General features: G+C 39.1%; 12 protein-coding genes and 2 long non-coding RNA genes across 72 annotated transcripts; 8 read left to right on the top strand and 6 right to left on the bottom strand.

Moving 5' to 3' along the window:
* Positions 1 to 24,962: 24,962 nt before the first annotated feature.
* Positions 24,963 to 123,656, bottom strand: LOC113991872 (sarcolemma associated protein). 31 transcript variants are annotated; one of them, XM_039379353.1, is made up of 25 exons: positions 123,599 to 123,649; positions 122,119 to 123,477; positions 89,216 to 89,363; positions 84,260 to 84,332; positions 83,018 to 83,054; positions 81,586 to 81,648; positions 80,097 to 80,192; positions 79,744 to 79,815; positions 78,990 to 79,130; positions 77,213 to 77,350; positions 75,813 to 75,981; positions 75,677 to 75,727; positions 75,083 to 75,133; positions 71,420 to 71,482; positions 65,572 to 65,628; positions 62,167 to 62,250; positions 61,842 to 61,901; positions 56,341 to 56,463; positions 55,473 to 55,547; positions 52,219 to 52,539; positions 51,547 to 51,664; positions 49,882 to 50,053; positions 48,321 to 48,455; positions 44,684 to 44,773; positions 24,963 to 31,630 (listed from the first exon to the last, which is right to left on the bottom strand). In XM_039379353.1, the coding sequence occupies exons 2-24, from the start codon at positions 122,314 to 122,316 to the stop codon at positions 44,690 to 44,692; spliced, it is 2,529 nt and encodes an 842-aa protein (XP_039235287.1). In that variant the 5' UTR covers positions 122,317 to 123,477; positions 123,599 to 123,649; the 3' UTR covers positions 24,963 to 31,630; positions 44,684 to 44,689. The 31 variants fall into 31 exon arrangements, with proteins under 31 accessions (XP_039235287.1, XP_039235286.1, XP_027584450.2 ...); XM_039379352.1 differs by lacking the exon at positions 24,963 to 31,630 and adding an exon at positions 37,241 to 43,656; XM_027728649.2 differs by lacking the exons at positions 24,963 to 31,630; positions 44,684 to 44,773 and adding an exon at positions 37,241 to 43,656 and having other exon boundaries at positions 123,599 to 123,656.
* A 756-nt stretch (positions 123,657 to 124,412) lies between these two features.
* On the bottom strand, positions 124,413 to 131,780 carry LOC120322880. The gene is made up of 4 exons (XR_005562831.1): positions 130,460 to 131,780; positions 126,663 to 126,774; positions 126,266 to 126,482; positions 124,413 to 124,706 (listed from the first exon to the last, which is right to left on the bottom strand). It is a non-coding gene; the product is annotated as an uncharacterized LOC120322880 (long non-coding RNA).
* DENND6A (DENN domain containing 6A) lies at positions 130,743 to 153,668 on the top strand. Its single transcript, XM_027728538.2, has 20 exons — positions 130,743 to 131,048; positions 133,682 to 133,720; positions 133,815 to 133,857; positions 137,255 to 137,367; positions 138,350 to 138,430; positions 138,808 to 138,913; positions 140,033 to 140,112; positions 141,555 to 141,617; positions 142,268 to 142,323; positions 142,667 to 142,789; positions 142,964 to 143,059; positions 145,121 to 145,215; positions 146,956 to 147,021; positions 147,112 to 147,176; positions 147,808 to 147,897; positions 149,123 to 149,176; positions 149,261 to 149,370; positions 149,665 to 149,767; positions 151,247 to 151,321; positions 151,795 to 153,668. Exons 1-20 carry the CDS (start codon positions 130,743 to 130,745, stop codon positions 151,924 to 151,926), a joined length of 1,896 nt encoding a protein of 631 aa, XP_027584339.2. The 3' UTR covers positions 151,927 to 153,668.
* Positions 153,669 to 156,424: 2,756 nt separating this feature from the next.
* ARF4 (ADP ribosylation factor 4) lies at positions 156,425 to 166,847 on the top strand. Its single transcript, XM_027728531.2, has 6 exons — positions 156,425 to 156,714; positions 162,621 to 162,701; positions 163,190 to 163,299; positions 164,520 to 164,591; positions 165,083 to 165,208; positions 165,891 to 166,847. Exons 1-6 carry the CDS (start codon positions 156,648 to 156,650, stop codon positions 165,975 to 165,977), a joined length of 543 nt encoding a protein of 180 aa, XP_027584332.1. The 5' UTR covers positions 156,425 to 156,647; the 3' UTR covers positions 165,978 to 166,847.
* Positions 166,848 to 172,182: 5,335 nt separating this feature from the next.
* Positions 172,183 to 177,199, bottom strand: PDE12 (phosphodiesterase 12). The gene is made up of 3 exons (XM_027728518.2): positions 175,875 to 177,199; positions 174,819 to 174,897; positions 172,183 to 174,128 (listed from the first exon to the last, which is right to left on the bottom strand). The coding sequence occupies exons 1-3, from the start codon at positions 177,120 to 177,122 to the stop codon at positions 173,686 to 173,688; spliced, it is 1,770 nt and encodes a 589-aa protein (XP_027584319.1). The 5' UTR covers positions 177,123 to 177,199; the 3' UTR covers positions 172,183 to 173,685.
* A 67-nt stretch (positions 177,200 to 177,266) lies between these two features.
* DNAH12 (dynein axonemal heavy chain 12) lies at positions 177,267 to 236,322 on the top strand. 7 transcript variants are annotated; one of them, XM_027728371.2, is made up of 76 exons: positions 177,267 to 177,474; positions 177,880 to 177,996; positions 178,344 to 178,445; positions 179,111 to 179,274; positions 179,489 to 179,579; positions 179,858 to 179,884; positions 180,823 to 181,012; positions 182,311 to 182,386; positions 182,537 to 182,695; positions 183,376 to 183,571; positions 183,978 to 184,166; positions 184,990 to 185,140; positions 185,240 to 185,331; positions 185,599 to 185,777; positions 187,033 to 187,168; positions 187,947 to 188,072; positions 189,553 to 189,687; positions 190,410 to 190,603; positions 191,616 to 191,850; positions 192,435 to 192,620; positions 193,012 to 193,212; positions 194,252 to 194,446; positions 194,657 to 194,778; positions 194,882 to 195,164; positions 195,752 to 195,871; positions 196,274 to 196,430; positions 196,655 to 196,827; positions 197,404 to 197,556; positions 197,964 to 198,203; positions 199,187 to 199,432; positions 199,713 to 199,832; positions 200,546 to 200,655; positions 201,437 to 201,620; positions 202,359 to 202,499; positions 203,422 to 203,505; positions 203,588 to 203,776; positions 204,378 to 204,497; positions 205,267 to 205,455; positions 206,141 to 206,292; positions 206,985 to 207,123; positions 207,211 to 207,377; positions 208,480 to 208,735; positions 209,401 to 209,700; positions 210,310 to 210,488; positions 212,066 to 212,258; positions 212,350 to 212,511; positions 213,867 to 214,061; positions 214,858 to 214,991; positions 215,235 to 215,397; positions 215,831 to 215,911; positions 216,152 to 216,328; positions 217,065 to 217,196; positions 217,629 to 217,718; positions 218,708 to 218,848; positions 218,983 to 219,224; positions 219,566 to 219,713; positions 220,566 to 220,711; positions 221,952 to 222,166; positions 223,114 to 223,306; positions 224,087 to 224,279; positions 225,132 to 225,304; positions 225,792 to 225,932; positions 226,413 to 226,571; positions 227,576 to 227,720; positions 227,955 to 228,105; positions 228,382 to 228,635; positions 229,149 to 229,289; positions 229,578 to 229,715; positions 230,544 to 230,777; positions 231,193 to 231,378; positions 231,898 to 232,001; positions 233,147 to 233,351; positions 233,546 to 233,683; positions 234,239 to 234,330; positions 234,570 to 234,637; positions 235,747 to 236,322. In XM_027728371.2, exons 4-76 carry the CDS (start codon positions 179,111 to 179,113, stop codon positions 235,935 to 235,937), a joined length of 11,871 nt encoding a protein of 3,956 aa, XP_027584172.2. In that variant the 5' UTR covers positions 177,267 to 177,474; positions 177,880 to 177,996; positions 178,344 to 178,445; the 3' UTR covers positions 235,938 to 236,322. The 7 variants fall into 7 exon arrangements, with proteins under 7 accessions (XP_027584172.2, XP_027584189.2, XP_039235281.1 ...); XM_027728388.2 differs by having other exon boundaries at positions 177,267 to 177,523; XM_039379347.1 differs by having other exon boundaries at positions 177,267 to 177,996.
* A 297-nt stretch (positions 236,323 to 236,619) lies between these two features.
* On the top strand, positions 236,620 to 271,706 carry ASB14 (ankyrin repeat and SOCS box containing 14). Of its 7 annotated transcripts, none has more exons than XR_005562825.1 (13): positions 236,620 to 238,858; positions 239,376 to 239,431; positions 240,115 to 240,246; positions 240,346 to 240,504; positions 242,406 to 242,651; positions 243,941 to 244,112; positions 245,047 to 245,590; positions 246,453 to 246,606; positions 246,700 to 247,034; positions 266,618 to 266,735; positions 266,873 to 266,919; positions 267,897 to 268,138; positions 269,759 to 270,149. XR_005562825.1 is itself a non-coding variant. In XM_039379350.1 (9 exons), the coding sequence occupies exons 1-9, from the start codon at positions 238,731 to 238,733 to the stop codon at positions 246,891 to 246,893; spliced, it is 1,785 nt and encodes a 594-aa protein (XP_039235284.1). In that variant the 5' UTR covers positions 236,620 to 238,730; the 3' UTR covers positions 246,894 to 248,955. The 7 variants fall into 7 exon arrangements, 1 of the variants encoding a protein (XP_039235284.1); XR_005562828.1 differs by having other exon boundaries at positions 266,873 to 267,297; positions 267,990 to 268,138; XR_005562826.1 differs by having other exon boundaries at positions 266,873 to 267,297.
* Positions 247,780 to 273,707, bottom strand: APPL1 (adaptor protein, phosphotyrosine interacting with PH domain and leucine zipper 1). Its single transcript, XM_027728459.2, has 22 exons — positions 273,583 to 273,707; positions 269,448 to 269,546; positions 268,845 to 268,904; positions 268,057 to 268,128; positions 267,146 to 267,233; positions 265,523 to 265,564; positions 264,970 to 265,028; positions 264,358 to 264,504; positions 263,221 to 263,303; positions 262,958 to 263,116; positions 261,982 to 262,170; positions 261,487 to 261,529; positions 260,854 to 260,910; positions 259,483 to 259,574; positions 258,774 to 258,956; positions 256,685 to 256,734; positions 256,127 to 256,301; positions 255,986 to 256,022; positions 254,998 to 255,144; positions 254,708 to 254,758; positions 254,270 to 254,359; positions 247,780 to 253,239 (listed from the first exon to the last, which is right to left on the bottom strand). Exons 1-22 carry the CDS (start codon positions 273,634 to 273,636, stop codon positions 253,090 to 253,092), a joined length of 2,127 nt encoding a protein of 708 aa, XP_027584260.1. The 5' UTR covers positions 273,637 to 273,707; the 3' UTR covers positions 247,780 to 253,089.
* Positions 273,708 to 273,946: 239 nt separating this feature from the next.
* On the top strand, positions 273,947 to 336,313 carry IL17RD (interleukin 17 receptor D). Of its 7 annotated transcripts, none has more exons than XM_039379384.1 (13): positions 273,947 to 273,963; positions 317,292 to 317,349; positions 320,590 to 320,715; positions 321,655 to 321,773; positions 322,432 to 322,552; positions 323,026 to 323,070; positions 323,166 to 323,317; positions 324,105 to 324,170; positions 324,623 to 324,677; positions 325,622 to 325,732; positions 327,241 to 327,425; positions 329,796 to 330,729; positions 333,016 to 333,373. In XM_039379384.1, exons 3-13 carry the CDS (start codon positions 320,688 to 320,690, stop codon positions 333,129 to 333,131), a joined length of 1,932 nt encoding a protein of 643 aa, XP_039235318.1. In that variant the 5' UTR covers positions 273,947 to 273,963; positions 317,292 to 317,349; positions 320,590 to 320,687; the 3' UTR covers positions 333,132 to 333,373. The 7 variants fall into 7 exon arrangements, with proteins under 7 accessions (XP_039235318.1, XP_027584239.1, XP_039235314.1 ...); XM_027728438.2 differs by lacking the exon at positions 273,947 to 273,963 and adding an exon at positions 276,320 to 276,392; XM_039379380.1 differs by lacking the exon at positions 273,947 to 273,963 and adding an exon at positions 279,059 to 279,127.
* On the top strand, positions 276,307 to 282,514 carry HESX1 (HESX homeobox 1). Of its 2 annotated transcripts, none has more exons than XM_027728505.2 (5): positions 276,307 to 276,392; positions 280,362 to 280,620; positions 280,727 to 280,932; positions 281,246 to 281,347; positions 282,262 to 282,514. In XM_027728505.2, exons 2-5 carry the CDS (start codon positions 280,404 to 280,406, stop codon positions 282,358 to 282,360), a joined length of 624 nt encoding a protein of 207 aa, XP_027584306.2. In that variant the 5' UTR covers positions 276,307 to 276,392; positions 280,362 to 280,403; the 3' UTR covers positions 282,361 to 282,514. The 2 variants fall into 2 exon arrangements, with proteins under 2 accessions (XP_027584306.2, XP_039235319.1); XM_039379385.1 differs by lacking the exon at positions 276,307 to 276,392 and adding an exon at positions 279,038 to 279,127.
* Positions 336,314 to 340,549: 4,236 nt separating the features above from the next.
* Positions 340,550 to 451,846, top strand: ARHGEF3 (Rho guanine nucleotide exchange factor 3). 4 transcript variants are annotated; one of them, XM_027728334.2, is made up of 13 exons: positions 340,550 to 340,663; positions 352,474 to 352,569; positions 374,960 to 375,026; positions 396,845 to 396,907; positions 436,281 to 436,388; positions 442,295 to 442,465; positions 443,440 to 443,502; positions 443,872 to 443,968; positions 444,068 to 444,144; positions 445,047 to 445,304; positions 446,740 to 446,910; positions 448,026 to 448,212; positions 449,615 to 451,846. In XM_027728334.2, exons 1-13 carry the CDS (start codon positions 340,629 to 340,631, stop codon positions 449,959 to 449,961), a joined length of 1,740 nt encoding a protein of 579 aa, XP_027584135.1. In that variant the 5' UTR covers positions 340,550 to 340,628; the 3' UTR covers positions 449,962 to 451,846. The 4 variants fall into 4 exon arrangements, with proteins under 4 accessions (XP_027584135.1, XP_027584139.1, XP_027584145.1 ...); XM_027728338.2 differs by lacking the exons at positions 340,550 to 340,663; positions 352,474 to 352,569; positions 374,960 to 375,026 and adding an exon at positions 386,055 to 386,122; XM_027728344.2 differs by lacking the exons at positions 340,550 to 340,663; positions 352,474 to 352,569; positions 374,960 to 375,026; positions 396,845 to 396,907 and adding an exon at positions 425,344 to 425,653.
* Positions 451,847 to 456,243: 4,397 nt separating this feature from the next.
* On the bottom strand, positions 456,244 to 457,738 carry LOC113991785. Its single transcript, XR_005562824.1, has 2 exons — positions 457,277 to 457,738; positions 456,244 to 456,628 (listed from the first exon to the last, which is right to left on the bottom strand). It is a non-coding gene; the product is annotated as an uncharacterized LOC113991785 (long non-coding RNA).
* On the top strand, positions 457,555 to 484,393 carry TASOR (transcription activation suppressor). 5 transcript variants are annotated; one of them, XM_039379346.1, is made up of 23 exons: positions 457,555 to 458,205; positions 464,187 to 464,332; positions 465,469 to 465,561; positions 466,322 to 466,394; positions 467,372 to 467,463; positions 467,806 to 467,964; positions 468,999 to 469,126; positions 469,786 to 469,817; positions 470,487 to 470,592; positions 470,993 to 471,096; positions 471,206 to 471,309; positions 471,549 to 471,621; positions 471,756 to 471,830; positions 473,183 to 473,899; positions 475,628 to 476,061; positions 476,990 to 477,128; positions 477,985 to 478,913; positions 479,624 to 479,746; positions 480,335 to 480,494; positions 481,063 to 481,171; positions 481,333 to 481,511; positions 481,595 to 481,753; positions 483,942 to 484,393. In XM_039379346.1, exons 1-23 carry the CDS (start codon positions 457,821 to 457,823, stop codon positions 484,157 to 484,159), a joined length of 4,737 nt encoding a protein of 1,578 aa, XP_039235280.1. In that variant the 5' UTR covers positions 457,555 to 457,820; the 3' UTR covers positions 484,160 to 484,393. The 5 variants fall into 5 exon arrangements, with proteins under 5 accessions (XP_039235280.1, XP_027584074.2, XP_039235277.1 ...); XM_027728273.2 differs by lacking the exon at positions 483,942 to 484,393 and adding an exon at positions 482,395 to 483,526 and having other exon boundaries at positions 457,556 to 458,205; positions 473,186 to 473,899; XM_039379343.1 differs by lacking the exon at positions 483,942 to 484,393 and adding an exon at positions 482,395 to 483,526 and having other exon boundaries at positions 457,556 to 458,205; positions 478,108 to 478,913.
* On the bottom strand, positions 483,812 to 507,837 carry CCDC66 (coiled-coil domain containing 66). 3 transcript variants are annotated; one of them, XM_027728163.2, is made up of 20 exons: positions 507,419 to 507,837; positions 506,330 to 506,394; positions 504,123 to 504,145; positions 503,134 to 503,554; positions 502,160 to 502,295; positions 501,891 to 501,994; positions 500,835 to 500,950; positions 499,857 to 500,033; positions 498,931 to 499,062; positions 496,062 to 496,318; positions 495,612 to 495,696; positions 494,666 to 494,827; positions 493,117 to 493,264; positions 492,676 to 492,798; positions 490,923 to 491,401; positions 489,927 to 489,964; positions 489,379 to 489,668; positions 488,814 to 488,935; positions 484,790 to 484,873; positions 483,812 to 484,131 (listed from the first exon to the last, which is right to left on the bottom strand). In XM_027728163.2, exons 1-19 carry the CDS (start codon positions 507,427 to 507,429, stop codon positions 484,793 to 484,795), a joined length of 2,970 nt encoding a protein of 989 aa, XP_027583964.2. In that variant the 5' UTR covers positions 507,430 to 507,837; the 3' UTR covers positions 483,812 to 484,131; positions 484,790 to 484,792. The 3 variants fall into 3 exon arrangements, with proteins under 3 accessions (XP_027583964.2, XP_027583957.2, XP_027583979.2); XM_027728156.2 differs by lacking the exon at positions 483,812 to 484,131 and having other exon boundaries at positions 484,496 to 484,873; XM_027728178.2 differs by lacking the exons at positions 483,812 to 484,131; positions 507,419 to 507,837 and having other exon boundaries at positions 484,496 to 484,873; positions 504,123 to 504,199; positions 506,330 to 506,893.
* Positions 507,838 to 531,189: the final 23,352 nt, after the last annotated feature.

Raw genomic sequence — 531,189 nt, 5'->3', positions numbered from 1 at the left:
AGAGAAAACAAATCCATTAAGACACAGTCAATAAAGTCTAACTTAATTATATTACTATAGCCACTCTCAGCTGAAATTGGAATACAGATTTCTAATTATTTTCTTTCAAGGGTTTTATTTTAATGCATCCCCTAAAGCGTGACACTGTAGTTTCTCTCCAGTGATCTAACAGGTCATTTCCCCAGACTAAGTTATATTAGTTTCATTTGTTGACAATAAAATAAGAAGAAAATATGAAGGTGAGGTAAAGTGAGAGTTATGCCTAAACTTCCATTGTTCCCCAACCAGCATTGCCTCCTGTTTTAAAACTATCAAAGATATTGGAGATCAGATTCATTACACCAAAATATTGAGGTGTATCTCATGTCATAGCAGCCACTGCCCTTTCCTCAAATTACTGAGCCAAGCAGCAGGAAGGATTCAAATAAAAACTGACTTTAACTGAGGTATTGTTTTTACACAGCAAAACCAGGGACAGGGCATAGAGATGCCGCAGCCAGGGCAGGCTGTGCCTCTAAGAGCAGCTCTCTGCTGTCAGCACAGGCTGGTCCAGCCCAGGGGAAAGCAGCCTGGAAACATGGAGATGAGTCTTTTCTCAAGGGTTTTTCTCCCATCATCCTATACTTCATCTTTAATAGGTGCTAATTGCTTATTGACTTTGGCCTGGGTTGGGACTCCTTAGCAACCGTTCCACATCCGGATTAGCTGATTGCTTATAACATTTTAATTTCCTTTCCACTCCCACACCTAGTAATGCGCACTCTCTTTAATATCATTTTGTGCCCATGCCACACTGAAATTGGAAGCTTCAGACATTTCTGTAAGAAAAGAAGCGAGTAGACATTAAACAGGGAAAAGGCAGAATTAGTATCAGGACCTCTATTTTTAGCTTAAATATTTAGTTAAAATTTTCAATAAATTTTTTCCATAGATTCAGCAAAGAAAATTTTCATCCTATGTATTGTGCAACAACATGCTGTGCACATATTGGGATGGCAGTTTCTTTGAGTGAGTTTGCACCACTCCATCCATCCATCCATCCCATCAGAAGCACTAAGGCACAAAACCAGATGTGAAGTGCTCAGCAAAGTTCTGGCACAGACATGCAAGCCCAGCTCACCCTGCCAGCCTTGGGAGAAGGGCAGTATCACAGTCAGGACTGTTGCTGCTCGGGACAGCGTGAGGTCGGTGGGATACTGGTGGTCTGGATGCAGCAGCCCACGTCGCAGCAGCCCATGTCACATCTGCCCTTCCCTGCACATCACAGGGCTTTTGAACAGAATTCAGCCTTTTGCATCCTGATTGCTTTCAGGATTATTGGAAAACAAAGACTGCTTTATGGGAAGAGAATGAAAAAAAGCAGAATAACTTCTGCTCTGAGGAACATATCTTGTTTCCTTCCTTCCTTTCCAGTCACAGATGACCCTCAGAGCTATGATCTGATCAATGTTTCTGGTTGACAGGCAGCAGAGAGAGGCAGCCCCTGTGTGCACCCCATCACCTGCCTGGCTGTCTGAGATCAAGAGAGGTGCCCTGTCTGGGACCTGCCAGGCCCCAAGTGTGATATCCAGTGATGGCAGCAACTGCTGTGCTGGGCATCAATGCCTTGTCCTCACCCACCAATAAGAGAGTCTGCCTGTACTGCTCTGTGATCGAATTCTTCTTGGGGTCACAATCAACCTGAAAAGCCACATTTCCTTTGAAATGAAGTTGGAAAACACTTTAGCACAAGTGAACCTGTGTTTCAAGTTTCATCAGGAGGCAGAGAAGTAAAAACAAGCTAAGCCATGAATCTGTACTTGCTGGAATAACGTCTTGGTACTGTATATTATTACAAATGAACTAATGTATGCCTTGCAGAAATACCTTATGTGTATATTTATATGAGTAGATGTTTGTGTGGATGTATGTATATAGGCAGAAAGGGAGGGAGATTTCAACACTGGGGTGGATACTTTTTTCATTTGATTTGTCTTCTATGACAAGGATCTTTCCATCCCACTCTTCCTTTGTTCACTAGATGCAGATATAAGGAAGGAAGAACACTGTCATTGCTTTTTTGGTTCTGCTTAAGCACTTGCAAAAACACAGCAATGAATTTTTTCCACTGTTTTAAAAATACTCTTCCTCTATGGTCAGTCACTGCAAGGCTGGGTTTAAAAAGACCCTGTTTAATTCAGCAGCAGAGGGCTTCCACTGCCACACACTCACAGTTTTATCATGGAACTGCTCAGAATATATGCTGTGTTTGAAAGTACAGCCTTGACAAATGGCATGAATTGCAAGGGCAATTACTTATTGCATTTTAGCAAAAAGACACTGCAGAATGTTTCTCAAACCAGAATATGGCATTAGGCTCCCTGAATTTACAGGGAGCTGCTTTGTTGGCAGGAATAAAAAAAATTAGGAGCATAGTTTAAACTGTAAAGGTAAATAAAGGTTGGTTGGCCTTTACAGGTCTGCTGCTGCTCTTACTGGGATCTGTGATAATCCTTAATGAAAATTTAATCTCAGCACAGATTATTTATCATATCGTCCAGGGCCCTGGGACTGTAGCATGGGACTCCACAGTGGACATTTGCCATTAGTTTTTTGGAGCATCCTAATAGCAGAGGGAAATGGCAGCCCTGACTCTGGCTGTTTCACTGAGGAAAGGTCTGTTGAAGCCTGGCTTGCAAAAGCAGAAGGGTGTGGGGAGCAGGCCCCCGCTGACATCAGTGGACAGGCAGCGCAGATGGGGTGACTAATGAAGTCGGGACTGCTTCGGGGTAATTAACTTGTCAGAGTCTCATGTGATGATTTGTTCTTGGATTCTTCCAAGTCATGGGCCATATATGAAAGATCCCGGCCATTTGGGACGTTGTACATGCTCTCTGCTTGACGCATTGTTCAGCAACAGCTTGCTTTGATTGTAAGAAGACAAGAATCAGAATTAATATCAACCCAATCTGCACAGTTTTCTCAGAGCAGAATCAGCCACGGCTGAGCATTCAGGCTGAGTCTTCCCAGATGGAAGGGCTTTTCTCTGCCATTGGCAGATCGTGGTTCAGTTATCACCTCTCTGAGGATCTGTGCAACTAGAAAGGTTATCTTTCAGAGATTTCAGTGGAGCTGCTAATACACGAGGAGCAATGATTTCTTTCCCCCACACTACAAGTAACCCCATAGAAATGACTTGGAAGCTGCATCATGTCTCAGCAGAAATGTGTAGTGAAAAACCAGCAAGATGCCTCCATCCTTTCCAAAGGTTTCTGTCAAAACTGCAGCACACTGAGGGTTCATACCCTGGGGCTGACAAAACTTGGGAATTGTCAGGGCACTGGCTTGGAAAAAGGATAACTGGGCCATGTGCTATAGCACCCGGGTAGCTTTAGAAATTTATCAGGAGATTTTAAATATTTATAATTTTTTGGCACATAATAGCCTTATCCAAACACAGGACAGCATTGTGCATTAAAACAAAAGCCATGCACAACAAATGCCATAAAATAAATTGTAGCACATTCAAACCAGTGTGCAGATGCTAATCCTCACAGCCTGCGGGGCAGCTCATCCGCTAACCCAGCACCCAGCCAGTAACGCTAAAGACAGAGCAGCTGAGGCTCACAGTAGTTAAAGGTTTGCTTTTTCAGAAGCCGCAGGCACTGTAACACGATGGGATTTCATGACTAAGTGACCATAAATGGCAGTGCCGCACAGCTGGCAGCACCGCTCCTGGCTCAGCACCACAGCCGGGTCCCCGGGAGCAGCACCCAGCCTGCCGCGTCAGAGGTTTCCAAACACTCCGCACATTTTCTTCACCCGTTACACTATTTACTGGGTTCTGAAAGACAATAGAGGTGTTTCTTCTCGATTGATGAAGCAGTCATTAAGCCTCTCCTTTCGTTACCATGATCTCTACCAAGCGAAGCAAAACCGAGACAAGCCATTCAAGTCAAAGCATGAATCCCATGGATTGCGTCATGGATTGCATTTTCCTTATTCAGCTATATGGAAGGCAAAGAAGCTCTGCATTATACAAATACTGGCTGGGGCATTTGATACAACTTGTTCTGAGTTTTTCCATCTTCTTTTTCCTCCTACCTCTGTTACCCAGGGAAGACAGCAATATGAGGGTATGCAGCAAAAGTTTGGTCCAAATCGGACAGAGGGATGTCTTTAGGCAGAGAAATCTTTAGAAATGTGCTGAAAAATATGACTTGTTCTAGATTTTGTATTGAAATTAATCTTTTGAAAGTCTATTTAGGCAACAGTTGCTTGTAGTAGCAGTTGTGTCTGGGGCATTTTTTCATCTCTCTGTGTCTGAAAGAGTAGGATTTTTCTTCTGTGCAGAGTTCTTGCTGCATTATATATGTGTTTATATATGTCTTGCTGCATTATATATGTATCCAGAAGCTGAAACTGGTGCCAAAAGCAGCCATCCATCTGGCAAACAGTGCTTTGCCAGAACTTACAGGGCTGCTCTTGCTTTGGGTTTCAGGGAGACTTGCAAATGGAATTTAAAGCTCTGCTTTTGACACAGGCTGTAAACAGCCCAAGAGCAAGGCTGCTTATGCTTTTTGCTATCCTGAAATCAGAGGAGACAACCAAACTGAAATCTGTTTAGCACATACTGGAAGAGCAAGGATAGGGCATTCCCTGGGAGTGTCTCATGCAGGAATTCACCTCATTTATTTGTCCAAAATACCCTTGCTGCTTGTTCTCATGAAAATGCTGGGAAGTTCATCTATTTTTCTTGGTTCATCTATTTTTCTGATTGATAAACTGCTGCAGGGTGTTTAATTTCTAATTTGTGAAGGTGGTTTTAAATGAAAAAAACATATACTCACAGCCATGGATAAGTATGTATCTTTCCAAAATCCAAAAGAAGTTGTGTTTGTACCTGAGAACGATGCCTGGCAGTGCAAACATCCCCAAGGCAGTGCCTGCTCTCAGCCAGAACCCCCACTGAGCACCAGGAATGCAGCAATGGCCACTCTGTGGGTGTCCGAGCGAAACATAGCTTACCCAAATAAATGTGACTTGACATATCAAACACGAGGTTGAAAAATAATTTGAAATAGCAGCTCATTTTTAAAATAACTCAGGATCTGATTTCATGACCTGGGAAGTCAGATCCTATACAAACCCACACAATGCTCCAGTGTGCAGCTAATCACAGCTTCCTGCCCCTAGCAGATACCACAGGCACGGGCCTCATTAAACATTTCTGTGCTTACTTCCAACCTTACCTACTGCTTGTGTTTGCATTCAGAGTAACCAGAGCTCTCTTCCTAAGATGATACACCCATTTTTCTCAGGATTTGAATTTCTTTCCTTGTGCTTTTACTCTGTGTGTTGGAATTCGTAGGAGTGGCAGTGTAAGATCAGAATTAAACATCTCACATCTGCCAGAGCTCATCAACTGCACAGAATTCCAAGTGTTCCCCAATTACTCTTCAGGAGCTGTTTTAACCTGAGATGGAGATGAATAGTTGTGTTTGACTGCAGAGGAGCGGCCAAGCTCCTCCTTGGGACAGCTGGAGGTAGCGTAGGAAGGAACGCTTTCCAGGGCAACAGCCTATATTTTTTTAAACAAACCAAAACTCTTCTGTGTGACATAAACAAAATTGTTGACCTATGTGCAGCCAAAGGGGGAGGTCGTTCGGTTCTCCTGGCACACGCCCCGGGATGCGGCATCCGCGCGGATGAGAATGCCAGGGCACAGGGTGAGTGAAAACACGCACTTCCCAGCTATTTCAGAGGAAAGGCACGACGCTGCACAGTACTTACAGCCACCATCCCCATCACAGTGTTCTCATGGTGAGCAGCAACCAACTCAAAAAGTTGGTTGCATTTTAAGTGGATTTGCTTTCTGAAGTCACGCTCCTTTCTCTATTTTAAACATTTCTCAGGAAAATATTCCCAGACAGAAATCTTGCACAAGAAGCCCTAAGTCTACTGACTCATTTTGAAAGCTGCTTTATTAGCCCCTACATGGGCTGATAAGCCTTGCCTGGTGCATAAGGACACAAGGGCTGTGCATTGTTCTGCTGCTCAGCCTGGTGGAGTGCTAGCAGCCTTTGCTTGATCCAGCCAAGCAATTAGAGAATTTAACTTCCTCCATAAATGCTTGTACATGTAAGACTGTGTATTTGGGGGCATTTCTCTACTAGAAAGGAAGCTAACATTTTGAACATGTTGCAGAAGCAGAGGGAATGGTAGAGGTCTCTGTGGACAGCATGACATCGATATGAGTGAGAATTAGGAATAATAAAGGGTGGAAGAAAAGCACTTGGACCTGGCCAGCAGTCAGCAGCCTCAAATCACTGTTCCCCCTGTGTAGCTGTTAGTCAGTTCTGCCGTTAATATACTGCAGCATAACAATATCCTGCAGCTGAGCTCTGCCCAGCAACACCCTGTGAGGACGGAAGGCGGAGGCGGGTGTGCGGGTGCAAGAAGCACCAGCCAGGGGCAAAGGGCAGGGTGTTGCCACTGTCCCAGAAAAAATGGGACATGCCACTCCAGGGTGGGCAGGAGGAAGGTGGCAGCTTGGGAAACCCTGGGCTGTGTGTGCTGGCACAGCTTCCAGCAAGAACTAGGCAGCTGGGTATCCAGGGGTGGCTTGGCAGGGGTTTGTCCAGAGAAACTGGAGTTCCCAGATGGGAGAAAACAGGGCAGGAAGAAAGCTGAGCAGATCACCCATCGCCACAGAACAATCAGTGCCTTACCTATTCCTAGGAACTTCTCTGGGTGTAAATATTTCCTAAAAAAAATGTGAGATTTCCCTGCGGGGATCCTGGCTCTGCTCTGACTCAGTCCTTATCTTGTAGGGCAAAACCTGCAATTCCCATGTTCCTGCTTGTGTCGAAATGGTGGTTCCTCGATTTTGCAAAGCAGATCCGAAATCACCAGGAAAAAAAAAGGCAATAAAAGGTATGCTACTGGGAGAAGATGGCATCGGAAAGGTCTTACTGGTGGAGCTAGGCTGGACAGCTGGTGCCTTGCTCCATGTGCCTGACAGAGATCCGAAATGGGAGATAATATCAAAAACAAGCCCGGTCACACACTGTCTGATTGAAAAGGACCAAAAAGTAAAAATAGATCCTTTTCAATGAAAGAACAGTGTATTTCAAAGGGCAGTTCAGTCGTACTGCAGCAGTTGGCACTGCACTTCACATCAGCCATCTGGTACAGCGCTCGCAGCAAGGAACCCTGTCTTTGTAAGCATTGTCATTTCCCTACAGGTTAAAACACCAACCAAGAGTCAGGTATGACACAGAGGGTAAAAACAGAGCCCTACCAAGCCCAATCCTATTAATCAGAGTGAGCAAGAACAAAATGGAACAGGGGAACAGGGTTGGGGCATGGCTTGAGACCCTTTTTTGAGGGTGGACACTACGCCTTAGTTCCAGCTGCCCCATTGCTGCAGTAGTGGTGTTAGAGAAGGGGGAGGGAAGAGTGAGTTACAGATACAACAGCCTCAGGTGTGTAGTTTTATCTTTACAGCCATGGTGATAACATGGGTTGCAGCGGGATGAAGGTGATCTAATCCAGCTGGGGCCAGTCGTTCTCTGTGGGGGCCCCACAGGAGCCTGGCATTTGCAACACCACCCATGCCTAGGCAGGACTGCAGGGGCCCTGCAAAGCTCTGCGCTGTCACTGCTGCCCTCTCAGAGGCACTGGCTGTTTGCACAGGCACAGCATGGTGGCCGCCCAGGTGCCTCCAAGGGCCCTTGTTTGGCTTTGGTTTCTTTGAGGCTTGAGCCTAGGGAGGGAGACAGTCTTCTAGGGACCGGAAACACCTTCCAGCTTGCAACACACACCAGGAGGGCCAGGCGCACCCACAAGAAGCCCCCTTCTGCTTTCTGCATGGCAATAGTCTTCTGGATATATCTCCTTTTTGTTAAACTTTGTATGTAAAACTCTTTCTTCTTTCTGCATGGACTTTAGTCCCTTTGGCACAGCCATCACTGGCTGGCAAGCAGCTGATATGACTGTGTCTTAAAGCATGGGGCTAAGTGGGGCACATGCCAGTACACCTGTGTTATCTCCATCTCTCTGGGAGCAGCAATGGTGGGAAGATTTTGCAGTGACAGCCTTCACTCTTGCAAGGAAAGCACCAATCTGGCTGTTAAAATACTGGTGCTTCTGGTGCCCAGCTGGCACAGGTACTGTGGTGCAGCCACAGCCCAGGGCCTGGGAGCTCCATGCAGACAGACAAGCCATTCCCTGTCCCATGACAGGCTGGTTTGGCCCTACAGGAGCCTTCCTCCTGCTCCTTTGCCAGCCTCAGCAGTGTCTTCTGTGTTTTCTGTGGCTCTCGCAGAAGCTGCAAATTTTCCTTCTGCAAAGCAGAAATGGCCTCTGAGGTTCCTTGACAGCAGAAATTTCCAGTAGTGGAGTGGTGGGAGGTGACAAAGTGGTTGCAAACCAGTTTAGTGCAAGTGGAAAACGGCTTCCTTGTCTGTAGCAGGGCCTGGAAGGCTAAGGGCAGCAGGGCAGTGGCTGGGGCAGGCAGGCTTCCCTTCCCAGCAGATCCAGCCCCTCTGACAGTTTCACTAATGAAGTGGAAAAGGGCAGGGAGGGTCCCTGCGGGCACAGCCCAAGGTCCTTGAGGGCACAGCCTGGGGTCTCTGTGGGCACAGCCCGGGGCGTCTGTGGGCACAGCCCGGGATGTCTGAGGGCACAGCCCGGGGTGTCTGAGGGCACGGCCCGGGGGTCTCTGAGGGCACACCCCGGGGTGTCTGAGGGCACAGCCCGGGGTCTCTGTGGGCACAGCCCGGGGTCTCTGAGGGTACAGCCCGGGGTCTCTGTGGGCACAGCCCAGCTCCGTCCCCGCCGCGAAGAACGAACTGCCCCCCCAAACCCTTGTCACTGCTGCCCCCTGGCGGCCCCGCCCGGCCCGGCCCTCACGGCGGCCTCGCCGCTCCCGTCGCCGGACGAGCCCCAGCGAAACGCCTTGATAGGTTTAATTTGATCAAAATCCCCGAAAAAAACCCAACAAACAAACAAAAAAAATTGCGGCGGTGAAATCATAGAGTCATAGAATCGTTTAGGTTGGAAAAACCCTCTAAAATCACCAATGCCCACCATTAACCCATCACTGCCAAGGCACCACTAACCCATCATCAGTGCCACATCTACAAGTCTTTTAAATTCCTCCAGGAACAGTGATTCCACCACGGCCCTGGACAGCCCATTCCAGTGCTTGACAGTGCTTTTGGTGAAGAAATTTTCCACAATATCCGATCTAAACCTCCCCTGGTGCAACATGAGGCTGTTTCCACTTGTTACCTGGGAGAAGGGGCCGACCCCACCTGGCTACACCCTCCTTTCAAGTAGTTGTAGAGCCATAAGATCCCTCGAGTTTTCTCTTCTCCTGGGCAAACACAGAATATTCTGGGTTAGAAGGGACCCACATCGATTGAATGGCCCATACAGGAATCAAACCCACAACCTTGGTGTTATTAGCACCATGTTCTAATCAACTGAGTTAATCTCAGAGACATCACCCCTTAGCTCCCTCAGCCACTCATCAAATTCGTGCTCCAGCCCCTTCCCCAGCTCCATTGCCCTTCTCCGGACACACCTCAATGCGTGTCTTGTAGTAAGGGGCCCAAAACTGACCTCGGGATTTGAGGTATCTCATGAGGAATACAGGGATACAGTCACTGCCCTGGTCCTGCTGGCCACACTATTGCTGATACAGGCCAGGATGCCATTGGCCTTCTTGGCCATCTGGACACGCACTGGCTCATGCTCAGCCACTATCAATCAGCACCCCCAGGCCTTTTCCAATGGGCAACTTTCCAGCCACTCTGCCCCAAAATCACCCAAAGCCATTGCAGCTGACGGGTTCACTTGATCTCACCCCAAGTCTTGGGAACTGCAGCAGTGGGGTGGAAGCAGGGAAGGGGCTGTGCTGCCCCTGCCGAGGCCTGGGAGTATCTCCTCATGCCTCAGGAATGTGGTTATGTCATGGCGAGTCCCCCACACGCCCCGCCGCAGCCTCCCAGCCGGCCGCCGGCCGACAGCTCTGGGAAGCATCGTTACTGCTGAAATAGAGGCATAAATTTCTGCTGGCAGGGCTCCTGGCTGTGAAAACTTGTAAGCCGTAACAACCGCTCACTGCGACAAAGTTACTCCGACATTTCCCATGGTCCCAGTCCCATTCTGCAGAACCGGGGGCAGGAAGAGGGGGAAAAGGTTTTAAAAACTTTTGATTTTCCTTACATAGCTGAACATTACCAGGCGTGATATTTCTGACTGTGCATGAATCCTTCCTGTGAACTCATGGGGCATGACGCACCCACTGGAGGGGAGAGCATGCCCGAGACAAGAGTGGCTGAAGTACACTCCTGCTGAGCTGCTTTTTCTGAGGATTTGTATTTCTTTTTCCAGATGAGGAACTTTATTATCACAGAAAGAACACGAGATTTTTATGAGTGATTTAACAAATTAGTTTCTCAAATTGTTTGCAGCAGCACAAGAAATGTTGCAGTCATTGAAGTTCATAGAAAGTACCAAATGCTCCAGTGCCACAAAGCTTTTCCCTGTGCAACAGAAACAAAGCAAAGTAACTCCTGACATGTTTAGACATCTGACTCTGAAATGCTGTACATCATCACCTCTCCACCATATCCAAATAGCAACTCATCCTGCCCTTGTGTAGATTGGTAGAATGAGCTGGGAGCTGAACCAGCACAAACCCAGCTACAAACATGATTTTTAAAAACAAACAACTAATTATTTCCATTCACCTCATTTAATTTGGGCTCATGCAGAAATGGCTGTTCATCCAATAGTCCAAAATATGTCACGTATTAAGAGCTAAAGAGTCCAACCCAATGAATGAGTCATCACCCAGTGGATGAAATCCCATATCTTCATGGCTGCTCATAAATAAGACAAGCTCAACTTTATAGTAAGTCATAAGTAAACAATGAACTATACGAAAATCAGACTCAGCTGTGTTGTAACTGCATGGGCACAGTGCCCACACAGAAATGAAAAGCTAATGTGATACCATCACCGTTTAGCTTTGGAGGCTAAATTTGAGGCTGAAACTCTTAAGAAGGGTTTTGATACATGTAGTAGGGCAGTCAGACACCCAGACCTTTGAGGCCACTGCAAATGCCTGTTTGCAATAAATAACACACTATCTCTGCCATTAGCGCTTCTGAACCTCAGATCCCGATGGGCATATTTTCTGAAACTATCACCTGGTGTCTTCTGTGACAGCCCAACATCTCCAGGCAGTGCTCCTTTGTTCTCACAGCCTGCCCCTGCATCAGTGCTCTCTTCCAGGCAGAAATGAAGGGCAGCAAGAAGCTGTTCCTTCACCCTGGGATGAGTATCGGAACATTCTGTGCATCCCTCATGACTATACCCTGAGTACTGGGCTGGATTCACAGAGCTGGCTGGGGTTTTTGGTTTGTTTGAACCAGCGTTGTGAGAGAAGTCAGGAAATAGCAGAAAGTATTGATGAACCTCTGCCTCGCTATAAAATTAACAGCATATAAAACTCAGTATTGAAATAACTGGAAGCCTGACCACACTGCAAACAGCACAGCAGAAGGGCCAGGCAAGAGAAGATGTGCTGACGGCACTGAGAAAGACTCTGGCACGTAGCAGGCAGGGGCAGCTGAAGCCACCTCCAAGTTTGAGCTCCTCTTTCCCCCCAGGGAGGGTCTCCCCAGCCACAGGCAGCTCATGGGGCTGCAGCCAGCTTTCCAGGGCGATTTACTTCAATAAAAACATCTTTCTGCTCCTGAGGAAGAGGAATGTTTTGCTATCTTGTCAAAGACTTTCAGAAATTAATGTTTTTCTCCACTTTCTAATATCCTATTTGTATTTGGGTTAATTGAGCAGGTGGGATACTCTGAACACTGCAGGAAGCAAATCCTTGAATTTTAGGGAAACCAGGATGTGCTTGGATGTGCTAGAGGGTAAACAAGGTTGACCAACTCAGACCATCATTAGATGTAACCACTAATGGCAGAGCTGCTATTGCCTGAAGAAAGTGCTCCAGGGAAAGATGCCAGACAAGAGGAGCTGCCTTTGAAGGCTTCCAGGTTTGCATGGGCTTGGTGGGGCACTCTGATGTGGAGATGTCCTGCTGCTTCCTTGCCCTAACCTTCTCTCAAGCACAGTGGAGCAAGCTCAGGCTGCCACTAGGATAGCAGTAGGGCCAAGACAGTAGCTGTCTGGCTATAGCAAGGGAAGAGACCAAAGCAGCTTTTCCCTGAGAGTGCAAGCTCCAGCATCTGCCAAAATACACAAGGCTACAGACTGTCTTGTGGCTGTCCCTGCAGAGGCAGATCGGGATATCCGTTCCACAGTAATATGTCCAGACATGGGGGAGGGCTTTGAGATGTGTCCCAAGAACTAAAGCCCAGAAGAGGGACAAGCCTGGTCACAGTCCATCCCAGGGGATGCAGGGTTTCATGCTGGGGAATGGGGACTGGCTCCCTTCCTCCTGCCCTGCTGTGACTGCATTTCTCTAAAAGGCTGAGAACAGTTGTGCCCTCTAGGATTCCACAGATGATTTCTAAGTCCTCTCAGGAGACCTCCAAAGAGCTCCTCTGGCTCCCTGCCTTCCTGACAATCCTTGACCCAAGTGGCTCCAGCAGTCAGAGCAGGCTGGGCAGTACCATGACCCCAGCTCAGGCTCTTCCCTTCCTCTGGTCAGGGAAGTTGTTTTATTTTCTCAACCCTGTTACTGTTGCAACAGGGTAAAGCACAGATGAAATCCAACCAGAGATGTGACTGCGCAAGCCCAGGTCACTGTTTTCTGTGCAAGCAGAGGTCCTCTATATACGTTCTCTTTTTAACATTGGAAAATTATTATACTCTGTTAATAAAATTCTGTAAATGGATGAATATTTTCCACAAAGGAAAGAATGTAAGACTTGCATTGGCACAATGTTATGTCTAATCAAGTGATCTTCATAATTCTCCAGAACAAGCAGAAATTCATTTTTTCCATATGTAACCATCTTTGTCACCCAAATCACTTTGTATTCAATAAAAATACCAGCTTTCATTAAAGAAAAAAACCCTTTTGGTGCGTAGTTTTTCTGGCATTGCACATCTCTGGTTCCCTCACTCAATATGTTTAGAATTAAATCACAAAACCTTAATTCACCCTCTAATGATCTGTTTGTTTCCAGATTCATATTCCCACAATATGTTTGCTGACAGCAGTTGGGCTCTTTGACAAAAGACAAGGAATTTTTCCCAACAATGTATATTTGCTTCGCTCTGGTGCATTACAGGGGAAGGGTGCAGGCTGTACAAGCTGTCACCAATAACGTGACTGTAAGACCAAATGTAATTTATTTAGTACAAGCTAAATGTTTATCCTAAGTGTTCTTTGTTCTGAACATTATCACTTCAACATTGAGCTTCTTATGAAGAGAGTTGTGAGAAAGGCTGAGCCCAACTTTGAAAGGCTTTTTAAATTTAGCATCACTATGACTCAGAGACGAAGCCCCAGTTCATACAGTTCTCAGGAGGAGGATGGCAAAAAGCTGCTCCCCTCAGTTTCACGCAATTCAAAACTGTTCTTTTTGACTTTGTATTTTGTGTTAGAACAGAATAAAAGCAAACCAATTCTCGAAAGCATACATTGTTTCAAAATAAATCCAAAATCTTACACCCCAAATAACATTGAATGTGGTACTTTGACATTACTGCACCTTTCTCCCACTCTTAACATAATCTCTTCAAATTCATATTGATTTCACAAAGCACTTTGATCTCAACAGAAACGAAACTCACTGGGATGAAATCTGGTCCCACCAGTATGTCCTCAGCCTTTCTTATCTCCCCACTGATGGATGGGGCCTGGAAGGTGTCCCCATCTTGTGTCCACACACAGCCACACTCGAGGCAGCAGTGACGAGCAGCCATTATTTAATAAACGGGTGATACCCAAACACAAAGTGAAACTAAGTCTGTGATATCTGGAGAGCCCTGGATGTGGTCTCTTCTAAAAATAAAGTGCAAGTTCCTCTGTCAGAAGAATATTGGACTTTGTCAGTGGCATGAATAATCTCATTCCATGGAAACACACTGGAAAAGTGCATCCTCATGTGGTATGTGCCACTCAGAAAGGACAGTGAGAAAAGGGAGACCAGCAAGGAGGATGATGGCTATGACATAGGAAACCCACCTTGTAGCAAAGGGCTTCAGGAGCCTGATCTGCTGCTGAGAAGTGGTCACGAGCTGCAGCACCTGCATGGAGAGAGCAATGTCAGAGGTGAGGGTTTCCCCACTTCCTGAGGGAAAAGGACTCATGGCAGAAAGGTGCAGCTAAGCAGCCATGCAATAGAGAAATACATATTCAAATAGCAGCAACTTGACCTTGTGAACAACTAACTGTACCCTTAGCCATCTCTTATGGTAGATCCTCCACCTCTCATATGGAAGAATCAGTGTCAGATGTTTCTCTAAAACACGTGTAATTTAAATAAGAGCAGTTTAAGGTGGTTGCACCACCTTTTATATTGTACCTCATCTCAGTCCCTGTTTCCATTCGTCCTATGAACAGTGATTCCAAGTTTTACTCCTAGTTTCTAATTCCTAGAAAGAATTAACATTTTAGTATCACTTCCATTTTTACAGCAACTAGAACTATCCGTATGTGACCACAGCAAAATATTTTAGACACAACAAATACAATATCTCTGTGTTTATCTGAAGAAAGGAAATCCTTTCTGTGGACTCCCCTTTGCTCCCTGCTGAAATGACGACTCAGAAGTCTGCAGAATGCTGCAGCAGCGCACGAGGGTGTTTCTCTGGGGTGTGAAGCTGACCCTCCTCTATTACAGATAACAGCTTTACGGCACAGGCATTGTTCTGCTCTACCAGTGCCTGTTTTCACAAGGTTTTCAATGAATAGGATTTCAACTGCAAAAATACAGGCTGACATCAAGAAGGCAAATGACCTTTGTTCACGTAGTTACGCTTATTTTCCTCGTTAATATATAGGAATCCCTTTTTTTTGTTATCATGCTTTATTTATTTAATTTTAATAGGCTTTTTTATTGTATTTAAAAATGTAGAGGAAAACAGAAAAAAAAAAATCCCATTGTTCTCTCTCATGTTTGTTTTCACTACAACTACTAAGAGGAAAAGCCCTTTACAAAAACAGGATACAGCAGACTCCTCTGCGCTGTGCACCCCCCGCACACTCGCACACTCCGGGCACGGCTGCAGTGCTAATCCAGAGTCCATGGAAAGTCATAAGTAAATGAAAAACATCAATGGGAGTTTTATTACCACTTGAATGGGAGTACCATTAAGTCCCTACTGAATAAACGCCACCTGCCTGGGCAGGTTCTGCTCCCCTCGGACAAATTGCCATATACGTACGGCTATTTTTCTCTGTGACATCAGTTACGGACAATAAGGGGCAGACAGGGATGTCTGCAGGGCAAACCCCACCACTGTAGGAAGGTGTTAAGCCAATGAGCCTCAGCATCCAGCATCCCTTCCCAGCAGTCCTAAGAAACAAATCACCAGGGCCCCATCTGGTGTCACCTACAACAGATGCTGCCTGGCCAGAGGAGGTGCCCCCAGATTCCCCACGGATATCGCTGAGCAGCCACAGGCTGTCTCTAGGGTGCTCTCAGGAGTGGGGCTTCCCACTGTATTTCTACTAATGACTTTTCAGAGGCTCCTCTCTTAACATCCCACAGCCTCCTTTCCTCCCACTTGGATTATTGCTTCCCCTGCTGGGCTTTTGGCCAATCGGTGGAGGGGTCTCTGGCTGTGCCGGCAGCCCCCAGGAAAGGTGCTGGAGCTGAGGCAGAAGGACTCACAGGCTGCACTCACTGCAGAGCACATTCTCATGGGCTGTTGTTAAGAAGATAATAAAAACTGCTGTTTTCTTTCTCCCTACATGTTAGCATTTGGAAGTGTTCATGCTTCCAAAGAATAACACTGACTTGTTCTCTGTGATACGGAAGAATAAATCAACTGCAATTACCGGGAAATCTGCATTTCTGCAATCAAGAGCCTCATCTCTGGCCAGAAAGTACCTTGGGGGAATCGAGTTCTAGCGACTGGGATGCCAGTAAAGAGCAATTTGAGCTGTTCTGACTCTGTAATATGGTGACTGCAGTTCCATTTGCCTGGTTAGAAACTAGCGCTTAGCAGCCATCCACCTGGCAACCTCCTTCAGACACCATCTCAAGAGCATTTCAGTTAAAAAAAAAAAACAGCCTCAAATTTTAGGGAAATATGTTTTCTGGTTTCTTTCTAAGGAAAAACATACAGCGCCGTAAGGGCTGAGTATATTCTTGCGGCGCGGGGAATGATACACTACTTTAGTTTTAATTTTAAAGCATTGTGGTTCTACTTGGTTTTCTTTTAAGTAAGCATAAGCCTTGTTTCTACACCAGAAATTACCATGACTTTTGATTCAGCTATGATTTCTGAACAAGAAGAATTGTTTCTATGACACAAAATGATTACATTTGATAACGTAAATATGATAAATGTTTATGCAAACCCTTAGGTAAGACTATACCACTTTATTACTGCAAAATAAACATTCTGATGCTGACACTGACAATATGCTGACACTGTGTCTTTGAACCAGAGAGTCTTTGCTATCGCTCAATAAAATGAAGAGCCAGGGAGACAACATAGACTTAACAGGCTATGCCTGACACTACTTAGAATCAGATCACAGTGTTTTCAGTTCAAGGGAAAAAACCACACAATTTCCATTTATAGCAAAATCTTTCATTGTTTAGAAACTCTAAAACAATTTTTTCATTTATTGGTAAATAGCTGATCATCACAGGAGGACAGGATTAAATAATGTGGCCATCATTCTTTCTTCATCAGGGAGAAATAAACCCACAGTATCCTCCCTTGCTGCATGCAAGCAGTTCAGTTACAAAACTATGCTGTTCCAAAACCCTCGGTATCAGCCGACTGGATGTCCCAAAAGGCAAGAAATCACAGTTCCCCTGGCAGTGTCAGGACAAGCTCACTTTGAGCAATCCCTTTTCTGAAAGCAGATCAGGGACAGCTCTCCCGGTGCTCCCTCCATCCCACGGACCCTCACACCCTGCCGTCGCCCTCCAGTCCCAGCCCCGGGGGTCCCGCCGGAGCCGAGGGCAGGTCCCACATGGTGCCCAACCACGCAGCCCCTCGCACCCACCTACCGTCCGCTGCTCCCCGTGGCCCCACCAAGCTGGTGGATGGATGGAACTGCCGGGCTTGGCTGAGAGCTGCTGCTGTCCCAGCAGCGGGAGGTCACCAGGCTGCTGGTCTGATCTTCAGTTCGCTTTCCATCTGAAAAGTTTAACTCCTTCACGCCCTGGAAGGCAAAATATCAGGAAATACTGTGGTGCTGTGCTTGTCCCTTGACAGGGACGCTGAGCACACCCTTGCCCCAGGCTGCTGAGAACAAGGACACCCACGTGAGGCAAACCAGGATGTGGGGGGTCGGCATGGACAGTTTTGCTCTGAGACTTCGGGGTGAGTGAGATGCAGAGAAGCCCTTGGTGAGATTTTCCTCTTAACGACTTACACCCATTAAGCCTTGTCCTGAAGTCTCCCATATTCCCACGCATTCCTGTGGCTGCCAAATCCCTGCCAGGGACCCCAGGGGCTTACACTTTGGAAGGGAAGGGGAAAACCTTTGACAGCACTTTTTTCCCTTTCTCACCAAGCCCCTGGGAAACTGAAGGGAGTGGAAATCAGTTCTGGCAGAGGAGAAACCCAGACCTGCAAGGGTGCACTGGGGAGCGGCCCTAAAACATCCCAGCCCCAGGCCTGCTGCCAGGAAGCCCCAGACAACCCTAGTCTGGCCATGCCCATGCCTGGGCACCCACCTACCTCCTTGCTTTGATCAGAGAAGGGTTCCTGGAGTTGGGATTTTGTGGTTCAGCTGCCAAGATGCCTGCGCAGGAGCAGAGGGAAGAAGATGCCTCTGTTTTGCCCTCACAACCCACTGGGTTTCCAGCTCCCTGTGCATCAACCCTGGCCCCTGCACGTGGTACTACCATAATGCATAGGGCCAGCCACCAGGGACTCAAAATACTGCTATTTCCAGAAAGATGCATAAAATGCTTACATGATGATGTCAGTCCTGACCTCCATGTTCCTCCAGCACTCCTCTGCTGCACCGACTGTTGAGCAATGGAAACACTTCCTGCGTTTCAAGTGGCTGTGTTCTGTCCCCCCACCCCCAGCTGCAGGCTCACTCTCACCTTCAGCCACCACACTGTCCCCTGCAGCCTGTTCAGTGCTGGCAGATGGGAATTTTTAAGCTCCTGCCCCCCAGGAAACTAAGCTAAGTCTGTCTCTCCTCAAGGGTTCTTCAAACACCACTTGTTAGGTGTGAAATCATGACTCAAAACAAAACCCTGCTCTCGGAGCTGCTGCCACACGTGGGCTGCTCTCTCGCCCAGCTCCGGGAACAGGGCAGGTGTGAACACTTACCAGCCTCCCCTGAAGGAGGATGCGCCAGGTGGGGAGGCTGCAGGGACTCACCGGGAAGGCCACACATGGCAGGGACAGGAGCATTTCATTTCAGGCAGCAGGGCCAAGCTGCACTGGAGGTTTTCTAATGGCCCTAATGCACCCAAGGGTTCTGCAGTGCCCTGTGGGCACAGTGCACACTGTCTCGGGCACACTGGCACCCGCTGTGCTGAGCCCACCTGCTGCCCACCCCTGCTCAGCCTCAACATCCTCTCCAGTGCACCAGCCCGTGCATCCACAGGAATCCATACGGGTCCTCACCACTGGTGACAAAGTGCTCAGAGCAAACAAACACTCCTGTAACTCATGGCTCTGACGCCAGCACGTCCCACCCTGCCCCCAGCATCTGGGCTCCACTTGTGAGCTCCCCAGGCACGAGCTTTGCTGAGACCCCTGAGTCAATCCAATGCATTTTAGCCTCATATAAATCAGATGACCCTCAGCCAGCCCCTCCAGAGTGGGTGCCCCATCAGAGCCTCTTCCTGTCCAGGTGATTCTCCAAGGACCATTGGTGCATGCCACAGTCAGCCCCCTTCAGTTCCCAGGCACCACGAGTTACACAAAAGGTGACTTTTGTCCCAAATAATAGGAGCCTGAGTGAGGGAGAGGGAGGGGAGAGGTGCCCCTCTGCCCCTTTTCCCCAGAGCAGGAGGCTCTGACTGCAGCATTGTAATTCCAGGTGAGGCACAGCATCCCTGGGGCTCCACCATCAACGGCGCATGAGATGGTGGCTGACACATAATCCCTGTGCAGACACCCTTACTGATAGGCTGCAGCAGCTTTTCATTCATCCCTGAGATCAGCAAAACCAGCATTTAAGATAATTTTCCAAACCTTGCTCTGGAGGGAGAGCAGCTTTGGGGCTTTTGATTTCAAGTATGAAAAGTGTAATTATGGATAATGATGCCTCTTGCTGCAATGCAAGCAAGAAACCTTTCTGTGTTTCGTGGCTGGTCCCTGTGCCCTAAAGTAAAAAAGGGTTTCTGCTTTCATTACAAAACATATTTGTATTTCAGCCTGAAAGACCTTCTCATCTGGGAGCTCTCTAGTGGCCAGCAGTCTCTCCTGCATCTGGTGTTACTTAGCCAGCAATTTTTCTTCTGCATTGCCTGGGGGCCGAAAGTACTCCCCAAAAGGCGAAACAAGGGTTAAAATTGTTTAGAGAACAAAACTCTGTTAGAACGTTTTATTGGAGTCCAGGGAAATTACTTTTAAAATACATACACATAATACTAGCAGCAATAATAGACTTTTCAAAAGTCCACTGTAAAAGTAATGGTATTTCAGACCGGAGCCAGTGTTTCAAACCCCTCTGTATGGAGATGACATCAGACACATGGCTCATGTTTCCACTTTCTGCAGTGTGAAAGAAAATACGCTGCTACGTACTTACCTGCAGCTGGTGTGTTTGCTAAACTTGGACAGTTTGGTTGGGTAACTGCTTGAACTCAGAAAGTTTCACTGTCAGGGAAAGCAAAAACTATTTGTTTGGGTTTTTTTAATTTATAGGCTTCTCAGCTTGTATCAAACCACTCTTCTCAGTCCTCACTGGGTTCTGCCACTATGATGCTTAAAGCCACTATTATCTTTAATTTATTATAAGGTGACAAATTAATATAGGACGTGTATGGTGAATGCAAGACCTGTCCCAGCAGGTGTCTCACATTGCAAAATTTTAGGCTCACCTGGTTGGCACCAACCTTCCACCTTCCCCTCTGGTTCTCTGAAGGATGGCAGTGCCAGTGCTGGGATGGGCAGCGTGAAGCACAGGGCAGCTCCAGCACTCAGACCAGCCTGGCCATAGCCCTTCCTGATGTCAGTTAAGCAGTTGCATTAAAGGTGACTTCTCAGCTGAAAACAGAGTGGTTGGGTTACCCCACGTGCATCTCCTGCGAGCAGAAGCCAGGGCTCCTATTTTTCACCTGTCCATGAGCCGGAGCCTGGTGGTCTGTGGATTTTTGTGGGGGCAGTTCAAGGAGGTGCACTCCCTGCTGATTTGGACCCCGCCCAGGATACAATGGGTCCAAGCACATTATACATCCCTTTTACTTAAGGATACTTGCTGTTGAAGGCATTTTCTGGCAGGAATGGGAACTCCTGAGGGCTGTTCCCTGTACAGAGACAGGCAGTGAGGAGGGGATCTGCTGGCATTCAGACTCTAAAGGTAGTCTGAGATTTCCACATCATCTTAAAAAAAGGGTAAAAAATATAAATGATAAGAACTATATCTGAGCAAATAGCCTTAATAGATGTTTCCTAATTCCTTAAGCTGCCTCCTATGTTTATAAATGAAAGAGAAACATCCAGAGGTTCCAAGTATGAGGTTTCATTTCTTTGTTAATCAGAAATGCCCTAAATACTTCTCAGTCTCTGTTTTCAGATGTTGCCTTCTCACAGAAATGACCATCTAAGGCATTAATCTTTTTTATTAAAAATACATCTTTTCATTTAAAAAAATACATTTGGTTTTCATTCTTATCACAGTCCTATGTTTTTCTTTTTTTGATATGGGTATAAGCATTTTTCTAAACTTAAAGAAACCCTTCTCAGAAGGGGGTGGAGATATGAAATATTTTTAAGATGTAGTTCTCTTTGATTTCCAAAGAATCTGATCAAGTGTTAGAAAGCTGCAGAAAATAATCCCAGTGAGAGGAATAACCAAGAGCCAGGTTATTCTTAAGCCTTCGAGACCCTTTCAAGTTGGTCTGAAAACCTCATTGTTAATCAAAATAATTGCGTGAGAACCAATCAGGAAATCCTGAAACATTCAGAACGAAAACTTGTCGTTACAAATTCACCATCATGGCTAAAAAACAGATTATCTCTGTCAAAAGCTGTGGGAAAGTTTGCTTTGTAGCAGTAGGGGCAGAAATAAATATTTGCCCAGTCTGTTTTGTTTATCCTAAAAACATATATACATGTGCAGAGTTTCAATTAAACACTATTTTCTTTTCCCCCCATGTGCACATCATTTGAACTGCCCATGTGAGGAGCTTTTAAAGCATCTCTCCCAGGAGTCAGGGAGGTGGCTCCAGGCCAGCACGTTACTCAGACCATTACACCATGGCAGGGCAGGTCGGATTGCTTTGAATTTTAAGCCTCATTTCTTCGGTCTCACCTCTGAGTCCATTTAAACACAGCTGACCCCTTGCTATAATTTAAAGCAGACGCACAAAGTGCCACTGAAAACATACCTGCAGATGTGTTGGTTTTGCTGGTAAACGCCGTGGCTTCCCAAGGCTGGGGCTCGCTGGGGAGCAGGTGCAGGGAGAAGGGGTTCATGTGTGGACAGGGTCCGTTTCACCAAGACAACAATTCCCCAAGTTACTGTATTTAAACCCTTTAAGAAATTGCATATTTTTTCAAGGAAGAGTGTTGCTGGGCATGTCTGAGCTGGTGGAAGAGCTTGACCCCATAAAGGGACGATAAGCAGAGACCTCCTCTGCAACTGGTGGCAGGGAACATCTCTGGCATTCAGTTAGGCCAAGATATCCATTCCATGTTGTCCCTCAAAACCCCAACTACTGCCCAGTGCTGTCAGTTCTTCTACCACGGATCCTATTCCCTGCTAAGAGGGTCTCTGGCCTCCAAGGGGGTCCTCCCCAGGGGTTCAGCATTTTCACCAATTCCAAGTCAAGTGACTGCTCAAGTTAGGGCCCAGCTTGCCTGGGGACATTGGGATAAAACAACAGTTCAAAGCACAGCTGTTTACTGCCCCACAGTCATGAGCCCCTCCAGTACTTAGCCCAGGAACCCTCTGTGCTCACACCACTTTTGCAGGGACACAGTCAGAGATACAGATGCAAAAGGTCTCTGGTCTGAGCTCTTTTGCAACAGCTGTTTGCAAAGTTAGTGGTGCACTTTGTTTTGAAAACTAGGTCCATACTTATAAACATGTCATTTAAAAATGCAGTTGTTAAAAAAAAAAGAAAACAAAAAGAAAAAAAATCCAGCCCAATGGTCAAACCCTCCTGATCCATTCCCCTGTGGCAACAGTGTTCAAACAGGTGAAGAGGGGAGAAAAACAAGGGCTGGGAAAAGAACGAATGGTCACCACACTTAAAAACACCTGCTGGAAGTGACTGCAAGAGAAAATACTTTGGAACATTTTGGAAAATACCTGAATGATGCCCATAACCCACTGCTGCTCCTGAGGGGGCTGGGGACCCCTGGGCACTTCACTCTGGGACCCCACCAGAGCGTCCACTGATCCCACCGGCATCACATGAAAGTGAAATAATCCTTTGTGACGCAGTAAGACAATTTCAAAGTCTCTTCTTGCCTGAAACAACTCACAGCTAAACAAAAGTACAGCTTATTTTGTCCAGATTTAGCAAGTCTTAGATCTTCATCATCTCAGGAGATCAGGGTCTTGATGCTTCTCCCACTTGAGTCATTGGGAATGCTGCCCCAGGCACCAGATGGCAACCAGATCTTATCCTACACGCTGCTCTGTCCAACTGACACCTTTTCATTTCCTAGCACCTATCACAGCAATAGATTTACCAGAGCTGAGACTGTTCCAAGCAGAGCAGTGGGAAAGACAACAGCCTTCTACAGCCGCACAAGCAGGTGATGATGCTCAGTCTCGATGGCTGCAGGTCCCTCCGAGCTCAACCCCCAGTCTGCTGCTAAACAAACCCTGTGCAGGGACCCTGCAGTCGAGGATGAGCTGGAGGGGACCCCTGGCCGGCTGGGGTCACCTGTTCCCAGCTCTCCAGCCCTGGACCCGAGGTTGGAGCTTCTCTTCCCTGGCCATGGGGCAGCACTGCAGGTGAGAGCTGTATTTCAGGAATGAAAAATTCCGGCATTTTGCCCCAGCTCTGCTTCTCTCCCTCCGGGCCTTCGCAGTGCAGTGAGGGGCTGGCTCTCCCCAGAGTGCTGTGTCTGGGACTGCATCTGAGTTTGCACATACTTCACGTGAGGAAGATGACTGGTTGGACACGATGCTCTGTTTCAGAGTAACATCATGGAACACACATCATGTGTGCATCCCCTTGCAGGACCATCACTTCTAGTGTCTCGAGGTTGCCCTGTGCAGGGCCAGGAGTTGGACTCAATGATCCTTGTGGGCCCCTTCCAGTACGGGACATTCCTTGATTCCATGACTAGGAGCACTTCCAGACACCCACCCCGTTGTGCTGCAGCACCTCACTGCCATCTCAAGCCACTGCTGCAGCTGGTGACCCATCAAAGCCAAAGGACAGCTCCAACTGGCTATTTATGCCTCCACATACTCAGATAGGGGTCTGCCCCAGCAGAATGGGCAGAGTGGGCACCTTCAGCTTCCCAGCCCTTGGAAGACATGGAAAGGAAGTCAAAGACAATTTAAGAGAGGAAAAGAAAACAATGGGCAGCTATGCTGGGAGGGAAAGAGGCCAAGCAGCAGGATTATAGATGAATAACATGTGCAGTGTAATTAATCTAGATTAGTTTTCATTTTATAGCATTAGCAGCCCGCAGTCGCAGCATGCGGTGATCTGGTCCCACGAGTTCCCAGCCTTTGCAGGGCTGGGCCGGATCGCTCGGCTCTGGGAGAGCTCCAGGCACAGCATCAGCGTGCAGGAAGCAGCGCTGGTGACTCACCGGCTGCATGTTTGCTTGGAGACTAATGAACTAATACCCGGCACTCTGGCCCTTTCCACGGCCCCTTCCATTAATCTTCGGGTTAAAAAGTGCAGCAGTTGCTCAAGAGGGAAATTCCCACAGAGCAGAAGGATTTGTGCTGGGAGCCCCCTGTGCTGACCTCCTTGGCAGCCCTCACAGAGCCGTGCTCAGGAGCCGCTGGGATTTATGGCTCTTCCTCCCGCCTGCACTGGGAGGGTGGCTGTCCCACAACAGTGATGGGGGTTCGGGCTGCAACTCCCGTCTCGGGGATGACATGCAGAAGCAGGGTCTGTCCCTGGTGCCAGGCAGCTCACAACGACATCTTTTTTCCCATAAAATATTCACCTTGGCATTTTTGGTCAGATTCCACTTTTTCAACAGCAAGTTGCCCATGCGAAGTGCTCTCAGCCCTCCTCACCGCCCTCCCAGCCTCCCTCCATCCAAACTCTGGAGATTCAGGGTTTCGCTTTCCCTGGATTACAAATTGCCACGTGCTGTCCCATTACAGGTACTACCCCTAAAGGGCCCTCGTAGCAGTTGTGCCTGGAGATGTAATGCAGCTTTTCCAGCCTCAAAAAACTGAAGCACAGTTGAAAATTGTTTCTGAAAATCCCTGAGACACAAGAGTCGCTCAGTGCCACAAACAGCAGGGGAGCCTGGGATCGTGGAGACAGGCTCTGCTGGTGAGTGATGTGCGACAGAACTTGATCTGTGCTTCCCTTTTCATCCGGGACAGTCTGTATTTAACATCGTATCGTCATGTGGAAAACTCCTAAATCATTCCAGGGATGGCAGAGACCTGCAACCACAGTCCTGGGGAACGGGACAAACAGTGCAATTGGGGACTGGGGGTCCAGTTACCACACAGCTACTTTACTCCATCCTTTGACTTTATTTTATATTTGTATTTCTTCAATGTAATAGAATACAACTTATTTTACATAATGTATACAAACTATATCACAGTGCTTTACAGAGCAAAGCATGAATTACATCGTGAAAACTGGGAGAAAAATGAAGAGGTCCTTTGCACTGCCAAAACCCCCTCTTTTCTCCCTATTCCAGGAGACCTCCCAGGACATCCTCAATTCTAGTGGGAAACTCCCACCTGGCTAATTACTGGCCCCAAGGTGAACATGACCCATCACCAATGCTTTCCCTGCTCTCCAGAGCAGGGGCAGGGCTGGTGTCTCACTGCCCCCACCCTTGTCTGCCTGAAGACTTGTCACATTTAACCCCCCTTGTTCTTATCTCTGTTTTCTCACAAACCAAGCAGCAGCTCTCTTTCTTTTGAGCAACATAATTACTCCCAAAATAATTACTGCAAACTCAGGGAAACCCCCCATTATTCTTTTCTCCAAGGATGAGCTATCTTTTGCAGAGCACAAGGGTGGCCTCAGATAAACCACTGGGTTTGGCAATGCCATCTGCTGCATTTATGGGAGCAGTAAATCCATCACAGCTCCACAGTAACAGAGCCGGGCGGGATGCAGACCTGTCTCCTCCAATAATCTCTTTGTAGCTGCTTTATGGACATAGCAAGGAAAAGCACTCACAGCCACCACTCATGATGTTATGGGATGCTTTAAGTGATATTACATTGATGGCTGCCAGGTCTCCAAGACCTAGGAATGGGAGTACCAACATGGGGAAAAGGAAGGCTTTGGAGGCTGGAAGGGAGTGGGATGGTGGACAGCAGGAGCTGGGGGTCACACACGCAACAGGGACAAGGCAAGGACAGACAGAGGGAGACTGCCCTTAGTGCCAAAATAAAAGTTTTCAGATGGATCCCCAAAGAGATCCTTGTAGGAATCCTGAACACAACACACACCTGTGAGGATACACGACCACACACAACAAAAGCAAGGTACTGGCCACGGCTCCCCCAGCGCCTGCACCACTGCAGATCATCCCAGAGTGAACAGGGCGCTGCTGTAACAAAGGCTTTTAATGAGTAATAAGACTAACAAACCACCCATTTTCCATTCTCTAACCTAATGGACTAAATGTATAAATTCCCAGCATCTGTACAACAACATCATGTCCAGAAACTTCTCCAAATGTGGAAAGATCAGGATCCCTTTCTGCAAGAGTAAAATGGAACACACCCATGGCAGAACTGATGACAATGGGCAGAGAAAGAGCAAAGGCAGACGTGTAGGAGTAAGTTTCCCTACAACACTTAAAATAGAAACACAGGTCAAATATACATTTGATGAGTAGGAAAAAAGTGCTTAGTGGACAAGAAACCAGCTTTTCTAACTTCAGAGTCTACTTCCTCTCGTAATCCCTTTCATTCCAGATCCACATCAATGAATCAGACTTTTGACTTAAAAACTTTGCAGCAGGAGAATTAGCCAAATGCTTGAATTAAATATTGCTTTACAAAAATCTATTTCCTTTTCTTTACAGCAAATTTTCCAACTGGGAAAAGAGCTTGAGGCCCACATGCTTTCTAAGTTCGGAGAACTACAAGTTTTCCTCTTTTACATCCCATCCCTTATAATCTGGAAAAGATACAGCCTTACACATCGAACTATTTTCCAGGAGAAACTCAGCAGGATATTTGCTTAACCAGGAGGAATTCTCTACATCTAAACCATCCTTGAATGATCTCTTCATTTCTGACCATGCATCCTGCAGTCCTTGAAACCACTTCAAGTGTGACGGGTCTCTGCTGGCCCTGGTGGCTGTTGTTTGGTGTTCCAGGACTTCCTCCTGACCAGGACCTGGTGCATCTGCTGTGGCTCTCCCGGGCCCAGCAGCCAAGGCACAAACCTACCTTGGCTTGACTGCAAAGTCAAGTGCTACTGTGAGGTCATTCCAGCAGCAAATATTAAATATGTCAGACCCTGCCCCATAACTGCACTTATCAAGAAAGTCCCAAAACAACCCGACCAAAAAACCCCCACATCCCTCTCAATTTTATAACATATTGATATTATACAGTTACAACCTCTGGAGCACAGCAGCTGTGGCTTGTTGAGTACACATGAATCAAGCCTGAGCAATGGCCTCACTAACAAAATAAAGGCATTGCCAGATCACATGGGCCACACGGGCAGAGACAGGGGAAACCACAACTTACAATGCTTTCAAAAAGTGACTAAGACTTAGGGGATAGGATCAGGCCCTGCCTGAATAATTTTACTTTTAATCAATGGAGGTAAACGAGCTTTTATCTCTACCGATAAAGTCTGGACACAATGCACGACTGATAACAATGGGAACTGTAATCTCAAACACTAAAACAACAGAGTGTTTATTAAATTAATACTGGCTGGTCCACGTGAAGCTTCTCTTCCAGAGAAGGATATAACTATGATCAAAAAGCTTTTAAAGTCTGAATAGGGCTTAGGTGACTAGGTTTAGGTACCATTTTCTTAGTCCTCAGTCATCACACTTGGCTCAGCTTTGAGCTGCAACCATTTCTCAGGCCATGGAAAGGAGGTTGTATCTTCCCCACAAGCAAGCAGGAGACCATCATGTTTAACTAACAATGGAAGCTTTGCCTGTGGAAAATATCCTAATTTAAGTTTCCATATTGGTGGCATAACTGGAATATCTAAGTAATCGTGTGAGTGTTTTCTTGGACTAGTTTTAAGATTACTGCATAAAAGGAAACACTTTGAAGTTCTGGCAAAAATGAGAACTGGTAACTGGTGGCTTTATATCCTGCTGGGCCTTTCAGGGGCCATAGGCATATATTTAGAGCAGCAATTAAGTCAAGCTTTCCTGTTGTTCCCAAGAAAAGCATTTCTTGAGAATCCTTCCTTAACAAGAGAGAAAAAGGAGGCAGCTCTCCCTATTTTGCTCCTGACTTGTAGAAGGATGCTCTGCAAGTGCACAAGGAGTACATGTGGCCCAGGGCCCACTCCCACAAAGACACAGATGCCAACAAACCTGGAAGCACTGTGGACTTGCAGTGAGCCCACTGCTGTGGGCTGCACACAAAAAGACATCTTCCTGCCTTCTCCATCACACTGGCACGCTCCTGCCTTGGGGAGATGTCCTGCACACCTCCTCCAGCGAGTTTCTCTGAACCTCTGCCTGGGGCTTTATGTTCTTGCAGGAACACAGGGCCATGGTAAAAGGCAAGGTCACAACACAGACCCTCCTAAACTCCCCTGCTGTTGAGGGCACTCTATCAACCAGCTTTTCCCGCACACAGGATCCATTCCTACCTGCCAGATGCTGCTGCCTCCATAAAGCAGTTAAGATGCATAAAGCAAACTTCATAGACAAGTTATTTTGGTGGGTAAACAAGTGCTAGTGGGCAAGACACCAAAAAAAGGGGAAAAAAATCAAGAGTCTAGCATGGCGCCAGTTAGCTTAGATTATTCTTTCTGCTTTACCCCCCTCGCTTTAACTGGATCAGTACTTTTTAAAGCAATCTTGAGCACATCTTACTAATGAAAACACTATTTAATTCTACTGCAGCAAAATAGATTGCATGGCAAAGCTTAATTTCCTAGGATCTCACGCTCGTGGCACACTGAAGTCACGCTGATTCCCGTTCTAGGTGTGCAATTGGAGATGTGTCAAGCTTTAAAGGACACTGAAGATCCTACTAAACAGCCCTTCTTCAGAAAGTGCTATTCATAGATATAAGGAGCACTGAAATAGTCTGGAAAAAAACAGACTGTATCCTAAGGCAGTGATGCTTCAAACATGTGCTGAAGCCCATAAAAATAAGTTAAAGGCTGTGTTGACAGACAGGATGAAGGAAAAATCTGTTTCTGGGATTAGTAGCTACAAAAGGTCTTCCAGATTCTGGAGTAATCACAGGATGAAATTTCCAGATGGTTCACCAGGATCTTAGTAAGACCAGGAGGAAACACACATCCCTGAAGTTACCAGGCACAGCAAATCCTCTAGATAGATGGTATCTCAAGGGTACTCCTGAGAATCATCACATGAAGGTGGCACCCAAATCTTCTCAAAAAAGGACCAGCCTCTCCAAATCTCCTCACCTTCCTGGAAGCGGGAGTAGTAAAAAATGCTTCTTTGTCAGCCAGGACAGCAACCCTTAGCCCTGGGCAGACCCAGACCAATGGAGGGGCACACTGAGGATCTGTTTGGGGCACAGCTGTAACCCTGGACCCAGTGAGGAGCTGGTGTATGTTTGTGAGATGCCCCAAACCATCTCACTTCCACTCTCACATCAGCTGGGCTCATCTGCTTTTATAAAGCTGCTGTTTTGAGATGAGGGTGAAGACACTCGATAAGCTCCAAACAAAGCATGAAGTGCCATCAGGGAGCTGCAAAGACAGAACACCTTCAGATGTGGTCCTTCTCAGGTTTTAGCGTGACACTCAGGCATTAGAGCAAGTGAAACCTGGCAGGAGCTATAAAAAGCAAGCTGGTGACCTCCTCCAAACCACCTTGGCAGCCCTGGAGCCCTTCACAGGGCCAGACCCTGGGCTGATGGGCTGGTCCAGGAGTGCTCCCCCACTCTGGCTGATAGCCTGGCAGGGCTGTGAACAGCAATGGGAAAAGGCAACAACTAGATGAGAGAAATCAGGAATCTGACCCAAAAGTTTGCTGAGCCAGCCCTGGTTGAAAGCCAAGGAGAAGTGGCAACAGCCACTTCACAAGGAAGGTTTGGGAAATGTTGTTCTGCCCCTGGAATAATGCAACATTTGTCTTCATTTAAAGAGGAAGCAATTCAGAGAGGACAGAAGGTAGACAGGCTGGAGGACACTGGGACATGGCACCCCCCCTTGTCCAGCAGTGCTGTAACACCAGCCTTTCCCATGGCACGAGGTCAGGTTTGAAACAAACTCACTGAAAACAACCACTAATGCTTGCTAAACACTTGTCCCTTTTTTTCAAACAAACAAACCAACCCAAACAACTTTCAGTCTCTGTTCCTGCCTGACAGCACAGACGAAGTTGCTTCCTGACAGCGAGGAGAGGCACAGAGACGTCCCTGCACCGAGGCAGGTGCTACGAAATGGGAAGTGTACATCTACTTTCCTCATGGCAAGTGACAGCAGGAGCAACTTTTTTCAGTAAATATGGCACACAAAATCCAGGTGAGGAGAAAACAGGGTTTTCTCTCTCCAGAGGCAGGTCGGTGTGTTGCTGCCAAGGTGCAGCTGGCAAAGAGGTGGGGCCTGCCAGTTCGTGGCTTTCCCCTTTGGAGCGAGTGATTTCCCATTCAGGTACCAAAGAGATGCAAGAACCCAGCCAGGCCAGTGCTCTTGGCTGCTCACAGGATGTCTTTAAAGGCTGAATGACAAGCTGTAGAGCAGATGTTCACCCTTGGCAGCAACTCAGCCATACTGCAAGTGTAGCATTTTGCTTTCTCAGCTCGGGCCAGAAAGGCTGCACAATCCCTCCATGCCGTGTGATGGAGAAGAGACTGAACCTGACTGGGGGGATACTTTCTAACAGACATCAGCAAACTCCTCTGGTAGGAAACCGAGCGCTTTACTGGCAGTTCATCAGTGCCCTGAACATCCCCACTCTGGGTGACTAACACTGAATCCCAGAAACCGTCACCACACGGGTCAGGTATTGTTTCCAAAAGGCTTTTGGAGGAGTGCAAAAGCAGATTTCTGGAGGAAGCTGGAAGAGGACAAAAGAGCTGCCTGTGCTGCTCCTCGCATTCCCCAGCAGGCTGCAAGCACCAATTTTCACACAGTTCAAAAGAAAAAGAAAAAAAAAAGTGAATAATTTTTGCTAATAAATTACAGTTTGAAATGGAGTAAAGATCACAGAGCTGACGTGACTCAGGATATAGTGTCTTTCTTAAATACACACTTGAAGATGAAACACAAATGTCTCATAGGGACACTTCCTAAAAGTTGCTCTCCCATAACTGTTTAAGGTTCCCGTTCTGCCATAAAAGATGATGTCACTGTTTATATAAATAAAGGCAATGGTGCTCAGCTCAAATCTGGGAAACCAGTCCCTTTCCTCTAAAAGCTTAGTAACCACATTAACTTTCTTACTAGGCTGGGGAGTGTAAGAACTGGCCAGGGTATAAATAGAAACATAGACAAAAAAAAGGTGCAAAACTGACCCAAAACACATACTTGACACAGATTTCTTTTGTTCTCGGAAGACTTGCTAAATTAAAAGTGATTCAGCTCTCATTGCTCTCACTCTGTCCATATTAGGGAGATTAAACTCCTGCACAGGAGAGCTGCAACTGAAAAATACTGCCATTACACTGAGCACAAATAGCTTTTTCTTGAACACCGAGCATGCATGTGGCCTCCCCTCTCCCCCCAGCTTACATTTTATGAGATTTTGGACAGTCAGAGAAAACTCTCCTTCCATATGTTCAGGATGTTAAGATTTCAACCTCCTTGCAGCAGGAAAATAAAGTCATCTTCTTTGTAAAGCCACAGCACTGAGCACACACACAGCACCGAAACAGTAACGCATGAACTGAGCTCTGCCATGGCGGAAAACTGCAGGGATCCCGGAGCAGGTCTTGTTCCTGTCATGTCTGCAGATGCTCTGTTAAGGACTCCAGGGACATAGAGCAATTACTAGGGTTTGTTTCTGCTTTCCAGGAGCAGTTCTGTTTAGGAGAGAATAGAAAGGGATTATTTTTACCTTGCAGTTTGGATTTAAAGGGTGTGAACCGAATGTTTCTTCCCACAGAGAGACACCGTGTAACAAGTACTGCAATGCTCTGTAACAGGCAGGGTTCCTTCTCAGCAGCGTCTGAAACCCCAAGGGCTAAGGAGGGTGACAGGCAGGGCCCAATTAGCAGCACAGGAGTAGGGATGGCTGCTTTCAGGCCACACACTGAGTCCAAAGGTTTTTTCCCTTTTGTTTTGGGGGGGCTTTGTTGGTTTGTGGGTTTTTTTGCTTTGAGTCTAGAAAGTTGACATCTGCTTCTGGTAAAATTAACGATTTATTTAACAGTAAATGTAGATTAAAACAGTACTGTGAACTGCATTGTCTGGATCTGCGGGACTGTAGGAAGTATTGATGAAGCATTTTCCACTGGCATGTGTTTAGAGAACAAAACATTTAAGTGAAGATAATTTTTTCCATATATATTATGTACATTATTATATACAAGTGAGAATTAGACAAAACAAAACTAGAACAAAGATTCTTTTAAGTTTTAAAAGGATCTTTGTCTCTCGTAGCCACAGGGATGGCCTAAGCCAAGCTCCACGGATGAGGCAATGAATGAGGCGACAGATGCACCAAAGGCATCTCACTCGTAAGACACAGTTTAGCCAAGGCAATACTCAGACCACGGAGGACGTGCTGGCACCAACGTCATTCCTGCTCCAGCAGACAAGGTCCCCAGATCTTACCTTCCCCTGGTGCAGTCAGGGACAGCTCCACCCTCCACTGTGCCCTACAACAAGTCCTGGCCCCGGGACCAGCAGGGCTGCTGTCAGCAGGGGCTGTGCCCACCCTGCAGGGGCACTGTGCCTTCACGGCAGCACGTGCAGCTGCATTCTGCAAGGTGATCTCCACCAAACCTCATCCCACAACGTTTCCTGCAGCCATGACTGCCAAGACCAAAGACTTTGCTTCCTGGAGACCTCAGTGACTAGAAGGGTGTCTCCAGTTAAAACCCTCTGGACGTGACTGGCAGCTACTTTACTGTTCACCTGCCCAAGGCTGCAAGCACAGCTCCAAGTCACCTCCCCTTTGTGAAAAGCAGGAGAAATCTTCTGCACTCAGGGACAGGGAAGTCCACAGACCTGGCTCTCATGTGGCAGTGGAAAATGCTGGCCCCACAAAGGTGAGAGGAAGCCTCTGGTCACAGCAGACCCACAGGTCAATGCCAGGAAGGGGATAAGAATGGAGCAGGCTTCCCATGAGGTTCAGGCATAGGGAAGGAAGGCAGATACTGTCTCTGAGGTCCTTCCCTTGCACAATGTGTTAAACATTAAACAGCACCTTCTATCTCACTGCACTCCAGGTCAGGCAGGGCAGCTCAGGAGCTGGGGACTCTCCACCACCACGCTGGCTCAGGGAGGCAGGCAGCAGACAGGAACAGAGGATGGGGATGATCCCTCAAGGCAGGAAAGGTATTTTTCTCCTCTGAGGTAAAACCCAGGAACGCCCCCATCCTTCCCAAAACTACTTTGCCCTTCCCTTTCTGATGCCCCCCCACCCTGTTCTTCTCCTTTGCATTGTGTGGGAACTTTCCCCAAAACATGCTGTTTTCCCCTCATTTCCTTCCTCTCAAGACACCTGGAACTTCCTCCTGCAGGCTCCTGCCACCCCTCACAGTGACACAGGCCAGGTCATGCTTCCCAGGCCACCAGCTTATTGTCCATGAAACCAAACCAAACAAACATGCAGCACGGGGCTGCTGGAGCAACACACTCAGAGCCAGTGCAGCTACAACGGCTTTTATGTACTGAAGATGACAAGTAATTTACTTCAGCAAAAACAGCAAAAACATATTTGAGGAAAAACAGAAGCAGCAACTACCAGCAAGGACTTCCTCCTGAAGGCTGCAGGGGAAGTATTTTGCATCACAAAATATGTTTTGAAATGTATTTGAAATTTGTGATTTGACATCTCAAGCTGTTAGTAAAAGCTCCTTGCTTAAAAGAGTAACTTTTGCATGCATTAAGCAATGCAGCATAGAAACAAAAGAAAAAACCCTTTCTGGCTTAAATGCCAATTTAAAAGTTATTGGGAGGCAGCTAGTATATTTGGGGAAGGTTTTTGAACACTCTTTTGCAAACTAAGATGCCTCAGCAGAGATCTGTGCACACAGCACATGCCACATCTCAACTCCAACTTTATCCTTCTAACACACTGGACTTTAAAAGCTTGAAATAGCTTTATCTGAACCTCTATGCCATTAAAACTGTATTCAGAAGCACAAAGCTTCATCCTGCTATAACAGAATGTAGAGATAAGTGGAGTTTCATGCAAAGCTCTGCTGCACTCGCTTGTTTCTGCTATAGTGTTCACCTGACTCCAGAAGCCACAGGAACACAGCTTCACTCACTGAATGTGTGCTGGTAAAACAGAAGTTGCATAAATACACTTGATCACAGAATCATTGAACAGTTTGGGTTGGATGGGACCTTAAAGATCATCTCATTTCAACCCTCCTGCCATGGGCAGGGACACCTTCCATTAGACCAGGTTGCTCAAAGCCCCCATCCAGGCTGGCCTCGAACACTTCCAGGGATGGGGCAGCCACAGCTTCCCTGGGCAACCTGTGCCAGTACCTTCACAGTGAAGAATTTCTTCCCAATATCCAATCTAACCCCACCCATTAGCATAAATGCTGGACTCCAGCTGAAAGCAAAGAAGGCAGGCCACAGTACACTGAGATGCAAGAACCAGAGGCTGCTTTTCACCGACGGGCGTTCACAGCCCCCCCTCGTGGGTACTGCCAACTACCGGGCTCAGCTCTCCCACTCCGGACACTGGAGCAGGTATGACCACAGTTAATGAAATCAACCCTACAACCCACTTCCCCAAACGCACCAGAATCCACATCACAGCAAATATCTCAGCCTATGACTGCAGAGAAAACCACAGGAGTCTCAGCTGGAGGGAAGCAAGGCCATTGTACGTGTGTGCCTGGGTCTGCAGCCAGCGGCCTCTCAACAGCGGGGCAGCAACAGCCACCAGCAGAGGAAAGAGGTCCACTTGACTCCAGCACCTGCAGTGCTGAGCTTGAGCTGCTTTTGAACAGGTAAGCTACACCTACATTTGGACAGCCACAGACTTCTGAAGGACTGGCTTTCCCTTTCTCACATTTCAAGGATTTTTTTTTTTTATGGCTTTTCAGCTCCCATTCATCAGAAGCAGGAAGAGTGAGGTGGTGGTGTCCCTAACCAGCATTAACAGGATGTGACTCTGCCCTGAGTCATCATCCTCTTTCTCCTCAATTGGAGATGTCTGCTCACACCTGGATCACAGACACCTATTAACAGACTGCTTCCCCAGCTTGCTCTTCAGAGGCTGCAGGAAGCAATCTTCATATCACACAGTTACAACTCTGTATTTTCAGACTATCTTCACAACCAGAAGGACCAAAGGACTCCAATATGTGCTCAAAATCTAAAGAATAATACAGCAGTTTCCTGATGAAGTATCTGAGCCAGCAGAATCTCAGTGAGGCCCTACTTACAGTCCAAGAAATTAAAATGTTAACCCACACAGCTGCAGGATATTACTGAATACCCAATTACTGTTCTTTATTTTAGAATAAAAAAAACTTACCATGTTTTAATAATCTCCAGTGAAATGTATTTTATGGGAACTGGAAACAATTCACATTAAATGAACCGAATGAACACACCACTGTTACATGAGTCCACGTGCACAGGAGCAGAACTGAGGCACCTGAGCTGAGAATGATCTCTGCCAGTGCAGAGGTCTCATCTTCCATCTTGATAAACTTTACATCAAAGGCTTCCCTGATACATTTCCCTGCCCATCTAAGGACAGACATTCAGTAGCAGGGACATCCTGCAGACCCACATTCCGAGCAGATGCAACATCCTACACATCTGATAAAGCAATTCAGTTCTCACCAAAGAAACATCCCAGAAGTGCTCATTCTGATGGCATTATTCCAGTATTTGTTTTTTAATTACCAGGAGAAACATTAGCTTGGGGCAAATAATTTTTTACCACTCTCTCTAGATTTGAAATGAGAAACACCATGTAACACATTAAAGATTTTTTTGCTGTTTATCTACTAAGTCTCCTCCTGAACAGGGGTGTGGATGTGCTAAGGAACACCCTCACTCGCTGCAAAAGCAGCCTTCATGTGAAGTAATAATAAGGGAGACTGTTAATAATTTATTATTGGCTGGGACACAATTAGGGAATATATAAACATGGTACTACCCTGAAGGTGCACCATGGCAGCAACCTTAAATTTACTGATTAAACAAATGGTGAGAGTCCTTTAAATCTCGAAGGACTGAAAACTAAGGAAGAATTACAGTTCAGAGAAGTCTGCAGGGGAAGGGCATACTATTGCTGCAACATGTAGCACAGACACACCAACACCTGGCTAGCCCGAGGGTGTAAGTGCAATTAAAAATGACTGAAGTTGCTGCAGGCTACATCTTCAGTTACGTGCCATTGCAATAATTACAAAGTGGAAAAAAAAGCGCAATAAATGTGTCTCACAATGCCCAGCTACAGCTGGATCACAGCCAGGTTCTGCAACAGAAAAGCTGCCACTCAGCTGTGGCTGCTACACATACAACAAAAACACCACCTCGAGTATCACACCTAATGAGCCTGTAATCCTCATACTGAACCTTTACAAAGGCACAAACCTTATCACCCTTTTTCACCTTTAGGCTACTCAGATATAAATCACTCGGTGTCTAAGGAAGAGCGCTCTGCACTGCTATTTGGAAGACCAGAAGTCAAGACAAAGTTACTGACACATGTAAGGTGTTACCAACAGCACCCCGTGAAGAGTAGCACACGTATTTAACATTTTTTTAGGCTGTTTTCCCCCACCCTTCAAAACTCCCAAACATCTACTGCATCTGGGAGAATGTTTTCACGTTAACTCCGACTTAAACTTTTAAACAGAGAAATAGCAGAGACAAGTTACGTAGGGTCTTACAGCAGGACTTACCACAGTCTGGAGTGCAACCATGTGCACTTAAACTGCACCCTGAGGTGGATCCAAACCACAGAGCAAACAGGGAGGAGACTTCCCTTCCTCAAACTCGCTGAAAACTATGTAAGTGACTCAGTAAATGTCCTTCTGAGTCAGCACTGACACAGAGCCCCAGAATTCCATCTGGTTTACAGTACAGATAAAAGACCGTAGGATTGTTGGTTTTCTTAAAGGATGATCCGTGAATGATACCCGGAGGGTGTCTGGTCACTAAACCCCGCTTAACTCTTGCACAAACCAAGGCTGAGCTCCTGCCCCCTGATCCAGCCCTCCTCTTCCTGGGTTCACACCCAGACCTGTCGCAGCCCGGCTTTACCACGTCACACAGAGCAGGGAAGGTCATGTGGCTGCAAATCCCATTCGTACAAAAAAAGCAGATAAATAGATTCCAATTTTAAAATAAGTTTTAATCGGTTCATTAATTAGTAACTTGTCTTCTACCGCAATAAAGCAGAGTGTAGCAGGTTCAGAAGTTGTGGAGTGCTGAAATTTGGAGTTAGGCTGAATGAAAGACTATGTACAATACACATCAGCTTTCTGTTGTGTTGTAAATTTATTCTCATATTTTTTACCATTTATTCATCCCAAAAAGACATATTGCATATTTGGAACATTTTTAAAGTAAGAGCCACTGTATTATTCAAGACAAGAAGTAGTTTTGTCACATCAAAACTGATGACATACTCAATAAAATTATTTTCCAGAGCAAGAACTCCTTACAAGAAATATAAATAGAATATAAACTTCATAAATGATCTAGCATGAAAAGATTAAAATAGTAAATCCATTTCATACTGAAGGCAGTACCTTACCACTCATAGTGTGTGTGTGTGGTGTTTCCAAAAAAAAAAAACCAAACCATCATTTCCCAACAGAGGGTACTGAAACAAATATGGGCAAGTTCTGGTTAAGTTTATTCCAATAGAACAGAATGAATTGACCTCTTCAACCTTTAGTCTGAAGCTACTGAACTAATACGATCAGGTAATATAAAGTTACTTTTAGTTTAACCCAGGCTTTGGATTTGTTCATCAGACACGATGAAGAGATGACATGCTTGGAAGCACATTTGCATTTTCAGTGTGTCACCTGACACAGTAACAAGAATTCCACCTCCCTACCAACACCTCCCTCCGACAGCTGAGAATTATTTCACCCAGAATCTCGGTCCCATCCCCACTCCCACGGCTGCCAAACGCCGGCGATCACGATCCGTTCTGCCGCATGCAAGCGCAACCCCAGAACAGCCACGTCCGCACATGCACATCCCTCGGAGTGTCACAGCTGCCAACAGCCAGCACTGGGAATGACGCTGGGCCAGGCCCGGCACAGCGACAAATTCAGGGAACGATTTCGGATTTGCGATGCCTTGCGGAGGGAAGTGGCACTAACGGGCAAACAACACAATGGGGCTGAGGGGAGAGAGCAAAATATCCCATCTTGGGAAAAGGACTGGCTTTGCTCCACCCTAAGATCTAAGCAAATCAGAGCAATCCATGGGAAGCAGTCAGCACAAAATTCAAGAATGTAGAATAATTCGGGCCTGTCGAAGCATTTTAAAAATAAAATTCCACTTTTCTAAGTTTACTAAAAAAAAAAAAGAGTTTATTGGTGTTGTTAAAGCAAGGCTTCTGTAAATCATGACATTCCAATAAAAGTGATCACTACACTACTATCACTGTAACTAACAATGCAGATTACAGAACAGCTGACAGATTGCAAAAACTAAGTGAAGGAATTATTCTATGAATGTTTTCCCTACTGTGCTTCAGGGACCTGGTTTTGGCTCACTACTGTTCAACAGTGTACGATCAATAGTCTAGAAGAGCTTCAGCAATCACCCCTGTAAAAACCTGAAGGGAAAAAAAAACCCTCTCAAGTGCTGAACAGTCATGGGAACACGTTGCTGCCTTGGAATGCTGCCTACAGTGATTTTTACCAAACAATATTGCGAGAAATACACTGATTTGATTCACAAGATGAAAATCCAGATGCTAGAAGTCTGTGAATCCCAAAATAAGCTCTGGTAGACACTCAACAGGGAATACCAGAACAGGCAGGATATAAAGCTTATTGTCTATTTATATGATGTCAGTAAGGTAATTACTGTAAGGACAAGTTCTGTTCTGGTATCTAGTCTTCAAAAACAGAACATTCAGAAAATTACATATTGTTTAAAAAGCTGACAACAAAAACTAGAGGGATGAAGAAATAAAAATTAAGAAATTCAATCCATTCATATAAAGTAAGATTGGAAGGTATGATCATGGCATGTCAAATCCCTAGATCAGGATGACATTTGCAGCAGAATATCCTCCAAAGAATATCCTCAGAGATATACTGAAGTCCAATTTTGGGGATACAAAGCAAGATGAACCCAAACACAAGGTTGGGTTTTGTTTTAGGGTTTTTTTGAGGGGACAGTAGTTGCTCACATAACTTACCTACAGAGGAGAGTGATCCTTTTTCTTAAGTCCTTAAAGCAAGAATTTTTTTTTTCTAACATATGCTTAACTTCTTGACACTCTGCTGCTGATGTTGAAAGCAGTGAAGTTTTATGATTGCAACATCCAGAAAAGTGATGGGTTCCCTTACCTTTCCAAATGGGAACTTGATCCTCTAATGGCCCTTAACACCAAAACCTGGGTTTCAATGGCTGAGTCACCTCCTCCTGCTGGGAGCCTTTAGTCAGATACTGGTAGCAACCAGTTTTTAAAACAGTAGTGGGTGCAACCCTCTCTTCCAAGCAGAAGAACTTGGCTCTGTGGGCAAACCTCTGCTCACTTTCAGTAAATGGATACAAACTAAAATCTCAGGAAGGCCAAATAACCCCATACTGCAGCCCAATTCCCCACCAGAGGAGAAAGAAGAATTCTGTGTCCATAAGCATGTGCAAAGAGGGACTGGGATAAGGAAATCAGCTGGATCTGGGGAACTCGATGCAGCTGTTTGCTGGAAGCAATCACCCTTCAAACAGAGGCATACGCAAGAGAGAAGGAAAGAATATGGCTTGTAATTCTTTTATATGATCCATTGCTATTAAAAATGGAGACTCAAAGTCTTGAGACAGTTGCTAATGAAACACTAATGGTGGATGAACAGCCTGAGGGGAGGTGAAACCCAGCCAGCCCCAGTTGCAGAGCCAGTGCAAAAGACAGTGGCTTCCTAAAAGCCATTGTGGTGACCTGGTGTTTTAAAGCACTCAGATGCTGCTGGTGGAATGAATTCGGCAGTGGTTTTGTCATGGAGAAGATTCAAGCTGAAGAAATTATTCTTGCAAGTGGTAGAACCCTATGGATTAAGGCAGGAGACATTCAAAATCTTACGTAAAGCACACTGAAATTCTGGAACAGGTAATATACTTTAGAAAAATAACTTAGGAATATACTCCAAAAATACATGCACAGGTGATTACCTTTGCTTCAACCATCAGTCATTTGATACTAAGTCTCGCTGTTTTATGAGAACACTTGGCAATATACTGTGCAGGCTCCCAATTCTCCATTTAGCACCAAAAAATCCAGAGATTCTGCAAGAAGGATGAGGCTAAGACTCTGGAAGAATGTGTTTAATTCAGCTACAAGGAACAGGAAAAACCACACTATATTTTCTTTTTTTACATACTATATATTTTTAAATAAAAGGCCTGCTATTGTAGTCCCTGTGTAGGTAGAATTCTTTTAGAATTTAAAAAAGGTGCCTCAGTCAGGACACCAGGACAAACCTGAAGAAGTGTTCAGATATTCTATTACAGTAAATCTTCCAAATTGAATTAGCAACTGATAAAACAACTCTCTAACTTTTCTAGTATGAGGAACCTTTTTAAAACCTCAAACTTCAGTGCAAGCTCAGAGCACTTGTTTTACAAGTAGAGCATCTTACACCTGTGAAAAGTTGCTCATTACAGTAACTCCAGGGCTTAGCTAATCAAGCCTCACAGAAGAAAGAACCTAAATTTGAATGTAAAAGAACACACATATTTACCATTTAAAAAAAGCAACGAAAAAACAGAAAGAATTGTGCAAGGAGTGCTTGCAAAATAACTCCACTTGCTGTTTTAGTATCAAAGCACTGAAGAAGAGCAGCTTCCCAGTTACCCAACCCTTCTCCAGGGATTTTCACAACATAAGAGTGAACTGTGCATTTTAGCTCATTCCTCATCATTTTGAACATGCAATTGTCAAGAACTCCTGGGAAAGGCACTGTATTAGGGAACCACAGGTATATTTGTAAGCATAAACCCCCATGCAATGTGTACTATGTGTATATAAATATGCACACATGCACAGAATGAGATTAGAAATATTTCTGCCTTAATACAACCACGCTGGGTCTCAAGCTGCAGCTCTCTGATGCTCTAAAGATTTCTGAAAACTCAACATTAGTCTTCAATACATGAACAAACTTGTGTCCCAGGCAGCATTGCTGCAGTTCAGGTCCCTCCCAGCTGTTCCCAGGGAACTTGGCACCTTCCCTGCTGCCAGGCAGGAGGGACCCCTGCTCCACCAGGCTCCACTCCACCTCCTCACACCATGTCTACATGCAGGGTGGAGAGAAGAGAATCCACTGAAAAAGAAACAGTAGCTGAAAGAGGGACAAACAGAGAGTTTGAGATGCTGAATAAGTGAGGAGGCAGCATCAGGTCCCTTCCCCCAGCAGGGCTTTTTTCCTCTATTACCCAGGACCTGCAGCCACTGCTCCTCCCATCTCACCACCCTGCCACAGGCACAGCCACCCTTCAGCTCTGAACACCTTTTTCCTCCCCCATGGAAATATGCTCCTAAGCCTTCCACGGCTCTCTCCTACCCCATGTCTTTCTGAAAACCACAAACAGGAGAGGGATCAGCCAGACAAAAACTTAAAACCAGTGCAAATGTGAAATACAAAGTAAAAAAAAAAAAAAAGTCTTTTGCTTCTACTGGACATGCTGCAGACATTGTGCCTATAACTGTGGCAGTATCTAGTGCAAAAGAAACTTAGCATGAATCTCTTGTTTTCAAATGACATTCAACTCAAACATGCATAGGGAGAGTAAAGTTATTTTATTAAATCATGCACATCACGTGTGTTAGTGCAAATAGTTTAATCTGTACTCCAGAAATTCTATTGTATTTTTATATCTTTACAAAATAGATTTAAAACAATTATTTACTTTAAAAAATGTAATTCTGAAGTTAAGCATTTCAGAACAATATTTGCAATAACCTATATACAAGAGGTACTAAGTACCACTGGCATACGAGTGTTCTGTGGTTGGGTGGCTTCCTGCAACTGAAAAGGATGAAATGAATGAACTAAATGACAATATTTATTTTCTACAAGTCACTTGTGGACTACTTTTTCCAACTAATAATCCTCCCATTAGCAAATCCCATGTAACTTAAGATAGAACCTTTAATTAAAGGACAATGACCCTTAAAACCTCACAAAGTAAATTATATGCTAAATTTCTATTTAATTATTTAAACTATCTGTCGATTGCCATAACATCCTTTAAAGCCAATTGAATTGCTGAGATTACCTCCCTATTTTGAAGTTTCCTTTTACTTTACCATTCTTTAGCATATTATTTAAGTCTTTAATAAACTTTTTTGACAGAACTGTTGAGCTGAACAAGACAACTACAGTCTACATTTAATTCAGCACTAACTACAGTGATTCCCACCAAAAGTCAGCAAATAGCAATAGTTATAGTACTTAGATAAGGAAAATCAACTTTGTAATGGGGACCACTGCATCATACTTACAGCCATGTGATGAGGATGCACAAAATTTTACTACCAAATTAAAATCATCTTCACCTGACAATACTTCAGCAGGCATATGATTCCAATTTCGTAGTATTTTATGTATCTTAGATGTTTTCAGCTAATCACAGACATACTGTAGCAGTTCTCTTAATAAAGTTACGTCAACAAAAGCTTATCTAAAGAGCTTCTCCAGCTCAAGTCAGAGAGTATCAAATGACTGAAAAAATAAACTGATACGTGTGATATGTGAGAAGGTATTCATACTTTTAAAGAACGTATCTCTTTAAATATATGAAATTTAATAAATTACATTCAAACTAAAGTTAACGTAAGTTGAATCACTGCACTATGTCCATCAAATGACCAAGTACTTGCTCCCAGAAACACCTCAGTTCACTCAAGAACACACACATGCTACACTCGCACTCGCGCACACTAAATACTTTAGGCTGGTCTTCACCATCAATATCTCTATCTCTTTAAGGCTGGACATGAATTGTGTTTATTCCCCAAACCCATTAATAAAGCAATCCTTATCAAAGAAAAATATGCTTCCTTCGAAAGGCGTGGTAAGAGAAGTTTTCTTAAAGTCTTGTTCCCAACAGCTCAGTGACTAACAGCAAGGAAATGATATACTAGTTAAAAAAAAATAGATCATACTGAAAGGCACTGAGCACACTGCATCTGTTTCCCAAGTATCTGCAAAGTTACTTGGCTTGGATGTCCAAATCAGAAATGTATTTTCCTCTTATTTCTGGCAATCAGATTCTAAAGTCAGTGTCCACAACCCTAGCCATTATAAATAATTTGGTACCAAGAAGCCTACTTTAGGCCACCATTATAGTATTCAGAACCCCAACATACTAATTTAAAACTTGCATGAAGTTGTAAGCAAAAATATTGCTCACAGTATGATGAATCACAATTTTATTCCCTCTTTATAGACAGATACATTTTATACAGTTTAAAGCAAATGACCCTACTGCTGTTCTCACGCAGAGCTGTGCTGTATTAAGAGGTAAAAAGGAAGAGAATTAATCTGTTTTCCCTCAGTATATGAATGTTGCCAGCTTCTAAAGGGAGGACGGTGTATGGATTCAACAACAGTTCTCATGGAGAAGCTCTGGTTAGGCCTGGGTACAGCACCACGGCTGTTACAGCAACCAAAGCTGCCATCACAGGCATCCAAGGCCATTGTCTCTGTGTGGAGAGAAAAAAGAAATCAATATCATATCTGTTCTAGTTCATACTGATCAGTTTACCTCGTGGTTCCTGAAAGTCTTGAGTACCTGTCGATAGGCATCACTACAATGTTACCCACGAGCCCTGCTGCAGGCTAGTCCTGACTTGGAGCATCACAGCAAACCGTGTTCTCTAGCACAGGGAACTCCACAACTCTTCAGGACTGAGGATCAGCAGGAGAACGTTTGGCAGCTCCGAATTCCCAGGTTCCTTAGTGTAGGCACCTCAGAAATCTGCTCTTAAACATGCGAGAGCTTGAGGTGTTTGAAACATGGTTTGTGCCAAGTCATCACTAGACACAGGTTTATTCAGTACTGCATCTTTAACTTTGGCATGTTCAAATCCAGATCTGTGACGTTAGTTTGGAGCAGATCCTAACAACATCATTTTTAAACGGACTGTCACAACATTGCATGACAACAATGGCATTTCAAGAGGAGGACACACTGAGAGACATTAGAGAAAATGCAAGCTGAGAGTTCAGAATACAAACCAACCACCTATTTCTCATCTTTTTTTCCATCTTTCCATCAGCAATAGTGAGAGAAATTAAAGTGTTTAGAGCCAGAGTGGAATTTCTTAGTCCATAGGTAGGAACCAAAGCTTGTTGTTTTTTGTTATTAGAGGCAAACTCTTCATTTTCCATAGTTAATCAAGCAATTAAGTTTTCTTACAAGCCCTAGCATCACAGCATTGTGCAAAAGGCAGCCCATTTGCTAAAGACAAACTGAGACCGAGTTAGAAGAGGCACATTCAGAACCAGTTAGGATGAAATTAATTGTTAGAATTAAAGAAATCACATAGATGTTAAATGATTAGTTGATCGCTCAGCTCATCGGTATCAACAGAATGGCATATTAAATGAAGGGTTTGCTTCAGGTAAAGAAATACCTGTGAGCATTTGAACCATGCAGAATTTCATACAGAAATGGCACAAACAGGTGAGAGGGACAAACATACATTGACTGAACAGTAGTGCTTGTACCTTTCGCTACCACAATGGGCCGTAACACCAATACAGGAAAGCCAGGATTAGGCCGATGAATACGGCTGGGACGGGTTGTAATATGGAAGGCTAAAGAAGGGAAGGGATATTAAAAATCACTTTGTGCTATAAAATCAATCAGGTAAAGATGATTTAGAGGGGGGGGAAATAAGTCAGTAAGTTTTGTTTTAATTGAAATGTATTAAAAGACATCTAACACATTACAGCATTATCTAATCTGGTATACAAAGTTAGTACACCATTCTACTCAAATGAACAGGGATGTTTAAAAATAAAGGGAAGTAAGCAGAAAATGTTCCAAGAAACCTCTTGTCACAACTTGGAATTTAGCACTTGAAAACAATACAAATCTTAAACTGATTTGCCTGTATCTTATTTATAGTTGGTTTTAGTTTTTCTAAGTGAGAGGAAATCCCAACTGGATTTCTTGAGGTAGATAGACTCACACCAGATTTTGAATTTTTCAGGTATTTCTTCATTCCTTGCTAGTTAGCCTTTCCCATTTTCCATCACCAGCCTCCAGGAAAAACAATCTTTTTCCTCCATTAGTGAGTCAATTAACTATGTCCACAGGCAAACCCAGTCGTTCAGACATTTCCGTGAGATTGTAACATGACTGTACAATCAACACTCAGTTACTATGAAGCAGAGAAGCACATTTCCATCAGAGATACCACAAAGCTCAGCATCTCTGCCAGGTCAGCAGCCTTGTGACCAAATGCAATTCTGAAAATGGATCAAATGCTGCAGCTGGGCCAAACTCCAGCTGACCAGCCTGCAGGGTTCCTTCAGCTTATGGCCTCCTTAGAACCAGCCACACGTTTTCTCAGCTATGTTCAATTAGCTGTAAACTACTGCACGTTCTGGATGGACAGCCTCTATCCATGATACGATAAATTAAAAGCAAAAATGGACCTAAACTTTTTTTAAGCTGTCCTTGGAAGACATCTGCTTTCTCTGTATCCTAGCCTACATATTTGTGCACACACAAAGACACACGGGGGTAAGTTCAAACCATGCCAAATATTTTTAAAACTTTTTTTTGTGCTGAAGCTACCTTGATTTTTGTTCAGTCAAATAAATAAACAAATAATAAGTTCATGATTGAATTTTCTATAACATTGTGATTCATAAATCAAATCTCATCCTGTTATGAATTTGCAGAAGTCACTTAATCATAGAACCTCCAATATGGTTCAAAATACAGGAATATTAGAAGGCATTCTAGTCTCTGCCATTCAATCACTTTTTTTTTTCAATCAAGGCAAATATTTAACAGAAAAATTATGTGTAACTATCGAAGTAATTTTCATGCAGGATTATTTTTGTGTCACTGGTGCCACAAATCACAGTGCCACCTTCCCACAGAAAGCACGTTGGCAGAAATAATCACAGCAGTGTTCACAAAAGTGCCAGAAGTTTAAATCAACCAGAGCAGCTGATGTTCTCAAACCATTAACATCATTAAATCTGTCGTATGAAGCGCATCAGGAAATAACCAGTGACCATAAGCATGCAAGCACGAGTAGTACACCACACTGCTAAGCGTGTCAAGAACACAACACTGCAAGTTTCTTAAAAGTAAAACTGAAGTATAAAAACTTTAAATTTAAATGACATCCCAAATGGAGTACAAAAGCCTTGTCTTTTCTAACATTTGTTAGTTCACTGAACAAGTCTATGGATTTACTTTTTTGGTAAGTTACACACATTCGTGGCTGCGGCATCTCGGCAAATGAAACCGGTGATGAATATCCACTGCATCCAATGGAATTGTCTCCAAATGATTAAATTTTTCCCCTCAAAAACTTATCAATATATAACAAATCTTCTTATTGTCAAGGAGCACTTAACTAGGTGCTTTAACAAAAATGTGCATCTTGTATTAGAATATGAAGATATGCAAACTCAGACACAGATGGGCTGCAAAAAGGAACAAATCCCACAGTGGGAATCCACTTTCTGTTCCTTGGAAATGAAGTAGCAGATAATGATTCCAGCAAAAGGGGACAATGGTACTTCAAAAATTTGACTTGGAACTCAGCCCAGTATCCACAATGTTTGAAATAATCCCCAAGATGGACATGTTTTACATTACTGACGGGGAGCAATGTTTGCTCAACAGCGAGTTTGTCCTGCAAGCCCTTATATGGCTGGATGCTCTTCATCATACCCTGACCTCCAGGTTTCAACTGTCATAACTAATTCCTCCTCTGGAAGCAGATTTTGGCAACTGCTTTGATTCCTGATTTCATTTACTTACCTTTAATTCTTCCTAAAATTTCCTTTACCTTACAAGCGTTTCCACTGTCATCAGGTGCAACAACTCCCTTCACAGTATGTCTTCCCTCTACTATCACCCTTTTCCACTGATCATTTTAATTCTGAGGTTAATGTTTTTAACAGAGCAGAAAATCTCACATTCACTATTATTTATTCAGTGTGTTCTCTTCTACTAAAATGGAGTGGGGTTTTTTGCTGGCTGTTTTTGACTTCTGCCTACTTAAGTAACTCAGTATTATCCGAGCACTGCAGAAGAGTTCTGAGCAAGAATCAGGTTCCAAGAGAATTATAACATTATAAAATCACATTTCTGAAAATATGGCTGAAAGAAGTGAGAAGGGCTTTGAATTCTTTACATCTTTGACAGCTCTGCGATGTTAGAGGTTTATATTGAGGAACTGATTATGGCAAGGGTATTCATACAAACTTTTGGGCATCTAGGAGTCAGTTGATTTTAGAGGATAGGGTACTGTAAAATTTCTTTGTAGTAAAAAAACCAGTTTTCTAAAAGGTTATTACAGAGCACTCATTATTCTCCTCTTTTGTACTGTCCACTACAGGAGTTGTTCACCCTGCAGTGACCACAGAGGCAGCAAAGGAAGACAAGAAACCAGCCCTCCCAGGGTAGTAAGGTACCTAAAGATAAGGCCATGACCCCCCTTATAAAGTGTCTGCCACACCCCTAATGTTTGGAGGATTTCAGAATCTCAGTATAAAAAAAACCCAGTTGTCTCTAGCTGTAAACTCAGTTCTAATGACACAACCTCTCAAATTAATTGCAACAGAAAACAGTATTTTCATTAGTGGATAGAAAGGACAGTTCTACTGTCCTGTTTAAAGCATGAGCCCATCAGGAATAACCAGTTAAGAAGAATGAGCAAGAGTAAGGAGGGAACACCCATCGTAATAAACACTAAGAAAACAAAAAGCATCTTGAAAAAGGTTGCTTAATTCATTTGGATACAGGTTTCTAAGCTTTTACCCCTGTATCATATTTTGAAGTCAAAGAGTTTTCCTTAGTTCTGGTTCACTAGCATTTAAGTCATATGTTTTCAAGAGAGCAGATATCTCTAAGGACATACCTAAACCTGTCACACGACTGTAAATTGAACTTTCATGTGTAACTGTAACAGTGTAATGACCTGCAAATTTGCACAGGTAGGACCAGAATGGAATTTTGCATATATATATATGCATATATATATAAAATAGAGTACACAGCCTTTTTTTTTTTAAAGTCCATCCTTTTCTATTTGACTCTTCCATATTCCTTCAATCAACAGGACTGTCAGTGTCATAATCTGACTTCCCCACACATTTTGTACAGACTTACGTTGTTTCCTTTTTCTTGTAGCAGCTTCAGGTTCTCTTTACACTGTTTGAGCTCTTCTGTGAGTGACTGCTTCTCCTGCTCAGCCACCTCATACTTTGCCTTCAGTTCTGAGAGCACAGTCTGTGTTCTTTCATACTAAAGACAAAGAGAGAACAGTCTGTGGACCCCTGGACACCCAACACATGCTGACATTTGCTCAGTGCACAGCTTCCTTTTCTGTCATCTGCCTGGAATAACTTGCCTTGGATCAGTACACTCTTTTTTCACAGAAGCAGTGTAGAGTTTAGATTTCCCTTTTTTTCCTAAATGAAGATTTTTGCCTGACTTGAAGGGTTATGATTACTAAAACCAAGGAAATACAAAGTAAATGCAAGGCCTTAATTCATGTCTTATACCAATTATTCATTATCATACTGGAAAGGACTGTAAAAAACAGGAAGATAAAACAAAAAACAGGGGAACAAGGAGTCCTTCACGTTTGAATAGTTGTCTTACATCTAGGCTGCAGCTGAAATCCCTACACCCAGTAAATAGGTGCAAAAATCAGCATTCTGTATGAAGTAAATCAAAACCTCTTCCCACAATGCAAACTCAAACATAAGGCAGGCATTAAAAATTATTATGCCTTGTACTGTCGTGCCATAATCCTCAGTGTGGGTCAATTACAAACAGTACTGGGTGAATGTGACACATGTTCCTACAGGATGGACAGACTTTCCTTTTTCAAACCCACATTCCATTTTTTCTAGAGATCACAAACTTTCTAGTAGTCCTCCTGACAGGGACAGAATCAATGACTTTCAGTACTGGTATTTACCACAAATTTAGAAGATTAGGCATCTTTACAAATACATCTGATTACAAAAACACAGACTAACAGGATTGGGTTTTTGAAATTCTGAAAATTGTAAGGAATGTGACACGGATGAATTATCAAAGAAAAGTACTGTAAAAGAAACTAAGAGCAGTGATTGGAGAAACACTCAAAATGCTTCTAAGAGGAAGCAAGTGTTGGAAAATATGTCCTTCTTCCAGACAATCCTTAGATGCCAGGCAGATGAAATACATGCTCAAAATGCTGACCCTTATGCACTTGCAGGTCATCTTCAGCAGGCCAATGATCCAGGAAGATGAAAGGAGATCTTTGTAAAGAATGTCTAGTTCCACTCATATAACTAGAAAGATCAGACTGACTCAAAAAGAATCAATTTTGACTCATAACAGCTAATAAAACTCTAGACCATGATGTTCAGAAGACTCTGAACAAGAATTTACCCATCTGAACAGCTTAAAAGTAAATTCACTTAGGGTAATGCATCAAAGTAAAGCTTAGGAAGGTCCCAATGAACACAGAAGTAATTTTACCTGAAATCTTCCTTTTTAAATCTAACTGCCAGTTTATATTTTCTTAGCTACCATTAAGTGCTTGCAATAAAATTATGAAAAAATTTCATTACTAGAAATCTTTTTTAGTACTAGAAAACCTTTGCTTTTCTTTTAGCTGAAAAGTCAGTCATTGGGCATTACATTCCCTCAAAATGGAAACAGTATTTTGTGTTACCTCTTTCTGAACGTCTTTTGCTTGACTCTCAGCTTCACTGAGCTGAGTTTTCAGACTAGCTGCATCCCGTTGATGTTTTTCTCTCAAAGATCCCATCTGATTCTCAAGTTCCTTTCGAGACATTTCAAGAACACTTATATCGCTGGTCAGTGCTAAACTCTGTTTCTGAGAGCTGCAAAACAAAAATATTGATTCCTTAGGCATCTTAAACAAGCACTTTTCATCCTCAAAAGCTTCACACATTATTTTTGATGTGTAAATATCAGCTTAGAGCAGTAACAGAAGTACAGATCTTTGTCTCTTTGTACACAGTACTGACACAAAAGGCTGGCCACGATCTTGCTTTAAAATATATGTCCACAGTTTAGTGTGTATAACTAACCATAATTTATAATTTAAATAAGTTATAACTAATTTTATTTTCTTATTCTACATTTCATTACTCAAAGTATTTGCTATTATATACTCCAAAGTATTTTGAAACAAATTTGTAATAAGAAGTCTGTTCAAGGTTGTTCAAAGCATTTCACTTGTTTGCACATGTGCTTCTGCTTACTCCCCTTGCATAAGTTAATAGCTAGTATGTTCAACTGCTTAGTACAATTGGGTAATAATCAGAGAGCTCAAAATTAGGCCATTAAACATCAGTGTAATAGCCAAGTAGTGTTAATTCATGCCTGTGCAAGAAAAAAAATAAGGAAGAGATCCTGCATATTTCCATTATGCAAATCCTGTAATTTCTCGTCTGACCTTGTGTATGCAAAAAACAGAAATGAGGGCATAATGAACCAAAAAAGAAAGGTCTGAATACTGAAAAATAATACATTACTTCTTGAATGTTTACTGTGAGACATTTTCAATTAGATCTTACAACACTGAGGAAGCCACAAGGGAAAAGAGACCACACATATATCTAAGCATGATGGTAAAATTCAGATCCACAATAAAACAAAGTTGTTGTCCCATATTTAGTCTGTGAATTATATTCCAGTATCTAAAACTGAAAAAAAAAACCACCAAAGAAGGCAGATGAAGGGATAAGAGGGGAAGTTGTTTCCAAGCAGAAGATTTAGATGGCCTTGAGCAATGTCATGTTCTCAAACAGCAAAAGAAATACAGCACAATACAAATTCTCCTGCACTCTAAAACTCCTCCCAAAGGATATGATGCCACCTGTGATAAAAAAAGATTTATATTTTTCTCTTAAGGAAAAGGTGATCTAGAACATGGTTTCTGCCCACCATTACTATTTATACTGTGACAGGCTATCATGAGACACCCAACTGTTTGGAATCATTTTCCACCCTAAACACTAAGAAAATTTGAGGTTAGGAAATCCATGTAGTTTATTATCTTGTAAGTGGAAGGATAACTGTTAAGTCTAAATTCTTCCACAATGCATGCTTCCAAGCCCTTATTAAAAGTAGCAAAGTTGGGTTACCTTATGATGATAAAACATGACAAAAGCATTTGTAAAACAGAAAAACATAACTTGGGGTAACAACTGACATGGAAGTGTTCAGCCCAATACTCTGATATAAATAAAATCTCAATGCATTTATTGAAACACCCTCAGACATGTAGTACCTCTCTTGTGAGGAAAGAACACCAACAAAACTCTTCAGCTACTATGGTACCTCCTAGACAAACCCACGGTGCCCTTACCTAGAGAGCTCCTTCTCTTGTCGCTGAAGTTCAGATGTAAGCAAAGTATTTTCCTTCCTTAGTTTAACACATTCAGCTTCCAGAGCAAGCCACTCTGCCTTCAGCTTTTCAAGTTCACCTGCAATAAATAAAACTTAATTCAATTGAATAAAATTATTTCATGACTGCATTGAGTAGCACAAGCTAATAAATTTTAAATTTAACATTTTTTACGTTAAAAATGAGATGGTATCAACAGTTTCATTAAGCCATAAAATACAGTTAATTGTCTTGAGTAAAGCTTTACCAGAATTAAAAAGTCTGAAGCTCTCCCTTTATGGGCTTAAATTACAGAAGTTACACAAATCCTCTTGGAAATCTGTGGCAGTATGAGTCCCTCAACTGTAGAAGTTTTCCATCTTTTCAAAGTGGAATTATAGTTGGTCCTGATATCAAAGTACATGAGCTAATTTAGACAATTACTATTTAATGAAGCATGCAAAACAGCTTTTGTAACACTACAAGCCTTGGCACACATACATAAATATACATATTGGTGTATAAATATATATATATAGACAGAGTAAATGACTGCAAAGGGACAGAGCAACAGTGATTTGAGTAACTGCCATTCCACAGAGTGAGAAGGATGCTGTGTTAGCACTGGTCTGGGACATCCCTTCAAAGGAGTACCTTTTAAGCGAGTGGCCTCTTCCTTCTGCTGATCCTCACACTGCTGGCACCTGAGCTGAAAACTGGCTTGCAGGTCCACAATTTCTTTTTCATAATCCGAGGCATCTTTCCGCCACCGCTCAAGCTCCGCTCGCACCGTCTGTAGCTCTGCTTGCAAAGTGGAAATATCTGTGTCCCGTTCTGATGCTGCCTTTTCTGCTACTTGCTGAAGTGACAGAATCTCATTTTGAGCACTGACTAGTTCGTTTCGAGTGCTTGAAATCTCGTTCTCCTTTTCCTTACGAAGATTCTCAATTTCTTCTTGTAACCTTCGCAGCTGGGCTGGAAAGCGACATTAACATTTGTATTTATTAAAACTGTATTTAGAGAAAACCTAAAAAACATAACTCCCTTTCTCAGCTTGTCAATATTTAACAGGACTAAAGAAGCCCAATGCAATTGAAAAAATACATTGATCTTGTCAAATACTGTACTGACAGAGAGATATGTACGTGGGCCATGTAGCACAGAGTCAAAAGAAACAAAAATGATGTCTGAACAAACCTTTCTTAGACAAAGCTGTGTTGTGTGTGTGATACTAAAGCAACTCTCCAAAATCTGAAGCAAGATTTACATCCAACTTCATTGTAAGCAAAACAAGGATTATAGAACAAGGACATTGGGGCTTTCAGGAACAAGAGGAAAAGGAAGAAGGCTTCTCTGACAAGACAAACAGTTGCAAAGCTACACTGGAAATGTTCGCCTGTTCAGCAGTTAACTTGTGATGTCTATAAAAATTTGAGGCACAGGGTCTAAATTTTGACTCCATGCTTAACATGTAGCAGAGGAAGTAAACATTATTTCTTTGCAAAAAGCCTTTTTCAAAGCACAAGATGAATTCTGAATGAAAGGGACAGCTGCTCCAAATATACTGAGCTAGAAGGTCCTTTAGCATTTACAGCTACTGTAAATGTGCAGCAGGCACGTACACAGTAGGCTATGTGACATTTCTGCATGAAGAAAACCTTATAGGTTATTCCCACCCAAAACTGTTTCATTACCAAAGACATGTCTGAGCACAACGATTTTTCATAAACACACATGCAAACAGAATCCAGTGCAAACAGTCGGACAAAAAAGTACAGTACAGAGGAAAAACTACAGTTAAAACCCTGACTGATGGGAGCAAAGTGTTTAATTTGCTGTGGTTTTGTTTTACTTTTTAAAGAACACGTATCAGAGTTCACATGTATTTCATTGATTTTAACATGCAAAAAAGCAATTATTAAATTAATAAAGAATTACTCTGAGAAGAAAAGGTAAAATTCTTCACAGGACCTGAAAACCTAATGTAAGATACTGTGGAGGGTCAGGATCACACATTTAAAGTTACATGTTTCAGAAGCAAAGGGCCAAATGAGGATAGTGGAAACTGTTATCCACTACAGGGTGGATAACAAGACTGAGCAACCCTCCTAGATTACTTGTATTTATTTCTGTCCTCTCAATCCATTACAGAAGATGACAGGGAGAATGTGAGTGAGTCTAGCTGTAAACTGATACAGCATCAAAGCTACTCAAGAGACACCTGCACCTTCATGACAATTGTACTTGATATTTTTCAGTAGCTACATAGTAATACAGAAAGAATTCATATACAATCTAGAAACAGTCCACCTCTTCCATAACACTTGCAGCATGATGGATTTTTAAATATATGTGTGCAACATCAGGCTTACTACCACCTCGTCTGTTTGAAAATAGTTTCTACAGGCTTGTACTGTAACAGAATAGCAAACAAAGTAGTGGATGATAACAACCTGACAGTAACACAACATCTGGTGTATCAACAGTTGCCTTTCCATGTAGCCTTGGAAGCCCTGAGCCTACCTAAGTAATATCCTCTAAAACACAAAGAACTACGACTTGCTAATAAAGCAGGTTCCTGAGCAAAGGAATACAAATTATATCTTCTTGATACTATTTTCTTTATCAAGCCAAGCTAAACTGCTTCTTGGTATTGGCAGCATTTCAAAGAAATGTGTTTTTTTCTTCCATCTGTGTTGCTGATGAATAACTGTCCCTTTAAATGTTCAGGCGTGAAAACAAGCAAAGTATGATGGAAAATCCAAAGATGCACAAGAATTTCTAAAGCTTGGTGGAGTTGTAGAAATAACTTACACATGAAAATTACTACTAAGAATCTTGGAATGGTTTCTGAAGCACTGGGTATAATTTGAAAGGACAATTAGAAGGAAAACTTCCATTACATCTCTCATTTATATAAGCCATTACCTCATCTAAACTGAATGTTTCACTTCTTTTATTTTTTTAAATAAGGCATAACAAGTTACTTGAATTTCCTTGCTCTACCTATCTGCTCATATAACAAACTTCACATGTAGAGACACAATCTCAGTTGTTTCTGTGGCCCTTTCTCTTCTCCACGACAAACATAAAAAAGCCATGCAGCACTGGCTGGGCTAAAACACTGATTCCATGAAAACACTTCAAGAAATGTTACTGCATGAAGCTGCCAGGTTTTTTTTTCCCCTCCCTACAGTTCACAGCAGTTGCCAAGGAAGAATCCTGACAACTTTTTCGAAATTGCGAGATGCGTCACACCCTAAATGTTTGGGAAGCAGCAAGGACACAGTGAACATCAGAACAGTCTGAACTACAATGGAGAGAGAAGAGGAGGAAACATTAGCAAGACCTCACTTGAGAAGGATCAGAAAACAAAAAAGTACTGAACCAACAAGAGGCATCTTGTAGTTAAGTTTGGCTCTGTCAAGGTCCTATCTCTGATTCTCTTTTTTGAGAGGAAAAAAAAGATTTATTTTTTCTGCATCAAAATAACTATCAAATTCTATTTTCTAACTTTTGTTACAGCATTTGTTACTTGGAGAGTTTTCATTACTAGCAGGATAATATTCAAAATTAAATTGCTCCTCTCATTCTGAAGACTAAACCTCCTCGGTGCTCTGAAGGTCATCACAGTAAGAAGCCCTACATAATTCAGAACTGAGGAAGACTGAAGAGAAATGAAGAGGTATCTATTACAGATTACATCTTCTGCATTTTCTAAGTTACTATTAGAACCATAGGAACTGACAGGAAACATTTCACAATAAAATTCAAAGATATAGTGAAAGAAATCAGATTTAAAACATACACTCAATTAACATTTTCCTTTATTAGTAATTATGATGCCACAGAAAGTCAAAGCTATATATTTTCCCTAAAGGGTGGGGGGAGAAAAAATAAATTCCTACCTTGCAGAGCATTTATTTGCTTGTTAGATTCTTCGACTTGCACTCGATATGCTTTTCTCTCTTCTTCCAAGAGTGCTATAAACAAAAGTGAAGATGTGCCCCAGAGGTTTTGTTAGTAACATGTATTTCAGCTGCGTAATTCATTTTAGTCACAACTTCCTCTTAAATGAAAAGATTAAACAAACGTATTATTTCAGGAAGTTATCAAAGCTAGTAACTGTGTGAGTAGTTTAATAAAAGTTAATGTTAAGAAATCATTCCATTATTGTGGTAGTATTACAATTAATTTGAAATTAATGTAATCTGTTGCCTGCTCCGAAAACTCCGTGTGTGCTAAATGCAAACTGGTGTGGGAGGAGAAAAAAGAAAAAGCTGTAAATACATCCCATAAAGAACATTGAATAATATGCAATTCAACTGGACTATACTATTTCCTGTAAAAAACAACCCACAACTTTACTGAGGGTAATGATACAGCTACATAGCTGGGAGGATGATCTAAACACATCCCATTATGTGCATTATGTGACTGAAAAGCAGATTAATCGGTATCTGGCAATAAAATATATTCCATAAGTATAAAATATACAGAGTTCAAGTATGTATTTGATACTGTGAAAGCATGTTGGTTTATCTTGAACTAAAAAATCAGAGCTGAATTGAACTGCATAGAGTTCCAAAAACAAGCAAAAGAAAAAAGTTTGGAAAAAAAAGCGTAAAAGATTCTGACATTCTGTGCAAGAGATGTGAATGCTATGAGCCAGATTTATCTAACAGACAGTCAGCAAAACTGGACCCCCATTTAAGACTACCTGATAAATACAATTTTAATGAATACCCTACGCAACCAAGTTGATCTGGGTCTCACCTTGAAGTTCAAAGCATTTTTGTTTACTTGTCCTAGCTAGCTCTTGGGCTTCAATCAGCTCCTTGTGCAGTTGCTGAATTTCTTGCTTAGCCTCAGTCTCTGATTGTGCACCCTGCAATTCATCTGATAAAAGAACATTTTCTTTAAATCATAAATTTGAACAACAGTTTAATTTGCACTGCCACGTGGTGACTGGCAACTTTTTACTCAAATCTTCCAAAGTTAGTTAAAGTAAACTCAAAACTGGATTAGGTAAATATTAGCCAAAATATTAATATACTTAGAAAAGGAATAAAACGTATGCGAACTTTAACACATTCATTACATATAACATGCAGTATAAAACAAAAAGTAACAAACAAGAACTAGAGAGTTTTTGAAAACACTGTATAGCTTGGCAAGGATTTCTGGATTGACAAAACCGAGGGACAACAAGCACATGTTTACAACTTGTCTCCTTTTGAAGGAAGCCACTCTAAGCCTGTCCCTGAGCAATGATCCTGCATTCCCCCTTTCCCAAACACCCCCAGCCCAGCCTCCTGCTGAGGCTGCTAATGCCCATCAGCTGCAGGGATCAGGCAAAGAGCTGCTCTTAGAGGGTTTGCTACTGCCACCCTCCCTCTGGGGACCAACGAGGAAAGGAAAAAATTAGGGAAGTTTTCTAAAACAAAGTTAAGAAAAAGAGAAGTCCAGCCTCCTTATTTTGTTCTTAGTGAATACACTAATATACAAAATAAATTTTGCCTTTACATTTATTTTCACTGTCTTAATTAGGTAAATCTTTATTATGATCAGATATCTATGCATGTTATTTAAATAAAAACATTTGCTCTTCCCGTAAGTTTTGTATTAGCTAAAATGCACATTAAATGCCTCCTGCGTTTATAAGACATGACTTGCAGTCACAGACAAAGTAAATACTTTTATAGCTGAAGTTTTGGAGGAATTTAAAAGAGGAAAAATAAGTTACTTGTAACCAATAGCAGTGCCCTCTAAGGGACACACACTAGAAACTAGATGCAGGAACACTCCAGCCTGCAGGCATTTGCAATGCCAGGAACTGCATCCAGGAAACCCTCATTCACTAGATTTTCCCTAAGCAGTGTCTGTGCAGAAACTGATCTTTCAATAGGCTCAAATAGCATTAATAAACTTTTCAGGTTGAGGGCTAAAACTTGATACAAAGCTTGTTTGGTGAGAAAGGTAAAGAAAGGTAATTAATGAAAGAAGTCCAGCCTGCATCTCATGGGAGAGGGAGGGGGAAAAAAAAGGTACAGGAGTTACACAGCTACCTGGTTAATAAACATCTGCAACTAGAGACCATATGGATCTAAGATAAAGGCTTTGAATAAAATATTACTTTCATTGTCTGGACCCTTCACTAATAAGAAAAAAAATAAAAAGAAGCTATAGTTTAGTTTGTCATTATACTTTTGACATTGACGTTTGACTATATATGCTACCAATAAAGGAACTATACATTTTTTCTTGTTCTCTTAATTAAAACAATTGTTTGCAAATCATGCTTAAGTATTCATACTGCATCCCTCTAAATAAGGGGCTGTTTTTTCTGTTCTCACAGTAATGAATTGGTGGGATTGAGTAGAGCTGAGGACACAAGTGTGCTTTTAGACTTTTTCAGAACAAAATTATGAGAGCAGAAAGAACAGAGAGGACCCCATATTTCATCCAAATACCTTGGTTTATAGTTTATTATTTCCAAATCCAAGTTTCTTTTTACTGAACATGTTTTGTTCTTAGCTTTTCATGGATAAAGACATGGGGCAATTAGACTTCCAACACTCCTTAATGAGACTTTTCAGAAGAAATGGATGAGGAAGCTGACAAATTATGCTCCAATCCCTCCTGATAAAGAAGCAGTGTCCCAAATCCAATAAAAGACACCCTAAATGAACTTGCTGGTGGACAGGATTTTCTAGTCATTGAAAGCACACATCATAAAAGACAGTACTGCTTCAAAGGAGACGAGAGGCTCAGTTTAAGGGACAACATTATCATTTGAGCAAAGGAACAATCAAGGTAAAAACTCTTTCCTACTCTAACCCAAAAGGGGAATTTTCATGTGCCTGACATGCTTCTAAATCAAAAGGTCATTTTAGTTTTGAAAAATAATTGTTAAGTGAGTAGGATTGCTCTATTTATAAATAACAAAACTACTAAATATCATGCTTAGAATCAGTTCCCTTAAGAAGCAAATTCACACCACAAAAACCTATTTTGAGAATCAGTGTAAAAGGCTGCAACTAAAAAGTATTTGATCAATTTTCAGAAGTGTTCAGCTTTGGACTAACCATTCTCAGAGAAGGTTAAAGAAGTTGTCATTACTTACAACGAGGTGCCAGAAAGAAATTAAATTAAAAAAAAAAAAAAGGTCAAATACAACAGTTTGAAAACCCTCATTCATTTATGTCAATACCAAAAATTTAGTATTTACAAACATGAAGATATTAACCAAGCTCTGTTTCTGTTTGCCTTTACACTTTTGTTTTGATAACAGAGATGACACAGAACCACACATAGGCCGTGGTCTTAATTGATCCCCTATCTGTATGTGCCTGGCCTGTGGAAGCAACTTTATTAGCAGGCTGGTATTTCTCCAAGTCTGACAGTAGTTCACTTCCAGAATTTTGCTGAATTTCTCAGGTTATTCAGAAGACAATACTTGGGGTACTCAGTGAAATCACACAAACCATTAAAACCCTGAGTTTTCTTTAGTTTTGTAAGATCCACATGAAGGAAACTATCATATATTTAAAGTAAAGTACCTGGCTACTGTAACACAAAACAACAGTTCCCAAACTTTCTGCATCAACAGACCACTGATGATTTTCAAAATTTCTTAGGTAAACTACCACTGTGCAGCAAACCTTTAACTGAAAACACTTTCTACTAAGACTCCATGGATCAGTCTTGTAGTTACTATGAAAACACAGGGGCATTGACAGGAACAAGACCAGCAACCTTCCAATGACATTTATTGCTTCTTTCCATCTGTTTAACATTCACCTGTCTTTAACTTTGCAATAAGTAGTCACAAACAGCCTGTTTAAAGAGAAGTGTCCAGGGAACTGTTATGAATGGCTCTTAAAGTCATTTACCTCACAGGGAGAGGGGAAAGGGGAGAAGAAAAACCAACTAATCTGTGACAGCTTTCCCCCCTCCCCTCTTTGCCCGATTCTGACTTGTAAAAAGTTGAAACTAATCCTGAATGCACTCAAAATTTTTGATAGAAGATGTTTGGATTAAACTAGAGCAATTAGAAGTCTCATAATTTTCTTGTTCCATTGGTTTGTAAATTCCAACAAGACCGCTGCCTTTTCCAGCAGCTGTTTCCACATCCCAAACAGCTGCCAGATCAGAAATGTTCTCACTCTTCCTTAATTATATGACAGCACAACAAGGCCACTTGAAAGCCTTTCTGTGGCAAGTAAGATCCTTTTTAGGGCAAAGTCAGGCACATGAAGTAGCTCTCTGAAAGAAACCTCAACACTGTGGGGGTTTATAGGCTCTTCATAAAAATTAAAAGGGCAAATGATTCATTGTACAGATATTTTGTAATGGTTTCATGAGAGCAAAATAGGAATGTCCATAAATAGCTTAAAGAGGGAACGAGTTATTCCAATTATTTTAGTTAATTCAACAGCAAAGCTCTCTATGCAAATAGGTATTTTTCTACTTATTCACTTAAAAATTCTGTAACAGTTATGGTTTAAATCTTCAACTGAGTAAAGACAGATGAAGCAATGAAAACATCTACATTAGCAAAAGACTGCTTCTATATTACTATAGAAAACTTGATTTTAGTCCTCTAAGTGTTCAGTTAACCCTCCTTGCCAGTTTAGCACACCCTGGACAGAGCAAGTGTAACTACACCTGCCCTTGCTGTGACACGGGACTGTTGCAATGCAGGAAGCAGCAGGGTCACAGCTGCCTGATCCTGGTCTGGGGCTGTTCAATGAACCTTTCTGGCAGAACTTAACACTTGTCTTGCAGAAAAGGAGAATTCAGGAATCCATGGGGTTTCAGCCTAAGGGTCCACGAACTCCCTTTAATTTGTTTTCAGAAGATAACTAAGACAAACGAACCAGTTGGGACTAGTCTTCAGTTGGCCATCTTAAAACTAAACCAATTAGAATTAAAATAAAACTTTGACATGAGCTGAATTCAGTTTCTCTACCATACAGTTTACACATGAAGGGCTGTTCCAGCTGTGAATTCAGTGCATGTGCCAATGCTTACAGAAAACCAATTCCTTAATATGTCTCCCATTCTGGACTTAAAAGTTCTGATACTTAATGAACTTCATGCTTTTCAACTGATTTTTTTTTTCAAATAAAAGTTGCTGCCAATCTCAAATTTATAACTGAAAATAAGACTGTCAATCACTACAAACAACATTATCAAATTCTACCTTCTAGCATAGGAAGTCACTGAACATACCTGTTATTAATTGCAAGTATTAGAGCAAACCCCAAATGGAACACACTCAGTATCTCAAATACTCCTTTCTAAACTGCTTTGCTGAACTGATGCCTACTGGGAAATATCAAACTCCATTTTATATCGCTGCCAAAAGCAAAAGTAATTTGTGCAATATTTGGAAGCCTTTCTGTTGTAAAATTAGGGAGTGTAAACAATTGCAGAAAAAAGCTCTTTTACAGGTCTCCCAAGTTCTGTTATGGTTTCCTGTCTTTCCAAATCACAAAGAACTGTCACATCCTTTTTACTTGTGATCACAACACGAGCATAATTTTACAAATCTTATCAAATATCTACCTGCACAAAAAGCATAGAATTAATTTTCAGTAGGCTAAATGTAACAACTAATTAATATGCCACCTTTTCCAGCTCATGAATATGTAAATTTACCTTGTTAATTAAGTTTTAATCACAAGCCCTTAGTGCAAAGAACAGTAAAAAAATTTAATTTTATAGCTATAAAGCTCAAAGCTACAGCTCAGCAATCATTCTAAATACAGCTACAATAGGAAATTCAATTCTTGATTGTGTCAAAAAGAAAAACTAAAGTCTTGTTTTGGTTAACCCGTCAGCTACAAACTAACAGCAGCATTTCTGACAGTGATGGAAGCTATGCAAGTAAAATTAGACAATGCTTAAAGCATATCAGTGATGGAAGAATCCCTCCTCCCCACAGCTATCAGCCCTAACTTAAGTGCATGCTGACTAATTCTCAACTCTACTTGAAGTCACGACATGTAAATTCCTAAAACAGTGTTGGTGAGTGCAGAGACTACCTTTATACACAGATTATTTCTATACTAACACTCAGAAGTGTGCTTTTATATTATATCACCCAAAGGAGTCATTATTGATACTTAAATTTAACTCTTCCATACTACATGATTAAAACCTTCGAATTTCAGCACTCTACTTCAATGCACTTCTGATAAAAAACAGTTAGATAAAAAGATGACATATACAGATTATGCACCTAAAGTTACAAAAATAAGTTTGTTTACCTTTTAGAAGAGCTACTTTAGCAATAGGTTCATTTAGATCTTGGTCATCCATTTGAGCATCTAAAAAAAAAAAAACAAACAAACCCCAACCTTTCAGAGAGCAGGTAGACTGCAGACAGATTTCATTCTTAACATGGAGAGAAGCTTTTATGTTCTTCTCAGTTTACAAGAGTTAATTATGAAGCTGCAGAATAGACAATACTGCTCTAAGCTTGTATCTGACTCTGCATTATACACCCCACTCTTGTAAGAAGATACTCATGATTAATTAAGTGATTTAATTCAAACTAATTATATGTTACAGAAACCTCAGTTAAACTCTCACCTGTAGTGTCGTCGCTGCTTTTTTCCTTGCTTGGGCTGAGAGTGTCCGACAAATCGTTGGATTCTTTGACTCGTGCTTGATTCTCTGCAAGAGACAAGGAAAAGCAACTACAATCAGTAAATGCTTTGTTCATAATTTCTCCTGTACACCCAAGTACAGCTAAATGTCAACAGAAAACGACCCAGTTCAAGAAACAGTTAAAAACCTGGTGGTAGCTAATTTCTTTGCAAGTCTGAGCTAAAATGGATTCCACATCCCTGGATCATTAATCCACCCTCGCCTCTAATAGGGGATGCAACTGCCTCGTGCACAGCTTGAACTTGGGTTAACGCTGTGTTCCTGCCAGCTGGAACTGTGCAAAAGCTGATTCAACCAGAGAACAAATAAGAGAAGGAAACTAAAACAATGCAGATACTGTAGCAAGTCAGAAAGAAAGTGCTGTTAAGAATAAAACTGTGCTTCAGTATTTAGGACAAATAAAATAATAGCAACAAGTCTTGTACATACTGTACTGTTAAAAAGAAGTGTGGTGTGAACCATTAAAGAACCACAGAGATATAAAATAACACAGGAATTTCTAGAAAGAATTTTCAGCTCAAATTGTATTAAGAGAAAGCATGTCCTTTCCAATAAAAAAATAACTTCATGAAGTATCTGTTCACACATAATTCACCACATTATTACATGCAACTTAGTGAAGCCACACAGTTATTTTTGGGTTTGTTTGCTGTTCCTTTTTTTACTTTCCCAGTTCTAGGTTTTCAAGGAGACATTTTCAAAAGATGAGGGGACTTAATCATACCAGTGCATCCTTTTCCCACACAGAACCATCCCTGACTCAACATTTTTCTTAAATGATAATTCTGGTTCAGTTCTGATGGGTCCATTAAAGAATGACACACCATCTCTGGTGTGGGCTAACCCAGAAGGTCTCTCAGTGAGGAACCAACATGCAGGTGAGGTTACACATAAGGAAATCTTTCTAGGCTGACTGTTCAGAGCCTTGGTTTGACAGCATTGCTCCCCACTTGCAGATTAGAAGAAGTTTCCTCTGAGTCTCAAGTTCCAGGCAGAGATACATATTAAAAGGGGTCAGTGCAACATTCCCAGTACACAGACTCTACTTCTACCATACATGCAGAAAAGCATGGTGAACAAAAATCATTTCATCACATTTACATAATGTACATGCAACAAAGAAGTACCAGGACACAGGAAAAAAGAAGGACATCAAGAAATAAATCAAGTGTGTTATACCAACAGAGTTAGTATATGAAAATAAATAAAAAACAAAGGAGACATGAGAAAGCTTTTTCAAATAACAAGAGAACAGAACTAAATTCCCCCCAAATGAAAGAAGTTAAGTTGAAACTGAAGACAACCAATGCACCTACATGGGAAAATCAGCAAGATGACAAAACACAGATAGGTTAACAGGAAAAAAAAAAGTTTTCTTCATCTAACATGAAAAATTCTCTATCTCTGTGTGCCAGAATAACATCCCCTTGTACACGAAACAGAAGGCAGCAAGTACAAACAAAGCAGCTGATGAAGAGCCAGACTCTTCATGCAAATGAAATAACTGGAGAGGAGGAAGGGGAAAACACCTGTACAGTTAAAGCACATTAGGGGTTCAGACCTGGCAGCTATTCCAAACAACTCCCATGACTTTAACAACCTTCAGAGTTCATAATGATTGGAGTAGTTAAAAACTTGTTGTTTTAGCAAATAATCACCCCCAAACATAAAGGATACTTCCCTATTTTTAGGAATAAAGTTTTTAACTAATATCTAAAGATGCTACAAATCAAGCATTTTACATGTATCACACAGATACATGTAAAGCTCACAGCATTGTCACTAATAATTACTAAAAGTAATACACCCTTTTTAAAATATTAAGCAAAGGATAACCTAAAAGCCTCACCCATGTCAGTGATATGAGCGGCCGATCCAGAAGCACTAAGCTGAACAAGATCTGTATCCAACTAACTTTACCATATCTGGGCATCCATGGAAACAGCTTTCCTGCTCTGTGCGAAATGGGAGGAACTATGCGAGCTCCAACCACGGAATTAATGCTCTCCCCCCCACCTCCCCCTCATAATTCCCTCCCACCCCCCCTCGGGTACACCGGCTTCTTCCTCCCTCCCGCCCTCCTCCCTCTGGAACAAGGCACAAAAGATCAGGCACCAGAGGAAAGATGCATCTACATGTGAAGCAGCAGAAGTCAAAAAGAGAAATGATTTAGAAACCTCCTTCCTATTCTGGAACCAGAGTCATAAGCACAAAACACCTTCCTGTACTATATTACTTCACAGCAGTTGTTCCTATTTCCCATAATAAAACTGAGCTGAATAAATATAGCAAAAGTGATGAAGTATATTAAAATGTGTTGACATCATACTTACTTGATGAGTTAGAATATATTACCCACTAAAAATAGCTCCCAGCTTTGCAATAAGTGGCATGCAAGTGTTACATTACAGTTATTGTATGCATTCTTTGCCAAATATGGCACCCTTTCTATAGCTTGCTCACGTACAGAAAGAAGTTAAAGGTGCAATTCCATGCACTAAAGGAAGATAAGAAATTAAAATGTCTCTAGAATACTGGAACTTCCAACATGCTCACACTTATTCAACAAAACAACACTTTGCAGAAGGACAGAGGGTAAAGAAATGAGTTAGTATGTCTAGACACCAATAAAATGCTACAAAAGAGGAGCCAGCCTACAAGTCCAAACAATCTCATGTTATTGGACACATGGGAAATACTGACCTCCACACTTTGTAGCATTCCTGACTGGCACTGCAAGATCAGGATGACTGTTCCTTGACAAGATAAGTCTTTTCTAATTAGCTCCTTTAATTTAACTTGCTTTATACATTAGAGAAGAGAGTTAGAGATGCACAGATATGTTTTACTTGGAGAAGGCACATTTAGGAGGCTAAGGCTTATTTTACAGTTATGAGGCTCTAAGTTAGAAAATAGTCAAATTAAAATACAATTTTATTTAAAACTTAAAATGAGACCAAACATTATTTCTATTTAGCCCTGTGACAAAACCAAGATCCTGTTTGAAATTTATGCAAACATTAAAGCTTGAATTCAATTTACAAAAATTATTGTATTTTAATTTTTTTAAAAATGCATATTAAGGTCAGAACTCAGTCAATACTGAGATCAGCATTTCAGGCATTCAATCTTCCAAAATTGTTTCAGTCTTTTTACCCTGCAATAGTATTTGGAGCAGAGTTCAGCAAACAATTTACCTCCCTTTTATTGAATTTCTTCTCAAATGTGTATTTAATCAAAACTCAAACTGCTAGCTTAACACAGAACATGCACTGAGTGACATAAAAAGCATGCTTCAAAAACAGTGAAACAATCCAGAAGTCTAACCTTTCAAAAGCTTTGTTTCTTCCACTTTGGTTAGATGTCCTTCATCTATGATCTTGTCTGCCAAACAAAATAAGTGTTACTTTCCAAGCTCAAATTTAACAAGCTTTTCCCTGTACGCATCTACGTAGAGCACATTCCATGACCAAATTAAAAGCTGATAATATTACTTCCTACTCAGGCTTGAACAAAAACTTGATTCTGGCACAGAATAACGGAACAGAGCACACAAGCCTACTGGAACTTTGTGATACAGTGCATAATTACTTCTCCTTATTAACTTACATAATCCTTCAGTTCACTAATGAGAATTTAGGAAAATTAATTTTACGTACTTTTTAAAAACCTAAACCAAAAGTAATAAAATATGAATACGTTTCTCAGGATCTAGTTATCAAAAAAAGAATTCTAAGAGCTGGTTCCCTGAAATAGGTGTCCACCCAACACAGCAGAAATCTAGAAATACAGCACAGTAAAACAGCAATAGAGAAGGACCCCCCCATTCACATCACAACTGCTTTAACACTGCTTGTGAAAGGTACACAGAAACAGCCTTTCTTAGATTAAATCTTTCAAGAGAGCTGCATAAACTTTCAAAAACTAGGAATGCATCACATTCAAGTTCACAAAAATTGAGTTTTTATATAAAGTCTACTTTTGGAAACCCTATTCGTGTATGTCAGGTGCACAAAAACCTAAAAAGTTCAATTTGAGATTATATTGCTAACTTCATCCTAACTCCAGCTAGGACATGAAGGCAAACAGGAGGACCAAGGGAAGAACAGGTTTGAATTAATCAAAGACACTAAAAGAACTATTGTATCATTACTTAATTTCTTTTTTCAGATGAGATTTCATTATTGCAAATTACTTAAGAAGCAACTAGAAACGCCAACATACAAAATTATCGAGGGTCACATCTTGCAGATCACATTCTCAGTTTCTATGCAGTAGATCTTTCTATTTAGATCCTGTTGAAAGCTGTTAACACCCCCTGAGACATCAGGCTTGAAGTTGCTTCTGTCTTCCCTCTGTGCTTTCCCTGCCAGATCCCTGATAACCAGGCAGGGAACTGAGTTTGCTGCTTACTCTGTGTGCTGTTAACAGGTAACTGAGACATGGAGAAGACTGGATGAACAGCATATATAGGAGAGTTCAGATTCAGGAAGCTGGATGACAGTAAATCCTTTTCAAAATTTTAATTTAAAAAAAAAATAAATAAAATAGTGAGCTTTAGTCAGCATCTCCAGCTTCAAGCAGCTCTGAAGATTAGCCTGACCCTGTACTCCTCCCATGGCATGCTGCTGTAACCATGACAATCTAAGGACAGATGCAGGACAGGATTTGTGAGGAAGCACTTTTTTCAACCCTAGATGGTAGACAAGCTTTCAGACAAAAAAAAAAAAACAACACCTGAGATTTGAAGAAGGGTTTGCATGGCCAAAAGATTGCCCTGTCCTCTTTCCTCCCCCATTGCCAGGTAAACCAGTCTAAAAGGGATGTTCCCTCCAACTACTTTTATCCACAAATATTGTCCAGCATTCCTGTAACATTTTACTAATACTGCTTCAGAAATACACTGAACAGCACACTGGATTTTTAGAATTGGCTTCAGGTCTCAAGCAACTGTAGGTGATAACTCATCATCCAAGTTCAGGACAGCCTCAAGTTCCTCAGAGCTGGAGAGAATGACTGTCCCCAGACCAAGGAAGGCACCGTGGAGGGAATCAAGTTACTGCAGCCACAAGTCAGGAGTTTGAGTGATATCAGGAGCCCTCTTCCATTTCAAAATAAAATAAATCTAATCAAAAGTCTTCATATATGGTTAGTCCAGGACTCATCTGAGGCTGAAAGTGTTGTGGAGAGGAAGGCAGCAAGAAAACAGCCAGGAATTCTGCCTATAGAACTGAAGAAAACAGTTGAATGCAAAATCCAAGTAGTGATCAACTGCTTGATCTGAAGGAGTAACATCTCATCTATGCTAGACTGCCAGCTTAAAATAGGCTTCTATAATCAGTTTACAGAGTAAAACTTAGCTTTATGAAGTGATGGATCTTGTAGTTTTCTGAATGCGGTAACTGCTAAATCCAGAATAGTTACAGCACAAAACAACAAAACTAATCTTCTCGAGGCAAATGTTTTCCAAACTGAAACTTTTGCAGCAGCTCTTTACACTCAGTTCCCATGGTTAAAAGAAACTCTCTATATTTTTTTTTCATTTCCACCATGGCTGTTTTCTAGTGTCCATTACAGATTTCACCATTTGTACGCACGGTTTCTCCTTGACACTATTTCTTCAGCCAAGACCTTCAGCAGCAGCACCAGAGTCCCTTGCCCAGCACAGCCAGTACTTTTCACTTGGGGACTGACATCTCTCCTAACTTACAGAACGCTGTGTTTAAAGAATGTTACCATTAGGGTATTTTGAAGCCAACAAAAAATAGTTTATTTCAGTGTGCTGGCAAGTATTTACATAATACACAGAAAATTAGATGCTGGTATCACTGAACTACACAGAATCTTATTTTCCACTCTGCTACCATCCCAGTCACTAAAAACGGCAGAAGCCAGACAACAATCAGAAAGTAAAAGATACAGACATGTCTTCTTTAAAACATCTCTTTCACATCTCTGCATCTTTTCACATTGCTATTTCAGAAAACTTCACAAATGTGATTTATTTTTAAATGTTTTCCCTGAATCAAGACATGCAGTTTTGGCTACCAAAATATAAGTTTGGGTGAGGATCCTATCTTTAATTTCTGGCACAAAAGAATTTTATCTGTCATGCTATCCAGTCACTACTTAACAAAGTCACAGAAAGTAGCAGAGAGATATATATAATAAATAAATGCTTTTACTGAAACAATCTGCTGTGAAATGAAGCTTTCAGTTCATCTTTCATATTCCTTTTTGCTGATGAATGTAGTTCACAGGCAGCTTCCCTTTAGGTTTTTAGTCATTTCCTTTCTTTTCAAATTAAGAACTCCCTTTTAGATTTGGGTTGCCTATCACTGCGTGCAATATAATAGCTAAGATCTGTTAACATTAAAATTACTACTTAAGTAACATGTTCCCAATACATTTAATGGTTTTGTACCAAAACAGTCTTTGAAGGAGGCCAGTTTTGAAAATCAAAATAAAAGCAAACTTGACCCTCAACACACAAATTTCCAATCATCTGAAAAAAGTGATACTAAAGAGCTTAAACTTTACTTGCCACATGCAGGTCAAATGGAAAAGTTAGAAATAACCATTCAATCCATCCAAAAACTACTAATAACAGCTTCTTAAACATCAGTTTGGTAAAAAGTAAAAACATTGACTTGCATTTCAAATCATAAATGCAAAAATCACAAAATAAGGGGAAAAAAATAAGGACACAAGGAAGGGTTAGATTGAAGCAAAAGACAGGAAGCTAGCAGGGCAAATCTCACTTTTGTCTATACATCATCACCATTTTTGGTAATAATTCATATTATGAACTAATCAAAAAGAAGCACCATGACTTTTGCTGTCGGTATCACTGATTGTCACCAGTGGTTATTGAAACAAGAAAAGCTATGGAATGAGCAACAAGTGAACTGGATGTAATGATCAGAAAGTAACAGACTTCCCAGATCATTCAGAGCCAGATCTCATAATACTGTGCAGATGTTGCAAATCAGGACACGTTACTGAATGAAATTGTGAGCGTACTGCGCTTAAAAAAAAAATCAAAATAATTTAAAAATACCTTTAAAAACCTACAAAGCTGGATTTCACAAACAGTACTACCAAAATCAAGCATTCAAGCTGCACTGCAACTAAGACTTCAGTGTCCTGTTACTTCTGCCCCATCAAAAATATTCCAGCTTTAGTACTTCAAGAGGTTTTAATTGCTCTGAACTGATGAGCACTTTCAACTGCCTCTGTTTGTATAGAATACCAGACTGCTTAAACAGCTCAGTTTTCTTCTTGTGCTATCCTCCATACTCCAATTCCTTTACTCAAGTGGGTTTTCCTCATTTCTCTGCTTGTGCTTTTCCCCCAGAACTATGGAGATGCACACTTTCCACGCAGTACAAGCACACCAACTCAGAACCTTCCCTTCTTGACCAACTGGATGGTTGTCTCAATTCTCCTTTTGTTTTTAGATTTCTCTTATGGTTTGCAGATACTACAGTTTCAGTTCCTCTGCTTCTATTACAAAACAGTAAGTCCTATATAACACAACTTTAATGAGTGACTCCTGTTTCTGGGATTTTTATTGTACTATTGTGTTTTAAGTAATAAACCTGCTCCTCTCTCTATACTTAATCCTTGGGGCAAAACTCCTACGTAGTACCACATGATGAACTATATATTCTTTCTTTATATTGCCAATTCTACACTTCAGTATTTGCTGCATACCTTAAAATTCAAGTTCCTGAAGATCTCAGGAACTATAAATTTTCTCGCCAGAAGTTCCTAACCCTCAATGCTACACAGAGCAAAGAACGGGAGTAAGACTGAAAGGTAGCATTTACATACAAAAGGAAAATAACAGATCCTGCAGTTTGCAGTTTTTAACCTCGTGATATTGTGAGGTCTGATTAAACATATTTGAATTTGGAAAAGGCAAACTTTCAACCCAAGTATGAATTGCTGACTTGGAATCTTTTTTTTGCTCTCAATGGGAAATTAAAAGCTTAGACTGTTGTAAAAAATGCAAAATCCTGAACCCTTTGAACTCATTCTTTTCAAAGTGAGGCGATGGAGGCCCTAAAGTGTCTTCACCCTGTAGCTTTCCATCTCTCAAGAACAGGTAGGGCATAAACACATGGAACTTTACTCTTATTACTGATTCAATCACATCCTAGAATCTTTTGATACTGAGAATTACTTTTCCTTCTCAACAGTTACAAGATTGGTCATATTTAGTTTGCAGAAGTGATACTAATCCAAGTTCTGCTAAAATAGGTTAAGCTAACATCCAAACAATGAAAACAGGCAACCAATCTGTATTTGAACATCATTCAGTGTGCTCTTCATGTTCAGTCTAGACAAAAATAAAGATTACTCGAACATTTAACTTCATTTTTATGTACTGAATAAAGATGATTCATGTGTGATCTTTGCAGAATTTAGAATTATTTTAAACAGCAGCCTGACATAAGATAGCTACCAGCCATTTTTAAAAATAAACAGTTTTCAAATAAAGTTTTAATTTTCTTAGACAAACACTGGCAGTATCACATCATTCAGTTTTTAGCACTGCAACCCTTATCACCAGCAGTAAAGTCACACAAGTCTGCTTCACTTCCTCATCAAAATTTAAAAGGGAAGAGTCCCACAGACATAATGTCAGAAAAAAGATACTCTCTTGTTTCTGCTTCTAAATGCTTCTCTCTGCTCAACTTTAGGTACATAATTTCTACAAACTCTTAAATAAAAAATTAATTCTTTATGCTACAAACCAGTTTTATTTGAAGTGTAACAGTACTCTTCTCTCTTTTTATTGATATGTGAAAAGGCATCATTGCCTTATCTCTGTCCTACAAGCTTGTGATGTATGTTTAAACTGACAGAGTTAGGCTTTCAACTTAATTTGTACCAGGTGAAAAATTACACTCAGTTTTAAACACTGTGTTGCAACATCACCACCCTTTTGTTGGTCAGGGCACAATAATGGATTAACTGCTACAAAGAGATGATGTGACGATGGCTTTGCAAGAGCAAAGATACCCTCACTGCTCCTACAGACCCTGCTTGACATCACAATGCCACAATTCTACAGAAAAATTAAAGAGCAGTGACAATTCTGGTTTTCATCCACCATTTCTGGGTTTTCTGTTGTTTTTAAAGCAAATGTGAACACTCTTGTACTCACTCTGACATTCTATGAACTGATGAATAAAAGTGCAGTCCCCTCCACTCTTTGAAAGAAAGTGCTCTAGTAGAGAAAGAAACACTTAAGTTTACACCTTCTTATCATTTTCAAATTGATGCAACAAAAAATTTGAAAGGCATATTAACAATATTTGTAATTGTGTATTCACAGTGAACTTTTGAAATCTGAGTTAATATGCAAGCAGACAAGACATGAAATTGAAATGGTGTCTGAGTGATACTAGGAAATAAGATTACTCTTTTGAACTGATCAGAAGGAAGTACTTCAATTGCCTTTTCAAAAGAAATGTGTATTTAACCTATATTCTTCAGCATTTTTATTAGCTTTAAAAGGGTATTTAAGTTTTTCATTAGTCTTCATGTTGATTCTTCATCTCTAATACCCACTTCAAATGAAAAACATTTATTTTAAAAGTGTTGTTGAATATCTTCCTTTACTTTTTAAACGGTTTCACTGCACAATTTTTGAAAGGACGGTTCTACAGTAGAGATCCTAAAACTGGGCTCAATTTCCAGTTTACTCAAGTTGCTCCATGTGATTTTGTTCAGCTCCCAGCTCCATCATGTTCCTGCATCTCTTCAAGTGAAAAGTTGCCAACACTTCCTTCCTGGAGGATCTCAAAAACCATTTGACCAAGAGTCCTGCAGTCTGAAAATGCTGCTTTTAGTATAAACCTGCAGAATGTGGGCCATTCTAACCAAACTGTTCAATCACTAGCTCTGACATCAGCAGCTCAGCTGCAATACTGAGTTTTACTATACTTCAAAGTTATTCTAAAAAGTATTTATTTTCCATATTCAAACTTTTTTTCCCTTTATACACAATCCTCTAAGTGACTGTATACAAATTTCTCATACCTTTCTTATATAATACATGGCTCACAAAATTTAAAGATGAAAGCCAGGTGTGGTGCAACTCACTGAGAAAAATACAACCCAGTTCTACACAACTGTTTTGAAACAACTCAGTTCTGCACAACTGTGATCAGGGGCTTGATTTATAAGCAAGTTCCTCTCTTCTGCACCAGCTTTTCCACATGTGCAGTGAGAGAAAACGAATGCCCAACCACCATCATCTGAATACAGTTGGTTATAAAAAGTCTCTGCAAAGGCTATAACATAAGCTTCTAGTTCCTCTAGTCTGAATAGAGCTCTTGAATGCTGCTACAGAAAAAGTAGTGCAAACCCCTTGTTCTTGCCATGGCCAGGGAGTGTGTCTGTACACACACTCTGAGGCCTTGATCTGAAGTTTTGAGGGAGACAAAAGGAATCTTAAATAAAACATACTGATTTTACACGGTTTTACAATTTTTCTCTTTTGTTGCCAAAGTTGCTCAATCTGCATTATAATTTCAAAATTCTTAGCTCTTCTAAAATAATGCAAGACTACTCAGAAAAAAAAAAACACAAAAAAACCACAAAACCAAAAACAAAAAACCCCAACCAACAGTAACTGTCTCCTGCTACTTTTTAGAGAACAAAATCCAAAATCTGGCAGAGCAAATGACTGCCCATCTGTCATACAAGGGGGACGGGACCGGAAGATCCAGAAAGGCACAGACTGTCATGAAGAGAACACAGGGCAGAAAGCTGTAAAATGCCAGAGAAATGTGGAAGGACCAAGTATGGCAGAGATGCAGAAGAATGTGGTACTGCAGAATAATGGAAGACTACGCTAAAATACAGAATAATAAAATAGCATGGTATGTGCAGGACAAAAAAGGTGATAGACTGTATAAACACAGAAAGACAACTTGAATGAGCAGTTACATGTTTTCTGTATTAATAAAGACAAATAAATTGGCAAACAGCTTCCTAAAACTTCCAGGCTTAAGCACAAGTTCCACTGTTACTCATAGGACAGAGGAATCCATTTTGTCATCCATCCATGACATTGACTCTTATGCAATCCAATGTAAGTCAAAAAGGGATTGCTTCTTCAACTTTGACAAAAAAGTATCAGTAATACAAAAGATACTTGTTATAATCACATCATGATTTTTAAACGGGCAATTTTTAAATCTGAACTGGTAAGAAGTATCAGTATTAAAAAAACTAAGAGGACATTCCTACAAACTATTTTAAACCAAACACAAAGTGTTTCTTTAAAAAAATTATATCTAATATGATGTTATAAATTATTTCTCTATAAAATTATCTGTATTTGAGCTCAATAGTTTTTACTAAATGTTTCAAATTAGTTCTAGGCTACTGTTTTTCACAGTATTGCCTGTTTTTCTAATAACCTCCAACAACTTCACTTTCAACATCTTTTTATGGTTTACATGATTAGAATGAAGAATCCCAAGCTTTATATTCCTCAGTTTTGCTTTGTAAAGATGTTAACTTTCGTGGGGTGGAAAGTTTTAAAAAAAAATGAAAAAACAAAGGTAGATTTATTTCTTAACTAGTCTCACAACCATTAGAAGTATTAGCAACCTAAAATTATGCATCAGCAAGATAGATCGATCCATATAAAAATCAAATTTCATGGCAGTCCAGAGAACTGGGAATAGACATTGAGTTAACTGCTTGCACTGTGTGCACCACAGCTAAGTGATCAAAATCCTGAGGCACTGAGGGATAACCAGTACTCTCACATTAAGAGGAGGTTTAGATACAGCTCCTGTGGATGTTTAACAGACCTTTCCTCCTGCTCCAAATAACAACCATACAGTTTTGTCATGATTAAACTTTTTATTTTGCTATTGGTGTCCCTAGTTAAAAACCTCTTAGTTTACAAATATGCATAGAGAGCTTTAAAACTGTGTTTCAAAAATACACAGAGTAATCCTTCAACACTGTGAATATTAGTTAAAACTATGAGCTCTCTATATAGGTGCCTCAGCCTTTCAACTAACACTACCACCATTCCTCAGACTGTAAAAGAAAGTTACGCCAAGGAAAAAATAAAAATTGACACAGGAGGACAGATATATATCAGCCAATCAAACAATTTAGTGAATTTGGAATCAAACTGGAATACTCTTTACATGATATAGGCCATATTCTTACTGGATAACTTCATTCAAGAAAAGTTCAAGTGTACATTAAGACACATGAGCTAAAATACTTGGGTCTAACTGGTCTGTAAAAAACCCTGTCATTTAGTTCAATCTGTATTAATTCCTGTTTCACATAAAGACAATCTTGAGTATTAAAAAACTAGTTTCTACTATTTATGTATTTTATATACTCACATTTTTCAAGTCAGTTATAAAAAATTAGGTTTTGTTGACTTTACTTACCATATCAAATTTACTAGAAAAATGGTGTACTGTCTGTGTGTTGCAAGAGAAAATAAATTCATGAGGAAAAGCAGTCAGTGAGTTTCCCACTTTCTTGTGTCACAAGCCTGATATGATTCAGTAAACTCCTACTGATTCCAGTGACAGCCCATCAAAAAAAAAAAAAAAAGAAAAAGAAAAAGACGACTTCCAAGTTGTTTTGTTACATTTTACAGAACCTTCTAAAAACACCCAGACTGAAAGTCTAAGCAAAAAAATGCTGGTCAGTGGAGTGGACAAATTCAATTTAAGTTTTAAAGAGAATATTATTCAAAGCAAAACTTTCAAGAACATTTTGAATTTGTTCAACTTCAAACATCAACCATAAGACAAAAGGTAGCCTTAAGATACACTACCTTTCTCTGTGCTCCCATTAATTTTAGGTATGAAGTCGTCAACTTGTATGCCTAGGATCAAGAAAGGGTATTATTTTTGGAACCAAGCAAGATTTTGTTTTGGGTTTTGTTTCTTTATAAATACAGCATTGTGAAATGTATCTGGCTTTTCATGCTACCTCCTCCTTCTAAGTACCTCATCAAACAAAGCAGGCAAAGTGTGATGGCTTTTTCTGCACTACAGACCACATTCCTGATTGTTCAAACATATGAAAGGTTACTAACATCCAAAGAATGACTGTTTATTACATATATACATATATATATATATCCTTTTATATATATATATAAAAGGATTTTAAAATGTATAAGGATGTAAAACCCCTCCAAGTCCGATCTCGGTATCAGGCCCTGGGCAGGCATTGAACACCCGCAGCACCAGCGCCCTCTGCCGACCCCTGGCCCCTCTCCATGCCCGGGAGAACTCCCTACTGGGACAACGGGGAAACACAACTCCTCTGCCAGACACCGGCAATATACGAGACTGTCATAGCAAAAGTTAACGAACAGAAAATCCGGAAACCAGCTTGAAACAAGAAACTTGATCACACCTACCTAAGCTGTTGTGTTCTTTAAGAGTTTTCTCCTGAAGGTGTTCTAACCGTACTGTAAACAGAAGTCCAAGAGAAAGATATTTCACAGATTAAAAGAAAAACAAATAACCAAAGTTTCTCCCCCGCTAGTGACTAACCTTGCAAAGCTGTCAGGCGCTCGTTGGTGAAGTCATTGTCGGCCTGCAAAGCTTCTATTTTTGCTTGAAGCTCTTGCTCCCTTTCTTCCATTTCATCTATTTTATGCTGCAATTCCTTTTTCTCAGCCAGTCCTTTCTGCTGGATTTCTTCTTGTCTTCCTTCTGCTACCTGCTCAAAAAAGGTGAAAAAAATTCCCAAACAAATCAAACTTAACACGTGAAAGAATACGTCTCCTTGATTCTTGTATAGCTAAATGGATCTAAGTAACTGTCTTTGCTAGTCAGATAAAGAAAGCAGAAAAAACCACAAAATCTATTGTTTTTCTATAAATTTCTCTGCAAGTACAGTAAGACAGAAAGAATCTCAAAATACCTTAACTAACTTTTTGTCCAAGGAACATAAATTTTACAGTAGCTGGGTCCAAGAACTAAGAAACACCTGAAGTCTCCCAGCATCTCAAATCAATCACAACTCAAGAGGCCTTTTGAACTGAATGCACACTGACTGCACAGACCAACTTGATTGAAGCACATCTTTTTCCTTGCTGGATCTCATGGTAAGTTTCAAAGACTCTTCTCCCTCAAAGCTGAGCAATAAGTTTCAGTTTTGACCCTTCTGTGTATACTCAGCATCATCTTTAACTCATAACTGCTCTAAGACCAGCAACTGAACCTTTTAATTTGGAAAGAAAAATCTTCTGTCTGAGATGTTGAATTAGGACTCAAAGAACCCAAGAGTATTTATCCCAGACAAATGCAACAAGTATCTCATCTCTCCACAGACAGCACCACTACCTTCCTCCTCCACAGCTTCTACTTATCTAGATTGGAAACTCTTGAGGAACAGAATTTATCATGAAGTGTTTATTCTGTTCTCCAGCATAAAGGACCTTTAATTATATACATAGACATGTAGTTTAATTACAAACCTAACAGCATGTTCCTATCCCCTGGCAGCTGAGCCATATTATTACTACGTGGTGGGCTAGTTATGTTTGGAACTGCACAAAGAGGCAACACAAATTGCAAATTTATTTCTAATTCTAGTTTCCAATGTAAGATGTTTAAGTTGAAAGTTATTTGTCTATACAAAAGCAGCTGAATGTGAAGTTTTACACCTTACATAATTTTATCTTAAAATATATTTTGGCTTCAAAAATTTGGTAACTTTCAAAATGAACAGAAAAGAAACCTTTTTAGCAAGTGACTTAACTTATGACAGCTTCAAGTACATTAAAATCAAACCAAAAGAATATGTAAAAGATGATATGCATCTTTCTATCATTAACCTGTTGTTTAAAAAGCTTCTTAACCTTTTTTGATTACTACATTAGAAATGAAATTGTATTTGTTGCATTCATCACAGTTTCATCATATATCAGATTAAGTTCTGTCGTTACCTTTAGTTTGTCAGAAAGATCCTTAATTTCATTTACAGCTCCATTGTATTTATTAGCTAATTCCCTTAATTCTTCCTGAGTCCGCTCATTCATTTCTTTCAGGTGTGTACATTCATCTTCTGTATTACTTAAACTCCGCTGTAACACAGAATTATTATGCAATAAATAATAAAAAAGACACAATAAACTAGCAAACACTAAAAATTATCTACTTTTTCCAAACGGTATATGTAACTAAGCATGTTTAGCTGCTTTGTTCCTAGTCATTAAGGCTAAACAGACAGATCAGGTCTTGGCAAAAACAAGATCTACACAAACCTCTAATGCTCTACTTAAAGAACAGATTATGCGAAAAACAAATTGGTTTACGTATGTGGGAAAAAAAACCCCAAACCAAATACCTCACAGTGGGCTATATAATTGTGAATCAAGAATTGAAAAGTGTGGTCCCTCTCCACCATTCTCTTCCCTTGTATGATAAACTGTGAAAGTTCTATAATATTTAATTCAATGTAATCAACAGATTTCATCATACCTTTCACCCAGCAAAAGATGATTTAAGACATTATAACAGCCAAATGGCTCCAAGGAAGCATTCTAAATCTTTTTTTGTACTTCATAATGTGGAAAAGCATCTAAACTAAGGTCCCCTTGCTCAAGAGGCAGCCGGGTCTCCAGGAGGCAAGGAATGCTCCTGAAGTTCGGTGACAGCAGCACAACTAAACGGTGTAGAGAGTTGCCTCCTCACAGCTCAAGGTTTGTTTCTTTGATCATCAACTCATTTTTGGTCTTTGGGTTTAGGGTTTTTTGGGGAGTTAACAAGCTCTGACCTAGTTCTCCTTCACAACCAAAACACCTTTAAACAAAAGTGCATGAAAAACTACATTACATAATAATCATTAAAGAAAAACTCTCAACCAGGAGCCAATGACTTTTCTGTGTGGAGAGATAAGTATGTGGCAGGAAGCACTCAAGCAAACCTCTTACTGAAGTTAAATTATTATTTCTCCCTCATAAGTCAAAGTAAAGAGGAACAAGTAGAATAAATGTCAGCACATTCTTCTCTTAGGATAGGATAGGAAAGGAGAAGAAAGCTAGAAGTAAACATAAACTCCAGTCATTAACAAACCTGCCAAGAACTATTACAACATAAGGAGGTGTATTTAAGTAAAATCTCCTAAGGTTATTTATTACAGCATTGCATTCTCTAAAAACCATGAAGAGAATAGAGACTTTGTGCACTTAAGTCCTATGAGACTTCTTGATCTAAGAGAACATAGCAAATAATGATAAAGGAAAAAGAAAATAAAGGAAAAGATAGTGATGAAAGACATTACAGGGGCAGAAATCTTATTTGAAGAAAGTGTCCATCACTTTGAATCATAAAAGCTCATTCTTAAGTGTACTTTGTACAAGTAGTTAAGTGTATGTTTCCATAAATTTTACAGTTTAAACAAGGTCTTACAGCATTTTTTTAAAGCATGTATGTTGTTTACCCCTCACTTGTCTCCCACACATACTAACTTCTGTAAGACAGCTTCACGAATTTTGAAACCTGGCAGAAAAGGGAGGAGCTGCAATAATAGCTTCTCTAACTGTTTTAACAATTTTAGTATTGTCCAACAGGAGAAATAAACAGTACTACTTAACACCCTGCAAGTGTCAGGGTACAATAGGTTCTGGCATACTACACATTAGGCAACAAAACAGGGATTTAAGTAGCAGCAGTTACAACTATTTCAGCATTTCCAAAAGACTGGAAATGAAACTTCCATACCTCCACTTCAGACAATTTTCTGACCACTTCGATTTTCTCCTGAAGGACCCGCCTCAGGGACTCTTTGGCTGTTGTCTCATAGTTGTGTTTGTCTTCCTGTAATGCTATAAGCTCTTTTCGTATACTGTCTTCTGTTTGATTCTGGAAATGCAAAACAATTCAAAGATAGAATGTAAATTAGTATTTTGCTGGTTAAATATAATAGAGACCATGGTAAAGCCTGGTGTATTAAAAGTAGGTAGCAATTTCTGATAGATGGGAATATGCTGTCTACAAATCAGTGATCAAAGATGCTTGACATAACTGGGTGTAAACCATTTTTTTTAAGTGTATGTATAGCAGCACACATTCAGTGGTCACATTTGATTACAGGAAAATGATGGGGCTTTTATTGGACACTACTATGACAATGTCAAGCGTAGGAGGCCTTTCTTATAACGTAGGTAGTTGAGAGGAAATAGAAACAAAATAAAAATTAAAATTCAAGGCAGGCATAAGTGGCTTAAACAACAATCAAGGCAGTGCATATTTGTTTCTCTGAATATCAGACAGTACATGGACAATGAAAACAATGGCCACTGATTCAGATTCCATGAAATACAGAACAGAGCTACTCAGATTATCAAAACTGCACAGGTTCATTTTAGAAAGTTTATGTTCCAATTGCTTTCCTACAACCAACTAATTTCAAAAAACACTCCAAAAGAGGTATCTTTCAGAATTACTAACATTTAACTTTAGATGAACTACTTACCTTTGAACAAGCCTGTAATTGATTTCCCATAACCTCTAGTCTTGATAGCAGCCTGTCTTCATCTATTAAAGCCTAGCAGAAAAGAAGCATCACCTTGGTATTAATATGTGCTTTATGTAGTGCCAGTAGAGTTCTGCTTTAAAGACCTGAATTCTGTTGGAGTATTCACTACTAATAGCTATTTCAAACTGGCACATAATCACTAAATTTATTAAACATTATCTTTTTCACAGTTTTAGAGAACCACCATAGAGTTTTTATTATTTCTCCTGCTTTCCCACCCCATTGTTTGTAAATTGGTAGCTAAAAATTTATATGTTACTGCATCATAGGAAAAGGATGCCTGCAGATACCTGCCAACTAGTATCTGAAGCCTCTTGTGTGACAGCAAGTAATCGCTGAAGGGTTGCCAGCTTCTGTTCCAACATTTGTTCCCGATGTAAGGCTTCCTGGGAAGAGAGCAGGGCACCAGTCAGTTCAGCTAGAACAACTCAGAAAATCAGAAGCAACAGAAGAGATCACAAAATACAAGGAAAAGAAAGGAAATGTGACAAGCACTGTCATATATTCAAAACCATAATAACCCCATTCCATTTTATCCATCCACACATTTATTTGGATAGTCTAATTAGAAAATGATATCCTGTAACCTCAGGTTCCTGAAAACCTTCATTTTTTTCATGCATCTGGTGCACATGCTGAGGACACATGGTTGTTCCTTCCAAGACTTGAAAACACTTTGTCTTTTGTCAATAATTTGAGTAACAAAACTGCAGACACCAAAAGGCAGCTTGGCAGTTCCCGTGGAATGAGCTGCTCATCCTCAAATCAGGTCGCAAAAGAAAAATGCCAAGCAAGAACTACTATTTCTGTTTGATTTTTGGTTTATGTCAGTGAGATAGAAGAGCATCTTCGTTAACAATTCCAGGATATGGAGAGTGAACAGATTGGGGAGTGAGTATGTATTTGGCTTCTCAAGAAAGAGCATCTGCCTGAGCTGCTTCCTGCTATGTCAGCAAATACATATAAAGACAGTATCTATCTCAAAAGCCTCAGCATTTATGTGAACAAATAAAAATTTCCCTTATCTAACAAAACCAGGCAAAATAAATCAGTAGAACTACATATAAATTAAACCTAGACAGAATTTACCAGTAAAAATGATTTCTTATCTTTTGCAGAAAGCTGATTTTGTGATCCTTTCTAAATTGTGTACTTATATCTATTAGCACACCCTTTAATGTGTTGCCATTTTGCAGTCTAACCCTTTTGTGACATGACATCTTTTGGGGGAAAAAACACACCTACTAAAACTGGCACAGAAGCAGGCACAGAAAGGCTGGTGATGCCAACGAGGAAGAAGAGCTGCCAGCACTGTTTCCAATGGACACGGGGTCAGAAATATTCACACTGAGTTTACATTCCCAGAAACAAACTAGTTCTTGACACATGAAATGACCTCTTGTGTTGCCTTTCTTGTGTTACTATGACTTTTCTACACATCCACAGCAACGGATGATAACAAAAATATCATGAGCAAAGGAAAATTGGGGACAGCAGGGTAGGAGAACAGAAAGGCCAGGAAAAGCAAGTACACAGCATTCATGAAGTTTCTATATAGGAAACTTCCATGTTTCCTCTAAAAAAGACATAGTTTATACTGCTCATGCAAAACCCTGAAGGTTTACACAAAACCACACCATGTGCAATTACATTGTTTTACATTGTTTCACTACAGAAAAGGTTTATGGTGTTCTTGTTTACAAAACACAGGCCCAAAGATAAAGCATAAGGTTTGTCTTGAACAACAATTAAACAAAATGCCTTTAAAAGAAAACCTACTTGTAGATACTGTGAAAGCTGAAACAATTCCTGAGAATACATACTGGGAGTGTTAGCAGCAACCTGAAAAAGAAGGTAAGTAAGAATCAGAATGGGTTTGGATTTCTCATTAAAGTCAAATAATGCAAAATTCATTTAAATCTAGCCATGAAGGCAAACTTACAATTATCTAATAATAGCATTTTCATTCATTTATTGTTCCATTACTATTTATGCTTTGTTTTATCATAGAACTTCCCAACTCTGGACTGAGGTCCCACTGTGTTTATGTCTTCACAAGTTCTTGAACCACCAACACACCAGTGAGTTTAGGGCTATTGTTACAATTGAGATTCAACTGACAAAAAAACCCGAGGGGCACAAAAGTGAAGCCATTCAACCCAAGGACAAACACAAACTGTGGGCTTCCAATTCAATGTCATCGCACACACGTTACAATCACACGTTTCCTGTTGAGCTACCCCTTTATCATCCCCCTTTATAAGTATCTATTTCAGATTTCAGGAATATCTGTACTATTTTTAATCATAACTGAAACTGTTTGGGTTGTTTTGCAGAGTTTTTTGACAGTGGAATATATTTATTTTCTAAATCTTGCAGGCTTTTAACTGTTTTCAGTTATACCTGAAGTCCCTCCTCAGAATTTCCACCCTTCCCCCTGGATTCAAGCCACATACACGGTTTTGAAACCAACTTAAGCACAGTCTTATTATAAACTCCTTGGGCTGCTGACTTCACAAGTAAGCTTCCACAGCTCCTTGATATTTTGTTCTTCAGGTATAGGTTCTCTGATTCAAATCTACTTAAGTTAATCTTTCTTTTTAGAAGCTTGAGAAAAAATTCCTGATCACTTTTCTCAAGGATATATCTATTAACAGCTTTTCTACAAATCCCCCACATTACCAAAACTGAGTTTCAGAATTACACTTGACAATACTGATTCCAAGACTCTACAGTGAGCGATTCTGGCTACACAAGAGAAGCAGAGAGGTCTGGTCTCAATCCTCCTTCAGATCACGACAGACCACTTTGCAGACGCTGCAGTGCAGCTTCTCCTCCATAAAAACATGATACAAAGACAACAGAGCTCATCTAAACACCAAATCATAAGCTGCTCTTGGGTCCCACAGAACAGATGAAACATTAAATTAAGCAAACCTGTTGGTCTGTCAATCTGTACCTGGAAATTAATTATCTTAACTCAGTAGTTTTGTTCCAAAGACATGTTTCCGGTGCCATAATGTAAAAAGTCAAACTACCTTCCACTGTAAGACTGCACTACTTCTCTACCTATATTAAACTAGGTAAAAGCAGACAGTAGAAAACATATCTAAATGTAACTGGACAGACTCCACCACTTCTTCATCTTTATAACAAGTCTGAAAACAGCATGTGGCTGAATAAGGCATAAACCAGTAAATTACTGAATTACCTTGTCAACAGGACTTGGTAATGGAGCATGGATAACACTAAAAAAAAATAAAGAAAGTGAACACAAAGTGCAGAATAGCAGTTCAAAAATCCAGGAGATCACTAGTTCTGTGCATTTAATCAAGATGCTTTGTATTTTTAAGTTCGCTCTTCAGATAAAGTTGAAGAGTTAATACACAAACATGTAAAACCAGTTAATACTGTGCTGTGAGGCTTTTTCAAAGTTACAGAACTACATCAAATTATAAATACAGGAGCTATTCTATAAGCTCTCTTTACCAACTTTTATTTCAGTATTCACATAAATTGATTCTTTAAAAATTAGTTTATTAGGATTTAAACCAATTTACACGAAACAATAAATATTAAAGGAGTGGATATACTATTCTCATTTACAAATTCAACAAACTGAGTAAAATAATATTTGGTAAATTAACAGAATTTTGTACATTTTCACTAGAGTAAATGTTATACTTGCACATTTTCAGAAGAACTAAAAGTTTAACACTCTACATTTCTACTATTACTTATTAGGACATGAAATTATATGGAAATTTTCCCATAACAATTTATTTTTACTTATCTTCCCAGAAGACAAGACACCCTAAAGCTTCATGCAAGTGTTTCTGGATAGTAATGATAAAAGAATATTTAAATAAGCAATATAAAACATACAATTGTTGATAATGAAAGATGATTAAAATTATGTCATTTGTAATTGGCACTCAGAGCAAACAAAAAGTTTAAGGTTTTGGTTTCTACTACTCTGTGCAAATTTCTTCGAAGTGTGCTCACATGCACAGGAAACCCTGTCAATATTCAGCTGAGTTTCCATGAACTTCACTTTAGTAGAGTTTATGTGCATTTAAAGGAGCAAAAATAATAATCCCAACTAAAGAAAGAGGGAAGGAGAATTTTCTCATTTGCTTTCTTTTTTCCTATATTTTTCTGCTTCTAATACCCATTTCAGCAGACCAAACCACAAACAGTCAGAAAAGCTCAACTTCATAAGAAATTGTTTCTTCTTTTAGAAAACCTTTTTATTCTTCATAGTTAATTTCTAAAAGCTACAATCATGAGATTTCTTTTTCACAATGCCTGCAAAAGAACCATGCTCTCCTTGCACTTTCTTTGCACAGTCACGGGAAAATAAACTGTTCCTACACTGATTTTAAACATAATATCAATCAAATCCTCATTATACAGTAGTTGAGTTTTGCTATACATGAATATTTATTCTTACTCTGATCGCAATCGAGCTTCCATTCCATCTGGAAGGAACAGTTTGATTGTGGAGACTATACATCCATGGGTAACTGGAAAGAAACAAATACTAAGTCATCATGATTCACTACTATTGAATTGTAAATTCAATGGTTAATGTTATAGTAACAATCAAACCATCTTAAGAAACCCTGAGACAGGCAAAGAAGAAGAGGCACGAACACCTTCAAGCACCAATGCCTGGGTTTGCCTTCCTGAGTCTCCTCTGGAGACAGGAAACTTCAGCGTTACAAACTCCAAGGGGCTCTGCTGCGTACTTAGTCCTGGCTGTGGAGCAGTTCCAATTCTTCCACGTGCAGAAGAAATACCTGAAACCTGTCTTTTCTATAGTCATTTAAAAAGTTATTGGTGTGGTTTGAACCTAAAATGAGGAAGGAGGAATGCATCTTACCTGAGCTAGGCAATGGGAATGCAGAGGTATAAACAACATAACGAGCCACCTTTTTGACAAGATTCCTACAAGCACATCCAGGGACAAAAGGCAACACACTCAACTTGTGTCATTGACACTCACTTCAACATCTGGAACTTGCCAAGTAGTTGTTATTTACAAACAAGGATCAAAAAGGAAATGCAGAGGAAGTGTGTAGGAACCACTGAGAAGTACATCCTCTCTAACACCATAAGCAGCATTATTCAAGACAAAACATCTCTATTTTGGGATGCTTGTGCACATCTAATGCACAGCCCTAGATGGCCTCTCATTTCAGAAGAGGAAAACTTGTTTCTCAAGGACTAAATTCAAGATTCTTTGAACTCCAGAGAGATCCTAAGGAATAAGAGGAGGAAATGCAATGTTTGATTTCTACATCAAGCTTTCTTCACAATGTTTCCTGAATATGTTACTGATACCAGTTTCAATGTCTTTGCAAACAGTTAAATTATGTCTGAGTTTTAGTTGGTTTTTTCCTTGTATGGTTCTATGAATTGGGAAGTAAAAATTATTTCTGGATACATGGAAAGATACACTGTACCCAAAATACCACCACAAGAGAGGTACAAATGAGTATGTGGTCACCTATCATATACTACTATACCTCAAGCACCCATCAACGTACAAAATAGCTGCTCTACTTTCACAGTTATTAATATCAGCAAAACAGTTAATCTAGCTTTGAAAAAAAGGGCAATGGGCATTTTAGGACATCGGTAATACTCTGGGGAAATGAGACAAGTCTTTGAGGAAGCTACCTCAATAGAATCTAAAAATACAGGAGAAATGATCCAACTAAGCCGAGTTGTTTTTAACCTTTATCCAAAGCTAAAAGCTAATGCTTTGGAGACACATCCTCCTGGCTACAGCACCTTGTTTTTTCAAGCTGATCTGGTAAAGTATAACACTTATATGCCAGGGCAAAATAGATTAATCTGCAAGGTTTGGGCTCTTTATTTATAATGGAACAAATCCATTCTTGCAAAAACATTTAAAAATTACATTATATAAAGTAATATTAGCTGTAGCTAATATTACATATTACAGGCTGTAGCCTGTAATACATAGCTTTCATAATGAAGAATCTTCAAGAGGAAATTAGTGATTTCAATAAGAAAACATTAGGGTATCTGAAATTAAATACCAACAGACACCTTTACCTTTGGGTCACATTTCAGGTAGGTCTAATGTGAGATTACATAATTGTGAAGTTTTTCTGTCAACACCCAGACAGGAAAAAAAAAAATCCCCTAAAAGCTGCAGGAGCTTTATTTGTGTAAAATATTACGATATAAAGAGCATTTAGCAAAAGACACTGACTGGGAAAAGGTACCAAGCATTTTGATAAGTTCATAAAATAAAAACAATAAGAAAGAAAAAACCGACCCAAACCCCGCAGTCCGACCTTTAGCTATCAGTTAATTGTAATTGCAAAAATAATAAGAAAGCCTAAGGGAAAGGGAAAGCGACACAGAAAACATGACTACAGCGCTGACTGCACAGGACAGCAGCAACCGTTTAAATTGAGGTCTATGCCAAGCCAAGGCAGCGAAGCAAGCTCTGGTTTCCCCACGGGACTGAGCCACCCCCGCTCCCCGCTCCCGATCCCGCTCCCGCTCCCGCTCACCTCGGGCGCTCCGCGGGGCCGCCGCTCCCGCCCGCCACCGGCACAGCGGCCGCGCCGCCGCCAGGGGGCGCCACAGCGCCGGACACGCGGGGCCCGGCGGCGCCTCCCCGAGAACCGCCCAGGGCGGGAAACCCCGGAACACAGGGACACCCCCGAACACAGGGACACCCCCGGAACACAGGGACACCCCCGGAACACGGGGACACCCCCGGAACACGGGGACACCCCCGGAAACACAGGGACACCCCCGGAACACAGGGACACCCCCGGAACACAGGGACACCCCCGGAACACAGCCATGGAGTGACCCCCGGCCCACAGTGACACCACCGCACCACAGCCATGGAGTGACCCTCGGCCCACAGCCATGGAGTGAGTGACTTATGGCCATGGAGTGACATCCGGCCATGGAGTGACCCCTGGCCCACAGCCATGGAGTGACCCCCATCCCACGGCCATGGAGTGACCCCCATCCCACAGCCATGGAGTGAACCCCATCCCACAGCCATGGAGTGAACCCCATCCCACGGCCATGGAGTGAACCCCATCCCACGGCCATGGAGTGAACCCCATCCCACTCCCCACAGATTGAAACACCTGCCCCACATCCACAGCTCCCACCATGGAGTGACACCCTGCCCCACTCCCACCACAGACTTAAACCCTGCTCTTGCTCAATTTGCTGTACCACACTCCAGTCATGAGCTCTGCACCCCTCCGAAACATGGTGCTGCCTCACACTTCACCTCACCACTCCAAACCCTTCCAAGAGCTGCCTTGAACCCCAATGGATTATGCTGCACAGGGAGCACAGTGGGAACATAGAAAACATTTCTGTTTGTCTCAATTTTTGCTTCCTAGAGAAAGAATTCACAAGTGACGGTCTGGGTTTACTCTTCCCTCATTAGTGCGATAACAGCAGCCTTGGTAGCCACTATCGAGCCCCGAGGAGCCCCTCACACCCCTGAGGGTCTGTGCACCACCCCACAGAACTCACTGGGCTCCTCACTGCACAGGCTCCCTCAAACACCCCATGATAGAAGAGATGTTCGAAAGAGTCCAAACCTGACTAGAAAAAAGTACATAAACTGTATTTGAACTAAATCATCTGGTATTATTTGACCCTGCTTTGCAAGGCTGCTCCTCCTTTCCAGGCAGGGAAATACCACCAGTTAACTCTTGGAGTGCTCTGGTGCTGACTGGAAAAATTAACAAGTGTTAAAAGAGTATAAACCACACTAACACAGAGAAAAGTGCAGCAAGATGGTAATAGCTAAGTGCTGTTTTAAGGAGAGGGAAATGGCCAGGCCTCTGTGCTTGTCAGTAATACAGCAAGTGGACAAATAAGGAAGCAGGAGGCATGGAAACACTTCTCCAGGGCCCGCTATTGACTTTGGCTGCACAGCAGGAAGCTGAGGAATCAGTGCTCATACCTGATAACCTGAAAAATCACATACTGAACATGCCACTACTTTAATGAACCAAATCCAGATCACATTTGCAAGGAAATTATTTACTAAGATAGAGCCTGAGCAATAAAATAAATGTATTCTAGCAATATTGACACAATTCAGAATTTACATAGACAAGTACACTCTGCCTATCCTGTCATTACCTTATAATTACACCCAGCAGAATGCTGAAATGTCTTGTGCAAGTAAGGCATTATGTAAATAACAAAATGCAAAGTGGTTTTAAAGGGAATCACTAATTTAAAAACTACTTTCGTGTCTGTTTCATGACTAGATTAGATTAACAGGAACATCTAAGACTCCTGAAATGAACTGGTGAAAAAACTGTGTCTATATGCATTCCAGTGGCATTCATGGGTAAACACCCAAACTGTGATGCAGCTGTTTTGTGCCTCAGCATGATGATATGATCTCCCTTCACTGCTTGGGGGAGCACAGAGAGCGAGGAAAGCAAACCTGTATGCTCTTCCTCATTAGCAAGCTCACATTCATCAGTAACATGAGACAGCTCCCATGTTCAAAGCTTGAGAAAAGGACAAGGAAGGCTGCACAATCTGATCACTCATTACACAAATGACAGGTCACTGGGATGGTGTTTTGTAAAACCACTGGAAAGAACTACTACTGGCAAGAATTCATGGCAAGGATTTTGCTTACCATGAACTTTCCACAAACTTTCCCATAAACTAACTGCAAATAATTGCTGATAAAAACAAGTAAAATCTAATTTTTCTTCCAACTAAATCTTATAATTAAAATTGTTTTAGTCTAAATACACTTGAACAAATTCGGCTTCTCTGAGTGAGGGCAGCATCTCATCAAATTAACAGTTCCAGGTTCATCAGATGCAATGTATTCCTTTGATTTCTTCCATGTGTACTGCTAGTATTCATAAATATTTGCAATCACTTCTCATGGAAACATTTTAAGTAACTCCCAGACAATTTCAACTTGACATCCTGGAGTTGAATCTTTGCAACATCATCTTTGAGAAAAGTGAAACAACGTGATGAGACCTTCACTACAATGAATCACTCAAAAATACTACAGCTCCAGAAGCTCTCCATGACAAAACATTTCACCATGACCATTGCTTAACAATGTTTTCTTTAACCTTCATTAACCTTCCTCTGATACTTCAGAGTTGAGAACTATAACCTACTTGGCTAAAGACAAACTCATGAGTAACAGATGGAGCAGGCACTCTCTTCTTGTTTTGTTCACTTAATGCCCTTAAAAAAATTCTACTGTTGTTGTATGGATTGGTTTGTTGGGCTTTGGAGGGGTTACAATGGGAATACTATTTACTTTTAAACACTGAATTGCAATAAGATGTTCTAAATAAACACACTTGAAAAAACAGAAAATGATCCATACCCTTACCTTTCCGCGTGTTCTCCGTCACATCTACACCAAACTGGATGATGTCACCTGACATTATTTCACATGGTGGGCTTTCCTCAGATCCTCTACTCAGTCTCTGACTATTAATAAAGGTACCATTACTACTTTTAGTGTCTTGAAGGTAGAACTGTAGAAACAAACAAAAAGAATAGTAAAATATCTGTGAAAATAAGACAACTATGATGAAACATAAGCTCAAGTAGAATTTTATTTGCTAGAAAATATAACCTGATCTCCCAGTATAGAAGAGAATCAATGTGTCAAACTCAAAACACCCTCCTCAGGATGCAACACCTTCCCATTATCAAGAAATATTTGTATTTGATTTTTAGCTGTTTAACATACGATTGAATTCTAGTAAATACATTATGGAAATAATTGCTACAAACTAGACTTGAACAACTGCCTGCACAGAAAGGAACAGACACCATTAGCGACAATACCTTTTGTCACATATATGTAAGAATTTATATTTATGTTGGTCAACACACAAAAATTCTAACTGCTCATACATTTAAGGTAACAGTGTTCCACGACAAACTTGTTGTAGGGAAGTTTAGCACTGAGGACATAAGGAAAAGTTTTATCAGAAGACAGAATTCAGGAATCCTAAGACCATGGTGAAACTAAGGGAAAACAACAGGCTGCTTTTACCTCTCAGCCAACACTAGTTCATGCCACTAAGTTAATCTCAAGATTGCTGCATCAAGTGCCTTTGTAAATATCCATTTGTAGAGTTAATTAAATGTTAATAGCAACTTATTGAATCTGAAACTGCTTATGACACAAGACTTGTAGTCAAAACTGCTGCATCTGAGAACAGGCTACAAATGAGTCACCTGGCAGGAGACTGGAGTCTCTGGCTAAGACCTCATGAGCAGAGGGCATCAAAGAGGGGACTGGGATGTTACGAACTAGCCAGGTGTAACTACTGAAATGAGTCAGTCACAGCAGTTCAAGCTGACAACAGTTACTACAGAAACTTGGTGGGATGGTAGAAATCCCTGGCTTCCTGCACTCATAAAGGATCTCATCAAGACCCAAAGCAGGCATAAGGCTGGGGGAAGATATTGCCTTCAGAGAAATGAATGTATTCCCATGTTTTACTTACAGAAGCAATTGACTCCTTTTTTTTTCAGGATTCCATGCAGAATTTGACATGCTTTTATTTGCCCCTATTATTGCACTCCTCAAAAAAAAGTGATACATAACTCAAAACCATAGTGTCGAGGGAAAAGGTGGGTTTAGAATGCAGTGAGAGCCCAGCACCAGGGCTCTTCAGATCTTATACTGGAAAATGACACCAAGTATGTGAGACATCTTATATGCTTACCCCAAGTAGCATAAAGCAGCAGCCCTAACTGGAGAGCTTGAATTGCATTCTGTCCAGGACATGGGACTCAGTGCAGTAATCAAGGGGAATGCCAGCACAGGAAAGCTCAGACAGGTGTATGAAGTGACAGAATGAAAAGCAGTATGTGAAAGACTTTTTTTTTTACCTCAACAGATATGCTTTAGATCTTAAATTGAAGGAAGAGAAAATAAAGATGAAGGTAAACACAAATTAAGGATAACAAATTATGACTGTATTCACTGCATTAATAATCAGACCCACCCTACTCTAAGTAATACTCTCCATATTATGAAATACTATCTATTAATATAATAGTATATAATATAGCTTTTATAACAGTTATACATTTAAAAGCCAATCAAATTAATTAGCTTGTTAATTTAATAGTCTGAAAGGACTGAACCCTCTCATGATTCAGTGCACAGATAATTATTTTCTGCTTCCTGTTTGTTTTCAATTAGCCTTCTGCTTCATTTGAAAATTCTTCTGTTATGAAAAAGTGAGTCACAGGCAAGGAGAAACAAATACTGTGCTTATTTACTTTTCCCCACCCTTTTCTTCCCTATGCATAATACCTGTCTTTTATCCCTCCCAACTTTTTGATTAGTCACTGCCCCTTGCAAACACACTTCTGCAGAATCTGCAAACAGGGCACAGGCGAGACAGCACAAGGAAATACGGGAGAGGGACCACAGGAAAAGAAGCGAAACACAGCATCTGCCACACAAAATTCACAAAATAGGAGCAGACACAAGATTCAAACTGCAAAATGAAATTCATAAACAAATGGCCACAGAAAATACAAATTACATGTCATATTATATAACTGGTATCCAGTAAGTGCATACTACTGAACTGCATTATGTACATTTTAGGAAAGTGATAATCTTCAAGTCTTTTCATTCTGTTTGTAAATACTCTTCTTCCTGCATCTAGTAAAGAAATAAGTAATAGCAGCCACATGTTAATAGCTGATGTCTAAGGAAGGGGAAATGCACTGACTTCAAGTCCTGGTATAAAAGATTTGGTTCTCTTTAATGGAGCCACTGCTCAGCAACCCTCTGAGCTGGTCCCTTCCACACAGCGAATTCAAATGTTACTTCCATACCAGTTTTCACCAGTTCAAGTGATCTTTCTCAAAGGTCAGTCCCTCCATCACTTTTGCATAATTACCAAAGTTATCTTTAGGAAACAAAATCAAGCGCAAGCCCTAAACCAAACGTGTCCATACGTGAACTGGCTCTCCTGGCCGTACACTGGTATGCGATGCACTACTAATTATGCACTACTAATTATGCAGTACCCTCGGCGGGCTCTCCAACTCCCGAACCAACGCCTTTGCCACAGCAGCTGTGTCACACAGCGCCGGCTGCGAAACCAGCACCATTTGTCCTTCCTGCTTCTCAGCGCAGCCCAGGCTCGGGCAGCAGTGCCAGCTCTCGGAGCAGGGATGAATCCTTCCCTTCCCAGCGCTCGCTGCCGAGCTGCTCCACCACCTCTTCACTTGGAGCGGCTCAGGCGTTTGTTTAGTCACCGCAAACCAGTTTCGAGAGCTGACGCAAGTTACACGAGGAGGTGCTTCAGCCGGTACTGCCGGAAAAAAGGGCAGCATGTACTGGCCTAATTATACCGGCTTTCATAAATCACACCTCGCTTCAGAGGAAAGTCCCAGCCTTTTTGTTCCTCATATTAACAACGAGTTCGACGCAGAGCAGAGAAGGTGGCTCACACACATTCAAAACAACTCAGCTTTTGAGGACTCTTAAAGGATTATCACATCCTTAATTCACACAGTAACTATATGTATCATTTGAGTGGTGGTTCCCAAAGTATTCAAGAAACTTACTCTCCATTATCATAACACCTCAGACAAAAAGAGATATCCTAGCCGATACTTCCTCTTTAATAATTTATTCTTTACATCCCCTCTCACTTATACACCATTAATAAGCTCAGTTAATTGCGGACACCTTACCATGCTGCTTCTACAAAATTTCTGAAAACTTTATTCTAAAATAAAACTTGTAGTTTTATTTTGTACAGTCCATCCTTAGAAACTACACTGAGGAAGTTTCCTACCAGTTTTTGTTTCCCTGCTTTGCAAGGAATTATGTACTTATTTCACACATTTCATATTTATAACATTTCAAGGTACCATTCAGTTTTGCAAACTGAACAAAAAAGTACCTCCTCTGCTCTGACCTGTGGTGTATAAAATCACATTCCATTTAAGTTCCATTGCTTTCTAGGTCAATGACTCAGAGGAGTATCAACAACCTGCTAAATCACAGTCCACGTGTTATTTTCATGCAGTTAGATACCACTACGTTTTCTCCCCGTAACAAATTCCTAATATTTCCTGATTAGTGAAATAAAAATTCTTCTGCAGGGGTCACAGACTACAAGATATTAAAGTTAAGCACATAAAATATATCTATTTTAACTGACATCAGGAAGCTGCAAATTGCTCCAGGAGGACAGATTTTAACCTTACTTATGAAATGTAGGTAAACTGTTTCCTTCAAAGAAATAAAAACAAATAACAACAACAAAGCCGATTCTGTTTCATGATTACTACTGTAACACCTTTGAGAGGGAGGCTGAAAAGAACTCCTTACTTAGCCTGACAAGTGAGAATGTCATGAGGTGTTCTGGTTCCCAAGCCATATGCAGGCCTGATATCGGGTGAGACACTTCTGAAGGATCTCAGAGAAGACAAAAAACAGGCTCAGAGATGCACAGAAAATCTTGCAAAGAAAGTAGCACACTTTTTCAGTGATTTAATTACCTGGATTTAATTACAGTCCAACAACAGGAACAAACAACTGACCAACTGTTTAATATTTCTAATATTTGCTATCACTGTGTACAGCCATCCTTTGCCATTCTAAGGGCACGTTACTGCTACTCCATCTAACTCAGCTTGAAACTGCAGTTCAGGACATTCAGGGCAATTATGCTGAGAGTTACACTGAGGAGAATTACTGGAGAACTGAGTTTGTCTACAGAGATTTGAGATTCAGTATGTGAAGAGGAACCACTTCTACATCAAAAAATGCAGACACAAACCACAGCATACAGTCAAAGCTATTTCAGCCTTATTCCATAGCTGAATTAATAATTAATAAGTACCAAAATGTAGGCTATTGCCTTTTACAGAAAGTCAAACATTATTGTATTTTATTTATTGCATATATTTTCACTGCCTAGACAACTAATGCAGAAAGAGAATCCCAATTTCAGAACATCCTAGTTCACCATTCTTCTCCTCATCCCTTATTTCCTGTGTGAAAGTAGTAAACACAACTCCCATGTGCTTCAGGGTCTCATTAAACCTTTGAGGCATTAGCTTAAACCAGAAAGATTTAAATTAATTTGTCAAACTCTGAACTACAGCCACTAATAGATGGCAGCTTCACTTTTGCCATGGTTACTGCCACCAAGGGGCAGCAAGGCTGTCAGCCTCAGCAGTTAAGCCATAAAATGCTGCAGTTAACGATGACAGATTCTTGCCCTACTCACACTACATAATCACTGAACAATTAATGCAGGCATTATAAATGCACCCCCAGTATTAAAGCTGATACTCAAAAGCAGCAAGTAAACAGGGATCTAGAAACTGGAATACTTGCCCTGGAGTAATGCTTGAGCTCAGAATTTGACTAAGCAATAGCACGACTGTGTTCAATTACTCATTTAATGCTGAGAACTCAACTAGGAAGAGAAGTACATTGAGCACAAGTCAGGCTGTGCAAAGCCAAAGACTTTAAAACAATATATACCAGGGTCAAACTAACATGGCCAACATCTGTCACACCTGCAGCTAGGAAGCTTTTCTCCCATACTGTTAAAAGATTATTTTATCTTCCTTGAAGTATTAACACTGAGTATTTTCTCAACTGGGGGGCAGCACTTCTGCTAACAGAGTACACTGTGCAAACCATACTGAATTCCAGGTCAGCCCTTTGGCTGTAAGATAGAGAAGTTCAAATGCTAAATTATCTCCAGATCCAATTGATTGAGTTCTTCATTCTGGTCTGCTTAGACAGATCCTAAATTCCATTCCTCTCACTTGCCCAACTCCACCCGCCTGTCAAGGAAGTAGAAGAATTTGTCTCCATAAGCAAGCATAATTCACAGGGTGGGGTACAGCAAGCAAAATTGCTTTTCTATTTAGTTTTCTGGTTCTTAAACACACAGATCTAATAGCTTTTCGCTTACTAAACTCCAGATCCTTCAACTTAGAAACAAAATGAGTTTATTAAGTTTAGAGATATTTTTAAAATTATTCAAGCTACCCGAGGCAGGCACACGCTATGAAACTAAAAGCAACCAGCTGTGAAGAAAGGGATTTTCCAGTCAGATTGAACGGAGTGAAGGAGTGGCAGTTGGCTATTCAGGGACCATAAGTATTAAATATCTCCAGAGTGAAGCAAAACTTGCTAGTAGTTTTCAGTAACATCTTTGAAAAAAATAAATTTAATCACTCTTTCTGTGCACTAATGAAAAAGAGAAAAAAGTAACCTTCTTTGATATAGCACTGGACAAAAAGAAGTCACTCCAAGTTTTCAACTCAAAGTGTAAGCCTAATGTAAATCCAGCTACTCTGATGAAAAAAAGGTTAAAATCCTCAGCTACCCCCAGGAATTCAGTGCTAAGCTTCCAAACCTGCCAGTAGCTCCAAGGGGCAGGAAGGAAAGGACAGCAGGGAATATGCTCTTCTGCTGACCAAGTTGTTCCGTGTCTGTTTACACCTTGAAGTTTTGTTGACTGCACTGCCAGGACAACCCTGCTGGTTGCTCATACCTGTTGTCAAGCAAAATAAACGGTGGCAGTAAAAGCAGTTTTGTGCCAGCATAACCAAGTCTGGGTATAAACACAGTTCGGCCTTCCCAGATGTATTTGAAGTGCTGTAAAATATTAATCCCTCTGCTGCTTGCCATGTCCTGGTCATTTAAGTGCTCTGAAGTTCACTACAGGCTCTGTCACTCAGCTTAACTTTTGTGTGAGCAGAGTCTGCAGACTTTGCCTGAAAAGGACACAGGGGCTACAACAGGGAAGGGAAGATGGATGGATTTTTGGGGAGGAGGAGGAGGAAGCACCTTAGGTAGGCAGGCAATGCCCAGCATGGAGAGGAAGCAACAGCTTAACCTGTGCCCAAAACACATGCTTGTCTACAACCCTGAGTTGCTCCGGTAGCAAAATCATAGAATCATAGAATTAGCTGTGTTGGAAAAGACCTCTGAGATCATCAAGTCCAACCCCTGATCCACTACCACAGCAGTTACTAGACCATGGCACTGAGCGCCACATCCAGTCTCATCTTAAAAACCTGCAGGGACAGAGAATCCACCACTTCCCTGGGCAGCCCATTCCAATGCCTGATTACCCTCTCCGCAAAGAATTTCTTCCCAATATTATAAATAAAAATGTCACCTTTCTCAACAGAACAAAGCAAACATGCCCAGGTGTGTTGTACCTCCAAATGTTTCAGCACAGATCTCTGTTTTGACATACAAGTTTGCACTGCTTTTTTTAACTGGTGAGCTCTACAGATACCCTCACACCTATCAGAATTTTAAAAACATTCACAAAAAAAGAAACATAGGAAAGCATGTTTGCAGAGTTAATGCCACCTCCTACTTGTTGTGGCCATTTAGAAAGTGTTTACTTTCTAAATCACTATCTGACCTCCACATTTGCAAGTAGTTGTAACTGAACCTGTCTGATGGTGAAAAGCTCAGGACTCAAGGTTACTATTAGTCAATAGCTCTATATTATTCTTTAATATTTGCAGGTAACCACATAATCTACTTTACATCAAAAAAACTCAGAAAGAGGATGTCAGACATTTACAAGGATTTTTTAAATTTGTATAAGGAAGCAGTCATTATTAACAAAAAAGCTACTAAAAGGATTAAGCAATAGTTTTTAATTATTCAGTTTTACAACTAGGAATGTAGAGCTTAAAACATTCTACTCAAAGGGTTTCAGCTATTTTTTACCAAATATAATTCTCAAGCAGTATTCTTGCATTTTCACAGTAATTAATACTAAAGAGATTGGCAGAATATGGCTAAAAGTTTAAATGTAGGACCTCAAACTATATCACAATCCAAGTTCTCTAGTTTAAAACCAAAGCAAAAAACCCTAATCACAATTCAAGGTTTGTGCACGTGTATGAAAACGAAGAGGAAAATCTCTATCACCTGTCTGTAATTATGCATTGCTGCCCTCAACTCCAACCCATAGTTCCTCACACCTTTCACAACCATTATACCACTCCAGACTGAGGTCTTCAATTTACCTGTGGTACTGGACAAAAGAAATGAGGCAGCTGAACCCACCACCATCCTGGTTATCTGCCTCTTACCCATCAGAGAAAGCAGCAAAGTTGGCTCAATGGCAGGGACAGCTGAACAACCCAGTGTGGTTTCAGAATTCCTATCATTTTCAGTTTGCCTAATTTGGTTGGTACATAACAATGACCCGGGCTAAAAATGAGCCTACTTCAGAAGCTGGTTCCTAAGCCATGTACTCCCACCTCCACAGCAGCAGCATCAGTCAAGAAGAGAATGGCAGAGAGCAGCCTGTATTTACAGTGTCAACCACCTGATTTCTGTCAACTGTTCTATGTCACAATCAGTACCTAAAGTACATAAGTACTTAAAATACAGTTCATAACCAGAACTTGAAGTTCTCTGCATTAGGAGACAGCTGTCAGAAACCATGATGATCTGCATCATCTTTGCTTTTATGAAATATATGCTTTTTCATAAATACATAGTTCTGGGCTCCTCAGTACTAGAGACAAGGAGCTCCTGGAATGAGCCTAGGGGAGGGCAACAAAGATGATTAAGGGACTGGAGCATCTCTCTTATGAGAAAAGGTTGAGGCAGCTGGTCCTGTCGAGCCTCAAGAAGAGACAAATGAGAGGAGATCTCATCAATGTCTGTCAGTGTCTGCAGGGAGGTGTCAGAGAAGGGACCAGGCTCTGCTTGGGGTTGCCGAGCAACAGGACAAGAGGAAAGGGGCAGAAACCTCAACATGAGGAAGAACTTCTTTCCTGTGCAGTGACTGAGCACTGGAACAGATTGGCCAGAAAGGTTGTGGAGTCTCCCTCACTCAAGATATTCCAGAACCATCTGGACACAATCCTGTGCCATGTGCTCCTGCTTGAGCAGGGAGATCGGACCAAATGCCCCACTATGGTCCCTCCCAACCTGCCCCATTCTGGGATTCTGTAAAAATATAAGTAAACAAACTGCATTACAATTCCTGACTCCCCCAACAACCCCACAGACAGCACAGACCTGCATGAACATCACTAACCCACCTTCAGATTGCTTTTCTTTACTTCAGCTCTAAAAGGAACTATCAACACTTCACACATCTAAAACAAGAAAACTGGAAAAAATATAGTAGTATTATGATGATGGTAGTTCATATGGGAAAAAATCCTTCCTATGAGATAATCATATACCTTTATTAAAGTAAGAGATCATACTGAAAACGTTTCTCCTCCAACTGTGCACTCATCCAAAACTTTGCACAACCAACATGAACAGAAACATTATCAAAAAGGATGGTTGCCTTTCCTCACCTATTTGCCTTCACCCTCCTCTTGCAGAACTGGTGTCATTCAAATAACCTCACAAAGTATTTCCTAGAAACAAGACTTTCTGACCTAACTTGACAGTTGTGCAGTTAACACCTCCCAATAATCACATTCCACAATGGCAAAATGCAGTCAAACACCCAGTCCCAGAAGAACAAGTCCTGGCCACCCCCTACTATGCAGTAAAGCCTCCTTCCTCAACGCTCTGTAGTAAGCACATTCATGTAGAAGGTTTATGCTGAAGGATGTGAGCTTCTACATAAAATTTTCTGCAGGAAGCACAAGGTGCAGAATGAAGAAGTTGAGAAAGGTACAAGTTGCTCACGAGTGCTGATCTATCCACAGGTTACTCAAATAATCCAGAAAGGCATTCACTGTCAAAAGGAGCAGAATGACAAGATACTCGCCAAAAACCTCAAGATAAAATGTTTTACCACAAAATGTGACAACACCATACAAAAATAGATCCCTCTCTACACATCAATGTCACTACTTTTGATGCAAAAAGCTATTTTTAAAAAGAAGAGATGTAGAGGAAGAGTTCTAATTTACAAGTAATTTCGTTTATATATAGCTGACTGACTTGCTACAGTGAGACATCTGTCACCATAGTTACTAATTACTACTCTTTAGAATGTCTCTTTTACTTGACTTTTGTCCTCACAGTTCGCAAGAATTTCTGAATATCAGCCTTCTGCTAGAAATTCTGGATGGTTTCGGAACAACTAGAAAAATTTTAAATTTATTCTCTTCACAGATGAATGAAAGTCTGTCCCTTCACATATGCCAGGCTTTAAAACTTCCTCTTGTACAGAAAACACAGAATAGATTAAGGACATTAACAGCCTCAGAAAAGGAAATGCAACTCCATTCTGAATATAGACAATGCAGAAAAGTTTCTTACAAAAAAAATCCCTCAACTCAGTACTAATTATATACTATTTTCTTGAGGAAAACAAAGGATATTTAATTTTCAGCCTACATGAAAATTCTCAAGTACTATTTTGATTCCATGTGAAATTTTCATCCTGAAAATGCTGAGATTTGATAAACTGCAATCAAGAAAAAGACTCCCAAGAAATGATTACTCACACATCACTCCAAGATGCTCAAACTGACTCAACAGAATACTAAAGCAATATAAAAAGTGACTTATTTTGTCTTGTTGCTGTCACAGATGACAATGTCATACACAACACACAGACTTCGAAAAAAACCCTTTCCTGCTCCATATTAAAAAGCTGACTCGTGCAATGGACTCATAAAACCAGTGAAAAGTAGATGAAGAACAGGTTTCTAGAAGGAAATTGAATCTTCTTGCAAAGAAGTTTTGGGCTTTATTTCATTAAGGAAGCTCAGCCTCTCGTTACACCAGACATTTCTACAAGCCCTGTATCACTTATCACTGTGACACCAGTGATTACTTTGTATCATTTACACCAACTTCTGTGTCCACATCAAACACTGACCCTGGGGAAAACACACGGCCAAGGTGACTTTCTGAGGTTTCATTGAATGCTCCCGTGTTCTCTGTGTTAATCCACTACGGAAATACATTGCAACTTAATATGGCTTTAAAATAAAGAAACAAAACACCTTAATAGCCCATTACCCAGAAACTCAGGCTTCCTCAGGAGAATCACTTCTAAGAGTGAAGTATTGGTGAAATGCTCATCAATCCCGATGCCATTACAGGAATACTTGCCTACAAAACTGGACTGAGAGCTAAACACAATTATTTACTGTCATAAATGTAATGAGAGTTTGGCAAAATGACACAGTCAAACTTTGCAATAAGGAAAGTAAACACGCTCTGGAAGTGTACAAAGTCCCAGAGAGTGTGTTTGTAGGACACATGAATCCAGATAAAACAAATAAGCTGTGCAAAGAGCAGGTTCCCATATATAACCCTAATTTCTTTTCAAATACGTTTCTAAAAGGTTTGAAATGTATCATTGCAATTTACTCTTGCCTTCAGGAGGCAAAAGCCCCCATAAATACCTGCACTAGGGAAAAATGCTAAGGCTATTCAGAAAACTAAAATTTTTATTCTTAAATTCACAATCAAAAAATAGTTAAACTTGATAGTTAACATTCTTTGGCCAACTTAATGAAGTGCAAGACCAAAATAAACTGTGGGTTTGTCTCTGACTATTGCAATGAAAATTATGACATAAAAAGGGAGATTTGTCATGTCTGGAAAGAACTGTGCCCTAATTTAAAAGCACAAAGGTAAGGCATAAATCTTTCCTGGTCGTTAAATTTTGACTGACCTTATGAAAACCTTGTATAAATAAAAACTAAAATCAAATATCTTCAACACCTACTAAAGAAACCCACTAAATTGTTTTTGTGGGAGAACACTGAAGAATAGGCAAAAATGACACAAAAAGTAGAAGATAAAGGGAAAAAAATGTTTTAAAAATAAGAGGAAATCTTGAAATACTATCAGCATCTGTCCATAAATACTCAGAAAGAAAAATGCAACACTAATATTATCCATTGTTTCTGCTTCCTCGAAAATCTTGAGCTAAGAAGATACCCAAGTGACTAACAGAAAATTAACTGAAATGGAAATTTTCCTAAAGAAAATCGGGCTACTAAACTTCTATCAGCAAACAATTACATTTTTCATTTGCAAGCAAATTGAAGAGAAACCACAACGGAAGCTGAAATTACCAGATACTCCGCCAGGAGAGAAGATCTACTTATATGAAAGCACAAGGAGTGAGGCAGCTCGTTAGTTTGTCAGGAAACTCCAACTCCCACCATAACCCCAGACATTTCAAGGCAGGTGCAGAACTGCAAAAGCTGCTTAACTGTCTTGCTACTCGCTGCTAAGTTTCTAAATTAGTTAATCATTACATCAAAGCTCCTCTACTCCTGCCAAAGGAGAATCTCCTCTCACGAGTTGACTTTTCAACTGCTTAGAGAATAAAGGGAGAAGTTGTTTTCAAACTTTTCTCATTTCTACTCCTTCTACACCAGGCACTGTGTGTACCTGCTGTCATTAATTCCATACTGCTGCTGGTTTAGAGCAGAGAAAACTCCCAGTGATCACAGTCAGATAAAGAAAAAAACCACATCAGATTTCACAGACACATCCAACTGCAATGCAACAGTGGTTTGGTACTGCCACAATAACACTACATAAAAACCCTAAAAATATCAGGAAGAAGTTGTCTCCCTTCCTTTTAACAAGGGACATTCTATCTGAAAGGACTTGTCAATTCTGACTACAGTATTTTTACTTTTTTTAAACAAAGACCTGCAGCAGGCCTAGTTAATTCAGCTCTCCTTTGCAAAAAGCAAAAATTTCTTGCTCTCTGACATCATCTGCTCCTGAACTATTTATTAACAGCTGACAGGTGTCACAAGGAAAATAATGTTCAGCACATTCCTAAATTACAGTTGAAGTGACCATACTGAGCTTAATGCTATGGTGATAAAAATTCAAGGCAGCCAATAAAGATGCAGAAGTACAAGTCCTGACTGAAAGGAACTGCCTAAGTACACATGACACTGCACTAATTTTAATCATGTCAAACTAGATATTTTTGTAACAGGTCCAAACCACAAATATTACCCAAATAGAGTGTAGTGAGAGTTCACTACACAGTTCCTCATACTGAAAACAAGGGGTCACCAGAGCAATATGCTCCTCCCTTGCTTTTCTGAAGACTTCTCTGTATCAAGTAAGGACCAAAACTTTTTTTCTTTTTTTTTAAATACTAAATTTAATTTATTTTCATTCTGTGTTTTGAACTCCAGCATTCCACACAGAGAGCAAATGCAATTAACTGGAAACCAAACACCGAAAGAGAAGGGTGCGGCTCCATCCAAAGACGGAAAATTCATTTTCCAGCACAGAGGAGAAATTTGACAATTGGGAGTTTAATATTTGTACTCAAGGCACTGCCAAGCCATACCTCCAACAAAGTGAGAGCGAAAATAGTCCGGGAGGAGGCTGGATTTATTTGCAATGCATTCCTGGGTCAAGATTTTCAACGCAAGTAGTAATTAAATGCTGGTATTTATGAACAATGGCTGATTTATTCTGGTGCTCATTTGAGATCCACAATTTGACAATTAAAAAAAGACGGATTTTTTAAGCTTAAGTTAAGAAATCCACATATGGAAATGGGTCTGCCAGCAACATAAGCTGGTTGTATGGGCTGGTTTTTGATAGGCAATCTTACAGAATATTAATCAGCCATTTCTTTAGCTGTGTCCTACTGGCTTCAAAAAAAAAAAAACAGGGGCAGGTGCTGCAGCCTTCTCACAGGTTCCCAATGTCAGAAGAACCTTCTCACAGGTTCCCAACACCAGAACAACCCCAGCAGAGAGGAATGGGCAGAGGGCAGGTGGGGCGTTCAAGGATATGGTAATTACGGCTTCAAACAGTGACTCACGACTCACGCTCATCTCAGTCCTGGGCAAAACTCACATCCGTGGTATGTTGGACTCACAGATAAAAGGGTTGCTAACACGGCAAAACTTGCCAAGGTAATTATTCCAGTAAAGCTTTCTACACAGACTATCCTACCTATTTTCCATCATATCCACAGAGTCATCAGGGATGTTACACTGCTAACACCTGTGCCCATCAATGGCTTTCTTCAGCCAAGCTAAAAAAAACCCAAAAACCAACAAATACATACAAATAAACAACCAATAATCCAAATCTCTTAAGATCTCTTTGTCAATAAAAAAGTACCCAGAGCACATCAGTGCCCATGACCAATCTGCCAGTGAGCACGAGGAGCAGAGGCAAGGGAATCGCAAAGTCCTGCTGGTATCTCACACCCTTTCAGCTGAAAAGCCTGAGGGAGCAGTTGTCTACATCTCTGAAAGATATTATCAAACCTTGCTATTTTTTGGACTAAGTGTGCCATATTTCCCTCTAAAACACAGAAAACACTTTTAAAGTACAAAAAGAACCTCTTTCCAGCATCAGTATTCTCGATTGGCAGTTTAAGAAGAAACAGCCTTCACTAATGTTTTAATCCTTTAACTGCCATAAGGAAATTTTCCAAATGGCAGATCCTTTCAGGTATAAAAATCAGAGACAACTCCATCTATATGCAGATTTCAGGTCACACTGAACAACTGACAAAACACAAGATAACATTTTTCTTCCCAAGTCAATATACATTTATAATGGCTAGAAACATACACTGAAATTTTTCACAGTTCACCTACTAGAGCAGAGATATTAAGCTGCTGACACTGTGTACACTGAATCACTTGGTTGTTCTTTGTACTTCAGTATCATCACCATTCCCGTCTCTTTTTTTTTTTAACCAAGCAGTTAGGATAAGCTTGATAGCTTTTTATTCCAAATTTAAGTGGCTTCAATCCTGAAAAGCATATGCAAAATTACAGAAAGATGACTAGTCCCACCTGACTAACAAACTCCTTGAGTGGAGGGTCATCAGGTGATTTTTCTCATAACTCACTTACAATGCTTTGAATTAGACAGAAAAGTGACAACTGTAGATAAAATATGATAAAAATATTCTACCTACCAAGAACCACAAAAGAGCAAATTAATCAAAGTGGTCTGAAGGACATGAATACTTTTTTTTTTTTTTAAATCCCCTCACTTAGAATTCAAGTCCGAACCCCACCAAAAGGTTACAAGTACCACTATCCCATAAAGAGGCCAAAGGCACATCTCAACCAGCACCAACGACAATCTCATAACATCATAAAAAAGTTATACAATTAATCCATGGGGGTTTTTTATTTCCACATTAATATTTAAGGGTGGTAGTCCCTGCTATGGAATTATACAATCACGTTATGTTTTCTTTGTACAGTCCTGGTGTTATTCAGTTGTCACGGAACAAGTGATGCCATTCCACAGACCAGGGAACACACGGATACTGTAAAAACCACAACACAGCTAATCATTTGCAAGGAAGAATCCTTGAATGCCTTCCCTAAGCACGGCAATGCCTCTTCCTTTCGCTGAAAGCCGAGCTGCAGCCGGCAGAGGGCAATGCCACGATGCACACACTGCCCGGGCCGGGCACTGCAAAGCAACGCCACAAACAGCAGAGCACCAACTGCAGCTGAAGACTGTTTATATTATGGAGGAGTTTTTCTAACACCGAAATTTCCATTAATTATAGAACTAAACCCAAGTATTCTGTGGGTTGCCTAAACTATTAATTCCATCTTTACCGTCTGGGGCCTCCAACACAAGCTACTTCTGTGCTACAACATCCACATTAACAATTCTCCTGCTTCTCAGATTTTAAAATTAGGTTTCTCAGCTTCAATGTTCCTGCTACTGTAATTATGCAAGTTACTGAAATACTACCGAGAATAACAAGCATATGTAAAAATCAAAATGCTGTCAAAGGCTTTTCCCATTTAATATAGAAATTGAACTTTTTAAACAATGGTAAAAAATATGTAGCTAGAAACTGGCCATACACTGCAAAAGAACTGGAATTAATATGTAAATCTTTTCCACATCTAATCAGCATTTAAAATAAATTGCTGTTCTGAAAACAGTTAGGCTTTTTCTTAACAAAGATAGCCCTTTGTTGAAATGTATTCTTGACATTTAACATATTAAATTCTGCTATAATTCATTTCTATGCTCTTAGAAGAACAAAAAACAAACTCCAGAAACTAAAGCAACTCAGGAGAATGAGTCATTTACTAAAAGAAAAAAAAACCAACTACCAACAGAAGCACACACACTGGCAACTCCAAGCAAAAACGTTTAAAGAATTATTTCAAAATCTACAGTCCAAACAGAACATGGAAGAAAGCTCAGCAAGCTTGTCATTAAAAATGATGACATTTAATAATAGTGGCAATGCACTGGCACTGTGCATCAAATCAGTCCCATCTACACTGGTCCATCTACTCCACAGAAAAAGAGAATCTGTACTGTACATCACCAAAACAGATGAGCCCTCAAATTAAGTCCACATAAGATTCAAACTGCACTCCCAGTACAAACGCAGCCTTCCCACAAAAAACATGTTTGCTATTAAGTAATAAGCTTTGGCATACCAAGAGGTTTGTCATACAAGCTTAAATTTAATACAGCTGTAGACAAGATTACACTTTGATTAAAGAAAAATCAGTGAGACTTTTACACTACCTATAATTACTCTACTATTACTATGAAGTTTTAATAAACTTTAATTAGGATTAGATGCTATCCATAGCTTGTTTCAAAGGGAAATAAGTTGGGCCACTGGGAATTGGCAACATTAAGAGCAAAATGGTTAAATACAAATTCAAAAGAAACATGTGTGTCCCCCATTGCTTCTTTCTTCTAAACTTCTCTAGAAGAAGTTTTCTTCTGCAGACAAGTAGTATACTCAGATCCTAAGCAAATACCAGGCATGTCAAACCCAATAAATGATACAGGTTGGCAGAACATTTCATTGGCTTGTTAGAGCTTTGCACTATTTCGACCCTGTCATTAAAAAAAAATAAACAAAAAAATCTGACACTTTCACTAGAAGAATTTTCAAGTGTGCACCAAAAAAAATGCTTCAAAAGTTTGTCCAGCCAGTCTTAAAACAATTGAGATGTTTTTGTTATAAGAAAAACAGAATATGAAATTTGTATATAGATCAGTAACAGCTCTCCTGATTGTTCATAAACAAATTCATGGGAATATCCACTGAAGCTACAAAATCCACAGATACAGGAAGCAAGCAAAGGGCAAGGCCCTCTCCCAGGAAAGCACCTTTCCACACTGCTCCAGTGAGGAGGCAGGAATTAGTCTGTCTACCACCGACGTGGAGAGAAGTAAGCTAGTCCTTCTGCTACTTGATCTTAAAATTACCTCCTGCCTCTGTTGTCTGACAGTAGCTCCTTGGGGCTGAGGAAGAGGTTGTATTTTAGACATTGTTAAATGACAGACTGCAGCAGCTCTTGGAAGGCAACGTACACACAACCTCAGCTTTACACCCCTCGGCTTTACTGCACAGCACATCCCCTGACCACGCTACTCAGTATCTCCCATGTAGGTTGTCAGGGAAGTGTCAGGAGTCAGCTCCCTGCTTTCTCCTCTCTGCACTTGAACTGGTTTTCATCCCAACAAGTTCCCTCTTTTGCCCCAGGTCGGTGCTGGAGCAGTGCCGTTTCACAGCACATCCACAGCGGGACAGACGCTGTGCAGGACACAGCTGTTCTGCTCTCCCTCACAGCCGCTCAAGAGTTGCACCACAGGACATCTCCAGCTTCCTCCCTGTTTATATGTTCTGGTTTCTTTTGGAATAGGAAAAAACCACACAGACACAGGGAGGAACTGAGTGTGGCCTGGTCCCCTCCCTGCACGCAACTGCAACACACGCAAAGCACACAAGTGACTGGAAGCAAATCAGAATATCCTGTATCAACACTTCAGCATTCAGCAAGGTACCTTAAAAACAATGGGGTGCTGCATTTCTGAACTTATATATCATTTCATTATATAATTCTTAGTAAGTTCTCATGGGACAAACAAAGTGTATTTTTTACTATGCTTTCTGATTTCAGGGCTTGATTCTCTGTCTCTTAAAATTGGATCAAGTCAGATAAAACAAACACGTTCTCTTAAAGACCAAGGTCCCTCATTTACCTTGTTACATTACACTTTTCACACTTAATTCAGAAATGACAACTTGAGCAGCTTATCCACCTACTGACTGCACAAACTGGATGGACTGACAACTTCCAGACTCAGCAGCTGAATGTCTCCAGACTTCCAATACCATCAACTCAGTGCCAAGGAGAATTAATTCAAAGCATGACACACTGTCATCAGCCACCACCCAGCAGCGTTCTGCCACGTTTCTCAACCTCAGTGTTTCTTAACAGGCACATCAGGAACGTTGATGTTTTCTTCACTTCCCTTTGAAAGGTTTAGCTTGAGAATTGAAGTACCAGAAACAGTAAACTAGTAAACAAAATTGTGTAAACCACATCAAAAGTTCAGAGTAACAAAACAGAGAAGAAAAATCCCAAGGCAATTCACAGAGCTATTATTCTGAAAGAAAAAACCAATTGCATTTAAACCTTTATTCCTAACTACTCTATCAACACCTGCATATTTTGTATAAAATAATTTACAAAGAAATTCTTAAAATTTCAGAAAGTCCTTCTGGATTTTATCAGTCACTCATATATAGAATAACCAATGTGCAAATTATTAATCCAGTTTTCACTTACTACCTTACAAGAAAACTAATAATCATTTACACAAAGCAAGTCACTCATTATAGCCCATATAAGTTACTTATAATATTCCATAAGTTACAATAGAAGTATTCTTGCACTGGGCCTTATGATAGACTGCAACGTATTTATTTCTTTGCCAGTTAGACAATACCAATTACAAAATTTCACTCAGGAACAGCTATCTTTTCATTTTTTCATTCCCCTCTTACTAAAGGTTTACCAACTGTGTGTGATTTACAAACATTTTGCTCAGCAATCCAGAAGCAAGTGTGGCCATGGTGAGTCAATCAATCAGCTGGAACCTCAAAATCACTTAAACTGCAATAGCTTACTGCTTGTATTTTCTCAGATTTATCTGCAGCATAATTTCAACTGAAAATTCAGTGTGGATTAGAAGGACTCGGTCTCTAACCATACAAATAAAAAAGCAAATAAAATTTCAAAAACCAAAAAACTAAACCTCAAAACAAAAAACCCACCAGAACTAAGTCACAAACTTGATTCAACCAAATAATTAATTTAGTATAGAAAAAACAATTACCATTATTTTTTAAAGAAAACAACTAGAACTTTTGCATTCTGCAGATATGAAGAGTAATCACCATGTCAGTTCAAGGATAAAAACATTCATCTCTACTCAGTATCAAATACCTTGCAAACTAAACTACTAGATTTCTTCATGAAGCAACACACTCAAAGTATGAAACAAACTATTTTAGCCCTGACAGGAAACATGTAAAGGACATAAATATTTCCAAGCTGCTATTTATAACATAAACCAAAACTACTGAAGGAGATTCTAACATGCAATGCTCTCATTAGCAAGTCACAATATCCCCTTCAAAAACCAAACCTGTTGTAAAAACAGGTGAAGTGGTAAACAATAAGTGTCTCAAATATGGCACAGATAGCACATTCCTCACTAGAAGCAGTCTTATACAAAGTTTTATATAAAAGAGATGAAACTATTTTTCCTAAAATCTTTCACAGAAGATGACCTATCTTCCAACTGTAAGAGTAGTTCAATTAAAAAAAAAAAAAGTCTGCTCTAGAAATACCTACTTCACTACAAATGAAGCTCCTTCCAATGACCATTCTTGCATTGCTCATAACAATGGCTCTTTCAAACATGCTGAGAATATTTTGATAAAACTTAAACAAAGCTGGAAGAAGTAGGCATTTTTTTAAAACTAAGTACTCAAACAGCAGAACACAGAAAATTGCCAATAAAAAGCTTTGTTACCTTAAGTGATAACTTCAGCATTTACAGTCATTTTTCAACAGCGGAGAACTGCTCTTCAGGCACCTGAGCTTAGTGGCACAATTCAGAAAGGAGAAGTAATAGCAAGTAGTAGCAATACATGTTTCCTGTTTTTCTTTTTTTTTCTTTTAAAAAAAGGGCAACTTGCAGTCTAAAGTGTGTAATCATGGTTTCACCTCTTCTTCAGTTTCAATATTCCCCTTGGCATCGCTTGATCCACTTGCAACACTGATCCCCTTGTCTCTACCTCAGAGAATTCCCAGAGTAAACTCCAGTACCTTCACTGCTCTCCTCACCCGACCCTTTATCCCCAGTTCTGCACAGTGCTTTGTGCCTCAGTGCTGACAAGCAGCTCACCTGGACAGTTCTCCCACCAGACCATGCAGATGTGCTTCCTGCCCCCCACAGCACCTGAGCACCTGCAGAGCCCCTTTCCACATGGCCACCAGGCTCAAATCAGAGCAACCGACCTCAACAACCGGCTCCTTGTTTTTAGAAGGAATGAGACACAGAAAAAAAGTTTCTTCCAGCTTTTCAGCACACTTCCCTTTCACCTAACTTTCCTCTCTCCAGTCCCTAAAACCACTTATGTCTGGGTGCTCCATCACCATGTGACACTTACTTCAAAGTCACATGGACAAAAGATAGGAGGAATGCAAGGTGCATTAAGAGGGAATGCTCCCACATGCTGCTCTTACCTTGCAGAAAGGGACAGCAGCAAGGGGAAGGGGGCAGCTGGGATTACAGTGACTTCCAGCCTTACAGACTCGAGTGGGGAAGGGCTATGCAAAAACAGACAGGTAACTCTTCATAAAAACTTGGAATTCTTTTCCTCCCTCCTTAGAGCATAAGGGAGCTGAAGTCTAAGTCAAGCCTAGCTTCAAGAGTGGCCCAAGTGTGAGAGTCAACGTGCGAAGGACAGGATAGATGAAGGACCAGTTATGCACAAGGGCTCACCTGACATGTGACAACTGGTTTAGAAATATTCTGTGCACACACAACCTTTTCTGCCACAGATTTCTTCTTATTTCTTCAGCTTTGTCAAATACCTTGCTTAGAATCGGTAATTTGCAGAACATTTTTTTGCCTTCTCAATAGGAAAAATAAAGGAAAACTGAATTCCACATTCTGAAGGATCGTATTTTCTAATGGTAATATATGAACATTACAAATGAAATGTAATGTTTATATTACATTTCCACGATCCACAAACAAACACAATACACAGAGGCACTCGCTGCTACATAGGATTTAGGTCCCAGGAGGATCAGATAAATCAAACAAGGAACACCCTACTCTGATGCTGGGGTTCATTGTGCTTTTTTGCTGCCTACTGCATTTCACTCTTCAATTAGCTTTTCAATTAGTTCAATTAGATTACCTCTCTAATGCTGGTGAGAGCATCTTGCTCTAAAGTGTTATGACCCACATTTTCAGAAACCCGTAATATATTTTGGATTTTGGACATTGGACTGGACATTGCAGAACAAGCTGACAAGATTTTGTTCCATGCTATTTGCTTTAGCGGTTTTGTCAAGGGAACCAGAAAGCACAAAGGAACACAGAAATTGATGGTGAAAAAAGTACCTTTTGAATTGGAACAAACATCTGTCAAAGAATAGAACTGAAACCGAAAAGCATGATTTCTCTCTGAATTGCAGCTCTGAGCTTTGCAGAAAATAGCAAAGATTCCATATTCCACCACAGTTTTCATAATGCAATTGCTCATTAGCATTGTGGGAAGACGCAAGACGTGCAGCCTGCTTGCTACAGGACATCTGTAACAATTCTTCACAAACATAATATCAACATATCTGAAAAAAAAGAACAGTCATCCATGTCTATTCTCCAGAATTTGAAGCTCTAATACTTGAAAAAAACCAAACGACCCAAGTATTTAAATTATAATGTTCTCAAAACTTGTAAGTTTGGCCTCATACACTATTAGCATGTTAAACAAATATGTTAGTTATCATAATTCCGACATTTAAATGATAATACCCTTACTATGCCTGAAGTGTAGGCAGGTATCTAAGTGTTTTACACTTGAAACAAGCTGCATTTAACTGAATTTACCACTTGTGATTATATAAAATAAATATACAAGACATTCCTCCCATCATAATTTTTCCTCAAGCAAGGTCATAGAGCTCTTTTTCAAGGCTTGTTTATCAAAGCAGATAAACTTTCTCCTTCTTAAGATGCCAGCAAACAACACTCATACTTCAAAGGCTGCATTAAAAAGGCAAGCTCTAGTACAGCTCATACTCTTTCAAATGCTCAGAAATACAATGCATCAGGGAAATAAGGAGCTCATCTGCACCAGCCTAAACTCACACAGCATGTGCATAAACCAAAAAAATCCCTTGCTAAGATGTCAAAAAGGCCCTCAGACCTGCTCACAGACATCACTGAAAAATGTGCACTCCTGGCCAGCTGTATGTACAAATGCAGTGCATCTGACACCCATCTGATTTTGGGGCAATTAATCACTGGTGTTCTCTTTCACTGAAATGGGACATTTCATCAAGAATTATTAAAAGTACTGACAGAAATTCTACTGCTTTAGAATAATTAATAAATAATACTAATAACAACTAATTTAGTACTGAACGAGTGCAATGAAGTTAAAAAAAAGACCATGAAAGGAACAATGATGGGGGGGGAGAAAAACAAAACAAACAACTGGAAGATGCTCCATCCCTGGAAGTGCTCAAGGCCAGGCTGGATGGGGCTCTGAGCAACCTGGAAGGTGTCCCTGCCCATGGCAGGGGGTTGGAAGGAAATAATCTTTAAGGTCCCTTCCAACTCAGGCCATTCTACGATTCTGTGATCAGCAGCAGGTTGGTCCTGTCCATTCACTGCATCATCTCCAGCTTTATGGAAAGGAAACCCCACAGCAGGAATTATATGGGTCAAAAAATCATAACAGCAAAGAATGTCCACAAGTATAAGCAAGCACTTACTATTTCTTAAATCCTTCTATTGTGTGAAAAGTTTTGTTCTGGATAAGAAAGAAAAGTCTCCACTCAGCTTTGCTCACCTGTATAAAAACTGTCTGAGGCAATACTTAAAGCAGAACTGTATAACATACTTGCTAGACTTAATTTGAGGCACAACATCAGCAAGCAGATCCAGTCACTCAAATAATGTTACAAGATTACAGGTACCCTAATATTAGACTCAAAACTACATCTACATAAGAGGTTTTAAAGGATCTTACAAAGCAATTATTTTTGTAAATCTTTTGGAAATACAAAACAGCAATTATAAAAGGAGATGCGTACAACTATGAAACACACCAAAGAGAGGACAAGTTACAGATCTCAAAATAAAGAGCAGTTATCAAGATCCTTTAATATTAGTTTATAAAACTTAGATCGTCATCTAAAATTTATCCAGCAACACTTATCCTGGGAACGCTCAACATAAAGCTGTGTGGGAAAGCAACAAAGGAAAATGAGCACACTTGCATTTGATAACCAGACCAAAAAAAACCTCTTACCTGCACATCTGCATCCCAAATTGTTCAACTGCAGGCACATTTACACTGACCTGTGAAGCAGGCAAAATCCCAGAACAGGGTGACCTGAAGAGCCCTCAGGAATGCAATCTGGATGTCCCAGAGTGGCTCAGAGAAAGTAGGACAGCTGTGCTGGTGCAGTGTTTTGCCAAACTAACCCTTCCCAAGCCCACTGTTGGAACATGGGGTCACAGAATGTCAACTTGCAGCTAAAATGTAGATCTGCCTGGAATTTACCAGGAGGCAACATCCTGCAAAGCGGTGGCTGTGCAATCCCTGCTGCTCTCGGGCGGGGAGGCAGCACGTGTACACAGATCCCAAAACAAACCAGGAGTTTGGAAAGAAAGGCTGTCCTTGTGTGCCCGTGCAATGCACAAAAAGCCTCCAAAACCTCCCTTCTGTTTACATGGAAGTTAAAAGTTAGCCAAACACAGCATACGAACTTTTAACTTCCAAATTAACAGTCGGCTCATAAACATAACTAAGGATCAGGATGACACTGTGGGCAAAGAGCATCAACAGACTGAGAACATTCACATGCCTTTCTATGGTATAGGTAACGTATTATTAGTATAAATAGCAGTTCTCCCTTTAATCACATAGCAAGCCCTCTGTTCATAGACCAAATCACTGGCCTTCACTGTCACAAACAGTACTTATGTACCTACCAAAGCTCTGCTTAAACAGCACAACCAGGAACTTTACCTAATGTCAACCAGCTACAGGGATTCCAAAAACCAATATTGCCCCCTCTATGATAATCTGTATTCCTGGCTTTCTCTAACAAGTGTTGGAATATGCAGTCTAGGAAAAGTCCTCAAAGAGGAAGACTGAAAAAAAAAAATTCCCCTTTGAGTTCTTAAAAAGGAAGTAGTGGTTGACAGCTACAAGTGAAAGTGTTGTATTATTTCCACCCTTATGGAATTAGGGGTGGAACTAGGAACATTATTATGTCTTTCATTTAGTGCTTCTTTTCCTCCAGAAATTCTTTTAACATTTAGCTGACACATTTTGATGTAACTTTAAGTTACACTATAAAAGAAGTACTCCAGATATTTCATAATACTCACTTCTATCTATACATACACACACTGAAACTTAGAACATAATTTAAGACAAGTAACACAGGCTAACCCACCTAGGAAATATCTCTGACAGTGACCCCGGAAGCTTATTTGCTGGTAGGGGTTCATTTGCACCCAAAATCCTATCCCAAGTCCAAAAGTAACCTGAGCTGCTTAGACCTGCTGTGGAACTGCAGACTGGACTGGGTGACCTCCTGAGGGCCACACCAACTTTAGTTCTTCCAACAGTTCATCCATATCATAGAATGTGCTTTTCTTGTTCACAGTATTGTAACTTCCCTCAAAGTAGATACCACCCTAACTACTCAACGACTCAGAATTCTAGAATCCACAGAAACAAAAGAAATTTCATTAAACTTATTCCTTGTCCTTTAAAAATATATGTTAATGTTGACATAACCTTAAAAATCCTCTGGTATACAGCAAGAGGAATCCCTGTAATGATTGCAAGAAAACAACAAGGAGTTGCAATTACCTACAGAGACCAAAGACCTCCAAAAATAACTTGGCTGCAGAATGGATTCTTTCACAATCAGATATAAAAAGCAAAGCTTTTTTTTAATAAGAAAGTTAAAAACGCGAAGAATTACAAATAATTCATTATGCCTCCTGAAAGCTTTCCTATCCTTCAAGCACTTGGAAACAGCAGGTGTAAGTGCAAACATCAGCAACACCAGAATAAAATCACAAGTAATACTACAGAAACTGATTTGCAATTCTATTGCCCATAAGTTCAGGCAACTATTATTACAGCTAACAACAACAACAACAAAATAAAACCGAGAGGATGACAGTTAATTGTACTAGGAGTTACTGGGAAAAGTCATCAGAAATTTAAAAGGCAAAAAGGTAGGCAGGTTAAAAGCCCAGCTTTGCAAAACCAAGAGATCTGGCTTCTAACCTACACAATTAAGCATTACACTTCAAGAAAAGCAATTAAAAAACCAGAAGGCAAGGCATAATGATCAAACTCGGTTGAGCTGCGGGTAAACCTCTTACAGAACATTAACAATATTGCATCAAACACTAAATTTTAGAAAAACTTATGTTTAAACTTAATCTTGCTCAACTTCCAGAAAAGGAACAACTTTGGAAAAGTGCCAGGTAAGAGCAAAAACTGCCTATCAGATAAGACTAATGGCATATACAAATAGCAGCAGCCAGTACCAAATGTCTCCAAAAGAACTTGCTGTACAAATATCTGGCCCATAACAGAGCTTTACATCTCGGATTTGAAACATAAGCATTTCTATTCCTTTCTATTTCTTCCTTTAAAAAGGTTATTACTCAATGCAGTTAACAAGCACCCACAGCTTTTGCATCTTAAGCCCTTGCATTAATTTTATTTTTATGGAAGAAATATTACAACTGCAATTACAAAAATATACAGCACTAATAACTTTGTTCTTAGTTTTCTATTCAATAGCCTCTTAACACAAGAACAGAAGGTCACTTGTCTGCTCTTATATGGCTTATATACTATCTGATACCTTGCATGGTTCCTATATTGAACTTCCTGTCAATAATATTTCCAGCATATTTGAATTATTATGTGAAGACTAAAACTGAACAAGATGTTCCTACTGGGGACAAACTTGCTTTAATAGTAGCACAATACTGTCAATATTTTTGTATTTAGTTACAAGTTCTCACTATTTTACACTATTAGGACGTTTGCAATTGAGTCCATCTCACTGCCAATTCTTCAGTCTCTCCCATGGTTGGTTAATGTTATTTTATAAACTAAAAGGTCTACCAATAGCAGCTATTTCCCTCCACTACACACCACAGTTCAACTATCAATACTGAAATGTTCCTTAGTTCTGCAAAGATATTATAAATTCCTCATGCCCTAAACTACCCTTGACTAATCCCAGTACTTTTTATGTTTATTTCTTATGTTAACTTTTTACAAAAGAAAAAAAAAAAAAGGTCAAACTACTGCTAGCAATTTCTGTGTTTTTCCACTCAACTACAGTGTTACTATAGGATTTTGGACTTTCTATTATAAGCCTGCTGGAAGTTCATCATTTATTTATACTTTCTCAGGACTGAAATAAACTAAGACATTGCTCAATCATACAAGTCTGGTACCATACAGCACAGAAATTGTATCCAATTAATTGTCTGGCTCCACCACAGTGATTTTCCTTCTCATAAAGGAAACTCTTCTGGGCTGCTGGCAGGCAGATATGTCTTCTTGCAGGGGATTAAGATGGTACAGTCCAATTTATCTCTCTGCCTGATGTTCCCACTCCTAAAGCAGACTGAAAAAACACTTGTCTATATTCAACCAAAATGTGACAACGCTGCAAAGCTTTCTTCCAACAATTCTGCCACAAGCAGAAACATTTCTGGAAAGCAACAAAACTCAGAGCTCTTGGATAATCCAAATTCTCTCGGCAAGTGAGCAACGTTAACAGGAAGCAAGTATTGATGTGAGTCAAAAGAAAATCCAGAGACAACAAACAATTGTATAATTTAGCAGCAATAGGCTGTAAAATTGCTGGCTATAGAGATGGAGACAGCATTCTTCCTTCCTTTTCACTGGCCAGGTTCCACGAACAATAATCATTTTCACTTTACATTACCTATTAAAAGAAATTACAAAACCTAAAATGCAACAAAACAGCTGAGTCTTTAGCAGCACATTTTGCTGAATTCTAGCTAGATCAGATTCAAATCAACCCAACCAAAGCAGCCCACTGACACAGACACTCCTCACCCACATGGCCTTTACAGCATACGTAAATTCAATTACTTTAATTAGATAAATAAGCAACAGAAACTGTTCAAATCCAGCAAGAAAAATGAGAAGGCAAAGCCAAATCAAAGTATTCCTCCAACGCAACGTAAATCCACCTGCAAATGACCAATGGATTGCTGCAACTAGCACAGGAAAAAGTAAATGTCAAGAACAACTTTGATTATATAAAATAGGAAAGCAAGGTTTTACATTTATAAGCCTGGGACAAGGACCATCCTATTAGAGATCTAAGGAAAACACATTTACTGGCCTTCATGCCTACTAAGTAACCTGATTCATTTGAGGTTTGTAAAAATTCATTGCAAATACAAAAGGGATTTTTGTTTGTTTTTAAAACCTAATCAATGTGTTGGTGTTCCTGGCTCAGGATAGATGCATCATGACTGCAATGGATCAGCTCCAAGAATTACAGTATTAGCTCTGCAGCAGTGGCTCTAGATGGTATCTCTGCAGGGAAATCCTTGTCAGCACTGACTTACCTCTACTATAAATGGTCGCCCGCACTCCTACACCAGGTTCTAAAAGTATGGTGCTGAAGTTTGTCAAAAGTGAGACTCTCTACCCCATAATATTCTTATGATCACTTCAGCATAAAATTGGATAGTTCACTCAGGGTGAAAAGCACTTACATAAAAATATTAACAGGTGTATGTAAGGGCTGCCTGACATCACCCTCTTACCAAAAGCATCCACACACTGGAGTTTCACCTCCGTGCATTAGAGCAGAGCCCAGGTCAGTCCCCCAGGGCACTTGGAACAAACATTCAATGTTTGGAAGATAAAGTGTCTCCACTGCAGACTGTAAGGACACAGCAACATCAAGAGTACTGAAAAATAAAACATCTGTTCATCTCTCAAAGGACAACAATCCTAACAGAAAGCTGAAAAGATGCAGTAGAGGAAAAAATAAATAACGGACATGGTATCTACCAAAATAAATGCTACTGATACATGAGAAATTAAACATCCCTTGCACAAACCAACACTAAATAGGCCCGAGTATCATAAAGAAATCTCCACTGGAAGCAGCAGGAAAAAAAAATCTCCCACAAAAATCCTGCAACTCTAAATACCATTTTTCATACCCCACTTAATTTTTAAGACAGATTTATTAAAATACTTCTGAACAAATAGGATATCCAGAGATGTTCTATAATTCTGGGCTATTGCCAAATTCTTGATATCCACAAAACATTCCATGTAATGTTAAGCAAAAAACATATTTCTTTTTTACACATTCTTTCTTCTTCCTTTCATGATCAATATACTTTTATCCTTAGTACAACACACCACAAAGAGAGATCATCCAGCGTTTCAACTCCTGTTTATTAATGTATTTCTTGCACTAGTGGTCCAGAATTAGATGCAGTATCCTAGACAGGGTCTAATAAGCTGGAAGGGGTTCTTCCTTTCCACATGCAGACTTCACATTTGTCCTTGTTCAGGCTCCTCTCTGCCCATTCCTCCAGCAAGGTCAGGTCCCTCCGGAGGGCAGCCGTGCCCTTGAGCATATCAACTCACTCCCCATCACACCAACAGATACGGTGTCACCTTCAAACATGACTAAACTTCACTAAACATGACTAAACTCCAGGTCATTGATAATAACATTGAACAGGACAGCTCATAGCACTGACCCTGTGGCATCCTGCTCGTCCCCAACACCCCATCCCAGCACCACCGTGGAGCCCCATCCCAAACCAGTTCTGGTTTACTCCTCAAGTCGCTCGTACACCCAGACTGCAGTGCCCAAACTCAGACAGGCCACTGTGGGGAAGAGCCAAGAGCCCTGCTAAAGGCAAGGTACAGAGTGTGCCCTGCTCTGTCCTGCCCTTCAGCAAAATGAGTCATTTTATCACACAGTGCAATTGGACTCAGCAGGCCATGATTTACCCCTGTCAACTCTGCACTGACTACTACCAAATCATCTTATTCATGTGCCCAGAAAAGTGTTCCACAACTTGTTCCATGATTTTCCCAGGGACTCAAAGCCAGTCTGTAATTCCCTGGCTGTACCTTTGGGGTGATTGCTTTGAGGTGTTGGGTTTTGGGTTGGTTGGTTGTGTTTGGTTTGTTGGGGTTTGGGATTTTTTGGTTGGTTATTTTGTGGGTTTTTTTGGTTTGTTGTTTGGAAGTTTTTTGTTTGGTGGAGGTTTTTTGGGGGGTGGGGAGGGTTATTTGTGTTTGTTTTCTTTAAAGAGGGTGCTACCTGCAGGAAGTATTCTGTAACGTTTTTATCTCACATATTGTAAGTCTAGAAGCCACAAAGCACAGCCTTCATAAATCTCCTTTACTATTATGTGGACTATGGCTTCCAATATACTAGTTAGTGTTTCTGTCATGAAGATACTATGAATGTGCTCAATTCAACTCATATCCACTTTGAATTAAACAAAAGCAGTAGTATTGGGTACCATTAACAGAGAAACTTGTGTCTATACATATTTTTTTTAAGTTATTAAAAACGACCAGTTACTTGGAGTCCTTTTGATCTAAGAAAATACTTTATTTTTCACACAGTTTCACAGAGCCTTTGGTAAACTGCAGCAATGAATTCCCTATAAAAGGTACTTATAATAGCAAGTCACAACAATCTGAATAATTCCAATTTTTGAAAGCCTGGATATCTGTTGGAAGCTTCATGTTTCTTCTAAAAGCTTCTACCACATCTGTCAGAAGCATTTCAGCCTGGGAGAAGTCACATACAAATTCTCCAGGGTTTTCCACTTGCTTATTTTTAAAAATGGAAACAAAACCAAAAAAAAAAAACCAAAAACTTTAAGACTATTTCAGTTTAGCAATTTAAAAGAATTTCTTCCTATATGCAGTGATATAAGCTGAGCAAACAGATTTACATTTTCTGAACTATAGCCCACTTTTCCTTTTGCTTTGATTCACACTTTTGGGAACACTCCATGCTCAGCACAACATCTACTTCCTACATATCTAGTGACTCACTTTTTCAGGCATCTCCACAAAACCCAGATTGATTAACTTGTAATTACTAAAAAAACCTAAATAAAAATTAATTCTAAGCATAATCTTCTAATGTTATCACTGTATAAAAAATTTACAAGAGGTTATTGTGCTCTACCTACAAACAAAAGCAAAAAGAGGCATTTCACTGGTTGTCTATAGAAGTATTACTAAGCACAGAAAAAGTCCAAGTACAGATAATCCCACCACCAACTCCTCCCACCTTCATCTTACACACATTTAAGCTTAGATATTATGTTAAAAATACTTTAAAAAGCAAATCCAAATTTAAATATCTGCTTTTAATTGCTATTTACTGGTGATCCTGAAAACCCATCCTACTTTCATCCTTAATAATGCTGGTGTTACATAGACATTATCTCCTTGGGCACATAACTTTTTCCATGCATAATTGAAGTGCCTTTATACAAAGTAAACATTGACATCTTTCAACTGTAAGTAAAATGTCATCTTCAACTTGGTCTACTTATGTGACACACTTCAAATTATGCCTACCTCTGCCTCAGAAAAAACAGTGTAGTTTCCTGACCACTGTTTACTTTGGGTTCTACCCCTCTTTACAGATTATGCCGATAAAATTGTTTACAGACCATGTAGTAAACAGGACCACTCACATGATTCACTAAAATAAACTCCAAATCCTCAGAGAAAAAAAAAAAGACTATTGGAGTATAACTGAAAGGCAGCTCAAGAGGCAGCACAGACTGGACCGAGTGACTGGGAATGCCAGAAACTGGTATGGCCAAAGTCCACAACTAATGAAACTGCAGTTCCAGATCATTCACGAACCATTTTGAATTATTCTCTCTGCTACTAAATTAACATTTCAATGTCTTTTATCTTTCAAAAAACCCAGAATTGATAAAAGCCCTATATATAAGCTTCTAAAAAATGTTTACAAATACCGTGACAATTTGTGCAAGTTTAAATTTAGGTCATTGATAGGATAATGACAGTTTCCTAAATGAGATGTGCCTATTAGCAGTTCTGTAAACAATGATAATGTATGTTCCTGCATGTAAATGTTCTGGCATAGTTTTATGGTTTTGTTTGTATTTTGAAAACACCACAGAATTCTTTAAAGTGGTTCTTGTGATTCAGGATCAAGCCTGTATTTATCAATATCTTCCACCTGGCTTTTCATAACAGCATTTGATATCCATTATCTCTAACAATGCATTTACCCCTCTCCTCCAGCTATCTCACAATTTATCATTCAGATACTCTACCAGATGAAAAACCAGACCATATTGCCAAGAAACATAGACAGAATCTGAAGTTCTCCACACTGCTGTACCAACGCTTTAAAAAACCTTTACAGCACCACCACATCTAACATGCAACACTCACAGGAATGGATCCCTATCCATGATCCCAAACTCGCTCTTCAGCTGACCACTATGGCTACAGAGCTCCACCTGGGCAATTTTAGCAGACTCCCATCACATCTTCACATGGAATCTCAAGAACTATCACATATCATCCTCTTACTTCCTACTGCCAAGCTGCTACTTTAAAACAGACAGATAAAATGAATAAGCATATAAATGTTTGACCTATATTAGAAAAGCCAAAGCTAACTGAAATTTAAAAACAAACCAAAACACCCACAGCTGACAGTCCTTGAAGCTTGTCTATAAGTCAGCAGACACTCAGTGCTTTGCCAAGTTAACCATCTTAAATATGGCTGGACTATTTGTAAACATAATAGAGCACGGAGGGGGGTGTCTTAAAATCTTTCTTAGTCATGAGACATGTTAATAAAAAGCTATATGCACAACATTTCTAATTTAAAGACAGCACAATAAATTGGAGCATTTTACTTTGTTGAGTCAAAGGAAATGTTAAAAACTAAGCTTAAACTGAAAGTATTTCAAGCACCCAAGCTTTAAAGAGTCCAAGAATGCACATGACACACACAGCAGAGCCAAAGCAATATGCTTAATGAAACACTTCATACAGATAGCAGTTTGCACAATTACCTGCAGGTAACTTGAAAGCCATGCCATAACCCAGCCTTAAGAAATTAAATGCTTGTCTTGTCCCATCATGCCCAAGGATTGCATAACACGGGATAGTTAACAATGGAAGGTTTACGAACTTTGACTGCCTTGTACTGCTCCTCATGCTGTGTCATATTACTAAAAAACCTGAATTACAGACCACATTATTCTTAAAATCCCGAGCTATACTGACTGCATTTCATAGAAGGGCATGGTGTGAAGTTAACAATCAGCTGATTTAGAGCACATAAAGTTCTAGGGTGTAACATGAATATATTCGGAAAAAAATACAGCGCTGAGGAACTGAGGTCTGCACTTTGTTCTTTTCTTGCTGGATATTTAAAATTAACTTGACAGTTATTAAGTAAAACAACTTTACTTGTCCCAGTTCAATCCCTAGTGGACAAAACACGCACTACAGAACCCCTCAATTTCACTTAACAAGACCGCCAGCCTTGGGAGAGGAACAGTGAAGGCAACACAGGATATATTTTAAAACCATTTTCACTATCAACGAGAAAATACACCTTGTATGCCACTTGTTACGCTCCTGCTGCCAGCAACAAAACTTCTAGCAGACCCAAACAAAATACTCTATAAAATTTCAATAGGACAAGTAGGAAGAGTGAGCGTGCCAAACACAATGGGTTTTTTAAATCCGTTTTTTGACACTCCTCACAATGAGATTTATTTACACGCTCAAATAAAACGGTAATTTCTCAGCATTTGAACAAATGGTATTACACCATTATATTGATACAAGCCTGTGCCTTCACATTTCTATGACTCACCCGAAAATCACCTACTTCCAGCAATGAAGAATACACCTGCAAGTTTTTCAGTACTTATCACCATTTTCAACTGTTAGTTTTACATACTTTTAATAATATTTAAAGTTTCTGCTTAGTCAGAAATCACCAACTTACCTGAAAAGTAATCGTTTTAACACAAACCTTACTCCTTCCACGTGCAGCCGTATTTATCACCGCAAAACCAGGGTGATCCGCAGCCCAGAGGGACTTGCTGAAGCCAACGTGCAGCTCAGTATATTTTTTAAAGAAAGAAAAACATCTTACCTTGCCTGTCTTGTGATCAAACCAGACAAGAGCATGGTTCCTGGAGAGCACCTTGCAGTCAAACGTGGCGTTGTTCTGGGCTGGCCGGCAGCGAGCCACGGAGCGGCCGATCTTGACGGGCTCGTCCAGGTAGACATGACGCTCCTGAAACGGATGAGAGTTCGGGCGGCAAGTGAAGATGGCCAAGGCTGAAGGCATCGAGGACAGATTGCTGGTTGCCACACCAACCAGAGACGAAGAGAGCCTCCTCTGATGCAGACTGTCCTCCGCGATTTTTAACGCACCTCCGCAGCAACTTTATATTAAAGCAGGACAAATATTATCGTATGAGAGGCCTAACAACTCATTGTTTCAGTGTGTAAACTAATCCTGGCAATAATCCAGTGAAAAAGCCCCATTATGTCTTTAATAATATCAGCAGTGGCCCAAGAAAAGTCTAAAATGGACAACTTTCAATCCATCCTCCTCTGGAAGAATAGGAACAAGCATCTGATTCCTTCAGAGAGAAGCAAAGGCCCCTTGAAAGAAGGATATAATGTCTTAAATCCAAGTAGATGAGTCATACAAGTACTTTTGTTTGTAACCTCAACTGCCTTCTTTCCCCTCCCCTTCCGTAAACAACACTGACCAAAAGTCTGACCAATGCAACATGGAAGCAAGGAAAGGTTTAGGGAAGGGGTTGAAGGAGAAGAATTAGTGTCCTCTCTCACAGAGCACAGATCGGGAGCTGGGAGGTGAATACGAAGCCCTCAGTCCACAACAGGGATCTAGCTGCTTCACACGGCAATCCGCATTTCACCATCTTCGTGAATTAAACCACGGCAGAATAGGTGGTCCTCGATTTGGGATGGGGTGCGAGAGATACACTGTTTTCCTCCCCTGCACCAGATAAAGCCGAACTGGTCTACAGCGTCTGGCAGCCGCTCAGATAAGGAACTTGATAAGGCACGGAGAGGGCTCCCAACTCTCCTTCTCCCGGGGACAAACCAGCGCGTGGGAAGGGTCCTCGGGGCCGGCCTGCGAGGTGCGCTGACAGGTCGCTCCCCGGCGGTGGCTCTGGCGGCGGCAGGGCCGGCGTCCGTCCGTCCGTCGGCGGCGGCGGTGCCGGGGTGGGCGGGCAGGGGCTGCCCCGGGCAGTGCCCGCCAGGAGCCCCCGGCGCGGCGGCGGCGGCTCCGCTCAGCCCCTCCGCAGGTGGCTGCGCATGAGGCGGGCCCGCTGCGCACCCCCGCGCTCTCCGCCCGCCCAGCGCCGCTCCGCTGCCCCGGTGGCGGGAGAGGCCTGGCGGCCGGGCCCGGGCGCTCCCGCTCGGTCGCTCCTGCCGCTCAGGCGGCCGCCGACCGCGGGAACTTTCCTCCGACCTGTGGGGCCGAAAACAAACCGGGTCAAGCGCGTCCCGCTCGGCGCGGCCCCGCGCGTCCCCCCAGCCCCGCTTGGCGCGGCCCCGCGGGCGGCTCGGGGCGCGCCCGCTCCCCCCCTTACCTTGCGCGCAGCCGCCGCCATAGCGCCTGGAGCCCTTCCCGGTGTGGCCGCGGCGCCGGGGCCGGGCGGGGCGGGGCCGGGGGCGGGCGGCGTGCGCACCGGCGCGCCCCGCGCATGCGCGCTGGGAGCGGTGAGGCTGCGGCACGCGCGGGCCCCGCCCCGCTCCGGGCGCTGGGATCGGGAGTGAGGGGGGGGGGGAAACGGTGGGATGAGCCGGGAAAGGGGAGCGGGAAAAGGGGAGAGGGGCTATTGCTGAAAGGGCACGGCTGGGACGTGTTAGCACGGGGGCAGGAGCTGAGGTGAGTGAGCCCCTCGGCCCCGTGCGGTCGCTTTCCCCTCGCCGTTCTCCTCGGCTGTGCCCTGGCCGGGAGGGAGGGAGCGAGCGGGGCCCGTCAGACCTTGTTTATAAGGGGGAGGGAATGGCCTGGAGTTGTGTCAGAGGAGGCTTATGTTTGATATCAGGGAAAGATTCTTCACCCAGAGTGTGGTTGGGCACTGAACAGGCTCCACTGGGAAGTGGTCACGGCCCTAAAGCTGCCAGAGCTGAAGGAGTGTTTGGACAACGCTCTCGGGCACGTGGTGGGATTCTTGGGGTGTCCTGTGCAGGGCTGAGGGTTGGACTCTATGATCCTTGTGGGTCCCTCCCAACTCAGGCTGTTCTGTAATTCTGTGAAATAAGGGAGCTCTGAGGAGAACCTGGGGTGACGCGTTCTCAGCAGAGCTCGCATGAGAGGCTGCAGGAGTCTCCTGGACATCCTCCTGCGTTCCCCTTGCTCTTCTGCTCGTTTTATGATCCCGGGTTGAAATCCCTGGAAGCCGCAGTGTGGTTTGCCGTGCCCCGGGGCGGGAGGAACGCTGGCCGTGTTTGCCTTCTCTAGTTGCAGGTTGGTGGCTGGACCAGGGGGAGCTTTGGAGCGGTGGCTGCAGGAACAGGGACAGGACTGGGGTGGGGTCACTGGTGCAGTGTCTTCCCTCAGTAAGTCACGGAGCATCATCTATAATCATATTTATCCCCGTTTTCTAGAAGCCAAGGAAAGATGACTTTGTCAAGGTCGTTGGTGCTGAACGGGCCTCTCTGGTCCGAATTCATTTTTAATTCCGTCATTCCCTGTTGAACAAACAAGTGGAAATTGTTGGATATAAGATAGATGTTGGGGTCGTGCCAGCGCTATAATTACCCTGTGACAAGGTGTTAGGATTAGGGACATGGGAGGGTTCTCTGATGGCAGAAAGAGCAGACGTGGAGGAGAGGAGTGGAGCAGGGCCAGGCAGCTCAGGGACGAGGGGGAAAGTAGCAGTCGAGGTAAGGCAGTGCTGTGTGTGACACAAGGCACAATGACTGTGGGTTTAGTTGTAGCACAGTAAAATCTCAAGGCTGTCTTAATTTTTCTCCCTTTCTTTTTGACTGCACTTTGATTTGGGGAAGGGAGATGTGATTTGTTACAGCCTCGTTTTCTTCTAGCAATCCAATGAGAAAAAGACAGCACAACCAGACTGGAGTGTCTGTGTTTGAAGCAAAAAAATGAAATCCGAAATTAAAGACAAGTCTGATTTTTGAACACACAAAAAAAGTCTGATAGGTGGAAGTTTTAGGACTGTTTATCCATAGTCTTAATTTTCCTGACAGGAGAGAACAAAAAAAATATCTGACACACCACTTCACAGCTTGCATCAGCTTGTTTACAAGATTATACTATTGTGATAAATATAATCTGAATTTACTAATTTTTTAAATAAATTAAAATTCAGTATGGCTGTTGCTTACAGCACACAAGCTTCCATAAGTAATCAAAGAGGAGAAGGAAAAGGATACAAAAAGAAAATGGAGAAAGAGAGAATAAATTAAAGTCCATTAGGAGTTATATTTGAGGGAGAGAGTTGCGAAAGTAAAAGTAGTTGAGAGCACTTTGGAATTGCAAAGGTGTAAAAAGTGGGAACAAGGGGTACCACAGGTGTTCATTCAATGAGTACTACAGGTGTTATGAAGTGGTTATACAGGTGGAATGAAAAGAATGTTTATGAGATGTGCGTGCTTAATCGGGAAAGGAGTTTGAAAGTAAAATTAGAGATTAAGATCCATTACCATCTATAGGGCCTAAGAGAATAGAGTAAAAATAATTAACTGAGCACTGGATATCTTTTTCTGATGTTCTAAGTATTTGTAATTTTTAGATATTGGGATTCAAATTCCATACTGTATTGTCTGTACAGTGTCTTTCCCAAGCCTTGCTGTGACCAGTAGAACAAACTAATACTCTGAGCATCTGTGTCCTTTAAACTGTAAGCCACTGGCATAGTTGGTATCCTGAACCCTTCTTCATCCCCTGGAGAAATCCCATTTTGACAGTCTCAGGGGAAAGCAATGGTATGTGCCAGCTGCCTTTCTAGATCTTTTTGGAGCTGCCAAACGCCTCGTGTAACAACCGAGTTACTTTTCATCGAGGCCATTAATCTGAGCCCTCCTCTGCGTGAGTGCCAGCTCTCAGAGGAGCTGGATGGGTGTAGTTATCCCTCACACTTTTTAACTCCTATTTCAAATTGCCTAATGAGTTCAGAATTTGTCAAGGGCTGAGTCATAGACTAAGCTGAAAATACAGAGAGCGGCTGCATTCTGAAACGAGGATACAAATTACTGTATGAGTGTTTTATGAGGTGTTTGATGCTTACCAGAAAGTGTCCCTCTTAGAACTGTGGGAAGCAACAGGTGGACGAAGAGTTTGGTGTGAAGTGCTCTGCTGTGCTGTGCTCGGGGGAGGAGGAGGAGGAGGATGTGTCAGCTCCTGCTTTGTTTCTGCAAACCACTGTCACAACCGAAGCAGGCAGAGCACCTCGCAGCCATGTTGGGTAAGGGCAGCAGGATCCCACGGAGGTGTCTGTCCTTTTTCTGGGCAGGAAGTCCATAAAAATGTTATGATAGCCATCATAGCTGAGGGCAGAAACAGCCCTCTCCATAGCCATCTTGGATAAGGGAAGGGGAAGGGAGGGGAGTGGCACATTCGTCCCCTAAAGAGCTGGTGTCTGTGGCAGGAGGACGAAATGCAGCAGAGGGAGTTTATGTGCATACCTGAAAAACATCTGGATTTTGGCTTGAGAGTGTTGAATCTTAATGACTTGATGAAAAATGAGATGTTTTGCTGCAGGAAGCCTGTGGTGAATTCTAAGCTGACTGTAACTGACTGAAAAAGAGAAACACTGAGCATAGTTATAGGGAACTCAGTGCCAGATTTCTGAGTACTGTGCAGTGATGGTATAACAGGCCACCAAAATAATTAATATATATCAGATTAAATTTTCAGAGGAGAGGTGTTGTGAACCAATTGCTTAGTGGGAGATCCTGCCTCGAGGGATTGTTACATGTGGAACGACTGATGCATGCTGTGTAGCAAAAGTTCAGTTTCTAGTATAAAAATTAAGATGCAAAATGATAGTGTTTGTTAGACAGGCAAGGAGAAAGATGGAAATGCACAGCTTTCTCCTGAGTTCTCATCCCTGAAACTCATTCATAAGCAATTGACCAAATCAATTTTGTATTGGTTTTCAGAAATATAACAAATTCAATGTATTACTGCACTCTTTTAAGCTGTACCACATTTTAAAATTACAGTCTATGGAGGCATTTACTGCCACACGTGGAAATGTATATCAAAGTTTGAACTGTTCTTTACATATTACTGTATCTTCTGCAAAAGAAACTTGCCTGAGAAGTAGCTTCTGAAACACTCTGAATCAAGCTGAACTTGTCAAAAAGTAAGAAACTGTTTCAGAGAAGTTTTCTCCTGTGATTAAAAATTTTATTCTAACTATCACCCCAGGTTTACTGAAGTGGTTACACTTTTTTATTTTAGTGCTATTATCGGTCTTTAGTTTCAGACTTATTTTCTGTTCCTTATCTTTTAACTCTGACTGATTATGTAAAGAAGAATTACATTATCTTTCAGCATTAATTTTGAAAGTTTAATCCTCTCTTGTCAGGTAGATTTTCCATTTATCGCATTTTCTTTCAAATCCTTCCCTGCTCCTATCTCTAGTCTTGGTTAAGCTTATTAAAAGACACTTGTACCTATTATATAAATGAGTGTCTTACCAACATAATGGACAGTTACATTAATGGAATATATGTAGTAAGCATATACTGAATATACTATTCAATTTACATCATGCAATAAATATATTAATATGTTATGCAATTATATAAAATGTTTATTATACTATATATATCCTATCTATTTACATATACAATATATGTTTTATACTATGTTAATAATACACGTATTTGGAGTATATATAGAAATATAATGTAATATGTGTGCCATTAATACATTATTATGCTAACGTATAACTGATGTTACATACAATGTTTCTGAATTTCTGATGAAATTAGCTAAGTTGATATATCTGGCATTTTCACTGCTTTACTATTTGAGCAGAAAGGAGTCATCATGTAACCAGCCTTAATTGCTTTTCTATTAATATATCAAATAAAAAGTCAATATTAAAATTGACTTTTTGAAAAGTCTGATGTTTTCTGTGTCTGTTTGAAAAATAGAAAAGATGCTTTAAAAATAATTATGCCAGTTTTGGTGAGTGTTTATTTGTTTCAAATGAACCAGAGCTAATTTTCAAATACAAATGAAGTACCACTTTAAACTGAAATGCGAAGGCGGGTGGCGGAGGAGGGAAGGTGAGGTGAGCAGATGATGTTTATCCAGTTCTTTGGTGTTCCTCTGTGGATGTGAGCAGTCTGCACAGTCACTCCCTGCTGATGGAAACAGGCCAGCCAGCAGCCAACACAACATTTGCTGCCACCTGATAGAAAGCATCCCACTGAGGGAGGCGGGATACAGCTCTGGAGATGGCAGCTGTAGTTGCAAGATAGAGGGTGGAAGAAAGCAAGACAGGCTCAAACACTGAAGCGTTTGGGCTCTTTAGAATCCAGCTGTCCCACCCAGGCCTATTTTCATTTTTATTCCAGCAACGGACATCACAGAGGATGCTTTCTCTAGCAGACTTTCTTTTCCAAACTGTGCCGAATATTTACATGAACAGATCACTGTATTTCTGCAAAACAAGGCAGAGTTCATGGAGATTTCTAAGGGCACATTCCATATGCAGAGCCCTGCTATTTCATGAGTCAGTATTGCAAGTTGTAGCTAAGCGTTCTCATTTTATAGATTCTGAGCTTTGAAGTCTATTTTATCCTCCACTGATACACTTCTTGCAGGAGAAAGCAGTCTCAGTTGTTTCTATGTTACAATACTTGAAATAAATGCAGAAATATTTTTATTCTATTTCTTAAACAACAGACATTCTTTCTCAACTGAGGAAGATAATCACATTTAATGAAAACTAAAATGGATTTGAAATACCTAGGTGAAAATCTTCCTGAACTAGTGTTTCCCTGTTAATTGGGAATATCTCCAGTAGATGAGAATCCTCTCTTTTTCGATGACTTTTTTATCAAAGACTGTGTCTCTATTCTCTTAACTTTATCCTGCCAAAAGATTATTTGTAAAGCATCGAATGGAATTAATTTACTTGTTCTTGTTTAATAAAATGAGCAGAGCATATAACTCTTATTAAGTTTTTTGTTCTTATTATTTTACTTATATACATTTGTACTTTTTATTCACGTGAAAACTTACAAAGAGAGGCCAGCAAAAACTAAAAGGGCATGCATGATAATAACAGCTGAAATTTCATTTTGGTCATGACAGCAAGAATGTAAACAAGGAAAAGTATAAAAATATAAACAAGGGAAGGCTTGTAAGAAGCAGAGAGATGGTATCTTTCCTTAAACTAAGCGATAAAGCTTTTGGCCGGGCCCCATTTCAGCTCTTAAATGGAAATAGCGAATGAAACACCACTGCAGAATCACTGTGCTGAATTTAACTTGATGAAGCTCAGTCTTAGTCATGTCTTTTTTTGAATAGTGACCTTTTACAGAACCCAGGAGTTAACTACTTGAAAAATGTGTGAGTCTCGCGTGGCATCATGATAAAATACCTGAAGCAGCTACAGACAGCGAGAGCCTTCCTGTACAGCCCTGCCCAGGCTGCACTGCAGAACCTCATTCCTATCTTACTATCTGACATCCACTTTGCCACTAATGGCTTCTGATAACTGAAGGCCGCTATATCTTAAATTATTACCGCAATAATTTCATGTATCATAATTTTGTCTGAGTTCAATGTTTGTTCCTCCTTTGTCTAGAAAATTACTCTAACGATCAAAGCGTACTTTAATTTCTAGCAGTTTGGTTTTGATAGATAAACAAATGATGTTAATGGGTCTTAAGGAAACAGTGCATCTAAAGAGTCATAAATTTTAAGTGTGTATAGATGTGGTATCTCAGTTTTAATATTTGCAACTCCTATCCGGAAGAAAACCTGGCCTGTAGTGATTCAGGCAAGCAGCACATCTGCATCTACTGCTGCCGAGACTGTGCTGGTAGCAGTCAACCAGAAGTCTGGTGTGAGTAACTAAATAATAACAGGTACAGGTCAGGAGGAGGGGAGTGTTTTTGTCTAATAAAGTAGCTACTTAACACTTTAAACTCTACAAAATGTTTCCTAATTAAATATAAATGGGAGATGGACAGTGCTAAAGGAGTATTTGAAAGCTCTTCCATTATTAAATAAAGAGCTTGGATTTTGGCTAAGGCGCTAAGAGAGGTTTTAAGAGATTTGGATGCTTTTTTTATTTATCCCAATTTCCTGTGAGGGCGATGTCGTTCAGGCATCAGCCTGTGGGGTATTTCCACCTGACTCCTGAATGGTGTTCAGCGTTGTGTAGGATATGATGTAGCTATGCCTGTTAATTCCTTAGCGACCACCTAGTCCCCAGGCAGAGGCTGCCACTGACCTGCCGCGGAGGAACAGAAAACTGGGATCGTGCCCCTGCCTGCAGAGCTGCTCCCACAGCATAAAGTAGCAATGAAGTAGCTGCTTTATTAAGCAAAACCATATTGTAATATGGGCTCTCGGGGGCGGGGTTGCTGTGTCTCAAGCGCCCCTGAAGCTGCACGGCCCTCCCGGTGCCCGTTCGGAGCTGCCGGGCCGGGCCGAGCCGCGGCCGCACCGCCGCCCTCCCCGCGGGCCGCTGGGGGGCGCTCCGCCCCTACCGCCCCCCCCCGCTCCCCGCAGGAATGGTTCAGCCGCCCCTCGGTGCCCGCTTGGCCCCGCCCACTCCGGGCGGCTCCGGGGGGGCGGGGCGGGGCGGTCACGTGGCTCCGCGCGGCGGGGCCGGGGTCGGGGCCATGTCGCGGCGGGAGCGGGGCCCGGACACCGACCCGGCTTCGGGCGGCGCCGGGGCGGCCGCGGAGGATGCGGCGCTGGCGGAGCCGGAGGGTCCCGAGCAGTGCCTGTCGCTGCTGCCCTGGGACCGCTTCTCGGCCTGGCTGCACTGCGTGTGTGTGGTGGGCTTCGACCTGGAGCTGGGCCAGGCCGTGGAGGTACGTGCGGGGCTCCGCGGCGGGCGGCGGCGGCGGGGCCCCGCCGGAATCGGGCGCTTCCTCTCGCCCCGGCGTTGCACAGGAGCAGGAAAAGCTTGATGGAAACGTGATTGTGCAGAGCCTCAGAGCGGGGAGCGCCCTGGGGAACCGGCCCCGCTGTCCCGGGTGAGGCGGGTTGTGCTCGGACAGCAGTTCCCACGGTGCCAGTTGTCCTGCCAGCGGGCCCTCGGGAATGGTTCTCATCGCGTGCCAAGATTGGTGTTAAGTACATCATCGGCTTTCTTTACATGCCACGAACGCTGATTTCCATGGCGTGTAGTTGTTAAAGATGTTTAAAGAGTGTGATGGTAACGGGAATGCGAGTGGTCTTCACAATTACCAGCGTTCACCGGCTCGTTGGGCTGCGCGAACACGTTCCCTACACGTTTGAATCGTTTTCCAGGAGCTCGAGCTGGATCCGGCCCGTGGCAATGACTCCCAGCTGTGCCCTCTGTGCAACAGGCAGAGACAGCTGGGACACTGCTTCGGGAATACACAGGGAGCACAGGCAGCTGGGATGCTGCTTTGGGAATACACAGGGAGCACAGGCAGCTGGGACGCTGCTTCGGGAATACACAGGGAGCACAGGGAGAGGCAGCTGTGGCACTGCTTTGGGAATGCACAGGGGGCACAGACAGCTGCGGCACTGCTTTGGGAATGCTCAGGGAGCCCACAGCGCTGGAAAACAAACAGGAGAGAAGAGTTATATTTCAGCTTGGTTTCACATCCTGTTTCACCCTGTTCACCATGTGACTTAGTAGCAAGCTCTTGGTGCGCAGGGAAAGTGTCCTTTTCTTTCTTTCAGTCTTCTTAAAGGGGTGTTGGCATAAACGCATGGCACAGTGGCCTAAAATTCAGCCAAGCCAGCTATTGTAATATGTAAAATACATAACTGATACACATTGTTGGCTGCACGAGAAATGCAAATAAAACCCCAGCATACTGTGCTGATTATCTGAGCTCTCTTCCCTTGCTGTTATAAGGTGGTGTAGGCAACAAAGACGAGGGTTTCTGATTAACCCCTGACTTGGGCAGATGATGTGCTTGGTGGCTGAGGGAAGCACAGCCTCTGGCCTGGCTGCAGACACTTCTGTTAACAGTCCCCTTAATTTAATTGACTGCATGCATAAAATGAAATTTAAAGTGTCTGCATAACTGAGGCCTGATTTTTTTTTTTTCAGTATATAGCTGCAGGAAAAAGAATTAGCTTTCAGTTTAAGTTGAAATTCTGGGAAGATACACGAGCTAGTGAGGAAAAGGAGTATGAATTCAAGTCTGGTCTGTATGCCAGTCTTTTGACTAGACATGGATGATTTCAGCATCATTCAGCTGCTGAAGGAGTTACATTTGGTGTACTGCTTAGCATAAGATAGCAAAGGAAAATATTAAGAGGTGGAAAGAAGATGGTGATAAGTTTGCAACTTGCAGAATGCAGGTGTTCCACTTGTATGTCTGCTTTCAGCTTTAGTTGCATGAACAATGTTTTGTGGCTGGACATCGTTGGATAGGAGAGACTGAGGGGAAAAGAAATGCATTGGAGGCTTTATGACCAGGGGACATAAACCTGCTTAGTCAGAGATCAGCCAGAGGGTCTATTTGTTGTTTTCTGTGGAGCAGGATAGTGTTATATTATCAGGAGATAAATTTACTTACATTTGGTAGAACAAGAGCTAACTGGATGTTAGTGGTATGGTAATATGAGGACTCTCAATGCAGCTACCATTGCTGCATTGAACTGCTCTTGGACTAGTTCCCATCTCTGGAAGCCCTGAAACCTGTTTTGAAATATAATCTTTGAATTTATGTTACATTTCATTTGCTTACAAGCTAGCCACCCATTTCAGTAGTTTTGGGGTGGTTTGGTTTTTTTTTTTTTTGAGGAACTTCTTAGCTGAAATTTAAGTGTCTCAGGTTTGTCCTCTTTCCTGTATGTTCTTTTCTCACTTACTTGCATAATCACTGATTTTGTACATCCCTTTTTTTTCTTTAGTGGTGGTGCTTCCGTTTCTTTCATTGTGTTGCATCATTTTTGATTTCTGTGTTGTAAAAACTTGTTACATGATTTATTTCCGTAACTACTAAAGCTGTGACTTCGAGTGTAGTCCTTGACCTTGCACAGTTCCCAGCTGTTATTTGGGGCCAATGACATCCTCCAAGAGTTACTGTTAGTATAGAAGGTGTTTTGTGATTGAATTTTGATTACTCCAACCTAACTTTTCCATTACAACAGATTTCAGACAATAATATGTGTTGGCTTTCTATGGAATCATCTACTTCATTTTGCATGTACAACTTAAATCTAAAAGATGTCATCTTGCTCTCCTCTGAGACCTTTTGCACCAAAAATCTCAAGTACTCTGAATTTTTAAATGTATGTGTGTGGTCTCTAACTGGCATTCAAAATACTTTGTAAAGATGGGTGATCAATTAACTTAAAAGCATATAAAATTAAGAATAGAGGCATAATATTAATAGCTTACAATTGAAAGTATTCTAAGGCAGGTATTTGAGTGTTGAATTGTAAAAATATTTAGTAGAAGCTTACTGCTTATACCCACTTGATTTTCAAATAAAATAAATCTTTCTTCCTGTAGGTAATATATCCTCCACATTCCAAACTCACAGATAAAGAGGTAAGTCATGGTTGCTGTATAAGTATATGATTTGGTGTGAGTTTAGCAATTTCAGGAAATATAACAGCTCTCTTTTCTTTTCCCCACCCTTTAGAAAACCAATATTTGCTATTTGTCTTTTCCAGATTCTAATTCGGGTAAGTGCTTCCTTCACACTGTAGTCATCTCTTGTTGGACTAAGCTGTGTTAAAAAAGATAAAATTTGACAGTATGTATTCTGGGCTTTAGATCAAATCCTGATTTATATATCTTAATATTACAATACAGAAATGTTGCAGCTAAGGTTAAATATAAAGCTGTGACTGCATTGCAGTAAGGTCTGAGGGTTCTTCTGCATTTTATGTAAGTGAAATATCGAGAATGTCAATGTGTAAGACCTTCTGGATGACGCAGACGGTTCAGAATACCTGACAAGTAAAGAATGAACACCTTAATATCACTTTTTAAACAAAATAACAGTGTTGTCACTGTAGGGAGGAGAGTAGGCATGGAATTTGAAGGATTTAATAAAGCAATTGGAAGGATACGGAACCCTCGTCTCATAAAGGACTAAGTGTATATTTTCTAAGTTTATAACAGAGAAACTGACTTTTAAATTCAAAAGCAGGTAGAAAGAACAGTGGTGAAGGGAAAACCTGGGCTATCTTGTATCTTCTCCATTCTCGCTGCTTCTGCTGCTGTGTGTGGTCCTGCTTGCTACATTATTATTTAATCTTCTGCATCTGCTGCCAAAGAGAAACTGGGGGCATGTGGCTGATGGGTTGGACCACCTGCAAAAAGATACTGCAGAAAGACAGACACTTCCTTTCCTGTTTATTTGGGGACAAAGTTAAAACCTGCAGTAACAGCCTTGAGCCTGTAACTGCTCTTACTCTGTGCCTGTGGATGCTCTGCAGCAGAACAGCTCTGGTGTCACATGGGGTGGTGCAGATGTGTGCTTGTAATGTGTGTGAGCTCTCTCCTATGTAATTTTACAAAATATCTTGGCTAACTTTTCTCCATTGTCTTAATGTCATTAAAGTTATTTTTTATGTTCTTGCTGTACTGTATGTAAATAGAGGAGGAGCTGCTTCTGCTATTGAAAGAGAAGATGAGTTAACTGTATCTTCTTATTACTCCCATTGTTAGCAGTCATAAATACCTCTAACCTTCAAAAGATACATTGAAGGTACAAAATCATGTGTTAGGAACGAAGGTTAATTTTTTTTTTTTACTTTTTTTGTGTATTTTTTTTTTAAATAAGAGTGTAGTAAAGTCGTTTTAGGCAGAATATATGTAAGGAAGGTTTACTTTCAGCAGGAAAAAAATCCCACTTTTTGCTTTTTTTAATGTCCCTATTAAGAACTGTAGTTCTTGATCATTCTTGATGGACTGAAGTTTCAAATGATGTAGAGGGATTACCTGAATGAAACCTGCCTTCCACAAACGAGCTGGAAGTGTATCCACCTGTTAGGATTTATTTTTTCATTGTAGGCCTTAACATAAAGGGAAAAACTTTATGTAATATAGCAGTGAAGGAAGTTATTAGCTTGCAGCTAAATTTGAGGTCAGCCTTCCTTAAATTTTCATAGCTCAAAGGATTAATTAAACTTTTTTCTTTTACAGCTACAAAGAGATAGTATTCCAGTACTTATGGCTATGAACTCAGGGGTGGAAATTGATTTAATCAGCTACTAGGTCATAATACTTTTTGTGGTTTTGAGCTAAGTTTCCTAGTACAGTTATCTTTTACTTTCTCTGCATGGATAGTTGAAGAAAGAACAGACATTTGCCAGTCTTTTCTGGAAGAGCTTGTTAAACAGGAAGACATCATATCCTGAATGATATTTCAATATATTAATGATTAAGGGTAATTAACTTTTAGGTCTTCTGTGTATAGGTTTTTATAATAGTTTGGGGTTTTTTTCTCTGCTACGGATGAGGGGAACTAGCTTTGAAAACCTGAAGCAAATATTTGGTGCTGTTTTACTGGCATGTGCTGTGCTTTTTCTTGTTATCATTGAATCCATATTGCTGAGCACTTGCTTTCATTACCTGTTTGAATTGGATGGTTGTCCCATCACACCGTGTTTTGCTACTCTTGGTTTGTCTTGGCCCACTGGGAGTTTCCCACTGTGGCTTCAGGAGGTTCTGAGCCTCAGCCCTGGGTGCTCTGAGCGTGTCAGTGTTAAACCTGCCCAGGCAGTGACTGCCCGAGGGTTGGAGTGTCTGTGAGGGCTCTCGCACAACGTACGAGACTCAAGGAGAAGATGAAATCGAGCTTCTATGTCTGCTAAACAGTCCCCTGGAGAATGGGGCTCTGCCTTTACTGTTCAGTCAGTTTGCACTGGCTGGGGTAAGACAGGACGGCTGAGAGGAGCTCAGATCATCAGTGGTGAGGTCATGATTTTTTTCCTGGAGGTCTTTGCAAATTATGTCCCAAACTTGTAAGAGCAGAGCAACCAAAGAAGTTATATTCAACAGGGAGAAACAAATGTCCTTTGCCAGGAAGAAACTAGAAATTTACTACTATTAAGAGGAGCTATAAGTTTAATAATATATTGATTCTTTTGTAGTGATTTACATGAACACTTATATTGTTACAGTGAAGATGGTCTGCCTGCCACAGGCTGGCCTTTCAGTTGACTGTGTTCATGTTAATACCACTGTGTTGCAGAGACACTTTTTACAGTCCCTTGCTAGAAAGAGTAATACACCTGTGTGTCCTTTAGGTTTTGACAGTCCCCTTATCACTATTCCTGTGAGCATTTTCTTCAGCTTACATAGCTTCTACCTGAACTAAAGATTTTTTGGAGTTTCTCCATTTGCAGTGGAGAGAACACAACCACCAGAGTATCAGTGATACAAGTTCTGATTGTGCAGTTCCTATGCCACACCTGGAAAAAGCTTCTTTGATAAGTGATACAAACTGATTTTATTTTTATTTTCAGACTGCAAATAATCAATGTACTTTGGTACTTTCTTTAAGAAATTAATTTTGGTAGAAATTAAGGGAAACTTCACTCCTTGGGGGTATTACTGGGAAGTCACACTCGGTTTCACTTGGTTTTTAGCAATTAGCTTTGCAACTTCCAAAATGATGAGTCCTAGACCTGCACATGGATTTGTAGGAGATCAGCATAATGCACTCTTATGGTGTGACTAATGTATGAACTGTTTGGTATCAAAAAAAAGTCAAAGCACAGCCATTCAACAGAGAAATGACATGTGCTTAAGATAATTGAAACTCTACAGGTGGACTAAGGAAATGGGTGATTACCAGTAGGAGAACAGCCATTAGTTGAGCTGTTTAAGGACATGACAGTCCCTGTGAGGTAGAGCGACTTTTTTTGTCCTTGTTGCAGACAGAATATTTATTGTTGCCAAATACGCCAACTTGTTCGCTTATAAAAGTATAAATATATAAATGGTCACAATAGCAGTGCAAGACAGATGAAGAGAAACTCTGATACCTCATTGTCTGTAAACAAGTTCTCATGTTAAAGAAGGCTCAGACTCAGAATAGTGTTTGTTGTTTATCTCTTCCCCATGTAGGTTGTCTTGGGGACACACAGTTTTGTTTTAGATTTCGACGGTCTCCTGGAAGGAAAGTCTCATTTTGTTGTTTTCTGGACCAATTGGATAGAGATCTACCAGTTTACTTAAAGGTTGGAAATAAGAAAAAATGAAGTTAATTTCTTTTGGGTAATGTTAATTTGTGGGTCATCACCTTTAATGCTTGAAAAGCAAAATCTCTGAACTGGAAGTCCTGAAAGTCAAAGCTCAGCAAATATTTGCTGTAGGATATTAGTATAATAATAAGTTTCACTAGTTCTTTAAGTTTTATTACTATGAATTTTGGACTGCAAGGAGAGTTAAATTGAAGACCAGACTTATTTCATTATTGATTAGAAACCTGTAGATCAAACTGTAAAAACCATTACTGTTGTGGAAATCTGAAGTGCTTTGTAACTTAATTTAAAAAAAAATCCAACAAACTTGAGCTATCTCTCTGTTTCCACACTTAATTTTTGGAAGGTTGGAGCAGTTACCTAAAAGAGATAGTGGCCAAAAAGTTGTTCTCCTCATATTCATAAGGAATATTGAGGCCTTTAGCTATGCTAGTGGGAGTCTGATTCTCAAACTCATCTGTTTATGAGTCAAATACTCTAATTCCTGTTTGTAGGGAGGATGAAGCTGGTGGTTTTTCTTTGAAGTGTGAATGTGCTTCCTTGATACTTCAAGAATCTTTAATAAAACTAATACATTGAAAGACTAGGTTATATCTTTTCAAGTCGGGGCTTTAAGGTTTTTAACTGCTAAAGTCTTTTTAGTGCTGCTTTGAAGAATTGTAAATGTTGATTTATTCCTCAGGAAGTTATTTCTATTTTTGTTTCATGGTGTGTCAGGAGAATGTAGATATAAAAATAGTAAAACCAGAAAGCACAGCTGTTTTCACACACTGGTGTTTTCTCTTTGAAGTAATTACCAAAAAAAATAATGCCAATAAACAGAGTAAGCGTTCTAGTTTATTGTATCTAATCAGCTTTGGAGCTTGCAGGGAAATATGCTTTTGAACTGTATATTGAATGCTTCAGAAAGGAGGAGAGTATCAGGTGGTTGTATTGTATTCTTTCCTTTCTTTTGCAGAAGGATTCAGCATATTACTATGGCTATGTGTATTTCAGACAAGTTCGTGACAAGTCATTAAAAAGGGGCTATTTCCAGAAGGTAATTCCAATTCTTTTAGGAAAACATTTATTTGGAAATTAATTATTTTTCAGTGATCTCAGAGGAACAGGAAAGGTATCTTGCTTTCTAAGTTAATTGTTGGTTTATAGTAAATTGGTCTAATTTCACAACAGCTATGCTATGTTCCAGCTCCACTGTCAGAACAGATGGTTTTCTCTGTGTGTTTAAAAACAAAAAGTTGGTAACTGTAGGGAGTTGTTTGTTTACAGTTGCCCATAGTCAAAATTGTGGTTGGCTTGCATGTGTGGGAAAAGTCACACTTGACGTCCTCTGAGGGTAACCAGCAAAGCTGCCGTAGAACTGAGGGAAAACATTAACTTGAAATCCTGTTTTTGTTTTGTTCCTCTTTATTCCAGTCTCTGGTCCTCATCAGCAAGCTGCCTTATGTCCACCTCTTCCGCACCATGCTTAAGCAAATAGCACCAGAGTATTTTGAAAAAAGTGAAGCTTTCCTGGAAGCAGGTAGTGGTCCTGTGATGTTGTTCTAGAGGAGCTCTTACACTGTCACATACTTTTTCTGGAGAAATAACAAACAACACTATCATGTTCTAGTTTGTGGCTTTGTCTTCTTGCAGGGTAGAGGATTGAAATTTTAACAAACTTCCTTGATTTCTAGATCACTGAACAGAGCTAATCTAATTTTGCATCCTCTGTGGGAGAACTGAAGGTCCCTCCTAAAACACCTCTAGGGTTGTGTGTGTATCAAGACCAGCTGTTGAGCACAAGTAGCTGATGCCAATCCTCAGTTTGTTCTTCTCACAAACTGAGTCCTTTTGGGCAGTCTGACAACTTTTGCTAAACAACTGTACAAATGTCATCTTACTTGAGGCTTTTTTTTGTGCGTGTGATTTGTTTGTTTTGTTTTTTGACCAAATGGAAAAAGCAACAGAGCAGCACTGATAGCAGGTGCCTCAGCCTTACTGCAGAGCTGTAAGAGCCAGAGAGGGCCAAATGGAAAAGTTATTTGCTCTTTGCCTGGGAGTGCTGTGTTCTTTGTACAATGTTCATGTCTTTGTGCTTTCACTGGGCAGCAATTTGTGGAAACCATGAAGGAATTGTATTCTTTTAATCTTCTATTTTCTTGACAGGTTATATTATGAGCAAAATAAGCTCTGCAGAAAACTAGATTTAGGAGTAATATTCAGAATGGTTTGCAAGTTAATGCTGAAAAACTCTCTATCCAAGTTGTAAACTAGCTTCTCCCTTAGCTGCTCGTGTTCATCTATTCTGCAATAGCTAATGTACATAAATGGGTGTGTTCTTTTTTAAGTTTCCCAATATGTACTTTCACGGTTTCTCATGTAACATTTCTTCAATGAATTGTAAGCCTCATGGCTACAAAAAAATGAAAGACCAGAGGATACTGTTTTCTTGAAATGACAAACTTTGTAGTTCTAATGGAATAATACATAAAGAATGTCTCAAAGGCTGTAGAACTTGTTTAGTGTGATCAAGAGACAAGTAGAACTGATGTGGACTATTAGCACTAATTTAAAATTGCAGTGTGCACAAAGGTGACTTTGTGATCATGGGTTATACATGATATAAACTGTTATAAATGATACTTGTTTTTCCTTTCAGTTTGTAGCGATGTTGATCGTTGGCCACCACCAGTTCCAGGGAAAGTTCTGCAGTTGCCTATTATGGGTGTTATAATGAAGGTAAGTACTCCTGCAATTTGTGCTTCTCTGAGGGTGTTTTCCCCACCTTTTACTGTCCAGGTCCTATTGTACTGTGCCTTGCTTTCAGTGTCTCAAGCTTCCAAACAGGAATAGATGTTTACTGCACTCAGAGTGAAGGTCTGGGAGATCTTGATTAGGTGCTTTGACTGGGGAGAGGAGGGGAGGATCTTTTATCATGCTTAGGTTAATATTTAATTTCTGTAGATATTAAAAAGCAGTATTTCAATACAACTACTAGTTGTAGTGTCTATATTATCCCACTGGAATTTGCATTCTAGGAAACTTTAGTGCTAATTATATTTGTCAAATCAACCATAAAGTAACACTTGAAAATACTGAGAATTAAATTCCAGTCAAGCAAATAAAATATATTGATGAAAATCATTCTTCTTCTTGAAGGTTCACAAGTAAAAATCTTTTTTGGCCCACACACCAGCAATTAATTTCTTGTGCTGTTGATAATTTTCAATGAAAGTGAAATATGTCTGAAGAAAGCTATTAAAGGAGTTGTATCTAGTGCAGAGGGAAGAATGGTAGTGTTTAAATGGTGGCTAAGGACTAGGCCTCTGGGAGCCATAGTGTCTTCATATGAAATGCAGTTAAATGGATTTGATGGAACTGGAGTTTGCAACCAGAAGCACGTTGTGAGCAGATACTCTCAAGTTTACAGCAAGATGTGTGTGCATCACTGGGGAGAGGAAGGAGAAGTTTCTGAGGCTGTTCTGAAAACACAGGTTTAATAAAGCAGTGTTCTTGGGTGCTGGATGATGATGAGTGTCAGATATGTCTTGTTTGGGTATTGCCTGCATTTATGTCATCAGTAAATCTTACCCATGAGAGCTGACATTGCATTCCTAAACTGAATAAAGTCATAATTACTGTCCAGTGATACGTCCCTGTTTTATTATGCTGCTTGGACAGTTTTAATTGTTCTGTATAAATTACATCCATATGTGCACTTCAGCTTCCAGTATGATGAAATCTGTAGTTCTTGAGACTTACAGATGCAAACTAAAGTCAGAAAAATATACTTATGTTCAGACTATTTGGATTCTGCCTCACTTCCAACAAGATGCCTGATGTTTTAGAAGATTTTTCTCTAAAAATAATTCTGTGCCATCTTAAAACCTCATGACCTTAGTTCAGACCATTCTTTTCAACATTTAAAAGTATTTTTATTGAAATTACAGTAATAGTTGTGACTAATGTTACCAAGAGTTTTTTCTTAACTGGAGTGTTATTTGCATATTCTGTTACTCAGTTTTCAATTGGAAATTCTGTAGGTGGAAGTTCTGTGGAGTAAATAAGCATCATACTGTAGTATATCCTCTTTAAATGTTACAACTTGTCTCTAAGTCAGCATTTGAAGTGTCTGCTGAATCTGATACAAGGGAAAATAAATCTTTCTTTTTCTTTCCAAGTTGCGGATCCCAACATATCGTGACAAGCCCGGAACAACACCGATAGTACAGAATATGCATCAGGTAGAGATTAGATACTGATATTGTACATAACCTCAGACAAAGCAAAAGATCTGCTTTCATTCTTTTACTTTAAACTTGCTCACAGAGATTGGTAGCAAGTCATCATATATTTGATAATATTGAAATCCACAATCTTTGAAACTTTGAATGGAGGAGTCAAGAGTTGGATTCTTCATAGAAACAATATTGTAAGCCAGTTACCCCAAGTAGGGAAGGATGTCCAGGTCCTGGAAGAGGGTAGTTGGCTGATAAAATTACTGATTTGATCATCCTTTTAATGTTTGGGGGGAGGGTTGAGGATGATAACAGAATTAAGAGTCTTTAGTCATAGAAGATGGTTATAAAACAAGTCCATCTGTGCCTTCATGTGCTGTGTAACTGGTGTTTGAAACAGCTTCAATATTTTATATCTTTTCTGGACTGAAAGTTACATGCCTATAAGTGGGTTTTTGTGTGTCTTAGGCAAAATCCTGCTTTTAGCACACAAATAGTTACTTGTGGAGATAACATAGTATATACTGACTGCAATAGAGTAGTGTAAATAATCAGGATATATACCATGTGCTGTCTGTAAGCATTTAAGGGAAACCATTTCATTTAATACCTAGGTATTCTGATGACTAAAAAACAAGCATTGCGATGTCTTTTAGGCAGATGCTCAGATCTCCATGGCTTTGCCGACTGTTCATGAAGTGGATCTTTTCAGGTAGGAGCTTGAACTGATTGATTCCTAGCTGTGAATTCCCACAAGTCAAAGTTTTTTGATGGTACTTTGACACATGTCTCACGGTTTGCAAACCAACATTTGTCAGTATTGGTTTTAATATTCTTTTTCTGTAAAGTTAGATAAAACACAGTTTGGACAGTATGCAGGCTGAAACTGCAGTAAATAAGCAAGTTCATTAAATGTTCCATTTTACAGAAGTATTTTATGTTTTTTAAATTACTATTAAGTACTACTGCAAACTTCATTTTTATTCAGTTCTTAACTGGAAGAAATAGGTCTTTTATTATGTCAAGTGAATTAAAACACCTCCGTCTGGTTTTAGGTGTTTCTGCCCGGTGTTCTTTCACATTCAGATGCTCTGGGAGCTGGTGCTGCTGGGAGAACCACTTGTTGTGATGGCACCATCACCATCAGAATCTTCAGAAACTGTGTTGGCCCTTGTTAGGTAAATTCAGTGGAGCTTCCAACTAATGACTAAGTGAGTCATGTAAGATTCCAGCCGAGTGGACCTTCATTTGATCAGTGTAATAAAGCATTGCCAATTTGAGATTTGCTTTTGTCTTTCATGAAATTTTGCACTGAATACATACAGACAGCTTATCCTCTTTCTGCCTTGCAGCTGCATTTCCCCACTGAAGTACTGCAGTGATTTCAGGCCATACTTCACCATACACGACAGTGAATTCAAAGAGTACACGACTCGCACACAGGCTCCGTAAGTGAATCAAAGTCTGTTGTGAAGATGTTGCTCAAAGCCACTTGTAACCATAAATTTGTGTTCAAATACTACTTAACTATTCTTAACTTCTGTCATTATGTTTAGACTCCCTTTCTTAATAAGATTTATCTTGCAGAGTGCAGTTATTACCTGATTTAAGTTTTGACTCCAGTTAGATAGGACAAAGAAGTTATGAAACAATACCATAATTAAACTGCTCTTGAGCTTCATGAGATATTTGTCTACAGAATAAGTAAAACTGCAAATATGAAAACAATAAAAGTTTTTGCTTTTCTGCAAGAGTTTTTCTGTATAACACCAGCTCCAGACTATCTCTTTGGGAGATCTGGGTAATAGTTTTCATCTTTAATCAACTGCTAATCAAAGTGACTAATTCAACATCCATATGGCTGCTTTGTAGAGTTAATTCAGTGGTGTCCTAGTTGAGACAACTTAAAAATTAAATATCTCTTCACTGAATTTGTTAGAATAATACTGTAAATAATTCAGATATTAAGATTATTTTTAAGAGCGTGAATGTCCAAAACCACTGATGTTTAAAACTGCTTTAAGAACACATTTTCCTCTTTATTTTTTTTAAATTCTGCTCTTGTTGTGAGAGCGTACACCTCCAATATTTCTTATTATATGTTATTTAAACGTAGCTTGATTAGATTCACTGATCTTTTTGTAAATAAATTTCTTCTAATGTCAGAACAGGCAGAGGTTGTTGGTTTGGATTTTTTGTTTTGTTTTTCTTACTGTATTTTTCCTCTAAACGGATGTATTGCCAGAGATAGAGCAGTGGAAAAACACATAAACACAGGCAATATGTTTCAGATGGTGTTCCATGGGAATGGTTATGCAGTATGTAATTTAGTTTCTAAAAATAATTCCAAGAAGAATTTGGTTAAACTTCAGTAACCTATGTTTCAAAATTGCATCCTCTCCTCTGTAGCAAAATAGAAAGGTTGGTCAGTCTGTATGTTAGTATTTGAAACAGAGCTGGAATTGCTCTGGCTTTCTTATGGAAAACAAAAATTTGGAAAGGTAGGAAATAGGGTTTTTAAGCAGTGGCTCTAAGAAGGGGAAGAATCCAGATGATGTAGATTCTGTGTATTTTATTACCTTTAGTGAGAGGTGAGCACGGGTCTGTTTTTCGTCTCGATGTTTTGATTTATTGTGTCTTTTCAGAAATTACTTTAGTGGTTTACAATCAGAATTGGTTCTGGTAAATATGACAAATTAAGGCTCCTAAAAGTGACCCAAGTAGCTTACCACTATTTTATTACCAGTAGTACTGAAAAAAGATTCCTTATGATTTGCTACTAGTTTATGTTGGCCTAGAGAGTTATTATTTTAGTGGGTGTGTAAATGAAGGCCTTACTTCAACTCCTGATCTTTCAGCTTCCAGTTAGTAAAAGAACGTCTATTTGTGTGCATTGGTCCAAACTAATTCTGTGTGAAAGTTCCATTTTGGTTCCCACAAAATAGGCATGAGAACATTTAATATTTCAGTTGGGCTAGACTTGATCCCTTAGTAGGGAGAAAGGAATGCCTATTTTTTGGGTTCTTTTATTCCTCATTTTTTTAGTGTTGATTCTTGTGACATGGCAATGAGAAGAACAGAAGATAAAACATCGTAAATTGATTTTTCAGACTAAAACAAAAGAATGTGTGAAATCTTTATATGGACACTGATCTTTATTGTTTTGGAAGAGAGATTGTAAATCACCTATGATGACCCGAGAAAATAATGAACATTTGCAAGTCAAAATGAATTTAAATACATCAAACAAGTTTAAGGGGATTATAGAGACAGCAAAAAACCAAAGTCAATTCAAATGAGTGGGGAAAACTATGAGTGGGGATTAAAATGTTTTGAGCTGAACATACTTGGACAAAAGGACTCAAAAGAAGTGATTTTTCTGGGCAAGGTGGAGTCAGTGACAAGCAAGAAAAGAAACTGATACAATTTGATGCTTCTGTTGACCTTTTGTATTCATTAAGACAGAAGCTCTTGCTGTCATATTTTAAACACTGTCCTTACTTTTCTAGGCCCTCTGTCATTCTAGGGGTGACAAATCCCTTTTTTGCTAAAACACTTCAGCACTGGCCTCACATTATCCGAATTGGAGATATTAAACTTCCAGGTAAAGTATAAATATCTTCTACAATCCTGTGCAATTAGGATCTAACTGTGGGCTTATTTATTTACAAACATGTAAATTAGTCCCATTAATTTAGCTTAATCCTAACTAAATTGTCATAGGTGTAAATCTGTCAAGTGAAATTAGACTCTTGAGTGCTCTATGTCTTGTCTTGTCAAATCTCATATATTAAATGCAAAAGGTGGTGATAGTCATTAGTAATAATGTTCTACCTTTCACACAGTCCTGATTTTGTCTCTCTGCCAATAAGGTATTAAAATGAGAGACATATTACTGATGTTAATTTTAGTATGAGTAGAATGTAAGCACAGAATGTAAGACCCATGTGAAAACTAAGTTCGAATGTTACCGTAACATAAAAAGTTGTTTGTTGACAGTGTTTCGATAATATATTTCTAATTTGGCAGCATTCCAGTAATTATTAATTGTTCAAGTTGAATGATTTCCTTACATGATTGAGTAGAATTTTCATGTACTCTTTGGATAACATGTCAGTCGCCAGCCTGTAGTAAAATACCACACTATTCTATTTATTGTATGAAATTCCTGGGAGTATCTGTTTGATGTGACAGCTTCACTCTTCTGTTCTGACAGTGGCAATGCATAAATATGCAGTTAAGATAAAACATCATAAAATTAATTTTTGTTAAATAACTTAAGTTTGATTTCTGAATACAACAAATTAATTAAGAATTATGTGCTGTGTTCAATATAATTAGGCAAAGTTTTGCTTTACTTTAAAATATCATGCCTGTCCACGGTGAGAATACCTGTAGGGGCTTCTCAGGGGTCTCGGGAGGAGTTACTTAGCTGCTGTGTAGTTCAAGTTTGGAAAATAGAATCTTAATTAAAAAATTAAACTCTGCAAAGCCATATACAGAGATTGCCTTCAAATTTGATATACAGTTTCAAGTATGAAATTCTAAAGTTTTGGTGCAGCTATGGGAAATGCTTAATCAGAAACTTGTAGAGATGTGTCTGTCTGATCTGACTTTAAAAATTTATATTCTATTTCTTTAGGGACAAAGAGAGGGTTTCTGATTATTTTTTGTTCTTCTTTTTTCCTTTTCTCCCCACTCTGCAGTTTCAATAGCAATTTATACTGTTATCTCCTCTGAAGTCGAGCATCCAAATAGATTTAAGAGAAGGTTCTGCTGAGGCTGCAGGACTGTTAACAGGGTTTAGGGTCTTCTGGCTGGAGAAGGATAAATTGGAAAAACACAACAAAAGCCTTTACTTTGGCCCACAGTAAAGGAGACATAAACTGATTTAATTTCTTATGTACAATTTTTATTTTGATCAAGGTGCAAAAGGTTTGTTCCCAAAAGCATTTGCGTTAAGGGGAACAAAGGAAGATGGAATAAAAATATGAAATTAATGAAATAATAATTCACTACTGTATATCAGTAAGTTTATTTGGCTACTGGGTTTAGAAAGTCGTGCTTTTGGGTTTTTTTTTGTTTAGTTGTTTTTTGGGTGGGTTTTTTTGTTGTTATTTTCCACAAGGAAAAGTCTATGTGCTCCTGTTCATGTGTTTGCCAGACATTTCTGGATATATACTTGGATTCTTGTCAATGTTTCTAATGTTTCTTACAATATTAGATTGTCTTCTAAGTGAAAGTACCCATTTCTAAAAGTCAGTGCCATGTATAGCACATCAGCTGTAGTATCTAGTAATAGAGATGGAGATTTCAAGCAAGGTGTCTTTATATGTTTTGGCAGGTGAAGTTCCAAAGCAGGTGAAAGTGAAAAAACTGAAGAACCTAAAAACTTTGGACTCCAAACCTGGTAATAACTTCAGAGTTAAATTACCAGTATTTTAATTTTAAAAAACATACCCCGTTTCTCCTTTGGCTATAGGCTGCTTTTTTTCCTCAGGTGTTTATACCTCCTACAAGCCATACTTGAACAAAGACGAAGAAATCGTTAAACAGTTGCAAAAGGTAATACTGTAAATGTCTTCTTAACGGTGACTGGGTTGTGTATTTTGTGTACTGTTGTACAGTGTTTTCATTTAAGGAAGCACTTTGTGTAACTGAAATGAACCTGGATTCCGGTTCCTTTGCCCCAGTTTGTAGCAGTATAGCTGGATATACACCCTCATTGTAGAAGGGCTGCTGCCTTGTTAGCAGCTTCCATAACAATATGTTAGGACTCAAAAAGTTAGCTTAATAATTTAGAGGATTGAAGGGATTATCAGTTCATCTGCTTTGGGTTTTCCACCCTCTGCCAGCCCCCTCCACCTCTCATCTCTTTGGTCGAGAAATCTCATGCATGAGGTGTGTAAGAATCAGAGTTTCCAAGTTTTAACTGCTTTGCAAATACTTGTTTATAGAAACTTTTCTTTCCTTGGATTTCTTTACATGAAAATAAAAAATCAACAATTGAAAAGATGAGTACAAAAGGACTTGAAGCTATTAATTTCCTTTCCTGGTTCAGGGTGGGAGGTGCCGGGTGTGGGATTATAGAAAATGAATACAGAAACGCTGGAGTAAGTATTGATAAAAAAGAAACCCACCACAACTACCTACATGTTTTGGAGTAACAGACTGTGATTTTTCTTTTTTTTTTAAGGGAGTACAACAGAAACGTCCAACAGAAGCACAGAGTGTGATTCTTCGGCGCTATTTTTTGGAATTGACAGAAAGTTTCATTATTCCATTAGTGAGTTCTTAGACTAATGTGGTTTTAACATAGGTAATATAGAATAGCTTTTTTGATGTTACCCTGACTAAGTCCAGTAACTATCCAGTAACTAGCAGTGTATCCCTGGGGTCAGCACTGGGTCCAGTACTGCTCAACATCCTTCATTAGTGAGCTGGACAGTGGGGCACTGTGTACCCTCAGAACATGTTTTGTGAATGACCTGAGTGTTTCATCATTTTACAGCAGGCATGATCAGGTCCAGTTTCTGTTTGGAAGAACTGGAATATCTCTAGAGACTTGTTTGTCCTTGGGTGTTCAAGATTAGAGGAGCTTTTCTTTAAAATTCATCTTTCTCTCCTGTTCTTTTGAGACCAAATGGACACATAGTGTGAATCTAAAACCTTTCCCTGGCTTCCTCCCTGCACCTTGTCACTTCAAGCAAGGAACCTAAAGCACGTTCTGTCATAAGTCTTAGTTTACAGGGTGAGATCACCCTTCACATTCTCTGCAACAGGAAAAGCATGTGGGGAGCTGTCCTTTGTTTCTTCAAAAGATAGAACTAGACTTGTCATAATGTTATCGAAACTAATTATGTTCACAGATCAAAATGTATGGCCAAGTGCTTACAAACACTTGGAAATGTGTATCAGTTTGTGCAGATCTGCCTGTGTGAGCTGGTGAGGCAGAGCTGCCTCCTGTTGTTACACCTGATGCTTCAGCAGTGGCCCCTCTCCCTGTGGGTTGGACACGTTGGGGCTCTGGCCATGCCTGTGCCAAGCCTTGCTACAGCAGAGATGCCCACAGCATCTGTGGGTTAGTTCTAGAGCTAATGCTTGTGTGAGAGACCCTGAAAATCATTTCCAAACACTTGATACAAACTGGGATTACACTTTGGAATAACCCATGATATGAAGGTACCTAGGGACTGTCACCAAAGAAAAGAGAGATTGTTTACTTGTGGCTGAAGTTCAGGATATAGATATTCCACGTACATGTTTGCTTCCTGTCCTCCTTTGCCCCATGTCCTTCTTGAACCTTGCTGACATAAAGTTGGAGTTGGGAAATGCAATCAGTATTAGATAAGTTCCTCTTGTCTTCTTATGTGGTGAATATGCACAACCCCACCCTGTACCAATACTCAGCAGAGAAAATGCTGTGGTCACAAGCAATGAGTAAACACACACGTGGTCTGTGTATCTTTAATACTGGTTATGCAAACAACCTTTCCTTTTCCTTTCCCCAGGAACGTTATGTGGCAAGCCTAATGCCTCTGCAGAAATGCATATCACCATGGAAGGTAAGGAAATATCATTTGAATGAGCTGGAAATTGGTGATTAGAGAAAAGTTATGGTATGCTAATTATTTTTTTCCTTTCCATAGAGTCCACCACAGCTGAGGCAATTTAGCCAAGAAGACTTCATGAAGACACTGGAAAAAGCAGGACCACAGCTCACCTCAGGTTTAAAAGGAGACTGGATAGGACTTTACAGGTCATTTCTTTCAGCAGCATAAAAAATTATATAAATGAAAATAGATCAGTAATATGAAGGCTCTTTTCCTGAGCAAACTTATGATTAGTATTGATTTTAATAAGACTTTCTTTTAGAATGTATGCTTTAATAGGAATTGATAGTGCTTAATATACTTTACTCACTTAAATGTGTTTCTCTGTAACCTGTTAATGGTTTCCTAAATATAATTACTTCAAATTTGATGATGTCAAAAACAGTGTTACCAATTTGTACTTAAAATCTAAATTGTATTTTGCTTTGGTGTTTTACCAGGCATTTTTTGAAATCACCAAACTTCGATGGTTGGTTTAGGAGCCGGCAGAAAGAAATGACACAGAAGTTGGAGGCCCTTCATTTAGAAGCACTCTGTAATGAGGTTAGAAAAATGTGTGCTTATGATTATGTTTATCATCTTTTAATAAAAATATATTCTCTCACAAGTCAGTTTTACTCGTGTTTTCATAGGTTGAACATGAAAATGTTGACAGTTTAGTCTAGCAGAACATGATCTTATTCACCAAGGACAAGGTAGAACTAACATAGCAAGAGAGAACAATACAAAATACAGTTCACTTGTTACAACAACTGTCATCATTTGTAAAAACATATCTTTAGTACTTTTTTGTTTTGTTATGTATTTTAAAATTGCATACACACACCCCCCAAAAAAATAAAAAGCTTTTTCCTCTTATTTGATAATATTATTTCATTCAGCTTCTGTCTTTGGCATCTCACTTGACACTTTCAGTTGTGATATAGTTTGTAGCTTTGAAGGTATAAAACCAGTGAATACCACAGAAAGTTGGTGACTAATTAGATATGGTTAGTAAATAAGCCTAAAACTGATCCATAGTAATTGGAAGCTGACAAGTGAAATCTTTTTGTTGATTTATAACAAAATGCCAAACAAATGTTCCTATGTTGTAAGATCCATTCTTTAATGAAGAGGCTGAAGTGGGTATCAGTATAATTTGAGTTGGAACAGCTGCTAAAGAAATTAATTGCAAGAGGAGAAGACATTGTACAGCTAGAGAGGGAATAGAAAGAACAAAAAAAAAGTAAGGCTATGCCACAGCTTGTAAACAAACAAAAAAATTGCTCTGATTATTTTTGAAAAGCCATTTGTTTTTATCCCTTGCCCTGTCAACTCCCAAACAGTACCTTGTAGCAAACCCAAACAGATTGTTCAAAATTGAGCAGCCCAAATAATTTGCAGGGCAATAGCTAGGTCAATTATATAACTTAGATTCTATCCAATTATACTTGACATTAACTTAACCAAAGAAAAGGAAATGTGTCACAAATTTATTACTGATTCTGCTCCTCATTGCTTTTTCTTTTGATCCAAGTGTTAACATCTTTCCTCTACATGAGCAAATATCTTTGTTAGGTGAATAGTAAAGGGATAAGGGAACAGAACTTCCGTAAGAAAACTCACTTGATTGTAGATTGTATCTTACTAGTTATTGGCTGTGATCTCCTTTAATGCCCTCCTTACACTACTTTTAATATTTCCTTGTGCTGGCAGATCTGATTTGGTAATCATTCACTGCTATTTTACATTGTAGGTGCTCTTTTTCAAACTAAGCCTGTTGGGCAAGATTTTTTTTTTTCCTTTAATTTATTTGTATTGTGTTCATGTGCAAGTTTGTTCTGAGGCCAAGTACTGGGCAAACATGCAAATAAAGCAGATTTTGTGAGTCACAGTAAAGACAGGACATGAGTAAAATGAGTTTAGCAAATGGCATGGGAATAAGAAAGAGACTTATTCTGAACAGTAGGTGTAAATTAATGTTACTTTTGAAATTACATATGTTGCCATAAATATTTCAATGCTTAATTTTTCTTATTTTAGAACTTGGTTTTTTGGAGTCAGAAGCACACTGAAGTAGAAACAGTGGATCTTGTCTTGAAGTTAAAAAATAAACTGGTAAGTAACTGAATTGAACATGACTTAAATACCTAGAAGTATTATGTAGTTGTTTTTGCAAGGACTTAAATGAAAATATTCATCATGATCTAGGTAGCTTAAGGAATCAGACATTCAGGTTTTTAAAAGAAAAACAGTTAATTTGAGCCATGCCTGAAAAGTTAGTTGGCTCCCCGACATCATCCGGCCATGTTGGAAGCAATGTATTGCTGGTAATTAAAACTCATGGGAACTCTGTGACTGATCTGAATCCTCAGGGAGGAAGAAGTCCAAAAAAACAAAAAAAAATTTGTTTTTTTTCTTGAAAGCCAAAATCAGTGTTGCTCATGCTGTCGTGTGGTTGTTGAGGAAACCTGCTGTTGTCCAAAGCAAATGAGGAATCCATTTGCCAGATTTTCTAATATATCACTTTGATGTGTCGTAAGATGAAGTTGCACTTACAGTAGAAATCATGTTTTCTGGTACCTTTGCAGTTGCAGGCTAACAGAGAACATCTTCCTGTGAAAACCGACACCCTGAAGAAGCTGCAGACACACATCAATGACATCATATTAGCACTTCCAGATGACTTGCAGGACATCTTGCTCAAAACTGGCACAACATGATTTCTGCTGGGCTTTTTTGGTGCAGAAAACCAAAAGGCAAGTAGTCTCACAGAAGACAGTGGCTTACCAGGTTTGGACCACAGCTGTAAGCAGTACATTAACACTACAATGGACTATACTAATAGTATAGCCCATTTTACTATTTTCACTGTTTTTTCCACTTAAATACCAATGCAACTAAAGGGATTCCTGTGTCTAATAATGTTTGAAATAAGTGCTCTTAAAGAATAATCTGTGGACATATGAGGCTGTACCACAGTATAGGACCACAGTGCAGTGCTGGCATTGCAGAATGTTTTTCCATTGGTGCTGCTATACCCAATCCTGTTAACTCAGGGGTGAGCAATATTGATCCTGTACTGTCCTGTTGATGTGCTATCTGGTTATTCTTTCTTTCTTTTTTTCTTTTAGTTTTTATCTAGCGATAACTCCAACTGACATGTGATTGGCCAGAATGCCTTATAGTTGAGGTATTTTACTGGTAAATCATTGCTTTCAAAACTCTTTCAGGAACAACTGAAATAATCAGATCGCTTCTTAACTGTTTTCCTTTCTCCTTCTTACCATCTTTCCAAAATGATATTAATTTAGCATCTTGAAAGAAGAGAAGGCAGCTGAAAAAAATTTCCTGAAGGGAAGTCTCTTCTATTTAATTTCTGTTAATTAGGGTGCTCTTACATGCCTTAAATAAAGTAATTGTGTACTAATTCACGGTTTTAAACTGCTGACATTGAGGATTTCAAGTGGATCACTCATGTAAATGTAAGCATGCAGTGTTCATCACAGGAATTCAACACAGTGGAGTTCTAATGAGAATTTTAAAATGGGTGGTTTCAGTAGAGCTGGCTGATACACAGTCTGATTGAGGGGAGATCATAGGAGTTCAGCTTATTTTATAACTTTTAACTTCATTGGTTTTGGCTTACACCAGTCGGGTGTTTGAGGAGGTGGAGGGGCTGGAGGGAGAAGATGCTGCTTCAGCTGAGAAAAGCCTCTGGACAGGTCAGACTGTGGCAAGAAGCGACTGTAGCATGAAATTATTCTCAGTATATGCATATAGCAGACATGCATAAAGAGTAATTTCCTCTTGCATATTAAGCAACAAGAATGTGATGTTTATCTTCTTGAACAAGTTTCAGTGGTATATAAGAACTCAGCTGCTCCACATGCAGTGTTGTACTTTGACCAGTTTCAAATAGAATAAACATAATATTAGAGTGTACACACAGCATATACTTTTATATGACAAATGGATCACAGTTGTAAAAAAAAAACCACTCTGCTTTTAAGTGCTTGGATAGAATTTTTAAAAACTTATGACATAATCCTGCTATAAGAATGTGCTTTTCTATAACAAATATTTCATATCATCTTTCTAAAAATGTCTTATTTAGATATCAATTGTCACAACGGTATTTTTATGAAAATAATGTATTTTAATACTGTTATGTTTTGTATACAATTAATCATGACCAAAAGTTTAATGTATCTATTATGCTACTTAAACTATACCACTTGAGCATTAATTGCTAACTTGCAAATTTTTTTTGCACACCCTGATGAATAGCATTTCTAATTCAGAAATTATTAAGTGGCCATTCATACCCTAAATTATCTTAAATATTTAACCTGGAGCACTGTGTACTTTCTTGGAACCATGTAAACTGGTAACAGCTATGGTAACTATCACATGACTGCAAATACGTATTTTTTTAAAGGAAAATAAAAGAGTTTGATTTTTATTTTTTTTTTCTTTGAAAGTTATGTGACTTAGATGGTGGGTGTGTTTGGGTTGGTTGGTTTTTCTCTTCTCCTAAGCAAAACTGTTCAGCTTGCAGAGACTGCTGTTTGATGAAGCTGTACCACTGAGGTGCCCAGAAATATGTAGTGTGATGGAGTGGTGTTGTGGTTTCATTCTGCATCAGGGTTGTAACATGACAGAGCTGCAGCATCCTCAAGAAAGCACATGCAGGCATGGGCTTCCATGCAAAATTTATCCAGTCTTCAATCTGCTTCCTGTACACATCTGAGAGGCCCTTGAGAGACATGATAGTGGGAAGTAGGCTGCAAGCAAAGCTCAGTTCAGGTTTCTTTACTGAAGTTGGTATTAGTTTCAATCCCTGAATAACTAGATGCTTACACAGAATTAGTGTCTTGTTCAGAAGAAAGGCAAAAAGAAAAGTTGTACTGGGTTGTTTGCTGTCTTCATCAGTGACTTGCAATGCTTTTAGTAATGGTGGTTCAAAAGGACTTTACCCTGTAAGTCAAGGCCAACAGGAATAGCCTTTCCTCCTTGCAGGGGTCTGCTCTTGTCCTGGCTCCCTGCAGCCCTTTCACACTGACCATGCATGTTTTGACTAGGGATGCTTCAGCCATTCAGAGTGTTGCAGCAGGGAAATTCCATCAGCTGCAGAAAGCAGAACCAGCTTGGTGACTGGAATTTTCCCATCCCCATGTTTTGGTTTGGTTTTGTTTTTAACTCAGCGTGTTTAAAATCTAAGGAAAGGGCTTGTACTTACTCTAATTCATCTGACACTTGACAGCTAAAGGACAGTGCACAAAACTACTCAGTTCGGTAATTTTGCCTCACTCTTCACCTGGTTACCTGGTTTTAAAAAAAAATGCAAAAAAAAAAAAATATATGTGTACATACAGAATACCTGGATGATTAGAAAGGGTCCCAGAAAAGAGGTAGCAGCTGTTCAGTAAAGAAATGCTAAAGATCAACATCCCCAGCTAGGTCACAGAAAGAAGCTGGACTGCCTCAGTCGGTGTAACAGGAGAATAAACTGGGTGTGCATAATAAGCTTTGGGACTTCTCAGATTTCTTCTAAACAACATAAGAAGAATGCCAAGCACTAAAACATGAGGTAAAGTGCAGTCAAATACAGTAGAAGTGCAGCCAGACCATTAACAATATTAACATCCATGATCTGAATAGAGAACAATGAACGAACTAAAATAATTGTAAATAATAATTCTGTTGTAAATAATAATTCTGTATGACTATATAGAGCAGCCACTTATGTTAATGTTGAAATGCTGGTTATCACAATCACTTCTAAAGCAAGTGTTAGATTGTTCTCAAACAACTGAAATAATGAAAGGGATCTGTTAACAACTCAGATACAGTAAGAATAGGCCAAATTGAAGGTCTAGAAAGTAAGTATTCTCAGCCAAGTTCAGTGAAGCTTAACTTTCCTGGCCAAAAAAAGTGTAAATACTGAGTGCTCTCACTGGACTCCTTAGATTCCCATTTCCCAATAGTTTAATAGTTCATCGGTATCATCTTAACATGTTAGGCACTAACGAGATTAAGGTATGATTTATTTGCAACTTGAATTTTATAAAAATGTAACTCGCCATCTTAATTTACACCAGATTTTTGGTCTGGAAGAACATAATTTAGAACTTGCATAAGACTTTCAAAATGATACATAAGAAAAGCTGTGGATGCTCCAAGGCCACGGTGGATGGGGCTTTGAGCGACCTGGTCTAGTGGAAGGTCATCCTGCCTATGGCAGGTGGGTTGGAATTAGATCATCTTTAAGGTCCCTTCCAACCCAAACCATTTTATGATTCTACAAAAAGAGCAGCCTAAGTTGGCTCACTCAGTAGCCTACTGTTAGGATCTGGTTCAGGATTGTCTTGATAAGGACCACTAAAGATATTTTTCTTTAAGGGCAGGTAAGTAAATGCCTTCTGTTCAAAAAATGTTGACTCATGTACCTAACATAGTTTCTAATTAACAGAGGTAGGCTGTAACTCCCTTGAAAATTTGTATGGAATCGAACCAATCCTTCCTTGGGAGAGTCACTTAGGCATTAAAGGCAGCTCATCTAATGTTGCCCCAAATCAGTTACCACCATACTATGGGCTTTTTACAGCTGGTTATGAAATAAAGAGCTTTCACAAAAGAGCACGTTTCGAATAGATGAGGGCTTGGTCAGGGCCTGGGCACCCTGTGAAGACAAGGCCCCCTGTAGTGACCATGGTGTTAATCACAGCCATAGCATAGGAGTAGATATATATAATACAATAATAAACAGTAGTAGTGGATAACAATCTGTCTGTCACAGAGCTGCTTTTTCTTGGTTTGTTCCAGCTTGGTTTTTTTTACTGACGTGTCTCAGGGTTGCATTTGGGGGCTCTGTGAGGATAAGTTTTGCCCCGGCAGCCCCTCTGCTGTCTCCCCCCGGGCCGGCAGCGGAGCCCGTTGCCGTCCCTCCCTCAGCGCCGCGGGTCGTTACCGGGGCTGGGGGTGCCCCGTCTCCCCGCGGGCGGGGCGGGGCCGGCACCCGCCCGGCGTGCCCGGCGTGCCCCGCGTGCCCCGGAAGCCGCGCGGGGCGAGCGCGCTCGCCTACATCCCCCGGCGTGCCCCGCGGCGGCGGCCAACGCGCGGCGGGGCAGTGGGCGGCGCGGAGCCTATCGGGAACTGTAGTCCGCGCCCCGCCCGGGCCGTGTGGCGGAGGGCGGTGCCGCGGCCGGGGGATGTGGCGAGCGTGACGTGATCGTGTCCGCGTTGGAGCCGGGGCGGCCGCGACGAACGTGACGTGGCAGAGACCGAGCGAGGTCCCCGGTCACAGAGCACTCGCCGCCGCCGCCGGGCTCCCCGCGCGCGGAGGGATCCGTGCGCGCACACCGCCCGGGCCGCGCTCCCGCCCGCCCGCTCTCCTTCCCTCAGCGCTCCCCCGCCGCCGCCCAGCGCCGCCGGAGCCGCCATGGGCCTCACCATCTCCTCGCTCTTCTCCCGCCTCTTCGGCAAGAAGCAGATGCGCATCCTCATGGGTGAGGGGCCCCGCGGAGCCCGGCCCGGCCTCACCGGGCCCGCACGGCCGCGTCCCGCTGGCTGCGGGAGGGGAGGCCGCGGGTCAGGGTGGGGGGATCGCCTCGTCCCGGGCTGCGGGGCGGACACCGCGCTGTGCCCGTCCCGGGGACTCGTGGGTGGTGGGAGAGCAGCGGGGACGGGAGGGGGTGCGAGTCGGGCTGTGTTTGCCCTTCTTTTCCCCGCAGTATTCCCATGTCCCCCCCCCGGCCCAGCCCCGCTCCTGCACCTGCGCTGGGCCGCGCGGAACAAAGATGGACCCGCGGCCGGGCAGGGCCGGTATCCTCGGGCCGGGGCCGAGCGAGCCCCGGCCGTGCCCTCCTGCCCCGGCACTGCGGCTCCTGAGCAGGATGTGACAAAGCCTGGGGTGTGCGACGCCGGGGGCGTAAGAACGGCCGCATAATGGCCGATTTTCGGCAGCTGTAGGGAGCTGTAGTGTCTGTATCCTGGCTCTTGGGAAAGGGCGTTTCAGTGTAGCATCTGTGCACGTTAATTCTCCTGTACCTCGTGTACAAACCCATAGAACCCTCTAGGTTGATCTTGCAGCGCTTGCTTATTTTTACTGTCTCCTCGTAGTTTTTTATTTGGCATATCGGTTTACTTTTTCCGTTCCCTTGACACGTACTGTGTAATAATTGGAGCCAGTGTCTCTCGGAGATTCTCACTTTCAGATTATGGTTCAAAAGGTCAAAGCCAGCACATACTGCATTGGCATTTCCTCCTCCGCTTCGGCTCTTCCCTGCCCTCTTCCACCCACCTACCCACCCCTGCAAGCTTTATGTACAAACAGTTCTTAACCCCCAAATTTTTATCAAATTCTGTTACCAAACTGAATGGAATTTGGTTCATGGCCGTTGACTGAAGGAGCTTGTCCTAAGGAACTATATAAAGTGCTCCTTTGGATAAAGCCAGCTATGGGACTGGATTCTAACTGTGAAACTTCCTGGCACACACCCATCCTCAGTGCTGCCTGGGTATGCTCAGACATACAGTAATGCAGGTTTTTTTAATTACAATTTTTCATGTTCTCCATCCATTTTGTGATGACAGAGTTCTTGACTGCATACACAGTATTTTTTATTGTATGTTATTTCATTGAAATTAGAGGCTCTCATCCATTGCAAAATAGCCTGCATAATTTCTGTCTTCGAGACAACTCAGTACATCTCTTGGTTTCAAGGAGGTGATTTGGCTGTCTTTGAGCAGCCAGACTCTTCATGTGACTCTTAATGAATGGAGCAAAGTCTCCAAATGAGCTTGACTGTAGGACGAGGCAGTTTCCGTGGTATTTGTAGTTCTGTTGCGTTCTTCAAAACACTGAAGACAGGAAAGCAATGTCATACAGATCAAAACAGCTTGCAAGGCTGTAGTTTCTTCATTGGTAGGTAATCAGGTCAAATTTGGGTTAGAGATGAGTTTGGGAGGTGCACTTTCTAGCAGTTGATTCAAATGAATCTTTTTTGTTTGTTTGTTTGAAGAATTTTGATTTTAAGGCATTATATTAAAATACAGAATCGGAGCATGGGACAGCACCGTATTCCTTAGGTAGCCTAAGAGGCTAAAACTTGTGGTGTGTTGTGGTGTGTCATAGGATGTAGACTGGATGTTTAGAAGCAGAATATTATACTGGATATGACATAATTTATGTGTATCTGTAACATGAAAAGCTCTTGATAGCATTCTGTGTCATATATCAGCACTTTGAGGAGAGATGTCTGAATGAACTCTGGGACTGAGTTAAACTTTTCCTCCAGGTGATAGTTTTCAGTGTATGGTCTGAAAATGAGCTGTACAAGGCCAGTCATTTAAGTTTTCACATGTAAAATACCAATGAAGAAGTAACTTTATGGGGTGAGGTATTTAGGGGAAAAAATATTATGAGTGAGTTGATAACCAACAGATGATTAATTTATAATTCTAACTTCCTTTTCACAGCTTTCTTCTGTTTCTGCAGAATCAAAGATAAATTAGAATTAGTTTAGCTCTTCAAACTGACTTTGTGTTACTGAGTTCTGCAGAACTTCAGTATTTCTCATCAGGGACCATTGCCACCAGCAAACACTATTTTTTTTTTTTGTTCTCCAACTACATCGATGATAAAAGGTGGACATTTAATGTTATACTGTTACTGAAACTTTGTTTTTTAAAAAAATGCACATGTATAATTAAGTATTTTTCAAAATGGGAAGAAAAAATCAGGCATTTGGAGTGTAATGGGAGTAACACGAGGGAAAAGAAAGAGCTGCAGGATAGGATTGAATGACTGAAAGTCAGATTAGGCAACCAGGGCATTAAGAGTCCTAATCCTACACATACCTGGCTGTGAAACATTTCATTCATGGTTTCTTGTGCTTAAAAAAAAAAAAGTTATTGATTCATTGTGCACTTTTCAGTATCATAATTTAGTGTTCTGTGTCTTGGTGTGGTTGTGCAAGTGTTCACTGACATAATACCTCCTCAGGAGCTTCAAGTGCAAAGGTAATTATTAAATCCATCAGAGGAAAAATGTCTGATTCTTTGGGAGTTGTGTCACTGTACAGATCATAACCATTTAATTGTTTTTTTATTGGGGGGGGTTATTCCTCTGTTGGTTTGCCTGCTGTTGGCTTTCTATAGTTGATATGAAGTTCTGTGCTGCGATAACAGAGGCAGCTTCATACTCAGCCACCAGTGATCAAAGTTGGAAGTTGGAATATGATGTGGCTGGGGGGATGTTCCCCAGGACAAGCAAACTGGAAGCTTGAGATTTAGAAACACAACTGACAGACTGTGAATAAAACACAGAGCAGTAAGGGGCTCAGAACCACAGTGATTTCAACAGCACCTGAAAGCATCGTAGGTACTTTTTCTCCAGCTAGAGGAAAAGGATGTTTGACTCAGTTTAAAGATAAATGGTTGCAAGTACAAGTCTTTGCTTCCCGTTTGTACTTTATTGTAATCTTTGCAGTATAACTGCTGGACATTGTACCCTGCATCGAGTTTCTTACACCTTGGCAATGGTCAGGCAGTAGAATCAGTGAAAATGTAGAATAGGAAGTTTACTTTATCTGGGGATTTAAGATGTAGGTTTTAACCTTGATGAAGTTTATGATGTGGAAGTAGCTCATAGATTTACATTTACTGTTCCAGTGCAAATGTAAACATGTTCGTTCTTGGACTACTAAAAGCAGTAGTTACATTTCCTACCAGCTCAAAAGATTAAATGTGATTTAATGCTCTGAAATGTCTTGTTCTAAAAATGATGGTAAATTGCAAATTGGAGTAAGAAATATGAATGGAGACTATGCTTCTTATGACTTGCTTGTTTAGACTTTATAGCATTTGTAGTTTGGCCAAAAGAGGCAGTTTTTGCAAGTAGGGTCACAGTGATTTGCAGAAGTTTCCTTCCCTCAGTTCAGCTGCTGTCTCAAGTGTCAGAAGAAGAAAACACTTATCCACAACCAGTCACTCAGCCTGGCTCAGTGCAAAGTCCAACAGCTTAATCAGGGCTGTGAGTAAGAGTGGATTTAAGCAAAGTCTCTGGGCTTTGTGCTTACATAGGTAGTGTAGCCTTCTGCCAGCACCACTGAAGTGTTGCTGGGTCCTGGCACAAGAGTAGAGTGGGTAACTGGGACAATATTTTTTTAATTGAGCAAGTGGTTTAAAATTCCTGACTAGTTTCTAATTTCTTAGCTCTGAATCATATCTCTAAACGGTTCTTGTTACCCTGTGTACATTCTTTGAAATGAGATTAGCTTTTTTCTTTATCTGTATAGTTAGTATAAACCCCAAATACACTCAAACCCTTTGTGTAGACAATGCCATCTTTCTTGCATTGCTGATTTTAACAAATCTTGTCAGTGTTTGTTCTACTGGTAACTGGGGTTTTTCTTTGGTGGGTGGGAGCAATGAAAGAAGAGTTTTGAGTGGGTGTAACTTTAATTTGGTAGTTCATTAAACAGTCTTAATTTACTGGAAAATGATCACATGTTATGAACAGGCATTATGTTTTCTTATCAAGATCCAGGCATCCTACGAAGGCTTCCTTGAGGCCAAACTGTGTAAAAATAGTGTTGGGCTTCAGGCCTCGTGCTATTAAAAACACTGGTTTGCAGCATAGATGGAGTATCTGAGGGTTCTGGGGTTGGCTTAGAGGGTTTTCTAAGATGACCTGACACTTCACTGGTGTGGGGGAAGTGCTGGCATTTACAAGTTTCATGACTTGCAAGCTCTTGTGAAACCTCTGCTGCACCGTATCTTTTTTTGTTCATGCTTGTGTGTGGTTCTAAAAGAGACCAGCACTTAGACAATAGCAAACTTAAAACCATTAAATTTTCATTTGAACATTTGGGGAGTTCATTACCCCTCAAGGAGCTTTGGTTTTGGTGGTAGATTTCCCCCCCCGCCCCTTTCCTTTCATGCTCTCATGACATTAACAATTAGAACAACTTTTTTTTATTTTTTTAACATGCAGTGACATTGCCAAAGAAACTGCATTGGCATGTTTAATCCTCTGCACACTATCAGAATATAGGACAATTATAGATAGGTTTTTTTAATTAATTTGCTGTAACAGCAGTTTGTGTCTTGAGAAGGATGAGGTTTTTCAAAAGTTTGGTTTCATTCTGAATAAGTAGGTAATTTTGAATTCCATTTTTTTGTGATGCCAAAGAAACAGTTGTATTATTAATAGTCAAGTCATCAAACCACTTAAAGCTTAATATATTGCAGTTGCTAAGTAGGAAATTAACTCAGAACACTTAAGAATGTCTGTTATCCATATCAAACAAGGATAAAAATTTGGTTTCTTGTGAAAGTATTATTTAATTAATTCTTTGGTGGGGGGATGTTTTGGTTTGGGCAAAGTTTTACTGAATGCTTTAAGTTTCACAAATAGGCATTTTATTCAAACTGTTGCTGTGATGTTTACTATGTGCTGTTTGTGTAGGTGCTTATGTGCTAGGTATTGCATTCTAATGTGAGGAATTGTATTTTGAGTTGCACTTATGTGTTCTGAAATGCATAACAATAAGCCATTGGACAAACAGTTTTAGGGAACTACAGTGTATATGTTTGCAGTGTTGGTGATATGTCTCCAAAAATGTCTTTGAGGCTTCATTTTATTTTATTTTTTTAAGGGTGACAGACTTACATTGAAAAGCAGCAAACATAAGTTTTGTTGTAGAAACAGAAAAGCAAATATAAGTGCAGAAGTTCTTTTGTAAAGATCAACAGTGGAGACTCCTAATGGAAGCATCCTGGAATAGAAGTGATATCTTGAAAAAGAGTTACAGCCCTTGGGGTACGGGCAGAGGGATGATGAGTTTCCTGGTGTGTGTGGTTCTGTCAGTGCTAAAGAAATGTTTGAGCAAAGGGATGAGAGACTGGAATGAGGGACACAGAGGAGTCTTCCATGGACAGTGCCAGCTCCAATCGGTCCAGGTGCCTGTGGAACTGGCCTTAGCTGAAGATTGAGTAAGTGAGGCCTTCCCCAACTTGTGTGAAGTAGCAAATGTGTGATTAGTTAGACACGGTGTGCTGCTTGTAGATGGTTGCTGGGCTTTTAAATTCTTCCTTATTTACACAGAAGAAACTTTTAAAGTGAATGATAAAGCTTAATTAAGTAACACAAATACTTAGGAAGGTGCCCAGAAACTTGTGAGCGTATGGGTTGTGAATGGAAGTGTTTTATTGAGCTTGTTCTGTCTCTCAGTGCTGGGTAGAGGAGATGGGGAAAAACATAAAGTAGTTTATCAACAAAGAGTTAAGAGTGTTTGAAAAGTTATTCTCAGAAAAAAACCCTAATACTGTGCATGTAAAATGGCATATTTTGAACTTAGCAGGTTGTAGGTAATACTGTGAACTAAATCAGTTTTTCTGTTCCTTCTAGTTGGTTTGGATGCTGCTGGTAAGACAACCATTCTTTATAAACTGAAACTAGGAGAGATTGTCACCACAATTCCCACTATCGGTAAGATCACCAATTCTTATGTCTTCGTTGTTGTTATTCTAAGTTTATGTTGTAGAGGAAGGTTTCTGAAGAGTGTAGGGATTTGCTGTCTTTGCTGGAATGAAGAGAAACATGGGCTTGTCTGGCACTGCCATAAACGTAACATAACGTAACTGTCACACCAAAGATGCACCTAGACCAGAATCCTGTGCCTGACAGTGGCCAGCAGCAGATGCTCAGCAGTACAGGAATCAGTACTTCCCCTAAACACCCCAAGCCTCACAGTTTGTGGCTGAAAGATTTGCTGAACCACTTGGATTTAAGTGATCCATGGGTTTTTTCCCCCCTTCAGTCAGTTTTCTTATGATCTACCAATTCAGTTCTGATAAGCTGTTTTATGCATAATTGGGAGAAGTGTAACTTAGGAAGTGTCTATCTTTAACATGGTTAGAATTATATTTTAACACTAGCATTAACTATTTCTAATTACTTAACTCCTTCATTTTTAGGTTTTAATGTGGAGACGGTAGAATATAAAAACATTTGTTTCACAGTTTGGGATGTCGGTGGTCAAGATAAAATTAGACCTCTTTGGAGGCATTATTTCCAAAACACGCAGGTAAGAGTTCTCAGATGACAATAGTTAAAGAGCTGTTTTGTGAAGCCTCATTGTCTTCTGTAGAATATATATGGAAAGTTGTTTTCTTTCTTTCAGAAAGGCTCTGCACTACCTCCTGCAAGTTCTGAGGGTACCCAGATTTTATTTCAGTTGAAGCTAGTTTGTTACCCTGAAGGCTTCAGGCCTAGTTGTGAGTGTAGCTGGCAAGGATCAAGTGCTTTAGGATCTCCCAGAGTTCTGTAATGTGCCAGAGCAACTGGTTTGTTGTGAGGAACTCTTCAGCTTTGCTGTATCCGTGCTTTGATTTGTTTGAACAGGCATTGGTTATGCATAAAACATATTACTGTTTAAAAACCCTTCTACATCCTCTTTTTTCGTAGCCAGCCTTAAAGTACACAGCTTTTACTGTACTAAATCAGTGTATTTAGTAAGCTGAATGTCTAAAATATGGTAAAAGATCTTGTTATCAGTTGATTAACAAATGTCATCTTCACATGGATGTGGTGACTGCTGTCAGTTTTGGTGACATAAATGTGATTTTTCCTTTGGTTCACAAGTGGTAAGGTAAGTTGCTTGTTAGTATCAGAAAACTTTTGGAGTGGGTTTGTTTTGGGTTTTTTTGTGTTGAATATAGAATTGTTTCCATGTAACTTGTGTGCAGCATGACGCACATAATTGGTGCAGAAAAACAGAGAGGTCTGGATTGACAAAAGGGACCTACCACTATACTGTTGTGAATAACTGTCCTATTACTAAATACTTCTTTTGAAAGATAATTCTCTTTCCTTGAAGAGAATGATAAAAGTAAGGTTTTCAGACTGAAGTGTTAAGAGTAAATAGTGTGCATAAGGAGGACACTTGAATAACAGAGATGCCATTAGAAATACTGTTTGGTACAAACTTTTTTAAACAAATTCAGGCATTCATTACTTTAAGGGTGTGGGATTTTTCAGTGAAATATGAGCTGGTGAAGCACTTGTGATTCTCAATACAATGAGTGACAAGGGAGGGGGAGAGCTGACTTATGAAATTTGCTGAGTTTTTTTTTCCTAGCTTTATTTTGAAGTTGACTCTTTGGTAGTTGTCCTGACACACATCTTGTGTTGCTTAAACAGAAATTTCTGTCAAATTTTCTTACCTAAGAGAGGAGACAATCACAATATTCAACATGAGTATTTTGGGGGATTTAAAATAGTACAAACCTTCTTAACTTCCTGCAGGGCCTCATCTTTGTGGTAGACAGCAATGACAGAGAGAGAATCCAGGAAGCGGCAGAAGAGCTGCAGAAAATGGTAAATGTCGATATCTTCTGAAGTACCTTTGTTAGACTTACTTTGTCATATTTTTGGATGTTTGTCAGCTTCCTAAAAGCTTTAGGATTTTAAAATTTTAGGGAATTTATGCGGTGCATATTGTATTCACCTGGTAATTCTGGGTCACATAGTGTACCGAGTTGTAACTTCAGCTCTGTTCAGAACTACTAATGTGACAGAACCTTTCTTGCCTTCATAAAACCTAAATAAAAATGGAAAAACAGATTGGTGCTAGAGAATTTCAGAAGAAAGGTGTCCATAAATTTAAACTATTGAAAGATTTTTTCCTTAATCATAGAAGTTCTGTTTGGGTACTAGTTAAATTTCACTCCATACTTACTGGTGACTTCAGGAGCAAGAATGAAAATGTTTATAACCCTTAAATCAGTATTTAGATTTCTTTAGTGTTTGTCAAAGTAACCGAAGGACTGAGCTGAGGTAATTTAGTAACATGACTGTCTCTCTGTTAGCTTCAGGAGGATGAGCTGCGAGATGCAGTGCTGCTTCTGTTTGCAAACAAACAGGATCTGCCAAATGCCATGGCAATCAGTGAAATGACAGATAAACTAGGTCTTCAGTCTCTGCGTAACAGAACTGTAAGTGCTGAACTCTTTTCTTCCTCTATTATATATCATAAACACAAATTTCAAGTTTTCACCTCTTTCTGTAGAAAGATGCACATACCTGCCATTAAACTTCAGAGTGCATAAAGTCCTTGTCCTAAATAAGTGATTCAGAAGCATAATGCAGTGTGCACAGCTGTCACAGGTGTTTCGTTTCTCACTTTTTTTCTGAAAACACACAAATACTCCAGTCTGTCACTGAAATACAGCTGTCCAACGTTTGACAAAGTATATGGTGGGCTTTCTCAGTATTTAGTATTCTGGGGGAGCAAATGCATTCTGCAGTCTCACCTCTGCAAAGATAGAAGGAAATTAGGTATCTTCTGAAGCTAGTTTTCAGCATATAAATCAAATGCATGTTCTGTGTTTGTTTTTTGATGCCTTAAACTGCGTTGTAGCATTTGGTAGGCAAACCCTTGAGATTCTGGGTAATGTCTGAACCCCATCTACTCTATATGTAATTTTCAAAACTTTTAAAAATACCATCTGTTCGATATTATGGCACAAAAACAGTGTTTAAAAGAACACTATTTTAGTGCTAGCAGTATTATAAGAACACTGAAGAGGGTGTATCTGAGTGTCACGTACTGTCATAACTTTGCTTGCATTCTGTCAGTATTTAACTTGAACTGTTGTTTGTGTTCTGCATTAACAGTGGTATGTCCAGGCTACCTGTGCTACACAAGGAACTGGTCTGTATGAGGGACTTGACTGGCTGTCAAATGAACTCTCAAAACGCTAACTCCGACTGGATGACTCTTTCACCAGGGACATGTTTGATATAAGTGGTCTAGGCTTGTTACAACAAAATTAGTTTGCATCTTGGTTATTACAGTATCTGGAACTGATATTTGGGCAGGATATTACAGCGTTTCAACTTATTTTGTTGCCAATTATTGTTTACCGAGCTACATGTTGCAAAGGTAGCAATATGCTTGGGTAAAAATCTCCTTAACTTGGAAAAAGTGTATCTTCTGATTTTATTCCCCTTGTTAGCCTAAATGCCTGAATATAGTTATTGTGACATCTTTAAGATCTGTTTTGAATACTCTTTTTGAGCCCCAATAAATTAATGTTTTAATTTTTTTTCTCCCTGCTACTCTTAGTTTACTGATGCCCTGTTTCATTCCTCAGACAGTCTGCTGATTTAAAAATGTAGCATTCCGTATGTATTTATTTCTCTCCCTTGCCAAAAAGATTTCCTAATATTGCTTGTCCCAAGCCAAGGAAATGCTCTAAAACACTATACAAATCTACTGCACTGAGGAACATTTATTAATCCTTGGGTTCTGTCAGCCCAACTTGCCTTTGTGTGAATTGGATTTGATGGGTAGAATAGTTCTGTGCTGGTTGCGAAGAGCTCATGTTGAGGTTGTTTTTAATATTCAGCAGATTGTCTTCCTTTATATTGTATCATTTTTTTTATGTTGCATGTTGCTTTTTGGTATCAGCCTGACTATTTTTGCCCAGTGTATAATAGTTCTGCTGAAGTTTTACTGTTTGTTGGTGAACATATCTTCATAAGGAAATTTTGGAAAATTCATCAAACTCAATGGATTAGTTTCTTCATAACCCACTTGGAATTATTCCTAATAAAATGATAAAATGTATAGTTCTGTGTATGCTCTTCTTGATTCCTGAAATAGTTAAATGCAAATTATCACTTATTCTTTTTCCATATACTGAGCTTTCCTGCAGATTGCATATGAACATCAATCTCAGACTTTCACTTGTTTGGAGCTGTGTTTGGAGCAGGACATGGAAGGGGGGCAACCAAGTTGTATACAGTGCAGTAGAGTAGCTGTCATCGGGACTTACATAATTCTGTAAGTGTCTTTTGAAGTTGTAAATCTAAAATCTCTTTCAAGATGTCCAGATATGAAAATACTAACAGTTAAAAAAGTGTAATAAAACAAATACGAACTGCCTGAAAAGCACACACCTCTGTTTCGTAGTTGTATCCACGTGTCAAAACCAGCGTGGGTTTAGCAGGAGAATCGCAGCTTGGGGGGTTCTGGCAGGAGAACCACAGCTTGGTGGCTGGCTGGGAAGGTAACTTGAGTGCTTTTACAGGGATTTACTTAATATTAATGCTGAGAATCTCCTCAGAAGATTATCTCTATGCAACTGCTACTGTCTGTTTTCCTATTTCTGCCCCCTTGTACCTATGTAGTTCAAAAGACTTCATATGTGTTTTGAGGCTGCTACTAATGGGTAGTTTAAAACCTATTTTTCTGTTGCCTGTCTGCTGTATGGAGACAGATACTGCTCAATCCTCTGACTGAAATGTGCTGTTCTATTGACTGGATGCCTTTAGGAACCCAGAGCATGATTCCGCTGCAGTTTCAGCCTTAGCACCTCTCAGTTTCCACCCAAGTCTTGTTACCCTTGCTACAAGAAATCCCAGTGACAAAGTCTGGTAAACACAGGCTGGTTTAGGTTCAGAGCACCTTCCAGGGCAGCTTCTGCCTGGAAGTGTGGTTTGAGTTCCTAGGAAGTGTTTTTACTGTGAACACAACCAGGGAAAATTCCAGAGTTTTTGAATATGGTCATTAACTGCCTTCAATGGATAAGAGAAACTTGGGAGACAGTGTAAGGTGAGAAGGGTTCTGCCTGCATCTTTAATGAATTGGTGATTATTTATTAACCAAAGCTGATATACCCATGCATTGGATCAGTAGCTGTTAATGTGCATATTTCTAGCAATGCAGCTCCTTGAATTAAACTTAAAAGGAACACTTTGTTCAGAAGAGACAGCTTCTCCCTAATGCAGGTTGGTATTTGTAGTCCCAGTAGGTTACACGAAACAATGCTTGTTACAAAGTTAGAGGTAGACTTTAAATGAAGCAGAAGATACTTTAAAACAAATTAAGCATTTTACTGTGAAGGAAACACTGTGCTTGGTAGAGATTTAATTACTATTGTGAGTAAAGACGTTTAGGTGATCTCAGTTGAGCCACTATGCTTCTGAGTTACAGCATGTATATAGAATGTCCATATTTTAGGGTCACCATGCTTGGTTTTGTGTATCAGTAGGTGTAATTCTGCTATAAAATGAATAATTTCTCAAAGTCAGAAAGTAGTGAAGATCTTGAGTTTCATTTCAGAGTGATGGAGTCTGTGTGAGGATTGAGGCTACAGCTTACACTAAAGTGTAGTAAGACAAAGTCAATGATCAGTAACAACATATAATACAGCCCTGCTCTCCAGAGGCAGATGAAATTCCCATGAAGATCCAATTTTGTCATGTCTGTTAAGAGTTTAGGTACTAACTTGCTTTGTCATTTCCCTGTCAGAAGTCAAATACCTGAACTGAGCTGTTGTCCCAGAAGTTCAAAATCTTGGACAGGCACAAGACAGCTAAAAATGTGTTCCTCATTCTGCTGTAATGGCAGGAAATCCTGACTTCCAATAGCTGAAATTTCTCTGTGTAGCATCAACTTCTGTATTCAAACAAGGGGCAAGTTCACCTTCACTGGGGAGTCAGTCAAGTAATATTTGTACACAGGAGGTTTTATTTCAGTGTATCAGATGACCAGCTTAACTACAGAGAGCAAAACACTGAAGGATGAGGGGGTTTTCTTTTATTTGGCCATGCTGACACCATTTATTGTAAGTATATTCAGTATATGCATGATAGGCTTTAATTTTTTTCATTGCTTACAGGAACGGCCCAGTTTGTATAAAACACAGGTTTGGGTGTTGCCAGTAATGAGAATTTAGAGGCCAGTTAGGAGTCCCTTTGTAGTCTAAGAGTCTTTCTATAAAGGTCTGGACAAAGGCAATTTGAGTGTGACATGATGAAACTTTGCACATCACCTTGTCCAAATGTTTCTTTCCCACCCTTGAGAAGAATAGTATTGACAGGGGACTTGAGTAAGAAATTACATTCTTTATGCTGCTGTTGGACTTATGAATAAAGCTGAGCTGCCAAAACTGAAATGTTTCAGGCCTTTCCTCTTAGTGGGTGGGAGTGAAAAGACTTGGAACAATTTTTTATTTTTTTTTGGTATGCCAAGAATATGAGAAAGAAGACAACTGCACAATTAATTTGAGGTGTTGAAAGATTTGATGCCTTAGCACATTGGGTATTTTTCCCTTTCTTTGTTTTATACCATTTTTCTCCTCCCTTTTCCTTTTCTTCTTCCTTCTCTCAGTTGTACTTTGCATCATTGTTTGCTTTTCATGATACATAAAGGCACTTTACTGAAAGCTTGAGTTATATCCTTCAAAAACAGCAGTGATACAAGAGGTACTGATGTGTAAGAATTCAAGTACTAATTGTTACAGGTGCCTAAGAGCCTCTTTGTCTGAAATAATATGAGTTCCAAGTTGCCAGATCAGTCTGAAGGATCTGGCAGAACTAGATTGATCCTGTAGGTATCAAATACACAGGTGTTATTTCACAATAACCAGAGCCTAAGAACTAGCCAAGCCTCTGTTACCTCCAGAAGATCAGTCTTTCAGTGCCCTTAGTTCTGTAATTTTCTTGTGAGTGACAAGTTTGTCCACTGCAGGAGCCAATGGGAAAGAAGAAACTCCTCCGTCCTGAGACAACAGCCAGGCAGGAGCAGCACCTTCAGCTGAATGCATCAGAGATGGGAAAGTTGAGTAGATTTTCCTTTTTCCTTAATGGATGGTCTGGGAAAGTAGAGTAACAAAAACCAACAAAACCAGAAACAAAAAACCCACACACAAATTTACAAAGATGTGAGAAGAATCCTACCCAGTTTTTTGATGTGAAGGATGAGGAGCATTCCAGTTGCTGAATGAGGAACAAATACAAGTGGGTTTAGATTTGTGGAATAAAATTGAGAAAAGCTTGAATAGGGTTTCTGCAAATCTGGGTTCTGGATGGGATTTTGAGAGGAATAATTAATTGCTGGGCAAGGTCCAGATGTGTAGGGGGAGCTAAGATGGGAGTTAGTCACCGTATGTGCAGTAGGAAGCACCATATGTTACCTTACACAGATGTAAACACAGCTTGGGAGCGTGGGGGCTCTGGGCCCAAGGGTTGCTTTCACCCCAAAAACTCACAGTTCTTTGGAATTGTGACTTTCCTAACCTAGACCCTATTGCTGCCTTCTTATTCCAGAAAAGTCTGACTGGTTCCTGACATGTTGCTGCTGTTGGCAGTGAGACTCTGCTGCTGTATTTTACTAATCAAACAGGGAATAAGGGGACTGGAGAGTCTGCAGGACCAGCTCACAGGGCTGGGTTTCCTCCTGAACACAGTCAAAGAGTATCTGCCATGTTCAAGGGCTATCGAATTTTACAGGCCCATCCGTGTTTGTCCCTCACCACTTGCTTCCTGCAGATTCCAGCTTCCCTGTGCACCCTCTCCGTGCTCTGCAGGGAGACAGAGGCAGCAGCCCAAGTACAGCACAGGGAGCAGGAGGGACTTGTCTTTCTCGGAAGGGAGGTAGAGAACCAGGCAAGTCTGTTCTCTGAGCAGCTCCATCTTCTGGTTCCAGAGACAAGCTACAGATTTTTAGTGGTTTGGCTTTGGAAAAGACAAAGTAACCCAGTTGTAAGGGATAGGTACTGAAAAAGGAGGAAAATCATGTTCTTTCAAGTTATAAGGGGTGCTCGGTTAAGCCATATAAGTAATATGATTTCATTTCCAAACTTCACAATTGCAACTTTACTATTCTAAGTGACTAAGACATTTCACTTGCCAGCCTACAAGCCTGCATTACTCAGTGGTTTGTTATTTTCCCCCTTTTTTTTTCAGAGCTGGTAATTTGTAAAAGGCCTCTGACTCAGCTGTAGTACAGTCATTTTCAGTGTTTTCCCTGGTGTTGATACTGAATTTTTTTCTTGAACAGACCTTCCAATTAATTTTTCTGCCCTTTAAGATGCCATATGCTTGCAAATGTTACATCTTCAGGTGTAAGCTTTCTCTCATTTACTAAATTAGTAAAAATTCTTTTCCCAGGTTTACAGCCTCCATTCTGTTTGCAAGATTTTCTCCTCAGTTCTGTATCTTAAAGTTTAATTACGAATCACCAATACTTTTATTATCAGCTTTGTGGTTTAGAAGAGTACAGACAGTACCTTCAACTCATATGCAAGACTGAATTACACTTTTTAAGAACAGAAACTAATCAAGGACCCACCCAATGTATTTAGGATCCAATTTTACAGCGTGAGTACTGTCTGCCACTCTTGCAATGATCTAACATCCTTCATTGCCACATTCCATTTTGCTTCCCTTTTTTATCCAAAGGCTTTTAGCTACCATTTGGCTTAACTAGAACTCTGGCTTAGCAAAAATTGGAATCTGAGGGTTTACATATAAGTCTGGCAAAGCTGTTGGAATAAATGAGCTCCCTTTCATCGAGGTCTTGAGTTATGTTTTGTGCTGGATCTGCTTAAGCAGGTGAAAGTCTTGATTCAAGCCTTGATGACCACCTCCAAACCTGTATCTTATTCTTTGGGCACAAAAGGTTTTATGGTGAATCAGCTCAGGATATAACACCCCACTGAAATGATAATACAAGAGAATTAAAGCCCTGTATTTTTAGCTGGATCACTTCTCTTTTTTAGTTTGGTGTGGCATGAGCAAGAAGCCAGAATTCACAGGAGGTAGAGCAGGGTCAGTTAAGAGTTTGGGATGAGAGGAAGAGGGAAGGTGAACTGCTTATGTTGCTGGAAAAAGCTGCTTGCACAGGACATTTACATGAGCTCTTGAGTAACACAGGCTTCTGCACTTGCAGAGTAGTGGAATTTGTCAGTTGGCCTTTACCTGCGTGCAGAGTTGCTTACAAAACACTGGACAGTTTGTGAGATTTGTCTGTTCATGTCATGCTGTTTGAGACATGGTTGGAGATGTATGGGCCTGCATCTTTTTAGCCTTTTAAGACCTCTGAAGCTCAATCTGCCTGGTGGCTTTACTCGTGCAGGTGTTTATCAGCATCGATGTGTTAGCTGCCCAGACACTACAGTAGCAAAAACCAGTAGTAATTTTATTGGAAATAACATAGAAAAGGCTGAAGAGCAGATGTTAACAAGCTTCTGCAAAGCATACCCTTCACAGCATAGCCAGTAGTATGGCAAGAGGCAGCACTAACAACCCTCAGCAATGTGCTACTTGAAAGGGACTGCCTGATTTTAGTAGTCTATGAACAGCTGGGGGAATCCCAGTTACAAACTGCAGTCAACCAGAATGCAGTGGAGGTGACCAGTTGTGAAAGTAGAGGGTACACAGCTTTTATCAACCCAGACGAGCTTTTGACATAAAAAAAGTAGGAAAAAAACCCCAGTGAGAGACAATCGACACAGGGAGCTTTATTAGGTGAAAGAGGAAGATCTAGAGAAATGGTTTCCAAATGCCCTTTGTTTCTTATGTACTAATGATGCAAAGCAAGAAGCTTGGTAAATGATTCAACCCTCTCCAACAAATTCAATGAAGGTATGGATAAATACATTTCCTCACATCCAAATTATCTCCTACAAAATAAGGAAAACTAGGCTATTTCTAGAAGGAAAAAATGCAGGTAATAACACTTAAAAATTCAGGCTGTCTTTGTATACAAGAGGGGAGCAAAATAGAACCATTGTGTTAAAGGTTTGCAAGTCACTTTTGTTTCTTTTTCAAGATTTAGGCACAGACAGCTAATGCACCACACTAACTCCTCTGGAAACAGATGATAGTGATGAAAAGCTCCCTCCCATCCAAAGCTGGTTGTCCTAAACTCTAGTATTTCTTTTCTTGCCAATGACTCAAAGCAACAGAAGGAAGAGGTGTTCCAAGTGGATGCCACCTCTACATGTAGTCCAGTTTCACTGGGTGCTAATTTTACCCTCAGTACCCACGTTACATGGGCAAGCAAAATGCTTCCATATCAATTATAAACTTGAATTTAACATGGTTGATTGTTGTCAGAAAGTCTATTCACGGAAAATTAAGAACACATTTTCAGAAGGTATTAGGTACAAGTACATTTGTTCATGCCATTTACTAAAAAGTTGGGATACAGTAATGGTAAGTGAATGAGACAATTTCTGAACTTATTTTTTAAAAATTGTCATTTTTTAAAAATTACAGTGAGGTTGAATCAACTAAATCCATTTGGGTTTGGGTTCTGTGTGTGGTTCTGAATTAAACAGGGTTCAATTGGTACACTGTATTACAAATCAGATTAAATTTCTATGTTTTTAATAAAATAATTCTTAATCCTTTAGAAACACCAATAAAAAGGTATATGATAATCCAATTTTCAAAACCGTGCCTTAAATATATTTTTCCAATTGGCATATAAAAAAGGGGAAACTTATCATGCAAATATTCTGAACGGTGTGATAATATTCGGTAGAACCATGAACTTTTCAGTAATAGTTTTGGCTTTCCTTTTAGTAGCATACAAGTCAGGGTGTAACCTCAGTTCCCCAGCAATACACTAAATTTCTGGTTTGAAAACCCTCAAAAGCACCATGCCAGAGCTGCTCTATTTCCACTTTAAGTCACATATTAGTGCTATGTGATCAGAAGGATGTGAAACACTTGGCAAAGCCTGGTGGGTTGTTACTTCTTCATGAGTTGGCAATGGAATGACTTGTTCAACCTCTAGAGCATTTTTGTCAATGAAAATGTAGTCCAGGCATCCGTGAAAGCCACCAACATAGTTTGTATAAGCAGGTTCTCCACAAGCACTCAGCAGTTTGAAAGGGTGGCTCAGAGCCATACTGCACCTTTCTTCTTCCCCATTGGAGACCCAGTCCTCGTGATCTTCTGCAATGACACCGCTGCTGATAAAGCTGTAAGTTCCTGATGATGGTGTGCTATTAAAATCTCCACAGAATATGACTGGGATACTGGGGTACAGGTCACGTGTGACGTGCTTGATGTGGGACAAGGCTACAGCAATTTGGATGAGCCGGATGTTCCCACCTAAGAATAGAAAAAAGTATGATTTCAAATACTGCACAACAGCATTGCAGCAATTTCCCAAGTTGCTCATTGAAGCATATATCAGTTATAGCTCTGAAACAGCAATTTTACATTTTAGAATAGTTTCCACAAATAAAGAAGCCTTTGAAGTTTGTGACTATGAAAGTTTTTGAGAGGCAGACAATGCTTTAATTTAAACTCGGACACGAAAGGACTCTGAACCTTAAACATCCATATTACAGCAGCTTTCCATTTCACAGCAACCATCCTAATAATGTTCCCAAAAGAAAACTTAAAGGAGGAGAATGTCTTCTAAAAGCTTCTGTAGCCCAACCTGGTTGCCCTCCTGGCAGTACCCCAGCAGAGCCCCTTCAGGTGCAACAGGACTGGGAAGCCACGAGCACACACAAAGCCATCTCTGTTTTATGATCTGCTCTTTGGGTGAATTGTGTGTAACATGACTTGCCTTTCTTTTAGCTGTATTCTATTGACTCCCAGGCAGATTAGGAAAATACACAAACAGACCTAGGAGCCTGGCTTGATTCATCTAAAGAAGTAAGGCAGGAAACCCTCAGCTCCAGAAGAAAAGGTTATAGCTGCAAAAGAACGGTGGGAAATCTATCCTCCCAAGGAAGGGCAAAAACTCCTAAAAACCCAGTTATCCTACATGCGGGAACATGCCAAAATTACCTTTGGGGTGCCAGTATAGGTGGGTATTTGCTACACAAAGCTTCCGGGAAGGATCAGTTGTAGACTGAAGAACCGAAACCTTTGAGAGAAAAAGCAGTCTTTGGTGAGCCTTAAACTGAGAGGTTATATTTTAAAAAACAGCTTATGCCTTTATGACAATCCAGTTACTCATAACAAATAAACTCAACTTAGGAGTTGTACTTTTCATTAAACTTCTATATAAAGTCTCAGTATCAATCAAAATATTACCACTACATCCAGGTATTTGATGAATATGCTTTTGACTGTGTCTGGTTTGGCCATATTTTTTCATAAGATGTTGTTAATGCTGTACCATTCTTAACTACTTATAAGTTCTATTCACCAATTCTCTCTGCAACAGAACTGGACCTAAACCTCTGGTTTTAGCAAGCAAACTGTAGCATTGCATAGTTGTTAAACTGAATTTAAATTTAGAGGTGATTTCAGTTATCACAGAAATCCTGTTAGTCCTACTCAGTCCATGAGTACAAAACTTTTACCACTGCATGCTTCTGAAGTTCTTGACACAGACCTGTATCTTACACATTTGTACTTGCACAATGGTTCTGCTGGAAGAGCCACTGGCATCAGGAAGCTCACAAACATGTCCAACCTTAATTCTCTCCCTACTGTCACTTTTTAAAGTGGCAATTAATTTATTTAAAATTGGTTTATAATAAAGTCTTGAAAAATACGTATTCTGACATATGAGAGTAAGTAGTGAAAAACTTGACAGCCAATACCACCAATCAGGAATCACTACCTGGCCCAGAATCTCAACAGCTGTCTTCACTTTCAAAGAAAATAATACCACCTTTTTTTTTTACCAAATTTTGGTAATTCCATATATCCAGATCAGCAAAGACTCAATGTTTTGTTCTCATTTCCTCTATGCATTACCCCAGAGAACACACCATAGTTCCAATGTTTCAGATTGTTAATCTCTAATCTCCCTTCTCCTTTGGTTTCAGTCTTAACAAACCTGGCCAGAGGAGAAAGAGGAAAGAAAGGAAGAAGGCCTGTCAAAGGTGGTACCTGCAGCACAGACGACCTCTGCAGCACCTTCTCCTGCACCAGGGGGTACTTGGCCAGCTGATCGCACAGCTCCTTGTGCAGCGGCTCCGAGAGCAGGGCTTCGCTGAACGCGATGTCGTGCTGGCTGAGGAGGCTGAACTTGTCCCTGCGATAGAAGGTGGCCAGGCCTTCGTGCTGCTTCTCCTTAATCTTGAACAGCCCTTCGAGTCCAAAAGCATCCAGGGCCGGGGCCAAGCTGTCCACGAAGACAGACTTATCCACCTCTTGCAGGCAGATGATGTCGGCGCTGTATCCCGCCAGCTCCTTCTTGAGCAGGTTCTGGCGGTAGTCGATCTCCAGGGCGTAGGGAGCGCAGTAGGGGTAGAGCACGGTGCGGGAGAACTCCGTCTGGGCGTAGGTGTCGGCCAGGATGTTGTAGGACACGGCGCGGACCGAGCCCTGCCCGCAGACCTTCTTGGTGTAGAGGTGCCGGTTGTCGAAAGTGCAGGCGCCAGGCCCGGCCTCCACGGGGCCGCTGCTCTCCACCTCCCGTGCGGGCCCGTAGCGCTGCTCCCCGTCCCCGGGCGTGCAGCGCAGCTTCAGCCGCAGCCCCACCAGCGCGTTGGACGGCGTGAACACGCGCTCGCCCTCCGCCGCCTCCACCCAGGCCTCGCCCGGCGCGTCCCCGCCGCCCGCGGGGCGCTGCTCGCGGTACCAGCGGAACAGGCAGTGCTGCGGGGCCGCGAACTCGGCGCTCACCTTGGGGCACACGGGGAAGCCGGCGAGCAGCGAGCGCGGCAGGCGCAGCTCGGTGAGCGCGGGCGGGTTGCGCTCCACGCGGTACCGCGCGGCGCCGATGTGCAGCACGGCCCCGTCCTGCCAGGCGGCCGCGTTCGGCACCTCCTCGGCCACCGCCGCGCCGTCGCGGGAGAACAACCGCACGGCCGGCGCCGCCGCCGCCTCCCCGCCCTCCGCGCCCTCCTCCGCCCGCGCCTTCTTGCTCTTCTTGCCCGCCTTGCCGTGGCCCTTGGCGGCGTTGGTGGCGATCCGCGCCAGCGCCCGCCCCAGCGGCTCCTCTTGGTCGCGCTGCATGTGCCGGGCGCTGCCGTCGGGCAGCACGAACCGCAGGCTCAGTTTGGGCTCGGACGGCACGCAGCGCACCACGGCGCGCTCCATGGCGGCGGCGGCTCCACCACCGCCGCCGCCGGGCGGGGGCACGGCGGGGGAGCCGCGGAGGCTCCGGAGGGCGGAGCGGAGCCGGCGCCACATGGACCCGGCGGCGCTGCGGCTTCCGCGGGGCGCGGCCGGAACCGCCGCGCGGGGGCGGGGCCTACCGTCACTGCGCGCGCAGCGGGGCGGGGCCGGGCGGGAGGCGGGGGCCGTGAGGGCGGTGCTGCCTCCCGGGGCCCCAGCGCGGTGCCCGCCCGGCGGTGTCCGACCGGGAGTGTCCGCCCAACGGTGCCCGCTCAGCGGTACCCGCCCAACGGTGCTCGCTCGCTCCGGGGCCCCGCGCCGCCCTGCCCGCCATTAACCCGCCGGCACGGTTTGAGGGAGGCCGCCCGCAGAACCGCCGGGTTCCGCTCCCTCAGCAGCGAAGTCCCCTTCGCTTCACGGCCAACAGGTGTCCGAGGCGGGGGCCGCTCTCCCTCGTAACGCCCCGGTGCAAACGTGTAAATCCTTTAACATCGAGGGTTTTGGTTTGTTTCCTGTTTGCGAGGAAACAACTTCGTGTCTAGTTCGACGCCTCAAGCTGAACAGTCCCGGGCTGGGAAAGCCCGTGCCGGGAGGGTGCCCGGAACTTTGGAAAACGGACCTCACGTTCCCTCCCGCTGCTCCTCCAGTCGCTGCGCGCGGGGCTCTGCCCACACAGACGCGAAATTAGGGTTTTAAAGACTCTGTCAAATGCGGGCAAGTGGGTAGAAAATCTCTGGGATTTCTTCACATTTCCATTTATAGTTGTACAAAAAGCAGGAGCTTAGCAACAGCCACCTGATGCCTGAGGGTATTAATACTGTTACTTTCCCAGGCATTCGTGCTGGGATCTGGAACGCAGAGGGTTTTATCTGTGTGGTGCAGGCAGGGACCGGAGCGCAGGGACTCGCCGACTCGCTCGGGCTGTCTCCGGCAGACCGGGACAGCCAAGGTAAGGCTTTTCCAAGTCTCTGCTTCTATTTTTTTTTTTTATTTTTATTTTTTTTTTTAATCCCGAGAGAGATTGATCTCCTCGGCCAGGGAGAGCCCCACCCGGCCTGGCCCTGCCGCCCGCCCTCGGCTCCAGGGTAACCGCGCTGCTGTCCCGAGCCGGGGCCCAGGGAGAGCTGAGGGCGGCGGGGACCCCTCCGTGGGGCAGGGACAGCTTTGTGTCTTTTGGTGCGTCCACCACCGCCCGTTTTAGTGCGTTTCGAGGACATACTGCTGATTTAAGAGGTAGCTTTGGCTTTCTGCTCCTCTGTTAAACTGCGGTTCTGAGTTTGTGCGTCCTGTTTCCAGGGGAACCGGACTGTCAGTCTTTTGGGATAGCCATACTCAGCCGCTTAAGCCGCTGTAGAAGGGTGGTCTTTTAGTTGAACCTGAGTCCAGTGGCACAACAAGGTTTGCTTTTTAATCTTTATTTCCTTTTTTTTTTTTTTTATTTTTTACAAGGTGATTATCAAGCTTTGTTTTCCAAGTACCTTTAACCGTGTAAACCCAATTAGCTGCTTCACACCTTCACCCCACCCCAAACTAGGATTCTTATTTCAAAACTATACCTGTCTCCACTTTCCTATTGCACAGTCCAACTACCCACTGGTCTTAACCAAATTTCCCACCTTCTTAACTTGACTCCTATATCCACCCTCAGAACAGAAAATGTGCCTACATCAGGCAGGACCAGCCTGGGGCAGTCTGATGGGGGTTTAACCGGCCCCTTTCCTGGTGTCTTCTGTGTGCTGTACAGCTGATAAATAAGTACTGTCAGAGATTTGTACTAGAACTTTTCAATTTTATGCAATGTACTAATCTGGAGTTAATAAAACTGTGACGTGTTTTTTTAGTACCTCAGGCTTTGTATGTGTGCACTTGTGTTGAACTTTGCCGTCTGAGACTATACACCACTTGTCTGTTTTCTGAGAGCTAAACTATCATACCTAGACTGTGGAAATCCCTGAGTTGATGTAATTTTATATCTCATGTCCATTCAGCTTAATATAGGCGTCTGTTAAACTGCTTTCTGGACAGGACTGTATTGTAGAATCTTGGTTGTGTTATGGTTTTAGATGGAGCACTCAGATGAAGAACCTCCCAAGAAACGGACTTTGAGAACTTGTTTTCGTCCTGCTGTTGTACCTTCCTCAGTCACAACTGATCTGTCACCATTACACAAAAAACTGTTGACATACCGAAGGAGCCATGAGCAGCAAGAGATGATTGATCAGATACTGTGAGTTTCGTGTGATTCAAGATATTGAAATTCAAATGAGACATTGCACATTTGACACCTGACAAACAATAATGGTGTTTGTTTAACACAATTATAGCGAGATTTAGTGATCAAAGATCATCAAAACCCAGGTTGCATTGATTAAAATATTAGGATTATTTCTAATATGTTATTTGTAGTTTTTCTGCACTTCTGATTCTGTGTTTTACTTTAGAATTGATCGAGCTCTTAAAGTCTGTGACAAAACCATGGAAGAAACATCTCACAGAGATCCTGCACCTCCTATTCCAGAACTACCTTCCACTGTGAGAAAGTATTTCTTTAATATTTTAAGTGTCACCTATTTAGTTCTTTGTTATTGGGGCACTTATTTTACTTCTCAGAATTTATGTAAAGATACTTGTCTCAATCCTTAGTAGTTTATAAACATATTTATATACTCAGGTAGTCCCATTGAAATGACACTTACATACCTACAGAATAAAGTCTCTGTTTAGGAATAATATTTGTTATATTTTATATTTCTGATGTTTTTGTTTATATGTTTTGAATACATAACAATTTTCTGTTGCTTTTTATACAGGTGAACAATGAGGAAGACCAACAAAGAGTGAGTTAAATTCTTTTGTCTGCTTTTTTTGGAGTAGGAGAGTGAATGATCTCTGTTCAGAGGAGTTGAGCATGTTATATGGAATCAATGGTGATTAAACAGGAAAAGGTAATCGTGGTGGGGAAAAGAGGAATGGGAGCAAAATAGCAGTCTTATCTTGTGGTCCAGTGGAAGAAAAGTATTTTTCTGTTACAGAAAGCATGTCTATCAGAAATTAATTTAGCCTTAGTTGAAGGATATTACTTAAGAAAAAAATCTAACAGGGTACAGGATTGTTCCAGTTGAGGTCATAGGTTGTACCTTAACCTGTACAAAAACTAGTCTTTGACATCGTTCCCCTGATTTGAGGCACTAATCCTGAAATTTGGGCATAGCTTTTAAAGTAAGACTTAGTCTCTGAGAGCAACTGGAAACCCAAATCAGTATTGAAATATTTATATTAAGTAGCTTAAGGTAACACCAATTTTTCCTAGCTTATGTTAGATAAACTCAATCTGTAGATGTAGAGATTCAGATCCCTTTTTTTTATAACAAAGCTGTCAGTCAAAAGCATAAATACCTTTTTCTTTGGCCAAGACCCACTCCCCTTGGGGGCGATGTTTGTCCACGCTTTTTTGCCAAATAAAGTTTTGTCCAAAGGACAGTAACCTTAATCTCGAACTGCTTTATTGTCATAAGCCATAAACTTCAGCAGAGAACCAAGGAAAATGCCATACTAACAAGTACAATATTTTGTATTTAAACATTGAGACAGAGAGACCATTTTAGCAGCCACGGAGTAGATTTCAGTGCCTTAGTCAGTGAATACTGAAAAGATCAGATTAAGTCACCCGCCCTTATGGATAAAAAGCTGTGAATAAAAAGAGACTTTTGTCAAGCCTAACACAAAAATATTTACATAGCCAATTATTAGAGCTGTGACAATATTGTCCTTTCAGGCAGATTACCTCTTCATGAAGCAACGTGTGCAGAGCAATCCGATGGTTCCCATCCAGCAGCAGTGGCTCAGGTCCATGCTCGCCTTGGTGCCACGGTCGCTTATGGAGGGCAAAGATAGGGAGCTGCTCACTCAAGAGCTTTTAGGGGAGATAGTAAGGGATTATGAAAAGAGCATGAAAAGATGTGTGTGTAAGTACCACAAATTACTCAGTACTTATATTAGTGTTAGTATATATAATACAAGCTGTTCCGTATTCTCTCACTGAAAATATTTTTTCTAGTTTGTTCTTTCAACCAGGCATGATCTTTGTAATTAACTACTGATTCATCTTTCTCTGCCTCATCAACTGTGTGTTGGCTGTAATGTTTAAGGCAGAACTTGCTTATTTTATTCAGACCAGGAAAAAGTAAACCAGCTGAAGGTACAGTTCAGGCAGCTGTAGACTTCATGTCAGAAAGGCTGAGCATCAATGACATTATTTCATTAAGTCTTTAACCTGTTCAGTTAATTTACTGCAAGAATGTATCGCTGTTTGCTGCTAAAGAAAGTAGAAACTTTTTATGTACTAGTGATTCTTTCTCCCTCTTAAGGAACAGAAGCTTTTCTTAAGATGTTCATTCACAAACACATCCGTGAGTTTTCTGATGGTAGTTTTGATGCATGAGGAAGCTTGCAATAAAAATCTGCAAAGATAATTACTATTTTCAGATATCACTCATACAACTTACTTCAGTTTTAAAACCTTTTAAAAAGGTTAATGAACTGGAATTTTAAAAGTGTTTTCCCTTGAAATCATGTATTAATTTCTTTTTTTTATTATTTACATTTATAGTATCCAAAGTCTGAAATTCAGCCAAATTTTGTCAATATTTTAGTGATATTTTTAAAAATGCAGATTAAAAAATACATAATTTATCATGGGACTAACTTCTTTGTAATGTTGTCAGTTATAGTATATAGCTATAGTATCTCACTGTAATTTTGTTAAAAAAAGTTGCCATAAATTCTTGCAGTCGTGGAATATCTCAGTTTGGAAGGGGCCCATAAGAATCAGAGTCGAACTCTGTGCTCCTTGCAGGACTACCTCAAACTAAACCAAACAACTAAGAGCACTGTTCAGATGCTCCTTGAACATCGTGGTGCCATGACCACTTCCCCGGGGAGCCTGATCCCCTCCTGACCATCCCTCAGCAAAGAAATTGCTAAAGAAAGTATTTAATTATTTAAACACAAATCTGTCTGAAAACCTTCATGAACAGGAGACAGAGTTGGAGTTATGCCACCTGAATCTGTGCAGATATTTAGCAGAAGGAATGATTTTGAGTTACCTTAGGGAGAATGTTTTTTGAAGACTAGGGTGACACAGTTACCTCTTCATCCTCCTGTGTACTTGGCTCAACCTGGAGAAAGACCAAGGAAGTGCAGTGCCTGTTGAATATGACATCATTTTCTTCTAAGGTTCATGTATTTATTTTTTTTTTCTTAGTGCGAAGAGCTCTTATTAAACCAGATGTAGAAGGACTTGAAAAGGAAGAGGAGGCACCTTTGCCTTTGTTACCTCTGTGAGTGGCATTTAAGTAACTATTCAAGTTAGGGAATAAGTTTTTTAATACTACTTTTTATATATAAGAATATTTTATTCAAGTATTGCTTGAGCTCTTAATTTTTGTTTGTTCATTTGTTTTGGTTGGGTTTTGGTGGTTTTTTTTCAGAGGCCTGGATTTTTCTAGTTCATGGCATAAGAGCTTTATCAAAGCAAAAAATCAAATCCTTTCCACCTTGCACACTGTCCACCCCACAATGAAAACTCTCCTGGATTTTGGTTATGCAGCATTCTCTTCCTTCCTTGTAGTGGATTTCTCTAGTTCCAGGTAAAGTCTGTTCTGCTGAATTATTAATCCACATAGGTTTTTGAAACTGGCAAAGATGAGTTTGTTCAATTCTATTATTTATCACAGGGGAGTTTATATAACAAATTTCTTTGTGTCATTTAATGTACTTTGAGTAAGTTACTTTATGTTATGAGACATGAATTTTCTCCTTTCTGTTGCATGTTTTATTGGTGCTTAAGTTGCTGGTAGTATCAGCCCTTTAGATTTATATTTTGCCTTTGATTCTATAAAGGTCTCCTCATTATTTACTTATTCCTAATGCTGTGATCCCCAGAGAAGTTACAGCATTTAAAAAAATCAACTTCTCATAGTAGTATTATCATGTGTAGGGAATTCTGTGTTAACTCTGAATATCAGATTTCTTCCTGGCTTTCATCAGTTGTATTTTATGTTTAGTCTTGGAACTTCAAATTTGCACTGTTTTCAAAAAGATAATTTTCACTATATTTTCCTCATTATTTTTTCTGGTAGCTCTTCTGTATGTCCTGGAGTTTGGGATATTTTTTTTACTTCCCATAGTCTACTAAAGGGATGCTTAGGTTCCCACTGTGCTTTCTGCTGAAAAAAGAATGGGTTTTTAATACAATATTGTAACTTTACTCCATGTTTGTTTTTTTAAAAATTTTGTTTATAAAGTTACCTGTAACTTTCTTTTCTAGATTGAAAGGACCAACTGACTATAGATCTTTTAGAACTGATGCATCTCTAAGCTGTTCTAAAGCAGAAGAGGACATAATGAGTACATGGTATCAAAGAGTTGTCGAGCTCTTCTCTCAGAAGGAGGCCTTGGATGATGTAAAGCTGGATCAGGTTGACTCTTTCTATAACTGTGTGTCTATACTTATGTCTAATCAGGTAAATAACTTTCCTCTCCATTGTAAACTTAATGGAATTAAACCACTAGTAACTTTGTAGAAAAATAGTGGAACAGTAGTCTAATCAAATCCTTGTCATTTAAAAAAAAGTCAGAGGAAAATGCTTTCCAGATATTTCATTTCTCCTTAAAGCATGTATTAGTAATAGACTTAATGTTGCAGCAATGCCTAGGCTTTACTGAAATGTTTACTTATTCATTGGTTTACATCCTTCAAGGGCTGGGATAATACCCACTGGAGTTATTAGAACAAGTCACACTGTTTCAGTTATCCGTGAATCAGACCAGAAGTACTAAAATTAATGGAAATCCTGTCTTACTGCATGAATGGAATATGGGATGGGCCTTTTTTCTGTCGACTAACAGGTGATCTATGTTATTACCTAGCTGAAAGAATTACTGGGAAGAACCACTGAAGCTTTTGTGAAACTTTTTGATCCTGAAGACAGAAGTCGTCTGCCTTTATTTAAGATGGACTTGACTCTTGAAGAAAATAATATTGAGTTTTATCCAAGCTTTAAAGACTTAGAAGAATCAATTTTGTTTGTAGTAGATTGCATAGGAGAGACTCTCCAGGTGTGCTTTTATCTTTATTTAAATATGTAATTGTTAAGTTGCTCAATATGTGAAAATATTAGTGATTTAGGAGTCTGACTACCATGGCAATGGGAGCAGAATGCAACTTGTGGTATTTATTTTCCACGAGCATTCTACAGGTCACATCATGAATCTTGATGCCCAGCAGCATTCCAGACTCTGAAACTCATTTTGTAATTCCTTGTTCATAAAAGATTGGTGCACGTCCCACTGATTGGTTTAACCTGCTGTTTGGATCTGCAATGATAATAACCTTAAGTATATGTGTGATGATTTACAGTAAATTAGCATTAATGTTAAAGATCCCCAGAGAAAGACAAGGAAAATTAGTGTTGATATTCCTTTTCTTTCTAAGAAAAAGAAAATCTTCAAATCTCTAAAAGCTAATACATACAATATTGATAGATTGATGTCTTGAGAACCTGTCTGTGACTCCAGAGAAAAGAGCCTTTCTGGGGGCTTTGGATGTATTCCTGTGAACTGAGTATTGTTCTTCAGTCATACGTGATGGTACTTTCAGAGAAGTGTTTTGGGTTTGACTTTGTATATTTGCAAATTTGATATAATTTAATTGTATGTAAGGTTGGATAGTTTATTTTTTTTCCCTTTTACACATTTCCTGTTCATCTTTTTTCATCAGGAAGAGTCATTCTACATGTGTAAGAAGCACCTTGGTCATGATTAGGGTCTCATACTTTTCTGATAGTGTCTTCTGCAGATTGCAACTTACTTTTAAAATATATATATATATCCTTGCATTGCTTTTTGAAATGTAAGTAATCAAAACTTGCCCTTCCATTAGAACGTCCGAACAGTCCGTTCTTGGCTGACAGGGGCCACTGCCACTGTGGATGCTGAGCTTCCTCACCACGTCGTGCAATGGGCCACATCCACCCTGAAAAAATCCATCAGAGACAACTTAGAAGGCCCAAAGGAACATTTTGAAAGCTACGGTGAGTGATAGAGGAGTGTGCAAGTAACTGTGTCACTTCTTTGTAATGAGTAACTTGCTGTCATTTTAATGATATTGATACATTGTAATTGAATTGTAGTTGAAAGGTATGGCTGGCTTGTAGATGGAACTGCAGAGGCACGGATAGAAAGATTTGAAGCAGAACAACACAGTTTTGATGAATATACTGCTGTAAGTTCTAATTCTACATTTTATATATAATTTTTGCTGTACACACAGCAATCATAAAAAGGGGAACAGAGAATAACAGGTGCTTAGCCTTTATCTAAAAGTAATGTGGACTACCTACAAATGTACACTGTAAGTGATTTTTCCCCCAAAAAATCTGTGGTAAATAGAAGAAAATATTATTTATTTTCTTCAATGTCTAATACTTACTCATGTAGCCAAGTACTTAAACAACAGCTCTGAAGTGTAAAGCCTAATGTTTTTCTGAAGTTCATAGATGAATTCTTCACCCTCAAGAAGGAAATCATGAGTTTGCCAGAGACGTTTTATTTCCCTATGATCTATTTGAGTTGTGAGGATTTAAAGCAAGGTTTGGCTAATCGTGCAAACAGCTTTGGAAAAATGCTTCTGGACAAATTAGTTGCAAATTACAGAGAGGAAAATGAAAAGTAAGTAGAATTTTTCTGCTCGTGGGTGCTGTATGTGTTAAATACATAGTAGAAACATGTAGAAGAAATGTGAAGATACCATACTTCTGTTTAATGAAGACTCTCGGCTAAATAATGATCTCATGCCAGTTGCACCACCTGTTGGAATTTTCTAATGTTTTAGTCTCAAAAATGGGTAGGAGAACATACTAATAGACTTGGATCATGGAGGAGCTAAAAGATCAAAGGACTTCACTACTGTTCTGGATTTTTTAGTGTGAACTACAGTACTACTGCACTGTCAAAGGAAAGACTAGTTAGACTCTCTTATTTTGTGATAGGTACTTCTGCAGGGCTGCTCTCAAGCCACACCTCCCCATTTATTACTCCATCCTCAGTGCAGAATCTGCCATTTCAACTTGTTATATTTCATCCCATTGATCATAGTCAAATGCATCAGTCTTTCTAGATCCCCTCTGCAGTGACTCTCATCCTTCTAGAGAGCCAGCAGCACCTTGCAGTTGTATGATCAGCAAACTTGCTAATGGTCCATTCAACTCCTGCATCCAAATCATTGGTAAATATATAGGACTTAACTGGCCCCAGAAGTGCACCCTGAGGGGCACTGCTGGTAACAGTTGCCAGCCAGATGTAGCCCCATTTACCACAACCCTTTGAGCTCTGCACTTGAGTCAGTTCTTCATCCAGCACACCATGAACCCACTCACCCCACAGCTGGATAACTTGTCTAGGAGGATTCTGTGAGGGACAGTATCAAAAGCCTTACTAAAATCAAGAAAAATTATATCCCCTGCCTTCCCTTCATCCTCTACGCTGTTGAACTTATCATAGGCTGTCAGTTAAGGGGGTTAATTTGCAGGTATGGGTTAAGTAAGGAGTAAACTCTTATGAAATTTTTTGGTCAAGTTTTATAGTGATTGCACATTACCAAAATGACAAAATATTTACTAGGAAAGTGTTTGTGTATACACTAACGATACTTGTCTAAAGTTCATTTCCTAGTAACAGGAAACCAAAGCATTTATTGCAGAAGGATACCCCCAAACCCAAACAAAGCAATTATTGCAATTCAGTAGATAGTATTTTTCTAGACTGACTTGGTCATATTCCCTTTTAAGTTTCACAAATAAAGGAGTTTGTGTGTGGATAATCCTTACAGAAGTAAATTGAACTTTTAATTCCATTAAAGCTGAACTTGAACCCAGTCAAACTAAAATCTTAAAATGTTGGTACTTTATGTAAAACAAATCTACAGGATATGCAGTGAATTTGAAACAATTAAGGAACGTGCATTAAAAGTTCCTGAGACAACAGAAGAAATGGTGGAAACAATAGATTACACAAAGCAGGTCAAAACCAAAGACATTCCAGACCTGGTGCTAAGGGGCAAGGTAAGTGGCTATCCTTTTATTTTTAATCTTTTGTCAGACACGCTGGCCTATACAAACAGAGAATTCATTCTGGAGTGCAGAGTCTTTTGATCATGCTGCATGTATGAATAATCTCAGTTTTATTTCAGACAGAAGTGAGAAGTCCAGCTCATTCTTTGCCATATGCCTTAGCTTCTTATTCCTATTCCCATATGTTCTGCATGTCAGGGAGGAAATGTAGCTTTTAATAAATCATGGCAGATTGTAAAACGCACAGTTTATTGTTTGTACCTGGAGACTTCAGGGCTGCTTAAAAATCTGTTTGTGAAAACGTAACAGACAAGAATAAAGAGCATTTTATGTGTAAAAACAGTCATGATTTTGAACACATAAACCCCAATTTATTCTTTGAGCAGACTATAGGTGATGTTACATTAGCAGCAGTTTGTGTGTGTGAATATGTATCAGATTTTCTGTTATGGTAATGGGTCTATAAATATAACATGTTATGTTTATATCTGCAAAAATTATATTTTTTTCTATTTTTAATAATATTGGGATTTTTGCATGTAGACTTACAGACTACAGGAGTCATATTTAGAGAAACAAGCTCATGACAAGGCAGTGATTTGAATCATATCATACATATATTTTGAATGTTAATATTGCTGAAGTAGCTCCAAATTCTGAAAGTTCATGAAATCTTGGTTTCTATTTTATCTTTGTAGGTAATATTGTCCTACTCTATATTTTAAACAGACCTATGATACCTAAAGCTTTATGAAATCTCTTTTAATAGGAGTGCTGTCGGCAAATGAGTTACTTCTTAGATGTTTTTTTGTTTGCTCCTGAAGACCTTGAACTAATTACAGAAGCTATATTATGGCCAAAGAAGATGAACCTCATTTTTAAAGAGCATGATGATGTAAGAGCATTTTCTTAGTTGATGGTGTATTTTGGCTTTTTAGACTTCTCACTCTACTTTAGCTATTTGTTTCCTCAGCAGACTAAATGTATATACACATATAACATACTAAGTTAGACATGCATAAATAACATATTTCTAGGTTTTTCTAACAAAAGAGGACTTTTTGTGGATGAAATTTAAAACTGTCACTGTAGCTTAAAAGCTTCAGTGAGTCTTATTATCCTGGTTTGTTTGTGGTCAGTAGTAGGTAATACATAGGAAGGTGAAAATTCACTACACTGCACTTATCTAGTACTGAAAATGTAACTGCCAGGCCCTTAATAAGACTGAATGCCTGGACAAGAAGTCATTTAGTTAAAGTGATATTTTGTTCTGTCAATAAAAGCACAGTGGGAACAGTGTCTTTTATGTGGCAATTGTTAATAGAAAATATTCAACATCTCATTTCCTATGTGTGACTACAGATTACTTTCCTTCCACTTGTGTGCATTCATCTTGATTAGCAGTTTTTGCCTTTTAGTGTTCTCTTGGCTTTCTGTAGAAATTTAGCATGGATTTAATAATTTCTTCTAAATTTTGTTAAGAATTAATAATTTTTAAATTTTTTTTTTTAAATCACAATCTTTTAAATATCACAATCAAGGATTTCACTTTTACTAAGTCTTATTTAGGTACTAAGGAGTATGTCCAAGGGTGGCAAATATGCCTCTGACTGAAAACATACCCAACTTGGGAGACTGCTAGGTCTGTAAAACACTTTGTTTGCATGTAATCATTTTTTAATCCCCAATAAATCAGTAAAATTAATTTTCTACTTCTGTGCAGAGAGTCCATGATGGTTGGTCTAACTCTTTAATGTAAAAGGTAGTACAGAGTGGATCTGACTCAGAGTACCTCAGCAGGGTATTGCTCCATAGCTGAGTGATCTGCAGTGTGCTAGAGCTTGAGGACAAGAACAACTTCACATCAAGTTTTCATGAGTCTCTATCTTCGCATTTTATGCTCTCAGATATGAGTCAGTTCTTATCCTAATACAAAAGGAAAAGACTGGTTCCTCCTGTGGAGAAGTTCTGTTTGTCTGCTTCACAACTTTGCCTGGTGATGGGTGTCCTTGTCTTAGGAGATCTCCTCTCCCTTGGTTGATGTCTTGTTTGGTACCTTAAAACTAACCCTTCTGTGTGCAGACACAGTGCTTTAGACTGCTCTGGTGTTCTAGAATTTCTGCCTTTTACAGCAGTAGGTACATGTGGGATAGCAAAGGCTTTCAACAACTGTAGGTGTTCTTTTTGGCAGTGAAATACTGAATCCCAAAGATGAGAATCTCTCTTTTTTTCAGTAATACTTTCCCATCTTTTGTCTGATTGCTGAAGGAGGCCTTTGTACTGTGTTTAGATGGTACTGGGTATGTTAATCACTGAAAGCATTAAACACCTTTGCAATGCTTTTTTTTCATTTAAAAAAATCAATTGTTTTGTAGCTGATTGAACAATCTAAAAGTGTCAGAGAGCAAGAAGTACTGCAGAAGTGTGATAACCTGCGGGAGGAATTAGACAAGCTGGCAGATTCTGTGGCAGAATTAGAAGAATATTCAGAACTGGATTGCATGCAACAGGTTTGATTAGCAGTTAAAAAAGGGTAGAAATGTTTTGTGTGTTTAATACACTTTTGTATAAAGCATGGAATTGTAGCCATAGTGATATTATTTGCAAATAACTTGAGTGGAATTTGAACTTCCTTTCCTATTTTTGGTATATCGAGGAACTGAAGGAAAAAAACATAGCAGTTCAGAAAGAGTGTTTGATAGCAATTTTGTATCTTTTTTCTGTGAACCTCGAAACTTTTTTGTTCTGCTAATGAAGAGCAGACCACTGGCTCCAAAACTTTCTGAATTTCTATCAGTATTTTGTAGTTACCAGAGCATGTCTTGCACTTTAATTGGATTATACTGCATTTGTGCTTAGTAAGCAATTTTGTTTCTTAAAAACAAAACGCTTCAAAGCACAAAACAGAAATCCTAAGCTAATAAATCCCAGTTGCCCTTATGATATGTGAGGCCATAAAAAAGTGTGTGCCTACCTCCCAGAACAGTGAGTTTTAAAGCTCAAATATTTTGAAAATACTGTAAAATTGAATAATGAGAAAACCAACTTCACTTTTCATTGTGTTTGTCTGGATTCTTCATGGTTTATCTACTCAAGTATAAGTAGAAAAGTTTTTAACTTACGTTTTCTAAAATTTTAATATGAAGGCTTATTATATTTTGATATCTTATTTTGATAGCTGTCCAGAGCATAGTTCAGTTCTCTCTCAAGTCATCCCATTATTTGATTTCAGTATGTGGCTGATGTGAAGACATTACAGAAAACCATACAGGACACTGATGAAACAGTAGCTCTTATTAACAACGAAGAGATTCTGCTCGGATGGAAGCCGAGTGACTTCCCAGTCCTCAACAACGTAAAAGCTGAGATAGAGCCATATCAGAAACTCTTTAATCTTATACTGAAATGGCAGCGAACAGAAAAAAGGTAATTCAACTATAATGACAGAGAGTGAGGAAAAAAAAATGCTCACGCTGCTCCTATTCATGTCAGACATAGAATATGGATTCATTTTCTTGCCAACGCATGTTTTTAGGAAGCCAAATGTAATAGCAAGCTAACATACCTAGCAGGTTTGTTTTTAATTCAGCTAGAAAAAACGTCAGGGTTTTTTTTATTATTTTTTTAAATGTAATGATGGAATCATAGAATCATAGGATGTTCTGAGTTGGAAGGGACTCACAAGAATCATTGAGTCCAGCTCCTGGCCCTGCACAGGATACCCCCAAGAATCACACCATGTGCCTGGGAGCAAAGGAGCATATCTCAGACTGGGTTCTAACTGTATTAGTTATTTTAGTGAAGCCTTTAATAAGACAAGCTCTGAGGGAGAAATTTATTAGGAAGAAAAATTTGAATGAGTTATGAGACGTTTTGTGTACCAGAAAAGGAAGAAGTTCAATTAGAAAGCTTATAAACTGTATGTAATGAAAACTGTGTTTAACATAACAGCTGCCCAAAATACTGTGCAGGGGGGCTTGAATGCATTGCTGTCTGGTGGCTACATCCTACCACAAAAACTGTATTCTGTATCTAAATTATGTGAGATTGTTTATCATTTCCTGCACTCTTCAGAAGTTATAACGTGCTATAGCTAGAAAGTATGGGGGTTTTGAAAATACAAGACCCAGTGTGATTTTAAATGTCATATGTTGATCTCTATCCAGAGGTTAATTGAAATATTTGTCAGTTCATGCAGTTACTCAGTTTCAGTATGTGACTGACTTGAGAGAACTGCACAAATACACAGAAGAGTGTGATTGAACCACCTGTAGTTGTGCATTAGAATTTTGCATAGAATGACAATAATTGGAAAGAAGATCTTTGCTTTAATTTAAATAACTATTACTGTACACCTTGTTTATGTTGCAAAACCAAGTGTTAAATATTTGTGGGATGCATTTGTTATTCTGTCTTCTAACCTTGTGTTTTTTCTCAGATGGATGGATGGTACCTTTTTGGAACTAAATGGGGAAAGCATGGAGGCTGAGCTTGATGAGTTTTATAGAGAGCTATATAAAGTGACAAAACTCTTCCAACAAAGGAAGAAAATGCCACAGGACAGGAAAAAGACACCACGACCCAAAGAAGAAGCGAAGACAGTAAAAGCAGTAAAGGCTAATACAACTCTTACAATGTGTTCTTCAGTTCTGGAGCAGGTTAAAGAGTTTAAGGTAAGAAAAAGTGAGGGATGTTAATATCTGATGCTGAGGGACAAATGCTAAATTCAGTGCTCAGTACAGGTAGATGATGCAGTGTCAGAGACTATTATTAGAGAGAGAGAGAGAACACACACTGAATCACCATTTCCAGATTGTACTGTCCCATTCATTTTAATAAAATTGATTTGGTTTTTTTTATGGTTTTAGGAATGTGAATTGTTAATGAGTGAACACATACAGGAGAAAAGTAATTTTTGGGTGCAAAGAAACATTTGAGGATGCAGTTGGAAATTTTGAAATGGGACTCTATGTTAATGTACATGCAAACAAAATTTACCATAATATAGCTGAAAAATTGTTCATTTTCTCTTTTCTTCTAAGGCTGTGCTTAAGAGTTGTATATTTCCTCTTCAGTAACTAATATAATTATTTAGAAATGGAAGGGATAACTGAATGGAGCCATCTACACTTGTCAGAAAAAATTTTCATGTCATCAAGTACTACAGCAGAATTTTAAATGCACATCAGAGATTATTAAAAGTTAAGAAATTATTCATATGACAGTTTTTACCTTATCCATGTCTTTTCTGAATTAGGAGAATATTCCCACTGTGACTGTCTTTTGTAACCCTGGCATGAGAGATCGTCACTGGGAGCGGATGTCAAATATAGTAGGATATGATTTAACCCCAGATGCTGGAACTACCCTGAGAAAAATTTTAAAGCAGAATCTAGGCCCTCATTTGGAAGAGTTTACAGCTATAAGTGTGGGTGCAAGCAAGGTAAGCACAGAGATTTAATCATGACAAATATGACATCTGGTCTCTTGGTGAATACTTTATGACTTACTAGAATTTTTTGTCTTTGCCTTTAGGCAGCAAAAGAGATTTGGTGAAACTTAAATGATTAGATAATCCATTAGATGATAAGATGTTAATGATGATTAGATGATAATGTGCAAGTAAACATTTGTATCTTGTGTTACATTGTTAGTATTTCCCAAGTGTCCTGCTTTCTGTGTGCTAGAAAATGATATACTGAGGAAAAGCAATAACAATTAACTTGTGCTGTTAGAGCAAAAGAGCTTATTCAGCTAGATAAACTTATATGTTGAATTAATGAGTTGGAAAAACCAATTCAGTGACTACACCAAACTATTTTCTTTTTAAATAGGAATTTTCCTTGGAGAAAGCAATGCATACCATGATGGAAGTCTGGGATTCAATTTCCTTCAATACAAATTTGTATCGTGAGACTGGTATTCACATTCTGTCTTCAGTGGATGAAATTCAGGCTCTTCTTGATGACCAGATTATGAAAACTCAGACAATGAGAGGATCACCTTTCATTAAACCATTTGACAAAGAAATCAGGGTACAATCAGTATTTTTTCAACCATTTTTATTTGTAGGATAACTACTGTGCAAGAGTGTACTATTTGTATTACAACTTTATTGTTTGAGTTGTGAATTAAATGCTGTCATTGATTTTCCAGCAAGAATACTGTGAATTTATGTGAGTCATACTTACCTTATTTCTGTTTTGATATTCCTTTTTCCACTGGGATCCAAGTGCAACCAAGAGAATGTGATTATTTTTTCACATCTTTTGTGAAATCACCATTTCCATTGGTGTCTTTAACCTTGCTTCTTAATAACTGGAAATTATGTTTCTCTTATTGTTAATAAGAACATTTAGTAATTTAGTTTTGGACTCAGTTTTTCCCTGAGCAAGGAAACTTCTTAATGGCTGGGAGGTTTTTTAATCAGACCTCACAAAAATGATGGGAGCACTTTACACCTGGGTAAAGTCTTTGTGGTGCTAACACCATGACTAGTGACAGGAGAGAAGCTGCTGGGATTGCTTTGCAGTTCTTTGTTGGTTTATGTAGGAAATCTTCAGGCTCAAGCAGGTTCAGTGTACAAATGCCATATTTACCCTTACAGACAGCAGATACAGGGGTATCTGTTATTGTCCACTTTAGGGAAAGGATACTGGACTGGCTGAATCTCTCCTGTGATTTAATGTGGCCTTTCTGGTATTCTGGTGTCCCTGCTGTAATGCAGCTGCAAGAGCTCCTTGCTGTGAGGAGATGAAACAGAATTTTTCACTGGTAGCCTCCTGAGTATTGCTTGACCTTTAAGTTGCTAAAAGTTGATAGCACCAAAGTGATAACTGCATTTTAGAAAATTTGTTTCCAAGTAGGTAAAAGTGCTGAGTTCCTTTGGCTTTTGTATATGCGAAAGAACCTAAATACTCATAAATATGTTTCTTTTATTTAGTTTATTGTTAGATGATTATTTTTTTCTCTTTGGGAGCTAGAATACCCCAGTGTCTACCTTTCTTGAATTTATTGTCTCTAGCATTATTTGCTTGGAAATATCAAGATAACATTCTTTAAATATTTATTAAGGAATGGGAAAGTCGCTTAATTCAAATTCAGGAGAATATTGATGATTGGCTGAAGGTACAAGCACAGTGGCTTTATTTGGAACCCATTTTTTCCTCTGAGGATATTATGCAACAGATGCCAGAAGAGGGGCGACATTTCCAGACTGTGGATAGATTCTGGAGAGAGATTATGAAATTTTGTGCTGAAGACCCAAAGGTAAGGGAAATTCCCATTACTAACGGGAAACAGGAGCTTCTCTCACTTTTTCTTTTGGGTGGGGATGCTTTGTTTTCAGAATATATACTATAAACTACAACATCAGTTGCCTGGGCTTTCTAGGAACAAAGTCACGTTGTTCTTTATTTGATTAACTTCTACTGTTTGAAGTATTTTATTGAACTGACAGTTTGCATGTGTTCGTTCCAGGTTCTTGTTGCTACTTCCTTGCCAGGGTTAACAGAGAAGCTTCAGACCAGTAATGAGCTTCTAGACAAAATCATGAAAGGGCTTAATGCTTACCTTGAGAAAAAACGTCTCTTCTTTCCCCGGTAGGATGAGTTTTGGCTGTTTAAAAAATGCAAATACTGAATGTTTAAGTGGCTTGATAATACAGTTGTCTTTTTTCTTTTTTTTTTTTCTAATTTTTTTTAGCTTCTTTTTCTTGTCTAATGATGAAATGTTGGAGATCCTGTCAGAGACTAAGGATCCTCTCAGAGTTCAGCCTCACTTGAAGAAGTGTTTTGAAGGCATTGCTAAGCTGGATTTCCTTCGCAATTTGGATATTAAAGGAATGTGTAGTTCCGAAGGCGAGCGCGTACAACTGATTTCAAACATTTCTACTTCTGAAGCTCGAGGTGCAGTGGAGAAGTGGTTAATTCAAGTAGAAGACATTATGCTGAAGACTATACGTGATGTTATTGACAAATCAAGAATGGTATGGGGTTTGTGATAATTAAATAACTGTAGCACCTATCTTTATTTTATGACTGTCTCTTGGCTTTCTAAAATTCTTCCTCAGCACAGGAGTTAATGCAGTTACAGGGCCAGGACCGTGTTAATGTAACTTGTATTTATAGGCTGGTGACATAAGAAAGAGTTTAGTTTGAGTAAGAATCAACAGGATACAAATTCTTTTAAAAGTTTGACAGTAACACTGTTTATGGGATATATCCTGATGTAAATAATTTGGGTTTCTTTACTTACAATTTAGAAGTGCAACACCTTTAAGTGCTTTCTCCCTCCTAAAAGAAAATCACTAGACAGAATATGTTTCTTTGTATGAAGTTGACAAGTTGCAAATATTTATGTAATATGGAAAGATACTTGCAAGATTCTTTAAAATTACTGAATAACAAATTGCAAATCTAAGGGAGAAAAAGCATTTAAAAGTCTATTTGGATGCTGCAAATAGAAAAATAATATTTTTTTAGCAAAGAATATTAATAGGATCACCTTATATACTTCTGTATTACAATATATATTCACATATATATGTTTGTATACTGTATTTAACTCTTTCAGGCATATCTGGAGACTGAGAGAAAGCGGTGGGTTCTGGAGTGGCCTGGACAAGTAGTGTTGTGTGTGTCTCAGATGTACTGGACAAGTGAGGTACATGAAGTTCTTCGTAGTGGACCTGAGGTACTGCGTAATGCATACATTTTTTTAAATCTTTCTTAATGTTTCATTTCAGCTGATGTATTTTGCTTCATCAAGTATCTTTCCACAATCAAAATAAAATTTGAAAAATTACAAGTACATGAGTTTGACATATGTGAATTTATGTACAGTGATTTATACCTTTCATTCAAGTACTTGCACCCTTCATTCAAGTATTCTTGTTTAGAGCAAGCGTAGATTAAAATGTAACTTTGCAACATAAATGCATAACTGTGAATGAGAGAGAAGTTGATGCAAAAACATGACAATTGAAAAGAATAGATTAATAAGCAACCACTGTTAAAATATTTAGTCAACATGAAGAAATCTGGAACACTTGAAACTGTGGTGTAAACAGTTTCAAAATTACCTTTTCTCTCCTAGGGTTTAAAGGGTTATTATGATACACTTCAGCTTCAACTTAATGATATTGTAGAGCTGGTAAGAGGAAAACTGTCAAAGCAAACAAGGACTACACTGGGTGCCTTGGTTACTATTGATGTTCATGCTAGAGATGTCATCAAGGAAATGATTGAAAATGGTAATTATCTTTTAAAACACTTTTCTTCACGTGTCTTTACACATAGTTAATGAAAAATAGTTAACCAATCAGATTTTACTGCCTAAAACAGTACAGTATTAAGATGGGTTTTGGATATGAGCACCAACATTAATAATTTCAAAGCAGTTTTAAATTTATCTGTAATAGAAGATCCAGTTATCTAAAATGTCTTTTATGACTGCTTTCAACTCTGTGTTCATCAGGTGTGCAGAGTGAGACAGACTTTCAGTGGCTTGCACAGCTCCGCTATTATTGGCAGTCTGAGAACGTCCGTGTTTGCATCATCAACTGCAACGTCAAATACGCCTACGAGTATCTGGGGAACTCCCCACGCCTCGTCATCACCCCTCTCACTGACAGGTGTTACCGCACCCTGGTAGGGCCTTCCAGCAGTGCCATGAGACTGCATTTATGTGCTAGAGTGTTCCTTCCACTGTTCATTACAGCCATGCTTTTAGGGCTTACAGCTGCTGTCAGACTCTGCTGTTGCTGCTGAAATGAGGTTTTCAAAGATTTTACTTCCTGTGGAATATTGGATGTGAGACTCACTCGTAACAACAAATCTGGACAGCACACCAACCTGGCTGAAATATTTGTGGATTGTTCTGTTGTGGATGTGGTTTTCTTAAAATGCAAATAGAAAAAACACCCAGTATTTTATTGCTGTATGGATTATGAGAACACAGAGTACTTTTCTGATGTTCTGTTAGGTTGCTAACCTAAGTGAAGAAGGAGCCACTTGTGATGATATTGTTCCTAAGAGTAGTACAAGTTTGGTAACTTTTTAGTACCCTGACTCTTAGCAGAGGTGTTTATTATTGTATTGGTTTATCCTCAGCTAACCTGACAACTGAAAGTTACCAAAGTCATCTCAGACACAGCTTTTCTCACTATCATTTACTGCAGTTTCTTTGCCGGAGTATAATTTCCATTAACTATTTCTGTGGTTTAGATTGGAGCCTTTTATTTAAACCTCGGTGGTGCGCCAGAGGGTCCAGCAGGGACAGGTAAAACAGAGACCACCAAAGATTTGGCTAAAGCCCTTGCTGTTCAGTGTGTTGTCTTCAACTGCTCTGATGGCCTTGATTACCTGGCAATGGGAAAGGTAAATGGAAAATAAATATAATTTGCATTTTATTTTTAGGATGAAAATTGTAGGGTCCCTACTTTGCAGAGGTGCTTAAATAAATGTGGCACCTGTGGTCTGCCATCCTGGATGCTACATAGTGGTCTCTACATTTTCTGTGCTTTATGAAATCCTGTTAAATTGCTAATTAAAACTTGAAAGAAACAAGAGTTCATAGGATTGGGATCTTCTGATTTAGCTTTCTTTAGAACCAAGAAAAAACTTTGTTCTTCAGTATATCACAGACCTATGATCTAAACAGGCTGAGATATTATCGTAATTGTCTATGTGTGTGTGTAATTAAACTTACAACATGACACTCTTAGTTTCTTTTGAATCTTCAAAGGCTCTGTACCAATATTATTGCTCTCTTTCTTCCTTTGCAGTTTTTCAAGGGTTTGGCTTCATCAGGTGCCTGGGCATGTTTTGATGAATTCAATCGCATCGAACTGGAAGTGCTGTCTGTGGTGGCCCAGCAGATCCTGTGCATCCAGAGAGCCATCCAGACAAAACAAGAAACGTTTCTCTTTGAAGGAACTGAGCTGAAGCTTAACCCCAACTGTTTCATAGCTATTACTATGAATCCAGGTTATGCAGGACGTTCTGAACTTCCAGATAATCTGAAGGTAAAATAATAAAATGGATGCTTCTGCTTAAGAATGAGCTTTTCCAAAAAAATTGAGGGAACCTGCGTATTGCTGGTACTAATCCAGACTTGACCACCTGGAATATAAACATACACCTGTTATAAGATTTACACATACTGAGCCTGGGGTTTTTTCTTTCCTCCTGAGTACTTTGTTCTTTTTTAAGGAATTCAAAATATATTTAATTTTCTCATGTTTATTAGTGTTTTTCTTATTATTTTTCCAGGCCAAAGACAAGTGGCAGGCCGTGGATAGATTAAAATGTTTGGGTACTAACTTTGTAAGATGGACAGGTATTTTGGGAAAAATGCTTTATGAAAATCTTATTTAAAAGGGGTGTTAGTGAGTGACACTTAATAGATGGAATGAACTGGCTTAGATTACCTGATAAAATAAGACCTTTGAGGTGATTGTTTTGACTATAAGAGCTGTTTCACTGAGGAGGCTTGGCTAACTGAAAGCAGAGATGATGCAGAATGAGGAACACACCAACTGCAGTTTGCTTAAGGAAAGGAAGTGTATCCTCTCACTTGCCATGGACCATGTTTTCCTTCCTTACTGCTGTGCTGGGTGTATCCATGCAAGGGCAAACTGCATTCTTGAGACACTGATGAGGGAAGAACTGGGAGAGGCAGTGTCTTTTCTGGACTGGATTGTACATTGAGATGGATGTTGATGACAGATTAACTTTCTAGGGAGTCACAAGCTGCAAATATTGATAATTCTTCTATTTCATCGGCTCCCAAATGTTCTGCAGGCCACTGCTTTCTAGTGTAACTATTTTAAATTATCTACAGTTTGCCTCATCAAACTTAGCATTACTTTGTTGAACATGCTGTTACTGTTTTCAGTTAGAAATGCTGTGATGGGGTTACTACTAATCCAACACCTGTAAAAGTTCTCAATTACTTCCCATTTCTCAATTACTTATTTAAAGATATTTCTTTGGGTATATATTTCAGGTTCTTTTCCGAACAGTAGCCATGATGGTTCCTAACTATGCTCTGATAGCAGAGATTTCACTCTATTCATATGGATTTTTGAATGCTAAGTCTTTGTCAGTGAAGATAGTCATGACTTACAGGCTCTGTTCAGAGCAGCTTTCCTCCCAGTACCACTATGACTATGGCATGAGAGCAGTCAAGGCTGTGTTGGTGGCTGCTGGGAATCTGAAGCTGAAATTTCCCACAGAAGATGAAGATATATTGGTGAGTTCCTGAGGGAATAATTCTTTAAGGAATTTTATAGATGCCCACAGCTGTGAGTTCTGAAGGCAGTTCCACCACATCCTGCCCCATTGCTGATCCATGTTTCTTAATTCATGAAATGAAGATAATAAAATACACAAATGGCACAGTTGGGCTTAACTGCTTATCAAAGGCACCACTTAATGAATTAATCTGTTACATATTAGATTATTTTAATTGCTGAACAGTTTATTCTGTGTCTGTTAACAGGAACATTAAAATGTATATTTGTTTCTTCTAGCTTCTTAGATCCATTAAAGATGTGAATGAGCCTAAATTTTTGTCCCATGATATACCTCTCTTCATGGGTATAACCAGTGATTTATTTCCTGGAATTAAGCTTCCTGAGGCAGACTACAATGTAAGTACTCTTGTAATTTTTCCTTGGTCATAATCATTGTTGGTTGGTTTTTGGTGATTTGGTTTTTAACCAAGTGCAATTAATTTAGTGAGTTATTGCAAGATGAGAAAAATTGCTGAATATTTGCAATGAAACTCAGTACCAAAGAAAATTCTTTTATCTGTGCTGAATTTAATCCACATCTGAGTTCCCTTACATTCAGAGGGATTGTGTCCTACAGATTGGAAGCTGACCTGCAGATTTTCCAAATTTTAGGCTCTGACTGATTTCTTTCCTAATTTTTGGACATAATTTAATGAGATTAAACTTTCTGTTTGTATTTTATTTATAGCAATACTTAAAGCACAGCTCCTTTGTAGGAGGATTGTTGGGAAGAAGATGAGTATGTTGGAAAAGACAAAATGGATTAACTTTTAAGTTTCAAATAAATACTACAATCTTGATAAAAGTGTATTGTTCCAAAGCATACAACTGGTTTCCTGATGGTGATGTGCCTTCTCCTCAAGATAAAAATTGTAGTTAAATCCTGTTCAAGCACATAAAGTACAGAAGTTACTTTTTTTCTCCAGGAGGTTTGCTATATTCTGACTAGTAGTATTGCAGTTATTAATTAATTTGAAACCCTTATTGATGAACATAGACTGTTTTACTGTAGTACAAGACAGTAATTTAAATTGTAGCAATGATAAGATTATGATCTGTTTTGATTTCAGGATTTTCTGGAATGTGCCAACGAATGTTGCATTCAACATAATGTCCAACCTGTAACAACTTTTATGGAGAAAATTATACAGACATATGAAATGATGATTGTTAGACATGGGTAAGATTCTCATCACTGTTTCACAAGCAGTATCTTTTGTAATTTTGACTTAGACTGTAGCAGTTTTTTATATGAAGTTATAAGAGGTTTTAAGGGTGGCAAAATGTTCCTATTTGTATTGGAACAGTTGATCACTGATACTACTTGTAATGTCCAAAAATTCTTGTGCCTGTTTGTCTGGGGAATTGTACTCTTCTTGATGTCAGAAGTAGCCTCACATGTATAGTGATTTTAGGTATTGATATCAGTATGGACTTAGGATTGTAAATGTTTGTATTAAAATACTAGTTATCAGATCTGTGCCATTTTATTCCAAGCTTTTATTACAGAATAACAACTGTGTGGAGAAAATATATACAATGTGACATTAGCCATATGATGGTTAATATTCAGTTCATTGATTAATCTTCTCTCTGAGACCTTCTTATAGTCACATCCCTCTGCTGGATGACTACAAAAGTTTTCTGTTTGTGTTCTTCCAGTGTTAAAAACTCTGCCTACCTTGAAGTGAAACTCCAAAGTAATCTCATTCAGCAAATAATTGAACTAGTCATAAAATCTAAGTTTTAGAGGACAACATGCATACAGTGCATGTGCAAATAAACTGGTTTTGCTGAGATGATGTTTTGTATATACAAAGCAAATTTACTTGCTCTGATTTTTGAAAATTAGGTGAAAATTAGCTGTAAGCATGTTTGATGCTGTTGGCCTTCATGTGATCTGTAAAAGTCTAAGTTGGAAGACAAATTTATTAATAGCAGGGGTTTTTTCCATCTGACAGCTTCATGCTGGTAGGGGAACCTTTTTCTGGGAAGACCAAAGTTCTCCATGTGTTGGCAAATACACTGTCTCTTATGAAAAAGCGTGGTTATGGTGAAGAAGAAAAAGTGATTTATAGAACTATGAATCCAAAATCGATCACTATGGGTCAGCTTTTTGGGCAGTTTGATCCAATATCCCATGAGGTATGTTTAAAAGATAGTGTTTCCTGCATATGTCAGACCTCCATTATTCTGGATAGTAAACTGTTGAATTCGTGATTTCATGATTTTAAACACAGATGAGAACACAATTGTAAATTTTGTTTTAACTAATACTTTTATGGCTTGTTTTTAATTAGTATATAGAAATGCTGTGTCAAGCATGTATGCAGTTATATAAGTTGAAATATGAAAAAAAAAAAGAACAGTACCATTTCAAAGGTCATCATCCTAACATTGTTACATCCATGCTAGGAAATCATATCAAACTTAGCTGTATTAATTTCTCTGTCTATTCTTAATCTGTATAATCAAAGTAATGCAAAAACTATGTAGAAAAATTTATGAACTCATGTGTGAAACCTAGGTTTGGAGAAGGAACAATATGGATAAGTGAATGTGAAATAGTAAAAATTAGGGTGACTGGGGAGAAACAGATGCAAGGCAGAGCAGAAGCACTTCTAAGTCTCAGTAAATTGAATTGCTGGTCTTTTTTGTTACAATATTTTTTTTCAAGTGAAAAAGACTCTCTTTTAAAATCTGCTGATGTCGCAAGACCCCCAGTGAAACTGTTAAGTCGTGCGGTGCTCTCTGCACAACAGGAGAGAAGAATGAAAAGGGAGGGCTGATGGAAAGCAAAGGGAAGGGGGTCTGTGACTCGAGGCTCAGGTTGAACTCTCTGTTCTCTGTCTCCCTTGCCATTCCCACGTCCACCCCCACTAGTGGACAGATGGTGTCGTTGCTACGACCTTCAGGGAGTTCGCCTTGTCTGAGACCCCCGACCGCAAGTGGGTGATCTTTGACGGCCCCATCGACACTCTGTGGATAGAAAGCATGAACACGGTGCTGGATGACAACAAAAAGGTATCAGCCAGTGCAAATCAAGGCCTAAATAAAACAATGTGACATTTTGAAAATATTCTTCTCCATATAAAATTCCAAATACAAACTAAAGTGCGTGGCATTTGGAAAGAGCAAGCAAGGGCAAGGTGGCATTACAAGGCGTAAGCTTCTTTTTTTGGTGGTTTTTTGGTTGGGGTTTTATTTGTTTGTTTTGTTTTACTTTATTGGAATCATAATCACAGAATCAGCTCATTGCTGAAAGGCATTGAATAGATAGTATTTCCATAATGTCATATTGTGATTTTGTAACATAAATAATTAAAATTTAATTTTCAAAAATTACAATTACTTATATTCAGTGTAAATCCCATAGTTTCTAAACCTGCACAAACTTAGACATACTTCAAGACAATCCCAACACACAAAGGGTTGTAGTTTCAAAGTAATGGCTTCTGAAGTCAAAGTTGTAACCTTACAGCACTTTTATAAATGTGCCCTAGGAATCTCAAAGTGAATATAAAAATTGGAGAAAACATTTTATCTTTAAGTTCTGGATGATAATGTGTCAAAATTCTCAAACTGGACTTTTATTTTAATTAGTAGAAGTAGTGGGTTTCCAACTGGAATGCTCCAGTATTAGCAATAATAGCAGCAGATATCCTTTCTGCTTTATGCTTCCTGCCTTTTCTTTATCCTGTCATACACAAGATGGATTGTAATGAACCTCACTAGTAGGTTACTGTGAAGTACTGTGATTTAAGTGAAGAATTTAGCTGAAACTTGATTAAAATCTACTGCTACAAGTGAGATAACATTTTATGTGATTGATCTTACCCTTGGTTATACTTGGTTTCTCTGATTTTCATATAGAACTGTGATAGGGAATGTAATTTACAACTAGTTGTGTTTTTTTAATCTTGCATGTAATTTTTTTTCTTTCAAGCTTTGTTTGATGAGTGGGGAAGTCATCCAAATGTCCCCTCAGATGACTCTTATTTTTGAAACAATGGATCTTTCCCAGGCATCAGTAAGTTTATTTTTAATGAAACTATAGAACAAAGTTCAGTATATTAAATGTACAATAAAACGAGTGTACCATTTTCCCTTAGCCTGCTACAGTCAGTCGTTGTGGCATGATTTATTTGGAACCTTCTCAACTGGGTTGGGAGCCTCTTGTTACCTCTTGGTTGAGTAAACTGCCTGAACCTCTGAACTCAAAGGACCATCAAGATCTTCTGCAGGGACTTTTTGACTGGTTGATACCACCAGCATTAAAAGTCCGTCAGAAAAAGTGCAAGGTATTTTTTGCCATTTTTTCCTGCAGTAGCTGCTGACCATTCCCAGTTTGTTACCCTTGGTGGGGAGCGACTGCTCTCTCATGACAAGCACGGTCAGAATGAATAGGCAGCTCTTGGGACCAGTTTGGAAAGCTAAAATGAGAATGTCAGCTAAGACTTGTAACTTGATAGTACTTTCAAAAGTAAAGTAAGTAATTAAAACACTGAATAAAAAGTCTTCCTGAGAGAATTTTGTACATTCTTTTTCTTTAAAGATGTCATGTTGAAGTACTTTTTTAAGTGTTAGGGGAAACATGTGTAGTTCCCTGCGAACTCAGTGTGACATAGTGCTCATGTGTTGCTGTAGTTACTTCTCTGGGGTTTGTTTTGGTTTAAGATGTATGATTGTAGTTGTCACATGGACGTGGTTAATAAACTAAAGGTCGTGACATTTCAGGAATATTGGAGGGTATATGATCTTTTGAGTAAAAGCCAGTGTATACCTTGCCTTCTAAGATTTGTTCAGAAATAGCTAATGATCTAATTCTTTTAGTATTTTAGCTCCAAAAGATAAATGACCTGAGCATGTCAAGTCTAACACCCAGCCCTTTGAATCTCTTAGGAACTGGTACCTACAAGCAACACTAATGTTGTCGTAGCTCTCACGCGGCTTTTCGAAATGTTGATTTGTCCAACTGTGCAAGAAGATCCCACCAACAAAAACATCCGTGCCTGGATCATGGTTGGTTTTTTAGTCTGAAGAAAAATGTGTATTTATTTCTGCACGTGCCGGTTTTCAAAACAATTGTACTAATCAAAACCACTTTAATTTGGGAATAGGAAGCTTGTGAAACAATTTCACTACCTCCTTACTCTCTCTCCCTGTGCTCTGGAGGTGCCCAGATTAGACAGAATTCTTACAAGTAACAAATATGATCCAAAATGTTACTATTGTTCCAATTAACTGGGATAGTGTTTCTGTTAAATGTGCTTTTTAACTAACCAAAGAATTAGCTAAAGCAAAGTGTCTTCTGTCCCTTAAAGGAAATAAAAGTTCATGTAACAATGATTGGTTTGGCTGTTTGAGCAAAATTTCCTTGGGAAGATTGTTTTCTGACTGTTAAAATAGTTGGATCCTCTGTCTGACTCTGTATGATTGTTCTTAGAAAAAACTGAAGAAAACAGAATGTAAAAGTAGTTATTTAAAATTGAATTAGAAAATTCCTAGACCCTGATTTGTGATTAGAACTCTTCTCAGACTTTGTAATGTGACATAATGCTTTAGTTCAGTGGTCATTATTTTTTGTTGTATACATATCCTTGAATAAGACTTTTGTGTGCTCTGCCTTTATTCAGACTTCTAAATCTCTTTAGACCAAGGCTATTCAAGGGCAATTTGTAACACCTCTCTGCTCAGTAGTATTTTTCAGAATTAGATTTGTTAATCAGACTGTACAAGATTCGTGCAATGTCAATTTTTTAGACAATTGCTAATCTTTTTGCCCTTGCAGGGTTGCTTTGCTTTTGCCACAGTCTGGTCCATTGGTGGGACTTGTGATGGTGACAGCAGGATAATTTTTGATAATTTCTTGAGGGACACTTTGTCTGAGGAATCTACAACAGATACTATACCAACCAGTGTGGGAAAATGGGAGTGTCCCTTTGAAGAGAAAGGCTTGGTCTATGACTACGTGTATGAGGTAGGATTGGCTGCTTCTGCATTTGCTAAATAGATCCTTGCAGTAGGAATGGAAGGAAAACACAGCTTAGGTGGGTATTTTAACTTTACAAAGCTTCTTGGGTGTTTTTAGAGTGTTGGCGTTGGATTAAATCCCACGGTGCATTTTTCATTCCTTTCTCTCTTTCAAATACTAGTGTGCTGCCCAGTTTTTTTAAGGAAATAACAAGATGTGCATTTCAGTTATATTTGTAAAAGTGCCACATTATAGTTATTCTGTAGCTAAAGCAAAGTTGACAGCCTCAAATCTGCTTTCATATAGAAGGAATAATGGGGACTGTCCAGAGGGAAAGCAGGATATTAAGCCTGTAGGTAGTTTGCTTATGTTACAATTTTGTGTATAGTATCTATTAGAAATGTTCTTCTCTTGGTTTTTGTTGTGGTTTTCTGTGTGGGGTTGATTGCTTGGTTGGTTTTGCTGAACAAAACTTTTAAGAAAAGAAACGAGTCTAAGTCTAGGTATGTACTTTAACACCTAAAAGTATTCTTTTGCTGAGGTAAAGCAAACTAGATGTATGAACTTCCAAAACACTGAACATTCACTAATCTATTAAAATTCATTATTTTAATTTTTCAGAAGTCAAGTAGTAGAGAAAACCCTTCATATATATAACACCAATCTATTTTACACCTGTGTTTCTTCCTAGCTGAAAGGCAAAGGAAGTTGGGTTCATTGGAATGCATTTATTGAACAAATTAGTCACAGTGATAAAAATGTGAAGATTCAAGATATTATAGTCCCAACTATGGACACAGTTCGATATACCTATTTGTTAGAGCTCTTCATTACCCATGGAAAGTGAGTTGCTTCAATACAAATTTCTGAAGTATTGGTCATGGGTAGAAATATCTCTTATTCTTTCCCTTGAATTGTTGTTTTTATCAAACCCTCAAAGTTTATTTGGCCTTTTAAAAATAGACATTACTGCAAACAATACAATTTGCCTTAAAGTCTGGTTTTGGTATTTTTATGAAACCTTATTATTTTGTTTTAGTCTTCTCATTCTGATGATGTTGTTAGGACAGCCCAGAGAGGTTTTGTACCCTCTTTCTTCTTTGGTAAATAAATACGTATTTTAATTTTTTTCCTTTGATTAATCATATAAAAATCAGTTATATTAGCCATGGTCAGGTCATGTAAGAGAGTGAAATAAAAAACAACCTCAGGTTAAATTCAAAAGCTGAAAGCTTTATAAGTTTGGTCTAATGCAGAACCTATCAGGAGAAATTTAACTCCCATGTATGTTCATGTACTCCACCACCAGTAGAATGAGGGAGTGAGAAAGGTTTCTTTCTCTTCTCATTTTCTTAATGGTGGAAGCAAATTAAAATTATGAAAAGCTTTAATGGATATGTTTCTTCTTTAGGCATGTCGTGCTTTTAGAGTTAGAACAAAAAGAGCAAGTTAGTAAAACCTTTGACTTCTAATTGCACTTAGTTTGCAATGTTAGGTTTCTGCAGTTCCTGTGCCTTCTCTCTCTCTTTGTGCAGACCACTGCTCCTAGTGGGACCAACAGGCACTGGGAAGTCTGTGTATGTCAAGGATAAGTTAATGAACAACTTGGAAAGGGAGCTCTACTTTCCCTTCTTCATTAACTTTTCAGCTCGGACCAGTGCCAACCAGACCCAGGTCAGTAGAACAGATAATTTAAGTTTCAAAAAGATTAAGTATGTGAATATTTAATCTATGGTTTTGATATTCCTGTTTGCATTCTAGAACATTATCATGGCCAGGCTGGACAAGAGGCGCAAAGGGGTCTTTGGCCCTCCAATGGGAAAAAAGTGCATTATTTTTGTAGATGACATGAACATGCCTGCTTTGGAGAAGTATGGGGCACAGCCTCCTATAGAACTTTTAAGACAGTTCTCTGACCATGGATTTTGGTAATTATTTGAAATACAATTGAAATTTTGTTGCTGCATTTGATGTTATAATTATTTATTCCCTTGGATTTTATTTTCAAAACTTTTTTGTAGTGGTTTGTAAATGTTAGGATAGATTTAGTTTATATAAAAATACATTATTTAAAGTTGAAGCAACTTGTATATTGCTGTCTAAGGACTTCTCATTTTAGGAAATTGATCGTGAATTTTGTTTTGAGTTTTTTAGAATGTTTTACTGCTGGCCTTCAGCAGCATTAGGATATATTAAATAAATTTTTCATTTACACCTTGATTTTATTTTTTTTATGTATGTGTTTTTAATTGTTTTTATTTTTCCAGTGCAGTTTCTTGTTCTTTTCCTTTCTCTTGCTCCTTAGAGTGCGTTAGCAGTTTTCTATACATATATATAAATGCAGTTTATATAAAATTTTTGATTTTAATCCTTACATTGGTTTTTCCTATCATCCATGATTCTATTAGTCATCAACTTTTTTTTTTTCACAAGATCTCAAAATATTTTTTTTAAATTAAGAGTGAAATCAACTCTGGTAATAGGCATGAAATAAAATAAGCTGAAGATCTTCCTTGGTCTTGAGGTTTTTGGCTTTTCTTAGATTGGAAGATTGGAGCACGTGGTTTCCTGAGGTTCCTTCCAGTCTGGATTATTCTATCATTCCAGGCACTTCTCAGTTACTCTTGCAATTCCAGGCACTGCTCAGATATCTGTTACTCTCAAATAGAGATATTCTCTCTTGCCACATTACAGTTTTAATATTCATGTCAAAATTTCATATCAGGTTTTATGTAACCTAGTTTAAACAAATAATCTTTCAGGCCAGCATTTGATATGTTGAGGTTAACTGGCACACAGTTAAAGGGCTAGTTGTTCTTCGGTTTCTTGGTGAGGGAGGATTTTTTTTTTAAAATACAAAATATATACAAATATCTGTAATATTACATAGCCCATACTCTATTTTTAAAATATTTTTAATTACCTCTGTTATGCCTGCAGAGTGCTTCTGTAATATCGATGCACCTGAGCTGTGACAAAGGTGTTATATCTGTACCTAAATGTCACATTGCATTGCATTTCATTTTGAAGGTATGATTTAAAGGACACCTCCAAAATCACCCTTGTGGACATCCAGTTACTGGCTGCCATGGGCCCTCCAGGTGGGGGCAGGAATCCCATCACTCCTCGGTTTTTGCGGCACTTCAACATTTGCACCATTAATTCTTTCAGTGATGAAACAATGATCCGCATCTTCTCCACCGTGGTAGCTCTTTACCTAAGGACCAATGACTTCCCTTCTGACTTCTCCACAATTGGGAATCAAATTGTCACTGCCACTTTAGAGGTAAGAGGCAAATACCGTGTAGGAAATTTCCTTCAATTTGTTCATTACAGTTCCTTTGGCTCTATAATAATTTAGTTGGTGAAGCAGAGATTTGAAGTATTTTGTTCATTATTCTTTTTAACACAGAACCTCATCTGCCTTGACAAAATTGTCTTAGTATTTATTATCGTAGTAACCTTCTGATTCTAGAATATGGTCTTTGAATTTGTGTTAAAGTGGGTTCTGTGGTACTTGCACCACATAATGTCATGCAGGTGAGACTGGAATCTCTCTGAGGCCCCACAGGCACTGGAAGCTGTCACATGCAAAGTCAAAATGAAAGTATCAGTTGCAACCCTTCCAAAATTCCTTCTCAGAGAGACCAAGAATGAAGAAAACACCCTCTCCACTTTCCTGCTTCCTCTCTCAGTTTTTACATTAATGGTGGGCACCTCACAGCAGGCTGAGGAAGTCAGCATGAACATGCAGATTTTTTGGGTCTGACTCCAGTGTGCCAGAATGTCACAGAAGTGTTGTGAAATGGAGATCATCAGATTTCATTCAGATTTAAGTATGAAATGTATTGGAGAGATAAAATTTTAGAAGACATTTAAGAACTATTATAATAACATAGTCGCTGTTACTGTTTTGTTGATTTTGTTGTTCTTTGTTGTTATTATCTGAAGGTGTACAAGAAAGCCATCAAAAATCTTTTACCCACACCGACCAAATCTCATTATACATTCAACCTGCGTGACTTTTCCCGTGTTATCCATGGCTGTTTGCTCATTAAGAAAAATTCCGTGGAAAACAAACGTGTCATGATTCGGCTGTTTGTCCATGAGGTGTTCCGCGTCTTCTATGACCGCCTGGTGGAAGATGAGGACAGAGCCTGGTTGTTCAATCTAGTGACAAATATTGTGAAAGAACACTTCAAAGAAACATTTGATTCAGTTTTTGCACACCTGAAGCAAGGAAAGGCACCTGTGAGTATCACATTTAACCTGTGGCAAAATGATTCCTTTTCTTACAAATTTAGGACTAGAAAGTTCCTCAGTCACAGGTGAAATTTTGGATCGAATGTGCTTGGAAGTTTGATTCTCTTGATACTCTTAAATGGACTTCCAGAGACCTGATTTACAGCAAAAGGAGACATTCTCTCTTGAAATTTAGCTTGTGACTGAGTTACTGTGTGGCAAACAGCATTCTGTGATTATGTCATATAATCATGTTATATTTTATGCCTTGTCTTCCTTTTTTTCTCTTCTTCATTTTTTTTTCTTCTCCTGTTATTTCATTGGTATATAGAAGAAATGACTTTGTGGTCTTAGTTGCCCATTTCATAATATACATCTGTATAAATTTGATGTACTCTGAAGCTCATGATTATGAGATTGTTAGTGGCTATTTGAGCCAATTGTTTACCAAGAACAAATTAAGAATTTTGAGGTGGGTGTTTTCAATGAGTCAAAATATTCTGGAGTGCTTTTTCTTGTGTCTGGAGTATTTGTCTAAATTCTCCTTTGTTTTCTAAAATTCCAGTGAGGAATTAAATATTTAACTTCACTTCGTAATTTGCTGCATATTTACCATAGGTAACAGAAGAAAACATGAGAAGTTTGTGTTTTGGTGACTACATGGTTCCAGAACTTGAGGGAGATGAAAGACTTTATATTGAGGTTCCAAGCATTGAGGAGTTTGGTGAAGTTGTGGAGCAGTGTCTGGATGAATATAATCAAACCCAGAAAACAAGAATGAACCTTGTTGTGTTCAGGTGTGTGTGATCTGTATTATTAAGAGCTTTAAGGAGTAGTTGATTATTCAGTATATTCAATTTTGTGGACTGTGGTTTTTGGTATGTCTCCTCCCCTTAATGCATCCATAAAACTGTTTATGGTGTTACACCTTTTTGGATGAAAGTAAACTGATTTTTCTACCTGAAAATAAATAATGAGATAATTTTCTCCTAAGGAGGAGATTTGAATATTTTCTTTAGTTGTTACAGAAACATTGTGCACCGAATCAGGTGGGTGCTGCACTTCTGCTAGGCCTTTGTTACCAGTGAAGATGGATGTCAGCTTTGCCTGCAGCCACTGGCCTTTCATTTCCCAGACAAGGATTCTAGGAGTGGGATGTGGCACAGTCATGGCTGTCTGTCTGCTCTGTTGTTCTGCAGCACAGCCCTGCCCCACGTTTGGCATGTACCCAGCTGGTGCTGCAGCTAATCCTGGGGAATTCTAGACTCTGCAGGCCCCTGTTGTCACCTTAACTTGTGATCAGGCAGAGCTACAACCAAGACAGATCAGGAGGCCACAAATCCTTTCTCCTCCCCATTGCTGGAGATTGCTGCCTCTTCCTGTTTGCCAGCGTGACTTGACATGCAGAGATACTTCATGAATGTGATTAGGATTAATTTAAACTCTTCTAATAGCAGCTTATTTTAGTCTAGGTCGTTTTGTCAAGCTGGATTTGTGAGTACCTGTATATCCAGCTAGGCTGGGAGTTTGAAGAGCTGGCAGCCTCTGATCGGAGCCCAGTTCCTGAGTGTAGAAGCAATGTCCCAGTGACCTCACTGAATAGCAGCCAGGAGAACGTTTGATTGTAGCCTTAGAGTTCAATCTCATTAATAACATCTGGATTTGATTCTTTATTTTTCTAACCAGTAAAAATAAACAAGAATTTATCTTTCTTGAAATGCTTGCGTTTTCAAAACCATTTTTAACTTCTGCTCAGCTTGCTTTAATTCCCCCATGCCCTGTGCTTCAGCAGGTGATGTCCTGTAGACCTTCCTGCACATTCCCTGGTAACCTGTGCTTGTATTTCCACAAGGACTCTCAGTATGTGCAGGTCCTGCTTTCTGAAGTTGTTGTTCCAATGTCTATTCACATATAAGTTATAAAGCACTGTCAGAGGGAGAGGGAAGGGAGATGTTTGTTGATGTAAACCATTTTCCCCCAGTGATTACTTTAAAAAGATCTTTAAACTGTTATACTTCATGAAAGTTAAAACTGGCAATACTGCTATGTTTTTGAAGTAGAGAATTACTGATTTTTGTTTCCGTTGTTGCATGTATCCTTATAGTGTTCCTGTTCTTACCACTGCCTATTCCATTTTGTAATTTGTAGTAATTTAGCTAAAGACTGATATTTGTATAATAGAAAAATTGTTAGTTTTATTTTATTTTGTGGTGCTTACCCACTCTCTTTCTTCTTCTTCCTCTCAGCTTCCCCCCACCCCACATTAAGAAATTTCTTTTGGAGATGCTACTTCTTTATTTGTTTCACAGCTTTGTAGGTGCATAAATGTAAATGTGTTTGTGCCATTCTGGTAATAGGCACATTTCAAATGTAGGTACATGTTGGAACATCTGTCTCGGATAAGCCGTGTCCTGAAGCAGCCAGGGGGCAATGCCTTGTTGGTTGGAATGGGAGGGAGTGGCCGGCAGTCCTTGACTCGTCTGGCAGCATTCATGGCAAGAATGTGGGTTTTTCAACCGGAGATTTCTAAGACCTATGGTACAAATGAGTGGAGAGAAGATCTGAAAGTGAGTATTAATAACCTGTCTACATTTTTCCCTCAATTTTGGGGAAGGATGTTTTGGAATGTACAATGTTTTAACTGTTGTGTGTTTTCAGAGACTTCTGAAGAGTGCAGGTGTAAAAGGCTTGAAAACTGTATTTCTAATCACAGATGCACAAATTAAAGAAGAAAGCTTTTTAGAAGATGTTGACAGTGTCCTCAACACTGGGGAGGTACCCAATCTTTTTGCAGCAGATGAAAAACAAGAAATTACAGAGGTATCTTTAGAAACTCTTTATTTCACCTCCCTTTTCAGCTATTTTGTCAGTTTAGGGTGGAGCATGGCTTTGGGACATTTGCACTTAATTCTGGCTTCTTTCTGAGACCTTGGATAAATCAAGCAGTTATTAGTAATCTTATGGAGTAGTTTATGCCAACCAATAACTTTAGTCTGCCCCAACATTCCGTTCACAAACCCAGTAAGTTGTGCTTTTAGAGAACTTGGATTGTTCACTAATACCCTGTGGCCATACTCATTTTTGTAGTGTATTGTGCAGGAGAAAAATGTACGTAATGTTTTCATTAGACAGTTAAGGGCAAAGACATTTTTATAAGAAAACATGGCCTGCCTTTGTCAGTGGACTCTTTACTGATTAGGGCAGCAGGGCTCTCTTAGAATTTCGTAGTCTTGACACTTGTACTCAGAGAGAAGTTGGGCAAAGGTGCTTCATGAAGTTAGGCTCAGAAGTAAAGATGCAATGTACTCAGGCAAATTTTTTTTAAAAATAGTTTTTATTAACATATTCAATGGATGTATCTAGAACTTGGTAGCTACCCATAACATGCCAGCAGTAGCAAAGCTGGTTTTTACTCATTTAAATCTGCTCCATCAAAATAATTCCACTTTAACTCTATTGTTATTAAACTAATTTTTGTCATTTATTTTAATCGTGGAGTTAGGTAAAGTATACATGCCTCTGTGGAAGAGTAATTTGAGTTTTAGGGCTTTATAGTCAGTGCTTCAATGATTGTTAATTAATTGAGGGTAATACTTCTATGAAGTAAATTTTAATTTCAAATATTCAGGTTTCTTCTTGTTTTGAGAGATTACTGTTTGTGGTAAATGAATTAATGGAGTATGTTTTGATGTTTGAAATTTAAATCTTCCTCTTCAGTTCGGTAATTACAGATTATTTTAATATAATATTAAAGCTAAAAACGTTATTATTTATCATTGAAAGCTTTGGGGTTTTATTTCATCAGGGAGCTAATTATGCATTTTGATTTTTCAGAATGTGTCTTAAACCTCAGTCTCATCTTAGCCTGTCTTGTCCATCTGAAACTCATCTTAGGATGGATTTTTTGGTTTTGCTCTGACCTATTCTCAGTTGCTCAAAGGCAGCAGATATGATAATTTCTAGAGTGAGTTGTCAGGGTCACAGATAAATAGCGCAGTCTATTCTCAAGGAGTATTTACTACTTGTTCTGGTTTTCTATTTTATTTTCCCTGTTTCATTTATAATAAAAGATTTCATTTCATGGTGAAGCTGTCACTAACAGGATTGCTATAGGACTTCAGATGGCCTTAATGAGACATGATAGAACATTTTTTATGCTCTGCATTATCCCTAAGGGTGTTCGTGCAGTAGTTCAGGCTGACAGTAAAGGTGAAGACTTCAGTCCCTTGGCCTTGTTTGCATATTTTGTGAACTTCTGCAAAGAAAACCTCCACATTGTGGTGGCATTCAGCCCCATCGGAGACGCCTTCCGCAACCGGCTGAGGCAGTTCCCGTCACTCATCAATTGCTGTACCATTGATTGGTTCCAGGTATGGGAAAATATTTGTATTGTTTCCTCAAAAAGCTGCTTCCACTTTCTAACACTCTGTATTTTTATACCCATTAGACTTTCTTTTGTCTTCTTTGTAGAAGTGTTCCTTGTTTTTCAGAACTTTAAAATCATAGGCATTTCCTGTAGTTTTTAGGGAACTCCTTGATGTGTGTTCTCAACGTTTCTGCAACTAAATAAACTTAGATTTTACTACTACAAATTTCTTATTTTCATGATGGTAATTTGTCATTTTACTACATAATGTGTATGTTTTAAAGGGTTGGTGAACCCAGTTCAGTGTGACTGTAAAATGATCTTAATTGCTGCTGCCTGTTAAGCAGATCATTCATTGTAGGAATGAGTAACAAATACAAATCCTACTGTTTGTTTGTAGATCTATTATAGCAGAATGAAACTTGGAGAGTTCCTGTAGTTAGAGATCCTTACTGCGAGCAGTATTGCTCTCACTAAAGCACAGTCAGCTCTAGAGCTTTGCTTAGTGCTGATGTCAATTGATTTTTCTGCCAAAGGATGACAACAGATACAGAAATGATTGGATAGAATGACATTGTGTAGCTTTGAACTAGAACATCAACCTGGAGATGCCAGAAAATATTGCCTGGGTGGTGACCTTTTTGCCTGAGCTAACTCTTGTATCAGTTCATTATTCTTCAGACACAGCTGGGACTAGTGTGTCTCATTCTGGTGTTTTGAATGGTAAAAATTGATTTTTAAGTATGAAGACTGCCAACAGTTGAATTCTAAAAATTCTTTTCTCCTTACTTCTCCCTCAGCCATGGCCTGAAGATGCCCTTGAGCGTGTGGCCAGTAAGTTCTTAGAAACACTCGAGCTCACAGACACTGAGCGTCAGGGAGTTGTGCCCATCTGTAAATACTTTCATACTTCAGTTCTGGCACTCTCTGAAAGGTCAGTCTATTTCTTTGGAAAACAACCATTAATCAATAAAATAGTGGATGATCGAGTTTAATTACCACTCATTTCTATATTAAAAGCTAACATAACTATCTGCCTGCATAAAGACATCATATAAAATTGTTGAAATTGTTTATTCTTGTTATTCAACAAACAGTTATATAACTTTACCAACAATAAACTAAAAAAGCAAATCAAAACTTAAAGTTACTCTTAGCTTTTTATTTTTTTTAATAGGTTCTTGCGAAGTCTGGGACGCCACAATTATGTTACTCCTACTTCTTATCTTGAGCTTATTGCTGCATTTCAGAGACTTCTTACTGAGAAACGAGACAGTGTAATGAAAGCCAAGAAAAAATATGTGAATGGACTAGAAAAACTAGCTTTTGCTGAGTTACAGGTGAGGTAGGACAAATATGGAACTGAAAATAGAAAATGTTTGTCAAATGCAGGTCTTTTCCTGGGGAAGTCAGTCAAAAGTGTAACTTCAGATTTTGTTTAACTCAATCTTCAACAGTAAAACTCTAAGAAATGTATTTTGCCTTTTCTTTCCTTGTGCTAGAAGCCATACATCTCTAAGCATATATTGCTAAGCAGTAAATGAACAGAGCTCCTTCCTAGATGGTTAACTGGTGACTGTTAGTGAACATAGTTCTTAGAATCAGATGTCGTAACTATGAGGTAAAAATAAGTCTCAGAAATGTTTTGATTCGAACCTGTTACATCCTTCTGTCAATAAATTAGTCATTAGGTAAAATCTAGGTCTTACAGAAATTCCTGGAAATGGTACTTGACTTTTCTGAATCCTACCTGATTCTTTTGCATTTGCATAGGTTGCTGAGATGAGACAAGAACTAGTTCAGCTGCAGCCCAAACTGGAAGAGGCTAAAGTGGAAAACGCAAAAATGATGAAGGTAGACTTATACAAATAGAACTTTGTGGCTTTTAATGTAAGTATGTGTGTACTGATGTCACTGATATGTGACTTTCAGGAAGTAAAAGTTGAGGCTTTTAAGCTCAGTTCTTGTTTAAAAGAGTTTGCAGTATTGTGAAACTTGCCATTATTTATGCTTATATGCTTGGAACCAAAAGAAAATTACGTTCTTACTCTAAGATACAACATAAAGCCTACTCATATGGGGTTTTTTCCTCAGATAATAGAAGTAGAATCTGCAGAAGTAGAAGAAAAAAGAAAAGTTGTGAAAGTAGATGAAGAAATTGCTACAGAAAAAGCTGAAGAAGCTCAGGCATTGAAAAATGAGTGTGAGAGTGACCTGGCACAGGCACTACCTGTCCTGGAGGCTGCAATTGGTGCTCTTGACACTTTGAAGGCAAGCTGACCTAAACTTCAGCATTTGAAAGTGTTATTTAACTCTTCCATTTATTTGGGAATGATTGCACTAAAATGAAAATAATTGAAGGGTTACATTTCCTCAATTTTGGCAAAGGGAAGGCCTTGTAGAGTCGTTGTTCAGCCCATTTCCTGTTATGTACTCAGACTATTGAGCATTTAAAAAACTGTTTATTTGAAGAAAAGACCGCTTTTGGGAAAAGTAACCAAAACCTGAGATGACCAACAGTGGTATCTGCTGAATTTCCTCTTTCAGCTGAGTTAGTGTTGACCACCAGTGTCACAGCATTTGTTTGTGACTAAGAATTCTCTGGATCTTTGGTTTAAAGGTTTTGTCCTTGTCATGACTTACATAAGATCAGAAAGCTGTATTGTTGAGAAAGTCCTGCAGGAATTTAGTAAAATAAGAGATATTTTAGTAGTAGTTTAGAAGAATACAAGATGTCTTAGATGGCACAGAAGTGTATCAAAAATATTCTGACTTGGATGTTTTAAAACGTAACTTTATGTAATCATAGGATAGGATGCATGATGCATTGATGGATATTGTTAATTTTATGCTAACACTGTCTCATCCTTTCTAAGAGTCCTCTATTACCAGTTACATTCATTGGTAATGGTGTTATAATTCCTCTTTGTTTCTTTCAGTTCATTTACTGAGTGGTGACAAAGACATAATATTTGTTATAATTTTCTACATGTATTTTTTATTTTAGCCTTCTGATATAGCAGTTGTCAAAACAATGAAAAATCCTCCATCTGGTGTCAAACTTGTCATGGCTGCTGTCTGTGTCATAATGGGAAAAAAACCTGAGAAAATTCCAAATCCTTCAGGGGCTGGAGGCAAGGTAAAATGGCAGTTAGAAATAAAAATGTAATTCATGTTCTTCTCAACACTTGTCCAATAGACAGGATCCCCCAGGGTCCATTAAAGTAGACAACTACTTATGGCCTCTGTCCATCATTCTACTGAAAACTTTCAGAATTCCCTGTTTTCCAAATTTTGTAATGTGCCAAGAGAACACATTTTATTTTTCTTAACTCATGTATTGATAATAGATAACACATAACTTTCCAGAGACCCTGTTTACTTTTTGGCTTTAAGTATGATTTGAAGGAAATGTTTGAGCTGGGGGACTTTCTGCTTTATTATTTATCTCAAGCAGATACAAGGTCATCAGTATTAGATATGCATGAGTTTGAAATAAAAGAGGTTTGTAATTTTTTGTTTGTGTGTATGTTTTAAAGCCTGAAAAGGTATTTCCTACTGTGTTCTGTAGATTTTGGATTACTGGACTGTGAGCCAGAAAATGCTTGGCAACATCAATTTCTTAAGGGAGCTGAAAAACTGTTCCGAGAGCCCTCTTCCGGTAAGGCTTCTTCAGTGATTTTTACTGTGTAAACACCTTCTTGCAGGGGAAAAAAATTAGAAACTTCTATATTAGAGACCTCCTTTGTCCAATCTAGTCAGCTTCTGTTGTCACCAGGGATCATTACAACGTGATAGGGTATCTCTGTAGGGTGGCTGTGGTCATGGCAAGTGAGCCAAACTTCCTCAGGGTGAGCCTTGTGTGTGACATCTCAGAAGGCTCCCCAGGGTAGTGGGCACAGCACCAAGGCTGCCAGAGTTCATGAGACACTGGGACAACGTTCTCAGGCACACGGTGGGATTTTTCATGTTGTCCTGTGCAGAGCCAAGGGATGGAATTAATGATCCTTGTGGGTCCCTTCCCATATTCTATGACTCTGTGAGTGGGAACAGTATATATGATAATTTCTCAAAATATTCTTCCAGCCTCTGGCACTTTAAATGAAGGACTTCCAAAGCTAGATGTAGTTTCTGTGTGTTTAGTAGCTTTCAGTGGATCTCTCTTGTGTAATTTCTCTAATCCTCTTAAGCTCATGTAAACTTTATGGACTACAAGATCTTTTTACAAAGCATTCCAGAAGACTACTGGAAGTGGCATGGAAAGCTGTCTCCTTCTGTTTCTTCTGAACCTGCAAACAGTTGGGTCTTGAGAAAAAGATAGCAAATAATGAAATTAAGGTATTTTATATGAGGGAGAAGCCATAAGGCTTCTATGTGACTGTAATGCTCTTAGCACTTAGGGAGCTGCCATATTGAAGATGTAGTAAAACCACAGTTATAAAGGCTAAGGACAGGATTAGGATGAAAACAGGAAAAAAACACAAATAGCAACAGGAAGACCAAAAGAAACGAATTAGCAGTGGTTTCTCCAACAATTAATACTGAAAGATTCTTTCCTATTTCACTGTGTAGAGAAATGACCATCAGTCAGTTTGATTTCCAAGTATCAGCCCCGAGACTTTGCTGAGCTCTGATGCTTTCCTCACCCAGGAAGCCATCATGCAGAAGATTCGGTCTGAATACTTGACTAATCCAGAGTTTGATCCACAAGTGGTGGCTAAAGCTTCCTCGGCAGCGGAGGGTTTATGCAAATGGATTAAGGGAATGGAAGTGTATCACAGGGTGTCAAAGGTGTGTTTTTGATCCCAGTCCCTCCGTGCTATGGAAGCCTCCTTTTGCTCGGTATGCTCACCCTAAGCATTGTATTTGATATTAAGTTACAAAAACATACTCCAAGCATTTGTGTCTTTGTTGTAACTGAGTAGGAGATTGAACCCAAGAAGGAGCGTTTGAGAGTGGCCGAGGAGTCCTTGGCAGAGACAATGACACTGCTGAATCAGAAGAGGGCAGAACTTGCAGAAGTTGAAGGTCGTTTGGCTGCTTTGGAACAAACCTTCGCTGAGAAGACTGAAGAAAAGGCTCGTTTAGAATTCCAGGTTGATCTGTGTGCCAAAAAACTGGAACGAGCGGAGAAGTTGATTGGAGGCCTTGGTGGAGAGAAAACAAGGTCAGGTTAAAGTTCAAATGTCAGATTTAACAACCACTGTAGGAATAGAATTTGAATTTCCGTTCTCTGAGCCTTTAATGCTGTATATCTGTCTGAGGACTGTAGTGCTTAAGAATGCTTGGGATCTTGAAATATTCCTAATTGTTTGTAATGTAAAAATATGGGCAGCAGCATCAGGAGAATTGTAGAGGAATTCCTCAACAGGAGAATAAAATACATAAATGAGGTTTTCATATTTCTACCTAAAGTTGAAGAATAACAACAAACAGTTGTTTTAACATCAATGTCATTAATGCGGAGGTTTCAGCACCATTTTTTTCTTTATATTCTGCTTGTCATAGATGGGATAAAGCTGCAAAAGATCTTCAAGAGGAATATGATAATCTGACAGGTGATGTTCTGGTATCAGCTGGAGTAATAGCATATCTGGGAGCTTTTACTGCTGCATTTCGGCAAGAATGTACCAAAGACTGGAGCAAACTGTGCCAGGTTAGAAGGTTATCTTAGATTTAAATAAGTGCTTGCTTTTTTGCAGACTGCTGCAAAAGGCTTCAAAAATGCCTTGCCATTTATTTAACGTTAGCCTAGTAAACCTCATTAAGACCAATGGGATCAACTCGGCTGATCCAATATTGTTTGGATTTGAATTTAATTAAATCAGTACATTTACACTTACAGTAGCATGTCAGAAGTCAGAGCACATCATGGACTTTGTAAGGCTTGATTCTTGCTTAAGTAAAATCTCAGTGTTTTCTGTATTTTGCTTTTAAATGAAAGAATTACATTTAAAATGCAGTTATGTGTAATGTAAAAGAATTTCTATAACTTTCACCATCACTTATTTGTGTGTTAATTAAATGGCTGATTATTCTGTTTACAAAGGGACAGTTCCAAACTAGTTATACAAATGCCATAATTCATAAATCAAGTGATTTGGAGTCACTTCTTGTGACTTTAAACAGTAACAAATCAGCACAGGATTGCTGTAGTGATTTAATGAAAGATGCATTCATGAGATGATTTCCAGCTCTGTAGGAGTTTCTTAAGGTAATACATTGTCAAAGCTTTGCATAACAAAACACCCACATGTAAAATGTACCAAAAATTGGACAAATCAAGAGAGAGTAAATATTCAATGGGGAAATGTAGTTAGTTATTGAAACCATGGTTTTATTTTTCCCAGGATTTTTGCTTATACATGACCTTCTTTGGACTCATAAAAGGAAATGCACATTGTCACCTTGGATTGAAGTGGCATGTAATAAAAGATGTAAAGAAACACAGAATAAATAGGGTTTACTCTTTTTTTTTCTTTTTTTTTTTTTTTTTTCTCTTTTACAGGAGAAAAATATCCCTTGTTCTGAGGATTTCTCTTTGAGTCAGAATCTTGGTGACCCAATAAAAATCAGAGCCTGGAATATTGCTGGTTTGCCAACTGATGCGTTTTCTGTAGACAATGGGGTCATTGTTGAAAATTCAAGACGTTGGTAGGTGACAAAAAGGTTTCATTTTCAAATCCAAACATGTTTCCCCTTTTTTAGAAAAAGAAAAAGAAAACTAAATATCTGGAGACAGTCTAGCTTCCACAGAGCAATGCAGTTGAAAACAGGAGTGAAACAGGAGTGAAATCTTTATGTCCCTCTCCTGTGAAATGTAAGAGGGATAACACTTTAGAGATTTGTGTATGTAGTTGAAAGCTTTCCTCTCACCAAATTTCTCATTCTTTACGTGTTTAATGATAGGATTCAGGTTATGTACATAACCTGAAGGGTCCAGATCCCACAGTCATGTCAGGTTCTTACAGTTACAAGGTTATCAGATGAGAATTTTATCTTTTATAGGCATTTTTTTGGTGGGAAACTCACATCTATGTAGAAAGAATTCTTTTAGGACCTTTAACAACTTTTTTTTTAATTCCTATTGAAATATTATTTCAAAGATGATATGTATTGCATTATGTGAAAACTTGTGTTATGTCTGCAGATAATCTGCACTCAGTGAAAATATAAGAATATAGAATTTTCTAGTAATGTTCTTGTGATCTATGTTCACTTAAGAATTAGTCTTCATGACAGATTCAGATTACTTTCAGATTGACAATGTGTAATTCCAGATTTAGAATATTGCTTAGTTCTCTGAAGGTGCAGTTAGAGGAAATGTTTGCTATCTTTTATGCCTGACTAATTAAAATACATACATATAGATGAAAGCAGCACATGCACATGTCGAACAAATTTACAAAATTTACAAATTCTACAAAATTAAACATTATCACCTTTCCCCACCCTGCTTACATTTCCAGTCTTACACTGGCTGAAATACCAACATCTCAGATTAAATTCCAAATAATTGTTCATTTTTATTTTTTTAAAGTGAAAAACCATATAGGAAGAAAATCAAAATCTGTAAAAATTAATAGATTCTAAATACTGAGAATTCCAGAGGAGAGGCAGAACAAGATTTTACAAGAATTCTGCATTATGTGTATTATATGTGTATTTTACAAAAAATGTTATAAATATTTTTTGCAACTTTTGAAACTATTTCTGCTATTACTTTTCAAATGATGATAAAACACCTGCACATCCATTTTACACCGATCTCTTAAAACAACATAATCAAAATTGTATCACTTCTTCCTCGACAGCCTGACACAGAAACGTGTGAAAGAGTTTAAAATTTTGAAAAACTCCTGCAAGCACTGAGAAACTTTCTCGTGTGTTCTAGGCCATTAATGATTGATCCTCAAGGGCAAGCAAATAAATGGGTCAAGAATTTTGAGAAGGAAAACCGTCTGAATGTTATCAAGATCAGCGACACGGATTATATGAGAACTGTGGAGAACTGCATCCAGTTTGGGACTCCACTGCTGATGGAAAACGTTGGAGAGGAACTAGACCCATCTCTTGAGCCTCTGCTGCTCAAACAGACCTTTAAACAAGGTAGAGCAACATGACTTTGGAACCCTGAAGTGGATTACATTCCTGTCCAGCTCGTAGTCTCTGGTACTGTCTGATGGTTTCCATGGTGCTCTCTGACTTAGCACTGCCTGTGGCAAGAGAAGGGGAATTTCACAGCAGCCACAAGTTTTATTTTTTATTAATTGCTATTCCCCTCTACCACAATAGTGGTTTTATGTGAAAACCTCCACCTTGTCACTGTAGGAGACAAAGTAAATTCTGCAAATGGAACATTGTCAATGAAATTGTTTTGCTTGTTCATTTTCGTGTGCTTTAGGCTTATAGTAATATTTGCTTAAATGCTGTACAAATCAAGAAAAGCTGTCAAGGCCTTTTGCTTAAGGCACAATTTTCTTCTCTCTGACACCTGCTAAGTAGCTATGAATTTGGTTTTGAACTTTTATTTTCCTCTTGTAAAATGACAGAAAAATGCAGATTAAAAACAAATATGTTTTCCTTCCTTCTTATATAGTTTATCTTTACTGGTTTTCATGTTCATAATTTAAAAAAAAGGAAAGTAAAGCTCAAACACTTATTTTTTTCTCTCTCTTTTTTTTTTTTTTTTTTTTTTTGTAGTTTCCTCTCCTTTTTTCAGGCAGGTAACTCAAGGAAAGAGTAGTCTGTAAGAATATAATATATGACAATAATTCCACAATTCTCTGCTACCATCCTAGTTTTATTTTGTATATGCAAATTGAAAGTACAGTAGTCATTGGATTGACTTGGTTTCACCTGCTAAGAGTAAAATGTGGCCCCATTGAATTTGCTGAGAATTTTTCAAATTATTAGATTTGTTTATTAATTTTTACCTTTCAGAAAATTTGTTACTGACAAGAAGTTTGCTTTTATTTAATGAAAAAAGTTGGAGGAGTTTCCTGTAAATAATTGGAGTAAAGCTTTTTATTTAGCATTTCTCCTCTTAATTTTAGGAGGCATGGAATGTATCAGGCTTGGTGAGTCCATTATTGAATATTCCAGTGATTTCAAGTTTTTTATTACCACAAAACTAAGAAATCCACATTATATGCCTGAACTTGCTACGAAAGTTTTATTACTGAATTTTATGATAACACCAGAGGGACTTGAAGACCAGTTGCTGGGTATTGTCGTGGCAGAGGAGAGGTAAGTCTCTCTGTATGGCAAGTGACCATTACATTTTTTTATGTCATAATTCCAAGGATATGAGATATTAATTTATTACATAGCAAAAGGAATGTTACATGGTGTAAATGTTGCTCGGTAATAGCTTTAAAAAAAACCAGATTGTCATGTTTACTGTGGGGTAGGTAAATATAGCAGATGTGAAATCATTGGTTTTTCATGGCAATTGTCTCTTGAAATACTCCTTGAATATTAGAAAACTATGCAAACATTATTTGAAGTTCAAATCATTATTGTTGTTTTTGCAAAGCTGCCAGACAAGGATGCAGAGTTATGAATATTTCATTTTAAATTTTGTATGAAATAAATGGAACATACCTCTGAAAGTGTTTATGGGTCACATTGGAACCCTCACAGAGATACAGAGTAGTAGTATGGTGATGTACAGACATGTCTGTGCAATTGGACTAAACTCTGTTTGCTAAAAAATGTGTAAACTGGTTCTGGATATTCTATGGTGTTTTTTCAGGCAGCAGAGATATGGTAAAGGAAAAGTAGGAGGGATTGTTGTTTACAAAATGCTGGGACATTAAAGATTAGACATTGTTTCCAAAGACTGAATGGAAGTAAATCTTTACTCACAATCATAGTTAGATGTTGAAGAGCAAAGTTTTATTTAAACTGAAGAGAATATTCACAGTTACTTATTGCAGGAAGAGGGAGTAATTTTCATGGGCTTCTTTTGCAGGCAGTGGAAGATGAGCATTCACTGATTTTGTGGTTTGTGTTTTTCTTCATTAGGCCAGATTTAGAAGAGGAAAGAAATGCTCTCATCGTTCAGTCTGCAGCCAATAAAAAGAGTCTAAAAGAAATTGAGAAGAAAATTTTAGAAACTTTACATTCATCTGAAGGGGATATTCTGGAAGATGAAACTGCCATCCAGGTCTTGGATTCTGCTAAAGTAATGTCTAATGAGATCACAAAAAAACAGCAGGTAAGGAGAGTGTATGTGTGCTTCCCTTAACTATACTTAGAAATTAAATGTTACATTTGCAGCTGGCAGAAGGATTCTGAGTTAGATGCACAGCACAAGGAGCAATTCTGTACTTGTGAAATGTGAAGAGCAATGAAATTGGATCTATTCTAGAATCTTCACTGGTAGTTTTTTCAGTCATTAATTTGAAATGTTATAAAGCATCTGTGTCTGTCTGTAAGAACTGAGTGAAAAATATTAAATTCTGAAGTTAAGGTAACATATTAAGATAAAGGAAGGAACTAGTTTTTAAAAGAAAAAAGTATTAAAGAAGACATTAGTAATCAGTAATTAGACTAATATAGCTGTGCAAGATTCTTTTATTCTTAATACATAAAATACCAGCTGAAGTCAGTGAGAGCTAAATAATATTGATGAGAGAAAACAGATTTTTTTCTGATAGCCAAATTTTGAAATACCTTTTTATATTCAAAGTATTTTTGTATAAAGCTGATTTATAGTAGAATAAGTACAATTTAAATACCTGTTAAATGTATTTAAATACAGAGTTTAAATACAATTGGTCATATTTTTGAATATTACAGGTAGATTGATACTTTTGATGCATGGCAACTTTTATGCCTCCTTTGTTTTCATTATTCCCCCTGTAGAACAGGTAAATGGATCAGGCAGTGGTGGGGCCAACCCAGCATAGGCATCACCTATTGACGGCGCCTTCTGCAACATGCAAGGTGCCTTACTCTGGTGTTACAAAGTGCTGCATAGAACTCTTTTAGTAATGTTATTAGGTAGTAATATCCCTGTACAAACAATATTGAAAGCTGTTCTCTGTCCCCTACTGTTGACATTTAGGTTGCAGAGAAAACCGAGCAGAAGATCGCCGAGTCGCGGGAGGCCTATCGGCCCGTGGCACAGCACTCGGCCGTGCTGTTCTTCACCATCGCAGACCTGGCCAACATCGACCCCATGTACCAGTACTCCCTGAGCTGGTTTGTCAACCTCTTCATCCACTCCATTCATGACAGGTAAAGAGAGTCTTCCTGGTGGAAAACGAAGTGTTTTCATTCTCTTCTTATCTCTCCATTTGGAAACCATTTACCTCCGTAAACACAGGCTTTTGAGGCAAAATATGATTTGTTAATGAAGTAATTGCTGTTTTTAGTTACTGTTTAAGTGAATCATGGATGGTAAGCATGTGCTGTATTTTTAAGAAGATGTATTTAACTATTTTTAAGGATGTACTCTGGCTCTGAACTAGTCTCCATTATGAACACTGAGTGCCACCACTTAACTGTGGGAAATTGATTTCAGCTCATTATTTTGCTTGGGACTTTTAAAAGTGCTATCAGACATGAACTGTAGTTGAAATTTTGGGGAAACTGGCATCCAAATCCCTTGTGGAGCATGTGGATCTAAAATATAACCTGCACAGCCCTAAACAGATTGAGATTTCTTAACTCATTGCCCCTTTTTCGATTTGAAGTCTCAGTTTCTCCCTTCTTTTCTTTTTAGTAATAAATCCAAAATATTGAAGAAGCGACTTCAGTACCTGAATGACCACTTCACATACAATCTGTACTGCCAAGTGTGTCGCTCCCTGTTTGAGACTGACAAGCTGCTCTTCTCGTTTCTGCTCTGCTGCAATCTGCTCATGTAAGATCACTTTGGGGTAGTGTCTTAGTAACAGAAACTAATGATGTATCATGGAAATGGTTAATTACATTAACCAGTAATTACAGTGTGTATTGTCTGTACATGGACCGTTCTTCCTGGCCCAATTTGTAAAGCTACTCTATTCCCAGAACCCATTATTTTCTATAAAGCCTTTAAAAATCAGGAATAATTACACTCTTAAAAAACAAATAAGCAGATATTTGGAAAAATGCTTCACCGAAAGGGTTGTCAAGCCCTAGAATGGGCTGCCCAGGGCAGTGGTGGAATCACCATCCCTGGAGGGATTTAAAAGCCATGTAGATGTGGCACTTGGGGACATGGGTTAGTGGTGGCTTGGCAGTGATGGAGTAGAAGCATTACTAAGTGGCAGTGAAGTGCAATTAATTTTAAACAACAGTTTATATTATTTAAAATTGTATCTCTATTACTGAATATATTTTTCTCTTTTTTTAAATATAGGACTAATAATGAAATGGAACGTCAAGAGTTTATGTTCTTACTAACTGGGGGTGTGGGTCTCAAGAATGAGTATCCAAATCCAGCTCCATCTTGGCTGTCAGACAAGAGCTGGGATGAATTATGTCGTGCAAGTGAAATGCCAGCTATGAAAAGACTGAGGTATAGTAAAATATTGATGTGAATTGGCCTTAATTGGTTGTGACCAACACGTATGTAACATACTGAAAGAAATGTTTGCTATACATTTTTTCCAAATCAGTGCCAGAATGCCAACAGGGTAAAACCAGCCCCTTTTTTCACCATTATGTTTTCTTCACTTATTTCAGTCAGTCAGATCATTAATTATAATATTATTTCATTAAACTATTTTTCTAAACTGTTTGAGGCATTGCCTAAAGAAACTTTTCCTTTAGAATGTCTCTGTGGTAGAGAAACTGTGTTAAGGGATCAGTGAGTGCCAGAGCAGAATTCCAGTGTAGTTCTGGGGAAGGAGTTTTTCTGGTGAAATCTGATCTTCTGAAATAAGTAGAATTTCACCCTGGGTTTAAATAGAATTTAACACTAAATTCTGGAGCCAACATGGTTGTACGAGTCTTGCATATAAATAGCTGAGTGCGAATATTTGGCACATTTGGATCTGAGTGCAGAAACACTGCTCTGTTAAAAGAAATTATTTGAGGTGTTTGGTGTTTCAGTCCCTTTGGAGTTTTAGTAACAATGTGTATAATGATCCAGCCTTTAAATAGTCTGAGAGTTGTCCATTGCAGAGGAGTACTCTGCATGTGGTGTGAAGGAAAATACATTTGTTTCTGTGGTTGAATTTCCTGGTAATTTTCTTCAGTTAAAGTGTGGTGCTTTCCTGAAATACTGGAGGCAGACAATTCACCCAGACCTATGAAGGTCCAAGCAGTGCTGTCCGGAGGAAGGGACAGAACTTATTGTCAACTTGGAACTTCTCATGTGGAGTCTGTTGGGAGCAGCATGGGGGGATTGGTGGGAAGAGCTTGTTTCACCATTCACCATGGAGCAGCTCAACTGTGGGATTATTTTTTGATGTAGATATGACGTGGCATATATGACAATGCAATGTGATTGGCCTTTGATAAACATTTAAAAAAAAAAATCCAGATTTTTACAGTAACTGTGGGTGTTTTTCTCTCTAGGAGTCATGTCTGTGAAAATATAGGTGAATGGCAAAAAATGTATGACAGCAAAGAGCCCCAAAGCTTTCCATTACCAGAAGAATTGAATAATACATTAACTGAATTACAAAAGATTATAGTTCTTCGGTGCTTAAGACCAGACAAGGTAAAATGATGTGTTATGGAGTGTTTGCAGACTGTTCCATGCTTTGTAGCATAGTTTGCAGTGGCTGTTACAATAATAAATCTGCTTTTCCTCATATTTTACTAAGAAAATCAATGCTATTCTTGTTTTTCAAGTGAGTAATACAAACAGCACAAGCATCACCTGAGAATTTTTGTCTGACATTATTTAATCTATGTTTATGTTAATGATTTGCATTTGCTTTTTTTTTACTAGATTAGTCCAGCTATAACAACGTTTGTTACAGACAAACTGGGAAAGAAATTTGTAGAGCCACCACCTTTTGATCTATCAAAAAGTTACTTAGATTCAAATTCTACAATCCCCTTAATATTTGTGCTATCTCCAGGAGCAGATCCTATGTCTAGTAAGTATACACAGAAAGGGAAAACAGTAGTGTAGAACAGCTTTTCAGTTTGGAGACCTGAAATTCCCCTTCAATACACAAGGAAATTTGAATACTTACTTTCTGCAAGAAGATTGGAATGTATCATGTCACACTAGTAAAATTCTGTGCTCCCTAAGCATGGGAATTTCTAAGTACCTGTAAACAAAATAGTAATAGAAGTTTTTAAATATGTTATTTTCTACCATAACTTCTTTTTCATGAAGAAATGCTGAAATCTTGTGCTTCCTGTTCAAGGCCTCCTGAAGTTGGCAAATGACAGAGAGATGGTGGGAGACAAGTTTCAGTCCATCTCATTAGGCCAAGGCCAAGGACCTATAGCTACAAGAATGATTGAAACAGCAATGGAAGAAGGAACCTGGGTTTGTTTACAAAATTGTCATTTAGCTGTCTCCTGGATGCCAATGCTGGAGAAAATATGTGAGGAGCTTAACAGTGAAAAATGTCATCCAGACTTCAGACTTTGGCTTACAAGTTACCCTTCCCCAAAGGTATGTGCATTCCCCAGGATTCTGTACTTGGGGAAAGGAAAAGTTGATGGCATTTTGAGGGAATATTTATATACCTGAATGAGCTGATGATAATGCAGAACTTCTCTGAAATACAATGAGGCTTTGAAGAAATAATTTAAACAATAAAGGACATTTAAAAATAATTATAAACATAATCATCTCAAATTTCCTTTGTGATATTTTGATACCGTAATGTGTGCTATTTTGTGTATTTTTGCTATCACCAAGTTTTTGTTTCACATAAATTCGAATATTTAATCTTGCATTTTATTTGTAATGTAATGAATACCTAGAAAACATTTTAAACTACAGGTTTGTTACTTACAGTAAGGTTTCTCTTATTACATTAAAGACAACAACAAACTGTTGTTCTTTAAAATGTAATTTCTTGCAGATAATTGCTTATATAACAAACCCAGAGTAATAATATATTGTTAATATAGCATCTATTCCACACTTTCTGAATGCAGTTTTGCTGGGTTTTACTTCTAGTTCCCAGTAACCATTCTGCAGAATGGAGTGAAGATGACAAATGAACCTCCTACTGGTCTCCGATTAAACCTGCTTCAGTCATTTCTCTCTGATCCTATTTCTGATCCTGTGTTCTTCTCTGGATGCCCTGGAAAGGAGCTGGTAATGTGCACATCTTTTGAAGTTTTTGGATTTGGTTGGTTTTTTTTTTTATTCACAGATATATTGATTTCTGCCCAGTGAATATTATTAGCTAAATGTTTTACTATGGTTGTCAGTTTAGGTTTTGCAATTATGACGATGATTAGTTAAGAATTCCCTCTGCCAGGTAATTTCATGTGGCAATATTTCAAATGTGGTGTTCTCTTTCCAGGTTATACACCAGCAGGAGCTACAGACTAGTTAATAATAACTGCTCAATAATGCTTTGTTCTTTTGCTTTTCTCAAAGGTATGGGAGAAACTGCTCTTTGGAGTTTGTTTTTTCCACGCTCTTGTTCAGGAGAGGAGGAAGTTTGGGCCTCTCGGTTGGAATATACCCTATGGATTTAATGAATCAGACTTGAGGATCAGCATCAGGCAGCTTCAGGTAAAATCATGGATTGCTCCCTGTAACTCTGGCCTTGGGAAGCCCAGCTGGTAGTCAAAAGAAGCAATACAACAGAGGTTACATCAAATGTTCATAGATATTAATGACTTCAGCAAGGAATGTTAATCATATTATAAATATATTCAAAACTACAAATTAAATAAGAGATTTGTTCTTTGTGAGATTTATATTCCTATAGACATAAGGAATATAATAAGTGTATATGAGTTTTATCAAAGTTAAAGTGTCATATATAAGAGCTCGCTGTGCTTTAGGTAGTACCGTGTCACCTGTTACAGTGCTTTGTAGGAAGAAATTTTCTTTTGTTAGTTAACAGAACCTCAGACTTTTCTCCTTCCCCCAGATGAAATGGTGAACACTACTTGACCTTGAATCTTCTGTAGGCACTGTGTAGAAAAGTCAGGAGAGTTACAACTGAATTACAGAAGTTAATGAAAGAGATCAGAGGGTACTGAAGACTGAGAGAAAAATTAAGTGAAATCCACCTTTGTTTATGACACAGAAAAGTGTCCATCTAGTTTAGACTGGCAAAACCATCCACTTGTAAATAATTCAAGAATGACTTGGATGGCTGAGTAATTTTGATACTCATAAGAGGCTTTTACTATTAACACCTCTTTATTTTAAATAGTAATTTTTACCTGAAAAAAAAATATTTCACAATTTGAATTTCCAACACTTACGGAGAAAACTCCATAAAGTGCAGCTTTGCACATGCTGTAGCTGCCAACCTTCTGGTCTATTAGGTCACACCATTGTTCTGCAGATCTGGCAAGTCTCTAGAATCACCCATGTCTTCTGTTCCAGCTGTTCATCAATGAGTACAGCCACGTTCCTTTTGAGGCCGTGTCTTACCTGACTGGGGAGTGTAACTATGGAGGCCGAGTGACAGATGACTGGGACAGGCGTTTGCTGCTGACAATGCTGGATGACTTCTACAACCCAGACATCATTGAAAATCCTCGGTACACTTTTTCTCCCAGTGGCAACTATTATGCTCCACCAAAAGGCACATATGAGGAATACATTGAATTCATTAAGGTAAAAAGTAGCAACAAGCTTTTGAAGTGTTCCAGTGATGAAGCACTATGAAAGAAATAATTAAATGTTTCTCTGCCTTAGAAAGGTGGTTTTGCAGAACATTAAATAGTGTGCTCGGCTTCTTGCCTAACACCCCTGTATGATCCTTGCCATGATCCAGAATGTTTCTGGGAGGGAATGAGTAAGTAGGTAGGAAGACCTATAGCATAGATAATCAAGAATTCCTTGGAAATGTCTTTTTGTATGAGAGGTGATGGCTCTATCACCAGCAATTGCCTGCAAATACCTGCTGCTAAGGTCCTTATCCACCTGCAGTTAAGTCAGTGGTAGTTTTTCACTCAACTTCTAAAGAAACCTTGGATCTGATTCCTAGTGTGCTGCTTTATCCATGCAGATGTTTATTATTTTGTCCTAGAGTCTTCCCTTTACTCAGCAACCAGAGATATTTGGCTTGCATGACAACGTGGATATTGCAAAAGATCTTCAGGAAACTAAGACCCTCTTTGAATCTCTGCTTTTAACACAAGGAGGAGGCACTCAGGGAACTTCTGGGGGAGGTGACAGCACCCTTTATGCAATTGCAGATGATATTCTCAGCAAGGTATTGTATTATACAAATGACTTCCATTTATCTTTTTTCAAAGTAGAAATTCCTTAACTACAATCTTAAATGTCCTGTTGGAAGAAAAACCTTCTGGGAAGAATTTAGTGCAATGTGCAAGTAAGAACTGGTGTGGCTGTAACAGACCCCAGCCATATTTCAGTTAAAAGAAGTTTTTTTAAATGGGTAGAATACAGGAGAAAGAGAGAGAAAATAGAGCAAAGAGAACTTGAAGAACAGTTGATTCATTCATATGAACAGGCTTAAAATTAATAAATTGAATGAGATTCATAACTTTTCATGATAGTAAAAATTCTAAGTGGTTTTTAAAAGATGAACATGAAAAAACCCTCTAATTTTTATTTGGATTGAATTACTGAATACTGTATTGATAGGATACTACTCAGAAAGTTTAGTGGTATTATTACTCTGCAAATATTTGCATTTGCATGCCTTGAATGATGAAAACCATTGCATAATGATATATGGAATGATTTTCAAATATGTTGTCATTAACAGCTTCCAAATGATTTTGACATTGAAAATTGCCTACTTAAATATCCTGTGAGATATGAAGAAAGTATGAACACTGTGCTGGTGCAAGAAATGGAAAGATTTAACCAGTAAGAATGTTCTATTTTATTATAATTCTATTTGCAGGAAAAATTTCCTGTGAATCATACACTGTAGGCTCTGTTGTGTGAAATATTTCCTTTATTTTGTTCCCTTCTAATTGTCTGCAGTGCTATCTGCAGTCCAAGCACCACTGCTCCTTGTGGAAGGTCAGAGTGTAGGATGGCTGTCAGGAAAAATGATCTAGGGGCAAAATGAACTGAAAGAGAAAAAATATATGATAAAAGAAGGGAGTGTGAGGAAGCTCTGGGAAGAGAGAATGCAAACAATATTTTTATGTTCCTTTTTTTTTTTTTAACTTCCCTTTCACCATCTTTATCTTCAATTATATTTTATTTTCCTCATATTTCTGACCTGTAGGGTAAAGGGTTTAGAAACTGTAATACATGCACAGTTATAGTTTATGAAACCTTTTCCTTGATAGATGGAAATATTTCAGTATATTTCTTTATTCTCTCATATACTTCTGTTTGTAAAATTTCTTTTTCCCTCCCCTTTTTTTCTGATGCCTTTTTTCCCTAGACCTTATTTCCTCAATTACTCTCCTAGGACTACAAACCTATAATCACTTTCATTTTTCTGTTTGGTTCCCTGATCTCTTTTTTGACTTTGTTTCCTAATTTTCTTTCTTATCTTAGCCTGCCTCTCCATTCCTTCTTTCTGGTTTTTCTTTGTCCTCCTCCTTTTCTATTTGTCTCTTCGCATTTCCTGCTCCATTTTCTCCCTAATTCTCTCTGGCCTTCAGTCTCCAAGTTATCCTTGTTGTAGACCCTACCCACCTCTTCTTTTGGAATCTAAACCTTTTTCCTTCATCTAGTATATGGTGGATAGATTTGGAGTTCCAAATTTATCCTCTTACCTAACAACACAGAGTATATCAGATATAACAAAGGAAATTATTACTGTTCCTAGTCTTAAATAAATCTGCACAAATCCATGACTTGACAAATGTGGCTAATTGTGTATATGTGTTTGTGTATATATATATGTATGTGGGTATGTGTATGTATGTATTAGGTGTACAAGTTCTATAGATGATTCCTTAGTCATTTTTTTAAAATTTCTTTCCATTGCCACTGTCATATTTTACAAATCGTGCAAAACGTGTGAAAAATGTTTTATTTTCTAATTCCAGTTTAATCCGAACTATCCGTATTACACTAATTAACCTGAAGAAAGCCATTAAAGGACTGGTTGTTATGGATGCTGAGCTGGAGGCTCTGTCTGGCAGTCTCCTTATTGGAAAAGTTCCTGAGAAGTGGGCACAACATTCCTACCCAAGTCTAAAGCCATTAGGGAGCTACATTGTAGATTTGTTAGCAAGGCTGAAGTTTCTACAGGTGATGTACAAGAGGCAGGGCTGCCAATTAGTTAATCTGCTTTTTCATATCATTTGTCCTTTATGTTAAAGGATTATTGGGAAAGGAGGGATAGGCTTTGTTTAGATTTTTCTGAGTACAATTATGGAGAAAATTGTCAAAGAGTGTGGGATTTCTATTTCTGATTATTGAATGTGTCACTTTTCTCCTTTCAGGATTGGTATGAATTAGGGAAGCCCCCTGTTTTTTGGCTGTCAGGATTCTATTTTACTCAAGCTTTCCTAACTGGAGCAATGCAAAACTATGCTAGGAAACACAGAATCCCTATTGACCTTCTGGGATATGAATTTCAGGTATGGAAAAGTTATAAATTAATATTTTATTAATCTCAGTCCTGACATTGTGGTGAGATGTAGTAAAGAAATCCTGACTGGAAGGTTCATTTTGCAACTAACTCACTGCAGTCTGAAGACATACATGTATTTCTTTGGTAAGGTTGGCATACCATATATATATATATAAATATGGTACCATATATATATATATATATATATGATAAAATATACTATATATATATAATATATATTCATAATATAATATATAATATAACATCTGTAGAAGAGGTATATTCCAAGTAATGAAAAGTAATTCTGTCATTGGACCTGGACCTCCACTCAAGAAAACAGCCTATATGGTTCATATTTGTCTGTGTGATTCAAGCCTCATTTTATAACCTCAGTAAAGACAATTAACAAACCCACAGAAATCTGCTCTCTATGGTTTTGAATAAAAGTAGCACTGAAAGGAATTCTCAATTTGGATTGATCTGAAAATTGGCTGATGGCATAATACCTCAAAAAGCAAAGAGCAGGGGAAGTTTAATAACATGGAAAATTTGCTTCTTGTAGGTTATTCCTCGGGATACTGCTGATACTGCCCCAGAAGACGGTGTTTATATCCATGGATTATTTTTAGACGGAGCTCGCTGGGACAGGACAAAGTCAGTAGCCAAGTTTTTTCCTGTGGTTCTGGAAAGCTTTCTTAGATGCTCAAACAAGATGGGCTGAAATATTTTGAGTGATACTTTTCACGTTACTGAAATAACACACCAAATTAAATACTCTCTCATTCATGGAATATGGGGAAGAAAAAGCCAACAACCTATCAAGCAACAACCAAAAAACACCCACCAAAACCCTCAAGCCACAAATAACTACTTTGTTGCTTTTCTCTCCCCAGGGGAATGTTGACTGAGCAGTATCCCAAAGTGCTCTTTGATGCCATGCCAATCATTTGGATAAAGCCAAGTGAGTATAATTTCTCTGATATGAGCTATTCAACAAGAAATTACAACAGTGGTTTCCTTTTTTGCTGAAGATCAGTGTCCTCACCCAAATACCCAAATGTGCACAGAATTCACGTTCATCTGACCTGGGTCTTTCCTGTCAAAAGTGGGACCTGCTCCCTGGAGTTGGTCCCACCCTGTCTGAGCCCTGGGCCTGTCCCACTCCCCAGAGATGTTTAGAATTATGAATTAGATGAAAAGACTAGTTAAATGAATTTTTTGTAAATATGTTCAGTTGCTCCCAATCTATTTTTCAACAAAAAGTTAATTTGGATAGGAAAGCACATGGTACTTGAATTCCTGGCTCTACTCAAGTTGAGGGGAACTTTCAACTGACTTACAGAGACTCAGTATTTTACCTCATGTGATTTAGCAAGGTTTGCTCAGGTTATTTTTAGCTGCTATGCCGACTGCCTCTCATGCTTGTAAGTAGTTTTTCACAACTCTTGTCTTCTTTGATCAGGAGTAAATCCCTGTTTTACTTACCCACATAATCACAACTTTCTACTGCAACTGTTAAAACTTAGATGTTGTCAGCAAATAGGCAGTCTTAAAAATTCCCACTTTTTCTGCCTGTGCTTTCTCTTGAGGTTGGATGAATCTGCTCAGACCTGCATGATTTTAGGCTTTGCACAAGTTCCATGTAAGCATACAAAGAGTTCCTGCAGAGTTCTGTCCTTGGATCTCAGGTGACTTGAATTGCAGTTAGTTCTGTGGCAGCTGGACCAGAATTCTTGTAGAGCTGTTAAAAGCTCACATATAATCTATGGTTAAACTAGGTAACTATGCAGATTTTAATGTTTCTTTGAGTATTACAAAGCTGGTAGAATCACAGGAAGGCATTGAATTCTGAAAACAAATTGTGGATAAATTAGTTGCATTTTAAAACAAAAGAAACCACACAAGAGAACACAAAAAAAAGAAGTGGGATAATTTTATTCTGTTAAAACAATTTTGCATTTTTATTTAGCTTTAAAGATGTTACTGAAAATACTTAATATTTGCATGTAGATTATATTTGTATGAATAGATCTGCTGAATGTAATGGATTACTTTGGGGTTCTTTTGAAGCTCCAAAATCGGACATAAAGGAATCCAGTGCCTATGTTTGCCCACTCTACAAGACAAGTGAGCGCAAAGGAGTCTTGTCTACCACTGGTCATTCCACCAACTTCGTCATTGCCTTGACGCTCGACACGGACAAACCTGTCCAGCACTGGATCAAGAGAGGGGTTGCACTGCTCTGCCAGCTGGATGACTGACTCTGGGCACTCCAGATCCAGACTCCACAGGATCCTGTTCTTTTTGGTGGCTTATACAGGAAGTGGAACACAGTGTGTAAAAGAAACACCTGGAGTTTTTTATATTAAGAGGGTTACAAATACTTTCTGATCCTCAATATTTTGTCTTAGTTAAGTATGTGTTGTTATTATTAGTGTCTTTACAATCTATAAACAAACAACTAGGATTTTAGCCCTTGGTAATTTTATTATTGTGTGAACATCAGTTTTATGCCTTAGTTAAATATCACAAAATGTATCTTAATGGAATATGAAAGTAGTCTGCACTTTCTGAGAGAAACATTACAGGCAATAAAGTTGGTTCTGCACATTTGTTTTCTTGAAAAATAAAAAAAAAATTACTCAAGCATTCTTTCTAGATTTCCTCTAGCAAGGAACTCTTTCCACCTTGCATTCAGATACATCATCATTTCTTTGTATGGATCCCTCTGTAAAATACAGTGGGAATAACTCCATCCTGCTATCACTATTACAACTGGGCATCTTATTCCCTCATTTCCTTTGTTGGGTGTTACACCAGTGTAAGTCTATCTTTCTGAAACTCCTTTTTCTTTTAAAAACTCTGTTTATTTCTCATTTGCTTTTCTATTTATATTACTGTGAATTGTGACTAAGCAATCAGAAACATAATAATTTTAATAGCATTTTGGCTTGATTTTATTTGTGTTTGATTTTGTTTGTGTTTACTTTTACTGGTTTTGGTTTTTATGCTGTCTTACCCGTTTAAGTAAGCTCCTAACACTGTCTTCAGTTTTCTCTTTTAGAACAGCACTGAAGAATTTTCTTTTCATAATGTAACAGTTACTGCTATAGTTCTCAAATTCTCATTCCAAAAACATGAGAATTTTAACGAGGAAACTGGACTTTTAATTCCTTCTTTTGTTGATAGCATTTGTCAGGTCAGATTATTAAACATTACTGGCCTGTGTGAAAGAAACATGGACAAAGTCCCAGCCTGTCTCATGATCGGGTATTTATAGGGAGCTATTAATGGACATGGGCTCTACAGAGATCATTTGCAATCCTGAAAATATCACTTTCAACTTAATAATTACTTCTTCAAAGTGTGAGGTCTTCCCTCTTTCAGAAGGTGAGGAAAAACAGTATATTTTCTCAATTCATAGGAAAATTAGTAGTCAATTTGTGAAAACGAAGTAGTCTAGACTTAAAATGTTTCTGTACTCACTGTGCCGTAGTATAATCCATTACTAACAGTCTGTATATGTTGCTAATAATATTTCTCTTCTTTGCTACATGTGCTATTACAGAGCAAGGCCTTGCAATCACACATTAGGTGGATCAGGTAACAAATTAAATGCTGCAGGTTTGCTGTGAATTACTGCTGCCCAACTTTAGGATGTTTCTAGAATTACTCCGAACTTTGTAAGTGACATGTCGACAACTTCCTTAATTTTGCTGTGCTCATTCATTTTGCCAATTTGTTTATTTGCTTTCAGTTTTACTTATTTATTTTATTTTTCCCTGTAGTTTTGAGGGTTTCTTTCAGGCCAGCTGTCTTGGAAGACAGAGGTGGATGTTTTGATAAGGTAAAACAGATGAGAGGTTTGAGCCTAACAGACCATCTGTGATTTTAACCTATAATAGCATGTAGCTGAATATACAGAAGGACAGTGGGACTGCTTAACAGAGTATATCTACATCCATTATGCTATTTAGTGATCAGTTTGATCGTTAATGATTTTTTATTATTTCTTCTTAAATTTTAACATTTAGACTTAATATAGTACCAGTTGGATTTAATTCTATGTTCCATTGTTTGTCTTGCAATCTTCAATTGAACCCTTTCAATATGGAGAAGTTTTATGTGTTTGGATTTTGGGTTTGGGTTTGGTTGGTTTTTGTTTTTTTTTTTAAATAATGCTATTCTTAAGCTTTTGTGTGTTATTAACTCAATTGTGGTTACACCAGTGTGTTTTATTTCTGCTTGTATTTGGATATATACTGTTGCAGTACTTTGGATATATCCCTTTAAAGTATCAGAAGCAAACAGGCACGCATGGATGGAGGCAGAATTGTGAGTTTATCTGTTGTAAAAGGCAGTAGATTTGGTACATAAGGTGGTGAAGTTGGTGTTTTTCCAAGCATGTTTGATGTTGTTTCAGTTGGATGGCTGGTGCACATAATAGCACAAATCTGCAATACTTTCCTGACTACCAGATATTGCCCTAACAATGTCTTTGTTGAAACAGTTTGAACAAGAGCTATTATTAAAAAATTTCATGTCCTTCACTTGCCCTTCTCTTCCAGGCCTGCTGTGAACAAACAGGAAAAACATCCTGTGTTTTATTGCACATTTGTTTTCCCACTAAGGAAACATCAGAGCTTGATTGTGATGATATTTGAGTGTCTAAATGCCTTAGAGGGAATGGCTGTTTATCTAAAAAGCAAAGTTTTGCCTATTTTTGTTGCTTTCTAGGAAGCAACGCCAGAACAAGTAGCTATTCTGTATGTTCAGTCTGTGGAACAGAGAAAAAAGCTGGGACATGCTACAGGAGTAGAAAACCTTTACTCTGTTCTAAATAGAATAATTCTGCAGTGCAGACCTAAACCCTTGGGAGAAGGCTGCAGCTTGAGATGGAAGTTCCAATTCATTTATTTTAAACTGTGTTCATTTCTCTTGATACTGTAACAGTGACTGCTGTTTCTGTTCAGATTGAACCTGAGGATTTAACATCTTCCAATTAAAAAGCAGTGTTTCCCTACACAAAGTGATCCAGGTTGTGCTGGTTTGCCATGTATAATTCAATGTATATGTTTGATGACAATTCTGATGAAGAAATCCCTACCCAACGAGCTATTCAGGAAAGCTTACGAGAGAGGCATAAAATTGAAACAAGTGGCTGTGCAACAGAGGCTGAAAGGTAATAAGTTATTGCTTCTATTTTGGGTTTTGGCATTATTGTAAGCATGTGGTAACCTTTCTTTCCTTTGTGACTCCCTATGTTGGATTGCTCTGACCTTTTCTCATGGGTGCTGGAAACCATTGGTAGCTCACTTGGTCTGAGTTCTCCATGAAAAAGTATACCTGTTTCCTTGAAAATATGGGAATGTATGAACCTTTCAGATGATGTGTTACATCAATATCTAAAGGAGTACAAGGCTTTATAAAGAAGATAAGTAGGTGATGTAAAATTAGATTAATATGGTAGCTTCCCCTCATCTTAGTATTTAATTTTTTATGTGAAAAATTCAATATTTATGGTGTTAGGGGAAGACCAGCAAAAAACTGTTTTAATGTGATAAACCCTGACAAAATTCATGTAACTTAGAGAAATCTAACATGTAGTCTAGACTTGAGTATTTAAATAAAGGTATAATTATATCCTGAACTTCACATTAATTTTTACTTCTCACTCTATTCTTGTTCTGTTTGTGCAGTTTCCAGTCTACTGCAAGTGAAGAACATGGAAAGATAATTGCAGCAATTCAGACAGTTAAGTACAAATACTTCACACTAAGCCTGTACTCCTGGGAATTGCTGAGCAGTGCCTACATTTGAGGTGTTTGATCACCTGATTTAAGTGCAGTTTTTCTTCATATAGTCTTGGGAAGAATAAGACAACTAAACCCAGGACATCCAAACTAACTTACTGGATAGGATCATGGTAATGGGATGGGTTCAAGTGTCACCCTTTTCAGAAATTCCAGTGCTTCATCTCCTGAAATTAGGGGAAAATTCCAGGCCTTTCTTTTAAAATAAGCAGTTTTGAAGTATAAATTTATTAGTCAATTAATACTTCATAACATTTTTCACTTTGCAAGATACCCAGATTAAAAAGCTTTCTCTACCTGAAGTGTTCCAATACTGTTCCTTAACTGCAAAGCTTTAGGGTATTCCAATATGAGATGCAATATTGCTCGAGAGAATTGTACTGGAAATATTTTAGTAATGTTATTGTAAGTTTTTTTCCATGATTAATTCAAAATGCTTTGTGAGTCAATGTTAATCACTGATTGTTGCATTCTTGTAAACTTTCCTCTGAGAAAAAATTGCTCTGACAAAGCAGGTTGTTTATTCTAGATACACTGATGGGATAAACAGCACTCAATGTATTAGTTACCTGAATTTTGTCTTATGGTTAGTAATGGGATATGTGTCTGTCTTAAAACACCACAGGCCAAGAAGAGGCCTTGAAGAAGTTGGTGAAGCACAGTTCTGCCTTTGAAGAAGCAGATGAGCAAGGCTGGCTTCCTGTGCACGAAGCTGCAGCACAGCTAAATAAGAACATCCTTGAAATAACCATGAAAGGTACAGAGGTACCTCCTGGTTTTCCACCAAAAAGTTTTTACAAAAGTGAGTTTAATCAATCACCCATATTCAAATGTGTTCTGCTGTTCTGCATTTCAGCCTCCAATGCCGGTGCGTGGGAACAGACCACTGTAAAAGGGGAAACACCTCTGCTGGTGGCAGTAAGGAACTGCTTTGTGGACAACGTCTGCTTGCTCCTGATCAATGGCTGCAATCCCAACGTTAAGAATGAAGAGGGAGATTCTCCTTTAGTTATAGGTGAATACCTTATTTAGGGGTGGAGAGGTGAGGGAGATAGGTGAGATCATACTTACACATTTTAGGGTTTAATTTGACTTATTATTAAAATATTTTGCTATAAGAAGGAAAAATTTTAATCTCAGCACTGAATGTGTCTGCCCTTGTCTGTTTTTCTTAGATGATATCAGGGCTTCAAATAAGTTGTCTGTTCCAAGTTAGGGTCTGTCACCACAGAGTTCTTTGCATTATTTATTAATTTAAGTTTTCCCATAAACATGGAAGTGGGAGAAGTAAAATATCTTTCCATGAAGTCTGATCCAATGTAGAGAGCTCCAGATGCCTATTGTCTTTCATTCCTCAGTTGCAAAGAGTTTGAAGTTCAGATTGAACATACATTTTTCCCCCAATGAATCAATTAGCTTTCTCCATGAAGTGCAGAGGGTCATCCTCTGCTTTCCTTGGCATCATTTATGCAGTGGTGCCAGGCAACCAGGTCCTTCTTCATGCTATTACTGCCCTGCATGTCTGCAGGCATAAAACATTCCTATTCTCTGCCCAACATGGTATTTCTTCCATTGCATCAGCCTCTCTTTCTCCAAAACCCATGATAATGGCTTTTGATTTTCCAAAAATGAAGCAAACCAGCCTGATTTATCTGCAGTATGGAGAGCACAAAACAGTGTTTGGCCCTCTTTAGACCTTGCTGGCACAAATCCAAGCATGACAAGCGAAGAAGCCAAAATTCTCAGTTCAGTTCTCTTTAATGTTTTGTAATTGAGGAATAGGGTCCCATACCCAGGACCACTCTGTGTGGATGCCACTTCAATTGGATCATGCACAAGAACTGTAATTCTTGATTTGCAAAGAACCATATTTTGCCAAAATGTTTTTCGAAAGTGTTCTGTGTTCATTTCATTTACTTCCCTCAGTTTGGGCTATGATGCCATAATTCTTACTGAATCCTAGCCAAAAAACTGGAAGTGTGTTTGCATTATCTGAGTTCTAAAGGAGCACTATAAGTTTCTTGGATTAACCTGTACATTTTTCAGTATTGGAAGAGGGTTTTTTTCAAAACTGTTGTTAAAGAAAAAAAGCCTCCAACCATCTATAGGACCCCCAGTTTATCCCTGTGAAATGGCTGAAGCTTCTAGTCAGGGCCACCTGCTTAGAAAAGATGTAGAGAATTCCTAGACATTTTTGAAGTGCACAATATTAAAATGCATCATCCCATAAGATGGGGATGTATGGGATTTATCTAAAGCTGCTGTGTAGGTTCCAGATAATGGCACATCACAGCTCATATCACAGGATGCTGTCAGGGTATTTCAAACAGCTGTGGCATATGAAGCTTCTCATGCTAATCTGTCTTAGGGTAGCAAGGACACTTGCTACCCTGCTCAGCCTGGAAGATCAAAGAGAGAAGGAGGGAAAGGTGTTGCTTATTCATTCCATTCCCTGGAGCCAATGCAAATTTCTCTTTTAAGATCCTTACAGACTCAACAGTTCAGGCTTATTAAGCTAAGAAGGTATATGACACAATGATTTAAAACTTTGTTTCATATTGTAGTAACTGCTTATGAAATTTAAATGGGGCTCTGCTGACAGCTCCTGACTCCACCAAGGCCCTGGATGTGGCCTCCATCTAGTGGTAAGGAAAGCTGTGTTCTGTTCCATCACCAAACACAACAGAGGATTACAGAGAGAGATTACCATAACATGGTTTATTTTTGTGGTTAGTGCTGTCCTGGAAGCAAAGAACAGACTTGTTGATAAGTTAAACCTTTCAGTGTAGGGTGACGTTTCTCAGTGTATAAAGAGCACTGCAGGAACAGCTTTCCTGGGCTGCCACATTGCAGAAGCCACAGTGTGGAATAGCATTGAATAACATTCTGTCTGATGCTTTGCTTGTTGTGCTACAGCAATTAAACAGGATTCCTATGAGATTGCCTCCTTGTTGATAAGATCTGGTGCCAAAGTGGATTTGCAGTGTGTTCACAAGAGAACTGCTCTACACGAGGCAGCCAGACTGGGCAGGAAGGATCTGGTAGAGCTTCTCCTTCATTCTGGAGCGGATCCTGACCCTCGCAGTGGATATGGGCTCACACCTCTAGCACTGGCTGCACAGATGGGACACACAGAAATTATGGAGCTCTTACTGCAAAAAGGTAAGACTTTATAATATAGGATCTTACAGGGAGAGAAGGCTCAGGGTGTGGGTCTGTCATCAGGGTTATAAATGATGGAATGGAATAAAGAATGCGGAGCCAGATTCTCCTCAGTGATGCCCAATAACAGGACAAGAGGCAATGGGCACCAACTGAAACCTGGCAAATTCTGTCTTGGGAGGGTGGCTGAACACTGGGACAGATCACACGGATTTGTGGAATCTCCTTCCTTGGAGACACTAAAACCCTGACTGGATGCTGTCCTGGGCAACCTGCTGTCGCTGACCCTGCTTGAGCACAGGGCTGGACTGGACATTCTCCAGAGATCCTTTCCAACCTCAACTACTCTGTGGTTCTGTTTTAAGTAACATATAGCTTCAGTGGTGGTGTTCTTCATGTGAATAGAAATTGGGAGCCACACGTGCAGTACTGAAATGTTTAAAGCCCAAATGGGACAAAGCGAGTCCTCGTCCCAGCAGAGGAAAGTATTCCTGAATGCAGAGGCAAAAAATTGTTCTTATCTCAGTACCCATATACATAGGCTAAAGTATTTAGTCTATTTACATACATTTTTATTAGTCTTCTGCAAGTTCTGTGATTGGATTAAAACTGATTATTGTAAGATATGCCTTTAGAAACAGCAGCAGAAATAACTCGCCTTACTAAAGAATATTAAGTGCTATCTGCACCAAGAGGGTTGTTGTGATGTAGTTAAGTAAAGGCCTGATGAAAATCACATTTTATAAGGTTAAAATAATATATTAATATTTTATTTCACAAATATTTTATATTTGTAATTGTTTTTAAATGCTCTATTGTTTTCTCATGTGGACAGGTCACCTTAGAGAAGGCCTGACAACATTTATTGTGGGGAATTTTACATGGTGGTTCAGCAGCACTGGAACTGGATTGCATGAACTTTTTGATACTGAGTTCTCTCATATTTACAGTTCTATCTGTCTGGTCTTTGTAAAGTAAAAGATTTGAAGAGCATTCTATGTAAGCCAAAAAGCAATTGTTTGGATGAATAAGAACCAAACCACTTGCTGGCCCAGTTCTAGCAGCAATTCTTACCATGTAATTGTATTCAAAGCACTTTGGACCATCTTGTTCCCAGGATTACATAAACACATCTAAAATCAAGGATCCAGCATGAAGGTTTGTGCCCATATGGGTTCTATTAGGTGAAGAATAAAATTCCCAGTACCCATCGCTGGAGGGTTGGAGACATTCATTATGGCTGGGTGTGTACAGTGACTCCTCTGAAAATCCTCACTGCTTCTTTCCAGGTGCAGATGTTCTTTCACAGGCAATGGATTGTGCTTCTGTATTATTTGAAGCAGCAGGAGGAGGAAATCCAGATTCTGTGAGTCTTTTACTAGAATATGGGGCTGATGCCAATGTACCAAAGCACTCGGGTCATTTGCCAATCCACAGAGCTGCATATAGAGGACACTTTCTGTGAGTTAATATACTTAAAAATCAAGTAATAATGATACCAGAAATATTAATTTTGCTAATCCTATCTCATTCAAAGCAGGCAGTAAATCTGAAGTTTTGTACAAGGAATTGTTTTTGACTGTGTAAATATACCATTCTATGTCTGAATGTAAGAGACCAGTCAGTGTAAAATCACTTTATCCTAAACATTTTAATCCCTGTAGTATTTCCCTACTTGTCACAAATAATAACACTGTCCAGGCTGATGCTGAGGTTCTTGGGATGTCCTCACTCTCTTTGGGTCTGTGTCTCATTTCCATCCTATCGCAGCAAGGTGAATATACCAAATAGGCAAATAGAGTTAAGGAATAAGAGTTATCCTTATTTAAGGATAAGGTTACTGGAAGATATTTTAGCTAAAATCACAACCAGTAAGTGAGAAACAAGAATCTGAGGATTCTTAATTCCTATGGTAATATTTTAGATGTATTAAGTTATATTTAAACTTAAATGTATATATTACATTTTAGATTATATCTATTCATGTTAAAATATAGTATATTCTATTAATTACCTAATTCCTACAGGTTAAGCAATAATACTGTGCTCTTGACATTTAGGAAAAGCTTCTATTGAAAATGAAACCTCTAGCAAGGAATGGGGTTGTTAATGAAATAAATATATATATATAAATGGAATATAGATTAATATTTTTATTCTATTATAGTATAATAGAATAATATTTTATCTATAGCAGGTGTTAAGTGAGTATCCATTGAAATTTAATTGTTAGCAATTCAAGTCAATACTTGTCAAGGTACTGATTTAGTAGATTAAGATGATTTTTACAGTCATGATGAATTCTGAAGTCCAGCAACACAGAGAAATTCCAAGATGAATTAAGTGAAGCAATATGTTTAAGAACCTGAGATTCTTCTTTTTTAAAATTTTTCAGAGCCCTAAAATATTTAGTTCCAGTTACTGATTTTGCTGCCATTAAAGAAAGTGGGATAAGTCCAGTTCACTCAGCAGCAGCAGGAGCACATCCACAGTGCCTCGAGTTTCTCCTCAAGTCTGGGTTTGATGCCAATTTTATGCTGGATCAGCGAGTTCGCAAAGGCTACGATGACCACCGCAAATCAGCCCTGTATTTTGCTGTGTCCAACGGGGATCTCTGTTCCACACGGCTGCTGCTGAACGCCGGAGCCCTGACAAACCAGGATCCCATCAACTGTCTGCAAATCGCCCTGAGGATGGGCAATTACGAGTTAATGAACCTGCTGCTCCGCCACGGGGCCAACGTGAATTACTTCTGCAGAGTGAACACCACGCACTTCCCCTCGGCGCTGCAGTACGCCCTGAAGGACGAGGTCATGCTGAGGATGCTGTTCAACTACGGGTACAACGTGCAGCGCTGCTTCGACTGCCCCGGGGGAAACCACTGCCACTCGCAGTATGTCACTGACGGCTGGACCTCCACCGTCATCAAAGACACGATGGTGAGTGCAGCACACGGCTCCGTGTGCTGTGCTGCTACCAGTATCCCTCCTAAAGCTGAATGAAAAGGGACGTAGTGCAGCGTCAGAAAAGGAAGGTTTGAAACTGTAAGGCAGTTTATACATAAAGATAGGAATAGACAGGGCTTTAAAATCGAACAGATGTTGCCATGAGGCCTGCTTCATGGCAGCAAATGATTGCAAACTGTATTTCTGATTTGTGAAAAAATAGCTTATGATATCTAATGATCACTATGGCATTGGTTTTCCAGAGCAGTCTTGTCCATGCCGTGAGAGCAGGGACTTGCAGGCTGGCTCCTGCCCTGTCCTGTACGGTAACACCAACACTGGAAGGCTGTTCTAAACACCCAGGAGCTGGCAGGATAAGCACTGAGCAGCAGTTAACAAGCCTGGACCAACCTAAAGAGGGTCCTGGAGACACCCATCAGTGTCATTGAGTAGCAGTTTGTAAAGTCCATTTGAAACTAATAAACCCTTCTTTAACTAAAGATAAAGGGCTGAGGGGTGCACTGGGCTGGTGGATCCCCCTGTTCAGCATGCTAGGACAGGAGTCTAAATTCCCCTTAGGTATTTGTAGCACTTTTTTTTAAGCATTTAGGTACCAAATATACAGTTGCTTAAGTTTATTTTTGGATCTAGTACAAAATAACCATCTCTCAGATTTTCAGATTCTACTGGTGAGGCTTAATGCAAGCTGTGACAGCCTCCGAAGCCCCTTGAGTGACAGAACACTCGTTCTGCCTTGGCTTCTCCTCAAGTTATTCAGTTGCTCTTGTCCTGCATAGACAGAAATCATTTGCAGCAGTATTGAATACTATCCCATTAAACATTCTCTTTCTCTCAGTTCTGTGAAGTGATAACCTTGTCATGGCTGAAGCACCTGTCTGGGAAGGTAGTGCGAGTGATGTTAGACTACGTTGATCACGTCAAGATCTGCTGGAAGCTTGAAGCAGTTCTCAAAGAACAGAAACTCTGGCCAGACATCCATTTCATTTTAAGTAAGTATCTGTTTACATTTGAAATGAAAACAAACTATTTGGGGACTGGGGCCTTTTTGCTGGTAGTATTTTAATTTGCATTCTCATTTCTAGCAAATCCTCGCTCTCTGAAGCATCTCTGTCGTCTGAAGATCCGGGAATGCATGGGCCGGCTGCGGCTCCGCTGTCCTGTCTTCATGACCTTCCTTCCACTGCCAAACTGCCTGAAAGACTACATACTGTACAAGGAATATGACCTTTATGGACAGGAAAACTTCACAGGAATCTACAACCTCAGCTGTACATAAGTATTAGCTCTATATTTTGAAGGGAATGTTATCATGGATAAGACTGTTGTGCAGCTGCTTTGGGGATTTTATCTCCTATGTGTTAAGGAATGCCAGCATTCCCCTCTCACCCCCTGAAGAAACTGGGGAGAACCCCAAAATGTAAGTATTGGTGATCCCATTCCGTGTATCTCCTGGAATATGACCTACCTGAGAGTTGTGGCAACAGTATTTTAAATGCCTACTGTGACATGTTGAGGAAATGTAAAATGCAGGGCTGCAATCCTTGTGTTACTGCTCAGTTAAACCCTGTTGTATCAGATAACCCTACCCCCACTGCAGGGTTAAACCCAGGGTTTAGTAAAAGGTCAGAGATTTAACTAAAACCAGGAAGGGACGTAGTTCTTTTTTCTCTTGTACTTCCTCTTCTTTTGACAAGAAGTAGTTTTTATTTGTGAGGTTCTACAATGACCTTCTGAAGACCAGCTCAAGTAGATTTTTTTTTTTTGGTCACCCTATCAAGCAATCCCACATTCTAGGCAATGTAATGGGATTAAGCTACAGAAACCTTTGCTTATCCCAGCAGCTCGTGTGACATACCAGTGTTTCAACAGGGCAGCACTGCTGAAAGCTGTTCTGCAGCTCATGCTCAGGGGCTGGTACGTCTCATCCACCGTGGACTTTGATTACTCTCTCTCTAGAACTAGGCTTTCCTTTTACAGTGCTGGCCAAAGCCACGCTTGCAATTTTTGGAGTTTCTCTCCATAGAGTTGCAGCTTAAGCTTTCGGAGCACTGTTATTTTAGGAAGTCTGACAGAAGTATTAGGAATACCTATAGCACACCTGTTCTTTCTAGCAGTACTGCAAATGTCAGTTCATATTTTAGAAAAAAAAGAAGTTCAACACATTTGGCATTAGTAGTATTTATTCCTTCATTATCAAGTAAGCATATATTTCTTTTTTCTAGTTATACATGCATCTTTATCACGGAAGTTACAGAATTCAAAAGTCTGCTTTTCCCCAGAAAAATCTACAAACCTTATAAAATACAAATTTAACCATAATGTAGTTATGACCCATGGCTTTTTACATGGTGCTTATCATATAGTAACCTACTGAAGCCCATGAAGGTGAGTCCAGTACCCAGGTTGGTGCTGTGCTGTTCCCATAACACCAGCTCTGCAGGGCCTGTCACTGTCCTGTGTGACAGCCCCACCACAGGCACTGCACAGCCCCTGCCACAGCCCCACCACGGGCACTGCACAGCCCCTGCCATGGCTCCTCCTCAGCTTCAGTCTTGGATTGTTGCAAAAATAAGTTATCAGCATTCCCGAGTATAACAACTTCCTCTGAGGTTATCTGGCAATATGTATGGAAATGGAGAGAACTGAGCTACACTTGATGACAGAGGGAGATAACTGCATGTTAGAGCTTTGCTTAATGGAAGGGAACACATCCTGTCACCAGTAATGGTACTTCCTGAAAGTCAGTATTATGAGAAATGCAGGAGGCTTTTGCATCAGTACAAGTCCCAGCCAGAAAGTTATGAGAGTTAAGCTTTTATTTAATCTACAAAATGCTGACTGGAGCCCTGGCACAATAGGGTTACTGTCCATGTTTCCAAGATTAAGACACAACAATCAGAGTTGACATAAATATGCCATTGGTGGTTTTTAATACAACTATTCAGGGAAAATGTGCAAGTCAGTCTCAAACATTGCAAAAATCACTTACACTTCACCAGAACAGGACCAATCCAGAACATCATTGTAAGAATTTGACCACTCCACTCTATTATAAAAATGACCAGAAAGATTGTACAAAGTCCTTGTCTGCAATACAAAGTTCATTAGGAATACAAGTGCATTCACAATGACACACTGACTTATTCTTGTCATGACAACTTAGATACCACTGTGGCAAAGGAAAAAAGAAAAGCAACTTAGTGCTTGATTAAAACGAAAAGCCTTGGATACTAATTACCTAGCAAGAATTTTTGTAATATAGATCAAGAGAAATAATATAAAATATCAGCTTTTGCTGTCAGACTAGACAATATCTCTATTAAATTCACTAAGCAGTGGCAGGTTTTCTTTCTCTACGTGACTTATTTCTGAAATAACAAGAGACTATATCGTTAACATAGTTCTCTCCATTGGCTCTTCCCAAATTCTGTGCAACTACTTAATCAGAATTTACCTTAAAACATAAACACAGTCACATTTACCTCTTTATATCAATGTACATAAATTATAGCTTCATAAATCGCTTCAGCTGTTTCAGGATTTTCAGCTCTGAGTTTACATCCATATAAAGAGAAAATCTGACAACTTTATAAGGGGAAATGTTCCTTAACCCTGAAATATTACTTTACTGTTAGATAGTAAATTGTCTTGATACAATTTCAAACCTAAACAGATTAAGGAAGCAAGACTATGACATTCAAATGACTTTACACTACTTGCTTGTAACCACTTATATATGGTTAAGTTGTACATGACTTTGCCCTTGTGCTCTGCTTTAGACTTGGCCACATCTACCAGAGCCCACAGAGGAGTGCCAGGGATTATCTATAATGCAATAAAATGCACACCCATAAGCACACTTGATATGTTTTATATACATGCCATTCCATACATAAAGAATGTATGTAGCTTGAAACAGCTGACAGCAAGACTTGCTTGTTCTGCAGCATGAAAACCTACAGAGTTACAAGGTTAACATCCCCTCACCTAAGGGCTAAAATTGTGGCAGGAACTATGAGGCTGCAATTAGCAACATAACAAGTTAATCCTGAACACCTCTGCCAATCAGTACCTGCACAAAGTCACTTCAAAATCATGGACTTGAAAGAATGTTTTCAGGAGTGACTAAAATAATAGTAGATGCACATGAAGCAAACTACAGCTTCAGGTGGAAGTACTTGTAAGATCAGCCTTTGAGTAAAAGGCAATAGGAAATAATGAACAGGAGAAATAAATTACAGGAGAGGAAATCAACCAGTAATTTAGTCACAATAATAACATGCTCAGGTGGTGAAATCCTACCACAGCAGTTCCCAGCAGAACACAAGGTGTTCCCACTAAAAGTCATGTTCTCAAGGAAAATACTAAGCATTCTGATTTCTTTTTTTAATTAACAAAACTGTTTTCTAATGAAGTAGTTCTAGACCTCATAGGAAGAAAAGGTACCAAATAGTTTTTTATTTTGGGAAAGAGACCATGGATAATAACTCAGCAACTATTTTTGCCTTGAGATAATTCTAATTACAGAGCTGTGTCATCCTTCCCTTGGGCAAAGCTCTCACCCCCCTGATAACTCAATGCACCATTCCCATCTGACTTCCTCCCCTCTGCTGACCTTCTTGCTCATTTTATACCAGTGAAACTCCCCTACATAAGCAAAAAAAAAACAACCCTCATTTCATTCATGAAGATCAATCTGTTTTCTTTAACTACTCTCTTCAATCATGTTCCCTTCTTCTAGTGGTTAAGATGAAAATCATCCAACACAAGTGCAATGCACCTCACTCCTATGCTGTCTGTTTTAGAAAACTACATTTAACGGCAATGGGAAACTACATTTCAGGCAATGGAAAGCCTGAAAATCAAATGGAATAATTCTAATCATGTATTGCTGAATCTGAAAGATCCCATACGGTGGTGAATTCGCCTGCTACTTTATTTGCCTTTCTTCCTCATCTTTGCAGATTTAGATCTAAAATTGTAATAGTAGGTTTCAAGAAAAAATACAGTAATTCCATTTGCTGACATTTCTTCAATAAGGCTAATGCAGAACAGGCTACACATCAGAAATGCTTTGTCATGAGACTGCTCATCTATTACCTGTCCTCCCTGGGCTACTGCAGCTCAAGTGCTTAACACAATCCTTCCCTGACCAGATGAGGACTGGGTTCTAGACACTGGAGATCACTGATTTCATAGTCTTCCTGTGCTGTTTCTAAACTACTTCAGCATGTACTTGAGAAAGATACGAGTCATAGCAGCAACCTTGAGCTGCCCTGTGATATTATTTGATAGAAAACAGAAATATCAGTAAATAAAAACAAACAAAACCCCCAAACTAATGAAACATGAACCAGAATAATTTGGAGAGACAAACTGGCTGCACTGCACTCTCTCTAAGCCTTGATTTAGGCCCAAAATGGGAAAAATTTGGATTTGCAGCCTCTCTGTACATTTTTGTGGGAAAGAATTAATATAGTCTCTTAAGGATACTAGATATGAAATAAAAATGCCACTCTCTTAAAAGAAGCCTCAGGCTGGTGTGGTCCATGTGACTGTGTGGTAGCCAAATCTGGCCACAGGGCAATACCATTTGGCCTCACTGGGCAACAGCCATAGCAGGTATTTCTGCAAGTGTCTGGCTGCTCTGGGGCTGAAAAATGCACTGGAACAGGGCCTGGGAATTAACTTGGGAAGGGAACCTGGAGGCTCTTTGCTGCTCAGCTTCCCCCTCACGCCAGGGGTGCTGTGACCCCTGTATTGTCACAGGTACTGTGACCCCTTCGGTGACTGCTCCAGCCCTCCCTGGGCTGTGGTGCCACCAACATCTGCTGGGAGCTGCTCCAACTCCTGCTTGTCTGCTCGTCCTGCTGCAAGGACAGGACTGCTGCCCTTCTCTCCTGTCTCAGGAGTGATCAGTGAACTCCTGCACACACAGTCACAGCTCCAGCACCAAGGGCAGGAGGAGCTGCTTTAGCCAGTGCAGGGCACTCCAGTGTGCAAGGAGAGCCCTCTGTGCACCTACAGATGTGACCTGAGATTCCTCACTGACTTCATCAGCACTGAGCAGCTCCAGCTATGAAGGGCTGGGCCATCACCAGCTGCTGGGGAGATACTCTGAAAATTGCTTCCATTCCTGAACACCAGAAATGCCCTGCAATGAACTGTAAACCATTCATAACTGTTATATTATAACTTGGACTATAAGTATATTCTCTCTCTACATATCCTGTTATCTTCATGCCACTATTAGAGAGCTATCTATCTTCTGTTCCACTGGATTTTAATATTTATAGTAATTAGTGCAAAAATAAATATTTCTCTTCAAACAAGTTTTCTCTTCTGGATCAAAAGGTGAATGCACATCTAATACTATACAAAATAAATATTACACAGGGTATGGAATATGGAGTGCAGATTACAAGCTGTAAACAGACACTGCTTTGAAAAATGCTTTCCAGGACTGACTCTGGGATGTAGGATTAGCATAATCTCTTACTTCAGAAATGGCAAATTCTGTTTGCAAAATCACTTTTTATAGAAAGACTTACAGAGCCTTAACTCCTTTGCAGTAGATGTAGTGTACTGGCATCAATGCATTTACATAGGCCGAAGATTTTTCACGTGATGGAATTCCAAATGTTCTTGCAACTCTAAGCATGTTTTATAAAAGTGAACTCAAAGGCTTACAGCTCTTTATTCCAAGTACTGGGGAAAAACCAAGAACATGGCACTTGTGCTACAAGGCTATATACATTACTTCTATAATTTGATGAGGAATGCTTTTCCTCATGCAGCCAAGTTCAACTGCATCTCATCAGCTCTTATCTAGGTCTGACAGTATCTTTTTCTCCTGTTGAAAGAAGTCTTTCAGCATTATATTCACTCCAAAGAGACCCCAATGCAATATCATACAGTGCAAAACGAAACAAAAACGATCCTTCTGTCTAGAACTATTGCACATCTCACTGATGTTAATAAGGATTTTTCTTTCTAAATCTAAGAACAGTTATGTGCAACAAATTGGGTAAAGCTTAGCACTGTCTTATATTCACTTCTGTTTCCAGCAAGGTGTTCTCCATAGTGCAGTGTATAGAACGAGTTTCATGTACTGCTGAAGCCCAAGGGGAGTCTTAAGTTTTGCTTCAAAAGCAGTTAATTGCACAGAGAAGTAAGTGGGGAAAAAACCCACATTTTTTTTCCATACTGCAGAGAAGCCTTGAGAAAACATAAATTTGTAATAAACATGGCAGCATCACCATGCTTCATCTGGCATACGGAAGAGAAATTATACTGACAGGAAAATGGAAATCACTTAACTGAGAAATAAAAATCAAGGCATAATAGGGTCTATATATTGAGAAGTCTTTTCTATAATACAACAGACCCACCACCTACATTTCACTTCTTGTAGAACTTGTGCCTTTTCACCAGATATATCCATGATTCCAATTTTAATGAAGTGGGCAGCCTTAGGCTTCAGATTCTCTCTTCTTCTTTCCATCTTCTCCTAAATCACTGTCTTCCGACTGGCTACTGCTCAGGACTACAAACTGTCCTTCTCCACTGCTCTGGTTGGATCTGCTGGAAGCAGCTATCAACCGGCTCTGCTCCTCCAAGTCCTAATGTGAGGAGAGGGGGTTGGGAAATCAGAACAAGAATATTACCCTTAAAGCCATCTGGAATTGACAGAAGGATACCATTATTATGATTTCTGAACTATCAATACTATCAGTGGACAGCGTTGTACAGAAGGAATGAAAAGACTGAATAGGAAACCAAAACATTCACCTTTCAGTAGCTGCACTATTAGAACAGCTCCCAGGTTAACACAGCTGCACCTACAGCCCACGGGGCACAGCAGGCCAGAACAACCATCCTCAGCTACACTGAGAAAGGCAATGGAGCTGGGAAGGGGCTGCAGCACAAGTCTGGTGAGAAACACCTGGGGGAATTGGGGTTACTTAGCCTGGAGAAAAGGAGGCTCAGGTGGGACCTTCTCGCTCTCTACAACTGCCTGAAAGGAGGGTGTAGCCAGGTGGAGACCAGTCTCTTCTCCCAAGTAACAAGCAATACAATAAGAGGAAATGGCCTTAAGTTGCACCAGGGGAGGTTTAAATTGGATATTAGAGAAAATTTCTTCACCAAAAGCACTGTCAAGCACTGGAACGGGCTGTCCAGGGCCATACTGGAATCACCATCCCTGGAGGAGTTTAAAAGCCATGTAGATGTGGCACTGAGGTACATGGGTTGGTGGTGGCTTGGCAGTGCTGGGTTAATGGTTGGCCTTGGTGGTCTTAAAGATCTTTTCCAACCTTAGTGATTCTGTGATTCTTGAGCCCATTTCCTCCCTGTGTGACTGAACCCTCGTCAGCAAATGAAACTATTTTGTGTCTGTGATAGGTGTTCCTTCAAGCACTGCTCTTAAGTATTCTCATAAAGATGTTTTGTCATGCATATCCTCAAGGAGCTCTTTTTAAAAACTACTATACAAAAATATACAAAATCTGCACAGGAAACACTTATGATAATTAACTTCATAATGCCCTATGAACCTGTACTGAAGAGTATGATAGTGGAGCATGGAGTACAAAACTGCAAAAGAAAGGAAATAGAAAAAGCCTAATGTTAAGAAATCACGATGAAACTTACCTTTTCAATTTGCTTTTGTTTATTCAGTTCTTTTTGTTGTTTCTCTTTGACTCTCTCTATTTCTTTCTGCTTTTCTGTTGCTTTTCGATCCTGAAGGGCAAAAATGTAAATAAAGTAAGTAACAACCTGAGACATTTGATACAGTACTGATTGCTATGAGCTTGCTCAAGACTGTGACATCACTGTTTCGATTATTCTTCTTTTAAAGGACTGGTATGGCTGTTAAAGGTAGCAAGCTAAATCCTATACTGAATATTGTCCCACAGTAGACATTGGTTAGTCTTTTTATTTGAGTTTAAATCCTAGAAACAAATCCCTTGCACTACACAATGGTATTAGTGCATCTGTAAGTATCTTGCAGAATGTGTTCTATTACACTTATTAAATATGCCCTCTTCCTTCCATTCACAAGTATACAGAAGAGGAAAAGATTCTTACCAGTTCTGCATGAAAAGCTATCTGTTTGGCCAGTCCAACAGAGTCACAAATCTAAACACAAAACACATAGGAAATAATAAAAAAAGGCTAATCAAAATGCCTCTACAATTAAGCCAGCATCCCCACTTAGATATAACAACACATTAAAGCACTTCCAGGTAGTTAAACTGAGAGGTTTAACTGTTTTTCAGTAAATTAACAAACAAGCCCTTAGACAGCTTGAATGGATCTAACATCTTGGAATCCATGTCAGATTCAAAACTGATACAAGTTATAACCATCAGCAATACCTTTTCCCCTTCATTATTTGATTCAAATATATAGCAGATGGAAGTCTGGCGGCTCTCAGCTCTCCCTCCTGAGGTTCTAAGCACAAATCCAAACAGGCGTTTATTCTCCTGGTGTGTAGCATAGAGAACTACACTGGGCAAAGGGAACTGCCAAGAGGATCAAATGTGGAGAGATTAAAACTGGGTCCAAATATTTTCCAGATGAGGTTTCACGTTAATTATCTTCAATATCATAAATGCACAATCACAGCACAAGAAGTTACAACCTGACCAAACATGTAACTACAGAACAAAGGTAAAGAAAGAAAAAAGCCCTACTTGAAACATCAAGACATTTTCGTGTCCTTAAAATTTCCTTTCATGGAAATTAAAGTCATTCAGAGCCTCCAAAAAAATGGAATGTTTTCAAAAATGCAAAGAAATTAAATGACAGACCAGAAATTGTGCATAAAGAGGGGAAGGGGGAACAGTTTTGAAATATGAAAAATAAAGACTGCTATTACTGAAGAATTAAGCTGGCCTTATTTGATACCCTGACAAGAATTCCACTTATTCCTTTTAAGTGCATTTTTATAATGCATTAGAAAAAAAAGAGAGCAAACCAGAAACCATTCAACACCCTCAATGTACTTATGCATTACAACCAAAAACTCCAAACAAAACAAAACAAAACACCAGACAAACCCTTTTGGACTTCAGAACTAATGTGACTCCAACCTTTATGTTCTCTCTTTACTATTTTACCCTCTCAGATCACGGGAGGAAGGGGTTTCAAAAGCCAACCTGACCTACTGAAATCACTCTCCTTAAATCTGATTAGCAGGTGTTTTTCTCTCTATTTTTACATGTCTGCATTAGTCTCCTAATTTCAGTGGAAATTTGGCTGGAAATCTCATGCTATCAGTGATTTTCGCTATCATGTAATAATATTTTTAAAGTAGAAGAATTACATTGCTGGGTATTAATCTTAAAATGTAAAGTTACTTACTCGTAGTCTTGTAACTTGTGTCTGTGGATCAATTAACCTAAAAATTTGGTTTTAAAGACAAACCAGAAAGTAAATTTTACCAAAGTGAAAGAAGATCATTCTGTAAATAAACATGAGTAGAAGTCAGGAAGCAAAACTTACTTTAAACAGTCACAGGTGACTAACAAATGTGATTCTGTCATCCTGAAAACGTTATGGATGGCACGAGCTGCAAGGATTTGACGCATTGTTTCATAAACAACATCTGGGCTTTCATCAGACTTCACTTCCATGGAGCCAAGAAATCTTACAATAAATAACTGATGAAGAATTGAATCTAAGAAGAAAGAAAAGTATTGAAAAAAGCAAACTCCATTTTGGGTTTTTCCTTCAAAACCCAAGCTGGAGTGCAGTCAGGGAAACTCCAAACTTCTCCTAAAAAGAGGAGTGCTCATACTCAGCAATTAGAGGTACAGTTACCAAACAGCACACCACCCATCTTCTCATTTGGTTTAATGAATACAAAAGATGCAATGAATTATTTTTACAACAGATTTTCAGACAGTATTAATGATTTCGCTCGACTGGTCAAATACATTGCAATGTAACTAAGCATTCCAAAATTGGTGTTAAATTAGAAGAGAGAAACCAGAGATGAAAACAGAAAATGAATTTCAAATTCTATTTTTATTTTGCATTGAAATAAAACTGTTGATTTACCTTCTGTTTCAGATTTTGAGCCTCCAGATTCACCAAAAGGATTTGTGCGTCTATTAAAAAATGAAAACATTAAACCAGGAGTCAGATTACAGGAACCACTCATGGATAATGTAGTAGTCTCATGCTGTGTCAAATACCAACATGTAATGATTTCAGAAACTTGTAATCTGGAGGAATATGAATCTGGAGTATGGTGAATCACCAGAACAGGCAATTTAATCAGGAGTGAGCCATAAACTTCTGTATTTGAGGGCCCACATTATGGAACAAATATCAGATATTGTTGTCCTGTTGCTGCCATAGAAAGTTTTGCTCACATGGTATTTTTTTTTATATTTGAATTAAGCCCAAATCAAAACCTTGTTAATATTTGGAAAGGTGTAGTTTTAGGGGATGAAATTTCACAGAACAGCTTGAGGAAGCACAACCAAAAGCTGGTCCTTTCAGAACTCTGTAGGAGCACCCACTTCTCATCACTGTCTCAAGGTGTTGAATTTCTTACTGAAGAGAAGTCACTGGGTTTGTTTCAAATGCAGCTTTCTGAAAACATCACTGGGGTTTTACTCCTAGAGGGTCAAGAGAAATGTGGCTATTTCTGGCTCTCAAAGACAGAATTGCCATTGGTTACAAAGAAAAGTGAAAATACTCTAGGCTTCCAAGTTTCATTTTTCAAAAGCACTAAAGTAATGCTGAAAAGAGCACAGGAAATGGGGACATTTTATTTATTGTAAAGAGGATATCATCCTTTTTCTTTGCCTAACTGATAGCTCAAAACCTATTGGCAAGGGTTCAATAAACTTCAAATTAGGTTTTATCTGGGAGTAATGAAGGTGTGACCTCTCAATAGTGTTCTAACCATAAATTCCAGAACTAAGAGAAAAAAACTGTTCTAAATAGAACTCTGAAGTCAACCTGGTGTTGCTACAATGTTTAGATAACATGGATTCAATCAAGAACCTTCCCATTAAATTGACTTGGGTAAATACACTAAAGGCAAAATCTTTCTATAAAGATCTTCTACCACTCAGACTTTTCTTGTCATTTAAGATTAAACTGCAATAGTAAAAGCAAAATCTCACAGGATCTCTCAAAAGGCAAAAATAAAATGTGAATACTTGTCATCAGTATTAGAAATGAAGGAAAATATTTTTATTTTTTTTAATAATTAATATTTCTAAAGTAGCATGTTGCCTATCTGTACAAACACTGCAGTGTTTCATTGAAAGTGGTGATTAATTGAAAATGCTGAGTACAACTCTATCATTTCTGCTATGAAAAACATGGTTTTCTAGAAAGAATTGTAACTGATGACATGAACATATAATTTTAACTCATGTCATTCAAGTTTCAAGTATTTTTCTAGAGGGCAGGGAATATAACACATTATAGTGACTAGAATCTCATTTCAGCTCTTTGGCTTTTTTGTTGTTGTTGTTAAGAGCAGCTGGATCTGCAAATACATTTTCTTAATATCTGAATTTTGTAGATATAGTTCCAGAAATGTAGTGTAGATTTACAGGTTTTACGTTTGTAATAAATCTCCCACTCAGAAATAATTACAAGTGGAGAAACTGCGTTTATGTTTTGGGATGAATTCTTACATAATTTTAACTTGTCTGTCTATGAGATCACTCCAGAAGCCTAGATCATTTTCACTCACCTTTCAGGTTAAGAAGAGTGTCATCGTATGCCATCATCACCTGGAGGCAGGGCTACCAAATTTCTCTTGAGTTTCCAAGAGGAAATAACCCAAGCTGCTGGGTGAGCAAGCAATAGGAAAGGAAAATACTTTGTAAAACCAAAAGATTAAAATAAATCAATAAACAAAAGCATTGGCTGTTAAAGCAAGAAAAGCTGCTGCAAACCAGAAAACTACACCTTGACTCTAGTGCATGTAATTAAGCCTTTTTTAACAATTCCATTTAACAATTAAATGAATTGTTTTGCTTCACTGGCCGCTGCACATTTTGTGACTTGAGTCAGGGAGAAGGTAATGTGTGTTTGGGAGCTGCAGTTTAAACATGGGTTTCTTGTTTTGAATTAGTAACATTAACTTCAGGAATTTTTTCCTTCTCTCTCCATTTCCTACCTGCTCGATTGCCCTGAAGACTTTGCTTGGCCAGGCAGATCTTCACTAACTGGAGATATTATGTCAAACTGTATAGGAGTGTCAGGGGCAACAAGTGAATCCAAGGAAAGTGCTGATAAAGCTGCTGAGTCAGATCCCAGTGACCCTGTGCTGCTGGTACGAGCTGCAGGAGGACGAGATTGTCTACAACAAAACCAAAACCATCAAAATGAGGGATAGGTAACCCACAGAGGAGATCGATGCAATATTCTAGAACTTAGATGTAAAACAAAACAAAAACTAAAAACCTGAAGATCAGGGTACAGTAAACAAAAAGAGAGTCTATGTTCCTATCAAATTTAAGTAAGTTAAAGTTACTACTTGCATTAATAATTACATCAGGTTGTTTTAACATTAATATATAATCAATACAATCTGAGGTCTGCTTCCAGGAGTTGAAAGCTCTCATTCTGAAATCACACAACAAACCAGACATACGAGGCAACCACCAAAGCTGTCAGCCAGTGGCATCAGGACTGCTTGGAACAATGGATGCTGAACAATGTTAGGAAGGTGAGTGTGGGAAATCCTCCTCGAGCCTATCAAAGATTTAGTTCTGAACACAGAAACTTCTGTGGGTTTGTTTGGCTATCTTTTTCCCCCCTGGAACTTTATCCAGGATTCTCTTTATAGATGTGCTCTTCCAATGACCCCTAGTTCATGAACTTACACAGCTGGCCTCATGCTCTCGTGCCTCTGCTGAAAGGAGGGAGATGGAGTGACAGCCTCCAGGGCTGACTGATTGACACGAGCAGCCATTTCCTGCAGGGCAGAGACAGGGAAAAATAACTGAAAACATTTGTCTCAAAATAAGCTTTCAGATTTTAGTTTTATTTATATGCTGTTGACAGAAGTTATAAACTCAACCCTTTGCAAGAATCTTGCATTCCTAAATTTTCACTACACAGCTGCAGTATTTTCTTCTAGCTTTTTCTAACATATCCTGATGTTAACTTCCTCAATTTAAGTGAATGCTCTTGCTTTACAATACTGTCACTGTTAATAAAAGCAATAGCAAAAATAGAGGGAAAATAGAGAAAATGAGAGAAAAGTCCCAATAATAAGCCTGGAAAAATAAGCAAATGTAGCCAGGGAAAAAAAGAAAAATCTCATTTGAGAAATGCAGCCCTCAACTGCAAACTAAACCCCACGAAGATTAAAAACTATCAATTAGGAACTACGTAACAGTTACTTCAGCAAATGATGGACCATTTACAGTTGAATTCCATTTCAATCTTTCATTGAAATCACTAATTCTGATCAATATTTAATGCTGATGCCTTCACTTCCTGGGGTAGAGCCAATAGAGAAAGTCCTTGAGGAAAGGATTTTTGGAGAGAGAAAGTGCAGGAGACAACAACGAAGCAATATTTTGGGGAGTGTGTAACTCAGAAAATGAGAATGGCTATGAAGACACTGGGAAGTGAGGAGAAGGTGTGAACACACACACCCCTTCACTGATATGAGGGGACTGAACCCCCTTTATGCCAGGACTAAACAGAACCTCAGCTCTACCTTCAACAGAAATGTGCTCTACCTTCATCAGAAATGAGCTCTGCACTCCAACTGGTTTGCTTCCCATCTCTACAGTTAACTTAGACAGCCAGGTACTTGTATTATCTAAAAAGTTATATTTAGTTTCAAAATCAAAACCTGGAGTGACACACTCCATTTCAGCCTGGAAGATCAGGGTTTTTTTCTACAAAATTGTTATAAGATTCATATTCATAAAATTGTCACTTCCCTCTAGTAGAAATTAAATGTATCCATTTGAACATTTGTGATACTATTTTTTAAAAGAGTGTCATATACAAATACAGGATCTTGAAGATGTCAAAAGGCTACACCAAATATAAAGGTCATGTATTTTTAATGCTTTCCATATAAGCATTTAGATGAAGGAGACAATGGACTCCATGCATTAATACCATGAAAAGCTTCACATTACACATGCAAGAAGTACTTGGCTTAATTCTATGCTATTAATTTTACATAATTACTTCTTAACATATTACTGATAACTCTAAGTTTTAATAGTTACCTCAGGGTTTTCACTTAGATATATCTGTTTAGATATGTTGTTTATGGTGCATATCCACTGAAAAAGAGGGAGAAAAAAGAAAATAAATGAATTTGTCATGTTTTTTTAACAAACGTGATTAAATCCCTGAGTTGGCTAGTTTCAGCACTTTTTCTACTTTCTTTGTAATCTCAGGGAGCCAAATATTCTGCACATCCAGCTTGCCATTAAATTAACTACCATCTGCATACTGCACCTTACCTTACACCTTTCTTACCTGAAAAAATTATTTCAGTCACCTTAAAGATCAAAACTAAAGAAAGCCTAACTCACAACTCTAAGTAATTAAAAAAAAAAAAATCAGGATTCTCTGTACTTCATTATTCTGTTCTGCAGATGACATTGTTTCCTCAAGACATTACAAAGATTCAATCTGACTTTTGAGGAACTTGCCCATTTCTTGCATCCGCAAGCTACAATCTGTTTTCTCCCTCTGCTCTGGAAAACCACTGGCTCCTGTTTCTGGCTTTTCAACTTTTCCCTGAAGGAGAACACTAACTGGAATATATGCAGTGTTCAACTGTGGTTTACAAATGCATTCCTTCTGCACACCAGAAACTCACTGGGCTGCATGTGAACCTCCTATGAGCTTACCTCTTCATAATCCTTTTTACTTTCTGCCTGTAAGATTGAAGACCTGAAAGAGGAGAATGGAAAAGATAATTCTGTCTATTTAAAATGCCTCATAAGTACATTCAGCAAGGAAACTACAATTTCATCTTTGTACACTGAACAAGTTATAAAAGGCTGAAGATTCTGTGTATGTGCTGAGTGCAGTCAGCATCTAACTGGGGAAGGGAGGGACCTATGCTTTTTTTCTGTTTTACTTGAAAACAGAAAAAAACCAAAATGCAATAATACATGATTGTAAATTGACTATCATAATCTTATTCTGAAATACTACTCAGCTACATTATAGAACTTACAAACAAAAATCCAGACTTCATGAAGTTAAAACATCTCAGATTTTGCTTCTAAATATCCACAAAATATATCAAACTATAATCTGCCCAGAGGCAGACCATCTTTCTTTTCTTAATTGGTGAGTCCAGCATTACTCACAGGTAACAGCAGTGTCAGACCACTCACTTTTTGCCATCGAAAGATGTTATCTGGAAGCAGTACCGTCTGTCCTCACAGTCCACAGCCATCACAGAGCAGTTGTCTATGTCCATGACAAGTCCCCCAGCCACGTCCCCTCTGGCCTGGCTCATCAGATTTCCACCTTGGGTGAAGTAAAACTGTCTCTCCCAACTAGAAGATACCAGCCCTGTCTTACTAAAAGATAAAAAGAGGTCCAGTTAGAGGATTAGGAGCTCAGCTGAGTTGGAAGTCACTTGGAATAAACCATTCCCCATTTCATGTTTTAGGTCAGTGTTACAGCTCAATTAAGCTCTCTCCAACTGTTGGTTTTTTCATGCTAAACCTATTGCTGGGCAAAGAACGCACAAAATAATAATAATTGCTTTCTTAAATTACGTGAAACAATTTAGAATAAAAAGGCATAAGTACTTCAGTTTTGATGAACAGCTTTCACAGCACTGCTATAAACAATAAGCATATTCAAATTCTATGCATTACCAACAGGACCTCTGAACTCTGCACTTATACGGCTAAGACTAAGTTTTGAAGAACTTTGTGTTAAGAACCAGCTTAGTCATGTAAGATACCTCCATTTTCCAAGTATTTCATACCATTCAACAAGATTTCCAAAATTTTGCTTAGAGCTGAGAGATGGAATCATGTTACTTTCCCATTACAATGCAGGGAAATTATATTCTCATAAACTTTTTATGTTTTGATGTGAAAATTCAGGCAAGATTAGACTAAAATGGGGATAACTATGCTTTGTATCCAAATGACACTATGTCAGTGTAACAATGAATTTAATACTAATTAGGTGAAGAAGTCCAAAGAAAGAAACAGAATAGCTCCTATGGGACTTAATTAACTAAGTATGTAAAATCAGCATAGCTAACATCAACAAAAGAATTCTTCAGCTTTTTTAGCTTTCCTTTCCCAAAATTAAATATTCTGGAATTTTTAATTGACAAGTTAGTCTTACTTTCTTGCATTGAGATAGCCAGCTTTCCGTGTCAGATTTCTATGAACAGGAAATTTTGTAGGATCAGGATCAGGCAAATACAGTGGATCACTTGCCACTTCCAAGTCCTCTATGGTTTGTTGCATGTTTTCTACTTCACAGTCCATTTCTCTGCGAACACTAAGATAAATAATGAGTTATTAACAAGGATAATTTATTAATAAGTAGAAACAGAAAAAATAATTGTCTTGATGACAGTTCAAAATTCAACAAAAACAACTTACTTTTGTACACTTGTGCCAATATTGGTCAAAAATTCTTCCAGTTGCTCAGTAAGATTTTCTGAACCCATTTTAAAAAAGCTTATCTTTAAAAAAAAAAAGAGAATTTAGTAATTAATAAAACTACATTAACAATTGATGAAGTCATAGGAGCTTAAAGTTTCTCAGAGAAATGTATTTTCATCTCTCATTCCCAACAAAGCTAAATTGAGTTTAGCCATAAGAAATCTCAGAACAGGAAGCCACAGGGGATGGCCCTGCCCTTCCCATTCTTAGATCCAGCAAAAAACTGCACCTGAACAATAGGTTGCACCACCTACTTTGTTGCACAAAACATGCAGAGCTTGGTTCTTAAATACAAGCTGCAAAGTCTGAAAAAGAAGCAACAGTCCTTGCCTTTGGAAAGCTTTCAGACAGGGTGAGAAGTTAATTTCTGCTCAGGTCACTGTGGCAGTGCCAGATGCTGGGAAGTCTGACTTCTAAAAAAAACCCATATTTGATGACACACTTCTGAAAATACAAATTAAGTCTCTCCAAAGAACTTTGTCATGGTTGTATTTTCTGTTGCACCTGTCCCCAAATAAACCAATAATGAACTTATTTATATAAAGCAAAAACAAGCCAGAATGCTTTTCAGCATTCCAGTTCTTCCACACCCTTGATTGAAAACGGTAGTGAGGTGACTTTTGATGATTAAATCATTTTAGAATAGCTGCCATGGGAATGAGTTTAACTGAGGAGGTTCACTTCCATGGGGACTCTCCTGCATGAAAGCTCTAATCAGCTCTTCCCATTAGGAGAATCAAGTACACAGCAATGAAATTTAGGCAGTGTATCAAACTCAGCCATCTGGGGCTTGGGGTAGAATTAACCTTTATATTTGTCACCCAGACTTTCCTAAAAGATTCTCTGATGGGAGTGAGGGCATATCATGATGGGATTCATGATTAGTGCTGGCTGAAGACACTGTTCCTGGCAGCAGCTGTGGCAGCTACAAGGAAGTGGATGGGGTAGGTCTTTTTCTCCATTTTCTTCCTTGCAGGGCAGTACAAAATCTTGCAATGGATTTCAGTACATCAACCTTCATGAAGTACTTTTACATCTTCTTTCAGACTTACAGGTTTCAGAATCTGAAATTACCTGAGCTTGCATGTATCCTAGCAAGGGTTCCAGCAGAGAAATTTTCTTTTTGTACTGGAGAGTATTTAATGCACAGAAATAATGCATCATAGTCTGATGCTGTTTTTTCCTGGAAGTATATACATCTTCTGTAACTTCAGCCTTGATCTGAAGAGCCACAGACAGGGGAGGGGAAAAAAGTAATGTTTGAGACTTGGCATTGATCACATGCCTTCTGAACAGCTTTACAGACAGCACGGAAAAACAACAGTCATGTTCTACCCTCTATCACCAGCAACTGCATATTTTACTCTGCAATTCTGCTTCTCTAGTTTATAGATGAGATACATGAAAAACAAATACAGCATTCTTTTATCCATGAAAAGTATGGTTATTTCTTTTCAAAAACAAACTGAATATGGCATCACAATTTTAATCCTAAAGCATTATCAGTTTTACAAGACAGGTATGTGTTGGGGAAACCTGCTTTTCTGTCTAGGCTGCTAAAACATAAACTATCAAATGTCAGGTGGAATCTGCCATACACTGTCTTGCAGCACAAATACATATAAGATTAAAATTATTTCTTATCTCCTCTAAAAATCTTTATATTAAGTATTTTCTTTTACAAACCTTTTCATTTTCCCTTCTTTTTGACAACCGACTGTATCTGGTAATGGCAGCATCGTGGTCTGCAATCAGGAGAGAATTTATGATCATTTTGATAAACTAATGACTTATGAAACAGAGCAGAAATCTTTTTATATCACTGTGTAAGACAGACAGATGATTGCAAACTTCTGTCATATTAACACCTTCAGGAACTGTTCTTCCAAACCACTAGAGGAGGTAAAGTTTGTTTATTTATCCAGTCCTGACTTTAGTAAGTGAGCTAGCACTTTACTATTTTTAGTAATTTTGGTAGCATAACCCTACATTATTTAATAATCATATATACAGTTTAAGTATTGTAAAAAACACTGTCAATTTGCCTTAATGCTTCAGTGCACGAAGCAGGGATTTACAAGTGAACTAAGGACAGTTGAGTGCCTAAGTATCATTGAAACAAATTACACTTTAATTAGTCACCTTAAGCCTACAGGCTTAACTCCACTAGTTTTCTGAATAAGCAATCTACAATACTGTTGTCTAGTAATATCTATAAGATTAAGTATTTTACACTTACCATTGCTTGCAATTTGGAAAACTTCTTTCAGAGTTAATATCTCTACAAAACAACATACCACAATTTAAATGAGTTGTTATTAACATAACAGTCATATATTAAGGTTTCTCATGTAATGTTTAAGTACTGAGCAGTTACAGTTAACACCTTGTACCACACTGAGTTACCAGCACAGGCACTATGGGACCAGGAAAGTCTGCTCCTACTCGGGGCCTGGGTGGCCTTTCTGTGGCTGGCTGGCTCAAAAAAAATACTGTAATAATATAAAGAGGAGCTTCTTTTCAAAAGTCTGTGAAAGATGTTATCAACACAAATGAGTCACCAGTCTAAGTTCTGGTTTGAGCTGGGGAAGTGAAGCACAGGATATGGGAAGTATCCAACCCCAGAACACATTGTGATTCCTCCTCCCTAAAATGAACCATGTTCTAGCTGATTATTTAGTCTCCCCGTGTCAGGGAACTGAAAGCAGCACAGTATCTTACACCTGTTCTCATCCTGACTGTGGTTTGTGTCATATTACAACATAAACAAGCAGAAAGCTGTGTTCAACTTTATGGGAAAGCAAATACAAAAAAAAGCATGGAAAAGCTGTACAGGAAATGCCTTTGAAGTCCAGAAGGAAGTATGGTGTCATTACACTCTACACCAGCTGGTGGCAGAAAACTTCCAGTGGGAAAATCTATTCTGTGATTATTGCCTCAGGGATCCTGCTCAGTGAGGACTAACAGGGGATTTTTCCAGGTTCTGAGAAGCAATATTAGCCTTGGGATATTCATGATCCCTTGCTCAAAAAGCATAATCTGTTTAATCTATAATTCTGCAGCAAACTACTGCCAAAGAAGTATTTTCCAAGATTCATAAATAGTTAGAAGACTTATAGAAGTTTTGAAATTTTTATTTCGATTTAGACTTAAGACATTCATATGTTAGGTATACCCTCTCTAGAATGTTCACAACAGGGATATTGAAGTTATTCTGGTTTTAACTCTTATAATTTGTATTTAAAGTCCCTTTGCTATTCACTTCATCATCTATTCACTTCATCATCTTGAGTAAAATCTATCATCATCACACACATACATTATTTTAAACCAGGCAGAATAAGACACAACTGTCACAAAAATCAGAAGCTGGAAGCACCTTATGCCTGCACACAAGAAGTCACCTGTATTACCAGCAGGGTTGAAGAACCATGTCACTAATTCTTAATATAGTAAGTACTACAACCTTGGCACTTTGCCCTTTGAGTTTAGCCCAGCAATTACACTGATGTCATGGTATTAAAATATACACAAGTATTTCCTGAAAATGCAAATTATCTGAAAATTATTCTTTCCTAATGTTTTTCAGTAGCTGCAAAATGGTCATCCTGGACAGAAGATAAGTGCTCCCATAATGTAAGTAATACTTTTATTGAAATAATAATAGTGTTAAGTTCTTCAACTGTAATACTCTCATGAATAGAAATAACTTACTTTTTTTTTAAATGGGGAGATGCATACTTTGAGAGCTGAAAAAATAAGTGGCGTATTCTTTTTAGTGAAACAAGAGCTATGGAGATTAAATGCTACATTTTATTGTTGCTGCTGTAGATAAAAAGCAATATTTGGTCAAGTGCTTTACCTTTTAGATCCCTTTCTTTAAACTGGGTAATAGGAAACATCATTGCATCTGCAAGCTGAGTTGAAAGTACTGCATGGCAAGAGCTGAGCTGAAAAAGACAAGAAAAAGAATGAAATCTTAGGAAAACAATGCTCAGACCAAATCCAATCATGGTAGGTTGCCATCAATGTCACTCAAAAATGACATGTACTTAAACTACATAACTTAAACATCATTTTGCACATTCCTTTTTTGCAGCTAATTTTTTTTAGGTTCCAAATCTCACCACTAGTTATCTACAGAAGACTAAACTTTAGTTTTTATCCAAACTTTTCAAACCTTATTCCAAGTTACTGGATCATGTCTAAAGATGGCCTCACACATTCAGTTTATTTCTCCAGTTTCTCTCCAGCCACCTCACAGCCTGTCTTTCACAGTTTACAGAGGTAGAACAAAATATGTTCCTCCTCCCAAAATGCTGTTTAAGTAGGGTTAAAAGTGAGGAGCTGGATCACAGCAAACATCCTGATTCAGCTCTTAATGGTGCTCAGTTGTCTGCCCTAAGAGTCAGCCTTTAATACAGACAGCAGGAGGCTCCTGCTGTCTGTACCTAAAATCAGTCAGGTACCAAAATCAGGCAATACAAATACCCTCATGAAAACAGTCACCAGCTGCCACTGTGCAATATTTTTGGCTGTATTTACAGTAAGTTGAACTCCATTCTTTCCCAACAATGTATCCTCTTTTTGCTGAATTAATTCTTTATCTTCAGGTTACATAACTTTAAATAGATGCTGCAATATACAATTAAGTGTTACCTTGTCGACAAATGAATGCCATTTCTGTACCTACTGTCTTAAAAAAGGCTGGAATAATGAAGCAAATTAAAGTCTATACAGGACAACATCAGCAAAACAGATGGAAACACTTGCCTCATCAATCACTTTTGCAAATTGCTGCAGAGTGGAAGTCATGACTTCATCATCTCCCCCCAGTGGGAAACGCTGAGAAAAGGTAAAAAAAGTTATGTTGTTGGCAGTGTTTCCTGCCATTCACAAAACCATTAATCATGTGTATAAATATATTAGGTATTCCATTATCTTAAAACATTATACAGTTAAAATACACTGAAGTTGTTCACCTCATTAGGTGCAGAAGGAGGATAGGGAGCAGCAGCCTCCTAAAAGAAGTAAATTTCTTGGTTTTAATGAGCATCTCAGAAAAGGAGGTCCATCAGCAAAGCCACAAATAGGGAACCCTTCAAAAGTACAGGCTCCCAAGGAAAAAAGTAATGGATTCCATAGTCTTTGCTTTCAGAGATGGAATTATTCTCCCAGAGTAAACTACGGTTGTTAACTGGAAATTGCTATGCAATCTCTTCTCTTTGTGACTAGTAAAATTAAAGCACCTAACAGTAAACAGGTTTATAAAATAAAATCAAAGCAAAGCCACCCTAAGCAACCCCCAAAACACCGATCCAAAAGTAAAATATTTCAGAACTTATTCATATTCTTCATGTAAGAGGAATTAATTCCAGTTTAGTTGGAAGAACTAATATAAAGATGGTAGATTCTTTTGGCAAAGGTTTGAACCACCAACCACAGCAATTCATTTTGTATGGACCAAACCTAAACACATTCTACATTGTGCTCTGGGAGATAAAAGACTACAAAAATACACAGTCCTGACCACATAAAGACAACAATGATTTACAAAGTACCTGTTTCTCATATTCCTTCAGAAGCTTTGAAGTCAGATGAGTTGCTGCACTTAATTCATTCTGATGAAGAAAAGGCAAAAAAGTAAAATCAGTACAAAAGTCAAGCAATTCAAGTATATACAAATTAAAAATACAGCCATAAACTCAATTGTTCAGAAACCCACACAAAATAGATTCTGTCTGGCATAAAAGTGCAGTTATGACACTGAATGAATGAAACATGAACATAATGAATGAAACAGACAATGAATGAAACATGAACATAATGTGGGAAAAAAAATCTCCCACTTGGTACATACTATTACATTCACCAAGATCATTTAGTGTGTATAACATTTTAGAAACACTTGGGAAATACAACAGAACTACTTGACCAGAAAACCTTTTTGTCATAAGAAATTCTGTTGCAAAAGAAAGCACAAGAATTTAGTCTTTACCACACCCTTATAGAAAAACAATCATTAATCCTTACTTTGTTTCGCTTCTACATTTAAAGAACGGGGAAGTTAAAAAAAACGTATTGCTTATAGTCATTTCAAAAAAAGAGACTTGAAATGTGGTTCAAAAGCTTTATAATGCATTCAAGAATTTCATGAACTCTACCTGTGCATCATATATTCTGTGCATGGCTTGAAATAACTGATTGATGTAATTGGATATTGCAGCAGCATCTTCTTCAAATACTCCCAGCAAAGAGCGGGTCTGTAACAATCAAACAGCCAAAATACCAACACAGCAAGTTAGAAAAGTAGCATTTAAATGTAATGGAATTTCAGAGTTAAGTAGCACTGCTTCAGGTTTCATTAATGAAAAGTTTATAAACCCTCCAACACTGTTTACAGGAATGATACCTGTTGCATGCCAAAGAATCTTATCCAAGCTCAGCCTCACTCCTGTTGTCGGCCTCTCTCCAGGTTAATACATTTTCAGAAAGGAAAGGACCAAGGGAGATGAACAACTGTGTTAAAAAGTTGAAACTGTGGGCAACTACTGGAACCACTATGGTACATCCCTAAGGAAAAGGGTAAAGATGAGTGGTATTAAACAGCATGCCAGGAATACAGGTTCCTTCTGCAGTGAGATCCAAATAAAGGCTGTGGTTTTCCCATATTGTCCAACCTGCACGAAGACAGTTGCTGGCTGTGCTTGGACCTGTAATTCACCTGTGCAATAACCACCAATTCTGTGATCAAAAGGTTGAGGAACTAAACACCAAACCAAACAGTACAACCTACATCTGGTTGTCCTCAAGACAAGTGTTTTCACCACTGAAAGGGAGTGAAAAGATCTGTCCTTTTGTCCTTATCTCAGCTTGTCAGTCTGTTCCTTAGCTGGTGTCACGCACAAGCCTGATGACTCTGTGTTCTACTGCACTGCCCACATCACTGAGGAAGGTGCTTAACAGCATCCACCTCAAAAATCAACCTCACTGTCCACCTATTAGACTTCAAAACACTGATCTCTATCTGTGAGCCCACCTATTCAGTTTTTCCACTCAGGTCAGTCCAAACCTCACCCTTTGGCCAGAAGAAGTTACCGGAGAGCGTGTCACAGTCCTTGCGCAAGCCAAGTGACACCCCCTGCTCTCCCTGTGCTGGAATGACTGACTTGGGATGAGCAGGCAATCAGGTCACTCAGGTATAATTTGCCCTTTCAGCTTAAATGAGATGCTGACTCGGTGTTCTTGCATCCTTTTTGCACTTGGAAGCAAAGTTACTCCTCACTCCAAGGATATTGAATGGCTTCCTTCCACCAAGACAGAAAGCCCAGAGGGGAAAGAGCAGAAGATGTTCCTATAACTCTGCACAGGCTCCACTGGCTTTTCCTATTCTAAAACATTGGTTGGGATGCTTGGATGTAGAAATAGGAGTATTGCTTGCAAGAGCCACAACAGAAACACTTTAGTAATGTTTTAGCAAAAAGACTGTGCTTTGGTTTTAGGTTTACACTGAAATTAATGCCCAGACAGAAGATTGAAAGAATCCTAAGTACGTAATTGGGGGTTTTCCCAAATTATGATTGTTAAACACTTTAAATTGGAAATTCTCTTAGTCTTCCCTAGGCTGAATAACTGTGGTTTCCTCAAAGAGGAGGGGAAGGAACTAATGGGGCCTGGGAAAAGAATAAAAGACTGGCAGACTTTAATGTTAGTTCTAGCTTATAAAACAAGTGGAAAGGAGAGATAGAGGAGGAAAGAGGTGGAGAAGAACTCAAATCTTTGCCAGGTGTGGCAATATGTGTCATCCTAACAGCCATGACTCTCCCATTAAAGGAGACAGACACGAAAGAATGCAAAAGAAAAAATTACATGGTACTGTAACCACTGAATTATATACTCATGACCTTTAAGCCTGACCACAAATAAACCTGAACTTGTAATTTAAGGGAATATCATGTAAGGTTTCGGGATTACACTTACTCTTTAAAACCAAACACTGAAGACAAATGCTTTTCTATGTTTTTTATGTTAAAAAACTGGCATTGTATGAAACTGATAGAAAGAAATTAACCCGAAACTATAAACAAATTATGGCAGACTATTGCTTAGCAGAAAATTAGAGGAATTGTTCACTCATGTTTTTAGTAAAACTTTGCCTCATTTTGCATGTTCTTTAGGATGCTTTCAACCTGTGTATATGAGCAGGGAAACAGAAAAGCACCAGCAAGAAGCTGCACAAAGAAACCACTTGGTTAGAAGTCAGTGAACTGTGAAGGCTTCTATGCCATGCAATGTACTACTCATAGGTGATACTGCAAGAGCCTGTGCTATCCAATCTCTTGGCTTTTTTGTTGTGCAATGCTTTGGGAATGCAAATCAGTCTGAGCAGAAACTCTCCCTAAATATACACTGAGTGTGTAATATATGTCCTGAGTTCCGACTTAAATTGCTCTGCTTTGCATAGCAAAAGACTGTGTAAACTTGGCATTTGGTTTAGGCCTGACAACACAGTGGTTAGATTTTTATCCTGTGACAACAGGAAGTGAAAGGGGTTTGAAATTTTAGAAAAGGCCTTCCTTCCCTCAGACCCAGAATAAGTTTGATGTTTATATACCTACAGTTGGTGTCTGGAATCTGTCTAAGCTCCGGGCCATAGTTCAGCGCTAAACAATGACCTGGGCTGATGAGCTTTTTCACTGTCACAGTAGGAATGCATCAGTCATGGCAACTCCTCAAGAGGAGAGCTCTGCTTTCTTCAAGCAACATTTGATGTCGTTTCCATTGCACTGATTTCAAAGTAAGAGAAATTAAGTAATGTAACAGAAATGGACTAATGTAACAGAAAGCTACAGAATCCTTGCTATGTTCTTCTAAGACACGGTTGCCAGAATTCACCTAATACAGAAAATTATATTGGCAAATCCAATTGTTTAAGCACAACAAACTCATTGGGTTGAATTAGACTTTGCTAGTCTGTGTCACAAATAACCTCAAAAGACTCTAGAATTTACAATTATGTTCCAATAAGAAACCTTTTTTGCACATGCTTCCCAAACGTCCTCAGATGATCCTAAGTTTATCTTACATTTGGCATTTCCTATAAATATGAATAGTTCTGACTTCCTTATACTGAGAACAGACCTTCAAGAGATAATTTTTTTTTTAATCACTATTGTTGTAACACTTTCAAAAATTTTTCCTCTTCGTGAGATGACACCACGTTTAGCCAGAGGCCCCATGACAGGCCAGATCTCATCTCACATGTAGTATCTGAGCTATTTGGGGCACTGCTGTTCAGAAAGCAACGATTCCCTTTCTGCATGGCCTTCTAGTGCCTTCTCTAAGTCGTTCCTCCCCTTGGTTTAGAATTGTTAAAGTGACTGTCATTTTAGAGAGTTAAAATTCCCTATTAAGCAAGTGAAAGTTTTTCTTCCTATGGCCAAGGAACCAAAGCTACCAGCACAGATGCTGTTACAATACAGGACGTCTTGCTCACTACGTAAACTGTGCATCAGAGCAAGGATCTTAATTTAAAAGGCTGCAATAAAGGAAAACACACTGTAAACTTTTTTTCCCCCACATCTAAGAAGAGCACTACAAGTACCCGCTGTTGTTGCTGCCAGCGAGAGAAAGCCGTGCAATGGAATAAAGCCTTTCCTGCTTTAGAGAGCAATGCCACCGCACTACGGGGCATCTCTGACAAAGGTCAGGCACAGCAATGGCACGGAAGGATCGGGGCAATTAAAGGCCTTTGGGCTCCATGTGCTTCCCCCCTACTGTCAGCACAAACCACCGCCGCGACCCAACACCTCCTTTTCACATGGATCTGTTAAACCTTAACGCGGTTTTAGCGAAAGATAAAGATAACACAAATCGCCTTGAGAAGCGAAGACGGGATTTTGTCATCACGAGGTGCCCAAAATCACTGCCGAGCGCGAAGGCGGGGGCGGGGAGGTCCGGGGGCCGGCGCGGGCTGTGCCCTGCCCGCGATGCTGAAGCACACGCAGTGCCCGGCCCGTCACCGGCCCATCGCCCCCCGGACACCAGCGCGGCACGGCCGGGACGGGCAGGACGAGCCCCGACCGCGGTCGCAGCCCCTGCGCGGGGCGGGAGCACGGGGAGGCACCGGCCGTGCGGGAGCGCTCCTGCCGCGCCGCCGGGAGTGTCCCCCTCGCCCGTCCGTCTGTCCGTCCGTCCGTCCGTCCGGGGCTCGCCGGGGGCCGGCAGCGCCGGGGGAGCAGCGCTGGGCCCGGGGAGCAGGGGCCGGGCCCGATCCGGCCCCCGCCGCGACCGTCTCACCTGCGGGCTGTCTTCCAGCGTCTCCTCGATGGGCAGTTTGTCGATGCCGGGCATGGCGGCGGCCGGGCCGGGCTGAGGCTCCGCTCCCGCAGCAGCTCCGCTCCCCCCGCGGGCCCGCCCGGACCCGCCACGGCACCGCCACCCCCGCCCCGCGCGCCGGACGTCCCGCCCCCTGCCCTTCCCATTGGTCCTTCCGCCCGGCCTGCCCGCTCCTTATTGGCGGGCGGGCCCGTCTGTCTGTCCGCCCTCGCGCGGGGCCGTCCCGCAGCTCCCGCCCTCGCGCTCGGCCCCTCGGGGCTGAGGGACCGGGGGGTCCGGGAGCGGCTCCAGGGGAGAGGAGGGAAGCGGAGCGGGGGCAGCCGGGGACGTGTCCCAGCTGAGGTGACCGCCCAGCCGTGCGGGTCAGGGCGCCAAGCGACTTGTGTGCAGTCCGGGGGCTGCTGTCTCCTCACGGACGACCGCCTCGGGGGCCAACCCACAGCGCGGTGACGCCGTTGTGCCCCTGCCGTGATGGAGCAGCTTTGGCACTCTTTCCACGTCACCTTTGGGAAGTCTCCTCTTATCCCTGCCGTGTGGGTGGGTCCCAGGTGCGGGCCGGTCTCTCGTACCGTGCCTGCGGTGAGAGGACCAGAGGAAAGGGCATTAAACTGAGACGAGGGAGATTCAGATTAGATACTAGAAAAAAAACTTCACTGTAGTGGTGCTGGGCTGGCTGTTGCACTGGATGATCTTAAAGGTCTCTTCAGACCTTGGTGATTTTATGATTCTGTATACCTCTCCACCACTTGAAGAAGTATTTCTATCCCTATCAAGCTAGTTTTTTGTTACAAAGTGCTGAGGACTTGTTCCTGGTTGTGTCTTAAAAAAAAACATTGTTGACCACCAAATTTTCCCTTTCAGAAGCAAGAGTTCAGTTCTGGTGGGCTCCCTGCTCTCTTAGACTGGATAAGTTTGGTGCTATAGGTTGGAGGCCAATTTTAAATGCTTAAAAATTATTGTGAGGGCTCGCTGGAGTTGAACCAGATCATTGGTTGAACTCACAAACTGGTTCAACTCTGAAATTACTTAGAATCGTAGAATTGCTAAGGTTGGGAAAGACTTCTAAGACAAAGTCCAACCATGAACCAGCACCACTGTGTTCACCACCAAACCACGGCCCCAGTTGCCACATCCACACACCTTTTGAACGCTTCCAGGGATGGTGATTCCACCACTTCCCTGGGCAGCCTGTGCCACTGCCTGACTGCCTTTTCCAAGAAGAAATTTTTCCCAATATCCAACCTAAACTTCCCCTGCAAAGCTTGAGGCCATTTCCTCTTGGCCTATTGCTTGTTACCTGGGAGAAGGCTACAACCTGGCTACAACCCCCTTTCAGGTAGTTAGAGAGCAAGACTCGATAGACTTGATGATAATTTTTAGATACATTTATTATTACAGCTAGAAAAAAAAAAAAAAGAAAAAAGAGGCTGTTTCCTTGATAGTTTTGCCTTTTTGGGACCAGGTGAACTTAGTATAAAACCAGATTAGAAAGTGCATGAAGTGCTTTCAAGAGAGCAAATGATTAACAATTGTGCAGTTCTGCTATGGAGACGTTTCTTTATGTTGTACCAGATTGTGGTTTACCTTTAAAAGCAGATAAAGTCTGGTGTTAAATTACAAACAACTAAAGATTTTTGAGGTAAGTTTTTTGTTTGTTTGATAGTTTGGGTTTTTTTGGTGGGGTTGTTTTGGTTTAGTTTGGGGTTTTTTTGTTTGTTTGTTTTCCTGTAGGGAGTGGTGAAGAAATTTCCAAGTTAGTACCTTGTTCAGTCAATTCATTTACCAGCTCAGCTGTGACTCACCTGACCGAAGCAAGTCACGCTACTTCTCTCTTTCCTTGTCATATGAGGATAATAATTCAGAGTTATCTTACAAGGTATTATGAAAACAAAGTCTTGTATCTGTAATTATGTGACAGAGCATTGGCTCATGACCTGAAATGCCTCTGTTTTGTGCTGTAAGATGCATTTCCCCAGCAGAATTCAGGAAGGTAATAACTTTAAATGGAATTGAGTTCAGTTAGCTTTGTATATTTGCAGCTGTAAGTGGCAGAGAAAAAAAAATAACATTTCTTAGCTGCTATCAGTAGAGAACAGCTCCTTGAGAATGAAATGTTTTGTGGAAGAGAAAACAATATCCTAACAAACATGTCCTTTAATATGCAGTAATGTGCTTTATTATCCCTGCTGGCATGTACCATAGAAACGTGTCTTGTTTCTGTTGATCTTAGTAATTCAGTTTAATGATTTGGTTTAGTGGGTGGCCTTTCTAATAATTCTGAAGTGTACCAGGGCTTCTCAGCTTTTTTAATATGTCCTTTATGCTGACACATTCTGTGTGTTACTTGTTACTTTTCTTGTTCTTACCTTTTGTGCATGTTTTTCCAAATGATACAAGGTATCTAAAAGTTTTATTTGAGCTACGAATTTGACACCAACAGATGAGATTTGATAGTAAGGAATTGAAGAATCCCTCTGAACCCTTTAATAAGTACATTTTTAGTGTTACACTGCTTTCAGCATTTTAGGCTTTTTCTTATCGTGTGATTTATTTTTTGATTTGGGTTTTCTGATTTGTGGGACTGACGGGGGTTTTTTGTCCTTTCTGCAAAATATTTACTAAGAGGCCTTAAAAATGAGAGGAACTAACACTTGGCACTATATAAACAGGAAGAAAAGCAGCCAGCAGCTCTTTAGAGTATTCCAGATGTGTGCCCTAATGGAGAGAACATTTTGCCTCTGCTGGAGAGTGAAAGGAGCTGTGTGGATAAGGTAGGCTTTAATTGCATGTTTCTCACTGTTTAACACACTGTTTCTCAGACTTTTGCTCGTGGCACCCTTGGATTTACCTTGAATTTATCTGTCTTCACTTGGGTCAAAACAGCTTTTTGGCTTCAGCCAAAAAAATAGCTACTTCTTTTTGGTCATGTTTTGTTGAAATTGGTGTTACCATTTTTGCTTAAAAAAAGCCTTTGACTTATGAAGCTGATGTAGAATATAGTGTGTGTTCATCATGTTCAAAACATATCTGAAAGGGAGCTTTATACAGAACAACTTCTGAGGTGGTAAAACATTCATGCAGTGGGTTAAAGAAGCTGTGGGAAAGGTGAGATGAAAGGCAAATGTTTGGAGTGTGATAAGTAATCAAGAAAGATTATATATACCGTTTATACCTTTTCATAAAGCTGAAAATGTCCAGTGAAAGGTGACCCGGCAGCAATGGAGGAGAAGAGCAAAAGGCAGCAAGAGGAAGGGTTGGAGTTTCAGCCCAAAGCCCCCAAGAGCTCTCGGTGTGGTCTCTTGAGCTGCTGTAAACAGCCCTTAGAGGCTTCACATCTCTAAAGAACAAGAGCTTCATCTACTAAATGGATGAACTCCACTGTCCCTGGGCAAAAAACAGTGGTGCAAAGTCTGAAAGGGAGATTAGTTTGCTGCCTCATCAAGAATGGGATGCTGTAAGAGGATTGGATTTGCATATCCAAGGAGCAGTGAGTTCTCCTATAATTGATTAGTTAGGATTCTCAACCTAATGTTTGTTGTGTTGCTCTAATTGCCACTACAGAGGTATTTAGCTAAAGGTCTATAGGTAATTTCACATAGGTTGCAAGGCAAGTATTGATAATCTCTAATGGGCCAAAATAACAAAATGCAGTTTTGAAGTGGAGGCTCAAGGTCCATTTACAGTTACAGTAGGAATTCCTAGAAATTTAATCTGTAATACCAGCTATTCCTGAATCTAAAACTTGAAGTATTCTGTCCTGTGGAAAGTGTATCTCCATCCTAATTTCTTACAGAAAGTTCTGGTGACTGTTTATCTTGATGACAAATAGTTTTACTCTATAGCTCAGCAAACTTCTCTTCAAAGAAACCCAGCAACTTTTGAATGAGAGACCTGCAGCCAGACTTTCCAGTCTTTCATCTCTTCATATATGTTGTTTAAGAATCATAGAATGGGTTGGGTTGGGAAGGCCCTTTAGAGATCATCCAGTTCCAGTGCCCCTTTGGGACTTTTTTCACTCAATAAGGTCACTCGAAGCCCCATCCAATCTCATCTTGGACACTTGAAGGGATATAATGGAATTTTGGTATAATGCATACTTCTTATCTCTAGAATAATTTGTCTTTTCATGTGACTTTTTTATAAACTTCTGCTCCTATATGCACTTGCAATCATGAACTCTGTTTGAAAACAGGAGTATTGAGATGTTTGTGACTGCATTGCAGTCTCCAGCTCTGATTCAATTCAACATTGAGCAATGAATATAACATGATTAATTTAGAGATAACATGATTTCTTACTCCTATGACATTGCTGAAGGAATTTAACAGCTGGGAAGCCCAAACACTGGATGGCAGTGTTGGGTGATGTCCTGGCCTATGCCAAGTGAATGAGTTAACTGGCTTTGACCTATTTTATGGAAATTCATTTTGAGAGCTACTAAGATCTCTTTTCCTTGAAAATTCATTAAAAAGCTCTGAAAGAATGTTTCCAACTGGGAGTTAAAAGCAGACTATCCTGAAGGATGGGGTTTTTTCCATCTTCCACAATCACAGAGAGACCAGATATAACTTATAAATACTGGGTTAACTTCATGGTTAGCTTTGGGAAGGTGTGTGGAAGATATGAGCCTCTCATAAATGTCTCTCTGACCACCACACATCCTTGTCTTTATTGATAGCTCCTGGTAGCTTCCTGAAGGGAACACCTGTGGGGGTATTTATGTCTTTGGGACGTGAAGGTGTGGTAATCTGAGTCTCAGCTGTGTGGCTCACGTTGATTTCATTCATATTTATCCAGGAGAAATCAATATTTTTTACATCTGTTTTGTGTCACTGTGTTGGTTTTTTAAGTTGTTTAAGAAAAATAGTGGGCTGTGTTTGAAAACTAGCTTTTTGTATTATAATCATTCAGAGGGTTTTTTGTATTATTGTTATTACCCACTGGTTTCTGGATTGAAGAGTGTCTCTCTCTGTTGGTGATCATGCTTGTTAGCTCTTTGGGACAGAGAAACCTGTAAGCAGCTCCAAGTTCAATACAGAAGGAGATGTATTGTTTTCTTTTTGACTTTATGTGTTTTGTAGGATTTAAAAAAGAAAATTAAAAGCTGGTGTTCCACTTAGAGATTGTAGAGGCAGAAAACTGATCTACCTATCCCTGCTATACAGGAGGCTTTGCATGGTCTCCTCAGTAACTCCTGGGCCTGGTGTGCAGGCTGAACACTCTGAACTGCTTTGTTGGGGCCAGAGCTTGCCTAGTTGGGCACAGCTGTACTGAGACATAAAGGGCTGTAAAGCCCTTGCTTAACTCTGCTTCCCAGTGACCTCTAGTTCACCAACTCCTCCAGCAAGCTGTGGTTTCATACCCAGGTCCTTCTGGCTTTGCTGTAAATCTACCCTTGTGGTTGCCGGGCTGTCAAATGGTGGCTGGAGCTCAGCTCGCAGGTGGTCACTGCAGGTGGATTGGTGCCTCTCCAAGATCCAGTGATGTGTGCTGAGAAGTGCCCTCGGTAAGAGCACTCCTTGAATTGTCACTTTTGAAGAGTTTGGTTTGACAACAATCTTATTGCACAACACAAAATCAGGCCAGTAAGAAGGGGAACCTTTTGCATCCTGAAACGAAAATACTGTTTTCATTTTTGCGTGTTATAAAGTAAAGCTTTGCCCAAAATAAAAAAAGGAGGAATTTCTGTAGAGAAGTTGTCCTGAACCAAAACCTGGTTTTGAGCATGTGACATGTGAATTGTGTGGCTGATGGCTGAGGCTGAATATAAAAATGTTATAGTCGGTAGTTTCTCTACAATGGATGAGATCAGAATTCTGTTTGCAGACTTTGAGCCTCGTTAAAAAGCCTTTATCTCCTTTCTCCTCACTACTCATATATTTTTTTGTAATTTTAAGTGTTTGCTCTGTAGGATTTAAATATACTTCTACCGGATATAAACCTACAGGAAGGGAGGGACCTCTACCAGAAAAAGGGAGTTTTTAAACCAGTAAATTTGAGTGTACTGCTTCCTTTACTTTAAGTTTTGCTTTTATGTTGCAAAGAATTATCAGGAAATGTCACATCTGGTATGTTTCAGAGAAGCTGCAACAAAGTTATTTTAATAAGAAAAATGAATGCATGAATTATTTAAAATAGTTGGTGCAACTGTTCCTATTAACTAATCCAGGCACTTGGAAGGCAATTACACTGAGCTTTGACAACATTGCCAACCCACTGCACAGTGCCTTATGCCAAAAGCTATTGTTGTTTCATTGACCACGTTCGCCATTACATATGCATATGAAAAAACAGAGGCATTTTCATCGGGATTACCCTAATAGCATTAAGAGATTATTTTTAAAATTTCCTTGGAAGGAAATTCACTTAAATGAGATTACTTATTACTTGACTGGTTTCCTATCATGCTGCTATGTTTAGGTAAGTGGAGTCCATTAGAGTATAAAGTTTTTTAAAAAACTGATTTTATACATTAATGATTTCAAATAAAAGAGAAGTGCTATATTTGTGCACAGCTTCTTTTGAGAAAGTTAAGTCGATGCTCTGGTTAGGAGAGATAACACTTTTTGTCCGCCTTGGTGGCCCCCCTAGTGTCACCATTAGTTGCTAATTACTTGCAAACAAATAAACAATTAACTCCTCGTGCCTCTTGGTGGGAGAGTTTTCATTGACATGCTAAAACTTTCTAATAAAAGATTTTAATTAATGACGTTGCAAATCCAACCCCCTTGTCAACACAGCTATAAGGACTCGTGGAGAAATGCAAGTGCAGTGTCCCTGCTATGCTGGCTGAGGGGGAGAGCATGGCCGGGCCATCGCTGTGTGCTGCCAGTACAGCAGCAGCCCCTCAGAACCTTCACAAAGTGTCCGACTTTGTAGAAAATAAAAGCACACACTGCTCGTTTTCAATCGAAAGTATTTTGGGACTGGAGCAGAAAAAGGATGCCATTCCAGCTGTGAAACCTCACAGACCCTGGGTGGATGCATGCACCAGCTTGGGTAAGTCAGTCTGGTTTGTAGTCTCTCAGGCTCTTACTCTAAAAATATTGGCATGTTTATATTGGAAACCAGTAAAATGAAGCTCTCCTTTGCTTTCTTTTTCTAGTTTTAGGTGATGACAGTAATCCCCACCTGCAAATGCCTGTTGTTTGCTATGAAGATCCATTATTTCATGCTAACAGTGATCCAGCGCAAGAGGAAAAAGTTTTGAAATGTGAAAAATATTTTTCAGTCACTGAAAGGCTGTCTTTCAAACGGGAATTGAGCTGGTACAGGGGTAGAAGACCCAGAACTGCATTCACTAGAAACCAGGTAGGGCTTTTCTCAGTATTTAACAAGTGAGTAACAATGGAGTTCAGTGAAATGTTGGTAGAAGCCTGAAACAGCTGCCTGATGCAGTGTGAGGTACTTCTGCAGAGAGAAATGCAATCAGGATCTAGTGCCAATTAACAGGAATGTTGCTAATTTCAGCAGACCTGTGTTTATGCATGGAATCAGAGTTGTGCAAACCCTGCTTGGAAGTCTCCTGTTGAACAAACTAAACCTGTTTTTCTGTATTTCTTTTCTGTATTACTGCTATGAAAGTAGTGACAACTATTCAACAAGTGTGTTTTAAACTCCTCAGATTGAAGTCTTGGAAAATGTTTTTAAAATGAACTCCTACCCCGGCATTGATATTAGAGAAGAGCTAGCTCGCAAATTAGACTTAGATGAAGACAGGATCCAGGTAATTAAAAATGTATTTGAACTTTTCTCTAATTGCATTTATATGTACCCTCTGGTTATATAAATAAGTAGTTTGACAGCAGTAGCAATAATATTAATAATCTCAATATGAATCAATGTACATATAGGTAGTATGCCCTCAATGATTTGTGAAATAGAAGCCATTTAATTCCTTCTGAAAGCTAAAACCTTATTCCATAGCATTGGTGAGGCAATAATCACTATAATACTTCCATGATATCTGCTCTGTTAATCTCTAGTTATCATGTATGTAACTTGATCATTTACTTCCATGTTTTAAAATCATGTTTATATGATGTTTATCACCATATTTGAAAAACAAATATGGAACAGGTACTGAAATAATTTGTATAACTGTCTGAGACTGTCAGTAGAGCATAGATTTGTTAAGTCAGTGTTTGAACCTCTGTCTTCATCTGATCAAAACCAAGGTCTGCTCAGGGATATCGACTATTGATTTCCACATAGTCCAATATTATACAAATATTGTAGACATTAGAATTTGGGCTTCACCTTGATGTTTATCGAGCTTTTGATGCAACTGTTATATTGGGGTTGATGGGGAAACTTGATGTCGCAAATGAAGACAGAATTCCAGATGTTTGAGATCCTCCAGGGTCTGACTATCACTGAAATTAATGCTAGTTTTTATATTAATTGCAGTGAAGCTGATCTTCCCTTTGCAGTGAAGCTGGGGATGTTACTTTCTTTGTCTGTGCTCTTAGAATTACAGCGAGTAGCTGCATGCCATCATCTGCAGATTTTAAATTTGCATTGAACTTTCAAAGAGCTGTCATCACACAAAATATTGTAGTGCCGTGTGAATATATTTGTTTCAAACATTATTCTGCTTTCAGTGCTTTCTGAAAAGCCTGCCTTCTCTTTTCATTTTAGATCTGGTTCCAGAACCGTCGTGCAAAGCTGAAAAGATCACACAGAGAATCTCAGTTTCTAATGGTGAAAAATACTTTCACCTCCAGCCTGCTAGAGTAGAAAGAAGGATGGTTTGGTGTTACAGTACTACAACAGAGCACGGAGAATTATTAATAGCCTGTATTAAGTAATGGTATAGTAATTATGATTTTATGCCCAGATTTGAAAGTTTATTATAATTTTCATTCAAATAAACTGTAAATACTTGAAGTATTATTACAATCTACTTTTTGTGGAAAAAGTGAACTTTTCCTATATCTTTGAATAAGTATTTTCAGAGAAGTTGAGATATTTTTGCAGTTTAAAAAATACAAACCCTAGGTTGCACAAGATTTTCAGCTACTGTGAATTACTACAGCTTAACTGAAGATGATTTGACAAAGCTTCAAGGTTGTAGAAAAAGTCTGTTTAAAGGCTGAAATACACAATATGCAAAATAGATTTTGCTACCCAAAACAGACTATGTGTTACATAGGAGTTTAAATAGCTTATTTGTAAAGAATATGATACCTTTTTCCAAAAATTATGTTCTTTATGAAAACTATCTCAAATGGAAGGGGTGATATTCAGCTGACTGTTCAGTTCGAACAGTTGCCCAGTTAAAAGAAGCTGAAAATTATAATCTTTTTATATAATTTCAATTAATTTAGGGTATTTGCCTATTTAATACTTCAACTTGGATATCTCCTCTCTTGTCAGTATAAGCGTTCCAGTTATGGAAGTTGCCCTATTATCTTTTAATGACAGAATGTAGCATTTCACAGGATCAAATCAGTTGGGACCAGACCAGATATCCAGATCATTGCCATTAATTTTAGGGTGTGGGATTCATTTTTATCAAACATTACATGAAAGTTAATTATCCTCATATTTGATATTCAGCCTGAAGTCAAGGAGAGCCTTATACAAAACAACCCCCACCCAACTCTTCATGGCCACAATGTAGGAAAACATTGTAAGTCCAGGTTTCTGCTGTTCTTTGTTCAGCAGAGCCCTGGGAACTTCCCTGAAGTGCTGAGGCCTTCAATGAGACTTCAGCCTGTATTTCTTACTAGACACAAATCCTACATTCTGTCATGAACAGACACGGTGTTGATCTTCCTTTCTGCATGCTTTTATCCCTGATATCTGCTGGATATCTGATATCTCCATAGGATATCTGATATCCTATGGAATGAAAGGTAAGTTTGAGAAAATGGGACAATAGAACAAAAATCATTTTAGGTAATCTCATACTAGGAAAAGCTTAAGGGAAGAATGATCTGCCTTCAGTCCTTACTTAGTATTTTGGTTCATAGGTTGAGCTATGGGAGTTCAGATAAAAACATTCCTATATTTTATGAAAAATATTGCTGAAAGGCTGCATTACTTTAGAACAGGTGGTGGCCATTTTATGTCTTTAACTTCACTGGCTCATTGCCTTCATTTTTATATAGAATCCTTAAAATCTTGAATTGTGTGAATTCTCTGGGAAGTCTTAAAGTAAAAATAACAAACTTTTATCCAATATTGAAATGTTAATTTTCTGTGGTTTTTTTGGATTTGGAAAAAAACATTCCTAACTGAACTACTGTTGTATCCTGCATTCCAAAATATTTGAGAGAACATTTACAAATAAAGCAATTCAAATTGAGCCAAACCCATTAGGAATAGTTCTTAGAGAAACTGAAATCTCAATTCAGATACCTACCTCATCTGGTAAAGCCAATATTGGGAAGGCATTCTTCTGTTTTGTTTTTCTTCACACCTCAAAACATATACTGCCCATAGCTTAACTTTATTGCAGGTAATCTGAAACTATTGTCTACTTTACTGCTGGAAACAAGGTTTCCAGCAGCAACAGATTAGACTAATCTGTACAGATTGATGCCTAAGAACCTTAGTCTATTATCTGGCAAACAGCTCAATACATTTCATGTCTCCAATAATGGAACTGGTCTCAGGTGACGGAAGTCTGACAAAGCAATTCAAGAGAAGGAGTAGAATTGTAGCAGAATAATTATAGCAGCAGCCCAGTATCCAGCTCTCAATCAGCAAATGTTACCAGCAGGGTGACTGGTTGGTGTGAGGTACTAAGGGTGTCCCACACAGTGCTGAGGGGCAAAAAGTTTTAAAGCATTGCTGCATTATTTACTTCATCTTGACTTAGCTTGTTCTTCCCAAGGTAAAGGCATTGGCAGATCAAAGGAGAACTTTTAACTTTACATTTCTACTTAAAAAGTAGAAATGATCGTTATGTGAGGGGGAGCTGGGGCTGCTCAGCCTCTTCAGGGGTGTCAGGATCCCACCTGATTGCATTGCAAAAGGAGTTCATGTGGTCAAACAGGATTGTTGGTGAGGGAGGGGAATCCAGGGCTGCTGAAGAGCCTTCGGTTCGAGATTCCTTTGTGGGGAAACAGTGCCTTGACTTGTGTGACACGAGGGGAAAGAGTTACACAGAAAATGTCGAAGACTGGTCTTTCTATTTTGGGCACCCAAAGCTTATACTGGTGGGGCCAGCAGTATTTTCAGGAGAATCCCAGGGAGTGTGAAGTGCTGTGTTAGCATGGCACTGCAGCTTCTCTTTCTTAGATTGATTAGCAAACTGGAACACTATTCATGTGCGTGTTGAGTTTAGAAGAAGAAATAAATGGGATTTCTTCTCACATGTTTTTTTGCAGGATACTGTTTATTAAGCAGTGAGGTAAGAACATGATCAAAAATGCTCAGGGATCCACATCTTTGGTGTAGCTGTGGTGTAATTGCCAGTGACTTTCATATCCCTAAGTATGTTTTACATTTGATCACATGGATGTGCTGTGGGGATGGTATTAGAGTGACAGAGTACGTAATGCATTGCCTGTGCCTTAATAAGAAAAAAACAAAAAGATAAAAAAGGAACAAAAAAGCAATGAAAGACTAGATTTTGCAAGTGTGTTTTGATCCACATTGTGAATTGGTGGGTGTGAAGTCCAGTGCCTTGAGCAAACAGAACGTCTGTGGATTCACACAGGCGCCAGGAATGCTTTTCATATCAATTTTCTGGCTCGGGATGTTGGAAGGATCTGTATATGTGCCTGGTAAAACTAATACAATACCTAGATTCCAAGGGAAATGAATATTCCTTCTTTTTGGATTTATGTTCCAGTGTTTTTTCCTTTCCTAGTTCCTAAACCAGTTTTCCTCTGCCACTGTGATGGCTTGAGAACCCAATGAGTATAGTCTGTCACTCTTTTCCTTAATCTCGTGCAATTTGGAGCAAAAAGGACAAAAGTTAGCAGGTGGTATGAGATAGTCCTCTTCATTAAAAATTATCTATGTTATTAGTCTTGTTATTAATCTCTATAATATTTTGTGAATTTGCCATTTTTAAATTGCATATGTTTCAAACTCATTATCTCATTGTGACCTTTAAAAAAATAACCTCCATAACCTTGCACCAACTCAATTATTGTACCTTTTTTTCTCTAATCCTTTCTTGCTTTTTTAGTACTGAATTTTTATTTTACCAGTCCATGTCATTCATTTTACTCCTCCTATGGTTTTAAATGTCTGTCCAAAATTTCTAGATTCTGTGGCAGTCTTTGGTCTGTGTATAACAAAATTAAGTTTTATATATTAAATGAATATATATCTTTTAATGATAGATTTCACACTTTTAATCTTTGGAATTGTATTGCATGGATCATAGTAATACTCCAAAATACTTTGGGATTCAGTTTCTATAAATGATGCCATATTAAGGAAATTAAGAAGATATCAGATGAAGTATTCTGCAGTAAAGATAGTTGGCTATTTATTTTGCTTTTTCATATTAAATCAGACTTTAAAGTCATAAATTTTGAAACAGTCTGTATTTAAACTGAAAGTGCTGGGCTGCTTCTGCCCTCTGGTGGTTGGAGTTAATAATTACAGTTCTACACGTTCATGGGATTTAATCCGGCATTCCCGAGCTGGGCTGTGGGCACAACAGGACTCTCCCACAGGGAATCACTGCCCCTTTGAACTGTTCAGACTTTGTGTCTGAATTTAAATTCCAAGTGCATACACAGTCAGGCCTGATTTGCAAAAGCTCCAAGTGGTCAATAATGAACAGAACACAATGAAAATCAGTGGGTGCTTAATATTTTTGATGGTCTGAACATCCAGTCTTTTAAAATCTTGCTTCCAATATTTCTACATTTGAGAAAGGAGTTCTCAGGAAGAATTTATTCACAGAAAGAGCTGTTAACCATTGGAATGGGCTGCCCAGGGAGGAGGAGTCACCATCCCTGGATGTGTTCAAGAAACAACTGGACGTGGAACTTCATGCCATGGTCTGGTTGACAAGGTGATATTCTGCTTGACAAAATGGACTCAATCTTAGAGGTCTTTACCAACCAAAATAATTCTGTGAAAGCATTTGGCAAAGTAGCCAGTAATTCTACAAAAATTCTAAAAAATTCTACACCCCTCATTATGGTGTAAAACTTAGAATGGCTTCTAGTATTACATCTACTGATATAATTCTTCTGAGATAATAAATACAGTGTTGTCAATGCAAATGTTTGCCAGGCAGAAACACTTATTGCCACCAGGATTTTCATTTATCATTGTTTTGTCATATTAGAAGGATAAGAAATCACTTTGTGCTCTTTAAATACCGTGCATTTCTTAACAGTTTCTCTTGCATTTCAAAGCATTCAGTCCGACTAAAATGCTAAAAAATATTATAGTGGCCACTTTAATTTCCATCATGATTCAAATATTTGTAAGTTCCCAGGTAGATGTTTGGATTGAGACACACAGTGCAATGCAGTTCTCTCACTTCAGAGATGCATCTTATTCTGTGCTACAGGATGTGGTTATCTGACTATTTCTGCAAATTGCTCTAATTGGTTTTGGCAGAGAAAGGAAGTTACAGGGAAGCATTCTCAGGGGGCACCAGCTGAGGCTGGAGACTTTAAGACATAAGTTGGCTACATGTAAATTCCAGTTTAGGAGTGGCGTTTTCAGTGGTTGCTACTATTATAATCTAATTAGAAACAATAATTATCTCTTGTAACTTACCATGTTAACAGGCTTTAACTCTCCATGGAAGTATTAACAAACCTTGTTCATTCCGGTCTTTTATTATCTGCATATTCATCTTATTCTTTCCAAAAATAAGCAGCTAACTCAATCCTGATATCCAACTGCTTCAAATTTGTGTTTTAAAATAATGTGCCAGACTCTAGATAAACAGAACCTTGAGTTTGTTTGTTTGAGAGGCAGGGCTGCCAGCAACAATTGTCATTCCTAGCAGGGCCCTTCCTCTGGTGTTTTTTAAGCCCAGTCTTGTAGAATTGCTGTGCATTCTTTTGTAAATCTGTTATAAAATGTTTTAAAATTACGCCAGAATATTTTGGGGAATATCTCTCATATAAACAAAAATTGCAATTCCCGTATGGCTCTAGCCTTGGCATTTTCTTTTGTGTGTGTATTTCCCTTGGTGGGAGTAGAATGAGGTGCTGTTGACAAAGGGCTTTCCAATCTTCTTCCACAGTGCTTGCACAATACTAAGATTTTTTTTTAAAAATTCTTCCAGCCATGTTCCTTTTGTTCTGCAACAGTATCTGTTACTAGTGTCTCCATACATTTTAATTGCAAAAATTTTCAAAACATTTCCTTCAGCTTTAATTACCCTTAGCTTTTGGCCTCAAATAACAAATGATGTCATCATGAGGTGCTTGAGCAAATAGCTCTCCCTCAGTTAAATGGGAAAGGGTTTAAGGCAGGTTATGCTCAGCGAGGGGTCCCTTAGTGTGCTAGGATTAATTTTGCAGACATTGCCACAGTATGCTGCTGAATTGCAGAACAGACTGTTAAATCAGGTTTGGGTTGTTCCTCCACTCCTTCCCTCCCCCGTATTTTCCTGCAGAAGGAAAATGACAAGCTGGCTGGCTGGAAAGTATTGTGCTGCAATAAGAAAGGGCTGAGGAGAACTAAAACTGAGAAACTTTTGTAAAGATGTTATTTTACTAGCATTTCTTGCATTTATTCAAACTGCACTGGGGGATCTTGGTTTGCATTTTTAATAGTTGTTCAAGATGAAATCTCTATATTGCTGAAATGTATTATTTTAAAATTGAACATTAAAAGTTATTCAATTGTTATTAGATAATAAAACATACATAACTTTAGGGATACAGTTGTTGGTTCGGAATATTTCTAATTCAACAGAATTTTTATTGTAAAATGACTCATCCATGCAATTTTTAATTTTCTTTGTGTCATAAATCTACTTTTCTCTAGAAGTGCAGTTTCACATTACACATAATCTGGGGTAACAGAAGGCTGCTGCTGAAAGATGCAGTCCTGACCTGCTCCATTTCTCAGAGGCGACTTGTGGCCACAGGGTGAGTCAATCCAATGTGCTTTTGGAGCAGGGAGGAGTGGGTTTGGTGGCACAGCAGTGAGTTGAATAATCTCAGAGAACTTTCTGTTCCTTTATTATATTCATATGAATGAACAGATGCAAAACTAAACAGAAACACAGAAACTTGACATTTGACTGCAAAAATTCTCTGCCAGTAGAAGGCCTGTATACAATATAGGGAACTGTGTGGTCTGGGGAGTGGTAATATTATATGAACATTTGCATCCATGCATCACTGATAAATTGTTAATTTGATGGTGATCAGAGGTAATTTTCATATAATGACTGTTTGGCCTATTTCAGTCATTTCCTTTTTGCCTTAACTTACTCCTACATCTGATGCTAACTTGAGCCTTTAGGAATATAGGACTGAAACTTCTTTGGTCATTAAGTGCAATTTCCTGTAGAAGAGATTAAGTCATCCAGAAAGGTCACAAGACCACTCACTCTCTACTCTCTGAACTCTACAAGCCTCAAAACATATCCAAATACCTGAAGACAGACTTGAGATTTTTAAGAAAGAAAGCTCAAACATGACAGTGTGACAAAAAGAAGTGAGCAGGAGAGAAACATTACTGCCAGTACAGTAGAAGGGTTTCTGCAAGGTCTGTCTTAGTCAGGATTAAGGACTGGATACTCAGTTTAAGGACTTGTGGCAAAGCATCTGGGTATAGAAGTGGTGGCTGCCAGTGTCAAAGCAGAATTCATGCATCTAATTTCACTTTCAAGTCCCATCTGGACACAGCAGCAGAAGTGCCAATAAATGTGTGGACACCACAGGGGGCAGTGGGCTGCCAGGACAGCTTGCTGTGTGCTCTTTGCCTTTCACCAGGGAGGAGCAGCCAGTGGGGTGGAATTGTTCTGGAGGCTGGCACCCACTGGTACTGCCTGCATGACCTTAGGAAGTAGAGTGTGTGTCTACAGAAAGCAGCAAATTAAATCCAAAGAATGCTACACGTAGGGGTCTCCTCCTGTCTTACTAAGGGGCAGAGTCTTTCCTGACTCCAAATCTAATTATTGGTTTAGCCCTGAGCATATGTGCAAGACATAAAAGCAGCCATCTTTGTGACTCAGTGCTTAAGTTTCCTTATCTATAAAATGGGACTGGTAATACAGATTTTGCTCTCAGAACTTTCTGTTTCGTGAATTTTTGCCACATTTCTCAAGGCCTAGTGATTTAATGGTTGCCTTGAACAAGATAATTATTTATAACAATTGATAGAGTTGATGCAAATTTCAATTCAGTTTTATGGCCTGGGATTGCTGTCTTATCAGCTGGTAACCTTTCACTTGAGCCTAGCCAGATCATTTGAAACTATGGCATGTTATAATACAGGGGATTCCATCAGAACAGAATTTTGTGACCCCTGATACCAGTGGGAATGTTCCTGCCCTTGCTCAAAGTGTCCACATCCATTCCACACTTTCTACTTCCGTTCTTAAGGTTTGACACCGGAAGCTTTCTTGCTCTATCTTATGCTGGATGCTCATCTTGTAGATAAACCACCTCCACTGAAGTGAGACAACTTTGAATAACTGGGTGCTTTCAAAAGATCTGGTTTTCTGCCTTCCAGTATCTGTCAGATGAAGTTCCAGAAGACCCTCCCATTGAGGGTTTCTCTTCTGGGATCTCTTTTAGCACACTGTTTGCTTGGCTCCCCATAGCTCATCCTCATTTCCCAACAGCGGGCGATGTCTGTCTGTAACAGGAGTGGGATATTGCAATAGCTGACTGTCTGACTTAGCTGAATATCCTCCAAGCCTTTCTGGCCCAAAAGTGAGCTGTTTTCATAATTTCTTTCGCAGTCAAGGTCAATCTCCCTTGCAGAGAGTTCAGTGCTAGAAATATGAACTGTGGATGGAGACACAACTTCCAAGTCTAAGAGGGAATTTTTGCTAAGCGATAGAAAGATCTGGCAGTGAATTTTTAACCATATTATCAGAAGTTTTTATTACATGAGTTTTTGGGTTTTTATAGGAATTGCTGAGTTCTCACTTTCTCCTCCATTTCGGAACAGCTGCTCAGAAAAGGGAAGGGAAAAAAAAGGTTTTTAGCTTTAAGCAAGAAGGGAGAGTAGCAACCAAAACCAGCTGTAGAATGCAGGATATTGATACCCATGACTTCTGGATATTATGCATTCTCTACTACTTGGAAAAAAGAGACTGTTGTGAAAAGGACAAAAGAGCCCACAGACAAGCAGAGTCCCCACAGCCACTTTTGCCCTTACATTAGCTCACAGCAGTTTGGAGAATCTAGCTAAAAACATTAACTCTGGTCGTTTGATTCCTGCCTCTCCGCTACTGTTTTCCACAAAAGATTTCACTGGAAATTATTCTAAATGCATATGAAGCAATGCAATACTTCTGTATTCAGTCAGTTCCTTCACAGGACTAAGTTGGACGTGGTGGTGTAGAGGAATTTTTTTTTAAGATGTGTAATTTTGTTATTAGCACAAGCTGAACTATTGGGAAGGGGGCTCAATGATTTTTTTCAGAGTCATCTTTGCTTTGTGCTACTAAGTTTGAGGTCTTAGTAAATACAACTGATCATTTTGCTGCTTTCTGGGTACTGCTGGTAGAACCAGTGGCAGCTGAGAGTTCTTCAGTTATTCTGCTACCGAGGCAAAGTCACTATTCATTCTGTCTTTGTTAATGTTACAGTCCTCATAGGCTAATACATCAATAGCACAGATAATGCTAATTTTCCTTAGCCCTCACTTAAAAATTACAGCTTCTCCAGCAGTTTAGCTCTTTAAGAGAAAAAGCCAAATAGTTCTCCCCATGGTTTAGAAGATTTGTTTGCAGATCAATGGAGATGTGTTCAACAGAGAATCATTGCTTGTCATAGATGGTTATGGGCAGCAGAGGTATTATTGACCGGAAAATAAGCTGTACCTATATCTTTCTTCCTGTAGCCATGACATTGTATTTTTTTATGTCCTTTGTAGTGCATTCAAACATAAAAGGGCTTGTTATTTATAGGTTTTACACCATCTGACTTGATTAAAAAAAAAAAGCTTATGTAGTTTTCAAGCCTACTGGGTCACTTCTGAGTAATGCAAGGAGGAAGTAAAGCAAGAATACCCAGGTAGAAGTGTATGGTGTACAGTCAGAAAACATGTGCTAAACTTTCCATTCTGGTCTGGGATATACTTGACCAAAAACATCTCATAAAATCAGTGAAATTCCACCTATAGACTTAATAGTCCCTTTTTCAGAATTCCAGCCTGCAGTGGAAATGGAGATCAAAAGTAAGAATCACTTGTTCCCAGAGCCCATAAGAACTATGGCCTAATCTCCAATTTGTGCTAAAAAAAAGTTTAATGGTAGAAATGTACTTTCTGTTCATGTCACAATGAAGGGCTATAACCTGTTTTCAAAGGTAACTGTGGTTGAAAGAACTGTGATCCATCAACTTAACCAAGCAGTTTAAGAGAGTTTTGTTGTATAATTTTCACCAATAGCCACAAAGAATGAAAATCCTGTGATAGGTGTAAAACCAGTGCTAGTTAAAAATTACCAGCTGGTCATGTTTCCTTTCAACTGATTGGCTTAGTGGTGGTTTTACACACTATTTTAATCCAAACTGTAATGTCTTGTATAATACTGATGGGTGTGTCTGTTCCATTAAGGTTATGGCTTTAATCACAGGATTAATCATAGCAACAGAATGTACTAAAATCAAAGTTTTAGAAAATAATTGGAGTTAAGTGATGTGTAAGAAGTGATGTATGATGAGGCCCTGGGCTACCTTATCTAAAACTGAAGTTAGGGCTACTTTGAGCAGACAGTTAGGCCTTGTGACCTCCTGAGGTCCCTTCCAAGCTGAACATCCTGTGGGTCTGTGCTTTGGAGGAGCCTTGGACTGCTCTGCCTCTTACGTGACTTTGAGAATTTCAGGCAGGGCGGTTATAATTGATGTGATTCATGGATATCTTGGAGGAGCTTGCATTTGAAATTTATTAGAAGTGTGATTTATTTTATTTTAAAGATAAGTGTTTTGGTCAGAACATATCAAAATTAACTCCAGTTAAAAAGCTGAAATCTTTATCGCTACGTGTGACTTCCATTGCATTTTCTGCAATGATAGTATATTATTTCTCCAGCTTGTCTTCCTGAATTAAAGAGTAATTAAAGAGTGGCTGAAGGAGCTGGGGTTGTTTAGTCTGGAGAAGAGGGGGCTTAGCTGTGACCTTATCCCTCTCTACAACTACCTGAAAAGAGGTTGTAGCCAGGTGGGGGGCGGCCTCTTCTGACAGGTAATAAGTGACAGGGGGAGAGAATATAACCTTAAACTGTGCCAGGCGAGGTTTAGGTTGGACATTAGGAGGAATTTCTTCACAGAAGTTGACATGGTGGTGTTGGGTCATAGGTTACACTTAATAATGTCAGAAGTGTTTTCCAATCTGATTGATTCTGTGATTCTGTAAAGCATGAAATATTGTTGAAGATCTGTGATTGGTCTTTGGCTTGTTGCCCTGACGTTGTGAAGCACCTGGACTGTTCCCCTGTGGGTTTGTATCACTAAGCGGCACCTCTCTTCCTTGCGGTGTAGCAAATGGATCAGCAATGCGGTTCCGCACCGCGGAACGAGGATGGGGAGCCGGGCAGGTACTGGCCGGACCCCGCTGTGTGCAGGAGGGGGGCTGCAGCGCGCCGCTGTCCCGGGGAGCCCCCGCGTCCCGAGGGCTCCCCGGGAAGAGAAGGAAAGGGAGGGGAAGAGAAAAGTGCACAGGCGGGGAAAGCGGCCGGAGGGGGTCCCGCTCCCTCCCATTGTTGCCGTTTGCCGAGGCTGGAGCGGGGCGGGGGCGGCGGGGCCGGGGCTCGGGCGGACCCCCCGCCCCCGGCCGGGCGCGCATGCACAGACACTCAGGCACAGACACACGCACGGACACGGCACGGACACACGGACACGGGGCAGCGCCGCCGCCCCCGCCCCGCCGGGCTCGCTGGGACCATGGCACCGGGGTTGCCCCTCGGCTCCGTCCTCCTCGCCCTCGCCGCCTGGCTCGGGGCTCCCCGGCTCGCCGCGGCCACCGGAGCAGCGAGCGGCAGGAGGGGCCCGGCGGCCGATGCGTGCGGAGGGAGGGTGAGTAGAGCGAAGCGGAGCTGCTGCCGGTGCGGGGAAGGGGTTCTGCAAACTGCGGGGAGAAGCGGAGGTTCCGCGGCTCGGGCGCTGTCCCGGGCCGGGAGAGCCGCGCTGCGCCGGGGGAGGGAGGGAGCGAGCGGGCTGTGAGGGGACACCTCTGCAACTAATAACGCTGCCCCGGGGCTCCGCATCTGGGAGTTAATTGCGGCCGGGAGAGAGGGTGGCATTGCCCGGGAAGGGATATTTATTGGTTTGTCGCCTGGGGGAGGGAGGCAGCTCGGAGCCGGCGAGTGTGAAGAAGTCACTCAACAGGTCCTTTACCACCAGCGCGCTCCCTTTCCCCGAGCCGACCTGCGCGGCGAGGAGGATAAAAGCGATCGCTGGGGCTTTGTTATTTTAATGATTCGAGGCCGGCTTGGGGTCTTAGCTCCGGGCCTGATCATTATACAGAGGATGTAGGAAATTTACGGGAGGGGGAAGGGGGAGGAAGGTGATAAACGTTTTGTTACTGGGCTTTGCCTTTTGTTCCTGTTTCTGGTGTGTTTTGCTGTCAGACTTTTCTCGATTGCTTTTTTTCCCCTTAAGTATCTTTTAATAACTTTTGAGTTGAGTGTTTTGGTTTGTTTCCTTTCTTTCTCCTGATATTACAGGTTTAGTTGAAGCGTGGTGATCCGGGAACATTGGAGGGAACACAACTGACTTTCATTGCTTTTCCTTATTGTTAGACTGTCACTAAGGATTTTCTTGGTTTCAGATCAGGTCCTTTGAGAGCGTTGCTGCAACACACAGTTCAGAAGTTTGTAGGGCATAGTTTAGAAAGGAGAAAGCACCGGGAAATGTGTAAAAGAACGGCGTGGAAAAACAGAGTTCAGACCCTGATAAAGCTTAAGACCTAAATCTTTATGTTGGATGGAACTGTTAAAGGTTTAGACTCCCCTATTAGGCCTCTTTAACTGAGAATTGGGAATAAAATGTTTTGGCTCAGTATGTCTATTGTATGTTCCATCAGACGTGGGCAGGATGCTACACAGGCTCATAACAACCACTCTATATTTGTGTAGAGTTTTGCATCAGTTATTAAGTAAATTATCACTATTAAAAGTCATAACACTTGATTAGTGTATTTTGACGTTTATAGAAATGTGCAGATGCAGTGTATTCTGGATTTATTTTTGCTTACATAATTGATGTAATTTTGTGTATTAAACAGGAATGTGCCACAATATAGTTATTTTAATATAGTGATTTTGACTGGCTTTTAGATGAGTAAAACTTAACTCTTTCCAATTAGCATAACCCCCTTCTTTGTCTTTATTGCTCACAACAAATGTACCATCTTAGCTTATAAAATATTTGTACTAGTTTCTGGTTTTATGGTATTTTCAGCTTCAAGTTCAGGCTTTCCTAGCCAATTAGTGCGATACCTTGTGTGATTGTGTAGCTGTAATTTCGTAGTCCGATTTTGTAACACTGCTCTTGCGAGTGATTGCCTCCATAACCCAGGCAGGGCAGCGTTTATTAGAGTAATGATTGCAGGATGGTACCCATTGTCTCAGTTATGTGGTATTTATCTTGGGCTGCATGTAAGTTTTGAGTAGACTTGACGTACTATTAAATGACTGATGGCCCCTCTAACACATTGTCTGCTCTGGAGCAGGGTTGCCTTTGAAGTAGTACCCTGTAGGAAGTAAAGAGACTATTTGCTCTATTAAAATTCCTTGGTATTTCCTCTGTTTAACCACAGGCCACTTCCCCTCTGCCACTCTAAACACTGCAGGGACACTGACTGATTGAAAAGACACAAGCCCTAAGTAATTGTATCCTATTCAAATAGATATTCTTATTGCAGGTTATTTATAAGTAGCGTCTAATTAATGTATGCTAAGGGCAAGAATAAATGAAGTGGTTGAATTGAGGTAATTCTCAATGGCATAAACAATCTAAAAAAATATAATTTAACTTTTAATCGTTGTTTAAGGAGAAATAAAATGTAGGTAGCTGAGTGGTTGTATGTGCATTTAGATACACACACATCGGATATTCTCCTCTGTTAATTTTAAATGTGTGATGCACTTCCCCCTGATGAATCTTTTTTATAATATGTGTTGGTTTTGAAAATCTACATTCCGTTTTGCTGCATTTATACAATTAATGCTCATCTTCCTTTTACTCTTCAAAATACAGTTTTAAGTATCCTCAATATTTTGTGGCAGTAAAAGACTGACTGGATGAGAGCATATTACTGGACTACAGTTAAAAGAATGTGATGAGGAAATATTTGTTCGTTTTATTCACAGCTCCTGAAATTGGTCCTAATAGATAACGTTTTCAAAGACTAAACTTTTAGATTTTTTTTTCTTTTACAACTTCTATTGTAAAATACATGCCTGTATTAATGACCTTCTCTAGTAATACACCGGCATTGGAAGCTCAATGTGTGTCTGCAGCAGGAAAGCAATTAATACCTGGACAAGTAACTTAACATCACCATTACCAACAGTTATCAGATTTCAGTGGGTCCAGGATCTTAGAATTTGCATTGGCTTTGGTAAGTCTAGGATTTCTTTCATTGATGTTTAACAGCAATTTTGATGTATTCCAACACTTAAGGTTATTTCAGACTAAGGTAGAACGTTTACTTAAAGCAGAATAGTGTTGCAAAGTAGCTTTCCATATGGATGATCTTAGGACATCATATGCATACCTTTATCCAGAAAAAATAAATCAGGGAAGGGCCTCTTTTAATCTAGAGTAAGTATGTCCACATGGGGAGCTATTCTGGAAAAGCAGTCTCTGAATTTTTCTCATCCTATAAACAAGCCATGAGGTGCACAGGGAAGACAGACGTGGGATCTGAGGATGATTTGAATATATTTCAGATTCATTTATTCAGCGTTAAACACATGAGCAACTTTACTCTCAAGTTGTTTTGTAGATTCTAATGGGACTACACACATGAGTAATTTTTTTCATATGTTTAATTCCTCTGAAGTTCCTGGCACTGAACCGTGTTCAGTATAAAGCTTAAATTTAATGAGACTGTATGATGGGAAAGAATAAATAATACAGCATTTTAGGAAACCTTCCCCCCTCGTTAGAAGGGAGTTGTACCTTCATTTGCCTTTTTAAGCACAGCTGCTCAGACATACTGGGGGTCCCTGTTCCCGTGCATTCTCCCCGAAACTCTCCCTGTGTCACCTTCTGTGCTCTTTATTTAAGGAGCTTTCCACTTCCTTTTCTCTTTCATGGCAGAGCCTCTGTAGAGCCCCATTTCCTACTGTTCCACCCTCAGGAGCTCTGTCTGGCTCATTATTCTTTAGGCTCATGCTGCTGTGTCCCTACATTTATCTCCTCAAGCATCCCAAAGCAGACTCGTGTTCCTCTACAGCTGGTATTTGCTAAGCCCAGAGCTAGGTCTTACTGAAGTACTTTTCCCAGTTAAATGCATGTTTTGGCAACTTTATTTAGGAGGAAGAATACCCTGTAACACGGTAAGAAATAATTTACCAAAGTTTAAATTCCTCCCTTTTATTTCTTATATTCCAACAGTTAAAAAAAATCAGATTTTCTTTTGCAGAATACTTAAAAATTTTAAGAGGTATTAAGCAGAACACAGACCTTAGATGGTGCATGGTGGAAGGTGTTAATGTTTGCCATAAGGGAGTTCTTTAATCTGTGGACAGTTCCAGAGTCGGTTGAAAGCTCTGCAGACCAGATGCCAGCAGTTCTGTATCTGCCATATTTTTGGGATTTTTAGAATCAATAGGTTTCTCTCCCCAGCATATAGAACAATGTAATAGCGTTTCAGAATTGATGAGATGTGTCACTTAAAGCTTAGTGCATTTCTCTGATTAAATATAAAGCAGCATGTTGAGTGCCAGGCTTTGCAAGCATGGTCAGCCATGCAGGTAGGCATCTGTATCACTTTTGTTTAGCTTAGAATTTGGCTTCAGGATCCTTCCAGGGTTTGTTGTTGAGTTTTTTTGAATTTCATTTATCAAGTAATGTAGCAGAGAATGTGACCCTTTTTTTACTCTGGTGTCAAAAAGCATTGATGGCCATCTGCCTATTTAAGGGAATTTTAAAAAGCACAGAATAGCCTAAATATGTTCGTGTTAAATTAGCAGATGAATGTTTCTTCAGGAACTGTGAGGCTGTACAGTTTAATGCTGTGTTCTCAGGATGAGCATTCAAAAAACTAGGGAAAAAAATTACTCAAAAACATTGCCTGTTTTTGTAATTGAAACTAACTCTCAATATTAACAACAAAGTTGTTGTTCCTTATGTGTTTGTATGAAACTGGGAGATTTGAATACAGTGCCAATTCATCAGCTGTTAACAGGGTTTGTGCAGTTGAAGTTTCTTAAGACTGTCACAGATTCGATGAATTTTGTCTCTAGAACGTGTTCCTTACTTTAGATGTTTAACTTCACTCCCTGTGTTACTTCCCCTAAGTAGAAGTGTAGTAACTGCTGTGTTGAACTTGTTAATTTAAAATCTTGAGACGCTTGTTTAAGAAAAAGTTCTGCTTTAACGCATTAGTACTTTATAGTCCACTGGTGAAAGGATGTTAAGCAGTCATGATTAGATAATACTGGCTTTTCTTTAGGTAATTATTTGGAAATGTTAGTATAATATGGATGTTACTTAATTAAAACTGCAACATTTAGAGGGTGTTTAATAAGGACCAGCTGTCTTTTCCAACAGATCAGTCTGAAGATGATGAAACAAAGCTTTGATGTGAACTTGCCTGCTTAATTCTGCTCAAAGGCTGAATTTTACCCATAAATTTAGCATGTGTTTTTAGAAGCAAACAAGATAAGAGGAGTGTGAAGTATTACTGCAAAGCTGTTAAGCCTGAATGCCATTTTTAGTTTTTAAAAGTCAAAGTATTTTTCAAGTATTTTGCTTTGTTTTTCCATATACTGCTACCACTATAATGAAGTGTATTTCAAATATATTTTTTTCTGAAAGATTTGGTTAATGCTGATGTTCCTATAGCATGTGTTGATTTTAGATTTAAAAATTAACATTATGCATTAGTATGTTACACCTAGAAAAAAACAATAAAAGTTGTATCAGATACATAAATGCTTATTTGTTATATCCTTATCCCTATAGTAATTATGAAAAATCATTGTATACCAGTGCAAGTTACAGTAACTTGGTTAGATCAGTACATTAAATACTTACTTTTAGGTTATGATAATGTGAGACTTTATTTAAGGGTCAAAATTTAAGTGCAGTCTTGAAAAAGGGTTTATCCTTTCATATATAGAGTATTTTATAATTGTGGCAATTACAGCTGTTTGTCTTTCCCAACTCTCCTCAACAGGAGTGGCACATCTTGACACTCAATATTTCTACGTGATTTTTTTCATAAAGACTTTAACCAGATATATACTTATAAAGTAGTGAATACAGGCTTGTGCCTGCAATGGATAGACTCACTGCAGTATTCACACAACAGAAACACAGGTATTACCACTTTGGTTATCCAAACTTCTGCCAGCCAAGTCAGGCTATAAATGTGTATTTTAATATGCTTCCACCTGACTTACTTAGTAAATTTTACTTTCAGCATCATATCTAAGACATGATTTCTGGATTTTAAAAAAAATTGGTGACCTCTATGGATTGCATATGATGACTCTTATCAAATGGGAGTACCTTATCAAATGGTATAAAAGTTTTGGTAGTGAGACAATAAATAAAAAGGAACAGAGAAAAGCACAGTTAAGAATTATTTCTTAAACTTAAGTGGTTGTCCAGTTTTCTCTGAATCTATGTATATTGTGCTCTATCTTACCAGAAGACCATCAATAACCCCATTTCTAATCAGTACATACATTCTTACTGCCATATTTTCTTAAGTTCATAAATATTTTATAACTACAGGTTCTTAACTGTTTTGGGTTTTGCTTATCAGCAGTGTTTTACATCTGGCTGAAAAACAGTTTGAGCACAGACTTTTTTGTTTGGCCATGTGTGTAGATAAGGGCCTGAGTTTTGTTTTTGGAAAGGGCTTGGAGTAACCAACTTGACAGTGAAGATGCATCTGATGACTCTGTTGTGAATATTTGAGATTTTGCCAAGTCTTGCCGTAGCACCAATTTTCAGTGGGTTTCTGCTTGCCAAGCTTTCAGTCTCACAAATTGCTTCCTTTGCCACCAGCACTCAGAAGACAAGCTCTGTTCGTGGTTCTCTTTGGTAGTTTGGGTCATCATTCCGGTAGTCAGGGATAGCAAAAGGAAGTATCTGCATCCTAATTTGATGTTGTGTTCAACAGTCACTCACATTTTTCCTCGGGGCTGTTGATCAGGATTTTTCACCCATTTGAAACTCAAAATGCTCTCTTAGATTCTAGTGAAGGACACATTCCAGGTGGCTGTTTCTGTACTTTTTAAGCCCCCTCCATTGCTTTGTAGGCTCTTTAGGTAGTAGGTGATGAATATCTTCAAACACATGCATTAATTCCTTCTATTGGCATAGAAAAATAGATTTCTGCTCCTGCCAGAGCTGTCCAGTGCATCAAACTGATCTGTTCCTCCTTCACTTCAATTAAACAATCCATTAATGACCCTAGATGAGTTCCTTAATCTATAATGACCAGGAAAGAAGAGGTAAGTATGAAATTCTTTTCTTGGTGTGTTATCGATAATTAGGGCTGGAATCACGGCTGGCAAAACCTTTTGAATAGGTTTATGTTGAGAAGAAAGAAGGAATACAACAGATTATTTTAAAGTTAATCTGCAGGTGTGCATGACAGAGAAATGCAAGGGGCAGGGATTGATTTCTTTTAGATGACCAGGGAATGGTCATTTCACTGGTAGGACGTTGTACCTCTGAATAGCCATTAAGACCTTTTGGGAGAGGGTCACACACTTCTAGGACAGGTAGGAAAACAAAGACTGATAGCTCACCTGCTGCATGAAAAACATATTAATGCTGGCTGTAAGCGAGCAACATTTTCAACAGTCAAAATCTATTGGTAGTACATAAATGGATATGGAACATATGGAAAAATGTGATAGCAATCTGTCAAATACATGTTATGGTCTTAGTTCATGTTGCCTCCTAAGTTAAAAGCTATACATGTGTGAGCATCCTTTACTGTTCTTATGGTTATGGATTTGGGCTTGGGCTGTTATTCATCACGACAGTAAATTTGGGTTTGAGGGCACATCACTTGTGCTGCTTATTCCAATGTACCCAAATAAATGTGAGAGGTAGCTTTGTCCTAGGAGATTTCATGCTAGATCAGGTGTCACACCTCTTCTTGCAGGCCTGAAAGCATAACTTCTGAGGTGTGTGTTCTGGTTAATTCAAGAAGAACTCTAGAGTTGTGTGTCCATCTGATCTGAATCAAATTTGTACTGCCTGGTGATCTGATAGCATACAGAGGTGCCTGTGAAGTGATGATCTCTGGGTTGACTGAAGCACCTTTTGTTGGCAGTGTGGGGTCAGCAGGCCTGCAGTCTTTGAGTCTCTACCTGGCCTTCTCCTGTTCCTTTACAATGTACAGAGCAGAGCGTGTTGCAGGAATGCCGAGGTCAGTGTAGTGTCTAAAAGGCCAATGCTGTTGAAATGTGTTCTTCTGTTTTCTGTAGCCTTTGTATTCTGATAATATCACATTAAAAGTGTGAGCTCCTTTTGTGCTCAACCCTGGGTTGGCAGAACCAATAAGGGACAAATGAGGAGCGTGTGGAGTTCAAGGGGCTCCAACTAAATATGTGTATCAGGACATAAGTTGCTATGAATGGTGGGTATTACACAACAACTGGACAACATCAATCTAAGTCTTGGGGCTGCTGTCTGAAGGAGGTGACAGATCTGCAGTTCTACTTGGAGCTGCTCATTTTGGGCTTTCAGGTTTCCAAATCATTGATTTGTAATGATTGATCTATGTGATCCTTTACCTCAAAATTGTGTGTAGTAACATTTCCATACCCAGTGTAATACGGCAGTGCTGGATTTTCCTCATGGTTGGTGGGCACACTTGGATTTTAATTTCTGACCTTCCTTATGTTCTTCACTTTTATATCAGTGGGAGGGACTAGATATTTCTGATCTTACTTCTGACTACATTCAAATCCAACCAAGCAATCAATGACTTCCCTGACTTTTTTTGTGTACGGCTGTGGGAAAATTCCTGGTTGGCTGGCTATGAATTAATGAAAATCCTTAGAATGCCTCACTAATGATAGCTCCTGTGGCTTTAAAAATGCTATTCCCTTTTTTAATTTGAGGGAGGTCACAGAGGTTTACAGAAACTTAAGAAAAGAAAACTTAACATCTGGTTGTGCTCTGCTGATGACTGCTTTTGTGTGAAGAAAAGTTATGGCGTCACCTCAGCATCAAACACATTCAAGGTGATCCTTTCTAAGAAGTCTTTGCAAGAACCTTCTTCACTCAAACTGTGTTTTCTAATTAACTTTGCTTTGTATTTTCAAATGGAGGATTTTAGTTCTCCATGGGAATCCCAAACTCACAATATTGTTACTTAAAATACACTCTATCTTTATAAAATAAACTTATTTTCTTGAGTTTTTATATATATACACCATGAAATGTTTCTATATGTTTACTGATATTTTCCTTTAAGAGTTATTGAACTCCAAGACTAAAACAAGCTACTGGATTGGATTCTGGGGTTCATAAAAGGAAATTTATTTTGTGTTTGCATATCCATAGTGAAGTTCAGTTTCATCTATTTGCATATAAAATTCCAAAGAGTAATCTAATTTGTGAAAGTCCTCATTTTCAAGTTCTAATTTTACAGGCTAAAAGAACATGTTTGGCTTTTTTTCTCCCAAATAATGCAGGTTACAATTATGTGTGAAGTTAGTTTAGCTCATAGAAAGGCATAGTATGAGAATCCAAACAGTAAATCTTACAAGTTGTTAAATCTAGAAGTTATCAGCTGCTCAGTTAAACGTATGTATTCCAGGTGTGACTGGCCTGGAATCTGAAAGCATTGAAAAATACAACTTTAGAGACTTTTAATAGTCACATTATCTTTTTATATTATGAAATTATTTAAACAAACTCTATGCAGGCCTCTGTTTGTAATCTGCTTGTGGAAAAAACACCCCAATCTGTTTTCCTTAAACCTGGAATACTAAGGGATTTGTTGAGTGGTTTTGTTTCTGGTTTTGCTGTGTTGTTCTGTCTAAAGAGCTAAAATCCTACCTGTTAAAATCAGTGGCAGCACTTTGACTTCCATTTTGATGGGATTTTCTTCCATACTCCAAGTGGTTTGATGCTTTGTGGTTGCCCAGCACTGAACTGCTGTGACTGACTTCATGCAAAAGCTGGCACAAGCCTCTAATCTGGTGTTTCTGTGTGCATATGGGAATGTTGCTGCCTGCTAAACTAGGGCAGGAGCTCACAGCACAGATCACTTCCACAGTGCATCCCTTGTGGAGAGGATTTGGGTGCATCTTCTCAGCTCAGGGCAGTGCTCAGCCAGCCAGGCTGACTGGGAGCAGCACAGCTGTGCCCGTGGCATGGTCCTGGTGTTCCCAGCTCAGCCAGAGCAGAGCACTTGGCTGCCACGGCAGTTTCTCATGCTTAGGCTTTGCTGATAATTGCTGTCTTCAATCTCAATGTTGCATAGATGTGTCCTGGAACAGCCCATGTAGGGTGTTCTCAGAGTAGGGAGTGCACTGTGAAGTTGCATCTTAATTTATCCCATAGGAATGACTTCCTTTACTAACAGACCATTAGGGATAGATTTCCCCCCCTGCCCCCTCAAGTGTACAGTGTACCTTTGGATACAGCTGGCAAGCCAATGAAGAATTCCATCATTTCCCTCTGTCTGAGCTGTTAAGGTGCCAGTCTGTATCTCATCTCAAAGCCCTTATAAATCCTGCCTGCACTGCTTCCTATTCCTCCCGTTCCTACAGGAATCAATGTTACCTTCCTGTCCAGGCTTGCCCCTAATTGTAGGCAGTAGTAACAAAATGAGGGTGGAAGTTGGAACTGGTAAATTGTGCAATTTAGGCTGAACATAAAGAGTGCTCTGTCTGGATGAACTTCAAATACGGTGTGGGAATGGGGCGTTGCTGAATTGGAAATCTTTTTAGCAAAGTTTTCAAGCTTGTGCTGGGCTTCCCCTTGAAGTCTGAGAGATATGGGGTATAAATGAGTGATTTGAGCTTCACCTTATGAGTGTGAGCAGAGCCTTAGAAGCTTGGAGTGGGATTCTGAAAATGAATGGAGTGCCCTAACTCCTATTAACTTTCAATGGGATTTGTTCTCTTTTGTGGCTCAGGGGTGTAGTTACTCAGTATTGACTCAGCAGTGAAGCTGGTTAGTGAAATTTTCACTCCCATCTGCTTTTCCTCCCACTTTGGTGTTGCTGTTTGCTCTTCCCTCCCCACCTGCTTTAATGCACCTATTTGTGAGCTGCATTGTAATTCACATTATTAAAGCAGTTTGAATTGAAAGTATCCTGACTTTTTTTTTCTTTTCCTTTTTCTTTTCACAACTGAGGTAACTTCAATGACATGGACAAAATGAGGTCCCCATGCAGTTATGTTAAGTATATGTTCAGAATTGGTGAACGACAGCATGGAGGAAGAGCCAGGGACTGGACAGGGGAATCAGGAAATCCCAAAGCTAATTTTGTGATTAGGTCAATGTTCCGTGTAACTATTCAGATGCTTTTAAAATTCCCACCCTTGAGGTGTGTTAATTTAGATACCTTTAAAAAAGTATCTCATCAAAAGAATTTGAGGTTGGTATACTGAGCATACATGAAAATTTAAATTATTCAAGATTTTTCGTGTGGACATTTTTTACAGTGAAATTTTCACAAGCAAGAAGATGATAATGTTTCAGAAATCACTTCAGTGTCTGTTGAAATGCAGCCAACTCTGTGGTGGAATACAGAGCTCAGGGTAACGTTATACAACCCTTCCTGCCAGGAAATGAAGAGTAGTGTATTCATTTGTAACCCAAGGGGGGACCTTCACTATACAGCCTATAGTTTGTGAAAGGAATTTGGACAGATTACCACTAAAATTACAGAATGACCCACTAGGTCTTATTAGCTCTCTCTGTTTCTTCCCTTGCTCTGAAGACAGCATCTCCTGAGAGTACAGTGTCCGGGAGCAAATCTGTGTAGTTATTCAGTACAGTTAAGGACGTTTCCCCATTATAAAGAACTTTGATTTTATTTACTCTGTCAGAATTTTATCTGAGGCCTCCTGATACTGCTTCACAAGCCACATGTTAACAGCCCCAAAAGAAGAAAGGGCCAGACATTTAGCCTGATGCTTGAGTTATGAAAGAATATCTAAGGTTTTGCTCTTTCTGTTGTTATGAAATATTTAGCTAAGATAGTTTTCAAAGAATCAGTAAATTATCTATTTCATAGTTACAGCTTTGCTTTATTGTTTATTTTTTTTTTAGCAAATTGTGTTGTTGGTGTTTAATAATTATCTTTACCTTAGTTTACCTTCTGACAGGAGTAATAGCTTAACTACAAAAAGAGTTAAAATAAGAATCAAAAAGACAAAACAAACACCTAACTCAGCCTGGCCCTAACAGGTGAAAACTTATTTTTTCCATGCTTCTTCAGAACATCAATGGAAACAAAACCTTTATCTTTTATTCATTAGTTAGGAATAATGCAAGTTGGGATAGCTTAGGTTTCTCCATGTAGTTGCATTTGCAGGAGTAATTCCCTAATCATGCCATTCGCTTTTGGGGTTCTTTTTCAGTAAGGGCCACTGGCCGTGAAATGTCATGCAGAGTTTGAAAATGGGACATTCAGCTCACTAAAGAATGAGTTGCAAGGACAGAAGTTTCTTTTTATTACATTCTGGCAGTAGATGTAGGAATCAAAGGCACAATATGAGTGATGGAATAACAGCCCATACTGTCTAACAGTGCTGAGAGACGTGGGTGAGGAGTGCTCAGTGTAACCACATCACCTTTGTTACATGGTTTAGTTATTGTTTATTATATTCCACTCAACCCCAGAAGTTCCAGTGTGTAAACTCCAGTAGTTTATTTGCTTGTATGTGAGGAGCTGACCTGAGTTCCAGGTGTGATTCCCACTCTTCTCCCACCGTGGTCAGGTTTCCTTGCAACAGAGGAAATATTTGTTTCCATATTTATATTTTAGCATCACATCCAACTAATATTTCTGTTTTAAGTTATCATTTATATTGGAAGTGAAACTTGATTATCTTTGGATCTACTTCTCGATTTACTACAATAATATAATATTATTTTATATCTTCCTGTTCAGTGATTTAGGATTGGCTATTTATATGTTCAGCTTAATGTTGATTAAAAGAAGTCAAGTAGAAGTTTGTTAGAAACACAGATTCAGTTTAACTTTAGATGCACTTAAATGCCATCTTAAAACTTTCATTGCATTCTGCTTTCTTAAATAAGGTGACTGCTGGAAGAAAACTTGTTCATTGTATTGACTTCCTGCATAGAGACTTTTGTTCTAAGTGATTGGTTCCTGCAGAAAAGGATCAGTTAGTGTGTGTGTATCTTTAAAAATAAGAGGCTAAAAAATAGTATAAATGCTTTTTTTAGTATTTTGAAATTCAAAAGAAATTTTGTCATAATTTGATCAAAGTCACATAACCTGTGGCTCTGTTTTTGTTACACATGCTGATGGTCTGTGGATAACATTACATTTTTTCAGCATGAAACTGAACACTTCAAATCCCTAAAGCAGGCTCAAATTTATGGTTAATAAAAGAATTTATTGTACTGGATGTCATCTGTTATATCACTCTGGGAACAGAAACTGGCAGTGAGCGGACAGGAAATATTTCCATTTCAAATCGCTTCAGTCCATGGTCTGGGGCAAAGTGTCTGTTTTCAGAGAAATCACCGTGGATATCGATGTAAAAGGAATATTAAGAAGAGCATAAACCTTTTCAAAGGTATTTTTTTTGCTTCGTGGTATTTTATGTAAAAATGCTGCTTATTGGTGTCACATACTTTATTCCAGCATTGATCCCTTATCCTTTTCAAGGCAGAAGGAAGAGTGAGAATGTATTTTCAGGTGAGTATCTGGACATACCAGGTGAACAGCAGTTTGATGGGTTGCTGTACAGTGGCCAAACTACTTCAAAGTCTCAGACCTTTGTAATTGTAATTGCTTGGGTTTTTAAGAGTACCAGTTCCTATGTGTTGGTTGGGTTCTTCCAGCTTAATGGATTTCTTCAGGTTGTCTCCTCTTCAAATGTATCAGAAGGTGTGAGATCCATGGATTGTAACTTTACTAATGGAAACTTCAAGCAGTCAGGTTGAAATATCGATATGTTTTTCATGTGTTAAGTAGTACTTAAACAGCTCTACATGTTAAAGTATTTAAAGTGTTTAAAATAATCTTACATTTTAAATGGATATGTTTTTCTAGGGGACATTAAAACCAGTGGGAAAAAAAAGTTTTAAATTTTTATCTTCATCATGTATTAACATCCTAAAATACTCAATTTTTCATTTTCATATTGTTGTGCATTATTATGTGGTTATAAAAGTTTGGAACCAATTGTGTATTTCCTTCTTTAAAAGATGTGTGGCACAAGCAAAAGTATTCCTTTTTTTTACAGATGCTGCATGAGACTGATTAAAAAAAAATCAAGAGAAAAGTTAATATAAAAAACCTAAAATCACATTATATGATTAATTCACCTGATTAGACACCCTGTTTCTGGGAGATTCAGTATCTTGAACATCACTTTGTGGAAAGCTCAACATTTTGCTACTGTAAATGTACCTTTGTTCATCCTTCAATGTTTTCCATATTAGGTTTGAAAGGCTTTTTTCCCCCCTAAACATCAGTAGATTATAATTTAGGTTTCAAATGGTTCTTGTCAAATTTCTATCAGCACTTCTTACCAGTTACCCTGATTATACTATTAAAATAACTTAACCTCACACCTTATTACTAATCAAAACAACTCAAGCAAATAATCCACAAATTATAATGTGGAAAAGTGCATCTATTTTCTTTCATAGTCAAGCCTTAGCTTCTGTGTATCAGCTCTGCACCAAGTAAGTTATTTAGGTGTATGGGATTTTTTCAGTTTTGCAGGAACAGAAAATAGAAAACAAGCCTTAATAGGGCAAGATTTATTACTTAACTTTGGCAGTTTGGAAAAGTTTTATTATCTGAGGTGTAGGCTAAAAAATTCATTAATTAAATCTGTATGTAAAAATAAAGCACTCCCCTTTTAAAGACAGGAAAAGTTTAAACTATGGAGTCGTAAAACTGATTAGTTACTCTGAGTATCATTGAAGGGCACGAACCAAAATCTGCATCTCGTTATGCTGTGTGGTGTGTTCCCTTGAACAGCTCATGTGTTTGATGCAGGATTCTAAAATGATTTGTTTTATTTCCATATTTTTATATTTTTATTGAGATGAGTGAGGTTACAATTTAGGATCCTTTCAGGTTCCTCTCGTGTGGAATGGGTCTGGATGTCATTGGTGCTGCCTGTGTGGAGACCAGAGGGATTTCTTTAGAGCAGCACAGCAGTGGTATTTTTCCTGAGGCTAAATGCACTTTGTACCATTCCTGCATTTGTCAGAGAAGGCCATGACAGAACAGACCCATATGCCAAGCCTGCATTTGTACATCAGGCATTTGATTTTAGGGTTCCTGTCATTTTTCCCACAGTATGATTTCCTATTATTATTTATTAGTGAGTATTGAAATTTATCACTTCAAAGGAAGCTGATTGGACTGAAAATTTAAACCTTCTGAAGATGTAGATTTTCTTTGCATGGGTTGGTGGTTTTTTGATGTGGGTTTGTTGGTTTGTTTTTTTTTTAATTGGATAATCTAATTTTAACCAATAACACAGGAACAAAAAGTGCTCCAAGGTTCTAGGAACTTAAGAAGTGGGTAAGGGCAATCCTTCATGAAAAAGATTTAGAATGAAAATATTGCAAGGGCTTAAATAGTAGTTAAGCAAATGGCACCAACGAAGTAATTTAAAGCCCAAGCAGGTTGTGGTACAGGTTGTGTCAGTGTTTTAACAGATATCACATTTCATGTCAAGTAGTGTATTAATTAGTATGAAAAGAGCAGTTATGAACTGGCCGTGTATGGTACAGATAGAATGTGTAACCTTTGCTTTGGCCAACTTTCAAAAGCACTTAACATGAAATCCTTAGGAAAAATGCATCTATTAAACTGTTTCACTTGTTCAAGTGTATTACAAAGTGTGATATCCATAGGGTGTGATTTTTATTAGTGGAAACTGAATGCAGTCAGGCTGGAGTTTCAGTACCATTTCAAACTTTAAATATCTCCTTTAAATATTGTATCTAGGTACCCTTTTTTAGTAGTTAAAGACCTCATGGGACTTGATAGCACATAATGCCTAAAGAGTTTGCCAGTACAGATATACTTAAAACACACAAATTTCCCTGATTTTTTTTCCAATATTAAGGTTTAGCAATACTTAATGCTTTTTGAATCCAAGTACTGAGGAGACATGAGCACACAGGAAAATTTGAATGTATTCTGTCTTCTCTTCATCCTTTTTTATCACTGTGAAAAGCCTCGACAATCCTGATGGCAGAGACTCTTCTGTGTAAAGAGATGGTTGAATCCTGAGGTAAACTTTATTCAAGGCTGGCAGTTCTCAGAAACATTCTCAAGAATGTTTCCTCAGAAAACTGTCTTTTGGATGGTTTTATTTTGTTGTGTTCAAATTCCTGGTATTGATCATCGTTTGATGGAGCTTTTCCTACTTGTCTGTAAGTGGGGAAGCTTCAGTTTGCTTACAGAGGGGGGCTGGTGTGGTTGGAATATTTTACTACTGTTTCTTCCAAGTATCTTCCGGGTGGGCAAGAAGTGTTTGTGCAGCTTTGTGTATATTTCTGACACTTCCAAATGGAGTTTTTTTGGCTGCAAATATGATGGCTGTACTCCATAGAAAGTAACCAGGAGTGTATAAATTCCCTGGCAACCAAAGCTTTAAATCTGCAGCCACCAAATGTATCTGCCTGTGTCTCTGAAGTTCAACCATGTGGATCATCAGTACAAGTAAGCACTGGACCTTCTAATCCTCACTGTTGAATGTGTTACTGCTTAAGCTGTGGAGTAATTTTTGTCTTCTCTGTGGACCTGGACTAGACAGAGACTCTAAGGAGGAGTTATTTCCTAAAAGTGTGTAGTTCAGCAGCAAGAATCTCTCTTTGCAGAGATTTTGAGGAGCTGGGAGTAACAATGCACAGCAGTGAAGGAACCAAAGCCCACCTTTAACACAGCCTTGTGTCTGCAGGAAGCAGCTTCTGCAGTTTGTCCATTGACTTAGGGAAGGGAGAAAGGGAGGAATACTTGATTGCTTCCTAGAGGGATTTGTAGGGAAAAGTAATTGATTTTATTTCCATAGTTGATGTGCAAGAACTTTTACTTCTAACCAGAAAGTATTTTCCGTCGTTGTGTTTGACATAATGGCCTCTCCATTTTTCTGTTTGTTTGGTTGGTTTTTTTCCCATGCACTTAAAAAAAGTCTGGAACAGTTGTTGTGCTGGTATGTTCTCACACTGCAGCAATCTGCTCCTCACTTGTGAGGAGGGGATTGTATAACATGGCTGTGTATGGAATAAATGTGGTTATTCCTCCTCTGTCCCTCCTGATAATGAACTTAATGCCAAGGGTACCTTCATGTTGCTACTGAGTAGCCCATCACCTTTGAAGGCCTTGCTTCTCGTTGCCCAAGGCTCTTTAAGTTCTGTAGCTCACAAGGGTGGGAACTTTGGGAGGAGATGCTTGTGTTACTTTAAAGAAAGTTGGGTTTCTTTGCTTCATCTCCTGTAAAAGCACCTTCACGTGAGGTATTAAAAATACTGTTGGGGGAATCGTGAAAGGTTCTTTAGAGCTAGAACATGGGGGTTTGGCAAGTAAATAATTGGTTATTCCTGGAATAGAACCATACAGCTTATGAATTCTCAGTCTTAAAAGCTCACAGATGAGTACAATTGTGCATTTCTAAATCCCTTAGAATAGGTTTTTACGTCCAAAATAATTGTGTTACCTCAGAGGGAGGGATTAAGATGGAAAAATCCCAAATTCTATCTACTTTAAAAGTTTTATAAGTTCTGTGGCGCTTTAATCAGTGGAGTTATTGCTAAATTAACCTGCCACCAGATCCTGCAGAGCCAAAACTTTGGTCTACTTTTATGGATGTCCTACAAAACCAACGTATATTGGTATTCTTTACAGTCCTGATCTCCTGTGGATATGTAATACTTTCTGTAGTTGTGCCTGGATGTTTCATTTGTGTAAGTGAGAATTAAAATTAGGTTTCTAAGAATACTAATTTCTTATTGTCTGACTGCAAACTCTTAAAGAATTTCAGTGACTTCATCTCAAATAATACAGGAGAAGGATTAGGAAAGGGAGGGAAACATTGTGTGAATACACCAAAACAAAATAGATATGCTATGTCAAATTTTTCACATTCCAGCCTTTATGAGATGTTCTGCTTTAAAGATTTCCTTGCAAGCAGCTGTTCCTATCACTTTCAGAAGTTACAAATTGAATAAAGTCACCCTGTACTGCAAACAGAGTATCTCCAGTCTGCTTGTTCTAGGGCTGTTTACAATGAAAATCTCCAACACTGCAGTAAATTTCAGATTAAATTTTTTTAGGTCTAACAGTTATGAATAAAACAGTTAATCCACATTTGATGACAGCTTCCCTCAGAATTGTTAGAGGTGGTTTTGTGTGTGCACTTTGGCATTCTATTGAGAAGTGAAGAGTAAAAAACACACCCTTAAATAGTCAGAAGTGTGAATTGTGTTCTGTCTGAAGCTTCAAACTGAGCCTGTGAAGTCAGTGCTAGTTAGTTTTACCGATTCTCTGTTTCTTTGGATGAAACCTGAAATCAAACAAAGAGCTCATGCTAGGAGTTTCCAGTTTGAAAGGTAGGAATCTGGCAGTAGAACATTATTAGGGAACCATCTATGACTTTGGAAATAAGTTCCTTTAGTTGTTTTCCAGGTGCCATTGCATTTGCTCAGCTTTAAAGGCAAAGACTTTCTTTTTGGATTTGCCTGGCTTGGAATTACTTAGTCATTTAGGAGAAGCAACAAACTTTTATGTGCGTAAAATCTTGAAAGGTAAGATTTGTAACTCTGAAGTATTTTTCTCCTTTGCTTTCCTTTTCTCCTGGTGCTCTGTCCTCTGAAAGCTACATAATTTCTTAATATGGTAAGCAAAATGGATGAATGAACATATCCATACCTTTTATATACATATTAATATAAATAATACATATCCATTGTTCTCTCGTGCTTCAGTCACCTCCTGAAACCTTTTCTTGATTGTCTTTTAACTGTGTTTGAAGATTTTTGTGAGACAAAGACTGTGCCTTTCAGCTTATGACTCTGTGTGCACAGTCAATAAAATGAATGAAAATGTATTGTTTAATTGTTTCATGGACAGGTTAGTTTAGAAGTGCTTGTGTATAAGTTAAAATTCAGTGCTTATGCAATTGTTACTTTAAGTGTGAGGGACCCTGTAGGCTGACTGAGATTGTGGATAACTTCACACCATAAAAAGAAATATATTCTTTAATTTGAGTTAAATAGTGAGCTTGTTGATTTTATGGTGTGCTGTGCACTATGTTAAGCAGTTAATATGCAGAAGAGTTTTCATTAACTTCTCTTCCTGCATTATTTCAGATATATGTTATTCTGTTTGTTGTTTACAGCACAAGTCAGTCTTTCTCAAACTAGTTTGTCTTGGGTCCCTCTGAAAGAAACTTTGACATTTGCAGCCCCCTTCCTTCCCAGTCACAATCACCATTCCTGCACCTGTCTTGGCACTGCTTTTGCTCCCCCTCCCTTCCCAAACACCTCGTCTTTTCTTCCAACTCCCCTGCCAGGGGTCATATCCCACAGTTAAGAGAACACTACTTTAACTAGAGACTTTTGGCTTTGGTCCAAATATCCTTAGACTAGCACATTTCCTAGTGCTTGTGGGAAGTGGGCTTTGTTTGAAAATATTTCTTCTGGTAACTTTGGGGGGCTTTTTCTTTGTTTTTAGAAGGCTTGTAATTTGCCAAACATTATTTGCACAAGAAAGTTGGAAAGAACTAACTGTGACAATGCAAACAATGGAAAACTTCTCAGGCAAACTTGCAAACTGCAGAAGGGAAATTGGAGCTGGTGCTGCCCCTTCTTTGCCAGGCTTTGCTGCATTGAATTCCTGAGTTAGACCCAGAGATTTAAGATTTTCACGGTAGGCAGCAAACAGTATGGATTAAACTTGCTTCCATTGTTGTTAAGTTGTGCCTCTAAGAACTGTCTGTTCCTTAAAGTAACCCAGGTCCCAGAGTTTCACTGAGCAGCTGCCTGGAGTCCTGTTGCATCTGAGGAGTTGTGCTGGAAATGCTCCTTGTAGTATTTCTCTTTACAGTGATTTCTTACTACTCTGTCAGATGGACTAATTTAAATAGAAACTAAAATAGCCAGGAAGGGGGCATAATAAAAAGGCATTTCTACCGGTTTGCTTTTGGGTTGGGTTGTGGGGTTTTTTTTGTTCAGATGGGATACACTGCAGTTCGTGATCTTCACCTCAAAAATGCCAAAAGACCCCCCTGAAACTGGTATACATGCACCCCTTTCAGGACCACCTCCTCCTCTGGTGGGATTTAAGGCAGCAGCTGTTCCATTCAATATCCTTTCATGATGGGAGGAACTCGAGAAAACCCTGTCTGGTTGAAATGGCAGAAGAATTGTTCAGACAAAATGTAATTACCCATGTGGGAAGTCAACCATTAAAAACATGAATAATGTCATCATTTTGCGAAAAATGAGATATTTAATGATCATAAAAGGTCAGGACAACTCTTATAGAAGCGGAATTTGTGCATGCAATGCAGGAACATATATATATCTATCTTTCTACATTTATTTATATGAAAGGCAAATCTGAACAAAATTCATGGTTGCACTAATCAATGACACCAAGAATATAGTAATAACAGTACAAACCCACTCACTCAGGGTTTAGAATTCATTCTGCAGTCCATGGAGTACATACAAGTTGTGTAGCAAACATCAACATGGGTAATGTATTTTGTTATATTCTCTTGGAAGAAATTTAAAATGCAGGCATATAAATAATACAGATAATTAATCTTTTTACTGATGGCTCTAGAAATATAGAATATTTTAACTTGATTGAAAGCATCAATAAAGCTGTAAAACAAAAAGAGTAGATGTCGAATATAAAGCTTTTGGTTTAATGAGCAATGAGTATGATAAACATTGATTATTCATCTTGATGTTAGAGTTCAAAAACAATTGTCCCTTCAGTTTGCCTCCTGGGAGTGTGAAATTAGGACCATGTGTGTGTTGATTAGCAACATATGAAAGATGAATCATGATTACTGTTTTGGTCTGGTGCACAAGGCTGTGCTTGAGGGGGAGTGATTTCCTACCTCCTCTACCAGATCTCTGTAATTAGTGCATCTCTCTCTGTTCCTGGGAGTGATGTTCAAGTGGTTGCCTGACAGTGCCTCTTCACACACATAAATTGCCTTTCTTGAATGAAAGAGTGTTTGCTCAACAGAATTTGAATGTTGGAGGATATTTCAGTATTATTTGTGGAAACAGTAATTCATAGAACAATTGTGAAATCACCCATCCATTTCTATCACCAGTGCTGTCTCTGGCAGGAATCGTGAGGTATAAAAAGTGTGTGTTCTAGGTTAAAAGGAAGAGGGGAAACTGCAGTAAAAATCAAGCAGATTTATTATTTCATTCCATTGTATTTAATTTATGGCTTTGATGGCAGACATTAGTTAAATTTAACTTTTCTTGGAGGCACAATTAGTTCCTGTGGTTAAAAATTTGCTTTAAGTTCTATTTCTGGAAATGTAATCCTAACTTTGTTCCTCTCTGGCCTAGTGATGGGGAGAAAGAGTTGTCATAAGTGCTTTTCATTAGTGAGCTGTTACCGTAAGTGAGGGCTGGGTATTAGAAAAATATAAACAAACAAAATTAGAGGTTGACTTCATGTAATAGTCTTTGCCTTTTATTAATACTTGTGCTCTTTCATGTTGAAAGATGGATGTTTAAATAAAATGCAATGCCTGCACATGTCTTGAATGTCTAAATGAGTTACTCATTCTTCAGGAGATAATGTGTTTTAGTGTTACTGGGATCTGTGCTGATTTAAGATATCTTGGGATCTTAACCTGAACTATTCAGGCTGTGGATGTGGGTGGAGGAGCAGATCCAGCACTGATCTCTGTGATTTGAGGTGTGTGATATGTGATGGAAATTCTTTCTGGCTTGCTTGCCCAACATAGATACAGGATTTGGATCTTAGCTTATTGTGTTTTCTGTGGAGTTCTGTGCTTTGAGCTCGCATAATGTGAGATTTAATGTGGATAATGCTTCTCCCCCATCCCCCCCACTTTTTGACAAATAAGGTTATTTGTAATTTAATCTGTGTGCATTTTAACGTTGATTATCTGTTTAAAGATCAGTGGTCTGGAGCTCTTCCTAAAAGATGTTTTGACTGTTTCCTTTCCTATGTATTCCTTCTCTGTCCATGTGTGTAGAAGTATGTGGACCACAGGGATTTTGTAGACAAAGCTGCAGGTAATGGAGGCCTGCTTTCCAGTAAAGTTCAGAATAAATTAAAAGCTTCATGTAAATTCAACAAATGTTAGTGGTTAATTAATGATAGAATCATAGAATGGTTTGGATTGGAAGGAACCTTCAAGATCATCTCCTTCCAACCCCCTTGTCATGGGCAGGGACAATTAACTGAGAATGTAGAGCCCTGAGGCCATAACGTTGTGTTTATGGATTTAAAGTAAGAAGCTCTAAACAAGTTCTCTTAGCTATAAGCCATTTAAAACAAGGGAATGCTTCCTGGAAGAATGTATTTTTTTAAACTCACAGCAGTAAGTACTTGGAGGATTAATACTAAAGTTTAGCATGGTGAAATTGTCTGGTAGTTTACATGTTTTAACTTATAACTGCTATGACAACTGTCTGGTTCAACACTTTAAGGCAACCCTAATTCTCTCGCTTCTTACTGCAGCCTTTTTGTGCCTTTTATACACCTGGGAGCCAGTTTTTACAACCAATAAGTCTTATGTGCTCCTTAAGTTAGCAGAGTTTGGCTTATGTTATATCTGCTTTTTGCATCTACATTATTAATGACTGTGCTGTATTGATTTATACTTCTACTGTTGTGTAGTTTGTGATGTCACCATAATCCCAGTAGAAATGTAATTAAAGGTGTGGTGAAAAGCGTTGCCTTTTTTTTTAACAGAGGGTATAAAAAACCCCATCTAATGAATTGAAATACTTGTGCCATTTTTCTGTGGGGTTTGGTAAAATTTATGTCTCTCAAAACTTCAACTGTAGGACAAAAGGGGGACAAGTAAAAATGTGGTGGTTTATCTGCCTTTATTAATATGAAAGTTACTTTTTTGTAATTTTTTAATGAAATAGTCATGTCTTTGTTTTGATGTAGTAGTGTGTTAAATGACATCTCATAAAGTTTAGAGAAACAGAAAATGAGTCAGAATAGAACAGGTATTAATAAAAAAGTTAAAAAAAAAAAAAGACGCCTTCCTGTTTCAGGAAGCCTTTTTGTACAACAGCTGGTTCAGTGCCAAACTAAATCAGAGTTAAACAGATGAAAAGCCACCTAAGAAGAAAGTGAGATTACAACTTTAACTTCTAACAATACTATCAAGATCTGAGTTGTTTTCATTCTTTAGGTATTGTTTTACTTTTTTTCTTTCAAGGTAACACCTCATACCTTGTTTTTCTTAGTACCTCACTGATTCTGACTATGAAGTGGCACCCAGGGAGTGCTTGGGCATGATCCTGACATGTAATTACTGCTGCAGTCCTTCTAGACTATCGATTTTTGCTGTTCACATTGTAACAGTGAACCCAGATACAATTCCATGTAAATGGGTGGTATTTTTTTAAAGCTAATGGTAAAGAGGGTGTGATTTGCCTTTCATGGAATGATGCTCCTTCACAGGAATCAGCATTCCAGTTTTCAACTTTGTGTCTGGTTTGGGGTGAGAGTGATGCTACATTTTGTGTTTCAAAAACAATTTCAGTGCTTTTTTGAAGGGTAAGATATTGCATCTCTGAAGTCCAAAGTCCTTTTGGAAAGGATGGAAGAGGCAGCAGATTCATCAGCCTGTGGATGTGTCTGGATTCTTCCCTGGAAGAGCAGTTCTCCAGTTGGTCTTCAGTTTGTGACACTCAGCGAGGATGGCAGGATCTGCTTTAATAGTATTTGATAATAGAAAAGGGTGTCTGAGGTAGCATAATGGATTTCTACAATGTGCACTCCTATTGGAAAAGTTCTGGAATATAATTATCTGAATTATTGCAGTTACAAATCCACTGTTTCATTTATTCTTATTTAACATTAAAAATTCATGAGGTTCTATCATCCTCCTGCTTACGAAATAAAAATCTACGTAAGTTCTAGGTAGCTTGCTTTATTCATATTATTTTCTTGGTGTTTCTCTACAGGGCCTGTCATCAGTGACAAAGAACAATGGACTACTCAATATCACCTTTAAATATGACAGTAAGTTGAAAATCTGCACTGTATTCACAAAAATCAAGGAACTCCATCACAGTTGTCAATATATAGCAACATGTCTTTTAGCAATGGCTCTAAGAATAGCATAAGCTCTTCAGTATTGACATATCTGTAACATCTAGGTCTGTGTCTGCCAGGTCTGATAGATCTTCTCCTTCTTGTGTTTCACTGATAATAAAGCTGTCTAAGAATTTGTAGTAGTTCCACTTTCAGATTGGCCTACGTCATCTGCTCAGTATTTGACTGGAAAATTATAGAAAATTATTTTATTCTGTGAAAGAATATAGTCACTGAAAGGTTTAGTACACACAAACTCATAGGAAAGGATTATTTTGAGCTTTGTACATCTTTTCTCTGGTATGTAATTTTAGGTGAAAATGGCATGACGTGTGTCTTGAGGTAGAAAATGTGTAGATTTTATTTGCATACAGGTAATATAACATATAAAAATGTGTCTTTGCAAGGGTTAATATTGAATATGAATATTGAAGGATGTTGAATGGCATCTCTCCATCCAGTCGAAGCCGTTGGAACTTTCCTTGAGCTACAATCTTAAAGGAGCAGGCCAGTGGAAAACTGCTGGGGGTGTTTTTAGTGGAGACAGATGGGTTTAGAGCTGTAGCAGATGTGCTCTGTTTTGCAGCTAAACTAAGAACAAAGTAATCTCTGGCATAATAACAGTGATAAGCAGGTTGCAGCAATAATACTTCAGACCTCTTCCAACATCTGCTGAATGACTGTATCTTATTGTTGAGGTTTTTTTCAAAGGTTTTTGTCATTTTTGTTGTCTTCATCTAAGTAGGGACTATTGACTGCGTTAGGAATTTATCCTTATTTGGGCAGTTAATGGCCATCATCAATATTAATTTACATTCAAGGTCTAAATTTACAGCAGTAATGTTTGTTTTAATGCCAGTACAAGTCACAGATTGTTTTTTTCTACTTACCCAAAGAAATTGCTTCAGATGCTGAGTGTAGGTGAAATTTCATCATTAAGAACATACATCAGGTAACCTAACAATAGGGATTTGTTTCATTCTGATCATCCTTTTGTTCCTCTATTTTATGTCCATTTCTGAATTTGCAATCCTTCACTGTGAATTATTTTTTAATCTAATTTGATCTTAGTATTTAAAATGAGCAACTATGTCAGATTGTACAGGGGTTAGGTGGTCACTACAAAAGAGGTATTTTTATTTTTAATTGTGTAAAGAAAAACAGGAAATAATACCAGTCAGAACAGAGATCCCCACATTTAGTTAACACAATGAGTCTGTTTAATTCCCAGTATGGGTCGTGTTTTTTCCATTAATTCTGGCACCAGAAACTGTGTTTAACCAAAGAGAAGTATTAACTCAAAACTCTCCTGGCACTGAATGCTTCCTGGACAAAGAAGTTACTTGAGTTCTGCAGTACTAGGAAAAGAGTTTGCAGATATGAAGACTAAAGAGCTAACATGATATGGAAATACATACTTACTGTGAATAAGCCAGGCCAGCACAAAAGAGAATTTGGCTTGCTGGCTGTGATTTTTTAAAGGCTTTTATTTTGCCACACTGCAACTCTAGCAAAGTGTGGTTTATGTTTTTAAAGTGATTGGTTAGACTATTTATTCAGGTGAAACACAAATGTTTGTATTTTTTAGTATGTCACTTGTATTCAAGTAAAAGAAGTGGGTTCCTGGAAAGTGTGATTTTTTTTCCATGCTATTTTCTTCCTAAATCTGTTGTTCTTTAAAAATGGGAATCAGTGACTTGCAGTTAAACTTCAGACATTTGTGCTATATTCCATTTTGGCAAATTGTCATTTGACCATAAAATTCTAGTAACCGGGATCCAAAATCTTGGGCTTGCTATTAATTAGATCCAGACATAGAAAAACCCAGTTACTTCAAACTTTCCATTGAAAGAGATCCTCTCTCCTCCTAACAGGAAGTTCATGCTGTCACTGAGTTCACTCATAGCAACAGAATTCTGCAAACAGCAGTGGAAGTACCAACTGCCCAGCTTTTGTCACAGGCAGTGTTGTACAAACTGTTCTATTCTTGTGTCTGGGACAGTTATATAAAAGACCCCTTGCTGTGGTTATTCATAGTAAAAAGCCATTTTCTAAGTCTCCTTTACAGTTAATAATTTTTCTTTCCTTGCCTTTAAGATCACACCTCTGAATTAAATTCAAATTTCCTGTACTGGCGTATCATAGCACTTGATTTTTCATATTTCTTTTCTACAAGCTCTGCACAGACAAAACATAGCATATAGATTATCTCAGTTTTTTTAGAATTAATCATCAGTCAGTAATGTATATAGTCAACTTCTTCTGGATTTTGTTGGCTTCACTTGTTCAGAAGCAGAAAGTTAGTTTGTGCACACACACCTTCGTGTGTAGTGCGCTCCAGAACTATTGAATTCCCTGGCTGCCACTTCTCTTCCTGCCACAAAATATGAGCCTGAGTATTGTAAGACTTTAAAAGTAATAAAATTTGGGGTTATTTGTTTTCTTGTCAAGTTCAACAACAAAGTCGGGAATGTTTTTCGTATGTTTTGTTTCCTTAATGAAGGCTGAAGTTTTCTACAATCACATGTTTGTGGAGCTGTAACTTTAGGGAATACACTGTATTTTGTGATGATAACAAGACAAAAGCAGTCCTGACTGGATCCAGTGGCAGTAAAATGGTCTACAGGGGTGTGGCTACTGAATGGATGGCAGAGAGGAGATGGATTTAGGCTGCAGGTTCTCTGTGGTCAGGATCAGGCAATATCTCGTTTGAAAAGCACTTCTTGAGCACCAGTTCTCAAGCTTTATGTGGTCTGTTGTTCTCATATGTGCCTGATCATTGACCAACATTCTCTTGCTCTGAGCACTGTACATGCACAAAATAATGTCAGTATTCTTTTGAACAATTACGAGAAAAAGTTGCTCTCTTTTGGGAGTCCCAACATGTGTCATGTGGTATGGGCTGTACTGGGGGTGTAAACTGGTGATTTCCTTGGGAATCCTGTGAACTAGAGCTTTGCAACTGGTGAAAGTGGCTGTGCTCAAGGATTCGTAAAGTTTTGTGGGTTTTTGTATCTTGAGACACAAACTTCATCTAGATTCAGTATAAAGTACTTATATTTTAGAGAAAACAGTGCTCTTGCACTTTGCTCAGTAGTGAAGAAATATTAGGAAATTTATGTCAGCTAGAATGTTTTTCTTAAAGTGTTTATTCCCCCATATTTTTAGACTGTACACCTTACCTGAACTCAGTGGGCAGACACGTGATCGGGGACGTGCAGAACATCACTATCAGTCAGTATGCCTGCCAGGAACAGGTTGCTGTGATGATACTTTGGACAGCAAATGCCATTGGTAAGTAGTAGAGGGAAAGGGGATTTTATTTTTTGGTTTGAAAGCATAGCATAAACTGAAATTAATTCATTTTTTATTTCTGTAGCATTTAGCTTACAAAAGCTGTGTGTGTGTCTTTGATAAATCTTTGTTCTGCCATATGTAATGCTGTTGAAAAGATGTAATTAGATGGAATAGTTAGTCTTGAAGAGCAATGCAATGCCTTTGATACCTGAGCCACAAAACTCTGTCCCAGGGTAACACTGGCATTATCCTGGGACACTCACATCACTGTGACTGAGTTTAATCATGTAATGAAGTAATTCTGTGATGAGAACATTGTAAAGACACTGTGCTGAGATGAGTTGTGTTCGAGTAACTTGAACAAAATGGGTGTAGTTCTGGCATCAGTTACAAATAACTGGAAGTATACACACACTGGAATAAATTCCATTCCATTTAAGTCAAGTTTTCTATTATCCCATACTGTACTAGAACTAAAGAAGTTGTAACAATCACTATCACTTTAATCTAGTAGTCTCAGAAATTATTGGAAAATGTTATAAAGGACTATTTCCATAATTTGCCAGGAAAATGTTGTATTTCTTTGCTAACAATGGAAACGTGAAGTTACTATAAAGTATTCCTGAGGGTGAAGAAGGTAATGATAAGTTAAATTGCAGTGATAATTTGGAAGCCCCAGCTGAGCTGTGGGCCCCTCTGCTCTAAGCATTGCACAAGTATGTAGTAATTGCAGCCTTTGCCAAAGACTGAATTCTGGATAGGCAAGATAGAATATGCAGGAAGAAGTGACATGTAACAATGGATATTAAATACAAGCACTTCATATGACTGGTAAGTTTTATTTTTAAAGACAACTGAAATATACTCAAATTACATAAAATACCACATTATGCATTCTGAAATATTGATCTTCTTTAAATGCCCTGCTGTTTGTAGGGATTGAATACCTGAAAGGATTTCGAGTAATACTTGAGGAGTTAAAATCAGAGGGAAGACAATGCCAGCAGATGGTTTTAAAAGATCCAAAGCAGCTCAGCCCCGGTTTTAAGCGAACAGTAAGTGCTTTGTTTCAAGAAAAATTTCATTGTTATTTGGTTGTGTGAGTAGTCTCAGAAGTGTTTATCATCATAGAATGGTTTGGGTTGGGAGGGACCTTAAAGCTCATCTCATTCCAACCCCCTTGCTGTGGGTAGGGAACCTTCCACTATCCCAGGTAGCTCAGAGCCCCATCCAGCCTGGCCCTCAACACTTCCAGGGATGGGGCAGCCACAACTTCTCTGGGCAGTCTGTGCCAGGGCCTCATCACCATTGCAGTGAAGAATTTTTCCTAATATCCAATCTAAACCTACTCTCTTTCAGTTTGAAGCCATTCCCCCTTGTCCTGTCACTCCAGGCCCTTGTAAATAATCTCTCCATCTCTCTCGTTGGCTCCCTTCAGGTACTGGAAGGCTGCAATTAGGTCACCCCAAAGCCTTCCCTTCTCCAGGCTGAACAGTCCCAGTTCTCTCAGCCTTTTCCTTGTAGCAAAGGTGCCCACATCCAACTCTGTATTGAGATTCCTCATGTCAAAGTGGAATGGAGGGGTAGATAAAGAATTCTTAGTGCATTAATTTCTGCTTTTGATTGCAAAACTCTTGGCTTGTTTTTAAAAAAAACCACTTTCAGTTATGATAGTTGATTTTGAAATATGTTGCAATCTTGTCTTTTTTGTAGGAAATGGAATCCCAGCCCTTTGTAAATTTGAAGTTTGAAACAGATTACTTTGTAAAGATTGTTCCTTTTCCTTCCATTAAAAATGAAAGTAATTATCACCCATTTTTCTTCCGAACCAGACGTAAGTATTGCACGTGATTCAGTATTGCACATTATCACTTCAGTGGGGGTCCCTTCCTCGTGGCTTTTTGGTTTTCCCATCAAAGGAGTGTAGTAGACGATGATGTGAGATGAGTCTGGGTTAAGAGTGAATCACAGAATGTATTCTGAGTTGGAAGGGACCCATGAGGATCATCAAACCCAGCTCTTAAATGAGAGGTCAGGGATCAGACCCACAGCCTTGGTATTATTAGCATCATGCTCTAACCATCTGAGCTAATGTCAGACTGACATGGTCTTAGAAGGAAAGTCTGGGGTGTTAAGTGGAAAGAATTTGCATGCCATAGATGAATGTGTGGTGTATAATACGTGTTAGGCAACAACCAGAAGAAAAGTCTCGTGTAGACCTGGGATTAGTTTTGCCCATGTTTCTTTTGTTTAAATAGCATAGCATATTGATACTGTATAATTAATAATTTTTCTGTATATTTGTAGCATGTGAATTGTTGCTACAGCCAGAAAACCTTGTCTGCAAACCTTGTAAGTAAAATGTAACACTTCTTGTATTCTCATCTTACAAAAAGTTACTGTACCTGAAGAGTCATTTTCCAATTCATGAATATCTCCTCTGACAGACTGGAAGCCAAGGAATGTGAATGTTACCCAGCAGGGTTTTAACATGCAAGTGTCCTTTGATCATGCACCTCACAGCTTCGGGTTTAGATATTACTTTCTTCACTACAAACTCAAGCATGAAGGGCCATTTAAGCAAAAGACCTGCAAACAGGTACGTGGCCGACTTTTCCAGCTCTTAAAAGCACCAAACCTATTAACATGTTCTTATAGATGTTCTTATAGAAGCTTTACAAACTTAATATAAAATAGTATCAGTTTTAAAATTTTTTAACTATTTGGTATTATTTATGTAAATAATAATTGTTCTGTGATAGAACTCATCAATCAAAACCAGGCTTGAGGGCTCCATATGGACCTGGATAATATAAGCAAATGGGGAGACACTGTTCTCTCTCTTGAAAACCCTACAACTAATTAGTACTTCAAACTGGTTTATTATTTTTTTTATACGTATTATTTCCTACTTTTTAATTTCACCTTTGCACCAGATTTGACCACTTAGTAGATTACCCACCTAGAGCTGGTATCTCTTGGGTTAGGCTGTGTGTGGAATTTTGGCTCTCTGTGGTTTGTGCAGCCCTGTGTCTGAGTCTTGTTATAGGAGTTGCAACTTGCTGTGTTGTCTTCCTTAACTTTGGTTATTATCCAATGGCAAGTTTGTTCTCACTGGCCAGCCTTTCATCCTGAATGTCTGAAAGCTATGGAGCTTCAGGACATAATGTAGAGTTCACGTATAAGGGTGGGGTTTTTTTAATAATTAATCATATTTTAGTCCCACGGGCAGAGATTGTACAATTGAGTGGAGAGACTCAGTTTTACTGGTTTAAGGTGTGTTAATACAAGGGGGCATTGCATATTTGTAAATCAATGTGAATGTATTGTTTGTTAGGTTTTAAAAGTATGTGAATGGCTTGCAAAGTATTCTTTCTTTAATGTAGGAGCAAAACACAGACACTACAAGTTGTGTTCTCCAAAACGTATCTCCAGGGGATTATATAATTGAGGTAATATTTATAAATTGTCTTTTGTGCAACAGCTAAATGAGAATGATAATGGAAAAATTAACTAAAATTAAAGTATTCAAATCACATTCATAAAATTGGACTTCAGGCATCCCTACTGAAGTACCTTGGGCAAATAAATTTTTTAGATGGTTCTTGAACTTTCCATAACTTCACTTCCCTGAGTGTGTAGCAGTTTCATCTGTGCCTTAAATTGAAGTGTGGACCTGCATAATTCCTGGACTTTGATTTTTATATTTTTTGAATTGTAATTCTGTGGTTTGGTCAGTTTTTATTATACCAGTTTGTGCTACTCTTTAGTTTTAACTTGCTGAATAAGTTTCTTCACACTTGGTCATGAAAGCTTTTGTAGTTATTTGTATAGTTATATATAGTTATAGTTTATAGAGTTATATTGCAGAAAATAAATAAAATTCCTCTTTTGCTTTTCCAAGCTGGTTGATGACACCAATACAACAAGGAAAACAATGCACTATGCGCTTAAACCAGGTATGAGTTCTGTCTTTTAAACAAGATATTATATTTAGCTTTATTAATTTAGATTCAGTTTTAATTATGTTGGAAGTGTCTCTATTTGTTCTTCGTTTGCCATAATCAAGACTATTGAAGGAATTGTGCTGGGATTTTTTGACCTAATCAAAAGAGAGTGGACATGCACACTTGTACATACACGTGTGCATCTCTGCACATTTGTATTTAGTGGAGTTTAGATCAGTACATCACTGGAAATCCTTGTGGGAAAGTGGCTTATGTTGTATATGTGGATATGAAGAATCATATCCTTAATTGCATACAATTGATATTGTATGCTGCATCACAGTGTGGAAATAATGTAAAGGAACTGTGAGAACAGCTCAAACACATCACCTGGCTGTGTCCTTCAACTCTGAAATCAAACCAAGCCATCTGGAAAACCTGTCAGGTGAATGCTCTGCATGCCAATGGATCAGACCTGTGTTTGAGAAGCTAAACAGGGATTTCAGGATGTAGCTGCAGACACAAAAAAGCCACAGATGGAAGCAATGGGCAAAATGGACTGAATCCTAATGGGCATTGCTTAAGGTCATATCTGCAGGAAGACTGTTCTTTCCAAGTGGCTGGTTCAGCACCCTGGAACAAAACCCTGTCGGGTCCAAATGACCACTGCATGTCTTATCAAAACTACACCTGATGTAAAGTTGTTCTGGGGAGGTGTGAGTTGATGAGCAGCTCTTGGTACTTGGGTTGGCCACACTAATGCTGTTGGGGGGGGGTCAACCAGCATAAAACCTTTTTAAACTGGAGCAGAACATGGTGTTTGATCCTCCTGTATATTTGAGAATTACCTGATAATAGTGTACTGCAGCAGTTTTGCATTCCCAGTGTGAAGATTTGATTAGATAATTGTAATACAGCTAATTTGCATAGGAATAATTGTGCTTTATTTTCCCAAGTGCATTCTCCGTGGGCTGGACCGATCAGAGCCATTGCCATCACCGTCCCTTTAGTTGTTATTTCAGCATTTGCAACCCTTTTCACAGTGATGTGCCGCAAGAAACAGCAAGGTAGGAGGGGTTATTCAGTACAGGGTTTCATTTAAAGATACACTTTTGCAACCAAAATAGTCTTAATTGGTAGGCTAATTCTAGAAATACCTTTATCTGAAGAGCTTTCTTTTCTTTTTCTCTGTCCTTCCTCCCCACAGCTTTTTTGTGTGTTGAAACCTGTAGCAAATTCTTAATCAGTGCTTGCTGGTAATTTGTTTTAAACATTCCAATTCATTCTCTTATTTCACTCAGAAATGTCTAATATTTATTTATTTTAAATCAGAAGGGAAGTAAAACCATGTGATGCCAATACAATTCAGAGTGCTGTCTGGAATATTACATATATCTCTTATTCCAGATTCGCTCACTTTACTGGAAGTTGCCTTTACATTTCATCCTAAGCCATCTTCCTAAATTTACTCTTTCTAAGATTTGCCTGCAGATGTTTTTCTAACTTAGATTCCAGCCCTCCTTGCTGACTTCCCTCTCCTCTGTATCCAGGAGCTGGCAAGCAGCACTTGATACATTGAGATGTTAAAAATCCATCAGCATTATAGAATTTAGAGAATCATGTGGTTTCATGAATATGGAAAAAGAGATTACTTCTCCAAGCCTCACATATCTGTGTTATCCACCTGAATTTTGGCACTGAGATACAGTGCAAGTGCTATATGCCAGCTGGGTTAAATCCTTTTACCTTCTGGTCTTCTGTAGCTATCCCTTTGCTCACAGCTAGCACAGTTCCAACAAAAACCCCAGACAAATCACTGAGGATTTGTCTACAGAGAGAGTTGTTCCAGAATACTTATTCCTGATGAATTGTTCTAAATTAAATCCCTAGATGGATATTTGTATTTTGAAATTCTCATGCTTTATTCCAAATTAGCTTAATCAGCTGTAGAACTAGATTGAATTAGTCTGGCATAAGGCCAGACTTTTATGCTCCAGCATAAAAGCATCTATGCAAGGAAAGAAACACTAATAGCTGTTTTGACTTAAATTAATCATATCTTAATTCAAATTAATGTCAAATTAATGTCCAAACACATTGTATGTATGTATACACTAGAGAGATCCTGGATGATATTCTGAAGTGATCTGTGTTCCTGGAGTTTAATTTTCTTACCTGGCTTATGTTGTGGTTTAGTTTTTTTTTTAAAACAAGAGACTTTGTTAGACAGGAAACTCTTGATGATACATCTTTATGGCTTATAATATTTGAACAGAGACGTGAAGACTGTTGAAGCTGGATAGAGGTGAAGTAACCTCAGTGTATTTGTAAAATCTTTGTTGAGTTTTTTGAGTGCTACAGAAATAACTTCACATTTCACTTTGAAAGTGTGTCCCACATGTAGCAACTCATAAGCTGGATAAATAGACTGTGTGCAACTTTTCTTTCCCAGGATGGAAAGACAGATCTTCAGAAAAAGAGTCCTTACTGTATGCATTAGTAAAGAGCCTACAAAAGTTCTAAAAAGCCAAAACAAAACTTTATAGTGTGAACTCTCTTCTCTCTTCCAATTTAGAAAATATATATTCCCATCTAGATGAGGAGAGCTCAGAATCTTCAGCATATGCTGCAGGTCTCCATGTGGAAAGACTTCATCCCCGGCCAAAAGTGTTCATCTGCTATTCCAGTAAAGATTGCCAGAAGCACATTAATGTCATCCAGTGCTTTGCTTATTTTCTTCAGGACTTTTGTGGCTGTGAGGTAAATTCAGCATTGCTTCTCTAAACAACTTTTCCTTAATTGAAACAGCACTCCCAAAACTATGTGCTTGAAAATGAGGTATTTCAATCTCTCCTTTTCACAGAGATAACTTTTGTTATTTTGCTAAATATTGTCTGTATAAATTTTCTTTAATTGGGGAAATGGACAGATCATATACAGTGTAACAAAAAAAAAAAAGGCAACAGAATGGTGGGAAATTAGGAAATGAGGATTCCAGGACCTTCGTTCAACCGTGTTTAGCTTGTTTTGTGTAAAGTACTTTTTCTATTTAGTAAGTCTTGCATCTTTATAGCCAGCAGCCACAAAGAGGTATTGCTGTCTACCTTATATACTTAAGTTTTCCTAAAATATGTATTGGATTGTAATTTAAAAGTAGTTGAATATGTCAAAACTCCTACTCATAGAGCAAAAACTGTAATTAGGATAAATTGTTGACATTATATATTCATTTTAATTGATTTTTATTTTTTTACTTCTATTAATGCTGTAAAATCAGTAACTCTTTTTCTTGGTTTTGATTGAAAGCTGTGAGAGATTCAAATTGTTACTTTGACTGACTAGGCTTAGAATCTCATACCAGTTTCTAAAATATAATCACTGTGTGGCCGGTCTTTCACTTTTCGAATGGAAAAAGGCAGGGCAATCGTTAGTCTCTTTTGGCTGCATTTTTTCCTCCCCCACTGGGCTGTAAAGGGGATGAGCTTGCAGCAAGTCTGCTCTCTGGTGCCCAAACACAGTAACACAACGGAGGCCTCACGTTTCTAGTGGGGTCACAATTTGTTCATCAGTTTAAAATAGTTCAAGTAAGGTGCTTTTTGAATAACTTGCTTGAATCCCCCTTTAAGAGATGTACTTTAGCCCTGCCACACTGGCTTAACACCTCTTTGGACTAGTGTTAAGGTGAGCTGTTACTGCTGTAACTATGAACCATGGAATAACTGGTCTCAGGCATAATTTAAAATTTATATAACAAAATATTGATGCCATCTACAAACAGAAATAATACATGTTGTTATTAAAGCTGTGGAGTTTAATATAAAAAGTAATACTCAATGCATAATGGAACAGTTACACAAGTATTTTTCAGATGGAATAGGAGCGTTTTCTCATAAAGTACAAAACCAGTGGCATTTAATAGCCATTTAAAATAATAACATGACCATAATAAAAATCCTTTCTCACAGGCAGCAGATCAGACCAGATTTTGAAGAATAAAACCAAAAACATACACAAAACTACCTGCATTGTACCTTTCTCAGAGTACCTCCCAAGAGCAGTAAAACGACTTCTCTCCCCCATGGATAGAACGGAATTGTCCAGTTGGAAGGAACCCACGATGACCATCCAGTCAGAAAATCTGTCAAAGTACAAAATAAGATAACTCTTAGGATAAAATTTTCAGAACTTATCAGATAAAGCTGCTGCTTTGTTGCTTCCTAAGTGGGAGGACTTGATAGTATAGGCACTAATTATGTTTCTATCTAGATATGAAAATTCTTGGCATCAGATTACATTAACATGCAAAAGGTGATAGATGAATGTGGCACTTAGGGGCATGGTTTAGTGGTAGACTTCACAGTGCTGGGTTAATTCTTGGACTTGATCTTAATGGTCTTTTTCAATCTAAACAATTCTGTCTGTTGTTTCCATTACATTCAGCACATTATGGACCCAGATATACAATGGTTTAAGTTGTTTGTGGCAGGCACAATTGTTTATTGTGGATTGATAAGATCTAATTTGATCACATAAGTAAATTGTAATTTAGTGGATCTAGCCCTATTTTCTATGTTCTTTTTATTCCTCAAGAGAGATTGCTGTGTATCAAGTCCATAGTGCTTTTATATTTTAAGGTTTTGGTTTACTTTCAGCTACTTGGCTTTGCAGTTACATGTTGGTTCCATAAATTTGTATGTAACACTGGTATAATTAGGTATGTTTTTCTTTAAGTAATAAATGAGCAGCAAAATGGTTACATACAGTAACTAGCATTCTTTCTTTTTTTATTTTTTAACAAATAAAAGTTTTCCCACTTCCTGAGCCCAGGGAAATTTTCAGCCCACAAGCAAAATTTAGGATGAGTTTGAGGCTGTGCTTATGTTGGTAAAGAGCTACTGACATTATTTATTTGACTGATTCCAGTTTGTCCACTGTCAATGTTATGTTAATTATTACTTATTTTTCTTGTAAAACAGCATCAAGGACAAGTTGTAGTTAAACTTACCAGTAATTCTCAATTGTCAGATAAATACAGGCTGACTCAGTGTAACTAATTTAATTTTTATTAGCAAATATATCTAATAATCTAAAAATTAATATGAACAAAAATGCTTTTTTTTTCTTTTCCAGGTGGCTCTAGATTTGTGGGAAGATCTAAAAAATTGTAAAGAAGATCAGAAGGAGTGGCTTGTTAAAAAAATAAATGAGTCCCAGTTTATCATCATTGTATGTTCCAAAGGAATGAAATACTTTGTTGAAAAAAAGAACTGGAAGCACAGAGGGGTAACCAAAGATGCAGGAAAGGGAGAACTCTTTCTGTTTGCTGTGTTGACTGTTGCAGAGAAGCTTCGTCAAGCAAAGCAGAATTCAGCTGACCTGTGCAAGTTCATTGCAGTCTACTTTGATTACTCCTGTGAAGGAGACATCCCTGCTATTCTGGATCTGAGCACAAAATACAAACTCATGGACAATCTGCCTCAGCTGTATTCACATTTACACTCCAGAGATCTTAGTGTACAGGACTCAGAGGTGTTTCCCGTTAACATTAGCAAAAGGAATTACTTCAGGAGCAAATCTGGGAGGTCCCTCTATGTTGCTATTTGCAACATGCATCAGTTCATTGATCAGGAACCAGACTGGTTTGAGAAACAATTTATTCCCTTCCCTCCACCTTCTTTACATTACTCGGAGCCTGTCATGGAAAAATTTGATTCAGGCTTGGTTTTAAATGACTTAGTGAATAAACAGGTGATGGATGGCGATTTTTACCTGAAAACAGATGTAAATATTATTTCAGCAGGGAATTCAGACTCTCACTGTATAATTCAGCACTTAAACCTTGGAGAAGATATAGAAACTCAGGACATTCAAGGTGGTGGCAGCTCTGTTCTTCAGCCACTGTTACACGTTGTTAAAGCTTCAAAAGACATGCCTCGAGATTCTGGAATCTACGATTCGTCTGTTCCTTCATCTGAATTATCTTTACCTTTAATGGAAGGACTATTGACAGACCAAATGGAAACATCTTCCATTACAGGAAGTGTTTCTTCGTCGTCAGGTTTAGGTAAGATACAGCAGTTTCAAAAATTATATTCAGTTACTGTGAGCATATTTCTACCATCTTAAAATAGGTAAGATAATATGTGAGGAGCAATATAGGAGGCTGCAGAGGAAGGTAAGCATTGTATAAAGATGGTAAAACAGCTTTTGGTAACGTTAGAAACATGAATCTTTTTCTTAACTTATAGTGTGTGGGGGAGTCTTAGCAAGGTAAGATTTCACTAAATTTCTATTAATAAATCACTTCTCATTAATTGACCTATTCTTGGAGAGAATTCTTTCTTCCAAGGACTCCTTGGCAGCTGGGATTCCAGCTGACAGCTGTGTGGTTTAATCAAGAGGGTGATATGGTGAAGCATTCTCACAGACAGCCATAAATCTAAACCTGACACCCTATTCTGCTCCAGCACATACTAAAACCTTGAGGGATATCATCTGTACTGTGATCAACTCAGATTTCAGAATGACATCAGGCTTCTCATCAGATACAGGGCTGGGGGAATGGACAAATGGGTTTCAGTGGAGGAATTTAGATGCTTGGAAGACACTCTCCAAAATAGATACCCAGCTTAGAAGCCTCCAGTTAGAAGGTGTAAATTTTGCCTCAGGCTATATAAAAGCTGATCTGGCTTTACTTACTTACAGCATATTGAACTGGCATCACAACTACATCAGTGTGGAATGTTCCAGCAATTGTGTTCATATGATAAAAGTGCTCTTTGCTGAGATTTTCCTTAAGTGGCTACCACAGGTGAATATTGCATTTGGATGGTGGGATACTGTTCTGCTTTCTACAGTGAGTCTTGACAGTGAGCTAATTTATTAGACCTTTCTCTTGGCTAAATTAATTTTTTATTATTAATAAGGTAATTCATAACTGATGTTTGATGCCAGAATTATCTTGGAGGAAGAGAATGTAGACCTCAATCTACAGATGTAGTGTGTATATTTATAAGATAGATAGTCTGTAGGACAAAGTAGTTAAAACCCGAAAAAATTTTCAAGGGAAAAAAAATGCACAGATTTACTGATCTAATCACTTAAACCACAAATAGTCTTGTTTTCAAAACTCATACTGTATTCTTTAATTTCCTACAGTCTTCTAACTTAGCCTTCTCTGACATTTGTGGGATGGTGATCTCTGTAACGGTTCTAGTGTTGGATGACAGTAGGATGCTGGTTTAGAATGTATGGCCTCTCTGTAAGAATGCTTTCCCAGTGTTCCTCTCCTGATTCAATCACTGAACTGTCAGCTGGGTATCCCAGCTGCAAGGGGGCACTGGAAGAAAGAGCCAGTCTTTGCAGTAATTAATTCTCCAGTCACATACCTACTTGTTAACATGCTTCAGCTGTAGAGGTTAAACATTATAGCTCTGGCTGGGAGAGTTGGATCTTAAAACTGATGTTCCAATGTCTTAATAAACCACAATAATTTCTGCCCTTTTCCCATTTACTGTCCCTATCCAAAAGCACCCCCTTGACTGACTCTCCCTCAAACCTCCCCTCTCCCAAACCAGATCCTAATTGGGTACAGGATGCAAAGGAGAGAGAGTATCTAGAACTGAACATCATCTGCCTACTAGAGTGCAACCCATTAAATCTCTTTACTGTCCCAGACATACAAAACATTTATAGCCCTAATATTGATATGCCTGATAGTGGGAGGAATAAATAGAATTTTTTAGCTTTTGTTGTAAGAGATGGACACGGCCAAGTTATTACTCTGAATTCACACTACCATTTCTCTCCTGGCTACCTATTTTTTACCCATTGCTTGGTCAGAACAGACATCAATAGCTCTGTCATTGAGCATCTCAGAGTAGATGTTTCTTCTTTAAAGGACAGTTTTATTTAATCTTTGAAATTAAAATCATAAGTCACATTATTTTTAATACTATTTACATAGTCACATAATTAGTAATACTTCCTATCTTTCAGTGTAGGTCCTGTGCAAATTACTGATCTGAAAAGAAAAGATTCTCAAAGAGATCATCATATTGGGCATCCTCAACTGAAATTCAAACCAGTTTAATTTTGAGGAAGCACAACCAAGGCTTTACCAGGTCCATTCACTAATAAGGCCTTCCCTAAGATGTCCTGCCTGGGGAGAAAATGAGTATTGTTTCTTTAGATAAGGTGTTGCTGAGTGTGGTAGTTCAGCCTCTGGGATGTATGGCAGGATGGTCCAGAGGGTTTGCATAAGTTTTCTTTGCATTGTTTCTAAAATGTTGACCAAGTCCAAATTCAGTGTTTCAATTAACAAATCTCACTTCTTTTTTTCCTTTTGTAGGGGAAGAAGAACCTCCTGTAATCACTGCTCCAAAGTTCTTAGTGCCTGGAATATGTAAGGCAGAACTTCATTGCCACATCCATACTGATGAACTGCAGGCAATTGCTCCTTTATAATCCATTACGACGTTGTTATGCATTGCCACTTTATCAACAGCTCTGTTTGTGATTTAACTACCACACTGTCTCAGCACTAAACCTACTTGAAGGAACGAATAGTCCCTGAAGAAGATCTGTTATTCCATTTTTTGTGGCCAGTAAACTTTAATCTGTTGGTCTTTTTATAACAAGTCTTTCATGATTTGAAAAACGCAGCATGGAAAAATAGAAGCGAATACATTTCAAAATTATTCCTGTTATAATTTAAATGTCATGATATCACACTGTTTACAGATGCCATAATCATACTATTTTTTGCTAGAAATAATTTTGCAACTGGACATAAAATAGCTTGGAAGATTAAGTCTTAGTAAATTTTGTAGTCCAGCCTCTAGTTTTAAGTGCTGATGTACTTGGTGGCAGGAGTCTTATAGTGAATGAAAGCAGGATTTTTTTCAGAAGTAAGATAAAATGCCAAAGGTGAGATCAAGAAATTCTCCATAGGAGGAAATTTTCTTTTAGAAATGTATGTGCTCCTTTCCTCAGTCTCCTCTTTCTCCCAGATGTTAATGTGTCTCAGTATTTAATTTCAGATGAGTGCACGTCTTCCTATTCTGCATTAAGTTCCTGTCTCCCCTCCCCAGTCTGGCTGTGATGACTCACAAATAGCACCATTCTGAGGCTGAAGTATCATTTTTATAACAGACAAAAATATAGGTCCTCCATATGCTGAGTGATACCATGGAAACAAAGTTTTCTATTTTCTTCCTGGAAAGGCTAATGGAAAGAATACTTTGAAGAGCAGATTGCATATGGAAGATATCATTCTGGATTTGCTCAGCCATGAGATGAGGATGCTTTATGGGGGGGTTCGTTTTATCCTTCGAGGACATGATGCTACAAAATCACCTGGGATAAAACAAGCCAAAGACAAGCAGTTAACAGGAAGAAATACTTTGTTTTGAGCCAACCAGTAAACAGAAGCCTGTGAGTTACTTTGCAGTTCACAATACTTATCATTACTTAGTGATTAAGACAGTGAAGTGTTGCTGGTGTTATATTAAGAAAACAAGCAAAAACTACAACGGACATGTTTATTTACAGGCACAGAGCATGCATGTCCTGTTTTCTGCAGTGACCAGGTGGGTGTATCTTCATCCAAAATGTCCCTCCTGTTTCCCAAGAGCAACTTCTCCTAAGTTAAACACACCTATGTAACTGCAGTTCTAGGCACTATTATAATAAGCATGATAACAGCAAATAGGAAAGGACACCTCACCAATGTGCCTTTGCTAATTTTGCTCATGGAGGCAGATTCTGTGTCATTTAACCCATATTCACATTCCACTAGCAGGAGGCTACTTTAGGGAGAACTAAGGGAGAACTGCAATACCTCAAATATTCTCTCAGTTTTGATAGAAGAGAATTAGACATTGCTAACTGTTACATTGTATTATCCATTTTAATAGCGTGAGCTAGAACTATTAAACAAGTGATGATTTTGGCTAACTGAGTAGCTTTAAAGCTCCTGGGTTGTTTTCATGGGTTGTTTTTGTTTTGATTTGGTTGGGGTTGTTTTTGTGTCAGTTTATATTTAATAATTTGAATTTCCAAATAAAAGCCTCTTGAGATTGTTGTCACAGGTGAAGTAAGAAAGTGCTGTAACAATTATTTGAACATAACCATCGATGTCAGAACTTGGACGTGCTTTGCAGTTGTAATATGGAATTCTGTGATCAATTAGATATATGTGTTGGATCTGGAGGGCCTTGTCCATTAATGTCACGTTCCTTACTCCTCCTGCTTTCTGAATGTCAAAGAACACAAACTGGAAAACCTCAAAACTTGCAATATCTAAGTAAGTTTAGGTAGCTTTGCGTACATAGTGAACCATCTGCACCTTCAATGATTTTTTTTTTTTTTTTTAATGCTGTGCCTTGGGCTGTATAAAAGGCAACATTCTCTGTGTTTTCCCGTTCTTTGAAGTTGAAAAATTCCTGGGCCAAACCAGGCAGAATCATTTAGAGGTAAATGCTCCTCCACTAAATCCAGCTATGAAGGATCTTGATTCGGTGCAATTCTTGTTGTTTTAGTAGAGGGAGAGTTTGGATTGGTAAGCCAAGGCAGAAAGGTGCCACAGTTTGTGTGCTGAAGATCTGCTGTGCATTGAAGTGCCAAAACTGCCATTTCTTTGTTAGCTGGTGAAGGTAATGCTGCTTTCAGCCATGGGAAGTCCCAGCTCACCTAGTGTTATTTTATGCTAAACTAAAGATTGGGAAGATTTCCATGTTCCATTAAATTCAGTAGCAGAATTGGTATTATGAAATGAAATTAAGTTTTCATTTTGAGCTCTAAGAAAGCTGAGTTTTGAAAAGGGGCGAAGGCAGTTGCACAAAGAATAACTTGTCACTGATGTTTTTATTTTTATTTCTTCAGAATTTGCTGTACAATCCTTCAAATCTCATTTGTTAATTATAAAAGGTCTATGCAGATGACAGTCAAATGTGTTAGAGAAGGGGGGCCAGAAAAATTCCTTAATTCCTTCTTAGCTTAAGGTGGAAATGGTATATTGTATGTACTAAGAAGAAATAATTAATTGAAAATATAGATTAGGACAGCCCACACTTAAAATGTACAAAAGTGAGAGAAGTAATACTTAATCTGATTTAGTATAGTTTTTTTACAAAGCCACAGTTCTTAAAACAATTAGAAAAATATCTTGTATATTGAGATACTGGAAGGACATAGTACTGAATTGGCAAGAATTCTTTATTTTTCCTGTAATGAGAATAACAGCAAAAATCCTTGTAAAAGTTACTTTTTAAAAGACAAATATGTTAACACACATATTAAAGGTTAGCTTACTAGTATTTTCAAGCCTTAGTAAACTCTAAACAGAATGTTTGTAGTGAAGGGATCCCCTTAATTTCTGCTAGACTGAAGTGTGTGGATATTGTTTGGATGTTTTATAATGTATTTTCTGGGAGGGTGGAAAAAACATTGGAAAACTGAAGGCTCAAGATATGGTGGTGTGTTCAGCATTTTGAATGATGAGTATTGTGGTTGCCATGATTTGTACCTGTAGACGAACACATCATCTGTTGAAAATAGGATGCAGCTGACCTTTGCAGAAATAAATTTTTTATTATACTATAATTTAGAAGTTAAATATAAAAATAAAATATTTTTGTTCAGTTCCATCCCTTGGACTTTTCTTAATAGTATAAGAAGAAATGGCTTAAAAGTGCAGTAGTTTAGTTCTGCACACTTTGAGTGCAGTTACACACAGCACACAGCCAACCAGACTTGCTAACTGCTGTTCATGCCCTACAGCTGGAAGGGAAACAGCTGTTTTGGGGGGTGTTTATTAGAGCTAAGCGAGTGTAAAAAATTTTCTAAAACTTCTGTATTGGACAGACTGGATCTGATTTGATTTTATTTTTTTAAGAAAACTGCCTTAATGTGATTTTATGTAATTGTTTTTCCTATGTCCTCTTAGAGTTCATTTCCAGCCTCAACAATTCTGTGATTCTAAGCATGTGAGTAGTGTTATTAATTCAAAGGAGGACTTGGTAAGTTATTTCTCCGTGTCTGAACTGGACTTCTTTGACATGCATTATCCATATGTATATTCTGCAGTCCTAATCTGTGTATCCTCTGCCTTGGAGCCCTGTACATGAGCTCTGAGAGCTGTTGGCCAAAATTCTTACACCTTGAGGATGGGGAAGGATATGCTTTGAAATGAGGATGTGCATATGGATAATACATCTCAAAAGAGTTAAGGAAGGAAGCTCTCCTTTTGCTTTTTTTAATCTGGCATTTAAATATTATAGTGACTTGATGCTGAAATGATACACCCCTGGAATAAAAAAAAAAAACAAACCCACAAACCACACAACAACCAACACTTGGAGTTATAGCGAAAACTGTGTACTGCACACAATATCTGCATTCAAACTGTAACTGGTCAGCCTCAGATTATTTCTTAAAGGCTGTACTATAGATCACCTGAAGGAATTTTTCACTCTGTCAGCTATAAATTATTTTATTTTACTTGCTGTCATCTGTTGCCGCTTCTCAGACTCGCAAAAACCAGAACAGTGACCAATTTATATGTTTTATCACGAGATACAGTTTTGTTCTTTACTCTGTTAGAACTGATTTAATAAAGTGTGATTTACCTCAGATGTTATGGGCAGCTGCACTGTGGATAATGTTTTAAAATTTGTAGCAGTCTGTGGAAAAAGGGGGAGATTGGTCATATTGTCCTGTTCATAAAGAGCAGAGGAAAAGGAAATGTTCTTTTCTCGCTGTCAGATGTCACCTGGATGACAAGAATTGGTGCTTGCCCAAACCTACCTCAGCACTAAAAGCTCAGTTAATGGTTTTTCTGATTTACTTGGACACAGGTACTGTGGGAGGCTGGAAGTTTGAAAATGTGAAGATATTAAAGATTTTGGGGAGGGAGGAAATTTTAGTTATATATAGTTAAATGTAATAACTTAGAATAGACATAATAGTTGTGATAGTAAAAATCCATGGAAGAAGAAATCAATATCTGGAGAATTTTCTTCATCACTTAATAAAAGGACTTTATTTTTAATGTACAGGGAGCTGTAAAAATCAAACTTTTTTCCAGACTCTCCTGGGAAGGTCACAGGCCTTGACAATACATGGAAGATTGAACTAGTATGAGTGAGTGTATGGAATGCTGTCCTCTTGGGCTGCTGATTTAGTTGGACTTCTAACTATTTAGTCTCTACTGGTGTGCAAAAAGATCTACTTGAAGAGAGGCTTGTTGATTATATGAGTCAGGTAAGTTTATTTCAGAATAGCCCATCAATTTGGCATTTTGTGTCCACGAGGGAAGTTGTGCATCTGTGGTTTCACATAATTCTAAACTGTAACACATCTGCTCCCTGAGCAAATTCTGTATTAACTCTTTGACTGTAAATCAACATCAAATTTTTCACAAAACTTGCTCTGAATTTCTATAGTAGCCAGCCAGGTTTATGATGAGATTTTACTCAACCAGAAATACTTGGCTATTTATAATCATAATCTAATTTTGCTAGGGAACACAGCATTTCTTACTAATAGACATGGAACCTGAGATTACACAAAGGGCCTGGGAGACTGTTATAATAGTTTTTTTTTCTGTTTCAGAGTAAATAAACCTTTGGAGGCTTCACTCTTCCCTTTATTGGAATTTTGACTATTCCCAACAACTGCAAACCAACTGTAAACTTCATTACTTTTGACAGTACAGTAAAAATACAGATCAAAACTAAAAGTGGAAGTCAGCTTTTTCATGGCTGAGAAATTTTTATTTCTAGCCCAGTTATAGAGGATTAAACTTGTCAAAAGATTGGATGCCTTGCATAGCAAAAGGGAGAATGAAACACTTGGGGAACAGACTTGTTTTATTTATTTTTTACATAATTACTAAACTGTGCTTTAAAGAAAAAAAGGTTCCCAGAAGGATTTTACATCAAGAAAACTAGTGCCAGGAGTATTTTCAGGGCAGGTAGCTACTACCCTATAAAAATAACCTATAGTACAAGTTGTGGAACTACAGTCATGATTTAAAAGTTCTTTTTGGCAACATTTTCTAAGCCTTTTCAGAATGCTGTGGCCACACCCTTTTTAGTAATGCTTTATTTCTCAGGTGATTCAACCAATGTCAGTGGGTCTGGTTATGAAATCAGATACTAATAATGGGAGTGGGACACACATCAGAGCAGTTGTTTAGTGCGTCACAAGTCAGAATTTTTTTCCTCACAAGTGCACAACAGGTCATATAAAGGCCATAAGCAAGTGTTTTTGTGTTACATGAGAAATGGGAAGGAACTAGATAAGAAATAGGAAATGGATCCACTTCAGAACAGAGATGGGGCTGGTGGGAGCTGAAGGCAGAACACAGAGTTTCATGTCTTGAGCCATAATGGTGCTTCTTTCAGCAGCCAGTCAAGGGATTTGGTTAGAGACATTATTACTGCAGCTTTTGCCATTTTGCAATAACTTATGTGATAGAACAGCAGGACACTGATTGATGTCCCAGAGTTCTGTGGCACCGCTGCAGCAAGTCATCCACTGATGGAGCTGGGTGGGAAACAGAGGGTGGCAAGAACTGCAAGAGAAGGAAGAGGTAGGTTTGGGGCAGACATCAAACAATGTGTTTTATTTCCTCTCCAACACCCCCCAGAGACCTCTAAAGTGTGAGTTACCTTGGGGCAGACTCTGCAGGGGCCTGTTTCAGCCCCTTAGCACTCCTTGGTACTACTCCTCTGGAAGTGCATTGCTTGATGGGAACCTGGTTTGCAAGAATGACTCCTTTATAATTTTGATGAAAATCAGGAGTGATTTCATTGCTGTCAGTTACATCATACTTATTTCAAAATAATTAAAAGTGAGAATAGAATTAGACTTACTTGTCTTTAGCAATGTCTAATACAGGGGATGTACCCATAAAGGTCATGAGTCATCAACAGAAAGGAAACTGTCTGCTCTTTATTGTAGCTTTTGCAAACATGCCAAGGTGTGTTTAGGTGTTAGGAAGGAAATCACCATCTCTTTGCAGAACAGTTGGACAATGCTCAGCTACTGAGGGTGGAGTGAGAATAACAGTGACAGTGAATCAGGAAAGCAGGGCAGGATTCGTATTTCTAAACTTTACCCTCTACTACTTTACCCTGCTACTACTGCAAGAGACCTACCACCTACAATTTCATTTGACTTTGCATATGTTTAAAATTATGTCATTGTTAGTATTTATTATTACACTGATCTAGTACATATAGGCTTTGGTCACAGAAAATAAGATTATTAGACACGGTACAAATGCATACTAGATAGTCCCTGATATAAAGTGCTCATGATGTACTTGCTTCCACCTTCACATTGCTATTTTTTTTCCCTGATCAGTAGGACTTTTGAGTCTATTTCCATACTCTTTCTTTCGTCCAAACCACACATGCTGTTACCCCCTGTCCAGTGTTTGTCACTACTTTCTCTAGGTTTCTGACCTAGTGGAACCCACTCCTGGTCGCTTGCTGTTAATCTCGTTTGAGGTACTTCGCGTGTAACTGGTGCACTTGGCCATTTTTTGGTCCGTCTGACTTCTGAACTGTTCTGAACACCAACGAGGCTTCCACCACCTTCTCCAGGTAGGACACGAGGGGGGCCAGAGTGGCCAAGCCCGGAGCCCGGGTGGGCATTTTAGAAGGGACGCGGAGCGAAGGGGAAGGACAGGGCGCCCATCGGAAGAGTAGCCGGGAGCCGGGAGTGAGGAGCCGGAGCGGGAGGGGAGGGGAGCTGGGCGGGGCTGGCGGCGCGAGGCGGGCGAACACTCCCACTCACACACACACCCACACACTCACATACATCCCTCCCTCCGCCCGCCCTGACAGCCCGGGAGCCCTGGAACCCCCGCGTCCTGCCCACCCTCCGCCGCCCTTTCTTGCCCTCGCCGGCGGCTCTGCCGGGCCGGGCCGGGGCGGCAGCTCCGGGAGCCGCATGCCGGGGGCCGAGCAGGAGCAGGAGGGCGCAAGGTGAGTGCTGCCCCTCGGGGCTGGGCAGGCGGGCGCTGCCCGGCGAACCTGGAGCGGCTCGGCTGCTCCGGGATTAGCCGGGGGCAGCCGTGGCGGAGCTGACCCGGGGGACCCGCCGCGCCTTGGGGGATCCCGCACGGAGCGGGGGCGGTTGGGGAAGGGACTCCCGCCAGCTCCTGGTGCGGGGAACGGGACGCGCCCTCCTCCATCTCCTCTCGCCCCGCTCCGGCGATGCCCCGTGGAGGGGGAGGCACAGGGGGACCGCACCGCCCGAGCTTTGCCCCGGGGTCGGTGTGTGGAGGCGGGACCCGCGGGCTCCGCTCGGGACCCGCAGCCCTGGGAGGGGCCCCGGTGAGGCGGCACCGGGCGCTCGACCCGCTCCTTCTCGGGGCTCAACGGGCGATGTGCCTTTATTTGTTTGCGTTTTTGAAGAACTTTTAATGTTTGTTTAGTGGCAGATCTTACAGGAGTGCGGGTTTAGGAGGAAGGGCCGTGGTGCCGGGAGCTGCCGCCGCCTCTGAACCCCGCGGTGTTATCACGGACCAGCGCTGCCCCCGGTGCTTTTTGCCTCGGCGGGGCCCGGGGCCGCTCTCGGCCCTTCCCTCCTCCTCGGGGGAGGACGTGGGGGGAGGTTCGAACCGAAAGAAAAGTGGAAAAAAACAAACCCGGAGCGTAATGACTTACACTTGTGAAGCGCGGCACGGCAGCCTGTGAAGGGGCTGTAATGAGAGACAGCGCTGATTAGCGAGGCACGGACCGGCGAGCGCCCGGTTCGAGTAGTTGGTGCAGGTGAACTCGCGGTGCCGGGTCGGGGCCGCGCTGAGGGGTCAGCGTGTTACAGCTCATCCTGCGCTGTGCTTGGCACAAATCCGTGATTTACTGGGGAACCATTTACATTAATGCAGGAACTCCAACTTTGGTAATGAATATCTCTGTTTTTCTTCATAGTTCTTCCATCTTGTGCGTGTATAGGTCTTCACGTATACCTTTTCCATGTATGACTACACTCATTGATATAATTTCTAGTTAAATGTTATCCTTTAGTGCATTTCCAGTGAAAGGTCAGAGAAAATTTGTTCATCCTGAAACACTTGTCATAGTGTTAATTTGGTTGCATACTTAGTTCTTTAGCACATATAGAGGTCTATGAAGTGCAACAAGTTAGGAGATGGATGTTGTATCTGTACAGAGTTGAACAGAAAGTTCAGAATAGAAGAAGACATAGGATTTGGAAACAAATGGAGTTAAAATATTTACTGCAGAACAAAAGGGTTTGCAGAATGTAGGTAGCAAAAAAAACCTGAGCTGCCCTGGGGCAAATGAAGTAAGGGAATGCACAGGAATAGCTTTGGCTTGTCCTTAACTGGATCTAGCCCTTCTATTTAAAATTCTTCTATGTGTGACATGATGCCTGTTTTCAGTAAATATTTGTTACGCAGTTTCAGTAAACAAGAAACCATATTGTTTTGATCAGAAATCCTGTTCAATTCCCCATCGGAGTCGTGCGTATCAGTTCTCAGTGTGACGAGGCCTCATGACCCGTGCAGACACTGTAACGTTCAGTATCATTCCCTGCACATTCTCCCAGACCTCCGCTCTGTTTTGAATAGCTCACTTCTTCTCAGGACTGCTTTTGTGTAGACAGTTGTTCTGGCGTCAGTCCAAGTTGTGGGAGTCGTATGTGCACATGATTTGGAGGTGTATTATGTGGAGTTGCTTCCAGTAAGTGGCCAGCAAGGCCACATGGCCCTAAACAAAACTGTTTTGTTTTGGTGCTCATGAATTGCAGGGGGCAGTACCTGCTTCTGCTCGGGAGTTTATGTGTAATGTCTTCATATTAACTCAGGAGGTAGTTTTTCCTCATGTTAAATCTTTTGCTTTAGGTGTTAAAGAAAATTAACCTGACCCCTTAAATTTTGTTGGTGTTAGAGTTTTATTTGTATGTTTTCAGTGGTTTAGGTTTTTGAACAATCTCTTCTGATGGTATGTGTTTTCTGAATGTTTTTTGGGGAACCATCTGCCCGCTGCTACAAATGTTGTAATGAATGCAGTTAGAATCCTTTTGGAGTGCTTTATGTGTATGTATTGTACTGCAGATACCTATTACTCAGTGTATAAGCGTGAGGTGCATTAGGAGAAGTAATTCGTTAAGAGTTGCCACTTTCTTCCTGTGTAATACGTAGGGAAACTGGGAAATGATACGTTTGTGGAAGACTAAAAGGCCTAGGGTTCTATAAACCACACATTGATTTATTTTGTTTAACTGAAGTAGTCTCTATGTAAGTCCCTTTGGTTTTTTACCAAATTGTGCCTCTTAATTTGTGAGGGTGTGTTGTGGATTCTAGTTGTCCGGTTCATATGAAATCTGGAATTAAAAAATGGCTGCAGTCTTGCCCAAGTCTTTAGGAGACTATAGAATTACTGTACTGTAGTAGGTAAAAAAATTGGAAAAGAAAGGACTTGGTGAATGTGCTCCAGTAACCTGTGATTAACACACACCTGTGCTTTGCTTTTGACTATAAGAGCTACAAAGTAGCTGTACTGAAATAAATGGTTCTGTAGCATGTGACTGTGGTGGTCTCCACCCCCAAATGTAACATAAAGGATGTGCAAACAAACCAAATGTGTTCTCCCACCCAGTGTCTGCCAGGGTTGGACGTGCAGTGACGTGCTGTCAGGTACTGAAATGTGGGCAATGATTAACTCGCAGGTGCTCAGCACAGCACAGGATCCGGCTGAAGGGCTTTGCTGGTGAATGGACCAGGCTGTTAATACCTAAACACAAGGGCATATGTACCTGTACATTTATTTACTTCCTAGTCACATGCTATGAGTAGCTTGAGGATTTCAGATCTGAGAAGGTGTTTGAAGTAACATGTATCTCATACAGACCACTGCTGAGGGGCAGTACTTGAGGGCATGGCCAGGAGTGAAATCCAGCAATTCCCTCCAAAAAATTGTTTAAACTGGACAAGAAGCAGAAGTTTTATGTTCTTGACAATAAAATAAAGAGATTTTTTGCCTTTCATGGTAAATCTTTATGTATACAATCAGAAATGTAACTGGAAAGGTGCCCTATACTGTTGTTTTTATTTTTTCCCTTTCTATATAGAGTTAATTACCCCCATAGTCCTCCTAACACTGCAGTTGTAATCAATGTGTGGTACAACTTGTATTCAGAAAGGTTTACTGGCTTTTATACCACTGAAGCTTATATAAATTTGGAAAGTTGGCAGGAATTATCTGGACCTGTGTGGTTTCTGTAGAACAAGAACAGCTGCTGTGCTGGTATCATCTCTCAGACGTTTTAGTTGTTAAATAGAAGTACAGCTTTCATTAGTTTATTTTAAACATTTCACCATTTTCCCCAAATAAATTTTTGGGTTTATAACTGGGAGAAGAGTATGTCCATTACACTGTCTGTACTGTATCAGGAATGCTACTGATTTTATGTTAGATATAACAGTAGTGTTCCCTCAGAAAGTTTTGTCTGGACCATCACCTGCAGACCACAAGGAACTATTTGGTCAGCCTGTATTCTGGGGGTGACTGACTGCTTCTGCCTGTGTGTGGCCCTAACTGATGCATGCCCAGAGCAGGTGGCTGGGAGAGGTGAGAGATGTAGGGATGGCAGCACCACCACGTTTGCATTGACATGTGCTTATGATGGGGCACCCCAAGCCTGGCGTTCCCCTGTAGATAGTGAGGTTCTTATGTGAGTGTGAGCCCTAAAAAAACCTGGCCTACAGAAATAGGTGCTGTCAAAAATAGCATTTGTTGATGCCCCACAGATAAGTAATTAATATCCTAGAAAAAACTCTCTCAAGTGAGTTGATTGCTGTGTGGAGGGGTGATCTTGCAAACTTTCCCATGTAAGTTTGGATTTTGACTGCACTTAGCAATTGCAGGTGAAAAGCTGGAAAGACTGAAAAGAAGATAATTTTAGGACAATAGATCTTTTTGTCTACCATTGAATGTATTAAATAACCAAGAAAATAAATGCAAAACCAACTTGAAACACTTCAATGATGTATTAAATTGTCCAGCACTCCTGAATGAAATAATCATGATTATTAAGACAGAGGGATGAAAGGATCATCATTTTAATATTAAGGAGGAAATGTGACACCATTCCAGGCAGATAAAATCTTGAACCTGCTGCTGTTCCCTGGCAGTGATTCTGAGAAAGGGGGAAATGGGTTGTGTTTGTCTCAGCTGGGGTGGTATTTCTCTTGTGTTTCATTTGTTCTTAACGTATGGGTTTTTTTGAGGATAAACTTCTTTATTCTGAGGGAGGCAGGGATATGTTGAAAGGATGAGAAGATATGAAGAAGTTGGGCAGTGGTTGCATTAATTTTACACTGGGTATGCATGCTGGATCTCGTTTTTCTTTTCTTTTTCTGAGTCTGCCATTACCTGAAAAAGACTTAATATCAGTGCTGGTTTCAGAAAACACATCTTTTTTATTTAGTAAATTATCCCTTAAATTTGCTTAGCTTTGTATAGCCCTTTTAATGTTCTTTACAGAAACAGCACAAATATTTATGGAAATAGTTTTCCTCTAGATAAAACCTAGATTTTAAAAAATCATGGAAAAATTCTTTGTGTTTATTGTTACAACTCTTGAATAACAACTTATTGTTGTTATTCAAATTCAGAAGTTTGAAGAGGATAGAGTTAAATGAATCTCAAATTGCTGGCTGTATGAGTCACTAAATTGGGAACATAAATACTCATATTCTTTGGAAAGAACCTCTCAACATTGTTTTCCTGCATAGTGTCAACTGCAAAACACAATACAGTATGTTTGGCTTACAAGTAGTTGTATTTGCATTTGAAATCATAGTTTATGATAAAAGTCAGATAACTTTTTGCCCTTTTTTGCTTGTCCAACTGACTGAAGGCTAGCACTAAGTCTCTAGTAGAAGCTCCATTATTATACTGTTGTGTTTTGTGTGCTTGCTTTGTTGAAAAGAAATAAAAACTTGGAGAGGGAGAAAAGGGTAGAGAAAGGGCCAGTGCTGGAGAGCTCTCCTTGCACACTGATAAAAGGGATAGGTTGTTTTGTTTGCTGTCTGGTGCTGAAGCCAGATACTGGAAATAGGAACATCTGGATCTTTTAGTCCCGAGAGAAGCAGATTTGTCTCAGAATGACATATGTAATTTCAACATCACTGACAAAAAAATCCTTCATATCTGTTTCTTAAATGGAATATAGTACTTAGTGTTCTCTGTATTCTGCCTAAACAGTATATTCTCTTTAAAATGTTCTGTTCAAGTCTTTGGAAGTGTTTCATAATTTCAGATTTTTTTCCCTAATCAGATAAGGGAGGTTTAGTTGTGTGTTGTTAAGACACAGAGTACTGAGGCATTAAATTTTTTTTTTTTACCTGATAAGTCAATCAACTTTCATCCCTAACAGTGACATGTAAGCTCACAAACATTCCATCCTGGGCCCTACACTGCTCAAGTTTGAGTTGAAACCATTAAAAGACCAAAAGCTTCTGGTAACTTTATAGATTAGTGAATTTGAGAATGGTGTCTCATAGCAGGCTGTATTTCTCCAGCATGGAGGATTGTTCCATGTCAGTGCTCTGGCTTCAGCCTGGAATGAACTGGTACTTATTTATTTATTTAACTGTTGTTTTTACCTTTTAACGTCCTCTGTGCTGAGAATAAATACAACATTCATGCTATTTCAAAAATAAACATTGCCTTTTTAATATAGCTGGTTAGGCTGTCTCGCTGTCTATAGCAAGTGTGTGTGTGTGTGGGAGAGGGAGCTGAACTTGCCACTTGCTGTGAGACAGGATCATTAGATTATTTTAAAGCTTCTTCTCTGTCGTCTTGGAAAGTTCTGACAGACTCACCAAAATGTGCAACGTCTCTGAACTATTTCCTACAAATATTTTTGTATATGCACTCGTGTACAGTACCTACATAAAACTTAACTGCACTTCTGAAGAGGAGGCAAGGTGGCTGTTTCTAATAAGATGCCTTCAGAACAGGAATAAAAGCTCTCAAAAATATGTGTTTGAAAAGGTCCTCCAAACCCTCATTCCTTAGTGCATCAGGTGCATTTTTAGAGAGGGTAAGTAATGATATGCCACGTGTTCATGGAGGTCAAAACTTACTTGAAATAACCATGGTGTGTGTGAAACAAAGTTTATGGTATGCTGGGCTTGGGTTGAAGTGGTTCTGCAACGTGGAATTCTCAGCACTGGCTGCTGCTTTGAGTTGTAGTCAGGGGAAATATTCTTGAAGAGCTTCTTGAGTTCTCTCTGATTGCCCTGAAGTGTGCTCCAGGCAGTTGCAAAACAATTTGAAGGAAAGTTTGCTTTTAGAATTTACTGTTATGCAGTCAAATAATGAGGTTTTGTTTAAAGTTTAAATCTGCCCTTCAACAGCTGTTTGCCCAAGGCGGGAGCTGGTTTGGAGCTGAGTGCTATCAAGATGGGAGATACTGTGTGCTTGCTGACTTTGTGTGAGGAAATGTGACCTTTCAGAAAGAAATACAAGAGTAAATATGTTCATTCACTAGAAATTACAGATTTTTGTACAGCCAGTAAGGAAATGGGAAACTGGCTCTTTAAGGATGTTACAATACATGTTTGCTAATTGGTAATCTGTTCGGGTTTTGTGAGCATAAAGACATTTGTTTGAGACAATGATGGCGTGTAACACTCAGTTTTTTCTTTGTAGCAGATGCACATTACTCTAGTGATGCAATTGCCTTCTTTTTCATTAAAAGGAATAATGATTTCTGCATTGAAGGGTCTTAGGGTTCAGTAAACCTTTTTTCTGCAGTTCTCTTATCAACTAAGTATAACAAGAGACTATTTCAACAATGCAAAGCATTTTAGTGAAGGTGAGGAGCTGTGGGAACATGTTTCATCAGAAGATATTAGTTATTTTTGCTTTAACTGTAGTGAAGCGAACAGCTGTTGAATGATACATTATTTTTTAACAACCACTACTGTGAATATCTTACTTGTCTAGAGATATGAATAGGGAGTGGAGGGAAAGGCAAAAAATATTTTTAGCCTGAGGATCAAAGTGTATCTACACTTTGTAACACAAGGGGAGGGGGGAAAAAAAGGGAGGAGAAAATGGGCTTTCAGTAGGGAATCAGTTTTAACAAGATTGTTAGATATAAGTTACAGGCTGGTTTGAGCCCGTGAGCTGTTGTGAATTCAATACTTTTCTTGAACCTTCTCATTTTTTCTGTTCAAATGATCCTGCAATGCTGTTCTCTGTAGGTTTTCAGGGTGCTGTGCTATACTAGATTCTTTACCCCCTGCTTTATTTTTGTCCATTTAAGGGCAATTGCAGAACTCCCAGAATTAAATAGCCATGAATAAAATACACTTAAATATAACCCACTTTTCAGTTGTTGAGCTAATGGCTTACCACTGCTAGACTTTTCTCTACTATTATGTGGTGTAAGAATCTACTCTACGGCAGATGAACTGATAATGCTTCAGATAATCAAAGTTACTGTTTTTAATGGAAGCATAAAAATGTATTTCTTTGTGGAGATAATAAGAGAATTTTGGGGTGCCTGCTTATTTCTGGGGACTCTAGTGTTGAATAAGCTGTACTTGGTCAGAGAAGATGAAGTGTGCTGTATTTGAGATGTCTCCTCAAAAGCAGCAAGGATGTTTCTCCACGGCTGTTTCCTCAGTAAGATAGTGACAGTAGTGTTAATCATAGCTGCTATAAATAAGTCTTTGACATTGTTTTCCTATGTTTTTGTTCTGGAATTGCCTTTTGCCCACTTCCTGCTATTACAGCCCAGCACGATCTCTAGGACAGCACCTAATCCAAGTGCATGTCCCTTATCTGGAACAGGCTCAGTGTGCAGAGGCTGAGGAACAGCTGAGGCAGAGTCTCTTAAATTAATATTCATTGACTTGTCTTGGCATCTGGCTTCAAGTTGTTAAGAGGGAAGCTGATAGATTTATTTTCCTCTTTCAGGTTTCATCATGTATCTTGCCTATGCCTTAAAGTTCAAGTCCAAACAAGAGTTGGATGGTGATATAGAAAGAGGCACCTGTGAACAGCGTATTTTTTTTTTTCTGAACATTGTTCCTTTGCTTCTTGAATTGCATTTTATTTTCTAAGATGTTGTTATTTTATTACTGGAGGCTAATTTCTGAGGATAGTGGTAGCAGTCTGATTGTGTGTGTAGATATATATATATTTAAATATATGCAAAATTTTCCTTTGCTAATTTTAGCTTTAATTTTTGTGGTTTGCTTTGAATATAAGCAATATTTTTCAGAGAGTATAAGCCTTACAATACATTTTCTTTCCACAGCAGAACAATTAAGTTTTATTTTAGACCTACAGAAAAACTTTTTGTTCACTAGAAAATGTCCATAAAAATATTTCTGATGCTTGAAAAAATATATCCCCCGTGTACATCTTAAAATAGAAAAGTTTTTATTTAAAAAAAATTATTTATTCTTAAGCAAGGGTCTTAAGAGTCCCTGGCACACGAGTCAGGAGATAATCTACAGGCTGAGAATTTTTCATTGAGATTGCTTCCAAGTAAGGGAAATAGTGGTAATATTTCGTATCCATGGCTTTGGAGAGTGTTGACAGATACTGATTTTTCCGTTTGTCATTTAGAAACTAAAAAGCTCGTGGTATTTTGACAAGGCCATAAAACTTGTCCATTGTGTGGGGATCAGCTGTTTAATTACCTACTGCTCCTGGTAGAGAGTGAACTAGGACCTGTGCAGACCTGCTGGCAGGAAGAGGATGACAAAAGAGTATCCCTGCAGCTCGTCTGACTCATTGCTGTCCAGCCTTCGGAGTGGGAATGAGGATTGCTGCTGGATGGCGACCCCGAATGGACACCCGGTCCCAGAGCTTTGAGGTGTGGAGCTTCTCAACGGACAGGAAGGAAGGAGAAGGAGGGTTTGAAAGAAACTGGCTGATGTGGACAAAAGCCACTCAAGGTGCCAGGAGTTGATGCCCCAGCAGACAGCAATTCCGTGGTGGGTGTTGCTGGAGCATCGTTCGTTTATGGGCGTGGGAGGGAATTAGAGGGATGCTCCGATCCCAAGGGAGTGTGCCCTTGGCTGCTGCCCTGGGGGGGACAGGAGAGGCGCTGTGGGGTTCGTCACTCCCATCTCTTGGTGGCGGCTGAGGGGAGGGATCTGTGCCCAGCGCTGTGTCAGCTGCCTGTCCCACCTCTCCCACAGCCCGTCCCACCTCTCCTGCACACGGGTAAGGGAGGAGTGTGTTCAGGTCGTGGGTGTCTGGGCAGATCTCTCCCATCACTGGAAATGGAGCAGTGGAGGCTGCAAGAGCCGGTGTGTCTTGAAAGAATACGACTCCTGGTATCTAAAAGGCCTGCTGGTGCTGAAGTTGTCGAGGAGAAGGAGTATGTTACTGACATTTTCAGATATCAGGCTGGGAATGTGAGGGAGTTGATAACTTTGATAAGATGTATTCCTCTTTGTATTACGTGATTTTGTTTTGCAGAACATCTGAGAATGTAAATTGGATTAATGCCATATTTAATCTATTTTCTGTTAAATCCATGTCAACCTTTTTTTATTGTTCATAGAAAAAGTTCATAACACAGTAACTTTTATCACTTCTGTCCCCTGCTTTTGCTCCAGTTTGAGTGTGGAAGTCTCAATGCAGAGATATGTATGGAGTGTTGGCTTAGATGTTTCCAAGGGTGGGGAGGGGAGTGCCAAAACCAGGTTTGTTTGGTTTTTTTTGAAGTAATACCTTGAACAGTTGTACTGCTGTGGTACTGGCTCACAAGGGAACAGGGCAAGCTGTACCTTTTTTTTTCTGGAATGGTAACCTTGTCATTTTGTAATTTGAATCTTTCAGCTTTCAACTCTGAGAATTAATGGGCGACTTTTAACCTTTCCCCTGAACTTTTGATCTTACTGGTACAGGTGACTGCAAGAGGAGGTAAAACTCTTGTTGCCATAACTTGTGTGATCATTGAAGCATCTGGGGTTTCCCCATGTTAGGAAATTGCTTCCTGCAAAAGGGGAACTTTGCAGAAGATGTTTAAGTATGGGCTCTTGCAATGTTGCTTCAAAATGTATTTAAGAACAACTCCCCTCTTCCTGTGCTATTATAGACCAGAGAGGCAAATAATTTAGTTTTCAACACCTGCTGCTGCTTCTAGAATTACTAGGCTTTTGTGTGGATTTCTTTGGGGGGGGGGGGGTTGGTTTTATTGTTTATTTGGTTTAGGCTTTTGTTTTGTGTTGTTGGTTGGTTTTTGTTGTTGTTTTTTGTTACTGGCCCTTTTTTTCAACATGATCCAAATTGAGAATCAGGAGTAAATTTGAGGTCAGGCACTGATCCAAAAAGAAGTCAGATGGCTGAGTCTGTGTTCCTGCCCTCACAGAGGTGAGGCTTTTGTTGTTCTCCCATTCAGAATAGTTTTTTGGATCTTTAAAACAGGATTTCAAAAGCAAATTTGCTCAGAAATAAACTGTTCTATTATGAGGGATGTTAAAAAAATGTAAGATTAAGAACCTATCCTTGTAAATCCCTTCTGTTTCTTCTGAAGTGGCAGTTTCACATGCTCTGCTCACACAAACAAGATGTAAGGACCAAATTTTGTTTGCTGATTTTTGGGACTTCTCTCCAGTAGACATGTTTGCCAGGGATGTTTATCTACTCTTGCATGGACAGAATTTTGAAACCAAGATGGGCATTCTCTTCAGAGCACTTATTTTGTGAAGATTGGCCTTGCCTGCCTGCCACTGATGGGACACGTGCCTTGTGCTCAGCCTTTCATGCTGTCCCTGAAATCTGTCAAGTTTGATTTTGACCCAGGTTTCACACAGGTTAAACCAGCTTTTTAATGGTTCTTTGTACCTTCTTGAAAAAAAGCAAGAGATTATTATCTTGACAAGCACAGCCTCTTTTCTGGTTATGTTCTAGCAGGTATTAATTAATATACAGTTGAACCTGTTTTCTGTTAATCAATTAGGTCTTTGTGCTGATCATAATAGAAACCAGGTGTCAAATCAAGTTGAATAATATGACTTTGATGGCTAAAAATATTTCCCCCCCCTCTCTTTTAAATGAAAAGGGGAAAATAAAGCTGTAGGGCTAAGAAGTTTCATGTTAACATCGTGGATCCTGTTACAAAAAAATAATAGTGTTTCATGGTGGAATTAATTTGCTGTATGTAGAGTCTTCATTTGTTCTTGCCATGCAAGTCGTTTACTGGAAACATCTTTGACCATACAGACCTTTTGGAAGTGTTGGAACTTGGGAATTGCTATGGCCAGCATTGGAATATCTCTGTGCTGTTGTGAGAGTGACTTCAACCATGAATTAATTGTTGTTTTCTGCAAAGCAGCAAAGTATGATCTTAAGTTATTAAAATATGCTGAAAAGCTTCTGTAAATCTTTACATATCAGAAAGTGAAATTTTCTCCCCCATGTTATGTGGATCTTTCCATGGCAGTGCTGGCTGTGACTGCTGGTCTGAATTAACAGAACTGACACGATGCACAGCCCTGGATTCAGGCTTGCTGACATCAACTCTCTTGGCATTTATTCAAAAAAGTAAACAAAAGACAATCAGTGTTGAGTTTGGCATAACTAGCAAGTCCATAAAACTGCCAAAATCCTTCTCAGTGTATTCATCCAATTAATCCCATTGATGTAGGGCATTTACTTCAGGGAGTAAAACATACTGTGTTTGGTCTTAAAAGTTATTGTCTTAAAGTTTTGGTTTTCTAGTTAATTAGTAACCACAATCTTCACTTATATAGCATTTTTCTTGTTTTTTTGATGTTGTTCTTTTGTAGAAGAAAAATGAATTCTGAAAGCTCAGCACTTACCATGAGTAGCCCTGCTGTAATAAACCAATGTACCAGAGGAGGAATGGAACAAGGAAAAGTTTGGTAAGCTTTACTTCTAATTTTCTAAGAGGTTAGTAGAGAGCAATATTGGGAAATGTAGTTGGAAAATTAAGTAAAATAATGATGCATTAGTTCTGCAGTATTTAACAACAGAGAGGGAAAAAGGGAAGTATTTTTTCATTGTGGTTTTGAGTTTTTAGCAGAGGAGGTGGTACAGGGTGTCATGGGGGATGGGCAGTGGAAAAACTGCTGTTCACTTCAGCAGTGCACCAGTTGTACTCGTGGAATCTTTCACATATGGCAAATGTCTTAATCTCCCCCTGCTGTTGCTGTGCAATGCTGGGACCAGTACCCTTCAGTGCTGTGCAGGCTCCTGAGATTCGTGCCCTGGGAGACATTAAAAAGCCAATAGTTCCCACTTTGTATATAAAAAAATCTTGCTCTCTACTGGAGGTAAAACCAGTTACACTGTTCAGTGACAGATGTGGACAAATGCTTACACTTTATGACAATATTTTTGTGACAATTGCCACTGACCATGCGATTTTCAGCACCTAATTTGGTGTTTTCATGAAGGAAACAGGGTGTTGAGAAAGCTTTGAGACTGTTTCAGCCAGGTTAACGAGAGCCTTTTATTGAGAGCCTGCTGATTTTTACTTGCTGTTGTTCACTTGGTGTTTTTTACGTTATTTATTTACCACATAGAAAACAAACAAATAAACTCATGACAGGAAGCATGACACCCATATGGGAAAAGCTAACTTACATTGTTTTGGTAGTCTGAGAAATACTCTTGAAGAGCTAAATAATTAAAGAAGTAGTAGCAAATGAGTATTTCCTGCTGGATGCTTGTCAGGAAATAGTATAAATTTTTTTTTTTTTTTTGCTCCTGTTTTTATATAGGATTAAATTAACAGCATCATAGTACTGGAAAATAGTTTCTTTTAAACATCTCCCACTGTTCTACTACTATTTATGGAATGTCCTCAACAAAATCTTTGCATGAAGGGGCAGGATGAGGAAGATTTGTGGGCTTCCCTCCTGACTCTCAGACATAATGAGGGATGGGGAATTGACACAAACTGTTCTTTTGATATCTTTTACTGGGTTTTTTATCCTGCTTGTGGTATTGAGCTGGGACCAGTTCTGTTTAATACTTTTATCACTGATCTGGGTGAGGGGATCGAGGGCACCCTCAGTCAGTTTGCAGATGACACCAAGTTGGGTGGGAGTACTGATCTTCTGGGGGCTAAGAAGTGTTTGCAGAGGGATCTGGACAGGCTGGATCCATGGGCTGAGGCCAATTGTAAGAGGTTCAACAAGGCCAAGTGCTGATTCCTGCACTCAGGTCACAGCAGCCCCACTCAGTGCTCCAGGCTTGGGGCAGAGTGGCTGGAAAGCTGCCCAGCAGAAAGGGCCCTGGGGGTGCTGTTTGACAGCTGGATGAACATGAGCCAGCGTGTGCCCAGGGGCCAAGAAGGCCAAGGGCATCCTGGCCTGTACCCCCTGTATTCCTGGTGAGGCCACACCTCAAATCCTGGGGTCAGTTTTGGGCCCCTCACTACAAGACACACATTGAGGTGCTGGGGGTGTTCAGAGAAGGCAATGGAGCTGGGGAAGGGGCTGGAGCACAAGTCTGATAGGGAGCAGCTGGGGAGAAAAGGAGGCTCAGGGGGGACCTTATGGCTCTACAACTCCTTGAAAAGAGGTTGTAGCCGGGTGGGGGTTGGTCTCTTCTCCCAGGTAACAAGGGACAGGACAAGAGGAAATGACCTCAAATTGCACCAGGGGAGGTTTAGATTGGATATAAGGGAAAATTTCTTCACTAAAATGGTTGTCAAGCACTGGAACAGTCTGTCCAGGGCAGTGGTGGAATCACCATTGGTGGAGATACTTAAAAGTCATGTAGATGTGGCACTGAGGGACATGGGTTAGTAGTAGCTTGGCAGTGCTAATGTTAGAGGTTGGACTCAATGATTGTTTTCCAAACTGAATGTTTCTGTGATTTGATGAATATGATTTCATTTTTTTCATGGCAATTCTCAGAATGTTAACTACAATAGTGCAACAGTACAGTTTATGCTATGAAGTGTTAGAGTATCATGAGTGGATGGTGTGATTTGGTACAAATGTGTAATTATTCTTAGGGAAAGTAGTGCAAAATAGCAAAATTTACTTGTTTGCTAATCTTTGATTTCCTTCAGTCATGTCTGTCCTGCTCCATTCCCCCCCCCCCAATTCTAGTCTGTATTGTGTACACTAATCTCAGATTTCTTTGGCATACATCCAGTCATACTTGCTAACATTTTTAATCATTCCCTTCCTGTAGTTTTTCATTAAATTAGTCAGATGTTAGATTCCTTTTTCGGGAATTAAATTAATCTTTTTATTTAATATCCTGTGATGCTTAGGAGTTCTAATTATGAGATAAAACAGATTCCTCTTTTAAGACATTGTAAAATTACATTGGGATTTAAGGTTAAATAAATATTCACAATTCCAAATGCTCATCTGCAGGAGCAGACACAGTCTCCAAGTTTCTCCCTTTATCTGTCAGTGGTAGGCCAAGTTATTCAATGTGTCACTGAGATGCAGAGAATTGTTTCCAACTGTAGGGTTAGTTTAATGCAATTTACTTGGAAATGAAGACTTCTAGAACCACTACAGTACTTGCACTGACTGGTTGTATAGTCACCACTCTATGTTTGGATGTATGCTTGATAAATATTTTCAATCAGTAAGAAAAATTTGAAATTAAAATTTTAAATTAGAGTCTTGCCTTGTGATGTGTGACAGCTCATGGGAGTGCTAATCAGGGGCAGTAGAAACTTGGGCTGACTTGTCTTGACACTGAAGTGTTTATTACTGAAAGAGAAGTTGTTTGGTTTAAGGATATATTGAAATTTAACTCGTCTGCAGGCAGAGAGTAATATCACAGGTTTTGTGAAATGCTTTTATATTTAAGTACTATGTATTATGTTATAGCAGTGGTATAAAGAGACAGGTTATTACTTCGTGTAAATGGTGGGGCTTGTGCTGAATTGCATGGAGGTAAAAATATTTAAGCCAACTTTGGTGTGCTTTTGTACTTCCATGAATGTGTTTAAACCCCAAAAATATCACTTTCACTTTTGCTAATTTCTCTACTTTGCAACCCAAAATCTTGTTTGTTCAAAAAGAGCATCATGTTTGCAGTCAGTGGTGTTTCAGTCGGGTTTTTTGAATTGAGAAGCTCAGTAGCAGTGTGATGCCTGGCTGGTATCATGAATGCAAGATGGGCCTGACCTCTCAATTCTTTACTATCTCTGACTCAGATATTAGTTGGTGGGTGCAGTAAATACAATGGTAAAAATTTTATTTAGATTTATGTAATATATATTTGAAGATTTCTAAAATATTGGGTTTTATTTGGTACTCTGGGGTTCTGGAGCTGAATGAACATTATTTTTCTCAGCCTAATAAAGTGCAAGGTTGCATTGTCTTATTGCATCATGTGTTTATTACTGCTTATTCATTGTCTGATTCTTGGAACATTCTGATGGTTCTCAGTTTATTTTCATGAAAACGTGACTATTGGTAAGGTCTGATGTTAGCCAGAGCAAGATTAGGAGTGTATACTATTAACAGTATGCAGTAACAGTGTAAAATATTTAATCAAGTCAAAAGCCTCCACAGAGAAAAGCCCTGAGCAAGACCTTATCAAGCATTTAAACATCACTTATGATGCATGTAAAAGCTCTGATGTTGTATAAGGCCCCCTAGAAACAGAGGGGAGAGTAAATAATTGACAGATTCCCAGTTACCTTGTTATAGCCATTTACCAAGTCTGCTACTCTGGTCCATCAGTGTTTTGTATCTGCATAGTTTGGTGCCCCTACCAGATAAAAAAAAATCCCTGAATTCTCAAACTTGCAATGGTTCACTTTCTTCTGTTGCTTCCCCCCCCCCTCCCCAACACACAAAATCAAGATTACAGCAGCAAAAAAATGCTGGCAGTAGCACCAATGTGACTGCTGTAATTGTCTGATAACTGAGGGTAGCACTGCAGAGTTCATGTGGGAATGAAATTCAGCTGTTCTCCATGAGCAGGAACACTGAGGAATTCAGCTGATATTATGGATGTTGTGACCACTCACTGTCTGACCTGGTGTGGAATAGCACTGAACAAATCGAGGCTTGAGAGACTGGAAATTCTAGAAGCTCCTGATTTGGCAGATTCTCACTTTCTTAATGTTGAAAAGTGCAAGAAAGGAGCTGAAGATAAGGGAGTAAGTGGGAACTCTGTCAATTCATCCACATTTACTAGGAAAGGAGCTGGCTGGCACATTGTTTTTCAAAACAAATGAGCAGAATTGGAAATTTTCCACATTTTGTTACTGTGTGGGGATTTATAACATGCTTTCTCTAGGCTGGATGAAATCTTGCTAGTCACTCCATTATGTTACTTAGGATTAAATACTTCCTAACTTAATCCTTTTAAAACTAACAATTGAAATTTGGGGGCCTGGGTGTCTCTCATGACAGAATATGTGGTGCCTTGGCTTTCCATTTCTGTCTCCAAATACTCTGCCCTGTTGCTTGTGGAGTCCTCCTATTTCTATGACAAAGTTGCCATCACTTTTAGACCAAATTTCTCTGAAAACCTCCATGTAATGAATAAATAAGTCTATAGATCTTTAAGCAAACAAGCATTGTTATATGTGAATTCCAGTGAATTCCGAATTTGTATTTATGACTTGGCTTAAGCTGAGTTTGAGGACAAACTTGTTTAAATCTTTTTTGTTTGTTTTTGTCTTATGCTGTAACAGAGAGTTGCTTTTTGTTTCAGCTTTCCTTTCCAGTCTGAGGTGGAAGTGCTTTTTTCATCTATAAAGGCACTAATCTTGACTGAGAGCAGTGGTGTGCAAATAACAACATTAAATATTTTACATGCTGTCTCTCCCATTTTGGAAGAGTTATTATCTCTTTCATTGGGAGTATGACTCACAGTCAAGTTTTTTGCACTATGCTTTAATAGAAGAATAACTTGCTTTTTGATAAATTTACTCAAGAGAAATTGGCAACTTGTCACTTATTTTTGGTGACTTTCTATTGAAGCTCCAGTGGGTACAGCAAGAAGGAAGACAAGCTTAGATACCGAACTTGGATATTACAAAAACTAATTGTAAAACAAGCTCCATAATTGCATACATTGAAAGACAAAAGCTTACTGTCATAGTGTGCATGTGTCTGGGGTGCCCATATATGGGTTATGTGAAAATTTTGGAAACTCTCTAGTACAGGAAAAGTAGTTATTTTGGGGTGTTGTCCAACCTGTATTTGAAGCTTTTTTTTTTTTTTTTTTAATTAATCTGTCTAAAAAACAAATAGAAACAACAGGGTCAGCTGAGATACTTGAACCAACATGCCCGTGATTCCGAGTAAAAGCAAGATAGGAAAGCAGGGGTGAGCAGCTGAAAATCTGCATCTTCCTGGTGAGGTGGTGTGTAGATCTCACAAAGATACTTCTCTTAATGCCTGTGGTGTAATCACACAACCCTTCTTCCTTCATGAGGATCAGAACAGGGCAGCTAAATTGCTGCATACTGTAGCTCAAGGACAGACAAGAGCTCAAGCTGCCTCCTAACTTGTGTGGGAAGTAAGGTTTCATGCCATAAATCACCATAATTCTGGGGCAGCTTTTGCCAGCTGCTGGTTGATGAAGGAAGAATTATGCGTCTGGAATTACTGTAAGAAGAGAAACAAGTTGCACAACTTTCCCTGTTTCTCTGTATCCTTGTTTAATCAGTAGAAATGAGTCATCCTGAAGAGCTGAATTAAACTGGCGCTTGTCAAGTGCAGTTTAACTGCAGATGTTTGTGATTACAAAAGGCACATACATGTTTGGGGAATACAGGGTTACAGTGTGTGCAAAAAGGAAGGCCCATAAATTACAAATTAACACTTTAGATAGCTGGGTAAAATTAATCTTATTTGCAAGAGGCCTGTAATTAGTTGTTTTCCAGTAATATCTTACAAAGACAGAAAGTACTTTTCCTGGAAAGCTGAAAAATATTCAGGATAGTTAGCGTAACATAACAATTATGACTGACTAGTTTTAATAAAGCACACAAATATTTACAATGTGTAGATATATATACATAGAATATGTTACCTAACTTTCCTGGTTTATTAATGTACTTACGCCCATAAAAGGAGTAGTAGAACTGAAAATTGTTACGAGGGAATCCCTTGCACTGGGACTTGCAGCCCGAGAGCCAGTCCCTTAAAGGAAGTGGATGAAGATTCAGGAGAGCGATGTAGGACATGGAGAGGGTGACTCATCTCAGGTCCTGCAGCACACCCACGAACTGCCAGAGATGAGAACGTGCTGAAATGGTTAAAGAAAGCACAGTCACCAGTTGCTGACTTGCCTCATGCACTCATGAAATGGGCTTTGTAACTGAAGAAAATATGCCCCGGAGGCAGGTACAAGTTTAAACATATGTTTAATCATCATGTCTTACAAAACTAAGTATGCATTGCATTTCCTCATCCTGCATGGGATCAAAAAACTCTTGCAGGCTGCCTTGAGAAAGAGGAAGCAGAGCGTTCAGGTTGCCCGCTGGCCGGAGCCCCACGAGGTGGCAGCGTTGGTCCGAGCATGAGGCTGTTCCTGGGGTTCAGCTCGCTGGGGTCCCTCTCTCTGGTGTCAGGCTGTTCTCCTTCCCCCTTCCCACCTTGCCCTTTTCCTGGGCCCACATAAAGCAGTAGAAGCAGAGGTGAGAGTTACTGATTGTTGTTTCTAAAGCCATCTCACCAGGCTGAGGCTGCTGCTTGTAGGTAATATTTGGTGGGGGTTCGCACAGAGTTTATTTCTTCTTTTTGGTGAGGGATCATCACTCACCAGATTTCCTGGAAAAAGCCGTCATCTGCATTTTGTACATGTGATTACATTGTCTCTAGGTCATACTTAAAATAATTTCTGTTGATGTTAGGTCTCTCAAAACATTTGCTACATACTGATACATTTGCTATGTGTGACTCTGTTGTACTCTACCTGCTTTTTTATTGTTACATGACTCTTTGTTACAGCTGTTAGCCTAGGGAGGGAGTTACAACAAATATTGCTAGAATAACTACTTGGTTCCAATTCGATGTCAAGAAATTTTTATCCAAGGAAAAGGTAATCCCATCTTTAGGCTGCCCTCAGTGGTATTTTGTTTATAAATGTGTGTTAGTGAACAGACTGGTGATGTGGCTTTTATACTCTGACGTACTAGTAAATGGAATGTTCACAGGGAGCGTATACATTTATTAAAGGATGAATAATGTTTAAAAACTATAACTTTTAGTTACTTTGATGTAGGAAAGAAGTATAAAAATCTCTCAGTCCACCTGTCTTTAGAAGTATCTTCTTCCATTCTTCTGGATGGGCTGTATTGGTGAATCTAGAAAAGAAAAGTTATAAAAAAATTTCACTTTGGACTGTGACAGTCACTCTTTTGTCTGGAACAGGAATCACTGGAACTGAGAAGCTGAATCTGTATAGATTTATTTAAAGAACCAGGCTCTCACATTTTGGCATGTTAACATTTTTTAAAATTTATTTCTATTTTCCCCCTCTGTGAATGAGAGAAGTGCATCCTGTCAGAGTGATAAATAACACTGGTCATTAGGCTTGGATCACCAATGTTAATAACTAATACACTATGGAAGGAGGGCCCAGCATCCCTAACTCATATTTTGATTGTTTGTAAGTTGAAGTTATATTATAGCAGATGAAAATGTCTCCTTCAGTGCAATCTCGCAAACATCAAATAAATGAGTTTGCATAGTTTAGAACAAGGATGAAATTTGTAATCTTAGTTTTTATTTGTGCTATAAAGCCTCATTTTCTCATTCAGATATGCAGCATCCAGCTGTATTTTCTTTTCCTTCTCTATTACCTTATGAAAAACCTATAATAATTGCAGAAAAAAATAAACATTTCTATTTGAAAAATACAAACAAGCAAAGTAAAGAAAAACAGTGCCTTTCACCCTTCATAGTTGTTGTGGCTTAACCCCTAACAAATAATAATGATAATAGTAATTGTAATGGAAAGGACAGGGAGAAACAAGGGATGCACAGTGCAGTTGCTCACCAGACACTGCAGTGATCAGCCCCCTCCAGCAAACTTTTATCCTATGTTATGGAATATCCCTGTGGCCAGTTCAGGGCACCTGCCCTGGCCATTTCCATCCCAGTTTCTCGTGCAGCTCCTCACTTAGCAGAGCACGTGACACTGAGAAGTCCTTGGCTCAGGGTGAGCTCTCCTGAGCAACAACCAAAACATCTGTGTGTTATCAGCATCATTCCTGTGCTGAATCCAAAACACAGCCCTGTTCCAGCTACTCAAAGGAAAACTAATTCTGTCTCAGCTTCTCTCTTTGGGTCTCCCCAGCCCCAGTCTGTACAGAACAGTAAGATAAATATGGCTCTATTTTGAAACCTGTATAATGTGTTTCTATTCCACAGATTAAAATGCAAATTGTATGTGACTAGATAGATGAAAAAAAAAAAATAGCTGCACTCAAGTTTTTTAAAACTGAGGTCTCTTTGCAATTTTGTTCACATTCAGAACCTATAGTTTATTATTTATTACTACAGCAGAACTAGAAGATCTGGTGAGCTGTAGCTGGGTATGCTTAGGCATGTTTCCCTCTCATATCTGTTTTTTCTCTAACAACTTAATGCGGTGAGTGAGTCATGGTAAGTTAACTACAAATCAGTGAGAGATTTGTATTAAAGTGCAGACAGGGAAAGTGATGCTATGCTTTTATTGTATGTACCCTGATATATAGCACCTTTTCTGTCCCATTCATCAGATTTCTTAAGGTTTGGGGTTATTTTTCTTCCCCTCGATTATCCTCTCATTTTTCTGAACTAGCAACTGGCCCAAGGAACTCTTTCATCTTTCTCCTCTGTGCTGTGTTGACATGGGGGCACTCCATAGCAAAACAGAAAATAGGGGGAAATATCCACCAATCTCCATACTAATGAAAAAGAAATCAGGGAGAAAAAATAGGATTTAGAAGATTAAATTACTTTATCATTAAGCATTGAAATTTATTTGATAATCTGCTTGTTTATTATGACCGAAATAACAGAATAATAATAAACTCTTCCCACTCTTGCCTTTCACTCATAGAAAGTGATCTGGTGAAGTTTCTGTGATGGTCTGGTTAATTCCCAGTCAATTTTTGTAGGAGATAAAGCTACCTCAAATCCATTGTGCATCATATGCTTAATCCAGAGGTTGAATTATGGCTCCTTTAATGGTCTTAATATTCTGTTTCTTATTTAATCTGCAACTCAGCTGGCACAAGGCAACGTTTGCCTGGTCATATCCTCTGTCACAGGGTACTGAATTGGTTCTTTTGCGTTTCATTTCAACAGGGATTTTAAATTAATCATAAAAAGTTCTCTTCATTCTGATTTGTATTTCGTTATATTTGGAGGATGTTTTAAATTGATATATAATATATTTGTATATATATATATGACCATTTACAGCATTGTAAAATAAAATAAAACCATTGGATGCAGGGAGAGGGGAATTTACAGGGAAGGTTCCCATAGGTGTTACGTTGGATAGGCTGCTGAGTATGTGTTCCTTCAGAATCTTTTCGTTCTGCGTTTACTGGAGTAGGAGAGCTGTGAGGAAACTGAGCTTCAGTTATCGCTTGCCATCAGGGTTTTGTATGTAAATAGGAGAGCACAGGATAATTCCCAGCGGGATCCCAGAGCGCGGGCAGGTGAGGGCAGTGCAGGGCTGTGCTTTGCCCAGCGGAGGGCGATGTTTGCCGCCGGTGACTGCACAGGGGCTTTGCTGTAATAAATGCTTTAATTTGCTTTTAATTCCATTTAAGCCTCAGCCAAGCGTCTCCCACTTGCTGGTGTTTGTCTCTTATTTTGTAGGACTTAATATTGCAATACTTAGTTTCTTGATAGTTTTTCAGTATCTAAATAATTTCCTCTTTGAGGGTTATGTCTGTCTGGTTTTGCTCGTAGTGTGTATGTGTGCCGTGCAGGTGTGACTGGAACTTCTGCCCAGCAGTGTCCTTCAGGTCTGTATGAGAGCTCTGCAGTTTCCTCCTGTCAGGCTGAGGAGGTTTCTCTTACAGCTCCCAAAGAGCCTCTTTACAAGAAGACTGTGCAATGTCCCCTTACTCTGCACACTGTGTTTGCAAACACTGTATGTGGTAACTTTGTAGTCATAAACACAATAGTGATTCCTTCCATTCCTCTACCGATGTGCAGCTTCATGTCACTGAAGCAGCTGTCCCTGTCTCCCTGAGGAACACAGTTCGTGACTGTTGAGTCTCTTTGTTTTCTCACAAACAGTACAGGCAGGACGTGAGCATGTTTTTCTCTTACCATGCTCCTGCCTCAGGCCTTTCAGCAACTGACTCCTACCTACAGAAACACCGAGTTGTCACAAAGGGCAGGTAGGAAGGTTGGCCGAGAGCTCTAGAACTGAGAAAAACTTGTTTTGGATTCTAGATCTCTGGTATCCTTATTTAAAGGAAATGGTCTTGTGTTAAGTTCCTGAGTATTATTTCCTTCTTTTCAAATCAAGCTGTTTTAATCCGTGATTAAAATAATTTTTTTTTCCCCCCAGTGAGGAATCTGTGACTCTTTTGCCAAAGTATTGGTAGTCCCAGGAACTATCTAATCTATCCTAAAATCGCTGTTATGGCGATAATTAGTAGTCTGGTGAAACAAGAAGCTGTGTTTCCCCTGAGGAAACTGCTAAACTGTTTTCTCAGCCTAACCAAGAGGCTTAGGAATTGCTCAGGTAAACACAACTGCTGCAGAGCAAGATTTGGGACCAGAATGGATGCCTGTTGTTTTTCTTTGTTACAGATTTAACGAAGTGGAAATTTTAACAAAGCACATTAATTTCTTTTGTTTACAGTGCTAACTTGCGTAGGAAGTTTTCCTTGTAGGAAAACAATTTCAGTTATACAAGTGCCTGTATTTATTTGAAAGTCAAATATCTAAAATCTCAGATTCTTCACACAGTACTTCATAAGTGTTTTTAGATTTCTGTAAGAATAGAAAAGGTTTTGTGTGAAGCTGTTGTAAAAGTGTAGTAACACCCCATTTTTATGATGTGTTAATGTTTATAGGTGTTGTAATTGGTGTGCAAAGAAAGGCACTCATTATATCAGAGCTTGCTCACAATAAATGTCTTCTATGGTAATTTAATGCCTTAATATCCTTTTAGCAGTCAGTCACATCTCAAATGCACTATAGGGCAATTTTTTGTTTGCTAAGGCTTTTGCTTTCAATGAACTCCATTACAACTGTACTGCAACTGTTTATATTTTACTAAAGCAAAGATGTAAGTGTTTTGATCAGGTTCCCACTTAAAGATAACTTCAAAATACTGTGATGCTTCTTTGCTGCATTTTTCTCACAGTGCAGTTGAGTGATCATCTTAAAGCTCTTTGTTTACATATCAGAAATTAATGTTTATTTCCTTGTGGGTAAGGTTTAACATTCAATATTTTTCACTTGCTAATAATTTAAAATTTTTCTCTCTCAAGAAGAGCCACTTGATTTTATGAACCTTGAGGGAAAAAATTTGCAATTTTCCCCTGAGTAGGGTTGTTGATTCATTATGACAATGTAAAGAACAGACTTTTTTCCCCATTCCATAAATTTACTCAAAGAAAAAAAATTATGAGATGTTTTGAGTTTAAAACCCCAGCCAAATACCCTCTGCCCAACTTGTGTCTTTCTCAGTAGGACATCAAGGGCGTTTGCTTTGGTTTTCAAGGTACCCAGACAAATTTTTGCAGAAAGGTGTGTGTGTGTGGTTTGAAGACAGCCTGGTTTCCTCAGGAAATGACATATGCCTGTGCTGTCGGTCTCTTACCAGTAACTTTTCAACTCGTTGCCTAGTTTAATCTCTTCAAAAATTAAAAAAAAAAAAATCAGAGCAAATAAACTCCAGTTTTAACATAATTGGGTACGGGTTGAGATGAGAGCCCCGCTTAGTACCAGCATGGCGAGGAAGGCTCCCAGGGAGTGAAATCATTCACCTTCTCTGGGCAGGAGCCCAGCAGCAGAAGTGTTGCTCTGAACTGCCCACAGCCCTCCTGACAGGGGGATCACAGGGTGAGGAGAGCTGGGGTGTGGGCAGAGCTCAGGGGCTGCAGCCACAGGAAACGATCTTCAGCAGCGCTGCCCCCGGCAGGGGCTGCTCCGGAGTTGTGTGCGGGCAGAGGTGATGCCTCTGCTGTCGCCGTGTGTACTCCAGAGTCAAATCCGCGTTCTTTACGTTGTGATGGCAATCGTGAGGTCACATGCCGTGCCGGGTGTGAGTGCTGCTTCACCTAATTCTGGTACCACCGTGGTCTCTTGGGAATGAGAAAGCAGCTTTTGTCATCAGTCTTTACCCTGAGCAAAGATCCCGTGCTGGAACATCAGACTTGCAAACTTGATCTTCATTGCTGTGCCACTCCTCCCAAGGGACTTCCTATCGCTGCGTATGCATTCTATCTCAGTTTGTTTGTCAAGGTTGGGAGATCTGCCTGTAGGGCTGTTAGATAACATTGTCAGGGAATCTTGCAGCATCCTGAAATCCTTGATGTGTTTAATGCAAAAGGCCCCACTTTAGTTGGAGGTGGGGAGAGTGATGAAGTGAACTCTTTTCATATCAGCTGTTCATAGAATCACAGAACAGTGTTTTTGATACATTTGGAAATGAAAAGTGCTGTCCTGTAAGCAAAAAGACTGTTTCATTAATTGAGAGATATAGTATAAGTGATTGGAAAAAATCCAACAGTTTGACCGCAGAAACATACTTTACATATTTAAAAGGAGTAGAATAATTTAATTTATGTTCCTATCACTGATGGCTCCCAACAGTAGTTCTGGTATCAATGACCATAGAGAAAACCATAAATACTTTTGCATCATCATTAATCAAATCAACATCTGTTTGGTTTCTTGCCTGGTGGTTTGACCCTCTTACTTCAGCTACTGTAGTGACAAGGAATAGTGTCCTTGTGTTCTGGTGCTTTCTGTATTCAGACTGAAAAGGTCTGTTGTCTTGGTTTTGTGATTAGGGAGCTTTTAGTTTTTATCATGAAATATTGCAGTGTATGTCTCTAATTAATACACCTCTTTGAAACCCACATACATTAACTATCAGTGAGAGTAAGAACAGATGTAGGTGTGCCTAATTTAAAGGCATAGCATTAAAAAATGTTTTGGAGGAAACATAATAGTGGAGAATGTCTAGAAAAAAACCCAAAAACCTGGTGAAAATAAAGGAAAAACCTCTGTAGTTCTCCAAGTGCTGAATTCCTCCATTGGTGGCTCAAACCATCACCGGTGTGTTTTACAGCAAACTCACATTTTCTGTCTGATCCACTGGTCTCACTTCACGTGTTAATGCCTGGTTTTGCAGGAATTGTAGTAATTAGGAAGGAAAGAAAAAGCATGTGTGTGTGTATGTGTGCGTACATCCATTGAAATACACTTTATTTTTTATATATACATATATATGCATTTTGGAAAAAACTAGCTCCAGATCTCTCCTACCAATAAATGCACTTTTTAAGGAATGTGCTTTGACCTGGGACAAACAAAAAATATACACTCTTTCAGAGCCATCACTGTTATTTTATAATTATAGGATTCTGTACTTGTAAAAGAATTATTTTAACAAAATTTCATGTATGGTCTTGTAAAATGGTTTTGGGCAGAAATTACTGTAGTTGGTGTATTTATATTGAAGAGCAACATTACTTGTTGCTGGCAGAAGAAGAGCTAAGTGAACATTTTCTGTCCTGAGTTGATATTTTGAATGGAGCTTTAATGGCACGATGGTTTCAACAGGTTTTACTCCATTGCATTCAGGGGTTTCTATAGTAATTACTATGGCAACAGTGATGCAGAAAATGTTCCCACGGGAACCCAGCTGTGAATAATAACTAACTGAAAACATTTTGCTTTTGCATCTCAGGTTAAATATCCCTTCAGTGAAAGTGTGAGGGTTTTGCTTACTTAATAGGAAATCATTCTCCTACATAAAACAGACATGTTGAAAGGAGTGTCTGGTTTCAGAATAGAAACACCTTTTAAATGTATTGCTGAAGTATCATCCCCAAGACCAATGAAGTGTTTTAAACATGAGGTGTAAAATTTGGCACCAGCTTCAAACGTTTCATGTTGTAAAGAAACTTCCAAAGCCAAATTTGTTGTACAAAATCTTCTGCTCAGGAATCATAACTTAGTTTTTATTAACAGCATTATTCATTAGGTAAATGGTTTACATAACTCGTGGAGATGAAGCTATCCTGATAACCTTCTGACCTCTCTGTCCAACGAAAGTCAGGATCACAAAAGTCACATGGTGGAGGTCAGTGTTTGTTGACTTCAGTGTCTATTTATAAATTGCCTTCAAAAACTCTTCTGATTTTTGCAGAAATATATTTGTCAGTGTTTGTATTAAATATCCTGATATCAGAGGGTACAATATTCGTTGAAGCTATTTGTTGTTAAATCTAGCTCTCCTTGTATGTGTAAACTGGCCTTTGTGCATATAGTTGCCTCGTTTGTATTTATTTCACTTTTGTTCAGAACAAAGGGGAAACCAGTCCAGTGTTTATGATATGAATAAACTTTTAAACTTGAAAGCATTTTAGGGCTTGATTTGGTAGCTTTACTGTCATGGAATAAAAGAAAATGCTTATGGAGCCCAGGAGATCTGTGGCTACAAGGAAAACACCCAATGCGCCACATAAAAAAAGGGGAAACTAAAGCAATAAGTATTAAAAAGACTCTGCTAATTCTTTTCAAGATCTAAAAAATTGTGTTAAAGCTGAATAAGAAAATTGTGAAGAGCACTTTGTTAAATATGAGGAGAAAATAGTTTTCTAAGCCCAGGGGTCTGGCAATTCTCTCAGTTATTTATTCAACTTAATAGGAATTACTGTGCAGATGGAAATGTGATGAAATGGAGGTGAAATCACTATTTGTTTCATTTGGGTGCCTGTGGTGTGCAACCTGCTGGTAAAGCAGGTAGAAGTCTTACAAGTGAAAATGTCTTTGTAAAAAGTTGTGTGATCTTCATGACTTGTTTGTATATATCACATACTATTTTAAATTGTGATTCAGGACCTCTTGTAGTTCATTTTGGTGCACATAACATAACTTTAAAAACAAATATACTGGCAGCTTATTAAAGAAAACTGGTTAAATTGGGTATGTAACTACTAAAAATGTTTGCTTGTCCATAGATGTCTCAACTGTGAGTGTCTTAAATATTTTGTTGAGTGTCGTGTTTATTGTACCTATTGGTTTTATAATCTAATGAACTGGAAGTGCTCTCTCCGAGGTTTCAATGAGTGTTTGTCTTTAAAACATCACCCAAAGGAAAAAGAGATAAAGTATCATGAATTGGGATTTTGCTGTTTTTAAATTTCTAAGTAAAAAACTCTACAAATGGGGAAAGGTTGAAAAAGTTGAAGCTTTTTCCCTCAGGCTTGATATAAATATCAAAACTGATTCCCATGAAAGGTTTTGTCATTGATAACTTGATGAGGACAAGAGGAAATGGCCTCAAGGTGCAGCAGGGGAGGTTCAGCTTGGACATCAGGAAGAGTTTTGTCACTGAGAGGGTGGTCAGACATTGGAATGGGCTGCCCAGGGGATGGAGTCACCACTCCTGGAAGTGTTCAAGAAACAACTGGATGTGGCACTTTGTGCTGTGGTTTAGTTGACATGGTGGTGATCAGTCAAAGGTTGGACTCGATGGTCCTTAATGATTCTGTGATTTCTGACTTTTTTCCACTTCTTAATGCTCTGTTCTTTATGTAACTGACAGTGCTCAAAATGTGGGAGAATTTCTGTTGTCCATGTTGTGGTTATGGTATAATAAAATACTTTGTTGTGTCCTGGGCAGAGCCCCAGAATGCTGTAGAATTTAACCTTTGGCGAGATTTTTATATCCAAGGTACTGAACTAGATGTGACAAAATAGCTAAACGGAATTTGCCATGACAGCCTCCAATCCTTTAGATGTGGTAGAGGGCAGAACTAGTGTAGACACAAAACTGTGGTATAATTTGACTTTTCTGGAGGGGTAGTCACAGCACACTGAAGTTAAGTCATGGGAATGACTGTGTACACTTGGAGAAGTTTAGTTTATTAGCTCTGGTGGTGACAGGCCTGTTACAATCCCAAGATAAGACATTCTGGAATGTCTGCATAGAAATTGCAGGAGTGGTTCTTGTCACTCAGTATAAAACCCTTCATGCAAGAATAATCTTGCTCAGTGGAACAGCATTCTGAGTGTTACAGTGCTCTACAACCAATCATATTTAATAAAAGCAGATTTCCTTGACTGACTGGCTCAGTGCCAGGTCCTTAAGAGTGAGGTGTGAAGGTATCACACAGCTCTCCTGTAAAGGTGTGCAGGAGTTTTTTATTTTTCAACAAAGAGAAGCCTCTGAATTGACTACAGGCTTGATGGTATAATGATCCTGTATGACATCTTTGTTAGAAACCTACATTTTGGGCCTTTTCAGTTGAAATACAAACTATAGTGCAGAAAAATATGAAGTTGCAAACAAAGCATCAGGAACTAGCAGTATGGGAATTTAAAAATAGTGCGTTGAATTGACTTGCCCCTAAGTCAGTGTTACTTTTTTAAAATAGCATTGCCTCGTTATTCAGTGCTGATCTCCCTGAATGCCTGTTAGTGAACCACAGCTTCACAGGAGCTCATGTTTACCTTCAGAAAGAGCCAGATGAGGTGAATCCAAACAAAAAGGGTTTTCAGAAGCCACCCATTTCCTTTATCAAGAACATGATGTAATGGCACTTGGATGGATTTTGAGGGTTAGGAGGTTCTCTCCAGGCTAGCTGAAAATGCAGTTTGGTTGGATTTCACCAACAGCTATGAAATGCCTTGTCTGCTTTCTCTGGGTGAAGGTGCTTGTTTCTGTCTAACCAGTGAGGGTCCAGTCTTGCTAAGCTAAGTGGATTTCCCAGCTTTTTGTTTGAAAACAAAATAGACTTGTTGTCTTTCCTTGAGTATTGTGCGGTTTTTGCCCCAGTTTTGCTTTTTCTCACCTGCTGATGGGGGCATTTAAGCCTTTACATCAGATCTTATTTTTCCCGTGGTCCAGAGGATCTTATCTGGCTGTGTCTGACTGTTGGGTGGAGATGAGCCATTTCTTTTGAATGACCAGTTGTTCTCTCTGTAAAGAATTCAGTTTCTGTGATACAGAAGTGGGGGTGAGGTAATGACTAAAAATTAATAAACCTTATTGTTGTTTTTTTCTTCCCAATATAACTGAAATGATACAGTAATAATTTTAGGCTGCATGGTCAAAGTAAGCCAGTGAATAATCTTTATAATCTCAGTTTTTACAATACTCATGAAATGGTGATATTTTGTTATAGAAACATAATACAGGAGTCTCTTCTCATCCTTCCCAGCATTAATGCAGCTGTACCTTTGTCAAACAGCAGAAAAGTCTGGGTCCTCCTGTTGGCCAGTAGCCAGGAATTTCTCTTTCAGATGTGACCAGGGTTCATTGTGTCAAGAGGGGATGCTTTTATTGTGGTGTATATTGATGGAATTTATTGCATTAGCCTGCAGTAACAGATGAAGAAATAAATGATTTTTTTTTTCATCTTTCACAAAACTAGTTTTAATTTTTACAGGAAAGCAATCAAATACAGAAATGAAAAAAAAATGCATTTTGTAGCTTCTTTGGGTTTTATTGGTGGTGGGATATTTGACAGTAGGTTGCATTGGTTCAGTAGTATAACTACACATGTTGTGAAGAAAGCATGGGAAAAGAGTAGGTGTGGGACAGCTCCCTGCTACGTGTACCTGCTCAGCAATGCCTTTGTGTGTGTAGCCAGTCACGGGGCTGTTTTTCTTTCTTAATGTGTTTATGCCAGTTCATGATAGTAGGACAATAAAAGATTGTTAACGCTGAGGAAATCAGCACAGCAGCTAAAAATCAGTCATCTGGGTTTTTGTCTCGGTTGATATTTTAGTTTCTCTCAAGATACTGAGTGCTCAGTCGTCAAGTGGCCTCCCCACCCCCAGTTATCTCGCAGTGAGAGCTTGAAGAGCTCCTGTCTGCAGGCTGGGGCCTTGGCAAACCAAACGTGCTCACAGTCTTTGAGTTACTTTGCCTTTAGCAAGAAAAGTGTATCAAGTAAGCTCTCTGTGTGAACTTTCTGAGCCAAATTCTGTTGTGTTAGATTTGTTTTACGCTTCTGGAAAATAAATGAAATTTCCCACAATCTCCTTTTAGTGCCAAATCGCACAGGCCTAGTATAAAAGAGAAATAATATTTGGGATTTCAAGTGGACGAGTCAGTGCTTTTTATTAAATAAGTCAAAGCATGGGCTTTTTTTCTTCTTTTAAAATCAGTACCAAAGGTACATTAATTTATTATTATCTGTAATTTAAACTATCTAAGAGAATCAGTATTCAAAGCTAAAATTCTCTTATGTCTCAGGCTTCACCAGATAAATTACTTTGACATTTTCTTATATGTAATTTAGTTTTCTTGTAATGTAGTTTTCTTGTGTATAATTTAGTATCACAACTATCCCAGTGTATTAAAATAAATGTGCTTTTGTGAACTATATCTTAGTGTACAATTTTGATAGGTTAGGCAGACGACATTACAAAGAACAGTTCTGAACAGTAAGTACTATTTATTATTTAACAGTATCTTTGTAAACTATTCACAGCTGTAGTAACAACCTTTATTTTTGCAGATTGATAAAGATTTTTACTTAGCACAGTTTGTCTCTAAGTGGTCTGAGCTTTCCTTTTTTTATCTGAGTGAGTATTCATGTAGATTTGTGAAATGTGCTTTTATCTGAAAACGGATGTAGCAGCTGAGTATTTTAAACAAAACATGCACAGCTTGGATATGCATATCTAAAAAAATCCTCTTGTAGTCAGTGATTCTGTGTGCAGATAGACTGGAGGATCAAATGAAGATCTTAAAGTTACTTGAGTTTAATATAAACTGCCATAAATTGTTCATTTATCTCATCATCATGCTTCAAGGCAGCTAATACACTTTTGTTAGTAAATGTAATAGAAACTTTAAAACATTCAGCCCATGTTGTTGTTTTTAGATTCCTTTATACACTTACTGACTGTCATTATATAATTAACCTGCAGCACAGTAGATGTTGCACAAAAAATCTCCACTAATTTATTCTAGAAGGCATGTTCATCTGGTGTCTAACAATTGTGTCTAAAGAAAGATTTCAATAAGGATATATTTGTCCAACAGATACTTTTATTATATATCCCCAGTATGTGTGCGAGAGAACCTAAATAGAAAACCCTACACATGTTAAGGACAGAAGCATTTTACTCCCCGGGGTACAAAAGAGTAGTAGAAGCACCTTGATCAAAGCCAGTGCCACAGCTCAAGGGATATCTCCAGTGTCAAAAGTTCCTGCAGTAATCAAAGTTTTGTTCAGTAAAATTCTAAGTTGCTCTTATCGACCAGCAGGATTACAGTAGGAAAGTAGCAGGTGAGCAAGTCAATATAGTTTGGTCATTCCCTGTAAACGTTTCAAGGGATCTAAGGAACATCGGAGCTACTGAGGCATGAAGATGCCATTTCCAGGGTTTGTGTTGCCAAGGCTGGAGCTTGAGGATCAAATGGAAGATAAACAGTTAAAACATCTGCTAATGAGGAGAAGGAGGAATTTCACACCCAAAGAGACAGGCTGAATGTTGAGGATCGCCACTGGCTACCTTTCCAAGGGACAGGTCTCTGCTTGCACTTCTCTCACACTGGAGGGACTTGGTTTCAGGCTTCTGTTTCCAAGGTAAACTTTCCATAGGAATCCCCAAACCAAGCTCAGCTGGCAGGTGTGGTGACCCCCTCCCTCCCACAGTGTTAAGAGTTCCTTTATAGCCCCACCTTCTAGTCTTTCATTCTTAAAACCGCGGTACTGAGGAGAAAGTGTTTTGGAGTCTTTTAGCTGAAAGAGATCCATGCGTAGGAAAAGTCAAGTGTTACAGATTACAGCTTTCAGACTATCCTTACAATAATTGTAGGGAGGAACTCCTCCTTTACCTCACACATTATTACAACGCTTCCTTTTCTCAGCCGAGATCCAGCCTATGATAATCTATTTGGTGCAGTTCACAAATGTTAATCACAGTGCTTGCAGTTAGAGGGACCATCCCTGTCTTGTACTTGACATTTGAAAAAGCCTTACTGTAGTACCTGAGTGATTTATCTTAGACGTAAGTGCCTCTAAAAGTCAGGTCTGCTCATCACTGTTAATGCCTATTAATCTGACTCCTCTTTTTTTCTTTGGTTGAAAAATTCTGCTTTACTCTATTTCTTTTTCAGTACAGTTCTCACTGATGTTGACAGATGGGAAGACCAAGAGATCAAAATAAGATAGTGAAGGACCAAATTGAAAATGGTAAATGAGGTCTTACTTTTGGAAGAACTATGTTTTATTACTTGAGGTGCAGGGCCAGGAGTTGGACTTGATGATCCTTGTGGGTCCCTTCCATCTCAGTATATTCTGTGATTCCGTGAAATTTATTGCTTATTACAGAGTTCTTAGTTCTCATTACAGAATGATTGTGGGGAGATAATTTTTAATGTAGTCTTCATTTCCCTTGAAACGTTGTCTAAAATATCATAACACCTGCTATATTGAAGTTGAAATATCTGTTGTTTCCCCTATATTCAGCTTAACTAGTATAAAACTAGTGCAGTTCTTAATCAAATGCTAAAATAAATACCAGAACAATGTTAAAATAGAAGATAAAAGTGCTGAAACATAAGTTTAAACACACTTTTTGAGAAGGAGTACAACTTTCTGTAAAGCTCAGAGTATGTTTTTTGAAAATCTAATTGGTTCCAGTGTGAGGTCATCTGTGACTAAAAAAGTGCAAAAAACCATTGGAACAATTATCTGTGTAACTTTTGTTAATCACATTTTTCTCTTTTCATAATGCAGTTACTGTTCCAGTGAGGCTTTTATGTTAGAAATGCAGTTTCATAATATTTTAACTTGGAAAGCTGTACTAGGAGGATTTATTAGTGGGACAGTCTTCGATGTTAAAGTCTGTCATGTGTAGTGACTTCTGCTTTTTAATGACTTTATCAATACATTTCAATATTGATATTCTTTCTGGTTGGCAGGCTGATAGAGTGAAAAACTGAGATTTACATCTCAACCTTTGATGTTACAAAAATTACTTAATTATCATGATTATAATTTTATCTTTTGCATTATACTGGCATCAAAAAACATCTCCTGTGATCACAGCTCTATGATGTGTTTTAATGAACAGAATAAGAAAAACGTCCATACAGCAAATATTTGACACGAAAATAGAGAAGACAGTAAGAAAACCAGTGAAAACTATTGCCATCCTGACTCTACAGAAAAGAAACTGGGGCATGGTATATTGGAGTCCTTCAAGAACTATAAGCAGCAGGAACGACTCGTGTTAGTTCAGTGCTTTAACTGCAAAACATCCGTCCTGTTATTGTTGGATGGTGAGGTTTGAAAAGCAGCCATTTAATTTGCTGAGTTTTAACCAAGTTTTGGTGTCCCTGTTATTATTTGTGGTAGCTTCTGTAAGGTGTATAATTGCATGGTTGGGGTTGCAGTGTGCTCAGCACTTGGGTCCTGCTGCCAAACTCTTTGTTGGTTTGGTCAGCTCCAGCAGGTCAGTCGAGCTTTGATCTGACTTCGTGTGTAAAATCTCAGCAATGTTTGCCTACCTTTGTGAAGTAATTTAAGATCCTACTGGTGAAAAGCACTCATTAAGAGTGAAGTGGACAATGTTATGGTTCCTTTTCAGAAATAATTGTACAGTGATAATTATAGAGTAGGAGAAAGATTTTATTTTATTTTTTTTCTTCTTTTTGGAAGGAGTAAAAACAGAAGTTGGCTTCTAGTTTTTAGCGTCACACCAGAGTGTGGCTGACGTGCTTTGCACTGGTGCTTCGCGTGGCTTCAGTGGCAGGATTAAAGGCTCTTTGTGTCCTCATCCAGTGCAGCTGCAGCCTGCACCATCCTGCATCACATGGCATAATTGCATCTTCACAGCTTGTTTGGGTCAGGGTTGTCTCTCCTTGTGGAAAATCAGTGGGAGTAATAAGTTGTTGACAGTCATCAAGTCAGTGCGTCTCTGAAGGCCTGTAAGGCTGCCATGTCCCTTAGCTCTCAATCTGAATTAAAACCTGTAACTACACTGAAGACAGAAACCTGTCAGAGGTACAGCCAAGGAAATCTGAGGTGTCTTGCTGCTTGAAGCATGTTTGTGTTTTTCTTTTCTCCCTCTGTTGTCATTCTGCTGTTGATACAGAAAACAGGGCAGCTGAAAAGGTAAACACTTGTCTTTTCTCATCTTGCAGGCCGAAACAACAGCAACAGAACAATTTTTCCTTGTTTCCTTCCACCAAGGGCTGGAATTTCAGAGGGGTAAGTTTAGTATTGTTTTGTTCACACTCTAACACTTTGTTGCAGTGTAACTTTGTAGTTAAAGCATGATCTGCAAGGACTAAAATCACGACTGAACAATTAGACTCGAACTTTTCATTTTTGTGCCCTCCTAAAAGGCTTTCTAAAATATACTAGCTTTTTTTTTTAATGTGATTGGCTGTATTGTTATGAGGGGTGCGGGAGACAGTTTAAAGTAGGTTAACCTACAGTGCCACTTTTAAAAAAAAAGGGTGTATTTTCATATCTGAAAATAAATAATGAAAACTCAACTGATACATATAGTTTAAGTGCTGTTTTACTGTAGTATATATATTTGTAAAGTTATCTTGTTGAAAGTTTGTATATGTGAAATACAGTTGAAGAATCATAACAAAAATTACATGAGTCCCTTCTACAAGGCAGAAGGGAATAGGTTTTATTTCTGTTTGGTTGGCTGAGCAAGGAAATACAGAAGCATGTGGGTTCCCACAGTAACTGACTGAAAAGATACATCAAAAAGCAAAGCAAGTGACACTTAGAACCTTAATATTTGCTGGTGGTATCAGGAGCTTTTAGTCTTTTCTGCTTCAGGTTTCAGAGATCTGCTTCTTACATAGGTTAGTTTGTTCAGAGAGGCATGTTGTCCCCTCTCTGTTCCCTATGACCTCTGAAACCTCGTACACCATTTGTTGGAAACCTTGGTAGTGGTGATGTTCAATGGCAATGGTGTGTTTGCCATGTGTGTAAGTGCTGTAGCCTGGGATATAGTCTAGGAGAAGTTGTCACTGCATGTTGTACCTAAGTCATAGTAATCTTTTGGTTAAAGGAAAGGCTTTTCTGCCTTGCAAACTTCTTTTGGTATAATAAATAGTATATTACCATTACCTGTAATTTGGACTGACTTGTACTTAGGAGAGCATATAAATTTTCTCTGAGCTTCTTCCAACAAAGCATTTAAGTAGCCAGACATAAATGCTTTGCTGAAAGGGTAAATGGCATTGACAGGCTTACTGGTCTGTGCTGCTCAAAATATTTTTTACAGTATCTGGTAGTGACTCTTGCATTCTAATTCGGTGTTTTAAATAGAGCACACTATCATTTACTGTGAGGGAAGAACCTCTATCAGTTGTTCACTTGGTCTGTTTGGATGCTGAAACCACCATAGGTGAGCACTGGAAAAGATGTCTCACTGTTGATGTTTGCAGTGTCTGAGCATTAACTCTATTCTGATGGATGGAAAAATTGTGTTATGAAAAGCCCAGTGAGCAGACTTAAAGTAACGAAGGTTTTCATAGAGGTGGTGAATGATAAAAGGTTAGCTTTGATGTCTTTGCTCCAACAAGACTAAAACCTTATTGGGTAAAAGAACTAAGTTAATGTTGACAGTGGAGCAGAGCCACACTTGAGTATAACAAACACAACTCTAGAGCTGACTTACTCATAGCTGTGTTCTTTTCAACTTCTATGCTATTTCTATAGTAGATAATATAGAACATCAGGAGACTATAATACAGGGTCATTTTAACAGTCACAAAAAATAAAAAGTAATCAAGTGATTAAGCACCAAATTGCAACACTGTGTTCATCTGCCTGTCCTCACTTTGCAACTAGTTCACTGATTTTGAAGGTCTCTGCATCACGTTGATAAGGGCTCATGTTAAAGCATCTTTGAACATACACCAACGTAAACCTCAAAGGAAGATAAGGAAGGCCCAGATGCTACACATTTACCAAAGAAACTCCTCTGCACTTCTTTTCCTCTCCTTACTTAAATTTATCAGAAGCAGCTTATTTCCATCCTGAGCAGCTCTCTCAAGCCCCATGGTTAGAGATCATGTTGAATTCTCTCAATGGGGATTTTCAGTTAAGATGCTATCATGTGTTTCTACCAATGCTGTCATTTTTAGATAGTGGTAGCAGTTACTTCCAGAACTTTGAACAGTATTTAGGTATCACTGGGGAGAAGGGAGTTTCTTTTCTTTCTTTCTTTTTTTTTTTTAACTAAACAAATCAAATCTGATTGAGATTGAATTAAGAGTGCAGTCTTTCCACTATATGCTCTTCCTGTGCATACACAAGGCATCAGGTTAATTTGGGCTTTGAAGAGGTTTTACAGTCAGGTGTCCAGCAAATAAACTATTACAGAGGGATTTATAGGGGTATTTATAATGAGAACTGTCATTTCAGAGGATCAAACAGAAAACCTGTGGAGGTAAGAATATCCCTCACTGGAGGGACAGTGCAATGGGAAGACCAAAACATAGGAGATCAGGTGTTGGATGTGGTACTTAGAGTAGAAAAGGAATAAAGCAAAGGAAGATAATGGGTATAGGATGGGAGAAGGAAAGAGGAGGAATCTGCAAGTTGGAAAGAAGGGGTGGAGAAAGCAGAGAACCATGGAAGATGCGTGAGAGAAAGAGAGTGGAAATGGATAAAATATAGAAATGGAAGAAAGCTGGTGGAAATATGCAGAGGAGTCAGAAATCTTCTATAAAGCACTGCAGGTTTATCAGCTCAGCCTTTACAAGCATTGACCTGGGGTGATGAGGTGACACGTGGGTGGGGGAGCAATCTGTGGCAGAGGCTTGGTAAGGAGAAGAAACAAATACCTGATGGGATGGGGCAATTCAGAGGCAGGTCAATAATGAATGTAAAGAAGGCAACAGCACAGATCTTGGCACAGAGATCAGTATTAATCCCATTTTTGCTTTATCTTCTGGTTGCCATTAACTTTCTCTCTTCTTCTCATTTCCATGCCACCCTTCCCTTAAAACCTTGGTACAGGTAAGTGGCTTTCCTCAGCACCACTGTCTGGTGCCTGTGCATGATTGGTGAATATGCTGCTCTTAGTGTCTGTGGAAATAGTGTGTGGTGTTGCCATGTAGAGTGGCAAACAGTTTTAGTAATAAAGCATTCCATCAAACGAGGGTCACATTGGTACAGTCACCCACGCACAGTTCGAAGATGTCAGAATTAAAGTTTCTGTGGGGTTTTGCTAGGTATGATCCAGTCCTGAGTTACACACTTGGGTGCTATTTTTTTCCATAGTAAGAGCAGTCAGTCTTACAAATAAGAAAGTTCTGAATTCAAGAAGACTATGAAACTCTCAGGTGTTTAAGACTTCAGCTTCTTTATCCATCTCCCTTCCTACTCCCTTAAAATGACCCACTTTCTGTTTTTGCCAGCAGGATAAACTTCTGGACTTAGATATGTGACTGGAAGTCTTTAAATGTTTGTTTTTCTACTGAAGCATTCAGATATGTTTGCAGAAGTAGTGGTGGTACATGTTGGTCCCAGTGTTGATATGCTGACACTGGAGATGACTATGAAGAAACTGCCAGACAATCAAAAGAAAAGCAGTTACCTGATTAGTGAAGATTATTGGGGCTGTAGGCAGAACTGAAGAGGATGCTGGTTTTGTCTGTGCTTATCTCTGATATGTCTCTCCACTGTTCCACCAAGAAAGCATCATTTCCTGCATGCTTTAAACAAACATCTGAACCATTAAGATTATTTCTCTATTCCCCCCCTCCAACAAATTTGGCTGAAGAACTTCAGTGCTAAAAATAAATAGTGAAATCTAAACCAACATTTTGTAATTTAAATAGTTTGAGGCATGTGTTTAGTGTGCAGTTGCCTGAAGATTGAAGATAATTTATTGCAACTAGGCTTCTTCCTATTTCCTCCTTTTTTGTTTTCTTTTTAGTTTTGCAAAAGCATTTAACTAACCAAGCTGCAGATGTGGTCACTTGTAGGAAAGGCTGATCTAATTTATGAGAAATCTGGCATTAAAAAAGTGTTAAACATGCTGAAGGTCAGTTTTAGATGTGTAAGTGGTTTCTTTGCTTGTTTTACTGCATCTGTGCTTGTGGCAAAAAAGGTGTCTTTCATGCCAAATGGGAAGAATTCCACACTTTTCAGACAGTATTTACAAAGCAGTATATTTATTTTTGTGCAGACTGGTAGACTTCAGTTATTGCCTTCAGGGTGCAGGAATCTCAACAAGATAAAAAATGCTAAAAGAGAAAAGTTCTTTCCTAGCTTTAACTTGATGATTAATTACATAAATTACATAATCATGTGCTACTATAGAAAGCACTTCTGTACCTATCCTGGATTCTGACTGGATCTGTATCCACTGATACTCGTTTGCTTAAGCAAAGATGTTACCTGTAACAAAAACTTATTAGAATTGTTATTGACAGACCTTTATTCATATTGTTGAAACCAAGTTATGCACTGCTGTCTCTAGATCAAATGTGCTTAAATACCAGACATACTTAGTCTGTCCAGTATGATTTTAGAACACAAGTTATCATATACATTAAAAAGCACTTGCGTTTTTCTGTTATTTTAATGTACTTTTATGCACAATTTAAGTAGCTTCCTCACAGGAGGATGGTGACTTTGTGTCATTGACAGCATATTTTTCTACACTTTGTGTAATCACAGCATAGCTGTGAGTGGAATAATTATACCTGTTAGGACAACAGTCAGAGACTGGTTCCTTCCCGTGCCATGGGCAGGGGGAGTCTGGCTGGCATCCCTGCCCTCCCACAGCTGCTCTGCTGCTGCTGCTCCTCCCTTTACATCTGCAGAGTCCCTCTCTTTCTTCTAACCTCCTGCAGCAGGTTAAGGAGATACCAGGTGGATGCTTGACCTGTCTCATCCCTCTTTCTCTTTGAAAAGAAAAATTCCATGTTCCCTTTCTTACTTTCTAAGAGATGATGTATTACTGGGCATTGCTCACTCCTTTTAGATCTCGTCCTCTGTCTCCTTTCAGTGGGTTCCAGCTCTTCTGTCTCAGAGTTCAGTTGCCTCAGCCCTTCCCTTTCACTGCCTGTCTCTGCTCAGCCTTGCTCTTAGTCGGCCTTTGGGGAGGTGCTGTTGTGCCGCTGTCCAGCATTGGCCTGTCTTGAACCAGAATGTTTCTCTCCCTGATACTAAAAATAGTAAGAAGCGACTCTATAAGTCTGTTCTTGCAGTTCTTTCTCTGCAGCGTTCCTGGAGCAGGGAAACTTTACTTCACTCTGTGATAGCAGCAATGTAAGGGGCAACAGGAGTGCTACAAATTTCCTTCAATGATCCACAGTTCTGACTAGGGCTTATAAACTGGAGCAAGTAGACACCCTGGACACTGATTCTTGTTTGTAAAAGAGTTGGGTTTGATGTCTCTCTGCTTATTCTGTGGGCGGAGTTTTAAAAGGTTTAGCTTGTTATTGGTTTTGTTTTTGAACAAACCATTGGAACTGTTGTTGATTAGTCACAAGACTAATTTCTCTTGGAACAGCAAGGTTTATGTTGGCAAACAATAGAGATGCTATCAGAAATTCATTGTGTGGCATTTGCGTAACTGGATAGCAGTCAATTCCATCTGCAGTTCCAAAACACTTATCAGAATTGTTTATTCTTAATGTATACACTGAATTTAAAAAACAGTGCAGAGTAACATTGCCTGTGAGATGATTTTGAAGAATTCCAAATTGTATTATTCCAAACTCATGTGTGACTCAGCGTGGTTTAATTACCATGGCTTCTGTCCACAGTGTGTGATGTCAGGTTAGTCTTGTCACGCCGGAATGTTTTGTCTGAAATTCCAACAAAACACAGTTTGTTGATATGTTAGTTCTTAGGTCTGTAACAAATGTCCATATCTTTTTGTAGGATCAAGGAGTAGTGTAAATTGCAAGGTCCTTTGCATACAGTAGTACAGCAAAAATCATGAACACGTGCTGGAGAGACATCCGTGAGTTGTTTAGAGGTGAGTTACAAAGGAGAGTGATGCAGGCTGGCCTAAAGACTCCAATAGGGTTTTAATGGTTTGGGACATTTTGTGCATGTTTTATGAGCTGTTGTTGCTCATGCTATCTAGAGAGGGCTGTAATAGGAGTTTGCAGTGACTTCACTAACTCAGTTCAGTAGCTGTTTTATTAAACTTTCACTACCTGTACACCTGAAGTCATCTGTGAGTTAAGTAACACGGCCATGATACCTGTCTACCTAGTTCACAGAGGTGCTTTCAAGTTAATTACATGCTAGTTATAGAAAAGACACTTTAGATTCTGTTTCTTGGGGCAAGAATTTCAAGTTGTGCTTTTACAGCAGCTAACACATTCTTGAAGAGACCTTCATAGACTTTTACACCTGCAAGATTCATGGTTTGTGTTGTAAAGGGTAGGTATTCTGCTTATTACAGCTCAATTATTCAGTTAATATTTTGAGTTTTTCTGATGATGAAAATAGTCAGATATCTCCCATTTGGAAGGATTTCTTATCCTTATCATGTTATCTTTTCACAGAATTCATGTGGGTTTTTTTAAAAAAATACTTCATAGGGTCATTCTGTTAAGGTTGTAGGGTTTTATTTTATGGATCTTTGTAAGTGCTTTGTAACAAGTTTATTTTTGTTCCGGGCGTGGTTGTTATTTATAGTAGAAATATTCTGTATATGCTGTTAACCTGTCATGGCAGCTCTTTTGCACATACAAACAATACTGAGCTAGAGGCAGCATGTGATGAAGCAGATAGGTCCAATTGTCATTCTCTTAGGTTGAGTTGGATGTTCTGTTATATAGCAGATTTCCTGTCTTTAATCATAGACTGGGTGTTACCTTGTACTCCTGCTGTCATTTACTGTTCTTTTCTTTGTTCAGCAGCAGATGAACTTGACCCCAGTTCAATTAAACTCAAACCAAACTCTGCCCATTTCTTTGTATTTGTTTTCCCCCACCCCACCAGTGGCTGCTCTTTGAGAACACGTGATGTGAATTTACTGTTTCCTATGACTTTGTTTCAGAAGCTTGTAATGGTTAAGAGGGTGATGCTGTTGTCCAGCTGAATTTAATGCCACTCAGTCTGAGAAACCAGCGTTTTAGAAGCAATTTTTAACTATATATTGGTGTTTTATTGATGCTATACTGTTTCAGATTCAGATGATCCACATTGCACACATGGACTTGAATTGCTGTTTTGTTTGCTTTTCTTCTTGAAAGCTAATGTTGTGGTTAGAATGTACACAGCAATTAAAAATTATGGCTATCTTTTAAACTCTGCCACAAATGCATAATAAGAATGATATGATGGTCTCCTCTATTTATTGCAGCCTGGAAACAAATTTTCTTATTACAGTAGCAGCCAGCAAAACAGGTCTCCATTTTGCTAGATATCATGTAAACATAATAATAAACTATTCTTTCTAGAAAGAATTTACAAACTAAACATATGTAAGAACATACTGTAACATTTGTTAAATAATGCTAAATTAAATTTTTTATAGTAGATTCAGATCTGTTGCAGCTATTATATTTCATTCATGGTGACAGATTTTTGTAATTCCTGGGTTCTTCTACATGTCTTGAAATGGGCTATCCCATTCTGATTGAGGATGTATGGAGCACTGCACACAATATGATCCTAACGTGATTTGAGGTAATGTTCTAAAGATCTGTAAAATGCACATTTAAAAATACTTATTACATTGGGTTTGGTGCAAAAATTGTACACTGGTGCTGTTTCTTTCTGGATTGTGGTTAGTTGTAAAGCTTTTCAGAGAGAGTTATATTTAGTGTTCTTAAAACACTCATAATGCACAATGAGAAAGCAGTTCTAATCTATGTGCCAGCAGACACTGCCAGTCCAAATCAGTCCAGTAGCCTTGTGAGAAGGTCGTGAAATGAGGGCAGTTATAGCACTCCTAAGAAGATTAGATTGCATGTCCTGACTGGAAGAATACTGGGAGGAGATGAGAGGGGAACTGCAGCACTTCCTGAGGGTGCTCAGTTGGGCAGTGACTGCTGCAGTTTGGGGAGGCACTTGCTTCTGGACTACTACAATCCTAGAAGTAAAAATTAAAATTATTCTCTTCTCAGTGTCTTCACAAAACCATGACAAACTTTTCCACATTCTAGGAAGCATTATCTTAGAATTCTCCATGTCATTATCTCTGGGATTATATGTGAGAAACCACAAACCTATCAGTCTAATAACACTTGAAATAATTGCACTCCTATATTTAATGCTGGCTGAGGTTTTGACAAATTCTGGTAGCAGAGGATTAGGGTTTCCTGTAGGGGGTGAAAGATGGTTTAAGAAATAACTTAGATCTACTGACAAGTTAATAAAGAGAAAGTAAAGAATCCTTGAAAAAAAAATTGGAGGCTTATATATAGAATTTATATGTATTTCCTTTGAAAAATAGACTGTGTTCTGCTGGAAAAGTCTGAAAAGAACGTGGCTAGATTGGGTTTTAGCTCATCTTTAGGTAGGGAAGACAGGCCAACAGTATTTACATTACCCCAAAATGGAAATGCTTGAGTAAAATGCCCTAAAATGTCTGCTTTCTGAAGGGTCTTTCAGTTAGTGTTTTCTGTCTGCAGAGATGTCACAGCTCCTCTTCTCAAAGGAATTGGTGCCTCACTAGTATCAGTTTCACCCTTTATCTTCTTCCTCCGAGCTCAGCAGAAACTTTTTGCTCTGAAGAAAGATTGCACCACCTCACTAAGGGCTTGTTTTCTTTAAAAATGAAGTTCGAATTGCTGTGATCTTCCTACCCAAATTTACATTTGTCTTGACATTCTTGCCCACTGGAAGCAGGCAGCTGGCAAAAACAGCTCTGTGTTTGTAGATCTGAGCAAGTCACAAAAGATTGAACAAGATAGGGACAGATCAGGAGTGAAGTGTAAGGATGTGAATTAATTATCTGTGTGTGTATAGATATATACAGTTAAAATAATTTACAGGATATAAGATACTTAATAAAAAGTGGAATATTATTGCCAGATAATTTAATTAAAGGAGAAAGAAGATAGCTGTTTTTAAAATGAATTTTATTGTTTGCTCAGGCATAATATCTTAAATCTTCGTATTTATTCATGTCAACTTCTTAGTGCATTTCACATTGTTTTTCCTAATTTTTAAACCACGTTTTTAGACTGAATTAATCTTATGCTTTAACAGACTCTTCAGACACCTGTAAATAATTTACTAAGACAAGGTTTGAAGCACTTTTTTGGGGGTGGAATTCAGCCTAAGTGACATGTGCAGGTGAAGCTCTATTGGTTTAGAAGTGAAATGACTCAGCTGCATCCACTCAAGAGCTGAATTAAGTGAAAATCCCAGATTGCTCTCATACCTTTTTCAGTGCTTAAACTCTTATCAAACAATACTCACCCTCCCTGCACCTGAAAGGTCTAATTCTGGTTTAACATAGAGAATGCAGTAAAAAAAGTTTGCAGGCTTTGCTAAATATATGGCTTGAACTTTGTATCTGTTAATGTAGAAAATATGACAAAAATGTGTTCATTGTACTGGTATGTTAAAATGAAACTGTTGACATTCAGCTGTTTTTCTTTGTCCAGTATGGATACTTGCCTGAACTTCTCACACAATTATTACTTAAGTCCTAAACAAACACAGAAGTCTCTTTGCAATAGTAGTGGGAACATATTCAGTCATCTAATATGACTAATCAAGAAGTTTTCCCAAACCAAGAATGCAAGATCTTACACATGCATAGAAACTATTTTAGAAGGTAGAGCACTCAGGAAACTTTTCACTGTGTATTTACAGTGTGTGTACAAAGCATTAGAAAAGTTCCAGGATCTTACTTCTCCCTGTATTTGCACTTGTTCTTTACATTAGAGTCCACATATGCTTTAAAAAAGAACCAAATCTCATCTTTCTCTCAGTAGTTTCTTTTTGCTGGTTTCTGAGGATGACTTGCATAAAAGTTGTCCAAAGCTTGTGTTTCAACCACTTGAGATGATTATGGATTCCATTTTTTGGGGTCAAGAAAATTAACTAAGTATATATCAAAGGGAAACACGTACTAGAAAACACTGGTGACCCAGCTGGCAGTTTGAGAGACCCCGCTGAAGACTCATTATTAGCAAGTCAATCTCACTCAGTATTTCTTGTCTGCAGAATGATTTGTCATGCAAATATAAGAACTCTCAAGGAACTATTATATTTTGCAGTTTGGATTATGAATCTGGAACCTAATCCTGTCAGTTTATTGACCTTAAGTTCTCAGTCACACTGATGATCACACACCAGTGTGTGTGTCCCCCTTGCAGGAGGAGATCCGCAGGTTTGAAAACCCAAGTGAGCTGGGAAATTTTATGTCATTAAGGTAGGAACAGTCTTATTTCATTTTCTGAGGGAGCAATAACTTTAGGTTGAATGCTTTCTTGATGCTTAAGATACATAGCTTTCAAAACTCCAGTGAAACAAAGATTCACCAGGTTTCATAGGATGCAGCTGCTAAAGGCTTCCTTATCCAGATCGGAGGAGAATCAACAAAAAGGGAGTTTCTCTCGTCAGTTATACTGAACTACCAGGGATAAAATCAAAGTCTGCACTTCCTTGACATCTTCTCACATCCAACTCTGGGTGCTCTGTCAAGCTCATCTCTGGTTCTTTATTCTGGGCTGGTTCTAAAACATTCTTTGCTGAATTCTTGCTATTACACTTTCTGTTAATTTAAGAATCCCTGCTTAGCAGGTCCCCTAACTTTTCAAATACTAAAAGTTTTTTGTAAAATAAATATTTAAAAGCTCTATCCAGTATCTACCAGCTGTTTAGTTTGCTGAGACATCTACACTTGGAGATAGTTGTCTGCCCTTGAGTTTAAAGCCCATTGCTGCTGTTTAAGACTGAGAATTGCACAGGTAGGAGATGGACTGTGTTTCAGTTACTGAGTCTCAAAGTCCCCAAACACCAACCTTTTATTTTAAAAGCATATTAATGCTATCTTTACCTTTAACTGGTGCCATTCATCTGTTGGCAATCTGTAAACCACTTTTGCCTGTTTAAAATATTATTGGGAGAAGTCTGTGGGAGCAAACCACAACAGAGATAGACAGGACAATACGGATCCCTCGGCTTCTGACACTTGTAGTCCGCTGCATGACAGGAAGCGAGAGCAAACTGTGTGGCTGCATGGGGAGGAGTTCCTGCCCAAAACTGAAGGAGAGACATAGGGACTCCTTTGTAACAAAGACTTTTCACAGTCACGTTGAATGTTAAGAAACCTCCTAAAATCTGAGTACAATACAAAGTACCTCATGGTGTGGTGCTGCTTTTTTGTGCATTACCAGGTAAGCGTGAATTTGGGGTCGTGGAACTCTTTGTTGTTTGTGTGTGTTTAAGTTGAAATTGCACAGATGTTGCTTCCAAGCATGCCAGGATTTAAAACAGGGTATTGATTAAACCAAAATTTTGCTTAGCCAGGATTGTTTCCTTCTGTAAGGAAAGAAATTGGTTTAGGTAATACACTCGGATATTCCCAGTGGGATGGAGGACGGTTTATTTTTCTCTGTGTTGGTAGTTTGTTGCTGCAGGATGGTGGGTTTAGGTGTTTTGGTTTTGTTTTTTTTATCGTACATGTGTAATAATCATCTCTGCCTCTGTCTCCTAGCATAAAAATGAGGATTTTGGCTGATGCTAGGGGAGCACTTATAGCAATATGCATTAGTGTATCCATTGTCAAAGTGAAAGCTGCAACAGATCCTATTTCCAGTGTATTTACAGTGCAGAATGATTCTGCTCTGCAGCATGTGGGTGTGGTAACACCTGGAAAACTGGGTGCTGTTACAGACTCTGCACTTTGGAAAAATGTGCATAGAAAAGTATCAAACCTGATAATAACTGTAGAAAATACAGCCTTTGAAGGAAGTTTAAAAGATTTAGTGCATCTTGTGTATACAAAACCAAGACGTGATATGAGGTGTGAGTACATGTTTGAGTGTGTGGGAGCAATTATAAAGTGGGCACTTGTTCTCTGTATTTGCCAAGGGTAGCACAGGAATAAGGAGGCTTATTTCACAGCAAGGGAGATTCAGGTTAAATATTTTTGGGGTAAATGCTTCCTGATTAATGTTAATTAAGCAGTAGAATGAAGTATAGAATTAAAATCTGTAATTTCGAACTTTGTGGCGTAAAAACTTTTCAGACCTGTTTTACATGTTGTAATGGTTAGCATTTAGTACTGGGTTGTTCTTAATGATTTGTGTGGGTTTTGATTTCGGGCTGTTAATATGTGAATAAGAGTAGCACATTAGGACACAAGTGAACAGATCTCTAACTTTGCAGCTCCAGTCCCAGTTTATAGCATCCTTTCCCTTGCTGGAGCACTAGAGAGCTTCCTCTCATTTAAGAAGCATGTCAAAATATTTGTGTCTACATTGACTGAAACTGCACTTTGAAGTTCTTAAAAACATGTGGTAAAGGTGGAGGCCTGAAGTGTGAGGCAAGTCAGGGATATGGAGACCTTAGGGCTCTCTGCACTTGCCCGAAAGGAGGTTGTAGCCGGGTGGGGGTTGGTCTCTTCTCCCAGGTAACAAGTGATAGGACAGGAGGAAATGGCCTCAAGTTGCACCAGGGCAGGTTTAGATTGGATATTAGGGAAAATTTCTTCACAGAAAGATTTGTCAAGCACTGGAACGGGCTGCCAAGGGAGTGGTGGAGTCACCATCCCTGGCGGGATTTAAAAGTCATGTAGATGTGGCACTGAGGGACATGGGTAACTGGTGGCCTTGGCAGTGCAGGGTTAATGGTTGGACTTGGTGATCTTAGAGGGTTTTTCCAACCAAAATTCTGTGACTGTGTTCAAAGGCCTGTATGCTCTTGGATTTGCTGTGGAGAATGAGGCTTAAGTACGCTGAACCTTAAGACTGGATTGTTAATGGGGATTATATACGTGTGTGTGTGTGTGTGTGTGTGTGAGGGTTTTTATGTTCCCTGTGACAATTTTCAATAGTGAAAGAGATGATCTGTGATAAGTTTATTGCACAGAATATTTTTAAGATGTTACCTGGTGTACTTTATGCAGTTCTGACTTAAATCATGTTTAAGAAAGGTATCAAAATTTCAGCAGGCTTGGAAAGTTTATTAAGACTGTCAGATGAATGAAGAGCTAGTCAATGAATAAAATTAGTTTAATAGACATAATAAAATTGAATTCTCAAGTTTTATTAAATAACTTAAGACTGGGACTGGCTATTTTTAATTGCAACACTATTAAATTGGTGTGGTCTTTTTGGATGTAATTAATATGCATATTTGCTATGGGTATGTATTTTAGATAAATTTTCACTTGAACATTTATAGCAGAAGAAAAATAGATGCCAGTTTTCATGGAACACACGGCAAATGCGTGGTTGAAGTAAAATCACACAGATTGTTTAGCCTCTACTAATATTGCTGTGCTCACTTTGAAATCTTTTAAGTTGGGTGCAAATTCCATCTCCTGTTCTATATGCTTTGTCCAAAATAGATATAGCAACATGCAGTTTCACTAAAAGTGGTATTGTTTTTACCTGCAGAAAAATGCATTTTGGGTGCAGCCATTTTCTCTGTTCTGTGTGATGCTGAAGAGCAGCACTTGAGGCACTTACATCAAAAGCCACATGCAGGAACCTGTCTGTGGTTTAAAGGTACAGCAGCACAGTGGTGCTGAGGGCAGGACACTGGGGGAAGGCAGAGCAGCAGTAGAGAATTAGAAAAGGCTGGAGTGACTGCAGTTTATGCACATCAGCCAGTTGAATGACACATGAAGACCTAGTTTATGGAGATTATTTCATTCTGCTGTATGTGGTTCTGGTGCTGTGCACAGCATCAGTGATCCAACCTCCCTTTTACAATGAGAAGCTTACTTGGATTTTTAAAAACAAACAATGAAAGCCACAAGCCTAAAACAAAAAAGAAATCGTGTCATTTGAATGAATCTGCTTTTCAAGTGAGAAAATTTCATTGTGGTTTTTGTTCCAAGAAAAAAGTCTTCCCTCTTACATACACAGATGCAGCAGTTTGGGCCTAGAACTGGTTGTTGGCAGCTGTGATTAAATGATCAGCAGCAGCAAGTACAGGTCGTTGCTGTCCAGGCAGAGGAAGTCACCATGTGCAAGTGCACAAAACCTTTGAGGATAGAGTTAGAGCACTAAAACACCCCAACTTTGATTATTCTTGGTTTACCACTAGACCTGTAATAAACTCCCTCCACACCAACATATAAGGCTTGGAGCTGCAACTTCATCACTTCAGATGAAGTTGCCAAAGGCAAAGGAATCCAGGGATTATTTGCATGCTGACTGATTATGTTATCTGGGGGTATAAAGACCTGGATCTGACAGAACCCAGCTGAAAAGCTTTTGTGAGAAGAACAGAGGATGAATCTAAATAGTGTGTGGACTCTTTTGAATTGCATCTTAGTTTTTATTTATATGCTAGGTGAATTTAGTATCGTTAGATATTGATTGTGTTAAATAAAAGCATAATTTACATAGCAGTCTTCAAGTTCTGAGAAAGGATTGTATAACAGAGGTTGCTGTTCACTCATGTAACAAAAAACTCCAGCGGAGTAAGAAATAAATGTAACTTATTTAGCTGTATTTGATTTGGACTTTATAGTAAACTGTGAAGAAGTTTCACTTTATTTAACTTTGCTAGATTCCCATTAGTGATCCTCTCCCCTGTCTTCCAAAAAGGGGAAGGAAGAAGGTTAAATAAAGACAGAATAAATACCAGTCCTCAAACAAAGCTCTGCTACTCCTTGTCCTTACAGCATCCCGTACATGCACACCCATTTCCTGTTGTTAATGTTAAACACATTGAATATAACTTTCATTTCATTGTTCACTTCAGTGTTCATTTTCTATTACATTGACCGGAAAATCTCAAATCCATCACAATAAGCACTGCAGAACTCGGGTTTGCCGTGGTGAGAGGAGGGTGAGGAGGAGTTGCCATTTTGGCTGGCAGGGATGGGGAGGGTTCCTCAGAAGGGCTTAAATAGTTTCAGTGGCAAGGTTTTAAGCACCACAGATGACCTCACCTCCCTTTCAGCTTTCTGCTGTGCTGTAACAGACTTAGAGCAGAGTCTGTTTTTTCATTTGTTTGTTTTCCTTGCAACATGAGGAACAAGCAAGTTCTGTTCCTAACACCAGTATCCAGGGCTCCTGCCAGCTGAACATGTGCCGGGTGGGAAGTCAGATCTTCCAAGCTGTGTCTCAGGCTCGGTGCAGACTCTGCTGAGGGGTCACCTCTGGCTGTTTCTCCCTTAAAAACAATAGAGTTAATGTTTAGATTTTTGTGTTGCTCTTGAGAAAACGAAACCTGGAATATCTCTGGTGTTCTGAACAGTAGAGGGCAGCGGAAAAATACACGGAAACCAGTTTTATTATAAAACTAAGGAATTTGTGATCGCAAGTTCCTTTTGCCAGTGTGACATAAAGAACAGTGATACTGAAATGCAGGGTAGCAGGTTCTGTTCTTTTAAAAACATTTAATGTTAGAATACAGTATTCTGAAATTAGGGTCCCAAAAAGCATAATAAGGCATCGTTCAGCTAAAACAAAAAGCATCATGCTTGGGAAAACTCGCTTTCAGATGTTTTTGTCTTCCCATGGAACTGTCAGTGGTACAGCCATGGAAGTGAAAGATGGAACAGGGAGACAACACTGCTACTGGCATGAAGGTAAAGTGAAAGAGGGCTTTAAAAGATGATGGAAGATCCACCTCTCTCTGAAAGAGCTTAAACTCTAGGAAATGAATTATCACTCATTCGTGCAATTGTAATTGGTTAGCTCAGAACCAAGGACCACACTGAACAGGAAATGAGGGGATTTCTTGCTGGGGATTGCAGAGATGTTTGTGTGATTAATATGATACCTTTCCCTGCTCTGTGGATTTCTTTCTAGAACTGTGGATTGTTTCTTTCATTCTACCTCACTTCTTTCACACCTTTTAATATCTGTTTTGTAATGTTTGTGCCTCATCACTGGACTCTGTCCTGACTTCAAGTCCTTCATGCTCTCTGATATAACTGACTGGGAGCTTGATAACTTTGAGAACATTTGAATGTGATTTGAAATGGAAAACAGTGAAAACTTGAAACATATACCACAGAAGCAACAGCAGATGGAATTTTTGGAGTCATTAAAGGAATAAATATGGTCTTGGCAAGAGGTACTTTTCAAGACTTTTTAAGAGAGAGATCAACATGTTAGTTGGATGGGTGTGGACACACTGACAAACTACAAAGTAAAAAAAGATGAGACCTCTAGTGTCTGAATATTCTTTTGAAATATTCTTTTGAACTTAGCAGCTTCTGTACAGGTTAGGGATTTAAGAATTAGAAGGGTGCACAGAAGTGCTCATGCATATTTGTATGTACACATGTGGATGTTGCTGATAAAAAAGAGAATTTATAAACCAACTGTATTTTTTCTTTTTTAAAGGAATCTTGTATAAAACCAGTGTGAGTAGAAATTCAAATGGAAATCTGGATCATTGTTGTGATTTGGTGTCTTTCTATAAAGAAAATGATAGTGTGCTCCTGCCTTATTCCCTTATTCGCTGCTTCAACACAGACTGTGATTCCTGGGGCCATCAACAGGCTTTTGATGTGAAGGTTCCTTGTAGATTTAAAGTGCTCTCAGCTGGCTAAGGAGATACTGATTGCTTTTTAAAATTAAAAGAAAAAAAATAATGTAATAGAGCTGCTTTTCATGCAGACATAATCCACCCTTTGGATGGTGACTTGCACCTTTTCTGGCCTGTGATATTTGACTTTTTATTAAATATTTGGTCAGTTTTCTCTCCTCCTTCCACATTAATCCCTTTTGGATTTTATTTTTTACTCTACTTGATTTCTTCAAATTATTTTTCTTTGATTGGTTTTGGTTTTTAACAGTCTGATAAAGACATTGTCCCTGATAAAAGTGTACCATAAGCCGGAGAGGAGCATAAAGCCCAGAACAGTGAATCCCTTCCTGCCTTTTCCTCAACAGTAAAAATGATTCAAAACTTTGTTAGCTGTGGCTTTCCCTTTTCTGTGTTATTGCAAATTACATGTGTGTGTGTGTATACTTATATATGCACATGTATATATTTTTATATATTAGTGTATATATATGCACTTCTACCTATTTCCATTCATTGAGATCTTATAAGTCCATTATTTACAAAATTATTTTCTTCCAATTAGCAATGCTGAAGTGTGTTCAGAGGTATGTTCTGAAAAGACTGTTTTTTAAATATTTTCATATGAAAGCAACCTGAAATACAAACTAATTGAATGGTTTCCAGTTTTTCTGGGTTTTGAACTTTTGGTTTTGGGGGGTGGGGAAAATCTATTTCAGTAGATTGAATGGATCCTCATTTGTTAAATGGATTTCTGTGCCATAAAAAAGTCTGAAAAAGTAAGTAGTTTTGTGTTTGATTTTGAAATGAGTCTGTCTGTGACTTAGAAGGTCTAAGGGTATGATGTGCCTATGCAAATACATTGTCCTGAACTGTTATTTATTTTTATACCAGTCTGTGTGCAGACACATTTCTAAGCATGTAGAATGGATAATATAACAAAAGTCAGCAATTCTTCTGAAAAGTGTTTCCTTCCCTGTCACAGGATGGGTTTTGTCAGGCTATTTTTGTGCATCTTTGCATTTCGTTTCCCAGTCGGTAAAATATAAATCTGTGGATTGATAAGTAAAACCCTGTGACGAAGAGGATGTTAATCCAGCCTTCCTATAACAATGTCTTATTGCTTTAATTCCTTTAATTAAATCACTGCTTTAATGTGTAATTGAATATTTTACCTTCTCATCTCCTGTGAGATAATTATGGAAAGCAACTCTTTCCTGCTATGTTAAGACCAGGAAGTCTCCTGTCTCTTTAACTATGGATGTAGCCACAGCCTTTCAGGCAACAGTATCACAAATTTTAGGATTCAAACTTGTGATAAGAGAAGTTTTCTCAGAGGTACCCATTCAGATGCATGTAATGCACCTGTGTGGTCCCTCAGAAAACACAGACACATTTCTAATCAGAACATATACTTGCTACTTTTTTTCCTGCAGATGTGTCCCCCTTTCTTAAGATCTCCAACTACTGTGCAAAAAAGTGGAGTTATCAAAGTGTTTCAAACTTTCCTTTTTTCCCAGCAAGTCAAACAGCTTCATAATGTTTTTCAGTTTATTTGATTCGTGTATGTACAAATTCTGACAAAGCAATACTCTGCAGGTGGCATTTGTCCCTTGCTCATAGCCTGACGGGAGCAATCCCAGATTTTGTGGTCAGTGTGCCCATGCAGTGCTGCAGGTTGGCATTCTCATGGAAAACACGAGCTCTGGAGGTGGTGAGTGAATGTGGCTGGGCTAAGGACACTGCACTGCCTTTTCCTGGGGGGTGTGACACACACAGGGCTCCATCACCCGCCTCTGCCTCTGGATTTGTCCTGGAGCTGTTCCACTGTGCTCAAGGGGCTTGGGAAAGGAATACACATGAAAGTGGTGAGATCACAGTGCAGTGGAGTTTGTATTGCTCGATGTGCCGTGTGATTTAAAACATCAAATGGAGAGCAACATTTAAGGGGTGATTTCCTGGAACGTGGGAGATTCAGAGGTCAGCTGCATTGTGCTATGGCAACGAGACAGGACTTCTCCCTTTGGGGAAAAGCTCCTCTCAAAGAGCAGGGATTAATTTAATGAGCACCTCATGCTCCCTGCACAATATCTACTGCAATCTTTGCTTCTAATCCACTTATTATGGGCAAAGAAATTTATCTGGTAGCTCAATTATTGGATTTTTTTTTTTTTTTTTGCCATGGTGTTCCCCCTCCCCCTTATACGATGGTAATAGCCCTTGAAACTCTCAGAGAATTTAAAACATTGATCTTGCCTGCAGTGGTTAATATTTAACAATTTCTGTATGAAATGACATATCTTGCCTAATCACTGAGACAAACTTACAGAGAAGTTAAGAAGTATAATATTGCAAGCTTAGAATAGTACAGTACATGTGTTGTTTGGTGGATTATTTGTGTGTGTGTGTGTATAACTTTTCAATAAATAGAAGATTTGAAATACAGTGAGGAGTGATCCTTTGATTAGCACAATGAAGTAAGAGGTAGAGCAAGAGATCTACTTTGTGCAGGCTGTCCCACACTTAATATGTAATTGCTTTTCTTAGACTTTCCCTGTCTTTTCATTGCTTTTGGTCTGTACATCACAGGTGATACTGGTTTGTTCCTTGTGACTGTTTGGATATTTAGTTATATAACCACAGAGGTGGTCTCTAAATAAGATATGAGCATGCTAATTACTCCTAATTACATTTTGTGCAGAATAGCCTTGCCGTGGATGCTTGTCCTCATGGACACTGCTTTGTCCATGATACCTCTGTGTTTTGGACACGTTTGAATGCAGCAATTAGAAGCCCAGACATAGTGGTTGTGTAACTTGCCCTCTCCAGTAAAAGGGTTGTCCTGCCTCATTCAAGTTCACTTTAATCCTAATTGCCCAGTGGGCTTCTATTTCATATTATGTAATTTATAGTCTCAATCTGCTCTCATTAGAGTTGGCCTGTGTTGGAAATGCCACCTTCTGTGTTAATCTGTAGCCATGTGACTGCAGTAAGAGTCTTTTAATCAGTTATTTAACAAAGGAGCTGCCTATTTGTTGTGTGTGTGGTCATTTGTTACACTCCATTAGCAATGAAATTGAGTCTATTCCATTGTAGAAAGCATTTGTTATAGTTTCAAAATGCATAGGATTTATTTTAGGCAGAGAATTTTATTTTTTTTTTCTAATTTGACCTGCCTGCAGAGTATTGGGAGCATATACTCTAATCAAGCACCAAACTTACTTTTTCTCTCTCTTTTTTTAATTACTATACTGATTTTGGAATTAACTATTTTTTTTTTCCAATATTTTGTAGACTGAGGCTTAGGTCAGAACCATTTTTATACTTCTATCACTAAAGATATCAGACTAAAAGCAACACCAACTCAAGCTGTGAATGCAGTTGCATCCTGTCCATCTGTATACTAGCAGTATATCAGTTAGTATAGACTCAGGTCCACCAGATCCATGCACCATTTTAATTTATCCTTCTCTTGTAGAAATCTGTATCCCAAATCTAAACACTCTTCATTTTTATTTAACTTGTGACCACTGTGTGGGAGGGCTGGTACATTTTAGTTTAATAATTTCTTTTTTATGAAATAAAAACTCAGGGTAGACTTCAGTAGAATCAATATATATATTTTTTTTTTGGGGTAAAACTAAAGGATGCATGCATTTGTGTTCACAGAAGTCTAATTAGGTTTGAAAAATAGTCTGCAACACTTCACTGGGATCTTAGGAAATGCTACCCTTTGGGCAATGGACTGACCTGATAGATTTCATCCTTGTTTTGTGTTTTTCACAATGAATTCACACTGGCAAACCCTTGAATACTAATTCAGATTAGTTTATCGTGTGGGGGAAAAAACCCAACCTTATAAGAGACTGATACAGGGTAAGCAAATGTACTCAATATTATTTCAGATATTTCTGTTTGTTGCTCAGTGTGGTCTGGTCCAGAAATTTCTGTGTTCTAGTCAGTCCTTTAACTTGTTGCTAAAAATCTGAACTGTAATGGTAAAAGGGATTTGATTGCAGTTAGTCCCAGGGTGAAGAATTACTTTTCATGAAACATTTCTCACTGGGTGATGTGGTGACAGAACTCATGGTCCAGTTTCTGGATAATAACAATGTTAAAACCCAGCTGTCACTGACTTTGAAATTATTGTCAAAAAAAACTGTGAGAAGTTACTTCCTGCATTTAAATATGATTACACAAGTCAAAGATCCACTGAAAACCAGTGAGTAAATATAAAAGGTTTCAACACCTACAGTTTAATTTTAAAAAAAAACATGAAATCAAAACATCTGGATTTTGTGATAAATATTCCTTATCTATGTTCATCAGAGAAACAGTTCTCAGAAACCTTATGCTTGACCCAGAAAATTCAGTAGTTGTTTCACTGGCTTGATGGAATAAAACCTCCAGGCTTCACAAGAGCTGGGAGCATGGGTACTGTGGAGGGGAGACACAGGTTTTTTTCTCTATATATATTTTTAATAATTAAAAAATATCTGCATCGTGTGCAACTTGTGCCTGGTAGCTGAGCTTGCATCATCTCACAGTCTGGGAGCTCTGTATGGATCAGTGTGGGGGTTTTTTGCACTCTAAATTGCTCATCTTTGACTCCTGTAGACTGGAAACTGTGATGTGTGAATGCTTATCTCTGGCTGGCAGTGGAAGACAACCCAGCTGGATAAATAAGAATCCTGCATTCTGTCACTTCTCTTGTTTCCTGAATCTTCTAGACCTGGTGGAAAATGCAGAGGTCTGCTAAATGGAATGTCATACTTATTTGAAGGGCATGAATATGAATCTTGTGGTGAAGCTGTGAAATGACACAAGGGAGGGTGTGCCATTTGCAAAACCAAAACCTGAATTTAGAGCAGAAATGCAATCACTGACATGGATAGTGAAACCCAAATACATGCTAATGTAATTCCTGCAGTACATTTCACCTTTTATTCTCACTATATTGATTGTTTGGGAATAGTACTTGATTGCTGAATATGTTTTGAAAATCTTAAGGTTAGCCTTTCAACACAAAATACGAGTTTCTCCTCCTGATGGTCTCATTAGTTACAGAAGTTCCTATCAAGTGCTGAAGTACAATTTACAACATGGAATAATTACTTATGCTTTTAATTTGAACTAAGTTTCTTAACTGAAGAAACTGAGCAGAAAAAGGAACAGCATTTAATTTACTAATGTGCTAGTAGGTAGCTTTTCAACTTGTGAAAATAGAGTTTATACTCACATACATGGTAATTATAATAATGATGAGAGAAAATAATTAACTATATATACATACACTTGTATTTATGGGTATGACTTCATTATGTGTACTTGTTTCAGGATCAAGCTAATGGTAGTTGGCATTATCAAAACTGAGCTTTTCTTTTCATTTTGTTTTATAGAAAAAACGAAAACAGAGTACTCAAGATGAAGATACAATCAGTATCTGCAGCCTGGATACAAGTGTGAGTAATTTCATTTTCTTTTTTGCCTTTCCTTCCCAACCCCTTAAACTAAAATATGGTTATTAGGGGTACTCTGAAATAAACCCATTCATCTTCTCAGCTGTATTGTTTTCATACATAGCATGAATAAGTTGTTCTGTTTATTATGAAAAAATTGAATTTGCTATATTACTGCTCTCATTTTCTGTGATAATACTTTTAAAAGAAAAATGAAAAGTTATAATGACAGTTTATTGTAAAGTAGCAAATCTCTTATTAGTAAATAATTATCAGGATAAAAGGGAAATTTGAATGCAGGACTTAAATCCAAACCTTTTATGCATTTGCATGGGTGTATGAGAAATTTTATCTCAGTTGCCAGTGGTGGTTAATGCTGCTGTTGTGAAACTGTGTCGTGTGATGATAAGATTGTAAGAGCTCTGTGTGTGACTGCTGAAGGGATGTGCACATCACATCCAGCTCTGCCACCCTATCACCCGCTTCAGATGCGAAGGCAACACCAGAAAACACGTTTTATAAAAACCACACAATTTATAATGTGTATACTTTTCAGTACAAATATTCTGATTTGTGAATTTTTTAGTTGTTTCTGTAAGTAAAGGTGAAATATTGACTTGTTTTATAACTTAAAAGAATGACTACAGTGACACTATAGTCATTTTTACCTTCTTTTTAAAAGTAAGCTAAAAGGACGAAACTCTTCCTGTTGATTATAGTGGATGTTGAATCCAAGTTTTAATGAGGGTAATTATGCAGTAAACTGCAATGTGTGTTGGTTTTCATGTAAAGTTATACATAAAGGTACACTGGCAGTTATTTAAAATCCATGGAACTAAAATAGAGGTAGGAAAATGTACCATTCCTTCTGTTCAGTGTTTTCATCAGTATTTTCAGTGCTTTGTTTACAGTCAGCTGTTGAACCAGTTTTCCCTCTCTGTAGCCTCTCATGTAGTACAGACAGAAAAAGTTAAGTTCTAAAAAACAGAGAATAAACACTGCTTGTTTTAACAGTTTTATTTATTAGCAGGTGTCAAAGCTAGTGCTGTGGTTTCTTTAGTGGTCAAATTTTCATTTTGGTTTGAAGTAGATGTGTTCTTTGAAGAAGCAATTACATTGAAGGGCTCACCTGCCTGGATGGCTGCAGACAAATGCAAGCTCTTGCAGGCACTTCAAGTGAGCTGGGTAGAATCCAGCACCATTCTGGAAATCATAAACCCACAGTAGCCTGACCTTGTCTGTGAGCTAATACTTTAATGTTAGTTAATCCCATTAGACCTTACATTGGGCCCAACTTCAAAGGAATTGTGTTTCCTTTAAAGGAGTTTTAAAGGAATTGTTATTCTTCAGGGAAAATTCAAAATTGTTGACTATTTATTATTATTATGGACTAATTGATAGCTTGTTAGATGCATTACTCTGATCTGGGATGGAAAATGCTGGGTTTAACGATTTTTATGTTTCTGTAAAGAGTGTGTATTTTATTCTTCTATAATTAAGACAGTTATGTCAAACTCTCTTGTGCAGAAGCTGTTATCCTGCTGTAAAATTACTCGGATGAATATAGTTCTGTTTTGACCAGTAGCTAAAGATGTAAATACTGTTTGAAAGGTACAATTTCTGTTAATATCAGAAGAGGGTGATTTACCTCTGAATTTGGCCCACAGAAATATAGGCAGAAAGCACTGAGCAAAGTGAGGCTCGTGAGTTACTGATAAGCAATAGATATGGCAATAACAATGTCCTTCATTTCTGGTTATAAAATACTACTTAAAATTTATAAAATGTTATTTCCTTGATACTGCTTTTCTGCATAACCATTATTGGCAAGACAAGTGAACAGAAACATGAATCAGAGAAAAGATAAAACTATGAACTGAATGTTTCTGAACTGATCTCTGAGACAATGACATAAAACTACTGAATTTGGATTTTCATTACAAGATTTGTAAATCCTACTAAAGAAGGATCTTGTCAAACAAAGGTGTGGAGGACTGGTAAGAAAACTGTTCCCACTGTCTTCAATGCAGAATTTCACTACTTAAATTTAAATGCATTTATTCTTAGAAAACAGTGGGGAGAGAAGGGGCGAGAAAGGAACGGGTGAAGTTTGAATCTTTCCTTATGGGGCTTCAGAATCACTCAGGTCAACAGGGTGGGGAATATCCCATGAGGATATAATGGGTATGCAGTGTATCTTGAAGAATGATCAGTTTGTTTAAATGTACAATTTACATAAATACCAGTTGGTTTATGTTTTTTGCTTGAGGTGTCACCCCTTTTTTCTGATACCAGGAAGTGCTGATTATCTTATGGTGTATGGCCACAGACTGTACTGGCTCTTGTGTCTTTAGAACTTACTTTGCCCTGAACTCTTCCACATTATAATACTACAGTTTCTTGTTTAGCACGTGATAGATGCTGTCCCTCATCACTGACAAGAACTGCTGTTAAGGCTGCTTTGCCTCTGGCTGTGACAGAAGGCTTGAACTGTCACGGTGATTTGGAGAGGGAAGGTGCCTTTGGCTTAGAAAATGAGCCTGGCATGTGACTTGAGAACAACACCCTCAGGTTTTTTAGCTCTAGGTGATAGGTCAAGTGTGCCCATCAAAACCTGGTGCTGTTGACATTAAAACAAGTTGGGCAGGAAGAATAACCCATTTTCTCATGACTTGTGTTCCTGCCAATTAGATTATAATCTCCCTGGTAAAGGAGGGCTACCACCTTTGTGACCCTCCTGGACATGGCAAATAAACATTTGTTTTTCCTTTCACATCATATTTTGCTGATGGATAACGATAAAGGCAGTGCTGAGCATGCATCTAGATTAAATACTGATTGCCTCGTGTCATTAGAAAATACTGGAGGGTCTTTTAGCTACACTGTGGAATGTTGTAGCACAAAAGGGACTGTGGGAATCCAGCAGTCCATGGCTGAATACTCACCTGCAGAGGCATTTTATTCTCTGCTTGTGCTTAAATGCTGTTTATACTGGGGAGAGACGTGTCTCTTGTTGACTTGGGTTTTGATTGACATTTGATAGTTGACATTCTAAGCAATTAGAGATTTTGTTACAGAGCAGAGATTTGGTTGTCTTTTGTTCTCATGTTTGTGAAGGCAAATTTCAAAAAAGAATCGGTTCATACTCACAGAAACCAACTGTGGTGGTGTTATGCAAATCTGCCTCTCCCTTCTGCCTTGCTCTCCATTCTTCATATACCAAATAACTTATGCCCAGGAACAGGGGTGGGGAGTGGGGCTGGTTTAAGGAGGAGGGGGATGTTGATGAGAAGTATCTAAAATAATCAAAAGTTTGGAACAGTTTCCATACAGAAAACAATAAAATATACTGAAACTTATATAAACCGAAATCAAATATACTGGGAAAAAAAATGGTGGGTGATTATCAATGTAAGGTTATTTATCCTCTTGTGATTAAGGGCACAAAATAAAACTGTTTGTAGGTTCCAACCAACCAACCAAACTAAAAGGGATGTCTCTTCACCTAGCATGTGGTGGCACAATTCTGGCACAGGGTGTTCTGGATACCAGAGGTTTTGCAGGAGTTCAAAAAGCAAATTGGGCAAATTCATGGAAGAAAAACCCGTCAAGATCTATTAGAGTGAGTGAAGGCATCCATCTGGAGAAACCCTTGAACTTGCATTCTTCTGAGTCTGGGAGAGGGAAGTACATGTGTATCACTAGGTGTTTACTCTGCTTTCACACCCTGCCCTGGACAGCTCTCTCTTACTATTGCTGAGAAATGGTGCTGGCCTGAGACCCATCCTTAGCCTGTCATGGCCATTCTAAGAAGACTTGCATTAGCCCAATACACACCTCCTTTTCTTCCAAGCAATGACAGTCTTGAACTGACTTAATGAGGGCTCTAGGCTTAATTGGAGTATGATGTAAATAACTAAGTGTTCAGGTTCCTTTGTCTAGTAACTCTCAAGTCCTTGAAAAGATGTACCAAATTGTTTATATGCATATCTTCAATGAAAGCATTTATTTTCCAGAGCAGTGGCTAAGAATATAAAAATTTGAATGCATGTGTTCCCTATTACAAATTTAGATTCTAACTGGGATAATTATATATCATTAAATTTTTACAGACAATAAATCTCTCAGGCTGTGCAATAAAATTGGTTGCTTTTTATTAAATAGCATATGTATATAACAAATAAGTGTGTCAGGCTTTTGTATGCAACACACTGTCTAGTTTCCATGATTAGGTGAATGATGCTGGTTGGTTCTTCCAGCTCCTTTAGCTGCTGATGTAAAAAGCATGTGCTGCAGTCACTGCATCACCTCAGGGCTATGCCTCTTTTTTGTACTTGGCAATGGAAAGATCGAGCTGTCTTACTGTCTGAAGTTTCCAATTTGTGTAAATGTATCTGTTGGCCACCTTTGTCCAGGAGAGGGTGAGGGATAGCAAAGGAAGAGGGTATTAACTATTTAATGACTGGATTACTTCATAGCTTGGAAAGCATGGGTCTCCTGCCAATTTACATCATCATCTGTCTACAATCTTTTTATAAAAATGGGGTTTAAATTTTTTTCTCTGACAGACCATTGCTAGGCACACCTGTCTTTTCCATGGGAATCAGTCACACAGACAGAATTTCCTTTCACAGGAAATGCTGGTTGGAGCTTTGCTGAGTCAGGACAAGGACTGGTAGCCTAAGCATGTTAAATGATCTTTGTATTTGTTTAGTGATCTGGACTGTTTTGATGCTTCAGGAGTTGATAAACTCGCTTATTAAACTGACTGGTTGCTCTTGGCTCATTTTATTGCCAGTTTAAAGAAGTGGATTTGCAAATCCCCTCAATGTCAAATAGTTTGTGATAACTTGTGGCAGATGTGATCAGCAGACTGTGAGGGCTGAGTGCGAGAACCTACAAGGCCACTGCGGTCAGAAGTTTGTATTTAGAGGGAAAATGTGCATCTTTTCTGATATGGCTTTGTTCACGTTGGCCTCATGTTGCATTAATTCAGTTAAGAGACTTCAGTCTATACAATTAAACTCAGCCAGTGGCGTGTTTCATGCTTGTGCTCTTAAAATGACATGTGCTGAGTTTCCATATGCATATTGATTTACAGATATTATATAATTAACATGGCTTAGACACACTTGAGATTTTCTAGATATCCCTGTAAAGCTTGGGGAACTGGGACAGAGAAACTGAGACAGCTTGAAAGATCACAGAGGGCTAAGTACTTTCCTTGTACTTAAAACACCCTCCATGAGCTCTACTCTGTTTCTCCTTGTTGCAGACACTGTCTCTCCTTAGTTAAATTCTGAGCAGCTTCTGGATTATTTCTGTCTGTGCTTTTGCTCCCTGTTGCTGCTATGAGTTTTGTTCTTTCCTCATACCCAGGCTTTGAAATGTGGGTCTTCAATCTGTGTAACCTTCATGTGAGCCTGGTGTGGTGCTCCTCAGTCAGGGACAGGGAGCCAGTTCTATAGATATATTCCATAACTATTAAATATAGTTAATCTATCACACTGAGCAAAGTGGTGATGGACACTGGGATATGGAGATTAGGCCATAGAGCTCTCAGCAGGTAGTTAAAAGCAATGTTTTTTTAGTGGCTATTGCAAAAGGGGTAACTGCAAAATAGTTGAAATCTTGTAATGGTGATGATACCATGTGCTTCATAAGTCTGAACCTTATAAAATCATAAGTAACTCCAGAGGTATTCAGAGAAAATGCTGGTAAAACCTAATACAAAACTTGGACTTTTCAGAATAAAATTATACTTACTTGAGCAAAATTCTGTTCAGAAAAAGAATCAGGGCTATGGTGTGCAGTTCTCCTCTGCAGTTGGTTGTATGCAAATTTGTTGTAAACCCATGGAAGTTGCTATTATTTTCATGTTATATTGAGGAGAAGGAACATACAACAAATACATGATGAACTAGACATATAAAACACTTCCATAAAGAAGATAAAATTTCAGAAGATTTATTTATTTTGGTTATGTAGAACAGTTATCTTTACTGAAAATAAAGCTCTTCCAAATGGTCACTTATTAATGAGTGAACTGGAGAAGTCCTACGGCTCATCTGTCAACTTGCAAGTTAATAAAGTACATCCCAGTATAAAATACAAACAAAAAGTTACCTGGACTTAAACTACATTTGCATACACTAGATCAGAGTTCATTAATTTTGATTGCTTTTAGGGTGAAGTGATCGTTTCTTATGTATTTGAGAGTCAATATAACTGAAACATTATTTGACCTAATTAAACTTAATTATAAACTTAATAATATTTGTTTGCTAAGGTAGGGCGAGCTAGCTTTATAAGCTTAGAGAGGATTACTTCTACATCAGCTTATCAGAGTTGAGATAATTAAAATATATATTGTATCTGGGTCCTTTTATTTCTATAAACTGTAGTCTGTTGTGTGTTCATAGTATAAAAGGCCTTCAGCTTGCCCAGTAAGATGTATACAATATATCTGAATTATTCATGACTTCTAATATCACTGTATTGCATGGGTGGTCAGTGCTCCATCTGGACTCAGACTTCATTATGCAGTTCTTAATCCATTATTAATCCATCATATGATTGTCACAGACTATGCACTGTCTGCTGTTGGTATTATTTGGAGTAATGTCATGTATCTGTTTTGTTATCATGCTCTGTTTTGTTATTCTCTTGCTATTTCTCATTAAACAAGGCCTACAAGTGCTCTATTGGAAAAATGTATAAACTGCTGGTCATGCTGGACTGTTTTTTTACAGTTTAGCTCAGAGTATAACAATATCTTACTGTGACTCACCGGCATCTATTTGTCTGCTCCTTTTTAAACTCGTGTCCAAGACATAATTTGATACAACATCCTTTCCTACAGTGCAGAGAATCCACTGACCTCAGGGAAATTGTTCCCTTTTATTACTTTCTTCTTTTCAGAAATCGGACATGGAAGAAAACATACTTTGACTAATCAACAAATATGACAAATTCAGTTCAACTCTGCCCGTTTGCAAGACTATTAAGTGATCCTGTCTGTGTTAGGGTTCCAAAAGTGGGTTTTTTTCTTCTTCCTGTACAGTGTTCAGATTGTCTTAGTAGTTCTAATGTGCTATGTATTTCATATAAAACAAGGTCTGTTTACAAACAAAAAAGAAAGAATATCTGAGAATACCTGTTATTTAAGTCAGATCTGTAACTGAAAAAGGACTGAAAAATTGGAGTCAGAGAAGGATAATATGGTTTAGGAGGACAGGCTACAGTCATCTTGTCTTTGGTAAACTAATAAAGCTTTAGGAAAACAAATATTGTTGCCAGTGAGTCTCTGAAGTTATGTTTTATAGAAAAATAATGGTGTACATGAATAAGCAATGTTTATAATAATAATAATGTACATATATATTTACAAACTTAATATTCATTTATGCCAGCATGTTAAAAAAATTATCAACTAATTGAAAAAGAAAAATACTGGTCCTTCTGAATACCATGTTAAAGAAATTATATATTCTTTGTAATGAAATAAAAGCATGACCAGAATGAGCCCTGTGTTCTGGCAGAATTTCTGAAGCTGTTGCTGTTCCAGCAGTAGGTTTAACATAGGCAAAGTATCTTCAGACAAAATGAAGGGAGAGAGGGGCAGAGAGACTTTCAGACATCATGTATATGGAGTTTATATAGAAGGTATAAATCACATCTGCAAATTGTATTTTTTCTTCAGGGAAACAGGAGTTGCTAATGTCTGCACTAACACACAGAGATCTATCAGTGTTTGTATTTGTTTGGTGCTTTGGTGGCAGGATCCATAGCTCTGAGCTAGTTATCTGGATTTCCTGTATACTTCCGAGATTTAGATCTTGTTTTAACAAGAACATGTAAAGGAGATCAGCTTGCCCTGTATCTTGCCTTGATGCTCCTATGAAATGTGTTTTGCAGCAAAGGGAAGATACTACAGAAGAGTCTGAAAGAAAAATACAGGTGCAGGTAGTTGGGACATGTGTGCCTTGTGCAAGAACGCATGGACTGGTCTGCTTCTGAGCTCCTGGTACAGCTGCAGGACTTTTTGAACCCTTTTCTAGCACTCCCTTGTCTAGTTCTTTTTCTCCTCTCCTTCAGCTTCTTGGCATGGATATCCTTTTGATTGGAGCAGATGAGACTATTTCAGTTGGAAGGGACTACAACGACCATCTCGTCCCACTGCCTGACCACTTCAGGACTGACCAAAAGTTAGCACATGTTAAGGGCATTGTCCAAACACCTCTTGACAGGGTTGGGCATTGACCACCTCTCTAGGAAGCCTGTTCTGGTGTTTGACCACCCTCTCCATAAAGAAATGCCTCTTAATGTCCAGTCTAAATCACCCCTGGCACAGCTTTGAGCTATTCCCAGTCATCCTATCCCTGAACCTCAAAGAAAAAGAGATCAGCACCTCCCTCCCTGCTTCCCCTCCTCAGGAAACTGCAGAGAGTGATGAGGTTGCCTCTAAGCCTCATCTTCTCCAAACTAGACAAGCCTAAAATCCTCAGCTGCTTCTCACGGGACATTCTTTCCACCCTTTTCATCAGCTTTTGACACATTCAAGCACCTGAACATCCTTCTTAAACTGTGGGGCCCAGAACCGCTCACAGTATCCAGGTGAGGCTGCACCAGTGCTGAATACAGCAGGATAATCACCTCTGTGGATGATAATCACCTCCCACCTCTGTGTGAGGCTGTTTGATGCACCCCAGGATGGGGTTTGCCCTCCTCTGCCGGCTCCTGCTGTGCTGCTGCTGCTTTGTGCAGCTTTGTGCTGCTCTCCAGCCACTCCTCTCCCAGTCCTGCAGTGTCTGTGGTTCCAGTGCCGCTGGGCACAGCCAGGAATGGCAGAACTGATCCAGCTGAACCTTTGCCTGGTCCTGCTCCACAGGAGGTCAATGTGCGATGCGGAGAGCTACTGAAACCTGTAGGGTATAAGGGAAGACCTTAAGGGGTTTCCTTCACCAAATTATGTAAACCTCTTTGTTTGGCTGACTTTGAAGTGGTCTAATAGTCTCGTTGAAATAACTGAAGTGAGCCAGATGTTATTGACAGCTATGAGGCTGGATAGCCATTAAGCACTGTGTGTGCTGATTGGTTTGATGAAGATTTGCAGAGGAGATTTTCATAATTAAATTGTGTCAAGTAATGAGTTACTGTAATTTGGTTTATTTAGAGGTCAAAATAAAAACTGGTATTAGTTCTATAGTGATGAATATTGTATAAGCCAATAAATTTTCTAAAATTGAGTTTTATACATCATTATTGGTAACTGTATTTTATACTGAGTCTATAATATGGACTGTGCAGACATAACTTCTAAGAAAAATGAAGGCTCCATGAAGCAGTGTGCTGAGTGTGGCCTTGACTCACAGAGTTGAGTTTTTCCAAGTTATGTTAAACTTTTGGTTGAAACCGTTTACTTATCTTTATTCCATTAAAGAGGGAAAGGATGGCCCATTCATCCTCAAACAATAACTGCTGGGAGGGTTGGACATAGTCCAGTGCTTACTGAAATCTCAAGTGGAAGCCAAGTCAGGATTTCATTGAATTAGCATGGCTGTATATTTAAGTCCATAAATTTCTACAATGCCAGCTACATTTTGGCTATACTTCTAGAAGTGACCAGCCATAACAGGAAATCAGGTTTGTATGTAGAGGCACCAGGATGCCTCTGTACATCAGAGCATTAAGATAGGCCTTGTGAGGGCCTTGTCCCATCCATCTCTCTCGGTGGTTGAATTAAATGATAACGAAGTTATTCATTACAGGTAGTTTTGCAAGGTTTTTTTAGAAGCCTCTGCTGTTTCTGCAGGCAATCCAGTCTGTGTCTATTGGTAGCAAGGTTTTTCTAGTCACAAACCAGTTTAGGACATTGCCTTAGTCCATACATGAGCGTTCAGATCAATGTAAGACCATAAAATCCACTGGACAGGTATGGGAAGGGGATTCTATACTACACTTTTCACTGTAGCCAGAACTATTGATAACCACTTATTGCAGGTGATGCCTTTTGCTTAGGTAGATCAGAGGAGCTGCTATTTGTTTCAGCAAATGCAAAGTTAAAGTAATTTTATCAGCATGTTGATCTGATTTTCATTAAATAAGATATCTTCTGAAGAAACCTCTTATACCAGACTTTGTATTTTTTAAAACAAGCCACATCTTTGTAGGAAAATTATTATCGAATAACTTCTTGAGCAAGAAATTAGGAACAAGGAAAACAAAGGCAAGCTTGCTGTTAAAAATTTTTAGTAGGTACTTTCTAATTCTAGCCAGTGAAAGTAGTTTAAAAAAAAAGATAAGGAGTTTCACTCAGATATCTGTAGTGACATGGTCTACTTGGCTTGTATTTATTCCACCTTGAGCCTTAAGTTTTCTGTGTAACCTTCAGTGAACCATCAGACTTCTGTCCCGATCAGATTCTTGTCTGAAAAATGCAAGTAATGATGCGTGTTTGTTTTCCTAAGCTGCTGTGTGACCAAAGTGCCAGAATTCCTGGGGCAGTGTTCTGCTCTGCCATTGCCCATGGCTGCAGCTGGAAGGGGGACGTCCCAAGGCCACTCCCTGCAGAGCAGTGCAGGAAGGCATAAGCAGGTGAAGTGTTACACAGAGAAGTGTAACACGGTTTTACAGAAAAGTTTCACTGGTTTTCTCTGGGCTAATCTTACAATGCCATGATAATCTTAGAAAATTATCTCTGCATAGCAGCAATTTCTCAATTGATTTGGTAGCTCTTAGGTCCTCTTATCTCTTAGGGAAGTGTTTTTATTATTATTATTTCTACCATTCCATCACCACTGTAGCTCTGTAATCGGGACATCTGAAGGGTATCTGCTCACAGCTGCTGACTCACTGCCTTGTTCCCTATGCCATGGTGGGGAAAGCAGCAAGGAGGGGAAAGCAAATAGAAGCTCAGCATGTGTTTGGAAGTGCTCTAAGAGCATTTTATGAAAGAAAAAAAAATTGTTATTTTTTACAAGTGTGTGAACATGTTTCTCAACAGGATATTAGTGTGTCAGCTCTACTGATGAATGAAAATGCAGAAAAAAGAGAATTAAAACTTGCAGAGCAGTAAGTTTGGTGGTTAAGCTATACCCACTAACATACAGGAGGCTGAGCAAGACTATTTTGTCACTTTAGACCTACAGGCAGTGGGCCTATAATGCACCTGACATTACAGGACCCCACAGGTCTGCCTTACAAATATTAGATTTTAGGATTAGACTGAGAATTTTCAAGTTTATTTTGAGGACTGGACTATTTTTTATCACTGTTCTTAAGAAAACCACTACTGGAAGGCTTTGACTTTCTCTTAAGAAATGTTCAGACTTTCATCTGCTATTTTTGTACGTAGAATATATTATTTAAGCTGCATGTATTTGCTTTGCACTGGTGTTAGAGGTTGCCCTTTGAATTTTGTTTGCCCCTAAGAGCTTAATCCCTTCATGGAGGAGGGATTCTCTTGATTTATCTCAGTAATCTGGCTTCTTTAGTGAACACTTGATAGAATTGGAAACTGAACTGCAATCTGTTTAAAGCTCTCCTTCCTGGAATGCCAGCAGTTCAGCTGCACTACTTAGAATTGTATGCCTGCTTTTCCTAAAGGTGCTTAGGTAGTGATGGATGCATAAATCTGCACAGAACTATCAAAGTTGCTGAGGCATTTAATTTCCAAACAACTGTAGGTAACTTAATACATTTAAATATCTGTTGCTGTGTGCTGAATGGTTCTACTCGATTTTTTACCTCACTGTGAGAATGTAATTGACTTTTGATTTGATTTTCTAACAATGTAATTCAGAAGATGGCAATAGGCCACTAGTCTGGTTTTTCTTTAGCATATTGATTAAAAATACTTTATGAATTTTTGTGTGTTTCCTCTGAAAACTGTTATAATTTGAGATTTTTCCCTTCCAAATTACATTACTATACTGAATTATGTTTGTGAAGAAATGTAAATTTGTCATCCTTCTGTTTAGAACAAACTTGGTTTTAGTATGAACCTGATGTGGCACAGTACAGCATAAGTGACCTACCCACTTGAAAAAGTAGAATAAGGCATTATGGTGGTGTTGTGAATGTTAAGTTTATTCTGTACCAGCTGCATATTACTGAAATAAATTTCCAATTTATAATGGTTTAGTTTTACAATTACATGGATAAATAACTGATTATTAAAGCTTTTAAGAATTCATATTACATAAAACAAGAAGGTGTTCCTGCTGATGTGCTGTAGGCTAAGTGGGTGCCCTGATAATTACAGAGTATCCAGAGCTCTACTGGAATAACAATTTGACTGTTTAAGCCCAAAGTTCTATTTCTGTGATTTTGCTTTTCTGTGTTATTTGTTAGTTCTTCAGCGAAATGTTAAAAACTTGTTTTGTGTTATTTGGCCTTTTTTGAATACTCCATATTTCAAGAGATCTCGTTGACCTGATTGTAGTTTTGAATTACATGTAGGATAGTTGAGGCTTAAATATACAGCCTTGGTAAAGAAGTTTGCTGTTCTTTTCATAGCTGCTACTCTTCTGTGAACATTTGTGAAGAGCTTTGAAGGCAACTGAAACTAATTGCACACTTCCAGAAGCCCAACAATGAACAAAACAAATACAAACCCTTAGCTGGAGGGGGATAAGCTGGCAGTAAATTTCTACTTCCTGTGAAGTTAATGAAATTTCTTCCAGAAAATGCTGATTTCAGGAATGGTTATGAACCCCCTAACCCTTCCTGTTAATAATAACAGGAACCCTGATTGTGTGAAAATATTAACAAAGACAAGTTGCAAGTTTTAATAGGTATATATTCCTATTTATTACTTGTAGATGTCTTTGTATCAGATTTGTCAGCATCTAAATCAGATGTTTTTCTCTAATATGTGTCTGTTGTTGGATCTAAAGGTGGTCAGTGATGTGCACATGATGGGATGTAAACAGGATGAGACTTCACAAGGGATAAACTCTGTGACTGAATTTCTCATGAAATTTTTCATGAGAGCAGAAGCTTCTTTAAAAGTTTGCATTAGTGTTTGTTGTACTATTTACTAATTAATAACTAATTAAAGTTCTGAAAGTATTTATAGGTAGTACAGAGTAGTTGGATGAAGTTTTTGTTACCTCTTTTATGAAAGCTCCGTAGTTGCTTCCTAATTAAGCCAAATGAGTCAACTTTGAGGCATAAAGAGTTGTCAGAGCATTGTTGTATTAGAATAAGTTGTTTACATTATGTCATTTATTGCATGCATTGTGTTATTTCTGGGAGGTTTGTTGTTTCATATTGTGGTGTTTCTTGCTTACAGCTGAAGCATTTGAGTTGTGCTTCTTTTGTGACTTTTTTTTTTCTTTTGTACCATCACTTCTTAGAATAGCACAGTGACTTCCTGCGCGCTGTGTGAAATCTGCTCTGAATTCAAGGAGCTCGTGCATTTTCATGTTTGAAGACATTTATGTTTTTAAACTAGAACCTCTTGCCAGAATAAGCAGCTTTTTATGCCCTTTTCTGCTCACATGAAATTTGTAACAGTTTATAGATAATGAGCTTGCTGTCCATGTCTGTGTGGAGCTGGCCAAAGGAGTGATGTGCAGGCTGAGTTTGGGGCTGCCTGAACTTACAAGACTATTTGTGGTTATGACACATATCTCTCATGAACTTCATGTATCACCCACTCTGTGGCTTGTTTTCACTGCTTGTAAAATGCTGATGAGCTTATTTTTCCTTAGTGATACTAAGAAAATTTATTCATCAAATGTAAAGGAAGAGGGGAAATGTTATTGAAATGGAAACTACTATTCTGGTATTTATTAAGTAATTGGAATTGAGCTTGCTCTGGTTGCAGAGTTTCAGGACCTGCTGTGGTTGAGACAGTCTTTTGATGTAGGATGTGTAGCTGTGAAAGAAGTTCCAAATACACTAATTGGTCAAAGAGACCTTTGGTCCCCATTTGTTGCCATTGTCATTCATCATTCCTCTAACCTTGGTTTTTTAATTCAGTGATTTTTTTAAAACTGTATCTTGGGTCATGGATTAGATGCATAACTGGCAGCTTTTACTTAACTCCTCAGGAAGTTAAGATGGTTTGCCTCAGGAAAAATAATTTTCTCTGTGGCATCCTGGCTGGGAGACCTTTTTTACCTGTGTCTGGGGATAGGAAGAATGAACGTTCCTTTCCATTCAATATTGTTTCTGAAAGAATTTCTTTAGTAGCAATAATACAGCTATACTGTGATTTTTTTTACTGTTGTCATCTGTCTTTTAATCATCTTTATTTACATTATGAGAAAACATAAATAGTATCAACATATTAATAATTTTTCACCTATTAGTTAAGCAATGATGTATCTCTTGCTGGATATATTTTCTCACATTTGTCACTTCTTAGTGCTCTTTAAAAGAACTTCCTCTTTGCGGTGTTCACTGTTTTAAGTGTGCTAAAAAACCCTCTACAAATGAGAGATAGGGAGTAGGACATCTGAAAAAGCAGTTCTTAACATTAAACAGATCACAAAGTTTTAAATATACAAGTACTGGATGGATTTACTGGTAAAGCTTTCATCTTCTAGTTTCCTCTGAGAAGCAAAGAATTGGTGCATTCAGAAGCAGTTAGCATTTTTTTTTCTTTTAACCTGATGTGTGAGGTCATTCCAAAATGCAAACCTCTATGCAAGTGAGAGAGGAAGGATTGATAAAACCTGTATAAAACAGTTGCTGTGGTGTATATGTAGGTACAGCTACACTGCTAACGAAGCTGGAAGCTAGGATAAATTTTATTCTGCCTTGCATCAGTTCCTACTGCTTAAAAGTAACTCAAAAGAAGTGAGTTTAAATTTCCCATTGGGTAAAGAAATAGGAAATGGAAGTAGGAACAAGTCATTAATGGCAACATTAACAGCTTTTGTCTGTTAAAGGATTGGCAGAAAAGCTAAAGTGTTATAGCTCTTCCATGTGGAAGCTGCTATATGGAAAAAGTAGGTCTTTTCCTTGGGGATTAGCACAGCTAATGAAGGAACCCTTTATTGTTCTCAGGTTACTGTCATTTCCTGATATGGAAACCGTTGGAGCTAGCCAAGTTTGCACTTGTGATTTTGGAGTGGCATCACCTGAAAACTACTTCAATGGTTTCTTTCTCCTTAATAGAATTATTATTGATAAGTATTTGAATTGACACTTATATATAGCAGAACTGAATCTGCATCTGTAGCCAAACTGATCAACAGCAACTCTGAAGCTGCAAAGAGGTGCAAGTTCCACCGTGAGCAGCAGTCACTGGCACTCTTAGGTTCTGGGAGCTATTCATGTGATATAGCTGTAAATTTACAAAAGTAATTTGTGCTGATTTGTTAATATACATCACGTGTGTAGGAATCAGTTTCTGCTCTGCAAATACTCTGTCAGGGCAGTTCAAGCAGAACCCAATGCTAGAAATATTCTTGTAAGATCTGCTGTTACTTCACAATAAAATAAATGGAAGGAAGTGCTCCAAAAATAGCTGGGTATTTTTTTAGTCTATACTTCTCCAAAGACTGCTCTTTAAAATACAGAAGATAAATATCTGGACTCATCTATGGGAAGGTGGCTTGTGCTGAGCACTAAGAGCTGATCAAGAAGAAAGGTTACAGAAATGACATTCCTGTCATGAGTCGATGAATCCAGAGAGTTGATGCATTCCTGACCTTGGCTTTCCAGCTGAATTAGTGGTTGAAATGCTGATTCAGTGTACTGAGAGGTTCCAGCTGAGACTGCTTGTAACAGCCACAGGAATCATATGGCTTTAGACAAAATATTTAAAATAATTCTAAGACTGAAAACACTAAAAATGACAAAGGCTGTTGCTTATTAGCTGGTAACTGCTCTTACTGTAGCTGTTTGTTCAGGTAATGGCTGGGCATCGGACTGAGGGACCAGATGGCAACAGTGACTGCTGGAGGCACCCGCATGTCTTTGCTAGTTGGCAAACTCGGCTTTACTGTTTTACCTCTCCACATTTTGTAGCAATAAAAGAGTATTAAAGAAAGCAGCAGTGTTTTTGGATACTGCTTGCCATGCCTAATTGTGTGCTGCATTCAAGTGTGTGCTGGCTCCACTTCATTAATTAATTCCAGGCTGCCAATTACAGGAGGCAGCTGAAATATGAACCTTTTCTCTATGCTGACACCTCCCTTCCCCCATCAGGTGTGACAGCTAAAGCCGTGCGTGACTCAGTTGAACAGGAAGAAGTAACACTTTGAGATTTAATTAAGACAAGGTGTCTTTAAAGTTTTTTCCCCCATCCCCCTCATCCCCCAGTTATTTCCTGATACATTTTCGGGGCCAACTTTAGCAAGTTTAGGAAGGAACAGGTTTGAAAAACAGATGCATGCTTCCTGAAAAGGATCATTAAAAACTTCCACCCCGTCTCACAAACAAGACATAATCCTCACCCTATAAGAACTGAATACAGTAGAAAAGAAACTGTGGTCTTAGCTATTGGAATTTATTCACATATGGAAAAATATTTAACAAAATGATCATATAACAATCTTAAAAACTGTAAGCAAATTGTTACCTCTTTGGAGTGTTTCTTTACTATTCTTGTCATTTTTTTTCACTGGTGAATACTACGGGGGATATTGACTGTTACTTGATTTTGTTATTTTATTCTTATTTTCTTTAGTGTTATGTGAACTGTCCACTTACTTTGCAAGTGTTGGTCTCCTCACAAACACAGCTGTCACTAGTTACTAAAGAGGTCTAAAACAGTGGTCCTGAGACAATGGATGGCAAACAGCACTGTCTCTGAGATCACCTTAATGCTTCTTGTGGCCCCACGAAATTTAGAAAACATTCCTAATTACAAGCCTGAAGTTATTGGTAAGCACAGAACTTGCTTATATTGTTGTCCATAATCCCTAAAGTTTAGGGATTAGCAGTGTAAATCTGTGTAATTTTTCTTTGCAAAGAATGTCCAACTCTTGAGCCCCCTTACCAGTAAAATGGGCTTACAGAGATAACTGTTCATGGGTATGTCATGGTCAGAAGGCAAACCTGGATTTGTGCTGTATGCTTCTCTAAGATTAGACAGAGGATGAGAAGGACTGGACAGTATTTCTGAGGTAATTTCTCAGCATGGTGTTTGGTGACATTTTCCTACTGAGTTAGGTTTGAAGTCCTAATGAAAGCTGCTCATCTCTAAACACCAGAGATGGAATCAGGACAGATTCATTAGGGTTAAAGATTTCCCTCTTTTCTCTTTTTGCAAAGAATATGTCCCTTTGTAGTAATTTGTTAATTGGATTTATTTCTGTTAACATTATTTTGGAAAATTGGCAATATTCCACTCACAACTGCTTTTTCATAGTCTGGATAGAGAAGTAAAAACGGGCTGATGGGATTTTTTGATTTCATTGCACCTTACAAAGGCTGAGGGGATATTGCAGTTCTGACAGAAATGTTGGGTCAGAAGCTGATTAATTTAGAGGTTTTTTGCAGCTCAAATGTTGCAGATATTGAAATGTGACGGCAGGCAATGATTAAAAAAACCCAAACCTGAACACTACAAACCAACCAACCTTCCCTCCCTGAGCTGTTGTATCTTGGGGAAATATCTCAGTCATAATTCCATTGCAGATACACTGTGGGTATCTAAATTTATAAGTCAGAACACATGAAAGTGCTAGCAGGGTAGGAGCAATTGTAAAATAAGTGTAAAACAAGTGTAGTTCAAGGCATAAGAGTCTGCCTTACATAGGATCTATTGCCTGGTTATTGCATCTTTCCCATACGTGCAAGTCACATCAGTCTGGTGATTGAGTTTCATTGAGATCAGGGAGGCTGCTCATGTTCAAAAAGGTCTTTGTAGCTTCTTATTTCAGCTGTTTGGCTCATTCCTGTGCTGTGGTTAATACATCCTGCACTGCCATGTTTCAGTGCACATCTGCTGGCAGACAGCACGTACTGAAACAAATGGCACTTCCTGAGCTAACAAATAGATGGATTCTTGTGGTGAAACTGCAATCATTTGGGGAGGATAGATAGCCTTTATTTTAATAAAAATACCAGATCTAGAGGAAGCAATTATGAGCAGAAGCAGGTAGTCTCTAAATGTTTGTACAAAAACAAACCCACTGAATTCCAGAGGACAGTATGTAATAACATACCTGAGTTTCAGATATGAGGTGCATTCCAAACTTTATTGTACAGCTATGCTTTTATGAAGCTGTCCTTTCAGCCTTCCAGTTTTCATTCATCAGTCCAATGGCTGGACATTTCATAGGACTTATCATTTGTCTTTGTGGATTATCATTGCAACTCCCTTAGGTCGTCTTGAATATCCAGTCTGTGCTCTCTTCCCGTGTTCTGTTTTGTTTCAGGGAGGAATGGAGTTGTGAATTCAAGGAGAGCTGGCAGCACACTGAGCACACCTGTACCAGACAATGTGCTTCAAGTACAACATAAGGATTAACATTTTTCCTTCTGTTTTACTGCAACATATTCACATGCTTGCCCTCTGTTTGCTTTTTCTCCCACTTGTTTCACACTTGGCTTGTATTTTTCATTGTTTAATTATACAGAATAAGACAAGTATATGGACACTGAAATGTTCCTAATTGATAATTATTACTGGAAATCAAAATGAAGGCCCTGTATCTTGCAGCCTGGAAAACAAGGTTTTTTTTTACTCCTGTTGCACCTTTTACTTCCCTTTTCCTCTTTCAGCTTTTATAGGTGACAGAATATTTTTGCTTCCAAAACCAAAGTCAGCAATTCTGAATGGCTGCAAGTTTGTTTTCTGTTTCTTTGCTTTTTCTTTCAGAAAATGGTTCTTTGTTAAAGTGCTTGAAAGCCCATTACCTATAGCTAATTTAGTTAGAAGAAGTGTTAACGTGATCTTGTTCTCTTCTATCCTCAAATCACACTGGTGATTTGAGAGCTGAAGAGTGAAATAAGATTCTTTGGGAGGAATTTTTTTTAATTCAAGATCATTTGCATCTCTGCCTAAACTGCTGCTTGTGACATATTGCCGCACATAAAATTCAGACACAAGAATTCATTGAATCTGACAATGCCATCTCTTCTAAAATTCTTTTGCTGTGTTCTTGAATGGCATCAAACTCACCTGAGAAGTAGGGACTTTTATATACCCTGTGTCTAATTTTGTAATTATTTGCATGTCATCATTAGTTTATGGGGGTTTTTTTCTGTTTACAAAACTAAAACTCTCCTTCAGGATCCTACCTACTATTGCATTTTGATTATTGCAATGTATACAGCCAAATGTTATTGCAAAAGCCATTTTCCTGGGTGATCCCTTTGATCCTTCTATGCTGCTCTTTACATTGCTCTAATGACTTCTATTTTGCATCAAACAGAAGCTACAAAGGCTTTTGAAAGGATAGATAAATTATTTATCCCAATCCCATGAATCATTCTGCCATTCAACCTGTTCATTCCTGTTCCTGTCTGGTCTAGAATAACAGCCTTCATTCTTAACTTGATTTTTTTTTTTAAATCAATGTGCTTTTCTCCCCCTCTACAATGTGCTTTTCTCCCCCCTGAAAGTTACATGTTGGTCACAACAAACTTGACAGTTGTTAATCATCTTGGGCTCTGAAAGCAATGCCTGCTATTAGAAGTATATGGCTTTTCTATCCCACCCTGCTCCAGCTACACTTTGTTTAACATGCATCCTGAGAACAAAATCATTTTATGGCTGTGGGTTGATATTTAAGTCTCCTCATGTTGTTCTATAATCTTTTGTGTTAACACTTCACTATTCACTAGGGTCTTGAGAGTTCATGTTTTTGCAGGGATTTGAAGATACAATATTTGATATCCATGTAATTTAAGACCAATCTCCATTATATAATCAAATCAGAATGCTTGCTAAAACATCTTGGTTTTGTGTTCAGACAATTGCTATATTTTCAAGACTAATAGACACAGAAAGTATGTTCTGATGCAATTTTGAGTTGTTTCTTAGCTTTTAAAATAATAACCAATATTTTCTCTGTGATGGTTGGAATTACTTTCTGAACTATTGACTCTCCCTTCTATTTTGGGAACTAAGTTAACTGTGGTCATTAGGGACCTGTCCAAAATTCATAGTTCTTGGGAAATGGAACAGTTGTGGTGGATTGTGGTTGCAGATTTGATAATGGAGATCACATAAAAGCAGGATAAATTCCATCAGTGCCAGATAGCAGGTTGTGAGTAACAACTTGACCAGGAGACAGCCTTCAGAAATTATAGCTGGCTTTCTTAAATCAGAAAAGTATTCAAGAAAACAGTTTCTTATTTATATTTTTGTGTCAGTTAAAACTTGTTATAGTAACTTTTGTACCATATGGGCTTACATCATTATATTTACACTTGGGAAGATAGTTATTTTGTAACTGTGAATAAAAACTTTTTGTAACCCTAAGCAAAATATTCCTGGCAATGGTTTTTCAATTCCCTAATTCTTGATAAAGGGATAGGAACAAAGCAGTTCTGTCCAATTGTAAATTGTTGCTGTCTGTCCGAAGATGTCACATCCCATTTCAGCTGTCTTTTTAAGGATTAGTCACATTGTTGCTTAATGCCACATCATCTTTAAGGTCGTACATCTGCAATACAGTTGTAATGGGAGTAGGTCAGTTCTATCATTTGTTGATGCATTACCAATTTTTGCAAGGACACTTCTTTTTGAAGTTATACCGTGGTTTTCCTCCCCTCTGTTAGTGGGAGGATGTGGGTAACAGAAAGATGATTTAGGTTTTTTTGTGTTCATTTTTGTCTGATGTTTTTGCTCAGTGGGTCATAGGATATGAGAATTGAACAGCATTTCTAAGGATATTAACGGACCATGACAGTGGAATATTGTAATTTGGATAATCACTGTGATTATTTGGATTGTAAGGCATTGTGTGATCCCAAAATCTCTATTCAGGACCAAATGCAGAGGGTTCTGTGCTGGGTTCTCAGTCAGTATTGCAGTGTGAAAGAAGGCATCTCAGCTTGCTTTACTTAGCTGAGATATTAGACTCTTGTTTTTGTTCATAAAGCACTTCATAGTCTTACTATTTTGCTTGACTTTCATCAGTCTTTCCCATGGATGTCTTCTAACCTGTGTCAAACAGTTTTTAGTTGCTCAATTGGAGTCTAGAAACACTCATGGCATCTCCTTGGCTGTAGTCTAGAAAAGGGTACATCCATGGTAATTTTCATGCTTCTTATTTCATTTTCCATAATTATTAGACTTTCATAAGATACATTATCTCTAAACTACTAGTGTTGCACAGAAATTTAATTTTATGTGATCTTAATTTGCTGATTTTTTATTTTAATACCTTTTGCAGTTAATGTATTGACTTATGTTGTGGTGGGCAGTGCTGAGATAATAGTTGGATGTGATGATCTTGAAGGTCTTTTCCAAACTAAACAATTCTATGATTCTATGCTCAGGAGAACATGAAATCAGTCTCAAGGTTTGTGTTCTAAATATTTATTGAAGAAGCACAGATGTTCTCTTAATTGCAAGATATTCAGATTGGCAAAAATAAGTGACTAGACAATGAGTTACAGTGCACAGTTGTTATGGAATTTAATAGGTGGGTTTGTTTTTAAAAATAAATAAATAAAGCTTCTGATCCAGAACGTTCATCCAAAAAAATGAAATGATGACAGTATTCTTTGGGTATGAGTTCATGAAATTAGCTGAGCTAACAGTTTAGAGCTATTAGGAGGAGAAAAATCAGCCTTTTCCCTGTCCTGTCCTTATTTGTACCCCTGTACTTTTCCACCATTTATTTTCAGTGAGTTCTGGTGCTTTTCTCATGGTACAGTAACTTGTTCAGTTCACAAAAAGAGCAGACAAGAAACCTGGCAGAAGGAAGTGTTTCTGTGTTTTCGGGCTGCTGACTTATCTGTGTGATGAGTACTTGAGTTGGCATAAGGTGGAAGGGAAGGACACAAAGAGAGGGTACAGTGCCAGTGAAAGAGCAGGAAAAGAGGGAAGAGGAGAAATTTGTGTAGAGAGGGAAATGAGGTTCATACTTTTACAAGTGGCAAACTGTCAATTCACATCAGCCATACTGTAAATTCCTATTCTTTGTTAGCACTTGGAGACTTTATTTGTATCTTGAGTACAGCACTTCCCAAAGTAGAATATGAATGAAGGGCAGAATGTGATTAACTTGGATAATTTCTCAGGACTGGGGAGAATCATACAAACAGATAAATGCAGTAAACTGGGTCAAACTGAACACAAATGTATAACAAGGTTTGAAGTTTGTACAGTTGGGTAAAGAGATGGTTAGGAAAACAAAACTCAAAAGGCCCAAGTATTTTTTTTTTTTTGCTGGTTTTATTTCTTACCTGAAGAAGGACCTGTGTACCCGAAAGCTCTTCTTTTGTTGTTTGTTTGTTCTGGTTGTTTTAGGGGTTTTGTTTGCTTATTTGTGTTTATTGGGTTTGGTTTGATTTTTTTTGATTTTTTTTTTTCTTCCCCAGTTATATAATTTGGTCTAATAAACCATATTAACCCCAAACTTTGCTTTACGTGTTGCAGTTGGAAGGGATGGTTGAAAGAGCAAAATAAGTGGCATTTTGCCTGTATTATGTGTGAGACCAGTTATAGAGCCAGCAGAAATTCCTGATACTTTTGAATATAATAGAATTTTCTTCTTGCTTATATCTAAGTATACAGGAAAAAAATTACAAAATGCTATCCGCTCTGAGGATAAATATTGTGGAGTTGCTCATGTAATATAAATGTTATTATAATAAGATTTAATCAAAACAAAAAATAGACCACTACTGTGATGTCTTGGTAAACATTTTGCATTAGGGCCAATGATTTCTCATAAAGAAATTTGTTACTTAATTTTCCAGTCAGCAGGAGTGCTCTGGAGAGAAACTCCTTCTCCCACACTGCCTGTAACTTAAACAAAATTATTTTAATTACATTTAATCTCATTTAAACATCATACAAGTGGTTCCAGTAATTGCCTCTCCCTAGAATGCCTTTCAATGAAAAGTTCAGGAGAGATCACTTTGGGTGATCATTTCACCCTCCACAGAATTTGGGCAGCTGTTTAAAATCCACATTGATAAATCAGTCCAATCCTTTCCACCTCCTCTTTTCTGCTCTCCCCAGGGCTGTGGACTTAGAAAACCTCAACCAACTTCTAAGTGTGACTGCTGGAGGGTCATCTTAGCCAACCTCACCCCACCCAGCGCATTCCCTCAGCAGGGACCACCCTGTTGATAATTGGTGAGCACTGCTGGGTGTGGGAGAGAGGTGGAGAAGTGGGAATCCTTCCCGATTTCTCTAGGCCAGCCAGCAAACCAGTCACCAGAACAATTTTTAGCTAGGAATCCGAGGCAGCTTGAAATGGCAGCTCTGCCATGGGCAGGGACACCTGCCACGAGACGAGGTTGCTCCAAGCCCCGCCAGCCTGGCACTGAACACTTCCAGGGATGGGGCAGCCACACCTTCTCTGGACAACCTGTGCCAGTGCTTCACCATCCTCACAGTAAAGAATTTCTTCCCAATGTCTAATCTTCTTTCAGTTTAAATGAGAGGATGGCTGCATATATATGAAAAATATTCCATAAAGTATGAATTACTGAGGAGTTTTTTTCCCCCTTGAAATGTGTGTGCAATATTTCTACTTAAGGCTTTTGTTGTGCATAAAATTTTCAGAAACTTCATATGCCAAGTACTCTTTGCACACTTAGGTCAAATTTTGTAGGAGATTCTGGTCCTCTGCAGCACACTTTGCATTAAATCTTTTACTCCCTCCATAAACCTGGCGTAACTTAGCTAGACAGCAGAGCTACTCCAGTTAGGATGGCTCACAGACTACTGGATAACTTGATATCCTTACAGCAATTCATCTGATCTGAAAACAGAGCAATGGACTCTTTATTGTTCTTAATGTAATTTTCTTAAAATCAGCTGGGAATATAACATATCTGAAGACTATAGTGATAGCACGGTTGGTTTGGTTGGTTTGGTTGGGGTTTTTGAAGCACTACACCTTTCCTTAAATTCTTGTCTTGTTGCTGGAAACTCGTCACATAGGCATATATTTCACCAGGAAAGTATCTATATGCAGAAGTGTGTCTTTCTATGTCATCAGAATGGACAGATCAAAAGGAAAAGCTCCCATAAATATGAATCACAGGAGAAATACAGTTAGTGCTTTTCTTTTGGCTTTGCTAGTTGTAATTAAGAAAATAAATAATTAGACCGCATTGTTCCAGCTAAGGCTTGGTTGCTTCTTAGGCATCAGTGTCAAACACAGACCACAAGAAGTCAAGGTCTGTTTGATATTGGGTGAGGGAGGAAAAGCAAAGGCAAGTTGATAAACATTTGGAGTCTCTTACGTCTTGGTGTACCAGTATTTTACAAAAATATTGTATTTATCAGATTGTATTTTTTTAACAGCTTGGCAAAACAGATTTTGACTTTTAAAAGGGAAAGCAGTCACAGTAGCATATCAGGAACAAGAAGGTAGTCAAGATCCAGGTGTAGACATCTCAAAATATTTCTGTTCTGTTCAATCATAGATTCTGCATTTCTGCCCAAGGCAGTTCAAAACTGTTGGCAAAGATCATGTTAAAACAAAACTGTAACAAAACTATAAAAACACCAACTCAAATCCTAAAAGCATCTATTTGTGAGTTTTCTTCTTTAGGCAGAGTTCAGCTTTAATTGATAATTTTCTGTTCCACTGAACTCCTTAAAGCCCTTGACTTCGATTGCTGAAGTTTCTTCGCTCCATTGGGCTTTTCCTAATTTTAATGTTTAGATTAAATGTTTCAGTTCCTTTTACTCTTGCTTAGTGTAATGGCTTCTTAACTGTTCTTTAAAAGGAAACAAGGGTTTTTAAGTTGTTTTTTATTCTTTTGCCATTGTATTTTGCATTTTAATTTTAAGTTTACTCTGATCAAAGCTGTACGAATCTCAGAGATTAGCATAAGATGAAGAAGAATTCTGGGCACGTATGAAGATGTTTTATAGGTTTGAGCCTGAGTATGTCAAAGGGCTTTGCTGTGCAGATGCTTTTGCAAGAGCTCCTTCCGTGTCAGGTTTTGAGTCTGGGAGGAAATGAACTGAAGGCATTGGTGTGAACACCGTGACCACAGAGCAGCTCTGTCAGGGAACTTCAGTGCTGAACCAGGGCAGTGCTGGTACCTTTGATGAGCAGGGCTTTCCAGAGTTACCAAATAGTTTGCTTACTTCTCCCTGACAGATGTCTGACTAAATGCTGCTGTTGGTCTGTGTAAATGAACACACACACCCCCAAACTAAACCCACAAAAAAACTGTTCCAGAAATGGCAAAACTGATGCACTGGCCTGCTCTGCAATCTAGTCACTAGCATTGTCTTATCTTAAATACTAGTTTATTTCTTGAAAGTAGCTTACAATTCAGATCTAATCTTTATAGTGTTAGTGTAGACTTGTAGTCTAACTAAAATTTTTGGCAAGAGTTGGACTCACTGGCTCCACACTTACAAGATTCCTTAGTGGAATCACTGAAACCTTTGTTTCTCCAACTGTATAACTGGAGTTCTCTAGGGAGTCTTTCAGGCACAAGTTTATGAAGTGCCATTTGGCTCTGCTGGGTGTGTGTGCACGTGCACAGTGCAGGGACTATTGACTATACTAAATTAAAGTAGAAATTAAATGTAAATCAGTACTGAGTCTATAAGATCTTTCAGAATAGACTCCAAGTGTTGTGTTTGATATGCAGTACAGAAGGGACTCAACACCATGGCTAAACTGTAATCATAATTCATTGTTTATAAACAACATAGCATTTTACAGACAAATTCAGTTCTCTGAAAGAGAGAATTGTTTGAAATTGTACCATTTGATATTCCATCAGATAATTTGGACTCTGGGTCCAAATTTCAGTTCTAAAATTTGTATTTATACTCTGTGATGAAATGAACAAAACATCCACAGAGTCCAATGAATCCTGGTTTAGATGTCATTGAAGTCTATCTTAGAGGGGCAAGATGCTCTGAAACTTACTGACGTGGAAATCCTGCCTATTAAGAATCATATTCCTTTTAGGACTAATTTTTCTCTTGTTTCTCAAGAATGCTTAGTCAAGCTGAAGTGCACTGGCCTGATTAACGGAGAAATGACAGAATTTCTCTCTTGGCATGTTTTTGTTTTGTTTGGTTTGGGGTTTTTTTTTAATGTGTATAAACCAAAGTTCATTATTTCAGTGTCCAAACCAGTACACTCTTGTCCTGAGTGAAGCGCTGTTTATGCCATGAAGCATGTTACAGGATTAGATTGCTTTCAGGATAAGCCCTGAAGACATTTTGTCTGAATGATTTAAGTGAAGCTGACTTTTGAAATGGTGTTAGCATACACCTTCCTAAACAAACATACACAGATGGTGTTTGAAATCAAGGCTTCTTGGTCTTAAATGGTTACACAGCAGCTGCAGCATTCTTGGGGAGGTTCTTGACCATTTTATACAACCTGTGTGTAGAGGTGTTTTGATGTGCTTGAAGTGGGAGGAGAGACTGTCCGACATGATCAGGTTGTGCTCAGAGGTATGTCATCTGAACAGCACACTGAAGAAGACCTGCAGAAATGAATGTATCTTCATGTCACTGAAATAACTGTTCATACTTTCAGAAATCCTCAGGTAAGACAAGTAGTCTCCAAATAAAATGCTACATTCTTTTCATATTTTTTTGAAATGTGGAAAGGAAGGGGCTGCTGCAAGAATTGATCTAACCTAACACCAGATCTCCAGTGGTGGCCAGCAGGAGCTGCTTAAAGGAGAGTCCAAAAGAGAAATAGCCTGTCATGATGCTTCCCAAAATACTGTCCCAGTAGTCAAGAACTTGTGTCTGAGAACCTTTCTTAGTGGCAGCATCTTGTGACAGGTACTTCTACTATGTATAACACAAAAAATGTTCATACTTTCCTTTGCTCTGAATCTGCCACCATCTGGTTTAATCTGATGAACCATTTTACCCCTCTTGTTGAATACAGTGAAAAATCATTCCCTATTTCCTTCCCCTGTCACTCGTGGTTTGTAGGTTTTGGAAGCCTGCACTAACCTCACTCTTTTCTGATATGTCTTGTCTGTTTAACTGTTTCTACATGAAAGCTGTTCAGTGCCTCTTGCCAACACTTTCAGTGTCAGTGAACCTTGTCCTGTCCTCCTGTGATGGGGATGAGGAGTGTGGTACTGCACACAACTCTCCAAATGTTCAAATGTCACGTTTTCTTCTAGAATCATTGAACATCTAGAAGAACTGATAACTTCGTTCCAGTGATTTTGCTGGAATTGTTGGGTTGGGAAACTAGTGGGGTTTTATTTTATAGGCAGGCTACCACAGAATAGAAAGGTGTAGCAGGCAGCAGGATAGCATCCCTGGCTGTACTGCAGGTGCTCCTGAAAAGACATAGGAGGGTAAGTGTGAGAGCTGTCATGTGCTTGGGATACTGGTGAAAGGACAGTGAAAGGACAGTGTCCAAATGAGGATTATGTTTGCCATTTGACTAATCTCATTCTAAAGTCATTGTTATCTGATTAACAGCCTGTAGGAAAATAGATGCTTGTAAAGCCCACATCCATCATAGGATCTGCCTTTAAAACCAGTTTATTTTTTCAAGCTCTATGAAGTTATTCTTGGTTGTGCTGTTTCCCTTTGGCTGAAAATATCCTTCCCTCCTCCCCCATCCAGCTTCCTACTCAGTTTCCTTTTCCTTGTCTCCCATATAGTCTCTGTCAGATTGATCCTGTGTTGCCGACAGGGCCCTTAACGCTTCCTCTCTCTTTTCAGGAAATTTTCACTACCTTTGTTCTAAGGTAGCCATCAAACAGAATTTGCCTGGCTGCACAGACACTGAAATGCCCTAGGAGACACTCGAGGCAAAGGTGTTTTTCCACTTTCTCAGCTCGTTACAATGAGGGGTGCGAGCAGGGGAGCTCTTTGGTCGAACAATGGCAACAAAAGTGTGGAACTTAAAAAACACAAGAAACAAACTCCAGCTTGCCAAACAGGAAATAAACAACAATATGGGTGAATGAAAAAAAAAAAAGGGAAAAAATAATAATAGGGGAAAAAAAAAGGCGGAGGGAGGGGGAGGGAGGATGAAAGCAGAGACATTGTGGCACCACGACACGATGCAGGTTCCCTCTCTGATCAGCAGGAGCAGAGCCACCGCAGTCCAGTCTGTATTTGAGACAGGACCGCTCATTTGGGAGCGCTGTGCCCTTTGGGACCGCTGCCAGTCAGTCCCGCGCTCCTGTCGGACCCTCGGCTGCCCGAAGAGCCGGGCAGTTCCGCAGCGGCCCTGCGAGGAGCGGGCAGGGAGGTCACACCACCCTGTCCGTGGGTGCGCCCGCTGTCAGTGGCCGGGCAGAGGTGCCCGTTCCGCCGCAGCAGCTCCGCGGCCACTCCCGGGGGTGCGGGGGCTCCCCCGCCCCGCCCCGGCCCGGCCCGGCCCCCGCTCCGCCCCCGCTGCCGCCGCTGCCGCTGCCGCAGTCGCGCCCCGGAGCCGGAGCGGGTGATGCGCCCCGAGCCTCGGGCCGGGGCACCGCGGAGCCACAGCGCTGCCGGGGGCCGGGCAGGGCCGGCGCGGCCGCGGCTGCACCCCCTGTGCTCGCACAGAGCCGGCGGTGAGCCCCGAAAGCGCCCCTCCCGCCGCCACCATGGTGGCCAAGGATTATCCTTTCTACCTGTCCGTCAAGAGGGCGAATTGTGCCTTGGAAGTGCAGACCGTGCCCAGCCCAGCTAAAGAGACCGAGGTACTTGATCTACTGGTTACACAGTTGCAGCTTTATTTTTCTTTATATTGCTCCGGGGAAAAGTAATGTGCTTTGAGAACGGGCTGCGATGTGTAGATTCGGTCAGGCATCTTTTACCGCCTTTTCTAGGTATTGAATTTCTTTTTGGAATAAGGCAAGAAACGGAATTTAGGTTTTTGTCACCTATCACTTGAAGAAATTAAAATTAGTCTTTAAAGTAGCTAATTGCGAAATACCTGTTTTACATAAGTGATTTATTTTTATTTTATTCCTGGACTAACCATGACTTACAAAGTGTTAAGCTTATGCAGGAACTGGGAGGGAACCTGAAAAATGGTGTCTTAAAGCATTAAGTGTCTTTTCCTCATCAGCAGTAAACAGGAAACTAATCCCATATACAATTAGCTGAAAACTCTGCAACAATTAGCTGAAAACTCTGCCATACCAGCAGGTTGACTACTCTGGTTCTTAAAAATCATGAAAACCTTTCAAGTGACATTAAAAATCTTATTCATTAACCCAGATGACATACTCATTTGCAAAATTCTCAGAAATGCTGAAATGTTTCGGGAGCAACTGTTTGTGAAAGGCTTAAATATTGGATACCTTAGCTTAATATTGCTTTGTGTTTGGGTGGACAGTGACCTTAAGGATTCTGAGTGCTCTTGAGGAAGGATAACATTTCTGTCTGGAAGATTTTATCACTTAAATATGTAGCTTCTTTATTAGTCTTGTTTGCTGAGTAACTTGAAGACAGCTTACTAAATTGGGTGCATTTAATACATCTCCATCAAAGATTAATTACCTCCAGCAGTTGAATAGACCTAAGGTAAAAGTAACATAAGCCTGGTGACCTTATATTTAATCGTGATGCTTAAGCTAAGCTAAGAACTAACTAGATGATGCTGCACTTTTGTTTTTCAGTGTACCTTTACATAGAAAGATTTAATTATTGTAGTTAAGCAAAGTGGAATTTTTTTCAACTGTGTGTTTTTGAAAAGTAACACCCTCTGTGTGTGTGTACGGGTGAATCTACGTAAAACACAAGCTGTTAAGTACCAAATGTCTCTCTTAAGGGTACTCATTTTACTAATCGTAATACTAAAGAAACGTGTTTTTAGCCTTTACTGCACGAAGGGGTTATTTTGTAAATGAATGGAATTATCAGTCTGAAGAGTTGGAGTGTCGCTCTGTTACTGTTGGAAAAGCAGCTTGATTATAGTCAAATTTCAAGGACTCTGTGAAAGCTGAGAGCATGAGGAAGTATTGAATAACAGATGTGATCAATCAACATTACAATGTGCAAACAGCTTGTGTTTTATACGAGTAAGAAAATGCACCCTGTGCTTTCAGGCTATTTTCCGAGAGTAAGATGGACTTCCAGCATTCTGAAAAATAAACTTTAAAACATTCTATTTGTTTTAGGAGGGTAGGACCACCCACCACTCCAAAAATTTGGTTAAGGAAGCAGAAATAAAAGCTACTAATTGGAAAAGGCATTATAAGGACCCGTTTCTTTGAAATCTGTCAATATGCGGGAGAAAAATCCACGTTTCTTAAGCTCTAACATTAAGCTGTTCTTCCAGCCTCTCGTATTTACAAGGCCATTAAAGCTGTTGGGCGCCTTCTACCACAGTTCCCTGTTACTACACCAGAACGCTTGCTGTGTGCGGGTTAAGGACTTCTGCCTTTGAAAATCGAGTTTCATCCTAATTATTAACATGTGCAGTTGGTCGATTTATTGAATAACCCAACTTGTGTGTAACTGTTGATATTTTTGGAGTAGAACAGATTTTCTGCTGTATAGATGTTTTGAGGAACAGGTTAGTGGCAGAAAAGAGAACCGAGGTTTTCTACTTCAGTTCTTTCTTTAAGCCACACCAGCTCCCTTGGCATAAACTCTGTAGAAGTAGCACAGTCACAAAACAATGACAAGAAATTTCTGAACACTAAAAATCTGGATTCTGATAAAATGCTAATGTTCCAGTCAAAGTACAGTTAATTTATTATAGTTCTAAGTGCAGTTTAAGGGCAACAAACACTGCAGTACCTCAGTTGATACAGCAAAGACTATAAGAATACACAGTGATGTATGTAAACAGTGATGTTTACATTCATCATTGTATGTTCTACACAAAATCCTGTAGTACAATTCTAGGTGTAAATAGTACAGAGCTGTTGGGCTCTTTCAGCTTTTCCATAATTCAGTTAATGAACCTTAAAAATTTGCTTGCTCTAAATTTTAAGAAGCCCCACACCTTTCTTGCTAATAAACACCATTTGCTATTTCACTGGTTAAAGCAGCTCCCTTCTCACCCTTTCTAAAGCAAACCCTCAGCCGGTGGATGGGCAGCAGGTGAGAAAGAGCATTCACAGTCACCGATTGAGGTCTAAAGGCCTCAGTGTGAAGTCATGGAAGTAACTCTTGAATTCCTCAGAGTAAGGATGTCCTGTTGTGCTGTACAAGCACCAACACAGTGCCTGGGTTTAGGCTCCAAAAACCACAACGGTGGCATAGAATTGCTTTGCATCTCTGCTATGTTGCATATCTGCTTACAGCTCTTATACTGCAGAAATCTTAGACCTAGGAATCAGGGCTGTTTGCAGTTTGTCTTTTGTTGTCTCCTGATACCCTCACAGCACTGAGGTGCAAGAGGTCTGAACTGCCTGCTGCTCAGGACGGGGTTTGATTCCACGTGGGGAGTGAGGGAAGGCTGATGTGAAGGGGAACCCACGGGCCCCTAGGCCATGGCACATCATTAACAGGAAAACCAGGCATGGAGCCAGATGAGAGGGGCCAAAAGATTATGAGATAAACTCCAAGTCATGAATTTTCTTTGATCTTCATAAATGTATGTATTTCACTGTAATGAAATATTAGCGAGTTGCAGTTTTGGCATATTTCAGGTAAGTTCATGTGTAGTGTAATTGGAAACATGTCAAACCTCTCCACTTGGAATTGCTGATCTGTTCTGCTTAATGGCAGCGTGAAACAAACAGCTTGTCTTTATTTTTTCATTCAGTAACTCGCCATATGATGTCTGTGGGTTAATTGGCAGTCCAGGTTAATATCCAGTTTGTTCCAGAATGGAAAAGGTCTTTCTTATATTGCCTGTACAAGCAGCTTCTAATGAGAGGAAATGCAGAATTTAATCAACCCTACATTAGTTGTCTGGGTTTTTCAGGGTTTGTGTTGCTTGTGTTAATTCACCTCAGTGTGAGGTTTTTCTGTTAATTGGCCTTCATTTCCTAACTTCTGATAGATATATTGATTTCTGGGTATTGCAAATGAGTGATCAGTCAAGATAGCTGGATGCAACTTGTTCTTATGCTACTGACACTGCAGTGGTTCTGTCCTGCACGAGGCAAATAAAATCGATGGTGACTAATGAGAGCAGCCAGTGTGCGGGAGGAGTCAGTCCTTGAGGAGCACATGATGGGATAACATGCTGCAGACTTCAGCTTTTGTCTTTGACTGGGAATACTTCACCACTTCCCTAAATGGCTTTTCATTGTACCCCAGCTATCATTTTCAGGTTCTCTTCTTTGATGTGCTGTGATTAAAACAAAGTGTCCCTGGATTTTGCTTTATTTGCTTGGTGGTTTTGTGGAGACTGACAGAGGAGGAATAACAAACCTCCTCCTGCTCCCATCAGGGAACTTAGGTGGTGGATGGAACCTAATGGATTTGAAGGAAAGTGGAATCACTGACACTCACAATTTATTAGATGATTAAGTTGCCTTTATGTATCAACTTACTTAAATTGCTTGATAAATTCTCCTTGAGATGCTGGCAGTTTTACTGGTGGGATGCCTCTCCCAGCTTTTAGGATGGACTTGTGCATATGATTGTAGTTACCTTTGTGCAACACTGAACTTACTGAGAACTGCTTTAGAGTCACTTACTTTGTTTTTCTTGACCATAGGCCTCAGTTCTAGAAGAGTCAATGTTCTAGAATTTGCCAATCAGAATATTTTTAAGATGCTATGAAGCAAAGGCAAATTAAATTCTCCGCTGTTTCAAGTATAAAAAAGGTGTCTCTTTAGTGCCAAAATCAATTGAGAATGTTTTAGACTTGTTTGGCTCTGAAGGTACAAAAGCCTTGAGATGCCTGGCTTAATTTATTTTTAGGTTAAATGCCGTGTTAAAAACTCTGTTGTAACATAGGTTGTTTTTTCTATTTTAACCTTTTTTGTTTGGTTTGATTTTTTTATCCTGCTGAAGGTTAAATACTGATAACATCCTGTGGAACAAAGCTTGAATGTGGGGTTTTTTTTATTAAACTCCGAGTTTTGGGGGCATTTATTAGAACTGTTTAATCTGAGGCCAATTTAACTAGTAGCAGACTAATAAAAATAATATTGTTGGGCTTCCTGCCATGACAAATGTTGACTTACCCTTATAAAGTTGACTCAAAACTAATAACATTTAAAGTATAGGCATATGGAAATATAGCCAGTTACATGAAGTCTGAAACAGAGTGGTTCTGTTTGCGTTTGTTGGCACTGCTTGTGAATTAGGTTTTAAAACAAAGGTTACTGTACTGCTTCAATTTATAATGTCTTCCATTTATTACACTGTTAACGCTTTTGAGACTAATTTAAAACATTTTGCCCTAATGAATGCTTCCATAACACAGAATGAATGCTCTGGGTATCTGTTTGTCTTGATTCATATCAAAAAAAGGAAAAAAAAAAAACAACCCGGCATATTTTTTATAAAATGTGAAGCAAGTTAGAAACCCCAAATCCGGAATTACTGCTGTAAATAGTTGTCTCAGCACTGAACTCCGGTAAAGGAGGATGTTTTGAAGAGGCATTGCTGATTTCAGCTTTGTATGTGTGTTGAGACAAGGTTGGTTGGCCTTTGAAGGTAAATCCTTTGAAGAGATAAATTCTAATATTCTAAAACGCCAGGTTCCTGTACCAGTTTTCATACAGCACTGATCTGCATTGCCTTAAAAACCTCTGTAAATTCCTTTTTTCTGAGTTTGGTTTTAAATACAACCAGAAAAATGACCACAATATGGTCACAGTAGTGCTGCAGGCACAAGTGTAATGACTCCTCGGGGAAATATTTTCCCTTGTTTGTCAGATTCAGCAGCAGTTCTCTGACATGGAGACTGTTGTTGAAGTTGCTGATAAGAGGTGGGAGAGTCAGCTGGAAAAATAATCATACCAGCAGTGACCATCCATTTGCTGTTCACTGGGAGGAAATCAGTGGCTAAGCTGGTCAGGGGCAGAGAGTGAAAGAATTTTGAAGTGAGGTACTGGAGCAAGTGAAGATCTTTTAAATGGCACCTCAGCTACTATTCAGTGTGTGTTATCCAGGTCATTGGTTCTGATGTTCTTAGGGCAATATGAAGGGAATCTGGCCTCATTCTTTTTGTTTGCTTTTGTTCATTTTGATAGAAAATGAAAACCAGTCTTTTGCTAGAGCAATTTAGCCATCAAAGTGTGATAATTAAGCTGTGGGTGGCCTTGTTGAATGATAATGTATCAAAAACTGATTGATATCATTAAATGGATTTAACTCTGACACTCTGCTTTGAACTTTGGGAAAATTCCATTCTTTACACATACAACTAAAAGAGGGTGGTTTGTTTTTTGGTTTTTTTTTTTTTTTTTTTTTTTTTTTTTGTTTTGTTTTGTTTTGTTTTGTTTTTTTGTTTTGTTTTTTTTTTTTTCATTTTGCAGATGAAGAGCACCAAAGCATTAGTTTCTTCCCCTAAATAGGCTCCTAGAAGCTTTCCTATCTGTGTAGTGTGTTATTGGATAAATATATCCAATTATTAGGTGCCAGTTTCGCTAAAGGAGGAATAAAAATAACATCAACTTAGCTGTCAGTACATTGCAACTAATCTAAGTGCCTGATTCTTCAGAGGATCTTCTGCTTTATCACGCTTCTGTGGCTGTTGAATGCTCAGCTTGCCCCAGGAGTGGGTGCTGTGTGCTAAGATTCAGGCTTTCATATGGTAATTCTCGTGTACCAGAGCCAAAAATAATGATACAAAAGTTACCTTTTTGCCAAGATGCTGTCATTTTGGAATGACCATATCACAGTTTAGAAAGCAACACCTCACTCAGTTATGCAAGGCAAGAAGACTTACATTTTACTGAAAAGGGAGTTGGCAGATCTTACCTGGGCTCCTTGTGGTGCTGTAGTTGCAGCTCATTGCTGTATGAGTTTTCCAGCTGTCCCACAGCAGAAGACTAATTTTTTGGGTTCTACGTTAAAAGACAGAGCTTTCCTTGCTTACTCAGTAGTCTAAACCATTGGGTTAGAGTTTAATATATAGAAGGTACTACAATTGTGTGTGTGTGTATATAAAATCCACAGAGTAAATTACAATAAAGAAGCAATCTTCATGCCAAATTAGAGAAATGGTGAGGCATGGCATCTTTGAAACTTATCTGATAGCTTCCCATCTTAAATTGGGATTATGCCATTGCGATTAGTCTTTCTTCCTACTAATTTTTCAGAAAAGTATATTATAAAAACATACTCTCTCCAAAGGACACAGTAGTAGTTTGAAATGTCCACTCTGGTTTTCAGAACCATCCATATTTTGGACACAGATTTGCTGCTTTAATCAGTTTGTTCACAGTTTCAAGTTCTTTCTGAGGCTCATATATACATGGTATTTCCCACTTAAATTTTTTCCTCTCTGAATTCAAATGTTACCGAAGTCATCTTGAGTTCAAATATACAGCTCCCTCCAAAAGCCATCTGCTCTTTGTTCTAGCCTAGTCAGGTATTAATTTGATTTCACTTGACTGTTCAGCCTTTGAAGTTTGTGCACTCATGTTTCCCTCAGCTTTATTTAGCCTTATATCAAATTTAAAGCCTTGTCAGATTAACGTTACTTGTTCACATATACCGGCTCCACATTTTGGAAACTCTGCCAAACTGTAGTCTGGATTTTTTTTTTTTTTTTTAAACTTCCCATACTGTTTTGGCAAGCCTTCATGAGTCTGCAAATGCAGTCAAACATGCAATAATTTCAAAACTTCGAAATGAGATTTTTTTTTTTTTAATACCAATAATGACGACTTTAAAAAGTCAGGCAAAATATTAGAACTCCTGAATTTTTTGTGTCATAACCACTTCCCAGTCTGGACAGGTGATGGTGTTGCAACTGGATGCAGCCACTAAATCCTCTCTCTCAATCCCCTCTGCTTCTAACTTTCCCTGAAGGGGCAGGAGAGAGCAAGAGGGAATAGGGAGTGATGCATTTTGGTAGCTCTGCACTCAGAGATGTGTGCCTGGAATCTGATGTTCATTCTGCCTGTGCAGTATGTCCTTACTGGAGCCTCCTCATGCTGGGCAGACACAATTCTGCATTTCCACATGCCGAGATTCATACCTCAAAGGATTTTCTGATTGTGGGACTACTGATTAACTGGAACATCAGAGATTTTTCAGAGACAAATTAGTAAAGTAATGAATACATTCACGAGGAATTCCTAGGTGCAGTTTATTATTTTTAAGATAAATTAATAAGATTGAAGAGGCTTGGGAAGCAGCATCTGGAGAGCAGCTCCCTGATCTTATGGGACTAATGTGTAAGTGCAGATTCTGTTCAGTGTCTCTGGGTAAAGCAGAACAGTTCACGCAGTCTTCTCTTTCTATTTGATCTGCTGACTGTGAAGAACAGAGTCCTTGGTGAGAAAAACAGCCCCCTGTTTAAAACTTGCACTTGACTGAGGAATTTTCCCCTGTCCAGATCGTTGGCTCAGTAGCTTATTCAGCTTCTCTGTGGTGCTGGTTTGGAGACGTGACGCAGCTTGAGGATGAGGGTGTTGATGGAAGGGGAGGTGGAGACAGAATGATTTTAGACCATACAGCAGAAATCCTATGACTCTCTTACAGTTTCACTATTACTATCTAATGGTTTTAGAATTGCTCCAGTAGTGCTATATTTTCATTGCACAGGCAAAGCCTTACTTGTACAAACTTCACTTTTCCACGGTAGAAGAGGTGACTCAGTGCTGATGATCTTTGTTGTTAGACTTCTCTGAAGGAGATGACATCTGGAACACTTAAGATTTGATGAGTTTCCACTTCCAGCTCGGTATCTTAACCTATCAGACAGTTTCTAATATAAGGTGAAAATCATGTTAGAAATATTCAAAAAAAGCTTTTTTCATACTTAACAACTTACGATTAACAAGATTTACTTTAAGAGCTCCTTGGTAAAAAGTCTCAGGCTTCTGAAATTATCCTAAATAATGCTGTTTAAGAGAATCCTATGGTAATGCTATTTTCTTTCCATAAAATTGAATTCTTAATTTCAACTATGTATTTAGCTGTTTGGAATTCTGGTCAGAATTTTCAGAGTGAAATCAGAACACCATATGTTGCATGAGAAACTCAAGATGGAGTGCTGACACAGGAGGGGTAGGACTGCAGTTACCTAACTTGGCTTTGCCTGCTGGGAGCAGAGCTGGCCTCTGGAGGCTCTAAAAGAGCTTAATGTTTTCTGATGGTGGCTGAAACTGGAGTTGGTTGTCTTAAACATCAGTTTCTGTTTTCAGTGAGGTTTTGCAGCATGAATCTTAGTAAAACTATACTGCCTTGGCATTTTTCTCCTTGAAATGGATGGGAGATGGACCCCCCAGCCTGTATAGATACTGGAGCTTGCCCTGACCCAGGTGCAGCACCTTGCACTTGGTCCTGTTAAGCCTCAGTTTTTTTTCATGAGTTTTGTCTTTCGTTCCTAGAACACACACACATTGCAGCAAAGCTGTGAGATACCAGAAAGGACACGGCAGTGAAGGAGGAGTAATCTTTTCTATTAATCCTAATCCTTCTCTCTCTTTCTTCTGAAAGTCCATACAACCTTGACTGCCAGGTTTTGCTTTCGGGCTGGGCTGTTGATGCCTAAGTAACCTTTGCTGCTCAGGTAGAGCTGCTGGCACAGGCACAGGCTGTGCTGCTGGCATGGCACTGCCCAGCTCTGGCTGGAGCGTCGTGTCCTTCCACTGCAGTGCAGCACAGTCCCGAACGAGCAGCTCTGCCGTGGGATATTATCTGTGCACCAGCACTAGCATTCGAATAATCATAAAAAACAAACAGCTGACGATGTGCCACCAGTTAGAGAAGAATTACAGTGGAGTCTCATGCTGCTGGTGCTGCTGTAGATAAGTATGCTGGTGGTGCTGCAATGACGTAAAAAATACTCTTTCTAAAACCTGTCTCAAAGACGTGGTTGCTGAAAAGGAAGGGTTAGGAATAACAGTGCAACGGTGAAGATAAGAATTTAACGTGATTTAGGCTATTACAGTTCTTTAATGCCAGGTTTCATGTGTGATGGAATACATTATTTTTGCTAGAGGGTTAAACACTTTGTCGCTTATCGCAGCTGGCTTTTATGGATTTCCAGGTCTGCCTGCTGAGAAGTAAATTAAATGTGTAGCTGCTTCTCACCTTTCCTGTGTTGCTGCACTAATAGAAGAGAATTTTTCTTGCCAGTAATACAGATGGTGATCTTCGCTCCTGAGACTTATTTTTTGGTATCAGAAAGGTTGACAAATCTGCATTATTTCCAGAAGGATTTATATTTCTGAAGAAAAGGATAATAGGCATGCTTCATCTTCTTAAAGCTATGCCTAGGCAATTGGAGACATAGCAAACCTACACAAACCTTATAAGCATGGCTGAAAAAGAAAGATGAACTACTTTAGGATGTCCTTGAAATATGGTGTTGGATAGGTTTTTTAACTTCACTTGGAAGGTTTGGCTCTTTTTCTGTCAAAAGTTGCCTTTTGCATGTACTGTTCAGGATCTGTTAAATGTCAGATGGAAGTTAGGAAGCCAAGGGTAACTGTTCTATTTTTATGTATTTATAACCACCTTTTTTTTGTGTTACGATTTCTGTTGATTTTTTTTAAAATATATATCTGCAGGACAATTAGCATATTATTTTGAACTAGTTATATATTACTTTAAGTGCTGTTGTCCTGTTGAAAGTATATATGAAAAGAAAAATATTTAATTAAATGCTATATGGTAGATTTTTGTTTCATTTTCCTTTATATTTTATGCAAAAAATAAATATATATAAACATGTTACTTATGTGTTTGCTTGTATATGTATTTCTATAGGAATATAAATTCAAAGACAATGAGACTTAGAGATTTTTGTCAGAATTATATTTTCTCGAATAAAATACATTTAAATGGAGTCACATGCTGACAGTGCCAGAGGCACAGAAATAAACAGAATTGTTTTTATTTGAAAGTATTCCTTTCAATGAGATTATCACGATGTGCATTAGCTGCAGAGCACTGCTGAAAATTTTTCTTTAAAGAATGAGTTAATATAATGAAATTATTTAATCTTTCTTTACCTTCCTCTCTCCCTCTGCTCCCAGCCATGCCAAGTCTCCATCATGACATTTTCCAGCTGTTTTAGGACCTGTATGTACCAGCCAAGAGCAATCTATCACTGTCAGTGTTTAAAGCTGCCGTTGTTTATTTACTGCCCTAATTATGGGCCAGGTTTGCAAACTGGCTTGTTAGAAATGCTTTCTTAGGAAAATCAGTAAAAGCTCAGCAATCTTTGTTTAATTTTACTCACACTCTCCCCATTTTTTTCCTTCCCCCTCTCTCCCCCTGCTACAGGAGCCCAGTAACAAACGGGTCAAGCCGCTTTCCAGAGTCACATCCCTGGCCAATCTCATTCCTCCTGTCCGTGCCACTCCACTGAAGCGCTTCAGCCAGACACTGCAGGTAATGGCAGCAGATCCAACTCTGCTGAAAGGGGTATGTGGACACAGCCACAGTTTTTTTGGGTCCCTGGGAATGGGTGATGCACATAACGCACACACCCCACTGTGATTGCTAAACAAGTTCAGGCAGCTTGTGAATATAAAGTCACTCAGCTTCAAACTCACAACTCTCACCTCAAAAAACCGCTTTTCTGTCCAGATGATTAATGCTTTTCAATTCCCAGTAAGAAAACTATTGCACCTGTAGCATATAAAAATGGTTTACTAAAGAATTACAATTGCTTTTAAAATTTGATGAAGAGAATGTTCCATGACACTTTCTATTAATTTTGGTTGGTTTCTTTGAAAGTGTTATTTTTGGTATAGTTGGTCATGTAGGACTGCTAAATTTCCTTCTGTATAGTGAACTTTGACCTTGCTTAAACAAAAGAGTTAGTTAACAACTGGAAATTTCCAAGTCATTTTCCGAAGCTGCTGATGAAAACTAGTAAAGGGTAAGGAAATTTTAAATGCAGTTTCTGTGTTACAGATTAGGTGCACAGTATTTACCATACTTAGAGAGCAATGGAACTTTAGTTTATAAAGCATTTGTGCCTTCAGACCTAGAGACTGCGAAATATTTGGGTGCTCAACTCCTAATGGCTCTGCCGAGTGCCAGCTGAGAGCTGCAGCACTGCTGTGGGTCTGGCCTAGAAAGCCAGACTGTTTCCTCTTTAAAACAGTTTATGTAAGTAAGCACGTATAAGATCTGAAGAACATTATTTAACAACCTTAGTTTCTTTGAGAGGAAATTTAAAAATAACTTGAATGTATTAAAAATGTTCTAAGCAAAATCGGCTAAAATAGAGCATTACTGAAGCTACCTGTTAAGGAGGAAAGGAAAGAAATAAAACCTCAGAGCAGGGAGTCTTATGACAAATAAAAAGTCATGGGAAAGGACCCTATTTTTCTGTGGTGGTAATTATCTAGAAAACAGATATTACAGGGTTTTTCTAACATTGGTTTTCTTGTCTTCGGTTCCTCCGGTGTGTGAAGTGCAGACACTGGAGAGAAAAGCCACGTGTGCAGGGCTGGAGGAACAGCAGAATGTCTGCACAGCCCTCGGCCTGGGCTTGGGCCAGGTGTAGTCTGGCGTGACTTGAGCAGAGATGCCTGTATTCCCTGGGGTGTATAAATCTCCTCCATAGTCTGCCTCCAGGAAAAATTGGCCCTGCTCTGAAAGGGCTGCATTAGTTCCAGTGGCGAGGAGTGTGGAAAGTGAATTAATTTTTGGCTAAACTGCAGCTGAGTGAGGCGCTTCCCTTTTCCCAGCCTTACGCAGCTGTTGGCCTCATTGAGGTACCTGTGCTGTTGTTCTGCAGTGAATGCCTCTGCCACTGTACACAGTGTCCAGTACAGTACTGTCTTTAATAAAAGTCCTTTTAGACTATCCAAAACAACTGTCCTTTCATGTGTGTAGTAGCAGCTTCTTGAGATGAGAGCTGCATAGATGTGTTTCAGGGCAAATTTTGTCAAAAATAGGAGAGAAAATAGTGGCTTTGCAAGTCCTGCTGTTGTGCAAGCATTTCTGTCTTGCTCTGTTCATAATGACTATAAGAATATATTTTAATTAACTATCTGCTTCTCTCAGCATATTAAACAGTGATGTTATTCATACCAACCCATCTAACTATGTGCTTGAAGGAGCTGTGTTGAGAAATCAGCTTGTGTATTCTCTAAATCCTGGGTCTGAATCCATTTCCAAGTGATGAATGCTGGTGATGTCCCTCAAGACTGCCTTCATAGCTGGCTGTAAATTGACTTCTTATCTGATTTTGTCAGTAACTATAGAACAGGGACAAAAAAGAGTGACCTTGTGCTCAGGTATCCCACTTGGAATTATTTAGAAACATTCTGGGAAGCACATATAGCTATTTCACTTTATTATGTATTGACATAGCTGTCATTGTGTCTTATGAAAAGTTTAGAGCAGGATTTCTTTTCATGGTGTAATTTCCTGTAAAAAAAAGTAAAAAGTTGATTTTTCTTACTGGGTGAACTTTAATGTATCTTCACTGTTGTTTCAGTCAAAACCAACGTCTCCTCTTGCATTGCTGCTTAGATCTTCCATGTCAGTAAAATGAAGTAAAGTACTATCATCACCACAACAGGCCAAATAAATGACTTCTTCCCCTGGAAGAAAACAAAACAAAGCCAACAGAACTTCTATCTAAAAAGATTATTCCAACAGCATCAGTAAAAGGAATTAGAAAGTTCTGAGATTCCTTTATGGCATTTCAAACAAACCTTCTTACACATTCTTCTGAATGGAAGATACATGTAAGAGGAAAACAGTTTATTATGGATAATTTTCCTTACCTCTGTAAATGTATCTTCCATTTTACATTAATGGACTTTCAGCATGCAGGTTGAAGAGAAACATCTCTGTGTCTGGGATTCGTGTAGTATCTTTTAAGATATGTTCTTAGCAGCTTTTCATGTTTTGCATATTTTATTGATTATAGCAGTATCTGATTATTTTTGGGTATACTCAACTTTATTACAACTGTCCACTTATTTTCAATACTTTTTCCATAAGGATTCCAAGTAACAAACACATAAAGTTGTTTTGGTTTTCTTTCTGGACTTTTGTTTTTTTTTTTGACTCTTTGTAGTCTTTTTGTTTCTGTCACACAGAGCACTGTCGAGTAGCTGACTAATACAGTGCTGTCAGCTTCATCTCTGACAGCCTGTCTGTATATCTGCAGGGTGCCTCATACTAAGCAGGTATTCTTATTTGCTCATCCACCTGGGAAACCAGTTTATTTTATAGCTATATATTCAGTCTCTATCAAGACAGACTAATGATTGTGATGATCTGCTTGGTCTTATTCACAGCTGTGCTGTTGAGCTTAAAAGCTGAAAATAGGATCAGAAAAAGAACTCCAGCTGATGCTGAAGAGAGAAATGGAAGTCTGGCTGGCTTCCTCTGCAGCTTCAGTCTTCATCAGTGTGTCTTGAATTTAAGTAGGGAGTCCAAATTATTTTTATCTGTCTTAGGACACCGGAAATTTCTAAAAATCCCAAAGAAGAAAACTCTTTTTAACATCGGTCCTGAATGCTGGGGCTTTGATCAGTAGTACCCTTTTCACAGCACATGAAGCTCTTTGCTTTACTGCAGCTGAAATTAAGGTTTGCTAATTGCATCAATTAACATCAGGAACACATAGACCTTTCATAGCAACAGTCTTGTAACAGCCAGGGAAAGCTGTTGCCATCAGAGAAATACAGTAAACAAAATGAGGGGTTGTGTCTGGATTCTTCCCTGGCTCCTTTAGTTTTTGGAATTATATGAAAATTTTAATCACCACAGATGGCCATAATTTTTAGAGTGTCTGGGACATGTTTTTTAAGGAAGCCAGAAACTAGGAAAATATTTTTAAAAGACTGTAGATGTAGAAGTGCTGTTTTGACATTCTTGCAGTTCCTTCATGGGATTCTATCACATGACTGATTTTTCTTTTCTTTTTTTTCTTTTCCCTTCTTGGCAAGTACCAACCAAAGACACCATCAGAGTACTTGTTTTTAAAACTTTTTGGTAGAACTTCACTTTAGGGCTCTGTTCCATTAAATAAATACCCTCAGTCCTGTGCCCCTTGCACTACTTTTCTCAAAGCACTGTGTGATATGAGTTTGCTGTTATGGCTGTGTGCCATTTTATAACATGATACAAGACATTGTTGAAAGGTTTCAAAATCGAAGCATTTACTTTAAAAATCCATCTGTCTGGTGCTGTTCAGTACAAGTGCTTTCTTCATTCAACATAAAACATTCCTTTAGGAGAACCCCCACCACAAAGGAGCTATCTCCTGGATGGGAATGCATGGAAAGGGGCATTCCACCTTGGGGCATGGAATGTTCTGCTTAGTTGCATTCTCCTGGTGATTTATGGATGCAATGCACCTGCCTCTTTTCCCTCATCTTCTCATTTGCCTGTGAATATAACAGGTTCCAGGATTCCTTATTATAACAAGTGTAAATGAAGCATGCAATTTCACAGGTGTTTCTGTGCCTTCTTAACTCTTGAAGGAAGACTAGCACCTGACTTGCAAAGGTTTGGAAGGTTTGTGTGTGTGTGTTTATTTTTAAGGGGTTTGTCAATTCCAAGTGGGACTCAGAATGGCTTCTTTTAAAAGGCATGGGTTTTATTTATATAATATGTCTTCTGATATTGTAAAAACATACTGTTTTTATAGGCACTGTTTGCATTTTATGGGCTCTAGAGAGGAGAATTTTAAGTCTTATGCTTTGTATGTGGTGCTTTCAACCTGGAAATGAAGAGAATTTATTTTGTTTTAAATATTCTTACCCAAGGCAGTTGAAAGATGATTCTGTTACATAAGGCACAATTTAAATAACAACAAAAGTGTAGAGTATTTCAACTATGTGAAATAGTTAAGGCATTTCAGAGGTAGGACCTCAAAAAGAAGCCTCTAATTTTCATGAAGGAAGAAAGAAATCTTTTCAAAATAGCACAGTAAGAGCATGAAGTATCCATCCTTAGCCTGAACTCTTTTTAAGAGTCTCCAGGCAAACAGAACTCTCAAGTCTCTCTTAAAATTGGCTTTATTGAATTTTAGGACCAGACCACATAGTAGATACAGAGATGCTGGTACCCATTGGTGGAGTTTAGAGGCTCCAGAAGTACTAATAAAGATTCCACTTTAGTAGAACCAGTAGTGATTATTTCAGTTTGCTATCTGCTAGCACTGATTGTTAATGTAGTTCTTCAGCTGCTGAGAAGTAAAGCAGGAGCAAATGGTGTGAAAAGAACCTGGCTTGTTGCTTGTCATAAACATTAATATCTGAATATTGACATAACTTTAAGGAACAGTTTGTTCTTCTCATTTCAGTCAGCTACCCATTTCACACCTTTCTATGTGGATTAGTTTCCTGATTCATACATCTGAAGAGGCAGGATGTTACCAGTTGAAAGGGTTTCTCCATGTATCAAAACCAGTTTGGTCAGTTAGAGCATTATGGCACTAATTATTTAATCCTCTTATGGACATATCTGTAATGATGATACCTATCAAATCCGTGATGATTGACAGTTAAAAACCAAAAGTGATGCTTTCAGGTATTAAGACGCTTAGTAAGGTAAAAAGAAAGGTTTTGAAGGGAAATCTCCTTTATGAACCCTCTTTCTCCCCACCTGAGAAAAGTTTTTTTTTTTCTTAAACCTGTAATATGTGTTTAATATAATGCATACTTTCATCTGATATCTTTGAGGTGTAGGACTTATTATTTTTCAGTACAGACATCTATGAACACTCTCACCCCTCAAAATAAATTAAACCCAACAATTCTGTTGACTTTCAGTTGATGCACAAGTTCATCTGCCAGATTTTGCTGTCTTAGCTTTCCAGAGGTTCTATGTAACAATTCTTTCTTTCAAAATTAACCAAAAAAGTATTCATAGAGTTTACTCTCTAAAATTTGCATTGATTCTAAATTTTTAAGTATCAGGGATCTAATGAGACAGATATGTGTAATGCATGAATAATTTCTGTTTACTGAATTGAAACTCTGATCAGTTATGTTAATTTAGTGTGTTGAACCATTCTGCATTGTCCCTGTAGTTCAGTCTTGTTGCATGGTATATGAATGCATTGCATAGGTTTTGAACATGTTGAGGGCAGGACATGGACATAGTTCACTGCAGGAATTGGAGGTACTGGCCTTCCATGAAGATGTATTAAAATAATTTTTCTTACATTCCCAGTACTAAAACTTCTGTGAAATTCAAAGTAAAAACTAATATTAGATAATATATTTATTGCACTGAACTGTGTATATAAATTCCTTAGAAAACAAGAAAAGTGCAGCTGTTCTAACCATAACCCCAATCCCTCCCCGGATCCGCAGCGTTCCATCAGTTTCCGCAGTGACAGTCGCCCGGATCTGTTCAGTCCCCGGCCCTGGGCTCGGAATGTGCCCCCTGCCAGCACCAAACGGAGGGACAGCAAACTGTGGAGTGAGACCTTCGATGTCTGTGTCAATCACATGCTCACAGCCAAGGAAATCAAGCGGCAAGAGGTCTGTGTTGTTTTGTAACCATAAGTTGCGTGTTCGAAAGTTGCCTGTAAAGTATGGAGTGGGGAATTCTAGTAGGCGTTGGGATGGCACTTGAAGCTTTCCTGCAATTAAATGGAATATCACCACTCCACTAGAAGAATTCCATCCCTAGTCTTTAGGACTCAACCTATATTAGATTAATATATTCTTCATAAAAATCAGCTCGTCCTATTTCCTTCATAAACGTGAAGTGACTGAGATCTGTTGTCCTGTGAGGGGCTGCATGTGTGTCCCTGTTCTGTGTGACACTTTCTGTGGTCCTGGTTGATATTTTGGTGTTTCATGTTGTCCAGCAATGCTGGAGGAGCAGGAACAGGTATCCAGCAAGCGATGCATACACACAGAAATGCACCATCATTTCCCCTGTTGGAAAAGACTGTCTTTGAGGAAGTTTCCAGTGCTAGAAAGATGACATACTGATCAAAAGACCTCTTCCAAAACAAAAAGAGTATGTCAGTGGTTTTAATGTGTAGTACATGACAAAGTCTAAATAGTTCATATTGCAATCAACACAGAGCTCCTACAGAAGCAAGCTTTTTTTATTTTCAAAAGAAATTTTGGGTAGTATTAACAAAGCTTATAACAATCTCTGAGAATACTTCAGGCACTGAGTCATAAATCAAACAAAAGTAGTGCCAAGCATTTCTTGTGCAGATTTTAACAATGTACAAGAATTCATAGGAAATAACTTCTGTAATTGAGAACTTCAAAGGCAGCTTATTGAAAAATAAACTGTAGAAACTGTTTGCACAGTGTAACAGTCATTGCTGTCTTGGGGCAGAAGCCAGGACTCTTGATACAGCCCAAATAAGTGAGCTGTATTCCAGGAACCAGCTATGTGGTATTAAGACATCTGGTCAAAATATAACATCAATTCAGTAAGTGGAGTATAGATTAAACAAAGATATTTTAGAATACTTGTGTCTGTTTTACAGGCAATCTTTGAACTTTCCAAAGGAGAAGAAGACCTGATAGAAGATCTGAAGTTGGCAAAAAAGGTATGTTTATTAAAAAAACCCCAAACAACCCAAAACCACAAAACACAACAAACAGTATTAATTGGTTCATAACACTTTAAAAATAATTTTTGATTTTTATAATTGCTGAGACAGTAAGGGAGGGAAGAAACCCAAAGCTTATTTCTATCTTCCCATTCTTTCTGAAACACTTAAATGTGCTGCTTTCCCCACCCCCCTAAATATGAAATCAATAATTTTAATATATGGTTATGAAACTTCAAAATATTCTTAGCAGTTGGTCTGTATTCTTAGCACTTGGTCTGTTTTTACTTACAGGGAACTTTAAATACTAATTTTTCAACTATCAGTGATATATTAATGACAGAACTCCCTTTTTTTTCTTTTCAGGCTTATCATGATCCAATGCTTAAGCTTTCCATAATGACAGAGCAAGAGTTGAACCAAATTTTTGGAACACTGGACTCCCTAATTCCTCTACATGAAGGTAAAACTCAAACAGTCTTCGTCTGCATTGCTACTACACGTAGATTTAAAGTCACCTGGTTTATTAAGTGAGGTTTCTCTTCTTTTTTCTAATGATCAGATCTTCTTAGGCGACTTCAAGAAATCAGGAAACCTGATGGATCAACAGAACACGTTGGCCATATCCTTGTGGGTTGGGTAAGGCAGAGTTCATAATCAGTTTGGGGGCTTTAGCTTGGAGCTGTAACATAGTTTTTATCAGACAAATTCCTTTTCATATCTAGCATGACATGTCAAAAATATATTCTCAGAATTTTTTTAAAAGGTAGGGCAACTATTTAGAGATATAATGGAATATTTTCTGTTTTCAGGGATTTTCCATGAGAAGATTTAGACTAGGACGTTGTTTTTAAAGCTTTTGCTCTTCAGGAGACAAGCCGTATTTAATATACTTTAAACAAAAATGGAGAGGCAGACTAGAGTTTGTCTCATGTAGGTCATTTTAGAATCTGCCCCCATTTGTATTCTGGTTTTCTTGAAAAGTCACATTGTATAAGGGCACCCTACAGTTAGTTTTGAATGTCATTCTGTTCCAGTTGTCAAAGTTGTTTTGTTTTGTTTTGTTTTTTCAGATTTAAGGCACAGTTTTGTTGTCTTAGTTTGGTTAAGGTTCTTGAGGGCAATATAGAAGTTTGACTATAGAATTTTGCATATCTAAAAAAGGCCAGGTTTGGGAGTACTCATTCCTAGGCTTTTATTTCCATTCACAATTAACATCAGGCCTCTGTATTCAACTATTGCCTGCATTAAGTAGTTCTCAGTCTTAAGCCATTGATATTTTTAATGCTTTGAAATAGTATTGGACATCTTTAGGCACTAAGACATGAGCAAGTGCTTCTAAATTACTGAAATTTTGAACAAGGTCTGAGGACCCTTGTAAAACTTATATATGTTGGAAATGCTATCATCAATAAATTGTGGATAAATCTCCAGCTAAAAGAGTCTCACTGTGAATTTCTGACATCCTGAATCACTTGAAACTTTCAGTAGAGCAAACTGGGCTTTGCTTCAGCTGCAGAATAATTTCTTCCTTTCCTCAGCTTCCATGCCTGAACTCCTATGACAGCTACTGCAGCAATCAAGTAGCAGCCAAAGCTTTACTGGATCACAAGAAACAGGATCACAGAGTGCAAGATTTCCTGCAGCGCTGCTTGGAGTCTCCTTTCAGCCGCAAACTGGACCTTTGGAATTTCCTGGACATCCCAAGAAGCCGTTTGGTTAAATACCCATTACTGCTCCGAGAAATTTTGAGACACACACCAAATGATCATCCAGATCAGCAGCACCTTGAAGAAGCTGTGAGTTACTGTTGGGTTTGGGTTTTTTAGGAGGTATAGCACTTTTAGCTTATTAATGAATGCTACATAAAATACAAAAATGCAAATACTTAATGTGTACACCTGAAAATAATACATGAAATATCTAGCACCACTCCCCCAGGTAAAACCTATTTCAATAGCAAAGTGATACTAAAAAACAGTGACAGGATGGAAGGTGTTTTACACAGGTCTTGTCTGATCCTTGTCCATTTTGTATTTACCCTTCAGTGTTGTTTTCCAGTCTAATCTAAGTGAAGTGAAGTGGAGATTTCTTTTCAGGTTTTAGATCACTCAGATAAGTTTTACTCCCTGGCTTGAGATCTCTGAATCTTTGAAGCGATTTATGTCATAAATTGTGTATCTGCCAAGTTAAATTAGGAAACAAAAATGACTGTATGTGGTTGGCTCTTAACACTGTCCAAGGCTTATGAAGTACGTTTGTCTTCCTGGCTGGCCATCTGCTTTAAGCACGTTGGGCCAAGTTGATCCCTGATAAATCTCCTGGGATCAGCAGATTCTTGAACTACCTCTTTGGGCCTGTGTGTCCCGACCCATCCCCTGCTCCACCTCCAGTTATTTAATTGAATTTGATCCATCTGAGCAGCCTCTGATCACTGCTGGAGTTGAATAAAATCACCAGAACTCCACATCCACATACCCAGTTAAGGAGCTGTATTTTAAGTTTCAGAAAAATTGATATCAAAGTCCTGAAGGACTGCACAGTATAAGGATGTTCAAGATAAGGAGAATATTTTTATAGAAAAGGCAAAGCTTTCCTTTTAATGTTTTTTAAAGTAAAACGGCAAGAAAATTATTACTTCAATAATAGAACTGTAGATATATGCACATAGTGGAATTGTAAAATACAATTAGTTTACTGTGTTTCCAGAGGATAACTAATAATGAATAACAGCTGAGATTTTAGTGGTTTGGGCTAGTTGCATGTTTTGCAGGATAGGGATCTTGATAGTTCTGTTTCTTGTTCTCTGATGTGATGCAGCAGTTTTCGGAGAATTATTATCTATTTTAAGTAAACATTTTTAAGGTAGGTTGTTTGTCCTGTGTCATTTATTGGCACATTTCAGCTGGCAAAAATACATCTCTGATTATATTTCTTATATCTGTTTATCTTAATTCTGCCTATTTTGTTTTGTTATAAAGAGATAAATGCCAGATTTTTAAGCCATAGTGAGAAGCAATAATAAAGCCAAACTGAAGTGTCTTTGTACACTGTAGTCTGCTTAGTTCTGTTGTTACTATTAATACTTTTATAGACTGCTCTGCAAAAGGTAATGAAAAATATACTGAAAATTACAATGTATTTTCTTGTAGCTACCATTCAAATTATTAGGAGATAACTCTGAGTATTGGACTGTCTAATTAAAGGTCCTGTGTTTGTATTGTCTTTCTGTAGATAAATATAATTCAGGGCATAGTGGCTGAAATCAACGTAAAGACTGGGGAATCTGAATGCCAGTATTACAAAGAGAGACTTATTTATCTTGAAGAAGGCCAAAGGGATTCATTGATTGATAATTCACGTGCTCTGTGTTGTCATGGTGAACTGAAGAACAACAGGGGAGTGGTAAGGAATAAAAATTTTATCATAAATAGCTTTTAAAGGTATCTTCATTTTGAATGACAGCTAAAAGAGCTGTGAGCATACACAGAGAAACCTCATGCTCTAATATCTAGGAAGTTGGTAAATATTAACTGTTATATATAACACTGATCATTTTTGTTAGTAGTTAAATATCTGTATAGTGTGATAATAAGCTTATATGTATCTCTGTCTCTTGTGGGGCCTAACAATATCCTGGATAAATAGTAAATCCGATAAAATTGGAATACTTGCAGGATTATGTGTCCTGTAAAGAGATGCACAAGTTGTAAAAAAATTGGACTATTCATGGATATAAAATGAGGCATCTATTGTGAAAATATAGAATGAAGATGGGCATTTTCAATATCAAAAGACTGCCAAGGCATATTGGGAAATATTTCTGCTATAATTACTATATAATTACATGAGCTACTGGAAGATGGGACAGTGAGCTAAATGGATCTGAAGCTCTGTCTCTCTTAAACTTGCAAGCAGTGTGTTTATTTAGATTTTAGAAGCAAAGAACTTGTGATTGGGAAGCAAATTTTGGCAATGAAAAACAAATTATTTCAGTGCCTGATATCAAGTGAAATGAATTTAAAATTTGAGCTCGTTTATTATTGGAAGCCACTAAAGATTGCAAAGTGTCAGGAGAAACATAATGTAAAGATGGTAACAGGTGACTTGTGCCACCTAGGAGCAAAAGTAATTTTCTGAGCTTCCAAGAGTGAATATTTCCGGTGGTGAAGCTGGTTGTGAGCAGCATGTGAATTGTAACAAGATCACTTTTAATTGTTCATTAAAAATATCTGAATGAGTAAGATTGCTTCTTTCTTATTAACAGAGGTAGTAGAGAAAAGTTAAAGTAAGTGTCAGAAAGAAGAATGTGTATAAGCATGCTGCTGCTGTAGAGACAGCTTTGAAATGTTGTGCACGATTCAAGGCCTCAGCTGGGAAAGGATTATGACATGAGAAACTGAGAAGAGGACAGGAAAAATAATTCTAGAAGTTTTTAAGTTGTTGTATTTACATACTTGTATGCTGTTGTGCCATGTAGTGGGAAGAATAATGCTTTATTATTTATTACTGTTTAACAGAAACTGCATGTCTTCCTCTTTGAAGAAGTGCTGGTGATTACACGAGCTATCACCCACAACGAGCAGCTCTGCTACCAGCTGTACCGGCAGCCAATTCCCGTCAGGGAGCTCGTGCTGGAAGATTTGCAGGATGGAGAAGTTCGGTTGGGTGGATCCATCCGCGGTGCATTCAGCAACAATGAGAGAAGTATGACCACACTGTTACAGACCAATTTAAATTTAGTAATAGAATGGCTAAGGCTTAGTAGGAGAGTAGGCCTAGAAAGCAACACTCCAAAGTAGTAAGTTAGCAATCTTGTTTGTGAGCATGGAATGTGCTGAAGAAGTGGAAACAATAATCAAAGGATTTAGTCAAGCATGTATATAATGATTTGTTACCTAGGATGTGGTAAGGGTCTGTTACACAGTTTCTAGGGGTAAGACAACTTAAGCAGATTTATGATTAGAGTAGATGATTACCAATTGTTATCAGTATGAAATATGAGCTTGTTTGTAACTGGATGTAACTGTTTTGCTGTGGAAACTGCACGTAAACTTGTTTGTGTATAAAAGCTGAATTGAGAATGAGGGTCTTTGGAATCCTGACTTGGGACGCTAGTCCTCAGGTTCCCGGGCCCCGAATAAAGCACCGCATAAACCGGCACTCTGTTGGTTTGTGTCTTTGTTACGGGCAACAACACCTTTTTTTATTGACTTACGTAGGATCATTATAACCTTAAGATACCTGCCAATGAGACATCAGAATGTTTTCTCTAAAATTCACATTATCCAGTATCTTGATTTTTGTTTCAAACTGGTTTATTATGTTGTAACTTGTTTCTTTTAGATTCTTTCTCAAAGCTCACTGTATTGATAATTTCTCCACATACCTTCTTCTGTACGAAATGGAGAAGGGGAGAATATGCAGGCTGTAGTGGCAAAACTGCAAAATTATAAGCAAGTGTATTTTGAAATCTTAAGCTTTAGCTATCATGCCTTTCCTTGTATTATGGAGGCATTGATTGCTATTCCAGCTGAAAGCTGGCAGATACTGTAGCACTCAGTGTCAAGACTGCAGCTATTCATGTTAATGTCCTTCTAATTAAGTTCATTATAAAGATGCTTGTTTTATTACAAGGGTCCTCTTGAACAAATTCACTTGATATCATGGATCTCACTTACCTGATCAAAACTTCGAGGGATTTTTGTACATATCCGCTGTATTAGTGAAGTGATTGGAAAAGATGAGGCAGTCTCTGGCTGGTACAAGGAAATCTGCTTTGCAGAGAAGTAGAAAGAGAGGCTTGGAAGTGTGGGCAAAGCCTTGATCCTGCTGATTCCAATCGAGCTTTATGGATAGCTCGCGCATGGCAGAACCAAAATCATTTAATCCAGCAATGTGAAATTATTAGATGAGCGTGTGGTGTTCTGGGATCTTGACCCACAAAACAAGGAGATACCCAGACTCTTCTCTTTGGTCTGACGTGGTATTGGCAGGAAAACACATTAAGGCAAATATTTTTCAGATTCTGTTACTTAAATATACGCTTTGATTATAAAATCCATTCAACCAAAGCATTCAAGGTTTTGACGTGTATTGTTTCTTTCAGTCAAAAACTTCTTTAGAGTCAGCTTCAAAAGCGGATCTCAAAGCCAGACTCACTCTCTCCAAGCCAATGACTCCTTCAACAAGCAGCAGTGGCTGAACTGTATCCGCCAGGCCAAGGAGAAGGCAGCGTGTGCGGGCAAGGCTGGCGGGCTGAACTCGGAAGCCCATTTTGTGTTGTCACCAAAGGGACGCAGAGTTGCCCCGGGAGAATGCAGCCTGGAGCAGATGGAGCAGTCGGACTGTGAGTCGGACTGCAGCATGGACACCAGCGAGGTCAGCGGCGACTGCGAGCGCATGGAACAGACGAACTCTTGCGAACACGAGAAGCAAATAGAAACCAATGTTTGACAAAAACTTACAGTTCATGGAAGAAAATCTGTCTCTTACCTGTACAGTATTTGCATTCCATATATGGAACCGTTTGGAGAAGCACTTTTAGAATATTTTTTGTGACGATGTCAATGCAGTCCTTGTATTCGTACCTGTGAGTGTAGTACTGTGACTGCCCATCTGTATAAGCTGGAATCTCTTGCAACTCATGTCCTGTGATTATATTCCATAAACACCTGAGGTGGATGAAAGAGGTACTTGACCAGTTATTCTCAATGTCCTGCTGTAAACAGAATCTCTAAGCTACTGTTTATATATGTATTACATAAATAACTTTTCCTGATTTTAAGTACTTTATTTGCCTCTTAGTGGGGCAGCTAAAGATGTGGACATAACATGGAGTTTCAGGATGGGGGGTTAAGATAATAAGTTTTCTTAAAGGCATGGAAGGAAAAAATAGTTTCTTGGAAAAAAAGAAAACTATCTTGCAGTAACCTGTCTGAACTCTTGTGATATTAAATCAACAAGAACTTTAAACAGCAGGCCATGGAACCAGGGACTCTTTAGGGATTAAGTTTTCAAAATGAAGCGCTGTCCTAAAATCCAGCAAGCAAACTTACTAAAATCTGGACATTTCAGGTGGTCAGCACAGTGATGTGGTTTGTCAAAGCATGTAATGCTAAAAGTAATCAACTGATAAAAAAATCCAACCAAACCTCTACAGCCAGCACTGAATTAAATGAAATGCTGAGAATACTGGGTATTTGTAAATAAGCTGGTAGTTTGCTTTCAGTGCCATAAATATATTATCCCAAACAGGATAAGAATGGAAAAGAGCTTTTGCTTGTGAATAGGCCCTCTTCAGCATTTTGCACTCCACTGACCTCCACTGTTGGTTTTAAACACCACTAAACTAATGTTAAAAGAATTAATTTTCTGTAAATGTCTGTTTACAATTACATGTAGTTGGTTTTTAAAACTAAGTGATGATTTTATATAAATGGTGCTCTACAAATACCCCATGGGATTATGTAGAGAAAGTTTAAACAAAAAGGGAATTGTTTTTCCTTTAGGATGTATTACATCCTTTTTCTTTTCCTCAAGTTCTGTTTTAAAAGTTTTTATTGCATTTAATCTCATGCTGTAATTGGAAATATTACTGTGTTTTCTGGTGGCTGATATAATCTACTCATTGTAATGAGAAGCAGGTGAGTCACTTAAATGCAGTCTAAAACAGTTAAACATCCTGTTACTTTCAGGAATCCCTGGGTGATATTTTATTTCTTATTATAAGAAATAATGCCAGTGCTGTGTGGCAAGCTATGAAAATGATATATTAATAAATTTAAATGATTCTTGATATCACACAAGATAACCTGTGCAAAGTACTCGTCAAAACAAAAGTAGAAAAACTTAAGTTATTGCCAAAAATATTTTTCTTGTGTTCTACAAGTTTACAGAAAATGTATTATGTCAAGTATCTTACATATATATATGCTGATATGCATTACAGAAATCTGTGTGACAAGATGATAAACAATATAAACCAAGGTATTTTTATTTTTTAAAAAAATGGCATTTTTACCCTATAGAACATATTTCTGTATTTATAGTTTTTCAAAAAAAAATCAAATTTCTTTTCTGTTTCAGGCTTTGTAATTTATTTCAACTGCTTCATTTTTAGAACTCAATGAGTATGCCAGTGAAGACGGGAGAAAGAAAAAATCTGCAAAAGAAAAGGAATAGGAAAGCTGTTCAGCAAAATGTTGAAAAAGAGAAAAAAGCATGTAAAGTGTTCAGATAGAGAAGAAAGAATGAATGTGTGTATTGCCTTTTTTTTTTTTTAATAATGGCCTTAAACTTTTCTGGAAGCATTTCAAATAAATTACATTAAACCATTTTTTATTTGGTTTGGTTGGTTGTGCAAGAAGACTGCAGAAAGATTTAAGTGGTACAGGCAGTGAGGCTTAATGTAGTGACCAAGGCTTATCTTTTGGTTGCTATGGAAGTGTTTATATTTGGATATAATTTGCCTGATACAAAGTAGTAACAAAAAAATGAGTTACTGTACTCAGTTCACTGCATTCCCCAAAGTTTTGTGTTAAATAATTAATTTAGTAAGTAGGTGGAACAAAGAACTAACATCTTGTCATCAGTTTCTCTCTCATGATTCCTTGGGGATCACATCTCTACTAAATATATTATTCCAAAATACTGAGTTGATTAATTCTGGGGTATATAAAAAGCCACCAAGCAGCCAGTGAATCTCAGAAGATTAATTTACATTTGTTTACTATCATTTAGCCACCCACTTAACCTCATGTTCAGCATTCTGGAGTGCAAGTGATTTGTTCTGCTTTGTAGTTTACATGCACTTAGCTACTGATTGATCTAAGCTTAGTAATGTTGGGTTTTTCCTCTTCAAATCATCTGAAGGATTAAGCTTTCCAACACTAATATAATTCTGGATTTGGTTAGCTTGTTTTAGTTCTAGCACTTTTAAAATGTCGCTGCTTTTGAAAGAATGACTTTTGATTGTGGCAGGAGGGGCTTGGGGTGGTGGAGGGGTAGGGTGGGCTTGGACAATAAAATGTACCAAAACAGGTGGGTAAAACATAAAATGATGAATGTGTAGTAAAGAGGAAAAGTAATGTACATAAATATGTCCAAGTGATCATCACAGTCAGTAATCCTGGTGTCGGCAGAGCAGAGTCTGAGGGGTTGCAGCAGTGAAAAGACTGAGGTGTCAAGTGCTTCCAGGATCATCACCATGTGGGGATGGCAAAATGAGGAGAGGGATGCAGGTGATCCTCTAAATCTGAGCTATGGGCACTCTGGATCTCACATTCTGGGAGAAGAGCGAGTGCTAAGGTGTCCTGCTCTCAAGAGCAGGAAGTCAGTGGTCTGATGTGGGAGATTTGTCCCTTTTTGACAAATCTTAGCAACTGTTTGCTCTTCTGTTCCTGATGAGGACAGTCAATGTAGTCTTAGCTTATGGAAAGACCTGATGAACCAGAAGGTAAAAGCAGAGATTGTCTTGACTGAGAAAGAAAGGTAAGCAAAGAAGGCCTTGGAAGTCTTTGAACTGTATAGGTCCTCTGATGAAAAAAATTTTACTGTCTGTGGCCTTTGTTTCCCTAGATTTGCTCTGCAGCACTGAATGAACAACACAAGGATGAGGACTTATCTCCTGGAACACAAAGGTCTGTTATGAGACACCAGCAGCAGTAAGTTTAAGGTCTCTCGAGCTCAGTACCAGAGAATCAGTTGCCAGAATCTGGGTAAAGGATAGGCCAGCAATTGAACTCAAGGCAGAGAACGTATTTCTCCTATTTCAGCATGAGCCACCTGAACCAAGGACACTGCCTTAGGAATGCCTCTGCAGGACTGGAGACCAGGTTTCTTGAGGTTTCACAAAACTTTTAGAATTTGAAAGCTACATCAGAACTTTAAGGTACCAGTTTAATGGACTGCAGTTTTTGAAAAAGTTGATGTTTTATGGTGACGCTGCCTGGCACTTCACGGACAAAGCTTGGTTGCCAGGATCTAACAGAGTCTGAAGCCGAGTTTCACATATATGGAAGATTTTTTTCCTTTGAAAAAGGGGTTCCAGATCCAGAATGGACAGTTCTTCTGTATTTAATGCTTACTCATGAATACTGATTTTAAAATACTGTAATCTGTTCTACAGGTTGATGGTGCCATCTAATGGAAATTATGATGTATTTTTAGAGCTGATTTGATTACATTAAATTTAAAATATTTTAAGATATTTAATGTATTAATCATGATAAAATGAAAGTATTTTAAAAATACAAGTAGGTATTTTCAGACTTTCACCTGAGGATCACAAATTTGTTAAAGAAAAAAGCACCAGGTAAATTTCTGCTACTAATCCCTGCTCTTACAGAGCCAAGTCAATCCTACTGCCCCATTTTGTCTCACCTTTTAATATCATAGGCATATTTTCTCTATGGCTGGTAAATGATACTAAAGCTCTTTCCAAGTGTGTAAATTAGGTTTTGTTTCTGAATTTTCCAAAGGTGCCTCTCTTTGCATGGTCTTTGAAGAAAGATTAATGATACAGTTCTCCTATCTTTGATCTCCTGGCACCTGAAATTTAGCATTCAGCACAAAATTAGCATTTCAACATTTGAAGGAATGAAGTGTGTTTTGCATCACTAGAACAATTTCTGGAAAGTAAAATAGTAATTTCTAGGTTTTTACATTAAACTGTAAGAATATGCTCAGATTGAGTAATTCTGCATTTCTAAATTTGCTTTCATAAAGGAATACCGAGGTAATGTCTGGAGCAAGAACCCATGTTTGCTTCTTGAGCAAGGAGCCTTACACAAGCCTTCCTAAAAAATGTCCCATTTTGTGGCTGTTAATCTGATCTAAATCTGTAATACTAATGTGCTACATATAATCTGATTTCAGAATCAAAGGGGTCTGCAGCTGCTTAGTACTTGGGTGGGAAACCACTTGGTGCAAGCCAGGGAGTCGTGGTTGAATGCCTGGCAAGGATCAGAAACCACAGAAACCTTCAGAAGCTAGAGAGACAATAAGGTGACAGATTTTATAACCTTTTTTACTTCAGAGTATTCAAGTAATCTCTTCCTGTGATATTTTTTCACTGAACCTTTGTTTTGTGAACTGGGATTCTTAGTACCTGTTTTATATCTATCAGGATTTAAAATGCATAGTGGTACAGTGATCTGGTATTGTTAAGTAATTTATCAAGTAGTACTTAGCAGTTTTTGTGACATAAAGACTTATGTTAATTAATACAGAAAAAGAATTCTGTACAACTACAAAGACATAGGTTTTTAAAGCAAGTGGTAAATGAGGAAAACTTCTTTGTGTGTTGCTTTGTCAATAAGCAAGACTTGCTACTTTCTTTGGTCCAAACACCAGCTGAACTAGTTGTATACTGAAGACATGCACAGTCCAGAAGTGATTTTAGCAGCTTTGCCGGTTCAAACTTAATAAAGCAGGTTGACATATTTGGAGGTGTATAATGGGCCAACACAGCCTTAAGTAGCACTAGATTGGTATTTTCATTTTTTTCTTGTATATGGAAATTTTATTTGAACAAAGTAAAGCCCAGCAAAATTATTCCAATAATATATCAACTCATCTATAATATCCTCTTTACCACCACTGAACCCTCGCAGAGGCAGGACATCACATTCTCAGGGAGACAGTCTTGATTTATCCATAGGATGAACGCTGCATTTGTGGGGTTTATTACCTCTGGATAATGGAACACCATGTTTCTGCAGTCAGAGAAATATTTGGTGTTATGTTTCTGTAATTTATGTAAATTATGGTTACAGATACTAATTACCCTGTTTAAACTTGCTGGCTCACCAAAGACTTCTAAGAACTAATAATTATTAGCTTATTTTTTAATACCCTGGAGGCTATCACTATCACTAGGCCATGTGTGAGCTAGTAGGTTACTTATATTTTCTGACTTACAGGTAATCTAAAAAGAGATCAATTAAGTAAAATGGCCAGGTTAAAATATATGGTTAAAATATATGGTCCTTGCATACCTTGCAAGCATGCAAACTTCACATTTTTAAGGTCAGTAGCTGCTTTTGAGGTGACGGTATAAATAGCTACAGTTACAAGGATTGAAGGTAATCGGTATAAGTAGGTAATTAATATATGCATTTGTTCAACAAGCACAGCACTAGTATACTTTTAGTAAAGAAAACTAACGTTTTGTTACTTACTTGTAAAACTAAACATCTGGTATTCGTATTTCTTAGGCACTGCAAGAATGGGTTATTTTCAGCAGGCACTGTTCAATCCCGGTGCATTCCTCACAGCTGCCAAAAAAACGTCTGTGCTTTGGCTGTCACATGGTCACACCCCTCTTTTACCAGTGAGCCTTGCAGTGGCGGTGGCAGAGGGGAATAAATGTTAACCCTCTGATACGATACTCTCCTCCAGTACAAGTTAGCTGGTTATGAGACTATTGAAGAATCCTACTAAAGCATATTAAGATTTTTTTTGCCTGGTTTTCACTGTTAATGATGTATTTTTATTCATCAAAGGGGAAATTTTGTCATTTTCTCCAATGCCTTGGAAAGGAAACTTTAAACTTTAGAGGAAGAAGTGCGACCTGGCGCTGTGAGTGTACTTTTTGTTCAGGGGGTGAGTTTGTCGAGGTATCTGTGCAAGGCCTGGGCTGCCTTTTGGGGCCAGGGAGCTGTGCTGAGCTCCAGTGAGCCCCTGGATGGGTCCTGGACCTAAAACACTGTTATAGGTAAATAAACCAAATCAAAATTTAGCAGCAAAATTTATTGTAAGATTTATATAAAGTGCAGATAAGCAAATCAGCGTGCTGGGTGGCCTGGAGAGACCCCTGCTCTCCACCGGCCCACAAGCCCAATAAAAACAAACAGCAACTTTTATACTTTTCACTAACAAGTGACTACAGTCATAGTCACTCGTTAGCTCTTGATTGGGCTTGGGTTCGCGGGCTTCGTTCTGGTTGGTTCTGTTGCAGGCCCATTCCACGTGCCAGGGACTTTCCATTCAATAGTTTTAATTAGCCCAATGTCCTTGGAGCTGAATATGGGAAGGTATCCAGATGATCCAGATGTTCTCCTTGGCTCTTCTTTATCATCTCCATCCTTGACCCTCTGATCCTTGTTCTTTTCTTCCTTTTCTAATGAGTAACTTAGTCAATATTTTTAGAAAAGCAGGATATCGTATACGTGCTCAGTAAAGCAGAATACTTTATCTTTGCCAACTTGGGAACTGCCAGTTGCAGGACAGTCAACTTATAATAATAACACAGCAGTTAACTATTCTGCAGTTTACAACTCCCTAGTCCCAACCAAGCGTTAGCTGTAATATACAGAAAATACATTATATATATTTTGAGAAGTAAATTTTACCATTGTTTACTTATTACAACACCACCATGGGATCGGTTTGCTCCAGGGAGCCCGTTCCCTCCAGGGGATTATATCAGAGTTTCGAGATGCAACAAGAAGTAATAGTTAGTGCAGCAGAATGTAATACAGAAACTACCTATAGCTGAGCCAAGGGATTGTCAAGAACCAACCGAGTGAAGAAAATGAAGATGGGAACTGAGGCAGCCAGCCAAGAAACACCAAGTTATTCTATAACCAGGTGTATTGTCTTAAAGAAGCTCATAAGGCTTCTTGTGAGTGACTCATAAGTCACTTAGAACTTTATGGGCTCCAGAGAGGACCACCAAAGACCCCTCAGTGAAGCCCCTCAGAGACCCTGTATGGATTGTATATATGCTAATAAGTGTTGGGACATGTCATGAATATGTAACAGGTACCGGGCGGGGCTGGGCGGTGGGTGACAAGCGGTGCGGGAGCGCAGCGAGTACGGCGCGGGGCCGGTGAGCGGGAGGGCAGCTAGCACGGGAGGGCGGCCGGCGGGGAGCGGTGTGGGGGGTTAGAGGGCGGCCGGCACGGAGCGGTGTGGGGGGTTAGAGGGCGGCCGGCGGCGAGCGGTGTGGGGGGTTAGAGGGCGGCCGGCACGGAGCGGTGAAGGGGATGGGGGGGTGTTAGAGGGCGGTGGGGGCGCGGAGCGGGGTCGGTGCCGCCCCATCCCAGAGATAACAGCGCTTTCCCCACCCCTTTTTATAACGTGAGACGCGAGCGGATTGGCTGAGCCGGGCCGGCCGCGGCCCCGCCCCCGGTGCCTGTGCCGCCGCCATGTTGTGCGCCGGGGCGGGGGCGGCTCAGGGGCCGCCGTGAGGCGGGAGGGGGGAGAGCAGGGGCGGCGGGCGGTGCTGGTGCTGGTGCTGGCGCTGGGCAGGGGCGCTGTGCTCGGCAGAAGAGAAGGCGCGGGCTGCCGGGCTCGCTTCTCCGGAGGGAATGACGGATGCCGTGATCCCCAGTGGCGGCGAGATGGAGCGGGAGCAGCATCAGCGGACGGAGAAGACCAGCGCGGGCGTCCTCGGAGTGGGGAGTAACAGAGCGGGAGCCGCTGAGGACACCACACAAAATGGCGGACGCTCTGAGAGCAGTAGCGCTGGGGAGGCGCTGCTGGTGGCTTCTGCTGCTGCAGAGGACAAGGTCCCCACAAACCTCAGCATCACTGGCAGCAGCCAGCGCAGGAGCAGCATCTCGACGGCACATGAACAACAGCAGCCGCCCAGCGGTGTGCTCGGGGGGCCGCCCCCTCTCCCTAAGCCCCCAGAAGACCACCAGCCTGTTAGGAGGAACTTTCAGATCCCCAGGATGAGCAGAGAAAAGAAAGGTTGTTCCTTCCCTCCCCCTCCCTTCTCTCCCTCGCTCCCCTCCATCCGATCCATCAGGCAGGCTCCCAGGCACCTCACACGGCTGCATGCAAACCCTGCGGGTGTGGAGGAGGCTCTGCTGGCTCGCACTCGCGAGGCTGCTGCAGAGACGATTTTAATGTCAGGCTTTTACATTCTTTCCCTACCCCTCCCTCTTTTCTTTCTGCCTTTCATTTTGTCACAAGAAGGAGGAAAAAAATCAACCCCAAAACTCGGCTTGAATTTCAGACCGTTGCTTTAAAAGGAGGAGAAGCTCGATGCAATCAGGGTGGGCTTTGAGTTGATCACGACTCCGCTTCTGGAGGTGCAGTCGCATGCGGAGAAGATGGTTCTCTGGGACACGGACGTCGGAGAAGATGGTTCGCTTTTCTCTTCCTTCTGACCTCCTCCCTGCAGGAGAGGAGTGTAATCCTGTGTAGGACAGAGTAACAAACAATGAGCAGAATTGTCCTTCATTGATGATACACAGAAGACTGTTCTTATCTGGTGAAAGTTCTTTGCAGGGGAGAAGGGAGCATCCCACGTTCTTGTGCTTCGCCTTGGAAGCATTCTGCTTCCAAGTGTCCAGGGGGGTTTTTTTGTTTGTTTGTTTCTGAGTAACTCTTCCTCTAAAAGCCAGTGGTATATCTTGCTTTTCACAAGACTTCACTGGCTTCTGCTTAACTTTAATTTTGGTAAGTGAGTTGAAGACACATCTAATTTCCTCACAAAAACTGATCTAATTTCTTTCCCTTTTGCAATGTGGGGTCAGTAACTTAGTCCATATCACAAAAATACTTGTTCGCATAGGCTTCTAGTTCTTCAGAGAAGAGTCTAACATCTTCTTGAAATGCTTTCTTCTATAAGGAGAGACGAAGGTAGGTTTATTTCATTATCCAGTCTTTCCTTCCATTATGTTCCCATTTTCTTTCGTTTCTTTCCCATTGCAACCCCGCTTGGGGTGGTACAAGGCTGGCAGAGATTCATTGTAGAAAGGACTGGGTTGATTGGAGGAAAAAGGTCCCTTATAATTCATCTGACAGAAAAATATCTGAATATAACATGGTGCCTCGTGCACTTCTGCGCGTCACACCCAAGTGTGGTTACGTGTGAATACCTTTAAATATATCTCAAAAATGTTAAGTACTTAACTACTGACATTTGAAGTTCCAGTATGTAGGAAAACCTGCAGAATACCTTTTCAGTCATCTAATTCATTATTCGCTTATGCAGAGCCATCTCCTGCAGTGTGCAAAAGGTTGTAGGTATGTACTTCAGTCCTTGCACTTATGTGGCTTCTAGTGTAGAAGAGGAAGACATTCTCTGCCTTCAAAAACTGACTTGCTAATGTCAAGGTCATTTGAACCATTCTTAAGGCCTTACTCTTTGGTGCAGTTGTCTTTTTTTCCCTTTCATCCTCCAGAAAGGTTCCTGGGCATTGTAATCGTTCTGATGACTTAAGGTTTTGGAAGTTCTCCCAGCAGACCTTTCTCCATTCAGTCCATGGTGCTTGTGGGCTTAGGGCTGCTGAGTGTTGGTCTCTCAGCGTGTGATCAGTAAGGTGCTGTGACAGCACCGTTGGTAGGCAGCACTAGCAGGAGTGGATTGCCAGCGTGGTCTTTGAGGACAATCAGATTGCTGTTGGGATTTGTGCTGTCATTTGAGAAATGGTGCAATTCAGTCAGTTCTGGAACTGAACTAGAAGCTCAGCAGCGTGTTGATCATCTGGCCCTGTAGGATATATGCTTTGTGCCAGTGTTCAAATATGTCTTCTTACATTGCAAAATAATCAGAAAATCATCAGTCCGTCTCAAAAGGGCTCTCTTGGCTGGATTCTGAAGTCCAGCATGAAACAATAGCTTCCTCCATACTTCCTTGCTCTGGAATTGTAGTTATTTTGCTTTTTAAACTGCCACTTCTTTCTTGGGCATACCATCCTGAGAGATACCTTGATTATGAAAGCTTAGTTGTAATGTACAAAGTATACACAGGATGACTTTGTCATAGGTGTCTGGGTTTTGTTTTGTTTCTTTTTTTCCCTTATTTTTCTTACTTTTTTAAGAACCAAAATGTGTTTCAGGGACAATTTTTGATTGTGAAGCAAATAAAAATTGAATCTGTAATGCAAAAAACCATAATTTTGAGATTCAGCTGCTTATTTAGCCTTTCTGAAGGGTCTCTCCTCTGGAGATTTAAGTAGGGACTGAAAGTCAATAGAAAGCCTTGCAATGGGGAGAAATGAATCTGGAGGAAACACAGTATTTAAAAAAAGCAACTGTGGTTACTTGTCACTGAGAATATTTTTCTGATTTCCTCATTCTGTTTCCCAGTGTAAGAATTCAGGAAACAAAACTGAAAGGTTGGCTGTGAGGTGACTTTTTGAAGATGTGCCTTCATTTGTTTTCCTCCTTAGAACTGTCTTGAAGGTTTGTTTTCTTGGTACATGTGCCTCTCTTGAGTAGCTTATTTCTTTTGTTCATCTTTCTGCTTAGCCTGTTGTCCTGGCGTCTTCAGAGGTTTTCAAGTCTGCTTGAAACTTCAGAGATTCGTAATAGGACTAGGAAAGCAAATTTTAAGGATAAAGCACAAGAAGAGCACTTTTAAGTGGCTGAACTCTGAGTTACAGTAGCAGAAATCCTGCTGATGAGGCAGCCAGTGACTTAAAGGGGGTTGCTTGTTGATTAAAGCTGGACATTTGTTTACAAAGTCTGCCAGGATAACTGGCTGTTTCTCAGGCTGAGTGGGGGGAAAACAGGTCTTGCTTTTATCCCTGAAATTCTCAGCAATACTTGCTTGGAGGTCCAGGTTGTCCCTTTTCTACTTAATCATTTTGCCTTGTCTTTTCTAATTTTCCATATCTTTGGTAGACAACATGTATCTGCTGTTTGCTGCATGGGGACTTCAGTGAGTCCATGAACTTGGTAACTATTTAGGTCTTTTGAGAGCAAAAGACATTTTGGGCTGAAAAAGTCATGAAGTTTATGGTTCATTTACACCACATAATTTTGGTCTTAGTCTTAAAAAATGAGCAAAAAAAAGAAGACTTAAAATGGTGCTTCTCAGTGGAGTTTGTGCAGCAGGAGCACTTGTATGTGAACAATGCTAGCATTCTGCCAGCTTAGCTGATAAGAACATCAGTAATTATCTTCACCTAAAAGTTGGTTCAGGATTTCTTAAGGAGGATGTCTCTGTCTTGTTCTGACTTAAAAGAAAACAACAAACTCATTAGCTCCAATCTCAGTTTTCTGAAGTTGAAGCATCAGACAGCTGTGAAGGAGAATCATAGCATAACATGCATCCAAACATCAGGTCCAGTGCCTGTCCCTGGCTAGTTGGTACTCATTAACTCAGTTTCCACCAAAAAATACTTAACACAAGTTCCAATGCCCTGGGTAGAAGCTGAACAAACACAGTATTTACTTATTTTTACTTATGGAAAGCAAGCCAGCAAACCCCACAATAATTGACTTGTGTTATAAGGATGCTGCAGGTTAGTCCTTACTTTATTGCTGTTTAATTAACACAGGTCAGTAAAGGTGCAGCACATCCCCCTCGGGTTTGTACAGCAAGCCTGCAAGATGCATATGTACACACTGCTGGTCTTTGATGTAGGACTGGAAATAAGCTCAGTGATTTCATCATTTGCCTGGTAGCAACAGGCTTTGGCGATGTTGAGAAGGTCTAGTTTAGTACTTCTCCTTTTTTACTTTTATTTTTGTCTTGCTTCTGAACTCCTTCCTTTAAGTGAGGTACAGGCTGTGCTGTGGTGACATGAAGGTTTTAGAACATCGCTGCCCTTGAACACCACTGCTTAGGTGACAAACTAAAGAGCAGCGCCTTCCTACACCTCAGTGTTCCACGTTTTTATTAAGAACCTGATGTCTGCAGTGCCTCAAATTCTGGAAGAAAAAAACTGCAACAATCTTTAAAAAACCTCTTTAATTTTTTGTATTCCATAATTTAAGGAATAGGTAGAGCCCTTCCATAAATCTGTTGAGAGCTAATTGGACAGCAGTTTATGTAGGTTCTTCCTAGCAGGAGAACGAGGACTTGCTGCTTTGGGGCAAGTTTGAGCTCACTTGTCAGAGCTTTCCACAAAGCAGGAAATGTTTAAACACAAATGGGAACACAGTTGACAATTCTTGCACATATGACAGGATCTTAATTGGTGTAATACTGTGGCTCTTCCTAGATTTGGATCTGGGAAGAAGGTAAGATGTGTATGCTTTGCAGTTGCTCTTTCTTGCTGATCCTGTAGGGCTTTCTATTGCTGGGGCTCCACATGGAGGGCAGAGGCTGGTTTTCACTGAGCAAGTAACTCAGGGGAGGACCGGGAAGGGAAATGCTGTTAAGAAAACAGGAGATTTGGACAAGCAGCTGGCAGAGATAACCTTCTGCCTTAAATAGTCCTTTTGAGGAGCTGGCAGCATGTGAAACTCAGATCTTTTTGACAGGGAGTTACTAAACCCTGGTGGTGTAGTGCCCAAGAGCTATTTGGGGATGGGTGGAACAGGAGGTGCTTTTCCAGCACGTGTATACACATAGTAGGCTTGTTTTCTGTTTTATTAGTAAGTATTTCTCTCTTCAGTACAAGTGCATTCAGCCTTAGTAATGCTAAGTTGAAAATTCCATTCACTCTCAGTTATCTTTCCCCCCATACTGCTGTCAGCCTTTCAAGAATGAAGGTGTTGTTATTAAAAGGGATATTATAAAAGCATGATTTCCTAATCTCAGAACTTAGGCTCTTAAAAAATCACTCACTGTGCTGGTGTTGTTGGAATCATTGCTTGACTTTAGTTTGCCCATGTGGTATTACATCCTAAAGGGTGTGTATAAATGCAGCTTTACTAGATAACACGAAACAGTTTTCATTAGGAACATTTGTTTTATATAGAGGCTCATGCAGTAAATATTTCCTGCAAATGAGGAAGAGATTGCTATCTAAACTGCCCTATTATTTAATGAAATTGGAGAATATACTCTGAACATGTAATTAAATTTAATTTGCTGTTAGAGTAATGGTAGATGGTCTTTTGTGAGATTAGTGCTATCGTAGTTCTTCCTAATGGAGCTATAGTAAAAATTCTGCACTTCTGGTGCGTGGTTTGCAGGTTACCGTGAGGAGAAAAAACACTTTTTTTGTGTTGTACTGGTTCAGATCCCCCAGAGATGTTATTTTCCCAGCCACTGCTCTTAAAATCTGCGCTCACGTTCTCTGCTGGCCCACTCTGGGATTGTTCTTCTGATCAGTTTGTCACTTTGATACCCAAATACAGATAAAGGAGCTTGGGGACATGAAAGATTCCCTGAGGGAATTCAGGCAAAGGTTTGCCCAGAAGGAGAATTTCTACAACAGCAGATAAAGGAAGGGCTTTCCTTTTGAAGCCATTATCATAAGGAATGAGATCATAAAGCATGAACACAGGCAGTGGGATTTTTAAATAATGGGAACTTACTTGTCTTCTTAAAGCAGTATTGAATTTATTCATATGTAGCTTCAGTTGCCACAAGCAAGCAAACACAAAACCCCATAATGGTTCTGAAGCGAGGCCAAGCTATGAAGCTCTCGTTGAGGTTTTTATTAGAACAATTTGTTCCTGCTTCTTAATTAAAAGAGCTAATTAGTTTAATTACAGTTCTGAAAGTTTAATTACAGTGTTTTGCAATACGTATTAGATGTTTTTCAAAGGGTAAATTCAGACTTGAGGTGCTTCCCTTATAAACTTCTGACAACTAGCAGCTGCTCCAGAGTAATGTTAAAAAAGCATGAAGAAATGTGATTTTTTTTTTAAGATGCTATAATTCTAGGCAACTTAAAGGTAAATTTTTCTAAAGTCCATCTTTTCCAATTGAATCACGAACCATTTGTCTTCATGCATAAACTGTCAATGAACTGGAGAATTTTGGATTTTTTTCCCACAGATATATTGGTGCTTATTATTTTATTTCTTCTCTTTTATAGCACTCTTTCAGCCAGTAGCTACAGGTTCTCGAGAATTTGAGGATATTTTGAAGATTCTGCATTCATCTTACTTGGATGCAAGTTCAGTGTCCAATTTCTGTTACGAGAGAGCCAGCTTAGTTCATAGTGAACTGTTGGAAAAGGAAGTGAGTATACTTGTGGCTTCTCCTTAAGGTACCAGTCAAATGACAATATTTTTTCTGAATCTAGAGGCAAAGACCTGGAGATTATTTTCTACTTGTGTGCTTAATACTTAATTACAATTAATTATGAACTCACATCCCCACAAATGCAAGCAGCTATTTTTCAGTCAAGTTTATTACTGCATAGATGTAAACTCTTGCCTGCCAGATACAATTTTTCTTTTAGTCTTTTTTGAGTATTTGGCACCACTTCTCTCTATGTATTTTTAATTTTCAAAAATTTTCTTAAACTTTTATGTCTTTTTAATAACCTAGAAAGATGTCTTTTTTGCAAGGCTTGATGTTTCCTGTGAAACTTAAGATTAAAATATATGCCTGACACACTAAATTTTCATAGTCTCTGTAGTTTTGTTGTTTTCCAAGAAGTACTTTAACAAGTTGACTACTTGAAGTAGTAAGTGGAGCATCTTGGGTGAAGCACTTCTGTATCTTATCTGGTGTCTCTTAAATCCAGCCTTGGCTTGTTTTCATCACTCTGAAATCAGTTTTCATTCCCAGTGCCAAAAAGCTTCACAGATGAAGTAACTGAATATATAATTTATTTACTGTAATTACTATCTTGGAGCTTTGAAGTAAACTGAAGTATTTTTTGCTACTATAACATTAAATATTCATGGTTACAGCTAAAGAGTATTGCAGCTGGTAAAAACCACCTCAGTAGCAGGGAGGTGCATCTGCAGAAGTACATGCACAGTGTAAGAGATAATCTGTCTCCTAAAAAAGAAGAAGTTGTATTTTCTGCAGTTTCAAAATATGATGTGGAAGGCATTGAGCTGGATGGTTCTAGCTAGTTCTGCTAACAAAGATAAAACAAAAATGTCACTGCACAGGTTTATTTGAAGAGTGTCTCTTTCTTAAAAAAACCAAAGAAATACTTGGGCAGATAAAGCCAATTATATTTCCCACAGATACAACGATTTTGAAATTTAATTTTAGCATACTAGAGTGTCATTTGGATCATCTTACGATTATTTTTTGTACCCTTGGATCTGCTAACATAGATAGGGTCTTAAAACACTGAGCCTTGAGTGTGAAGGAGTGATCTGTCTTCCCGTGTTAAGAACTTTCTGTAATACCAGTTCGCAGGAAAACGCAGGGAGCTGAAATGTGATGGTCGCCTGGAAAAGGAGCTCTCTGAGAGCTACGCCTTCCTCATGGTGGAGCGGTGTGAGGTAAGGAGGAAATGCTTTCTCCTTTAGCACTGAAGAGGTTTGGGGTTTTTTTAGTAGCTTTAATTTTTTAATTCCAGCACTGGAAGGTGTAGAGAAATGGGAAAGGGATATAATACTTAAGGTAGCTGTAAAGTATCTTCTCTGGTTTAGGCTCTGTTTTATAAATAAAAGGATAGATTTTCTGGATGGCACGTGGATGTTTATTGGTTCTGTGTTTGGGGGTTTTTTTAAAGAAGGAGGAATATTTTGTGTTTTCATTGTAGTTGGGTTTTGGTGGTTGCTTGGGGTTTTTTTCATCAATGAGGTAACCTGTAATATTAGAAAATGTGTGTTGTCTTCTGTGTCTCCTCTTTGATCATGTATTTTTAATCAGTGATCGAAAGGGCATTTCTCTGCTTTTTCTGCTGTTATAGAGCCAGGATTTCTTAAGCATTCACTCATTTGGCAGGTTTACTTCTGTTTTAAATATTAAAATTTTCTGTATTACAAGCAAGTAACTTTCATAAGCAGTGTTTAAGGTATAGGGAGACTGTTGTTTTTCAAGATACAGGTGAGGCTGTGTAAGTGCTTCATGCTCAGTGTTCGACTTGAACAGTTTGACAGTTTTATAAAGCAATTCAGACTAATCTTGCCTCTCTAAGGGTTGGAGTTATTTTTTAATATCAGTCTAAATTCTGTAATTGTCATTTCTCACTGTTTGTTCTGTTCATATCCTGGCTTTCCTGATAGAGTTGCTTAAAAAAATGTCTGTTCTCTTTAGATCCAAAGCATATGTGAAAAGGGGCTGGAGGTTGGCAACTCCGAAATATCAATCCTCGGCAGCCCTTCCATGGGTAATTATCTTCTGCTTACAAGTGCTGATGTTGCTCAGTATCAGTTGGCAGATAATGTGAGACAGTTGTGTAAACTTTCAGTCCTTTTTGTGTCACTTACTGCAGGAATATCCCAGCCAGGTATTTTTAGCAAAGTAGACAGACATCAGAACATTATTTCATAACTCTGTTTTTGACTAGTTCGCTTAAATTCCCTTCCCAAAGGGAAGAACTAATTCTCATTTTGGCTTAAGTCAAGCCAATATACCACATCTTTCCAGTAAAACTGGGAGGCCAGAGAGCTAATGCAGTGTGTGTGGCTGTGTGCCTCTGTGTTTGTACATACACACCTGTGCATTCAGAAATACCCTGTGCACACAATGGCTCAGTATTGATATAGATAGAACTGAAATTCTTGATTCCACAAATCCAACCGGAGCATAGATAGATTGGAGACTTCGAAGAGTCACAAGGTGTTAAGAGTTTTAAAAGAGCAAGACAGTAAGGTCCTTTCACAAAGCTTTTCACACAGAAAATTAGGAAATAATTGTCATCCTCTGTAAGAGTAACATGATACAGAGACAACATGAATATTGAAGGCAGAACAGAGGCGAGGTGGAGGAGAACAAAGGTGTATGAGCGTATAATTTTTTGCTGGTGTAGCTGGTAAAGGTTCTGGAGCCAATTTACCAAAGCTGTTAAATACAGACTTGGAATAAGAGGAACCAAAGCAAAGAGTTCCTGAGTTCAGTTGTAGTTCTTTGATCTGAGGTGGTCAGCCAGACCAACAAAGGACAGTGTTTGAAGCCTTAAAATCTATGTAATAATTAAGTGTTGAAAAGCACAAAATTATTTTACCTTTGCACTTGAGTGTCAGTTTTGTCTTTATTATTTGATGTACCTTGATTTTTAATCCCATGTAATGGTTTTTAAACCTCTAATATGTTTTAACATTCAGCATAATGTATTCTGTTGGGTCTTTTTTATACCTCTCTCAGGTGTATATATCTCCAAGTATGCTGATTTATTGCAGCGTAATCCTCTAGAAAAAGGAGCAGCTGGAGATGTGATTGTTTTTAAAATAATAAAGGTAATTTTATCTTGTTATTCTTGAAGGATTGTATTGCTTGTTGATAACACACAGGTGGTTTTAACCCTAATTTTAATTTGTAAAATTATCTGCTTATAGAGAAACTAGAATCCTACCAGGCTCAAAATCCAGTGTTGACATTGGGTTTACATAATGCATAATAAATTTTTTATAAAAGGAAAAAAAGTATTTTCTTTGTAAGTATGAAAATAATATACTTCTATAATTTACTTTTTCAATGGCCTATTTTATTTTCCCTGTTCTTACTTCCTTTGATACTTCAAGCAATTTGCCAATTTTCAGGAAAAAGCTTCTGCTTACAGTTCTTCTGCTTTATTACAGGGAAAAATGAAAAGCATCTATGACCACATTGATATGAAAGCAATGGAATCAACTGTAAAGAGTGTGTTAGATCCAACCCCAAATCACGAGTGTCACATTTCAAAGAATGCACATAAAATAACCTCCTTGCTGTCTTATCGAGCCTATGAACGAACTCAGGTAAAGTTGAGTATGTGGTAGCTGCTTATATAGAAACTTCACAAGAGAGAACTTCTGAAATGATCAAATCACTGCAAATACAACACTGAGCATGTCCTGTAGAGCTGCAGTGGGTGTGTGGAGAGGCCCACGGGTGCCTGTGTTAGAAAATCCAGAACAAGATGTCAGCCTCTCCTGTTTCCCTTGTGTGTACCTGAACCTGATGGAGAAGATCTCCTTCAGATTAGAGTGTAGGTGGAATGGGAAATAGCTAGGGAATGTACCTGGGAATTGGAATGTAGGCTGGGGAAGAGAGGAGATAATATGTGGAGTTTGAAGTGTAAAAGTATAATTGGCTTGTGGTCATTAAGGGAAAATGTTGGCTAGGAAAGAATAGTATTTTTTTTCTTTCTTTTTTTCTTTCTTTTGTTTCCCTTATCAGATTCTCAGGTTTGGAGATGGTGAGGGAGGAGAGAATGGAATCAGTTCCAAGCATTTCTGTTCCTCCAGGTGTTCAGTCTCTATTACTGCAGTAATCTGGTGCAGTCAGATTATTCCACCATCTGTACATGCAGGATCCTTACTTGAAAGCATTCTCTTCAGTATTAACTTCTTTTGTCTTCTGTAAATGAGAGCTGGGCTAAAAAATGAATACATTTTTTCATTTCTCATTACAAACTTGCCTTAATTAACATTTAACATTAGAATTTTGTGACTGAACTAAGGATAGACTCCAAAACTCACTGCAAGGCTCACTTTCCTCAGTGAAATATTTTTTTGTTTTTGTTAGTTGTCCCTTAGCTCATCAAGAATATACTTTCAAATAAATGGTGCAAAATCAGTTTTTCATTCTTGATTAGCTCCTGAAGTAGTGTTCATCTGTCAGTGGTTGATAAAGGAGGGAGAAGGTAAAAAAACTACCTTAATCGATTGTATTATAAAGTACAAAAAAGAACAGCATTTAAAAGCTTCCTTATTTTAGATACCAGCTTTTAAAGAAATTGACTGTTGGTCCAGCCTTCTAATTTAACATTGTGCTTACTTTTTTTTCCTAGTACTATTTTTATGAATATGACTTTGGTGAGATAAGGCGAAGACCAAGACATGTTTGTCCTCATGCTGTTGTTTCATTTACTTATAAAGGTGACATGGTGCCAGGACCAAAATTCTCGTCCTCATCAAGGTAAGCCAGGAAATGAGTTTTGGAGCTGCATGCAACATGAAGAATTCATAGCTTTTGGCAGTAGCTTAGAATTGATTTCAATGAACAGTGCTGAAATGAATGGACATGTCACAGGGTCTTAGCATAATCGATACTTCTAATGCAAAGCAACAAGTGGCAGAATTGGTTTTATGCAACAGACTGTCCTGTGGGAAGCACTTCCGCTGGTTTTTTTCCACCTACTTGGCTTCTGCCAAGGTGGAATGGATGTATAGTGGGGGGTTTTTACCTAACTGAGGAAATTCATGGACCTAAAAATGTTCACAACGTTATCTTGCTTGGTATTCTAAAACAATATTCTGTATATTTTGTCACTGAACTCTTCACTGGTATCTTACTGCTAGTGGAGAGAATATCTAAGTGGGCAGTTGATCACAGGTAGCATGTGATACCTGTGCTGATAGGAAGGCATGCAGATGTGGGAGCTCGACTGTGGGGTGCCGAAACCCATTATCAAGATACCTAAAATAGCACAGGATGCTGCAGTGTTGATTGCTTGAGGTTACAGAGTCAGTTACCAGTGGTGCTGTTTTGTTAGACTGATAAAGTATCCTTACTGTAAAATGCAGTGGCCAGAATTTTCTGTTACAACCCAGTCCTTCTGTCTGTCTTTTGCTTAGACCAAACACCTTCACCACAGATAGAAGAACAGGTAAGAATGAACTGCATTTTTTTGTTTTTATGATACAGACATGGAAAGTTTTGGATGTTTTTCCCCGTGTGATTTTATATTCAACCAACTTAGTTATGCTGACTGTGTACCTGAGTGTTATCCTGTACCATGCTGATTGCAGGCATCTCTTCCTGATACTGGATGGTGGAACAGACACCTTATGATGTATCTTCTTTTACCAGAACAAACCAGAAGTGAACAAAATCAAAATCTTTTTTCCCTCCTTTTCTACTTATAGTGTAGTAAGAACTGTTCTTCAGTTCCTGAATCTCCTGTTCAGTGGCATTTCAAATAATACAGTCCTCTGTCCTGCTTTTTTTTGAACCTCATTCAAGCCAAACTAATATGTATGAAAGTGGTTGACAGTTAAGGTAAGGAAAGAGGATATCATTTCTCAGATGTTGGGATCAACGGGATATAGACAGGTGTAGGTAACATCCATCCTCTGGATGAACTGCTTAAGCAGTTCAAAACCTGATAGGATTGAAATCACCCTGTTACCTTTTAACATTGTTGTCTGGTCTGGTATTAGTATAAAATTTTCCCTAAACTGGTTTTGGAAATTCAGCAGCCTCTTTGCTGCCATTTTCTTTCAGTCCCACTTAGCAAGTGGTTTCACTTAGTCTTTCTTTTTCCATCTTAATTTAGAGAAATCTGCTGTTACAGTATGGAGGGGACAGCTTTGGAATAAGGGCAAACTTGTGTGCCATGTTTCCTTAAAATCAGCAACATGTTCCTTCCCTCCATGCAAGCTGTGAGTATTGCCATTTAAACATTAAGTCTAAAATACTGTTGTGTTAAAACTCTTTCTGCTGGATTTGGGATATATTCAGATGAAAATCTAAAATACTAAGTGCTTTATATATGTCAGACTAGACTGGAGTCATACATGTCCAGAGCTTCCTGGAGTTCAGGCACACAACTGTTAACATCTCTTTGCTGTTCAGTGTTTTGTTGTTTGTGATTTTTTCTTTTTCCATTGAAGTGACACACACTCCTTTGCAAGAGTAAACACCACTGGCATGAGATAGTCCAAAGAAATTATTTTTAATAGCATGTGTTTTAATAGTTTCAGGTCACTGAGGGTAGAACTATGGCAGGTAAAAAAAGAGGCCCTTATTTTTTTTCTCCCTCCCCCCACCCTTTTTCTCCAGCCCTGAGAAGCTTGAGGTTGAAAAGGTTGTCAGCATTGATGAGCTGAAGAAAAAAATTTCACCAGCTTTGTTCTTTAAAGAAACTTACCAAGTAGGAAAAGAAGGTAAATAGTTCTACCTTCATTTTTTAAAATTCAGAATTTTCAATTTTTCTGAACTACAGTTTTGTTTCTTTTTTTCCTGCCTTCTCTTTTTCCCCTTGTGTTGTGTCAGTGTTGAAGGACGGCCTGTACTGTAGCCTGTATGAAGTTGTGGAGAAGTCCCGTTCTGGGAGTCACTTGGAGGGTTTACTTCAAAAACTAGAGAAAGAGAAACTTGTGAGTGCGACAGATTTGACTATTCCTGTTTTTAAAAATCATTTTACTAACTAGTAATTTGAGGCGTACTAAAAGATCCATGATGTCACTGGAATTCCTTAGCTGGCATATCCTAAAATATTGTAAAAGGGCTTTTCTCTGCTCATGACAGAATTTATCTTACAGTCAGTAAGAGTATTTGTAGCATCAGAGCAGACATCTCTGATGGAAGCAGTTTACTCTTTTTTGCCTGAAAACAGGTTCTTGTGAAACCACTTCTGGACAGAGGATTTCTTTTTCTCCTTTCTCCTTGGCAAATGATGTCCCCTTATGGTAAGCATACTCTGTGTTTTCTGGGTTTGAGTTGGTTTCGTTGTTTTGGTTTTTTTAGGGGGAGTGGGTTTATGAGTACTGGACTGTCTTTCGGTGCTCTCCTTTGTAACTGTTTTTGGTTTGTTGTGTTCTAGACCACCAAGCTGGATGGTCCCGTGTGTTTCATGCATTATTTCTGTTTCCAGAGCCTAGAGGTGTAATTAACTCAGGTAAGTTTGTTCACTGTTGAGAGTGTTCTGTACAGGCTTATTTAAACATAGATTATATTCTTTTGAAGACCTTGTAGTGTTACAGGCAGTCACTGTAAACTAGGAGTAACAGTTTGTATTGATTATGGTCGTAGTGATGGTGTTCAAAAATATTTATTTCTTCACAAAAGGAAATATCACCTATTTTAAGGTTCATTTGTTCATATTTGACAAAGTAAAAGTTGTTCAAATGTCTTGATTGTGTATTCTGTTATAACTGAGCATCAGTATTCCAAGAGATCTGTGCATTGGGAATAACTAACATAATGAGGGATTTCTTAAACCATCAAAACATTAAGGACAGAACATCTGAAAGTCTTTAATGTACCTGTAATTTTTTTTTTTTTTTTTGCATTGGGATATACATCAAAAACTAAGTCAATGAGCAAAGAACATAGTGATACAACATAGTAAGATGACTGAAAGAACTTGGTATTAGTAGAACTTTAATGCTTTGGGATGAGACTTCAAAGTTCCTCATTTACAGTAGAAATTTGCACTAAGCAGTACTAGCAGCAGCTTGCAGTGCTTTCAGGCCTGCTGTGAGTTACAAGTGATGTTGTCAAAACATCACTCTTTTCAGGCATTTAACTTTTACAAGGAAGTTCTTGTCTCAAGTCTTGGCAGCTTCCCAGGGTCTTAGCTCTGTATTTCTTATTTAAAAAAAAAAAACAACTTTACATTTTTCTTATTTAAGTAACAATTGTGAAAATTCCAGCAGTTACAGATTGGGTAAGGAGAGATAAGCTGACATTTAAAGTGTGTGCATGCCAGGTACTTAAAAATACTCTGTTCTTGGTGCAGTGACATCTCAAAGACTTGTGAGCTCCAGTTTCTGTCAAACACAAGGTTAATCACTGGTTTGAGTCTTCAGGGTGTTTAAATGATTGAATGGAGAAAAGTTTCAGTTTGTCATTGGAAGGGGGGAAGAGTGTGAATAAATAAATTAAAAAAAGGGTACAACTTACAGCTTCCTTGAGGATGTGGTAAAAGGATCTAACTTCTCAGGATGGGGAAATCCTGTTCAGTAGAGCAGTTTAAATTGGAAGTGATGACTATGTATCTAGGACACAGGTTACCACCAAATTCTGAAAATAAGCAGTTCATCATGACTGTGAGTGTGAGTAGGTTGACTTCTGAGTAGACTTTAAAGCTGGTTATGGCACAAAAAGACCCAAACTTCTCTGGCTTCTGAATCATTTCTCCACAGTCATTCCAAACTGTGTTTCACCCAATATGTATTAATAGAGAATATTGCTAACAGTCATCAGTTATTGATAGCTTCATGATTTGATTTTAATTTTCTCCTACAGCAGCACAAAGAAGTGTTCCATTTGGAAATTCAGCTCCCATGGTTTCACGTGAAAAAAAGGGAATCATTCCAGAATTCACAAGGTTTATTTCATCTCTACATTTTGCTTTAATCCAGGCTCGTAAAGAGATTAGTGCACCCTTCGATCTTGTTGTTGTTGTTGAAAAGTATATAAATGAGTATTTGAAAAAGCTCTTTCGTGGCGCTCTAAAGGGTAGAGAATTTAAATTGCGTGAGTATTCGACGCGGTTGGATGACAAAAGATATGTTTATCCTGCTCCAAGATATAAAGCTCATATTGATGAATACTTGCAAAACTATATCTTTCGTTTTGGGACGTATCAGCTGCCTCTTTCTAGAGCTAAAGAACTGATTGAGAGGAATTTGAGACCTCAGCAGTTCAGTCCCATCTCAGACTATGAAGCCACAGAAGACTACTCGGATATTGCCAAGGCAAAATGCAGGAAAAGAATCCATGCAAAATATGAAGCCACTGCTGCCAAGCAAAAGCTGCTTCCTTCTGGAGATTATGATACTGAAAGACTCAAAGAACTTATTAACTTAATCCAGTGTAGGAAAAAAACTGCAGGTGGAGATTCTGATTCTGAGGACCCCAAAATTAGAAGTGGTCTGAAAAGAAAGCTGGAAAAAGAGTCTGAAAGTTTGCACAAATACTTAAAAAGGAATGAATCTTCAGAGAATATTTGTCAGTATGACGGTAAGAAAGTCTTTGTTTAGAGTTCTTCTTTAAACATTGTAATTCAAAGCATATTTAATCTTCATAGATTGAATATTTTTTGCATGCTGTAGATATTTAATGCATGGCGGTTCATTTGAACATTGGCCTGAGATCTACCAATAGAGAGGAAGTTTATTTTTATGTAGTTTGCCTCTTTCTAGGAGACAACAGGAATTGTCATGCTTTTGTTCTGCCTCTTTGGGAAGAAGGCAGACTTCCCAAGAGTTTGCTTAGCTGTGGAACTGTCCCAAGACTTTCTAATACAGAGTGCTCAGCAGATTTGATATCATCATGTCTTTTGCAGAGTTTGACTTCAGGCTTTGCTGTAATTCCTTATGGCTCCAATACCCTATATAATACCTCAGAAGTTTGGATTGAAGGGAAGAAGCATAGTTAAGTTTTGAAATAGCCAGTAATGTGTGCAGTGGGACAAAGGAAACAATAGTATTAAGATTGAACTATGCTGTACATTATCTACAGTCTGAACCTCAGATAATTATTATCACAGATATCATCTGACATAGGATTTGCCAGAAAAAAAACCCCTTTGATTTCTGTTTCCCTGACCCTTTTCCAAAGGCAATGATAGAAGCCTCCTGCAGAAGGGGGAAAACTGAGGAGGAGCGTTGCACAAAGAAGAGGAGTTTTACATCAAGCACCAGTCACTCTCATGTGTACATGACTCACTTTGGAAGATGAAGTGACTGATCTTAGAAATAAATTGCCCTCTTGAGAGGGACAAAAGATACGGGCATGTAGGGATGGAGGAGACAAAGGGTAGGCTTTATGCTTGGGATTCTTGCTTGGAATTCTGTGAACCTTAAGGATATTTTTACATTGATTATTCGTGTAAAATATGTGAATGCATTTTTGCCTGGTCATCAGAACAGCGTCTGTTCATAAGTAAATTTTGACTTACCTCCCTCAAAGGTACCAAGCCAGCAACATCTGTCTATAGCTTGAATTCCATGGTTTTATATAACCCTGGAAGTCCATTTGTTTGTCTTGCAAAAAATCTTACCTAAATTATGTGAGCTTCAGTATCTCAGCATGATTAGATTTTTATTAGTCAAACAGCACTTTACAATTCCATGTTTCCATATATGACAAGTGAATTAGAGATTATTCAGATATTTAAGTAGTTGCTTAGTCTGTTTTGTCCTGAGAAGAATAAATAGCTATGGTATTTACTCATCCAAGGGGATGAGTGCAAGAATAATAAACCTGTTCTAAAGTTTTTTTCAGTATAAAGAGACACGGTACATTTTAGATCTATCCTTAATGTAATATAACTTAAGCATTAATTTACTCATCAGCTTCTGGAGCAACAGGGATAGGATGGGGAGAGGTAAATATTGTGCTCAAATGAATCTTTTTCTTTCAAGAAGTGATGTGAATGTTATAAGGTTTCCATAAAACACCTAGATCACAGTATGTGACTTCTACTAAAACATAACATAGTGTGGTATTGAGTGACCTAGAAAAAGGTAATTATTTAACTGGGAGAGTACAAGCTTTAGAAACCGCCCTTTTGTCAACATGTACCTGTTTAAAAGATTTTGTTAAAATAATGTATTTGTACAGTATAAGTTGATGCTAAAGAGTGAGACTGGGGGTATGTGGCAGATGTTTTGGAGGGGTGTCTGGTTTTGGTTTTATTTTAAGACTTGGTAATGGATTACTTTTCCCTCCTTACCCTATTCCAAGGGGGCAGAACCTCGGATTCACTACACTCTGTTTTCTCAACTAATTCTGGTCTGGGTGGACACGATGCTGACTTCAGGCAGCAAGATGGATCCGATTCTGCTGCTGCTGACCCACATGGCCTCATTAAAATACTTTTGGAAACACTAGCTCCTGGAGGACGCTTGGATTCCTCATTGGCACAGTCTATAAATCAAGATTTAGCATTAAGCACTGATGAAATGGAAGAGGATATGAGACAAAATTATGAATATGAATCCATTCCAGCTCAGGATCATGAGCTTCCTAATACTGCTCAGGCTGACAGTGTTAACTTCAAGGACCCTGAAAGCCTAGTGATTCTGGAACCTGATGTGCCATGTCTGCCCTACCCTGTCAGTGGTGATCTACGGCTTCCAGATAATGAAGTAGGCTTTGAAGACACACTGCAGTTACAAGTAAGTGAAACTGCCAAGGTGCTGATAACAAATGTACTATTTTCATAAATAGTATGAGACTGAATGAAAAAAACATTATATTTTTTTACACAGGTAAACATAGATAAGTACTGACTTCTCTGTGAAGAAGCTTTCCTGTTTGGTAGGAACATATATGGAAATTTTCTTCACTCTTAAGTGTGTGTTCTGGTTCCTTATATCTGCTCTTTCTGCAATAAAATGGGAGCAGAGTTGAAGAATTTTGAGCACTTACCTGCATGCCCAGCTCCCTTTGTGTGCCTTCTTGGTGCAGTGGTGTTCACGAGTTCCAGACAGACTTCTGACAGCACACAACTGGCAGAACACCCTTTGCAGAAGGCCCTTTTGCTCAGGGATCACAGGGCCCCAGCTGCTTGCTCCAGCACATTTCCCTACAGGAGTGTTCTGTGACCTCTGGTACTGGTACTTACACACATGGCTCAGTTTCTAAGTCATAGAGCAGGAAAGAGTTTGTCCTACCTGTAATCTCTGTGCTGTTTTGCTTCTAACCACTTGGAATGTGAGATGAAATAGGATTGTCTAAAGGCGCAGTACGAGTTGCAGGCAGTGCCTCAGCAATGCCAACATCTCATGGCTTTAGTCAGGTATCAAGACAACAGCCTGAAAAGGGCTGGGGAGCAACCAGTTTTCCCCTTCTTTCCTCTTTGCCCCACCCAGCTTCTGTACTGTAAGGCACGTGCTCAGGACTGCCTTAGTTACTTCATGGTAGACCACCAGGAAAGTACCTCATGTAAACATTTCCGAGTTGGACTTTACTGATGGCAGAAGTGCCAATGTGCTGGTGAACTCAGGTGCATTCTTACTGCCAGCTGTTCAGAATGTAAAAAGCTTAATGGCTGGCAAAACCAAAAGAAATGGTTTTGAGCTGAGCATTTTGATTGTTTTTTAGGAAGCAAGCATTGGAAGCCTAAGTACCTTTGAAGAGTGCAGTCCTAGTGCACCTATAGAACATGTGCATGGCAGTCAACATCCCAACTCAGATAATACAGGAGAAGTTGGAATGCACTGGAAACTTATTCCAATTACAGGTAAGATGGGTTTAACTCCTCTATTCGTACAAATAGTGAATGAAAACATATTCTAAAGGTTTGTGTCCTTCATGGATCCCACTTTTGGGTCACATTGGTACACAAGCACTGCCTGTGCAGTTGTTTCTGCTGGAGGAAAACAGAAATCTGCTGGAGGAAAACAAATACTGGTGGAGAATATTGGTTTGCCTACATAATGACATAATTTAGAAGTGCAAATGCTTTAAAAACAAGCAAAACTGTAGTTTTGAATGTGGATGGTGAAGAAACTGAGTGCTGCAGAAAGGATCTGAGGTTTGCGTTATGAGAGGCTTTCAGCACTCCTTGCAGCATCAGTGAAGCTGTGTCAATAAGCACCGTCAGGCTGATATCCTCCCTTTTTAAGCTAAAAAAACCTCGTCTTCAGGATTGTGAGATCAGACTTGCAGCTTGCAGTCCAACTCCACAAGGTCACATGTGGCTAAAATAAGCTTTTTGAAAGCGAGGATTATAACCTAGTAGCAAATGAAAATATTTGAATAATTTGTCACCCTGCATGATTTCTAATTTGATTTTTAATTTGTAATTGAGGCAGTTCCTGTTATGCTTAATCATGTTATTGCTAGGAAAATTCCTTGTATTCTGCTTTTTCAGCAAACTTTGACTGTATTGTTCCACTGTCTCAGGAGCTGTTAAATGTCCTGTGCTTCTATACTTAAGCAGACTGTAACACTTGAGTCTTTGGATTTAAGTTAGTTGGTGTGGGAGACACAACAGTAATGCTGTTTTCAAGCTGTTTGGGAGGTTTTAGTGTATCAGTTGTGTGTGAGTTTCAAACATGAGGTGATGATGATGACGATGAACTCTTCCTATCTAGGTCTGAAATCACCAGAAGAGCCACTGGTGTATTTGCCACCAACGGATGCCCTTCCTAATGACCCCCGGGTAATAAATAGACAGAGAAGCTCTGATGACCAGTTTCCATACTCTCCATTTTCAGACACACAAAAGGGGACAGCAGAAGATGGACATAATGCAGGACAAGTGGAGAAACCTGAAGATGAGTATGGGCTAGCGGACCACCCTTTTTCAGCTAAGCATTCCATTAGTGCAGTAATAGAAACGACCCTGTTAGAAGAATATAATCTCTTTGCACGAAAGATTCAAGAAATTTTGCAGCAGAAGAACATTGCTTATGTTAGTGGGATGCCCACACCGGTCTTCTCTGCCCGAGAAAGGATGATGAGACTTTCTGAATACATATGTTTAAAGGCATCAGAGGTGTCTGTCCAAGAATATATAGAGACACTGAATGAAAAGTTGCACAGTGTCATTTTGGCTTCTTCCTGCTATAAGCACCCTCAACCCATTTATTCTAGTCCTGAACCCTCCGAAGTTGGGAGCAACACTGCAGCAAACCCTGTGCCCGACACACTGTCTGTGTGCAGGGACGCTGACACAGCGCTGTTACCAGAGCCACTGGGCAATAACCTGCTGGAAGACCTGCACTCCAGTGAGCAGCCTTCATCAAGCTTGCCCCTAGTGAAGGAGAAAATGGATCATGTGAACACTAAACCAGAGGATCAGACCTCTTCTAGTGGGGATCTGATGGAGCCACCAGAGAAGACACAGAAATCCCCCGAGAACCTAAACATTTCAACTCAACCAGCTTTTTCTAATATTATAAGCCAGATAAAACCTGAAGTATTTACCAGCTTGGTCAAAATTATGAAAGATGTACGGAAAAATACTGTCAAATTTTATATTCATGAAGAGGAAGAAAGCGTTCTTTGCAGAGAAATCAAGGTAAATCTATTTCAGTTCAGCCTCTCTATAGTGTCAGAATAGAGAGCCTTTCAAATTCAAATGTATGAAATTGGACTTAGAAACATAAAGTAGTCTGACATTATTTCAGAAAAGGTTGAATTGTGAAAGTGAATTGTGAAAGTAGGCTGTCCTGTCCCATTTCTTGTTTGACCTTTTGAGGTAGTCTTGCTTATATTTAGCTTTTACATAAGTCTTTTTCTTGCAGTTGGAAAGAAGAACAGGCTGTAGGTTGGTTCTTTCTGAACATCCTGCCAGGGGGTGGCCTTACAGAGAAAAGATAATAAGGGAAAAAATGTGATAGCTTACCATTTTAGAAAGAATGTATGAAGAGTCACTGTGTGTGCCTTTGGGAGTTTTTCCCCTTCCCCTCTAGTTAATAGTACCGATAACTTTGGGAGATCACAGTTCTTCTGTAGTAAAATGGGTAAGTTGAAAGTGAAATAATAAAAACTTCTGGCTTTACATGAAAGCTCAGGCTGTTTGATAGACTGTCAGTTGGCCACGACTGACTTGGTGAAACAGCCAGTCTGTGTGTTGCTGCATCCTTCTGGTTAATGTATGGGAGAGACAAGGAAGCCACTCCCTCTGAGATGCATCTGAGTGGAAAACTTACTTGCCATGGTCATCATCTGAGGATTGTTTTGACCAAACTATTCACTTTTTTCCCATCTTTTCTTTCTTGGTGGTAGGATTATCTTATCAAGTTGGGTAATACAGAGTGCCATCCGGAGCAGTTCCTTAAGAGAAGAGCTGATTTAGATAAACTGTTGATCATCATCCAAAATGAAGACATCGCCAACCTCATCCATAAGGTATGTCACACACAGGTAAATGTGTGCTATAAAAAGCTGTTGTTACTGGTCGGATGAGCTCACTTTGAGCCAGGCTGCTTTCTCTTGACAACACAGCGTTTAAATAGTGCCCCGTGTTTAGCTGCTGTTTGAAGAAACAAAATGGTTGTGGTAAAAATGGTCTTGTTCATCATGTACTCACAGCTTCTTCCACCCCCACACACGTGCTAATGTGTATTTATTCTTAGTAGTTGTAAAGCTGTAGAGAGGCCTGAGTAGTTCTGCATCTAGTTCTGCATCTAGTTCTGTGATGCTCTAATGACAGGTGAAGGCAGCTCTCAGATGACCTTTATATATATTCCTGACAGCTGGGGCTTATGAACCAGTGTTGGACAGAAAGTGAAATTATTCCAAATGCTCAGCTTCCATTTGTCTAATTCCTGTTATGTTCCTGAGAGAGCACCTCCCCAGGCAAGAGAAAAATCAGTAATTCCTTGAAAATGTGTTTTGAAATTTGGTGTTTGGCATTAGTAAATAGGAAAGTTCTGTAGTTGTTTTTTTTGTATGACCTTTAGTATACATCTCTGATTTTCTAATGTTTTTAAACAGATCCCATGCCTAGTAACTTTGAAGAGGTTCTCCTGTGTCAGCTTTGCGGGAGTTGATAGTTTGGATGATGTGAAAAATTACACTTACAATGAACTGTTTGTGTCTGGTGGTTTTGTTGTGTCGGATGAATCTGTCCTTAATCCAGAGTCCATCACTACAGGTGGGTGTGATGCTTCCTGAAGCTTTAAAGCAGACTAAAGGCCTGACATTTCAGACCCTGAGAGGTGCTGTACTCACTGCAGTGAAGGTTCTGTGATGTTTTTTGAGAACTTCAGCTAATTCAGTTTCTTTCTCACCTCAGTGGCCTTACTGAAGGACATTTGAACAGGGAGATTTTGTCTTAAGTTTGTATTACATTGTGTAGTTATGTACATGGAACCTTTTATTCCTTACTACTCAATCCACAAATATGGTAGGAAAAAATATTGAAAACCTAAATTTTTTTACTTTTTCTTTATTTGAAATTGAATAGTTAATGGAGTTACCATTTTTGGTAACACTATGTATGACTGAGATCAGCTTTTAAATACCACTGTTGGGCACCTGACCTACAGAAAAGCAGCTCAGTTTTGTGATACTGTTGTTGGCCAGTCTGCTCAGAAGAAAACCTGAATAGTTGTGTGACTGTGCTGTGATGGAAACAGAAAGCAGCTTTATGTATATACTGAAGCAGTATTTTCAGTTTGCATACCACAAAATTTAACTTCTATTAAATATTTCCATAACAGATAAACTAAAGCAATTCTTAGAGTTTCTGGAGGCTCTCAATACCCCAGATGGGAAATGGCAGTGGAAAGTCCACTGCAAAATACAAAAAAAACTGAAAGAGCTGGCGAGGTAAGTAATGTTCTTCAGTGCCACCTGTTAAAATGCTTCAACTTTTTCATTATGCTCTCCAAATCCCACCTCAGTACAACTTACTCTCATGTTTGTCTTCTAATGTTTAGACTGACCTTAAATCGAGTATTTCTAACATTGAGCTTTTCCCCCCACTGTAGGATGAATGCCAATGCTCTGAGTCTGCTCACACTTCTGAACACCTATCAAAAGAAGCACTTGGTTGAGATTCTGTCTTACCATAACTGTGATTCTCAAACTCGAATTGCTCCAGACCTAGACTGTCTCATCAGGCTTCAGGCTCAAAACATACAACAGAGACATGTTGTCTTCTTAACAGGTAAAGCCCAAATTTGTGAATACCTCTTTCCCTTTTTTGATAATAGGTGCTAAACATTAATACAAAATCTTTTATGTGTTTAGAAAAGAACCTCAAAACATTCTCGAGTTATGTTGATAATGGCATAGTGGTTGCTGCTGTCGATGACTTTATGGAGAATTTTAAAAGCCTCGTTGGGTATCACAACTCGGTTACGGAGCAGAGCTGCCTTCCTGCCTCCGGAGCTCACCAAAGACAATCAGGTAACGTTAAACTCACTTAAACTTCCATTGCCAAACTAGATGTGTGGGGTGGGGGGTCCTTTAGACAGTGTGCCTTGACTCTTGTCAATGAACACTGCAGCTGGCAAGGAAAACCCAACTCTCCAGCTACTCTTTTTCTGTTTTAAATGATGGGGGAAAGGCAGTAGGGATGGAGCCCCAGAGGAGATCTAAAATACAGAAGGTACAGGCTAACATGGTGCTCGAGGCGCTAGACAGAGTAGTGTAACCATCTCTTCAGGAAAAGGATAAACTTTACTACCTACCTTTATCTACTTTTAGTAGATAAACTGTACCGAGATGTCAGTTTTTGTACTCTTTTAATTGAATACTTACCTGCTGTGTAACTTTAGATGCTGTCTTGACATTGCCCCCTTTGGAGGTGGGAGTTGGGATTTCCCAACACTAAATATGAACACAGTGTGCAGAATCGGAGTAACTGGACACTCCCCCAGAGGGTTAAGTGTGTGTGTTGAGTAAGTGAACACGAGTGGCAGAAGACCAAGACTTAAGTGCTATTGGACTTGCTGACCTGAAGTGTAACTTGCTGTGAGTAGTGTATGGCCTTTCTAACCCAAGTTTGTATTTCAATAGAATAGGACTTTCTCTCTTTTTTAATGTAGTTCTTGTAGAAAAGGATGAGAAGGATGAGGAGGACATGTCTCTGGATTCAGGGGATGAAATATCACAAATAGAAATCTGCAGTGATGCCTCTAAGTATGATACTCATGTGGAAGCTTTGCAGACAGAGGCCAAGGGCCCACATGGAGTAGATGCTAAAGAAAGCTGCTTATCAGTTACAGAGTTATCTCCCGAAGCACAAACTGGCCTGGTGGAAAAGACTCCTAAAAGTGACTTGGAAGAGAAACAGCCACTTACTCCAGGTTCTACAACATGCTCTGCTGAGGGAGAAAAACACAATTCAGTTGAACAAACTCCTTTCAGTAACTTCCCGGTTTATAGCAGACAATTAAACATGTCCCATCAGTTCAGCCACTTAAATGTACTCACTCATCAGACTTTTCTGGGAACAACATATCCAATTTCTTCTGCAAATCAAAACCAAGAAGGGAGCAATTATTTTCTCTCTGCCTACAGTCAGAGCATGGATACAGAAAAGTCCTCATCACCTGGTGGCTGGGACAGCAGCTGTGATTCTTCCAGGCCATATTCAGAACAGAAATAAACACTTAAGTCTCTTTTTCTAAGTTGCTGTGGACTTCTCAGTTTCTAAAATGTTGGATTAACAATTTCTATTTTATTCTGGAGCAGAATGTTTCTTGTTCTTGTTATCTCAAATGTTTTCTTGTTCTATTTAAATTCCTGATGGCTTGTCCCTCTTGGAACCATCTGAAAGTTTAAATAAATATATATTTTTTAACGTTTACTGTACTTGAATTATCTTGTTTGTTGGCACTTTTAAGTTTCTACATTTGTATTTGACCTGTTACCTGGGCTTCAGTTTGAGGTCTGTTTTCACGTAAAATTGAATGTTTGCCTAAAATATGTGAAAGAGCCAGTTTTTTCTTTTTTTAACTGTAAGAGTATCCAAGTCACTTTTCTTTACATAAATATTAATGTATTTATTTGACATTGACAAAATTTTTGTATAATGTTTTTACATAGCTCTAAGGCAATGTAGTTATTTTCATGACTATATACTGGATTTTGGCTAAATACCTCAATTAGAGTAACCAATGGTGCAGTTCCATTACAAAAATTGAATAAACTCTTAATGCACAAGGGACTTGCTAACACCTTGCATTGTCTGTGGTATTTCTGTTGTTTGCAAAGTATGGGAGAAACACCCAAACTTGGCTTCATGCACAGAATTGTCAGTGTTATTGGGCACCATCGGTGTCCTTATAGCTTTTATCTGGCCATTGTAATTAGTGTAATGAGAGGAGGACAAACCTGCCTTTAATGACTGTGGGAGTTCAATCTGCATTAGAAAACCTCGATCCTCTCCCACTTCAGCTTAATGATTCCTGGGGCTTTGAGGGGTGTTTTGGGTTTTGTTACTTGTTTTGTGAACAAGCATTGGCATAAGAGTTTTATTTGTTTCTTAATCCAGTCTTTTTTAATTTCACATCCGGTGAGTTGTAAACTCCCCCTTGTCTCCCCCCAGTCTCTCTTATTTGCCTCATTTTGTCCATCATCTCTGACTCAGGTTTCTGGAAGGCAGCAGCTGTGGAGTCTCCAGACGACCCTTGTCGGACCCTTTGGAGTCGACCCTTTTACTGTACTGCTGGTTTTACAGAGACTCTTGTCTCTCTAGTGCTTGTCTTCAGGTTGTCCAAAGTCCTGTGGGGGCTTTTCCTGGTTTGTAATTTGATTTCAGTGCTTTTGTGCAGAATGTCCTGTTTGGTACCAGATGATAGTGTTTAAACTACATTTTTCTAAACTCACAATATTAGTTGGGATAAAGATTATTGGTTAAAAAAGGGCAGCTTTTAAAAAATGAACAAACAAAAGCCATAGACTTTTCCCTAAACTTGAATCTTTCCCTCTGTTAAGAGGTGACTGACTTACTTGTTCAAATTAAGAACAAACCAGTACCAGACTATAGTTGTTACCCTCCCCCAAAAGATGGCAAATAAATAACCATTTTAGAAAAAAGAACTCCCTTGTATTCACTGTATCAGCCTAAAAGGTGGCTGAATATTTAAGTACAGGCAGTATTTTACAGTTAAAAATACTAACAAAGACCACCCAAGCCATTCATACATCTTAATCTTTTTATTTATCAAAATACACACACTTGAGTTCTACAAAACCCCATGTAACAGTTTTCTTCTGTGTTTTGGTGGTTTATATTAAATTCACATCTTGAAGACCATTCTGAACAGACACACCACCATTAGTTTAATGTACCTTCAATATAAAAATGTGACCCTGTAATCTATCAAAATTCTCATAATTTAAATTTCATAAAAAAAGCTAGAGATGGTTCATAATTATTACAGTAGCAAAGTGCTGTGCATTTACATTTTAAGAATTCAGGACATTCACATGTACCTCTCAAAATGGCGGAATGAAGTTCTCTTGAGCTACAGTGGGAATCAGAGTGTTCTCCAACTCCTTCTGCTTCTGCAGGAGGCCCTGGAATACATCAAATACAAGGTGAGTGTTCTGTCCTCCTCACACAGCCTGAACTAATGATGTGTCACTGTTTCATACCTGAAAACAATTTACCTGTTGAGGCTCAATACTTTTCAAGTACCCAACTTCAGAAAAAGTACAAACTCTCTGTGCAGAGGGAACTTTGCAAAAGACTTGGAACTGTGACTGGAGTGGGAGCCAGTCCAGTTTCCAGGGATGACCATGCAGAGGGAAAAAGGACTTCACTGTATATAACTGAAGCTCACTCCTTTGTGTACTGTCTCTGCATTCACATGTTCTACTGTATTCTTGTATGAAGCTGAACCCCAAACCTTGATGGGTATCAGCTTTTAGTCTCAACATAAGTGATACTTAAGGGCAGCATTGCCATTTGTACCAGAGCAGTGTCAGACATTTCAGGATATATACATATATTTACTGTCAAAAGGTTCAGGGGTCCTGCTTTGCTAATGGCTCTTCTAAGTACTGAGGAAGGAAAAAATCCATAATAAAAAAACCTCCTGGAAGTGTACCCTTGTCTTTAAAGTACCACATGATACAGGTATGGTAAGTATGTTCATAAATTTAAAATGTCTTTTTACTGTAACAAGATAATATATATTGATACATCTGGCACCTTGGTCTCCCTCTATTTTAGACCTGTCAGAAATAATTTGGTAGTAACGAACTTAAAAAAAAAAATACTATTTTTCTCAGAGTTACAAGAGCTTTCTCAAAGATAAGGGTTACAGGCTGCTGGCACAGCTCAGCACAGACCTGATGCAAGGCAGTGGGCACTACAAGAATTTAGACACGTATTCCTGTGGCATGGAAGCAGAGCAGCCTGTTAGACTTAACTTGGGATCCTTGAAAGGCAGCAGGTGCCTACTTTCAATCCATTGATGAATTGCTTCCTAATTAATCAGCAGTATGTGCTATTATTGTTAATGGGTCAGTGCAGCTTTCAGTCCCTGTGTCAATAATGACTTCTAATAATTAGTTTCTTGCATTTAGTAGCACGTTACAAAAACAACTCATAAAATGAACTGCCCTAAATAAAGCAAGAGCTGAGAAACAAGTAACATTGAGAGCTGACAGTTCAATGTTTATCACTTGGTCTGCAGAGGTAATAGAAGGACCTGGAGCACAGTAATGTGCAATATTTACGGAGGGCCCAGCAGTGAGCTCTGTCCTCTCACAGCCCAGTGCTGGCCATCGTGGGCTACGGGCTGCTGAAGTGCCTTTATTGCCTTAGGAACATTAAGGTGCTCTGGTATGTACTGACCTGGTGTGGGGGGTGTTCTCCTTTTTCTTAAACTTTGGCCCTTCTTTTTCACAAATAGTTCACTTTGCTGGGCTTATCCACCGATTTTCGATTTCAGTGAGGAAAATAAAGGCTGTTGCTTTTTCCTATTACTGCTGTCACCTGACATAGGCAGAGACTTGCTGTCTTGTAATGAATGCAGCAAGACACTCTCCCTTTGGGAAAACAGGAAGGCCTCCTGTTTTCCCTGGTGTCTTCAGTTCCTCTGGGCTGTTACTGCAACAGCCCAACTAATTATCCATCACTTGGGCTGGGTGTGGAGTGCAAGGGCTAAAGACTGATCAAATATTCTGTGAATTTTCCCAGAAAAAGAATGCTAAAGAATGGTCAAATATGTTGTAAATATATATATATATATATATATATACACACCTATGTATATATTCTGAAACTATCAATCCACTATATATATGTATATATAAATACAAAACCCAAGTCTAATCATCTTCTGAAACAAAACTCTGCTTGTTGTCTAAATTGTATTTCAGACAAAATACTGCACTACTCATTCTTTCTCAGTGAAATAAATGATGCAAAACAGGTGTCATCTGCAGGAGTACACAATACTTAGATATACAAATATACTGAAGTTCAACAGTTCATGTCCTAAATGCATTCTGCAGCTGGCAGAAAAGAACTCCACATGTTTTAAATTAACTCTCTTGCAGAACCAAGATCCACTGAAAGACTAACCTTACCATTCCTTTTTAGCCACTGTTAAGACTTGAATATTTACTATGCATCAAAAATATAAACCTCTTTAAATATCCACACCTTTTGTTCACCTCAGCAAGCAGAAGGATCAAATTGTGCTTTGAATCTGGCTTCACTCTTAATCAAAATGCCACTGGCAAATGAAGCCTGAATACAAAATACTTAACAACTGTAGATATTTAACAAAAATGTTAATGAGCATTGGGGAAGACCAGATCCAGTCCAACCCATCTGAGAGCTGTTGGAAACAGGCAGCTTTTCACTGTTCTTGGGTCACAACTTTTCTTCCTCAGCTGGGGCATGTTATGACCCTTCCTTTGCACAAGGAATTTACCTGCAGCTGATACACCACCTGTGCATGGTAGTACTTCTGTCTTGCTAAAGACAACAGGTAAGCCAGGTAATCAATAACTACTGTAATTTTGGTGTACTTCAGTCTGTCAGATTTTCTTTCCTTTAATTATTTATGAAATTTTCCTCCCTCAAGGAAGAGGAAAATAAATACTGTTGCTAGCAAGAAAGTACTTTTAGAATGGAACCATTCAAAAAGCAAGGGAAGGGACTGACAGATGTTTATCTTCAGTGTTCTTCAAGAACCAACCCAGATCTAAAGTAAATTGTGGTTTTTTGTCTTGCAGCCCTGTCAGACCATTTAGAAGCACAAAAGAGAACAGCTCATGTTCATGTCCAGACCTGCTGTGGGCCACACCTTGTTGCCAACAGGTGGAGTATCAAATTCACTGGTGTTTTAGTAACTCGATACCATTACCAGTAACTTACTACAAAGAGAACAACATATACAAACACACACAGGCTTTTGTCTCAGGAGTTCATGTGTCTGTAGTATTAAACTAATTTTATGTTCAGAAAATCTGGCTGATTGACAAATCCTGAATTTTCTTTTTACATACTAACAAATAGCTGTCTTGGAAGGATTTTATAAGTGTTTACACTTCCACTTTGCAAATATACAGGATTTTTCTAGGACTGACAACCCTTCTGCACCAGCCCCACTGCTCTGTTGAGACTCACTCACACAGGAAATACAGAAGGGAAACTTCATTGACAAGGTTCTAGTGCTGTGTTAAAACACTTTCTTTTGAAATTCATACACTCTTACTACAGACAACCCTAACTATGGAAACAAAGCCGTTTCTTGTGATTTCAGGTTTTCTCAGGCACTCCACTGTTTCATAGCTAATCTAAGGACTAAGGAGCCCATGGTGTGACTGTAAGGACTGTCCAAAAGTGGAAGGCAACATGTGAAAAGTAAACTTATTAAGAGGCAACAAAAGTAGAGGACAGGACCCAAAACATAAATTATATGATGGAAAATGAATTAAAGATTGTGATAAATAATTGAGATTCGTGAAACAAATGGGTGATTACATCAAAATAAAACAAATGGATCGTAAAACTTAATTATCCCCCATAAAGAAATAAAACAGACCCTTACAAGGTCAAGGAGCCCTAAAACCTCCCTACTATCCTAAGAATAAAATATGGTAGAACTTTAAATCTTTAGGCGCCTGTTCGTCCAAGAATGCATGAATTATGACCGGTTGTAGAGATAACCATTTAGCTTTAGCTGTAAGAAAACCCATATATTAAATGCTTAGCAAAAACCTGTAAAATGTATATGTATATGATATAAGTAATATGCATGAAGTAGCTAAGATAAATCCCAAATGTACACTGTAGTGTGTGTGCAGATTTGGGAAATTTGTCCCCATTTCTGTCACCCAGCCAGCTGCTTGCTTTTACCATATAATAAACTCTTATTCAAAAACTTATAGAAACTCGAGACTTTGTTTATCACAAAGATTATGATATATAATAGTTTTGCTATATTCATTTTTACTTAAGTATATATGCATGTTTATCCACTAAGTTGTTGCTTACCTGGCGTAATTTTGACAATCCTTTGAGAATTGCTTGTTGTCTCTCTCTAACTACATCAGGATTTAGAAGAGGATCTCTAACGTGATCTGAGCTAAAAATCTGTCGTGGCATTTGGTAAGAATCTAGAAGTAAATGTACATCAAATCAGTTAACAATACCCTTTATTAATTTTAATTTTGAAGCAGTAAGTTTTCACAGTTTGTGAAAATCAGGTTTTGGTTGCTATCAAGATTATAATCACTGTTTTTAAGTTAAACAACACTTCGATTCCTAAAGCCCAATCTATATACAATAATGCCAGAGAAGTGCAATCATGCTTCATTAAAGGTAAACAGCCAAAAAAGAGAGATAAAATATTTTTTTGGTTGCTTTTTTGATTTTTTTTTTTAAAACATTTGTTGTGGCTGCTTTGTTGGGTTAATAGAGAGTATCATTTGGTTGCACAGCCTTTGTGTGCAGGGCTGTGACCCAGGTGGATTACTACAAAATTCTGTAAAAACAGACATAAAATTGGATAAAACTGTAGCACTGTAACATCTCTTCTACACAAATCTTATTTCAGTACCATGGAACTGTCGATACTGTGGGTCATGTGTTGAAGGTCTGGTCACTGGTGCCTCTGGATCGAGATAATACACTTCGTTAGTTCGGACGTACGGGATGAACTGGGCCGAGGGAGGCCTTCCAGCCTCGGGGACTGGAGCAGGGGGGGAGCTCCTCTGCTCGGCATCTGCCTTGATGCTTTTCTCTCTTCTGCTACTGTTGTTATGCACCAGGAAATTAGAAGCATGGATCTGTCTCTGTTGTACTTGGAGTAATCTGTTCTTAACCGCTGGAACAGGTGGTGATTCGGATCTGTATGAAACAACTGCAGTTAAGAAAAGCCCAAACAATACTTAAGTAATGTAATTAAATTTTCTCAACTAGCAGAGGCAAGGAATCCTCAGAGGACAGGACTTTTTGTTCATTTACTCTGCTTTTATAATTGCAGTCTGTCTGGTCATGTGTATTTTTAATAGTAGACAATTAGATACATCTAAAAAGTCAGGAAAGAAAAGCAAATGTATTTCACTATTAATGTATTAATTTTATTAATGCAGAATATTGACGTACCTTTCTTCATTCAAGTGATTCTTATAAAATTGTTCTTCCTAGGAGAAAGCAAAGTCAAAAGTAAAACCAAAAATCTCCACGTTTTTACATTAAAAGCTTTGATTTTTCAAAATGAGTTTGTTTTGAAATTCCAAAAGGACTATTTGACCTGGGTTCAGCAGAAAGGTATTTATCAAAGATTTGCATTAAAGAGACTTGCAGTGCCTATGAACTAAATTAAGCAGATTATAGGAAGATTTTCTTCCATTTTCTATGTCTTTGGCAGCTCTAAGCACTATCAAAAATACTATATAAATATTTCTATGTCCTTGGAAAGCTGCATTTATAAACTGAAAGGTTCAACCCAAGGCAATGATTATTAAAGGAGAGGTCCGGGTTTTTTCTATTTGAAGGTGTTAGAAACTGAGGTGTTTATGCATACAGAGAGTGAGCAAGGGGGGGAGAGACAGAAGGCATGATAGTATTTGATAGTATTTTCTTTAAACAATTTTTTTTTCCAGACACAAGCTATACTGATACATGCTTATTGCAAATGGAAAATGATTCCACTAAGAAGGATGCATTTCTGTGACAAGAGAGTACATCCTCAGTAATCCATATTCTCTGCAGAAGTAAACACTGTTTTCTGGAGCAGGTACTCCTATACCTCACCCACCACCACAACATAATGACTGCACACAAAAGAGCAGGTCAGTGCTGGCCTGCACTCTGCTTGCAATCAAGCTCCCCATTCACATAATGGATCAGTGGTAGTGAATAAATGAATCAACACTTTGGAGGACTGAAATAACAGTAAAATCTAATTCACAAGATTCAAATATATTCTTCTGCTCACGATGAACAAAATAGGGTTTTTAATACAAAGGACAGCAGCGGGCAGATTTCAGTGCTTCAGTTACAGAACTGAACTCCCACCCAGGTAAAACTGTGGAACAAGAGTCTCAAAAACTGTGGAACAAGAGTCTCACTGTTGTTAAAGCCCAAGCAGTTACCCACCTTCCTGACTCTGTGTCCCTTATTCCTCACAGCTATTTCTTCCCGAGGTGAGGGAGACCTGTCCAAACACCCCCCCTTCCTTGCCCAGAGGTGCCCGGGGGTGTTTCTTTCCATCAGCTGAAGCAGCTCCATTTGTCGCCTCACTTTGTTTTCTTCCCTTTGTTTTTGTAGTTGTTTAGGGTATCTTTCTGATGCTGGAATGTATCTTTTCCCAGGCTTGTTTATGTTCCAGTCAGGTCTTTTGCTGTATTTTTCTGAAGATTTAATTTGTCTTTCTTTTCTGGCATATTGGTCATATAGGTCACTGTAATTGCCACCAGTCTCTTTTCCTGATATTTTATTTTTATCTATATACTGCATTTCCTTCTGGTATTTTTTGCTGTTAGAGGTTTCTTTATATTCTATAGAAATATCAGGTGATTCGCAGTGCACAGTTCTTTCCTCAGCTGGCTCAGTGTATGCTGAAGTATTAAAGTAATCTAAAAAAAAATAAATTGTATTGTAACCCTAATCTATTCAAATTACTTGATTGACTTTTGTATGCATATCAATCTACGCTTATGATTTTATTCAAAAATGACTGTTACAGTTTTTTATAAAGCTTTTTTATTCTTTTTTTATGTGGAAGAAGATAGCACCATAGAAGCAAACCTAGTAAGGAAGGGGAAAACCCCTAAAGATTGGAGAACAAAATCAAGTCACTGTAAAAGAAAATTTATGTAAAATGAAACAACATTCTTTTAAAATGCAGAATTCTACTTCTGTCATGGTACCCAAAAGTAAAGAGCAAAACACAGCTTCTGTATAGTTTTCCAGCATGCCCATGGTTTGGTCATACACAGCACTACTGGGAATAATTAACTTTCCTAATCCTTGTTGTCCAATGGAAATGATTTGTTCTATTTTTAAATTATTAACAATCCAGCTTTTTTGTTTACTAAGAGGCATTCACAAAAACATTATTTAATTTGTAAACTGTCCAAATTCACAGTAAAATTTCTACCAGCACTGTCAAAACCAAAAATATTATGTTGGTGCTTTGGCAAGCAGGAATAAAATAAAGCTTGCACTTCCCAAGTGACAAGCTAATACAGTTCTACATACAAGGCATACATAAAATGACTGGAAGTTTCCACTGAATTTGCCCATTCACACCTCATCTAGAACATTTAAAAAATGCAGACTAAGTTTGAGCTGGGTTTTTTAACAATGTGATACAAAACCAAGAAGAGGAAGACTGGAATATGTTCTGTCTAGATGGACCTACAATTCTCCCTGGGTGTTTAGCAAGAATGTAAACATTTTCTAAACATTTGAATGTAAGCTCTCATTTTCTAATGAGATTTCTAGTTCCAGAATTATTGACAATGATTCCGCCAAGATATTCAAGGATACATTAGGAAAACCTCAGCCCTGCTCGATACCAAACCATATTACATAAACCTGGGAACATTCACACTGAAGAATACTACAAATACACGTTTAAATGCCTTAATAAATTTGGGCCTACGTGGCTTGTGACTCCAAGTCAACCCTGTATTCCAGACTGCGTGATTTGAATCTGTAACCGGTAAGTACCAACTATACAAATATATAATTTCTTTAGAAGAATAAAGTCATACACTCTAATATACCAACATGCCTATGTCTGTGCAAGTATTTCCTTCTAGTTTTATTCCATTCTGGCTCACAGTGGTGTCACAAATCTGCTGCCTCTGCCTTTGCTGAGGTACCTCAGAGCCATCGGTCGTACCTGTCTGTACAGCGGTGTCCTTCCGAGGAGAGACCTGCTGCTCACTGTGGCTCTGGACATCATCACAGAAATTGTTACTTTGATGTGAAATGCCAGAATGACAATTTTCACACTGTGTATCACCTAAAAAGTTGTAAGCAAAATTGTTCCATTTAGTGACATATGTTCAATTTAAACCGTGCTGTTGAGTTACCCGACTATGGTGGTGTTTCTTTATGAAACATTTCCTGACACTTACTCAAATACAATATTCACCACAGTAGTCTACATTTGTATTTGTTTGGAAGGTAAATAAATTGTAGTGAAACTTGATTTGTGAAGGAGCCATTTCTGACCCAAATGCAGACAGAGAAACAAACCCAAAAAAACCCCAACCCAGAAACAACTTGCTTTCAAACCCCAAAGAACAGGCAAACTGAGTAGGAGAAGGCTTGTACTTGCCACCACCAGGATTGTTCTGAACTCTGGAAATGTCATGTGCCTTCTGAGCCACGTCTGGAATGTGCTGTTCTTGTTTTAATCTCTGGGCTAATTCCTGAGCTTTCTCCATTGTCTGGTAGAGCTCTTTGGTTTTAAGAGTTGCGAGTTCCTTAAAAAAAAAAAAGGCAAATATGTGATCGTTTATTTTGAGAATAAAATTAATAGGATTATTTAATCCCCATGTAATCCTCGAGGTTTACATATATTGTTATTTTGGGAAAATATTTTTTTTTTCCCCAAAACTAAAAGTAGTTGAGTAAATGCAATATGTAACATATAATTTCTACGATTATTAAGGATAAATTCAGAACCTCTGCTGTACTATTGAAGGTTGTTCAATCCTAGCATAGAAAAGTGAGCATTTAGATCCTAAAAGTTATTTGGATATTTATTTCCTTTCTAATAAATTCATCTCTTTCTAGAAGCCATCTGATGTCAGCCGTTTGTGGCTTCCTGTATCATGTGGTTTAAGGAAATGAAAGAAGCCTAAATAATATTAATAAACTCACCTTCCTCCTACTTCCACAGGAGACAGTAAAAACTCCCTAACAAATGTGAGGGGGTTACAGTTTCCAGACTCAGTGGGTTCAACTGCAGGAGACAAGGCCAGGGAAAATCTCATTTCCAAACTGTTATTCCCATCTCATCCCCACTTCCTACTGCATTTGCAGGTGGAAAGAACAACAACTGGTGGTGTAACATGTTTTGAAGGAGCTGAGCAGTTACAGGCAAGGATGACCTTCCCTGTGTTTTACCAGTCCCTGGAATCAGGGATCCACATGTCTGCAGGTTTTGGAGCAGTGACACTATGGAATCTGCTGCTGTTCCAAACAGGAAACTAAGTGTAATAGCTGCTACTGTGGCAAAAGGAAGAATGAAACATCAGACGAAGCTTTTAACCTTCTACAGAGGTAAGAACATACACAAATGCAAAATTTGTACTTGCCAAAGGTCAGAAGGTGCTTTTGGTTTAACTTTTATATGAGAGCAGTATGTAAAGTTCAGCAATAGCTACAGAGGGGAAAGCTGTAGAACATGAATGACTTTTAAAATTACTTTTCCTGACTATATTCTAAGAAGTCTTTAATTCAGACTGAAAGCACATTCAGTCAGATGAACTTCATGGTATTGAAGTATCTTTAAAAGCATCGAGTTACCAATAACAATAATTGCATCACATACTCTGTGGTATTTTTTAATTTAAAATTTGCATTTTACAATGGATGTTTCTGCATTATTTAGAACTACATTTCCCTTTTTGCTAGTTCTTGTAATTTCTCTTCCTGAAAAGGCCCTTGTTCAGAAAAAGTAAGTTGCCTTATGCTTGTAAGGTGTCATAAGTTTATCAGTTGAGAAAACAGATTTTGATTTCAAATGTCTAAATTTCAGAGAGTTTTCATTTTCAAAATGATGAAGTGACACAATTTTGAAGGTGAGGAACAAGAACCATTTTCCTCAAAGCTCAGTCATACTATGGACTATCTGCACTAAAGATAATGCAAAACCCCACCTCCTTTTGTTTTTGTTTCAGCATTTCTTCTTCAAACTGTTTCTGCAGTTGTTCTTTTTCTCGTGCCAGGCGCAGTTCTTCCTGTTGTTCCTCCCATTTTCTCTTCTCTTCCTCCAGTTGTTTCTTCTTCCGTTTTTCTTCCACCTGGGCCATTATTGCTTTCTAGCAGCACCAGAAAAAAAAGGAAAAATACCATGTTGAGGCATTATAAGCTATTTATTCATATACTTTCATATATGTGATAATAATTGGATTTGGACAAATGACAAAAAGAAAAATCAAGATGATTTATTTCAAACACTTTTGGCTTTGTTTTTGGAAAACCACCAGCCCCACTGAGCATTTTGCAATACTGAGATACAAAAAGGAGCTTTTAATGTTTTAGAAAACACTTTTATTTTTCTTGTAGAGAAACGAAGGTCTGATTTTTACCTTATGTATGTACTGTCAGCCAGGAGTTTGATCTAGCAGAGTAACAGTTTGACCAGAACAGTCTTAAATTTATAACTGAGACTTCTTTACATGGTGTTAGAGACACCACCATGGAGATATACATTCAGTTAGAGAGCCACAGAGGTTATGTAAATGTCAGTAAAGTGCATAAAAAGCTAAAGCTTCATGGAGTGGGAATCTGTAAATATTAGTCCTCCCCACAACAGTGGAGACCAGGAAAATGCACACAAACCTACTGGAGCTCTAAAGACTGAACTGTACATTTTTGGAGGCAAGAATTCAGTTATAGAAAGGCAGTCATCTCTTACAAATATTGAAAGGACACTGTAGAGTCTGACTGAAATACTGCAAACAACTGTACATGCAATCTAAAGCATAAAAGTCAAGTGCCTGCCTGGATTCTGGTATTAAATCTCATGCTTTATTCACGAGACTTTACCTTTTATCCTTCCTTCTTATTAAAATAGTGTTAGACTTTAAAACAAAAGTCTACCTGATGTTCTAACTGTTTCTGCCGCCTCCTGTCTCTCTCTTCAATCTGTGCAGGGTCCAGGAGAGCCGTCATTGAACGGAGGAAACTAAGAACAAAGGAACATGTAAATGTTTTTAATCATTGGAAAATAACCCTAAAGCCTTTCTTTGTTAGAATCAGTTAGATTTCATTTTCATATTGAGGTTATCCCATTGTATTAATTCATAATTATGGAATTCATTTTACTAAGGAATAAAGTAAGGTTATTTGCAGTAAATGTTATTAATGAACAATGGAAGCACTTGAGTCTTTCACTAGTGAAACAACAAGTATTTCTGAAGAAAGCAAAAGCCAAATGAGTAAGATCCAAAGATCAGATTTAAAGAATTTTTGTTTTGTTTTTTAAATTTCTGAGGTGGTATCAGAAATGTACTGGCTGGGAAGATGATTATCCTTACACAGCTCACTCACCTGACTTTCTGATTCTGTTCCAAAGCACCATTTTTAGCAGCTTTTTCTGCATTTCCCACCTTTAAGGGCATGAGATTATTGCCTAAAGCTGCAGGTGAAAAAGGGTGAATAAAAGCAGTCAGCTCCTTAGGGTCAGGTGACAGGCAAAGACTTTCAGGCTGCTTTTTGTGCATTCCATTTAGGGGGTGTTGTGCATTAGCATTAAGGTGGTTCTTAAAAGAATCAAAATGCATTGCCCATCTGTCATGCTCTTCTGCCTAAATAAATATCAAGCAACAAAAAAAAGGAAAAGCACTCAATCACACTGTTTCTGTAAAGTGTGCTTCACAAAACAGACAATACACATTTTGTACAACAGGAACATTAGAAAAGCTCTGTTAGGGAGCTACAATACAGACAGCAGTTAATTCCTTAAATGGGAAAACAAGTCTGTCTGTTGCTTAAAATGCAAGTCTGATCAGGAATTATCCTGCTGATCCATATTTGGTCAGCAAAAACATCACTACTACATTTTCAGAAAAAAAACTAACATCAAGATTTATAGAGTGAAAAAGTGTTGAAAAATAAAAAAGTAAAATAACATAAGGTCAGGCTTTTTGGTAGTGTTTTTTCAATTTATAGTACTATTCTGTCCCATGATTTTTCTAACAGGACTGGGCACTGCTTGTTAGAGAAGCCAGTACTGGCCCTGCCTCGCTCTCTTCCTGTTGTGTCATTATTCCTTCTCTACTAACAAGAGCAAGTGGCTTCTTTTAAACTGTCCTCCATTTACACCCTCCATTTTAATTCTGGACAGTAGCAGAATCAATGTGCTTTGGGCAGAGATATTAATCTCCAGCTTCCAATTTTCAGCTAAACGTGCCTATTATAAAATAAGCCTGCCTTCAAAAACCTCTTCCACCCCCAGCAGCCACTAGTGCCATCCCAGCAAAGTACCTAAAACTTCTGAAGAGGTGACACACTGGGTGTAAATCTCTCTTCTGTACTACCCAGGCTTATCTTTTTGGCTCAGTGTTGGCAATTGGGACATTCCAGTATATCACTAATAAAAGATTTTTACCCAAGGGGCTGTTGTTTTGCTACTGAGAAGGTTTTCACTTCTGAATGTAAGAACTGTTTCCCTAGAGGGACTGGACAATGACTACCTAAAACTTGCATTCTGCAAGAAAATACCTAAAATTATGTAATCTGATATAGTTTCTGGGAGTCCTTTCTTTAAACAAATTTCCCTTGTGTTAGCTAAGTTTAACACCTCTTTTAAAAGAAGCATGAAAATCATAGTCCAAATAATAAAAATCCAAGTTACTCTTCCTCCTGTCCCTTTGAACACTCTGTGATATAGAAGAAGATCAGACAGTTGAAAAATCGACTTTATTCTTTTGAGGGTCTGTGCTGCAATATGCAAAAGAGTTCAGAGTATAAGACAGCACCTGAAAAAACAGGTGTTGAAGCAAAGGAGGTTAAGTGCCCATTAACCTCCTTTCAGACAGAGGCTGGGAGTGAAAGTACTGGGGAGTTACTCACTGGTAACTGCACCCTCCTCCCACAGCCCAGCTATCCATTAAAAACAAGGCACTAATGAAGGAACCCTTCACAGCTGTGTTCCCTTCACAGCTGCAAAACTCAGTTTACAAAGGAAACCTGATCCCTTCAACAACTAAGAGGAGGACAAGACTCGTGTTGCCTGTAGGTAGGTACACAACCCACCTAGGCACCAAGGGGTTCTTTGGGAGGGTGGGTAGGAAACTTCTATTCTAGTATTACAAGCTGTGGCATTAAAATGATGAATTGCTGTTTAGGAATGGTATAACTGCTGTAAAATGCTTCAGTTGGGAGTAAAAACTGTAGCCTTGTAATCCAGAAGGCCACAGGCTGTGAAAATTCACATCCATCAAGTTTTGGTAACCAGGCTTCTTGTTCACTAATAATACAAAACATCTCATGATGTGAAGACAGCTCATGTATGGTGAAAGATAAAATCCTGGAGTTAAAGCTGTGGACAGTAATTTGGGATTCTAGCAGCAGTACAGTCTCACTGCATGTTTTTTTATTTCAAAAAAAAAAGTTTCTGGAAAAGTGTGTCAGTATGGGGCTGTATAAGAATGCAGAGCATTCCACTGATCTTAAAAAAAATCCATAAAGATAGTAACAGATAAAGGAAAGAAGTCAGCTTCCATATAAAGAAACTCCAGGGGTATTGACCCCATTGGCCACTATGGACAGTATTAAAAGTCTCTTCAGGTATTCCACCTGCAAAGCAATTACCTTGCCCACACTTTCCTTCTAGATCCAGTATTGGAGACCTACAGTCAACAGCCTGGAAAAACCAAAGTGTAAACAAGGTAAGGCTATTTTCTTCAGTAATTTCTGGAGAAATGTTTTTTAACTTTTTTAAGGTTTCATGAGAGTGTATGTGTATTAAAATAATATTTCTAGAAACAGGATTTAAACAGCTGTGTGACACACTGCACTTGTCTATAACTTTCCTCCTGTTTTCTCATCTCTTGTAACCTATACAAAATTTCTTTTTATATAGCCACTGTCTCTACACCACCTTCCAAACTCTAGTGCTTTTACATGTGGTGGGAAAGAAAAAAAAAAAAGAAAGCAATATCCCTGTGTTAATCTCTGCAGCAAGCACTGTAACACCACACCAGACACAGTCTGTTCTCTGCCACCGAAATACTGGAACAGCTACAGGCTGAATGTTCAGTAAGTCCATCCTTACAGTGAAAACATGGACATGCTGCAGATAATGATGCCTTTGTTGCCACTTCACTAGGTCTGTGATTTCATCTTTTATTTCTTAGAACAAACATGTAGAGAAAAACCTCTCTTATTCAAAAAAGTCCCTCTAAACCACAGATACCTTTGATAAATTAAGTTTTTCTTCTATTTTTCGTAGTTTAGCTTCTTCCTTCTGTTTGTCCAACTCTTCAAGCCACTTCTTCTGTTGCTCATGCTTCAAAGCACTGAAAGGTCGTTCCTGTGGCACAGCTTCCTGAAATCAGATAAGTGCTAGTCCCTTGTACAAAAAATTCAGTACCTTGTCTAGCCATGTAATAAAGACTTGGCTTTCAGTTAGTAAGCATAAGTGGGCTTTTCTCTAGCTCAGAAAAAGTAAGTTTGTAACTGCAGAAAGTATCTGACTGCTGTTAGAAAGATGCTAAATAAGCCAAACTTTGAACATTACTCTAACTTGAACCATCAGCTTGTCACTCTAGAAAACCTTACTTATATGTATTGTGAATAAAAATCCCTCCCTTCTTCCTATGGTTCACTGCTCAGTCTGTGTTCCAGGTAGTTTCAGCATCACAATCTAATTAGCAGTAATCTGTCTCAAGTAAATTACTTAACATCTTCATTCTTCTGTTTCTGCTTCTTAAGATGTCTATTATTTAACAAACTCCACTGGCACTGAGAACTTCCAGTGCCATCTGAAAAAACCCACTTTCAATCACTGCCTACTAGCCACAACCCAAAACCTACTTTTTGAACCTTCTGCCATCAATATTTTTTATTTTTGATAGGTTCCCACTTCTCTATTTTTTCAACAGATACTTAAAAAGTAACTAATACTTCATGTCACACCTCTAGTACTGTTCTCCACATCAGCCTTGAAAATGCTCAGTCTTCAAAACATCAATATTTTGATAAACATTCATTTAGACACAATTATTTAGAGAGAGCAGAAAGATCTAATGAATTCTTCTGGTTTAAAAGAACTACTGGAGACAAACATTTGTTGTCCATAAATAAGTAAAAAAAAACCCTCCATGCAATTTAAGATCTTACCCTGAAAACAAATGCTGTGCAACTGCCAGCTGGAAAGTCAGAAGAACTGAAATCAGAAGACTGCCCAGCTGGAGCTCTTGAAACATTCAGTGGAACTTCATCAGCCTCTGTGGCTAAAGCAGCTGTACAGGCACAGTTTTCCTCAGTGGCACTGACTGAGTCAGCTGGAAACACTGTCTACAAAGAAAATGATCATTTTTAAGACTTTAGTTAGCTTACCTGTTTGGTTTATATTAAATAGCCTTTAACATACAATAGACAAGTAAATTATACTCCTAGAAGCTGCTATTCATTAAAACTTCAGCCAAAACTTGTAACTAAGCCTCTCATATCCAGTACTTCTTAATTAATTTCTTAATGTTGATTGAAACTAATTATGTGGCAGTTGTAACTTTGCTAAGAATGCTGAATATGCCACAAAAAAAAGGGCAGTTTGCTTTTGCTGTAATAACTGACAGCAGATACAGCCCTAACTTCTGTTTAACAGCAATCAGTTTTACTGGAGAAGTTTCATCTGAGTATATTATATTTATCTAACACTGTTTTCAGAGTGACAGCTGACTTTTTAAAAGGCAGAAGAAAAGTCCTGTTGCTGTGCTCATTATTATGTAAACAATCAAACTTACGTGAGAGCTCAAATGAACAATGTAAATAATTATGTAGCCAGGGATTACATTTGAGACTATTCCTCAAAACAGAACTAGAAAACATTTATATTTTTAGTCAGGAATCAAAATAGAAGGACGGGAAGGAGTTGTTCATGCTACAGATATCTTAAGTTGCAAAGCTACAAACTGGAGCTACAGGTAAGTATGGAACAGGGAGCTGCAGCTTTTCATGCCAGGAAAGAGCTTAAAGTCACCACTGATATTGGATTCTACTGGATTTGTACAGAAAAGAAAACCTTGTATGAATTAGAAGTTAAATTGTTCTGCAGCAATGGAAACTGTGCTCTTCTGTGTTTATGGACAGCCTTACCTGATCTGGGTCAGCTGTTTCCACTTTTTCTTTATGGGTTTTATTATTGCCAGGTTCTGCCCAGAAATATTCTCCCTCCATTTCTTTCAGTTTCTTCTTCAGTGCTACCTGTTCATCTTAGAAAAAACCCAAAACCTCCAATAAGAGTTCCTAATACAAACATTTAGCAGTTAAAAAAAAAAAAGGCATCAATGCATGTCTACCCTGCTATTTTGACTGTAAAAGGGACTACAAGAGTTGTCACCATTGTCTGACCAACCAGTGCCAAACATGACTTTGCTCTTAAGAGTGGCAGCTGAGACTGCCCAGAGATGCAGAGGTGACTGGGGAGTCCCTCTAGAAGAAGGAAACACCAGAGGCTTAACTATTTCCCAGCGAAAGAGGGAAAACTAACCAAGCATATAAATTCTCTCAATTTTATTCTACCAGTCTCGGACTACTAAAACATTATTAAAACCAGTGGAGCTATACATGGAAGCTACTGACAAATGCATTATTAAACCCTGAAACCGAATGGCCTAAATCCCAGCTGAAAACAAAACACAGCACTCCATGTGAATCATAAAAAGTTTAGTTTTAAACATGTTAAGTATATTTAGTTTTCTACAGAGATTCTCCTTGCCTGGTGAGGGGGCAGGAGTGCAAACTGTTTCAAAATTGCAATTTGATACATTCAGTCCTGCTTGTAGATTAGGCTGACACTTGTCCCATTAAAATCAAAGTGAATGTGTTGATGATAATGGCTATCAACTGCTGTCAGAATGTGACAAAACCACGGGGAAGTAGCTCCTAAAATATGAAGTATAACAATGCATTTGTTTGAGATAATGTTTAATTGGTAAAGATGCATTTTTTCCAGAATTTATTGATAATCTTTGCATAAAATTTGGAAATTCAAGACTCTTAATCTGTCTTGGAGACTAATGAAATTATGTACTTTTCAATTTGTAGCAGATGCACTGATTATAAGTAAATTTAAAAGAGCATTAGGAATACCATTGCCATCCTGAGTGTAATAAAAACTGATCAAAAATATATTCTATACATCATAAATACCTAATTCCTTCTTCCACTGGATCTTTTTAAATTCCAGTAAGGCTTTCTCCCCTTCTCTTTCACCCAAGGTACTAAATATGTCAGCAGGTTTCCACGAATCCTTTCTAGAAAAAAGGAGGGAGCAATAAAAGAATTTTACCTAGAAAGCTAATCTGTTAATTTTAAAGGTAACTTTCAAATTTACAAACAATCTTAATGTTATTAAGAATCTTAATACAAGTCTTTACTGGGGACACAATTTTTGTAGATAATAACACAAATCTACCTACATAACTTTCTGTCCTGGCTGTGGATGTGCTTCTTGTTTCCTGCTCGAATCACAGTTCCCTTCATCTGGAACTGATGAAGCTTCACAATCTTTCTGGAGTGATGCTACAATGTTTTCCTCTGATGCCTCATTAGTAGCTGTGGACAACATAAATATATAAAAATAAATATACTTATGACCACTAAACTTTCTTCAGCACTGAGAAAATACTTCGAGAACAGCAGAAAATTGCAAACTCCACTCTATTAAACAATAGTGTTTTCAGCCCTGCTCATATAGTTAAGACACGTAAGTTAGAACTTCACAGGGTATTTTTAGAATGCCAGACTTTCAGTAAATGCTTATTCTTGGCTAAAGGCTCAGACTTTGGGACTCGACTTAATTGCAGTGTCTTATTCTTGGTGGCAAAGAGCTGACCCTCTCCACAGACCCACCAACAGGAGTAAGGGTGCAATGCAGGAAGAAACACAACAGTTCTTATGCTTCTGAGTAGAAGAATTGGGGAGGAAAAAACCAACTCCTCGACCGTAATATTTACAGTTAAGCAAAAAGATACATGTACATCTTTGGGCCAGAGGAAAATGGCAGCACTGCTCTTGAGACATTGCAAGACCTGAACTCTGCACAAACCAGAAGGGCCTGTCTCTGAGGCAGTGATACAGTGCAATTCTTTGTTTTTTACCCCAGTGTAAAATTTGCATGAAATATTGCCAAAACTGCTTGCTGGTTTGCTTTATGAGGTACTGGAATACTATCAAACAATCCCTAGTTTTTACTGTTAAAATTATCAAATGCTTGGTTCCCAACAGTAACAGAAAATTTCACATCCATAACAGCAAACAGTATTTTGTCCAAGACCATTGAATATAATAGTAACATCTCTACAGCATGCAAATAAATTATCAACTCTGAGTTAAGCTTTTGCATTTTGCTCTGTTTCCATGAAATGAACTTATTCAACAGCTGGTATCTTACCCATTTCCTCTTGCTTTTCATTATGAGTCTCAGAGATGCTTCTAGTTCCTTCTTTAACAATCATCAGAATCTGTTGGAGCTGTTCTTGTGTTAAACACACCAAACTTGTCAAGTCTTCACCTGATACAGATGGGGTTTGAGGTTTCTGTTTAGCTTTTTTAACAACACTAGGATCCTCTGAATCAGGATATCTGTTTGTGCCATCTCTTTGGAAAATCAAAGAGGGACCTTTAGTTGTGGCTTCATGTGACGAGTGTTTAGCAACTTGCAGTTTTTCACCTTTTGTCATTGATAAGCTTGATTCACTCCTTGGTTTTGCTACATTTTCCTGCTTGATACAAGCATTTTGTGTTGGCCTCAGGACATGCCCAGCGTGCCTTGTTCTCAATGCCTGTTTAGGTGCTCTGGCTTTATTCCCCATCTGTTAAAGCAAAAAGATGTCCCCATATATTAAATAAAGAAATAAAATTGTATTTGTAACAAATGAAAACAAGATCGAAGCAACAAGTACAATAAGTGTCATTTTTCTTCCTTGGTGACACTTGTAATTATTTCCTATGTATTAGGGCCTTTTTCTGCTTTCTGTCCTTCCCTAACCCACTGCACTCCAGTTTACTCAGAGACAACCTATATGACCAAACTGGAACTTAAACACACTTCTGATCCCTATTTTATCAGAATTCCTTTAAGGTCTCTGAAAGTTCTGATTTATATGATTCCCTGTGCTGCTTTAACTACTTGGCCAAGTAAAATAAAGCATTTTTCAAAGGTAAAAATAGTCACAGAACTTTGAATTCATCCTTTTTAACTGCTATTGTAAACCTGAGAAATCACAGAATATCTCAAGTTATAAGGGACCCATAAGTACAAATTTCTCTTTCATAAATATAATTGATTACATGTATTTAGGTAGTTGAAATGAATTCTCAAATTTCTCTATTAATGAACTAAATAGTTAATCTATGTATTCTAATAATTTTTCCACTTACCTTCATTGCAGGCTTTGATTTGTCTTTTGGGAAACAAACACAAACATATGAAAGAAGTATTTAATGGCAACTTCCTCCTGAAAAACAAGCTTGAGAAATCAGTAAACTGGTATATTCATCTGGGTTTTGTAGGTCAGGGGAAAATACTTTGCCTGTAACATCTGCCCTGATTATTTTACTTTTTTTACTTATTTCAGTATACACACTTTAAAAGCATGTTGGAAAAAAAAATATTAGATATATTCCAGTAACTATTTCCAGTTTTATACAGATCTAATAAAATTATTGTGCCAGTCTGGCCCTCCCCTGTTATTCATTATTCCTCAGAGCCCTGTGGTAATGGCTTTATCTCTGGTTACATGATGTTATGTCTCTACTGCTGAGATGCCATCCATTATTGCTCCCCACATCTATGCCCTGAAACACTCTTAAGTCTTTTAACCCAAATCCTAGAGGATGTATAGAGGTGCAGTGGTCTCAAAAATAATAGTAAGTACCATGTTCAGTATAATACTTAGGAATAAAGAATATCATAATAGAGGGAAAGTGGTACTTGAGAAATCCAGCACATATAGCTAATGCAAAGGGAGAGAAAGTAGTAGAGATACTATTTTACTGGGACACATCTATTGGAAATAAGGCTTCTTCAGCAGCATAATGCAGTTACTGCTCTGGCAGTGGCTGCTGATCATTTCGCACTGGTAGCACCTGTACCTTTTTTTGGCATTAACAACTGAAGACACTGGAGAACTGTTGTTAAAGTCTGCAAAACGGCACTATTAATGGCTTCCAAGCTACATGACCATTTTAAAATTTGGGAGTATGCTGAACTGTTGTCCTGCAGGAACAGGCACTTAATCCTGAACCACCTCGGTAACGTTTCAGTAGTAAAGGTGTTCTGTGGCCGTTTTCATCTCTGGGTTCTCAAGCATTCAACCCTCATCTGAGTAGGTAAAAGTCACTTTTTGACTTCTTTCTGGCTATTCAGAAATTAAATTAAGTGTGATTCCGTGTGCTATTCAAACCCAACTTCTCTGTAAAAAGGAGAAACACAAATAGGGTCTTTTCCCATCACAGTGGGGAGATGCATAATGTGGAACTCGAAAGTCCTGCTTATGTGTTATTTTCTTTGATTTTTTTTTCTGTGTAAGAGAGAAGCATCTGTCTCCAGCAGCAGCTTAAGCTACTGCAGAATAATCCTGCTTTAGTCCCTAAGACTGTGAGCAGTGTCTGTCAGTGCAGAAAACCGAAATTCAGAACTAATACAATCTGACGCAATTTTTGACATCACTCTGCTCAAGCAAGTGCTGTTTATATCAGTGCATAACCAAGTTAATTTGTGGAGAAGAGTGCTTGTTCAAGGCTAGTTCACAGTCCAAGGTAATGCTTTATCTTGGAGCACTCTGGAACACGCACTGGCCCTATGCAGCCAATGCTGCTGCTGCTGGTTGTAAAGAGCAAAAGCTGTAGCATTGCTGTTTCAGAGGTATTGCAGGGTTTATTACCAGTACACTGATGTTCCTTCCTCACTCAAAACACCACATAAAGCCTCATTAAACAGCTGTCTGGTAAATGCAGAAAATGAAATATAATTTAAAGGGCATTAAATGGAGAATTTCTGTATCCTGACGATGTAGAACAGCTACAGAAAGTAGCTGTAAAGCAGCAAATGTATGTCTGACAAATCACAAAAATAGAATTTATTAACATTTAATCATGAACATATACTGGAAAAGTCTATTTCAGATAGTAGTAATAAGATTTGGCCTAAATAAACTGTTTATTGAAAATTAAAAATGTCAGCTGCCAAATACTGAAGCTGCTTTCAAGTAAAAGATGACTGTAATGATGTAATTCTGTGTAAATTAAGCAGAGAGTTATTAGGCCTCTTTTTTCCCTGGTAAGTAATGTGATATAAAGTTAAAAAAATTATCCAATTATGCCAGTTGATACACAATAGCACTTTTATGAATAGAAGCAAGCCTACTGGCCACCTGTTCACAATGGACAAACTATTCAGAACTTCACTATCAACCTACTGTTCAGAATCAAGGTCCTGAGTAAAAAAGACTTGTAAATAATAATGCACAAACATTCTTCCTGATCTGAAAAATATTTCAATAAAGCTGCACTTTGTGTTGCTTGGATCTTAGGTTTAACTTCAAGAAGCTTTAAAGATTACTTGAGATAAATGATTAAAAAAATACCAGAAGCAGCTAAAATTAGCCTAGGCTTTCCATCCAGTACTTCAGTTTCAAGCTTCAGTCCATCACTGCAAAATGAAAGAGAGAATGGAATCTGAAATATTAAATAATCTGATAATGTAAGATCATTACATTAATAACAAGGACAATCGGACTTCATTACAAGCCAGTATTTACTGCTGGTCCAGATGGTCTTTCACACCTTTGAATGTTTCACAGCTTTGAATGTTTTCAGAAGTTACTTAATACAAAGAAATCAACGTGTCTTGAAGAGAGTATATTTTTACTGAAAAAACTGGATTTGGTGTTGCAAAGGTTGATGCTGAAGGTGCCACTCACATATATATATATAAATATATATATATATATATAAATATAGTTATACAGAGCAATACGCCTGCCTCAAGAATTTCGTCATCCTACAATATAAACTGTGTGCTACAAAGACTCAACAAGTCTCCCACAACGCCAGCACCGACCACAAAGAGGGGCTGTGTTCTGGTAACAGCCCTTCATTGTGCTTCCATGCACAACAATCCACCTTTCCAAATGGAACAAGCTTTATTAGAAGGGTTTATTAAAAGACAAAAGCGTGGCAGTGCTTAGGCAAAGTACACAAACACTCATTTTTCTTCCGTGCGTTGAGAAACCCTACTCTGAAGATCAGTGTTCAAAATAACACTTATCTTCAAGCTTTCATTAAAAAAAAAAAAAAAATAATTAAAAAAAAACAATCCAGCGAGCACGGAACTTTCTCGGGAGCCCGGAGCGGGGTGACCGGAGCCGCTCCCCCGCAGCCGAGCCCGTCCCCGCTCTGTGCCGCGCCCCCCTCGCACCGCCGAGCCGCGTGTCCCCAGTGTCCCGTCCCCGATGTCCCGTCCCCCTCCACCGCTTCCCAGACCCCTTCCCGAGGCCCTCCCGTGGGACGGGCCGTCAGTCCCGGCTCTGTCCCGCTCCCGGTGCCCCGGCCACGCGGCACCGCCGCGCTGCGCTCCGCGGGGGCGGCCGGGCGAGCAGCGCTGGGGCCGTCCCTGCCCGGGCACCGGGAGCGCCTCCCGCCGCCAGCCCAGCCCAGCCCCGCTCCCTCCTTACCCCAGGTTCATGGCTGTGCCCGGCGGCCGCGGAGCCGCGCGGAGATCCGCGCATCGCCCGCCCCGTCTCCGTCTCCGCGATCCGCGGCCGCGGCCCCGCTGAAGGAGCCGGGCGGCGATTGGGCTTCCCGAGGGCGGGATTTGCCAATGGGCTCCTGGAGCACTGCGGGGCGGCCGGGCCGGGAGCGCTGGGGGATGGAGTCCCGCACCCCTCCCGCGACTGGGAGCGCCCCGGGGATGGAGCTTCGCGCCCTCCTCCCGGGGGATGGAGTCCAGCACATCCCTCGCGGCCGGGAATCCCGGGGGATGGAGCCCCGCACATCCCCCGCCGGGAGTCCCGAGGGATGATGTCCCGCACACCCCCCGCCTCCGGCCCCGCCGGGGGTGCGCAGCAGTCGCCGGGCGATTATCCCCGGGCTCGGGCCTGAGCTGCCTCCGGAGCGTGGGAGGGCGGCGGCTGCTCGCTCGCCTTTTAGTGCGTTTATTTATTTATTTTTTGGTGTGGCTTTGGCAAAGCGGACGAGGCAAGAGAGGGGGGCGACGCTGAAGGTGGGGGACGGAACGGCGTCTGGAGCCGGCGAGGGCTTCACCCGCCCGCCGGGTGTCCCGGCGCTGCGGGGGAGTGGATCCCGTCAGGAGAGGAGGGAGAGCCGGGACTGAGGAGGGAAGGGTCGGCCGGGACAGCTGCCCGGTGTCCGGGCTGGCGCGGTGGGAGCGGAGGGCGGGGAGTCCCGCGTAGGACGCTTCCCATCCCTCCCTCCCTCCTGCCATTCCAGTGGGCTGTGGATCGGTGGATCGTGTCCCGCTCGTGGGCCCTCCGGGACTTGCTTTACTCTGTGCTGCCGGAGTGGTTTCTGCATCACGGTCGTGCTGAACTTTTGAGATCCGGCCCTTCGCCATCGCCACTGGTTTGATGGGTTTCCCAGACCGCGCTCCAGGTGCTGGTGGGTGTTCCTGGACCGATTCGATGCTCTTGAGCAGCGTTGTAGGAGCGGAGTATTGAGCACTGTTGTTGTGTAGGTACAGCTTCTGGAATAATGGGGCGTGTAAACGTGCAAATCAAATGAATCTACATGTTGCTTCATTTTCAGGATAAAAATATCGAACTTATTTCAGGAGGATTTGCTTATGTTCAAGAGTATAGTCAGGTTCCATAAAATGCTTCAGAGCCCGTTTAGATATTTTACTATTCAAGAAGGCATTTAAGCTTATGCTTAAAGCCAAATGCTTACTGAAATCCTTGATTTCAAAGGAGGTTAAGGCCTTAAGACTTGTCTCGAATAGTGTTGCTTCTAGACGTGGTTGATTTTGTCTGGACAAAGGTACCACAGATACAGGGGCAGATCCTCTGTGTGTTCTCCAGCTGTGCTTACTCCAACTGACGGTGATAGAAGTGTTGCCCTTTGGAGATTACAAAGAAAACAAATAAACAATAATAGAAAAAGAGACAGGGAGGCTGAGTTTAATGTGTACACAGAACCTCTGAACTGCTTTGTTTGTTCTATGAAATTAACGTGTCAGTCATCAGACAAAATTATATTTTCTGGGGGATTTTTTTACAAATATGGTCTCACAGCTTTTTGTTTGGTATTTATTAATTGATAGATGAGTTTAAAAGTCTTTGAAACATTCATTTAGGGACTAGAACAAGGGAGGAAAAGAAAGCCAGGAGTTTTCTCAGTAATGCACTGCATATGAAGTCCTGTGAAGCACAGAACATACAAGATAGATTGTTGATAGCTGCTGCCATTTTTGGCTGCCTTATATCAGTGTCTCTAAGTCTCCCTGGGATGTCATCAACAATAACCTCTGAAGATTACTTTGTCTATCTGATATAGTCTAGGTTCATCATTAATCCCAGGAATTAAAATTTGTTAACAGTGATTTAAACCAAAAGAACACATGCTTATCAAAGTGTTGAACAGTGCTTTCCCACAACAATATTGAAATCTGAATCTTAATCATTAGGAAGGACACTGTCTAATTTTTTAAAACGTTTTTGTGTCTGAAACAATCAGCTCTTCACTGTCATGGATCTCATATACCTGATTTCACCCCAGCTCTGTGTATCTGGTCACAAGGTAATAAGACCTGTGAGATTTCATCCCCAGCTTAACAATGGATTTCCTAAATAAATAGATTTTCATTATACTTACTGGCTTTTAAATAATATAGCAAACAGACCTGGCTTCTAATTTTTATCTGAGACAGCAGGTGGCAATGTAATTTCAAGCATCTCTTCCAAACTTTGTCATAGGGAAAATCACCTTGTAAGGACTATAAAAGAAGTTTTACAGTCCATTTAGATTTCTTTTAATATTTTCTAAATCATCAGTGCTTTGGTAGGCAAGAGATAAGTTCTTTCAAAAAACTGACAGTGGTTGATCAGTGGTTTCAGAACTTAAAAAAAAACAGTGCTGCTGTGTTCTTTGTATATGAGTTAGGACCATCTGGAAAACCTCCTCTACGAATATGGAACTGGATGCTTCAAAACTGGCAAGTCTTTCGGGTGTTTGATAAAGTATTACACAAAGTAAAATGATTTGGGAAAATAAGCAGATTGTAACTTGTGTAAAAGGATTTCCTACACTGTAGAAAAATTATTAATTCCATTAATGCACACTTGGCTTTATGTTATCGTGAAGGCCAGATAACTTCTTTTTTACTTTCAAACTACCTTGGAAATATTATGTGTCATTCCCACATTAAGAGGCAGAATTCTAAAAATATCCAAAGTCCCTTAACTGAGCTGCAGTTCCACAGGGAGCCCCTATGTAATATTTACATATTGTGAGAAGGACTGTAGCAAAGTATTTTTTTTCAAAGCTGGAAAGGAGAATTATTCTCTCCCACAGCAGGCCACTTACCCATCTCACGCTGAGAGGACATTGTGCACTAATGCTGATAGTACAAATTTTAAGGCAGCCTAAAAATTGACATATTTTGTTAAATGAGCATGGAAATGTTACCTAGTGTACATGCTCTAATTTAAAATGGTTTTTGAAAACCAGAAAACGAGTCTCTGAAGACAAATCCTGTTCTGATACACTTATAAAAAATACTTCTGTTTTTTTCATCCTTCAATATTTATTACTATTTTAAATCACGGCAACCTTTCCCCTTCAAGACAATTATTCTGTTTTATTTAAAGAGTTTTAACATAGGTTGTGTCAGGTAGTAAAACTGCAGCCTTAACTTGTGGTTTTATCTTCCCTGTATAATTTCATTGGCTATGAAATTAATTGCCTTCAACTGACATATGTTTTTGAAATACATGACTATAGAATTTACATATTATCTTTCGGTATTTGGGTATTTTGGACTCGAGGCTTTAGCCATGCATTCCAAACTCTATGTGGATAATATATCTATTCATGTCAGTAGACCTGATTGTATGGACTATATTCTAACTTGCCATGCTTCCATATTGTAATTAACTTTAATTGTTTTATTTACTGATTCTTCTCTGCAGAATTTAATGGGAATATTAGAATCCAACATAATGGGCATGATAGAAGTTGAAGTGAAATATATGAAGAAATCTAAAGATTATGTTTCCTGTTATTGCTTGTCCAAAAATACTATTTAAACTGCTTATGCCTTTAGAAAGGAGTAGAGAGGAGATAATACTTGCTTCTATAATGCAAGGACTGTTGGAGTGCCTACAAGAAAAGCATTACCAGGCTCTATTTCATTTCCTGATAATCACCAGCATTCCTATGTCCTTGATTTATCATCCTAGAGGACTGAATGAAAATGCTTTCAGGCTACATGCATCTCTCATAAGGATCATGAAACACTATCAAGCACTTCAATCACTCATTAATTAAAGTTTTTAACAATATAAGCAAGGTAAGAGGATGAGATTTCAGTGGGAGGTAGGTGTTGTGAAAGCCCCATCAGGTGTTTGTCTTGATCTCCAGACACATAAATGCCATTAATATCTAGTCATAAGTGACTTAAGAGAACAAGTCCTATTGATTTTTCAATCACTTACACACTTGTGAAAACCCCACTCAGAATTGTTAGACTTGTTTTCCAGGGGAATAAATGGATTGGCACAATGATTAAATTCAGCATTGCTGCTGATACTTTCCGAAAGCTGGAACAATGGGGGTTTGGCTTGGGTTTGTAAATGCATTTACACTACAAATGCAGCTGAGAGGGTCCCCCAAGAATACATTTCTTTGGAGCTTGCATATGGAATATATCCAGGTTTGAGTTTGGCATTGTTGCTGCATGGGTGAGTGTCTTTTAAATAGCTGGATATACTGCTAGTATGGTTTGAGTCCATTAATTTCTAGTTTGTTAACTTAATTTTGGAGGAAGGGGTTCCCAAACCTTTTTGGAATAACATGGCTTTCCTAGAAAGTGTATCCTTTTACCCTACAGTGACAGACAGAAATCATTATCTGTCTGCTTAATACCTGTATGTAGTTTCTCTGGCATCCCCAGCCATTGCAGATATAGTAAAGTAAATCAGGAATGTCCATAAGGTGTGTTTAATTTTTCTTAATGAAATTTAGTAGTTTGAGCTATAGAGAAACTGTGTGCACAGCTGAGCAAACAGCAAATGCCTGCCAAGTGCTCTACAGGTGAAATGGAGATTACTGCTGAAGAAGAGTAGCTCCCAAATCTTGAAGATGTCTTACCTGCTACCACACAAGTTCAGACTCAGACTTAGTTTTCAGGTCTTCTGAAGTTAAATGGGAAACCTAAACAGTTTTGGCCTTGCTTCCAAAATATTTTAGAAGTTTGGAAATGGAATGGAAGTTTTTGGACTTGTTTTCTTGATTGCTCCCTGCAAAAGCAACATGATGAAAAGTAACTATCAACTGAATGCAATCAAATGCCAGCGTGAGATGGTGTTAATCTTTCGCTGGCACACTTGACGATTAATGAAATGAACGTATGATCTGTGTGCCAAATAAACTCAGGGCTGAAATCAAACAAAATCTTTCTTTCAAGAAAATAATTTGCTTTTCGGTACTCCAACTGACACAGGAACAGCATGTTCTGATTTTAAACTATTATTCCAAACAGGAGCTTACGTGATGTCCATAAATTAGAGTCTATATCTGATGTCACAGATTACTTCCTACTGAGAAGTTTTTAAACACTAGAATATTTCTAAAATATATTCCTCTGTGGCAGGGGAATTCAGTTCCTGAAACCTGCCTTTGTGGCCAAGAAACGTGTAGCCCATACATGCCATCTTTTGTTCTGAGTGTGGGGTATTGCACATTTCCTCCCTCCTTACTGATGGATTTAAAGGATAGTTATGCTTGAGGCTGAGTGCATAGGCATTGTCTTTGTAAAACCTCTTATGAGGAAGATTGATACTTTTATATTCTGGTATATACCCAGTGTAGACCACCAAGAAGCACATGAAGAATGTAAAGAAAGTATGTTCTTACTGCATATGTGCTAATGAACAGCATCAAACTGGGAAGAGAAACTCAGGAGTAAACAACCCTAATTTATGCCAATTGAAGCCTACAACAGCAGTCTTTTCCTTTTTTAACCTTCAACTCCATCAGTTTGATTGGGCTACAGTGAGATCCATGGGTGGCAAAAATGGCTGTTGCTCCAGTGGGGTTACACTGTATCAGAATAGCAATAAATCTTACTTTCCAAATGAGATAAACCCTTCCATTAGCTTCTTGGGCATTACAGCATTTGCCAAAAGTATTTCTGAAGTATTTTCTATATTCAGGTATCTCATGCACACCTATGGATGGTGCATGCCCCATCATTTGTAGGAGTTTTCAGAGATTACATACTTAACTGGATTCTTCTTAAAGAGGCTACTGAAATAACATTTTTTGAAGTGAGCCTTACTTCAAAAAGACAAGTGTACTTACTGTGTATTTTTTGTCTGTATGTGGCACTCCCAAATTGCACAGAGCTAGAGATGGTTCTGGTCACAGTCAGTTCCTGTCCTGTTTCCTCACGTGGCAGTCTTAGCTGAAGAAAATATCAAATCCATCACAAAACTTATTTCAAAGTTTGTGTGACTAAAAAGGGTTTATAAGTAGTGTTATGATAGAAGTGGCACTAAGTGTAGAAATAAACCTCATTGCATGGTAAGGCAAAAGGTTATCAAGCAAAGAATGGATTGTGATCTAAGTGAAGGACCTGATGGCTGCAGATTTTTACCAAGTTTTCTTTCTACATTGTTACAAGCAAAGAAACAAAACCTCATGGTCTAATACTGTAATGCACAGTGGCTGTCAAAACACAAAGGACTTGAATCATATTCCTTACAAATTTATTCCCCATCAAATGTTGGGGAAGAATAAAGTTTGCATTAAAATAAAGGTATTTTCTGATAACGAGATCAGAATGTTAATTATGTAATGCTAATATGTAGTGTCAAGTTTGGATTTTTAAGAAAAGTTAAATTACTAATTATCAGCTTATTAAGTGAGGATGGACCAGTGTTCCTTCTGAATGATTTATTGTGATTTTTTTTTCCCCTAAAAATATATTTTGATATAGTTTATATTAAAACACTATAAAAGCAAAGATTACCACTTAACATTTCATTTTTGTCAGGAAAGCATCTCCTGCAAAATACTTACAAATGAGTCTCTTCTGCAGTCTTGACTGAAATGCATTATGCAGAAATCTGACAACTGTTCAGTACAATTTGCAAGCTGCAGAAAATTCAAAATAGTCTTTGATGTCTAGGCAGAAATTCACTGTACAGCAGGGAGTTTAGGTTGGTTCTCTGCATTTTATCAGCCCATGTTGTGTTTAATTAAGACATGGCAAGCATCTCAGGATTAGCCTTTGACAGCTGAGAGTTTTTGCTTCAGGTTAATAAGCCTGCTTTTTTTTTTTCCCTCTCCCATTTTCCCCCTTCATAAAATTCCAGTAGGTTGTCAAATCTTCTAATACTTTTCTTGAAGGAGCCTTCTTTTGGATAGAGATATCATATTGGCACTGGTGTGTTCCTCAGCTTCATGCAGAGTAACTGTCCCATGTGAACTGACTGGATTTTACTACATAGCAGAAGCATTTAATGTAATAAAATTCATATCTGACAGCAGGTATAAAATAAATGTTGGATGTGAGGACTGCAGAAACTGTCCTCACAAGAAATCAGTCAATATGGATTGGAACATACACTAATGAAAGCTAAATGAAAAACAACAAAAACCTTAGCAAGAACAGCAGAAAATAATAACCAAAACAATTGAAAGAGTAACGATGTTTATTTGCACTTGTTATCAAATATTGATGATTATTATAAACCAAGAAGAAACTGTAGTTAAACAAACACTAATAAAGTGAAATAATATTATACTTTAATGATTAAAAATGTCATCTTAAAGAAACAAAAAGTGTGGAGAGAAGAGGGAGGAAATTAAGTCCTGGGCATACCAAAAATGGATCAAGAGAGTGATTTTTTCTGAGCAAGCCCTTGGTCAGGTACCATGCAGATACCTTTCCTCCTTTTTGTATTCCACTTCAATACACATATACTTTTAAAGTGCAACTTACCTTTAGAAGAAAATGTCCAAAAATTGTTAACCCCCCCCAAGATAAAAACAACTATATCAATTAAATAAGGAATGTTCATTAGAGCTTGGACAAATCATTATGCAGAGGATATACTGGGAGAAAGCACTGAAACAATTAAACCAGCTGCAGAAATAAAAAAAAAGAAAATTATAGCTTTAGCAAATGAATGTGAGTAATTATATTTCCATCACTTTGTATTATATTGTTTGTCTTCTTGGGGTAAGATTTAACTTATTCAAAGTCTGAACTCTTCTGACTGCTAGAACTTGGACGAAGGGACTAGTCAGAAGAACCCCTGAGGGAAAGGAAAAGCTTGTGTTCACATTGTAATGGATCATATCTGAAAAGTGAAAGGTATGTTCTGAGCTCCTGGGGCTTCTTGTGCTCAGTTTTTAAAACCAGATTTTCAAGGATTTTAGAGCACTGAGTTGCATAGCTACCTCAGCTTGGGAAATGAGGGAAGGTAGGAAGATGGTTATTTTTTTGCAGAAAGTAAATGGAGACCTGTAGCATCAGAAACATAATACATCAGTAATAAACAAACATCCTGAATAGCAGCATTAGTTAGAAACTGTTGGAGAAATCAGCTATGAGGTGATTTGTCCCTTCAAATGAGACGTAAAAAAACAGGAGAGAGGATGATTGTCATTTATCTTGCTTTAAGATAACTATATTAATTTATATCAATGGATATCCTATATGTCCATTTATTGTAACCTGGGAAGTGTTACAGGAGACTGAATGTTTTGTGTACTTTTCTAATGGTTTCTGATTGAGGGGAAACTGTAGAAATGCTACACATTAAAATAATCAGCAAGGGCATAGTAAATACAAATATTACACTATATTTTAACATGACTTAGGAAAACAATATACCATTGTGGTATTAAGGGAATATGCAATCATTTTGGGCATTTAGAAGTTTTGTTAAGATGAACAATCTAGACCACAGCACTTCTGTGTGATAAGGGAAGAGAAGCACATCCATGGGCCAGAGGCTAACACAAACAAGCAGACATCTCTAGAACTGTTTTCAAGATGCTTTTGTATTTTTGCTACTCTGATTAGCAGAAATCTTGAGTATCAGCAGACTGAATATAAAGGTATTCGTGCTGAAGGATAAATAGTAGTATTTTCTACCAAATTCCCTCATCTCCTCTTCTCTGCACTGTAAACTATCATTTTCATAGGCATTTCCGTATTTCTTGTCCTTCCCCTTATCAGTATCTGGTTTCTTCCCAAAATTTCACATTCTCTTTTCCTTCACCCTTGAACTGTACATTTAATTGGATTCATGCTTATGTTTGGTGGGGGTGGAGGGAGCAATAAATTGTTGCAAACATCACCCTCTGCATTATCTGGAGTAAGAAGAATATGAGGGAAGAGGTCACACGTCTAGTTAGCACAATTTTCTCTTTTCTCCCATGGGTTTTTGTTTGGTTGATTATTTATTTCTTTATAGTTGTTGCTGAGAGTATTTAACCCAAAATGTAAAAGTAAAACAAAATATGATTGTCCTTTTCCTTACTATTTTTGTTAGTTCCAGTAATTGTATTAAGAATTGTGTTTGGCAAGTAGAATTTTATAGGCATATGTGATGGTGAACTCAGTTAGTACAATATCATAAATGCTCCCCAATGGAAAGTTTTATTACAGTTTTGTCTTCTCTCCTTCAGAATGTCACTATTGTAATTATGGTTGGTAATAGGTGAAACTTCATAGACTTCTGTAGATTTATAAACTGTGCCCTAAGAGTCCAATTTCCAGAAATTCCTAGAATTTCTTTCATATTTTGTGCAGTACTTTGTAAATCTTTGACTAACTAAATGATGAAGAAAAAAAGTCAACCAAAGCAGTAATTGCAGGTTCAGTGCTGAGTAAAAGAAATAATTGCAGATATTGATTTGACTTAAAAAACATCAACTACACTGAATCCCCCCTGCTAAATTTAACAATAAAAAGACTGTTAGAATTGGAAATGTTTTGCTTTTATCCTTATGCTTTGTTTTTAACCTGTCCAAGCCCTTGCTGAAGCAGAAAATGCAGCATAATGGATGGAGATTTAACAAAAAAGAAAAGGATGACCTATGCTGATGTAATGTTTTCTGTCATCTTTTGTGTGAGTCTCCCATTTTGTCAAGTTTTCTAAACAAAACTCTTTAATTGTAATGTGCTTCTTAAATGAAGTTGGGCTTGAACATGGATATATTTCAAAATAATTTCAGTAATTCTCAACAAATGTTACTTGCTGAGTATTATCATTTTCATTTGTGCTTTAGAATTTCTGAAGATGTAAATTAATTTCGATGTAGTCCTTATCAGTCTTTGAAGAGAATGTTAATTATATCTGGCAATAATTGTTTTGCAGAAAACTGGGAAATCAGCCTGGATCTCTTGAATGGTTTATGATTCAATCCCACTTCATGAGTAAGCTTTGCCAACTGTTTTGTTTCTACCATGAAAGCTTTATATATGTGGGGGTGTGTGTATACACACACACATATTAAATATATATGTATGGAGTTCTTGTAAGTATGCTTACACAAAAATGTAAGTATACACTGTATTTCTTTTCTGATAGTACTGTTGAATTAGATAAGGTTGAATAGAAACAGATTGGGACACTGGTAATTCAGGATATGCTTTTTGAATAGGCAAAGGAGCTTTTTTAAGAAAAGGAGATTAAAATGTTGTGCCATAGCTTTCAAAAATGTTCTGTGCTTCAGAGAAAAATACACTTATCTAGCTGCTACAAGATGAGACTGAACTTGGTGATGACAAGCGTGACAACAAATCATCCTGTTGCTCACTGGAGCTCCAGTCAGTCTAGTGTTCCCTCTGCAGTGGTTTTTCTGTCCTGCTGCAGTGCCACTGTACATCTGATAGTGCTGCTGTATTGTACTCTGGCACAAATGAAATCTGCCAGCCATTATTCCAGTAGCTACAAGTAATTGCTTCATACTTGCACAAATCTTTACAGGTTATAAAAAATTAGCAGTTTCTGAAAGGGTGTTGTGTAATGTTACGTCGTACCTCTTTTTTTTTTAATTACAACATAGGTCATTCAGAAGCATACATTATTGGATCATAATCATAAGAATGAGCCAGTTTCTGTCACTTTTATGTACACTAAGTAGAAAATCACTTGGGTTTAAAGGGATTATTGCCACACTAATGAAAGTTTCAGGAAAGGAATGTGTATCAGGAAAGCTACAAGTGAAGAGGCTGCAACACCGACAGTGATGACTATTTATGTTTCTAACAGTGATTAAAAATATTTCCCCTGAAATTCTGTGTAGTTATTCTTAGCCAATTGTATGTTTGTGAGTGCCTTTTGACTTATATTTTGGGAGTTAAAATACAGAGCTAGATACTATGTCTAGCAGAGCTATATGATATGCTACCACTATCCTGTCAGAAATGCCCAAATGGAATTTCCTAAGATAGCCTGTGAAGCAGCCCCGTGGTCAGGAGCTGAAACACCGTGATTGCTACTCCTGAATAATGAGGGTGTAACCTTTCCCCTCCCTACTTCACTTTTTCATTTGCAAAATTGAACAGTATTGATAAACTATTTGATTGGGTTTTTCTTCAAATACGTTAGATTATGCTCTAAGTGGCATCTCCCTTGCATAGCCTGTACACTGCTCCTGTTTCCAGTAACACAGAAAAATGCAGTTTCATCTCATCTCTATGGCTACGTGGCGTTATGCAACATGACTTTTGAAAAATTGTAAGAGATGGGCTTCTTTTTTCTTTAAATTTTTTTTTCAAGGTAAATAAATTCTTTCAGTCTCAGGGAGAAGCAAAATACTGGAATAACAGTATTAGAAAGGCCAAAGGGTTCTTTGTGTGTATGATATATAATATTTCAGAAATTATTTAACTAATTGGCAAATTGAAGGACCGAAGCTTTGCACAAAAGCTACTTTGAAAGGGATTCCTTACTGAGGCCTTGTTGTATACACTTCACCCTTACAGTATAGAAGGGGTTGTTGTCTGTGTGATCTCTATATATACATAGAAATATATAGAGAGAAAATAGATAGAAGGGACCTGTTGTCTGTATGTCTTTTTTCACTTCCATTTCTTTCCTAAAAAAGGAGTTACTGTGTTTTCTTCTTTCATGGTAAGGAAATGAACAACAGCATAGAACACTTAAGATCTTCCTGAATGACCTTTGTATACTTGTGAAGTTTGAATAAGCCAAATAACACCACCATGCAATTCAACTAAACTTTTAAGGCCACTCGAAATGTCATGGAGATCATAAGATGCCTACACATTTGATTCTTGGTTTGGTGAATGAAAAGAAGATGATGACTGTGACACTCAGAACTATTTTTCATGGGAGCAAAATTAAAAAAAAAAAGGGACAAAAATAGGGGCAGTGGGACTATTGACTGCCTAAAGGGCAGAAGTTGCTGAGTAATTAATTAGCAACCGATTCCAAGCTTAAAATCCATTTCATGGGTGTTTCAGAAATGGAGCTATTTTTTTCTTTGTAATAAGTATGATATGGATTGTGGCAATGAAGAGTTTCTATTCCCTCCTTCCATCTGTGTTCTACATCCATCTGTCATACTTTATCCCTGTTTAGATTGAAAATGTACTGGATTCGTGCAGTGTTTGTATTTACAAACTAAACAACCCATAGGCTGCATGGGACAGAAGGTGTGAGACCTGCTGGTGTCACCACTTGGCAGTAGGACCTCAGTGACAAGAAAGAGGCCATTTCTGTTTCTGGAGTTGTTAAATCCTGGCATCCAGTGCTTATCATGAAATAACTAAGGAAACAAAGCACAGTTGCACTCTACTGTCCTAAGGACACAGCACTCCTGAATAATAACAGATCATCCAAAGGATTGCTGGAAACAACTGGCATCTGAGTGACCAGAATGATAACACTTCCTTAAATACAACACTCAGGCTCATCAATAAATAGATTTTTTTTTTCCTCAGATAACAAAGCCAAATATCTGCTACTGTATATACATGTTCTGTAGTCTTTGCTGAATCTTTCATTTGATCCAAACTGGATTTTTTACTAAAATTACACGAGCATTTATTTTAGATTTAAAAGTGCTATTCCAGTCTGCTGTAAATTTATCCAGTTAACTGTATGACAGCACTTTAGAGATAAGAACTGTTCCTTTTTCCTCGAGAGATATGTATTTCATATAAACAGTAATTTACATATATACTTACTCAAATTATGACTAACAGGCAGGTTGAAACTGCAAATGAATAAATTGGGAAATTTAAAAATAGCTCAGAAGTATCCTTACTGTATTCCTATAAAGTATGATTGTATCAGTAGAGCAGCAGAGGGCAACATGGCCATGACATGAATCTGCACTCTGAAATGGCACTTTTCTTGGTTTTGATTTTTTGAGTTTTGGTTTTCAGTATCTGAACTTTTCAACTAGAAGTACTGTAGCCTGATATTATTAGACATTGAAACATAGAATCAGTTAGGTTAGAAAAGACCTTTTAAATCATTGAGTCTGACCATTAACCCATCACTGCCAAGGCCACCAGTAACCCACATTCCTCAGTGCCACATCCACATGGCTTTTAAATCCCTCCAGGGGTGGCAACTCCACCCCTTCCTTGTGCAGAAGGGCTTGACAGCCCTTTCAGTGAAGAAAATTTCCCCTGATATCCAATCTAAACCTCCCCTGGTGCAACTTGTGGCTGTGTCCTCTTATCCTGTCACTGGTTACCTGGGAGAAGAGACCGACCCCCGCCATCCATGGGTGGCTCAGGGGTGTGAGGGTGGCTGTCTCACACAACAAAACCAGCTTTTTTTTTTCACCATGGTAAAATTAAGAGGCTCTTTGGCTATGTTAAAGGATTCAGTGGAGACTTTTCCCCTTCGTTCACTGCTATTCTTTTCTGTGTGCCAGTACAAATGATTTGTGCTGTGACACGTGGAGCTGGACTAAGAACTGATCTGACTTAAAATTTTGTCTAGTGGAAGAAATAGGGAGGAGAAATGGGAGAATGTGTGTGTGTAATTTTCAGTGGATCACCTTCTTCATTTTCACTGTGTAACCAGGCAAATAGCTGTGTGGTCATCATGGTGCAGCACCATATATGAATCAGTAGGTCACTGAGTAGATGGATAGCAAAGAATGCTAAACTGTCAATGCTCCTAAAGTCATAATACGTATCAGAAATATCAGATTATGTCCTCATTTCTGTCTTTGTGGTAGAGATTCTTTTTCCTGGTAACAGTGATAAGATGAACTCTGGAAATGTCCCATAAAGCAGGCAGAGCAAAGAGCAGCTTATGTGAGTGCTGGCAGATTAGGGCCTGCACCAAAACTTGATCTGCAGCATCACTGCACCTTATATGAAGAAGCAGTTCCTCAAAAGAAGTAGCAACTTCCAAGCTGATTCTGTTGTCAGATGACAAAAGGCTATGGTATGGATGTTTGAAAAAAAAAAGAAATTAAACTGGAAAAGATACTTTGACTTCAGGAAAAAGCTACATACTTATAATCTATTTATTTAGGAATAAATTAAATTGTTCCTGTTCACTGGCATGATGAAACTTATTATTTTCTTAAGAGAGTTCCCCTTATAAAATAATATGCAATTTTTTTGTGTAGTAAATGAAGTCTCAGTGTGTTTTGCATTTCATTTGAGCCATCATAAACTGTCATGTTAATTCCAGAGCACAATATTTTTATTTACTTATTTTAAAATTTGTATTGCTTTTATCATAACAAAATAAGCAATCTCCAGCCATGCTATTCATCTAATCAGAGTAGCATGTGAAGTTAATTTCCAGTGGGCTCTTTGTGAAGCACGTTTATTCCCCCCTAACGACCTGCATTCAGCACAGAACTTCCACCACCATCACTTCCACCAAAAGTACCACCTTATGAGAAATGAATGTTTGAAATTAGCTTAGTCTATTTTTTTAGAAGAGAAAATGTACCACAGCATATAAAAATGGAAATTATGTTTCAGAAAATTTAAAATTTTTTGATAGCTTCCCTTCAAAATCAGAGCATGAGAAGAATGTGTCTTATGAAAAGGGGGGACAAAATGTTGAGAGATTGAGTATTTTAAATGAATGAATCCTCAGTTTAAGTTTCTGTAATCTAAAATAGCACTGATAGTGCTAGAATAGCTAGGAAACAGTTAATCTAGTTTTTGAGCACAGGAACTGTGCAACCTTGGGGATACTGATCCACCTTGAGTTCTACTATAAGAAGAAAAGAGCAATCTCAGGGATAATACTGTACCCTATTCCATAAAAACTGACTGCCAGAGGTGATTGGTATAGGGATCATCCCTGTACTTAAAGTGCTGACCATTGCCAGAACTGGACTAATAAAAAGTATTTTATCAGCAACTCAGTAGCTTTCACTTTTTCATCCAGTATCTAGTCCATAACCACAACCATAATTCGATTGCAATGTGGAGTTCTTTTATTCTACAAATAAAAATTCTGATTATTGCAGTACTTTATTCTGATCTTTCCCTCACTTCTCTCATTCATTTCTCCCTTAGTTGATTTTGTTCTACTTGCTTGGGTCTTAGTCATTTCCACGCCTCTGAAAGTGTTCTACTTTCCAAGCTGATGTGCAAAAACCATCTCTAAGAAGCACGCTAATTATATGGATGGGTTTGGTGACCACAGCTTAAATTTCAAATAGCAATATGCAGCTCTTGAATATTTCTGTTCTATATAAGAGCTACATGATTTTGGAACCTCTCAATTTGAGTTTCAGTAGCATACAGGATTTGTCTTTTAATAACTTAGTGTAGGAGAACTGCAGTACCCCAACCGTCTGCTTTATGCTGAACTCTCTGAAGCAGCCAATTTTGTCTTTCAGAACGTGGCTGCTGCACATGCTGGGTGCTGATTACAAGTATTATCTTAAGAGAATCACTTCTCAATATTTAAGAAAATTACTCTTCTTTTAAAGGCATGCTTTTGTGCTTTTATACTCCTGCTGGCTCATCTCACCAGGAGGGAACTGAAAAATACTCTCATTCAGTTCCATGGCTGTCTTTGCTGCTGCTTTGTGTTTAGCAAACAAACTGGGAGGAAAAAGAGGACTACAAATAATCAACAACCTGCAGCTTCTCAAGAAGCAAAGAAAGTAGCTTGGCAACAAAAAGAAAACCTGTGCTATAGTGCAACCAGAGTGGTTTGTCCGTGTAACAAGACAGGAGCAGTGTCTGAGAAGGGCCTGAAACAGAGATTCAAAGGTTCAGAGCCTTTGGGCACCCGATCTGCTTTACAGAGAGCTCATGAAAATCAAATGCAAGTAGGAGCCCCGCAAGAAAGAGTGTAACCAGAATACTTGCTGTCAGGTATTCTTCCTTCCCTACTCACCTTTTGTGTCAGTAGGTGTGACACAAAAGTTCAATGAGTGTGTGCAAGAGCCAGTATTAGAGGTCTGGAAGATCGAGTGGGTTTGTGCGCACACAACCTGAGCTCACCTTACACTCCTGAGTGCCTGCTGCTGTACCAAACGAAATCCTTTTTAAGCCTGATCTTCTTTCTTCACTTCTGTTCCTTATAATACATTGTGAATCACCATAATCTCTGCTCTGCAATGATACCACAGAAGTAAAGTGCTATTTCCCTCAGCTAATATAATTGTAAACTACTATAAATCAAATAACTGTCAACTCCCAAAATACTTCATTTTCCCTAGTTATGCTCCCATGTTCCCATCTTTTTTTCTCATTAAATACCACAAAGTAGTTTTGCTCAGATTACCTTTTATTTCTAAATTAACCCTTCTATCTGTCAAGCACAGGCCATATGGCATTTTAGGATCCTAAAATTGCAGCTGTACCTTAACACCAAACCCATGAATCCAATTAGCTGCATGAAAGAAGCAGGCAAAATATTTCCAGAGAGATAAGGCTTGTGCAGGGAGGCAATATGTTTTCTTAGACCAATTGCTGTAGCTGCAAAATATTTCTACTAATTTTCATATGTCCTCCACGGCTGCCTGGTCAAGGCATTAAAAAAATTAATGCAGGAAATAAAAATATATTTTTGAAAATCCAAAGTGCATCTAAATAAGGAGCAGAGAAATGTAGGTACAAATAAGATACAGAGAAATGTTATTTAAAATACTGCTGCTGTTACTGCTGCCTCCTGTTTTATCCCAATATCTCTCTGGTTCCTCATTCATATTAAAGATGGTCATATACAGCTCTCATACAACAGTAGTAGCACAGTCTGCTCAAGGATCAAGAAATCATGCGCTCTATTGTACTCTGATATTTCATGGTTTATAAAAATCTTTTTAATTGAGCTATACTCAAGTGATTAATGCACTTATCCTCCCCTTCACAGTGGCTGCTGCTGCTGTAACATATGGTTTGGTGTCTGCCTTGTGCTGTACATATTTGCTTTCCAACTGCCCTGAAGATTTCAGAATAAATTCAGTACTGCGTGGCAAAATACTCCTTTACTCAACATGAAAGATCTTGTGGCTCAGAGTCTGTAGTTCACTGGTATATAGGTGTTTTATATCCTGAACAAGCAAAAAATGGAAGTTAGGTTTTCCTTTCTTTTTTTTTCTCTTACCTTCTCTGGGGCTGATAAATTTATATTGCTATTTCTTCCTCCAGCTAGTAACGTAACTAAAGAATTTTATCAATACTTCTATTTGTTTCTATTGCCTGATTTTTTCTGGGAGTTCTGAATCTGCTTCTCGACATTTCTATATGACTTCAGAATACATAATGGTTTTCTTCTGCTTTTTTCACATCTGCCACAAGAATACTCAATACTAATGGATTGACAGGAACATACATGTTTCTTCATCCTTAAAGGTAAGTGAAGGGTAAAGCAACAACTGTTTATAGGCTTCATTGTTTTTCCTGTGTTTTCTGGTTTGTAATTTTTCAGCTGCTTCAAATAAGTTTTCTTCCCAAGATTATGTCTAAATGATAAAGAAGAAAAAGTATGTGGAAAATAAAGTTACTAAGGTATATTTAATCCATAATCACAACTGATTGGAAACAAAATTGTTATTTATTTTTACCAGGCTGAAAGTCCTTTTTTTTTTTTAAATTTTAATTTGACTCTTCCAATAAAGTCAAGTAAACAATGAGAAAGTTCACAAAAACAGACAAAGGAAATTAGTAATAGTCACACATATGGATTTTTTTTCACTCTAGACAATACTTTATCAAGTATTTACAAGTGATAACAGGAAAAAAATCATTGAATTTGCAAGGCCTATATTATCAGAGCCACCTTCTCCCTCATTGCACAGTCACACCTCAGGCATAATCATGCTCCCAAACTGCATATGCTGAGTTTTGCAGTCCACTAGAAATAGAAGTGCCAGACTGGCAAGGAGGAATTCCTGTACATTTCCAGCCATTTTGTACCTCTTTGCAGGGAAATGTTACATAATGTCCAGTCAACAATTAAAAATATTTTTCTCTCTCTGTTTTAACTTTTGAGCCTTCTCATTTTTATTTTTTTTCTATGTAATTAATAAATCCAAAGTAATCAGTTGAATTTAATGTAGACCTCCATTACTGCTATATACATAAATTCTTCTATTACAATATGGGGTTGTGTTTCTATCACTGAAGTCAAAGATTGATCTTAGTCAGAAAGATAATCAACAAACTATATGAGTGGAATAGGATGGAAAAGTGGGATTGGAGCAATGAAGGAAGTAGAAACTCTTGGGGGAAGAATGCAAGAAAGGCAATACCACGTTGACTCCTAAGGGATCTAAAGGCCCCTAAATGCCCACTTTTTCTGCAATCATCAATGCTAAAGGGGGCTTTTATTTAAGGCACATTTCAGGTTCTGAGGGGAACTTATTCATTAGATGCTTCTGGAGTCAGAGAATCAACCAGATGGAGAGAATTTCACCTACAGTTACGTTCATGCCAGTGACTTAAACAGGTTCGAGAAGCACTTCTTGGCACGGGAATTTAACTGTTCAATTGTTAAAACAGCACCTACCATGTTTTGGAATAGATGACTCCCTCTCTCCCAGTTCTCAGAAGCTGGCATAAGTTTGCTCGTGTTCCCAATAGGAAACCTACCTGGGAATAGCCTAATTTGGCAGCTGAGAGAGCCCAGGGGCATGAACCAAGATGATGCTAAGCCACTTCTCCTTTAGAGGAGAGAGCTGTTCTTTAAAAATTTAATGACCTGCTAACATTCATGTAGTTTACAGGGCTGGTTCTAAAGGAGAAAAATAAATGCGAAAAAGACCATTACCTCTTTTTAGTTCTAAAGTTGGTAAGATAAGGGGACATAACCTTCTGAAGTCAGATCCTCAAATGGTTACCAAGTTTTGCTCAAATGTGGGAGAAATCCTGATATTTGGTGAAGTCAGGGTAGTAGATAATTGTCACAGAAATACTGATAAAGGGATATTTTCAAACCTATATTTAACTTTTCTTCAATTTTAAAGACCAGCCCATAAATGAAATATTCAGAATGGCTTTTGCCATTAGTTATTCTGTGTCACAGCACTGGCAAGAATCTCTATTACAAAATGGAAATCCAGTGGTTATGAGACCTTTTTGTAAGTAATCCCTACAAAATGGGTCAACAAAAGTCTACTTCAGTGAAGATTCTAGAGTATATTACAACTATCTGGTTACTGAAATGTAGGATTCCTTAATATTTAGCCTCAGGTTGTATATCAAGCAAAAACTACATTGGTAAAGATAGAAATCTAACCTTCTTGTGTTCTCTAGATGGTTTATTTTACAGAGTATAACTACAAACATGAACCACAAAAGCAGGAAAAGTGTTTTTTTTCTTAAAGGGAAAGTTCTTTTTTATTTTTTTCTGGGACTTTGTAGTGAAGAATATTTCAAGACTGTGATAATCTGAGCCTTTGTATCATAGATTTTTTTTACTGGGGAGCTTGTGGAGTTTTTTTCATATTTTCGTGCAAAAATATCAAGGAGGAATACAAGTATATGTGTAAAAATACCTATAAACCCACCAGCTAAATTATCTAAAGCAAGTTATAAAATAAATCCAATTTAATTTCCTAGAAATGCATACTTTGTGTAATCCTATGAAGTGGACATAAAGTGTTACCCTCTCAAAACAGTAGCTCTATAAATTATCTTCAGTGTGTCTATGCAGAGTAACCGATGGAAGACTATCATGTCTTCTTATTATAAGCATAACAGTTGTGGGAACCTCACACCTTCCATGTAATGTCAGTTATTAGCTAATTAACAGTGTTGTGAGCTGGATTGGCCATCCATGGTCAGGTGTATTTGACTTCTTGCTATTCTGTTGAACACTCAGTTCCTCAACAGAATCCACCAGCACAAAAGCAGGGAAGGATCTGCAGGTTCATTGTCAGTTTTGAAGCAGTCATACAGGGTTACTGGTTTTAATTATTTTCACACTGTTCCTTAATTTATTTGATCTAGTGTGGAGCTATTCATTGTAGAAATTTGATTCCATTTTGGGACTGTTCCAGTGGATCGAGTTTCTAGCTCCACCAATCTTAGGTACTTTGGTCCCTGCCCAAGTCCTTTCAGGTGTGACTCTGATTAAGGCAGGAACTCAGGCTTCAGTACTCAGCTGTTTAAAATTAGAGGAGACTATGTGGCCAATAAAAGGCTCCCTTACTAAGCAACTGCTCTTTAGCTCTGCTGAGAAAAGGTAATGTAGTGGGGGTGAACAGTCCTACAACCCTAATTTTGTTTGTAGCTACCAACTTCACTGTAGAGGTTGAGATTGTGAGTAGGGAAGGAGATCCCAGTTTCCTGCAACTGCAGAATTGAGAGGAGAACCTGAGTTGCCTTCAGATGAAGTGCCTCATGTTGATGCTTGTAAGTAAAAGTTTTAGTACCTAGATTTAATTTTCAGGAATAAGGTAGGCATTGGAAAGCTTAATCCTTACTGAAAAGTCAGTTGGACTTTAGCTCTGACATGTCTAAACTCATCTAGATGCTGGTTAATTTTTTTTAAGGGTTTAGTAGTCAGTGCTCATTTATCAGCAGCTCCAGTCATTTATCAGTCAGTGAGTATATTCACATGTGCAATAGAGGTAGCAATAATGCTTTGTTTTCAGAAAGCAGTTTCAACCAGGAAAATAAAGGACTGCTAATAAAATTTTAATTCTTAAAATATTAAACCTAATTGAAGATGCTTAAGCTTTAGTTTTTTTCTTTCCAGCCGTTATCAGCTGGGAAGAACTTGCACTATGAAAGTAACTTTCTGGTTTGATCCTTTATGGGAATCAAGTATTAATAAAGAGCACCAACATCTATCATGACTTTCTTTTCCAAAGAATAAACACATTCACTGAACCATTTATTTGATGATTATTTATAGAATTCTATCTGGGCAATAGCTTGTAATAGTAAGTTCTGCCGGGCAATTATAATGAACTTTAAAAGTGCTTGTGAATGCAATAAACAGCTAAATTTTACCAAGGGCATTATTGTTGCATCTGTTTGCTTTGTGCTGCAACATAGTGTAAAAGGAATTACTAATTCTGTTTCTTGATAATAATCTAATGTAACATTATCTTACATATTTCTGGGTTTAACCATCAAAACAGAGGGAGTGACCTGCATGATCATGTCTTATTTCTGTTTCAGAAGCTCCCATATTTCTAGTAATATTCATGTCTTTGTGTTGTTTCTATTCTTGCTGTATATTTGTGAGTAATTCAGATTTTCATACAGTAGTATAATACCAGAATTGTCACAATTTTTAGCATTTAGGTTTAGTTAGAAAGTAGACTGTTACATTGTGTTCTTGACTTGGCTTTTGTGATAGAAAAAGAAAGCTGAAGGCAACTCTGCCACTAGGGAAGCACAGAGAAATACATCAGAACAGGTTCAATGAATAAAGATAAAATGCATTTTCCTGGGTTTTTAAACACACACCTGCAGTTGCTTGCTAGCAATTATGCAGCAGTGACTGAGCTCCATTTCTATTTGTATTCATATTTTTAAAAAAAGTCAAGCACTAAACAGCACACGTCTTCTCTGCTGCTGCTTAAGTGTTACTACCAAAGGTAAGAAGAGAAGAAAGAGTTGGGAAGGATAAAGGGAGGCACAGGGGCTGAAGACAATAAGTAACATTATATGCCATTTTCAATTATTTATACTCAGAGTAACTAAACAGAGAAGTTATTATAAGTATGTTTTATACTTTTCTGTTTCCAAAATCACTATAGTATAAACCAAGGAAAATAGCAGACTTGAAAATATATATTTCATACATACTTTACTTGTTTAGGGCCTAATTTAGGCTCACTGAAATAAAAAAGAATTTAGTCATTAATTCCAGTGGGGTTTTCACAGCTCCTGATGTGAAAGGAGAAAGAAGTATGAATATACTGCATTTTTAAGATAGAAAACATACAAGAAAGCTTTTCAGAAAACAAATAAACCAAAGTATGCTAGCCAAAAATCTATTTGAAGATGAAAACTGTTGAAAAGTGTAAATCTTAGATATAGCATCAAGTGGCACTTTATAATATAAATACTGGTTTAAGTTTTACAACAGCCTGCTTTCCTCTAACAGTTGGCTGAAAGATATGTTTAGTAGTTAATAAGAACCTCTTACAAAAAAAAAACCAAACCAGGAACAAAGTGGTAGTTTGCTCATGTGATCTGACTCTTTATGCTTAATGGCTCCCACCTGCATCATGGCACCAAGGACAACACAGGTGGTCCTGTGATTAGACTGAAATGAGAACTTTCATCAGCTACAGAGAAGTCAGCCTTAAATACCTACTGTTGTTGTTATCCTACCCTTTGGATTCCAGCATTCTCTTGAATGTAAAGAATGAATATTTTTGAAGGGTTTGGATTATGTGACCCTGAGGTTCTTTGCATGGATGTTGTTTCTTCTAATACAATAAGTAGATTAGCTGTAAAATTCTGATCACTTTTTTCCTCTTCACTTGAGCTGCACATTTTCCTCACAACTCTTTTTGAGTACAATTCAGCAAAATATTTTTTTCTCCACGAAGCTCTGCACCAAATGGTCTTGTCCATAGTGGGTATATTCTGTTCTTTGGCACCAGTAACACTGACAGTCCCCTTGCAGATGGTCTGCTGCTCCAAGATGGTCCATGATTAATTCTGCTATAAAGTTTATTGAATGATAGCAAGCTTAATTCATTGCAATATTATTGCGGCCTTATGGTAACTCTCTGCTGTCTTCCCACAGTGATTATTTCTTGGAAAGAGGATTCTTGGGCTACTGGTCTTCTGTCAGAGTGCTCCTGACTTTTGCCAGCTCTCACAAGGCCCTTAATCTTTGCCAGTGAATGAGTCACAAAACAGAAAAAGCAGAACCTGATGTTTTTTGTCTTTTCACATAGACAGGGATGGTGTGACATGTTTTTTAGAAAACTGTCAGCAACTGACACCACTTAGAACAAAAGTCCTGTCATCATTAACAGTACTGAGATAGAATTGGATGTAGCAATATTGAGACAGGTCTGTAAGATATTCTCATTGCACACTAAATCCAAATTAAGCACCAAACTTCTGAAAATGGACACTTCTTGTGCTTTGAAGCATTCAGTGTAGTGACCCACATTTTATAGTGTTTATCCATTTCCTTAAGATGCAGTCTTGCTAGCTCTTCAAGAATACTCTTGTATTTACTTTTCAGATCAAGTGAAATTATTTGTACACAAAACCATTCCCTTCTTGTCAATTTCTCCAGGAACAGATTTTCTCTGTCCGTATTTTTCATGGTTTTGTAACTATTTTAACAGAAATGTCTTCAAGTAAATATGCAGATTTAAAAGCAACTGAAGTTTGCATTTTAATCATGGTTTATCCCATTACTTTGGACTTGGAAAATAAGTGTTTGCCCCCTATTGCAATTATAGCTGAGGTAGATACTGTAAGAGTGTGTCCCTTTCTTGGGGAAATACAAACTTGCTATACTTCTGCTTTGAATGGCATTCTAGCATCTCTGAATATATATTCATGACAGCCAACTCTTTCAACTGGCTTTGGATAGTTCAAATACAGCAATGAAGGGATTATGTTAATTGTAACTGTGATTGGTTGAAATCAATTTTATTTGACATAGGTTTTAGTAGTAATTCTGTGAAAGTTGTTCTTATCAATAATATTTAATAGTGGCATTTATAGGTGCATATGTGGGCAAGATGGAAATAAAATACAAATTACAGCAAAACAACTTCAGATCTCAAGTGCTTCCTATAATCATTATTATGGCAATGAGAGTAAGAAGAGGTAGATAAAATAGAT

Source organism: Pipra filicauda, unplaced genomic scaffold, assembly GCF_003945595.2.
Source record: "Pipra filicauda isolate LSUMZ 115617 unplaced genomic scaffold, ASM394559v2 scaffold165_size2600900_pilon, whole genome shotgun sequence".
In the NCBI taxonomy this organism is placed as follows: Eukaryota; Metazoa; Chordata; class Aves; order Passeriformes; family Pipridae; genus Pipra; species Pipra filicauda.
The sequence above is the reverse complement of the archived record's forward strand: the minus strand, read 5'-3'. Positions and strand labels throughout refer to the sequence as shown.

Excerpts from the sequence above, each read along its gene's own strand:
- ARHGEF3 (XM_027728334.2), top strand. The coding sequence starts at position 340,629 with ATGCCGGGGGCCGAGCAGGAGCAGGAGGGCGCAAG. Across the intron at positions 396,908-436,280 it reads TCTGCAGCCTGGATACAAGT|GAGCCCAGTAACAAACGGGT; the intron begins GTGAGTAATTTC and ends CCCCTGCTACAG. Across the intron at positions 443,969-444,067 it reads CCTAATTCCTCTACATGAAG|ATCTTCTTAGGCGACTTCAA; the intron begins GTAAAACTCAAA and ends TCTAATGATCAG.
- TASOR (XM_027728269.2), top strand. The coding sequence starts at position 457,821 with ATGACGGATGCCGTGATCCCCAGTGGCGGCGAGATGGAGCGGGAGCAG. Across the intron at positions 470,593-470,992 it reads TCCTTCCCTCCATGCAAGCT|CCCTGAGAAGCTTGAGGTTG; the intron begins GTGAGTATTGCC and ends CTTTTTCTCCAG. Across the intron at positions 473,900-475,627 it reads GAATATTTGTCAGTATGACG|GGGGCAGAACCTCGGATTCA; the intron begins GTAAGAAAGTCT and ends CCCTATTCCAAG.
- PDE12 (XM_027728518.2), bottom strand. The coding sequence starts at position 177,122 with ATGTGGCGCCGGCTCCGCTCCGCCCTCCGGAGCCTCCGCGGCTCCCCC. Across the intron at positions 174,898-175,874 it reads AGAGGTCGTCTGTGCTGCAG|GTTTCGGTTCTTCAGTCTAC; the intron begins GTACCACCTTTG and ends TTTCTCTCAAAG. Across the intron at positions 174,129-174,818 it reads CCTATACTGGCACCCCAAAG|GTGGGAACATCCGGCTCATC; the intron begins GTAATTTTGGCA and ends TTCTATTCTTAG.
- DNAH12 (XM_027728371.2), top strand. The coding sequence starts at position 179,111 with ATGGAGCACTCAGATGAAGAACCTCCCAAGAAACGGACTTTGAGAACT. Across the intron at positions 187,169-187,946 it reads ACCTGGTGCTAAGGGGCAAG|GAGTGCTGTCGGCAAATGAG; the intron begins GTAAGTGGCTAT and ends CTCTTTTAATAG. Across the intron at positions 219,225-219,565 it reads CTTGGTGGAGAGAAAACAAG|ATGGGATAAAGCTGCAAAAG; the intron begins GTCAGGTTAAAG and ends TGCTTGTCATAG.
- DENND6A (XM_027728538.2), top strand. The coding sequence starts at position 130,743 with ATGGTTCAGCCGCCCCTCGGTGCCCGCTTGGCCCCGCCCACTCCGGGC. Across the intron at positions 149,177-149,260 it reads AATGCATATCACCATGGAAG|AGTCCACCACAGCTGAGGCA; the intron begins GTAAGGAAATAT and ends TCCTTTCCATAG. Across the intron at positions 149,371-149,664 it reads GACTGGATAGGACTTTACAG|GCATTTTTTGAAATCACCAA; the intron begins GTCATTTCTTTC and ends GTGTTTTACCAG.
- ARF4 (XM_027728531.2), top strand. The coding sequence starts at position 156,648 with ATGGGCCTCACCATCTCCTCGCTCTTCTCCCGCCTCTTCGGCAAGAAG. Across the intron at positions 156,715-162,620 it reads GCAGATGCGCATCCTCATGG|TTGGTTTGGATGCTGCTGGT; the intron begins GTGAGGGGCCCC and ends TGTTCCTTCTAG. Across the intron at positions 164,592-165,082 it reads CAGAAGAGCTGCAGAAAATG|CTTCAGGAGGATGAGCTGCG; the intron begins GTAAATGTCGAT and ends TCTCTCTGTTAG.
- LOC113991872 (XM_027728649.2), bottom strand. The coding sequence starts at position 122,316 with ATGCCTTCAGCCTTGGCCATCTTCACTTGCCGCCCGAACTCTCATCCG. Across the intron at positions 81,649-83,017 it reads TACCAAGTCCTGTTGACAAG|GTTGCTGCTAACACTCCCAG; the intron begins GTAATTCAGTAA and ends CTTCTTTTTCAG. Across the intron at positions 51,665-52,218 it reads AGAGGCCACTCGCTTAAAAG|GTGAACTTGAAAAGCTGAAG; the intron begins GTACTCCTTTGA and ends TATTTATTGCAG.
- HESX1 (XM_027728505.2), top strand. The coding sequence starts at position 280,404 with ATGCTGGCTGAGGGGGAGAGCATGGCCGGGCCATCGCTGTGTGCTGCC. Across the intron at positions 280,933-281,245 it reads CTGCATTCACTAGAAACCAG|ATTGAAGTCTTGGAAAATGT; the intron begins GTAGGGCTTTTC and ends TAAACTCCTCAG. Across the intron at positions 281,348-282,261 it reads TAGATGAAGACAGGATCCAG|ATCTGGTTCCAGAACCGTCG; the intron begins GTAATTAAAAAT and ends TTTTCATTTTAG.
- APPL1 (XM_027728459.2), bottom strand. The coding sequence starts at position 273,636 with ATGCCCGGCATCGACAAACTGCCCATCGAGGAGACGCTGGAAGACAGC. Across the intron at positions 259,575-260,853 it reads ATCTAAGTGAAAACCCTGAG|GAAATGGCTGCTCGTGTCAA; the intron begins GTAACTATTAAA and ends TCTGCCCTGCAG. Across the intron at positions 254,360-254,707 it reads TAGCTTTTCATGCAGAACTG|GATCGAAAAGCAACAGAAAA; the intron begins GTAAGAATCTTT and ends TTTGCCCTTCAG.
- ASB14 (XM_039379350.1), top strand. The coding sequence starts at position 238,731 with ATGTATAATTCAATGTATATGTTTGATGACAATTCTGATGAAGAAATC. Across the intron at positions 238,859-239,375 it reads TGTGCAACAGAGGCTGAAAG|TTTCCAGTCTACTGCAAGTG; the intron begins GTAATAAGTTAT and ends CTGTTTGTGCAG. Across the intron at positions 242,652-243,940 it reads GGAGCTCTTACTGCAAAAAG|GTGCAGATGTTCTTTCACAG; the intron begins GTAAGACTTTAT and ends GCTTCTTTCCAG.
- IL17RD (XM_027728421.2), top strand. The coding sequence starts at position 293,634 with ATGGCACCGGGGTTGCCCCTCGGCTCCGTCCTCCTCGCCCTCGCCGCC. Across the intron at positions 323,318-324,104 it reads AGCAAAAGACCTGCAAACAG|GAGCAAAACACAGACACTAC; the intron begins GTACGTGGCCGA and ends TCTTTAATGTAG. Across the intron at positions 324,678-325,621 it reads GCACTATGCGCTTAAACCAG|TGCATTCTCCGTGGGCTGGA; the intron begins GTATGAGTTCTG and ends TATTTTCCCAAG.
- CCDC66 (XM_027728163.2), bottom strand. Across the intron at positions 503,555-504,122 it reads AATCAAAGCCTGCAATGAAG|ATGGGGAATAAAGCCAGAGC; the intron begins GTAAGTGGAAAA and ends TTGCTTTAACAG. Across the intron at positions 489,965-490,922 it reads AGGGACACAGAGTCAGGAAG|GAAGAACAATTTTATAAGAA; the intron begins GTGGGTAACTGC and ends GCTTTCTCCTAG.